This window comes from Apis florea, unplaced genomic scaffold (assembly GCF_048593485.1).
Source record: "Apis florea isolate Af1SG1 unplaced genomic scaffold, ASM4859348v1 contig_3170_pilon, whole genome shotgun sequence".
NCBI classification, from domain to species: domain Eukaryota; kingdom Metazoa; phylum Arthropoda; class Insecta; order Hymenoptera; family Apidae; genus Apis; species Apis florea.
Genome location: NW_028256714.1, coordinates 6,916,683 through 7,493,398, shown reverse-complemented (window position 1 = coordinate 7,493,398; position 576,716 = coordinate 6,916,683). Strand labels below are relative to the sequence as shown.

Sequence of the window (576,716 nt, the reverse complement as noted above, 5' to 3'; positions counted from 1 at the left end):
TTATTTAAGAAATTTAGTAATCACATTTAATATTTTATCATGATATGTGAATAATTAAATAAAAAAAAATTTATTATTTTCATTGATATGCCATTATTTATATATAATTAAAGTAATAAGTAACGATTTATCAATAGAAACATATTATTTTTTTCCTTAATTTTCTTTATTTTTTTAATTAAAATTTTTTAATTAATAAAAATAAATAAATAAGAATAGCTACGACATTAATCATTAAAATCTTAAGAATTATTTAACAAATAGATATATTTTTTAAAAATCTATAATTAGTTTTTCAATATCAATAAATAAATTTAAGAAATAATAATGTCATAAAATTTTTATGTTCTTAATATCCCAAGTTCTAAATAATTAAATATTTTTCAGAAGAATTTTAGATAAAAGAGCTAAATAAATTAAAATAAGACATTAAAAATTTTTCACTTAAAAAACTAGCTAATCTATTGAAATCATCTCAAAATAGTATTAATATTGCGAATATTTCGATATTATAAATAAATATTTGCAATTCTCTCATATGGAAGGAGCCTCAAATGATCAAATGAATGATTAAATAACCCAAATGAACACCGATAGCTGTGAATATAGAGAAAATACCACATTTCGATAATTATTAAATTTACCCAACGATTAATGTTATTTGTCGCGACATTATTAACACCACAAATCTCGATGTTTGAACGAAACATGGAAAGACCATCATTCAACGTTCGCAATCATGATTGCCGTTCTGACGAAGATTCATGCAACAATTACTCAAGCACGGTACATTTTCAAGATCAAAATATTGCGGATACACTTTAGGCTATTTTCGAATTTACAGCATTACCTGGCCATCCAGCTCTTCTACCCTCATTAGTACGGATTTATCGATAATTTTTTCACGGCACAGACCTCTTGCATTCTTTCTTTCTTCGTGTGCGGCTAATCCTCGAGGATTGAGATCGTTTCCGCCACCCAGGAATCCGGAAGTTACTGTACCTTTCACCTGAAATTGCATGAAGATAGTGCCCGATTTTTCAAGAAATATTATGATATATTACAATGTATATAATATAATATAATAAATATTAAATTTATTCTTTCTGATTCTCTGTATTAATTAAGACAAATAATTTTATATATTATCTATCTACTATTATTAAAATATTGAGATCATATTATTTGACAAGAAGAAATATTTTTTTAATTTCAGATTTTTAATCATTGATTAATAATTGACAATATGAGAAGTATATATAGTATAACGTGAAAATAATTTTTTCATATATAATGAGTTATAGTAATTAAATAATAGTTAAATTGTTATACTTATATTAAACATAATAGTTATTCTAATAATTGTTGTTAATTAAGAATAATAGTTAAATATATATTTTTTAATATGAACCAATTCTTTTTTGTAATTTGAAATTTTATTCTAATTATAATATGTAATCATACTTTCATACATATTAAATTATGCATGCTAAAGTATTTCCACATTTACAAGTGCAATGAGTAAAATGATAGATATGCATTTTTGATGTGATTGAATTGATATTTAATTTTACGTAACGTAGAATGTATAAATTGCCAGTAAAGAGAATTACAAGTTCATTCGTCAAATAGGACATTTCTTCTTCGAATCCATTTGATTTGACGTGCGCATTTCCTACGTCACATTTTAAAAATTATTATTTCAATGTAATACAATTGGAATTTTATTAGTAAGTAAATATATTATCTATCTATAAATTTCACTTCAATCCATTTAATTAATTATTTAATAATTTGATAAATGTTATAATGAATGAAGGAAATGGATGATTAATTATAATATGAAGTAGAACATGGAACAGGATTAAAAATCGAATGTATTTTATATAAATTTACAACTAGAATAAATTTCAAAAAGTAATAAAATAAATTAATGTATCTGTAATAAAATGATAAAATGAAATAATATGAACAGATATTTATTTTTTTAGAGATAATTTGTTCAATTAAGAACATCAAAAATTTATCTTTTATTACAGACAATTGAATAAGAGAAATAAAATCAATTAAAATCGATAGATAGGAATGTCTTTACGGATTAAATTTTTAATGAGAAACTCGAACTTTTAAATGTTAAAATTTCAAAGCAATTTTAAAGATACATAGAACAGTCACACAATCAGAACAAGTTATATTTTAAATTTAATAAGAAACAGAAAAAATTTTGAAGAGAGAAACATTGAATGGATTATAAATGCATTTTTATATCTATTTTTTTATTTTCTATGACTTTACTTTTTTTCACAGATATAATAATGAATTTGAAAAGTGTAAATGCATTTTTTTAAAAATAAAATTATATTTATTATATTTTTCTTTTTTTTACTCAATTTCTTATTCTGTGTGAAAAAATATTAGATTATAACTTTAAAAACTTATATATTTTATGAGATATTTTTTATTTCTGATAAGATAGAAATTTACTTATTTCAATTTAAAAATATTCAAATTTTATCTTTATATAAATTTTTTATTCACTATTTCACATAATATATATTTTGCATAATAAAATTAATATGATTATCACAATTTGTTTTTTTTTTTCAGAAATCTTCTTTAGAAAAAATAGCCGCGAATATCTTTTATCTTTGATTACGCTAGTATCATAATAATATTCTGCTTTAATATTATTAATATTAAAATAAATTCGTTATAATTAATTTTATTACAATATGTGCATTTAATAATAATGTTTTAAATATAATAATGTATTTAAAGAATATGAATAAAATAAAATTATAAACTTTGAAAAGTATAAATACATTTCACTATATGGATGAAATTAGATATATTATTAGATATATAAAATATCGTGCCAGATAAGTATTAATATTATTCATTTATTTATATCTATAAAAAGAATTTTTATTATATTTGTCTTATAAAAATTGACAAAATCATATACATTGATTTGATTTTATGAATGTAAAGTTATTGTTATTGTAAATGAATTTAATATATCTCCAAAAAATTCCAAATATCTTTGATTTTGATGTAATCTAATATTTGTTTACATAAAATGAGAAATAAAATTCGAATACAAAGAAATATTCAATTTCATTAAAATAAAAATATATTTACATTTTCTCAGATGTATCGTTGCACTTGAAAAAAATCAAATAATAATAAAAAAAATAAATATTAAAATATCATTCGATTTTTCCTTTTAGTTTTCTATTTTTTTCCTTACTTTTTCCCATTTCTTTATAAATTTAAAGCTATAACTTATCTATACATTTATAAAATGTATATGAACATACAAAAAATAACGTAATTTAAAAAACTAATGTTAATGATAAATATTAAACAAAACGTATAATTTTAAAAGCTAATTTTAAAAACTAATCACACAAATTACAAACTATTCTAAATTAACATCTTTTTTTCGTACATAGTTTCAAATAAATATTCATAAATATTTTAAAAATATATATAATTTTTTTATAAGTCCAGTTTTTCTCTTAAATCTTGAAAGAAAAATGAGATAAATTCAAAATTTCGATCATCTTCAAAGAAATCCTCGGTCAATATAAGTATCCATTATCAATCAATCATCCAACGCAACGTCAGACTTTCGATTTCGCTCGATATGTCCAAGCCTTCCAGTTACGTCGGGAGAAGAATTTCGGCGAGTTTCGCGATTCGTCGGGCACGCGTAATCCGGGGAAATCCATCGTTGACCGAATTAACAAGTGGAGCAGCCGAAGTGATACAACAGAATTTTCGCGGCAACGAGACAGTAGCAAGGGTGAGAAGAAAAAAGAAGAGGAACGTCTGGGGCCGAGCCCAGGGGGAGCGGGGAGGGGAAAGAAGGCAGAGAACCTACTAGGGATTAAGGCTTTCTTCCGCGCTCAGGCGCCCGAAGCAACCGATTGACCTCCATATTTCCAACTGCCTGAACCGGGAGCAGTTCTGAGCCGCTTAAGTAGGTAGGATTTGGTTTCCTGCATCGACGAGTGCCTCGGTGAGCTCTTTTACGCGGGCAGAAGGCGCCATCCGATGTTTTTTCCTGTTTTCTCTCGCGTATAATCGCTTACGGGTTCACTCCACGCTTCTCCGATTTTTCTCTCGTCCATCCTATCGACGATTTAAAAAATAGCGCGACTAAAGTTTTTGCTTTTAAGCGACTATAGTTTTAGAGTTTGTATAAAGTGTTTAAAGTGATTTTTACAAAAAAGTTAATTTTCAATATATATTTTTTTTCTTTTCATTCGTTAATAATTTTTTGACTTTTGTAATTTGATATTATTATTAAAAATTGTTGATTGACATTACAAATTGGAATAAATTTAATTCTTATCTTACGGAATAATTTTTGAGAAAGGAGCATTTACGATACGAATTTAAAATTAAAAAGTCACTTTATATTTTGAAATTTTTATCATTTATTATAATGTAAAATGAAGCGAATTTTGGGATTTAAGAATTTTTGAAATTGCGGAATAAATAAATTTAATTATTAATCCTTATTTTAATCAATAAGTTTAAGAAAAAAATAACTTTAATGATAAATTTAAATTAAAAAACACTTTACATTCTGAACTTATCTTATTATATAGTATCTAGCCATAAAATGAAGTAAAAACGAATTCTGGATCTGAAAAAGTGGTTTTTGAAATTATGATTCTTGATTGGTAATGTTTTAAATTGATGCTAAAATCGATACTATTAGGCATATGTTTTGAATGATAATTTATTTATTGATTTTTAAGTTTATGCTCAACGCAAGTTATAATTTATAAAAATTTATAAAAATATAAAATATATTTACGTTTGTATTTATTTTCAATGGACGTAATCAATATTTACATATATTTACAATAAATTTTATAATATAAATTTAAGAAGGAAAAAGGACGATAAAAAACCAAATACATTCAATTATCAATGTAATCTAATAAAGTACGAGCCTCAAGAATTTAATTATTCAAGCCGACTGCCAATAAATTTCATTAAATCGCATCGTAATTTTACAGGCGTGCATGAAAATTCTGAAATTTGAAATTTATATCTCTACGCATCCTCGTAATTTCATTTTTCTTTATCTACAACTCGACCATTTTGAAATGATCAAGAGCATGAAATCGAATTTTTTACGAGAATTTAAAGACAGAAATATGCAAATTCGAACGTCTCGAAGGATTCTCGAAACTTGTATCAATCATTTCGATTTTTACATAGGAATAAAAGTCCTTCGAGCTTCTCTGGAATGCTAAATACTTATATTATAAACAGCGAACAGCCAATTTACTAATCATTTCATCTGCATAATAAAGGAGGATTGACGATTCGAATCTCGAGAAATATCGAAACAGCTAAATATTACATATGTCGACGCTTGTATACACATGTGTATATTTCTTTATAACAGTCACCATTTATAGCATGACTTTGCTTAAAATTGAGGAAACATTCTTTATCATACTCGTATAGATTGCTTTTCACTCTTTTGCTTCCTTTCCTTTCACACTTTATGGAAAGATCGACTTCTTCAGAGCGACTCAAAGACGAGATCAAACATCCTCGAGGTAAGTGTAGGTTGATTTCGTAGATTTTTGAAATAACAACTTCAAGAAGAAGACAAATATAATTACGTACTAAAAAATTTTACGAATTCTAAAAAATTCTATGATAAGCATTCCAAATATTTTTAAACAAATAATCATCGATATTTTATACCATAGTACCAATTTTATTGTTCTTCATAAAACAAGTATAATATAAAGATATTTCTAATTAATAAGTATTTTATTTGATCCTAAATAATTGGAATATTTGATTCTTAAAATCATCTTCGAAAGCTAGATATATAACAGGTAAAAATATACAAAATAAAATAAATATTTCAAATTGAATTTATTCTAATTAAAATAGTAACGCGATATATTTTAAATAATAAGAAAATATTAAATTTAGCTAAAAAAAATTCTTCAAAATGTACGCAAAACCGTTCAGTTAAAAATTTTAAGTTAAAAATTCCGAAAATACAATCAGTATTCGAGAAATAATCAGAAGAATAATCTATCGATGTGACATTAGTCTAAACATATTTAGAAACATTTGCAATATATATCATGATCCACATATAGATGCATTTTGCAATGTATATATCTCATCATTGTTCTTCGAGTGCCATTCGAGCGAAATTTCGGTTCGCCACCCTTTCCGAGCCGAGTTTCGCCCCATTCGAGATTCTTTCCGGCTGGAAACAACCCTGAGTGACGAACAACAAGCTCTTCGCATTTTTCAACGCGGCGAAAATTACTCCATCGAACGAGGCCGGTGAAACGCTTGCTCCTCCGCTTCGAACGTTTTAGAGTTTATATACGTATATATACGAGGGACTAGTGAATTATTACACAAGGTTCACATGGCTTCGACACTCGAACCAGCTTGAAAGAGAGCGATAGCGAGAAGGGGGGAAAGAGAGCGAGAGAACGAAAGCACAGAGCAAAGGGAGCATCTGCCCGGGATGCATTCGGCGCTGATAGCTTTGTCGGCTTCTCGCTCGTACACGCTCGTACGCGCTGAGCCGCTTAAGAGGCCTCCTCTTCATCCTCTTCCTTCTTCGCCGACGATGGTAACACATCACAAAGGAGTATTCTATACGGGTGAGGTAAATACGTATACTTATAAATATACATATAGCGGATATATTGCGGTCGAATGAGCGGTCACAAATTTGGGTGGAAACAAGGGTGGATTTTTACGAGTAGGAATAGTGGAAAGTGTAGATACGCACGACTCTTTTATGCGATGGCTATTAATTATTGGGGATAACTTGGAAAAAGAGAGAAATGTTAGATAAAAGAGGCTTTTTTTTTTTTAGTTCGTTTTTAAAAATATAACGAAGAAAAGGATTAATGTTTCTCGTTTTGATTCGAATTCAAGAAATGGAAATTTTAATTAAAGAATAAAATAATTCTAATTTAATTTGCATCGGTGATTTTGAAGTCAATTGTAATGTTAATATATTTTTTATAAAAATGACAAGAGTTTTCGAGAATGTAAATAAATTTTAATTTATTAATGTTTAATTTATGAATATTAATAGAATATTATCTGTTATTTTATTAGAATTTAGAATTTTTATAACATGTATATAAAAATATATAATACAATTTTTATAAAACTTTTTCATAAAGACAAAACATATTGCATTGCAATTCTATAGAAAAAGAAATATTTTGACGTATTCGTATATATAAATTTATAGGTGTCATTGAAAATTCATTTGAAATTCCATTGATTGTGAAAATAGTTTTACGATTTTTAAAAAATGTGAAATCTATATAAAAGTCTTATCTAAAATCCTCGTTGGACGATGATAATCGATTTTCGACAAAATATTTAAATTATTTTTACGCAAAAATGTAATCTAATCTAAGAATTATTCGAATATCGAACATAAATTGTTCTATTAATAAGATAAGTAACTCTAATAAAAAGCTTAAGTAAATTAAACAAATAATAAGATAAATATTTGATATACAAATAATTTTTGGTATTTGTAACAAAATGATTAGATGTTTTGAGCCATAGAAACAGGGTGTGAAAACTTTGTCTTTAAAGTATCAATATGCGTATTCAACTGTATTCAACATGGATCTCCACGGCATTCAGGCGGAAATTCCTCCGTAAACGCGACACGAAAGATGGTTACGCAAAAAGAGCAGCCTCGAAGTGGCCAAGCGTGATTTGTCCTCCGAAAAAAAGGACAATCTTTTGCGGTTCACCGACTGCGTGCATTAACTAATCCACATTGCACCAGTATATTCAACCGTAAATAGATCTCGATGCGTTGAGTCTGTTCATTGTTGGAAACTTTTCGTTTCTTTTCGTTCTCTTTTCATTTATGTCTTCTCCGATTCTGTAAAATGTCATGAACGAGCATTCATGATACAAAATATTTTTTACTCGCAAAAATGTTTCAATCATTTCATACCACGAAATTATTGAGAATGTTGAAATTTGATGGATAAAAAGATAATATTTTTCTTTTTAACAGAGAATGAGATTTTATTAAGTACATTTTTATAATTTTATCATACACACATATTCAATATATTTGCTAAGATTTAATATAGATAGGTATAAAATAATATTGAGAAATATGATAAATCGATCAATATGAAATAGTTATTCTATTAATATTAGATTGAAACACAGATCTTTTGTTGATACAATAAATATTTTTATTATTTAGTGATATTTTAAAAAATATTTTTTAATGATGTAAATATAAATTTTCATCTCAAAAGCTATTTAAATGTATTATAAAAATCAAAAAAGTTAATACGATTTTGTATTAATTAAATATAATTATAATTGAAAAATTATGGATAATTTTTCGAAAAACTAGCTTTTTTTTTAATTTCTTGAAATATATTATCAAAAATATATATTTTCAATAATTTTTTTTTATATATAATATTTGGCAATATTTTCACTATATCTAATGACGTGAAAAATAAAAAATAATTTTAAAACTGGAGAACTAGAGTCGATCAAATAAATATTTACATATTATATACTTACATTTATAGGAAAAAGTTGAATGTTTATAGGAAAATTATTGACGATGTTTTTTGTAATATATTTCAAGATCATTAAAATCGATAAGTATACAATTTTTTAAACTAAAAAATATATTTAAAATAAACAGAAAATAAATACAATTTCCAATGAATTTATGTATGTATAATCTTTTGTTATAAAAGAAAAAAAAAAGTTTCAAATGTGAATGAAAAAAATAACATAAAGAGAACATGCTTCTGCAACGGTGATCAGAGATTAAGCACGGACACGAAACACGTTCCAACCGCACATAAAATGTTGATCTCCACCAATGTCACAATGTATACTTGAGAACTGTCACAACATTTCATTTGAAAAGAAACCTGATAATATATCCAAATAATTTAATTCATATGTATGACGATCAATTTGCGGTATTTAAAAATATGTAACAATGAATTTATATAGTTCTGATTTATTATATTTTTATAATTATAATATTTATAATATTTTTTAAATTTCTTAATAAAAAATTAATTTTCAAACCTCTACTCTAGAATCATCTTGAATGAAAAATATTATTAGGACTGTAATGTTTATAATATTTATTTATATAGATGTAAAAAAATTCGAATATTATTAAAATTTTATTATTTCTGCAATCTAATTGAATTATTTAAAAATATCTATTTATAAATTTTCCTGACACTTCATTTATGATAAAGATATAGAATTTTAAAATAATTGATTTATAGAGAATGATGATGAATGATTTAAAATAATTTTACATTTTGTATTTATTTTTTATGTAATCTTATTGTAATTAGAAATCATTTTTTATTTCGATTAAAAAATATCGACTTAAATATTTCAGGTAATATTAAAATAAAAATCTTTGTCTAAGACTGCTCATATATATATATAGAATGATATATAGGTAAAAATATTATATTCAAGATTATAGCAATAAACAAACATATTTATAAATATATAAATTTTAGAATAAAATGAAAAATTAAAAAAGTAGTGATAAAGTTGAAATTTTTAATTATTAATTTTAATTTCAACTATTAAATCAATTTTACCTTAACAAATATTGTACAATGCATAAAATATCGTTTAAAAGAAAATAGATTAATTAAATCATACAAATATATTTTAATGGTTATCGAAACTAAAATTTATTTATGAAATTAATAATTAATAATTTGTTGAAATAGGAGATTATTATTCATTATCATATCAATAATTACACTACACGTGTTATTTTACTTACATTAGAATTTATATCCCAAGATCAGATATCAGCAATTGATATTTATTAAAAATAATAGATTATAAATATAATTATCATAATTTCTAATCAAAATTATCTATTATATACGATATATATATGATACATTGTATATGATAAGTAAATATAGATATATGGAATAATATAAAAGATTAATTAATAATAAATTATAAGACTCTTCAAGATTTAAAATGAGAATGATTATTATAATATTATTATATTGATCAAAAAAATAAATACTTTAATATTTTATACTTTACTTAAATTTTATTGATTTTTTAGATAAAGGAAAGTATGATAAAAATGAACGCTTAACTTTTTATTGCGATAAAGAACCAGAAAAGTAAAAATAACATTTATTCCGTAAAATTCTTCATATGTATGTAAAAGTTTTAATTAAACCTTTGACTATGAAAAAATAAGATTTAACGTTAAAAAAGAATATCTGTAAAGAAAAATACAGTTTTACAAAGCTGAAATTTCATTCTCTATCTAAGAATAATAGAATAAACTGAAACATTCACTTAAAATCATATAAAATTATAAAATCTTTATTTTTTTAAAAAGTTTTTTTAAAACTATTAATCTTTATAAAATATTTATAAATATGACAAATAAATATAATTAAAAATATAATATTAAATAAACAAGATAAGTTTTTTTTATAAATTAAATTATTTTCTTTTCTTGTAATCTTCATGAATCAATAAACGTATTCAATTTAATGATTTTAAAAATCTATGAAAAAAAATGTTTATATTTTTTTTATATATATTCCACTTTATCCCGAATTAAAGTATTACATTTTGTTGCATGTGAAATATTTTAGAAAAAAATTTGATGTTTACATTTCAATTTATAAAAGATAAAATGTCAATTAAGCTAAAATATAATGGATAAAATATAATAGAAGAAAAAATACAGTGAAATATAGAATACAATTTAAAATTTTACAATATTCAAGTTAAAAGAATTTATTACTTAAATTTTTTTCACGCTTTAACGAACATAAGAAAATATCTTTACGGAATAGAAATTAATTATAAAATATTGTACTTTTACAAATATTTAGATTTATGTCTCACAATATTTATTTAAAAGAAATATTGATATTCCATTTTTGTCTATTTTGCTAATAGTCTATTTTATCTGGATATTTATTGAAATTACATAAGTAACATACAATATTATTTTAATTGTATTTAGCTAATTGCTTATACTTATATTAAAAATAAGGATAGATTAACTAATTGTTAAAAATATTGTATCTAATGTGCTATACTGCAAAAGTATATCTAATGTAAAAACAAATGATTTCTAAGATATCAATTATTTGTTTCTGGTGCTGTAATTGCATATTGTTAAAAAGTTATCAACGTCTGAAAAATTGGTTATGTAAATAAATATTTTTTCTTGAAGATTTTATATTTTTACGCAACCATAATAGAATAAATATTAAACGAATATTATATAATTTTAAAGTTTATTTATTGACAATTTTATTGATACAATCTTTTTAAACATAAATAATTTAAGTTATAAAAATAATGTTATGAAATCAAAAGTCGTTCAAAAGTGGTTGACTAATAATATTCAAGCGTAATATGATAGTGATTAAGTAACATAAAAATTTTAAGTTTCTATATGAAAATCTAAGATTCTATAAGAAAATGTTATATTTCCATATTTAATTTTTTATATTTCTATAAAGATTTAAAAAGTTATTGTGTTGAAAATAATTTTTATATTCTTTTTATAAGTAAATATATTATAATTTATATTTAATTATTTCTAGAAAATTTATAATTTTATATTATTAATATAATAAATTATAAAATTATAAAATAAAATTATATTATTAAAATAATATTTAAAAAAGGTAATTAATATTTATATAATAATAAAATAATTTTTTTTACAACTTTATTTTTCACAACTTTTTAATGCATTTATTTTACTAAAATAAATTGTAATGTTATTTTCTTAATTGATTTAAAAATTCATCTATAGTCAACTAATCCAACTATCTCCTAATCTATCTTTTTCTTTAATCTATCTAATTGAAAAATAAAAAAACGCAGAATATTTCAATTATTATTAAATCAAATTAAATTTAATTATTTATTTTGATAATCAAATATATGTTTTAGATAAAACAATGCTAAAAATAATTATAATATAATATCATGATTTTTTAATTTATTAAAAATCAAAAATTGAAAAACTAATTTACTAGATCCGCTTTCTTATATTTAATAGATGCATCTAAAACGTTTAAGAATATATAGTTACTAACAAATATAAAAGTTATGTACAATATATAAGATAGATAAAATAATTTTTATTATTTACGGATATTTGATATCGTAAGTGAATCTTTTTATGATACATTGAATGTAAACAAGAACTGATTTGTATCTATGAAGTAATCTTTCCCGATATTAATAAGTAAGTCTTATTGATATAAACTGATGTTATCGTTTAAACAATTTTTTGCTCTTCTCGATGATTAAGCAGATATTATTAAATCAAAATTTCGAATTTTGATTATTTTTTTCCCATTATTCCGTATAAGATATTAAATTATTGTTTATTAAATAAAGAAATAAATAATTAATTACATAATTCTTGATTTAACAAAGCATTTTTTCACTCAATACTAAAATACAAGATAACAAATTAATATGTATTATCGAATTAATTTAACTTTGTAGATCCAGTAATTCAATTCATTTTCACTCTTTCCAATAATTTAGCGAACTTGCTCGTTAAATCGTCTGGCTTCGCAACAGATTTAATGTTTAATGAGTTAACGTCTGTCTTCATACTTTTTGCTGACTATCTATTTACTTAGCTATTCAAGCTATTGATGCAAAATTTTTAAAAGATCATAGATTTCGTTCGTATTTGAATTCGTGATAAATAGTTGCATTTTGAGCGCAGATAAATTTTATAGATAGATAGATAGGTATATTGCCAAAATTTTAGAAATTTTTATCGAAAAATACATTTCTCGTTTTCACTCAGTCTTTTTATTTATTTTTAGTGCGTCAAAAAATTAATTTATTGATTATTTAAAATTACTAATTAAAAAATTAGTTTCATTGATTCATTCTATTTATAATGCATAGTTTTTACAACTGTTTCGATCTAAAATATCTTTAAAATAATAATTAATAATTTTGATAATAAATAGATAATCGAATACAAACAATATTTCAATGAACGCTAATTTTAACGAGGACATTAATAGATAATAAATTTATCTGTGAAAAAAAAAATAATATTTTATTAAAAATTAAAAATGTATTCAAAATAAAAAAAGACAGAAAAAAATTGATTATTTATAAACATTTAGTTTACATACTGCAAATTTGAATAATTCATTATTATTTAAGTTTTAAAATATTACATGTATAAATAGATAAAATGATTGATTATATGTAATTATATAAATTAAATAATTATTTGTGACAAATAAGATTATCGAGAGAATAGTATACAATAATAAAAACTAAAAGTAATTCTGCGCTATAAGATTATTAAAATTTCTGAAAATGGCATTTCGTGTAAATTACAAAGTACTTTTCGGTAAAATAATGCTATAGATATTTGAAAATGGCGGAGAAATTTCATTTCGCATACTATAGTAAAGTTAATCAATGTTAATAATATATCCTCTTTAACAATTCGATCTATATGTAAATGATCGAATTGAATATATAGTTGAAATGAATTTCAAAATGAATGAATATCATATCTAAATAACACGAAATAAAAAATTAGATATAATAGATACTATTTAAAAATAAAAGTATTTATTAATAATACAGTCATATTAATAATTAAAACTTATAATTAAAATTTCAGGAATAATAACGATATAAAAATAACCGATAAATTCAACGAAAATAAAAATGTTTGTATATTTTAGATTATATTAGAAAATTTATAAAATTTGAATGAATAAAATAAAAAAAAACAAACGAATTTTATATCAGAATATTGAACCGTAAGAAAAATATTGAAAAACAAATGTATCTAAAGTTTTAACATTGATAAATTTATTATTCGCTGAAAACTGGAAGTAATTCAAAAATTAAATCAGCAGCAAGCTGAACGAAGAACGAAAATATAGAAATCGAAACATATATAACCAGCTAAAACATGCGTAAACATGAGAAATCAGAGCATCACGAAGAAACAAAGGATTCAAGGAATAACATTTCACGCTGCGAATCGATAAAACGTTAATAAGACTTTTCTAATCGCGTAACTTCTTTGAAAATAAAAAAGATCCCATTCCATATATCGAATAGACGTCAAATTTGCAAAAGCGAAAAGAAAAAAAAGAAGAAGAAGAAGAAAAAAGAATGACACGATATAAAAAGCAAATGAGCGAAGAAGAAAGCGAACAGGATACACGAATGAGAAGCGGTAACAACAGGTCGTGTGGAGCCGTCGAAGAAACGTGACTAGATCGTAAAAGAGAAGGAAAAAGTCGCGTACCAGATCAACAGACGGGACGAAAACTGCTCGAAAACGAAGAGTATCCCAGAGACGCGCATAGTATCTCTATCACCGTTCGAGCGAATATCGTTAAGAGAGAAGCATCGAGTCGGAGGGGGGGGGCGCGATCGCGAAGGAGGTAAGCCGAAGGAAGGACCGGCCGGCGGCTATGACGGCAGCCGACGTAGGAAAGTCCGTGGAGAAAGAGAGGGAGGAATGAAAACGGGTGAACGAGGCAAGACGAAAGAAGAGGAGAGAGAGAGGGTTGGTACGAATCGATTAGGTCTGTCGGCCATTTTGTTGGCGGCTCGAACCGGCCAAGTATCCTACAGCTGCCCCCAGAAGGCGTGGAAGCGACTGAGTCGACTCCATCGGGAGAACGAATGGCTCGACGTCGGCGTGGAATCGAGGCACGAATTCTCGCTACCGGATAGGACGTGGAGGAGCGGCGTCGGGTGGTGGGACCGGCATTGAAGTGGGGTCGGAAAGGTCGGCTTCGGAGGTGGGGGTATCGGGTGGTTAGGTTGGGTTCTATAGGAACCTAACCGGCAGTCAGTGCCTCCCAGGGCCCCGCGCCGTCAGTCTCGTTGGTGTTGTGTCGTGTAACGTGTCCTCTCTTTCTCTCTTTTTTCTCTCTTTTTCTTCCCTTCCTTTCTTGGGCCCTCTCCCTCTCCCCTTTCTATCCCCTTTTTCCGCGTACACAGTTTCTTCTTTTTGACTTGTTGTCACAATCGACACCGTCGCTGCCGGCCACGAGTGATAAGGAAATAATCGCGCACACGTGCCACTTTCGACGATATTTACCGTTGATGGATGCTACGCGTCCACAAGTCTGGGGACCAGAGTCGCGATTCTTGTTGATCGGACAGCCTGCTCATTCGTTCCATTTCTCTGGAAAATCGAGAAAATAAATTGGCGAGCAACGTTTCTTGGGACGAAATAAAAAATTTTCAATTGTTTCAAATTCGAGATGAATATAGATAGATGTAATGGAAGAACGCGATGGATCGATGGAAAGATAGTTGACTGAAATTCTATCGAATTTAAATTACACGTTGAATATTATTGTATCGTGAAGATATTTGCATGGATGATCCAAAAGAATTCAATTAGATTGACAAGACGAAAGAGTTGATCATCGTGATTGTCGTTAAATTAATTTAACATAAATGTTTGGAGAAATCGTGGAAGAAATAATTTGTGCCAATAACAATAGTGATTTTCGATCATTTTTTGAGAGAAACGTGGGCAAAAATCAACGAGTCGCTGATTCGGAAGATCGCAAAATGGCGTTGAATAAAACTTATCGTTGAAAATGTATAACTTCTTTAAATCGTGCAAATTTCTCGATTCGAGTGTGAACGAATAATGTGAAAAATTAAAATTTCGCGACGAGTACAGCTGGAATGGAATTCATGCAACGAACGGTACATGCTATTAGCAAATTATTTTATTGATTGAATTGAATTTGCAAATAGTGGTTTCCAGTAAATAGCCAATAGATGAGTGCAAGTTGTAGAATATGAAACTGCGAATATTTATCAAGGAAGATATGTGCAATTATGAACTAACGAGGTTTGATCGGTGAAAAGGGACCAGAAGTATATATTCTTTCAATGTAACAATAACTTGACATAAAAAAGTAACGAAAAAAATTTAACAAAATTATTCGGCAATAAAATTAATCTATTCGATTAATCCAATATTTATAACAATTGAAATCCAATAGTAATCCAATTCAATCGGCCCGAAAAATAATATATATATATATATACATGTATATATAGTTTTTCGTAAATTGCGTATTATTCAACAGGCAAATCCATCATCTTAAAACTGTAAACAGTGATTTTTATTTTATTTTGTGACTCGAGTGGACTTCTTTGAAAAAAAAAAAAAAAGAAAAAAAAAGGAAAGAAAAAAGAAACCAAAAACAAAAAAACCGTCGAAGTGTTGGTTCAAGCGTCGAGATCTCGAGTCTTTAGTGAAATTCTGTATAAAAAAGTAAGTACGGCCGACGGTCGTACTTGGCAGTAAGGCTTCAAGATTGCTCGAAAATCGTCGAGAGAGGTGCGCAGGGCAGGAAGAGCGATGGAAATCGGGGGTGCAGCGATGCAAAGGATGGCCGCTACCGGAGGGCCCGGGCCTCTCAGCCTTCAGGGCCCTCCAAGGTCAGTGAAAATCTCACCCGTTAACATACAAGACGAACCCGGTGACCTTACTTCTCAAAGTACGTATACCATCAATGTATACCATTTGTTCGATTCTTATTATTCCCATCCCATTTAATTATTGAATGAATTTCTTTTAAATAATGAACATTTTTTTAATTCTTAATCAATAAAAATTTCACTTATCTAATACGTTCTTGGAAATTCTTACTTAATACGCGATTTGATATTGCTGTGAAAGTGTTAAAATATAAAATTATTATGTAGCTATTTTTAACGATAAGTAAATTTATCATTTTCCTAATTGAAAATGACATTTATTGAGGAGATGTTGGTTGAACAATTTTGGTTTAATGAATTTATACATCGTCGCATGAATAAACGATAGTTTATGAAAAAATATACATATTAATAATTTATGTAAACAATATTTTAATTTTTGCGTTAAATTGTTGGAAAATTTAATAAAATTTAAAGAAAAATTTGTTAATTTTATTAAAAATTTATTTTCTGTGATCGATTAAAAAATTATACATTTGATCATAATATAGAAATTCTAATAAGTGTATGTATATATTAAAATGTGTTGTGATACGTTTCTACTGGAATAATTTATTTATAGTTATTAATAGTTAGAGCAAATATTAGTCTATTAAATTCATTTGTAAATATGATAATAATCCTTTATATTCATTCTAAAAACAAGAATGAATATTTAATATTATTTATTAACATTTCTTTTATTTATCATTTAGTTTCGGTGATGATAAAGTTAAATATCATGTTAATTTTTTGTTTTATCAAAACACTAATAAAATTAGAAAATAAATAGATATTATTATCATTTTAATTTGGAAAGTTTAAATTCTTTATAATATAATTATATAATTGATTCAATCGTTTTAATTTTATTTCTATTATACTTTTATATAATATTAATATTCAAATTATCTTCCTTTTTCGCATTGATATAATCTTCACACATATTATTATTCGATTATTTAATAATTTTGAAAAAAAAATAAATACGTATTAGAAGAAACATTCACATTTTTTCTTACATATTTATTTTACATTAATGTTCCATCTTGGTTTATTATGTACATTAGATATTTTAAAAAAATATAATTTAATATTTATGCTTGAAATAAAGTTCGTTTAACAGTTAAAATATAGTATAAGAACTATAGAATGTCATGCTTTATTCATCATGATGATTCCTCGATAATTAAATCAAAAAAATAATTATTATGTTATCACTAAAAATTTTTACATTTCGAATTTTTTATGCTCTGATACGAGAGAATATCTTCATAGAACCGTGATCAATTACAAAATGCTTCGATAATCGCGTAGATTCAATTTTATGTCTTATGATATCTTTTTACTTACTATTTAAGAGAAATATTAATCTTTTGTTTTATCTTACACATATATATAATTTTAATCTCAATTATTCTATTTATATAGTTTCCAACTTAAATTTACTATAAGAATAATATAGTTAAAAAAATAAAAATTTAAAAAAAGTGAATATCTTAACAACTACTATTATTCATTTAGTTTCTAAATAAAATGTAAAAATACTTAAATATAACAAATATTCCATTTATTCGGTGCTAAGAAAGGTATTGTTTCTGAATATTAATGACTATTTGAAAAAAATTTTAATGGGAATATAATGATAAGAAGTAAAAAAATAACGAATTGATTATATTTAATATATTTAATATTCGTAAATAATGAATAGAATGTATTCAAATGGCAAAAATGAATTCAAAGAAAGAAAAAAAAAAACCTGAGAAATTAAAACTTGTGATTTCATTACGTCCATCATATTTAAAAATGCATTATTGAAATTTGCATATGTGACAAGTAAAGAAAAAAAAAAAAAAAAAAAGACAAAGGAAATTGTGATTGCATCGTTATATTTAAAATTTTTGTATTATTAAAACTGCAATTTCATAACTTATCTATTAATTATTTATCTGAAAAGTTACATCATCTCAATTATAAATATTATTTTTACTTGAATTTTGTCTTTAATTTAGAAAAATTAAAAATTTACAGTTTCCTTAAGATTTATAATACTTATATTCATTTTTTCACTTTTCATGCAAAAACAAAAAAGTTACATTATCTTATATTCTTATCTTTTCCTGCATATGAATTTAATAATTATAAAAATAAAATATGGAATATGATAAAAGAAAAATGATTGGAAAAAAGGACATATGCAAATATTTTTTTGTAAAATCATATTTAAAGGAAATAAATTTGCTTTATTCATGATATGTATATCACGCGATTTTATATGTATAGTGTACATATAATACACAATTTCAATTGTATATTTTTCGAAGGAAAGTCCATGTTATTCAATTAATCTTAATGCTTCTCTATTAAGTTATTAACATAACGCTGTCGAATTATGTCACAAAATGTTATTTCCATTTCTTTTTCCCTTAATACATATGTATTTTTTTAAAAACATTGTTATACAAAACGCATTGTTATATACACCTTTGATTCACGTTAATAGTATACATAATAATATACATAAAAATTGTAGAAAAAAACTGAAAATTCAACTAGATGGAATGAAATGCAATGAAATACAATGGCCGTCGCGTCAGGTGAAAACTTCATTGTGCTGGAATTTCATGCAATATTCATTTGAAATCGTTTAAATTTTTATCGATTTCGATATATTTCCGTTTTCATGGAGCTGAACAATGATTCTGAAATATGATTTTTTTTTTCCTTTTTTTGCGTTGACAACTATCGACAAGTTTGTTGGTAAGTTATAAGTTGTTGGCAAGTTGAGTCGATATGTCCGAGCTATTTTTTATTGGAGATACCGATTCTTAGGTTGCTCGCTCTCAAAAGAATTCTCAACGATTTTTGGGAAGTAGATACCGGCTCGAGGAATGTTTCAGTATTCGATGGAAAGACTAGAAGCTCGTCTTGTCGGTGGTTGGACTTTAAATAGCACTGTCAGTGGTTGCCTTGCAAGACATACATTCGATACTTTTTGTAATTGTCTAAGAAACAAATGCGAGAAATTTGTACTTGATACAAATGAATAAAAAAAATAATTAATCGTGTAAAAAGATATTTTATTGCAATATTTTGATATCTAATAAATGTTAATGAAAAAATAATAAGTAACAAACTCGTTAAAAATTTTAAACATTTTATTGTAAACATTTAATTCATATATCTTAGTTGTTGTTTATAAATTAAGATTGACATTTGCATAGCTGTAATATTATTAATTATTTAACGTTTCTATATTCATATATTGCTCACTTAAATACTCTTACAATAATTGTCTCTTTCATAAAGTATAAAGAAATTTCGGTGTGTAAGAAATTATTTAATGAATAGAAAATAATCATTTTTTTTTTTATACTATATACATATATTCTTTATCTCATTTTATGTACATATTCTATATTTATATAGTCCACAAAGGAAAGCAGACAAAAATGAAAAGAAGGAAATAAAAATTAGTCAATCACAAATGACAGAAATTTTTTTGAATCATATTGATTAATAACAAATATAAGTAAGCGAATAAAAGTTATAATTCAATAAGAAGAGAAAATTATTAAAATAGAAAAATAGAAAAATTTTGTAATCGGATAGCTTATTTCAGAATAGATGAAACTGTTTCATAATTTCAATGCGTGAAATATTTGTGAATAATTGAGCGCAACTCCTATCTCAATTTTGACGAAAATATGACGTGATCAGATCTGAGGACAGAATTATTTTGGACAATTCATTTTATCAGTATCTATTGTCGTTGAATGACAATCCGGTTATCGGTGTATAATATCATGATATTGGATCAACGGGAATCCACATCAATTAGAATATTTCCGGAAATTTCAACGCGAATCCCAGCCAGGTATCGTTCAATCCGATTACCAGTTTTCCACGTTGCTGGTAGCTATAAAATATGTACCGATGCAAATTTGTTTATCCGTCGTTTTCTACGATTTCACGTGGCTGTCATGTCCACATAATAGCCTTACGCGTTTGTCAAAAACAATTTACTGGACATATGAAATAAAAGATAGATACGTATCAAGAGATTTTCATAAATAATATTATCGTGTGTTTTGCGATGTGATTTTTGTCTTTAGATAAGTAAAACCGTAAATTTCATACGTTGTAATTTTTAATGATGAAAAGTGATATCGAAGCGAAGAATTGATTATTTCCAATTTAAAGGAATAGATAATAAGTTAAAAATAATGGAAAATTCGTTGCTCGAGGAAATATTTTTGCACGAACGTGCAAAGAGTTCCGATTGCTAATTTTGTCACAATAGAACCTCTATTATACGCACGTTCTAGTGGAATACGTTTGGTTCGAGATTTTCCCGCAATGAAATCATGTTTTCTCCAATTCGAATGATCTTTGAATCTTTTAGATTTAAATTTTGGAAAGAATTTCATACTTTTTTTATTTTTCTTTAAGATTTAAAATGTAAGTATTATTTGAATTGCGATTAACAAATGTATGAATGTTGAGAACATAAGATTGGATAAATTTCTAACATAATAAGAAATAAATATTGCTTGAAATTATTTTTTTATATAGAAATTAAATTTGAATATTATATGAAAGCTACGCTTAAAAAGTCATCTTGTGTATAAAAACTTATTTTTTTCCATTTTAATCCAAATTATTTAGATCATGAAATTAATAAATACGATAATCGTAGAAAATATTAAATAACGCACTCTTTAAAACGCGATAATTTTTTTTAATTTTTTAATGCGTTCAATTATTTTTAAAAGCTAAGAGGATTACTTTATGATGTGTGAAAAAAATCTTGAAAAAAATTGTATTTTATCGGGAGAAAATCATTTTCACAAATTTTTTGTGTGAGTTTTTAATAAAAATTAAAAAAATATATTCTAAAGATTTATGTCAGTTATATATGTTGCAAATTTAATTGAACAGACATCGAAAAGTATAAAAATTTTAAATCATCAACAATAGTGATTTTCACTATTTGTAATTCATAATTCGTTAACTGATTTCGAAATTTTTAATTTCGTGTAGACATACATAATTGACACAAATCTACAAAATGTATTTTTAAAATTTTGTAAATATTATAAAAAGTAAGATATACTATTACTACGTCATTCAATTTTTCAAAACAATTCAAATTAAGTTCAATTTTTTTTTTTTCAAAAAAATTATTGTGTTTTAAAAGATGTCCCAATTTTTGGAATATACAACTATATATCTAGATGCTATTTTAATTCCTTAATTTAATTTATTGTAATACGATTAGAAAAACTGGGTAACTGGTAGCTTTGAATGGATAGAAAAGTATAAAATCGTTGAGTGATGAAAGTCAACCCGATGTGTGCATCCTCGGATCAGATAATTGGCTAACACGATCTCATGGCCGCAGAATATTCAGTAGCAAACAACGATTCCACGATAACTTTCTACCGTTTCAACGTTATATCGAGTTACACCGGCTTGTTTAACATGTATTTCCCGTGTTTCATCAATGATTATAGATCTCGTATGTCGTTTGTAATTACTCCAGCGGAACACTCGCATTCAGCTATTTACACAATTATTACACTATTGCAATATTACAATAGTTATGAATAAGGCAACGATACAAACTTCTGTTGCAATTTCTTCTCGCCATTTATACGGGAACTTAAATTACTGCTAATATAAACTGTTAAATTTAAAGGAAAAAAAAAAATTGATAATATATAAAAATGCTTGCTATAGGATATAAGATGCAGAGTAGAGCAAGAGAGATAAAAGAAATAAAGATAATATATTTAGTAATTCGAAAAGTATTATAGCCCTAATTATGTATGTAGATCTTCTATAGATGATCAGACGAATTAGAATATTTAAATCACGAGAATTAGTTTGCAAAAATGTGCATTGATGCTTATTTTTCAACTTAATAAAAAAATTTAACTTTGTACTGGATAAGAAAAGATATAGATAAAAACATATACATAAAAGTATATACGTATTTTATTATCGCCATTTCATTTAGCATTACGTTGCTTATAATTTGAAAGATAAGTTCCAATTTTTGCATATGAATGTTTGTGTTTAATCTCTAAAACTCTTTAAATTTTCTACATCTTTCGTCTGAATTTATGTAGATTGATGTTTTTTATAGATAGAAAATTATAGTTAATATACACGTATATTTTATGAATACGCAATATAGAGTAGAAAATTACTTTTCGATACTTTAAATTATTTTGATCCTTATTTAATGACTTTTCTGAATTTTGACAATATCACTGTGATTTTTTTTTTTTTCTTAAAACTTTATTTCACGATTAAAACAAGATTTTAATCGAGAAAACTTTTAAAAAAATATAATTCTTACTTTTATTCATTTTTGTGGAATATGAAGTAAAAAAAAATTTATGCAAATTAAAGATTATTGAAATGTACATATATATAATAAAATATTATTAATAGAACTAATACTTTGAGATAAATATATGCTTTTTTCTTAAATTTTCTTTTTTATTATTCTGATCCTTCTAAAATCATTATTTAATATATTAGTGCATATCATTAATGAAAATTTATAATTTATATTAGAAAGGTTGAGAATGATCATAATATCAACAGTCAAAAATAACATTACAACTGATGATAAAATAATAGATGTATATGTATAATAAATAAATTATAAGTAAAATAGGAAAAATGTATCGAGAATTGATCATATGAAGAATCTATCAAAATATGATTTTTAAATTATATTTGCTATAATCGAGATTCAGAATAGAAGAGAAGGTATATGAGATAGCAATATAAAATAGTAAGTTTATATCTTATACTATAATAATGAGACCTTTAATAAAGATTAGAACTTAATTAAACTAGATATTATAAGAAGTTTTTACAAAAGTCATTCCTGTTCATTAATATTTTTATTTAATGGACGTTCTTTGTTTCCGCTGCAACAGGAAGTTTTTGCATATGTATATTTCAATTAATTTATTCAGGCTTATTTTACAATTCTCAAAGAACCAATCATGGTATTGTATGATAATCGTAGTTTATTTTAATTTTAGAATTTAAATTAATTTTTAGAATATTAATGGCGATTTGAAATATATTTTTAATTATGATTTTAATGGCAGGAAGCAAGATGGTAGTAATATGAATTTATTAATAAATAATAAGACGAATTATTTGATCAATTATTTAATCAGATATCAAAAAAAAAATAAAAAAACTGAAGAAAAGAGAAAAAAAGCCTAAAAAAACTGATAGTAATTGAATCAATGGTTATCATAGTTATTATAGTTCCATTGCGTGTCCATTTTGAAATTTGCATATTTTATCATTCAAAAACAACAAAATAAATTAGTAGCTGTATTATATTTAAAACTTTTATATCATAAACTATTATTTATTAATATTTTTACATAATTTCATAACTTATTTCTTTTCAAGATTATACCCTCATATTTCCTATCATTTACTTTAATTTAAAAAAAATAAAAAATTTATAAGTTTCTCCTAAAAGATTTATAGTATCTATAATCGCTTTTTTCATGAAATTTCCAAAATTATTTGCTTATCATTTAGTTATTTTAATGTTTCCAAAAAACACAAGAGTTATCTGATATTCCTCACTTTTAGTTTTTAGTTCAAAAGTTTTTAAATTTTTGAATAATTACATCTATTTTTTTACATTTCCATGTATAACTTAAATATTTGACTTTCTTTCTATGTCGGTATTAACGTTGTTATATAAAAATTTTTGCTACAAATATAATTTTTTAAGCTATTCAAAGTTTTACGAAGAAAAATGTATAGTGCTGATGTTTCAATCGATTTTAATAATCAGCACTATTCGAAATATTAAAACTAATAATGCCGTTTATTAAGATATCTTTCATAAAATTAATATGGCAAATGCAAAAAAATTTTGTTTCACAAATTTTTGTAAACTATTGATTGCATTTTTTTATCTATTAAACTTTATCATATAATAATATCGTTGAATTCATTTTTAACAGTCACTATCATAAAATATAAAATAAATAGGTATTTAAAAAAAAATTATAACATTTCATGATTCGCTACTGAAGATTTTAAAAATTTGTTTTAATAATTGCATTAGGTATGATAAAATTTTAATAAACAAAAATAATTTGATATCAAGACATATTATCTTTTTATTGTTTTTTTTTTAACAAGATTTTATAAAGATTATTTTGAGTTTTCTCAATTAAATCATATATTTTTTAATGCAAAAGAAATTATTAATTTATTTATGTCAAGAAATCAATTTAGGAATTATTTTAATTTAATAATGAAAAAATTATAATATTAATATTTATAATTAAGCATTCTTAATTCCGTTATTATTTATTATTTATTTATTAATATTACCTTAATATTTATTTTTAATAACCAACAGATATATATAATTGACTTTTGATTACTTTTACTTATTATTTCAACCGATCGATCAAATCAGAATTAGAGAAAGAAATCGGATGATTTCGAATAACTATTTAGAGCAGCCCTGAAGACCGTGGTCTTAGTTCGAATTCCTTGAATTCACTTCATTTGTTTCTACTTAACTACCGAATAGCCGGTCGCCGAATCGGTCGGCACGGATGCAATCAGAAATAAACTCAAGCGAATTCAGTCTGTCACCTCGACCAATTCTCCTACCGACAATTTTCGAAATGCTGGAAAGCGGCTGGTCTATTTACACGACTTTTCCTTCGATATAAATCCTTCAAGATATTTTTTGATCGGGAAAATTACAAAGTGGCTATTAAAATTCCGAGTTGAAATCTTGAAACGTTTATTATAGAATGTCAAAGAAACAAAGGACAACAGCTGTCCGATATATGTGGACATAACTTTTTGTATGTAATGGATTCGTGAAAAAGATATTCGCGAAAAAATTCGATAATAAATTAATGGTTATTGAACTGGCTAAAAAATTATGTAAAATTGTAAAATAAAGTATAAAAATTTGGATTATTATATATGCAGATATGTTTCGAAAGAAAAATCATCTAAAATATTAAGAATTCAAAATTCTATGTATTTATAGAAATTTATTTTGTTTATATAAATATATCCTATTCTTTACTTAACTTATGTCTATTTTAAATGAAATAACATTTCGTTATTTCATTCGATAATTATTCTAATTTCATGGATTTGTCATGAAATTTCGTCAACGATAAAAAAAAAAAAAAAAATAGAAAGCATTTTTTCTCATTTATTATCGGACAAAATATATTTGTATTAATTTTAATTAACGACTAATACATTTACATGATAAGACCTTGAAAGTTACGCGGGATCAACATTCCATTGCATTGAAAACGATTACGACATTAATAGTGAGATTCATCTCTCTTTCTCTTTCTTCCTATATATATATATATATATCTCTACCTATTACTGGGTATCTTTACTTCTGCTGTTCACCAATGCGCATAACTTTACCTGACATTAGTTTTAAATATTGAAATAGAATATCTGTTTCTCTGCCTATCTCCAATGCTATGTATCGAGTCGACATGTATCAAGTACAATATGAACTGATAATTGAAAGAATGAAATAATGTTATATTTTTGTAACGAATTACGATTTATTATATGAACAAAGAAAATTAGAAAATGAAGATCATACATATCGATTCGTGCAATGCAATATTGTAAAGTGTCAAGTATTATATTATATTATCTTTGATATGAATATATATATATATATATACATAATATATCGATATAGCGCATAGTATCGATAGCATACTACGCAACAATACCTATGTCATTACGTAGCATTTGGTATAAATAGTGTATTATCTTGTGTTCGATATGAATATCATGTTGTATTTTAGTATTTTAAAGAACTGCATGTATTTTCTAACATACATATTATATCTATTATCGGTCAACATCGAAATAGGATATATATTTTATTGTTATAGCTTGTAACATAAATAATACTGTACTCCTTTTTTTATGTGAAAGAATATACTTACTATTAATTGGCATCACAAATAATATGTATATATATTATTACAAATAATAATATTCTAATGATGTACATAGAATATATAATTATTGTTATTTATATTATCATATGTTATGATAATTATATATATATATATAAATTTTTATTGTCATGATTATTATTTATCTTTTTAAATAAATTATCATAAAAATTATAAAAATGTTTATTCAATACCAATAATTCATTTTAAAATCAAATTTTGAAAAAATATTTGTTTATTCGTTTTGCATTTGTTAATAGTAGATGTAATTTTTATGCAAATAGAAAACAGAATATAAAAGATAAAAAATATCGAAAATTCGAAATTTATAATTATTTTAAAAACATGACAATCCTTTGCATTGTTTACAATGCAAAGACTTTTGTGTAATTTTGACAAACTAGCATTGATATTGTTTCCACGTGAAACTGATAAAAATTATTATAAGTAATATTTTTGAAACAAATCTTACATATATATAAATTATCTACACTTAATATTTATCGAAGTTTCTTTTTACAAACGTTACAAAAAACTCCAATTTTGAATAATATAGCAAGCATTTAATTTCGTATAAGAAAATATCTGCTTTAATATATTTTTTCCAATGAATTTTATATTTTGTATTTTCATTATAATCATAAATAATTTTCAATATGTATAATTAGGATAATTATGGAAGAGATACTATCATTTATTCCGATTTAAAAATTCTATTCTAAAAGATCTGAGATAGGAGAAATGTCAAAAATGCCAAGAAACAGTATTAGTCTTAAAATTCTTAGCTTTATAAATTTGTATACATTACAGATACTTACTTAGTTATACTTAGAATTTTTTTATCGTTATACTTAATGTATGCAAATATTATTTTTAAAAGTTAAGTTAAAAATAAAACATTACTATAAAAGTCGAAAATAAAACTATAGAAAAGTATAACTATAGCAAAAAGAATTGAAATTTTGAAAAATTTTAATTAATTCTAAAATATATTTTACATTAATAATTAAACATAATAGATAGAGACTATTGTAGACGTGAATATATATCTTTAATGTATTCCAATTCAATATATATAATGTATATATGATAAAATATTAGATATGTAGATATATTATGAAATGGAATCACGTGAGGCTATTGTATAATGCAATAATGTTTATTATAGTTTTTGTTGCGCACATAAATTAATAAAGAAACGTTTCATTATGTGTTTCATTTAATTTTTTTTTTAACCAGATATAAATTATAAACTGCAATTTGAAAGAAATATCTATAGTTCGTTAAAATGTATTACAATATTAATTAATTATAATAATAAAATTTTCTAAAAAGCATAAAGGTTTCTGGCTAGTATAAAATTATTTATCGTAACCTTTAAATGATAGCATTACGACAATCTTGTGTAGCAACTACTTATATTGTGTATGACAATGAATTCTGATTATAACTATTGAAGAGTGCTTTTCTAAAATTGTGTTATTTCTACGAGTGTGAAAATAACGATATTGAATACATGGAATTAAGATTATATTTAAATTTATCTATAAATGAAAAGTTCTAAATAAAGAAATTAGAACTTCTATTTTAAACTTCAAGGAATCTATATGGAAATAAAACTTTGATGAGATAAATACATTTTAAAAGTTTCATTCCAAAAAATTTGAATCGAAGTTTATAAGTTATGGAATATGGAACTCAATTATTTATCAATCATAAGATTCGTATTCATATTCACATGTATTGCAAGTAATTCCTTTTGCAGGAAATAAAAATTAATGTATAAAAGAATCGATTAAGACATTTTTGTTAGATTATAAGCAATTAATTTGCATTAGATGCACAGTGAGACTATCTATGTTTCTGTTATATCGCTATCGCATCTCATTTTGTTTCATTATAAATTTAAATTGTTTATAATTGCCAAATAATTTAATAAATGATATTTTTATATATTATATTTTGTGTTTGTTTTTATCTCTAAAATCGACTCTTTAAAGTTTCACGAATTCACGAATCTATTAACATGTTGTACATAGAATTATACATAAAATTTCGACATATCTCAACGTATATATTACCATAATACTTAAATAGTAAATACAAATTTCTATATATATTTGATATATCGATAATAATATGATGAAATTACATTCACATTTAAAAGAAATCCAATTTTTTGCAAATATTAAAGAAACTTCACAAAGAAGTTCTAAAAAAATGAGAATTACGTTTCTATAATTATTCTATATATTCTACAATTTCTATAATTATAATATTATATTTCTACAACAAATAGTGAGTTAAACCGCTTTCTTAAAAAATTTCATCGATCAAATGCAAAGAATAAAATCGGCTTGAAATGACGAATACTCGATGGAAATGTTGATAGACAACCGCATGATTTACCGATGAAGGGCGGAGTGCGTGTACGGGAGCGTGAAGGGTGGCTAGAGAAGGATAGAGAAAGATTTAGGTGGAAATCATCAGCCGATTAGAGTGCAGATGTTCTCGTACGGAGATTATAAGCCGTTTCCACCCTCAGCAACGATCGTGCCCGGGGTTCTTGGTCGTATGGGGCTGGTCCAAAGGGAGGAATAGGAATAGGGTGAGCTTGATTGAATTATCATGAGTGTTTGCGGAACGGCGGCCTGCAATTGAATTAGACCCTGCCTCTTTTTTCTATCGGCGTACGTAGACATCTATCAGTGTCTCGCTAGAAGCCCTTGCTTTTAATGTTAATCAATGCCTTCGACTCGTTTCATGAAACGGGCAAGGTTTGGAGGTGCGACAAAAGATCTCTGTGCTTCAAATAATAATGAACGATTCGACGAGCTTTTTGCAACGATTGGATGTATACTTTTGTCTTTTACCTTTTTTAATAAAAACAAATTTATAGTGAAATTACTTTTAATTACTTATGTGGTTATAATTATTTACTAATATTTATTTCTTATTGAAAAATTAAAAGTAAAGGGATTAAATTACGTATATTTCATGATTAAAACGTAGATGTCGTTATTCTATTTTAGATTCTACGATTATATTCTACGTTAGCTTGTAAAAAAATAACTGGTATTATTGAAATTTTAATATCTTGCAAAATTATGAAGATAGCGCATTTATTTAGAATTTTCTCTTAATTTGTATTAATAGTTACAATAAAGAATATTGAAAATTATTATATTTGAATTTTTTATATTGTAAGATTTGAAAATTGTTTTATTAAAAAAAAATCATCACAACTATCAATCTGAATTTATTTTAAAGCATAATTATTTTCATTAGTTTTTTCTTAGTTTGAGTCTTTTCATTTATTATTATATAAGGAATTTCATTTATTATGTAACAAATATCATGTAACAAAAAACATTAAAAACCATAATAGATTTGAAGATCAAAATCTTTTCTTTTTATTGATTTGTATGGTTTTTTTTTTGTCAAATTATTGAACTTTAAATATAGCTGAAAACTACGTAAAATTTGTACAATTATTTTTACAAAAACAAATTTGTAACAACAAAATTAATATGCATGACAACGCCTCTTATCAATTGAAAGTTTTTATTTCGAGAAATCATAATAATCATTCGTTTTATAATTTGTTGCGCGTAATCATTTTCATCTATAAATTACTCTGTTTATTCAAAGCTATCGATAACGAAAAAAATCGTTGTAAAAGAAAAACGAAATCATGACTTTAATTATAATTTTAACATGATTTGTTGGATTATATCCAAAATTATGTTTGGCACATTGTTTCTTATCAAGAATTAATCGCAAAAGAGGAGAAATATACTAACTAATAATAATACTAACTAAATAACTAATAATTATATTGCAAGAGTAATAGCAAATATATAAATGTATTTGAAAATTTTCCGTAAAAATATTTTTTTAATGCAACTCTTTAAAGTATAAAACAGTATATAATTTTTCAAAATTTAAATATAATAAAGATAGAAGATAAATAATGGTGATTTCACAACAATTTGATTAATATAGATACATTAAGTACAAAATTATGTTGCAATTTATGTTACATATTTCAAAACTCATGTTCTATCAATTAAAAATTTAATAATTGCATCATTAAATTTTTCGATAATTAAAAACTTCGTAAAAATAATTTTATAATACGTCTATTATTTTATTTATAATTCTTTCTTATTCAAAAAATTTATTCAAATTATTACGTTTAATTATTGGAAACAATTATATAATTGATTTAATTATTTTTTCTTGAATAAATATCTAAAATAAGAATATAAGTTATTATATTTTAATTCATGATTTAAATAATAAATGATTAAATTATATCATCAAATTCGTTATTTTAGCGTGTTAATTTTTTATTTAAACATTTATGTCGAATGAACTTCTGTTCAGAAGCTATTGTGAAGTTTTTGTGAAAATCAAAATTCGTTCTCGCTAATTTAAAAAAATTTTTTTTTTATGAATAATATCTAAATATTTTGTTTCTACTTGTACATATTTTCATTAAATATAATTTCTGTATATTTTTAATACAAAACATATATCTAATATTTTGTGAATGTCAATTAATGAAATTATTTTCATAGAAATTAAAAAAGGAAAACAATTATAAGAAAATATCATATTAAGAAAAAGTATTTTAATTGATTATAAAATTTTCGAAAAGAAATATATATATTATAAATAATATTCATTTTATTGAAATACATTATTGCATGCGTGTAATTTTCACTAATCTTCAATGATCTAACAAAAAAAAAAAAAAATAATCTTTGAACGATTTTTATAATCGGTTAAAGAAACTAACGATAAGATTTTAAGTCAAGCACAAAGTAAACTAAACTGTTTTCTAAGTTAAAATGAAATATTAAAAATATAATTATATCAAATATTTAAATATATTTTTAATTGTTGTTTATTTAATTTTTAATTATCATTAATAATTTCAATTAAAGTTTTTCAATTAAAATTAATTTTTTTTCAATAAAAATTTCAAAACATTTCCTTTCCTCATTTTATTTATATTTAGATAATAAAAAAAATTTATATATATAATAAAGAAAATTATAAAAACTCGTATTAAAATATGAAGAAATATTTTTTATTCCTTTAATTAATTTAAACTTATTAAATAATATATTAAATAATATATTAGATTTTTTTTTTTTTTGATCTAGACTTTATATTTTGTTCATTATATTTCAATTTCATTGGAGAAAAAGTTTTGGAAAAGAAAAAAATTGTACAAAAAGTATCGTACGATACTTCCAAAGTTCAATTACGTTAAGTGTATTGAAGTATACAATTATCGAGTTAACAACATAAACGAGAAACGAGCCAAAAAATTTAACACTCCCAAAAGTACGTGCTTGACACATCAAAAATAACAGAGAATTAATCGTGACGTCGGATCGCAATCAATGATGAGATTTTCTCACTTATCAGACAGTTAGTCAATTCGTCCAGATAACACCGATTTTATCGAGCCTCCGATAGTGGAAATACTTTTTCCTTCGAAGCGGCGCGTCTTTGATGTGCCGAAAGCACCGATTTCTCTATGATATTAGTAATACGCGAAAGATGTGTTCGATTACGATCGATAACTTTGTGTACCGAACGATTAGACATTACAAATCGAGAAATATCTCCTTTCTTATATCAGAGATTATATGAACAAGCCAGACTTCATCCAGTTTTATTATTCCGGTTATTACAGAATTTATACTTTCATCAAGATGTTTTTCTATATATTATTATATCAACTTATATCAATCGAAGAAGTTATTATTAAGAATTAGATATTCCAGATTTTTAAAAATCATTCAAATTAAAATTCTTTAAAATGTAAATATTTTTGTCGAATTAAATTTAAAAATGAAATTTGTATTTTTGAATGAATTTGTTAATTTAATTATATAAATAATTATGTCAATATGTATAGGTAGATATAAAATACCGAATATTTGAGAAAGTTATATTGATTTGAATTGATTAAATAAACAATAATAAGAAGTTATTATTAAGAATTAGATATTCCAGATTTTTAAAAATCATTCAAATTAAAATTCTTTAAAATGTAAATATTTTTGTCGAATTAAATTTAAAAATGAAATTTGTATTTTTGAATGAATTTGTTAATTTAATTATATAAATAATTATGTCAATATGTATAGGTAGATATAAAATACCGAGTATTTGGAAAAGTTGCATTGATTTTTGAATTGAATAAACAATAAAATTTTAAATAACTATTATCAAAATATTCTATTTTTATCTTAGTTTAAAATTTGAAATTAATGTGCATTGAGCAATTGTAACAGTTGGATGTAAGATAATTTGTGCCTTTTTTAATTAGTTATAATAATCCATACGAATTTAAAGAAGATATAAATGCAACTTCTAAAAAAACATATATCAAATATATAAATGTATCAATAAATTCGATACAACATCATTTAAGAATGATAAAATCCCCGGCAAACGTTTCTAAAAAATAAACACAATTGCAGATTCATTTTTTTAAATAGAATTCGTTAAAGTTATAAATATAATCCATACTTTTTGACTTAACAATTATTTTCAATTTATCAGTTCAATTCCAACTTAAATTCCGTCAATTTGATGAAAAGGAAAGCAATTGACCGATATGAAGTCTAATAGAAATTGAGGAAGAAGAGAATGAAACGGAAGGACAGTGGTCCGTGCTCGTTAAAGCGGACTAATGACGGGACCAAATCGATTCCGTGTCGTAAATCCGAGGGCTGGCGCCGGCGTTAGAGGCTGGAAAGCTCGGTTTACAATGGCCGCGGTAGAAGGTCGCAGCTAGGGCCTTCTGGACATCGTTCTCTCGAAAACGGTAAAATGACCCATTGATGGCCATAAGCTGTGTCGGAATACTGGTCGATGTGCCATCATCAGAGACTGCGTCTTGTCACCGGCGCTAATTTCGTAGAGAGAATTAGGAAGCCGGCCCTAACGCTTCGAAATACTACTGTGTAATCGCACGAGAAGGCAACGAAACCGAGAATCGGATATGAATGTCGTTTACTATCGCTGCCGTGCGTGTATCTTGATAATTTGTTGGGTGCTTCGAGCAGATCGAACAAGATGCTGATTACGGCAAATTTTCGTCTCCGCGAACATTTGAATAAATTTCTTCACACGTCCTTTCGCTATCTTTTTTTCATTAAAAAAATTTCTCGAAATTTTGTACGAAATTATCTTCGACGCGTGTTTATTTATGAAAAAATAAAAGGAACGATAATGATACAGTTGAAAGAATAAAATTTCTCGAAGGAGAAGTATTTGAACTTGTTATGAAGTTAAATTAAATGAAAAATGTTATATGGAAAATTGAAGTCAGTGAAGAAGTTTTTAATAATTAGTTTTAAATTGATAAGTAAGTGTTAAATCGATAATATTGTGATGCAATGATGGAAAATTTAATTTCTCAATCGATCGAAGCATAAAGGAAAATTATTTCTCTATATATTATTATATATTTTAAAATAAATTTCTTCAACAGATATTTTCACTTTGCTACTTTCTTTACATTCCGTTGCGTTCATTGCATCCAACGAATTATAACCTAACGTAACTTTCGAATAGTCATTTTTATTATTGCAAAAGTATTTTAATCAAATTGCGTAAAATTACATGAATTTTAACTACTTTATTTTATGCGTCATAAAATACTTGGAAGCTCCAATCATATAAAATAGTACCTATCGTATTTGAAAAAGATATATTTAATAAATATTTATAACTTATAGTCATTTAAGAATTTTAAGAAAACGAATATATAGAAAATCAGAGAATTATTTTAAATGTATATTTTCTAGAACTTACTTTATTATTTTTTATTGATTCTCGTTAATACAGCAGACAGTTAATAACTGTAAATACTCGCAACCTTTTTACTTGGAAAAATTTAAAGAAAATTTACGTATAATTAATTATGTTAATTATAATATAATTGTCGCAGAATTTCATTAAATGTTTGATAAAATTTTACTGGACTAAAATTATTAATATCATAAATGTTATACTTATATTGAATAAATGTTAAGCATAATCTTTTTTTCAAAAAACTTAAAGGAAAATTATTATTATTAAAAAATTTAATCATTTGCAACAATAAAAATATTAGTTTTAATTATTCGTAATCATTTGCTTTTTTATTTTTTATCAAAACATGAAAACAAAATATATAATTCAAATACATAACTCATTAAAATTTTACTTTCATAGATAATTATTTTTACGTCCAGTTCTTTTCAAAATATAGATAAGTGAATATTCTACTTATCTAATAAGGAAACAGAGAAGCATTTATTAAATTTTAACTTCGATTTTCATTCTAAAAAATAATCTATAATTTTATCATATCAAAGTTTCCTTTTAAGATTTCTTTAGTCAAAAATCGATCGAAAGAAATCGAGATTCGAAAAATAAACGCTTTCTTGTTCTTTCTATCGGTTAACAAGTCGGGCATATCATTATATATTGTTAAAAGTTTTAATAAAGAAGAAAGGATAAAGTGCATTCGGAACATCGAACGATTAAGATCAGTTTGAGCGGAAAGAAATCGCTTCGGTCCACCTACGTTGCGCTTATAAATATTGAAAAGAAAACTTGTATCAGTGTTTTTTTTTGCTGGATGTTTTTCTTTTATATGGATAGCAACAAAGCAATAAAGCGAGAAAAATATATTTTATAAGAATTTTGCTTTTAATATAATTTATACTTTCGAATAAAATGATAACGCATTGTATGATTTTTCGAGATTAATCCAATTTATTATACATATGTAAATTTTACAGTGATGCACAAAAATATTCACACACTCTTTAAAACGTAACAGCTTCTTTAAAATTGGACCAAACGAATTTTTTTGAAATCTTAGAAGGATTAATTTATTAGATAAAGTATAAAAAAAGTAGAGTAAAGATTATTATTTTTAACTTTTTATCTAAGTTTATAATGAAGATTTAAAACATGTTTTTTGTAGATTTAAATGAATAAGTTATATTAAAAATATCAAAAATCATAATTTTTCATTTTAAAAAATATATATAATAATAAATACTTTTGCCTATCACTGTACTTGTATATTCGTATTTTATAAAGGAGATTATAATAAGAAATTAATAATAAGAAAAAGATTATCTATAAGTAATTGACATTTTTTTTCTACAAATTTATGTGAAAAATTTGTGGAATAAAATGATAGCACACGTATGAAGAAATACATCAACAAAATTTTCTTGTTTAAGAATGATTTATTAGAATTTTTATATAGATATTGAATTTGAATCTTAAAAATTACAAAAATTGCCTATCACATTAAATGTAGAAAAAATAAAAGATATCAATTTTTAATATATTTAAAAAAATATTTCAAAGAAAGAAATTTTTTTTATTATTTTTGTCAAAATTACATTGTTTAATAATATTCTAATAACATTCTCTATAAAATCGAATTTAATCATAAGTTTTTTTTTTATATATTGTTTTGAAATAATTCCATTTTTAACGCATAAAAATGCAATAAAAAGTTTAAAGATATTTTACTTCAATATAAAAAACTACAACTAGGGACACATTTTCATCTTTGTTAGACTTTTATTCGAAGATGATAAGCTTAAATGTTCGCAAGCTTCCTTTTTAGATTGAAATATATGAATGATAGAAATAAGATACAAATAGAGTTAATTTCATCGAATGAATATCATTTTAAATATCGAAGAAGAAACTTCAAAGAATAAACTTATTCGTAAATTGATCATCAATTCAAATAACAATTCCAAATTTATGCAACGCCTTACCAAATAATTCGTAATGTCCTCTTCCTATGCTACTTATAAATCACTTTCGTGTGAAAAATGATAGAAATAGGTTAATTTTTCAAAGAAATCATCCCAACACAGAAATCAATCGTGACAACATTGCATACGAGATTAATTCCACGAGATTTCCACAAAGAAGAGCAACGTAATTTGCAGCGACACGAGAAGATGAAATTTCGCGGAGGAACTATCGAGAGTGGCGTGGTTGTGGTACTCGTTCGACCAGGCGAACATTATGCACGCGGTTTCTCGAACAAATCGAAGTACAGCCCCGAGATAACGGGGAATAATTTGGCCAGTTGGCGCGTCAAAGTATAAATACTTTGCCGTTTTCGTGCAACCTTTCCGCGAGCGGGTGAGCGAAGGAAGAGTCGGGTAGGATGGGAGCCGATTCGAGGAACCGAGTCACAGTCACACGAATTAGAACCTCTTCTCGGCCGACACCGGGGCGCCGGGTGAATGCAAAGGAATGCCAGCCGGACTGATAAAACCCACCAACAACACCTACATAAATTTCGGCCCCGGGGATATCTAAGGACGACCTTTCGTTCATTTAAGCATACATCCTAAATTTAGTGCTGGCCACGGTGCGCTGTATCAGCCTTCATGGATACGGGAGGCGCCTGCTTTGCGTGCAGCAGTTACACCGTCGCGTCGCGACGCCGACTTTCTCCTCGATTCGGCTACGTTATCGTTATCCGCTCTCCTCTGCTCTGACTTATTTATTCGGGAGAAATGGCACACGCGAGGAAAATTATGACATTCGTTTTTCAAGTGACAAAAATCGGATTAAAATTCTATTCCCCTCTGTTCATAAAATTGAATCTTATTAAAGTAAGTAAAGTAACTTTGACTAAATTAAATTAACAGTAACTATTTTATAAATTTCAAATTTACTTTGGTCTTTATGTAAAATGAATTGGAATATTATTCCAATTTTGCTTCTAGAATTTATAGTAATGTATAAACTTTGTAAATGTAAAAAAGTGTCTTCTCAAATTATAGTCATTTAGAATAACAGAGTAACTTGAAAATTTGTATCAAATATATAATATATATATATATATATATAGGTTGAAAATTGCATATTTGTATAAATATACATACATGTATGAATAATTTTAGCAATTATATACTGCTGCACGCGCTATTACGAACACATATCTATGTTTAGTCAGAATTCAGTATATTGTATGTCAATATATTGTACTAGTTTTTTTGCAAATAACTCGAAAACTAAAAAGACTAAGAAAATTGAAAACCGATTATATAAAGAAAAAAATTACTTAAAATGCTATCCTTTACAACGTATTTCAAGATCATTACAAGTTTATATTTATTTTTAAAAGAGTCTACTTACAGATTCAAGTGTATAAAAAAATTCATCATAATATATAAGATACATGTTAATGATAATGATAAATTCATAAGATATATTAATATTTTACAAATTTTTTTACTTTAAAAATTTCTTTAATCTTACATAACTTTGTTTTATTATATGTAATAAAAAATATATAATTTTTATATAAGAACCTAAATAAATGTTAATACATTCGTGAAATGCCTTTGATTCTAGAGAATAAAAGAAAAATTGATATATAAAAGTTGATTCAGATTTATTTGCTAAGCAATTTAATTTCGTGTTAAATGAATAAGAAAGAGAGTGAAAAAGAGCGAAACTATACCATCTTCGTTTACATCTTGCTTTATTTAAGGTACTTAAATTATTAATATATTAGTAAATAAATCTTAACCAATATTTTTGTATACAACTTTTTTGCTTATTTCTAATTTAGAATCGATTCTTCATAAACATTTCAAAATATTAGTAATTTGTACATCGATTTATTTTTGTAATATAAAATTTATAGTCACGCTTTTAATTGTTAAAATGAACTTCCAATATACGATTGATCGTACATTTATCTATTAAATTATTTAAATATTTAAAGAGCAAGGATATTTTAGAATAAATATTTTAGATTCAAGGAAATAATTGATAATGGAAACAAAAATAAATATATGTGATATATGTGATTCTTATTTAGAAAAATAAGAATTGAAAATAAATAATAAATAAAAAATAGTTTTGTTTGAAATGAAAAAGAAAAACATTCAAAGAAAAGAGAATTTCTAAAATAATAATATATTTAATATAATAATATTTATTATAATTCATTAAATTATCTAATTATAAATAACAAATAATATTTACATATTCATAGATATGTGAAGAAATAAAAAAATAACTAAAATAAAACAAAAAAGGATTTAAATATTGAAAAATATCACGATAAAAAAATTTCAAAAGAAATTTCAATTCAAATTAAAAAAAAAAGTTATTTAAATAAAGGAAAATAAAAAATAAATAACATTGACTTTAATATGCTAATATACTAATTAACTTTGATTAACTTTTAATATATTACTTTTAAGAATTATAAAATTTTTAAATAACAATTTTATATATTTATCTGCCATATTTATCTTATTATTATATTATATTTGATTTCAAAATTATTTGAATTTTATAAAATCAAAATATCGAACTATAATAATACATTACATTAGTATAGTAAGATTACAAGTAGCAATAAATAAAAAACAAAAAATGACAAAAACTAATAAAAAATGAAATATTGTATATAAATTCAATAATTGTACAAATATTTATATATAAATTAAATATGATTAATTATAATACAATAACATAATTACAAATATTTTATGGAATTAAGAATTATTTAATATTACAATATGATAAATAATACGAATTATATTTATATTAAGATTTCTTTATATTATATTTAATATTATTCAATGCATTGCATCCATTTTTCATATAGTAACATGCAAACAAGACAATAATATTCTTTTTCAATTATTAATTGTAATATTACTTTATATTTCAATTGTAAATATTATCATTTCCAATAATGTACTTTAAATCATTAATCACTTTTTAAATTACTTTTTATTAATAATGATGCATAATAGTAATGATTACTATCTATATTATTTATATTTAAGAAAATCAGAAATATTATTTCAAACATAAATAATTTTCTTCTCCATATGTATCTATTCTCCTTACGTGTCTATCCATAGTGTAAATATAAATATGTATATTTTAATTATGATTGTTTATTGTATATTTAAAATTTGTGTGATTCTAATACTTTATATTATAGTAATTATTTAATATATTACTGAGGATATTTAATATTTCAGTTTTAATCACTATTACTTTTCTTATTCTATTCCTAAATCAAAAAAATAAATAAATATATTATACATACATCAAACATAAGTACTATTAGCACATTTTTTAGTTGTGAATTTTGTGAATTTATGAAATATACAATTTTTTCTCTAAGTTTTTGTTAAAATATAATTCTAAAATCTAAAATTTAAAATATTATTGTACATATATAATATTGTACATATTTATAATATATATTTAAAATATTTAAATAATAATGATATCTATTTTTGATAATTAGTTAATTCGATTTAATTTGATTAAATTAACAATATACTATTTTATTATTATTATTTTTATATCATTATTTCTTATTATTATTATTAGAAATAAATTCCTTATTTTTTTTAATGAAAATAATAAACAAATATGGATAAATACAAACTTGAAAACTATAAAATGAATATCGATGAAAAATATCATGAATTTAATATGTCAATACATGTAATCATAAATGAAATAATGAATAAATGATATTCTATGTTTTTTCATATTTTGAGATCATATAATCTCCTTATCATTTTTGTGCAACATTATCAATTCAATATAGATTCAATGTAGAGTTTAATGTAAGAATATTATTTATAATAATAATAATAATGGTTAAAACTTTATTATATTATAAAATTATAAATAAGATATATAACCAAGATATAGAAATTTATATTTTTTAATTTGATCATTTTTGTATATAAAACGTAACGTAGATTTTTAGATGACTATAAATCGATTGACACAATAATTTTGACACATGTGCATTTATTATGCTTTTAATTTTTTTCAATTTTATTGTTTTAAATATAAATAAATTTTTCCAAATTATTAAGATGCAATAAATAGAATTCTTTAATTCATAAGAAATAATGCTTATTATTTATTTGCAAAAAAATACTTTCATTATATAAAAATTAGGAGGAAACTATTGCTTAGCAGTTTCAAATTTAAATAAAACATTAAAATTTGAAAAAATATTATTATACTAATTTATAGTTTAAAATTTATTTAATAAAAACATCAAATTTTTATTTACAATTTACTTAATATCCAATTGAATCATTAAATCTTTCTATTAATTAATTTTTCAATGGAATGAACATTAAAAGTAATGAAATTAATAATATAAATTAGATATGCTTAAACATTGTAATCTTGTAAGTTCTAAACATATAATTATACTTTTATATATTTTTATAAATAAAATTTTACCTACAAATCAAAAAATAAATATTTGTTATATTTAATTTTTTCAAAATATATGAATAAATATTACATATAATCCAAAACATCGTGTTTGTTCTTATTGTAAATTTTTATAGTATATAAAAATAGTATATAGTATACAGATATAAAAAAATTATCCTACTTTATTTTTATCATTATAAAAATACACGTGGATAATGTGTTTGTATAAAAAAAAGTTAGCAAATAGAAAGTGTGACCAACATCGTTTCTCCATAAAATATTATTAATATTTTCATTTATTTGAAGTCTTAAAAATTTGCAAAAGTATTAGAAACAAGATGTTAAAGTCCGTCTTAAAATTTTATTTATTATAAATGAATAATGAAATTTTATTTATATAAATTATAAATGAAAATTGAAAAAGATTTCAAAAAATTTATTTTTCTAAAAATTTATTTCATAAGAAAATTGATTTTTCTATTGTCTTATCGAATTTTAAAAGCATTTTTTATTGAAATCATCAAGTTTAAAAAAATATCGGTTTAAATTTATTATTGAAATATTATACAAAATATAAAATCTAGTACCTATAAATGATAGATAAAATGTTATTATATTTTTAATCTAATAAAAAGTCACATGTATAATAATGTTATAATTTTCTTGTATTTTTTGTATCATTCTTTTATTCTGTTTGCGCAAATGTTTTTTTTTTGTTGTTGTAAAAATTGAAATCATCATAAGTGATGTTTACTCTTTCGCTTATTTGTACATAATTCTAATTGCATTCCCAAATTTTTCCACTGTTATTATTATCATATTATCGTACATTATAATATTCTTTTATTCTTATATTATATTTTTATATTATTTTAAATATACAGTAAATGAAATATATACGTAAAATTTTTTAAATATATACATTTTTATTGATTTTATGAAAAAATAAGATCTTCTGGAAACATTAAAACATTATTTAATTATATTATAATATTATATTTAACAATATTATTAAATATCTCGTCAATCCACATAAAATACAAAACTTCAAAAAAAGCTTAATATTTACATTTCATAAAATAAAGAATCAATTAAACTATCAAATATGCAATTTGAAATATAAGAAAACGTAATGTTTTAATTATCGCAATAATTTTTCAATGCCCAAGTTAAAAAAACAATAATTATGTTATCACTATATTAAAATTTTTCATGTTCCGAAAGATATATCATCGAATTAATCAAAATAAAATATATAAATATATAACTTCTGACCATCTTGATTAATGTAATAAAATAAAATATGATAGAATAACTTTTCGTCTGCATATTTTCTTAAGAGAAATATTAATATTTAATTTTAACTCGAAATATCAACGTTACATTTTACCTTTCTGCCGACAAAATTTTTTCTTTTTTCCATTTAACTTTTATAATATCTGCGATTATTAATATTAAAAATCCATTTCGTTAAAATAAAAAATGACGAATCTTGTGAGAGTAGGATGCATGGTGGTTTATAAACGACATTGAACGAACGCATTTTACGCGCAGAATCGTAAGCATATACGGCATCCTTAGTTTGAGTCCGAGGTATCCGAGGCCCGGACTCGCGACTTGTAAGGTGCATTCCCAATCCTGCTACGAAACCGGCCAGACCGCACAAAAAAAGGGAAATAATTAGCGGAGGTGTTAATGAAATACCAAACGAACGCCGTGGGACACCAGGTCGGCGCCTCTGAACTGCCAACCAGACATCCTCGACACAGTCCACGGCGCCGTTTTCTTTTCCTCGTCCTTCTGTAACGCTGCAACCGCTACTCTCTAACATATCTCCTTGTTTCTGCCCCCCCACCCTTTCTCCGTGTTTCCGCCTTGCCACGATGTACGTCTCATCCGACACTCTCAACCCTTCATGGATTTTTCGACTTTCAAAGAAGAATGCGTCTGCCCGCTCGAAGATCGTCTTGTTACTCCTGAGAAACCTGGAAACTGATTACCATAGATCTGCTTTCGAATCGATGCTCTCCACCGGAAACGGTGTCTCGCGGTTCATGGATATTTAAATAGCAAGTTTTGTATATATATATATATATATATATATATATATATATATATATATATGTATGTATGTATGTATCTCTAATACACATAACGTATTGCGAAATTGAAAGTAGAGATTCGAATTTTAGAAAGAGTATCTTCGTAATTCGAATACTGGAACACGTGTAACTCTTTTACATAATTGGAATGTTTAATCGTAATCAGTGGGGAATGCGTAGATTTTTGTAAGATAGCTGTGAATTATGTTTTGGGAAGAGAATTAGAAAAATTGATTCATTTGTATGAATAAAGAATTGAAAAAAAAATATGTATATTTGTTAAGAAATATTTCTCGAAACCTGAATGTCTGAATATAAGAACAACGAAAAAAAAAAAAAAAAAAAATTATTTCAATTTTCATCGTGACAAGAGACGTTTACTAGTGAATTCAAAATTTAATGATTATTAATTTCCGATTATTATAAAAATATGTAATTTCTTCCAAACGTGTAGATATATTAATAGTACGATAAGTATGATGATAAATAGTATGATCAAAATATAATGATAATTAATATTGTTAACAAAATAATTGGAATTAATGTCCGGAAAAGATGGATCCAATTTTTAAAAAATTATTAAAAAATTGAATATTTAAGAAATGTTAAATATTCTGTTCATGGATTTGTGCGATCCTTTCTAAAATGTGTAAAGATTTTAACATAATATTTTTTAGAAATAACTGCAAAAACAGAAGCTGGTGAATCATCTTTCCCTTGCTACTATGGGTGGACCATCTTTACGTAAGTTATAATCATTCATGAAATTAATCTGCAATAACTATTACATGTTTTATTAAAAACAAGTAAAAGTTGTTTTATTTAATGAAGAAGAAAAATTTCTTATTAAGTAGTCTTATATGATTAAAAATATATTATTTATAAAAATATAAATAAAAACATTTTTAGATATTATTATTATAAGAATTATTTATTGATTGTTTTTTCTTCTAAAAATAATGTGCGCAAAAGAATGAAATTAAGAATGTAATATAAAGGTAAAAAAAATAAATGTTGTATATTTTACGATATAGGAAGAGAAACAAAATATTGAATAGTGATTATAGAAAGTATATAGAAAACATTTACTAATAAAAAATAATCGAAATTTGAAAACATTAAAAAAAAAAGATACGAAAGTAAAAAATATTTCAATGAATGAATTAAAATTTTCCATTAGCTTAATGGATTTATTTTCGTATTACAAGAAAAAGCCATCTTTTGTTTAGTTGTAGTATTAAGCAATAAATATACATTTTTTAATAAAATTAATTATAAAAATCTATAATTAAATATTGCGATTTTAACTAATCAATTTGTAATAATATCTAACGTAATATCTTTGACTAAATTCATTTTATATATTCGTTGTAAAATATAGTGTAAATCTAAATATATTATAAATATAAATATAATAAAATAAGTCGATATCATCGGAATATAATAATTAATAATTCATTTTTAGAATTATAACTATTAAATAAATATATATATATATATATATATATATATATATATATATATATATATATATATATATTATAATGAATAATTTTGAATGAAAAAATGTCGATTAAATTAAGAGAAATATTGTTGTAAGTACTGATTTGTCACTTTATATTGATATTCTTTTTTATGTTTCTAAATAAATATTATATATATTCTCGGTACCAAATGATAATAAATACATAGATATATTTTTCACGCTACTAAAATTATTGCTTAGTTTTAGAATAATTCTTTCTATATTCAATCTATATATATTCAGACAAAGCATAGTTTAAACGCGCAAATAAACCTGAAATTCAAGCATTAAAATAATATATTTACATTATATTTGTGTGTAAAATTAGTTTAAAATATAAACATTATATTTTGTTAAGAACTATTTTTGAAAAATATTTTCCATTAACGAAAAATCCAAGTTACGTTAGATTATTCTTTTTACACTCGATAAATATCTAAGATAAAAATACACAATAATAGACAAAGTTGCAGCTCTTTATGCTATACAGATATTTAGAAAGATAATAAATATTTTATAACATTGAAATATCTTTAACTAATGGAAATTTATTCGTTATTTTTTTCATTTAAATTTTTTATTTGAAGGCCAAGGTATAGTACATCATTGAATTTGCCGTGAGCTATAATAAGTTACAACAACATGAAATTAGAAATATATAATGCCATTTAAAAAAATTAAGATGAATTGCTTTATTATTAAAAAAAATAATTTCTTTTTAATTTTTATTGCAATTTATAACCAGTTGAAAACTGAATAACTTTTCTTCGAAACATTTTTCGAATTTTAAATTATTGAAAATAGTATTACAAACTATTCTGAAATTCTTAAATTTTTATTCCAAACAGTACGAATTACAAAAACAGTACGAATTATAAGAAAAATTGTTTTAAAAATACTTCAATAATATTTTAAGTTATTCAAGAAAAAGTAATTTTTTGAAGAAAAGTTCAAATAATTAAAGTTAATTAAAGACAAAATTTTTACAGTAAGAATAAATTAAGTATTTCGTGCTAGATATAAATTAGAAAAAAAGTGTGCACATTAAAGAATTGTTAAACGTCAAAAATTCCATTAAATATGTTACGCATATTTCTTGTTTATTATTTAATTTTTTTTTAAATATAGATTATTCTCAAATAATCTCTTCTTCGAATTTTCATTGGAATTATATTAACTCATTTATTATCTTTTCCTATAATTTTTAAATTGTAATCTTACATTATACTATAAATTATAATTTAATCATTTTTTTTAATTATCTGTAAATACTTAAACACAAAAATTCTACCGAGAAGATACATGTATTATGATATTCTACATTAGGATTTCGAACAGCTAATCAAATATTTTTAATCGTACTTTTTTACTTCCATTTTTTTCATCTCGACATGCTATCCTGAGATACCTTCTTCTTTTTTCTCCTTCTTTCTCCTCTATCTTTCCCGGCTCTTGTCCAGTCCTCTTACTCTATTTATGTGCCTTCTTATTTTCGTACCCCTCTTCACTGTTTTATCTACCTGTTCTAAATTCAGGATTTTTTATACGGCTCCCATCGTCCTACCGTCAAGGGTTATCCATCGCTTTACACGCGTATGCGGTTCTCGGAAGTGCGGATTATAAGACAAAATGGGTTTCAATCGCGATTGGTTTGACGTGCGTCGTCCTTAAGTAAAACAAAACAAAACAAAACAAAAAAACGGAAGAAAAAAGGAAGAAGAGGTTCCTTCTGTAAACGAAGATGCGCTGATTTATCATGAAAACAAAAATGTCTCCGAAACCTAAAATAGATGATAGAAAGTAAAGGCTTATCGACTTTCACTAAAGAAATACTGCTATAGCGATCGTGTTAGTAGGCAATAAAATTTCATTAACGTGTTAACGAATTTATTAGACAGAGAGAAAAATCGGCTCATTAGCTAATAAATTTCAAAATTTCGATTAATATTAAGTGCAATAGAAATAATCAATTATTATTTTAGAAATAGAGTTTAAAAATAGTCACTATATTAGTTAGGTTTGATATAGCTATAAGTATATATATATGATGTAGATATAACAATCTATAATATAGATTGTATATTAATTTGGATAGATAATTTTTAGATTGTAAATATACAATTGTTAAAAATTTTTAAAACGTTTCAAAAAAACAATTATATCATGTTAATATTTAATATTTTCCCAGTTCGCAGTTGTAATTAAACGTGCAGAATTGTTAAAATATATGTATATAAAATATAAATATGAATACAAAGTAATCAAGTACAGATACAAATAAATAAAGATGTTTAAAAGATTGATTCTAGAGATCGAAACAAACAGAAAAGTCGATATATGACAATATTTGTTGAGATTTATTTATAAAATTATTATAAAAATAACTTGATGCAAAAGCTTCGATCGATATTTTTGTACAGCAATTTTTATATTTGTCCTGATTTCTAGGGTCAATCCTCTTGATATCTTATATGGTAACCAGGTAACATTCTGCAGAATCTTAAGACTGATGATTCTTCGCCACCCACATTCTGTCAGTAGCAAGCTACTTTAAAATCCCTACTTTTCTTTTTTATCTTTTTTTTTCCACCTAGATCGTATCTCCGCTCGTCTTTATTATTCTTTTTTTAGATTTCTGTTTCAGGTTCCATTTTGTCATCAATAATCAATCCCTTATGATTTATGATACTTCTGCATTCATTTCATAACTATGAAGAATCTATTCTACCATTTTAAAAAAATTAGATAGATATAATTAATTCGTTAAAAAAAAAATTAAGATATCATATTATGAAATTTCATCTATTAAATTTTATGTTGTTAAATTCACTAAAAATTCATAAAATTTAAGTTATTTATAAAATATTTAAATATTTCATTATATTGAAATTGTTTTAATTATGATCATAAAAAATTTTATTATAATGATTCAATAATTTTTTATTAAATTTCCTTCTTTGTTTAAAATATTTGTTTATTATATATTATACACTACAATAATGATCAATGTGAAAGAAGTAGATAAAGTAAATAATCGATATAAATTTAATATTTAAAATTGGATATTTATAATATTATTATTTTTAACATCTAATAATTATTTTATCCTGTTTAAAATATTAAAATGCTATTAATTTGCAAGATTTGCTTTAATAAAACTGTTTAAAAATATAAAAATAATTATCTATTTTCTATATACTTTTATATCTATGATATTTTTTATTCAGTAACGCAGTTTCTATTTAAAAATATATATAATTGAATATATATATATAATTTGAGAATAACGCAATAGTTGCGCGTAATTTAAATGTAATTTATAAGATAAAACATTATTAAAATTCATCTTTATTCCATTTACTTTTTTTTCATAATAATTGATAAACTTGATAGTACGCATATTATGATATTTTCAACGCTATTTTTTTGATTTGATTTTTCTCAAGAACATACGTAAGAGAAAATAAGATAAAACAGAACATCAATGTTTAATTAATTAATTTTAATAATAAAGAATACAGAGATATCAAATATTCATATGAATATGATATGAATTTAGACATTAAATATATTATAATTGCAATCTTATAAAAATTCTTTTCTTGTGAGTATCAAAGCACAAAAAATTTGAGAAATTTCAATATGTAATGCCATAATAAATGTGCGTAAGTAAAATATAAATAAAGTTGATATAAATAAATAATTATTTTATATCAAGTTGAAGTACAACTTGATTAAATTTTTTCTAAAAAACTTCATGTGTGAGTAATGAATATGTTTCAGGCTAAGATATAAAATGGAATATCTATATGAAAATGAAATTGTTTCTTTTAGTATGTATTTATTCTTTCTTAAAATTATTAGATAAAATAATAATATGTTAATTATATTCTACTTTCTAATTTTTCGTAATTTTTGATTAAAATAAAGTTTAATAAACAAAAATTATAGAAAGACATTGCAGGAGGATTAATTTTTTTTTTTCAATTACTCATCAATATTGTTTTCAGGCATTCGCATTAAATGTAAAAATTAAAAAAGACAATATCAAATGTTACTGATAAATTGTTATTGATACAACAATATAATATAATAAATAAAAATAAATAATTATTTCAAAATAGAAGCATTGGGGATAAAAATTTTACTTGTAAAAAAAAAAGAAAAAATCAAAAGAAACAATATTTTCTTAATAAAATTCAAATTAAAATCGCACGAATACATTATTCATAGTTTCCCGAAACTATATATTTTGAGCAGTACAACGCAAGATTATTAATTAAGCATTCATTATTACCACATACATTATAAACTTGTTCGAAATACAATTTTAGTTTTCCCATAGATGAGTTTCGATCCTATGCGAATAGTAATTGGCAAACTCTTTATTTACTTTCTCAACGAGTTGGTCGATAAGACTTTCAAAACATACGAAAAGTTTCCGTCTTACGCGTTAAGTTTGCTCAAACATCGCAAAGGTTGTTCGATTTGAATTTAAAACGTATGTAAGTGCCTATATTGAGCAACAGAGTGGGTTGAAAAATTGTACGAATAGTTTTTAGTAGAGAAGAGAATTTCAATTTCTTTCAGGTTAAACATGCTAATCTTAGTTTCTATTTATTTTTATTTAACCATAATATTATGCACTCTTGCAATTTGACATATTATTTAATCATTATCTCATTGTTAAAAGAGAAATATATATTTCTATGATATTCATACATAAAATATAAATTATAAAATATTTTCAGATATTACTATATAATATCATCTTACATATACATGTAACAAATTAACTTATTCATTTTTCTTGTTTCATATTTTTTTCAACTTTATCTGAATAATCGTCTTTCCTTGATGTAGAAAGAATCGCAAGAATCGTAGAATCTTAATTAGCAAAGCAATCAGAATCCTGAATGTAGTCGATTGAATTCGGCATGACGTCTTTGAATCAATACGAATTGAAAAATGCATATTGTTTGTAGAATTGAGAATTGTTTGTAGAATTTATCATACGGTATTTAATATACACATATGACAAATTCAAAGATAGCATGTTTCCAAATATCAATATGAATATATAACTAACTGTATGAAAAATACTTAAATAAAACAAATCTATTTATTTCTATATCATTCAGAAAATTAAAAAAGTGAAACGGTATCATTTAAAAAAAGATGGTCGCGCAAAGAGTAAAACAGAAAATTCAAGAAAGAACCGCACCTATTCGTTACATAAGACAACAATGTAGCAAGTAAATATTGGGGATTACAATAATGCTGGTGAATTCATCATCGCAAACAAGCATCGTAAATCTGGACATTCCACATTTATGTAGAAGAGGCAGAGAGAGAGAGAGAGAGAGAGAGAGAGAGGAGAGATCGTTGCAACGTTCGGTGTATCGGTGCACAGCGAGTTCTCGAAGATACGAGCTGGTTGTCGTCTCTGGAAGCTAATGGGACGCCGCCGACACTCTCTTCTCTTTCGAATCTCTTTGATCCTGACCGAACTTGCCCTTGCCTCTACCTCTGCGACTCCTGTCCTCTTTCCGCTTTCCCTTCTACCCCGACTCCTCGTTCTGACCTTATTCACAGCCTCCTCGGGATCTTCATGGTGGTCGCGAGCTTCATGCGTGTATACCCAACTTGTAGAGTCAAGATCCGGTAGAAATGATCGATTTTTACGTCCTCCGAAAGTCGTTTTCTCAAGTTATTTTATATTTTATTATGGATCACGTGGATTATTTCTATGATTGGATGGTAGATATTCTGATGTTTCTCCAATTTTAAAGTAATATACGTAGCATTTAAAGTTTGTTCAGTTGTGAAAAATTATAATTTTAAAAAATACAATTTGTTTTTATATTGTCTTTAAACTACGTAATAAACAAGTATTCATCCATTTTATTTAAGTATCAATGTCAAAAAGTGAGTATATATCTCAGAGAATGATTTCTCGCGAAAAAAGGAAATGAAATTTTTTTACTTAAGGCTTTGTTTTCGAGTAAATCATGTTTTGAAATATTTTCAGGTACGAGTGAAATTTTTCTTGATTAGATATAAACTATCGTCGAATAAATTAAAAAGTATTGTAAGGAATAATCGTTAAAATGTTAATTTTACGTATGAAAGTAAAAAAAAATAAATTTTTTTATTTAAAAATTATTTTTCGAAAAAATTGAATTTGAAAATTCACTAATTCTTGAGTGCTTAATTGTACACATGTCCAATTTCGATTTTCTCAAAAATTTCATTTGTGAAAAATTTTTAAATTTGATTTATTCAAAATATATCAAAAATTTTACTTTTACGTTTTCAATGGTTTTATTTTGGGTTTCTTCGACAATGCGAATCTTTTAAAAATTCTTTATTACACGTTTGTATTTGAATGAAAAGAATTTTTCAAATAAGGCAACAAAAAATTTTGTTTAATATAAATATATACTTATTTATTATCGTTCAATAATAAAAAAATAAGCTTCATCCTATTATTTTCCAATTTATAATTTGAAATTGATATTATCAAATTAACATTTCATTATTTTTAAGAATTAAATTTTAAGTCTTAAACATGAGTTTAAGAAAAAAAATTATGAAAATTCTTATTTTTTTTCTCTCAAAATTTATTCAACGTTAAGAAACGAAAATTTAAATACGATAATTATATTTCCTCTCAACTACTAATTTACATTTTGTTATTTTAATTTAGGTATTTATCGCCGACTAGACGATACTTACTTGCTTATATTTATATTCGTACTCATACCTATATCTTTCTCTTTTGCTTTTTCCTTTTCTCTCTTCTTAAATCTTATCCACACTCGGTTGAGGTCCTTCAGGGTGGCCGTAAATCTCAACCCTTTTCCGTACGTATTTACATCTGGCCGTATGCGCGAGGATAGAGCAAAAAGAAGGAAAGCTCATCTGTAAGCTTATCCGCGCTATCGTGTACGGTGTGGATCTTCTTCTTATTTTCCAACCGGTTAGGAAACGTTCCGAGGGGCCCGTGTTTTTACCGGTTTCGAAGTAAAATTTCGTGAAATCGGAAGCCAAGTAAGACGCCTCGGTTCTCGTCGTAAAACTTACGGTATCGCGATCGTCCTCCATATTTTTCTTCTCCTTTCTAATCGTGTACACGATTTTAACGATGATCGTTGCTCCAACCGATCTTGTTTCTTCCCGCTCCTTCTTTTCTTTTGTTTAAAATCGTGTTTGTATACATTAATTTATTTAAGAAGAAATTTCTTTAAAAGTTTTCCCACTTTTTGATAAACGAATATCAAAATTAAATCAACATCAAAATTTACTTGATAAAATATTACTTGATAAAAATTCAAGTGTTTTTAAAATGTTACAGATTGATATTGATTAATGATGTTATATTAATATTTTTATTATTATTATTATTTTTTTTTTTTTTTAAATTATGGATTTTTCGCATTTTCACCGAATATCATATTATATATAAGGTATATATTGTTAAATCTCGTTTTAGAAAAGCAGAAAGAATAAAATAGGATTTTTTAATGATTTTTTGCAAATATTAAAATTTCTGTTTATCAAAATGCAAGGTTTTAGTTGCCGTTTCAACCAATTATTATAAAAGAAAGAGGCCATATCATGGACTGCAAGTACGATTTTTATCATGTATACTTGTGCACAATAGATTGCATATTGTACTTAAAATTATCAAAAGATAACGTAAATTACAGACTACGTTTTAAATTTGTGTGCACGCAGTTGACGAAAGCGAGGTGATTGATAAACTCGTTGTAAAGCTTGTTTCATAAAAATACCATGCTATTCAGTTTATTATAAATACATTAAATGCTTCGTGAAATGCAAATATATGAATAAAAATATACAATTGCAAAAAATTAACAATCTAGCGTATATAAATTTATTTGTGATATAATTTTTTTCATATTATTTATACGTTATACCTTAATACATCATAAAAGATATTATTATCAATCATGCGATTATTTAATAATAAGATATAAAGATTTAATATTTTTTGGAATAAATTTCTTATAATGTTAATATTAATAAATTTGAACAGTTATCGATAATTTTATTTTAAAAAATATTATTTATAGAAGAAAATTTGCAATATAAAGAATATATTTGAATAAGTTACATATAATTTAAAAAGATAAAAAAACAATATTCTAAAATTTCTTTAAGATAGATAACTTATTTATATATCTATCGTACATTCATACTTTCATAATATTGAAAGTATCAAATTTCTATTTATTGCAATTTTATATAATTTTAAATAATTTATGAAATAATTTACAAAAAAAAAAATCATAAATAACATGTATGAATACATTTCATACATTAACATTATATTTGAGTTGCTGTATAAATACTTTGGAACTTTTGTAGAATAGATCGTAAATACATAAATAGATATATCATAATACAGTCATATATAATAAAAATAAATAATAAAAATGATAATAAAAATTTATAGCTCAATATTTCTTATTTGATTGTAACTACAATTTCTATAATTATTTCTATAATTGTTACAAATATTACGTTTAATATATTAGAAATACACGAGTATGAAACAATAATTTTTTTTAATTATTTTCTTTCTTTTTTTTTTTGACATCATGCGCACTTGATGTATGTTATCTTTTAATAACAAGCTTTTATTTTTTTTTAATTTGTTAATCATTAAATAATATATATAGATAGATGAATAAAAAATGGTCGATTATAACAATTTCGTTTTAAAATGGATACTTAAGATATGTACAGCAAAAATAAATGCAATTTTTATTATTTATATAAAAAAATAATATTTTATTATAATAATCTTATATATAATCTTATAGCAACAAAATTATATATAAAGAAATTAATACGAATATAATTAATAGATAATAATAAATATTTTTGTCAATTTAACGAATATAATTTTGATATATGAATAATCCAACTCGTTGATATTTATAATGCAAAATTTCATCATTTTAACACATCCAATTTCTTTAAAGAAAGATTTATAATATAATTTTATATTTATACGAGATTGTTCTTCTTTCGTAGAATAAACAAAGCAACTTTGTCTGACTCGTTTGTTTGATATTTTAATATAATTTCACGACATTATAATGAATAATTTTGAAATGCATTAATTATAAAGTGAATAAATTATAAAAGATAACAAGTTCACTATCTTATTCATATAGTAGATTATGTGAATAAATAAATATCAAAATAATATCAGTGAAATTAATATTAAAACAACAATGAATTATTATTAAACAACTTTGCGATATCTGATTTAACACTTCAAACGTCAAAATTTACTATCCATGCAATATTTAGTTTTATTTAAGCTCTTATTCATTGATTTATAAAAAATTGTAATAATTGTTAAAAAATATTATCATGCATGAAATCGTGATTTCATTTTAATTTTTATCAATTGCAAATAGAATCTTCTATTTTCTCTACTCACTATTAACTTTTCATTTAGTCATTATAATTTTTAAATTGCCCAAAAATTATTTTATACTTTATTTTCACATTTTATTCTTCGTTCGATTCTTCGTTCTGTGGATGGATACGAAATATGATTAGATCATCTAATATACATTTTGAACAGCTGCCGTGTTTATATAATCAGTTTATATAAATAGTGATCGCATAATAAGTTATTAAAGACAAATATATATATATATATATATAAATGAAAATATAATAGTAATAATTTTTTCGCAAATATTCGAAAACTAGTCGGTCGTACGCAAAGAATATTGTTTAAAATTTCTCGAAATTTCAACGTATTAAACAATCAAAACCCGCTTTATTAAATAATCATCAGTAATATCAAAAGAAGACAAAATCAAGAAAAATGAAAGTAAATTAAATCGTAACCATAAATTTTTAGAGATTTTTATCAAAATAACGATTTGTAATTCAACTTAATTATTTCTCGACGCAAGCATTAATTTAAATTCCAGAAGCGAAAGCCGAAGAGAGAAAAATGATTGAATTTTATCAACGATTTAAGACAACGACGAACAAAAGAACACGAAACGTGAAATAATATTACAACCGTCCGAGCGAAAGGGGATGATGCGGAATGATGGGCGAGAAATTTATTATCGAATATCTCGCCACGATAACGCAACGTCGTAGAACGAGCGTAATGCGAAGAAGAAACGCGTCTCACGTGTGCATAGTATGGGTTAGGTTTCGCGGCACTCGTAAGAAAAGAAGTTGCGCGCCGACTCGATGGTTTCATCCAGAGAAATCTGGGCGGAGTTTCGAGCTACCGAGGTGAAACTGCGCCGCCCAGCTTCGTCCCCTGTTCGTCCTTCTGCGTTCACCATTCCCCTCTACGCCGTTTCCCACCCCTGCTCGCTGGGATTTCTTTCGCGAGCTGCATTTCTAGCGCGCAAACGCGCCCCGGCACATCCACCAATTTCAGATGGATGGGCCGACAGTGGGCCAGCCACTGTTGCAATCGTGCGCCGTTGTATTTACGCCTGTTCTTTTCGACCCGACTCCCTTTTTGCTTTCCCTCTTCCTCGATGATTGCTACCATCTTTCTCCCGATTCGAGTGAATTCGGTTTCATGATATATATATATATACTGAGTGCTTTTAGGATGTTTGGATGAGCCGGTATGCTTCTGTATTTTGGTAAATATTTGTGGATAAAAGGAGAATAGAAATTTGGCTAAAAGCAGTTGTATTTTTCCTTCGTTTTTATTTGGATAAGTTGATGATAGCGAAATTTCGGATATTTGCGTAATCGATACTTTAAGAAACTTTTCAGACTCTTTGTTTTTTTTGTATGTATGTATTAATTAGTATTGGATCAAAATATTTTAGAGAAAGTTCTGTAAAAAAGTCAGATTTAATATTTTTATACAATGGCGCGCAGAATTGTTTGCTGTGTTATGCAGAATTATGTTTATTCTCGTCAATGAATAGTTACTTCTTAAGATAAAAAATTTAAAATATTTATGTTGTTCGCAGTCTTAGAATATAATTAGAATTCTTCTTACAATTTAAAAAATAAATACGGAAAAGTATTTCGGAAATCAAATCGAAATTGAAGAAATGTTATTGATAAATTTTTGTTATAAAAATAATTCTATTATAATTTAAAACTGTAAACAGCAAAAATATATTATGTATAATAAATATTCACGAATTTATATTTTTAATAATTATAATTATTGAATAAAATAACTATAAAAGATGAGTAAGTTTTGCAAGTTCATCAATTTCATCCGACATTGTATATTGAAAAACAAATTAACAATAAATAAAAGATATAATCACGATTTGAAATTTTTTTCATATAAAGAATTTATTTTTATCGTTCAAGCATCGCGTCGCCATTTGAAAATCATGAGGGTAAATAAGATCAAAACAAGCAATAGGATTCTTGATATCCTTTTGTTCTCCTTTCCGTGTTAAAAGTTATCAATAGCGTTTCGGCGAAATCTCGGTTTGTCTTCGCTTTTATACGTATTCCACTCGTCGAAACAAAAGATGACTATAATTTTCACGAAGACATGTCTACATTGACGAGTAAAATGACATGGCATCAACCTACGCATATTCTGTAAAGCAACAATGGAAAGAAAGTAGAGGAAGATTGTTTTGCGCTTAGACGCTTTACTCGAAAGTATATCTATCGAATAACAAAGATATTCGTTCGTAGAATCATTTCCATACGTTTTAAAAGATTTCAACGTATTTGCGTGTGGGTTGTGATTATGTGATTTATGAACAATTGTTTGCGATAAAAATAAATGGCGGTAGAACGAATTGCAATCAGAAAAATTGAAAATCGTAATATCTTTAAAATTTGAAAATTTTTAAATGAACTCATAAATAATTTAAGGATTTCGAATAATTATTAATAAATTGTAAATTGTAAAAAATTGAAAAAATTGAAAATTTAATAATATATAAATATCGTATATTCTAATATTTATAAAGAAATTAATAATTCTTGTTCATTTTGCAGAATTAAATTTAATCGCATTAGAATTAAATTTATATTCCAATAATATTGTAGATAATCTTCAATTAAGTTTAATTACGAGCAATTATCATTAAATTAAGATTTATTGTAACACGATTAATTGAAATTTCACTCATATTCTTATGTTCAATGATATAATTAATTTATTAAATCTTTTATCTAAATAGATAAATAATTAGCACTTCCTTCTAATTAACTTTGTCAATAAAATCTTAATATGTTTTAAATAATTATAAATGTGTCCAATTTGAAATATCTTATTAAATGCAATTGATAATCATTTCTGATATTCAGGAATTCGCTTGTACTAATTGTACAATTTTCCACATAGATGAATATATACTTTTCATATCCTATAAGATATTCATTTCAATCTTATCTTTTATCAAACGAAACAAAAGCGAATAAACATAGCGAATATTTTATTAAAAAAATAAACGAATTAATGTTACACTTAATCAAACATGATCAGATTATTTATGATTGATAATCTGATATGAAGTTAGCATATAATTAATGGATAATCTATTATAATTGAAACATTAAACAAGTATCGATTAATATATAAAGGATAATTATTATATTTACCTACATTTTTAATTGACATTTCATTGTTTTTTATAGACAGTGTAACTCTGGTTATTTAAAAGTCAATATATTTTTTAATCAATAGAATTTACTAGTTTTAAATAGAAATTTATAACTCTAACGAGTTTTTAGTTTGAAAATATATAATATTATCTATGACATTCTACATTGCAATAATTAAGTAATGCAATAATTGTAAATAATGTATACATATACTACATTATGTAATAAACACTTCAATATTAATTCCTTTTTTCCTTTTTTTTTAAATTTCAATATTTTTATCAACATTTATAATAATCACATTTATGATTGATACGAAATTACATTAAACGCAATTAAAAAAGAATTAAATAGTAATGAATATAGTAATGAATAATATAATATAGCTAATAAAATAGAATTTTTATAAATTTTTAAAATCTCCATGATAATCTTAAATGAAATATCTTATATAGTTACTTAATTTGAATAAATCTAACTTGATAGCGAAAAATGAAAATAAAGTTAAAATTAAGCGTAAAGTAATTTCGCCAGGGAATGAATTCCACGTAAAATGAAATTGGTCCAGAAACATGAGATGAGATATTACAAATTTGATTATGTAACAGTATCGTTTATTAAATTTGTTATTATTTCATGAAACAGCTTTGGTCATGTTGATTAAATATTTAATTAATATTAAATTATTCGTAGAGATTAATTTAAAGTAAAATTAAGGTGCAAATATAAATTTATGAATTCCATTAAAATTATAGAAGGATTTATTAAATAACTATTTCTCTAATCATTTCTTACAATTTTTAATTAAAATCAAATCATGAAATGATCACGAGCGAAATCATAAACGAACAAAATTTGAAATCTTATTTTCAGATAATTTTAATAAAAATCATAAGCAAAAGAAAACATATATCCCACTATTTCCACTATTACTTTTATTATTGATTAAAGAAAATAAAAATTCAATTTCCATTGAATTTCATGTAAATCATACTGTAAGAAAGTAATAAATATTTTTTGATGCAACGATTTATTAAATAAAATTTAGATATAGAAATTTCTATTATTTTAATATTTCTATACAAGTATATGAGTACAAATATTGCATATCGTCATATTTTTCTAATACATATATTTATTTATATACTTCTCTATTTAATTATCTATTGCATGGCAAATAAAACTAATGGATATTTAAAAAATTCTTTCTCTTTTTACAGAGAGTACAAGTTCGCATTGCGTGGGATGTGGTGGTCGAATTCATGATCAATGGATTTTGCGAGTTGCACCGAATCTGGAATGGCACGCTGCTTGTTTGAAATGTGCGGAATGCCAGCAATTTTTGGACGAGCACTGCACCTGCTTCGTACGAGATGGAAAAACTTATTGCAAGCGAGATTACGTCAGGTAAAAAAACCATTTAATCTATTATTAACGACACATTGAGACATATTTAGATTTGGCATGCCTTGCATACTTGTACTATGCATCATTAAAAAGAAAAGTTTTATTTACATCCAGAGAATTTCGTGATACAATAATGAAAATGGGTATTCCACTGAAATAATAAAGGATTCTAATGTGTCATTATATAATCAATACTAGAACTGTAATGTATATTAAAATATATTATAGATATATACGTACATAAATAATTATATAATTATAATATTTAATTATATTATTATAATATTAATTATACTACTATTTAAAATAATCGAAGATCGAAATTAAAAAACATTAAAAAAAATATGTTGATAAATAAATTACAATCACAAATTTTTTATACAAGTAAAAAATTATAATTGAAATACATATATCTATATTTTAATAATATTGATAAATATACCTATAGAAATAATTTTTCTATATCCAAAAATAACTTTTCTTTTCAAATTATGTTTTAAAATTTATTATTTATAATCATTCTCTTTACAAACATGTATTCTTGTTCTTTTTTTTTCTAAACTCTAATCTGATCTTTTTAAATATAACTGATTTTGCATTTTGCTTATGCATTTTGTTAAAAATTAGTAATTTAAATTGAAAAGTATTGTTGATTATGATAATAATATTAATAGCTTCGATTAAAAATAATATTACGAATAAGAAGTATTCGATAATCAATATTGTTGCTTTTTACCACATGAAAATATAGATATAATAGATGAATTGAACATAAGAATTAAACATATGAAGAAATTTTTAAAAAATAATGTATACATCGTCGTATAAAATAATCCTTAATTTAATAAAAAAAACTTGTAATTAGTATGAACACAGGTATTTCATTTTCACATATTATCTATATTCATAGCACGAATACTACAATAATTCCATAAATCTTTTGATTTTCTAAAATCGAAATTGTAAATAATTGATAGTAAATCTTGGAATGATTGTAATATTTTCTCCAGTTTTCACTAATATCTTTGTTGTTATACTTTTCATAAAATAAAACAATTTTGACTCAATAATATTAAAAAAATATAGATAATAAAATTTCTACGTTAATTAATTCCAAAGTATTCTCTTTTCCTATACGAATAAAACGATTTCTATTGCATACAACAGTTATACAAAGAAAATACAACGTTCTCGAACGCACGCGATATAGGTAACGCTTCTCGATTTGCAAACGGCGAGATTGAAGAGAAATAAAAATAGAAAAAAAAAAAAGTACAACGCGTCGAACGGGAAAAAAGGAAAAGGAAGAAGCACAGAAAGTAAGAACTGACAAAACGTTTCTTCGTGGAGTATTTTTATCTAACATATACGGAGCAGCTTCTGCCGTCTGCGTGCGAAGAAATGCATTCGTAACAAAAAGTATACTTCACACGTGGTTGAATCGAACTTGCGGAATCGAACGCAGAATTCGTGCCTTTCATTTCACGACGAAATTCTTAACTTGAAGTTACGCCAACAGTATAAACAATCAAATTTTACCGCTTTCAATGTAAAAGAGAAAAATACACAGATGTATCTTCATTCGAATCGTTACGTATTGTTGTGATTTCGATTTTAATTTCTTGAACAATATACTTTTTAAAAGTTGTTGATTTATTTATTGTATGGAAAAATCAAATGTAATAAAATTATATATAGCAAAATGAATATGTCAAAGAAAAATAAATAAAGTAAGTAAACAAGATATAATTACGTCATATTTGAAACTAAAAAAAAAAAAAAAAAAATGGTATGAAGAAGTATTCTGACATATTGCGATTATTTTAATATTCATTTTTTTAAAAATTGAAATAGAAAAAAGTGAATTATTAAAAGTCAATAATTTCACTTTAAATTTAGAAAGAATCGGTGAATGAATATTGAGATGTAAAAAATATAAACCGTGTTTTTCGCGATTTAATGATGCAGAAAGATAATCTGAAAACGAAGTTTTCAAAAATAAAAGATCATATCGATCGATACTGCGAGTAAAAGTTAAAAAATTCTGTTTTAAAACTCTTCGATCGATACAATTTCCCCCTGGAAAGTTGTGGCAAATATTTTTGGGTCCGGGACAGGCGGTTTATTTGCATTGATCCATCGAACATTGAAATGCGTCCGAAACGAAGAAGAAGACTGGCATATCCGGTCGACATGGATTTGCCAGCCCTGAGAGACACCGATGACGCCTGTTTGTTGTTTCTGTCGCCTCGTACGAAAAGTCGAAACAACCGTGGGGTAAAACGTTTCCTTCTGGGTGTTCCTCAATGCTTTCCATTCTCGAATAAATTTGCTTGTCGACCAATGGAACAGAGCTTAGAATTACGTGATGAAAGAATTTTTTGTAATTATGATTTATTTTGAAATGAATATTACTAATTTTGATAGTTTTCTCAATTTTTCTGAGCTCCATGATTATTATTTATAAAATAATTATCTATATGTTTCTTTGTTTACATAATACGTTTTGAATATCAAATTTATTAATACCTATTGTATTGTTACTGTTTAATATTTATGTGATTTTATAATTTTATACATTGAAAGTATTTTGTGTTTATAATAGTAACATTTGCTCTTAAAATGATTCTATGTATTCTCTCGAGCAAAATGATTATAATTATCGATGAAGCTACACCATATATAATTAGTTACTCGAGCAATAGATAATTAATTGATTGCTGCACTAGAATTGAATTATATATTCCATGAAGCTTTTTTAATTAATAAAACTCAACAATTTAGGAAATCCGTAATAAATACAATTAGGGAGCTGATAAATACAATTTAGTTTGAAAAAATTGAACGAAGTGGTGCAGACAAGTACAATTAGCTTAAAAACCGATAATTAATCGTTCGATCCAATATCCAAATGAAATTTCGCGGAGACATATGCAGGAAAAATCAACGTAAATTGAGACGATTAATAAATTTGTCTAAGAAAAGTGATAATTTCTATTTTTATACTTTGTGGAATTTAAAATTTTGGATGTTCGATATGAGTTGGAATAAATTATTAGGTTTAATTTGAAATATTAGTTTTTGCAATACTATTTACATCGCAAAAATATTAATAACGATTCACTAAAATTATATTCAAATTATTATATAAAACGATAAAACGATAAAATTTATAATAAAATTTATAATATCTTAATATTTATTACGTAATGCTTGTTATAATGAATATTATTTATTGAAAAATCAATATCCTAAGAATCAAATGGAATCTAATGGAATCAAATCCAATATTCATCACATTTTGCATATAAGAAAATGCTTTAAAAATTCGTATAAAAATCCAATATTTTTGAATTTAAGTTTTTTTACGTATTTCACAATTTATTTTCTACAATCATTTTTACAATAAAAGTTAAAGTTCCGAGATTGAGAACTGATTACTTCTTTTATTAATTCTTCTTACAAAAATTGATTTTATATCTCTTGAGAAATTAATAATAAATATAGAGATTCCACTGTTCCACTCTTTTAGATTTTCAATGATTATTATTTTTATAAGCAAAAGAGAAAAGAATTTCTAATTTCAATAATAAATTTTACTACAAATACTCGCTACAATTTGAATCAGATTTGTATTTAATTGTTGTATATTTAAATTCGTACTTAATCAGATCATAACTATGCATCAAAGATATGAATAAAAAACGCAATGAGAGACGAAATCGTGAAAGAATCGTTAACATATACAGAATTGGTTTCAGGCTGTTCGGGACAAAATGCGACAAGTGCAGCGAGTGCTTCAGCAAGGATGACTACGTAATGAGGGCAAGGAGCAAGATTTATCACATAAAGTGCTTCCGATGTTCAGCCTGCATGAGACAGTTAGTGCCTGGCGATGAATTTGCCCTGAGACAGGACGGCCTGTTTTGCAGACACGACCACGACGTTCTCGAAGGCGGAAAGCTCTGCTCTGGACCTGGTGGTGTTCCTGGAAGTGAAAACAACAACAACGCATCCCTTATGAATAATAATCATCATCTGCATCCCAACGACGGCTCAATATCAGGTAAAAAAGTTTCTATAATTGTATAAAGGAAATGGACTGATGTAAAACACGAAAAAATGACTTCGGATTAACTCGACTATTTCCACGCAAATGACGATTTGATAGAATAACTGGCATCCTGACTTTTATCACGTTGGCTGCATATAATGACTTAGCCTATTTGAGGATTACATTGTCTGGACACGGGTTATCAAAGTACAAAGAGCAAATTTGCCAAAGGGAGTCCACTCGAGGGGAAGCTCAAAGGCCGTTCTGATATAATGGTGTTGTATTAGGATCACCGGTCATAATTAGGTGTTGATAATTGAAGCCCTTAAGACCCGAAAGGCTTGACCACTTCCCTCCTACACGTCAGGATTATACGGGATTAGCGTTCCTCGAGCTAGTCCTAATATGTGAACGTACACTGTCTAGATTGATTGGATTAAATATTTAATAAGATTCGCGAGAGTAGATAATAATTTAATCATATTCTATCGTTTGCATTGTATTACAAACGTTACATTTAGGAGTAAACACAATTTTTTCCTAATATTTGTAACCTTAACGTAGCGTGACGAATATCGTAACGAAGAACGGTAGAATCTGTGGGCAAGTAGCAAAATCATTGAGAAACGCAAAAATGGAAAAATGTGTGGAAAGTCACAGGGATCGCACAGAGAATGTCAAAAGTTTGGATGACATATTATTTATACACGTCTACTATTACTAATTCATTATTTGCACGGACCGGCGATAAATTATATTTGGACGAGCGTTCTAATCGATGATAATTGAAAATTGTGTAGTACGGGACACAGAGGGCCAAGCTAAAACGTTCTCTCCTAATTCTCGCGTAAACAATTTGATGGAGGATCGTCGCGAGCCGCATATTTTCTATGATGTTTGTCACTTGGCTACCTTGTGGAAATCATTGCGCCTAAACCGTCTTTTCCCGATGCACGAAACCCACATAGGGCCAGGCATCGGCGACGACAGTGGTTCGACAACTCTTTACAGAGGAGCCAAGGTGTCAAATGTAGCACCTCTCTGCCAACTACCGTGGCACATAACTACGCACGATCTCCTTCATTTCTTCTTTTTATTTATGGACGTTTATTCAACTTTTTTTTTTTTTTTTTTTAACCTCCGTTCAGAAGTCGCTTCCTTTTTACTTATTTAATGGATAGTATGTGCACGAATGTCCACGTACATCATAGGCATCGTTTCTCATATATCTATATTACGTATTATTACGTTATTTTGAAAAGTAATATTATTTTTTATGAAAGATTTAGATTTTTATATAGACTTATATATAGATATAACTTAGGAAAAAATATTTTATTCGTACTTTGTGAATGTGAATAAATATGCAATATGCTTAGTAGTTATTTCGCGTATAAGAGAAGATATTGCTTAAGTTTTATTATTTTGGATTCTCGAAAGAAAAAAAAAAACACGTATAAAAAGCAACAGAAAAGAAACTATACATCGTATAAAATATCGTTTTTAATATTATTTCATATCAATGATGTAAATATGAATAAATTAGTGAACATAGAAATTTTCTGTGCTCAATCAAATTAGTCCAATTCCAAAATTAATCAGTCTCTTTTCTATGACAAAAGATCTCGAAGATTTTAAATAGCAAAATCCTTTTATTATGCAAATTATACGCCATTACTTTTTAAATCGCGTGATTTAAGAGCAATAATTAACGATAAAGTCATTAGTCATAAAGTGCTTATTAATGATGAACGATTTTATTTTTGCCGCTTTTAATGCTAACTTTTAATGCTTTCTCGTCCACAAGTTTTCTCAAACAATTTTAACTTTCCCTCTCTTTCTTCTCCTCCTTCTTTCTCTCTCTCTCTCTCTTTTTTTCGAACGCGGTTCTTCCTTTGTGACCGCTTATTTGGTTAGGACACAAAAATAGGCGCAGGATTTCGTTTGCTCGGTTGCCTTTTCGTCTTACCGTCCGCAAACATTCGATTTCGTGCGACTACCAAATCCTTTCGAAGGACACCGCCAAGGAAACTGGATCCTTATCGCGGCACGAGTTACTTATTACTCGTTAATTGGGAGTTAATGAAATTCGACGCTCGTTCCTCGTCCAGCCGTTTACATATGGGTTTCGCTGTTTGGTCGGCTAAAAAGTGTCCAAAAGGTTCCTCCTCCTCCTCCTCCTCTTCTTCTTCTTTTTCTTTTTCTTCGTCTTCTTCTCCCTCTTCTCCTCCTTTTTTTTTTTTATTCTTCTTGGTGGAATCGTTCTTGAGAAGTTCGCTCTGATCGACGTGACTAATAAGGGAGCTGAAAACTCGAACATTCCTTTTTTTTTTATTTTACATCTTTCTTCTGGTTTGTAAAGAGATTCGACATAAACATCGGACAATTTCTATTTGCTCGTCTGATGATAATGGATGAGATAAAGTAGTGTAGTACACGGATACTGGGGTGTTGATGCGAATTTTCAACGCATAGAACATGTAGTTAGAGGCTAAAAGGAAGCTGAATAACTATACGTTCGAGCGTTATTACTATCGCCACGACTATATTTCTTTCTACATTCCTTCGTTTTTTTAAAACAATTTTAGTATCGTGTAATGTTATGTAATGCTTTTCCTATATACGTTATTTCTATTATATGTATAAAGGAATTATTATAGCATCGTCAAATCAAGCGATAAAATATAGATGTTAATATATTCGAGGGATATTTTCAGGGAATCAATTTTAGAGGATAGAAGTATAAAAATTATTGTACAAAAATAATTGATTAAGGCTTATTTATTAAGTTATAAATAATTTAAATTTGTATTAGATGAAACGAGGTGCGGAACAGTACGCGACGGCGGATGCGACAAGAATGTGTGAAGGTCTTATTCTATTTCCGTCTCGCTTCATTTAACATAAAATTAAATTACTTAATAACTTAATAATAAATTTCAATACTTTTTATATCTTCTTTCATCTCTGGAATCGAAGATTCTCTGAAAATGTCCATAATTATATTAATATTCTGTATATTTGCATATATCTATATCTACGCATATCTCTCCTTCGTTTTTTCTAATTAATAAAGAAAACGTAGCATATTTGGAATTCTAATTTGTTTAAAATAAATAAAAAATAACACGAAACAAGACAGATTTTATTAAGGTGCAAGTGGAATAGTGATAAAAAAGAAATATTTATTAAAATTATTTTCTCTAGATATTGATTAATCTTTATAAAATTTATTTTCTATATTAACATAATCAGTTGATTGTTTTTCAAAATTTTCATCAAATACAAGTCTACTATCAATTCTTTTGTTTGTTAAGATTGATTAATAATTTTAAAATATCTTCTTATCATTTATTTTATTCCATTTATCTGAATAACGTTGATCTTTGAATATAAAATATTTCATATAAATACAAATTACTTTTATCAGTATTCCAGTAATGTGAAATTGAAATTCAAAATCTCGTATCGCATTATATTCTTAGAATATTTGCAAAATTCACGTGAAATATAAAGCTGAAATAATATTTTTTTTGCATTAAAATTACAAATTTTATGTAAATATTATTCATTAATAGGTCATTCGTTTTTATTATTTATAATGTTGAAAATTAGAAAATATTAATAATTGTTTAGATATTTCTGTATTCCAAATTATCAACAGTATTCTGAATATGCTGCATTTTCTCTAGATAAAGAAAAATATTAAATAAGGATATTAAAATTAGAAAATATATATATAAAAAAAAACACTAAAATAATTTCAATAATAAAATACTCTTATTAATTTCTTTTAATTAAGATAAAAAAAATCAATACCTTCCCAATCTTCTAAACATATTTAAATTCCATAGCAATTATTCTAAACCATAGTAATCTTACCCAAGTGTATTCAAATATAATTTTATGCAAACTTCCGTCGTCCGAACAGCGTCAATACTCGAAACTTTTCTCAATCATGCTCGATCTCGTTGAAACGTTTCCAAAGACCTTCACGATATTCCTTACTGAAACCTGGTACCGATCACGGAATCGCCTTCCAAGTTTGCCCATCGACAATATTGTCTCTGGCCTCTCGAATAGTTAGCAGGCATTCGTCTTCACGTTCTCCATCCGCCATGTCGTACCACTATCCGGATCTCCCATTAGTTGGCGAAGAACGTTTCGCAGGACCGGTTAGATAGTCACGGCAGGACATTCTACTCTGCATTCTACTCATTTAATTCCACTGCTCTTCCCCGAGAAGTTGGCCTTTTTCCAAAGCCAATCAGATTGGCAATAGCTCGTTGAAAGCAAAACAACGGAATCATTCTCTTCAACTTCTTAAATTCTTCCTTCTGATTTTCAATTTATGCTTTTTAATACGTAATTTAAGAAATATAATACAAAACTTTTTTTTTTGAGTTAGTTTTTTTGAAATGTAAACACACGATGAACAATGCTGAATAGAGTATTTATACATTTGTAAGATAATTTTGAAGAATTGAGTGAAATTTTATAGTGTAGTTTGATTAGTAGTATTTATAGTGTAGTATGATCCGAATTTTCTTTTATGTATTATCGAAATGTTCTATTATTCGAATAGTATATTTCATATTGTCCATATGTAGTCCATGCTATATTTACATTTACGTGTACTTCATTAATAATCTTTTCACATTATTTCAATATAGTATTTAAAGTATTTACAAGTCTATATATATTAATAATATCGGAAACAAGTATGAAACAAAACGTAATATTATTAAGAAATTGGAAAATAGCGAATATTACAATAAATTTAGCACAAGAATTTGGAAAATCTATAATTAGTGATATAAAAAGTATAAAACGAGCAAAAGAAAATTATATAGAGAATATTAATTCATCAGATATTGAGTTCTTGAAAAATTTTAAAACTAGCAGAAAATAATTAAATATTTACCAGTTTAATTGTTTATATTGTTTGGATTAGAATATAAGAAATTGAATAATTTAGAAAAAACTGTTGTTTTATTTTTATTCGAAATTATACTGTATTTATTAAGTTTTTAAACGAAATAAAATGAAGATAAACCACCTTATTTTTGTTACATCTCGCTTCGTCTTCTTTCATCTAATGTAAACTTGAGTTGCTTATAATTTAATGAAACTAAATCAACCGATATTTTTCTACAAACTTTTATGTTTCGTTTGATTTCTAAAATTAGCCTTACAAATACATGTATTAACGCTTTATAGTATTGTAATTATTTTTATTAGATTACTGAAAATATTTTCTTATTAAATTATTTTACAATAGAATCTCAATTATCGATAATCAAAACTCATTGAAATAATCAAATAATTATCTATTTTTTTTATTGAAATTATTTCTTATAAAATATGTTATAGATAATTATAAATATTAATTATAAATATTAAAGCTTTTGACAATTCTCGTAACATAATTTTATAGAAAATCATTTAAATACTGTCATATATATATATATATTATCAATTTCTTCCGAATTTTCGCAATTTTTCTTTAATTTCTTGTTCTTTCCGTTTTATACAAATAGTTGATTTGCAAATTCAATAATCATTAATTAATTCAATTTTATTTTTCTTTTTTTTTGAAATTCTTTTTTTCTTTTTGAAATGAGATAATATCGTGCGAATAATGAAAGCTTTCATCGATTGAAATTAAATTTTCTGTTAATATTTTAATAATTAATTATTTTATTAATAAAAGTTCTAATAATCAAAACTTTATTGCATTCTTATTGCAATCATCATTTTAATTATTTTTGTAACTGGAAATTCAATTTTTACTTATTCGTCTTTTTTTGAATACAAATACTTTTGTAAATTCTTTTAAATTAAAATTTAATACAATATTAACAATGCATTGTTTCCAAGTATTTCTAATTCAAGATTTAATTCAAGATTTCTGTACAATAGATTCTGTTATATTTTTAAATATTTATTTAGCGACTCATCCTTACTTCTCATTAATCCATTAACAATACTTTTATGAAAAATTATACGTACTCAAGCAATGAAGTATCAAACTAACACTTACGTTTATCAAAGAAGGCGAAAAAAAAAAAAAGAAACGGATCGAAATTAAAAATTTTAAAAGAATGAACGGTGAAAAGATTGACACGAATAATCGTGACGTTGCTTTGTTTGCAGACTCCGGATCTGAGAGTGGATCTCACAAAGCTGGTATGGGTGGCACTCGAGGATCGGGCAGCCATAAAAGCGGCGGCGGTTCTGACGGGAAACCAACCAGAGTTCGCACCGTTCTAAATGAGAAACAACTTCATACTTTGAGGACTTGCTATGCCGCGAATCCGCGGCCGGATGCGTTGATGAAAGAACAATTAGTCGAGATGACAGGCTTGAGTCCACGAGTAATCAGGGTATGGTTCCAGAACAAACGGTGCAAAGATAAAAAGAAAACGATCGCCATGAAACAACAAATGCAAGAAAAGGTGACTATTCGAATTTTGCTATTTTATGTTTCATTATATATCATGTTTCATTTATTTTATCTTTTTTAGCATTTTAACTGTCAAATCAATCGAACTGATAGATTTCAGGTTTTTTTTTATCATTGCAATAATTAATTACTTTTGATAAAATTAATGCGAATTTTTATCGAAACAGAAACAGAAATGATATTATATGTAAATAATTATGTACTTGTATTCATATAATTAAATAGATAGATAAATATATTATTTCTAATTATGTACGTATAATATATTTAAGATTTATTATAGCAAATTATTGGAATTATTATACACTTTGAATCTTGATCTGTGATACAAAATTAAAAAAAAAATTATCGTTTATACTATATTATTTTCGTAAAACTATTGTCATTTGAACGATACGTCAATTTAACGAACGAAGGTACTTTATGTTGCAGGATGGCCGTAAATTAGGCTTTGGTGGAATGCATGGCATTCCTATGGTGGCAAGTAGTCCTGTAAGACACGAGAGTTCTATAGGAATGACGCCATTGGAAGTGCAAGCTTATCAACCACCGTGGAAAGCTCTTTCAGACTTTGCTCTGCACACTGATTTAGACAGGCTAGATCCTAACACTCCTTCTTTCCATCATCTGGTATCACAGGTAATTAATCAAAATTTTCAGTATAATGTAATGTTAGAATAATGGATAGAATATTTGATATGATTTGAATACTTCACAATTAGAAGAGAAAAATATTTTAATATTATTTTAATATTAAAAAATTTTGGTATTATTATTATTAGTAAGATACGTATAAGTAAGGAAAATATTATAAAAAAGTTTGAATATGAAAAATAAATTTAATTGATAAAATGAAATTATATAAATTGCATAAAAATTTCTGAAAATTATATTTCTTTCTTTCTATTCCTAATAAAATTTCTTCTCTCTTCTTGTCATTAAATCATAATCAAAGACGCGATATAATATAAATATACATATTAATCTTCTAAAATTATTATTATTATATTTTTTAGATAAGATGAAAATAAGAAAACTTGATTCGATTAAAAAAAACTGCAATAAAATAATATCAACATACAATATTATTGTTAAAAATTAATATTTCATTTTTTCCTTTCTACTTAATACTTGATAAGTAAAACAGCATTGTAAAATTTTATATAATTGTTATTACTAATAATTATACATGTGATTTCAAGTAAATCAAATAAAAAAGAAATTCCTTAAATTAAACAATATTAATGAATGATGATAGCTGTTGTATAAGATCATAATTTTCATTCTACTCGAGTTTCAATTAACTTTAAAAATCTCACTGCTACATAAACAAATCAAAATTTTGATATTTCCACTTCGTCTCATATTTCTACCATTTCTTCTATATACGATTCATAAAAATGATATCAACGTTTAATTTCAGATGCACGGTTATGATCTTCACAGCGGACCACCACAATTACCTCCACCGGGAATGCTCGGTGGACCAATGAACGACGGTGGAGGTGGTGGAGGTGGTGGTTCTCTACCACCCCCTGGCCCACACCATCCCAGTGGTGGTGGTCCAGACATGGGTCAACACCCCGACAGCACAGATAGCTATGTAACTTACCTCGAAAGTGACAGTGACTCTCTTCATCATGATACAGGAAGTCCATAGTGTTGTGCAGTGTGGCCAGAACGAAAGTGTCCGCTTTCTTCGTGGTCCATTTTCAATAAGTGCTTAAAGAGAATTGTAGTCTGCGAGAACAAATAGAGTGATTGTAAATGGCTGGAAACGAGACATAAAATTTGGTTGAAAAATTATTTCTGAAAAAAAAAAAATCTTAACCCTTCGCGCTTAATTTAGTCATTGAAAAAAATACAAATAAAATATTTTATACAATTAAGTAGGGAAAAAATAAATAAATAAATCAAAAGAAAGAATGATATTTTTTCATTTAAATTTTAAATTCAAAATTTTTCGAGTACAAGTGAGATTGAATAATTTTCGATTGAATACAAATAAATTATGGATAGAAGATTATATGAAAATAAGCAATGTGGAATAAAATTTTATGGCTTTTTGTTTCTAAAAAAACTGAAATTGAAGATCTATAATCAAGAAGTTGATGCATTTTCTTGAAAAATGATTTTAACGAATTTTAAATAAAAAAAAAATTATACTGTATGTTATTATTTATATGAAAAATAATTTTCTATCTACTTGATTTGCTTTTTCCTTTTTAATTTACTTTTTCATTAAAAATTATTCTTTGTTTGATTATATCATGAATAACGGAATATCTCGAGGGGAAATTTTTCCTTTTAAAATGTGAATTATTATGCGATATATTAATTATTACGATATGTTAAAACATTTTAGACATAGATTAATAAATTTTTCGATAAATTAAATGTGAAAATCATTGATCCATTAAATGAAATGTTGTATTATTAATATTTGAATTTGTATCAAAAACAAAATTTTTTATATTTTGATAATAATATTTAACTAAAATAAACATATGAATATTGATATAAATTTATCGATATATATATATACATATATATATATATAAATAGAAATTTGAAATTATATAAATATTTTAATAATCAGATGAGAATATAATAATTTAATTTAATTTATTTTCAATTGATTAAACAAACAAATCAAAATTCCTGCGCAAAAGGGTTAAGACATTAATGTTTTCGATAAAAATAAATAACTTATAAGTACGGTATAATTTGCAGAAATATAAACTTGAAATAACAAAAGTTTGAAAATGATTGAAATTCATTGAATTAATAAAAAAAGTTGAAGATTATTGAATGATCGGAAGAAAAGAAAACATAATTTTAAAAAATTTCGATTACTTTTCAGAACGAATGAATAAAATAAATAATTATTTAACACATTATTTTACAGATCATAAGTTTTGTGCTCGATGTTTCACAATTAAATATTTTTATCGTGAATGAGAGAAATTCGACAATGAATGTAGATCCGTTCGCGAGAAATCTCAGGTAGAATATGTATAATGATTCATGAACAATATCGACAATTGAATTTGTCGATTTAATAATTGCTCGTTTATTGCAAACGATAATGATATTTAAAAAAAAAAAAGCGAAAAAATTATATAAAACAACGCGCTAATATTTTCAAATGAAGTACACCCCTATAAATCGATCCTCTGCCAAATTGAGTAATCGAATAATCGTGATAAATTAAGGGCAAATTATGAATTAAGGTTGTAAGTTGATTATAGATATATCAAATTAATTTACCATTGTATTAATGTTTCTAAATCACCCTTATGCACTGGAATTGTAAATTGATACAATTGTGATTACAAATAATTTCAATATGAATATGAAAATTAAGTATTACTTATCATTAGATGTGTAGAAATTAATTATTTAATTATTTAATAAATTAGGAAGGCAATTAATTCCTTTTTTTTCATTATTTAAGCAATTTCAGTGTATTGTTTATGGGTGAAGGGGTGCAATAAATATAAAAAAATTTTCTTAGGTCAAGGTGTTACGTTAACATCGAAGGATATTAATGTTTCGAGATTGAACGAATTAATTTAATTTAATGATCATAATTCATCAATATTGTATCTGAAATTCTGTTCTGCAGCGAGAAATGAAATAATTGCATTGGAAAATAATAATTCAATTTTTGTACTTGTGGAGTTTTGATGATTCTTTTTTTCTAGATTTTATTGCAGCCAGTTCGAATGACCGAAGAGTGTTTTTATCAAAAAAAGACAAAAAGAAAGAAGGAACGATAAGAGTCATCGACAGAGTTGAACGCATTTATAAATCTGCATAAATAAACAATACAAATTTAAGTAAAAAAAATGAATATTTATTATGATAAATAAAACATTTATTTTGATGTTTTCTTTTACAATGCAATCTTTATTCCCTTCGGATTTAAAAGCTTAAAAGATATGAAATATTTTTATTTGAAAAATATTATTTTTAATTATTAATTTTTATTTTAATTATTAATTTTTATTTTAATATATATATATATATATATATATTTTTTTTTTAATAATTCTAGTAATTCTAATTATATTTATTAACATTATTATAAAAATTTGAAATTATCACAAATTGTGAAAAAAAAATTATAAAATAAATCTAGAAAATTTATTTTGCATGTTTTAAATGCAAAAAACAATTGAGATATGAGACATAGTCTGAATGTAATTGAATGCAAATTTTTTTAATTACTTATAAATAAGATTTATAGAATTTGTTTTATCGTTTTCAAAATTATTTTTCGTATATATGTACGAACACACGTCTTGAAAAATTATCATCTGAAAGAATTCGTCTCTAATAAATAATAAAGATGATTAAACTTTAATATCTTTTGCTGTTTCTCATAATTTTAAAGATAATGTAATTTATTTATCTTAAACTTAATAATTCATTAATTATTATTATATTATTTATCAATTATATTAATTAATTATTTTCAATTACATCAGATCTCCAATAATAAGATTTAAAATTAATCTTAATATTTATCATATCAAAAATATAAATTACTTGTTTTATTACGATAAAGAATAAAAAAATATCCAACTCTGTTCTTGACTGCATCGTTGTGAACAAGAAAGTGAACGACCATTTCACATTGTAAATATAATTGTGTCCAGTATAAACTTCGAATCACAATGTACCGTCAGGCGCAGCTAATTCATAATGTCGAATACACGAATAGCCGAGTCACATATAAAGGATTTAAAAAAACATAAAAAATACAAATAATATTGATGATAGCACATTATCTCCCGAATTATGTTGGAACAAATCATATTATAAACGCAGGTATGTACATTCAATTAATACCAAAGTGTGCGAAATTTCATGCGAACACAGAAGAAACGCATTGAATTGTAAATATCTTCACTAATCCTTCCCTTCTTCCTGCTTCTACCCTCGTTGTCGCTAATTAGTGGTTCGTTTTAGTGATGATTTGTTTAAATGTTTGTATACAATCGTTCTACCATTGTTCCTTTTGTAATGTATATTTCAAAAGGGAGAACACCGTAGACCTAATGTTTTCGTAATCTATTCGAATCGTCTTCGAATTTGTATAATATTTCTATACCGGCGCGCACATAATAAACTATCTAATTAAACTACTTGTTTATTAATTTATAACAAAGCCCTTACTTAAATATTTTCAATATTTTTTCTTACATTTGTTTCTTTATTATATTATATATTTCTATATTATATTTGGTTATTTCTTTTCTTGTTTGGTTTATCACAATTGATTTTAATTGATGAATGAATATTATAAAATTCATAATAATGATAATCATATTAATCATTAGCATATCAAAATATAATGATTCTTCATGTAACATTATCGAATTGTTTTTAAGCTATGCTACAGTATATGTTATATAGAATGGAATAAATTATAAAAGAAATATGTTGAAGCAAAACGTATCCTTGTACAACAGATTTACATACTTTACAATTGGTTAACGTTTTTTATTAATAATTCATTAATAAAGGCAAAAACTTTTTAAGGAAATTTTAAAAGAAAAAAGTTGTTTTTAAATCATATTTATTTTCAGAAATCTCTAAGCTTTATAAATCTCTAGGATATGTATTTATGATATATAGTAGATATACACTAGAATATGTATAAATAGATTTATATAGACACGTATGATTCAGAATTTTTTAGCATAATTGAGTTGCAATTGATTTCTTCATTTTATTTATATCTGATCTTAGAATTTCATAAAAGTTCCTTCGTAAGCTGATTAATAAAATATGTCAATTTTTTAATGTGTATTAAAAAAATTAATTTATAATTATTAAAACACTAATAACTATTAAATTTCATTTCAACATTAAATATAATATATAATTATATATATAATAATATATATTATATATAATTAATTTTATAATTGAATTATTTTTGGAGATATAGTAGAAGAATTTCAGAACAATTTTATAATATTCAATTTTATAATAAGCAACACGTTCAAGTTATATAATAAGACCAATAAATATTTTCGTTAAAAGAATTTTTTGTAATAATTAAATGAAACGTAGAATATAGTTCTATATTTTATTTAAATGATTTTGAACTTTTTTTACAATTAAATTTAAAAATATTCAATAAATTTTGTTCAAATTAATTATTGTAATTATTCATTACAAATATTATTAATTATTTATATAAATATTATATATTTATTGAAAAAAATATAATTTAATTAAATTATATTATTAATTATAAAGAATATTAATAAACAAATATATTTAACACATACATATGTAAAACATGTTTCTAAAAATAATATCTATACCAAAACTCTATCAAAACAAAATTTAAGAAATCAAATAAAGATTTATATAAAAAAAAAATATACATCTATTTTGTGTTCAAATCAAATAAAATAAAGAATTCAAAAAATAGTCATTACTATAGAAAAATTGTAAGATTGATATAATAGACACTGACTTTACATACAATATATTGTAAAATATATAATTTATAAAATATTCTAATAAAAAATAAAAGAAAGAAACTAATATATATATATATTTTAATTATATACCAAGTTACATATTTAACCAGGTATATACATAGAAAATCATAGCTATTCATATATATGTAAAAAAAAAATTAAAAAATAGTTAAATAATATTTTAAATCTTAAATTTTATCAATTATTAATAATACTAAGACTTCTAGCATTACGAAAAATAAATGCAACAATTGCATTGAAAAGTAAGATACAATTAAAGAATTTAATTGATGATGAAGAAATTGAAGCTTATTGAGTAGATAGAAAACAATATATAAAAAATTACAGCAATAATATTTCCAACTTTAATAATTAACATTCTAGAAAAATTTTATTTGGTGATTTATATTACATATAAACCACACAAATTTTGTCTTCTGACTTTAAGTATTGTCAGAACATTCTCATAAATTGATTAATTGAATCTTACAACAAGAATATACTAAATATATATAAATATTAAATAATGTTTCTATATAACTATATACCCAACATGAATTGTGTATGTATATAATATATGTATATATTATTTAATATTATCTAATCTAACATTAAATAATAAAAACAATCTTGTACATTGACGTAAGAATAAGCGTATAATATGAGTTTATAATTAGGAATGTATATCGCACGAAAAATGTGGAACAATTATTGTTCTGTCAGTTTTTAATAAGAAAAAAATTTTATGGCATACTTTCCAGACAACTCTTGATATGCTGCCAAGCTTGCAATCCCTGCAATTATTTACAATATTAATTTATGTACGAAAGTACAGATATAACGAATATTAAATATTAATATAAAATTTTACCTTTCTAGCAAGCTTAAATTGTAAAATACAGTAAGCTGCTAGAATTTCTTTCAAATCTACAACTTTCTGATGTTGAAACCTCTCTATATCCATCATTGCTTTAATAGAGAAAGATCTAGAAATATTATATATAAATTATAAAAAAATATATTATATTTCTATAAAAATAATTATTTTATATAAATTCAATAATATTAATATTATATGATATATATATATATATATATTGATGATAATATTATATAATATATATTAATAATATCAATAATATTTTGACAATGATATAATTTCTTTAGCAAATTTAATCATATAATACTATTTAGAAAAGAAATAAGCAAAAATTAATAACTAAAATTATATTTTAATTTATTTTGTAAGTTTTAAATGAATCTTTAAATATCAGAAAATAAAATTTAGAATTAAACGAATTTAATTAGAAAGAAAAATATTCCCAAAGTAATAAAATTTTATTATAATTCATATAATTATAGAATATATTCATTATAATTATAGAATAAAATTATTTAAAATTGCAAAATTTTTATTTTTTTAAATTAGAAACTATTAATCTATATAAAATAACTATAAATATGAGTAACAAATATAATTAAAAATATAATTAGAAAAATATTAAAGTTAAAAAACTAGAACTAAACTAAATTTTTTATAAACAATAATCATAAATATATAAATTATTTTCTTTTTCTGTTATATTTATCTATTGTAATCTTCACGATCTAATATTCAATCAAATATTACTATTTAATCTAATAATTTAAAAAAAAAAAATGAAAAAGAAAATTTTTCTGCACCTTATATTCTCTTAAATGTTTTACTTTATAAAATAAAATAAATACATTAAAAAAAAATTTAATATTTACATTTTAACTTGAGATAAAGAATCAATTAAATTATCAAAATATTGCAAGAACTAGAATGCAATACTTCACTTATCATAATTTTTCATATTCACATACATAAGAAATGTGTATGTACTATAATTAATTAGAAAATACTTTAATGACCATCTAAATTCATATTATATAATATTTTTTCATTCGTATTTTTTGTTTAAGAAAAACATTAACGTAAATTTCCGTTTCAGTTTTTCTGCTCAACCAATTTTTTCGTTATGTGTAATATTTAATCAAAATACATTACTTTAAATCTTCATCTGCTCGTTTAACAGCTTCTTCATGTTGTGCAATCCTTTGTTCTAATTGTAACATTTTTAATTCACGAACTTCTTCCGTATCAACAGATACAAATAATCTTGACATTAAACCTGATTTACCTGGAATAATAAAATATATTACATTGACAAGTATATTTACATTTAATACTAGTAGTACTTTTTATAATTTAAAACCTTGTATGACTTTTTCTTTCTGCTCAAATGCTGCAGTTAGAGCATCATGAGTTTCATCTTTGGCTAATTGTAAAGCTTCTCTTCGTTTGATAACAGCTTGTAATGCAGAAGCACCAAACAACCATTCTTTTAATTGATCTGCTATTAATTCCTCTTCTTCAAGAGTTGTATCTATTGTCGCTGCTAATGAATCCAAGTAGTGACCCGATTTCTAAGAAAATAAGCTGTAATGCAGTGGGCTTTGCAATATATATGCTTATAATATATCCCAATTATGTCATATTATTTAGAATTTTTTCACAAAATTGATCATTTTAATCTTATTAAAAAAAAATGTTAAAAAGTATATATATTAAATTTTAAATACCTGCAATCCATCACCCATTTCCCTTTCTATGGCACTCCATTCACTAAATACACGACCATAATTTGCATGTAATTTATACAAACTATGTTGTTTTTCTACAAGACGTGCACGTACTCGAAGAAGATTACATAAATTATTCTAAAATAATGAAGAAATAAAATAATGAAGATTTACATTTTAATTATTTGTTAATAATATATTAATTATTTACCACATACCTGAAGTTCAATTCCATAATTTTTTATTGCTTCAAATCTTTTATCTGGTTTCCTTAATCGTACTGCTACACTCAGTGCTTTTAATTTTGATTCTACTAATTGCAAATAACCTATTACAAAATAATATTATAACATATATATATAATAATTATAACAATATATATAAACAGTTTAAGTGATATTTCTATGACAAAATATATAATTTACCAGTCTCTTTAATACTTTCTCTCCATCCATCCTTTTGTTGTAAAAATCCCATAAAATGTTCATCACCTGACAATATAGGATGTGTCGCTACTCTTAATAGAAAATTCTTAGAAACAAATTTATCATAATTGTTAAATTTATATTTTAAAATAAATAAATAAATAAATATATATCAAATGACATACCTCAAGACCAATTCTTCGTCTATCAACAAAATCTGGATCAAATGTATCAGTGGTAACCTTTTGCCATGCATACAAAACTTTTTTTTCTGGTAATGGAGGCAGTACAATATATGGATAAGAAATTTCTAAATAAGTTCGGAGCAGTTCAAATTCTGTATACCGACGCCAGAGAGAACTTACTTTGGTAAGTGCACCTTTAAAATCTGGATCTGTAACTCTATATGTAATGATATATGTTAATATATTCATGTTAAAATAATTTTTATAAAAAATAAAAATTAAATTCATTTGAAAATGTTTTTATTTCTATCATATAAAAAATAAAAGAAAAAAATGAAGAATATCCATTTTTATGATTTTTCATTTAGCAAAAATTAAAATTATTATAAAATAAGTATTATTTTATAGGTTATTTTTAATATCTAATTAAAGTATATATTTCATTTTATAAACAATACAATTAAATTCATTGCATATTGTTTTTTTTACTTATCTATGAAAAAATAATTTCATTTTATAAACAAATATTAAAATAATTTTCTGAATAAAATTGCTTTATGACATTTTTTATTTTTTCTTTTTATTATTCATATTATAAAAAAAATATATTCACTTACTTAGTCTCAATGAGGTAGACTGTATAAAACTCTCTTAAGTTCAATGCTCCATTTGCTCGCTTTTCAGTTTCAACTATTGAGATTTCCATGTGATCAAGCAATGAATCCTAATATATGATATTAATAATAAAAAGTTTAAAATATGAAAAGTACACTTAATACTTGAAATTAATAATTTTATATATTTATTATAATAAATAAACAAGTAATTATTAGAAAATAATATTATTTGTAATATTATTATTACTTTTAAGATTACATATTATATATTAATGCTAAATTATATTCAATAAATAATATATAATGATTTTGTATTTATTAAATTTGAAAATTAAAAGTAAAAATATTTTCAATTCATATTACTAAAAGGAAATTACTTAATGATTTATTGAAATGATTTTTAATAATAATACTGAATAACCACTTTTAAAATATTATAGATTTAGATTATTCTTTATACATGCATATATAATATACTGCTAACAACACTTGTGTAATGGTGCTCAATTGTACAATCATGACCTACTTTGATAAATTAGAAAACATTCAAATACAATAGAAAAATTTATATTTTTTATTTTAATGATATACTTAATTTTCTTAAAAAAAATATATAGATTTTTATATATATATATGATTGATTTTATATTGATCATATATAAGTGATTGAAATAATAAAATATTTGTATTAGACTTAATATTTTTTGTACAATGCTCTAATATCGAAGGTAAAAAAAATTAAATGACAATAAATATATAGGTAATTTATTAAAAATAAGAATATATAATAATATTAAACAAAAAATGAAAAATTTAAATCGTAATAACAAAACATGAGAATCACTGTGTCCATTTCGATTCTTATAAAATACATAAATTTTCAATGTCGTTATTCATCATTTCTTTAAATAAATATAATTTTATTATTCATAGAAATGATAATTGTAATGTATAGAAAGCTGTTTCAATGAACATGCGTTTAACATGATCGTACGATGAGCGTCGAATGATATATTGATTTGACGGATGAATTAAATGCTTAAATAATCAAAGAATTCTTACTTCCTTTTGTGTTTCCATGGTAGTTATATTCGCATTCGCCTCCCTCTGATAATTTCCGTTCTGAAACAATTCTTCCATGATTCTGTACCGGCCTAAAAATCTACGAAGCGGCAAAGGAACTTCGAAACTTTTCACATCACGTCCACTTTCTCCATTACTGTCAGTGTCACTTTATTCTAGAGTATTGTACGTTGTACCAAGTTAAATTCCCTTTGAAATATTCGATAAATTATTTTATCACTAATTTTTTTATATGTTTTATTAATTTAATTAGCATATCGATTTTAATTATTGATGTAATACAATGAATTCATTTAAAATATAATTTTGTAAAAAATAATTCTGTAAGAAATGTAATATTTTAAAATTTCTCGATTATATGCTAGGGAATTTTAGAAATTTTAAATTTTCAAACTGAACAGTTGATTATAAAACAAGGAATACATGTTTTTATATTTTTTATATGTTATCAATATTCGTATGAAAAATCATCTTTTACAAGTAATATTAATATTTATTATTTTAATATCAATACAACGTACGTTATATAAAGTGTTATAAACATTTTTTTTTGTATTATTACAGATATTGACATAATTTTTCTTTAACATATATAACATGGGTTAAATGATATTAAACGATAATTAAACGATAATTATGAAGGATTCAACAATTAAGAATGAAAAAATATTTAGGAGTGAGTAAATAATAAAAATGATACCATTTTTATTTTTTAAAATGAAATTGCATTAATTTTTTGTTATTTAGATAGTTGCTATTGATTTTATTTATTAATTACATAATAACATCTATTCTATATAATTAATGACTTATAGTGAGGAATACTTTATTTTATATAAGAGGATATAAAAAAAGAATTTACATATTTTTGGTAATAGAATATAGATATAGCATGTTTTGATCGTATCTTAATCCGAAGAATTTGTGAAATATTCAAGTCTTCTATAAATAGTGTGTGTATTATGATAAAAAATGTGATGATTTTTTTGGAATGTCGAAAATATATGAGATATTTTAAGGATTACTATAATAGGGAAATAACATTTTGATTAAATTCATCCATATTAGTTATCTGTCGCGATGTATTAATATTAATAAAGATAAATGGATGCTATCACGAACTCATACAAATAGACAAAATTTTACTTAATAATAGTAATTTTATCTTTTTGTTTAAAATGAACTTTTTCAATTTCTTTCTGTTGATTTTTTTTTTAAATCATCAAATTCTTTTAAATTTAATTTAAAGAAGGAACTGTAACCAAAAAATAAACTAAAACGAGAAAAGCCACTAAACTGTACAGTTATTAAAAGGAATATACATAAATTTCTTTTTTATATCCCCAATGTGATATAAATAAATGGATATGAAAAAAGAAATAAAATACAGTATGCACATTTTGATCAAACGAATTGAAATTTTAAAGAGTGAGAGAAGGAAAAAAGAAAGGAATTTTGAATATGAAATTTTAACTTCAAGTTTTTATTAATTTGATAAATACATTGAATTCTATAGTATTGTATGCTCTTGAAAATGTATGCGTCAGCATAGTATGATCGCTTATCTATTGTTTGTATTGCAACAAATGACGTTCGAAATATATAACGAATAAAACGGTTAAAAAGTTTATAGATTATGATTATAGACTAAAACTATGGACTTAAAATATCTCAAATTCAATACTGAGCTTGAAAATTTCGCGGATCGAAAAGAAAATAACAAAATATAAAACAAATAAAACATAAAATATAAAACAATCCTTGAAAATTACAATGAATATTAACGTTTTTATTTGGTATTTATTATAATTATAATTTATAAGAAATTCTTATCATAATCTATAAGAAAGTTAGTTTTTTAACTGATCTATTTGTTATATATATTTTGAATGACATTGCGATATGTTTATAGAATAAATAGATAAGCGATCGCTCTGTGCTAATGCATTGTCAAAAGTATGCACATATAAACAGAATTCAATATGTTATATCAAAAATTTTTTATTAATATCTCGAAAACTAATAAAAATTCGAAAATTATATATTCTAAAATTTTATATTCAGGACTCTTTCTCTATTTCCTCCTATCTGTTTAAATTTTAATCAGAAACATATCTTTTTAGAAGAATATTTTATTGAGAATCGATTTTAGAAGTCAAAAAAAGCTGGTTGAGATTTATTTATTAAATTATAAGTCTAACTAAATGAGATACAGATAGAGTAATATCGTTCTATCTTTGTTACATGATCAAATTTATGTAAAGCATAAATAGAATAAAGAATCTTCTTTATAGGATGTAATTTATTCTACTTTCAATAGAATCTTATAATAAGATTCAGATAAATTTCTATATACTCAGACATTCGAATGTTGTTCAATAAATAGTTAGTAATATTAACAATATGAAAATTATTCTTTTTAGCATTGGTAAATCTTTGAAATAGTATAGGCGTTCGAAATTCATTAGTTCGAAAGAAATTCATATTCGAAAGAAATTTGTAGTGATTATCAGAATAAAAGTTATTGGTAATTATTCAGAATAAAGAGATTCTTGATATGCATGAATATACATGAGTATTTGATAATAGAAATTAAAGCCAGCGTCATAAAATTTCATCAAATCGGTCAATTTGATTTTCGATGATATCGAATGATAACGGATATCGATTTTTGATCGTAATAATTTTTCGATAATTCAATAATTCAATAATTGAATTAATTTTTCTTAACGGTTTTATAAAAGATGACCGATTATATATATGATGATATGTGACCAATTTTTTTTATATATATAATAATTTTATTATTTAATAATTTGCGAAACATTTCCCATATTTTGCACATTCCCTTCATTCAATTTGGCTGATATAAATTGTAGACAATCGAATTCTATTTTCATTCTCGTTCTCGAATATGAAAAATTAAAATTAATTTAAAATTTTATTTAAAAATAAAAAAACTATATAACAAAAATAAAGAATTTTATAATAAGTATAAATTTGTATAAATATCATTAATCCAAAATTCTACGTTTTTATTTTACCATAAAATTCTTTGAAAAAAAAACATACATATGTATATAATAATATATTAACATTTATTAATTTTATAAATTTACTAATTTCTATAATTTTTATAAATAAAACATCTCAATTGACCTAGTCATATCTTTATGAATTTTGACAATTATTATTAAATAAATTATATTCTTATAATGTGCAGCATATTTGTTTTCGATAAACCAATTCGAATATATTTTATTACAACTTCAGATATAATTCAAAATAATTTATCTAAAATAAATATCTCGCTGTATAATATCAAATGATTGAATATATCATTTATAATATTAAAAATATTAGAAATTTATATTATATTATATATTATATTATATAATATTAATGAAAGAAATGAATAAACATCCGAAAGTAAACTACGTCAGCACATAATGCACATGCGCAGTATCAATGTCTATTCGTCGAGCTGAAATTCTTTTCCTTTATTAATAAAATATTTAAAATATTTTTCACATTTAGATTTTTCTGTACTTTTTTTTAACAATGTAGAACATTCTATCACATACATATAAGAAACATTTTGATATTAAAAATGTTAATGCCATGCTAATTTCTAATTGCATAATTTCAATCAATAACATCAATAAAAATCTTTTTCTTGTATTTTATATAACATCATTCTTTTATAATAGCGTTGCGTCATTGTCAGATTGACAATTATAAAGAAAACTTCTATTTAAATTTAATATCATATTTTTCTTAAATAAATTCACCATTTTTATAAACGGATGGATTTCGAATGTAATACTATGTATTTGAAGAATTGAAAAAATATTTTTCATATCTATATTTAATCATTTACATTTATATTTAAGTGAGAAGTCATCAAAAATATGATGTCATTTCGTATTAAATTTTATCAAAGTTGTTTGATTCATTCATTATCTAAACAAGGCAAAGTTTTTAAAAAAAATTATTACAAATCATATATGCTCTCTAATTATTACAATGAATTAATTTTAATTATTAATAAATTAATATTATTATTAAATTATATAATTATTATTATTTTAATTTTTAATAAATTATATAAATATATAATTTAAGATATAAATTAAAAATGACGCATTTACGCAGGTTCATAAACATTTTCTGTTTAAATTATCAAATAGATTAATGAAGATCTCAAAAATAGAATAAAAAAATGTGGTAATACTTTTATATTTATATAATATTTTATATAATTATAAGTACAGGAGGTAGTATATAAAGCGGAAGAAACTCTGTAAATACTTGTAATATAAGTTTATTTTTTACATTTCATTTTCTTGAAATTATATGTCTTTACATGTTTACATGCTATTCCAATTTATGTGGAAATTGAGGAAAAAATGAAGGAAATATCAATCAGCGAGTTTCGAACTCGCAATCCTCAGAATTCAAAGCTGAGATCCTATCCTCTATGTTATAGTATTCACGATCTTCCTTGTTACTATTTATTTCTCTGTTTTTGAATATGTAGACTGCTTATATATATTACTTATATTACTTATATTTATAAACAGCATTTCACATTTCATAAAAAAACATCATACTAAAATATTCATAAACTATTAATTTGGAAATCATACTTTAATAGATTATTCTTAATAATTTTTTTATTTACAAATAATAAATAAATAATACAAAATAAATTTTTGTATTATTTCTAATAAAATAAAAATTTTGAACATTAATTTATCTTTTTTCTGCCATATTTATATTATTCCTTGATTGCAAATGACAATTCTAATTTTCAAACTTATATCATTTAAAATATTTAAAAGACTATAATATTTCTAAGATATATCTAATATATCTATATTTATCTATAATATATCTATATTGTACAAAAAAAACGAAATATAATCATATATAATTGTCATTTCTACTTAGAATAATTACTTTTTTTTATTATTTAGATATATTATTTAGATTATTATTAGAATAATTATTTTTTTTATTAAAAAAAAATAGTTGTATCAATATAAAATAAAATCATCTATGCGCGATTATTTTTTTTAAGCAATCATATATTAATATTACATAAAGAAAAAAGTTTTTTTTATATTTTTATTTACTTTATTTGAAATTACAATCAAAAGATATTTCTTATTTTTATTTTTTTTTCACAAAAATTTACACAATTTATCACATAAAAATAAAAGTAGCTTAACAAGACATTATAATACATTATAATTAATTTTAATCATATTATTATTTACGTATTAGTATGTGATTATTTCTATAAATATGAGAAATATGAAAAAATTTCAGACCAAAATTACATGATTGAAAAGCACATATTGAAATGATAAATATTTGACTTCGAAATATTTTTAAATTGTCTTGTGAAGATTACATTTAAATTTTTAAATGAAATTAAATATCATTATCGAATATCAAATGCTTATTATCATGTATACTTCGATATTTTACAAATATTTTTTCATATTTATCGAAATAGTGGTGAATATGCATTTAAAATACACATATTGCATGTAGTTATGAGAAAAGTTGTTCATTATATTTTTTTAAAATATATATATTATTACAATTTTTCTTAATAAATTGTAATTTATTGTAATCTTTTTTTCACGATGAATTATTTTTCATTGTATTCGAATACGTTCGAAATTCATACGCGTATATTAATTATTATATGTTTATATTTTTATAAAAAAAAGAAAAAAAAGATAAATATGTATACATATATACAGTCGTAGACAAAATTAAATGTATACATCTAGTGAGCAACAAAAAGCTAATTCATTTGAATCCATGATCTAAATTTTATTGAACATTAAGAAAATATAATATGAAAACAACAATACAAAACACAAAACATTAAAATTTAATAATGAAATATATGATATAATGAAAAGAATATATTATAATTTATATCATTTATACAAAACTATACAAAATTGCATGTGGATACTTTACATACATAAAGATATTAATATTAATAATATTTAGTATTGGAATCTTTGGATTTTATAATGGCCTCATCATGATATGCTTTCAACAATTTTTTTCTAAGTAGTTTTTGTCAATCCATTGAATTTTCAATTGCAATCTTTTCAAAAATATTTACTTATTAGTATTGTTTTTTTTTAAAGGAATTTCTGTATCCAATATATTCCACAAATTTTCTATCGGATTAATTTCCGGATTTTATGGAAACCATTTTGCAAAATCTTTACTTTGCAGTTTTGAAAAAATTGCTTTGTTGTAACAATATGTTTTGGATCGTTATCTTATTGTAATGTCCATTTCTCATTGAGGCTCAATCATCAATTTTTAAAATTGATTCTTTTAAATTTTCATTCAACATATTTATCTGCATTCATAATACCATCTATAGATACTAAATTTCCGTTTCCATACCACGGAAAACAAATCCATACCTCCCCCATAAATTGACAGTCGGTAAAACGTACTGCTTTTTAAAGAATTCATTTGGTTTTCTCCATACTTGTATCTTTTTTTTCTTATTTAATAATTCAAATTTAACTCAATTTAATTCAACTCTCGCCACTTCAAATTACTTGTTTCCAGAGTGGTTTATTTATATACTTTGCCGAAATTTAAACATTTCTTTTTTTGTACTTTAGTGATTTGTGCCTAGCTACACAATTCTTTAAATCTGCCTCTTTTAATCTTCGTCTTACAGTTCAACGATAGTTTGTGATGTTATCGTTGGATTACGTCGAGATACTCTTACAATTCTTCTATCTTCGTACGCACTTGTATTACGTTTCCGTCCTTAACCGCACTAAATTTATTATATATTATCAGCACTGCTATATTTTAAATATTTTTTATAAATTTTATGAACAGTACCCTTAGAAGCATTATATTTTCAGGAAATATAACAATAACTTTGATTATTTTTGCAATCAGAAAGAATTAAATTTCGTAACAAACTTCTTATTTTCTATTAGACATGTTTATTTAAGTAATATTTGATATTTAATTAATATTTAATTAATATTTAAATTTCTAATTTCTCCTCTACGAAGGCTTTACGAATACTGACGAGGATATACTGACGAGGATATGCATTTAGGAGGTAGTCTCAATGTTTGTTTACATTGTTTTTCCGTTAACGCGAAACTCTCTACGTGTTCGCTCGTGTCTATGGTTTAAAGTTCATCGATACAAACAAATACGTATAAATAGTTATAGGAACTGATTTTATGATTTTATTTGTACTACGTACATACGTTCGATGTCCCGAAAAACATTCTATATTGAAAAATTCAAATTTATTTCTACTATTGTATCTCAACAATGAATTTTCTAACATCAACATCGTTTTCTTAATTTTATCTACGATTGTATATATATATATATATAAATAATCGTATGTCATATATAATATATAAAATTTATTAAATATTGTAGTAATCATGATAACAATGTAGAATTATTCATTGATAAGCATGTATAAATTAAATAATTTCTTACACAGGAAAATGTTAATAATATAAATGGAATCATTACTGTATTTTATTTGTATCTGTATTGGTATCTTCAATTAAATCTGACATAGTATTTTTTTCCTTACGTAAATGATCAAAAAATTTGTTTATACAAAAATAGGAATATATTTAGATATACAGTATACATATACATACAGTGAATAAATATTCGAACGTTCATTACAATTTTTGATGAACGAAATATATATGTTAATGGAACTTGTTTAAGTCAATGAGAGATGTATAGTAAGAGGGAAATCTCAAGATTACGTCAGCAAACTTTGAAAATGATTCACCAATTTGTGTAGTAGATATAACACATTTATTATAAACACGTACCGTTAGTACGTTAGTACAAAAGTATTCCAACGTTCTTGATACACTTTAGCCAGAAATATAAACACAGACACTAAGTAAGAACATTTTCACGTTCAGTTGATATCAAGCTATCGTTCCATTAACAGTAAAATAAAATTCTGCGGTAAAATATTCAAAATGAATACGAAAAAGTCTGAAACAAAAAAGTGTGAACAAAAAACTATTCTTTGGTTGCATAAGGATGGAAAATCATATAATGAGATAGAAAAAAACGTAAACAGAAGTAAATTTACAATATATTACATCATAAAAAAATCAAAAAATGAAGAAACAGTTATAAATAAAACTCGTTCAGGTCGACCAAGAAAATTAATTGAAAAAAAGAAAAAAATTATTATCCGCGAAATAAAAAAAAATCCTATTATATCTACACCTACACCTACACCTACTTTTTCAAATATGATATCAGAAATGTTTGACAAAAATATTCATTCCCAATTATGTCGACGAATCTTACGAAATAATAATTTTCATGGTAGAGTACCAAGAAAAAAATACATTAATAAGCAAAATCAAAAGAAAAGATTGATTTTTACAAAAACATTTGTAACAAAAGATAATGCTTTTTGGGAAAAAGTGATATTTTCTAATGAATCTAAATTTAATATTTTTAATTCGGATGGGCGAAATTATGTATAGAGAAAACCAAATACAGCATTGGACATCGAAAATGTCTGCCCAATAAAACATAGTGGTTCAATCATGATGTATGGCAATTAATAGTACAAGAAATTTAGTATTTATTGATGGAATACTCGATAAATACAAATATTTAGATATTTTAAAGAACAATCCCAAAAATAATTGGGAAGACTTTTACTTTCAACAAAATAATGCTTCTAAACATAAAGCGCAAATCGTGAAAGAATGGATTCTATGTAACATATCCCATATGTTAAATACTCCATCACATATAAATTCTATCGAAAATTTATTGATTGAAATAGGCAAAAAATTAAATAATATTCAAGTATCTTCAAAATAAATGCTTAAAGAAAAAATTATAAAAATATGGAATTCTATCAATTGTAATTTTACAAAATCACTAATACATAGTATGGAACGTCGACTGAGATAAATTATTATCATCAAAGGTAGTCCAACAAAATATTAATGTTAAATAATACTGTATATATGAAGCGTTCGAGTACTTTTGTAACCTACATGTGTGTTTGTAATAAATGTATTATAACTACTGCAAAAATTGGTGAGTCATTTTCAATACTTTCGTTACCATCTGTAAATGTTAAATAACTTTGATTTTTGTACATTACTTATAAAATGAAACATTGTTAAAATAAAAAAATATCACAATTGATCAAATAAAATATAACTTTTTAACGTAATTTCAGATTTTATAAACTCCATTATCTAAAAAGAATTTTTAAGAATGGATCAAATGATATTAGAAATTATATATAATGTATGATTGCCAATAATTATTTCACTGATGATATTTTTATCGACATTATTTGATATATTAAATAAAACAATATTCATTGATATATTGAAATCAACGACAATGATTTCATTGAATTTACTTTATATATTATTATTATTTTCATTATTTCATATGAAATTAATGTATTAAAAAATTATCATAATACCTACATAGATAAATATAAAATCAATATTGATGAGTATTAAAAACATTTTCAGTGATTTTAACATATCGATGAATTAAAAATGTTGACAGAAATTAATCAATTAAATGTAGAAATAAGATTATTTTTTAATGAAACGACTGTCACATATAATTTTCTTAAATATAATAAAATAAATAACAATTATATATTGTAGTTAGGTATCAAAAAAATAAATAATGAAAGAAATGACATTATAATGATATATTTTTTAAATAGTATAGGAAATAATATATATACGTATATGGATTTGTATTTTATTGTAGGAAAGACCGAAATTAATAGATCGATTTCTAAATTTTTGATTTTTAAAAATTATAGATAAAATAAGAATTGTAAAAGTTACTGCATATTCATATAACTAATTAAAAATAACCTAATATAATTATATATTATTATAAAATATTAAAATATTAATAATTATTTTTTTATTAAAATTTTAATAAAAATTTAATAAAAATTTTTTAATTAATATAAAAAAAACATATTTATTCAATAAATTATAAAAGTTTAAAAGAAATATTGAAAGCAATTTAAATCTTTATAGAAATAATTAAAATTTAAATATGAAATAAAATTTAAATATAAAATTTAAATTACAGAAAGACATATAGAAACTTATAACGATACATATTTTTACATTTTGCAGCATGTCTGCATCTGTATTCGCATCTATATATGTTCTGCAAATATATATATATATAGACAATTGCAATTATATATAGACAAAATGCAATATAGTATTAATAGTAATATATTTTTATTAATATTTTAGATATTTTGAATTTAATGAGTTTCGGACATTACTATTATTATCCTTATTTATTGTTATCATAACTTTTTTTTAATTAAATGTAATATCATGTATATTTCTATTTGATGTTTCAAATTATTGTTGCTTTTTATGTCAGTCATCAGATGAAGCATAAAGTAAAGTTTAGAATAGAATTTAGAGTAGAATTCTATATCCTTCAACTCAATATAAACAATATGACTTAATTAATTTGTAATTGACTTGTAATTTAAGAAAATATCTACAAAATATTTAATTATGCAAACAGAAAAAAAATAACAAAAAAAAATAACAAGAAATAATATTAATTAATCTAAAAATTAAAAAGCATAAATTATTTCAATAATAACATTACTCAATGTAAAGCCATAGATATTTTATTGAATAGAATACATCATGGTAAAATATTGAAACGATGTATTTATCATCTGAAATTATTTTTTAAAATTTAAAATTATTTTTAAAAATTTAAAATGTTTTTAATAGAAAAAAAGAAAAAACAAATTACCGTTGAAAAACCTACATAACATGGAGTGAATAAATTAGAAAGACGAAATGCACATTCTATCGAACTCCTTAACATGATAAATAGCAATAGTTTTTGCGCTTTTAACGGAATAGAATACCATGTTGAAATATATCTGCACATTACAATATCATTTAATTTATTTCAATAATCGTTCTATTAATAATGCAATTAAAAGATAAATTAAGAAAATTCAAATTATTTCAAACATGTAAAACATTGACGTAATAAATAATTATTTAAACTTACATCTCGTTAAACATGTTGAGACTGCTATCTATAACCAATTGTCCATTGTAATTATTGATAAATATGAACACCAAATGGTAAAGAACCAATATAATACAGGTAAAGGTTTCTAATGGATCATCCATACTTTTTATTGCTTTGAATAACTATCAAAAAAAACATTTAGTTTTATTTACTTATATTTAATATATTAATAAAAACATATTTAAAAGATATTTTCAATCCCTTATACAGTAAATAATTATAATTATAATTAATAATTAATAAATAATATATTTACAGAGAAGACAAATTTTCAAACACTGCAATGTAAATAATCGATTGATCTTACATATCGGTCTGTTCGGTTTGTTGAAATATGTAGAATAAAATTATATAGTTATTATATAATTATATTATTTTGGCCTAAATGTGGAGATAAATATCTATGAAAAATCATTCAATGGGAACTGGAAAATATATGTAGACTAGAATTAAATAATTTCTGACAAATTCAATTATGTACATGGAATTGTACATAATTGAAGAAGAACATTTGTATTTTATATTTCAAAACGGTTTTCAAAGATTTAAATTACATAAAATTTTTAAATTTCTTTATTTATTTATTCTTTATTCAATTTCTTTATTTATTCACAAATAATTATAGTAATATTTAGTTAGAAATCGTAACTCATTTAATACATTTAAAATCGGAGATAGAATGCATGCATTATGATTAGTGATTTTATTTTATAGCCATATTACATATTTTTCTAGAAGGAAGATGAAAAAATTTTTTATTCGGTTCTTCTATTTCGTTTTTCTTTTGCATACGAGTTCAATACAACTATTATCTTTAATGGGCACCATTTTCACGAATTTCATTGTATAGTTCATCGTTTAAAAACTATTTCTTATGTTTATTGGAAATTAATATTTAAGATTCTTTTCCGATTTTTCTTGCAATTGAATGTGTTAACAATATACGATGTAATAAATTTTTCGTTTTTTTAAATATTCTTTATTCCTTTTAATCTTATATTCGTATTTTATTTTTGCAGTTAACTTTCAACTAACAAGTTTTTGTTAATAAGTTCACAAAATTTTGTTTGTCGATGTCATGGTTTATTAGTAAAAATTGTGGATACTGAAAAGGCTTGTAGGAATGTATATGATTTATACAATAATATTAAATAAATTGTAAATTGATTTATAATGTTATTAGATAATGTTATATAAAATCTATCTTTGCTTCATTTAATTTTGGGAATGTTTCTTATCTATATAAAAAATTTTCGTAGTACTATCTTTACAGACAATAGTTTACATAAACCATATTAAAGATATTGTTTCCACAATTGTCTTTTAGCCTGTCTACTACTTTTGAGAAAATATTTTAAAAATAACTTGTTTATTTATTTTTTAAGCAATAAATTATAATTTCTTTTAGAATTTTTACATTATTTTATTTTAAAATATATTCTATAAATATGATTGGAAGTTTGTATTAATTAATTTGATAAGATACAAGCCGATATATTGAATATAAATAATATTATGTAATAATATTAATGTAATAAATGTCAAAAGCAGTGTTTTGATATGGTCAATTAAGAATTTGAAACTTCTGAAATTTAAAATAACATACACAAACATATAATCTTTACACTTGGCATCAGTCGACGTCTTGTTCTAATAATTTAATTTACGATATCGCTATCTTTTGTGACCCTTAATATGAAGTATTATATTAGATGTTAGTTCGAGAGTTGGCGCTAAGTATAATGGTATAATTCTATAAATTATTTCAATTGCAATTGTTTTATGTCAACTTTTTTTTTCTGAACTTAATATGACAATTACTCAATTGTTATTAATATAAAATATTATTTACTGTTAATAATGTGTAAAAATAGAATATGCTAAGCGTTATTTTCTTTTTTCAAAAGAAAAAAGAAAGTAGTGGCTCAAACTTATTGAATCATTAGTGAAATATATCTTGTTACTTGTCCATCTATTGAAATATATGATTTAGGCAGTTCAAAAGATTGAAGATTTTAATTTAAAAGATAAATAAAAAATAGGATAGTCGATAAAGTTTGAGGAATTATAAAAAAACGTTGAGTAAAAATTCAACAGGAACATTAAAAGAATTATGAATGATTATTGAATGTTAAAAAATTATTTCTAAGTATTTGAAATTTAAAAAATTTTAAAACAAGAATGGATTCCTAATGAATTATTAATGCAAAAACAATACTAGATTGGCTTCTTGCTACTCTCAAGCTAATAAAATAATTCATATACTAATAATAGGAGATGAAAAATGATTATACCATAGTAATCCAAAACAAAAAAACTCATAAAACAATTATCTTCAATATCAAAATATAATAAAGGCAAAATTTATGAAAAAAACTAAAAAATGTATTCTGCATTTAGTGGAATTATAAATTTATTGTTTATCATAAGTTATTAAAAATTGTTATCAAATTGATTCAGTTGAATATTAAATATAACAATTGAACAAATTATAAAAAATATTAGTTGCAAAATAACTGCAAAAAATCTTCCTTCATGAAATTGTGTTATGAAAAGAATGAAAACTATTGAAATTTGGATAGGAAATTTTGTTACATTCCACTTTATTACTTAATAATAACTGATTGATGTTTATTTCTTGTTCAATCAAAAAAATCTTTAAAATTAAGTGCAACACCTAATACATATCATTATAATATGATATATGATATTAATATGATATATAATATGATATTGATAAAAAATACTTACTCGTTGTAAATTTATAGCAAATGAGATTGTAGTTACAATAATTACTAGCAGATATTGCATTGTCATCTTACTTGCGGACGCATATGCAAATCTTTCATTGATAAATGAATTCCAAATGAGTTAACGATATAGAACAAGTTAAAAATAAAAAATTATTTAAAGTATTTGTAATTTACTTATCATTTTATCAATTTACTTACTCGATAGCTTGATTATGTACATCGACTATTTGATGGAAGTCCTTAAGTTTCAATTCGATTTGCTTTGATGAAGAAGTATATATATTCAGTTCTTGAATGGTTTTTCGTATTCGATAACTAAAAACATAAAATATTTATAAATAAGTGTGACTTGAGAAAAAATTTTATTATTTAATTTAAATTGTTTAAATTAATTCGATTTTTCAAAATTAATTTGATTTTTCATTCACAATTTTTAAGAAAAATGTTTTTTTTTTTATGAACATTGATATAATTTTATATATATGATCACAAAAAAGAAAAATTGTTCTAAATTTAAATCATTATAAAATAAAAATTATAAAATAAAATCATTATAAAATAATTATATTATTCATTAAATATCTTTAAAAAAGCCAGAGAAGAAATAAATCAGCAATTATTTAAATTAGATTTCAAAAACGAATTCATTAAAATTTTATTAAAATATTAATAATATTATTTTATACATTAAATCTTCATTTCTAATTTTTTTAATGATATAGATAACATTCTTATATTTATCTTACATAACATTATATTTTTATATTTCTATATTTCTTAAGCTTTTAAATCATGCATATAGATATAAATATCTTCTTCAATTATAATATTAAAAAATATATTTTTCATATTCGTAAAACGAATGTCTTGTAAAATATATTTTTCTCAAACTCATATTTGAAGATCATCGATGATTTTGTATATGAAGTTATTTTTTGCGAAGAAAATTCAAACAAAATATAATGAATCTATAATCCCAGAGAATAGAATAAAAAAAAAAAATGAAGAAAAGAATAATTACAATCGTAAATTTGAAAATCATCGAAAAATCATTAAAATTTGTCATTGATCGTTTCAGGCAATGCATGTATAGAAAGATATTATTTATTATCATTGTAAACTTGATAATATTATAACCCAAAAAAATAGCGATACACGGATTAAAATTATTAAACCATTGCAAATTTCGAAAAAATAACTTTTAGGAAAAGTATTCGTATAGAATATTGATATTGAGATGCCATATATAAATTGCATGAAAAATATTTTTTATATCACAATTGAAGGAGATATTTATATGATTTTTCTTTAAATGGATCACATTGTATATATACAAAATTAATAAATATAAATGTATATTATACATAATATAAATGTAAGTTTCTATAACAAAATAATATAATTTACCTCATAATATTAAACAATCCACATAAATGATGACTAAGAATATTGAATAATGATTCCGTGCATGTTAATGATAATAATCCAAAGAAGATAATCAATATTAAAGTTAAATATACCATATAAATACACACAATTCGATCATCGCAGAACATTGTTATATATATAACATAATTAATATGAGATTCGTTCAAAGATATCATCAGATTCAATATTGAATTTAAATAGCACAAAATAAAAAATAGAAAAATTATAGAACCTGTCCCTAAAATTTAAAAAGGATTTTCAATGCTCGAATTAATGTTATATTACTATTTAAAGTAATCAAAAAAATTCTTTTTCTTATTACTTAAAAAATTTAATAAAATTGAGTTAATCAAAAATATCATATTTAATTTTTCATTATTAATATAATCGAGCAAACAAAATTAAAAATATTAAGCGACTTTTAACAGAATATCAATCAAAAAAGAAATATTAATTCTAAGAGAATTAATTTCATAATTTTATGATAAATATACTTCTAAATATACTAATACTAATATACTAATATATTATTAGTATACTAGTATAATTATAGTATGCTATATAAATATATTAATGAATAACAAAAGTATTCGAACATATAAAAAAATAATAGGTATAAAAAGAAATAATTATTATGCAAAAAATATACAATGCTTTATAACTTATTCAAACAAATAATTCATTAAATATATTCATTAAATATATGAGAGTTTAAGAAAAAATTCATTCAACAATATGAATAAATTACACAATGTTTATTATAATTAAATATATAAAATAATAAAGTATATAATATATAATTATTTTATTAAATATAATAAAAATATAATATAAACTGTATATAAAATTTATAATTTATCGCATAAAATCAGAATACAACAAGACATTATAATATTATAATGCATTATAAGTATATATATAAGTATATAGCAATTATTTCTATGAATAATAAAAATACGAAAAAATGTTTCAGACAGAAGTTGTAGAGTATTAAGGGATACATATTCAGATGATAAGTTTTAATCTTATCCTGTGAAGATTATATTTAAATTTTTAAATAAAACTCTAAGATTAAATACTCTATAAAAAGATTAAACTATCATCACAATATATATCTCGATATATTTTACAACTTTTATTTAAAATATTTTTTCGTATTTCCGATATTTACAAATATAACCACATGTATGTATTTAAAATGTATATATTGTATATTTATTTATCAAAAAAGTTGTTTGTTTATATATTTTTCTTTTAAATGTACATATGTTATAATTGTAATTTGTCTTAATTTATTGTAAATCTTTTTACAAGGTTCAAATACTTTCGATATTCATTATAAATATGTACATATTATTATATTTTTATATATTTACCAAAAAAAAAAAAAAATGACAATTATATGTATATGTAAAATTTATCGAATATTTTAGTAATTATGATGATAATAACAGAATTATTAATTAATAATAATAAGCAAATATTAAATAATATCTTACAAATAAAAATGTTGATCATATAACTGGAATCATTGATGCATTTTATTTGTATTTGTGCTTCTCTTAAATCTTGTTGTATAATATTTTGTTCCATACGTAAATGACCAAAAAAATTTTTTAACTATATAAAAATAGAAATATATAATAAATAAAAACATATGCATAAATTTTAAACAACTGTTTGTAGGTACTTACAAAGGGAAACATTGTTAAAACACAAATATATCGTAAAAAAAATATCACACATGGACAAATTGTAGAAAATATCAAAATACAGCTTCGTAATGTAAGTATTTTAGATTTGACAAATGCCATAATCTAGAAAAATTTTTTAAAAATAGATTAAATGATATTAAAAATAGATTGATATATGATTATTATTATCTAGAGAGTATTTTTAAGAATGGTAGAAATGATATTTGAAATATGATATATGATATATGATCACTGATAATTATTTTATTAAGGATATTTTTATTATTTAATTTTATTATTTAATTAAGACTAAAACTATTTGTAGTTTTTAATTTTTAATAAATTATAGACAAAATATGATTATAAGGATTGCTGTATTTACTAAGAAATATTTTCGATTATCTAATAATTAATTAAAATTGATATAATGTAATTATATGTATTATAATTATAATTATCCATATTATTTAACAATTAATATTTATACCGGATAGTTATACCGAATTGGTTGAAATAAATATTTTAAGATTAGTATAACGCAAAATTGAAATACTTTAATGTATAAATTATAATTTCTACATGCAATATTAATAAAAAATGAAATTTTTAATAAATAGATAATCCCAATAATGTATGTTTAATAATATTTTTAAAATAAAATTACATTTATAAGGAATAATAAAAATTTTCACCTGAAATATTATACCGCAAAGAAAAAGCATCAACAATAATAATCTTTGAATCCATCTATAAATCGAGTCATCATACGGCCAAAGACCTACAATCTTACTTAGAATTCGATAGGTACGATATTGTTTGTGGAACACGTCCATTTTACTAGTCAAATGTCAAAGAACGACTGTCGTGTAAAACTTTAAGAACCATTCTACTATACCTCGGTTTTATAGATTTTTTATGCTATTATTTTTCTTGTTCTTCTCTATTTTCATAATGTTACCTATGTTTGTAATAATGGACTATAATGTACAAAAATTACCGTAGATTGCAATCGATTGTTTTTATTAATACCTTGGTTTAAACCTCTCAGAGGTTTTTCATAATAAATATTAATTTTGTGAAAATTACACTCAAAATAATCTTTTCTTTCTATTGTGCTATTTATTTTTTCTTATTTTTCTATATTTCCTTTTTTTATTTTTTTTTTTCTAGATATTGAAGAAATCAAAATTTGTCACGATCTTAATATTTTTGTCACATAACAATTTCCTCTACTTACTTTTGTATTGTGTTATTTATTTTCAAGAGAAGTAATTTAGATGAATTAAATATAATCGACAAGTAAAAAAAGATACTTAAGATGTATATACTTATATATAAAAAATTTATGTGATATAATTGTTCTATTTTTTGTGTAATTCTATTTTTTGAATGTAATTTTTAATGATAAATTAAATTGTTACTGTTATTGATATATTAAATTATTTTTAACATTATTGTTAAGACATGAATGAGTAATATTATTACCTTTAATTAGACTTTTCTCGAAATTGACTGCAATTATATTTTATGTTAAATAATCCAACATAAAGTATGAATAAAATATTTTGATCGAATTCAATATAATCACATCAAGAATACGTAATTATAAATATATATACATATTTATGTGTGTGTTTGTTTGTTTGTTTGTGTGTGTGTGTGTGTGTGTGTATGATATATTATTTAATGATTAAAAAATTAAATAATTATTTATTTAAGAAATTAATTAATATAACATGTACACATAATTAATATGTACATATCACTGCTGAAAAGAAGTTTCACAGAAGGAAGGCAGATCTGATTGATTAATGTGGAAGAAAACACCAATTTTTACATGCATTTTTATTTCTATCATGGTATTTATCATATATACTAAACCAAAATAATGATTTATATCTAAATTTCAATAGTGTAGGCATAGAATCCAGAGTATTCCAACATATCAATATGATATAAAAATTGTTTTATTTTTCATAACATGTATATAAACTAATTATGATTTGTAACAATTGTTTATAACATTTGTTTAATTTATAAATGTAATTTTTTGTTCAAATAGTTAAGATTATAATATGTATGTATATGAGTAAGCTAAACATACTATAGATATATTATTATTATATCAAAATAATTAATAGTTTCGAAAATTCAATTATTTCAGTTTCCACTCTTAAATTATCCTAAAATAACTTCATAAATGAAAATAATTTTTACGATTTTAAATATTCAAATTATAGCTCTTTTACTACTTTTATTATTATGTAGTGTATGATATCAAAATTTAGTATCAACAAATCTTTTGCTCCTATGTTGTTTCGCAGATTTTTTTCCAGCAGTGAATAATAGAATGTATAATATATATTATTTAATATTATAATTGAAAATAGAACAAAATTAATATCATAATATAAAAACAATTGAAAATTAAATATAAAGCATAAATAATTAATATAATTTAATTATTATTAACATAATTGAACTGAATTCATATCAAATAATGAATGAAATTTTATAGACTAAGATTAATAATTTAAAGAAATTATTATAAAATTTACTTAAACGAATAAATACGAAATGAATAAAGAGTATATAAGGATTGCATTGAGACGAAAGGAATTCAAAGCTATTTATTTAGAATATTGTTAGTGACTTCAAAGTGATGAATACAAAATGTTGACAGAAATTAATGATGATCAAATGATGGGAAAAAACATTTTTAGTGAAATAATTATCATATATATGTCAAAAAATAGTAATAATAATAATATAAGAAATAGTTTTATAATGATATATTCTTTAATTTAAATAGGAAATAATACAGAAACCAGAATTAATAAACTAATTTTGTAATTTTTTATTTTTAATAAATTATGAACAAAATATGATTATAAGGAAATATATTCAATTATCTGATAATTAATTAAAAATATAATTATATAATGTAATTATATGATTCATTATAATTGAAACCTACATTAGTCAATTAGATACATCATCAAGATTGATTGACAATCAATTCAAAAAATGTTATTAGCAATTTATTTTGGTAATAAAATAATACAATTTTAAGAAATTTTTTATCATAAAATATTAATTATCTTTTTGTTACATTTTAATAAAAAAATTCTTTTAATATATAATATAATATAACATAATTATAATATAATAAATATAATATAATATGTGAATAATATAAATTATAAATTATATAATCTGAAACAAAACATAAAAAATAATTGAAATCTTTATAGAAACAATAAAAATTTAAATATAAAATAAAATTTAGATATAAAGAAATTTGATTATAGAAAGGTATAATATAGAAGAATATCGTATATCAAATAACTAAACATTCATTTCGATTTTAATATTTTTTTTTATTGATTGTAATTTGACATTAAATTATTTGTGTATATAAAAATATTATTTTAATATAATCTAATAAAATGATTTTTATAAAAATATTTATTTAATATTTACAGTGAGTAACGAAAGTATTCGAATGCTTATATTTACAATTTTTGATGAATGAAATATATATGTTAATGGAATTTGTTTAAGACAATGAGAGATGTATAGTAAGAGGAAAATTTCAAGATTATATCAGCAAACTTTGAAAATGATTCACCAATTTGTGTAGTAGATGTAACACATTTATTATAAACACGCACCGCTAGTATGTTAGTACAAAAGTATTCGAACGTTCTTGATACACTTTAGCCAGAAATATAAACACAGACACTAAGTAAGAACATTTTCACGTTCAGTTGATATCAAGCTATCGTTCCATTAACAGTAAAATAAAATTCTGCGGTAAAATATTCAAAATGAATACGAGAAAATCTGAAACAAAAAAGTGTGAACAAAAAACTATTCTTTGGTTGCATAAGGATGGAAAATCATGTAATGAGATAGAAAAAAATGTAAACAGAAGTAAATTTACAATACATTACATCATAAAAAAATCAAAAAATGAAGAAACAGTTATAAATAAAACTCGTTCAGGTCGACCAAGAAAATTAATTGAAAAAAAGAAAAAAGTTATTATCCGCGAAATAAAAAAAAATCCTATTATATCTACACCTACATTTTCAAATATGATATCAGAAATGTTTGACAAAAATGTTCATTTCCAATTATGTCGACGAATCTTACGAAATAATAATTTTCATGGTAGAGTACCAAGAAAAAAACCATACATTAATAAGCAAAATCAAAAGAAAAGATTGATTTTTACAAAAACATTTGTAACAAAAGATAATGCTTTTTGGGAAAAAGTGATATTTTCTAATGAATCTAAATTTAATATTTTTAATTCGGATGGGCGAAATTATGTATAGAGAAGACCAAATACAGCATTGGACATCGAAAATGTCTGCCCAATAAAACATAGTGGTTCAATCATGGTGTATGGCAATTAATAGTACAAGAAATTTAATATTTATTGGAATATTCGATAAATACAAATATTTAGATATTTTAAAGAACAATCTCAAAGATAATTGGGATTGTTAGAAGACTTTTACTTTCAACAAAACAATGCTTCTAAATATAAAGCGCAAATCGTGAAAGAATGGATTCTATACAACATATTCCATATGTTAAATATTCCATTATAAAATCCACATATAAATTCTATCGAAAACTTATAGATTGAAATGGGCGAATTAAATAAAATTCAAATATCTTCAAAGTAGATGCTTAAAAAAAAAAATTATAGAAATATGGAATTTATCAATTGTAATTTTATCAAACAGTATGTGTTAAAAAAATTTTAAAGAAATTTAATATGACAGAATACAATATTACGGCTAAACCTTAGAAAAAAAATGAATTATAATAAAAAATAATAATTATATTAAATATCGTATTCTAAAAATTAAAAAGCTTTATTATTTTACAGGATATTAATATAATTTTGAAGAGTGGATTATAAAAAAAAATAACGAACACAAAATTTAACATACAAAAATACCAATCGAGATTTATTTATTAAATTATTAAGTAATTTAAGATTGTATTTCGATAATATAGCACATCGATATGACGAAAATAGAATTGTCTCATTTCATCTGTTATCTGTTTCACTTCATCTAATGCAAACTTTAATTGCTTATAACTTAATAAATAAGTCTCAATCAACATTTTTTTATATTAAATTTTATGTTTATTTTGATGTTTAAAATCGATCCTTTAATAGTGTTTTACGAACATATTAATATTTTGTATATAATATATTTAGTGATATTTATTTCAATGCAAAAAAAAAAAAAAAGATAAATAGAGTTTTTAAGATATAATTTCAATTATGCGTAAAAATCTGAATTTCTTTAATAACATAGTTGATCAAATGAAATCTAAAAGAAAAAAAGAAGAAAAAAATATAGTTTTCAAACAATATAACTAACGAGATAAATATAACGAGATAAATGAAATTACATTATATGATTATAAGAAATGTATTCTTTTACCTTAACCATCTATTTCGAAAAATATTTTCGTAAGTAAAACAAATAGAATATAAATTCTACAATATGTTTCATAAATCTGGTCAAACAGTTTCTTTTTTCCCCATATAAACCAAAATATTTACATGGATGAATATTGGATCAGATTGATATTATTTCAGCTTTCAGCAAATAATGGCGAAATAATACACTACCTTCTTCCTTCACGAAAGTATGGATTAAATGTTTCCGGCAGATTATTCGATAAACGAAATATACTTTCTGTTTTTCGTTGATCGATATTTGCTTAATTTCAATTCGATATTTAATTAGACGAGACGAGAAATGAAATGCGACAATGATAGAACAAAGAAAGAACAGTTTCACTTTCTTTCTGTCCTTTCATCTAACGCAAATTGCTTATAATTTAATAAATAAATCTTAACCTATATCTTTGTATACTAATTTTTATGTTTCTTTTAATTAGAGTTGACCTTTTAAAGATGTCTTATGAGTATTTTAATTATATTTACTTTATTATATTAACTGTACATTACACATATATAGAGTGTTCCAAAAATATTGAAACATTCATAAATTGGAGATCTTGAGATAATTTCAAGCAAACATTTTCCTTTGCAAGAACTTTTGTTACGGCTTCGTTAACGAATTATTAACAAAAAATACTAAACAATCACGGAGCCTAATCGAACCGCGATAATGTAGCATGAACTAAGCGTGAAATCTAAGCAAGATGTCAAAAAAAATATTAAATATAACAAATATTTTATTGATGAAAAATTATATCAGGTTATATACAAACAATAAATAAATATAATATTCATATGTATATAATATATATATTAATACGATATAATAATTAATTTATAATAATTCATTATAAATTATACACACATATACATATATAATTGTATTTCATGTTCGATAGGCGATATTTACCACTATTCGACTAAACTATGCATTCCATAGTTGGCTAGTGTTTTTTTTAATAATTCATTAACAAAGTCATATATATATGTGTATATGTATATATAATTATGAACTTTATTTTAAATTAATTATTATATCGTATTATTACTTGTTTTAATATTAAACAACTTTTGTTTAAAACATCTTATACAAATAATTGATAAATAAATTTAAATGGCAGAGCTAAATGATTTCGTATATTAGCAGTTCTTCATTCATCATGTACTTCCAAGATTTATTTAAAATTAAAATTTACAATATGTACCAAATATTTGAATAAATAATTTTTTTATTAACAATTTTTAAATTAAAAAAAAAAGATATTAGAAAGGAATAGAAAAATTAGAGTTAAGAACTGTTGTTCTATATATTATGTTCTATATATATTATTTTATGAATTATGTTATGTATATTATTCCATGAAAAATAATTATATAGAATATGTTACATACATCTGGATTTTTATGATAGATAAACTATGTAAAAAAAAAATTATATAATAATAAAATTGATTTAAAATAAAGTACAAAACTTGTGCTGAATTAAAATAAATAATATAAAAAGCAATTTGAAAATAGAAATACATTTACAATACAAAAATTTTTTATTTAATAGAAACAATAAAAGCAAAATTAATATGTTAGAGAAAATAAATATATTTATAAAAATACAGTAAAACTTTGTTTACTCGAATTGTTTGAGGAATAAAATAAATTGGATAATTGTGTCCAGTCTATACTTGTCTATACTTATATAGGTAGTATTCTATAAACTTAGTGTGATTCGATTTTGCTCAAAAAAGTTTATTTAAAATGACTTTAATAATAATCATATTTCAAATCATATTTCAAACTTAATATATTAGAATGAGAAAATGATCTTTCGTCAAATTACATTGCAATCATATCATTTGTAAAAATAGGAAAATACTAAAATGTGAAAATAAAGCTTAAGGAGAGACCCAGGGCTTGTGAAGCTAACTTTTATTTTTATATGCTCAAGCGTAACAATAATTTATAAATGGATATAATGATTTCCTAACTCTTTCCAGATCCTCAATTTAAACAGTGATATCACAACACGGCTATTTCACAAATCACACTTGCACTCCTTGCGTGGAACCGAGTATAAAAGTCCTGACTCCTACGCCACGATCCCGTGGGGCCCATCCTTCGAAACCGCTCTCCAATGCGACGATTAGTCTCTCTAACCCCCTCAGTGTGCATTTTTACGAGAAGCAACGATTGGAAAACAAGATTTACGATCATCTTATAATTGAATTATAGAAATATATAGAAAGAGAATACAGAGCAGAGAGAATTCAGCGATGATATAATTTGCATCAAAATACAATACAAAATACAATTAGAATTATTACAAAGTTAGCTGCAAAGAATTGAAGTACCATTATTTGTTTACTCAAAGTTCATAATATAAACGATTATACAATCCTATATCCGATTATACGGGAGTAGATGATCTTTTGAGCAATGGCATTATTTTAGGCACCACATTTGTGCAATAATATAAAGTCGTTCAGCTTTCGATTTTAACAGTAATATCACAAGAAATAAAATCAAAAGTTTTGTTTAATAATACATTTGAATAAAATTTGTTAAAATGTCCAATTCATATCTAAAATCAATCTATGTGTTATTGTACATATTGTATATATCATTGTATATATATATAATGCTAAGAAAAGAGTATTAAGAAAAGAATTTATTTAATGTTCAAGAGAATTTCTAAGAATTTTTATTTTTCTTTATCTTCCATACAAAGTAAATTAATTACTTAATTTATTAGAAATCTCATAATCTTGAAAAAATAAAATATCATGATGATTAAAATAATGATGATGTTACCAATGTTACTCTATTGTATAGACTTATATTCGAAGGAGTAAAAATGTATTCATTATCAGACATTATAAACTAAGTATTAAAAATTTCTCTTCTGTTTATCTTATAATGCTTAGATAATAAATCAGCAGATTTTTTAACTTTACTTTACGATACTTTACAATGAGAGTATAATTTTATAATAGAATATATATATAATATATGAAAAATAAAAAATTTGTCGGTTTATTATGTGCCAAAAATAAAATATTTGCTTATTAAATTTATTATTTGAATATTATAGATAGACGGAAGGAAAAATCTTAAAAAACCATCTTTTACATAGATGAATAATCAGGAACATTGCAAATTTATGATACGTACTTATATAAATATTCTTAAGTCAAAAATTGATTATCAAATGGTTGAAAAAACTAATATTATACAATATTAAATAAAAATAATGAATTTGTTTAAAATAGAAATAAAACATGAAGTCCATTGTCAACAAAATCCATTATCTATTAATTTTTAATGAGAAGTACTTAAAATGTATCACTGAAGAAAGGGAACATAATATCAAACACAATATTTTTTTCTAAAAAATTGCTATTTTTATTTTTATATTATTATTTTTGAATATTTTTATATCTATTTTTTCAATTTAATTTGTTAATATATATATTCATATATTTTTTCGATATTAAATATTTAATTGATTATTATTTATTGTTTATTAAATAAATAAATATAATTAATTATAAATATAATAAATTTAATTATTAAATATTATAATTTAATAATTTTATAATTTAATAAATTACTATTAATAATTATATTTTAGTTATTATTTATTTTAGTTAATAAAAATTTATATTTTTATTAACTATAACAAATATGCTTTGATAATAAAAAATAATCAATGAAATTACAATAAATAAACATAGAACGCATTAATGTTTTGAAATAATTCTAATATCCGAATATTAATTCGAATAATTGATATTTATTTTTTATAATAATTATATTCTATTGTCTTATATGTTTCATCTATCTCTATTTCATTTATTTTATCGCACGAGTTCACATCGACATTCTTCATCGTTGCGTTTAAAATAAGGTAGACAGTTATCATAGTTGTATTTGCCATTCTCATTATTGAAAAAGCAGAAAGGCATTTCATTCCAACAATCGGGATTCCTTGAAAACTACAAATATATAAAAAAAAATAAATTTAATTATAATCGAAGATGAATCAAATACATGTAATTTATATATAAATATAAATTTTATGAAAAATTTTATATAAATACTTACAATCAATCTATATAATCATTAATAGCTTGAATCAATTTTAATTATATCGAAAATTTTATATTCATATTTATAAACTCATTTCGTATAAATAATTCATTTATGCGATATATAAATATAATATAATTTTTAAATCTTTTGTAAATTATAATTCATTACAATTATATATATAATAAATCTTATTTATTTTACCTGACAGTGATCATAGATTATCCCCATTTTGGATGTGTCAATGCATGTATTAAGTTTGCTATAATAATGATGATCATAATCGCATGGAACTATGATATGCAAGCCATTTTCGAATTCGAGCCAGAAATTTGAACGATCTGACCCTTCGTTGATTCCAGTTAGAGGTCCATTGGTCATTACCAAAGCTTCAATGGTTGCGTTCAAAAAGCGTTGATCATAATACAACATGTTGGCCAAAATTCCTGGCATAGAACAAACCACAATGAACGACACCGTGATGAAATACATCGTGATCAATTTTCCGGATAGAATATAACGTATAAAGTTTCAATACCTTTTTGATGACTATTCTTGATGCTAGCGTATATAAGTAGTTATCGCCGTGATAACTACGTATGATACTTCCGTATCATTGTGATTGACATTGTTGAATAATTTTTTTTCTCTCTCTTTTTTTTATATAGCGATAACATTGAAACAGAATATTATTCTGAGATAATATGTTGTTTATACTTATATTTAATGTAATTAGATATAATATATGATTTAATATATTTTAATCAGAATTATAAGTCATTAAAATAGAATTATATATGAAAAGTAAAATAAAATTTTTTGAAAAAATAATAATAGCTTTGATTTAATTTATAAATAATAAATATATTAATACATATGTTAGCATATATCTGTTAGATTTTGTTTATCTGATAAGAGATCTGATTAGTAATCATTATTACATTTCCGTTACAATTTCAATAAAACAAGACTTACAAGACAATAAATCTTAATAAATGTATTTATTACGAAGGAATTTGCAAATTTTATGAATTACAAAAAGTTAAAATATAAAATAATTTATATTGATGTTTATTCGAGGCTATATTTGAATGAGATTGTGAAACTGAAATAAAAAAAAAGAAAAATATAAAAAAAATTTATTCCAAATTCTAATCAATCAAAATAAATTAAATTTTCTTTATTTCTATTTGTATTGTGTTATGTATAATATATTTGTATTGTGCATAATGCAGAATTATCTAATTTTTTATGAACAAATCCGGTTTTATTTGTTTCAATTTATTGTTTGAAAAACGAAATAGAAGAGGAAATAAAAATACTTTAACAATTTGTATAATAATCACAATTATTGTATAAATATTTTTTCATTTATTTATTGTTTTAAATAGTATAAAATACCAAAAAAAAAATCATTTTTATAAACGTAGATGTATAAATGTAGCGTACCTCTTGATAAGAATGATACTAGACTTACTAGACATTAACTAGATATAAGTATATCAATTGTTAATCTAATAATAAACTTTAGTTTTTTTAATTTATAATAACATATTGTAAATCATTTGATTTTCACTTTAATAATGCTAGAAAACAGTGGAAAATGAAATGATTAATAAATATAATATGATAATATCAATTAACGTGTGAATTAAGAAATTATTTTAACAGAATTCTTTATATCTCTATATTTTTATTAATTATATTATTTAAATATATAATACAAACATTACACGGGATTTTCATTCGAGGAATTTGCATTCTCTTTTATAGATGATATAAACTAAAAAATTCAGGTTAGATTTAGATTAATTTATTATATCTAACTATCGCGAGGAAAGCAATCAATACCAATATATAGCAATAAAGCATATAGAATTTATTGTAATTTTTATAAGTATCTCAGAAACTAAAACGAAGTGATGATATCATATAAAGAGAACAATATAATTATACAGAATAATTAATAACATATTTTAAGATAATCGAAATCAGAAGACTCTTTCTTTTAAATAATTACTACCATTTTTTGCAAATATTTCGAAAATTAAAGCTGAGCGATTTCTACAACATATTCAAAAATTATCGAAGTCAATAACATTTCAGACAAATCTTTGAATGAGACAGTAGATTGATAATAAGAAAAATAAAATACTTAATGTATAAACTAAATAATTTAATTAACACTTCGAATGGAATTTATTTTTATTTTTTGGAAAAAATCCAATAACAAATGCAAATCACAGAGTTTGAAATTTTATTTGACTGTTTTCAGAATTCATTTATTTTGTTGATCGATTCTTAATGATTGCCGATGATTAGTTATTTTTTTATATATATAGGATATATGTACACATATATATATACGGAATATTTCATTTTAATCTATCCAATTAATCTATCTAATTTTCTAAACTATATATTATTAAAAATATCTCAACTCAATTGATTTTTGAAACTTATATGTATATTATACATATTTATATTATATTTTAACTTGTGATTCAAGAGTTTTATAATAATCACCAGATTTGTTTAGAAGGAAGCATTTCAAGATCTTAAGATAATCTTCATTTTTTAAAATAGAAATATATATATTTATTTAATCAGGATTATAATTCAGGATTTATTCATTACTGTATTTAAACAAATTTTTATAAAACAAATTTGAAAAATCCATGATGTTTTTATTATATTTTATGCAATAACAAAAAAGATTGTATTTCCAAAAATTTATTACAATCGATTTTGTGCTGAAATTTTGCAAGTAATTTTACTTTACAGGAAAACAATATTTGCGAGAAGAATTTTGGATGACTCGAAAATTTTGTAAAAAATGTTTTATTATATAATGTTGTTAGTTTTCTGCTTATCAATATAGCATAGAATAAAATTATAATATCTATTGAGTAAAATAAAACTGAATCTCTCTGAATCTTTTTAAGATTCTTTTAGAAAACTATTTAAATTATTAACATTAATCGAAATTTTTATGCTATAATGCATTCAAACTTTTCACATTTTTTATTTTCTATTTGTATTCAATTCTGAAATTATAATAATCGAAGTTATAATGCTAATAATATTAATCAATGATAATTAGCATCATACTTATTATATTTATTATCATAATTTTAATTACTAATCTTTCTTTAAGAATCATTTTATATTTTATTTTATATAAGTATTCCATAATCGGTAAATGAATTTTCTATGAACAGATATTAAGGATTGATCTTAATATCTTAATCATGAATATTTATAAAACAGAATTATAAAATTCAATTATTGATTATATATATATATATATATATATATATATATATATATATATATATATATATATATATATATATATATATATATATATATATGCATATATATGTTCAACTCAAAAACATAAAAAACATAAAAACATAATAAATGTCTCAATATATATTTATATATTTTAGTGTTATATAGTATATACATTTATGTATATCTAAAATTTTATTTAATATAAAAATTCGAAGAAACTAAAAATTCCGATTTTGAGAAAACATAAAAAATATTTGAAAAATAATACATTCTTTTCACTGTTGACTATTTTAATGTTGAATTTTATGTTATATTTTAAACTTTATATGTAATATATTGGAATAGATTTTTTTATAGGAAATCACTTATTTGTCACTTGAAGCGGAATTACTAATCTTAGTTGGATCTTAATTGGATTAGTTATTATTGCATTGGGATATGTTGTTACTGAAGAAATAGCTTTTTAATGAGTTATTTCATTTTCTAATAATATAAAAAAAAAATGTTATCAATAACAGTTATCTTTCAAGTTTTAGATCAGCAAAAACTTTTTTAAACAAAAATAAAAATAATATAACAATCGTTTACATTATCTTTGGTAAAAGCATTTGGTAAATTGATTAGTATTATAGTTTATTAATAATAATCTATTCAATTATTAAAAAATAATTTAATTTAATTTAATTTAATAATAATAATAATCTAATAATTATATAAATCATTACACAAATTATACAATAACATTAAATAATTATTACAGTTACTTCTAAAGAAACAAAAAATAGAAATTATCAGAAATTATCATATGATTTGAGAATCACAATTCGGATATAATATTTATTTCTTATATATTTATAATGAATTCAATTTTATAGACAATATTTATATTAGAATAAGTGCTAAAATATAAAAAAAAAAATCTAAAATGAAATGAATTATAGAATTATAGAAATGCTAAAATGTATAAAAATATAAAATCTAAAATATATAATTTATAGAATTATAGAAATTAGATCCTAGATCTTTAACTTTAGATGTTAAAATTATAGGAACAATTTATACATTTGTAATAGAAGTAGGTTCAACTTTCAAGCTTTTATGGATGCGTGCGCAATGCAAGCAAAAATATTCTATTAACTAATTATTATAATTTATTATATTGTTACCAGCGCAACAGTTATTTTAGTGTGAAACATTATGACTAATATGAACCGCAACACAGGAAATGACAATATCGATTGTCATCAAAATCAAAAATTATCATGTATCGGTCATGAAGCAAAAAAGAGACGTTGCTCTTTTCAAGAATATTGTATGATAAATTAATTATTATTGAATAAATAATCATAAATTAATATTAAATTATATACTATAATTATAATTACAATTATAGTATAAAAGTATGTAAATAAAGTTATTATGGAAGAACGAGTATTAGACGGATACAATATTTGTGCTATTATTACAACATATTATTAAATAATATTATCTGATTTATAAACAAAAGAATCCATTATTAAATCCATTAAATAATCGAAATAGTAATCGAAAATATTTATTTATTTGGTACAAAATCTTTATATATTCATACTCACGGATATCATTAAAATAAATAATAGAATGGCATGATCAATTCGCGTATCAATAATTGAAAGCAGGACATAAAAGTTTTTATTTTAAAAATATAATCATCAATCTTCTCCCAATAATTTTACCTCCAATCTCCTCTACTTTTTTTAAATAACAGATATACAAAATATATCTGTAATATATCTGTATAATTGTAATGTTTTATTTTGTGCATTAATTTATTAATCAATTTAATTAATTATTTTATTAAAATTAATATAATATAAAAAATATATCTATTTTTAAGTCAAAATTTACATTTGATTTATTGTTAATATAATTATTTTATAAATTAGAATCTATATATATATATATATATATATATATATATATATGCATTGGTATTGTAATAAATATATAAAAAATATATATATAAACTAATAAAGAAATATGTACAGATGATTGATCGATTCTTCTTCCACAAAACTGAATACTCATATAATCTTACTTTATGCTGTGTTGGTAACGTTGGAAATAATATTAAAATAAAAAATTTTTTACAGAACTTTGAATCTTAAATTTCAAATCATTAAAAATATAATTATAATTATAAATATAATTCATTATATTGTTTTTATGCAAAATGAAATTATTTTTATAATTTCAGGGTTTGATAGAGATGCTAGAAATATTGTTATAAAAAAAGTAATATTTATTAAATTTTTTCAGCAAATAAATAAAATTTATATATAATATAGTTTTATTACTAGCATGAAAATTAATCAAATCTAACACATGCATAAGTATATACATAAATGATTATATATACGTATATATGAAAATATAATATAAATGGAATTACATTCATAATTATATTTTCGTTTTTGTTTTCTTTTTATCAACATCAATATGAATGGAATTACAATGGCTGGTTTCAATATATATTTATTATTTTATCATAGAGTACATATTAGGCATTCTCATTTATTGCACAATCGGTATTTCAGAACAAATATAAAGACAAGGATAAGAAATACCAATTTTATTCTTTATTTTGTCTTAATACTTTATTTTTTTCTCTCAATTAAATTATAAAATCTATATATATTGCTTTTTAAGACTGATAGAATATAATCCAATAAAAGTTTCCAAGTTTAAACATATCCATATAAAATATCTTTGAGTTCTTCGATAGAGCTTTTTTTTTTTTTGTTTAAGAATGAAAAGATTTTTAATTTTTATTTTTTTGTGCTGAATTGTAAACATTAGTTATCTGCTTACTATTACATATTTTATTTTATTTTATCACATATTATATTTTAATTTATCATCATAAGATTATTAAGATATATCGCTTTGAAATTATTTTATTTTTAACTTATTTAAAAAAAATAAAAAAATTGAAGATTCTGGTTTATCACTTTTAATAGAAGATTAATAGAGTGAAAATATATAAAAATATTCATGGTTCTTCAAATATCATGGCAAAATATTTCTTAATATATTTTTATTTATATTAAAAATGAAATAATTTTTAGTAAATGAACAATATATTTTGGCAAAAAAAAAATTACTGATGATAAATTAAATTCTATTTCACAGAAAAAAAATTATCCAATTAACACAAATAATGAAAAAATAATCAAAAAATAATGTAAATATAGCAGAAATCTATTTATCTGCTAAACCGAAAGTGATAAGCAAGTTTTACAGTCAGATTAAGATTCAGCATATAAAAATATATCGAAAATTATTTCATTCTTAAACAAAAAAAAACTGTCTGATTCGTTTTTTTAGATGTATACTATTTTATTTCATTCATTTTTCATTTAAACGGATAAAATTTGCAGAAAAATATAATAACTATGTTTTATTTCCATTTATAATATTGAGGGAGAGATACTTTTATGTAAAGTTTTAATAAATTAGTCTCAAGAATTGAGATGAATGAAAATCATGGAATGTGCTATTATTTTCAGAATTAATTTTTATAGTAATAAATATCAAATTTTAATTTTAACCATTATTAACGCTACAATTGTTTTTTATATTGAATCAACATAATATGAAACTGGTTTAAGATCCTTGAATTCTTGAAACAAAAAAGCATATTATATTAATTCTTCTAATACTTCATCAATATTGATAATAATTTTTACACATTTTTAAATATATTTTAATTATATATGAAATTCCACATTTTATGAAAATTTATTTTACATCTTATTTGTAATTTTATATTAAAATATAGTTTTAATTTTGATCACCATGAATAATATAGTCTTATTTTATGATAAATCGATAATATTGAAAATGATAATGAAATGATAATCGAATTTTGAAGATCTAAAATTGTGAAAGAAAAAAATACATTATTTATTATGTTAGTTTAGATTTATCTTTTATTTTTTCTGTGTCTTCAAATTCCTATAATAGTACAAACAAAAATTGTATATTATGTCTATTCTATTTATCATATCATCTGTTATTATCATAGAGAGATCTCTACTTTATCAAATCTCGATATATTAGAAAACAAATGTTAAAAAATATAACTGTAACTGTGTTTTATCTTCTTTTGATACATAGTGTGTAAAAAAAATTTATATCTTTGTTTATTAAAAAGTATTACATAATAATTAATTTTCAAACAAAATGTTAATTTATTTATTAATAAAATTTTAAAAAATAAAATATATGTATTTATTTTTAGAAATTTATAGAATAATTTAGAAAAAATTTAGAATAATTGCTATATTTATTCATTTAATATTAAAATAACAAATATTTATCATTAATAAATATTTATAATATTTATGATAGAAATATATTTCGCGTAATAGATATTTGTATAGTCATTCATTTATATAATATTTCATTAAATATATAATATATATATAAATGTTGTTGAAATAAGAAAAAGACAAAAATTTATTTAAAATATCACATATCATAAAAAAATGCATTGAATTATTTATAATTACGAATTAACTGAAAATATTAAGAAATAATGCAAGGAATAAAAATGCATAGAATTTTTAAATATTAAATAAAATATATTTAATAATAATTACAACAAAAATTGTTAAAGAAATTAAAAATAATTTTAATATTAAAATTCTATTAATGCTATGCCAATTTTTTAATACATCATGTATCATGATAAAATAATTTATACAAAATATATTAAAAATAAAATAAGATTAAAGATTAAATAAAATACGTATCATATATATAATATAAAATATTAAATAATATATATAATATTAAATATCAAATAAGATTAAAAACAATGTGATTCTCCGCTTATTTACGGAGTATAAAAGAAAATGACATTTGGAATTATGAATGAAGTATTTACTTAAATTTATTTTTGACTATATATAACTATACTATTTCATGAAACTATTTTATCACGATACTTGAAAAATTTTGATAAAGTGTAATACTGGCGGATTCATTAATTCTCAAATTATTTTTAATTTTGTTTAAAAAATTAATTTCTATTGCAATTATTGTTCAAATTGTTTTTAATTACTACAGAAATAGTATTACAAATATTCATATACAGTAAAAATATTTTCATATTAATATAGTAATAAAAATAATTTTCAATTTAAATTTTATATCTATTTTATATTTTATGTATTTAATCGTTAGCACTCGATATTTATTATTAAAACAAAAAGTGGTATCCATATAAATTTCCGGTTCGAAGAAATTACACAGTTTCACATGGAAACGTGAAGAAAAAAGGAAGAAGAAACGAGAGAAAAAAGGAAAGGACAAATAAAAAAAAAAAGAGAATTCTACTGCTGAAAGTTTACCGTACGCAGTTGATTCGATGTTATTTCAAAAATCACGGAATCTAGTGGCTAGAATTTCAATGTAATTCATCCAAAGTGAGCTGATTTAATAGATATTAAAGTACAGTTTTCACAAGTGCAAAATATTTACAGTTATAACTGTAATAAGAATAACATTTGTTATTTTCATACGAGCATGAGAGTCGTCCGTTAAATTGAACAATCGTAAGAAGTAGACGAGGGTACACAAAGGGAGAGAGACGTTTCTTCGTTCCGACTTAATTCATAATTCATAGTTCGTTATAGCTCGCTTACTTGCGGAGTATCTGGCTAGAGTTTCGAGCATTCAACCCCCTCAGACCATTATGCATATTGATATCTTTTCTGCACGGAAGTCAAGGCGGAATACGTTTTCTTAGGCAATTAAACGTCTTCTTCCGACAAAATGTTAGCACGCTTACTCTCTATTTATTATCATTACACACTTTACAGATGCTTATAATGTTCAACAACTCGTGAACTCGCGTTTCATATGTTTTTCTACCCGCGTAAAATATATTTTGGACTTCATCCACCTGACTCGTACTTATAATTATTCCCAGAAGACTTGACAACGAGAAATGAATAATTGACGACTAATTTGAATTTTCGAGATATTTACTTAGGTATGTCTATAAGTAAGCTACCTTAACGTCCCCCTCTTTCCACACATACTTTGTTTTGTTCTAAAAGAAATACAGTGATTCTCCGAAGAAAGTAGTGCGATTCATCAAATCGTAACATTGAAGTGACATCTGGAAACGAATTTGTAATTCTGGCTGCCATGATGAAAACACTCGTATAATGTTATTTATTATTTATTCTGCGAACGTTGATACGCGCATTGAGAAAAAATATTTATAGAATCGAAACAGGTGATTGATATCATTTAAAAAGTGATTAACATTGCAAATTCAATTCTATCTCGCAAACTTTTATTGTCAATCAGTATATTTTTATGAAGAGAAAGGTGATAGAATATGAATATGTATATGAACGAACGATTAAGTAGTTAATATAAGAAGGAAAATCGAATGAGAAATCGTGCATCTTTAATCCGCAAAGAAATCACAGATAATAAAATTTATTATATTTTTAAATTCAATTATATTTTATATTATGCGTTGCATTTTTATATTGTTCTATTTAAATATGGCATCTTTCTAATTGTAAGTGAATCCACTTCAATAAACTCTTTTATAAAAATCAAATAAAAATTGCACATTGTGTAATATTTTTATTTACTGAAGTTGTTAAGTTTACATATGCATAATGAAGGTATTAAGTTCTATATATGTATAGAACTTTTGAACTATACTTTGCAACAAAATCATAGTACATTTTATGATTTTTAATGTTTCTCCAAACTATTTATAATTTAGTGTATAAAGTATTTTTCTTAATAATATAGAAGATGGTATACTTCATTACAGTTTTTCTTATAAATTTGACCTGTTTATATGAATGATAGGTATAATTAAAAGAACAGATTCGGTAAAATATTATCAATGAAATATTGATAATATTTCTTACATCTTTTTGTGTGAATCCGTATCTAATTGTAAAAATTATCAAATTGTGTTAAGTTAGGAGATAAATGAATAAAAAATATCGAATTAATATTTATCGATATTAACGAGAACATTCAAAAAATATTTTTCTTATATTTTTGTTATTTATCGTATAATATATATCTATAGAATCAAATTTGATTTTTAATCATTTTTTTCAGAATTTTTTTTATACCATCTTTGAAGTTATTTTATTTTTAACACATATGGACAAAGACTTACTATACGGTGAATGATATAATATGAATCTTCAAATTAATTTTTCATTCCTTCATTGTCATCAGTAAATTGAAAGGAATAATTTCAAATTAATATATCTTGACATAAATATTCTATGATGCGATGGATTGATAATATTCGAAAAAAATTACTATCGAATATTCTCGTTAATATTTAATGAAAATCGATATTTTTTAACTACTAATATTTTGTAAACTTAATACAAATTCAGGATATATAAAAATACGTAAAAAATTTTTCCATTGTTAAAGAACAATATTTCGTTGATTTATTTTATCATTCTGGATGCATTCATTTTATAAACAGATCAAATTTATAAGAAAAAATATAAAATATGGTTCACCATCTTCTATATTATTAATAAAAAAATATTTTATATGGCATGTACATAAATTTGAATATACATAGTAATTATAAACTATTAAAATCAATATTTTGAACAAATATTTTACATATTACAATATATTATATATGTAATGACCACTCGGATATAATCTTTGAAATATTTGCAAACAAGAATTACTATTATTACATTGAATTTTATATATATATATATATTCATCATATGCGATCAATTGTTTATTATTTCTATAAACAACATCGTCTAAATGTACAACATGCGAATCGATCATAAAGTTACTTTTTAATGGATTTTGATGAGCTTAATCCAATGTCTTAATCCAATTTAAGCATCCTTCGAATATGCGAAACATGGAATTTAAAATATATAAGATCTTATCGTTTACTGATTTATCATAATCGATTTCGCTTATTCGTGGTTGAATATTTATAAATCGTTTTAGATCGCAGAACAGTTTCGCTTATTTATGGTAGATGATTTTTATTTTTATCGCTTTTCTGTATAATTCAGATCGACTTTTTGGAAATTCGGCTTCATGTTGATAGTTCCTTGAAATTATTAAATTTTCTTTGGATCATATTTTTTATTTATATATCTATATATATACATTTTCTGTCTGATTTTATTAAATCTTCGTCGATCGCAGTTTTCACCTTTCAGAAGTGAGATTTTTCAGAAATTTAATTCTTTTTACTATATAAAATAATTATTAAAATTATAATTATTATGAAGTTATTATGATAGAAATATTAGCATCATCGTTTTTAACTTCTTTATCATCGTAATTTTGATCGTCCAAGAATTTTATTTTCGGATTCGTTGAGTGCTCAAATTCTCTATAGATAAATACGAAGTGTGATATACTGATATATTTTATCAACCACTATGATGTAATTTATATTAAATATATTAAATATTAAAATAAAATGAATATATTTGTAATCTTTCTTTTCAACAAATTCGAAAATTAAGATTAATTAAGATTGTATGTATTTATTATATGTATTTAAAAATCATTGAACAATTTTAAACAATTTTTCGAGAAATATAAAATTACAGAGCGTATCATTTATCGGGATGTGCGTAAGATTTTGAATGATGTTTTTATTTCTTCAGAGTTAAAAAATGATATTTTTAAAATCTATCCGGCATTGAATAACAAAAAAAAGTTCATATTTTTTGATTTCTTTAAATATAAGAATAGTCTTATTAATTATTTTAGTAATGATTACCAAAATTTTTAAAAATATCATTTTAAGTAACTTTTTTCTTTCAATTATTTGCAAAAAATTTTCAATAATATTTTACATATATATGTTATTTTTAAATTACAAGAATAATTCAAAATTATAAACAAATTTTCTTTTTGTTTATATTTTCTCATTATTGACAGTTTGTATGATATTACGAATATAAGTATTTTAAAAAAGAAGAAATACAAAATAAAAAGATTGCAATAATCAAATTCTAAGTAAATCCTATTTTAATTAAATAAATATTATCTTAAATCGAAATCGAATATTAGTCGTAACCAAAGCTGTTAGAAAATTATAAGTACCAATAGTAATTGAGTTATTCCATTATTGATAGTAAAAAACGAATTTAAAACGATTTTGAAACGAATCCAATAAAAAAGAGTCTATTTAAGTAAGTGTAAAAAATTTAAATAAAAAAATTTAATAAATAAAATAATATCATTAAAAATCAAATTACATGAAATTTTCCGAGAAAAATAAAAATCAATTTACTTTTAAACCATAAAATATCCTTCAACGGGACTACAAAATATCAAATAAAAAAAAATATCCACTGTGTTTCAAACATCATAGAATGAATCAAAATTTTTCTTCGAAAAGCAAAACAATATATTAAATTTTTCTTAAAAGAAAAATCGCATCAAAACACTATACTGTCAGTTATCACGTGGTTCAAATTTAATTTCACCGTTCAATTATCCAAACAAACTAAACATAGCTATCGGAATAGCAATCGAAAGAAAAACGAGCAAGAAACAGTGGTGGCTGTGAAAAACGAGAAAAATCTGCAAGTCGCGAGGACGGTGGCGGCCCTTAATTGTTTTGCGGCCAAAGAGGATGGTAGATTAGAATGAAGCTCGTTGCAACGATACTCAAGAAACTTAAACGCAATCTCGAGTTGGACGGATTCGGCTTGGCGGTCGACGAAGGAAGGTTACAAAGAGAACTAGAAAGAGATTCATAGAGAAAGAGAGAGAGAAAGAGAGTGAAGGAACACGGGGAATGGAGACCTTTCTGAATAACCTGGAGAATGAAAAAACTCCGATGGAGGTGCACCGAGTCCGCGGCATGGTTGAGAAAACAGCGAGAATTTAATTAAAAATTTCACCATGGAGGAGGGTGCTATATTGCCATGGCACACACGCTTCGTTGTTCCGCGAATCACGCGACTTTTCTACGCGCCTACTTAATTGAAAGAAATCTCACTGTTTCTCTCTTCACCAGTCGGTTTCTTACTTCATGGATACCAAATGTTAATGTATTCGTATTATATCGTTGGAAGGTCGAAGATAAAACAAAGATAGAAGCAATGTCAGTCGAGAATTATTTATTTATTAAGTTAAAAGCAATGTAAATTTTATATTTGATAAAGCGAGATGAAGACAGAATGAAGAATATAGAAATATCTCATTTCATCTGTTTTGCTTCATTTAATACAAATTTTGATTATTTATGAATTAATAAATATGGTTTAATTGATATTTTTATATACCAACTTTTACATTTTATAGTTTGATCTCTAAAATCAATTTTTTAAAGATATATCATGAATTATTGTATCAATGTAACTCAGTATGCTTTATCATGAATCTCGATTTTGACTATTTTATTATCGATATCTTAGCGTATTGTTTGATTTTATGTGTATAAGAGGATATGAAAAAAGAGTAATGTGATATTATATTTAATTTTTTATTATTTATAGGAAAAGAGAAAAATTTTTCTTCATTTTAAGAATTGTTTATTTGAATTGTTTATATATTGGAAGAACATTTTATTCTTTTCCTCCTCCCAACCATCTCTTCCGTCCCTTGAAAGAAAATTTTTACTGCGAGAGAAAGTCTCACTATAAATTACCATTTCGTTTAATATTCTTTCTACTCAAATGCTTCAATTTTATTAGAAAATCATATCTAATAAAATGTAGAAAGTATATATATACATAAAGAATATACATTGTAAAAAAATAAAGTATCTTTGTTATAAAGTATTATAATATGTATATAATAATTTACTAATTAATTTATATTTCATACTAGGACTCTTATAAAATACTTCACCAACTAATAATATTAATGAAGTTAAATTACTTAAAAATCTCAAGATATTTTTATTTTTTAATTCAATACATAAATAAATCATTAACATCAAATTATATGCACGTTTTTAATTTCTGCATCTTTTAACTTTTTTTAGTTTTATGTATTAAAACTACTGTTTTAAGACTTTTGAGTAGAAGTATATAGATTGTAAGTTTTAATCTTTTTTACAATTTTATAATTTATATAATTTGAATTATATAATACATCAATAATAAATCAAAAAAAAAATTTACAATTTTTTATGTTCATTCTGAAATTTCAAAATTGAAATATTTATGTATATAAATAGACAAATATTTATTGTATATATATATTTATTTTTTATTTTTCAAACATAATAACAATTGTTTTCATAACAATTCAATATTAAATAATTCAGTTTAATACTTTTACAATAAATATCTTTCATATCAACATTTAAGATATATCATGTTAATTTTATAGATATATTTGTCAGTATAAAAGAAGGTTAATTACAGAACTTGTTACTATGCAAAATGACACGCCCAGATTAACACAGCTAGATTTTTAATTTTACTCTACTTATAAAAATTCAATGGAAATTCATAGATAATACGAAAGAAATATGTAAAAAATCTGAAAAGCTTATATTCAGCATTCTATGGAAGTATAGAATGAAAGAGATGAAGAGAGAAGAGAAGCACACTTGCACTTAAGAGTTCCATTTTAAGTCTTCCTTCCTGTCTCTCGACCCTCGACGTTTTACCTTTCTTTGGTTGATACCACAATGCACTATTCTTCCCCTCCACTCTTTCTTTGACACTGATTAACGACTTTTCAACCAAATATACATACATATATGGAAGAGAGGATTGCTATCCATTTCCTGTTTCATCTAACTATATTTAATGAAATTTGAACATTAGTATGGATTTTAAAAATCTTAGTTAAAAAAAATTGTTGGGGATAATTATTGATCACTATTAATGTAGGACCAAAGAATGATATTCATGAATTGTTTGTCGTTGATCAAATCATTGTAAGAGATTGTAATTATAATCTTTTACTAAATTTTGCAATAATTTTTTTATTTATTTTTAATAAACAATATTTTTTATTTTTTAATAATTTTTATTGAAACAAATTTGAAATAGATTAATAAATTTTTCATATTATTTTATGTAAGTATATATTTTACAGAATCAATTTTAATATTGCGTAGAAAGAATAGAATATACATACCTCGTTCTCCAATTATAGCAGGATTTGGAATGCTTCGAATTACTTTGAATGTATAAAATAGCAATAAATAAAATAATTTGAATTTTCAAAACTTAATTCAAAATTTAAAAATTCTTCAAAATTTTGATTATTTTGAATATCTTGAAAGATTCTAATTTGAGATTTTTGAAAGTTATTTTTCTTTTATTATCCATTTTTCATTATTATTTATTTCGAAAATCTGATCTGATTTCGATTTAAACATAAGAATGAAAAATAAATAATATAAATAAAATAGAATATGAGTTTCAAGAGTTTTAAAAAACGATCAAGATGGATTCACAAATTTTTCAAGAATTTTCACGTTTAAAAATCAAGTTCGAAGTGAGTAAGAAGTAGATAGTGTAAGATAAAATAAGATTTTCAAAATTTACAAAACGATCAAGACTTCCAAATCTTCCAAAACAATCAGGATTTTCAAAACTTTTCAAAACTTTCAACAATTTTTAGATTTAAAAATCAGATTCGAAATGATTTAAATTTATCACTTGATATATCCATATTCACAGCTATTTGAAATGTTTTAAATTCCTAGCAAAATAAGCAGTGAATAGAAATCTCATATTACCCAGATTCTTGTCTCAGAAATCCTGGATGTTTTTTTACAATTTTCTTCAGATATGAAAAGAAAAGATGCATATTCTATAATATAAAAATAATATAATTTATAGAAATTAAATTTTCTAGAAATCTGCCTGTTCGCATATCTATTTGCATTACATTTTTTCGCAAATGCAGTTCTTAATGCAGAGTTATAAGAGATGTCCTCATCGGCTAACATTTAATGAGGATTGTTCGTTCATATTTTATAATACTTAATATCATTAAATCCACGCAATATTTTCGCAAACACTTAATTTATTCATATTGTATAGTGAAATTCTTATTGTTAAGATTTTCGAGAATTGAGTGAAACGAAGCCAAATACGATATATAATTTAACTAAGTTATAATTAATAAGATTAAATTAGAATGAAATAGAATTTATATGATTTGTGTAGGAGCTGTTCGTGAATTATTTTTTTTATGAATCTTGATTTTTTAGGAATAACAATTACATAGCAAATATAAATGATGAATCGATTCTTCTCAAGATACTAAAAAAATTGATAGATCAGTATTTGGAAATTGTGACAGAAACAATGTTTACGAAAAATTCGATAGTTGTAAAAAGTTTGCAAATTATTTACGAACTATTTGTGAAGAGGCAGTTAACTAACAGTAGGAAAAAAGGATATTAAAATTAATAGTATAAAGGAAATATTGAAAAAATAAAAAAAGATAAATAAATTTTTTTTATAGAAACCAACTTATGTACGCTTAATCTGAAAGATTGAAAAAAAGATTTCTTTTTCAAATATTGAAAAAAAAAAATAGTTAATTAATTTTGATTTTTCTGTTTTACTTTAATATAAATAATGAATCAGCGATAATGTGCCATTGAAAAACAGAGAAACTTATAGATAATCATCGGTGATAAACCAAGTTGGTTCACGATCGTCGAAATCGAGTACGATAAAAGCAGAAATAAGAATAAAGTTTTCGAGCAAATCGCCGATTCGGAAAGTTTCTAGATCGTTCTGAATATTACTAGAAACGCGAAGATCTTTAAAGATTTCGAAAGTTGCGAAGAATCTTGAAAGTTTGAAACGTAACTCGGACATATCCCGCTACCTAAGAAATAGAAATCTTATGCTTGTCTACACTTGATGCGGAATGCTTGTCTGCGCTCGATATCAAGCGCGTGTCATTTTTATACTCTCTATTATTTGCCTTGATTACCTCGTTACCTTTTTTCTATTGTAAACAGAGAATTTAATAAGAGCCTTTTCACATCGTCTGCTTTTCTTTGCTCGATCGAAAATGAATATCGACCGATTATCGATCGGTATAATGTTTGTTTTCCATGTTGTCGTATCGATTATGTAATCGAATGTCATCAAAAATAGAAAATATATATATATATATAGAATAAGAAAACAAGCATTATAATGATCAATCAGATAGTGAAACGCTGGACTTTGCGAACAGATATTCATTCGATTAAAATTTAATTGTAATCTTTTTGAGAAAATATTTTTATGTATTTATATAGATAAGTATATGGAATATTATTGGAGGATCAATTTTTGAAATGAACATGAAACTTGAATAGAAAAATATCGATTAAGTTATTATTATTTATCAAGTTATAAATTGAAGTTTTTATTAGATGAAAATAGAACGACACGATATAATGGAAATAAATATGTCTTATTCTATTTGTTTGTTTAATGTAAACTTTAATTGCTTATAACTTAATAAATAAGCTTCTACAATATTCAATGATATTTTAATATGATAAATTTTCCAAATATATTTCATGAATATATTAACACTTTATATAATTATCATTTCTTTGTAATGGTTTTATTTAAAGTAAAATATATTCAATTCTAATTTAAAAGAATATTTCTTCTAAGAAGAAAGTTCTTTTTTTTTTTTTTCAGAATTTTATCATATGATTAATTAATCGATTAATTAAAATATTTCGAGAATGAATTAACTTTTTATCAATTAAAACATATTATTTTAATTAAAATTTCAGATTATAAGTATATAATCAAGTTATAGTTTAATATATATATATATATATGATTTATTTTCGTAACACTTGAAATTTTCGAATTTTGAAATCAAATTTGCTTATTAATATTAGATATAGTTATTTAGTACGATATCTTTCTCATTTGTTATTGCTGTTCATAAAAGATACAAATTTTATTGAGAATTATTATATATAATACTCATATATATCTATAAAGAAAAATCATCTATTTTCTAAAATATATTTTTATTAATGTATAAAATATATTATTATTTTTTCAAATTAAATATCTTTATTAATGATATAATTTTTATTATATTATTTATTAATAATATATATACTTTTATTAATAATATAATTAATATATTTCACATCAGGAAATAATTCAATCTTTAAGTATTTATAAATATTTTTTATTTCATGTTAGACTTATCGTTTCTCATTTCAAGAGCATGAGCAAATCAAAAATGCAACCACACTAGTAATTTCTAAAACATCGATTTTTTTCACAGGTTAATAAATGTCACATAGTCTTGCATTATATCTTATCAAGATATTACTATATGAAGAAAAAGATATTGTTTTCTTAAAATTATAAATATATACGATTAAAACGAGTATACAGGGATATACAGGATAGGATTAGGTGGCCGATGAGTAAAAAAGAGTCATTAAATAACAATATTTCTATACAACCCGTTTATTATAAGCTTGAATCATATATTAAATAGTATTCATGTTAAATATATAACTCAAGTTCTTCAAGTATGTGTCTACATATCTTATACAATTTTTTCAAACAGTTTGTGCTTACTCACGCATAAAGGAAAACAAAAAAGAAGATGAAGAAAACAGAATAGAAGAAACAAAAAAGAAGAAGAAGAAGAAACGAAATAACGCTATAATGAGATACAAAGTATTAAAGGAGTTACAATTGGTGGTCTTAAAACCTGTTGCGGTAACATTTCTTTGTAAAATAAAGGATATTCTCGCATGAAGGAAAGAAAATGGACTCCATGCCTCAATGAGAAAGCCATACTCTCACTCTCGCAAAAGCACACGCACACTTTTCGTTCTCTCTTCTTAACATATTCACGCTTTCTGCATCGAGATTTATTATTCTTGTCAACAGAAAGCGTGACTCGATCGACACATATACGTAACATTAAGCGCAAAATCGGTATCGAGAAATCGCGATCCACATGTATACACATACGATTCTCGATAACCACAGTAAAATTTACGACTGCGACACGTGAAATGGACCCGGAAGTTTTACCCAAAGAAGCTCGATAGATCGCCTACGAAGGGAGAAACGTTGAATTTTCCTGTTTTTAATTCGTAACAACGATGCGTGTTAATCATATTTCTTCGCTTCGAGATTAAATATCGATGATAGAAATCGATCGATCTGCGTTAAGGAAACAAATGCATGTTTACTATCCTTGTATATAAAAGAAAAAAAAAAAAAAACATTCCTGGTCGCGGTTTGTGCAGACGAAAAAAATGAGAAAAATGTAATCATTTTAAGCGTAAATTATATACTTAATACGATCTGCATTTCACGTTTCATCGTATCCGTACATTTTTCGTCATTTTACGTCGTTCACACTTTCTCCCCTCACCCCCCCCCATCCCTCCCCCTTGCATTCAATTTCTCTCCCACACGTTGCTCCATTGCGTTAATAACATTGACTACGTAATATATTTTCATTGTATCTTCTTGATAGTAACATATTTATTTAAGATATTTCACTAAGCAAACGCTTTGCTTACGTGTGCTGAATCACGGTGAAGGAAAGTATATGTATATACTTGGTTTTGTTTCTTTAAGGATCGTTCCACAGGCATCGTTGCGTTTTGCGTCATCGATGATCATTCACACCTTCGGATCGATTGCGTTTTGGATAAGGACATCGATTTTGATCGATACTAGTCGAATAGTGGAGTATTTATTCGAAATTCGAAAAATATTCGAAACAAATCAAATAATCATAAATTTCTGTTAAGTGGTTAAATCTTTATGATCTTTATCAAATTCAATCTATATTAGGATTATCTATAAAGTTTTAAAATATTTTTGTTAGTTATTGGATTATCTCAAAATCTTTGTGCAAATAATATTACAAATATAGAGATTGAATAAAAACAGGGATCAATCTGCAGATTGACTTCCTCGATCTTAGTAAGCTTAAAATAACGATATCATTTTGAACACTTTTTCCTTCATACATAATCGAATTATTTGCAAAAGATCATGTAGGTACTGTACCATTGAATTCTATTCACGTACGTTCACGACAATTTATGCCATATCAGTATATGACTGTCAATTACGTGTTTATACAGATTTTATTATTTATACAAGCTATTGATATATTTATAAGAATATATATATCTTTGAAAGATCAATTCTAAAAGTCGAAACGAATTCAAAAGTTGGTAAAGAAAAATATTAAGGCTTATTAATTAAGTTATTTATTAAATTATAAGCAATTGAATTTGTCTCCTAATTACATTTTATTTTGCCTTGTTTCGTCTAACAAGACAAACTTCAATTGCATATAATTTAACAAGTTCAACCGATATTTTTGTGTTTACCAACTTTTATGTTTGTTTAAGTTAGTTATTAAGTTAGTTATTAGAGTCGACCATTCAAAGGTATCCACGAATATATTAACACTCTGTATAAACACATTAGAGCAATCGGCAATCAATATATATACATATATATATATATATATATGTGTGTGTGTGTATATTTGTCGAAAATCTATTTTCTTATAGATTTGAACAAGATCTTTTCTAAAATTTCCTTTGTGACATATACAACAATGAAACTAATATATATTCACTAAATGAGGCTGATATCGCTATCATTATAACTTCAATCGCTTATTTTATATTATATTTTTACATTTCGCGGATGTGAATAGCTTGAATATGGATAGATACTAAATACGATCACATTATTAGTTCACTTATTATGAATTATATAAATACTTGATAAATGACAATCGCATACTGATATATATATATATATATACATTGTCATGGAACATAGGCAGAAGAATTCATTGGTACATAGTACTAAAAAATTTTTTTATTCTTATGAATAATTGAAAAATTAAATGCGATCATTGCGATTATATATAAAGAAAAAAGTTGCTCAAAATTTTATCTTTTACAACATATTTCAAAATCATTATTATTGTTGAGGAAAAAGATAAAATTGTCATCAAAACAGATTTGAACAATAATATTAAATAATAAAGAAATATTAATAATGTAAACATTGTGGATAAATGAATTATTTATAATCGGTATTATATTTTTGATAATATAATATTTTTTACGAATTTAATTATGATATTTTAACAAGTGTCGTATATATTAATTATTAAAATCAGATTATTTGGTTTTAGTGTATTATTTATGCCTTTTAGAGCTTATGAATAAATTTTTCATTAAATTTGCCAAAAAAAAAATAGAGAAGAATTATAGAAATTACATAATTAACATTGCGAATATAAGAGAAGAGCTAATATATTTCTTTTTTTCCAATGTTGAAATATCTGTTACTATATTTATCGAAGAAATGTGATCAATATGAAGAAAATTATAATTTTAATGTTGCATCATCAAATATTTATATCACATACCATAAAGATTTAACCTCAAAAATTAATCACTAAATTTTTATTATCAAAATTTTATTATATTTTGCTATCAAACTTGAAACACGAGTGGTAATTAAAAATTACCTTTTAGGAGCTATATATTTTTTTTTATGAATTACTGATAAGTTTTAGAATTACAGATATTATTTTATTTGATAGTCCTATTCACAATAACGCAATGTTCAATCCGATAACTCAAAATTCTAAATTCAATGGACGGATATACGAGCTAGAATTTTGCGTAGTTCTCGCCTAATTTTGCGTGCAGAGTTGCCAACATTCGGAATCAACGTTCTAGAGACGCTTTTTCATGGTTTCTAGTTTATTCATCGCCAAAGAAAACTTGACTTCACAACCGAACATAAAGTGCTTCATTCACGATTTTGGTTCTCAACGAGTGAACATGTTAGTTCATGTCCCGTGAAATCGTAATAGATAAAACAATCTTGACACTGGAATCTTAAAAATATTTTTCATATAATTGATATTTTACGAAGAAGAAGAAACATGACGTACAGTTCGAATCATTTGCGATTCTTTTACGTTTGCATATATATTTAATGTGTTTTGATTAAAATTTATAATTGGAAAAAATCTAATACATGTAGATATTTTTAACCGGACTTAATGTGAATACCATTCTATTATAAAGTATAAATTAAACCTAAGAAAATGTGAAAACGTCAATCAAATTTTTTGAATTTTCATAGATTTGAGGTTATAGAATGTAAGAAATATATTTTTAGCGAGATGTTCGAAGATTTTAAATTTTCGTAATTCAAATCTTAAATGCAATTATTCCAATTATAATTAAATTTAAAAGAACATAGCTTAAATTACATATTTTCGGAAACTATTCATTTATTTATAAGAATCTTGAATAATCTGAATTGCGTGTTTTCGGAAGCTAATATTAATCTGAAAGTATTAATTTTTCAAATTAAAAATTCAAAGGTTGAAATTATTATTTGAATAAATATTGCAAAATGAAACAACAATTATTTATTAATTAAAATTAATTGTTATTTTTCAATCGAATAAAATTTTTAACAATATTCCAGATTCCAATGTGAGATTGGTTATTCATCCTTGTTATTCTAAGTCCTATTATAACAATCACTGTTCCTCAGTCACACGTTTTTTTTTTAAATAACATTATCTCCGTCCCATAATTATTTTATGAACACTTACGATTAGCTTCGTATTTACGTTAGCAACGTGAAGCTCGTTTTTTCGCTATTCTCCTTAAAGGAAAAGGAAACCGGTACCATAGACGCATCTTGCGTGCAACAAAACCAGAACGGCGACTGACATTTTCATTTTGTACATATGTATTGCACTTATATTAATAAATGACAGCTATCATTATACAAGGTGAATTACACGACTTCGAAAAATTTGTAAATTATCTCTTGTATAAAAATTATTTTATCAATCACATGATGTGAACAGAAATAACAAACTAGCGATTTTCTTCTGCATAGTTATTCTCATCAAACTAATTTGATTCTTACATTCTCTACCGTAGACTAATGAAATTCTATAATTTCTCCTTCTACGTTATCCTAAATGTAACTAGCGTTCTATTTTTCGATTGTGGATTGCTGATAATGGAGAAGCCTGGCTGAAGTGAAGGAATACGTGACAAGAAAGATGTTCGTCATCCCTGATTCTCCTCGAATTGTAGGAAATTATACATTCTCACGTTCAACATCGTGCAATTTTTGTAAAAAAATATTTTTCTTATATAACAAATAATTTACAAATTATTTGAAGTGAATTATAACTCAACTTGTATACATATATTATATATATATATATGTATAATTTATGATATAGAATCGAATAGAGTTCACATTTGCGTCGTTTACCAGCGTTTATTTAATATTCAGTTAAAATCTGAACACAATATTTGTTAATAATTATCCGGATAGGAGCTGTACTAGAAAATAAAAATATCATCTCGACAAATTCTTTGCATCGAATGTATAGTATATTAGACAGTGAACAGCCAATTTATATAATAATCACCTGGAAATCATCTAAAATTGTTTAACGAAACATTGAATAAAAATAAAAAAGGAAATAGAGACGATCGCGTATTTCTCTCCATTCGATCTATAATTTGCGATGTAAATGCTAAACAGTGAAAAAAATGTGAACTTAAAATAATGTAAATACAATTACGTTCAAGGTAGCAACAAGGTTGGTCAGTCGTCGTTGGCGTTTTGTCCAATTTGTTTGCAACCTGATTTTATAGCAAACAATGTTTCTTAATCGAACGGAGTTTGCTATCGGTTTCATATATACGCGCATAGGTTATCCTAGACTTAATCATATTTGTCGGATAAAATTGACTTTCTTCATCGCTACGGTACTCGAGATACCCTTAACCACATACCTGGCAGACTCTAATCCTTCAAGACGAGACACTCAAAGCTGTTGAACATGATTCTCGACGATTTGAAGGTCTGCTGAAAGATATCTCACCTACGAATTTTTCTTCTTCGTTCTATCGTTCGAACAATCAGTACGACTAAATAAAGTCTACTAAATTCATCTAAGCTCTTCGATGGTAAAAGACACTTTTCTCGATTTGTGCATTTTCTTTCTATCCAGCGTAGTAAGGTTCTTCTCGCGAACCTCGGAGGAACATCATGAAGGACCCTCTAATTCGCCGGGCTGATAGCGTCAAAAAATGCAGTCGTTTCGATATCACGTCGATGGAAATGTTATGTTAACAATCGAACATTAATAATTGGATCGAATAGGAATCCTCTTTATGAATATACACACTATTATTAAAAACCTATTCCTCTGAATGCATAAGATTTCATTACAAGGATTTCTTCTTCGGTTTTTACACACATTTTTCCTAGGAAAATTCATTTAATATTTGCTAAAAGCATAAAATGCACTTCTGTGAAGAACAGTGTCGTACGACGCGAAGGTGCGACACCGCCAGCCCTTTCTCTATCTAAATAGCACATCGATCTAACGATCAACCGTTTGACGAAATAATATTAATAATAATAATTATAATAATTATAATAATAATAATAATAATAATAATAATAATAAAAAAAGAGAGAGAAAGAAAAATGAAAATGAAACGCTTATCTATCGAAAAGCACCAACGTATCATCCTTTCTGTCCCTCTGAAACAACGCGACAGATTCAAAAGATGCCACGCAGAATGAGCATTTAATGTCGTGCCGACTTCAATTTCTTAACCAGTATGACTAAAAACATTATTCTTCTTTTTATCCAAGATGTATCTACTTGTAGCATTTTACGTAACGTTAGTTGTACTTATGTATATCTTATACATAACTTATTTACTTATCTCTTCGTCTGTGTATACATTATAATTATACACATAATTATATATATATATATATATTTTTTTTTTTCTTTGTATACTATACATAACATTAGCAAACGTACAATATTCTATAGAATATATTCAATATTTTTTTTATTCTTGTATAATATCATATATATGTATGATATATATACATATATATATATATATATATATATATATATATATATATAATATCATACATATATATACCGCAATATAGAATTCGATAGATAGCGATATCCGCGCACAGTTTCACTTCGTAAATATTTTAATTACATATACAATAATATTGTGTGTCCTTCGTTTTCTCATATTTATGTATATAATTTATTTATAATATCTATTTATATCTATATTTATTTATTTATTTATATATTATATATATATAATATATATGTATATACATGTATATATACATATATATATATATACATACATATATATAGTGTGCGCCTTTGAGCACATGAGGTTATTTTACAGGAAATAGAGATCTTGTACGCATGGCGAAAACGTCGACAAGCCGTCATCCTTTCGTCGGCCGTTGTTATTTTAATTTTCTATCGTTTTCCCTTTTTTCCTTTTCAGTCGGTAACTGTACATTTCTACGAACGAACGAGCAACGAATGAGCTCATGTTTCCGCGATAGAAAGAAAAAAAGAGAAACGAGAGAGAAAAAAAAGAAGACGGAGAAACAAAAAAGAAGAAAAAAAAAAAAAAAACTCAGACAAAAAGTCAGAATCCAGTGAATCTTTGTTAATCCTTTCAAACTGACCCAACGTTTATTCCACGAGAATAAACTGGCGAATGGGAATCACGGACGAAACGGCAGACAGAAGAGAAGAAACAAAATTTATCCAGCTGCGTATAAACGTAAGATACAATCCCTGGAAATATTATATTTCGAAAGTCAGCCACTGTCGTCGATATTCTATTTCCATAACAATGATAAATAATAGCATATATTAAATATCTTCAAATGCAATGTGCTGACTTGAATCAATCGATTTTTTAAAAAATTCGAATTCGATATTATATCTTTAGAGTCGTTTGACGAATGGGTTACAATGTTTTCAGCGATTGTATCCTGATAGTGTTACAGACTGCTACTCGGATCACGAAAAGATATGAAATTAAACGCAGCTGCGAATTGTTGCGAGTTCTTTAATGCCGAAGTGAGTGAATATCGTTCCTCGTCCCATCTGATGAGACGAGATTTTCTAAGCGTTGATTCAAATATTTCTTTATCGTAATATACATTAAAGATATTTGTATCGTTATTACGAAAAAAATTTGTTTTTGTTTTTCCATGAGTGAATTTCAATTGTTGCATCCGCATCAATTTTATGCATGCGTGTATTAAATACTTTATTAACGGTTTAGACGTTGACTGATAAGTATCTAATAATATAACAACGAATGCTTGATACAATATTTAGATTGAAATTCAAATTGTCACAGAGAAAGTGTAATAGAAATAAAGTCTATTTGTTTATACATTCAGAAATGATTTGTTATTAATATTGGAATAGCGTTTTCTGTTTCTTGATTCTATCTATATAAATATTTTTCATTGGTTTCTTTTTTAAACCGTATGAAAATAAAATTTTAATTCATTTTAAAAATTATTTTACTTTATCTATAAATTAATCTTGTTCGATGGACGATGATGTGCTAAATCAATATATCACACATTGTTCCATGCAAAGAAAACCGGAATTTTTTCAGTTTTCAGTATCATTCACTGATTGATTGATACAGTGTGAGCGATTCTTAAACTTTGAGTTCGAACTTTTACATAATATACATTTTACGTAATTATTCTCCTTTTTCACATAATTAATATTTTGTTAGATTTCTAATTATTAACTTTTTAAATCTTTTCTTAAAAGTTATTGATTTTTTAAATTATACTTACATGAACGAGAAATGTTAACAGTTTATTGTAATGAAAGATTACTTGAGATTGCATGATATTTTTATTATATTTTTCATAATAAAACTAAAGAACAAATTAAATTTTAACTTGAAAAATGAATTGCGAATTTCTAACTATTAACTCTTGGTCCCTTAGGGGTCTATACCCTGCGGACCATAGTTTAAGAATCTCTGGCATAAACTAAGTTACTACAGAATGATGGGAAGATAACAGAAATTAATTTGAAATTATATTTGCGTATACATGCTAAATTCATCGGAAAATAGTGAACGTAATTACTTGCATCTAATGTTCATGTAAGAAATTATATACGTTATGAAAAAATAAAAAAACGAAAAAATTTTGGAGGACAGAAATTAACGCGATATTGCTTGGTTTCAAATGAAAAATATTGGAAACCATGAAGATTATCGCGGATAAATTTGTCATAATAGGTCATAGATTTTGATATATAGCACATATTTTTTTATCGTTGTAAAGTTTTAAAATCATTCTGTTAAGTTTTTGAAATAGAAATATTTAAATTATACGAAAAATAATAGATGGATATTTTTAAAAAGTGATATAATTGTTTGGAAGAAAGTCTGTTTTTATTTCATTGAATTTTAACGACTTTCGAAATAAAAAATTTTTAAATACACTCAATAATCTTGATTTCAAAGCTCTGTTTCCCTTGAAAACGTTCGAAAATAATTATTTCAAACTGTCGATTATCGATTCTCAAAATAATAATATAACTTTTATAAAAAAAAAAGGATAATTGTTTAGTTTATAAATTTTGGTTTTTAAGAATTAATATTATATGGACTTTATTTATTATTTTTTGATTCTATATTAGTTCTGAAACGATTTTAGAATTTACTCCATACATATTATATTCGATTTTATATCGAATAAAATTATTAAATTATTTTATAAATTTGCAATTTTTAAATTTTTACAATTTTTATTTGTATGATGATTTTTAAACTAAATAAAATTGTCTTCAAGGATTTTTCTGAACACAGATATACTTACGTTGTGCTAACGTATCAAGAAGTGCCATTGATAGAATTTACTACTTACATGTTTTCAATAGAGATTGAGTTTCTTAAGTATCTTTTATTTTTTTCAAAATATTTTGAAATGATAAAACGATATTTTTATTTATTTAATATAATAATTACTTTTTTTTAATTCTTAGATAAATAAAAATTATATTGTTTTTGAATTTATTAAATTAGAAAAAGATAAAAATTAAAAATATTATAAAATGTATATTTTGTAAACTTTATAAAATTATAGAAATGTATATAATTCGCGATTAATATCGCAAGAATTGCAATTATTACGTAAAACTGATACGTAAAAATTTCAGAATTGTTGCAATAAAGCTTATTAAAAATAACGGTTATAAATCGATATAATATCAATTATTAAAAATCAAAATCAAAAGATCAGAACCATATTGAAACATTATTTTAAGATAAATTTAACATTATAATTATATCATTGTATTATTTAATTTCAAGAATCGAAATCGACAAATATCATAACTATTTCCCATCCTCTTTTAGATTTATTTTCGCATATGTAATAAATATTGAGCTAATTAATTATAAAATTCATTATAAAATTTAAACTTCGTAAAAAAATTATACTATTTATTTCTTGAATTTTTCAATTGTTTCAATTTCTAACCAATTTATTATTTTTTCAACAAAGTTTCATAACAACACGTATATTTCTCATCTACGTTACCTATATCTTCAGATGAATATAGCTAATCGCACATCATCATCGAAAAATACCAAATTCTATTCATCGACGATATGAAAATTGAAACAAGATACAGAAAAGCTTTGAAAAATTTCGACAAAACACAATTTTACGATAAAAATGATAAAAATGACAATTATAGATAAAATAGACGAAGTTTATATATACTTTACGACTCGTTATTTTTGTTAAACATCAAAACCAAAAAAAAATTTAGAATCGCGCAAATCGACTAAATCTAATTCGAAGCTTGGATTTTCTTGCCTATCCCATTTTTATATTAGTACAATACAGTAGCAACGAAGAGACAATACCCGCTCTCTGACGTCGATGGTATTTATGGCGTTTTTCTCGCATCACAGTTACACAGGCGTAGATCAGCATCTTTGAAATACGTTTGATGGTATGGTATGTGTCTTGATTGTGATCCGGTATAATTATTTCTACATCTTATCACAAGTAATCGTCGATCCTCCCGCTCGTCCTTGACATATGGGACTTCTGTAACAAGAAAAAGTGCATAAGTTATTTACTGTTATATCCATATATATCTATGTTTTATATATTTATAAAAATGAATTTTTTTTATATGAACTTCAAGAGTCAAAATACATAATCAAGTTTATATAATAGGAATCTACTAGCTAAGATTTTTTTCTAATAAATAGGAGTTCATATTCATATAAAACAATTTTTCGAAATTATTTCTTTAAAATATAATAATATATCAAATATTATAAATTTAGAAACAATTTTTCAAATATAATAATTATCTAATGCTTAATGAATTAATTTTCTATTTATATTTGTATTACAAATACATTTTTAATTATATTATATTATAAAGATTTATAACAGTTTATATAAGCGTTGTTCAATAGTATTTCAAATAATAAAAATTCAATTAGAGTTCAAATCAAGCATTATGTAAAATTCCATATAAATATTTTTATTGTATATTGTATGTATATTTTTTATTGTTGTTATTATTATAATTATTATTGACTATAAAAAGTTAACATTAATGATACAATAAGAATTATTTTTAATTTTTCCAATATTTTTTATTGATAATAGTATGAAATATACATTTATTTATAAGCTTTTTAATAATTAGCTTAATTTGTTATTTCATTAATATTAACTATTAATTCTTTTATGTTACATTTAATTAATACATTCTTATTGTCTCTAATATATTTCTTCATTGCACATTTGTTATTATCGTAGTCAAAGTAAAATATAGGTATTATCATCTTACACAAAAGATTTGAAATTAATCTTATATTTATTTTGATGTTGAATATAATAATTAAAAATTATATAATAAATATTTATTTATTATAATCAAGTTTATAATTAAGTTTATAAACTAAGGTTAAATTGTTAAGTTATTATTATATTATTAATTTTTTCTTCCTTCAAAAATTTGATATATCGAAGAAAACTGATCTATAAAGATTTCTTATTATCTATTTGATTTGCTTTCATTCTTACCAAGTTTTAATTGGTATTACATTTGTCTATTTTTTTTCATTTATAAAGAAAATGCATAAATCAAAACATTATTTGTTATATAAAGTGTTAATATGTAGATATATTTATAACATCTTTTTAGATAGGATTTAAGATCGAGATTAAAACACAAAACGAAAGTATTTATTAAGTTATAAGCAATATAAATTTATGAGATAATGTAAAAACAAAGCGAAATGATGATATGATGGAGATAAAGGGGATAATCTTATTTTATTTTCATCTTACTTTTTTTAATGCAAATTTAATTGTTTATTTTTTTTATCACTGATATATAAATAAACGATATAAAAATATCATAAATATTAAGAAATTATCTCGATACGTGATTTTATTTTTAGTTCGCAAATTCTCTCAAAGTAGATATATAATTAGATATCATCGATTGAGAATACCACTTGAATAAATATACCTAGTTTGTCAATATTTGGTATGAAATTATCAAAGAAATTTAAATTCGGACGATTTTAGGAAAATAAATATTGCAACTATGATGAATACGTTCACAATAGCTAAGTCAATTTAAAATAACCATGATTTATGATTGCAAAATATAAGATATTTATTTCGTGATAAAATTTTTTACATTAATCATTTGTCCTTTAATCGTGAAATGACAAATAAATAAAACAAGATGAAAAATAATATATAACAGCGATCAAAATGATGATATATTTAAATATTTTATACAATTAAGGGAAGATTATGCTCAATTTAAACTTTATATGTATTGAAAATATCTTGTAAACATATAAAATTTTAAATTTATATAGTATTTAAGAAAAAGATTAGGATTTATATATGAGTGCATGCAAAATAGATAAGAAAAAATTTAAATATAAGATGATTTGTTCAAACAATATGATAAATTCATAAAAAATTAAAATTATTTTAGAAATTAAAATTTTTCAAGTACAATATCAAAATCACACTGTTTTGTTTGTATAATGTCTAATAAAGGTTTTAGAATTATTTTATATTATTTTTTATTCGTTCTGTTTGTAATAGGATTCAATTTTTAATAACAGTCTCTTTCAATTCTTTAACATAACTAAATTGCCTTTCACTCACATATACCCTTCTTGACAAGTTCAAACATTTTCATTAATATTCCGGTCGAGACGTATCCGGGCCATTTCAGAATTATTACATTTTAAAAGTAATATGTTGAAATAATTTTGTGTTACATATTGTAATATTATTCCCTTTAAAAACTATACTTATTGCCTTTAATAATACGTATCGTTTATCGTTCAATTATTCTTCGATTAATTTAATATATAATTAAATATCTAATTTATATGATTTTATAGATTATTTATATGTGATCTTATAAGGATTAATTTCAATTTAATATTGATATTACCATTTGTAAAAATAACAATTAGAATCGTTTTCATCGCTGGGAAAATTAAATATTTCCATTTCTTTTTCCAAAAAATATGATCAAGCAAACTTCAAATAGGTTTCCTTATATTTCTCATTTATGGACATTCATTGTTTTCGTTCTTTGCGTTTAACGTTTTAATTGCGAACAATTTATTTTCTCTACTGTAGAATATTATATACGTTTCGTGATCTTTCTAGTGATTCTCTTTAAATAAAAAATATATATATAATAAAGCATAGTTATCTATTTAATATATTTTTCTTACAAGAAATCTTCTAATTGTTTCTTTTCATAGAAATTTTTAAAATTTTGTAAAAGATTATACATAATGACTATTATATAATAATTTTGTAATTTTTGTAATCATATAATATATCTTAATAAAAATAACAAAAAAATCACTTTTCTCTATTTATCATTTCATGAGTAATAATAAATTTATCGATGGTATAAATAAAAAAAAATTATAAAGTTGATTCTTAATCTACTTGACAGAAAAAAAGAGGAGGGAAAAAATCTATGTCAATGTTTCTTTCAATGTTTTTCTTAAATTCAGCCTAAGTCAGCTTATGTTCTGATTTTTTTTTTTAAACTTCATTCTTGCTCATCAATTAAATTCTTTTTTTTTAATATAGCTACTTAATTATTTATAATTATTTACTTATCTCTTAATATATTTTCTTTAGAGAACTATATATAAGTGCATAAAATATATATTTTCTTCCTTAAACATATGAAATATTCAAATATCTAATATATACAATATTCAAATATAACAGATATCTTATTACTATATATGGTGCTGCTTATTTAAAATTTTTAAACGATATTTTCTCTTTCTTTCTTTTAAATTATATCAGTTTTATTAAATTCCGAAATGCAATTTAAAAAATGAGAGAGAAAAATAAAAAGAAAATTGGGAAACGAAATTCTTAAAAATAAAATTTTTATACGTGAATATAATATATTATGACAAATCCATTTTGCCAAGATTTTTTTCTGAATATATTGATTTGAATCTATGATCGTTAAAAAATGTTGACGTGGAAAGATGATTTTTTAAATTGATTAAAAAGAGAGGAATTGAAAATGATATGTATAGCAGTAAAAATAACAGAAAAATTGTTAAAATACGAACAAAAATAAAAGCATGACGGAAGAGATGAAACAAAATATTTTAATAATTCAAATGAAATGTGAAATTCAATTAAGATACATTAATTAACTCTCAAAATAAATAGAAAATTAAATCCGAAATGTTTCAAAATGGATATTTAAGAATGAGGATAATGGTAGACAAGATAAAATAATTTATTTATATTATAAAAAACTTAAAAAGATTAGAATTTTACAATTTTTTGAATAATTTCTTTTTTTCCCTTATTATATTCTCTAACATTGGGAATGCAAATAATTTTTATGGAAACAATATGATAGAAATATAATAAAAATAATTTTACTTTACTATCGTCTCATTTCATTTGAAATTGTTTATAATTTAATAATAAATAATAATAATTTAACAAATAAGTTATCAACTGATTTTTATATATTAATTATTTTGTATTATTAATTTATTTTGTATATAATATTAGTTTGCTTTTAGAATCAAGGCTGTAAAAGGCTGTATCCGATAAATATATTTACACCCTGCATAGATAAAATTCAATATATAATATCGAAAGTATCTTTTTTAATATCTCGAAAACTAATAAATACCTGAAATTGAAATTTAACATTTAAAACTCATCTTCCTTTATGACATTCTCTAAATTTCATGTCAATCGACAGTAGTCGAATTGAGCGATTTAATTCGTTAAAATTAAAAACATTTTCATATCAACTTCTTTCGACAAAATATAATAATATATTATAATCAATTATATATGATTATTATGTGTACTATTTTATACAAATATATTGATATACATACATATTGTATACGATAATAAATGTATAAATATAAATTATAAATAATTATTTATATTTATATAACAAATTATATATTTATATGCAAAATGTTAATACATATTTATGAGAAAGTCGATTAGAGATTAAAACAAACAGAAAAATGTCAGTTGGAACTTATTCATTAAATTATAAACAATTTAAGTTGACATTAGAAGAAGCAAAAAGGGAATAGCACTGTAAGAGACAACTTTTATTCTCTTTCCATCTTGTTTAATTGCTCATAAATTAATAAATAAGCTTTATTATAACAATTAGACTATCGATTTTTGTGAGAAAGTCGATGTATCAATTTTTGTATTTTTCTTTTCTATTTTCCAAAGATATATCACGAAAGATATATTACATATTTTATTATAATATAATATTTATATATAATAAATTATAGATATAAAATATAAATTTGAAATATAGTACATTACAATGTTTATAAATTTGAATCAATTGTTAATGTCGACGAATAGGATATTAACTAATCTTAATAAAAAATTGAAGAAATGTTTAGACTGCTATTAATACTAGATCGTTTATTATGAAGCTTATTTAAAGATTATATAATATCTCTATATAATAAAGTCAATAATAATTTAGCAAACTTTTAAAACTGTAAAAACTTGTGAACCAATAAGTTTAGGATAAAAAAGAGTTAATATTTTTTTGTAGAGATTAAAAAATTTTCACCTATTCTGATTCTGTGCAATTGCATTTTTCGTCAGACTCATAAATGCATAAAACTGCGTAAAGTTATATTCAGATTATGTTTCATTGAACACTGTTTAATATTGATTTGATACAACAGTTTTTTTCTAACCGGTTGAAAAATATAACTTGTTCCACTCTTATGATACATTTTGTATGGAATAATATAATGAATAATAATAATTGATTAATTTATGGACATAATTATATATTCTGTCATCTCCACGATCCTATCTTGCTTTTAGAACTATTATGTAATATATGGATATGTGATTTGTAGTTATCTTAACTAGTCGACTTAAAGCGTTTGCAGAACACAATGAAATCAAATTTTTACAAATTCTTTTTTCCATTTGTTAGATTCTCTTTTATCTTTTGGCCGTTACTTGATCGTCAACAAAACTGATTCTGTATAATCGTCACATTGTGTGTGATATAAAAATTATTATAAAAATAAAAGATGGGTATTCATGAAATTAATTATTTTTCTTATCGTAAGCATAAATCTTTACAAAATGTAATAGCGTTTAAAAAGTTTAAAAAAATATTTACTGGGATTTACCTTGAAGTATAACAAAATTTTCATGAAATTTAAATACAATTATAAAAAATATTAATTATATATTAATCACATTTAAATATCAATGGTTAAAAAGATGCATGACAAAGAGATAAAATGTTTTTAGAATAGAACATATATTATATTTTTAATGAAAAAAAAATGTAGTATCTTCTTTAAATCATAAAAATTATTTCAAAGAATTTTGGAAATATAATAGATTCTATAATAATTTCTAACATTTGTTTAAAAATTATTATTCAAAATTACAATTCCATATATTTGTAATGATGATTCGTAACAAAATATAACATATCATAGTATAAATAATAAAAAAATATCAAAACATTATTTTTCACATATTATATTTGTCAATAAAAAATTTTTAATTCAAAAATTAAAATTTTTCAAATTAACTTTTGGACTAATCATATCTGCAACCAAATTTATTATGCTCAATATTTATCCAAATCATTTTTTAAACAAAGAAAATTTTTAGCAATGATTATTAAGAAAACGAAGAAGAAATTATAGAATACGAATATAGTTTATCATTAATTAGTATGATTTATGATTAATCATAAAAGTATTTGATCTTCGGTAAATTCGATATATTTTATAAATATAATTTTATATTCATAAAAGAAAAATAAATTCGAAATCTACTTTTAATAATTATTTGTTTTCTATATTAATAATGTAATCTAATGAAATTAAAATAGCATGCAATTAATAGAAATAAATACAATGAAAGATTATTTTTGAGCAACTCAATAAAATTTTTAAACGACTGGATATCCTTATATTCAAATGTACAACTTTAATGTAGCTATCATGATTAAATTCTATCTTTGGATCAATGAAGATTTGCTGAAAAAAATCTTTTTCTAAAATAAATCATGATGCAATCATCAATATCAAGTTTCTTCTCTTTGTATGCATTAAAATGATAAAATATATCAAATCGGTATTATGCGTTAAAAGTCAACCATTCTCTTGAAAAATGATATTAAAGTTCCGTTAGTTCTTGAATTCCAAAGGAAGTTGCCCATAGAAAAAAGTCCAGTAGTGTCAAACGTGATAAACGCAGAGACTACAAATGTGGAGCAGATCTCCGTCCCATATACCGTATTTCAAACGTTTTGTTCAAAAGTTGGCGAACCAAACGACTATAGAGATAACCACTTTCATGTATAAAGTAAATTGAGAGACGTAAATTGTAAAACTTGACGTAGTTTCTTCTAAAGAATGGAAGGGTTTAGCATCATTTTGTCTTTCGGATTTGCAACGACTTTAGTAATTTTTCTTTACGTAACATTTCGAAATTAGAATCGACATATGAACAAATTAACGATACGTTTCTTGATGTGCGGAAATCCATGTTTGATAATATTTCAATTCATCATCATCAAATTTTGCTTGTCGTTGCTAGAGAAAATGTATGTTTGTTCTCCATTTCACGAATTCTTTTTTCTTTCCTTTCGAAATTGTTCTGTTTCAAAATTTGTTATATTCAGCGATTAAGAATAAGAGTTCAATCGAATTTTTAAATCAGTTATGGAATACAATTAGAATTTGTATGAATATATGACTTTCTGAAAAGATTTTTAAGGGACATGAAATTGCAGATAGATTGTATTTGTTAATCATATAGATAAATTAGAATTTATGATAATGATCAACGGGATTAATAAAAAATTTTGATTAAATTTTTCGATTAATATTCAAATTCTGGCATAATGTCGATTTAGAATATTACCAAAAAATTATTTTAATTAATATAAAATTTAATTGAAATTTATAAAATATTATAATAATATTCAATGGCAAAATTCTTCTGAATATGAAAAGTATGATGAATATTCTGAGATAATTTTTGTCTATAGATTATTCTGTAGATTATATTTTATTATATAATTATATTATTATTATTTTTTGAGTTTATTTCTCAAATAAAGGGAAAAACATAAATGAATCTTGTGACGTTCCATATTAATAGATTGGTAAAATTGGTTCTACCAATTTCAAATAACATGATTTAATATTAAAATTTTTCATCACCAAACTGTTACATATTGAAAATCACTATTTCTTCTGAAATTTCTTCTGAACATGTGATAAATCTTTTAATATTTTTCGTGATACATTTTCCAAATTGAAAAATAATTTTCCGTTACATAGTTAATAGCATAATTATTCATTCTGTGTTTTTCATTCTTTTAACTACGAAATATAAATATATTAATGTTACTTCAAAAAGTAATGGAATTCCAATATCAATTTTCAACAAAATGATTTTCAATCTATGATTGCTTCCACACTTTTTATCTTTATAATGAACATACTATAATACAAGAAGTACAAAAATTTTTTCAATATCAAATTTGTGAAAATTTTTTTCAAAGATTTAGAATCCAAATGTTATAATCGCGGTGAAACATTCATAATTTTACTATAACATCAGAACAATGTCTACTGTAACGTGTATACTTAAATTAAACGCCATGTAATGAAAAAAGATATTTTCACTTTGATAAAAATTTACGTAAGGAATAAATAAAAAGAGCAAAGAAATATGCAAAAGGGCGCTTTGGGTATAAATTTTTGAATTGTTAGCTAAAAGTCCTGGGCTCAAACTTGTAAGTCCTTGTAGGTCTATTCATATTTTTCCTCGCTTTTATTAGTACTTTTGAAGGAAGTACTTGTATGTTCTTAGTAATTACAAAAGTAAAAAATAAACGGGCTTCGAGTTCTGAGTTCTAAGTAGATCCACTTATATTTTTCCTCGTTTCCACTATTACGAAAGCACTTACCAATTACAAAAGTAAAAAGCAAACCTAAAAATTGCTTATTTCGTCGAGTTTTAATATTAAAAATAATCAATCCCTTTGATTAACACTTACAGATAAGAGGCTATATTATTATTAAGTATCAATATTTATTCAGCCACATATTTTCATGCTTATTTTCAGCCACATATTTGCTTATTTAGATAACACGTCTTTTATTTCATCCCTCGATAGTAAATTATAGTATAAATGTCGGTATTCTTGAAAGATCGTGCAATCACTGCAACTGATTTAACGATCCACGTCTCACATCCATCTTTTATATTGTCGCATGTTTCACTTCCCAGAAATTAACGTGTTGTGAGTGTCAGAGGAAGAGAAATATGATAAAAAAATTACACACAAGAATTTGAGTAGAATTTGAAAACAAAAATACACCCGATGCGTCTATCTATACCTGTATCAATTTCACATTAACATATAAACTTAGAACTTTGAATTTCTAATATCCTTCAATTGAGATAAAACTTTTGAAACTTGTAATCCGTATTTGCAAAATTTGCAAACTCGTTCAATATTCATAACTCTAAAATTCTTTATTTCCTTAAAAATCTCTATATAAAAATAAGAATAAAAGATTTGTTATGAGACTTTAATATTTTTATAAAGATTATATCGCAATAATAATTAAAATTAGTAGAATAAATGATAAAATCTATATAAAAGTTTATACTAAAAGTAAATTATTTGATCAATTTCTATTAATTTCGATCAAAAAATTCTTCGTATTATGAATTAATTTTATCGTTTAAATGAAATGATATATAAATTATTTTTAGATTATTCATTTAGAATATTTCTAATATAAAACCCTATATTATTTTTAATAATATATATATATATAATTAAAATAGCAACATATTTTTAAACTATTGTCTGCGTGCCAATAATATATTTTCTATTACAATTTTCACTTTGTAGATAACGTTATTACGTAAAAATAAGCGATTCGATACATAATTCTTTAATTTTACGTGATAATTTGCGATTTTTAACTTCAAACAAAATCTCATATTAGAGGCGAATTTTCCCAATAAATAAAAACATCTATAAAACTGATCTTCCTCCCAAGTAACGCAACAAATAAGTATAAAACTAACGCAATAAATACAACGTAAAGGACGTACATAAAATTTTTCCTTCCCTCTACATTCAATCGAATATAGATTCTCATATCTATATATCATTGAAGAAATTTCCAAACACGTGGCATTTATACCACCTTTCATCACAACTAATGGATCATCAATTCCGTTTGCGCTACGCGAAAAAACGATCGAACGAAGCGGTTCGCTGTTCGGAAGGCATCGGCAACGGAAGCTTCGTTTAACTCGAAGTTGACGGGCTGACGGAGGTAGAGGCGAGAAGAACGAGTAGCAGCGGCAAACAGACGCGAGGAAAGAGGGATGGGAGAGAGGCCGTGCCGTCGTCACCGTCGTCGACGTCGTGGCCGTGATTTACATGCAGGCCGTTGCCGCGGTGGCTTTTACCGTTCCTCTCCGGTTCTCCACTCTAAGCTTCTGCTCCTCCGCTGTGCAGCCCGAGCCGAGCACGCGCCCGTAGAAAAGGTTGGCCACCTCAGCGGGCTGTCGAAAATCCGGGAATTGGGTTTCGTGTTGGCGTGTTATTACGTTGTTTATGAGCACGGGAACGTAGCGAGACAGGGAAGAAAAAGTATTCACGGACGCACCGGGCAATATTTACCGGTCAAGCGACATTGTACCAGGATTTTTCCAACGGGACGAGTTTTATACGCTCGGCTGATCCACTTTGCTCTCGAACCACGACCAATCGCCGCACCGCTTTGGCATCCTACCAATGACTACCAACGAACCACCGTGTTTCATTTGTTCCCTAACGTGTGACTACCACCACCTCCTTCCTTTACTTTCCATCTTCTTGTTTTTTTTTTTTTTTTTTTTTTTTCATCACCTTTTATCTGTTACAACCTCGTTCATTCACACCCTGATTATGCATGAACGAATTGACGCTGAGCTTTTATTATGAGTGTTGAATTAGAGATCGAGTTGGTTTCTCAGTTATACGAAAATTTGTTCTTCTTGTAATGAATTTCTGTAGAGTGTTCGAAGTTGTTGCGGAATTTATATATTGTTACGTTTGAAAATGAATAAAGATAGAATATTTATTTAGAAAATGTAACGATTAATCAATACATAAGGAGATTGTTATTGTAATGTATTATATGTATTATAATTTTTTTATGCGATGACGTATTAGGAATTGAATTCATCGAGTTGTAAAGAGATATGATATATGATAAAAATGATATTATGAAAAAGATGTTTCTTTACAAAAGTTGTAATAGTTATATAATATAAATATCTATAAAAAAATATCTAACGAATAATTATTTATGGTAAAAATATATTGTTTAATTGGAAATTCCTGAAATAATTTCATTTTGTATGAAAATGTATAAAATCTTTGATATTTCTTATGCTAAAATAAATTGTACGTAATGGAAAATAATACGAAAAATAGGTATCTACGTAGGAATCATATCAATTCAATCAAAAGTGAGTATTTTTTAAAAGTTTTCTTAATTCTTTAAAGAGATATATAAATTTTGTATTGTATACTTCTGAATAAATTTCAAAATTTTCTAAAATTTAATTTTAGAATTATTCAAATTGATAAAAAGAATAAAAATAAAGAAAAATAACTAAAGAGTATCTATTCAAATTGTTTAGACAATGAAATTCTATTGTATCATTGTGATTTGAACGTAGTTTTTTCAACATTTTGATCTTTTATTTTTACTTTTTATTTTCATACATTATTTTCACACATTTTCACGTAAGACAAGTAGGTCATTCTTATTGCTAACTGACAAGAGCGTGTGAATTTTCATGAAGAGGTGCTGTGCGCGATGAAAACGACGAGATATGCGACGAGTGGTCTTGAAACCAGCGCAGCAGGTGAAAGGTAAAGGACTGGATTGCGTGATGAGATACATTACGAGCGATTACTCCTGTTTCTCCTGTTAACTCCCTCGCGCACGCGGCGTAATGCGTTATTAAACAGCTGTTTCTGGGAGTCTGATGGGAAACTCGCGCAAATTGCTCGTTTGAGAATTGTGGATGTCCTTTGATTATTCGAATTATTTGTCATTTCTACGAGGAATGTTTACATATGTTGAAAAACATTGGATTTTTATTTTTTATGTTAATTGATTAATAACTGCTAACGTATTGTTATAGCTTGCAGTGTAACTTTTTTTACAGTATATAATTAATATATATTTAGTATATTATGAACATTGGTATATGCTTCAAAACACGATTTTTCAATTTTGGATTTATTTGTTATTTTAAAAGTTAGAAAGATTATTTATCGTATATAATTAAATATCATGTATTTACTGTAATAATATATTTAAAAAATTTGGAAAAAATTGCAATTTTTAAAGAATGCAATTTGCGAAGAAAGTAAAAGATTTTTTATCTTAATCTTTAATGAAAATTTAAGAAATTGATTTTGAGGATTTATATCAGTTGTATTCATGCTGAAAATTTCATTAAAATTTGTTAACGTTGAACTACAAACAATTGAAAATCGCAATTTTTTCACGACTTTCGTTCTAAAATCTGAAAATTTTTATATCTTTCGATATCTGTTGCTTGTTTCACATCAATGAAATTAATACATAAATCTTCAGAATGTTTTTTAAATTTTTACTAAAGATTCAGTAAAAAAATTGTGAAAAATGATCTTCAGCATTTTCTCTAATTCTAATGAATTGCAATTTTTTCAAAAATTTTTTTACGTGTCATGTAATAAACTAATTTTTTCAAAACAACACATTGAATCCAATTTTAAAAATATCGTTTTTTAAAAGATATTCCAATAAAGTTATTGCAGTATAAATATTTTATATATTTATGTATATGTAATATTTTTTGCCTAAAGTAAAGACAAATAAACTAAATATCAGTCATTTTATCATAAAAAAAAATTTGAATTTTAAATTCAATGAAAAAATTGAAAATGATTTAAAAAAGGAATTTGAAATCAAGAAATTGAAATAATAGGATATTTTGATGTTCTTTCAATTGTTGATCATCTTTGAAAAAATGAAAATAAATTTGTATTTAAGCATTTTATATATAAATTCTAATACCTAATAATAAGTTTTGAGAAAAAATATAAATATCAAATGCAAAGCAAGTCTTTAATTTTTTAAAAGATTGTTGCTCTTATTAAGTAATATGTAAAATATTTTCCAAAAAATTTACAAATATAATGATAATTTACAATATATGTTATATAAATACAATACAAATTTACAAATAACAATTCCAAACAATTGAATGTTTTAAACTATATCTTTTCTTACCAAATATTTCTATTTGAAATGATATTTTTGAAGTAAATAGTATACTTAAACATTATATAATTTATTCTATTGTTTTCAATATTCTGAATCACTTATTACATACATTGATTCTTGATTTTAAAAATTATATTTTAGAGTTTCTTTTTTATTTATCTTTTTTTATATAGCGATTTTGTTTTATTATATATATTATTTTTATTTAATAGAAAAAAAATTTCTGATTTTTAATTTTTTATAATATATTATGATCTAAAATATTTCCATGTGTTTATCATTCGTATATTCAACTATGAAGATAGAACAAAACTTTATCTGTAATTTTAATCTATTGATATTTGAAATTAAATTAAATGTTTATTTAATCTTATTTTTGTATATGTTTATGTAATCTTTTTTAAAAAAATATCTAAGAAAAATATTAGTTGCATAATTTGAAATTTTTGTAATATTGAAGTTTTGCTTCAAAAAGTTAAATAAAAGTTATAACAAAGAGGATATTAATTACATTATTTGTAATAATAAAAATCTACATTAAAAACTTTTTTATTTTTTTAATTTTATTTTTATTAGATTTTATTTATTATTAGATTTCACAAAATAATTTTCTTCTCTTTATTAAATTCCATTTATATCGTAAATATTTTTTAAAAATTTTGATTTTCATCAAACTCTATATAACAAAAAATTTAAATAATTAGAATTACAGGAAATAATTTATTAAAAATTAATCAAAATTTAAACTTATTAAAACTTTATTAAAATACAATTTTTAAATAAAATTCTTCAGAAATATTATTTCAAATAATATTATCTTATATAAATTTTCTTTCTGTTTTTTTCATAAAATTTCATAACGTAATAAAAAGTTTCTCATATACAATGTTATTAATTCAAATGATTTAAAGTGCAACAATCGAAAAAAAATTATTTGCTATCTTATCATGTTTAATTTGTTGTAATACGAATTATTTACGTCGTATTCATACTCAACGATTAAAAATTCACCTAGAAACTATTCCTGTCGTATTAAAATTTTGTTGCATTTAAGTATCGATCTTTTTTATCGCGAATCACGAAGGGAATTCCAATTGTCAAAGAGAATGTTCAGAAATCATACAGGCCAATCCTTAGTACATAAATTTCATACTATATCAAGGATTTATTATTAGCATAATTCTTTCAAGACTCTCCTCTTGATCCTGTTTCGTAATTTCATTCTGGTGTGTCTTCTTTTCTCAGACAAGGTCCATTCTTATTCCCATCACGGCTTTGAGTAGCGTCATTCAGGAGACGGTATTTGAGCGTAGAAGTGAGGAATGAAATAGAAAACCGACGGACGAATATAAATGAAGAAGAAAATGAAAGTAATGGATGTCAAGAAGTCGATACGAACTTCATTTCATTTTATGATTATTGTACTTGCATCGTTCAATGTAGTGTATTCGAATCATTTTGATATCATGCAATTGTTACATGTTGCACTTAAATATGATAAAAAATGAAAAGAACAATTTATGGCTATAAATCGTGATTTTATAATCCAGTTTTCGGTTTTTACAACATATCGCGATTTTTCAAATGGTTAAGCATGTTGATGCTAATTGATAAATTGCGTGGAATTAATTTTTCACGGGTTTGAAATTTCTACGTTTACGTTGAAAATGGATTTTTTTAAATGTGTGACTTGTTGGTCTAGATGTTTTAATTTATTTATTTATTGAAATTTTCATTGTATAGAAATATAAATATAAATATATATATATATAAAATATATAGTGAAAGTATAAATTTGTTTCTATGAATTTTTATAAAATTGTGAATAAGAAATTTATTTTTATTGAAATTTTGTTTTTTAAAATTTAAAAATAAAATCCTGTTTTAACATACTATTGATTTTCTGAGACTGTTAAAACTGAATAAATGTCAATAATAATAATTTATATCATATATTTAATACTATTATTTATAATTTATTTTATTGGATGTTTCATACTTTTTGAGGTAAAAGTAAAATATCAAAAACATGATTTAAACGTGAAAATAAGAATTTTATATATAAATTGTTAAAATATTCGTAAGACAGCTGGAGTTAATTCTAAAAAACAAACACAAAACTTGGCTGATTGTGTATATTATTTATACTGATTATGTTGCTAGTTGATTATTACTTCAATTCACGTTATATTTGAATTCACTATGATTGAGAAAATCTCAACAATTCATTAGTATTGACCATTTTCATAAGATGAAAATTATGAAAATTGAAATTTTCTTTATCTCTTCGACTCTATTTTGAATCTATCTCGCTTTTTCTGAATATCTTTCATTTTCATCAAATCATTTTATATTTTTCTCTTATTTTATTAAGCTATGCTCGAATCTTGAAAAAAGCATAAGTATTAAAATTTTCATTCAAATATTTAAAGAATGATTGATATCTCTGTGAAATATCAAATATCAATTTTTGATTTGATAATATTAATTTGTTATCGTTTTAAAAAAGTACCAGAAAGTAATATCAAATATACTTAAAATATTGGATTGTATGAATAAATACAAGTAAAAACTTTTACTTAATTGTTTTTCAAGTAATTACTTGTTCCATATGAAATAAAATATTTATTAAAAATAATATTTATTTAAATTTTCCACTAAATAGTTAAAATATATTTATGTAATGTTCACTGTGAAAACTTTAAGTAAATTTTAGTAAGTCTATCTCTTGTTTGTCTTAATTTTTCTTTACTCATAATCATATAGCATTGTTCATTTAAATTCTCAAAAGATTTACAAAAATCGAAAAAATTACAATTTCTGGAAAAGCCGTATCCTGTTCAAATTCAAAGAACATTATATGCGACATGTGACAAATACGTTTTTCAACAATGTAGATAAAACCAGAGATAACGAAAGAAGAAAATATTCCCAAGATACATGGATGATCCTGAAGTTCAACTAGATATTTGTGAAGATGTAGATCAGAATACAATAACTTAAATTGCCAAATCCGTATCAAAGCTTGACTTATTTAATAATACTGATTTATCTTTCAATAATCGTACAAAGATTATTCACTGGCTTCTATTTCAAAATTTAATTCATTTGAATAACCACATGATCAGAATAATTAATATCAGGTAAATTAATTCTTATATTTAGAAATGGTTCGAATGTTTGACATGCAAAATTAAATGGAATAATCATACATTTCGAAAAATCTATTTCCGTTGTAAAAAAAAAAAAAAAAAAAAAACAAAGCAGATATTTGAATCAGAAATAGTATTAATAAAAATATTAGATAGTATCAAGTTAGTATACGATACGATTCGATATCGAATTATTTGAATATATCAGCAATACATTAGCGCTTAGAAAGTCGATACAGGTGAATTTAGATAGCAAAGGAGAGAAGAAGGAAGAAAATAGGGGTGGACATTCTGGTAGCATTTCGAGGAGCCAGTCATTCATATACTACACAAAAGCTCGCGCCACTCTTTGCCCCGAGAATGAAAGATCGGGCGTCGATGGTAAAACGTGCTTCCCCGGACTTTGCTAATGGATTCCGCACTCTGATTTCACCTTCTTCTTTTTCCCTTTTTTATCTTTTTCTTTTTTCCCTCCCCTCCCCCTTTCTTTTCTTTTTTATTCCATAGTCCACTTAAATCCCATGTACTTTCCATGTCTTTGTCCAAGTGCGTGTATTTGGCGTTCTCGTGGAAAGCAATATACATAATTGAAACACCTCCAGAGAACCCTTTAGAACTCGATCTTCGGGTACTGAGAGGAGAAAAAAATCCGTTTATTGTGTATTTTATAACCGAACGCATCCGACTCTATTAAACCTGAAAGCAATTAAGCGTTCGTTTGTGAAAAGAATCGATACTTTCCCCCGTTCAATCGTTCTTGCTCTTCCTGCGGAAAAAGAAGGGAAACGGAAATAAATTTAACACCATCGCCCGTTTGTCATTGATAAGATAGAGAGATATTTTCTTTAGAGTATTCTTCAACATTTATTTCGTCTTTTCCTTTTATTTTTAGCATTTAGCATAAGAAGATATCTGCTTTGTTCGAGTCTAAGAATCTTAACTTTTGAGATTGAGATGAGTGAATCAGTGATTGAACTTATTTGTTTATATCCTTTGTTCGTAGTAACATGAGCTTTAATGTTTAGATATAGAAATCTATTAAACTGGTATAAGATAAAAGAAAGAAGTATCAAAGGAAATGAAATTTTATGAAATGAAACATTACGTATTTATTTATTGCATTTGAAAAGTATAATTTTTTTGTTTTTATATAACGCATTTATATAATTGTATTTTTAATTAGTTATTATAATTTTATAATTGTATACTAAATTTTATAACTTCAACTTTAGATTTTGAAAGAAATTTTTTAACTATGATAGATAGAAATTTAGATAATATACAATCAATTCCAAAAAAGTTTTAGTACACTATTTCACAAAGAAATTCACGTATCATGAAAAATTCGATTTTAATGAAATTTTTTTATGCAATTTATTTTCCGACAAAAAATCTTTTTAGCTGTGCGAAATCAATTCCCAAATTTTTTTCATTTTTTGTATTTTAGAAATATTTTTTAAACAGGATAATAAAGCTGAATATTTTATAATTTAAATTTTTGCTCTATCCTGTATCCTTAACCAACGACAAAGTTATAATATTTTTAAAAAATATTTCATTAATAAAAAAATCACATAATATGGATATTATGATTCATATAATACAAAATATATATAACAGAATTATTTTGATTTAGACATAATCTATTAGATATTATTTAGATAACAGTGTTAGATAATATTATAGATAAATTGTTCTAAATATTAGAACGATATTTAAAAGATACAAATACTTATACAACTTTTGACTAGAAATTAATTGTTGATCTGATAATATCTAATTTCTCGGATACGATTTCATGGATAGCATGGAGAATCGATTATCTCCTGATAATATATTTTTATCCAATTTTAGGATTATATAACGAAGAAAATCCTATCCATCATTGTTCCTTTAATACTCCAAAGCAATCAACTTTATTTCTATTTAGTACTTAAACGATACAAGAGTCACGTTATTGCGTTAATATCTCCTGCTAATACAGTTTCCAGGTGATAATTAGTCATTGATCTCGGTTTAAGTCATTTATTGGATGCTTTCTGCGACTAATCTCTTTAAATACTATCGTTTAATCGGATATGTTTTATCTATAAACAGGTTGCAATAACGAGAACAGTACAGATATTTATATTTCGGATCGCTGTATCGTATATTTTATGACGATATTTCTTTCGTTCATCCAGATTTCTATGCTGGAATGTAATAATAACGCTATAATATATTTCTCTTTTTAATTTATATCGATTCGACATTTATTCCGGATGAGCTACGTGTTATTTATTAATAAATTTATACTACTAAATCAATAACTGATTTAATTAGTTATCAGCAAATTATTTTTACTAATAAAATTTATAACTGTGTGAATGAAATTAATTTTAATTCAAAAGTGTCCTTGAATATGTTTAATTATTATATTGATTCATTTCTATTATTTTATTATTCATGATTAATTTACGTTACATCCATATTTACATATTGACTTATTTTTGAATATAAATAAGATAAACTTTTCTAAGCACGATAAATATTTTTATGAGTTAATATTAAATACTAAATTGTTCTGTTCAGGATAAGATAATACGAAAATTAAATAAATATTTCAGTTTTAATCCATATTAGAAAGATCAATTATTATTTCACTATAATAATTTTAAGATAAATATCATTAATTTCCTCTCTACGTTTATTTACTTTATTTTATATTTTTTAAAAGAAATTCATTTCGTTTCATTCATAAATTGATTATATAAAATGGAATATGGTTATTTATTAATGGGAATGATTATAAAATGAAATAATAATAATAATAATATTAATTTTATAACTGTTATTTCTCATAATAATTATTAAATATTATTGATTTTTTCATAAATTACATAAATATCAAAATTTCATTGTATTAAGTTTTTTTACATTAAATTTACATGTATATTTGAAAAATAGAAAATAATTATAAGATTAAAAAAAAAAATAATTTTTTTAAATAAAATACAACGTTAATAAGAGATTAGATTAATTATTCAAAAAAATAATTCCACTTAGACAATTTATTTTAACTATAATATAATTTAATAACGTAAGAATGATGTAGGAAACTTTATCATTTTTGAATAATACTTTATTCAATACATGTATCGCACATTTTCTTTATTTCCTATCTCGAAATTACTTAAACCAGAGAACTATTTTAAAACTACTGTATATTTTGTCAAAATATTAATTTTATTTATTTTTTAAAATTTTTATCAAAAATCACTTTGTTTCTTTTAATTAGAAATTAAAAAAAATAATTTTACAATTAAAAAAATAATAATTGTCCCTTAATAGTTAAAACTATTACATAACCTGTATACTTGATGAATTTTACTTTTTGATTCCACGAACGCCAACATGTATTTGTATTAAAATACAAAATTCTTAGCTTATGAATTATTATACTTCTTAAAAGAAATCTTAGCATTAAAGACTTACGTGTATTTAACAACGTCTTCATCTCATCTATAATGTAAAAAAAAAAAAATCGATGAAAATATAATAACAGTTTGATTGCGATAAGCCAGCCAATTTATCGATAACTAACATTTAATTTCTATAAGTAAAGTATAGCGTACCGTATTCGGTTGCAACGAGATATCCATATACGGGTTACGTACGTAATATACGCGTGTAATTCACCATTCCGTGAGGTTGCAGCGTGGAGTTATTAAGCTGGCACGAGCGGCCGTGTCCAATACCAAAAGTGATAGAATTTAATTTAAAAAATAGGTTTGTCGGTGGCACCGTCGCATAGAGCGTACAATTTTTTATATTTTTAATTTTCACCGGAGAACGTCGTTTCTATCTGTCACTGACACACCCCCCATCTCTTTTCGGAACAAACGAACAGCGAGCGAGAGCGAGAGAGAGAGAGAGAGAGAGAGATAGAAGGGAGGGGGAAGGGTACAGATCGGGAGCTATCCTGTCGATGTATGATCTGGCCGTTGATATATGGTGGTAACGTGAGCAAAAATGCGAGGCCGATTGAATTACATTGAGTTACGTGTCGTTACGCAACGTACCTACGGACAGAGAGAAGCCTCGATAAATTTATAGTACGACCTTTTGGTTACGTTTGATTTTGAAAAATCGTCGCCGTTCGAAATTACGATCCCACCCACGCCCTGCGCGTTTTGGCACGTGCGCGTCGACTATATTTATTTGCCCCACGTGTTCTCTCGGAGAACATTTCATGCATCTCTCTCTCTCTCTCTCTCTCTCTCACATTGCCTCTATCGTGCCACCTATTTCTCGGTTGCTCGATCTCTCTCTCTCTCTCTCTCTCTCTCTCTGCTTTCTTCGTCGATTCTCCGGCGTTCCCGATTTCGGATGCCCCCGCTTTCCGGCAAAATATGCGGGCCGAAGAAACGACGCTTTATAATATCACGACTGACACTTATCGTTATGCATTCTTAAGTGATAAATCTCGAACGAGCCGCGGAAATGTTCGAAATTTCGGGGAAAGCGCGGTCGTCGCGACGCGGATCTTCGACGCTTACAACCGGGCCACGCGTTCATCTATGTCTGTTCGTGATCGTGTAAGTTGGACACGCGGATGTGCACCAACGTGTGTGTGTGGTTTAATCCCTCAAATTTTTCTTAAAAAGTGATAATTTTTCTTTAACGATAGATAAAATGCAATTAAGAGAATAATAGGATATGATGTATTACTTATTACAAGTTATTATTTTAATATAAGGTAACTTTTTACTTATTTCCTTATTTGTTAATATTTATATACAGGTTAATGACAAAAATAGACAAGCAATTAGGTAGCAGGAATATTTGCTGATGATGTTGAGGATTGTAAAAGATTCTTTAAAATAAAAGTTGATATAAACAAATTTCAGTTGAGGTTTATTTATTAGACAAGCAATTGAAGTTTGCGTTAGATGAAGTAGAAAGAATAGATAGAGCGGAAAAGCTTTATCTCCGTTACACTTTATTTCGTTCTGTCTCCATTCTACTATCTCTATTCCACATCACGCAAAGTTAAATTGCTTATAACTTAATAAATAAATCTCGATCGATATTTTATTTTGCACTCTAAAATCAATAAAAATATTCTCTGAATATATTAATATTCCGCATGCCACGAATATTACGGTTAAATGAATCAAACGGTTGGTGGAATATGAAAAATTTTTGAGGGCAAATTAATCGCTGATAGATAAGAATAATAATATAACTGTATAAAATAGCGAATTTAATTATACAAATATGATTGCGAAACAAAAAATTATGATGCCTCTCCATCCATATTTTTATTTCTCTCGATATTATTAAAAATCATTTGCTTCGAATAATTGCACGAATTTCAAAACCTCTCAATTTAAACAAATAAACTTGCTCGTAAACTCCTACCAGAAACCTAGCTAGCCATCTTCTTAGCCATGCAATTACCAAGCGATAAGAACAAAGACCGGTCACCGTCCAAAGTAGATTGAAAGAAAACCGAACGACAGCAAAGAAAAGAGACTTGGCCAAAAACCATTCCCTTCAAGCTCCAAGTTCACCATGCCTTCGACACTATTGCCCCCTTAAAAGACATCTATTAATTCGACCGGTCATACAGGTCACGTGTGTGCCCCCCAACTCGAGAAACCAAACTCGATCGGTTCTTCGAGTAACGACTATTATCTCGATCCACATCCCCGAACTTACATATCAGCCAAGGAGACGGTGTTCGACCGGGGGGGGAGGGGGGGGGAGGGGAATCCGGCGCGATATCCCGGCAATTCGAGATAGAAGGACGCGTGTGTGCGAGGGAAAAGAAAGACGCGGAGGGTTAGCCGGTCTCTTTAGATCGGATATGTGGATATCGTCGCTGTGTACGTGTGTGCATATGTGGTGGTGGCGGGCGAATAGGTAGGAAGATATCGGTGGGAGGGGTTGGCCACGTGGCGCCGCGGCGCGCCGTTCCGGCGCCGATGTCCCGCACACCCTGCGAGCTCAGTTTCACTTCAACCCCCATGCGGCCCAACCAGACGACGGACGGCTTTCGTCTCCAGGATTTGGCCTCGCCGCGAGACCAGCCTCTCTCCGTTTTCGCGCCGACTGTATCGACCTCGTTTCCTCTATTGCCTCCCGCGCTAACTTCGCCTAGCGCGACCTTCGACCTATACTCGGCGACACGCTTCCGTGTCTGAATTTCGGCGTCCAACGGATTTCGTATTCTCTTTCGATCTTTTTATCTTTCTTTATTCCCTTCGGGGATGGCGTATAACTATCTTCAGCCGATATGGCAGAATAGATTAGATGTTTCGCAACGAGGCGGAATGGCGGATCTAAAGGAGGGCGATGAAGTCATTTTTATGTCTATGTTCTAAAAAATTTTTCGGGCATGTACTATACTCGTACTTGTTCATTCTTAGCTTGGCAGGTGTAGATTGGATAATGTACGTTAGTTAGATGTAAAGTTAAATAAAGATTGTAATTATAGATTTGTAGGATTGAATGTACATATTTGAAATTTGATTAAGGTGGTGCTAAAGGTATAGTTTGATAAGATTGAATATATGTATATATATATAATAGCATTTAAGAGAAAGAATACGTAACAGGTCTCGGTCTTTAAATGAAAATGAATAATTTTCCTTAATAATATTTTCAAATGCAAGATTTTTCAAGATTATTTCGAAGGAAAAGATTAATAAATATTCTTGCTCTGGTTTAATATTATCACTGAATATAAACGAGAATAAAGATTGAACAATCAAATTCAACTTGAATGAATTAGAAGGAATATAATATAAAATTTAATTAATTTAGTTACAAGAATCGAAAACATCTTCTTAATTACATAATTATATTTTAAATCCTATTTAAATTCTTTAGTAAATAACTATTATTGGTTAACTAATTTATAAATTTCTGAATGAAATCACTGATAGAAGTGGTAAATACCAAAATAAGTGAAATTAAAATCAATATTCTCATTCATATTCTCAGTTTAAAATTGCACGTAAGAATAGACTTTTCATTAAGAGTTATAAATTTCAAACGATATATTTATATATTAATTTATAAATTAAATTATAAAAGAATATAATATTCATTCATTTCATAAACAATTTAAAATTAACTATTAAAATAATAGTTGAAGAGAAAGAGATTTCATCTCACCAATCATATCGTTGAGGCATTATGCATCTTCATTTTGCAAATATTCAGTTAATAGTAATTCAGAGAGAGAAAGAGAGAGAGAGAGAGAGAGTCAAACTATTTCATTTCAGAGTATGAAACTGAATAGATTTCATCCAGTAACTTTGTAAGTCGTATAAGACTGAAGAACAAAAAGAACTTTACTACAGCGAGAAGTGCTTTTGATTTTGTAACGAGTAACATCGTTCAAAATGACACTGGAGAAACTTGAATTAAGATTTCTTTCTTTTTCACGTTATTTTTCAAAAGAAAAAATAAAAAATTCCAACTCATTGATCCAAACCAATTAAATAATTTTATCACATTTCTAATATACTCGATTCAATCAATAATTCTTCTTATACAATGTTCAAGCTTAAAGATTATCATTGGCCACGATTTATATAAGAAAAATAGAAATTATAATCATATGAATTTAAACTTTCACCAAAAAAAAAAAAAAAAAAAATTTCTTCATCCTTCCATCACGCTTCTATCAGCCCGCTATCAGATTCGAGTCAAAGTTTCGAAAGGAATACAGCTGGACAAGGAACACGGCTCGAAACGAAGAAAATCGGGCAGGTCGTGGAGTGGCCATCGAGGCGGTAGGTCGAACACACGAGTTTTCGTAGTTGGTCCGCCATCTTTATGGTTACGTCAGCATGTTTCAGTTCCCGGATCTGAAAGTTTTCGCCCGGCGACAAGATATTTCAAGTGGTCGCTCGGTCGCTCAGTCGTGATCGCCCTACGCTGAAATATTGGACGGCTCTTTCTTGCAGCCGCATATTCTTCTACCACCACCTCTGCTACTCTTCCGCCACCATCTCCTTCTCTTCTTCATCGGCAGCCTCTCCACTATCCAACACTAGCCGGGGTAGCAGCGGAGCCAGCATACCCCCCCAAGAACACCACCCATCGTCTTCGTCACCCACCGAACGGCGACCTTCTTTTTCCTCCTCCGCTTTTCTACTGCTTCTCTCCCTCTCCCCTCTTCTTTCCTCCCCTCGTCTTATAGTAAGAAGTTCACGACTTATGAGTCGCGTATTAAGCACACCAACCCGACTCGTCGTTAACTACCCATGAATGAGTTACGCCCACCCGACTCTAATTCTCAAATTGTCCAAAAAGAACGGCAAAGTGTCTATTAATCCGCGCAGCTTCGCCCGGCATCGAAGAACATCCCGAATTGGGATGGGGTCGCGAAAGAATTACGAGGGTTACCCGTTCTGGTTAGGAATGGTGAAGATGAGTGATAATTGGGAAAGCCATGAGGCAAAAGGAGTTTCCGGTGAAAAACAAGGTATTTAAGCTGGCTTCTTGAAACGCGAATCCTTTCTTGATTACTTTTCTTGATCATTATTAATTAAAACTTGATTAAGACTTTATGACCTGTATTTCTTATGTTATATATTATGTTTGAATTGCGTATCTTAAAGATATGCTATATGTTTAAATTTCGCATAAATATCCTTAATCTAGTAATTATTAGTAAATAAAATATGAAATCACATATAGGAATAAAAATTACGTATAATATTAATTCAAGATATTTGATAAAATATTGATTTCAGATTTTAAGTACATACCTTATAATATTATAGAAGGAAAAAAACCATTTTTTTGTATGTATATAAAATTCATATTGAATTTTAATATTTCAATATTGTTATCTGAAATAAATAAAACAAAAAATCTGATCTCATCTGAATAATAAGTACTGAAAAATTCATAGAATTAAAATTATAGATAAAATATTGTTCAAACATGTATAAAAATCATATAAAAATTTTTATATATAATTTCTTTTATACAAAATATAGAATAATATTCAAAACACGCCATATATATAATTCAATTTTTTATCATTCAATGTTCGACAGTGAAATAATTGATCATCACACATGTGCCATCACAAATTAGATTCAGAATTCATAATCGTGTTCATAACAGAAAACACCACAATCATATCCATTAAAATTTTAAAAGATTTCCAACGTCATCAACTCTTGGATCAACAGAAATCAAGGATCTAATTACGAGTAACAAATTGCCACTTTTTAAATTGGTTATGGATCGATTGGGAGAAAGGTGTAATACGAAGGGAAGAAAAGAAAAGAGAAAGAAAAGAAAAAAAGATATAGGCCTGGAATTTGGCGAAGAGGAATGGTGTCGTCGCGGAGGATTAAACCTGTCATCCCTTGACAAATCTACGAGTGTCGGCCTGATAAATTCAATTAAATAATTATACCTCTCTCTCCCCTCCTGGATGTCCGTTTGCCAGGACCGCGACACCAGCGACCGTTCACTTTCTCGTGAGCCAAGCGGAGTGTCTTTCGAGACGTCTTTGGAGGGAACACGAGAAGCCATTTCTGAAGTTTATAGCCGTTCCTGGATCAGCCGGGGCGGATGGGTAAGAAACGCGAAGGGCGGTTCGTCTTAATATAAAGCGAGTTGGTAAGTTTGGTGCAGCCAGCAGAGGCTAACTTATAATGCGATTTGTTTAATCGGCGCCAACTACTTTGTTCCGCCCGGCATTTTCCGTCGTGCACCGAGAAGAACGAGCAGCCACGGCCTTTCTTCTTCTCGCTTCCTTCTTGCCCGAGTCTCCTCTTCCTTCTCTCCTTTCCAACTCTCACACTTTGGCGATTCTTCCACGCTCTGCTCCTCTCGAAACGATCCCGAGTATCGAACGGCACCCTCTTCGGTTATCCTTTCCAGAGTTAAGAGTCGAACCGCCACTTCGGCTACGTACACGATCAACTTTTCCCTCCCTTACGATGCATCGGCAACTATGCTTCGCAATTCTTGTCGGATATTTGTTTCGATTTCGAGGTGTGAATTTTTACGAGCCATCGCGACAAGGGATTGCAGAGGTTGTAGAGTAACGTTTCGTGACACGATGATAGTAAGTTTATAGTATCCTATGAATTTCTTTGTTAATGTGTTTAAATTTAATGATCGTGTATTAAATATCACAGGTTTCAAATAAGACGAAGGATTTTATTTCGAGTTGAAAAATTTTAAAAATGATATTCAAGTGTTTGTTGCAGGTTAAAGATGATACGAATAGAAATCTAATAAACTTAAAATATGTAAAACGAAAATTATTTTGATTGAAGATTTTCTTCTATAGAAAAATAGAATTATCATCTTTCATTCTTGTTCAATAGATGTAAAATTTTCATTAATTATCATTATGTTTTATTATTGTAAAATAATAATTATATTCAAAAATATATATATTTAATGAAATTGACAAAATTGATAAAATTTCTGATATTTTAAATTTATAATTTTTGTTTTATAGTTAATTATATATATATTATATTAAAAGAAATCATAAAATTATAGTGTATATTTTATATTGTATAGAATAAAATAATTAATGATGAAATGGTTTGTATTTCGAATCATTTCCAGAAATATTATTTGTTTTTTAATTTGTTTTTTAAATCGAACTTTATGAATTGTGATGTTACAGATAAATGCCAATAAATTTTATCTTATTAAATAACCTTTATTTTGTTAATTTATAACTAAATATGAAATCCTTCACGTTGATTAAACGCTTAACATCCAACTCACACCGTAATGTATATTTATGACTCTTTTACAAATCAAGCTAGTTCTTCCAGCCAGAAGGATTATATCCCTTGCTTTTCTTTCGCGTAGATCCACTCTTAGTCACTCCGGTTTCATCAGTCATGTTCTGATAATGTTGCACAACTCCTAATGATAAAAAGACTCCGCAAACTGAAGGATGCATCATTCGTGAAAAGAGTCTAATTTTATATAAAAGTTACGATCAATACTGTAGAAACAGTTTTATACGTTTAATAACTTTGTGTTTTATATTTTATATTGTATAAAAAAATAATAAAAAATTATAACAAAATAATTCTTTGAAAATTCAATAACAATCAAATCTTTTGTTTCATTATTTTAGAAAATATCGCATGCAAGACGAATACTCAAGATGAAGAAAAAAATGATTAAAAACTTGACGAAAAATAGTTATCAAGCCAAAATGAAACATTTATCATAACATTTATCGGTGATTAAAAATTCTTTTGTGGATTCCATGAGTCAGAGAAGATCATTCATAACCATTTTTAATAAGCAACAATATAATATAAACATAAAGATCACATATTTCAAGATTTCATTTTCATTCGTTCATTCTTTCTGAACGATTAAAAATTTTTATCTAATTAAATATCAGATATAATTTTATTAAAACATTATTTACAAATTCCTTTTTATAACGATATAAATTCCTTTTCAATCAGATGTCAATTTCATTTGTTAAACATTATTGAACTATGGCGGAGCAATTTGAAGGGATCGAGGTAAATACAATAAGGCAAAAGAGAAGAAAAAAGGGAAAATGATGTAACTAGAAAATGTGCCAGGTCGAGGCACGAATAAACACGGATCGTTGTTGCCATGACATTCTTTTTAGATGAGGGAGAGCGAATACGTTGCTGCTGTGGCTATTGATTCCAAAGGTTCTTCGTCTTTTCATTTCCGACAATTACGCAACGATCTTGCTAATTTCGAGCTTCGTGAAGCCCGAAGTATTCACTATAACACACACACTCTCTCTCTCTTTGAATTTTAAAATAATCAATCTTTAAAATAATTTATAGAAAAAAATTCAAAATTTTTTCTTTTCTTTTATCAGTTTATCAAAAATTTCGTTTCTCTTCTGTTTTTCTTAAAAGAAAGATATTAATGATTTTGAATAGAAATTTCTATCAATTAATCTATATATAATATTATATAATTATGACTTCATCTACTTATCAATTTATTTATTTCAGCATTATAAAAATTTTTTTATTTCTATTAATAAAATATTATTTCAATTACATAATTTTCTCTATTGATTGAAATTAAAAGTTTGTTACTTTAAAAAATTGAATTTCTAAAGGATACACAGTTTCTATAGCTAACGTATTTTGCCTATTTAAAATAATTTGTAATTTTGTAAAATATCACAATGAATAATAAAATAATATATATATATCATATATGTTGTAAAATAATATAAAATATTATAATATTATAAAATAATCGAATAAATAACGGAATAACTGAATAAACTTTAAGGACCTATGAACTTGAATTGCGTTTAAAAAGCTTTAAAAGTGAGTGAGTGGGTAAACAAACACTGAGGTTGTTTACCCTTCTAAGAACGTGAACGAGAGCAGGTTGTTCGATGCCAAAGCATCCGTTGATACTTTCGTTTCCCATGACCTATCCTATTTCATTTTCCTCCTCGATCTTTTCCGTATTCTCCTCAAAACTTGGAGAAGCCCATTAGAGGCCATAATATTCTCTAATTCGTGCAATCGTACATGCAAATCTCTGCATAACAATTTTTCCACGTTTCCTTTTTCAAAGAAGTAGATGATAATCACAAGATTATTATATTCGAAAATTGAAAATAAAGAAGAAAAGAAACGATCTCGAGGAAAACATCGTAAATTATAATATTATATTATTATATATTATACAAATCACTGTATTTTTGAGAAGTATATATTTGACGTAAAATTTGGAGGAAAAATTCGATGGAAGGAAAATGGATCTTAAATCTACAATTTTAATTTCTGATATTTTGTTATTTATCGAGATATTACATAAAAAACTTTCCATCTATTTTGCCCATACAGATGTAACCAACAATGAACACTATTTATATAGATATTACCAATTCAATCGTTTTCACATTGGACAATCATCATATCGCCAATATTTTACCTAGGACATCCTATAGATACTGAGGCCATTATCGTTATTACGTCATCAGTTACTCGACATTCAACGGCTACGATTGCTATTGCGAGGACAGTTATATTAACTATATCTGTACAGGTAGAATTCAGTATATTGTATTTAAAATTTTTTATTAATATCTCGAAAATTGATAAAATTTAATTGAATTTAAAATTTTAGATTTTGAGTTCACTCCTCCTCTTTTTTTTCTCTTCAATCGTACGTTTTTTTTTTTTAGAAAAATATCCATTATATTTTATGTTATATTACAATTTAATATTTTTACATTCAGACATTGAAATCATTTTCAAATTTTTTTTTTTAAAGATTATATACTTAAATTATATACTTAATTCAGAATTTCAATTTATTACGTATTACATACGAATATTATAAATATATAATATATAAATTACTTTAATTTTTAAATATATTATTGATTTCAAAATAATAGAATATTGATTGGGCAATTTAACTTGAACAATTTAATTTTTCAATTTTCATACATAAAGAATATTATATCTTGTTGGGATATAAAATATTCCATTTTAAAAAAGAATAAATATCAGTTAATGAGATTGTTTCGGAAGATGTCAATCGAACGAAATTTAAAGAAGTAATAAAGAAAAGGATGTAAATCTTAGATTTAACATTTTAGCTTTGAATATTTTTAATATTAATTCTGAAATATTAATGTAAAAAAATTTCGTATAATTATATACACAGACATTTTTAATACATTAAATATTACCTATTTAAACCATGTTTCATACAATTATTTTTACTATAGTCATCGTTCTTAAATACCAAATAACCAATGACCACATCGACATTAGTAGGGTGTCTCATCTACACGAAAAATCTGATCATTTATTCTCAAGAAATTAAATATTTGATTAAAATACCAAACATAATATTCCATATAAGAGAAAAAAATCAATTTGCATGTAAAATTGTTCACATGCAAATATGATTATTTTTGTTTTGACTATTTTGCTTCGAAACAATATCATAATAAATATTAGATTAGAATTTTAAAATTAGATTAAAAATTGAAAAGCGACTATTTATATTTTTCATGAAAGGAAGCAATTGAAAATTTCACATAGGACACCCTATACCGAAGTCGGCTATTAGACATTTAACGACACAACGACTTCAACTTCTTCTACGACTTCTATTTTTTACAAGGATAGTTGTATTAGTCACATCTGTATAGAATTCAATGTATAATATCGAAAGTTTTAATATCTTAAAAATTAATAAATACTTGAAGTTGAAATTTCATATTTAGAGCCAAATCTCTTTCTTCTATTATCCCTGAAAATTTTACGTCAATCGACTGTTGAAGCCTTTCAAAAGAAATCTAGATTTATTCTTAAAAACTAATTTAATTTTTTGAATACAAAATAACGATATTTATTTACAAATATATATACACATAGAAACACAAAACAGAGATATTTCGTTCAAAGCAGAATTGACATCATGATACGAGATATCTCCGTAGATGCGGAAAGGTTAACCCTTTGCGCTCAAAGAGCAAGTTACGGCGAATGACTTGTCATTCGATTTCACGCAACATTTCGAACGGTGCACAAAGTAAAATTAGTTGTAAGGTAATTAATAAAATAAGTCAAGATTTATTTATCGCTCATTATTTTTGCAGCTGTCTTTCTTATATTTTTCACAGTTCAAAAAATTACACGTTTATACATTATTATCTTAAATATTATACAGGATAAAAAAAAAAAAACGTTTATATATATACTCTATCCATTCTGTCCATACTTTTTCATTTATATATTAGAAAATTTTTCAAAAAAGATTCATCAAAATCATTCTTCAAGCTAACACTAATTTCGAATTTCACTAATTTTCGAAATATAAACGAGGATTATAAAAAATTCTTCTTCGTTCCGTGGAACAACGTAACAACGATTTCGAGTCATAAGGCGAAACAATTGTTCCAATATAATACTCCGATAAAAAATGCTTATCAACGAATTGTTCCGTCTACTACGTGCTATTGCGTAGGAACGGCTGTATCTCGTTGGAACGACGACGTCGCCGTCAACAACGTCGCAAGACGGAGTCGTTAAGGGGACAAGAGGAAGTGTCGCTTAGGTGGCTACCAAGCCAATGTAATTATTTCAAGGCCACTGAATACGCGATCGAGCAAACCCCTCGCATCGGATCATGCTGCTCCAGTGATCTTGAGGCGTCACTAATCTCCGATCCTTTCTAGGAAGACACGTAGTCTCGTACGCGTTACCGTCGATAATCGTTCATGCAAGCACTGTCACCGACAAGGGTGCGTCGTGTTCAGAGGTTGATTTGCCTTCGAAGAGCAAAAGAGAAAGAGAAAGAGAGGGAAAGATGGAGAGAGAGAGAGAAAGAGAAGCTTGAGTCGACGAGTCAAGATGAGGAAGTACGTTGTTACGCACTGGTTTCGAGAAATCATTCAGGCGAGGATCGCGAGGATCGCTTGATTGTCGCGATCGATGGCTCCGGTTGATAAGATCGGATCAACTGTACCGATAAATCATCGATAAGGATGGAAGAGATTAATTTCTTCGGTTGCCTCTGTTGACTTCTCTTCAGTTTCTTTCACGTTTGATTGCACCTGATACGAAGTGATAAAGTTCGTATCGAGATTGCGATACATCGTATCGACTTGAACGTTTTAACAGTTGTGCTACTTTGTAATAAAGTACTTTGTAAAGGTAACAGGTTTTTTTTTTTTTTTAAGTAATATGTTATAATAAGAAGAAAAAAAATGTTATATATATATATATAAAACATAAAATAATAACGGAATAGTTTTTAATTTTCTTAGTACAGAATGCACTTGAATTTTAAAAATAATTAGAAATATTGTAATTTTATAAGATTTTATTTTAATGAAAATGGCATTTTAATAAAAACTTTTGTATTTTATAAACTGTGAATCGTAGAAAATGAATCGTAAAATATTTTAAATAAATCATAATTTCCATTTTCTAAAATAAAAATTATTTTTATTTTAAAAAATTCAATAATTTTATAAATTATATTCTTCCTGTTCAATTTTAATTATAATAAATATGAGTTCCAAATCTTCAGAGAATAAGATAATAATTAAAATGACTAATTATTAATTATTATAATTATAATAATAATTTTTTTATTAATTTTAATTTTAAATATTTTACTAGACATTTAAATATCTGTATAAAACTTTCTTGTTCGTATTTAGAAAAATTTTGCCTTGCTTAACTAATTCGTATGAATGAAATCGATAATATTTTAATTTAAATTATATTAAATAAAAAATTATTCGAACATTTAACATTTTATATTATAATTTAAAAATATAACTTGATCAAATTCTAGCTACTCTAATATATAGAATAATATTTAATCAGAGCCAAATTATCTTTCTGGTATTATCTTATAGGCACGCAAGACTTTTTCTTGTTCAGCTTTTAAACCAGTTACTTATATTCTGATTCATCAATATCAATAATAAGAGGTAAAATAAACTCGAAATTCCTATCTAATTTCATTCTTTGTCAAATTTTTTTTCAGTAGCTTATCAATTTATGAAACGATCTTTTTTAGTGAACTGATAACAAAAATAAATAAATTTGATATTTCTAATCTTTCGTATTTTTTTCTTTACAAGTACTATATTATTTTTTAGTATTTGAAATCATTTATATAATACAAGATATATAAATAAACATAATATGTATCATTTATTGAATGATAGTTTAGTTATTGTATCTATTAAATTTTTTCCTATTCTATAAGTAGCGATCTTGTTCAGTCATTTTCTATTGGAAATAAAAATTAATGTAAAGAATCGCATCTAATTTCCTTTTAACATAGATTTTAATTTACTTGGATGATGTTATAAATAATGTATAAGAAATTTTTATGCATTTTTTATATTCTATTCCTCTATTCTTATAATTTTATATATAAAACAATTTTATTAAATAAAAATGAATAATTTATTTTTTTTTAAGTTAAAAAAAACAGAAGAGAGAAGAAAACTAAGGGAACGAAATTGTAAATATTATTTTTTTTTTTTTTTGATTTTTGAAAAACGTATCTTTTTATATATACATTTTTTATTTTATTTGTATTGAACTTTTATAAAAAAAATTAATTTACAAAGTTTCATTACCAAAAGTTTTCAAAAAACTTATATTAAATTTTTCGAATTAAATAATTAATTTCGTTTTAATAATATATAAATAAATTCTTCATCGTGATGTTAAATGTTTCCCTATTGTGATGTTCAAGATTATTCATTTTGCAATATTTACTATTCATTATTATATATTTTATGTTAATAATATACATATATATATATATATAATAATGACAAGAATAATGAGCTATGATCTGATATTATATATTACAATATTACAATATTATGCATTCCTCAATAATTATGCAAAAAAGTTGAACAAAATGTGATGAAAAGATGGATCATTAAAAAAAAAGGTATACAATTTATTATGGATTTTTCTATTCTCATTTTCTATTATTTATTATATTGTAACGTTAAAGTGTCGAGCATAATATCAACTTCTGAAACACGTTAAACGTGTTTCAACTTATAAGTTACAAATTACAAGCCCTTGTATGCTTGGTTGAATTTCCAGGAGACAGTTATTAAAGGGCAAAATTTCTATCTCGCTATCTCGCTGAGAGATAATTACACGACTGACCTATTTTCATCTCCATTTAACGTCTCGATATAACGTCTTTTCTGATTATTGAGATAATTTATTCGTATCTTATATCTTTTTACTTGTATAGCAAATATATAAAATTAAAGAATAATTAATTAATATCATTTTCATAGAAATTGAATATGCTAAGCTTTTAATTTATTATTGCATATTAAAATTACAAATAAATGTTAATTTATTCAAGATTCATATCTTTTAGAACAAATACAATAATATCTTTTTTTTTTTATGAAAATATGCAATATGATATTAATATAATAAATGCATAATAAAAAATTATTTATAAATAAAAATTTTTAACGAATTATTCCGAAAAATTGACTGTGTTTTCTAAATATATAATTATATATCTTTTATTAAACAGTATTTATTTGAAAAGTAATAATCGCAATTGAATAATTTAAAAATTAATTAAAAATTATTCTCATTTGCGTATTTTCCCATAATTTCAAACTTCTTCTAGAAAATAATTTAAAATGTAAATATTGTTCTAATTAATCAGATTATTTTAAAATAAAACACGATGAACTTTGTCAAACGTTAACAGATATTTCAAAATCAATAAATTTCATTATTTATTACATGAATCAATTACTCCCTGAAGCAAATCATTTTCACGAAAAGAAAAAAAAAAATTTCCATCAATTCAAAAATTTCTCCGATCCCAATGCGAGCAACGAAAATCTGTAAAAGACTCGATCGAAACAGTAATATTCTCAAAAAAACGGAAGGAGAACGGATGAAAAAACAAAAAAGGCGTGGAACATAAAAACGCTTCAACCGGTGGAACAGTAAATCCATCTGTAACCATCGAGACCGAGCCGGGGGTAGGATCATCCATTAACCTTTGTTGCTACAACCCGTCAAAGTCTCGAACGTGAGATTTTACACACGGATGACTGTTCCGTGAAGCATTTCAACGGCCCGCAACGGGTGAGGAATGGCAAGATACGGTTCCTGTCATTGATGCGTGCCAATCACGGAAACCAACTGCAACCCGATCGTCAGCGGTGAAATTACGACGTCGAAAAAAAAAAAAAAAAGAAGAGAAAAGAAAATATGCACGCGCGCACGTGTGCATGTACACACACAACTGAAAGAGCGGATGGAAGGGGGGGGTGGAAACTGGCAGACAGCGACAGTCGCATCAAACAAATGACCCTCCTCAATTTGGCACATTCAGCGTATAGCTTGTTGCGTTTCCATTCATTCCGCGATACCTCATCGCAACGTCAGATTATACATATATGACGATGATTCTCTTCTGCTAAGGAAGTCAAATGAGATGCAACTTATCGCAACAATTTTTCTTGTTTTTGTTTCGAATATATATAGACACGTACGATCGACTTAACAACCGGCTTCTTATGTTTCAAACGCATATAACGATCATTTGCATTATTTATGGGATTTGGAGATATTCTAGAGAGGTCAAAACAAATACGAAAGGTTTTTTTTGCTATACAAAAATGTCAATTTGCATTAGACGAAGTAACGTATGTATAGAGTAAAACGAAGATAAAATACATTTCACTCTATCTAAAGTAAAAAATTATTTACAACTTGATAAATTGATATTTTTGTATCGATTGATTCTTATATTTGGCTTGATTTTCAAAATTTATAAAAATATTTTCGTAAATATTATATATATAATTCTTTATGGGTAAATATGGCTGTTCCATTATGGCATCAAATATTCAATTTCTAATAATAAAATTTAAAAAGAAAACAATAAATTTTTTTCTTATTATTAATATTTTTCGATTTTTAATTTCGTTTGTGGACAATATTCTCGAGATGCCAAGAATCAGAGTCGAATAAATATTAGGTAAAGTTAATATTTTTGGAAGTTCTTTCTAAATCGAGAAAACCAACTTGTGTGATAATTGACATTAATATTCTGTTTGCGAAAAATTATTGTTATAATACAAATCAGTTGGTTGATTTTCAATATATTAAAACAATAGTTGAAACGTGTATTTTATTTATTCAATCTACATAATGTTTTAAATAATAAACAATGAGGTAAATAGTGTTCAGATCTCGCATTAATATTTGATATATGATTTATCCACAATTTAATTTATTTGATTGTATTATATTATTTATTAAATATTTACATATGATTTGGTTGTTTTGAAATATAATGTATATTTAAATATATATTTGAAACGTTGAGTTTCATTTGAAATTTTATTGAAAAGAATATCAATAAAATTAAATGTTATTTCTCTTGAATTGTACGATATTACTTGATTCAACTCATTATTTATCACTGAGAAGAAAATAGCTTGCACCGTGAAATCGCCGTATTACGTTTAAAGAAGAGCATTATTATTGATGTCATACAAAGATACGAGCCTGAAGATTGTAGAGAATTAATTCTGTGAAATGAATGTCGAAACTTATTTTACGCATGATATCAAAGAAGTCATATTATTTAAAAAGTAAAACAAAGAACTGAATTAAATAATCGTAAGCTAATGTAAGCTGAAGAATATCAAGAATCAATTTCGAGTATCAATTGATTGATATCAATAAATGAATATCAAATATATTTAGACACAATATATAAAGTATTAAAAAAGTTATGATTCTAATAATAAAGTGCATTATTAAATATTAAAAATAAAAGATTAACTTTTACATAGAAATTTATAAAGATTAAAAAAATAATCAATATATAGAAAGAAAAATAAATAAAGAAAAATTATAATATTTTTTAAATTATATATAAAATAATTGTATTATGTAAAAAGAATTCCAAATTAAAAATTTGAAATCGAAAACATTTGAAACATAGCGACAAAAATTTAATTATGTGGGAATGAATTTCGACAAGTCGTGCAACTAAATTTTATGAAATAATTCAAATGTTTAGAATGAATGAAAATATAAGAAGACAAAGTCGTTTAAATAAGAGAATAATAGTAGAATACAAAACGCTCTTATTGCTTTTTAATTTCTTTAGTATTTCTGACTTTGTTTTTATAGTTCAAGTATTAAATACTTAAAATATTTAAAATAAATAAATAAACATAAATAAATTAAAATCTAAATTAACATAATTGAATTTAAATACTAAATATTTAAATAGATATTTACGTTTTGATGTTATTATATATATTATGTGAATATATCTAATGTCGGTTTTAAATTAAATTTTTACATTTATAGTAGAATAATCAAATATTAGAATATTTAAATAATGAGTGATAATATTGAATATTAGAATTTATTATTTATTATATCTATTTAGATATTTTTTCAAAACAAAATTTAATGAAAAATATTTAATGAAAAATCGTTAAATATTTTTATCAAGGTTTTATCAAAGATCCACAACATAAATCATCATAAAAGTATATATAAGAATATTTCATTCATACACATGAATTCATTTTAGATTTAAATTCGATTGAAAATTTATATGATAAATTAAATCACAATATAATAATTAATATAAAATTAATAATGGAATTAAAACAACAAGTTTAACAAAAGAATGGATATACATTATATAAAAGTATAAAAAAGAAATTATTTTTATACGATATATAATATGCTTAAGCATTTAGAAAAAGTTGCTAGATAAAAGATATGAATTTATAAAGAATATTTTTATAATATAAAAATTTACTTCTTTTTTTGCTTTTTTTCTTTTTTTGAATATTTAAATTTAATTTATACTTAATCAAAAAATTTTATATTTTCTGACATCTATATCTATACTATATTTTAATATACATTTGCCTCGGAAAGTTGACAGCATCGGAATTAACGATCGACATATAAATATGAGTAAATAAATATGATTTATGATAAATAACGATGATAGATATTTTAGTATATTTTTGTAATATACGTATATTTTTATTTATATTATATAAATATAAAAAAATATAGTTTGATTTTTTATTAATGAATAAACAAAAACAAATGAAAAATGCATATTTTATTCGTTACGACCATATCAGAAAATAAATATTTTCTTCAAAATCGATATTAAATATTATATATTTTAATCGAACTTGGTATCCTAGCTTGTATATACAGCTAAGATGAAACGATATGCTATGGATTAATTTATTAATAATTTTTATTATACTTAGATTTTAACGCGTCTATAAAAATATTTTTACTTTTTCTATCTCTTTTTGGTAAATTTCTTTTTAAATGATTTCACAAATGTTTCATTGAATCTAGATCAGAATTTTGTAGATTATTGTAACTATATTAAATATATTTTATTTCTCCAAAAAATATCGTAATAATTTCAGCTGTTTCTATTATTTCAATTATTCTATTGAAAAATGAAATTAATTTTAAATGTTATTTTAAATCAAATAAATTTTCTTTCACATCATTAATTAATTGCTATCAATTTTATAATAATTAATAAATTGCGTAATTCTCGACCATTTAGAAATATTTCTAGATCATGATTGAGCCATCGCCATAGTTACTATTATTTTCACATTTTCTTTTTCAATTGTAAAACATTCGATCATTTGGAAATATTTCAGTGCACGAATCAATAAATTCTAAATTAGATAATTTAGAATTTAGAATCATATTTTATTTGTACATAAAATATATTCCTGTTTCGATTGTACAGGTTTTTTATATAAATTTTTTTGTTTCAAACTTTCATATTTTTATTTATTATTTTTCGATTTAAATCGTCTTTTATTTCATTAAATTCTTAGAGTTCGTAGAGCCAATTATTTAGCAAATAATAAAAACACCCATTTATTAACAAAAATAAATAAAATTGTATAAAGTTCGAATATCCGCATTAAGATCATACAAAGTTCAAACTTCGGATTGAGAATCCGTGATGTTCGATATTCTGAGTTCTTGTCCATTTATCCTATTTGTTCCGGAGTGCTTTGTGATAAACTATGAAAAACTGTGTACCTGTTTGTCATTTTATACCTTTTGGTGTCACGTTATGTCCAGCCAGATTCTTCTTTCGAAAGTCCGATCTCAACGAAAGAGTTTGAGTTTAGAAATGTACCCATTTCCTCTATATCCAATTGTCCGCATCTTATCAGAGAAGGAAAAAATTTGAGTATCACCTTCTATTTTCATGTTTTATTGTCCAGTCTATAAATATTTTAAATTCTCAATCTTGAGAGTAATATTATTTCTATTCCTATTGGGACATAATTAAATAAAGATGTTAAAAATGATAAACCAAAAGGTATCAAATGGATTCTTAAAAAATAATAAAGATTTTCGATTATATTGTATAAAGACAAAGATGGCCCGTATATATTGATTTTCTTTGTTTTAAATTTTCTTCTCTGTTCATCTTATTTTTCTCATCTCTATTTCATTATATATACTTCATCATTTTATACATTCTTTTTTCAATAAGATATCAAGACAATATAAATTTCATCTTGCCCTATTATTTTAATTATTTTTCATTTTTCCCGTTTTCTCACTGAATTTTTCATTATCTCCCATACATTTTTATTTCCTCACTTTCTCTGATCCTCTCTTTGTCATTCCCTCGCAATCCATTTAATCTATCCTTCTCACAAATTTTATTCCTCTCTTCCTTCCTCCCTCTATTCATTTTTCTGATTTCTAACCTTCACATATACACACGGCCGCATATAAATGCAATAATATTTTCACTCTTTAACCGGGTGACATTTATTCGCAAACGCGAAGCTTTATGACCGCATGAGTATACGTGTCGCATTGATTATGCGCACAGACGTAACATGGAAACACGAGGTTTTCATTTGCTTTCCACGAGCACTCGGTGGACTCGTTACAAATCCATGTGCAAGAAAGCTTTTCCCGCTTATTACGTCCACTCGCTCATTTATGCCTATTGTGCGCACAAACGTACACGCGGGGCACACGCATTTTAACTCCACGTATATTCCACCACATACACCGTTTGTATACATCTTTCATTCGTGATGTACATGGAAACATTTATCCCACGCGGTGGTGTCTCGTGTATCGCGATACACGCATGCCAATATTATCTCTCTTTTTTTTAAATGTTTTATTTGTCTCTGCGAATTTGAGTGTAAATATTCGTTTATTTCAACGTTTCTTTTTTCTTTTGTTTATTTACAAGTGATTACAAGTAGCAGCTATTGTAAAAAAAAAAAAATGATTTTTTATAAAGACGATTTTATTATAGTATTGTATAAGAAGTATTTTTTTTTTTTTTCAAAATTTCAAATCGATAATTTATAGTAAATTATAATGTATACGAAGTATGTACTTACTAAGTAAGTTTTCTTTTCTATTCATATTTTCAAATTTTTTTAAATATTTAAACGCATTTGATAACACGTGCGATAATTTTAAATTAGAATGCATGTTAGATATATAAAAATAAATTGAAAATCTATCTTCATAGAAATTATATTTTATTGCATTATTCTTATAAATCGTATAAATCAAATATTGCAGCATTATTTATCGATTTCATTATTCATCGCTTTCTCTTCATTGATTATTAGTGATTTTCTTCGAAAAGAAATATAATAAAGTATTCATAAAATTGGTGATATGAAAAAAAAATTGTTTATTAATTAGAACAATATTTGATTAAAGTAGTTTTTTTAAATTTTTACAACAATTTTTGTTAATATTATACACAGTTATTGCAAAGTAATTCGAAACAGTTAAAACGCGGAAAGAAATCGTTATAAAAAATCGTTTCTTTCATAATAAATATTATAACTATTTTATGATTTTTTTATAGTTATTCTATAAAAATTCTATTTTAAAATAAAAAAAAATATAAATACTGACAGTATACTGACTATTTTAGAATGTTAGTATAAAATTTAAATATATATTCTGCATATACTCATCAAAATAAATAAAAAAAAAATAGTAAATATGAGTTCAAATATTATTATTTTCGGTGTTATATTTTATCTTTAATCGAAGAAGCTTTTTAAAACAAGCTTTTGTTTATATAGCATCATACATTATACATAACATATATGTCCATTGTTTAAAGTTTTATGATAAAACAAATCATTATTAAATAATATAAATTGAAGAGTAATTATATGTAACGAATAAGACAAGTTACAATTACAAATGCTGCAATACTAAAATAACAATATATTTTTTTGTTATTAAGTCAATTCAACTTTAATTTAATTCAGATAATGTATATATTAAAAATTATTTCAATATTTAACTATTATAACATATTATTCTTCCTCAAAATAATATTATATTGATTTACGATACAAAGAGTAAGTTATTTTTGATTTAAAAAATTCAAGATGATTTTAAAATTTCAGAAATGCTTTTATTCATAAGCAAGTACTTTTGTGTCCTTCAAAGCCATTTAAAATTCATTTTATAATATCGTTTAATAATAATTATCTATTATTAATGATATTTTGATTCATATTTATTAAAAATTTATTTTCTTAAATGAATGTATATATTTCTTCAGTTTCGAATGTACGAATAACTAATATTTCAAATAATTCTTTTCAACACATATAACAACATATATAAATTAAAAATTTCAGAATAAGATAAACACAATAATGGAATTTATGTAAATGGAATTTTCAAGCACATTATTATGACATATATATAAAAAAAAATATATTTTTATAAAAATTAAAATCAAGTAAAAAATTAAAATATGAATGATATCAATTGTATCACGTGATTATTCTATAGTTTAGATTATTTGTATAGTTGGATTTGCAGTGAGTTTCAATAACTTCAATGACTTTTTAAAACTACAATCATGGAAAATCTATACTCTCATGGATTCAAATCGGATTTTTCTAATTACAAAATCAAGTATAATTTAAAAATAATATAAATCCAATTCAAACTTAATTTAAATTAAATACAATTTGTTGTTGATCGAAATCTGTATCATTTCGTATGTAATAATGAATGAATTCTAAAAGATAGGAAATAAATAAAATTAAAATCTTTAAACATTGTAAAATCTTCAAACATTCAATCTAAATTAAATTAAATTTTAATTGTATTTCATTAATGAATATTGTATTAGATTTATTTATCAATTATTGTTTGAATTTGTCGAAAATATGAAAATACAAAAAAAGATTTGCCATTAAATCTAATCGAAAATTGTTTTAAAATATATTACAACCATTCACAAAGAATTTATCCATCAAATGGTCAAATTTCAAAAAGAATATATAACAATACTGATATCGATATTGATAGAGACAACATACACGTATGCATACGATGTAAAAAAATCTGATTGATAACTTTTTGCCCAGATGGTATATATCAATAATATTAATGTTACCGATGTTTCACTTTTTCAAGGTTATGAAATCCATTTACCATATAATATCATTTTTTCTATTTTTTTGTTATTTATATCTTACAAAATGATTAAAAAATATCTGTTCAAATCCATGAGAAGTTGGTTGGTTGATATATCAGATTGATGCATTATAATGAACCTGTTAATGTGATCTCTCTTCCTTTAATTTTAATGACTTGAAAAACATAATTTTTAAAAAAAATTGAACGATGTTTCTCTTACTTTTCTCTTTAAAATTTGAAAAATGTATATAAATATTATCGTATAATATTATTTCTTAATTCTAGTTAACATATGTATGTGACAATATACAACCATTTTTGTCGTACTAAATATTATAAATATAATATATAACACATTCTTTTATGTTTATATTTATAATAAATAATTATATGAATATATAGCATAAGAAAAAATTATTCAAAATAATATTTTTTATAATATTATTTTAAATTTGTTATCAGAGAAAAAAAAAACACATCGACAGGCTGATTAGATTAAAGAACTTTATATTTGAAACTTATTGTCTTTCTATATTTGGCGTATTTAAATATTAACATCATTAAAAGGAGAAAAAAAAATCATAATAATATTCCTGAAAACATTTCACATATCTCTTTGGATGGGACTTTTCAAAATGCCCAAAATTGATTCCTTTATATATGTATATGTATGCATATATAACAAGCAAGCATGTTTCCCAATAATATGCAACGGTTACAGTTAATTGGGACAATACAGTTTGTCGATTAATTCGGTCATTTTACCAAATCGATAATAACCTAATATAATGTTCACACGTTTCTGCATTTTCGTCACACATCTCAGCTCTCAAATATATGAATTGCACCGTGATGTGTATAAGTTATTATAATAACTTGTTCACGCTATGAACGAATTAGTTATTTGTTGAATCAATTGTTTAACCGTAATTTTATATGTAAAATCACCGATTCACTTGTATTGAATTTTGATTTGGTCAATTATCAGAATAGCATCCGTGTTACATGTAACATGAAATATAATAAATTCAGTAACAAAGTCATACAGATATTTTAATAATATGTTTATATTATAGTGAAATTAATTTTTGTATTAATATTAGTATTCATTATATTAATACAAGATATTAATATATGGGATATTTTCAAAAGATTAAAAGATTAAAACAAATATAACAAAATTGGCATATAAAAATGTTGATTAACATTTATTTATTAAGTTACAAACAACTGAAGTTTGATAAAACATTCTAATTCCTATCTTGTTTCATTTAAGATAAACTTAATAAATAACTTGATGAATAAGCCTCAATTCACATAATATTATTACAATTATATTAATTTTATATAAATTTTAATTTTGATCTTTAAAATCGATTCTTTAAAAACGTCCCATGAATATAATATTTATCCCGTATAAGAAAATACGTGCAAACAACACGAAATAAGAAAGACAAATATTAATAATATAAAAAAAAAAAAAATAATTCGTAGAAAGAAGATTCATTATATGGGATAAATAATTAAATTTAAAAGAATATAAAGAATCAAAAGAACTAACGTCAAGATTTAACAAAAATTTTAAAAAATTAACGATTAATTAATTATGTGAAAGTATAAGTCTGTATAAGTTGTCAAAGCAATAAAATAATCAAATAGCGAGAGGAGATTGGAGAGCTTGATTGAGCTTGGATAGGATTGGGAAAAAGTGGAAAGAAATCACACAATATTTGACAGAGACAACATTCTCCTCTAACGTTCAAAAATAACATTGTATGATCTTATCAGTAGATAGAATACATTTCGACCAATATATGCTTATTTTGGAATATTTCATTATGAATACATGGAATCTAAAAAAGTCAAACCAATCAAATCCGCATTCCTTCTATATAATATACTTAAATAGAGGCTGGTGCATCGAAAATATTGAAGTGAACGAAGTTGCTTGTTGAAATCGGCGTTGTAAACACTTATTTAACGTGTAAACACTCAGGTGGTTTGCCAGAGGAGCAACAAGTGCCTGTCGGTGTATACATATACTCGGTACCCAACAGCTTTTGAATTGCATCGCACGGATACAGGCCCGCCTCGCACACACCTGTTCCCCCAATGTGAACGTTCATAGGTGTTTTATACGGATCCGGAATGGGGAAAATAAGGTCGGCCGGGAAAGTGGTTGAAATAATAAAGATTTCTTTGGTTTCAGGATAGCCAGCGTCATTAAATGAACAATGTGAGGGTAATTGTTTGATAGCGGCACTTTTAGTTATTTATTATTAAAGATATGTTATTAATGGTATTTATTTAAATTGTATATTTTTTTTTCTTCTTCTTCGTTTTCGAATAAGCAATTATTTATCGTATCAACGAACACCGTCAATTTTATATTATAATATGTGTGTAAATAAATAAACTAAAATTATGATGCACAATGTATAAATAATAAGATTTTTTAAAAAATACGCGTAAGTGGATAATAAATGGTTAAAGTTATAAATTATTTGAGTATAGAAGAACATGAATTAAATGGAAAAAAGTTTCCATTCACTTTCATAATAAAGTTTCGGTGTATAAATTTAATTTAACGAGATATTGTTAATGTCAGAATCATTAATAATTAATAAAGATTGTAATATTAAATTTTCGAAATTGGGTCGCATCGTGATCCCGGAAATTTATATTATTCGAATTTTATTTTAGATAACTGAAATTGAATCGCAAAAATTCTTCCATTTATATATATATCAGAATTTTTTTCAGAAAACATTTTTTATTCTTTGAAAAAAAGATATAATAAATAAATAGATTGGTAGAAATGCAATTACGAAATTGACTTTCCATATTTGCAATAACAGTTGTCGCATAGATATTTAAGAGCAATTATTTTCTGATGCTGGCAATATTGTTATAACTGTGAGAACAAAAAATAATATCAGAAGCTAATACAAGAAAAAGGAGAAATACAATTACATTGTGAAATAATGTTATTATATCTTATTTGAATGAAGAATAATATAAAATATTGTTATTTATTGTGAACATGATTACATGATTACACTAAAAAAAAAAAAAATACGAAAATCAATTGTAAAATTAAAGAATAAAATCCGATCGAACAATTATAAAAAGCATGTCACACTTGTGTGATTAAAAATTTATACACGAGATCGGATCTCATTCGACCATTACCGATTCGAAGCTCAAGCATTCGAAATTTCGGGTATCCGCACGCGCTTAGCAATTAAACTAATCTTGTCTTCGTTTTTTCTCTGTGATTCGTTTTCCCGTGTCCCGGATCTCGTCGCAAAAACGCGAGCTCGCGTGCTGTTAAACGCGGCTGAATCGCCACGAAAGGATTTTCTTCCTGGTTTTGGCAAAAAGCCGCGTTTTAAGGCTGCGAACTGGACAAGTGGACACGCAAAGACCGAGTTATACACTCGACCGTGCCAGAGGAGTACTTTTGTGACCGGAGATACGGGATTCTACCGGACAGAAGACGATTCAGAACTTCCCTTTCTACGACGTTTATACGGAAAGAAAGCATCTGGAAGAGTTTTCGAACTCATGATACATAGTGGGGGGGGAGGGGGCTTGCATTCTATATCTCCGTTTGTAATTCTTATGATATTATCGTTTATCTTTTTATTGTGTTTTTTATTTTCTTGGTACGGCGAATGGCAAGGAACTGTTGGGTAGGAGGAAATTGATTAAGGAGATTTATGGAGGATTTGGAGATATGAAATGCGATTAAAAATGTTGCATGGAAGAAATATCTGTTGAAAAGATATTATGTTTGAAAGGAAAAATATTGCTGTGCCTTTTTATATTTACGCATTCAGATATTTCAGATATCAAATGTTTAAATATATGTATGGATATATATTCGTTGAAAAAAATTCCGTTTTGAGAATAATTGAAAATAAAAATATTTTCATTATATACATTTTTCTTCAAATAATTATTCCAATAAGATTTTTCTTGTATTTATTATAAATAATTTTAATTTTGAATTTAAGTGATTAATATAATCGGATACATATAAATTACATATTTTATCTTTTTTTTATATATTCTTCTATCACTGTTTTTTTCTCTTTTTGCAATGTTATACTTATTCTATTATTTTTTAAATATTATTATGCTTTTTTAAATGGCATTGTATTAAACCTTTTTAATATTAGATATAAACAAATATTCAGATAAAAACAACTATGTAGCTCTTTACTTGTCTAGAAATTGTAAAGGATTGTTTTCGGGTAAAATATAAGAGCTTTTTCACATCATTTAATATTTTCCATCGGATTGTATAATAAAAATATATAATAAAAAAATAATAAGAAAAAAAGAATTATATTGATTTATAATCGATCGATATTTATTTTCAATTGAACGAAGAAAATCGAAAAGATTCTTATATTTTGCCTGAAAATAATCTCTTTACGATTTTTATCAAAAAAGTGAACATAGCTTATTCCACTAAATCATTGTTTCCAATATTAATAAATTTTAACACAACATTATTTAGTAAACATAAAATATGATATAAAATATTAAAAATAATATTTTAATACATATAAAGTGTTAATATATTCATAAAATCTTTGATTTACATTTCTTAGAGGACAAAACAAAGATAAAAGTATACAAAAATATTGGTCGAAATATTATTTATTTATTTATGAACTAGGAAATAGAGCCATCTTACTTTTAAATTATTTATAACTTAATAAATAAGTCATTATTTTTATTAATTTCTATATTTAATTTCTATATTTATTTTATCTTTTAAAATATCTTTTAAAATCTTTTAAAATCCTCAAAAATATTGGAATATATACGCCCTTATGTACATATAAAAAGACACTATATCGACACTAGTCAAGTTTAGAATTAGAGATAAAAGGATTATCGTTTATATATTTTAAAGAATTTCTTTCTATACGTTTACAAGAATTTAAAGTTTTTGCTTTGACCGTTTCTTTTGATAAAAGTTGAACTTTTGGAATATTTTCGATTGCGGCAATTTTGTACTTATGTAAAAGCTGTTTGAGTTATCGCGTTTCCATTAAAAACTGAAATTGCGAAGCCTGCCGGTCGTTCTAAAAGCGGTACAGTTTCTTTTTATTCCCGGAGTTAAGAACTGGAATGAAATTCGTTTGAACGAAGTTTAAATTACCCCTTTAATCCATCTGATTCTCAACCGGAGCAACTCTACCTTCATATTAATTGACTTAATTTCTGCTCTGTTTACGAAGGTTATTTGTAGCTGATTTAAATACTGTAAAACCAAATCTATGTATCAATGTCCAAGCAAAACATTTAGTGAATGATTCGTAATCTTATCTTATATGAATGTTATATTTCAAATTGTGTATTCATCGTATTGTAAATCATTATTGTGTTTTTCTTTAACATCTCTTTCTTTTTCCTATCGAAGAAGATATGATCATTCGAGCGATCTGCAAATACATTCGAGAAAAAAAAAAAATTATATACTTTTTTTTCAAAGCTCCATTTATTTGTACGCATGTATATCAAATTTGGTCAAAAAGTTTCAAAAATTTATTATTTATTTTAGAAGAATATTTATTACTATTTACTAACTGTATCAATATTTATTGTATAACCTCTTTCAATGAAAGTAATCTTTATCGGATATAACATTTGCCGGTATCAAAATTTAGGCAAGTTTTATTTGGAATAACGGGAGGAAAAAAAAAAATAATAACAAATGAAATCCCAAAAATTTATTTGCGAATAACGAATTCGTGATAAACGAATAATTTTCTGAATAAGGTTGTTATTTATTATTAGTGGATGAATTTTGAAACCTTCATTCGTTACTCAAAATAAAATCGCGATGAATAAATTTTTGAATTAAACAGTATTAGCATATAAATGTCATTACAAGATTATTAATAATCAAGATAAAAAAGTATATTTATATTGCATTTACATTTATAAGAAAAATATGTTTGTATAAAAAACAGTTTCGTTAAAAAAAATTTTTAAATTTTCTCCAAAAATTTCACATAATATTTTTTTATTTTAGTTTTGCAATTAAAAATGCTACATAGATTCCCATATTGAAAATAATAGAGAAAATTAGTATAGTTGGTATCATAACTCAATATAATAATTTATTTTATATAATAATTGAATGTTGGAAAAGTCAAAATCAAATCAAGCTAAACCAATCATTATATTTTTAAATTTATTCTTAGGTTTTTACAGTACAGTAAAATATAATAAGATATATATTATTTTTTTTCTTATATTTTAATTTTTTGTATTATTTTTTGCAATTGTGAATTTAAGTAAATATTGAATCTCGCAGTAGAAGAGTTTGAAAAGCGATTAAAATATTAAAATATTACAATTTTTTGTGAATATAATGTTTCTTTTAATTGAAGAAAGAAAATTAAAGTTGTTTATTAAAATAATAAAATATCCAAATAGAAACTATTAGTATTAATTATGAAAATAAAAAAATAAAAAATTGATTAAGTTAATTTTACTTTTGAAATTTTTGTTCATTTTTGTATTTAATATGTCATTTTATTATAATTTATTCTTTCTTTTTTAAATATATTTTATTATATATTGTACATTTATATTTTTATATTATTATTATTATATTTAAAAAAATATAAATATAATTGAATTTTTTATTTTATTCTCTTTCTTTTTCTTTATGATAGAAATTTTGTTGTAAAGATTATCTTAGATTATAGATATTGTACGATATCATAAACAAATATTTCGCGTATTATTTTTTCCTGTATTTATAGCTGAATTTTATTACTTTTTACTATTGAATTTTATAATTGAATTTTAATTTTAGATAAAAATATTAGTTTTAGATCTTTTTCTCAGCATAATACAATATAAATATTGCTTATATGATGTATACAAATTACATATACAAATTCAATAAATATTTAATACTCAAAGTTTGTATATGAACATTTATATTGTCGAAGAAATCCTAGATTCGAATGTAGAAAGAAATTAACTTCTGTTAAAAATTCAGCAAAGAAAAGTTTTCAATTTTCCAAGCAAATAATTTCAATTACGTATTTTATATCTTTCAACATTTTGCTTTTTACAAGTTCTTCGTCCGGTATTCTTTTTATTTTTTATATTAAAATACTATTATTTTAAATAATTTTTCAAATTAATTCAGAAAAATGTAATAATACAATAGTGATTGTTTATATAAAGTGTAAACGCATACAAATTTAAGAAAATATAATGTTAATATATTAAATAATTAAAAAATAATTACATAAATATAAAAAACAAACGAAGAAAATTATAAGAGATGTTTATTTATATTATTTTTTCAAAAAAAATCTCAATTATAAACGATCTAATAATATTTTCAATAAATCTTCTTTTTGTATTATTAGTAATATGATTCTTACAAATAAATTATTTTGAAATTAATAAACGTTTTATTTGTCTATTAGATTATGGTATCAACATTATTAGTAGAAGAAATTTAGACTGTCGTATAAATTTATTTTTAATAATTTGAACAATATTCCATTTTATTTAATTTTATTTATTTGTTCAAAGATCCTACGAATAAAATTGTATTCCAAAAGTTATTCAAATAAAATTTAATATGAACAATGTTCAATGTTTTTTCCAATCCTCAAAATACTTCTAAAACGCATTGATATAGCCTTTAGCTCGTTCAGCGATTTTGCTTTTATCTCCTGTATGATCGGGAAACGTCATCCTTTCATGGTTCTCTTCATGTTTAAAACAGGAAAAAGTCACACATGCTATGTCGGGTGAATGCGACTGAGGTATCACTACTATTGTTTTTTGGCAAACATTGTTGCGACTATAAGACAAAAATGATATTTCGTGACTATAAAGGGGATAAAGGCAAAACCACTGAACGAATCATTGAATCCAATCGTAAAAAGAATGTTTTAGAAATTTGAAGATTGGAAAAAGATGGTTATATATATATGGTTATATAAAAATTCTAGGATCAAATAGAAGAGAAATGGCATAAATGGGCATGTATTGAATATGATATTTAATTATCATCTCAAATATGGTGAATATTCCTATAATAAAATTATTGTATATTTATTTTGTAACTACATTATGACATACATTCACTTACATCTATTTTAATTCTATTATCAATTTGTATGTAATATTATTTACTTTTATACTTTATATTTTATTGACAATTATTACAATTACAGATTTTTAGAATAACGTAATCATTTAATTTAATTCATAATTGATATCTTTTAATCATACATTCATGCAAATACAACTAAAATTCTTTCTATATCCTTCAATGTTAATTTTATAATGAATTATACTTTAATTTATATTCAAAAATTTTGATACATTGAGAATTTATGTTAAAAGGATTAAATATTTTCAAAATTTATTTATTTTATAAAGTTAATTATATTATTATATTTATTAAATTTCTATATATTCAACAACTGTCATAAATCATTCTTTTATACTTGCATTCTCAAAACGATGTTAGAAATCGGTTAGATATGTTCCAGACATGAAACAACTTTATATTATAGTATAAGTAATTATATCTTATAATTCAAACTTGTATTCTTTAAATTTATAAAATAATATTTCCAAATTATTTTTAATATTTTCTTCATATAAAAATAAATAAGATGGATATAATTATTATATTAAGTCTCAGTTGGTTTTGTATCATCTTTAGTAGTTTATTATATACCTTTATTGATTTATTAATTTGATAAATTAAAAATTAATTATTCTACTAAATCTATAGCTATAATTAGCACAAAGAATAAAATTATTAGAAATTCTTTTACCCATAATTAAATTCTTTAATCATTAAATTAAATTAATTCGGCGTCATTTCCCTTTTATTTGAATTTTTAATTATAAATTAATAATTGTTGAAAATTAATTTGTAACTTTTCACGTCTTATAATTATAAACGATGGATATTTTGTAATACATAATATGATATATATTATATTAATATTAATATACATAGAATATAATATATACAGAAAACTGAGGATTAAACAAATATATATTGTGGACATTCATAGTTAATAATTGAAATGATAAAGCTTGAGTAAAATTATTGTATCATGTAATAAACGTGATAGAAGATAGAAAATATTGAATATAAAAATATTTTTTTCTTGTCTTATTTAATTGTCTTATTTTAATATTTATATAATATATATAAAACATTAATATAATTTTGTATCTAACCCAATTTTTATTTATATTTATATTAATATTAATTATTAATATACACATAATAAAAATACGTATATACCAATCACACCATGAATTCATTTGAAATCGAGAAAAATCAATGAAAATTCCACATACGTATGTATATCCAAGAATAATTTACACCTTAAGCTTGAAGCATTTGAAACACTGTCGCAAACAAATCTCCCATTGAGCGAGAACAAAGTCGGTGGCAAGAAGGAACGAATCATTTTAATCTCTGACGATAGAATCTTGAGGAAGTTTAAATTACGTTCGAAAGAGCGGCGTGTCGCTCGTCATTCTGCCCCCGCGGCCATCATTGCCTTTAACTTTCCCAGAAGGAAAGACTTGGCCTGGTAGAACCGGCAGCCAATCCAGTATCTGTGGAATTTAACTTTCTTCCTGATTGACATTCGGTTATTGTCGCATTTGCATAATTCACCCCAGCAGCGTCGCGGGTCAGGTTCCTTTCACATCTTCTCTGTCGACCACAGACAAGACGTGTCTCTCTCGAGCGTGAGTGAAGACGAGCATACTGAGCCACGCGAAAGAAGTCTTGAGAAGGATAGAATGAGAAAAAAAGAGGGAAAGGCATCGTTGAAAAGAATGCGAACAAAATTCAATTTTTCAGCTTTAACAATCTCAAAAAAAAAAAAAAAATTTAATTTTTTAGAAATTAACCTTCAATGATTTGAAACACGTTAATTCTTTGGAATAGTTTTATGTGAAAAATATAATAATTATAAAGACCAAATCATGATTGTTATGGTATATAAAAATTCGAACTTGTATTATATCATTATTTATAATAGATAAGTATATATTTCAGTAATTATAATAAGTTACAAATATTTTTTAATAGATTAACATATATAATGCAGCTTTAAGAATTTTAAATCTATTTTTATTAAATAATTTAATTAGATTAAATAGTAATTCAAAAATGTTCTTCAATAATAAAGACAATGAAGAAGCATTATTTATTTTTAGACAAATAATTTAAAATTATAGAATTATAATAACTAATATTTATATTTTTCAGTTATTTTCTTCCATCAATTTTATTATATATCTTATAATTAATTTATTAATACGAATTAGATTAAAACAATCTTTTTACATATTTTTAAACATTATTTCCAAATATGTGTAATCGAATTTTACCATAAAAAATTAATTTTTATTCAAAGAAAGTGAAATAAAAATATTTTGAATTTTAGTCTTAAAAGGCTGCTTTTCAGACCACTGTGGAACGGCCGCGTGTCAAATCGAATTTGCCTCATTTGCCATGAGCGTCACTCTCCTGGCACGAGAATCTATTAATATAATTTTTATGAATCTAATTTTAAATTCCAGCAAACGTTGTTACTTTACTGTCACGCTGTCACCGGCTCTTTATTAAGTGGTCCTTCCTCCACACCCTGTCCTCGCAGTTGGAATTTGTGCGCCTCAACGGAAACGAATAATTCAAATTATTTCTTCCCGGCAGATGTTACGTCGCGGGGGTGAAACGAGATTTCGCCGATTACTGCTCTGATACGGTGAATGGTATTTTTACGAGAGATGTCAATTAACTAATTTCTTCGAAATTGTAGTCGATTAAAAGAACAATTATTATTCGCTTTTTGCTTACCATTAAAATTGTGTTTCCACGTTTTACGGTAATTTTGAATTTTAAAGAAATTATTTTATGACGATATTTGGGATTATTGATGATTTCTATTCACTTTTTTTCTTTTATTTGGAAAAATTAATGCATATAAATCTTATACTAAATTTCTTATGTCTTAGTTATTTGATATTAATAACGTTTATTATTTTGAAATAATAAGGAAATAATCAATAATTTTAAAATTGATATTGATTTATGATAATATCGGACAAAAAATAAACTGATGTATCAATTATTTGAATTAAGTATTTGTAATAAGTTTATTCATACGTGTTTTAAATATTAGCTCAATTTTAAATGAAGATTGACACATTTTTCTTTGCACTTTATGATTTTAATCAAAAAGGTAAAAATTTTTAAACAACTTCATATATAATATAATAATTTCAGATAAGATATAAAACAATTTTTGAATTTTTTACTATTCTTATTTCTACCTTTAGACATTTTATAACTTTTAAATGTATGGATTCTTTTAAAAATTAAATATTTGGAGAAAAATACTTCAGACTTTCTCTTTTCTTAAATAACTAATATTTTTATATTGATAATTTATACACAATAAATCTAGAAAAATTATTTTACTGATTATTATAAAAATAATCCATATAATTACATTCAATATAGAAAATTTAATTAAATATTCATATATAATATTCAAAGATAATAAAACAAAAATTAGTATAGTAAGATTTCTATGTCTATTAAATAAAAATTGAGAGGATATATGAAATCACAATGTTTGGAATCAAAAAGGAGGCAGAATTTAAATCCATATTATATTTTTCAATTAAAAGTTTATTTATAGACAGATGCCTATTCACTTATACCGATTTTATAATAATAATTATTGGATAACATGTGAATATGTTATGTACACATCTACATTTAAAAAAATATAAATACCAAATAGCAATATAATTAAAAGATTAAAAGTTAAATACAAAAATTTTTTCCAAATATTTTACATGATTATTATATAACACATTAATCATGAAAATGAAATTTAGAATCAAATTATAGGAATTTTAACGTTTATTATTATTATCTTATTTAATTTTTTTCATCCATTTCCTTGCTTTTATTCATAAATAATACACATTTAGACACGTAATATTTAATTTCTAGCTTCATCATTCAAAATGGCTACAAAAGAAAATACCTATCAAAAATCTTATAGATTCGAATCCCACAACCATAAGAAGCACCTCAGAAGTACCCACTGTAAGCTCAAGAAACTCACTAAAAGACCCTATTTTCCTCCGTTCGTAAGATTTTCGACGATTCTTGTTGAGCAACCGTCCGTGACGTCGAATGGCTCCACTTTCCGGAGCACCAATTACGATTACCGAAGGGCCGTCACTCGGCATTATCGGATAGTTAACCCGCTAAATGGAGGAAAGAACTCTCCTTTTCTCAAGACGATGATGATGATTTGAAAGCCAATCATTGGAGCAAGCAAGAAGAAAGTCGTGATAAGGGATCTACTAGATAGATGGAGTAACTTGACTATATTCGCTGCTTAGAATTGTATTAAGATAACGATATAGTATATGACAATTCACTATACTTTGTGTACTTTATATAGCGTGAGCACGAGATCATCGTGTACTAATTTTCTTATGTGTATAGAAGACTAAATAAAACTGAAAATATGCATGTATCCATGTAATTGAATAATGTAATCTAATATTGAACATATGTCGTAATATATGTGTAATTTTGATATTTATTAAGTGGAAACTAAAATTTGAGATTTTTTATGAAAATCGAGAGTTTTATTAGAAGAATTTTTTTATTAATATATTTAAATATATCTGTAATTTTTTTAAATAAAAGAAAATTCAAAGAAATATTGATTTGAAATTATATAGATATGAAATTGTTAAATCAGATTATAAATTAAATAAATTAAAAAAATAAATAAAAATTTGAAATTATCTTGTATTTATAATTTCTTTTTCTATAATCTGAAATTAACTTCTATTTCTCCATATTAATTTTAGAATTTATATTTTAATATACAAATATCTCGAAAATTATATTATGTTTCAAATTTCTTTTCGAATTTTTTTTATTAAAAATAAAAAATATACCATTTCATGTCCCATTAATATTTTCTTTACAAAAATTATTCATTTTTGTAATGTAAAATAGAATCGTTATTGTTAAATAATATTTATTATTAATTGTTTATTATATTATTATTTTATTATTTTTTATTATTGTTTTGCTAATTGTCTGTTTAATGACCTTTCCCAATTTTGACAAAATTGTTCCAAATTTTTTTTAAGAGTCTCATTTCATCATCAAAACAAGAAATCAATCAGGATGTTGTGATCATCTTTTAACAGTAACGACGCAATATGAAGCATATATCAAAACTATGTATCTCTCACATATGATTCTTTCAAAGAGGAATATCGATATTGGTTTGGTCAGCCGAAGATTTATTTACACCAAATAAATATCAATACTTCTCTTTAAAAAATCGAATATACAAGAGATAGATTGATATTGGTCTCACGTTATATCATGCGGTTGTTAAGGTAAATGGAAAATTTTGCGCATTCATAATAAAATGATAAAAAGTGTATATATTAGATTCTTGAATTTTCTTGATTTCAAGAAATTGTTTTCGTTAAAGTTCTTTATATAAAATAATTTATAGTGACATAGTGTCAGACTTGGAAAAAATTACTAAACTAAATATTTATAGTTTTTTGGGGGAGGGGGAGAGAAGGTAAATAAAACTAAATAGTAATTATTTAATTCCATTAAAAAAAACTATTATTTTCCTATTGAAGAATTCTTATTTATTAAGTGCTTATTGAAGAACTTATTGAAGAAATATAAAGTGTGCATTTAGCAAAAATAGTTAATGAAAACAATGATTATATGATATTTCAAATTTTAATGATAAAACGCTGTCAAAAGTATATTTTTTGAATTTAAATAAAAAAAAATTTTTAAATCTAAATAAATCGTTAAATTTATTTAAAAAAATATGTAAAAATAAAAATATATTTATAACAAAAATATGAAATATAAAAATAGATTCACGATTACTGTAATATACTATGTATAAGAACAGATCAGTAATATTATATGTTAACTTTGTTGCAAAGCTATCTAACTCTCCGTTTCAAAATCGTCCAGCATCGTTCTTGACAATATGGGGCCGAAAATAGAATTTATTACCTTGCGAATTTCATTTCTATTTTGCTTCATTTCAGCTCGCACAAGCAGACTAAAGATAAATATTTCTGATCTCAGTAACCATGTATTTGCTACTGTTTGCAACTGAATCTTGGTATTTCATATTTTTGTCATAACTTTTTAATAAAGATCTAAATGTTGTAAACTGATGTTACATAAACATTATATTTATGTAATATTATTTTCTTATTTAAACCTGTAGAATATACTAACAATGTTTTAAAACTTGGAATACGCTGTATAGAAAAGGATTTATCTCTTCAATTTTAACTTCGAAATATGTTATCAAAGTCACATTTTGAATAATTTTTTTCTATACATGTATCTCCTTAACTTTAGTTTCCGAGATATTAACAGAAATATTATTGATTCTGTAATATTATAATAATTATACAGTCCTAAAATCTAAATTCTAATGTATTATAGAAATCATTCTATTCAATCTTCAGAAGATTAGTCATTATAATTAATTGTTCCTCATTATTTATTAAAAAGACATTAACAAAGAAATATTTCAATAATAATCTGTAATTTATTACTCTTTATAAATTTTAATAATATTACAATACTTTATTAATACTTAATTAACTATCCAACAATTTATAAATTGTAAAAGATATTGGATTCGTATTATTCGTATTGGGTATATAGGTTATATATATATTTACTTTTTGGTGACAACATTTTTTTACTTGAATTAATTAAAGCATGGATTCATGGAAAGACAAATCTTTATTATAGATTATTTTTTGAATTGATATGAATTGAAATGACTACGTTAATATCGAGTTTAAACGATTTTAACATTATGATGTAATGTTTCTTTGGTGTAGATGAAATTTTCTCTAATAAAAAAGTATTATAAAATTGTAAAACAATTATAATTATTGTTATTATTTATTATTTAATCTAATCTAAGCCAGTTTAAGTTTACATTAAATCTTGAAAGTACGATATTTATGGTATTCACGCTATTGTTCAATTAGTCTTTTTTTTTTTTTGTAAATAATAAAAAGTTAAAAAGTTAAAATATAAAAAAACAGTAGAAGAAACAGTTTTAGAGTTTTCTACAATCAACATAATAATGTATATTTTTTTTTATATCTATAATATTTTCGAGAAAGTGAATCTGTTTTCTAATTTTTTAAATAGATTTCTATTCTTTATATTATATGAAAATCCACTATAAATGACATTATTGACGTAATGATTTTTAAGATTTTGTTAAGGTTAAAAATTAATAAAATATTTTAAACATCTTATATTAATATATTTTATAAATATTTTTTTTTATATTTAATATATTTGATATGATCTATTTTTTGTTTCATTATTATTTGTGTGCATATATTTCTCCTGTTATAAATTATTTTTTATTAATGTTTTCAGAAAAAATATTCATATAATAACATTAAATATTAGAAACGAAAATAAATAGCTTTAACAATCAATAATAATAATAAGTAACATCGAATGTATTAATCTAAAAAAAAAAACAAAAAAATATTTAAAAACATATTGATATAAAATATTGTTTTCTTAATGTTTTTTTAATTTTTGATCTTGTAGGATTTTAAAAATTATTGCGATAAAATCATCTTAAACTTTCATATGATAATATAAAAAAAAATATAATATTATTATATTTTTATAATATAATAAATATAACAAAATAATTTTAATATAATATAATATTATAATATAATATTAAAAAATTAAAAAATTTCAAATTTCCCAAAATATTGATAATATAAAAAAACTAAATATGCTATTATGTTGATCAAAGGAAACTGTAAATTTTTTTTCACTTTTTTTTTACTATCTTTTTACCATCTCTTCTATATCCTTTCTTTTTACGTAATATTTATGACTAAAACGCTGATTGTAATATATGTACATAGCAGCAAAATAGAAAAAAGATTAGAAGATGCAATAGTTTATTGCCCAGAGGGTAAAGCTCAATGCAGACAAATGACTTTTTGCTGCATGATTGTACATCTGTCTTTGAATGGTGGATCGTTAATTGAATACCAAGAGTCTTCATATATATTTGTGTGAATTTTTTCATTTTAACGTAATTAAATTATTAAAGAAGTTAACTTAATGTCGTGACATTATTAACTTATTGAAATTAAAGCTAAATACTTTCATATCTAATAATAATAATTAAAATTTTGTTAAATTTGCATGGATTTTAATATTATTAGTAGAAATATTGATAGTGAAAAAATAGATTCGTGATACTTGCCATTTAATAATTTATACTTAATGTGACTTTGAAATATTTTAATTAAAGAGACCAATGTTTTAAGTAAAGAACAAAGTTTAAGGCATAGACTAATTTTGATTTTATCACAAGAATAAACTAAGCTATGATATTTCGTCCTAGGTTTTCTAGAAATTTTATAATTTTTATTAATAAATACCATTTTAATTACTATATTTTAAATACTTCTTGAACTAGAGTCAGTGTACAATTTCATTTTTCATGTTTATCAAAGTGAAACAGAATTATAAGATTTGAATAATTTTATATGACAATCTAGATTATATGGATGAACGCAAAATTTTCTGACAATGCATGTCAAACGCAAGCTCTGCTTTTTTGTAACAGTAAAATTCATATATAGGATGTTCATATATAATATATTCATAGAACATTCTTGAGAGATTTAAAATCACAAAAATTATAATATAGAAAAATATTAGTTTAGGCTTATTTATTAAATTATATTATATAAATTTAAATAAGTTTACATTAGATAAAGTGAGATAACAAGAAGACAATTGTGTGATGAAGATAGAGATGTTCTACTATTCGCTTCATTTGAAAATTTAAATTACTTATAAGTTTATAGGTTTTTTAATTAATTTTATATACTAATTTTTATGTTTATCTTGATCTCTAAAATTGATTCTTAGTGTCCAAAAGTGTTCCACAAATATACTATATTAACATCTTGTATGACCAATACAACATTTCTCTCTTTTTATATCATTATGTCTTAAACTCTTTTTTATTACACTTATTATTAAATATCATTATAGTTATTAAGATATTATTATTTCTTAAGTTGAATTGTTATTTTAGATTTGTTTTTAACACTTTAAGATTAAAATTTTTTTCAATTATTTTTTATTTTTCAAAAATATAGTATTATACAAAATTAAAGCATTAAATTTTCATTGAAAAATTGAATTATTATAAATCGTTAAATTATTATTTCATTTAAATATCTTCTGTGATTTTTTTCTAATTTCAACAATATTGCTGTTCCTTTATTTTGGTAATAATAATATATTTTTTTGTTAATATTTTATTATCAAAACAAGAAGGGAAATGCGCTATAGTGTTCTTTTAACGGCCACGACGCAATGTGAAACAAATATCAAACTATCTCTCGTATATTGATTCTTTCAAAGAGGAGTATGAGTAGTGGAAAGGGTAGGAATATGAGATATTCATTTTGTTTTTTGATCTAGGGAGTTCCAGAATAGCTATAAATAAAATAAAAAAAAAAAAAATCAAAGATATAACTTTAGGAAGTTTCATATGAGAAAGGTGCATAAACATAAATATTTTGAATCTTCAGAAACTTGTGAATTTTCTATGTTTTTAAATTAAAGCACAGATGTTGTAATTTTTAAGAGAGAAGATATGAAACTATATTAAAGTGTCAATAAACAAGTTTTAATAACATATAAATCTCAAATATAACATTACAACCAATTTATTTTGTTTCTTAATCATGTTTCATTTTGCACAATTACATGCACAATAAACATGACAATAATTAAGTTCATAGTTTCATATATTTTTAAACTCTTTTTCTTTCTTCTTCAAAATTGTAATTGAATGAGTAATTAAAATCCATTTTATTATTTATTAATAAATTTTTAGTATCTTATATTGTCAACTTGTTATTTTATATTTCATCATTTATATCATTTTGTGTCAATCAAACAAATATATGAGAAATACATACATTAATATTAAAAATAGCATATGAATGTACGTACATATTTTAATTTTTGAGTTATGAATCATTAAAAAAAATATTTGAAAAGTGTCATACCTCAATTCATGTTACTGAAAACGTCAAATTCCACATTCATTAGAAAGTATGTTTCTTGATGAATCTCTCTCAAATTTTTCTCTCAAAAAAGATCTCAAATTCATTTTATATTCTTTTTTTGTAAATCATGCAAATGTTCATTTGCATTGTATATAGAAGAGATTTTAAATGTATAAAAAATAAGATTCAGAGATCGGAATAATTATTTCAGCTTGCCCAAGACAATAACATCTGTTGATATCTGAAATGAATGTTTCGAGTTTTTTTTAATTTATAACTCAAAAATTATTGAATATAGAAATCATTCTATATAAAAAAAATATATCAAATTAAAATTTAAATATACACACGAAAAATTTTTTACGGTAGAAACAAAAAAAAATATCCATTCAACAAGGAAATATTAATATTGTATAATCTTCATTTTTATTTAAATTTTAATCATTATTTGAAAAATTCACTATTGTATAATTATCAAAATCTAATTCTAAACTATTTTTATATTATTTTTCTTCTGTTGATTTGATTCAATCATAAATGTATTCATATCAAACAAATTCTCCTGCTTAAAAGAATATGCAAGAGATAAATTGATGTCTTACAGTATGTCTTGATTATTAAAAAATAAGAAAAAAATTATTATGTTTTCGTAATAAAATAATAAAAAGTACATTAATTTTTTTCGAGTTTTCTAAATGAAATCTTATTTTAGCGATTATTTAATGATAAAGATTTTAGAAAGTGTCTGACATTGATGTTGTCAAAATTTTAAAAACTAAATATCTCTCATTAAAAAAAAAAATCAAACGTATATTTTTCAATGATTTTTTATTCTGCTTTTGAAATCATATTAAGCAAATATCTACTTTTCTTCGTAAATTTTCCTTATTTCCGAAGAAAACATAAGAGAAAATAACAGAAAATAATAATAATTTTTAAGAAGATAAAACACATTGTAATTCAATATTCAGATAAAATATTTTCGATAACAAATAATATTGCAGAGAATATTGTACAAAATTATATAAATATAAATATAAATATTATGCAAATTATATTTATATAAATATATAAAGCATAATTATATCAAGTTTTTTGTGAAGAATAAAATTTTGATAAATATTAAAAAATCAAATATTTCATAATTTAAAATTCAGTTTTATTATATTAAGTATTGTTTAAAACAATAGTTATAATACAAAGTAGTATTAATTTCATTGATTTTACAATAAAATAATGATCCTACATAACACACATATAAACAAATTTTTCACATAAATAAAATAATATTAATGGCTGCCATGATCAGTACAACATTCGAATTAACCCGATTCAACATTTATCGAGCTATTTAGATAGAAATATAATACTGAAATAATAAACTATTGTTCGAAAAATAAAACAGCTTAAAATTGATAAAAATAAAATTAATAAATTAATAGAATTAAAAAAAGAAATTAAAATTAAAAACTCCAGGAAGTTAAATAAATAATAAATGTAATAAATAATCAAATAACAAATATTGTAGTAAATATATATCATTAAAAATTTACTTCTTATGTAATTTATCTTGTGTCAATTTACTTTTGTTGTCAATAAAAATTTTGTATTTATCATTTATGTTTTATATTTACAGAAAATATTCTCAAGATTTTTCAGTCGAGCTTCACCGGAGCGTTTTACAGTTAAAAATAAGATTGTAAGAACAAATTTTAAATGCTTTATTAAAAAATTTTAATATTTAATATTATAAAACGTTATAAATATCTAGATTTGTTTCTATTTCGAAATCGATCCATATCTATTTTTATGGATATAAAATATAATTTGACAGAAAATATATAGTTGAATGAGTATCTAGAAGAATGTTATAGATTTTTAAAAATAAATTTTTTCCTCGAACAAAGCTATAGAAGATATTTTGGCGAAGTTTTTAAGTTATTCAATGACAATGGCAGAAGCTACAGAGAAAAATAAAATAAACAGTGTTAAGAAAATCAACATATGTAATTTTAGCACGTTTTGTTAATTGTTTACTTCCAAAAAAAAGAAATTATTTTTATTCCTTATGAAAATTGATATATAATAATATTAAAAGTAATGATTTAATTTTATGTTTGTAATCAATTCTCATTATTTGATTATCATTTATTTTTAGAAAGTGAAAGAAAAACGTATCATCTTGGTTCATTCATATATATATTTTTTTTAAATTTCGTAAAATTTAATGTTCTCCTTCTTGATGTTCATTCGATTGATTTGTTTTATGTTTTTGTGTTACAAATTTTTTTTTTTTTTTTTTTTAGATATATAGAAATCTAAAAATATCAAATAACGTAAAAGAAATTTTTAGCAATTAATCCATTAAATTTTTTTGCTTGACATTTGTTATTTATTTAATTGTACTCACGTTTATATAATATCGAATTAATAATCTTTTCAAAAATAAAATATTCGAAAAGAATTTTCCGTTAGGATTTTATGAGAATCAATATTAAATATAAAGAAATTAAATAATTTTATATATATCAAAATTGTGCAATAACAATACTTCATATTTTTGTTATAATTTCTATAAATCATTTATTACAAGATAATTTAATTTTATATTTAATTATACATTTGTTTTTTTAATCTATTAATTATTTATATCATTTTTCTTACATTTTTAATTTACAATTAGTAGCAAAAGAATATTTACGAAATTTGTGAATATTTTTTAAAGATAAATATATACTCATTTGCATTTGCATTATATATATATCTGTTTATTAATAAATTTATAATTATATAGATATATTTTTCATTATAAGATGACTAAAAAAGATAAAATGATATATTTGATATATTCATAAATTTGATTCTGGCCATAGAACGATAACATAGTTAAAAATAATGTTTTCATTACAGAAATAATACTGTAACAATACTATTTTATAATTTGTAATGAAAATATTCATAATGCATTTTATCGAGAATATATGATTTTATTTCACTTCATATCCCCATTGTGTGATTATTATATAGATTTATAGATTGTTACAGATATATCAATCTCCAACGATATATCATAATCAGGAAGAAAATATCTTCTAATTATTCGCGCTTCGTTATGGGAAAATTTCACGGTGACGTAAATCGATGAAAATCGGCGATTCTTCAAAGTGGATAGGTGATAGGGAAGAGGAGTGGAAGGTGTATAGACGTTCAAGTAGAGAAAAAGGGTACTACTTAGTCGAAACTGCAGGAGTCTGGAAGTCAGCAGCTATTCGGCAGACGTCACTGGCGCCAGCGAACTACCTTAAACCTCCCCTTTACACCCCTGCTCCTACGCCGACAATCTCATTCCCCAAAAGCGTCGCAAGAATTATAAAGTTGGTGGAGGAGAGCTCCGGGGAGGACTTCTTCCCTTGCCACCCACCCTTGTCATGCAACCATCCCCCTCCCTCTTCCTTTCTCCTCCCCGCATCTTCCACCTACGCCTAGCCACCTCGACCTAGCGACTCCATTTCTCCTCTCTCACCTTTCTCTCTCTCTCTTTCTTCCCCCCTTTCTCTCTCTCTCTCTTTCCTTCGGTTCTTTCCGTTTGTCTCTCCTCGATGTTTCTCTTTTTTTCAATATCCATCTTTGTCTTCACGTATCTCACCCTTGCACCATCCTCCTGCTACCGTTCGTTCGTCTTTCTCTTTTTCATCGAGTCCGCTCTTTTTGCTCCTGTATCAGAAGTTTGGGAGTCGAGTTGGGAGTCGGACGACGCCTCGTTCTCAACGAAGACTCGGTCACCGCAAGTCACGCAGATCCCAAGTCTGTTCCCCGTTAGCGAAATGTCGTGCGACGCTCCAGGAAGTCGTTCAATTAGACTCGTGTACTGTGTGATTTCGAAATAACGTTGTCGTTTGATCGTTGAGCGAAACTTCGAGCCATGCGGTTCCTCTAATCGGGAAATATCTGTAGCTTCGGATCGCTGGAAAATGACTACTTCTTTTCTCTCGTACGAAAATTCGAAATGAATTTGAAATAATGAATAATTCTTCCTTTTTTTTTTTCTTTTTTTTTTATGTAATTGCGATTCTTGTTTTCCAATTTATTGGGTAATTCGAGTCTCATTATCTATATCATTATCTTTCTTATTTGACTCTGAAACTAGATTGTCCATTTAGAAAATATCGCGATGTATATATATGTGTGTGTGTGTGTGTGCGTGTATATAATACATAAATTGTACGTATAAAAACATAAAATGCATCGTTATAATAATAAAACGTATAGGTTTTGATTTAAGTTCTCGAAGCATAGAACAAATGTTTCATCAATTACAAATTATGTATTTACAATTACATTTGATATAGAAGAAAAAGAAACATATCTTGATTGTACGTATATATAAAGAGAAAAATATTAATATTTATGATCATAGAAGTTTATTGTACAAAAAACATTTTTTTATATTTTGATACTCCTGTGAACTTAAACCATCGTATATTCATGTTTAACCTTGCTTGTTTTGACGGTAATTTTAAAAAAATTGCTTGCAAATTAGAGAAAAAATTATGAAATAAAAATTTTTTTCAAATTTTTCATAACTCAGATCAAGAATTTTTTTTACAAAAATAAAAGTATCTTTCATATTTTATATTGCTAAAATGATTTCATTGTTAAAATAAGAGTAATAACGAAAAATCAAAAAGAAAAATTTTTTACAAAGAAAATTAGAAAAAAATTTCTTACGTTTAATACTTGCAAGAATGAAAACTTTTTTATAAAGATTAATAAAACAACAATTTTTATAAAGATATAATAAAATGACAATTTTTATAAAGATTAATAAAAATCATTTTTTCTAGATTGATATTTTTCAAACAATTTAAAAATTAGAAAAATAATAAATGAAACTTCTTTTCACACAAAGTACAATCATTTATCATTTTTTATTTTATATTATTTATATAAAAAATTATATTTTCTATTATTTATTTAGAAACTAAAAAAATAGTTTTTATGTTCCTTCAAATAGGATTGTTTTACGATTTTGATTATCCCTTAATTATAATTTAAGAATCTATATATTAGAAAAATAATATAGATAAATTCCAATTGATATAAAAATTTAATAAAACAAAAATCTAAAAGTTATTTTTGATCCAATAAAAGTCTATTTTATTAATTGTAATCTCCAAAAACAGTTTGACAGTTAAAAATCAAATATTTAATGTAACATTTGATAAATCGAAAATACTTAAATAACATATAAATAACATTTTTGTATTAAATAAATCTATTTTTTATTTGATTTAATCAAAAAAATTTAGAGAAATTTGAAGAAGAATTAAGAGCTTTTTGCAAAATTTATTTCTAATAATGGCCTCGTAATCAATAGCAATCGTTTCTGAATTCTAGCAAAATATTAAAATAAAGATATTTAATAAAAAATATCTAATAAAATATCTAATAAAGATAGACTGTGAATGATTCAGTTTCCATTTGGATGAAAATTTATGAAGTTAAAGAACAATTAAAAATATTCGATACATATTCTTTTTTAGTTATGATAATTTAAACTATCAAGTTTAAATTATTCTCCAGATTTCAATCGACAATCAAAGATATCTTCCAAAATAGTTATAGATAAATTTTTAACGAAAATAATATAATTTTTGACATAAAAGAATAAAATGTAAAAGAAGAAATTTTCAGAAATACTAAAAAAAAAAAAAAATAGATTCACTTTGTTTATTTGAAAAGATACAGCGATTATTTATGTAACAAGAAAAAATGAATATTTTATTTCAAAAACAATGATATATATACATAAATATAAATATATTATACAATTGTACAATTGTACATATAATATTATACAATTTTAATTGCCCACACAATTAATATAAAAATTCCATTTTTTGCCGACCACTTGTGTTCTCATATCAAAACCAACTGCTCGTAAGTTGCATCAACGTTGATTACTTGAATACATTGTATGTATTACACTTGTTGAAATCGGTGTGGTTCACTATTTCTGCAAGGTAACAATAGTAAGGTATATTATTATTATTATTATTAAAATTATTATTATTTCTGCTTAATATTTCTTAATGCTTTATAAATTCTTGACAAATATTCTAGAATTTCAAAAAAGGAATTTTTATTTTAAAACGTTATTATATATTTCCAAAATTTCGTAAACTTTATAAAGTTATGGATTAAAGAACTCTCTAATATTCAAATTTTATCTCTTCTTTATGTGTATATCACTATCCCATAAATATATATATATATATATTTGAGATATCTTTTGAGAATCGATTCAAAAAATCAAAAAATAGTACTCAAAAATGTTGATTGAAATTTATTTATTAGATTATTATTAATTTTTATTTACGATTAAACGAAAAACAACTATTGTAATAAAGAAGATAGAGTTGTCTTATTTTATCTCTGTTTCTTTATTTAAATTAAATTGTTTATAATTTAATAAATAAGCCTTAATTTTTGTGTTTATTTTGCCTTTTAGAATCGAAATTTTCAGAGAAGTTCCATAAACATTTTAATATCTTATATATTTTTTTATATGTTATTATATATTTGAATTTCAAATGAACAGTGAAATATATTCTTTTTAGAAAATTTGATTGTAAATGTAATGTAATATTCGATTCAATATGCGGAAGAATTTTGAACTTTGAATTATTTGAACTTTGAATCAAGATAGAAATTAATCAATCCAGTTAATTATTGACTTTCAAAGTTAAACTTGATACAAAAATAAGAAAATTCTAAGATGTTTTCACGCATTTTTTTTTTATTGATTAGAAAATAAAAGCTTGTAACTTTAAATTGTTAATTATGGATAGGATTGAAGCGATAAAATCATACTATACAGTCTGGAGGATGGAATCATTTAATTATAGTATAAAGATTGTTGGTATTGAATATTAGATAGTAATTTATAGAAATATTAAAAAAATTAAGTCATCATATTAAATCATTTTTTAATAATATTGGTTAATTTATATTAATATGCGATCAGTATCGAATTTAAATATTAGAATATTTAATATATTAAAATATGCTATTATTTTGTATAATAATGATTATTTATTTCAAGCATTATTGTTAAGATATATAACTTGTAAAATTAACTTTAATACAAATCGTACTTATTTATTTATTATTCTAATCCAATTTTTCAAATTTAATTTGAATCAAGATTAACTCAAATCAAAATCAAAATTTATACCAATCATACTCTAAATTTATATTAAATCTTAAAAATTAATATCCAGGGAACTAAATTCGAACACCATTTTAACAATTATTTATATATTTGCATAAACAATTATATAAATAAAATTATTCAGATCAGTTATTAATAAATAATTAACTCGAAAAAATATCTAATCGATTATTTCTTGATTTACAGATATCTATTATGAGGTAATTAGGTTAATTTTTTCTTGGAAGAAATCGAGAACTACAAATATAAAAATCAGAACTATTGAATACAGATTAAAATCTATGAAATTAAATATTTTAAATGTATTGAATTTTTTATTAGGATTAATTATATCAATGAATAAATAATTAATAATATAGAAAATTTAAATGTGTCTATATTTATTATTTCTTAAAACTTTAATTTAATTATATGACTTAATATATGTATGTATGATTCATATTTTCAGATCAATGAAAATAAATAACGTTTAAAAATGACATATTATTATATTTGAAAACTGTCTTTAAATATCAACTCACAATTAATATCTTCTAACGTACAATTTTTCTATTTATAGTTAAATCATCGTAATTACACATTTGATAAACATGTTTTACACTATAAAAATTTACTATTGAATAAAGTTTTGATTGGATTCAACAAAAAATTGCATGCAGTCTATTGTTGTTGAAGGACATTTCGAATAAACAATAGGCATAAAATGTTAAAGTCTGTAAAACAACGACGATCATGAACAATTCGTAAACAAGTCCAGTAACCAATATTACTTAGTAAATAATTATTTGTATAATGATTAGATTATACATTTTTATGCAACAAAAACAAATTCAAATATTCAATTAATTAAAATAAATATATAAAATATATTTTATTCATATTATAATATGTCAAATTTCATAATATTTGCATAAATTTATATAATTTTATTATGTAAATTTATTTATAATTTTGTTATATTTTTCTATTGAATTCTTCATCTAAAAAAATAACATACATATGCTTTCTTCTGTGTTTTATTATATTGATATCTCCTTCTCCTCATTTTTTCCATAGATAATTCAGAATTTCTTTTAGTTTTCATTATTATGTAACTAGAAGTTTTATTCAAGAAGTACTTAAATTTGTTTACAATATTCAATTAAGATGCAAATGAAATTATTATTAAAAGAAAAATATGTAATTTATTATATGTACATTCATTAAAATATGTATATTCATTATATTCATGTCGTTTATGTAAAATATGCAAAATATGTGTAATATAAAAAATGTGTATTTTTATATTTGCATAAAAATCTGCAGTCTAATAATGATAAAATTATAATATAGGTGTGAAAAAATTTTTTTATAGAATATCCATTTTAAATACATATATACATATATATTTAATATACATACATATATATTATATATACGTATACATAAATATAGAATAATTCTTACAAATTGATCGATTTCAGTTTTCTCAAAAAATGGAAAGAGATACAAAAAAAATAATTCGAATGAAAAATGTTTTGTTTGAGAAATCTTTTGACATATAATGTTATTATAAATAAAGACGGTTAGATAATATCAAGATTAATTCATTTTTTTTATTATTATATTCTTATATTTTATTTGTTGTTGTAAGAATCACTTTATATATGTATTATGTACATGTTACGTGTAATCAATTCATTCCTAATAAAAGGAAATTTCTATCAATTAATCGATTATATCCTTGTTGCTTTTAGATATACAATACTTTCTTCATGGGAATACATGTATAGATATGTATTTAGTATAAAATAAGATAAGAAATAAGTACAGAAAAATATTTATTAGAGTGCAGATTCTCTGAGTATAAGATTATAATAATTTTCCAATTTTATAATATAATACTCAAAAAAAAAAAAATATATCTTAGAATTTTGAGATAATTAAATCGTAAAATTTCTTGAATTTTTATATATTGGCTAATGCATTATATTAGTAAACATTGAATTTCTACATTTCATCATTTTTTAAACCAAAACCATAAATTGCTCAGAAAATTTATAAAATTAAATAATAATATTTTATGAAAAATTAAGATTATAATCCACTTTAATTTCATTTATATTATAAATATTATAGATTGTTATTGATTTTCTTTAAAAATAAGACTATGTAGAAATATCGTCTTTCTTGTTAATATTATCTATTTGTTATTTCTTATCGAATTTCTAAAGTTGGGCTTATTTCATAAATGTCATTCTGATTTGGTGCATGTAAATTAAAAATTTTTATGGTACGATGATATGTTGAGATTACAGCGTGATAAATTCACTACATCCTTTGCAACTTTATCAGCTCTTGAATTTCCATATGTAATGAAACACATTCAAACAGGATCTCACTAGCTCATTTGTTTCTTATTAACTTCGTTATACTTTTCAATGAGTTATTTAATAATTTGGTTTTGTAATTTGGTGAATTCTAGTGCTGAAAGTATATTTTTAACATCAGAAAAAAGATAATATACTTCATATATTCATTGTTTACTTTCCTATGTATTCTATCTCTTCTAAAAATGCATACATTTCATATATAAAAATATTAAAAAATAATCAGGCATAAATTTATGTATTTCTGAATTTTTCGTAGAGGAAGTTTATGACTACATTTTATATCTATCAAAGATGTAAGATTAATTATAATAAATATCGACTTCTAAAAGGATTTCTAAAAAAGAAATCTATAAAATATTAAGAATACCATAATTTTTTCATAGAATGTCGAAACTAATTTAGTTTTGAATCTTCAATAATAAATACGAACAACTTATTGAAAAGTTATCAGCAAGTAATTTCAAAATTTTTAATTATAATAACATATAAATTAATTAATTAAATAACATTTTAAATTAACATATTAATACCCATAATAAATAATAGTACAATAAATAATAGATAATAATAGATATTATTGTACAAATATGAAATATTGATTTCTTCCAAATCCAAGAATTATGATTAATTGACAAAAAACTCAAATGAAATATAATTATTAAAGATTAGTAACAGAGATTAATATTCAAAATGTATTAATTACATTGTTAATTTAGAGGCATTAAAAAAATCCTTTTTCCAATCGAAATCGTGATTCCAAAAAATTAATAAGCCATCATTACGAAAATAACGACGCTTTATTCGCCGTCAGTAAATCATCGTCGTCGCGACGACGCGTCTGAAACACGGAAGAAAATGATCGAAAATCGGAGGACAGAGTACCAGAGTAAAGGGTGATCGTGTTTGTGGGATTTTCAATGAATTATTCATGATCGAGTGTCTAATACTTGTCATGCTTCGTTGTATTTAACGTATTCAGATATTTTTATTCTTTTCTTCTTATGACATATTAAGTACGTCTTTAAATGATCCAAATAATAAAATTATTTAAAATTATAAAATAAATATCGATTGATTGTATTTGTCATTGATATATATACATGTGTGTTTATCTTTGATTGTTTATAACGATGCTATTCTATTTTTATTCAATAATTATAATTCGTATTTTTCAAATTAACAAATAAATAGTGTTAAGAATTTCTAGAATTGATAAATGAATTTTTAAAATTATAGTCTCTTATAAAATGTTTCGTACAATACTCTACATGTTAATTCATCGATTAGCCGAGATTTAAGTTTCATTTCTTATTCTGATTTGAACTTTACTAAAAGATTTAACATAATCTTCCTTGAGAAATCACATATGAAATATGAATATGAAATAAATTTTGCGAGATCGAAGTAAAATGCTTTGAAGTTGCTAGTCTCTTTCAAATGAATCTTCAAATCATTCGAAACTGTGTAAGTTTTTATCCCTGCATTATAAGGAACAAAATTAAAATCAACAATTATGAAAAGTATTTTGTAATTACTTGTACGAAAACTTTGTAATCTTCAAAGTTAACTGGAAGTATCTTTTAAGTTTAATTCGCATTAGTTTTTTTTTTATTTTTTTTTTTTGAAATTACTGAATAATCAATAAGAAATATTGCAAACCGATAAATGTTCGTTGCTATATTACTGGATAGTAGATCTTGAGAGTCAAACTTTTCGATAATCGAAAAAATGGATCTTTGGATCTCATTGTATCATACGTAAGCTACATGATATATATCTCAATAAAAAGATATAACAATAGATGATTTATAAGTCAGATTATGGGACATGACTTATGGATGAAAATTAAGAATAATAAACTTTGTTAGAGTTATCGTTTTTACGAAAAATGCAATAAATATGAATTATCTTGTTTTATTAGTATTTCAATTATGGATGACGATTTAAAAAAAAACAACTTTAAAAAAAAATATAAATTTTTTATTAAATAATTTACAAATCTATTACTATTTAATATATTATCTTTCATTTGAAAAAATTTTTTTTTATTTCTTACGATTTATCAATCAAAATAAAATCAAAAAATAACTGAATATTTTAATCCTTTAAAATGAACTTGAGCAACAACAAAAATTGCAATAGAATATGTATAAAAAATACTTACTTATATATTTTATACATACATTTCCATGGTTTTGAATTTTTTTATATTTTTTTATGTTTTCAATTAAATATTATCATTTCTGATATGTCTACGTTCCACGAGATTTTTCATCCTTTGTAATTAATTTAAGCTTATTGACATGTATTTAGATCTGGCTTACCATGACAATAGCGTTAAATAAATATCAGCAACGTATAATGCAATATGAGCTTTTAAAAACAACGATATATCAGAATAATTGCTAACCTTATTTCAACAGAAGTTAATTATTATTATTATTATTATTATTATTATCATTATTATTATGGAATATTTTGTCTCTAAAAAATATTTGAGAGTAGGGATGACAAAAAATGGGAAAACATTAATAAATCCGCAATTACCTGCCATCGATTAATTACCATCGATATTAACCGATATACCAGTTATTCAACATCGATGTTTATAACATCGATATTTTTTTTAATTTTAATTTAAAAATAAAGAGTTTCTTTTGATTTTATAATAATGCAAAATTAAATTTTTACAGATTTAATATACATTTTTTGCAATATAAAAAATTTTATTCGGGCATTTGATATCTTGTTTAAAAACATTAACTAAATTAATATTAATTTGGAATAACTTGAACAAACATAATAAATATAATCATAGGTAAATTTAATGTTAAATTTTTTTTTATGTTAGAATATACTTTTTTTTATGTAAACACAAGAGATAAGTATTTTTGGGCATAAAATTGTATATAGAAACTTAACTGTCTATTGAATTCCGTTCCCAATTGGGGATTTAAATTTCATGTGTTCCCGCATGGGTGCAAAATACGTACAGGGATGTATGCACTCGTCAATGTTTTATGGAAAAATATGCATATGTATAAAGTTCCCATACAGGAACAATCATAAAATGTAATAAATAACATTTTCTAATAAAATTTTATTATTTATTTCATGACCACACTCATTTTTAAGTAGATTAACAGACATGTATATTTCTTTCAACTCGTTATAAAAATTCTCCTCTAAAGGGTTAATATAAACATATAATATATAATAAATTTGGATATAGAAACTTTATTCTTTGTTAAATCTCAAAAAGCTTTCTTTTAAAAACTTAAGATCTGAATAAAAGAAGAAAAAAATTGTATAATTTATAATATATATTTATATATAATAAAATAATATTATAAAAACAACAAGAATAAAAGAACAAAAAGATTTATGGAATTCTAATTAGAATATTAATTAACATAGAATATTTAAAATTTGATTATTTAATAATTGTATTTTGTACTAATTCCTTTATTTTGTTGAAAATATTCAATATTTATACATATCTATTCGTATATTAATCATTAAGAAAACGCACAATTGCGACAAATATCAATTTCAATAGATAATATTGATAAAAATTTTACTTGTTCCTTTTAGTATTTCTTAAAAATTATATTAAAATATATAAAAGAATCGATTATAGTTCATGATTTGATTAGCATTGATATATCGTTTACAATTATATAGATATTATATTAAATAATATCGATTCAAATCTGCAAGAATTTAACTTGCTTATGATTCTGTTATTAAATGTGTATTTTTCTGTTCTTACATAATTTATGAAGCAACAAGAATATTTATCTAATATATTATATCATGATAAAGAAACAAATGTAAAAGACATCAAAACTTTATAAATTGAAATAAAATAAAATAGAAATAAATAAAATAAATAATTTTTTTTATATCCAAAGGAATAATAAAAATAAATTTATTTTTACTTAATATAAATTTACAAAATTAGAAAAAAATTAAATTTTAATTATGGAAGAGATATGGGCTCTTTTTCTCTAGATTTATAAACTTAATAAGTAATTTATAATAAGGGTTAATTTGTGTATAATTCCTAAAACGGTTTAGCACTTTTCTTTTCTTCTACTCCACTGTTAAATAGAATAAAATATACTCTAGAATATATTCTCATTTTTTTCCCTTAAAAACCTTTTCCTTCATTATGCTCCACAAAGGTTCTGTATCCTTCTCTTATTTTTTCCATATAATCTTCTTTATTTCCACCTCTCTACTTCCATTATTTCTTTACTTCCATCTCTATCTTTGTGCCAATCAATTTTGATTTGAATTTTATTTATATCGAGAATGATATAAAAATATTAAAAACGTTAAAAAATTATTTTAACATAATTTTATTTCTAATTTATTGAAAATATTGTTTAAAAATATTCGTATTTATCTACTTATGTTATAATCATCGAAATACTCATATTTGAAGTAGATTTATAATTAGAACATCGTCAGATCTATGAATAAATATATGTATCCATCGATTAGGTAAATATACATATACACTCAATTTATCAAATCTCTAGTACAAAATTATTAATGAAATTTTAACTTAGACAATTTTAGAAAGATAAACATTACAATTGACAATAATTAAAATACAGTTTAGAATAACCGTAACTGTAAAATATAAAATTTAACTGTAAAATATATGTTTATCTTGAAAAATCGTTTTCTTTAGATATAAAACAAATAAATTGTAAAAGAAAGATACAGTATTGGATAAAATAATAAGACACTTGATATACTTAAATATTTCATACAATTAAAAAGAAGAAAATGTTCATTTTATACACTTTATGTTTTATACATTCGTGTATTAAATATATCTTGTAAAGTAAAAATATTGAAATCTAAAAGATGAAAGACGAGAATATGTTTACACATCATTTATTTGTTTTATAATAATTTTTTGTTATAAAAATATAATATTACTATATATTATTAAATTTATGAAAGATATTTAAAAAGTCGATTCTAGAAGCCAAAACAAGAAAGTTGAAGCTTATTTATAAAATTAAACAATTAAATTTCTATTAGATAAACTGAGATAGAAACAGAATGAAACAATATGTTATAATATAGAGCTGTTTCTTTTTAATTTTTCGTTTTACTTCATCATAAATCTAAAAAACTATTAATTTAATAAAAATAAAATTTTTATTTTATTTATACCAACATTCTTGTTCGTTTAATTTTTATAATTTCTTCTTCAAAAATTTTCTACGAATTTATTGTGTTATAAGATTTAATAAAAGCTATTTATTCGTTGTTTTTTATTTATTTTTATTTTAATAGAATTAGAGTTTTAATAATATTTTTTAATTCTCTAACATTACTAAATTGCATCTCTCATTTATATGTTTCTTGATCAGTCCACAGATCAGTCCGAATATTATCAAAAATATTATAAAGGATTGATTCATTCACTCACAACTGTTCTTCGATTCACGAAGACATTAATTATACATTAGTTTATTCAATCTACTCTTAATAAAATTCTATTTATTTATTAATTTGACATTATATATCACTAACTAGTCTAACTAAATTCATAATATAATATTCTAAAAAAGTACAATTTCTCCATGTAATTCTACTTCGATGATCAATATGTATGATTGTATACTTAATATACAGTACAGAAATATTATGATTCCTAGTTTAATATGTTTTAGATCATTTGTAAACACTTTTGTAGATTTTTCATTCATCTTAATGATTTCAATATCATCACTTTTATTTATAAAAAATTACTCAAAGATTGATTAAAATAATATTCTTTTCTTATAATAGTCTTTGAACAGGAAAAAAGATTGTTAAACTTTCGCTTATATTGTTTATTATCGTACATACATAGCAGGTAATATTAATTGATTAATGTTTAACGTTTCTCTAATTACAGACGACAATAAATCATGATCACAATTTTTATATCAGACAATACGTCTGTTTTTTTTTTTTTTGCAAGATGCTAATCTAACTATACATGTATCATTTGCTATATGTGACAATCAGAATTTACTTGATCTGTACTCACTTGAATTAGTATCGCATCCATTGCACGTACATGTTGCAGATACCAGTCGAGTTATACCAATACCTTATTATGAAAATAAAGCAAGCACGATTATAATTGCAATAATCAACAACAAATGAGATTATTAGTCGTGGTTGGAAATTGTTACCGCTCGATTGACATATGATCCCTTTTTTAAAATACTGTGTCCTTATAATGTGTCCGATGAAATTGTTACTTCGAAACAAGTAGCAATTTTAACTATAATTTTGATTAGATCTGTTCTGCATTAATTATTGCGTTAATTGTACTATTGAAAGGAACATTAACTAAATTTTTGTACAACTCGCGAATTATGTCCATGATAAAATGATATGTTATTTAAAAAAAAAAAAAAAAGAAACACATTTTATTCATTTCATTAGCATATACAAGTTATTAAAGAAATAGTTTCATTTATAAATATGATTTAATTTTATTTATAAATGATACGTTTCTCATTTTGAAAGTATGTATCTAAATAATATATGTATTTCATCTTTTGACCCTTAAAATCTATAAGTAATATATAAATTTTCTCTTTCGTTTTTTTATGAATTGGTCATAGTTACTTAGAAAAAATGCAGCTGCTTATAATCATAACAGAAAAATTTATTCATCTAAGGGACTGAAGATCTTATCATTTATTTATAATTTATATAAACAGCATAGAAGGAATGTATATACGATATGATAAAAGACAATTATACGATGTGATAAGATACTGATGCATACATTGCCATGGATGCATATATTATCATATCAAAAATTTCTTGAGGATAACTAAAAAAATATTATAAATTGCTATGTAAAAGAAAATTTATTTAAAATGATGTTCTTAACAACATATTTCAAATTCAAATTGTAACTAGCAAATTGATCCTATTTCTAAATTGATAAAAATATTGTTATTTAAGAATACAAATTTTAAAGAATAAGTTGTAAGACAACAAAAGAGGGAAATTTTCCTTCTTTTATTAGTGCTATATTATTTACAAATATGATAATAAATGTGTACTTCTTTTATAAATGTATTGAATTTGTCAAAATTAAGATTTAAAGAGAAAAGATTTCTTGTAGAAAAATTGTTAGTTACAAACATATATATTTATCATATGTGTATTTTGTATACAAAAAACTACTTTTTATTTTTGATTAGTATCATTGATTATACAAATGATAATTCATTATATTCTATTTAAATTAAAAAATATTTAACTTAGAAAATTTTTTATATTGTGATATTTTTTCAATTGTGTTCATATACTCGTTAAGACTGAAAAGCAATAAAAAAAAAAAAATTTCCAGTTCATGAAACTTGGTATTTCAAACATATTTGGAGATAGTATAGACTGTTGTCATTGCTTATTGAACTCTCTCAAATACAATTTCAAAGTTACAAATTTTATATAATACCAAAATTATTTAAAAAATATTTTTAAAAATATTTTTGCAATTCGCAAATTTTATATTATAAATATATTGATAAATTCTATAATTAAATATTTAATTTCCAGTTGGAGCTTTAAAGTCTAATAATTTCTGAATTATTATTTTTATCAAAAATTATGAAATTGATATAGAATCCAAAAAATATATATATATATATAAAATATTAATATATTCGAAGATTAAAAAATCGATTCCTTAAATCAGTAAAAAATTTGATACATAAATATGTATTGAAACTTATTAACTTATAAGCAATTGAAATTTACATTAGATTAAATGAAATGAAGAATCAAATAGTCATATATAAGAAAAAAAACTTTCTTTTTCTCTCTACATTTCACTTTGTCCAATATAAATTTTGATTTCTAATAAATATCAATTAATATTTTTTATACCAACTTTTATATTTGTTTTGAATCGATCTATTAATAGTGTCTCGCTATTAATGAATATATTATCACTGAATATATTATAATCATATTCGATAAAATATATGAAAAGAATGTTAAAATTCATTGATAGAGATTAAAATAAAATCAAACTATTAAAAAAACTTAAAAATATCGATTGAAGTTCATTTATTTATTAAGTTATATAAATTTAAGTTTGCATTAGATGGAGACAGTAAAATAGACAGATCTCTACTTAATTCTGTATCTCATTCAACCAATATTTTTATATTAAATTTTATATTTATTTTGAACATTAAAGTCAACTTTCTAAATATGCCAAATATATTATCATTCTATATACAGTTATCTTCATAGGAAAATTAATTAATCCAAAACTAAATTTGATATTTTTGAAATGAGTGCATTATCAACAGATTTAATTGATCAATTAGATCATTAGATAATCAATTAGACAAATATTATCTTAAACATTATCTTGAATATTATTTTAAATATACTTTAAAAATAATTAAATTTGTTAATAATATTGATAATTTTATTTTTTTTTTATATTAAATTGACAATATTATTTCTTCAATTAATAGGGATTGTAAAATACGAAAGAAAAGAAAAATAAAAACTATATTGAATTCTAAACTCATTATATTCAAGATTAATTAATAATATAATATTTATTAATATAATTTAAATATAATTAAACTAAAAAAACAATAAAATATGTATAGAGTTATGTTTGATTATGTTTGATTATGTTTGATTTGAAAATTAATTTATTTATATTTATTATTATCTATTATTACATAATTACGTAAAAATGATAAGAATTAAACTATTAAATTTAAGTATTAAGTTAATGCAAAAAAAGGAGTAATCTTTTTTTTAGAAAAAATTTACAATTTTGTTTACATTAAAATTTTTTGTTCAAAATAATAGAAATACGAGTACTGATGATGTATCCCGTGTCTTTTTCTATTTAATTATTACACCGAGTAAAGCTACTACACTGTATAATTAAAAAGGGGAAATACGAAACAATTGTACTTTTAAATTTGAACCTTTGAAATACGAAACCCTTTAATTCGATGCATATGCACAATGGCATTCGCTTAAGCGCTTTTACAATTGCAAATCACAGTATCGACTAACGTACATTTAAATGTGAATATGTGGCATTTTAATGTATAAAATTTAACCTGTAAATTCTTATTACGTATCTAATACGAAACGTGTTATAAGAAATTTTAAAAATTAGCTATATCATTTAAAAAAAATTATTTATTAGAAATAGTTTGAACAACTATTAAAATTATTATATTTTATTATTATCTAATAAAAAAATATATAATCAAAAATGTAATATTGTTTATAAATATATTTGAATCTAATATACGATTTGATGCGAATGATTTAAATTTCATTGATATATTTGTATAAATTGTTCATTTAATTTCTATGTGAAAATATTAATATTAATAATTTATTCTTTATTATTTCTATTTTTTAATAATTTTTAATATTATATTATTTATTTTACATAGTAATAATTTTTTATGCATCTTTGTTAGATATATATAAAAAATGAGAAATATATTTTATATATTTATTAATAAAATTATTATATATGTTTATTTTATTTTTCTGAATCGGAAAGATCCTTAATTTTGAAATCCTTAATTTTATGATAAATACTTAGTATGATATTAGCTCATCTATTATATTTTTTGGATAAATGCATATGTATAAACGAAATTCTATGTTCTATAGTAATAATAATATTTTTTTGCAAACATTTCGAAAACTATAGTTAGTCAATGAAAAATTATAGAAATTATATTTACATAAAAGTAAGTTGATTTGTACAACATATTCATGAATCATCGAAAACGAGAATTTTTTTAAATAATTAAGAAACAAAATATAAATATGAATGAATGATGAACTTTCTCAAAATTGGATATTATATAAGAAATATATTTTTTATGCATATGTAAAAACATTATTTTTGTGTGCCTCTTCCAGAAGAAAAACAAACAAAAAAATGCTTTTGATTGAATTGTTTATCACCAAGCTTATCAATGTTTCGCCAGTAATCAACATTGATAAGAATAAATGATAAATTGTTCATGCTTTTTAATGATATCTAGTATTTGTACCTTTATATTACGTCAAGTGTATTCGTAAATATCTAGGATTTTTTTTTTTCATTTCTTATAACTAGTGAAGAATTCAAATAAATTCGAATGAATATTATGTATTGTGAAATAAAAATTTCACGATAATTAAGATTTTCAACAATTAGCCAAAATAGTCAAAATTTTTTAAATAATTTTAAGTATTTCAAATCATATAATATTCTCAAGATGATCATCATTTATATAAAGTGCACACCTGTTATCATGATTTTTATTACCACCATAATTTCGAAATAATTTAATATATTGTAATTATAGTTAATTTCATAATTCAAATTTATGACAATAACATTTAAAATTAAATCTTAAGATTTTTAGAATTGCATTAATTTATTATTTATTAAACATTAATATCTATTTTAATTTTATTAAAAAATTTATTGCTTATGACTATTTAATTTTATTAAATTTATTATATATACTACAGACATTTATATATATTTTTATTATTGCAAGGCAAACTTTAAAAATAATTTGAATTTTACCTATATAATACATATAAATTATTTTGTCAATAATTTTAAATTTTAATCACGCCATCAAGAAATATTTATTTTCTATAGTTCAAGGAAACGAAATATAAGATGAGTCAGCAAGTATGAATAAAACAACGATAAAATTGTATAATATTCATGATCGATCTTGCAGAACTTATATCAAACCTAAATCAAATCTAACTTGTTATAATTATTGTTTGTTAAAATGTTAAAGTATCGACATTAATGTTCATGGATTTGTAGCCATCCCTTGCCGAAAATGTTTTGCATGTAAAATCAGGCAAAGATCTTAATATTTTCTTGTATATTTGAATCTAAAAATTATAAATCGATATCTTATTTATGCGATTATCTTACACATACAGTTTACATTTATTGACGTGTCTCATTGGATAGATTATATACATATTATTGATTCTATGTTGATATTAGCAAAAAACTTTTGATACCATATCATAAAATTCTATACGAGGGCATTTGTGACAACGTTGTACTGATTGCATCGGTATGTGATCACCTCTTATCATATTATATTACACATTCAGCTACGTTGCTCTTAAACTATAAACAAAAGAAAAGGTCTCCAACCTCTAGACACAGTCAATTGAATAATGTTTACGAAATGAATAACAGGAAGTATGAAGAAATTGTATTGTATGGAATATATGAACTATGTAGAAATTGTTCATTAGTATTAAAAATTATTCAGAATAACTATCATAAAATTATGATTAGGTTTTTGATCCTGATGAGGAAATGATTTTTAATTCTCTAAACGAAAGATGAAAGAAAAAATTTTAATTTAATTTTTAAATTTTCTTTTTTGAATTGATATTAGTTAGAATTATATTGAAATACAATAGTTATGAGACGGTTGTTTAGAACGAAGCCTATATCTAAAATTAAAATACGAAATTTAGCAACTTGTAATAATTATTATTTAAAAATTCATATAATTTCATAATATTATATTTTTGATACATACTAATTATAATTTTTATACATTTCGTAATTTTTACACAATCGTTTTATTACTCGTTTCGAAAAAATTATTCAGTTGTGTTTATAGATTGGAAATATCTTTCATTATACGACTCATCTTTCATTATAATCTTACATATAAACAGTGTAGAAGAATATGCAATGCAGTATGATAAGTGGTGCTTGCATATTGAATATATTGGTATGCCTATGACTGTTTTATGTTACAAATGCACATGTACAAGCAGAATTCAATGATATATTGAAGAAGGAAAATTGTTCGAATAAAATATTTTTCGAATACCAAAATTATTCTTTTCTCTTTTCTTTCATCACTAAAATATATTCAATAATTGATAGTTTCTTTATTTCAGGATATACCATATATATTCTTGACTAGATCATATAAATATAAATTTTTCAACATTAATAATTGTTTATTTACTTATTTATATTCTTTATAAATGATGAAAAGAAAAAGATTTAAAAACCAGCCATTAATCTTTCATTTAATTCTGAGTCTCCAGTTTCAAGAATTTAAATTTATTTTTTAAATTCTTCGTTAAACCTCTTTTATTGATATTACTATTTACACATATTGCATATTGTTTATAAAATAACATATTCTTTTAGTAATCGTAGACTTGTTATGTATTTTTGTTAATTTTATTACATTTTTATTATTTTCGAGCTTTTTAATTATTTGATATTTTTCTGCAATAATTAAAATTGTACATTTTTATTATAAAATGTTCTGTTAATTTCGATTAATAAATTATAATCAGAATTCATTTGACTAAATGCAAAAAAGTATATACATATTCAAATATTATGCATTACGTATGCATTATATGAGGAAGCATTTAATGCTTCAAGATGTTGCATTGTTCGGATAATATAAATTAAGAAAAATAACGCTATTATTTTACTGTTTTATTATTTATATTAAAATGTCGCGTATGTAAAGTGTGTAACACTTTCATAATTTTGATGTATATGTATATTTTTTTAAAAATCTGTATTTTATTATTTCTCTCTCATTATTATAATTTTAATTTAAATTTATTCCTTATAATTCATTTTTCTTAATTTTGTTATCATATTATTTTATATTATAGCATTATTATAGCATTGTACGAAAGTTTTTTACAATATTTTACAATTGAATTAAAATTTCACAAATTGTTATTATTCATATTTTCTTTTTTAATTTTATAACTCATTTTAGTTTGTTCTGTTATGTCAGTTTTTTTTTTCAAAGAATATATTTTTTTGAAAACCTTTTTCAAAATTAAAAAAAAGTGGACAGTAAATGATTTCAAAAATTGTTTTATGATGCATTAATTATGATGCTTCTAATAAAAAATACATAAAAATTATTTTTTCTTTAGTACAGAAACTCCTTTTATAATAAATTCTTATAAATTTGAAAAATTTTATAGCATAGATATGATAATTTTACTAAATACCAATAGATTGAATAATTTTACTAAATTATGGATTGATATGTTGATATCATGTTGATTTTGGATAAGAAACAATATCTAATAACGAAATTTTTTAGAGATTCCATTTTACAATATATTACAAAGAAAGAACTTAAATATTTTTCAAAACTATGAAATGAAATATTTAAATTTTCTGTGCAGTATTTTACATAAACATAAAATTTTTATATAATTTTTACATAAACAAGTTTTAAAACTCTATCTCAATATTAATTTAACATAAGATGGAATTTTTAAGTATAAATTATTAGAGCAAAAAATATTGCATTTGATTTATTGTTGTACTTTTCTTTCCTATATTTATTATTTATATTTATAATGAGTTTCTGGAAATCTCTCATTTTCTATATTTACTATTGCATTTCATGATTTCATGTAAATTGTAGCAATTCGAAATATCTCAATTTAATATATAAATTTCAGTACCGAATCTTTTGAAATGTTGTAAGCTGAGACGAATAATTGTATCTATGATAAATTGGTCATCCCAACTCTAACTTCTCATTCCTGAATCTCGATCTCTGTTTCATCCCGTTTGCCTCGTTCTTTACTTAAGATATCTCTACTCTCTATTTTCCGAGGTTACATATCCTGTATATTTTCCCAAAAGGCAGGATACTATGAACAGTTCCCAAGCAACGACAGATCAAACCAAGAATACTATCTACGTATAAATTATGTATATTTCGCCTATTTGTAAGTTCCGTGCTTATATTTTTATTTTAATAGATGTAATATCTAAAAAAAAAAAGACAAATTAACGAAATAAATCAGGAATTTTCAATTTTTCAAAACAATTTCTGAAAGTAATTTCTCATATTTTGAATTTTTCAAAATATAATAAATAATATTTCTTGAAAATAGAATTAACAGTAATATTTTCCTTTTAAATTTTTATTTATATACTCTTTAGATATCTTCTTTCAAAGTATATCCATGTTCGAAGTATCTTGATTTGCGTTGCAACTTATGTATTACAATATTCAACAATAAAATTTTGTGTTAGCCACAATTACCAAAGATGCCAACGTTGCCAGATAAGATTCTAAAATTTCAGTATATGATGTGATACTTTCATTTTGAAAATGAGAGGGAGAAAAAACTGATTGGAAAAAGAATGACACGATGCAATTATTGCGTCAAAAACATATACGTTACTATATTATATTTTCACAAAATAGTAAATTGTGACTTTATGATGTCATGATTTTTATCATTGTTGCATTATCATGATATTAAATTTTGTATAACCACGACATATAATGTTATGCTGTCATACAATGAAACATAACAACAAAAATCATGAGATTTAATTATATATAACCTTATATGTATATATTTTAATCGACATAACCTAATCTGGCATTAGTTTCTTCTTAATTAACTTTTTTTCGTTTTATTTTTCTCAAATAGTGTAACGTGAGTATAACGTAATTTATTGAAAATATAAAATTTTACCTGGTAACCTTGTCCATCTATCCGTATGACTGATAACTCCGGATAACTGTTGAACATGTCTTAGATTTACAAATAAAGTTCAAGATTGCTAGACGAATAATATGTCACTCTACCACTTATTCTACCACTAAAAGCGAATCAATTTTTCTACGAAGAATTTTGTCAGAAAAAGAATATATATCACACTGTTTCTACTACATAAGAAGTACATCACGTGACCAGGTTTCCGCCAAGCATTGTACCACGTGACATGCTTTTGTCTAATCTAGCAGGGACAGTGACGTCACGTATTCTTCTGTATGTGAAAATTCGCCAGAGGAGAATTGAACTACTTTTACTGTCTCCAACTAGCAATTCTCAGAGCCTGAAGTCTCAAGCTTCCACTTTGCTAGTTTTATAACTTGTTTTACCCTCAATATTAGCCCAAGATTATAGTGAGGTAGTGAAAAAAGTTGCAAGGAAGGCGGAGTAGAAAGTAAGGAACAAAAACGTTGCTCTCCTTGCTGCTACACTTGAATTGTATTATATTGGTTTGCATTTGCTGCCACGATCATTTCGCTATTATCCTCGATTCTCACTGCTTCATATAATCACACCCTTATTCACGAGCGAAAAGACAAGTTGAACAGCATTGAATATAAACTAAAATATAGGTTAAAAATTATATTGGTATATATAGAATTTCTTCTAGATGCGATAATTTTCTAATATTTTTCTTAAAAACGTGATATACGATAATGGCCATAAATGAACCAATATTCGATGAAAAATTATCAATATTTTAAATTGTTATGATTGATAAAAAAAATATAATAATAAGATTCAATTCATTTTTAAAGTTTAAAATTTTTATTTTTATATTCTAATTTCTTAATCCTAATTTCTTTTTTCAAAGATATTATTATATATAGCAAATAATAATGTTTTTATATCATATAAAAGTAATAAAAATACTTTTTTTTTGACAAATTTAATAGATTGTAAAGTTTGAAAAACTTTTTTCTGTGACTAAATTCACAATAAACGTGAAAATTGAAACTTCCCTTTAACAATAACTTCAATCAAAATTCTCTAAAACTTGCTGTATGTCTGATTCTTTTTCGTTAAGTTATTGAATTTCGAATATAGCTAAAAACTTTGAAAATTTAATTTTTTTCTTTAATTTTAATTTAACCCTAATATTTTAGAATTTAATAATTTACAAAGGAGAGATTTCAATATTCAAGTTTATTGCAGACGGAATCACAAAAAAATTTTTTCATTTACAATCGATTGAGTTTTTCAAATTTTTAAGCAGAAAAATAATTTTTCAATTTTCTACATGATATAAAAATATCTTTGAAAAAAACGAACTCAAGATCTAGAATGTAGAAATTTTACGCTTTAAAATGAATTTAAATTATTATTGTATGACTTTCTTTTTTTATGAAATTTTTTTTATGAATAGTTTAAAATATCGATAATTTTTCATCGATTAGTTCACTTATGCTTTTTATTACATTTTCCAAGCTGAAGGATAATTTCCTGCTGCTTTGTTAATAGCATAGTTACTTTCTCTGCTTGACTAGAAAGTATACATAGTGTATACATACAAATAACTACATTATAAATAAAGTCACTGCAAGGAGTAATGAAACTTCAACATTAATTTTCAAGAGAACAATTGACTTTCAACCCATGGTTCCTTTGATGCATTTTATCCTTGTAATAAGCAGACTGAAATACAAGAAAAACAAAATACTCTTCAATAGATCACTACCGATTTAAAAGCTTGATATAAGAGCTCTTTTAGAGAAAAGCACAGGAATATTGGTGCACAATTGTTCAGGTATGTAAAAATGGAAATAATTATATTATATTTTTTTATTAATGAAAAACATTTAACTTATATTTTCAGTTTATTATCATTATTCAATTATATTTTCTTAATGATTAATTAATGGAAAATGATAATATTTATTTTGGTAACGTTTTTATCATTAGTAATAATTTTGAACTGATAATTAATAATAAAATATAAATAATTTTTTAATTATATAATTCTTTTATAAAAAATATATTAATTTAAATAAAATATAAAAAATTAATATTATTATACATAAATAAGTTCTATTTTATTTTAAATTGAGATTACATCTATTTATTTTATATTTATTGTTGTTAGATTTAAAAAAGTGATTTAAAGAAATAATTTATATATATTTTAAATAGATACTTTTTATTATAATTTTAATAATGTTAGCATAATTGGAGATTTAAGATTAGATAAAAATTTTGTGCAGAGATCTTTAACTTGTAAAAAAATTATAAAATTGAAATTAGAGAACTAAAAGTATGTGACTATGAGTTGAAATCGCATCATTTTTAATATATGATTTAAAGTATTTGAACAATTTATAAAGAAAAATAGATATTTTCATAATTTGATTAAATATTGTATAATATATTAAATGTTAAATGAGTATGTATTAAGTGTATAAGATTTCTTTCTTTTTATTAAATTTTAAATACAATGAACTATACATTTTTTTACAATAGCGAACATTAAGCTTTTTAGAACATATTGATATAAATTTTAATTGCAAAAATCTGCGATTTTGCTATTATGATTTGTGTCTCTGTGGGATAAAAGATAGTTAGAAGAGTTTTTGCACTTTTTTTCCCAGAAAACGGTTCGCAATACACAATTCGTGTCGATATTAACTTCAATTTTATAATTTTTTTTACAAATTAAAAGATATTTGTATAAAACTTTTGATTTTAAGTTTTAACGACTTTTTTCATCTCTGAATCAATATACCATATTCTATACTGGAAGCCATTATAAAATAACGAATATCGCTTTACTTAAATGATATATTTCAATCGATATATCGATATATCGAAATATCTTTTATTTGATTAATTGACTACTAATTATAAAATGGATTTCAAAGAACATATGCGAAATTAAGTTTGAAAATATTGATTATATTCTATAATATTAGAAAATAATATTAGAAAATATTAGAAAGTGAAATATTACTTACAATTTCCAATTAATAATAATTCAGTTTAAATTAAAAAATAAATTAATAAATTAAACATTTACATTAAAGAATAAAAAAATAAATTAAAATTTAAATTGAAATAATTTAATTAAAATTATTTAAATAAAAAATTTAATACGTTAAACGTATTCAAAATGCAACAAATGAATGTGATATTTAACAGAAATTCATAATTTGAATTTCAAAGAATTTTGAAAGATTCTTTTCGAAAGAAACTTGGACCTGAATTATTTAAGAGAAAAAAATAGCAAGCAAATATAACTAAATAGTTACTTAATCAATTAAACCACGAATTGATTAATCAGTTGCTGCCCTATGTGTTATCATATTTGCTTTAATTGACTTGTTTTCTTAATCAGTTAAGAAAATCTTGACTTGTTTTCTAGTTAACTACATCACGCCGCGATTTGTTCATTGTGTTTATATCCTTACTCAAACATTAGATTATGTTCTTGTTCCTACATATAGATTAAAATTTACATTACATATTATATAACAGAACGTTATAACAAATTTTGTCATTATGGAATAAATTACTATAACTTATTATTATATCTTCTAAAATTATATAAAACGCCTTACATATAACAAACTATATAACAAATTACTATACATGATATAACAAAACATGTTATATAATATCAAATAGAATTAAATATTAATTTGTTAAAAATACACGAAGTAAATTATAAAATAACAAGAGATTTTTTTCTAGAATATAGCAAATTATGTATTATCCAAGAATCAATAGAAATCAAAGAATGAAAAATATTTATTATATATGTTTATATATGGAAATATATAATTAGTATTTCGTATTTTGAAATAAATTAAAAAAACATTCACGCTTTTTATAAAGGATTTCGAATTAAACTTGAATTTTCACAAGTTCGTTTACATATGTCGTATTTACATATCTTATCAATTTTTCAAAAATTAAAATTTTACATTAATGATTTTTCATTTCGAAGAAGATGAATTAATTAAAAATTATATAATTTCATTTATAAAAACAAAGATTGAAATCATATCTATTTAGAAAAGATTTGAAAAATAAATGTAAAATAAAAATAAATATAAATACGTTTCAACATTAAAAAAAGATACATATATATATTTTGAAATTTGTAAAGAACCAAAACTGTAATCAATATTTTTCATAAATTTAATTAATTGTCATATATTTAATATACACATAATATATAGGAATATATCATCGTTACATTTTAATTATTATAGTTTTTGTTATATTATATTCTTTTTATCATTATTATTATATTATATTCATAGTATAAAATAGACAAGGGAAGATAATAATATTTTGACTTTGTAATACGATTATGCAGGAACAACAATTTTTACGTCAAAATATTACTTACTTATTTGATATTATCAAACTTTACTGTATGTTAATTATTAATAAGAAATAAAAAGCGGAGAAAGCTCTTGCTCTTTATATATACGATTATTGACATGGATGAATATATTCTAAATATAATTTTTCATTATATATTTAAAATTTGTATTCATTATATGTTAATATCTATTTTGAGATATATAACAGAAATGTTAGATTCTCCTCTATTTTAAAATTATTAATGAAATTAAAGGTTATCACTTTTTTGTCTTATAGATAACATTTTTTATAGAAAACTCTTATTTAATTATGCATACTTATTTAACTATGCAACTGATAAAAAATATAAATAAACAAGTAAAATATGAAAAATAAAAAATATGATTTTAAAGGCTGTTATATTTTATCAACGTTTACAGGATTAATTTAAAAAGCTTCATCATCACAGTTAAAGGGGTGAGCAGCTAAGTACATATCGTTTTTGCGTTGTTGGGTAAATTAGCGTCGTGACACGCTGAAGGATAACTTCTAAAATAAAATCTGTATGGTAACGTGAAAAAGTAGTGGTCGTCCATGGTGCGCGACGCTGAACTATTACGGTCTATTTAACATGGAAGATATTGAAAAACGAATTACAGGAGTCTTCGAAGAGTTTTTTTTTTTTTTTTTTTTTTTTTTTACTTTGCCTCAACTCTATCATGACATATACGTTTCATAAGATAAAACGCGAAAAATATGTATAACTCATCGATCGAACTCGATCGAAATTATTCGAAAAAATTTGAATCAATGTGATTAGGAAAACAACAAGAAAGATGCAACGACATTAATTTTTAAATTTAAAATTTATATTTTTTGTTTTTTATAATTAGATATTAATTCTAATTTTCATGCAAAACGTATAGAGAGAGAAAAAGAATTAAATTTTTGGATTATAGAAAAAAATAGGAAATAATTAAAATTGAATATTTGAAATATAATAAAATATATTATATGTATAAATTTATTAAATATATATATATATATAAATTTTAGATAAGAATATAGAAAAATATTTATAAAAATAAGATATTATTTATTTATTGGTAGCGTAGTAGAATATTTCAACTATTTCAAAAATTATATAACTAAAAAATAGTTTATTCGTAAAATAAAAAAAGGAGTAATTTAAATAATAATTTATAAATTAAAAACTTTGCTCAAATATTAAATATATTATATTTTAATAAAAATATATATAATAAAAATGTATAATGCATACATGATTTGCTTGGCTTATTCTAACAAACAAAAGTATCATTATTTGAAAGCGAAATTTTTAATCCAAGCAAAATTTGTTTAAAATTTTCATAAAATTGAAACTTTTGAGAGATTTCAAGTTGAAAACAAATAACTATTCAAAAATTATCTGCCAATCATATTCGCAAAAATGTATTTATATTTAATTATATATAATTATATACATTTATTTTATTATATATTATATATAATTATATACATTTATTTTATTATATATTATATATAATTATATATATTTATATATTATATAAAATTATATATATTTATTGTAAATGTGTAAACTAATTCTTATGCATACATATGCACAATAGTATAATATTAAGATCAGCGATGTAGTATATTTTAAACGAATATTAAGTAAACTTTATTGTATTTAATGAAAAAAGATAAACTTTTTCATTTATTGTACACAAGGTCCGAAAACTTTCCGCAAAATATGATATAATCATTTTTCAATTTTTTTAGTTGTGGTCATATTCGATAACCATCCTTCATTCACTTGTTAGACATCAATAGACTTTTTATGGAATACGGCGCACATGCGTATTTGTCATGATGTACACTACGATAAATCGTGGTATACTATGTGCGATTTCTTTCCATGATTTGTTTACACTTCGCCGATCGTTGGACATTGAATGACACATGTAAAATTTCTCGAGAGATTCACGATTCACAATTCTGATATTCGAAAAATATTATTGGATATTTTTCGAATTGCGAAAATATTTAAACGATCCATCCAAATCGATATAACACATCAAACACTTTTATAAACATATAGAAATCTAAAGGCGACCGCTGTTGGAATAAAGGAGTCATTGAAAATATTATTGATGAGCACACATCTTTTTCACAAATTGACTTAAGATAGTAAAATATCTTTGTGAAAAATATATGTGTATTATAAAAAAAATTGTCACAATAATATTTTTATCACATTGTATAAAATTCTGTTATATGAAAGTTTATTGAATTTTTTTCTAACAAATGAAATAACCTCACGATTGATAATCAAATATTTTTTTAGAAAATATATTATTATATCTTTCGAAAAATTAGTAATGAATAGTGTTATATATAGTCATACAAATATCTCATTGATTTCAATGATCTTAAAATATATTGTCAGGGACAATATATTGAACAATTTTTTTTAATACATACATCAAAATCGTTGTTCAATTAATTTTTAAGATATCAAACAAAAATTTTTCAATATATATATATATATATTATAGATACAATTTATGGAAGTCAATTCCAACGACTTTAATCTTGAGAAAAAGTAATCTTAAAAAAATATTCTTAAGTAATTCTTAAAAATTTTAGTTATTCATTATTTGTTAAAAAATAATTAAGAAAAAGCATTTTAATAATATTATGCAGTTGTCAGATATCTTAAAGATTGAGATATTGGATTTGGGTCAGATTATAATTTAATTTTACGTTATAATTTTAATATATACGATCACATTTTTATCTAATTCGAATAATAGAAAAATGAAATGAACTTTTTATTTTATCATCCTTATTCTATCATTAAGTCATCTTTTATCAAATTGATATTGATTAAAATAGATTTCAAATGTTAGAAACTACAGGAATAACATAATGTAAAATTATAAATTGATGAAGTCGATTAAATTACCGTGTTATAAAATTTTATTTCATAATATAAACATTCGTTACATATTTATATTTGTTATAAATATAAAAATATATGTTCATTAGTTTAAGAGAATATTTCAATGACAAGGTCTCCGAAAAATTTTATGTCGATGATAAACTTTATCTCTGGCACTTAAGAATATTTATCTCTTTATTAATTTTAATTCTAATTTAAACTTATTCTTTAGATTAATTTCAACTTCGACTGCACGAGTTATTATTGATACGAAGAGTTTTTGCTACGTGGCCGATAAGTTGAGATAAGTCGGTAATTATATGGTTTTTAGAAACTATATATGTATATTATAAGTCTTCATTCTCAAATGGACTATCACTAATTTATAAAATTATACTAACAATAAATTATATATATTCAATTATATATACTAATATCAACTAATATACTATTTCTTGTTATTATGTATTTAAATATGTATATTCTGATACAATATTTTGGAATATTCTGGAAATTTCAAGAGATTTTGGATGATGAAAGGTCTATCCATATATCAAGTGAATATCAATATAATTCTTTATAATGCAAGTGTACTCTAAAATCAATCTTTTAAAAATGTTCCATGTTAACACTTTGTATAATAACATAATAATATATATCATGTATATTTGATAAGTTTGATATGTAATCATCATATTTCACTTCAAGTAATTTTCTTATTCAATTGTAATTTTAATATTCAATGATTTAATTTATTATATTATGTTTCATAATTCTATGTAAACAATAGTAAATAAATATTTTTATTTAGTCACTTTATATATTATCGTAGTTTAAATTGTAACGTAATTTAAATTTTGTAGATTATATAAAGATCGGTTAACTTCATATTTACTTAGTTAAACAGCCTATGAATTGTATTTTCTTTTACTCGAAAAGGATCTTAAAAATGTTCATTATAGATAATTAAACAAGGAAAATGATGAAATTTTAAATTTAGAATCGAAATATTTCAGTGAATGGAATAAAAAATCATATCACATGTTGGAAGAAATTTCTTATACAATTATTGAAAAATAAGCATACAATTCTGATATATAAAATATAAAAACACTTCATTAAAAGATTTAAAAAAATACTTTATAGAATCACTTTATGAAATTACAATAAACTTTCGACACTACAACATTCTTTATATCTAGGATTTATCTAATATTCACATAATATTCCTTAACTGTACTCGATTAAGCAGCGATTGAAGATTAAAAATGCAATATCTGAAGAAGATTGATTAATGCATATAATGTGAAAAAATTCTACGAATTTTTGTGCGCAATTGGTAATCCTCTGGCTACCGAGCTTCGAGTTCATCGAGAACCGAAATAAAGAGAGAGAGAGAGAGAGAGAGAGAGAGAGAGAGAGAGAGAGAGAGAGAGAGAGAGAGAGAGAGAGAGAGAGAGAGAGAGAGAGAGAGAGAGAGAGAGAGAGAGAGAGAGAGAGAGAGAGAGAGAGAGAGAGAGAGAGAAGAGAAAAAAGCCAACGAATCGTAATTCTGATTTGCGAATATTGAGCACTAATAAGTTGATTCGCGTTAATCGGGCTGGTTTTAAACGAGCTCACGTATAATTCCGGAAATCATGACATATTGGAAGCTTACGAGTCGACCGCTTTTTATCCGGGATACATACACTGATTGTACGTTGGAATTTGTTGCGATTTTGTTTTTGTAACTCTCCCGTGATTTTGTCGCGCGTAGAATGGAAATAAAGAAAACTCGAAAACGTGGAATCCAAGTGGAATCCGTTGACATACGTGAAATAGGAAAAAATTCTTTCTTTTTTTTTTCTTTTTTTTTTTTAAATAATACGCTCTGAAAAAATGTTCTATTATTGTTTTTGATTGACTTAGAAAACGACAAAAACGTCAAATACAACGTTTGAATTTTAAGTTTCCTAAGAAAATATGTATATCATAGCTTGATATCGATAACTCAATCGTAAAGTTTAAACAGGAGATTTTTTAAAAATTTACATTTTTGAAAATACTAAATATAGATTTTATTAATTATTATGGTTTTTGAAAAATTTATATAAAAATAGAAATGTAATGTGGATCTTATATTTATAGATAATAGAGGCAAATTTGAAATTATTGCAAAACAGTGATATAATTATTTCAATTTTCAATTTAAAAAATTTATAGTATTTAAAAAATCTAACTTTTTATAGTATTATTTTTTACGTGATAAATAAATTGTATATTTGAAAACGAAACATGATTTTAAATCGTTTTGTTAAAATTTTTCTCCCAAATTTATATCATACGTATATATCATTGTTATGATATATATTATGATATTACAATATCTTCTATCTCTCTTTACTTATATACTATTACAAATTATAAAAAGATTTTAATTTTAATTTTATTTGAAAAAAATCAATAAAAAAAGACGGAAAAAAATAAAATTAGGTATTAATAAGCAAATAAAATGCTTAATACATATTCTTCAGAATTCTGGAAAAACTAATTTAATAATGGGAAGACAAAAAATCCCTTTAAATTACATTTTTGACATAAAAATATGAAAAAATATTAATATAAATTATATACATCAAAAAATTAAAAAATTGTTGTTAGATTAAGCAGCGAATATTTTGAACTTTCCAATTTTTGCATACCGTAATATAACTAAGTATCGCGTTATAAATCGTAGAATTTCGAACAGTCTCACATCGATGACATCTTCCGTATCGGACATGCATCCTGTAACTTCTTTCATAAGATTGTCCAAACTGTCGTCCATCCTTCCATAAAAGACATTTTATCTCATTTTCAGAAAAGCAACGCGGAGAAAAAGAAGAAGAAGAAAAAGAAAGAAAATTTTTCACAAAAAGAAGAAGAACTCGGATCGACATGAAAAAGAAGATTCGCAGTTGACGACAAAGATTATACAGTAATAGAGATTTCAAATTGATAGCAGAAAAAACAGAGTTTAAATCAAAATATTCAAATAATAATTGCAAAGAATGACATTATACATATATAGTTTAAATAAAGAAATATAATTCAACACTGACTACAGTTATTTCAATGATCTGCATGATCTATTGAATGTAATTTAAAAAAAATTATTAAAAATTTTATATCGAGTTTGAAAATGCGATTTTAATAAGTAATTGGAAAGAAATAATATTCATTTTCCAAATCACTAAAAATACATTTTGTCTCTTAGAAGCAAAATTATAGACGATGAATGACGAAAATAAAAAATTAATATCTAATAATGTATCGAAATTAATTAGCAAGGCTTATGGTAATCAATAATGCTGTTTGCATTTCCAACGTTACTGTCGGTTTTAAAAACAATGAAAATATAATTCAAATGTCATTCCATAATATTTTTCTACACGATTAACATTGGATTAATAAAATTTGATAGGACATAGAAAAGGAAATGTTCGCAGTGACACGTCAAATTATTATTTCAACGAACGTACCAATGATAACTTCGCAATGAGTTTTGTCGAAGAATTTTAAATCTGAACTAGAGATTATAAATAGAAAAAACATTTTCTCCAATTTTTAAAAAAAATATATCCTCTCATCGTTTCTGATTTAAAGTTAATGGTTAAAAAAAAAAACGAAAAACTTATATAATCGAAATTTGTTTAAAAAACACAGAGAATAATTTAAAATTTTGTCAAGATTCAATGATTCAAAATATAAATCAAGAATCACAGAATATTTATTGTATGATTATTCTAAAAGATTATTGTAAACTTCCTTGAAATCATCAGATTTAAATTCGTCAGATAAAAATATATAAAACAAATAGAAAATTTTTGATAATAGATTTAAGATTTAATAGAAAATACATTATACAGGATTGAATGCTTTCAAAATATTATATTTAATATTTGCTTAGATATTTGAAAGTCATTAAAAGGATATTTTAACAAGGTATCATTATAATATTATTATAATAATTTTTATTACTACAATAATATTATTTTTGTAGACAACATAATGATTTGTGTTTAATGTCCTAATATATTTTTTATTAATCATTGTACATTTACATTATATTAGATTTTTCGTACCAACACATATAGAATATTCTTTTTTAAATCAATCTTTTCGAATATCTGAAAACTATTGATGATAAAAAAATATTTTATATCATATTTTTTTCTTTTATCATCTTTTTATCTTCTTTATCATCTTATATTATCTCTTTGTCTTATATATATATGGGTTAAAATATATTTTAAACTAAAAATTTTTCAACATAAATAGTTTAGTATTTTTTTTTACTTTTTTTGCAGAAAGTAATGAACCGTTTCGAATAGTGCAATAAAAATTATTATAATTTCCTTAAGAAATTGTTCTTCATATGATCTCTATAACGAAATTAATCATACGAAATTTATGTTCTCTGAAACTATTTAACTTTTGTTTGAAATATTTTTTTGTATCGTTAACAATTTGGCAGATATTCGAGTAAATCTATTTAAATGGGACACCCTATATATTACGTATATTATAATGACCGCCATTTTTTTTTTTGAAGTTATATATTGCCATTCTTTGAAATATTTAGTTCGCTTATAATTACTAATTTAGTCGTACAATTTAGTAGTATCTTTTCAGATATAATTACCTTGTAATACCTTTTTAATAGCTTTTTCAATAGTATTATGAGAATGTTAAATTCTTGAGCTTTGTCCTTGATATAGATTATACAATGAAACGGGGAAAGATAGTAATGAAATGCTTTTGAGAATTAATGATAAAAAGATTTTAATGTAGGAAAGAGTTAAAAAAGAGATTTTAAGACACAACTCCAATAATAAGTAAAGATATGTAACGTAGGGTATCTTTAGAGCTAACATAACTTGTTAAATGAAATCTACCTGTAGGAAGGAAAGGAAGAGAAAAAAAAAAGAGAGAGAAAGAAAGAAAATGAAGTTTCCAATAATAGTAAATGTAATACATAAATGAATCTACGTTATTATTTCGATTGTAAAAACGTATTTTTCTGTTCTTTAACTGTTCCCTCTGTCTGGAAAAATATTTTGATGTATAAAATAAATAGAATAAATATACAATATACATTCTACAACACATTCGACCAAATAGAAAGGTTTTATCTTTCTTGTACGAATCAGAATATTTTTATATCGGGCTGGATTGATATCAGCTTTTGGCAACCAGTGGTGAAATAACACGCTACTTCTTTACACGGAATCATATTAATACTTCCGACACTTCCACAATTTTTTCCATGTAGAAATATTATTTTCTCTTGATTTCAGATCGACCCTTTTTTGTACCGGTTATTTTTGCTTTAACGCTTGCGACTTATTACGTTGTAAAGAATTAGAGAAAAATTTATCATGTGATTTAAAGAATTTAGAGAAAATGATTTTATTACCATAATTCGAAAAATATATACTAAAATATTCATAAAATATTTGTTTCTTAATATGTAATATTAATAATTTAACATTTAATATGCATATCTCTTTTTTACACTATAAGAAAATGTTTGTTAAAACTTAATATTCCATTATACATCTCTCTTTTGGCACAGTTTTTTTTTCTACACGATATTTTTGTTGTGTACACGATTCATTTTTACACGATTTTCTTTAATATCATTTTATTTATTTTTACATAGATTTTTAACATGTTTTTTTATTTTTATCTGATTTTTTTTTTTAATACGTTTATTTTAATAAAGTTGCGAAAGCAAACTAATTAGTTCGCAAGAAATATTCTGAAAATCTTTGCGCATCCTGTATGAATATTTCAAATTCATATTTTCTTCAATATACTGAATAATACAGTTGCGTTTATTTTTTAATTCTCCTAAAACATGTATAATAAGTATATTTGGATCTCTTTTTATTCGATATTTTTTACACAATTTCCAGTCATATAAATAAAATGTTTTCACTCAATGCATTTCTATATTTTAAATTGCTTTTTGCATAGTTTGCTTTGATATAAAACAAATTTTATATTTTATTGCGAGTCAATTGTTATGTAATTTTTTTATACATTATACATCGCGTGACTCAAGTAATCAGTACTTAATCGTTCATATTTTTTGTATATATATTTACATATTTTTGGTAAATAAATTAATATTCGGTATTTAATTAATTCAGTTTAATAATTATTAATATCAATAGAAATTATCTAATATCATAAGGATTATTTCATAGATATAAATATAAATACAAATTTTTAATGGTTATTTAATATTGTGTGATATATAACTCTTATCATGAAATTCAAAAAAAAAAAATATTTGAAAATAAAAAAAATAAGTAGTTTTAAAAAAAAATTGTATATTCGTAACAATTTTGACGATATAATAATGAAGATCGTGTAATAAAACAGAATTGAAATAAGAATCGATCTTGGTGTGCCATTTTAGAGCGCACATCTCTAAAAATTCTTACACTCTATACGATATATCTATATGATATAATTTTCATTCTTTTTCGTGATCAGTGCAATATTTCAAATTTTTTTATATCTTTCTTAATGTTCTTTTTTTAATAATATAGAAGAAAATTAACAGTTAATATCTTTTTTTCTACAAATTTAATAATTTATTGATTTTACATGTAAAATGAATAAAAAAAAAATGATAAAACAGAAACAGAAAATAAATTTCTGATATTTTGTTATTTAAGAATAGAAAGATTTCTTATGTATTTTTTGTGTGTTGAATCCAACCATTTATAAAAATATTCCAAAGAAAGTAAATTCTTTTTTCAATACTTTTATTAATCGTATCATATAATATTATTTCTTTCTTTGAAATAGTTTCGTAAATATAGTAAAAATGAATAAAATACTTTTTATTTATTTATCTTCTAAATTTAACACAATAAGCAATTTTTAAATTTTAATTCAGCATAGAAAAATATGTAGAAAATTTTCAAAGAAGAAAATTTCAAAAAAGACACTTTTTTTTTTAATATCTATTTTACCATTTTTTTAATATAAAATTTAAAAAAAAATAACTGCAATTAATTTTCTACAATATTAAAAATCTATCTATATATAAAATTTAAACATTTACATTATATTAATCTTAAAAATTACAGCGTGTCTTATTTTATTCGGCAATATATGTGATTTTGGTGATCACTCTTTTGTGATATAAAATAATAGATTTACAAGCAATTGTGTGTTATATGTTTTACATTTATGAAATAAAAAATAGAATGTAAAATCACTATCTTTGGATTATATAGCAAAGTAATCACTACAGAAAATTATATTCAAAAAAAGAATTATGTATGTTAAACAGAAAACAATTATATGAATTATGTTCTAGTTGTCAGAACAAAAAAACACATGGATTTCAATCTTTCGAATAATTAGTTATTATTATTCGAGAACATATAAGAAAATGTGAAGCTTCGAACATTAAATGTTCGATCGTTATTATATGTATATTAAGGTGCTTTAAGGAAAGAAAGCGTAGCTCGAGATCGTAAATTTCACTGTATTTACAAACTAATAGGATAACAGAATCATTTGCTATCGACCTGAATATTGTTAAATGATGATACATACAAGATGTTTTATCTTTTTGATCAAAGCACGAATCAAATCATCAAGAAACATGTAATACTTCATCTCTAGACTGCAGATGTTTACGCAAAATACAAATTTTGTGAGAAAAAAGTAGTGTTTACATAGACATGTACTATATTCTTCAAATATTATAATATACATAATATATTTTTCTATATACATTCTGCAGATTTTTGTAAATTTAAATTTTGCACAAAGATCCACAATCTACTCATCACTTATGACCATCTTAAAATATCATCTTTACTAACACTAAACGATTTTCATATTAATGCTTTTACTCAATCGATCAGAAGAGATAGTGAATTAAAGATAATCCATATTATTATTACATTCACGAAATTATTTTATCGACCAATATATTCGAACAAATAAGGTATAACTCAATATGCATCAAATAATAAACGCGGAAGAAATAGAAAATCACGACGATATTAAGATTTTCGAAATACAAATTAACCTTTGTATTTGACAATGTATCATAAGAGAATCGATGGTAAAGTAATTCGTTTAAAGGTAAATCATGTTTGACTCACCGATGAACTGTCCCTCAAACTGGAAGTCTTCTTGTCTGTCTAGTACCATCGATAACAAGGACGACGAGGATGTCGAGGGCAGTGGGGCCCACTGCTAATGAACCCAAGAGGGGGGTGCGGCAGGAGTGGCCGCGTTGGTGCTCACGTAAACACCTGCGGTCGCGTTTCCGGTCGTCGTCGTGCCTATCACGTTGTTCTGCGAAACGGCGCCGTTCTGACCGACGTTATTGTCGCTTACTTGGATCGCAGCCGTACCCATTACACTCTGTTGGAAGTTGAAATCTAACGTACCATCCATCGACAACTCGTGTTTGATCACCTGAAATTATGTTTTTTGCTCTGAATCACTGGTGAATATTTGTGTGGCTTTGTTATGCTCGACGAAGTGATACATAACAAAATTGACGCTAGTCCAATTTCAATTATAAAACCCGTAAATTTATGATTTCAGTAGAGGCGATTCTCTAAATAAATACGAATACGATATGGTTCCTTATATTTGTAAATAGAAAGACAAATTGTTATTAAAGGAACGATTATTTTTTCTTGTAATATTCATTTCTTTTGACTGCTAGATCATAAGTTTTTCTTTTTAATAAGTATATAAATAATTATTAAATTCTTTTTATAATTTTTATAATGATATTCTGATAGTAAAATTTTTATAATGATCACTTGAAAATGTTTCTTTATAAATATTCAATTAGATACTATGGATACTGATGAATTTTTAATTTTTAATTATTTCTAACTATTATTATTCAATTTTTGTATTTAATTTTAATTCGAGTATATATAACTTTTTTGATTTTTTAAGCATCTTCTATTGAAATTTTTACTGTATCGTATATCTATTGTACGTTAGTATTTATAAAATTTTATTAAAAAATAAAAATAAAAAAGCAACGTCATATATTTTCATAATTTCCGAACTTTTTAATTATTTCATATATTTTTTTCAAAAATTAAAATTATACTTTTTTTATTACTATTTTGCAATATGATAATAAGTCACAATCAAGATTCGTTTGGCTAAAACGCAAAAAATATTATAGACATATACAATAATAGTTTTAATTTATAAATGCAAATTACTTTTAAATTATGTATTTATAAAAAAATAGTTCAGATAAGAAGTGAATAATTATTATATTTATTCATATATTAGTATAAGTTATACAAACAAATATGTAGAGAAAAATGTATGGAGAAGATATATGTTGTTTTAAATGAAATTGTATAATTTTCAATACGTTAATGCGATTCGTTATTCTATACAAAATTCATATCATAAGCTATTCGTATCGAAAAACCACTAATTTAGAAAATATTGTAAATTGAAGTTTGTAAAGCTTACTGTATGAAAGACAAGAAGAACATGTTCCTTGATCTTCATAATGAAAGTTTTGTAAAAATTCTTATAAAATCATTTCTTATATAAACTATTTGTTTATACAATCCATAATTTATGAATAATTTGTAATTTAAAATCAGATATTAAAGTAGATAATCAAATATTAGGAGTTTGGAAAAATTTAGTACAACAGTTATAACAATTTATATAATAGTATTCTTTTGAATAAAATTCAAATGCCAGAATATTTTTCTATCTGGAAAAAGATTTATAAATTTATGAGTGATTCTTCTATGATACGTTTAATTATTCTAAATGTATTAAAACAAAAATATAAAAAGAACAGAACGTACCTCTTCTACGTTACAATCAAATCCACCGTGCAGCGATTCGATGTTAATATTTAAATCATCAAGGAGCGTTGAATTGTTCAGGGCTCCCATCAATTGGCCCATCATAGTGCTTGGTGTGGGATCACATGGTGTAGATGTTTGTGATGAACTGGAGTCTGTTACTCCCGTTTGTGATTGCTGTTGTCGTTGCGGTAGTTGTTGTTGCTGACATTGTTGCGTCTGCATCATGTATTGAAGAGTTTGCTGCTGATTACTTCCTAACGTTGTGGGGCTTGGTTCACTTTGCTGGTATGATGGCGACATTCCAGCCACTGGACTCAAATTCTAATAATTTTTAAGGATACAATGATTGAAGTAAAACAATTGAAAAATAAACTTAAATTATTGATCGATATAGATGATCAGAACGAGAAAGGAAAATTTAATTGCAAAAAAAAAAACAATATTTTTTTAAATTTATTTTTTACTTCATTAAATTGAGAATATTAAATTTGCATTTCTCATGGATAAAAGAGATTGCAATTAAATAATTAGGTTTTAATGTAATCAATATTTATTCCAAAATTTCAGATAAAAGTTAAGAATTAAATATCTATAGAAATGATCATTTTGTAAAATAAACTGTTTCTTATCACGAGAGAGATTCATTTTCGCAATATTTTTAAATAAACCTTATGATCGCAATAATTCTTTCAGCGAGATCGAATTAAATCGAATTGTTTGAGGAAAATCACGGTATTGCGAGGTATAAATAATGATATTCAATTGATCTCAAAAATTTAAAAAAAAAAATATTAAAAGTTTAATTTTTTCGAGAATACTATCATACATTAGTTTCTATGATGCCGTGTCATCGTATAATCTATATAAGTACTTGATTATTTCATTATAGATATAAGTTACAATGTAATTCTTTGAAAGAAGATAAGAAAGAAGATCTCTAAACATAAATTTAAATAATCAAGCAAACGTAACGTAATTACCAAACATATTTTCAAAATCTCTAATTTATGATCGAAAGAATTTATTTTTTATTTCAGAATAGAAACAAAAGAATAAGTTAGGTTATTGCTAAAATTGAAAAATTACTGCTCAATTACGAATGATTTCATTTCTATTGAATGTTCATCATTCAATTCTATATAAAAAATTTTATATTAATTAATAGAATAATTAATTGCATAAAGACAAATAAAATAATCTAATGGAAACTTTTGACTGCAAACTAGAATATTTACAATTACTAATTGGCAAAATTCGATCAAAAATAATTTTTTTTTAAGAAAGAAATTTTAAAGAGCGAAGTTCAAGTAATCTAAAGAATTAACCCTCACTATTCAATTAAGACGAACAGTAGGAGGATAACTAAATATAAAACTCTCGTATCCGCAGAGAATTGGTTCTAATTGGATCTTTCGCACACCAATATCAGATAATAGCATTATTTACTATTGCTATATATATATATATATATATTTATATTTATATTATATTACATGCTGTATTATTTATGATAATATTTTATTTTTTTTTTATATGACGTTTTAATTATATCATTATAGTTTTATTATAAATATTATCAAATTCTCGTGATTATGAAAAGTTACTATAGACAGATTAGAAATTTTTGCGGATATTGAATTCACATATGAGAATTCGTAAAAAAGATAATATCGAAAACTATCTGAAATTATTTAATTAATTAATTATTTTTTTAAACTTTATATTATACTTCATAACTTTTTTATTGATCATCAACATCTTATACGAATTGTATAAAAAAACCATCTTGTTGAATGTTAATTTAAATTATCTAAAAATAACTTATTTAATAATAAAAATACGCAATTCGATGCAACATCTTCATAATAATATTACAGAGTAGATTTATCGATATATTAAATTCATTAATCAATATATCATATGATAATAATTATAATCTCAACTTTAATTATTAAATAATGAACTGTAGTTATTTATAAATAATCATTTTAATCTTAAAAATCAAAAAATTAAATTATTTCAAAATTAAGTAGGATTAATAAAAATCAATAAAAAAGTAATAAAATTTCGACTGTTAATTGAACATTAATACAATACATTAGACAAATAATAAAGAAAATTAATTAAAAATATCGAATAAAATTATTTAAATTATCAAATAAAAATAAGCTCGAAGATTACTTAATTTCTAAATTCCAATATGGCTTTCGTCATTTGAGATTTCTCTTTATGTACTTATCTATCTAATCGGCTCTGAAACTGACATATGCGATCCTTTGATTAATTATTTAACACATACTACATATCTAACATGCTTTAATATAGAAAAGATCTATGATTTGATAATTCTAAAAATATGGATTCAATGGCAATAAAAATCATTCAAGCTGAATTTAATTCTCTTTTTTTTTTTTTTTTAAATTATAATAGAAAATACCTCAAGATTTAGTGCTAAATGTGATTTTATCTTTTATAATTATATATGACTAACATCGAACTTAATCAAAGATTTTCTTTTTACTGACAATTTAATAATATCATGTAGACGAAAAACTCATTGTTATTCAAACATTACTGCAAAACATGCTAAACAATTTGCACATATATTTCTAAACATAACACAAAAGTATATGTCTTCATTCTGAGAATCATTATATGTGATACTAATAAATGAATACAATACAAGCTATATTCTTATAGATAATAATTCAAATTGAAAGATAATTTAAAGGTAATATTTAAGCTATTCGACAAAGAATGACTCGTTATATACTTATATATATTGTTTGTAACTATATGTAATCTAAATACATAATTAATAATAAATAATTAAATAATAAAATAATAAAAATAGAAAAAATAAAAGAATAATTACTTTTTTGTTTGAATTTTATAAATAAAAATTATTTTATTTTTAATATGATAAATTTTATGTTTTATACGACTCGAATATAATTAAAAAATATTTTAAATAATATTCTATATCAATATAAAGAAAATGAAATGAAAAATTCGAATGCTTAAATCTTTTGAATACAAAAATTAATTAAAATAGAAGAACGATATTTCAAATGATGTTCGGAATCACATATTTAATTTCTGAGATAATTTATAACATATAACTTGTTGAATTTTTTTTAAAGTCGCATTTTTCGATTTAATGAGTATGTAGAAAAGGATTAAGAGGTCGAGAAAAAATATAATATAATATGTAGGTCTCCAACAATAGAGTTGAAGAATATAATCTAACATAATTTTCCTCGAAATACAAACTATGTCATTTCAAAATAATTACGTAATGAATTATGCGATCGTATTCAATATTTGTCAAATCCAAACAAGAAGAACAAAACAATATAAATAGCAAATTCATTTTCAATTTGTCTTGAAAATATAATAAAATCTATTCCATTTTTCGATATTTCTATTCTAAAAATATATCAAAAAAGGATTTAAAATAGAAATGAATTTTTAGATTTACGAAACTTCAAAATTTTGAAAAGTGAACTACTTTCGAAACTTCAGAATATTTTCCTTTTTTCTTTTTCAAAAAATATATATTTTGGTGAAGAATTAAAATTTTTAAAATTTTTTAAACTCAATTTATAATCAATCAATAGTTTTAATTATTAGATAGAAATTTAATTTCTATGCAACCTATCTTTATATTTATCTTGATTTCAAGAGTTTCAAATTATAAAAGCAACAAAAAGTTTTGTGATTCGAAATTATTTGAATTTTGAAGAATTTCGAGATTTTATAACTCACTCCTAATCCAAATAAAAAACAATACTCTCGAAAACTATGTTCTAAAAATCTTACAAAAAAAAAGTTGCACTATATACATTCAAGAATGTCGAAAAAACTATACAAAAAATTCCGAGAAAACAAAAATTTATGTTCTTCATTCTCTTTGTTGACAAAAAATTTTTAAATAACCAAATCTGTTATCTTTTCATAAACTGTTAAAACTAAGCTTTTTCTTACTTATTCCTAAGTTTTGTTTTCGTTCCTTTTCAGTCGAATGTTATATCGAAATATTATAGTCGAGTAGCTTGTCCTTTAAATGTTCTTCCACTCACCATTTGACAGGCACACGGCTGCAAACCGTGAATTGGGCATCTTTGTTGATTAGCTGATTGAGGAGTTGGCTGCAGAGCGAAGGAGGACGATCCTGACGATAGACTATTGCTCCTCTGATATTGGGATTCGTAATAAGAAGGTGGTGGTCCTGTGTGATGCTGGTGGCTCGGTTGTGTCGTATGATACATTTGATAGGATTCCAATTTCATCGTTTCTGCGAGGCTACCAGCTACAGTTGTATTCAACGAAAAGAAGATATGTTAACTAAATGTCTTTTATTGTTTTTTATTTGTGCGTACGTTTCATGCTGCGCCTTTTTAGCTTTGATTCGAAGCAACACTGGAAGTTTTAATAACCTTTGATCGTTTGAAAATATTTTTCTATGATTTAAATAAAATATAACTATTTTTGATAAAAATTCGTAAATCTGATTCTTGATAAAATTATCGATGAACGTTCATAAAATTTGTAAAATACATTTATTCTTCTTTTTATTGGAATTTATGTCATAATTTATTACTTATATTTTTGTGTTTTATTCTGAAAAAAATATCCATTGCGAACTATGATAAAATAATTATTCAAATAGAAATTAAATTTTTCGAATTCGAAACCAGTTACATAATTTGAACTTTATAACTAAAAAAAAAATATCAGATTTTATGAATACAATTGAATTTCATTATAAAAAATTTTGTTATATTGAATTTTACTTATTGTTAGATTTATATTATATTTGATTACTTATTAATAATTTTACCACATCTTTTTAGCGTATTAATGTAATAGTATAGGTACTTACTTAAGGTAAATACTTAAGTCAAATGGTAACAAAATTTTTAAAAAATCTAAATGTTACAGTATAAAATTGATTATTTAATAATTTTAAGCAATCTAAACTTGAAGCAATTGAATTTGAAACTTTTATATAATAATAAAAAAAGCATAATTTACTAGAATTATAATTGAAGTATCGGAATTTTCTTTGTAATTGTCTCTAAGAAGATAGAGCTTAGCCGTTCGCTTCGTGTAGCTTAAACTTTTGAAATTTCAGAATCAGTCATGCGCATATATTAAGAATGCGACGAAATAGAGAAGTAAAAAAAAAAAAAAAAAAAAAAAAAAGAAAAAGAAAAAAAATATGTTACAAAATAAACAATAAACGCTGGTGAAAGAAAAAGAAAGACATACATGAAATCATAGTGCGTACCTAATTGTTCTGGACTATATGAGAGTGTGTATGTTGGTGTCCATTCCGGTTTCCTAGGAATCGCCGTGATTGGACTTAATCGACCACAGGATGAGGCATTGCTCGAAGCTCGAGGACTCGAATAAAAATTGGTTCAAATGTATTTTAAATGTGCAGATATTTAAATACAAACTATGTATACGAAAGAGATAATGGTAAAAGATAGAAAAATAGTGGCTATGAATTATAGGAAAAATCTGTACAAGTTATATGCAAATGTCAAAAATGTTAGCTCAAGTGAAAAGCTTAATATGGAATATTTCACAAGGAAGAAGTTATGAAGAAAAAAAAATGTTTTTAAAAAAATTAATACAAAATTTAATATTGGAAAAGATACACTATGTAATATGTAATTATGTAATATCCTTCTTTATATGATTTATATGATTTATACACGAATATACACTTTGTTGAACATGAAATTAAAAGAGATTATTACAGACATTGCACAATTGGAACCAATTTCTGAGAGCTGACTATAATCAGCGTTATCTACAACTAATTAAATGAAATGCTATAATCGTATCCACAAGTCACTGTATGGATGCTGTCTGAAGGTAAATTAGAAATAAAAGATTAAAGTAGTTTTTCTGTACATGAATATGTAGAAGTCATATAAAAATGATCTTTACCTTTTTAAAATCATATAATTTTTAATGTGCTAATAGATGTTGTTAGTCATTTTCTAAGAAAAAGTATTTATAAACTATTTATATCAAAAAATTATTAGTTTAGAAGATACAGTAAAGCTTTTATATCCATTATATCCATAACAGGAATATAAATTTTTCAGATAAGGAAATAGATTAAATTAATCTAAGATTATTCCAATTGATATTAGACAAATTATTTTTGATATTAAATCATCATCATCATCATTATTTTTGATATTAAAATAATTTTATTTTAATTTATTTTATTTTATTAATTTAATAAAATATTATCAATATTGTCATATTGTTTCTACGTTTTAGAAAATTCTATATTTGCTTAGACATTAAATCATACAAGTTTTTCAATATAATATAAATAAGTAATAAATAATTCTTGAATTAAAAATTTCTATATCAATATTCTTATTAAAAATGTTTCTTTATAAATTCTTTTTTTTTTTTTTTGGTATTTTGAATTTTGTTAATCGTACCATTTCTAGTTATTATTTTCTTAAATATTTAATATTTATCATTAATCTTTCATTTAATTTTAAAATTTCTTCCATTAATTCTAGCATTTGAGAAATTTTTATTTATATGCTACACGTTATAACAAAATATTATATTTATTAAAAAATAAGAGGAATATTGATGCAATATTTGATATATAAATAACATAGACATATAACAAGTATTTGTTGTTTCAAGATTGTACTGTTATTAGAATAGAATTTGGATATGAGGCTTTACTATATTATATATTAATTTAAAATCTTTTAAACTTGATGCATGTAGAACAAAAAGCATGCAAAACAATTAAATAATTTATATTATTTCTTCATCTTCCATATTAAGTTTTTTTAAATTACAGTACAAGTTAAATGTTTTCTAAGCTAATGAGATTTTTTTTTTATATAAATAACTTGCAGGAAATAATGAGTTACATCCATTAGTGTATTAAAATAATTGTGTATGTCATCATCGTATGATGATCTATTAATATCGTATAATACATTTCTTTTTATCAAATAACTTTTATAAAAATAAACTTCAATCTCTTGTGAAATGTTCCACTTTTTTTTTAATTAAACGTAAGATATTGTAGATTTTGAACCTATTGAACCTTTTTATTTATGAAAAATTGTATAATCGTAATAGACATAAAATAACAAAAATATGATTGAAAAGTTGAAATATAATATTTTAATTAACAATGTCATGAAGACATTTTATAAATAAAATAAATTCAATAATTGACAGAAGTGTATATATTTTTTATGACAAATATCACTGTCGAGAAATATCTCAATATAATAAACGGAAAATAATTTTTTTTAAACGATTACCGAATTTTTTGCATTAGTTATATTTTTGTACAGGTTTCTTCTATATTCTAAATGTACATTCTATGATGTATATATTCTGCAAGACTATTATTAAATGCAAGTAGAAGCACGTCATGCGTACGATTAGGTATATAGTACAAAAGCGTATATATAAAATTTTTGCAAATAGCGCGTATCGAAGCTATTACTTTTACTACCTATTATAATAAAAGAAATGTACATTTAATATCCGTGAATTTAAAATAATTTTATAAAAATTTTTCTCATAGTAACGAACAATTATGATTTTAAAGATCACAGAATGTATTTATCTCTATAGTATTATATTATGCTATTATACTATGCTAAATTTAAATATAGGTATCTTATATATAAAGGTGTAATTAAAAGTGTGTCTAATAAAATGGCGTTAACCTTTCAAATGAATCAATTTTGATACGATTATGTAAATGTTAATTTAAATTTGAAAACATAATTAAGAAATAATTTTTAATATCAATTTTGATAATAATTCTGTATTCAATCATATATATATATATATATATACTTTTTAATTGGATTAATTTTTAAATTTATTATTTTTTTTATATAATATTACAATGTACATTGAAGAAGAATTATTTAAGATTAATTTAAATTATTTGCAAAATTAAAAATTAATATATTTTCTTTTTCCACATTCGATAAAATTTATTTTATTATTTTTAAATGAAGATATTATGACAATGGATAATATTATAGCTCTATCATTTTAAAATGAATACTAAAAAAAAAAAAAAATATTCAAGTTGACCTAAATAATTATCGTTAAATGACTATAATTATATTGTTTCAAGGTAATTTGCATAATAATCAAGTATAATATAATATTAGGGTTTGGTCAGAATATCGAAACCTTGAAACATTTCGAAATTTAAAACATTTTTTTAAAAATTTTTTTTTTTTAAATTTAATAGGAAATATTTTTCTGTTTTTATGATTTGAAGCTTTTGAAAATCAAAAAAAATTAAATTTTCGAAAGAAATAAATAGTTATAAGGATAGTTAAAAAAAATACTATTACTAATTGGCTAATTATGAGTTTATAAGTTTAAAAAATTTTAGAAATTAAGTTTATTAAAAAATTTTAATTCTTGATAAAACATATACTTTGAAAAAAAATATTCAGGGTTCCGAGACATTCGAATTTTAGATTCAAATTTTCTGAATGTAAAAATTATATCTCGTCTCTATATTATAACATGTATTTGTTATATAAAATAATATTTTATAAATAAACATAGCACGTATTTCATGCGAATGTATTTACTTTTAATAAATTTTTGATTGAATTGATTTTGACGGAAATAGGTAGATAATTAAAAATAGAACGAATCGTGAAATAACAATTCTTTTTTTTTTTCAAAATAACCGCACAATATAATATTATAAAATTAATAAATGCAGTTTTATAATAAAAAAGAAAAAGAAATGCTAATAAGAATTATAATCGTTTTAAAAATTGAACAATAAATAAAATATCTTATTACACGATAAAAAATTTACTTCGTTGAACGGCAATACAATTCGTTTAATTCGAATAAGCAATTTTATTTTAAATTTTATAAATTGATTTTGCACAGTTATACGTACACACATATCTTGAAACAATTTTAAAATATATTGTTAATCAAATACACAAATTTCGCTAAAAAAGAAAATTGTTTCATATATAAACCATTATATTCTGCATAATTATAAAATTTCGTTAAAAAAAAAAAAGAAATATTTATTTTTTAATTTTTTAAACAAATTCTTTATTTTTAATGAAATTTTATGAGTAATAAAGCATAAATAATAATAAGTTATATATAGACTAATTTTTTTCTGACCGAATATTATTTTCAACAGGTGAAATCAATATATTTTTCGTTTTTTAAATGTTTTAAATAATTTTTTAATGTAAGATATAATAAAATTTTAATATTATTTAATATTAAATAATAATATAATTAGATAAATTAAATATAAAATTTAATAATTTCATTCAAATTTTATTATTATTGTAAAAAAAAATTATAACGCAAAATATAAAAATATATTGAAACTTCAAGAGTTGATTTCACCTTTTAAGGAAATTTTTAATCGACAAAAACATTGCTCCATCTATTACGTTTTAACATAAACTTTCATTCAAATAAATATTTTCGGGTTAAATGATTTCTTTCTAAAATATTGTTCAAATACTTTTTGTGATATTATACTTTGAAATAATATTGGTAAAATTTAAATATATAAAATTTTCATATTCCTTTTGATTATCAGTTTTTTAATAATTCTGTGATAATTTAAATTATAAATACAATTTTAAATTAATAATTTATGAAATGTTTATATAATTATCTTTCGTCTGTACATAATATATATATATATATATATATATATATATATATATATATATATATACATATTAAAATCAAATCAAAATTCACAATGACAAATCTTAAACGGAATGATTTTCTAAATTCGTATTATCGTATTCAATTGAAAGGTTAACAAATTACTACTTGGCTAGAAAAAATACAGTAATTAAAATTTCTATTATTATTATTTTATCAAATAAAATAGTAATTAATGTTAATTATTTTGAAAATATAATTATAATATAACAGAGAAGATTAAAATAAAAAATAAATGAAGAATAATAAAAAACAGACTAACAAAATTCAGAAATAAAGAAATTTATTTTATTTTTGTTAAATATAAGATACTTATTGTAGAACTACGATGAAATTTCCATAAAAACGATCTCTCTCTTTTTCTCTCTCTTTTTCTTTCTCTCTATTAAATTTATTTATTAAAAAAAAGTAAATTTATAATATTAATAATTTTTACTATTACATTTAATAAAATAATCTATGAATTTGTTGGAAGAATTATATTATCATTTTTTTATTACTAGCGATAGGATTCTTTATAAATTTTTCATCATGTTTAGATGAAGGAAACTTATTTCATAAGCTGCAAATTTTTTTATTTAAAATATATAAACTCAAAATCTTGTATCTTTTTCATCTCTATAGTATTATGTATTGTAGTATTTTATTGTTCTTATACAAATTTTATTTGTATATATTATTTTGATATATTTCTTTTAAATTATTATATCTTATCCATAATAAAAAATAAAATAAATTTCTTTAGTTTACACAATATTAATTTTTTAGTTAATTTATTATTCTTTATTCCTATTTTTCCATTAATTATATTACAAAGTTGATATTTTAGAAAATATCTTACAGAAATTTCATCCGTTACATTTACAGTAATTTTTTTAATTTTCGTATTTTTTTTATTCAACGTCAGATATTCAAATAAAAAAAAATCAGTCATCAAGATTTTCGGTATAAATTCAAAACATTCAACAATACTATAATTATTAATAATTCCTAGCCAAGTTTAGATCAAAGCATAAATAAAACAGAAAAAGAGAAATTGTTGATAAAATTTCAAATACAATGTAATAAGATGCAATCAAGTACAAACTTACCGAAAATCAGGTGAAAGTTGAAATCCACTGCCAGACTGAAGGGGACTGTCTGGAAAGAGATCCAGCCCCTCATTCACACTGTTACTGGGGCTAGTTGTCGTGTCAGCTTGTAACCCACCGTTTTTTAGCGCCTCGATCTTCTTCCTTACCCTACCACGTCGTTTCTCAAATTTGCTCGTCTCCATGGTTATTGCTCTGTGAGTCATCGACAATACCGTGGCAAAACGTGCACCGTGACAACGACCAATTATTTCGCAAAACATATACGATTTACTTACCTTCTACGCGATTTCCCTGGTTTCGCGTCACGATTGATCATCCACCAGGAACTCTTCCCGGTACCTTCGTTCTGCACCCGCATAAATCTGCTGTGTAACGATAAGTTGTGCCTTATAGAGTTCTGCAAACAGAAAGAGAAATATTTCGATCAGAGAAAATTGTGGATAATTAATACGAATTAATTTATAACATTTTTTTTAATCTTTTTAATGAAATTAATGACTCAAATGAGATGTTAAAAGCAAATCTTATATATTACAAATAATCTTATTGTCCTATTTTACATTGAATTGAAATGAAGTATTAAAAAAAAGATTTAAAAAAGTTTATCAAGTTTATATGCAAAATAAATCGGTTCATTATTTTCGCAGATGGAATTTTATATATTTTTATATAAGGTTCACTAAATGTATGGATATTGATTAGATATTGTCATTTTGATTTTCATCAATCGTTATTATTCATAGCAAACAATTATTTCATGTGGATGGAGTTGAATGATTTCAGGAAGATTACATTCTGATATTAGTAATTCTTTTAATAGTGGCTTATAGAAATATGTGATGAACATTAATATTTTTTTAAATGGAATTATATATTTTTTATTGTAACAATATAATTTGATGTCGTTTAGAAAATATTAATTTACTTACGTTCAATCATTGGTTTAAGAAATATTTCAACTTTGTAAAATTCACAATGAAAAATAAAGAGAAGATAATTAATAAAATATCATTTCGCATATTCCTTGTCTTTCATATGTTAAATTTTATAAATTCCAAGTTAAAACTTATCTCATATTAATCATTTTTTAACATGTTTAATGCCTTTTGTAGAAAATATCAAATTATATTAATTGATGCGGTAAAAAAACAAATGATTATCTAAAAAAATTATTAATATCAAAATATATTCTTTTTGAAACTTCATGTGAAATATTTTTTACTACAGATAATAACTGTGATAATTGTGAATTATTATGGAATAACTGTGAAAATTGAGATGGAAATATTTGGTGAATCATCCTGTATAATTAGAATTGTATCGTGTGAATAAAACGATATAAATAAAAAATGAATTCATTAAGTCTTATGCTTAATGACATTTATTACGTTTGTTTCTTATATTTATAATATTTGATACATTATTATGAGTTTTAGAGAAAATGTTTCATCTAATTTTATATGAACTATTATTAATTGGATGAAACATCATAAATGGAAGAATTGGACTTCTATTATATGAATAATCTGGTTATGTGAACATGCTTACCTCCAGCAAGTTCATATAAATGGAATTTGATTGCAATTATTTCAATCGTTCATGTCAAAATACGAATCATTTTTACTATACACTTGATTTCTTTAATAATTCCTTTTTATCATTCAGATAATATATTAACATTGGGTTACATAACAATATTCATTTAATTTCACTTTGCATTGTAAAATAAATATAATTATTAACTCTTTTCTGTCAAATTATTAATTATATTTTATAATTACGTAATAAAGCTCGTTGATATCGAATGAATGTTATTGTTAATATTATTGTTTATTTATCATTTTCTTGAAGTATCTCTAGCAATTTCATTTCAATCATTTTGACATAATCTAATTTTTTTAATCACTTTCACATGATGTTGCATATTTTTTATATAACTGCTCTTTATTATATTATATTTTATTTTTGATTGGATTAGAACTGTTTTAGATCAATGATAAATGAATATAATCTTATTTCTATCATATGGTCATTCATTTATGAATGACAAAATATAAACTTTTTTCTGTTTCCATATCATTTTTACTTTTATAGTTAATGATATATACTTTATTTTTCTCTTTTTACTTTGTTTTTTTTTATTGAAGTGTTGTTATTATTATTATCATATCTTCTTATTATTGTTGTAATATTCTTTTAAACTGTTATATTATTGTTTTTTATATTTTTATATGTATATATAATTTTAAATATTTAAACATATTGTTTAACATACGTTTCGAAAAACATTTTACTGCAATGTTTATAATTGATGTGTATTAACATTATTGCTATTGTTTTTTGTTTCCAAACAATTTATTTCTGTTTTTTTATTGTTAATTATTGTATATTTTTCTTCTTCGATAATAGTCATTACATGTCAATTAAATATATCTCTTTCTTATTGAAAAATATATTTATATGTGTTTATATTAATTGATATTGTATAACCAATTGTATATGATCTTTGTTGCGGTATCATATCCGTTATATAATCTGTTCCGGTGAGTAATTCGCAATCTCCTGTAATATGGTCTATTGTTTTACTACATTGATTACATTTTTTACGCCTATTTTATTAACTACGATTTCTTTCGTCACACATTACATATGCATTTCCTATTATTTCTATTCTCTTCCATACTATTATTATTATTATTATTATTTATTATAATTCTTCTTAATTTAAAAAAAAATATTATAATCAAATCCACATTTTTTCCACAATATTTCTTTATGACAATATCACATTTAAATTTTATTTATCTCCAATATGACGTTACAACAACCTATAAACATTTAAAAAATTCACAGTTTCAGATATAATATACAATCTAAAAGATACACGAATCGAAGAACTTATCAAATTTATGTCAAAATATTTTATCTGCAAAATTTATAATTTCAATGTTTGCAAAAAAAAGTTACAAACATTTAACGATATCCTTTTACCGTTTTATATTTTCGAGGCAACGCGACGACTGCTCGACAAGCTGAACGTTTGCATTCTCAGAGTAGTTTTACGCTATGCACAAAATCGAGTGGAACAATGCGTCATGAGAGATCCCCGTGTTTTATGATCCCTAGACAGAGACGTTCGAAACGGAGTTTGTTCATTAGGCAAATTGAATCGATACAGTCTGAGACCTGGACCCTTCCTCCTCCTTCTAAAAATTTCGAAAAGGTTCTACTCTAATAATAAAAGTAGCGTCGAGAAGCGATAACAATTTCCTTTCGTCTTCGCCCTATAGCAGTATCTATCTGAACCGTGGTATAGTACAGTATGCGCACACAGGCCAGGAGAGACGTGGCTTTTACGTAACGAGGAGGGGTGGCGCGATACCGCGGCACAATAAAAATTACTTTTACCAAATTGATGCTCGTCGTACTCGCTTGAAACTCGCGACACACTCGCGGATTGTTCGCCTGCAACTTTTCGAAATTACAAGGATACGCTCCTATTCCTATCGTACGCTCGAAATGCAGATTTTATTCCGCGCAATCGGTACGATACCCTCGCGGAATTTCAGACATTAAGCGCGAACGAATCTTATTTGACTGGTCGTAAGTGTTTGAAAGGTTTCAGATTACTTTTCGTAGAGGACAAATTTAAAATTGAACGCCGATCTTTTTTGCATTTTTTTTTTTAAATGTATAATTATTCTGGACAGTGATGGAAAAATTATTAAAGATGGAAATAAATTTTTTATATTAATCAGAAATTATATCGTTCAAATATAGCAATTTCTTAAGATACAAATTACAACTTGTAAAAATTCTTCATTGGACAGGTGGATTTAAGAATTGGTCAATTTCTGCTATTGCTTTTTCATTTTGTATAGGTAATTGATGTTTTATTTGCGTCATAGAAATGAATATTCGTAGATTAAAATGAAAGATATACAAAAAAAGAGATACAATATTAAATGATGGTATTACATATCATATATTATACATACTTCTTATTATAGAAAAAGTTAATAAAGTAGAGTATAAATTAAATGTATTTAGATACAAAATTTTTTCAAAAAATCAACACTAATACGTTCCTACGAAACATTAATGAAAGAATAATATATCGATATTCATAATTTTAATAATTGTAATAGTTGAATATCGATATTTATTACGCATTTATTAAATACAAAAATATGTATTAACCATCATAAATTCACATTAGAAACGAACTAATCCACAATTAAAATCATACCAACGTACAATAATCTCGATAAAAAACAGTATCGTGCAATCATTCGTGTCTTGATAATCTGTGCGCACGTTTCAGTGGATCCAGTTGCAAATAAATCTGCAAAATAGGTATAGCTCATTACACTATAACGTTTCCTTTCTTTACTGCGGATTTTGTTCTTAAAGCTTGACCTATCGACGTGCAACCAAGGAATATGCATAGAGAGAGAGAGAGAGAGAGAGAGAGAGAGAGAGAAAGTTAAAATATTTATCGGCAAAAGGCGATTGCTTGTCACGATGAGGATACTCTTATCGATCGATCCACAATTCTTTTTACCTTTTCTTTCGGTGATAGACTCTCGTAGCAGGGTTCACGATAGCGATCCAGCTATTCGAGTCGTTCGATCGCGGGCTATACACCGAGAGTTTACAGCCCTATCATTTCCCTCCCTTTATCGGCGTTACACTTCGAAGATGAAGACATTTTTGGCGCCGCTATTCTGATTTTTAAATCGATCTCGGTCGTTCGCATTCCCGAGAGGGGCGAAAAGAATCAATCGGCCGACGAATTTATTTTTCGCGGCTTTACAACAAACGGCCGTTCTCTTTTATCGCGAAACATTTTATGTTCTTTTTCTTTTTTTGTTTTCTGTTTTTTTTTTTTTTTTGATATTGTTTTTTCTTTTGATTAAATTTAATTCGGAAATTTTAATTCATTCATTCAAATATGTAGAATGTTAATATGCATGGGATACTTTTGGAAAATCGATTTTAAACAAAAACGTAAAAAAATATCGAGCAAGCAAGGTTTATTTATTAATTAAATTATAAGCAATTGAAGAAGTTTAGCCTCAGATGAAGCGAGATAGAGAGAGATAGTTCTATCTTCATCATCGTGCTTTGTTTTTCGCTTCATTTAACTCGAACTTAAACTTAATTTAATAAATAAACCTTAACCCACATTTTTATATTATATTTTTTGTGTTTATTTTTATCTTCAGACCTTTCAAAGATGTTTTACGAATATTTTAATAAAAATTATTGTAGATTCTTCTACTGTTAATCTCTTAAAAATTTACAAATAAGATTTTTGTCGAACGAATCGATTTGTTTTAGAAATTGTAAATTTCATTCAATAGTTTCGTTCGAGTTTCTATTAATAAATAGAGATTAATATTAGAAGACTGAAAAAGAGAAAACAATTAAAAATTAAAAAATTTTAATTAAATGAAAGTTTGAAATAACACGAGCTTACGAAAAATCTTCATTGCTTACGATTATTCTTCTTTAGATAATTACGATAAAGATAATTATGATATAGATAATATATAAAAAATTTACTAAAAAGAATTTAAGAATTTTAATTTTATAATATATTAGTTAAGTTAAAAAATGGAATTGATAGTAAATGGAAATTGAAATTCTTTATATTCTGCAATAATATTTTTGTAAAATTCTTTGAATTATCGTAAGTTTCTTTTTTCAATATAATCGAATCATAAAACATCTGTTGACTTATAGACGCAGCGTATGTTGCGATACGTATTTTTCATTTTTTGAGTCTTTGTATCGAATAATATTTCACAAATGTACACATCAAAAGGTACATATCGTGATAAAAAACGAGAATCGAAAATGGGAAAAGAATTGAACAAACTGGCGTAGTAACAAAAGGAGGAAATAAAAGGGACAAACGTTGTCGGGGCAAATTTTTTCTTTGATTAGTACAATGAACGAGAAGTGTAGTTAAAACAACTCGCGATATGACCGTTGTCAGACTTTATTCCAGTTATTGAAATACAGAAAACGTTTGCGCTTGCAACATTCATATAGGAATACTCATAAAAAGAACGAGATCTCGACGAATATCGGGGAAAAACGAAACTTAAATTTTATTGGTAAAATCGATCGGCAAACTTTCAACGTTAATGGTATCCACTCTGTTGAAAATATCGCGACGATAAACTATGGATTTCTGAAATAAAGCATTTTTTTACTTTTGTCATAATATATTTGATTATCCTCTTTCCTTGATCGTATTACATTATTTACATTAAAAATAAATTTCTCTTAATTATTTGAAAAGAATTGATAATTGATTAAAAATTTTGTTATATATTTTTTATTATAAAATTGCTGAAATAAAATATAGAAAAATCTACTATTCGAAATTATTGACTTTTTTGTGTACATTTATTGAAAATTTTCGAAAAAATATTTCACACGATATTAAATTTTTCAATCTGATTTTACTTTTGTTATTGTCTCATTAGAATCACTTAACCATAAAATACAAAATAAACGTGACATGCAATGCTTTTTCGTATCACAGGAATTTGAGGATTACTTACGTAGTCTTCTTACGATTTTCGTGTCACACGCAATATTATCGATTCAGTATAGAACACGAGCACTGTTTTGTAGCATTAATAGTTGGAATTAAGTGAAACTTATTCGTAAGAAAATATAAATAAGATATAGATCAAAATTTTAGAATAAAGTATATGTACTTTTCAACTTAATCATACTTACGTGTATATGCATAATTTAGATAATTATGAAATATTTAAATTTATTATACTTTTATTATATACTTTAATGTCTTCTAGTTTTATCACTATTGTACAAAAGAGTATTTTTATAATGTAAAAAGTAGAAGAAAAATATTATTTAGCAATTTCTTGAACTCGAAATGCTTCACAAAATATAATTTTATTATTTCGATCAAATATTTTATTTAATTGATCTCCAAGAGAACGAAGATTTAAATTTGCTATATATGTAAAGAAAATAGCATTTTTGCAGTTATTTCATTAGAAATTACTGACATTGTTAAATGAATGAGTTTGATAAATTATAAAAGATTCAGTTTTGCAATTATTTAAAATAAGTATATTTTTAACCATTGTACGATTCTATCAAAATTTGATGATCTCTTTTGCATTTTATCAAAAATAGAAAATGAAGTGAAAACAAGTGAAGAAGAAAGAGAGCAGAATAAACAAAACATGCTGATGAGAGAAATACAGCGATAAAATTTTTCAATTTATAATTTTTTAAAATAAACTTTTTATCATATTATATTTTCAAGTTTTTTTTGATTAAAATAAGAATGAACATGATTTAATTTGGATAATTTATTAAACAAATTATAACTTTCGTTTTGATCTATGAAATAAGTATAATCCAAATTATACGCGTTGTATCTTAATTTTAAGAATTTCACAAATAACTGATAAAAGTTTCATTTAAAAAAAATAACAATAATAATAGAAAGCAAAGAATTTGTGCGAGTTTTAATTGCATTAATATTATTTTACTAAAAATTCGAATTAAGTTATCGTAACGTGAATGAATTTTATGCAATATATCAAAAATTTGTCTACTCTTTACTTTGAGTTTATCGTTATTGAATGCATATCATGAATAATCTTGTATAGGAAAATGATGACGCGTGAAAAATTCGTTCTTTCGTTTTAACCGCAAGAATTCATAAATCATGGTGTTATAAACGAGATTCTTATTGATCTTAAAATTAAATCTCGTTTAATTATTACAATTAACTTATAAATATAACAATTGAGTGTACCATATTGATAATTCATGCAGGATTAATTACAATATTAAAATTTCTAAAAATAATAATTTAAGTGAAATTAAAAAATTAAAAAATTGTTTTATCAACAAACGATATGCATGAGAAAATGTTTTTTTCTTTTTTGAATTTTTGATAAATAATAATATTTAAATCAGAATATAAAAATGTAAACTGGATACCATATTGAAAATTCATCTTTTATGCGTAGCATATTGCTATTAGCTCAGTTGTATAGCAGATTTCTTTTAAAGCTTTAATAAATGAAGATCTTTTCGTAGCTATTAATTATGTGCTGTATTATGCATATCTGTATATACAGTAGCGAGCAAAAATATAAATTTGCTTAACGCTTGTCTTGTCTAAAAAAATGGAATAATAATTTCAATCATAAAGTTTGATATAATAATATAATTATAATTACAAATTGAATTTAAAAAATAAAATGTAATATTTTATTTTTATTTATATTAATAATTATACAAAGTATTTTCAAAAATAAGACTATGGACAAAGTTTTTCATTTTAAGATCATATTTATAAGTTTTGACATTTTGAATTAATATTTTTTCTGATTTCCATAGTTTACGAACCATATTTGTTGTTAAATTATATAATTGTGATTTTTATATTGTATCTTTTCTGTTATGCATATATTCATATATGACGAATTCTCGAATCTGCATTATGCTGCATTTTATTCGTCGAAAAATTTTAATTACGAAACCAATTTTTTATTATTTTCGCTATATATTTTAGATCCTCGTCTCCACAAAAAAATTACTTCATCTTCATTATATCCGAATGAAATTAACAACTGCCAAAATTTTATAAAATATTTTACAAAATATCGCTCCTTTTAATTCTTCAATTATTTATTCAATTTTTTCTTCGTATTTCTTATTTCTTCAATTTTTATATAAAAAAAAAATCTCCATAATGGATCTTCGAATTTCATAGTTTATTTTACTTTGGATGTTCGACGAGATTCAGAATCGATTTATATTCTCATCGGGCTATATCATTTTCTTTCAATCATCCATCAACCCATTCTTTTTTTTCTTCAATCTTTAAACTAATTCTTTTCAAAGAAGAACGAATAGTTTATTGATTAGTCCTTTTTATTAATTTTTTTGGTATCTTTGTACATTTCAAGCGAATATATCGCGAAATTTCATATCTCTCTATCGGAAATAATTCGTGGTTCTTTGTCGAAATTGAGGCACAATCATGTTTTTCTTATCTTGGTCACTATTGTCTATTTCACGTCACATTTACTTGCAATTTCACGTAGCGATAATCCTTTATCATACAGAGAAATGCTCGTTTTCCTTTTTTCTTCGCTGAGTGGTTTCATATTGAATTTCGCGATTTAAATTTGAAAGACCGAGAAAATATATGGATTTTGCAAAACGTATTACTTTCCATAATCGTCAACAGATGATAATTCCTAATTATTTCTATTCCTTTGTGAATATTCATCTACGTTACATTTCTAAAACGAGATGTGCGAAATTATAAAAACAAATCAAACTATTATTTTTGAAAAAAACTATTCTTAATTAGTAAATTGAAATTATTAAATATTTACAATTTTGCTTCTCATAATATATATATATATACATTATTTCAAAGAATAAGATAAAACATATATAGATAAAAATATAATTCCTATATTATATATCTACAGTAAATTGCACGCAATCTAAGAAACGCTCTGCCTTTTTTTCGAGGTTAGTATCGTGACACAAAATCCCATAAGACGTCATGTCTATCTTCCACCTCGTCCGTGCCTCTAGCCACTACTACTATCAGAAACGCCCACAGCGAAGACCGGGCCGCCATCTACCAGTCAAACACTTCGAGAGGCGAAGTGATCCGTTGGTGAAAACCCGATATTCTGACAGCGATACTGACACGGTCGGTCCAAGCGAATGACATAATTTCACGGTGGACAGTCTTCTTGCATATCGCGATACTTTTCGTAGGCGAGGAGTGGCGCGGAACGAAAGGGACAGGATACATTGTAGGTCGTGCTCTCTATATCGGGGAGTGGCTCGTTGACTCGCTCGGTGTCCAGAGTCGTAGTCCTCCGTGACCGCCGATAAACTCGCCGACACTTTCGTCAAAAACCGTATAAAGTCTGCGGAAACGGCCCTCGTTGTCATGGCGAAAGGAACGAAAGCTACGAAGACTCGCGTCACGGACAACCGAACCTGGTTATCTCGCGACCGAATGGACTGTATAACGCGCAATTTATGGAGCATATACATACTTGTCCTTCCCTTCCTCCAATGGAATGTTCGCTATCTTCCGCAGCACGATAAGGGAAACTGGAAAGTCCCTCTCGCTCCTTCGTGACGAAAGTGCGAACCACCGTTTCGTTTAAGTACAACCGCCCCGTAATCGGGTCCCGGATTAATGACCATCGTGAAACTATACGTGGAAATTAACCGTGCCGGAACGATGTGGCGTCAAGACTGGGGCATTAACGTTGCTTTTTCGTTGTTCTGGTATTCGCTGCTCTATGTCTCGGTCGTTGAGAAATTTTAGGCTCGATCGTTCGAAGCGGTAAATTGATTGTTCCTTGTTTCTAACTTTTTATATAAAATGAAAAAATAATGTTGGTTGGGTTGAAGTATTGGGGAAATAATAATTCGGTTGAATCAATGGATTTTTACAAAATGTTCATTTGAAAAGTTTCAATGCAAATACATATATATATATGTATATATATTGAAAACAATTTTTGCGAAAAATGTTAAAATAGAAAAATTTCATGGTTTCGAGGGAAATGTAACTACTTTTATTTTTTAATTCTGGTTTCAAGATTATTTGAAAGTTTCTTTTTTTAAATGAAAATTTTATATTTTTATTCGTAGATTCGTATTCTATCTAAAAGAAAAAATTGTTTGTATGAATTATTTTTTAATTATACTTCGTCTTGAGTAAAATTTATTGGAATTAAAATTAAATTCCTGAAGAAAATGGAAAATTAAGCAATATCAACGAAGCAATAATTTTTAATAAAATAATAATAACAATTTTGTGTGATTTTCAAAATCGAAATCGAAACTTTTTCTTCTCAAAATAAGAATCTATATAAAACTATAAAAAATTAAATTTCATACAAAAATATATTTCATTAAAAAAAAATAAGTAACCTTAAAATATCCATCCAAATAGAAATAAACAAAAGAATTGTATTTTTCGAAACAGTGAAACTTATGTATTTAATACTTTTCCCAAAAATGGTTTGTTCTTCAATATTTAATTGAACTTGAATAATTATATCTAAATAAGATAAATCGTAAATTGCAAAAATATTATCTATTTTAAACGATTCAGTTAATGTAATCGAAAATAATAATGAAAACATTGAAAATAACAAATCAAAAATAGATTAAAAGTGAAAAAAAAAATTTAACAAAATTACTTAAAACATTAAAGGAATATGTAAGAATCGGTGTAACACGTGGTGTAACATTTATGCTTTTAATAATGTAACACTGATGACAAAGGAAAACATCCATTTCTACTAAATTTTTGAACTGATCAAAATTGTTTATCGTATTATTTATCTCAATTTCATTTTTTAAACACGTATTTCATCTATTCGATGCAATTCGTCACAGAGAATTCGCAATGACAACGGTCAAGACAAGCACCGATTTGAATAATAAACCACGATCGTTAGTCAAATCTGACACGAATGCTTTAATTTTTCATTCGCACGTGAGCATAAAGATGAGTGAGCTGCCGAGCCCGTCCACGATCGATAGGTACACTGTCATCGAATTCATTTTTAAATCATGTTCACCCACGAGCTTCTATCATTTCTGAACTTTCTTGCATGCACGCTTCATTCCTGTATCAATATGTGTATGCATCGACTGTATGCACTATATTAATAGGCCACACAATAATTACACGCTATATTTTTAATTTTCAAATATTTTAAATACCGCAATTTAAAAATAAATTCGAATGAATTTTAATTATAGTTTCTTTCAAAAGATAAACAGAAAGAAAAACATGTCAAATAAGGCATAAAAGATGCGTAAAATGATATAATATACTGATAACGATAAAAATTCAGTCAAATTGCGGTAAACACGAATGAAAGGAAACAGAGGTTTGTTAATGCGGAGGATGTGGCTTTTGTCTTGTCAGTACACCATCTTTCTACAACTCCTCTTTATGGGAAGGAAGTAGATAGTAAAGTTGCGGTTTGCGGACACTCAAAAACCGCACATTCCACATATATCACGGTTGCGGTGCTAAACATATTTCAAGAAAAAAAAAAAAAGATTGTTTTGTCGTTGAAAACACGAGAAGAATAGCTCTAATGTGATCATCACTTGTCTAAACTATGTTTAATGTAGAAAACAAAATTTTAAAATCACGCTTAATTTTTGTAAATTTCTCATTCATTAAAATATAATAATCTTGTGTATAATACGTACAATATACACACAATTGTATACACAATATTACAATTCAACAATATATAATCATACTTTGCGAACAAAATGTAATTATTTAATAATTAAACTATTTATAAATGATATAGCCAATGCAAATATCTACAAATGATTGTAAATATATATCCACTCAAACCACAAGAGATTAAAATCTATTTCTATTTTCCAAAAGCAATTGGAATTTCTTATCGATCCTCTTTCTACGATGATTTTGATTTTAACAATGATTATAGCATATATATTATATATTTTAAAACACGTACGACTGTAGCTTTTAATATGACTTTGTGTCACATTTATATTCTAAAGTAATTATGTAGATAGCGATGGACAAGCAATCGACCAAGACTGTCAACAAGACCATCGCAGCAATCTACACGAACGTCTTGGTATACATTAAATTCAATTCCATTGACGAGGTTAATTTCGTAAAAAGCATTTGTCGGACGATAGATAAAGGATCGATCACGTAGTCGCTTAATACCTACATATTTGTATTCTATCCGCCTAGAGTCGCACAGTGGCCAAAATGCTTGATGTATGACAACAGTTCCTTTTCATATAAATCACCTGTGTGAATGTATATTTAAGAGGCTTCTTATATTTCGTATATGGATTTTCATTTCATTTCATTATATTTGTAGATTTGAGTTAAATAACAGACTTTTCCACTTTCGAAGTTGACAAATATTAAGCAATTATGTATTAATTGTAATGATTAATGTCAATTATAATAGCTATGCCTTTTGAAAAAAATATTAACCAAGAATTACAATTGTCATTTTTAAACGAGTCAACTATTGGAGTTATAATTAGAAATTGTAATTGCTTTTGAACGATCAATTTTTCTTTCGATAGTTTTACAATTACATTTCGTTTATAGTGAAATCAAAAATTCTTGCCGACACTCTTCATATAGTAATACTCGATTGCTTGATGGAAATTCCTTTGCATACAAATAATTTTTAAATACAGATTTTTCTTTATTTTGGTACGTTTTATAACATCTATTTATATAAAAATTTTCAATAAGGTCATATATCGAAACTTTCTCAATATGCTAATTTAAGTAAGTGAAAATTGCAGATGCATATAATAAGATTTTTGAATTTATCAACTTCAAATTCGAATTCAAAGATGCAAGAAATATTGACTTTTAAAATGGTAAATACGAATAATAAATAATTTAGATTTTTTCCTCTTTTATCGCATTATATTAATAAAAATATAACATTTTATTTTCCAATTAAGTATTTTCTTTGCAAAATGTGTTATATTTTAGTAGCACCAATTGAACTAATATAACTAATAATTAGATTTTTTATAAGATCTGATGAAATAAAAGTTTCTGTTAATTATTTCATTTTTTTTTTATTCTTTGCTTTCAATTATTAAAATAAAGAACAATGAAAACATGCGAGGAAATAACAAACGTGCAATGTCACTCAATCACTCGTTTCCTCATTGATAGATATACTTCTTGTCTTCGGGCTAGAGGTCATCATATTTAATTAAATTGAAAATATAATTATCAATAATTACATTTTCACTCTTATAAAATAATTAAAAAAAAATAAATCTAGATTGTTTCTTTATAGTTTTATAATTTTAGAAGTCATTATCTTGAATGAAACGAGAGCACATTTACATTAAAAATGTAAATTCTTTATATTTTGAAATTCTAAATTCATATTTCAAGTTCTTATATTGATAAAAATTAACAAATACGCTTTTCGATTTTAAATAAATGCATTAATTATAATTTATTTAATACAGTTAAAAAACTAGTGCAAAAGTAGAATATTAGATTAAGTATAAAAATATTCCATATAACTTTGTTACATTTTCTCGTTTCAGATTTATTTAAATGAAAAACAAATTGAATCTTCTATTCTCTTTTTGATCCTACTTTATTGTTCAATGTTATTTAAATCAGTATTTTAGCTATCTTGTCGACAAAACTATATTTATATTCGTTTTATATATAATTTAATTAGGATTTAATTATATTTTCTAAAAATTATATTACTTCTAAATACAATATTCCAAAAATAATATTTTATTTTGATCTACATAGACATAATGTGCTCTAGTATGGCTAAGAAGTAAAGAAGTAATAGAGATGTGCACATTTCTAAGTGATTTATTGCAGAAATTATAATTAAGAGTTTTGTTAAAATGACAAATTATAAGATTATTTTAAAAAATTAACGAAAAATATTCATTATCGAATTTTCTTAAGTATTGATAATATGGATGTTAATTAATTTGATTAAAAATTTCAAAATCATTTGATAGAATACAATAATATTCTAAAAAAAGAAAAAGAAAAAAGTAAAAATTATAGGTTTTGCAAGTTTCGATACAAGTTTACATTTTTAAATTAGAATTGTTTTAGGAAATTAAAAATGAGATTTTAATAAGTATCGTTTTCTTCTCTTCTGAAAATCTATTGAAAGAAAAGAATATTGTTTTTTTCTATATTGCAGAAGAATTATTAATAAATGAATAAGAGAAAAACGAAAAGAGATAAGTTATATTATTTCTAAAATTTGGCAGTGTACTTTCCGATGTTAAAAGTTAATAAAATAACACTTTAGATAACTTATTATAATAAATTATTATAATAAAAGGATAGTTTGTAATTGCAAAAGTTGTAAAAAATTTTATTTGCTGCAAAATGTTATTTTTACTCGATATAAAATGTTTACATAAGGTAATTTAATTAATTTTTCATTCTGTGCGTGGCGATTTAATTCAAAACTGATTTTTCTCTGTCAATATACTGTAGTTTTTGAAGCGCAATAGGAATTAAATAACAAAGTGTCGTTAACTCATTAATTCTGAATAATTTTTATAAACATTATATATAAATGGCAGAATAATAAAGCATAATACAAAGAATTTTAATACTTCACGAAGTTGCAAGATCAAAACAGGAAAAAAGATAGAGTAGTTATTTTCAACGTTTTTCCATTTGCTTTTAATGCATTAAAAATTTTGCTGTATGGAGAGAAATGAAATTGATGAGATTGTCGCGACATGAATAATCGAACTGGTAGATTTAATTTAATTCCCAAAGTAAAATCCAAAAATTATACGTGCACCTATCTACAATTAATTTTTACCAGTGTATGCATTAATTACCATAAATTAAATTAATAATCACGATGATGTTACAGGTGAAAAGCTTGCTAAAGATAAAATATTTATACACTTTTGTACGATACAAATGAAGTATAATTATCGTGTACGCGTATTTTAATTACAAATAGAAAAAAACGAAAAAATATAAAATTTACACGAATTATTTTAAAATTTTTATTTTAAAATAAATAACACGAAACTATCGAAAACTTATCGAAAAAATATTAAATATAAATTAACTATAACGTTTGAATGTTTATTGCGTTAACGAGTAATTTGCCTTAACAACATTTTAAATATATTTAAAATATATTTAAAATGTTGTTATATTTATTAATTATCATCAATTTTATTAAAAATTTCCTATTCCCAAACTATTTTTATTATTATATATATCCTCTATTCTTAAAAAAAGTTTTATTTTCGATATAATTAAGATTCGAACAAATTTTCCTTTATCGTCTCATTATCCTAAAATCATATCCTCAATCGTAACTAAGCAAAAAATAAAAAGATATCCAAAGATAAGAAGAAAATTTCCACGGGACGTGAGACGAATTTAAAAATATTCCAAAATACCGACAGAAATAAAAAAAAAAAAAAAAAAAGCCAAAAGTCGCGATAACCAGAAAAATCAAGAAAACCAGCTCAAAGGGCAGAAGAAAACGCATTTCTCTAGAGTCTGGGATGAACGCCAAGAGAGATATCCAGCAGACAATGCTCTATGCCGTGTAATTCTGCGACAAGGAGATTCGGTTAATTCGGCCGGAGACTCGCAAGCTGTACAAGAGAGCCGGATTCCGCCCGATTGCAACCACTCAAATCAGAAATCCAGACTGGCAGCCAAATGCAAGATCGAACGTTCAATTCCGGGACTGTCGGTGAACTGGCAACGTTGACTGAGGGTAGATCCCTCGAATGAGCCGGGGGGGACAAGAAAGGAGAAGAGGTGGAAAAATGAACGGCAAAGGACAATCGCACGCGGGGGATGGAGCGAGAGAGGAAGGACGAAGACATCGAGGGAGAGAGAGAGAGAATAACAGAAAGAACGGTAGAAGTGGATATAAGGGAGAAACAGTGAGCCAATTCGCTAATCCCGATTTCCGATCGCGAGCATCGATTCATGTATTTACGTTAACAGCTCCAATCAGTTTCCTCTCCATTTCCTTACTTTCAGATACCGAGAAAACGGTATTACCAGATGCGTTCCACTCGGGTCGTTTCCGTCTTTGATGATCGTCCGATTCTCGTGTCCCGCTCTTTCACCACTTTCATTTCCTGTTTCTTCTCGATCTCGCCAATATTCCTAATTGTTCCAAAGTTGACGATATTGTTGATCGTGTCCGGAAAAGATTACGCGAAAATATTTTATGAATATATTTTATAAATTAATCGGAAAAATTGTACGAAAACTTCGCAATAGTTCATGTCTGTTCATTGTATAATTTATTTATAATAATAATAAGATTTTGTATTATTATATAATAGATATATATTTTTAATAAATGAAATAGAACAAGAAAGAATAGAATTATATTTTTGATTTTGATACATGTTAATATAAAATTATATAATATAGTAATTGTTCAATACATTAGCATGATATACGTGTTGAATCAATTTGAAGTTTTAAGTTTCAATATTTACGTGTAATAACGTTAAAATTTCAATTAGATTATTCTGATTTATAAACGCAAATATTATATATCGAAATTCACTCGCAAGTTTCAAGTTAGTATTTCTCGTGTCTTCTAAATACAAAAAAAAAAAAAAAAGAAAGAAAGAAAGAAAAAAAATTCACAATAGAACTTATAAATATTTTCCGTATAATGGTTACCGCGATATTTTATATTTTTAAAAATTTATATAAATTCATCAAGTTTCATTTTTATAAATTAAAATTATGAGCATAAATGTAAACTTTAATTTGCAAAACATATTCTTTACTCTTCACGATTCTATTATTTTCCTCCAATAATATATCATTCCCTATGTAATTACGTTTTACAAAACATAATATTAACATTTATATTATGAAACCATTAACATTTACAATCCCTCCTCAAAGGAAGCAATAATACAAGAATGGAAGAAATTCAAACTCGGACATTTTTTTGCCACTCGTTTGCCACGCTCGACGCGATATAAATCGATCCCCTGGCGACCGTGGGCAAAGTATATCAGACAAAGGTAATTAATATTAACACGCGAACAACCGACCACGTCAGCGATGTTGCTTCCAATAAAGTCTCCTCGCGAAAGCCCACAAATCTCCCCACGAGAAAGAAACTCCTCGTCGGCTGACTTCGTCCGGCTCCAAAGAGGAGAGCAGCAAGAGGTTTCCAGCGGCCAGATAAAGAAACACTATATTGTAATCTGAGAAATTCGGCAGTCCACGTCCTCCTCTGCGGTAATAGATTCCTTTATCGACTTCAACCTCGGACCAGACCTTGTCCCGGTTTCATTCTCCTCCTCTTCCTCCTCCTTCTTCTCTCTTCTATCGCGGTTGAAATATCGCGGCAAATAGAAAAGAGGCGGCCGGTATCAAGAGAGGTTGAAAAGTTTATCGTGGCATAGGTGCAGATAATTGATCGAAAACTCCTTCGTCCACTTGTTTTCCCAACTTTCTTCCCAACGTCACTGGTAATTTCTCAATAGACATGAATAGATCCGTCCGAGGCACCGATCGAGAATCAACTTTTAAATTATCTGCGTTTCTAAATTAACCTGTCGCGTTAATAAACTTTGGACGAAAGATGTCAACGAGGGATCAATTTCATCGATTTTTTTTTTTTCAAACGGATACGGAGAATTTGAAAATAGTATATACAGGATGGAATAATTTTTTTTTTCTGAAGTTTCGTTTTCGAGAAATAAAGTATGATCTTTATGAAGAAAGTAGTATTCGTAACATAAATAATAATACGTGAGTATGCTATGCTAAATATGTTTTGCATATCTAAGTTTAATATTTCTTCAGTAAGCCTCAATTATCTAATTGCACCAGTTTCAAAATTATAATTGAATGAATATTAATATGAGTCGTATCTTTAATCATCAAAAATTCCTTTTATTCCTCGCCTGACCTAATCCAATCTAATTTAAATCTGAAAAGTTTTTTCACGAAAATATATATATATATGTATTTTCCATATATGAATAGATGAAGATATACATAAAAACATGTCATTACAAAATCTATCAATTTGCAATGAAATGAAAATTGAAATTTCGATTTTAAAGATTCGATAAAATTGGCAAATTGAATATGACTTTATCATATATTCTATTATCGGCAGTTTCTAACCGAGCTAGAGTTTATAAACTTCTTAATTTCTTTGTCCGTGTTAAACAACATGTAATAAGCTATTATATAAAAAGGATATGCAAAATTCTCGAAGAGTTTGAAAAATTAAAAGGCAATAATCCATTATGATTTCTCTAGTTATTTTTAATTTAGCCAAGCAAAGTTATGCACGCAACAACGGGAAAAATAAAATTAGTAATAAACAATAAAAAGCAAATAATCTGTAAGAATATTTTGTATTACTTACTAACATTAGAACTGGCCTGTAATATTTAAGTATCTACTTTACATATAAATGATTGTAGTTAAAGTGATGTCATGAAAATAAGCAATAATAAGTATAATGTAATTACATTTCTATCTCAATAAATTACAATATTAATTTTGTCAAAAACATTTTCATATTTTCAATATCGTAAAATAAAAAATATGAAATCCATCATTTTAATTGTTCTAGTGTTAATCACACTATGTTTATAAATAATATCTCATCAAAGGAGAGACTTAAGAGAGAATACACGATCTAACTAAAATCGTGTTTAATTGGCGAATTTTCAATCTCTAAAGTTGATTTCTTCTCGAAAAGAAAGTCTCGAAGAAGCCTATCAACATTTTCTTTTCGATTTTTTTCATAGAAATCAAATTCATAGAATAAAATAACTTGTCCCCAGTTTTAGTACGATCACACTTTTTTACAAGTTTCAAAAGTCAATGAATTTGTAAAATTATTACTTTTTTGTGACAGACGTGCATTTGTGTGTATTTTTGTCGTACACGCAACATGACAAAAAAAGAAAATTAATCTCAAACAATACAATCGACAAATATGATATTGCCACATCGCGTGCGTTGTAAATTCGGGCGCAACAATGGAAAATTTAATTGTTTTACATCGTGTTGATCGGTCGGTTAAATAAGAACAATTGTTTAACAATTGTCTATTTTGTTGCCTATTGAATATTTTTTATAGATAAAGAACTTAAAAATCGTTCTTTTACTTCTTTCTTCGCGATTCGTGACCAATAATAACTTCTTCTAAATTTCTTTTACAAATCAATCCCTCTAACGTCTCAAAAAAATTCGAGCTGTTCGATCCACAAAATTGTTGAAAATGTTTCAAAGGATATCCGAATATTATTATCAACCAACTGTATTATGTTCACATTTCGTATTATAAGAGATGAAATCGAGAGAGACTAGTAATTGTTTACGAGGATTTCTGATTTTTTATTGCTAATTGCTGGCTAATAAATTGGCGAAATCCTTTTGTTAGACTTTTTAGCCTGGAATGGGAATAAATATCTCAACAGATACGAAATAATTCGAAAATAAGGGAGGGAAAAGAAATCGATAATAAGCAGGAATGCGATCGCGTAGAAAGTACGTGATTTAAAAAGGAAAAAAAAAAAAAAAAAAAGAGAGATTAGAATTGAGACGATATCGATTATGGATATATTTTATCGATATCTTATTGATATATCGGTAATATCGCTAATATATTGTTAAAATAAAAATGAATGAAATAAATTATTTACTTTTTTCTTATTGAAAGTTATTATCGAATTATTGTTACGAGTGTATATCATATATAAACGTTATCTGTAATGAGTTGCAGTAAAAATAAATAGGCTTTATTTTAAAAAACTATATTATAGCTTGGTTAAGCCATTTCTATTCGTGTTATTGATATCTTAATGATATTTTGGACATGTCGATAAATCAATAGAATATCATTAGCTCATAAATCGTTAACAATATCTTTAATTATGACTTTAAATAAAAAAGAACAAAAGAATTCTAATTATTTTCATTCGTTATCGATAATGATATTATTGATTGTATTAATATTATTAATTTTTAACCGAGAATGATATCAATAATCATAATTTTAAGAAAAAATTCCTAAGTCTACGAATTCTTTTATAAATATTATATCATAAGCTTAAAAGAGTTGTTGTTTATCACAAGAATAATTGTATAAATTATTAATTTAAATTCTGAAATTTTATAATAAGGAGTAATATTATAATCATCGATTTGTTCGATATAAAATTTTTAATAAATTGTTTTTATTACGTATAGAAAATTTATTATTCAATTTTATATCGTTTATACTCTTACTTCGTGTAAAGTAACAGCGTTAAAAAGATTTCGTTAATTTCTTTCTTAAATCGATTTTCATTAAATTAATGAAAGAACATAAGCATCGATTATAAATTATGAACAATAAAAAAAGTCAAAAATCTATAAATTTTGAGATTAACAGATTCGTAGACAGTAAAGCATCCATAGAATTACAATACTATGTATTATACTATATATTAATTGACTTTTTTCATAATTGTAAAATATAATTTAAAATTTGAAAAAGATAATCATATAGATTACTCTATAATTTTATTACTGTTACTCTGCTATTAATAAATTATTAGATATAGTAGCAATATATATTACAATTATTCAATAATAATTAATAATAGGAAAATTATTAAAATATTTTGCAGATAACACACAATTAACACTATACAAATTATTATTAATATCCTTTTACAAAATATATCACCAAATTTACTAACATTTTTCTTAATTTCCATTCCATACATTTCTCATTTGATTACTAAATTAAAACAATCGTCATTTAAAATTATCAATTTTTAACAATTTCAACAAAATCGGACGTATTTCTATCGTCACAATCTTTTATAATCTTTTATCGTCACAAAAAAACGAACATTATTCGCCGGACGAGCAAGCAGCAATCCATCGATCCAGAAAAGGAATCTTATCATTGCTCGATACATGTATCGAGCGAAGTTGGATTCATGGGCATTTTTAAAAATGAATGTGGAGACATTTTTGTCGCCTGTATACGATACAGGAAAGAGGATACGGTCAGAAACGGAAAAGGCTTTCGCTCAAATTAGATCCGGGAGTTCCGGACTGTCGGCGTGCGCCGATTTCCCCACAATTTATACGTGGTAGTATTTTTGCGCAATTTGTGCCGGTTATGAGGACGTGGAAGCGCGATGGTTCCACCGTGAAAAATATAACTCGAATTTATCGGGGAGCCCTCCCCATCCACTTCTCTTTTCCTTCCTCTCCATCACCGACAGAATATCCATTATTCGTCACTGTCCATGGCCTTCGAGTGACTGACCCGAGATAAAATTACCAGCCGATTCTATGAAAATCGTCTTCGTCCCACGAATATCTCCCCAGATCGTAACCGGCGCGATTGTTAATTCATCGTTTAAACATCAATTCATCCTCGTTTTCGCACTCGACAAAGTTTCCATCTCTTGGTTGGTATGTTTAATCGGAAGATTCGGAGGCCAATCGCATTATATATGAAACGATTTACATATATATGTAGCTCGAAAATCTCTTATTGTTATTTACATTTTCAATCGACAAACTGTTGAAGTATTTATTTAATTAGTTCGTTGTAAATGTAAAGGAATTTTTAAGAGAATGTGGTTTACGCTGATTGATTTCTGAATCTCTTTAATTATTGATATTAACATTATATTGAACTATTAATCATAAAGAATTTGTGAAATATTGCACAAGTGAAAATAAGATAATAAAATAAGAATATTTATATTTAAGGGAATGTTAAATAATGCTTGCGTTAAATTGTTTAATGTTGAATATTTAAGATAGAATTTAAAACGATAGAAAATATTTATCGCGATAATTGTAAAAGAAAGAAAGATTGTTAGAAAAAAATTACACGATAGAAAATATAGAAAAATACAAATAGAATAATTCAGATTGATGGACTGAAAGCAAGTCGACTAATAAGATCTTATGAATAAAAATTAGTAAAGTATAGTAAATATAATTCATATGTATTCATTGATTGGTTCGATAATAATAATACCAATAACAATAAGTTATAATAATAAGATCAATTATTCTCAATTATTAAATTAAGTTATGCTGTACGAATATATATGTATAAATACGATACGAATAATAAATTAGTCGGTGCTATTAGTTCAAATTTTTTTCTCAATAATATTTTCGAAATTAAGTCTTAATTAAATTACAAACTTATTTTATGATTAATTTAAAGAGTAATAAAGAGAAATCAATAAATAATAATTGAAGATATCAAAGCACGGTTAATAATATGTATGGACACACAGGTATGTACAAAGTGTGGCGTATTGAAAATCAAAGGTATATTGGAATTATGATAAAGCAGAGAGCTAATAAAAGAAATAAGTTCCCGGAATTTATAATTTCATTCGATTGAATTGCAGACTTGTGAAGATTTCATACACACGTAATACGAAGAGAAAGAAAAAATTAATTAAATGAATGGCTAATGACAAGAGTATAAAATGGAAGAAAGATGATAATAATGGAATTTGTATTTTTATCGTATTAGTGGATATAATAATAAAAATGCAATCTATTATCAGTACATTATTTTCGTATTATAGATATGAAATGAAAAAAGGAAAAAGAAAAGATCTTACGTTAAAGATTGTCGACATATAACCAGGAACAACCTTAATTTTTATTATAGTCGAATTTTGATAATTCGAAAACATTTAAAAAACTATAATTTCGTTCATTTCTATCCATTGTGAAAATCTTCAAAATCGAAATAAAATTTACTAAAATCTAGATGCATTATTTAACTTCCATAATTCGAGGTTTGAATAATAATCTTACGTCAAAGTTTATGCTATCTTTTAAAATCGAATTTCTATCATATTTAGCTCATTTTACAACTCAATGTTTATATGTAACAAAATATGAAAAACAATCATTTAATGTTTTTATTTAATGTTTTTATTTAAGATACGTGCTTTTTCTGAGAATAAAAATTGTCTCGAAAATATTTCTTGCGAATATTGATTTTATTGAGAATAATAATCCAAGAATATTGCTCAATTATCTGAAAGAGAGAATTTTTTAGATTACTCTCAAATGATACGTAACAATATATGATTATCAGATAGGTAGATTCGCAATTCGAAACAGTTTCGCATTCTGAGAGTAGTTATCGCGAGAGTCGGTTGACAAGTGATGAAATGGCAAACATAACGTAGCTTGGAATGATAATGAGACAACAATGAGATAAAGACAGAAAGTAGACGCAAACCTATTTTTACTGAAAGATTCTCACAGTTCTGTCGTGTGGTAAATTTTCAATGAATTTTCTGCCAGTAAATTTGATGGAGACAAATTTTGATATTGAACAAAAAATTCAGACAAAAAATACTCGAAAAGGTGAAGCTTTGAAATTTTCAAATGTGTATCTTAATTTATATTTTATATAAAAGAGTAACTTCTAGAAAATTTTATTATTTAAAAAACTTTTATTTGTGGATTCTATTAATTTTTACTAATTTCGTTGAATTTCTTTTATCGCGTATTAAAAATTGTTTGTAAGTTAAAATTCGTATTATTATATATTTCTTTAAGAAAATTTATATACATTTACTGTTATATCACATTCATAGATGATCAAAAAATGTTCGAATCTATTGCTTACATCGTTTGTATTTAAAACAACAACATATCAATTGGATTATTTTCTGTTTGATAATAAAAAATAAAGCTAAATTTTTATCATAGATTTATAATCAGTACTCGTTTAATCTAAATAAACAAAAAAACAAAATAGTAAAAGTTGAAGAAAAATAAAGTAAAATTTTCAGTTTGTCACAAATTTTAGGTGACGAGTGAGATAATCTAAAAATTTTTTTTAAAAGATTCAAATTTCCGTTAAAAAAAAATCTTTAAATCAATTAAATATATATATGTATATTTATTTTTATATACATATATTTTTTCAAGAGAATACAAGAATGCATTGATGAGTGCAAAAAAAGAACATATATATTTACAATTTCATTAAAAATTGTAATCGATCTAGATTTTTTATCGGATAACAAATTATGTATTATGATGACTGACATTGAAAAGAAATAATTCTTCTTCATAGAATTTCTGCAATTTGATTTCATATTAGTCATTTCTTTTTTTTTACTTTTATGATTATATCCTTGATTGTTTTTTTTTTTTGTTATGTACATCCGAATCATTTTTAATCATAAAAATCCAATTGGCCTTATATATATGAACTTCGAAGTGATGATGATTTAAATTTTCAAAGCTACTTTCTTTTTTAAATACGAAATTATATATATATATATATATTGTTATACAATAACTTTATTGTCGCATAATATTAACAAATACAAATTAAGATTATTTATTCGATCCAATACAAATTATTTTTATCAACAATTTTTTTTTTTCATTTCCCTATAAATCAATCTTCACACATTAAGCATCAATCGTTTGAAAAATATTCGTCTAATCAATCGACCAGCTGTTTCAGCAGTGAAAATTGGCAAAAAAATTTTTTTATTCGATAAAAAATCCAGGTCATCTCAACTCTTTTTTTTAACGAAGATACATATTTTTTCATGCACTCATCCTTGTATCGTCCTCTCGAAAAAGGTGATAGGTCGAAAAAAATTGATTATCGCAAAGATTTTCGCACGCCCGTGCAATCGACACCGTTCCTCCAGAAAGACCTTAAGTTATGTTGATGGCAATTCACGAGCGGATATGATGGATGCCCCGACGCCCACGCGGCGTCACGACGCCTGGGCCAACGTCGAATCTCCGCTCGCATCGCGATGCATCGTCCATGAAACGAAATTCGGTATGATCGGCGTCGAGTATCCTCCTCCGCGAAATGGTTAATTGCCCGTGTCGCGATGCCACGTTCCAGTTGCCCGCGACAGGTCGCTCCTTCAATAATTCGCGACCTGACCGTGTTCTCTGGCCACGGCCTGATAAATTAAAGCATTTGGAACGAGAGATTGCGGGATATTGAACTCGAAATCCGCGTTAAATCGACGATGCCTTTCGAAATTTCTTCGTTAGGGATTCGAGGGATTCTTGGAAGATTTCTTGTGGGGATTCGTGGTAGGTTTTTGGAACATGGCGATTTATGAACGTGAACGAATTTTCGGAGGATCGATGTTTGTAAAATTTCGAAGTGTAGGAAGAAAAATTATCGGTGAAAATAATTTGTAATACTGAATTGATAAGTTGATACAAGTTTGTATGAATATATTCATAAGTAATCTTTGAAGGGTTGATAAACACCAAGATATATAGAGAAAGAAATACAAGTAGGAGATAGATAGAAGGTTTTGATATAGTATTAATAATTTTGACAATAAATATTATATTTCAAATATAATATTATATTATATATATATATGTAATAAATATAAATAAATGAAACTTAACTCTCTTATAACAATTGTTGTTTTTTTCTTACAGCCACTTTTCTTTTGTATAATGGATATTTTATGTTTCGAGTATAATGTGAAGTTAAAATAATAGAAAGAATAGAAAGTGTGTTTATTAAAATAAAATTGACTTTAGTTTATTAATGAAGATTTGAAATATTCGTATTTTTGATTGATTTTGTGATATAATAAGAGAAAGCGAAATAACGAGTGATAGAAATATGCGATTGACTTGACTAATAATAATAATAATTAAAATTTTCTCAAGAAATTTTAAAGAAATATATGTCTGATCAATTGAGGGTTATAAATTATAAAAATATATTATCTACCAATTGGGAATCCATGCGATTATGCGGATCTAAAAATATATAATTTACACGCGTGATTATTGCAAAATAAAATAAATTGTTTGTTTAATTGTTCATTCGTTTGCTTATTTTATTTATTATTATTTTGATATTTCTTATACCAACAAAATTGAGTATCTTCATATTCGTGTTTTAAAAGTTATATAGAGAAATAACGATTGTTTATTAAATTATAAACAATTTAATTTCATCTTAAATAAAACTACTTATCAATTCAGTGTTACAAATTATTTTTACCAATAATTTTTCTTATACCTTGATAAATAAACTTGCGTTATGTTTATATATCTACTTTTTCTCGTTTGTTTTGAATATTCAAAAAATATTCCATGAATTTTCGATAAAGAAAGTGGAGAAATTAGAAGAATTAATATCCAAAATTAAAATTCGAAATGTTACGTGTCATAAAATGTTGTATGTTATGAAATTTCTTTCTATAATATTATGATTTCAATAAAGGATAATCTCTTCACGCACATATACATATAAATGACTTAGTCTAAAATTTAATTAATATTAAATTTAATTAGTGTTTAATTAGTGTTAAATTTAATTTGCGAAACTTCATCTGTTTCATTATCAAATCTGTTACTATCATATAATTTATACTCTATTTGTATAATTGTTATTACAATTTATAATTGTCGTGTAAAATTTCATTAGTAATATCAATTTTGTACAAACAAATACAATTTACATTGTATTAAAATTAAAAATTATTTTTATAAAACTAAATTATCAATTTTTTAATATTAAACGATATCTTTGGTATATCATTTTATATTTTATTATTTCTGTACAACATATGACAAGATGTCATTTAGTTCCAAGGAATTATTTGATTTATGCTAGAAATAAATGATTTATAATTAGACATATACAGATGTATGTCAAGTGAATTTAAATATTATTCTCAAATTTATATAAATGTATATTTATATAAATATAATATTTCAAAAATAACTAAAAATACCTATAAAGATTATCATCTTATATCAAGGTTAAGATTATTTATAAATTTTCTGTAATATCTATTTAAAAATAATGATAAAAAAATTTTCTTTATTTTAATGAAAATTTTAAATTATATTGAGATATACTTATCGTAGATATATCTAATCTAAAATAATAATAGATTTATATAGCTAAAATCTAAAATAATTCTTAAAATAAATAACGATAATTATCTATTTTCAAAATCCATCGGATTAATCCATCTTCTGTTCACACGAATAAAATTATATACTCGATATAAACACGATTAAACTATTAAATAGAGCAAATATAAAATCTATTTATTTCAAATAATATTAATAAATGACAGTATACAAAAATGAAGAAACACCTTAAACAGTAAATTCACAATACTTCAAAAAACAATTTGATCAACATAAAAGATCAAAACATATTGAAATAAATAAATATTTCAAATCAGTCCAATAAATGTACATTGATCAAAGCAACATTTGATCGAGTTTTCGAAATTACGAAGCTCAACTATTTCCGAACATAACCTAACCGAATATTAGAAAGTAGAAAAACGAAAGACGTGTAAATGCGATTCTTACGGCAATTAAATAAATTGCACTTGTTCGACGAGTCAATCTTACTCGCTGTTCACCTCGCGCACTACCCTATCTTTCCTTTTTTTCTTCCTTCTAATCAAAGTGCATGCAATCGAAACAACGTGTCCGATAATCCGTTACGTAACGGAAATAAGTGCCGTGAACGCTTATTCCCATTAGATAAACCTATCATCAAGTAAGATAATTGAGAACGTACGTTGCGAATATGTACGCGCTTACACGTGGCGCGACATATAACCTACACCTCGAGAGCCAACAAATCAGCCAACACTGGAGGAGGAAAAGAATACAGGTGTCTGGTGGAGGATCGATCCGCCGCGGTCATCCCTTTTAATTAAAAGCCTTCCATCCGGTTAAACGATTAATCGGTTAAGAAATCGAGCCGGTACGATCGCTTCGATAGATTCGAAAGATCAACGCCTCGAACCGATTATCCCTTTACACCATCATGACGACGTGCTGTATGCGAATATAGATTTTTCGAAGAAGATTTAATTGGTTTATAAATGGACTTTTGTTGGTCTGTTCGAATGAAACGTATGGTATTTTTGGTAAAGGGAAAATTTCGAATGGATCGAGTTTAATTTTCTAAATGAGCAGAGTATTTTTAAATCGAGAGTATTTGCTGCATTATGCTGATACGGAATTAATTACTTCGTAGCTTTTTCCATCGATTGGCATCAATCTTAGGTAATTAAGATTTGAGAAAAGTTTGAGAATTGAATGTTAAATGGCGACAGTTTAAAAATTGTTTATAGGTAGAGTATTTTTAAAAGTATTTAATTAAAAAAAATCAATCAAGTGATAAAAAGCTTTCGATGAATTCATGAATAATCTTAAATGTATCAAATTCAAAAAAAAGTTTTATATTTTATATTATTAAAAGTATCTAGATAAACATTTCACCTCCACACGTTCCTAAATAACAAAGATTTCAAATACCAAACGCAAGATCGATCGAATATATAAAATAACTCTAATGATTTCTTTTCAGAAAATTAAAAATTTATTCACGATAGCACAGTAGCTTTCTTTCGTCAAGCTTTATCTCGTTCCAAATCGGATTTTTTCTCTTGTCACACAAGGAGTGATAACAATTAACCGGCAACATAACGATAAATTATGTAAGTAGATATAGTAGTGATAAAAGATAGAGATAATGTAATTTGAAATCTAACGCTTTCGAATGCGTGTAAAATTCCAGAAAATTCGAACCGCTTTCGATTTAATTCTTGAAAATCCTGAAAATCTATTATTTTTTTACTTCGCTCCACTATCTATTATTTCCTTACTTTTGCGCATGAATTTTGCATGCACGACAGAGAAAAATCAGAGAGTCGAATAACATTGAAGTAAGAAAGTATAAGAAGTAAGCAGTGTGACCGAGATGGTAAAAATTTTGAATCTTTGAAGACTGGAGAAATCTAAAAGAAGAAACAAGACTTTTATGAAGATCGAGATTTTCAAGACTTTGAGAACATTTTTAGACTTACAAATCAGACTCGATTTTATTTCATAATATACAATATTCATTCGGATCGATTCGAACCGTTCCAAATTCCATATTACATTACCAGATGCAGGAGCCTTTTCCACCATTTCTTAAAACTGCTTTGGCACAACGAACTTTTGCGTTTCTCTTTTTTTTTTTTTTTTTTTTTATATATACACCATTTTAAAAGAAACATTCGAATACCTTTCTTTCTTTCGTTCACGCATATCGACAAATTTTACATTATGACATTTTTATAAAAAAAGTAATTTTCACAATTTATTACTTTCCTCGTTAATAAACGCGACACGGTTCCAACGTACTTACATCCACTATCAAAGAGCTAACTGCATTAAGCACTACATGTACATATATATAGTCGCATATAATAACGTAATAAATAAGATACATAAATGAAGTTATTATATTACGTGCATAATAACCTTACCCACCGCAACGATTATTCGAGTGGGGTAAGCGCCACCAAGTGGTTCGATCTTCGAATAATTTCGCGGCAAAACGAATCGCGAGACACTATTGATAACGATATTCCCTTCTTTTCCCGATTTTTCCACTCCTCGCTGCAGAAAATTTCGTTCCTGAGATGAGGTGCATCAGGAGAAAATAATGTCGATGCCGCATTTTTTCGATTAAGGCTATGCGCTCTCTCGCTCTCTCTCATTTCTTGCCGGTATATATTTGTCCATCTTTGTCTCTTGCCATTCGAGTCTCTCCCTTCCTCCAGAATCTGGCACGGATACGAATATCCGAAAACTAATAAGGACAAGATGCTGGAGGGGAGAGGGGGAACAAAAAGAAACGGGGACAGGAAGTTAGGTGGGATCAAAAAATTACAACGTTGCATATTTCGTTGTGCGAGTGCGAAACAAGAGAATTTTGAGCTTGAGTTTTGTTTTATATTTTATTATTTTTTTATTTTATTGTGTGTGATAAGATGTTAAGGAAATGCAAATTAAAAGGGAATTAGCAAAAAGTTATCATACAGAAGATTTTGTATTATTAATCTACGATTTTTAACAATTTTTTATTATGTAAATTTAAGATAAAAATAAAATTAATCGACGAGGAAATATAAATGTAATATTTAACTTTATTGGATTATATATTGATACTTTAAAATATTTCTCTTATTCTCATACTTGTGCTAATCGTTTGGTAAATTTAAAAAATTTTTCACCATAATAGAAATTAAATGTATCTTAAAATGAATAATTCAATTCAAATTTGATTCAAATTGTTGCGATCGTCTATGGCTCAATGATATCATTAATATCAATCATCATAAAAAGTAATATTTTACTGTGCATCTTCGAATACTATATATAAATCTTTCAAAACTTTCAAGAACAAAGTCAAAGAATTTTTAATCGTCTTAACAACATTCGAAAACAAAAATTCATATCAATGGAATCTCTATATTCTGTTCTTTGTTCACCTCTAAATTCGTAAAATTTCTCACTATATTTCTATCACTTTCCGTCATTATTTTTCGATAAAAATAAATTTCTATTTAAATTTTTATTTATTTATTAATTCGAGGATAAGAAAAAATTATTCCTCTTTTTTTCGATAATTCTTATAGGAAAATTTGATTCCACATTCGTCCAATTCAATTTCCAATCCATTTTTTAATGATAAATATGGATGTTTTATTGTGTTATACTTTCCAAAATGTAATTCGCAAAATCTGACAGAATGAATCATTAAACAATGTTTACGAATACGAGAGAAAATACGAGCATCAGTAAGATTGTCAGCATGAAAGAGGTAGCATCTATTTTCCGTCCAACGAATTCTCAACGTGGCACTCTCTTTTCTCTGTGAGCTGAAAAATGAAACCTGTTTACGATATCTATGTTTTCGTACTGATAATTAATAATCACGAGTCACCATAGAAAATGATACAGTTAAAATGACATCGATGAAAAGAACGTTACTTTTTCTATTTTTGCTAGTTCAAACAAAAAATGAAATAAAATAATATTGCATTTCTTTCTTTTATTATATAGTTGATAATTATAGCGATGACAAGAACAATCTTTATTAAATTATTTGCAAATAATATCAGATGAATGTATTTTTAAATTAACAGAAAACAAGTAAAAGAGATTATGAAATGATATTACATAAAATATCATTTCATTATATTATTATTTATTATCTCTTTATATCTCATTTCGTCTAATACAAATTTCAATTGCTTGCAATAACTAATAAATAATAAATAACAAATCTTGATATTATTGTATACTAATTTTTGTTTGTTTTGGCTTCTAGAAAATTATCATCCAGTTATATCCCGCGAGAACATTAACATTCTATATTTGATCCTTTTCAAACCATTTCTATAAAGTGAGGATCAGTTACAAATCTGCTAATAAACTTATTGCTATATATTTATCGACGAATCCAACTAACAGGCTACAGATCTGAATTACTTAGAGACATAAATAAATAAATCTACATCCAAAAATATTCACAAAATTCAATCATCTTCACAGTATTATATATATTCATTCCTTATATTCAATAATAATTTCTGCATATTATAGATCTTTACTGAAAATTATACCATTAATATCTTTAAGAAAGGATCCATACGTTCTTTTTCGGGATACATACTCTTTTACAATACAATTTTTCCACATTTTTTAACTCCACAAAATAGTAAAGAAATGATCGAATTAAAGAATGATCAAGAATTTCTTTTTTTTTTTTTTTCTTTTTAATCCCGCAGGACAAATTACACGAGTTATGTAGAGGGAGGATAAGTGGTGAGACACGAGTCATTAATTATCCCCCTCCTTCAATGGTGAAACATGAAAAAGCGTTAATTGATCGTTCAAGTGGGCAGAAAACACTAGACGGCACAAGAACGATCCAGATAGAAAAAACGCTTATGTCGGCGAATAGCCGATTTAGTGTCTTTGCGATAAGCATGCCAGATCGGATGAGTAAAAATAGATCGTCTATTACGAAGGGGAGAGCTTTATCGTGACTAATGTAAGATAGGGTGAGTTTGCGAACTTGTAGTGTGCAATAAAGGAACCACACATAGTTTCACGGAATCCAGCGATGTCGAGGATACAGTCGTCGTCTGGATAATTTTCAGGGATGGAAGAGAAAGGAAGATATGCATTGGAAGAGAGAAAAAAAAAAAAAAATGAAAAATTGCGGAATCCATTGGTCAATAAAAGATATATCGTGTCCATTAGTCAGTAATTTGAGTTATTGAAATTGTGAAGAATTACAAATGGATTGTTTTATGATTTTGATATTTCCATTCGAATAGAATTACACGAATTCTAGAGAGAATATATAAATACTTAGTGGAGTGATATTGAAGAGATAAATAAGTATTGAAATATTATATGAATAATACAGAAGTAAATACAGCAATAAATCGAAACTAATTAAGAAACAGGAATATTTAGATGAAAGAATTTTCGTAATAAAGCATGTTATCATTATTATTACATTCTAATTCATTATTCAAAGTACACATAATTCTTTAATTATTTTATGTTTCGTTAATAATTTTTGATGCAGCGAGTATAGCTAATGAATTAATGAAAAAAAATTAATTAAAAAAAAAAATAGATATGCATTAGAAAGAACAGTTCCATTTTGTCCATGTAGATATTTATGTACCATAATTTAATGCCATTTTGTCATGTAAACTGTTTTAAAAAAAAATTTAATATTTTTTATTTCAGCTTGAGATAAGGATTATACAGGATAAAATCTGAAATATTTTATTTGTCATAATGATTCTTCAATACTCGAATTAAAAAAAACAATTATTCGTGTCATCATTACATTAGAATTTCTATACATCAAATTTCTCACATTTTGAAAATAGTCTCGATAGAAGCTTTTATTCAATCATTATTATTATTTAATCAAATTCGACGATTGTTTAGATTCATGTGATACCATATATTTCATCCGCATTTCTTTATTTAAAAGGAACTTTAATGTTTTGCTTTGGCCAACTTTCTCCTATACTGAAAGTAACATTTCAGAAAGAAATAATTAAATATGTAGGTACATATGTACTTGTTTACAAGGAACTACATCAAAGGATTTAAGAAAAGTACGCGTTTTTATGATGATTAAAATTTAATTTCCCAGTTAAAAAAATTCTAATTTATTATTTATGATAAAGATTTTATTTAAATTTAAAATTAAAATTTAGTTTAAAAAGTTAAAAGTTAATTAAGTTAAACGGTTTTAATCCAATCGTTTAATTAAATTTCAAGATTTTTGAAAGCCTAATAAAAAGTTATAAAATATTTTATAATAAAAGTAGTGAAATATTAAATAAAATATTTTGTTATTAAGCCTTAATATTATTAAGTAATGCAATTCAAATTTACCTGGTTTATTATATCGTATGATTGTTAGACTTGCAACGATAACTTTTTACCTTTATTTCAATATTTGGTAATACTTGCTTTTAATGAATTTCAATTATTTAAAAAAAAAATCAATAAATACGTTTTGGACGTTACTATCTCTTAATTATTTTTTTATTGCGAAAAACTCTGTCAAAATTTTACTAAAAAGTTTTTCAAATTCTTTAAATTGTTTCTCCTATATTTATAATAATAACATAATATTATATAAATAAAATAATCAAGTATTTTTCAAAAGTTTATTAATTTCAACGTTTATTATCAATCTTTCAGCAATAATAAATATACTTTCCAATAAATATGCACTTATTATTTTCCTATCAAGAAATTTAATGATTCAAAAGGATTCAATTGATCACGTTTAAATTATAAACAAGTATCATATATAAGTATTAGTGATTAAATTAAATGATATATCGAATCAAGAAGAATAATCTTATTTTTAAATAGAATATTAGTGAAATTCTTCGAAAAATTTTTTCTTTCTAGAAAAAATATAAACAGTTGGATGTAACGTATTACAAATATTTTATATCAGCTTAGTCTTATCGTAAAGATAAAAGATATGATTAAATTTTAAAGATATAATAATTGTAGATTTTGAAATATTTTCTTTTTTTTAACAAAAATCTTGCTTTTATCATTTTTCGGCAAATTATTGTAGGTATTTCAAATTTTTGTAATTGTAAATGATAGTATTAAATTGTTTATACATAAAATATAAACAAATTTAATTTTTAACATATTAATTTATTAGATTTGTTAGATTTTACATTTCTTAATTGATTAGGTTATAGAAAATTATTTTTTTTTTAGAATTATTGAATTTATTTTTTTGGAAAATAGATATTTTATACAATATATACAACGAATAAAGTATTCAATATACAATATAATATAAAAATTCTACAAACTTTTAGTAAATAAATAATGCTCTTTAAATAATTGTTAATCTACAAAAAAATAATTAAAATATCTATAATAAATAATTCATATATGTTTTTTTTTTTTTTAGTATTAAATATTGAACAATGAACTTAAAATTATAACAAAACTTTAAAATATAGTAGTTTAAACTAGTTATTGTTTTATCGCATAGATACTATCTCTTCATCTGCCTTTAATTCGTTTTCTATTTTTTCTTTTTTTATAATCACGAAACGATTAATTCTCAGATCGATAGTGGCACTTGTATTTCTAATCTGACCTATTGATCAATAAAGATTTTATATCTTACGGCTTAGAAATGTTGCGAAATTCTGTTTTGATCCAAAAGTGGCTTATGAAAAGGATTTTATAAAAGCAAAAAAAGGATAATGAATTAAAAAAAAAAAAAAAACGAAAAACCAAAATAAACAAAAAATTAAAATTATATCTTTCTCCTTTTTTGGTTCTTTTCCTTTCTCTTCCTTGAATAAAAGCAAAAAGAAATTCATATTCTAGATAATCAAATCATGCTCTAGAATTAATGTTTTCCTGTGATAATAAAAAAAAAAAACGTGCGTAAATTATGAATTGATTCACTTTATAAAATTAAGATTTATAAATTACACATATTAATATTTAATAAAATAATTTTTTAAAATAATTCTGTTTCATTTGAAGTGTATCGAATGTTTAGATCGAATCAAAAGGAAAATTTTATTTTACTTTTATCACTCTTTTTACGAGAAAACAAAAATAGTTCGTGCAATACTATCCAACTCTAGATCTTTCAATCCATCAGTCAGAAAACTATGATTGATCGAATTCATTCTACTTCTCTCGTACTACTTTTACATTACAATTTACACCAACTAAAATTAATTTGATTTTATTACCACCAAATTCTACTATATCATTCAATTCAACGAATTCTCAAAAATCACCAATTCTCTCGACACGTTAATTACTTAATTACCCAACAATCTAAAATCACTAATTTCCCCCAATGATAATTACATTAATTATCCGACAGCATAATTAAATATAAACGCTTCTCACGTTCTCTTAATCATCATTGATATTCATTGTTAATCTTGCACGAAAGGAGAGTTTCAGAGGAAAAGAGGCGGCGAGTAAAGGCGCAAGCTTTGTTAAGCTTCGAAACGCCCACGCGGCAAAGAAAAATTACGAGGACACGTCGCCTCGTGGCAAGAAATCCGGGAAGAAAGTTCACAGGAAACGGGGGAACATTACCATCGTCACCGGCAACATCGAGCCTGGTCCACCCACATTTCCGAGCGCAACCCCGCCGATTCAATCCGATAAATATCGATCGGGCTGGCTGCTACAGCCTTGAGATTCCATTTAATAATAATAACGGGACCTCGTATGAAGCTCGAGCAGAGAGGGAATAACAAAGGAAAAGGAAGACTGGTCAGAGGGATGAAAAGGGATGGGGGGAAGAAATGAAGAAAGAAAAAAGAGGATGTAAGGAAGAGGATAAGGAGAAAATAGGGTGGAAGAATGGAGGGAGAGGAAGGAAGGAAGGAAGGAAGGAAGGAAGAACAAAGTTGCCAAGTTTCATTTATTATTATTAGCATAATACCTAATTGCATAACTGCGTGAATGTAACCTCAAAGAGAAAAGATTTGCAATTAAGTCCACGTACAGACACGGGAGAACCGAGTAACGAAAACATAAATACGGGAGAAGGAAATAAAGCAAGGAAGAAAAAAGAATAGTAAAAGAGAGAGTAAGAAGTAATACGGAGGAATAGAAGAAGGGAGAAAGAGAAAGAGGAGTGGAGCTTGGAAATTTTACTTATAATCATCATTGCTAACATAATATCTAATTGCACGATTGTTCGAGAATAGAGCAAAAGGGGAAAATTCATAATTAATCCCAAACACAAGAGAAACATCGAATAATACGAATATAAATACAGAGAAAGAAATAAAACAAGTGAGAAGAATATAATAGAAAATAAAGGAAAAGAGAAGAAAGAGTTTCTGAAGTAATCCGAGAAAGAAAAACTTCGTAATTAAGTACAGACATGAAAGAACCAAGTAACAAAAATATAAACGGAAAGAGAGATAGAGAAAGAGAGAAGAGAGACAAAGGAGAAGATGAAGAGAAACAAAAGATAGATAGAGCTTTCAAGTTTTATTTCCATAATTATCATTACTAATACCTAATCCCACGATTATGCGACAGTCTTAAAAAGAAAAGATTCGTAATTAAGCCCACGAATACGAAGAAACCAAGTAACAAAAATATAAACACACAGGAAAAAGAATAAAGCAAGAAAGAAAAAGAAAGAAGAATATATATTATTATTATTAACATAATACGACTAATTCCACGATTGCGTGAAAGAGTAATCTTAAAGAGAAAAGTAGTTAGTAATCGAACCCATGTACACGAAAACTTGGGAAGAAAGGAAGAGAGAAAGAGAAAGAAAAGGAACGGTGATCGGTATATTCCGGAGTCGGATGCGCCGAACTTTTCGGACGATTTCTGCCAGGATATCGAGGCCGACTCTTTTTCGGGACGTGAAAGAAGGTTACGGGAGGCGGAGTTAACCCAGTTGCCTGTTGAAAGGGCCACCGTCCCCGGAAAGAAATTGCATTTGTCCTCGAGACTCGGATTCAATGGATGATGGAACGCGTCCTCCCGTGTTCTGCTTACCCAAACACGTTCCAGCTTTGTGTAATTAATGATAATGTTATCGGTGCTCTCTTTACCTCACTTCTACCCTCACCCTTTGATAACAGTGCAATGTTTATCGACAGATTAATGGAATATTACCGTTAAAAGAGAATTAATCGTGTTTAAAGCCCTTGCTGGCTGCCGTGTCGCTTCACGATTTCCTTTTCGTGAGCGCGATATGCGTTATTGTTTCATGATCGAAAATTCTAATTGGAGATTTATTAAAATCGAGGAGTATGTAGAGTACTCTTTTTACGTGATAGTTTCAAATAATTAATTATATTAGTGAATTGATAAATAGCAATTTGCGGGTTGGGTTAAGTCATGTTAAATTTTAAACAATAAAGTATAAGACATAGACAGAAGTTGGCTTGTAAGCAGTAATTTAGTAATTTGCAATATGCAAGTTATAAACTTTTGCAATTTTATATTACATGGAGTAATTAAATGATTTACGTTTTATAAAATTTACTCACTTCACTTCTTGTGAAACTGTTTCTCTTTTTCTCTGTTATTAAATTTGAATTAATTAAACAGCTAAATTTATCAATAATATGATTAATGTGTTATCAGTAATATATTAGATTTAACAATAATAATAAATTGTTATTATATTATATATTAGGAATGTTAAAATGTGAAGATTGGCAGGAAATCGAGAAAAAGTGAACCATGATATGACGATACATATTACAAATAAAATAATAAATAAAAATTTTTACTAATGATTTTTCGAGCAGTATTTGATTCTGTATACATAAAGGATGAAGCATTTATTGAATTTCCTAGTATTCATATATATAATATTCACTGAAAATTTTAAATAAATTCTAGTATAATTTTAAATCAGCTGGCTAATTTCTCCAATCATTGTTTATAAGTTAAAAAAATTTAATAAAAATAGGAGAAATAATTTTTAAAAAATACCTGATAGATACCTGGCAGATATATTCTTGATTAACCGAGACAAAAGCGGAGGTGACTTTTGCTAAAGGAGAAAATGGAAGAAATCTCGAATTTTAAGTAGGCGTTCACGAGGTTGCACATGAGATGTTCATGTTTACAGTAGTGCAGAATACAGTTAACCGAACAGTAACTAAAGTTGCCAGTATTCTCTACAAACGCCAAGACTGGATTTATTTAACAATACCGGTTTATCTATTAGTAACGTTACAAAGACCAACTGTACACTGACCTTTCTTTCTAAAATCTATCATCGTCAAATTCATTTGAATCGGGTGACAATATGATGAAAGTAATTAATATGAGTTAAGTAATTCTAAATGATTGACGCTCGGGTTCGAATGTTCGATACGTGGATTTCAGTCGACGAAATATATGTTTCGAGAAAAACTGGAGCTTCCAGCGTTAAGACAAAGAAAATACTTGAATCGCCAAGTAAATACTAATAGTATTTATTTAAGATTTCTCATCATTTATTATCTAGCAATAATAGAAAATGTATGTACAAGAAATCTTTGCTTTTACTTATATTTAATACTTACTTAAGTGTTTATTTATTTTTATGCATATGACCTATTATGATATTTCGTATCGACTAAAGAAAATATTATATATTAGAAAAATTTTATTAATATTATTATTACTTTAATTGTACAAAAGAGATTTTATAATAAAGAATATATTTAAGTTATCAATGAAATAAAAAAACGTTTTGTCTAAAGATTCTTTCTTCAGTTTTACATTTAGAATTTCTATTATTAGAAAAATATTGATATTTGATTGATAATTTATATACAATTTTCAAACATAATAAAACATTCATACATAAAATTATAAATTATGATGTTTAATTGAAAACGTATCAATCAATGAAGAAGATTTATATATTAGTTTTTTATTTATCAATTTCGAATATTATTATTGATATTATTGAGATATTATTATTGAGATATAGGAATATTTTTCTCTTATTCAGTGAGCACAAAATAAATTTTTTCTCGTGAAATTATCTTATAACTATTCTCTTTCTTGAACTTTTAATTTTTAATTTTTTCATATTATATTGGAAAATTCATAAATTCATTCATTCTTTGTTATTTCTGCATATTACATAAATAATTTCAAAATGTAATTTTTTATAAGCTTTGAAAATAACTTTATATTAATGTTTTATTTTAGTTTTATTGTGAAAATAAAGAAACTTTGTATTTGATTAAAATTAGTTTACAATAATCAACTTTTTCCATTAGATATTATTATCTTTTTAATAAAAAATGAATACGACATGTTATATTACATTATATTTAAAAGTTGATAAAAATAAGATGAAAATGAATTTAATCAAAATTTTTGTGATTAACTTTTAATTCACAAATTGATAGAAAGATTAAATTAAAGATAATAATTATATTATTTAAATATTTTCCTTAATATAATTGAAATTTTCTTTATAATGTTAAAAATATTTCATCATAGAATTAAAAAAAATTTTTTTATTTGAAAGTAAATTACTTATATGAATTTTATGTTCATAAAATTAGTCACAAATATAATGAACTAGAATAAATTACATTAATAATTAAAAAATGTCGATAAGGATAAATTTTCTAGTTTACAAGCATCTATATGTATAAAATTTAATTATGTATATATTATTTTTTTAATAAAATCTCAATAATCAATATATGTACATATGAATATATTTCTTTAATATTTCTGCATTCTAATATTTTTTTTATTTTTTAAGAAATATATTATTATTTTAGAATATTATAACAAGTCGCTTATATATTGCACGGAAATATAAACAAAGTTTCATTGAAAATTGTGCAAAATTTTATTGTAAATATAATTCAATAAAATGTATAATAAAAAAAATTATAAAAAGTAAAATTATTTAATTTTATTACTTAAAGATTGAAGTTTCATTCGTATCACTTAATTTTTCATTTTTATCTTCGAAAATAGCAAAATTGAAAAATATTCTTATTTTATTAAATAACCTTTTTAAGATAAAGCCTGATAAAAAATGTTTCTTCTTCTCGTAGAATAAATATTTAGACCCAAATATAAATTTCTATTTCGAGAAAGAAAATTTTCCTTCAAATAACCTTGAAAAAGCGTTCAACAAATAAAAAATAAATAGAGAATAGTTGTACTCCCCCCCCCCCCCCACCACCACCACCTCGAAATTGTGAAACTTTTGTATTTAATATTTTCCCGAAAATGCATTGTTTTCGAGATATTTGCATTGGAAATTTCTAAATGAACATTTTGTATACACATGTTGCACTCATGTTAACTACTGATCGACTGCGTAACTGTATTGAATATAATAGACAATTTTTAATAGATAACACGCAATATATATGTATATACTGATACGTGTGGTGGAGAATGAAAAGAGATGAGAAGAGATGAGGATATACCGCTATGTTCACCCACTTTCCATCTACGAAGCTGAGCGACTACTCGCGCGTTTCGTCATGGCCATTCGCATTTATTCGTCGAAAAATTATCACAAAAATCGAAATTCTTCCCCAAAATTGGCAAAAGAGCTGATAATTGAAATTTTTTTCAATGGTAAGTTCGAATATGAATATATTCCCGATGCTGAATCGCTCGAAGATAATCCCTCCCCCCTCTTTGTACATATACAAACATATTTTTAATATTCTTTCTTTTCAATAAGATTAAATAATAATAAAACTATGAATGAATTTATAATTATTTTATTTCCTTTCTACAAGACAAATTACATACAAATCTATCCAAAAATGCTGCGTATATTTCCATCTTTTTTTATAATATTCGTATACGCTGAAAGCTACGCTTTTTTTTTCGAAATTTTAACGTTGCTCATTGCTACTTTCTTCTACCAATTTTGTTTCTGATGTGTCTTTTACTTGCATTGCGTACTTTTATATCGTACACTTTTATATTAATTTTTATTAATTTTGTTTTCATATAATCCTAGAAAAATTAATCAATTAATTAAATTAATTATAACTAGCCTAAGCCTAACGCTATAAAAATATCGTAAGGCGAGGGATCCAGAAGTCAATTGGGGGAAAAATTCGCGCGAACTTTGCCAAATCAAAGTTTACCATCATCATCGAGATTGCCCGCCATTAAAGTTCGAAAAATTTGTTCGCGATAACCAAGGAGAGCCACGTATACGCGTGTTAAATTGGAACTCGTAAAAAAAACATTTAACATTCTTTCAACAAGGAATCCCATCACGGGTCCATCGAGAACGGCGCGCGATCGTAATAAGAACGATTTGAGAGGAAGAAAGGAGAAATTGGAAAGTGCGATTGCACTCTCGATCGAAGTTTTGGAAATTTTTGAACTTCTTGCCTTGTCCGCGCATCAAGATGACGAGGGCAGCTGCGCAATCGTGCTCATTTGAATACACGAGGTATACACGCGGAAACGGCGCGACAGAAATTCACGATTTGTAAGCCACTTGGACTTTCGAGCACATTCGAAACGATACTTCATCCGCCCTCTTCCCAAATGGGTTACGCTGCGCCGTGCTTCTTACGAGTCGGCCAAGTAACTCGGGCAGGGATTTACTAGGGAAATTTCCCCTAGGGAAGGAGATGTGGTAATGGTCGCAAAATAAGAGCCACTTCAGGACCCGCTTTCCGGGACACTCGTGGCGCACTAACACGAATTAACCGCCATCCGGTATACGATCGAAGGGAATTTTTCCGTCTACGTGTCTGGGAACTGCACTTTGGAACAACGATGCTCGTATAGTGTACCTACTTGTTTATGTCCCTGGCGCGAATTATCTCGCGTAAAATTAACGAGAAGATTTATATAAGTCAAGAAAGAAAGAATAAAATTTAAGTGGAACATCTGGTTAAGCACGGATTTGGTTAAAAATACAAAAATATTATTTTTGAGAAAATCGATATATATCTTTCTTGCTGATCGTGTATAGAATAATTTCTCGAGGATTACATCCATATTTCGTTGAAAATTAGATGTATATAGTATAATATATAAAATCTAAAAGAGTTTTGTTCACTTTTTATAACGGATTTTTTTACATGATATTACATAAACCTTCGTCATTTACCAAATACCCGATATAAACCCTTAACAGCTTTTATTATTTAATACTTTACAAGTAAAATTTGTAAAAATCACTTTTTACTATTATATCATTGTGAGTCAATATGATGATATTATTCACATACTTGGAACAATGAAACTATTTCTGATAAGTATGCAAGCCGATAAAATGTTATATAGTAAAAAAAATCATTTACATATAACGATAAATATAAAAAATTGATTCCGAAAGATTGTTAACCTTTAATAATATTATCACATTATTATCATTATAATAACTTATAAACAATTTATCTTCGTCATCTTTTTATTTCCGTCACGCTTCATCTAATGCGAAATTAATTGTCTATAGAACCTGCTGGAAAAATAAGCTTCAATTTTCGATTCGAATGAAAAACTTTTATATTCCATTCCATTTTCAACTTCCCTTTCTTCGAAACGATGTACACCGTGATAACGAGGAGAACAACAGAGGCTTAATTACTGGGAACACGATGCTAATATCACAAAACGATAAGGTTCGAAATCGTAATCCATAACAAATTGCGAACAAGCCCATCCACCCGCTCTCTCCGTCTCCGTCCTGTTTCTTTAATCACCTAATCGCGTGGAAGCGCAGTCGCGCGGCGGATCCACGATAATTGCCTGCAATGATAAATCATTTCCACGGAAACGAGGGATCCTCACCCTCTTGAACATGGTACGAGCATGATTCGAGAAACCTCGTCCTCCATCAAACGGAGCGGGTTATCGTGGACGCCGCCGCATTCAAAATCGCAAAGTGGACGGTGCATTCGAACAGTGGAAGAAGGAGGGAGGAAGAGGGAAAAGAAGAAGAGGAGAGGATGGCGGAAGATGGAAGTTTCGAAGGTGCAGGAAGGTGGTCGTAGGGGTGAGCTCGTAGACTGGTAGGTGAGCGTCGAGTCGAGTCGAGGAAAGAAAAATGATCCATTAATCTGAAACCCAAAGTCTGGCGGCGCCGGGCGTCGCGGCGGCGGCGGCGGCAGCGGCGGCGGCAGCATCGACACAGCCGGCTGCTGTGCAGTGGTGGTTTCGACGCTCACGCGTACACCGGCCGGGTATTCGTGGACCCCAACACGTTCTCCACCCACCCTCTCCCTCACCCTCGCCAATCCTCCGCGTTCTTTTCGACCCCTTGGACCAGTGATCGTCAACCTTTCCTAATAAAGTATATCCACCGATCGTATAACACGTGAACGCCGGATTCTTGTACATTGGGCAGCATTCATTATGCAGAATGCCACCGTTTCAACGAGATAAAATATCTCGCGGATAAATTGAAATTTATCTTAAATAATGCGTTGAATTGAAAGTTGTCAATTGTTCACCTTGTTTCGATAATGTTGCGTTCGAATCGAGGTTTGCTTCAATTTTTTTTTTTTTTAAATAGGAATCTTTTATGAAAAATTACATTGTTCTTCTCGATCTTTTTGTTCGTTCAAAAGATACTTGATTCTTCGCTACGTCTTTTATTCTCATTTAATGAGTAGATTTATTAATTGATGAGATTGTCAAACTTCAATTGTTTCACACGATCGATTTCATAAGAAAATTTTTTATTGGTACAAAGATAAAATTAAATTAACATTTCTTATAAATCGTGAATTTATATGCACATGTTTTTCATGGAAAGAAGATAGTAAGAAATTTGTATTGTACAACGATTTTCTCGATTTGAACATTTGAGTACTGTCAAAAACTCGAGAAATAAGTGAAAATTTAACGATATAATAATCGCAGATTTATTTAAAAGAAATTTAATCGATAAAAAATCCTTTAATGAAGGATATTGTTAAGTGTTAACTGTTAACTTTTGTCGTGCGAGGACTAAAAATGATTGCCAAATTAAATATCGAAAATAGAAAGATAAATTGAAAAAAGTATAAATATAGCAATTTATATAAAATAGAAATTTTTTACTTAAAAAAAAATTAAGTTAATTGTGATGTAATTAAATAACTTTAAATGATTCAATATCCATGCTTCTATAAAACCTAGAACTTTTAAAACTTTTTTTTTAATAAAATTTTATTTTTGAGATATAAATCTAATTGTAAATTAAAATAGATTCTTTATATATTATGCATTTTTATTAAATTACTTTTATAAATACGTATGATGATTTAAGATAGTATATTAGTAATTAATTAGACGTCTTTAAACGATTTGTTTTAGATTGTAATTTAAATAAAATTAAATATTTTCTGTCCATATCGAATATCTAGGATTTTATAAAAGAAAAGTATTTAGAATTATCCATGTTTCGGGTTATTATAAAAATGATATAATTTTTAGATGCATTATTTATCTATTAAATAGATAATTGATAAGATATCAATTCTTATAATAATATATCAACAACGTTGTTTTAAAAAATAAAATTTTCGTGTAAATAATATATATTATAAGGAAAATTGAAAATTCATTGAAGAATTATATGATTAGAATGTTCAGAAGAATAAGCATTTTAAAATTAGCATACGAAAATATATTTTCCTATTAGTCTTAGCATTGAGATGACCCTTATTATTATGAGAATAGAATTTCATTTAATATTATACTTAAAAATAAAGTTACTGAAAACTTTTTCAAAATATTAAAAATAAAATTTTATTATAGAAAAATATGAAAATAATGATTTGAATAAAAATTAAGTGAAAAATTATAATAAGTTGTTATATATTCTAATTTTTTTATGATAATTGTAGTTTAAAAATAATTAAGTTTAATACGATTTTTATAATATAATACAGAAATATTTGTTAAAAAGTATATTCCAATTGAATTTTTATATAATTCAATAATAATTTTTTATAATTTTAATATTTTAAAAATTTCTGCATATTTAGAATTGTGTGTAATATTTTTGTACATTTACAAAATTGTATGTTATAATATTATGTAAACAATAATTTAGCTTTTAATTTATTTATTGTCAATTAATTTTAAAAAATATATTTAGAAGTTTTTTCTTTTCAACATGAAATTTAGTAATATTAAATGCTTTTCTTCAATAATACAAATGATAATATATTTGATTGTAGAAGAATTATTTCAAACGATTACTTTACAACAATTCATATAAAAATATGATAAGAATTTTTTGTTGTAACAGTTTCATACATTGTTTATTCAAGACCATATTTCTTGAAATTTCAACTGAATAATATACTTTTGATTTAATTTTTTCTGAAAAATAGTCCATCCACTGATTTTACTGTGCAATATGCTAATAAACAATTATAATAAAATTACAAATTATTTCAATTATTTCTCAATGTTATCTTAAGATAATTTAAAAAACAATAATTAAACAAAAAAGAGACAGAAAAAGAAAAATATAGATAAATAAAGTAAAATATATATAAATCTTCTCATAAAAAATAATTAGCATAAAAGTGTAAATAATAATATTGTATTAACATTATGATACACTATTTTTTTATATTATATTTTAAAAATACAAAGAAAATATTTATTAATTGTTATATAAATTAAGAAATAAATATGTAAATAATTGAATCTAAATTTCATATTATATTTCTATAAATTATTTAATTATAATATTTTTAAAATTCAAATATTATAATCGATCATCAAGAATGAAATCAATCCAAATGATAAGTTATATAAATACTAGTTTCACTTTTTGCATTTCAAATCTTCTTCAAAATTAATCTAATCAAATTAAACGCTTATAATTTTAGGAACAATCTTTGAACAATAAATAATTGAAAAAAATCTAAATTTGTCCAAAATCAATAGATATCTTTCCTTTCCCTTTAAAATCAATTAGACAATTCGAAATTAAAATTTGTTCTAAATAATACAAAAATCATAATAATACATTATCTAAAAATATATATATATACAAGAATCAAAAAACAAGTTAAATTAGAATTCCCTCACTTTTAAAAATACATTCATTCAAAATCAATCGAATAATAGATTGAAATGAAATTACAATTTATTCGAATAATAAAAAAAGGATAATAAAATTAAAGGAAAAAGTTGAGATAATTCTATATTTCTCGATACTGTATGAAGTCATATAACAGCCATAAAATAACCTACTAGTGAAAAAGGAAATAAAAATCAAATGAATCTTTAATAATCGCTTGAAAAATTTCTTAAAAAAATATATATATAAAAGAAAGAGAAATAGGAAAAAATTCTGATCTATCTTTATATCAATATGTAGAGTGCATCAACCTATTCCCACGTATTTGGTTGATGACGACGGACGGTCTGGTTGAAGAACACTGGCTCGGCATAAATGGATCTCGCACAAGTCTCATTCTCGCGTGTACGATATGACACACGTACAAAAGGGAGACGATCTTAACTCGAACGTAGGAAAGAATGAGGCAGCCTCGCCGTGTCTCCGTGAAGTCGCGGTTACGGAACGAGGATGAGCGTGTATGAGAAATGAGAAGCACGGTGGAAGAGGAGGGAACGGATAAGAGATCGAAATCCAGCCGCGTGAAGTGTTGGGGCGAGAGACCACGACGAGGACGAAGACGGAGGCCGCATTTGAATCCCAAATTCGGCGGGACCACGGCGACCGTGATTAAAGAGTTCGGCGTCGTTGTCGATTGGTAACTGTGCCCTGAAATCGGATGTTCCCTTCTTGGCTCACTCAACCGTGGCTTAGCTTCTTATTCGGCGCTGGAAACGCGCACGTTAATGAGTTGAAACTTTTTCTCTCTCTCTCTCTCTTTTCTTATATGAATGATACATTTCGTTAGGTTAAAGAAAAGCGTGAAAAGCTTTCCATATGTAATTTTATGAATGAAAAGTTTAATGAGAAAGTTGTTTTTTTATCGAAGTTTTAAGATTATTCATTAAATAGAAAGTCTGTATCAATTTTAATTTTAAAATGATATGCATTGTAAATAAAAAAATATGTATATTATACATATATAAGTCGTTTTATTAAAATGCGAGAGATATAAAGAAGATAATTAAAATTATTTCGATATACAGTGAATACAAATGAAATTTCTGTATTTATTTAATTTATCTATATCTATCTACATTTAAAATGTCGAATATTCTGATAATTTATGATTAAAGAAAAAGTATAAAATAAACAAGAAATAATAGAAATCGATAACATTAACGATTTATATAATTTTACTTTTGTTATAAATACAATAATTTAATTATAATGATAAAATTCAATGAAATTCGTTCTTTTCTATTAACTAAATTGTTGAATAAATAAATTTGTAATGTTAATAATGTTAATAATCCCGCAATATTATATCTAACGATTTTGAAATATTGTAAAATAAACAATATTTCATTCTTTGTATTAAAAAATTGTACGTTGTCTTATCGATTTGGTTCTACTCGTATTTTATTATATTTTTTATTTCTTAATGCCGTTATATCGCTTTTAATTTTTCTTTATTGTCCGCGATAGAATTTCCATCAGGTTCAGGTCGAAGGGAAACGAAGGTCATTCCAGTTGCAAATTTTTTTACGTAAACCATTCCTTTGTCCCCTCAGCATTCTATATTGTATAAAATAAAATTATCTTTATAATTACGGTCGATGAATCGGATTAAAATCTCTTTTGACCAGTCGATATACCAGTCTAAGTTCATTTCCCCACAAATTTTGCATATTGGTGGCTTTGTAAAACTAAACAAAATTAATAATTACATGAAGAAGAAAGAATATTATATTTTTTTTTTTAAGGAAAAAAAAAAAGAAAATTTAATTCAAGCAGTTTTAATGATTTTAAAAGTTATCAACACGATTTATATAAAGTTGATTGAACCATGAGAAGAAATTTCGACAAAGTAGAAGTTTAATGATTTAAGTAACGTTTTGAAAGATAATATATCTTTTAAAGATGTGTAAAATTTGTGTGAAAATTAAATTGGATAAATAATAAAATGGACCAAAAAATTTGTATTTAATAATTTATAATCATCGCAATTCTTCAATCTCATGGAATACTATCACGAGCAATAAACAAAACACAAGCAAAATCTTGTTTAATAAATTTTAGTATAAAAAAAAAAATAGAATATTCGAAGTTGTTAAAACTAATGATAGAATTATCAGTTGTAAATCATTCGTGAAAAGAAAAAAAAAAACGAGGCAATATTTACGTCCCATTGTCGCTTCAGTTATTCTCTACATGCAGTAGTTACTTCCCCTTCCAAGGCGCACTTTGGGTCACGCTTCGCACCGCAAAGATTTTTACCACAGATTTAACTGGCCGTCAAATCTGCAGATTTAACTTCGTATTTTGGTATTTCGATTTAAAATCTCTGAATGAAATATGGCCTAAAGCGTGTGACGGAACGAGAACCGATGACAAAGGATAACCGGATACACAGCGTAATCTTTGTTTCGCGAATGATCTATAAATTTATTTTATTTAAAAAATTTATTGGAGAAAGAGAGAGAATATCCTTATGGAAATCCTTATAATATTTCTATATATTATTATGTTGTTGAGTTAATCAAAAATAAAATTTATTAATTAAATCGGTTCTAAATATTGTTTCCTCCACTTTCTATTGTTCTTCATTCGTTTCCTCTATTTTTCTTTTAATCATATCAGAATGCTTATATACTTTTAAGAATTTTAAGTATCGGCCCTATAAAAATTTCGTCCACTCCAATATAGATATTTACATGAAACGATATTTACGTGAAACGATATTTATATGACGTCAGTTTATGCGAGATGTTTACTATCCCCATATATTACATTCCCATTGCACAAGCCATAGATCGAAGAATCTCTTCACTCGTGAATAATTGTTGCATTTCTATATGGAGTTCAACAACTAATCTGACAAAAATTAGTTTCAATAATTAATAACTCGACGATCTCGATTCGTAAACACAAAAAAAAGTTAGATGAATCGTAATGATAAACAAACTATATGGAAATATCGCTGATCTATTGCTGGATCGTATCATAATAACATTAATTGTTCTTTCTTTTCACATCTAGCGTTTTGTTATAAATTTTTAATAATGTTTCTTTTAAATTTAAAAAATTTGATGGCTAAAAATTAAAACACGTATGTCTTATTTCATTATATTGGAGTCGAAATTACTGCATTAAATTATTGCATAATTTAAGAACATTGTTAAAACGTTTACATCAACTTTTATCGATCTAACAAATTGATAGATCTCGAGTCGTTTGAAAGTTTTTCACGTAAAGTAAAATCAGGCAGAATAATCAATCGAAGTTGAGCAAGTTGATTTGTAACTTATCTAATATATAGAGTGTTCCGTTATTCATAATCCATCAGATAATGATAAAAAAAAAATAAGTCGAAAAGAAGAAATAAAATTTCTTTCACTCACGAGGCATCATTTTCGAATAATTCAAGTAAATTATTAAGAAGATAGTTCTACGATCAAATGAAAAGAAGCAAAATATACAATAATTCTTTTTCATTTAAAAATTAACTTTTAAAAAAATATAATTTAAAATCGCATTGATTATACGACTCCTTCATCATGATATCATAATCTCGATTTTCTTCAAAAGCAAAGATTTAAATAATAAAATTTTATCAAGGCTGAGAAAAAATTCAAATTCATCCCATAATGGACAACATTTCAATCTAAATTCATAGATTACCGGTCATAAGGGGTCGATCAAATGCCAACTTTTCAGGCTAAAGATTTCTCAGATGACAGAGGATCGAGCCGTAGCGCAAAGTAAACCGAGAGATCGTGGAAGAACAACAGATTAAGAACGGCACGTGGAGAATCCAACTCTTCGATGGAATCACGCCCGATTAATAGAGCGTTCGCAGACGGAAATGCGAGAAGTCACAGTTTAGCGTGGAAGGAAAGGTAAGGGAAAACGTCGAAATCGAAAACTTGGATCTCGCACGAGCCGAGGATTGATATCAAAAAGACGAAAAGTTTTTCTCCTCTCATCGAGCTTTTCTCCCAGTTTCCGGATGTTCGACGAGAGAGGGTTGGTGAACGAGGAGGAGGAGGATCGGCCGCTTTTTTTTCTCCTTCCAAAGCTCCACCCTCCATAAATGGCCACGCTCGTAATTTAAAATAAAGAAAATATAACTGTGCATGTTAAACTCGGTATTGCGGTGGCCTGCTCGAAGAAGACGGAGGGAAGATTCTCAGGGAACAGAGGAGGACAAGAAAATGGGAGGAGGGAGAAACTCGTTGAACTATTAGTGGCACGCCATTACCCCACAATGCATTCATAACAGCTACGTCATCGCTTTCTCCCTTTATGGTTTTGGCGAGTCAAATTTTTAAGACATCCTCTTCTGAGGGTGTAGTAAACCGAGAGGGGAGAGAACTAGTATTTCTTTCGACGTATTAAGAAAATGGATTCGTATTCTTTTTCTTTTTTTTTTTAAATTTTTAAAAGGAAAATTAACAAGAAGAATTGAAATTCTATGAGCGATATTTTTTAATTTTTTGAATCGCGATCTTTGTGACATAACTCTTTCATTTTCGGAAGGCATTATAGTAGATCGCTTGGAAAACAAATAACGCTAGAAAGTATAGATATTTTGTAATTATAAGAGTAATCTATCATGTGAGAATCGAGAGAACGAAAGGCCTGGTTTTCTTATCAATTTTAGTAAGATAACTAGAATCAAAGATATGATATCGAAGTACAAAACACATCTAGATACTCGGAATTGAGACTCAATTTCTCGGTAAACGCTTATTAATTTTCTCTAAGTGATTACTCAACTCATTATTCAGTTGAAAGAAGAAAAAAATATCATTCCCTACATTAGAAGTGATAAATGTTAAAAGTAAAAAATATTAATTTTTGAAGAGTAATATATTTCAATAATTTAAGATCTCAATTATAATTTAATGTTTACATATTTCATGGATATCCAAATAAAATTTTAATAATATTAATGCTGTCCCGATAAAAAAAAAATCAAAGTACTTTTCTAAATATTTAAATATCAAATATTAAGTATCAAAATTATATATCAATTAAACTTTAATTATTTTACTTATTCTAACATATATTTAAAAAGTCATTCTTAATAAAATAAAAGAATATTGTTTATAAAATATACTAAAATATCCATTAAATGATTAACAAATACCGACAAACATTCTTATTTTTTTAATTTCGTTAACAAATTATGAATCATTAAATCGGTCGACATAATTAAAGTACTATAAACAATATGCCATGCGAAAAGATCTCACCGGTTTGGAAACATCGTCATCGATAAAGTGCAACGCTCTTAATACGATGAAACGATAATTTTCGCGACCAAATGATCAACATTTGCGAAAATAAAAGAACTACATTCTCTCGAACTTATTTAATTTTCAGACAGCAAGGTCAACGCGATATCAGGTGCAAATCGTGGACTGGATTCTCACGACTGGAATTGATTGCAATTGATCTTTAATTCCATCTGCTTGGTACGCAACCTACGCGTGTTTTGTCCACGCAATGCAACATCTGCGAGTAACACTGCCAGTTTCAAGGCTATGGTATCAGGATTTCTCAAAAAAAGAAATAATAATAAGTAAAATTTAGTGTAGTAAAGAATGTATGTGGATACAAAGTAAGATCGAGAAAGAAGAAAAAGAAAAAAAATAAAATTAATGAGAATATCGAAGGAGACGAATACAAAATAAAAGAAACAAATGATATTTCTCTGTTAATAAATTAATCCTCTAGTGATTTTTATATTTATAATTAAATTGTGGATGTTTATGTAGAATCAAAAATTTTTTTTTATCACATATTTTTCGTAAACATAAATGAATGTTATATACTTATTTTTTAATATTAATTTTATTTTTATGATAATTAAATAAAGTATAGCTGACAAAGCTTTGAATATTAATTATTATAATTGTTTATATACAAGTAGCAAAATAATATTAAAACAATATATTACATAACAATATATTTCATAGCAATAGTTTAACAATTTATCAAAAAATCATGAAACTTTTAAATAATGTTACAATTTTATACAATTAAATCCAAGCAATAAAATTATTAATAATTTGCAAATATTATTTTGACGTATATTTTAAATAACGATATATTTTTTTATATTATGTTAGTTAAATATCCGATCTTGTTTTAGCTCTATTTATAATTAGATTACGAATTTTTATGCAAAATCAAATTTTTACATGACTAAAGAAATATAGCTCAAAAATATATCATAATGTATACTTTGGATGCTTTGTATACTTTTTGCATGTCATATTTATTTCGTAAATTCAAATTTTGCATAAATGCATAAATACCTGCAATCTTTTTATAACAAAGACATCTAATAAGTAAATGGCGTAACATGTTTTACTTATTAATTATTCAAACAAAAAAAACATGTTGACGTTGCAACGTATAACATAGTTGTCGCTAGTAATAATCTGTAAAATGAAAATTTTGAAACGTGAATTTTTTGCAAATTAAGAAAAATTAAAAAATTAGATATCGAAGAGAGATAGCATGAATGCAATATATTTATTTATAATAATATACAAATAAATGAACATTTTAATTTAAATTTGTATCTTAAAAAGATCAATTATTTTATCAGAATAACATGTAATACAAAAAAATCTTTTCTACATTTATATATTGTATTTTTTTCATTTTTAAAAAAAAATATATTCTATCTCATTTATAAATTTGTATGAAAAATAATGAAAAAAAATTAATCATTCGTTATTCATGAATTAGCAGCAACTTCAAATTAGGCATGGTTGAATATAATCTAGCTATAAAAAAAATATAATTTATTACAGCAAGATAATTATATCTTTTCCTTTTCTCTTATAAAAAATGAAGAATCGATATTTGTAACTTTAATCAATTTTTAATCATATTTTAAATGTAAAATTTAAAATTAAAAATTTTTTCAAATTTTATCTATTTGTACAATGTTAATTATATATTAATAAGACATTTTTAAAGGGTAGATTCTAGATACCAAAATATATATATTGATAACAAAAATATTAATTTCTTTAAGTTATAAATAATTTAAATTTTCATTAAATGAAATTAAATATGTAGGAATGTACAACACAGATATATTTATCTCATCTTCGCAATATTGTCTATCTTTAAATTTTCTATTATTTTAAAACTTATTTTGAATAATTTATTATTTGAATTATGAAACGATTATTGTGTAATTAATAAATTTTAGTTGTATTGAATAAGCGTTAATATAAGAATGGAAAAAAAGAAGTTAATATAGTTAATATATAAAATATATGAAATCTTGTTGCAACTCTCTTTGTTACATGGAAAATTTGTTCATTGAATTTTAGCAAAGATGTTTTAAAAAAGATTATATGTTACAAATTTTTCGAAGCTTTTTCATGGAACAAGAGCCACTGTAATGAAAATTTTGCTTTTGCATTCGATACTTTTATACTCTACTCGAGATTAAAAGTTGCGTAAAACAGTTATAAGAGAATGGAAGAAAGACTTATGTTATTAAAAGCCTTATCATATATATTGATTATTCACTTTCATTAAAAAATTATTTTTAAAAAGTATTGTAAAAAATTGACATATGTCAAAAATAATAATTCATATCCAATTTAACAGGATGTAAACACATTTTAATAAAAAAAGTAATGGTTTTTGCTTACGAAAGCATAAATTATCTTTATTAATTAATGGAATACATAAATTAATTTTATTAATTAGGATAAGAAAATTTGAAAGTTCTAAAGTTTTTAAAAATATTTAAAAAAATTCATTATCACAAAAAATTCTTGAATGATCAGAATTTTCTCGAATTGATCCCACGAATTTTATATATTTCAAGTTACGAAATATTTAGAATAGAAAAAATTGTCAAATTATACTGTTTTTATTTGTTTTTAAATAACTGTTTTAAATAATGCAACATGTAAAACAGTGGAAATATTGAAATCAGCATATCTTCCTGTGAATCAAATATCCTCAGGGAATTTTAAAAATATAAAAATAATAAATGAATTATAAATGAAATTTTTTATGTCTATTAATCCAAAAAATACAATCAAAGGATTTTTAATCAAAAGATTTTTCTATAAATCTTGAACAATAATCATTCTTAAAAATGTATTCATGGATAATGTAAAACGCTTTATTGAAAATCTGAAAAAAATTTTTTATCAAATTTAGGCGTTATAAAAGAAAACAGAACAGAAATTGAAGAAAAACTTACGCATTGTCGAATTTAATGATTTAACAAACAATGTCATTGATTGAAAATAATATTCATTATTGACTTTTCTGCAACAATAATTTTACGAGAGATTACATGACAACAATAAATTGGCATCATTGTATTATATAAATTTATAAGTTAATAATGAAGAAAATATACATACCGAAATGTCAATGAATGAAACATTACAAAAAATACAAGAAAAGGAGACAGATAAAAACATGATCGTTACGATGCAATTAATTCATCAAAATTAAATTTAATTCATTATCTTCAACAGGAACAAGATACGTTCAAATCAAATAATTTATTTACAGAATATTTAAAAAATAGTCGAAAAAGAACTTAAAATAAAATAACGTATATAAATTCAAATATATAATAAAATATAAATGATTTTTAATGCATATTTTTTCGTTAAACATTTCATTTCATATATAGTGAATAATATATAGTTCTGTTATATATATTATTTCCATCAAACAATAATATTCCAAGCAGTTTAGAGAATTAAAAAAATACAAAGTGAAGAAGTAAGGAAAAGTTGGAAGATCGTATAATTGGTTACCTCTTTCGTTTCACACATCTTGATTTTTGCACGCACTTTTCAGTGCCGTTTCATGTAACGAGTGACGTTTTACTTTTACAACATTATTCTTTTTTTCAGCGTTAATAGATTCAAGTATGTTGATTATTGTTAAGAATTTTAATTCATTCTTAGGGATTATTAAAAATATGGAATTATAATTATATGGAATTACAGTATTTATCTTATTATTTAAACTCATTGAAAATCATTTCATTTAGATAAACATCTTTACAATATCTTTGTAATATACATCTAATAAATTATAAAATAAATTAATTAAGTATCAAACTTGTTACGCTTGCGAACTTCCCTTTGAATTTATAATATTTGATATAATATTATGCATTTATTATACTAGTGATATATTTTATTTTTATTGTTACATTTAAAAAAAATATATATTTAAGTCAAATCTTTCTATATAATAACGTGAGCTATTATTATAATGGACGAAACATCATCATCCACCTGGCGGAGGAATTAGATGGATTCCTACAAACAGCTTAGTTATGTGAGCGTGCTTGTCCTTCGACAATTCGTATAAATGAAATTCTATTGTACTATTAGAAATGAAAGATTCATTAGAATCAAGATTATTATTGTTTAGTGCGAGTAAAAGATTCATTGTAAATTGTGAGACTAATTTTAGAGAAGATTGTGAAGATTGTGAAAGAAATGCTTAACAAGCACGGAATAGAAATTCATTATATTGCTGCTTGTAGTATGTCTAATGAACAGACTGAAAGGTATGTATTTACTTATTGACTACATTAACATGTGAAACATTATAGTGAAAAGAAATGTTTGAATATTGTGAGTAAAATATATTCAATATTAAATACAATTTTTGAAGAATGAAATATTGAGTTACTTATTGAAATGTGGATGCAAATTTCTTTCATTATCCTATTAATAGAAATATCTTCTTTCTTTTCTTTCTAATGATGGACTTGATACAAGAAATAAATGATTAAATATATAAATTTGTGATTTGATACAAGAAGTATATTAAAAATATCAGTATATTAAAAAATTCATGTTCGAATAATTTTTAATATTAATTTAAAAATTTCTGTTGTTTCAATTTTTTTCTTTCTATTCTTTACATTAAATATGCATTTTTTTTTTTTTATAAATTTTCAATACTCAAGTTTAACTCATTTTTGTAACATCATTTTGACATCAAGTCACAGAAATGAATTCAAATGAAAAGAAAAATCTGATAGTAGAAACAATATAGTTTATCAATTTGAAAACATTGTATTTTTATAAAGAATAGAATACTGGATTAAAAAAAATTGAAATCGAAAAACAAGGAAGCGCTTTATTCTGAAATCATTATAAAACAAAATTTTATGTCGATTCCATATATGTACATAAAAGATTGATTGCAAAAATGAGATATTTCTAATGACAATCTATTTCATGAATAATAGATTCCTTATTAACGGAAAAAAAAAAAAATATAAAAACTTACTAGACAAATGACTGTCTTCTTTACGAAAAGATCAATAAATAAGAATAAATTACAGGTGGTTGTCGAATAGTTTATAGAGAATATTAATTATTAAATATAAAAGCAATAATTCAAATTTATTTGAAAACTTAAATAATAACAAAATAAATTGAATTAAAATTATTCATATCGTATTTTTTTTTTAACATCTATAATAACATAAAGAGGAAATAAGATGTATCGAGAGAGAGTCACAAGTCATGTTGCGTCGGCGGTTGTTTATTCAGTCAAAAAAAAAAAAAAAAAAAAAATCACCATCGAATATACGGATACAAAGAAAATAAAAAAGGAAAGAAAAAGGGAATATTATTCGATTGTTAACAAACAAAATAAAATTGTCCATTGCATTAAAATATTATTAAATAGTTCGAATCGTTTAGTTTTTGAGTTAATTTCTATCACGCGGCAAACAAAGGCATCCTGGTAATATAGTCCAGATCAGCCAAAGTGAGTTGACCCTGGCTGAGTCGCAATTGATCTCAATTAGAGTTCTCTCTCTTCGTTTTGCTCTATCTATTCTCCTTCTCCTCTTCCTCCTCGCCCAGCCCCCCTCCTACTCCTCTGCCTTCTTCATTTCATCCGAGCGACTCGTGCGTCGCATTTGCAAGCCTCTCTTTCTTGCCGGCAGTGAGCCGTGGCAATTTCTTTTCTTCTTCGTTCTTAAGCCTCGTCCTCTTTCTTCCCTCGAGCTAGTCGTCCCTTCTATTCTATATAAACGTCCCGCTACTTCCACCTCGTGCATCGTTATGCAATTGAACGAACACCGCTCTGCGAAAGGGAACTTACTCCCGACACATCCTGGCCATGCCGTGCGTGCGTCGCATCGTTTCGATCCCTTCGATCGCGCTTTAACCGAATTCTTCCGATCCAATCACGTTACTCCCGACTTTTTCAAAGAGTTTTCTCATCCAGCTCTTTTCATTACTATATTTAACACGTTATTTAACACGCGTTGAATAACACGAGGAAAGTAATAGAGAATTTATTAATAAATCTTCAATAAAATAAACTGTTTTTTTTTAATGTAGAAAGAAATTATTATTATTTATTTATTTGTATATATTTGTATAAAATATAAACAAAAATGTAAAATTTATCTAATATGGAATCATATGGACAATTTAAATTATGTATTTAAATTATTATAAATTTCCACGAAATATTTAGAGTATTTATAAAAATGTATAATGTTGTCTTAATAGTGGTAATATGGAATGATTCCATTATTTTAAACACAGAATTGATCTATTGAAGATATTATTTGCATACTATTTCTTCGTAAATATTTATAAATATTGAGAAGATTATCATGATAAAAATAAATGTTATATTTTAAATAATATTTATTAAATATATATATATAGTGTGATTAAATGGGAAAGCTTCTACATGAAAAAAATAAATCAAAAATATAAAATAACATTTTTTCATATATGAGGTTTGGCTTTAGTTTTTCAGGTCAGCTTTAATTATATGAAATGAAATTTATTTCTAATAGTAGAATTATATATTCGACGATGATGAGAAATATTTTCTATAATATATGAAGTAATAATATTATTTAATAAATTTATTATTTGTATCATTTTTTGATAATCTACTGCAAATCTAAATCGAAATAATTTAGAATTGGATTAAGGTAAAAATATAATCTAGGCGAATATTTAAAGTCGATTTTTTTCAAAAACCAAATTTCATATGAAAAAAATATTATTCTGTATTTTATTTTTACAGAAGCAATTTTTTTCAATTGAATTGTACAGAATATTCTGCATAAATAATAATAAGAAGAGACAATGATATTAAATTTATTCAATATTATATTCAATATGTACATTAAATTATATTCAACATGTGAGAATTAAATTTTTTACTCAAGAAAACCAGGATTCCATAATATCCATACTAAAACTATTCAATGAAAAAAATAAACTTTTCAAAATAAAGATAAAGTTTTTTAATTAAAAGTTTTGCTTTTTATTTGAAATTCTTAGATATGAAAGAAAAATGTACGAGGATTAAACTGAAAGCAAATTAAAGTCAATGAAAGCACTAGTTTTCGAAAACATTATCGAAATATAAAATGGAATTCCATATTATGTTACTTTCTCTTATATTATATTAGGCGAGCTTTTTAAAGAAATTCAAAAAAATATTTTTTATCTCAATCGAAATAAGTTTTATATATATGATTGTTTTCAGATTGTTATTTTTTATAATTTTATAATTTTTATATTATTATATTGATATATATTTTGGAACATAAAAATACCATGAAACGTTAAAATTTTAATACAGTAGATATTTAAAAAAAATTAATAGAAAATTAAAAATAACGAAATTAATAATTGCTTAAAATGAAAAACACAAGTGAAACACAATGAAAAAGAAGAAATTCAAAACACAAGTGAATTTAATTAATACAAATATAGTTTTAAATTTATAAAATCTTGTAACATATTTTATCGTCAAGCTAAAGAATCAAACCATGAATAATTATTTTCAATTTTTGAAAGTTCGTTCAAACGAAATGAAGGAAATAAACGAAGGACGAATATTCTTAGATAAAATTTTCGAACGACTGACGGACTGATAATGGATATTACAGTGAGGACAATAAAAATTAAATCGGCAAACTTTTGGACCTATAGTGTCGGTCATCCAATGGTGAACAGTCGAAGGATACGGAAACGAACGATAAACCTTTATTACTTCGACAAACCACTCGACCACCGGACATTTCCATGCGAACATCGCCATTCTAAAAGTTTATTATCTTGATCTACCGATGATTGCTCTTACAAATAGTATATCATGTTCGGAAACCTTTCTTCCATAAAAATTTATAGTAAAATAATTTCGATTAATTGTAATTATTATGATGTAATAATATTACATTTCGAAGATTAAGATGATCAAGATGATAATAAAATAAAGAAATGTTATCAATTATATTTAATAATATTTATGTGTTAATAACTATGAAATTAAATTGTTTTATTTCATTTAAATATAAATCTAATTTGATCTGGAAATTTGTAATATACTTGTGTATTATTATTTATAAATCAAACATCAAATTTAGTATTTTTAATACAAAAGTCATTATCGTGATCATATAATGTAATAAATTTATAATATTGTAATCATATTAATATATTGTAATTATATTACAATCATATTATGAAAGATAATTGACTAATCTCATATATTTGGTAAATATCACATTAAAGTATTTCTGTTAACAATAGCATAATATGAAAATAGATGTTTAATTATTCTATTGTTTCTATATATAAATGTATATGTTGTATAAATATAATTCTACATATGTATGCATAAAAAGGCTTTTACACATAAAATTATTTTCATTTACTATAACGAAAATTTCACAATTCTATTTTTTCTTTTTAATTTAAATAATAATATTTCCTAAGAAAAAAAAAATGTAAATTATTATAAAAAAAGATTCGAAAAGGAAAATCTTTTTAATAATATCATAAAATAAATAAAATTAAAATTAATAATTATAAATAATATTAAATAAATCAAAAGACAATATCTTTAATTTAAAAATAATAGATAGATACTTTTCGTATAAAATATGTTAAACGCTTCATAAATCATAAGTTAAATTTAAAAAAAGGAAATAATTTCAATAAGAACATTGAATTATAATATCTTTTCGAAAAATAAAATAAATTAATTTTTTACTAAACTAAACAAAAAAAAATGCAAAATCTAAAAAGAAAAAGATGATAAAAGTAATAAAAATAATAAAACGATGAAATTTCCAGCTATTTTTTTCACAAGTAAATTCAATGAGATTCGTGCTTTTGATTATATGGCAGGAAGGATAAAAAAGAGGCACTTTAGGCGCGAAAGGATGTAAATGTGGATAGGTGTGTAAAAAAAGGGGCGAACGAGTAAACGAGCGGAATTCAATGAGATTGAGGAAAGTGAGGTAGTGCTAGTCCTAACCCTACCTTGTACTACCCACCTGTTGAATTACGTGCAACCAACCCTAAGCTGATCATCGTGGTTTACCTGCGTGCAATCTGATCCTAAATCATTCTTTGCTCTCGCCGCAAATGGTGTTGGAATAATTTAATCCAAAAAACTGTGTTATCGATCCGCCATTAAAATGTTCACGGCTTGATAGTCTCGCTATTTAACGCTCATTTAACTTGGCTAACTAGTAGAACGAGACGGTTCGTAATAGAATAGATTTATCACCTATATTAATTGCATGCAATTAATCAGATTTTTGAAACTTTTAAATTTGAATTTACCACATTTCCTCAATTTTATTTGTCATAAAAGAATAAAAATCTTATATTATAAATAAATTATTATAAATTCAACATGTACTCGTTATTTATATGTATTAAAATAATACGATTTGTAAGAGTTTGTAAAGATTTATGAATGAGAAAAATTTAGTTAAAAAGTCAATTTTATTACCAAACTTTAATCCGACTTTTTTGAAAATTTTTACTAAAAAATTTATAGATTTCTAAAAAGATAAATTTTATTTGAACTTTTTTGATACTACGTCTATCATTTACAAACGAATAAATAAAAAATGAAACTCAGGTAAAGGAGATAGACAGCTTCTGTTTCAAAATAACAAAATAACTCGAAAATTCTTCGACCAATTGAACCAATAAATAATTGCACGAAGTTTCATCAAATCGATGTGTATCAATCACAAACGCCTTCTAAATAAATAAATAAATCGGAACGCATGATATTTCACTTCGAATGAAAATCAAAATTCTAAAATGTCTATCCTTCCAAGAAGAAGAAGAAGAAGAAGAAAAAAGAGAAACGAATATTAAATATCTTTCCACTCGAACAATCCGAAGATAAAGTGTGACAAATTAAAATCTAGACCCATCCTTCGAAACCTCATGGCGCCAGGTCTCTAATCGACGGAAGCAGCTACTTAAGTTATATCATAATTTGTAAGCGGCTCTTGCCCGCGTCTTCTCTTCTCCCACCCTCCTCTTTTCACGGCATCAAAAACTTAAGTGGCTCGTCTCGTTCGCGGCAATTCAACCGAGGACTTCACAGGTTTTCTCGTTGAGAAAGGGGGTGGGTCTCATTACGGGAACGGCAAAAATGAAATTCCTGAAAGATTATCCCCTCCTAGCATTCCTGCCAGACTCCTGGTTGGGCCAGATAGCGTGAAACAATTCAATGAAGCGAACCTTGATTAATCGGTTTTCGGTTGGCGGGAAATTAACGTGCACAACGGCCTTCTTCTTCTTTTTTTTCTTCTTCTATTCTTCTTCTTCTTCTTCTTCTTCTTCTTCCTCTTCTTTTTCTTGCGGTCATTACCGAAGGGCTGCAGGGATTTTTAAAAAGATAATACCGGAAGGTGAAGGGTAAAAGGAAGAGGTAAAAGGTTGGTAGCACGAGGTTACGCGAAGTGTTCATAACAAGATCATTATTCAAACTTTACAGCTGTTAAGAAGGGCGCAAATTCAAACAGGCGAACGTCCCCGCCGAGTAATTTTAACCGTTCGTGTTTTACCCTTGATTTATGTTATTTGCGTGAATACGTGCATTTTTTATCCCCGAGAGCGAAGGATTGTCTACGTTGAAGAGTGGAAAAGTTTATTTGATACGGTAGACGTTGCCATATCCGAACTTCCAATATTCGAATATTCTTCTCTAATACTCGAACAATTTATTATCCAAATGTTCTGCTACTCCGAATTGCCCAGAATAAATTTGGAACGAAATGCATATACGTGCAATGGCCCAGGAAAATATTTGAGGATAATATATTTTATAGAGAAATTCATGAAAATTTTAATTTTAATGAAAGCCCGCGTGGGACATAATAGATTAAATATCAATTTTTGTCGATGGGGAAATCTCTTTGAGGATGATGGAATTAAAAAAATTTCAAAATTTCGAATTCAAGCATGTTTTCGTTTCTTGCAAAAAAGTAATATATAATACATCTCTGTGTGTCTTGTATAAAATCATTGTTACATGAAAAAAAATATTCTTCGAATAATGCAACATATTTGGAATTGTCAAATTTTGTTTTCTGTTTAGAGAGAGGTTCTATTCAGAAAGGTATTATTTATTCTAATTATTAAGATAGTAAAATATCTTCGTGGAAAATACATGTATATTATAGCGTGTTGTACGAGAATCTACAAAAGTTTATCGTATACAATTTTACTTGGAAGTTTTTTTAAATTTTATACATTATGTAATTTGACTTTATATACATTATTATATTTAAAAAAAGGAAAAAAACTTTGAATGTTAATTTGAAAAAATAAAAATAACTAATTTTCATAATTTTCAAATACTTTTATGAATCACTATATATTTCTCGATTCATTATTTTGTGAATTTAATTTTTTTAAATAAATTAATGGTATTATATTATTATATTATATATAATATATAATAATAATTTATATGATTTATATTTAATGAGCAAAAAAAGACAATGAATAGTTTACAAAAGTTTGTGAAACAAAATTTTTTCCCTAATCATATCTTCGATAAATCGAGATCAATCGATAATTTTAAAAATATACTAAATATTAAGAATTCTTACGATTGAAAATTCATTAACGAACGAATCGGGAAACATCCAATATTCTCACTTCCGGTTCGCTATTGTATATTTATTAAACGTTATCGTGTAATAGGTCATTGAATTCGTCTGAGCAAATGTTTTCGTATAAAAATTGAAATGTAAGAAAATATAAAAATAAGTATGATAATGATATTAACATTTTACAAATTTGAAAAATTTAAGTTTTAGTCGTTATATATAAAAAATAGTAAAAATTATCTTTTCCATATTTTTCTGAAAATTTTATCATTTAAAAAAAAGATATTGGAAATGTGCATGTGTGTATTTGTGCGTTTTATCAAACGAATAGTGATTGTACTTTATTACAGAGTTAATAGAATATTGCTATAACAATAACAATTAAACAAAAATGATATAATTTTCTATTATCAAAAACGAAAATTTAATCAAATTAACAAAAGAAAATGTGGCTAATCACAGATATCAAAATATATATGATATTTTAAATAATAATATGCAACGTAGATAAATATTTCAAATGTCAATATTAGGCATTAAAAAATTTAATAAATCAAAAATATATAAGTATCCATTTCTAAACTTGAAAATTAAAGTAATGAAAAATAATCAAATTTTCAAGAAAATAATATTAATAAAATTTAAAATTTAAAATATGTGTCATGATACCTGAATTTACGACTCTTTTTTACTACTTATTTTACATTATTTATATTGGAAAACGTGATTTAGCATTAGATAGATATGGAAATCTTAAATATATAAACTGTCAATCGTTGAATATCAATGAATAAAGTTTATTAGAAAAAAAAAAGAGGATTATTGTATTATTCAAAAATGCCTTTATTAAAAGAATTTATTTATTAGTACAAATATGTTTATTAATACAAAAGCTTTTATTTCATTTAAAATATCATTGATGCAACAGTAATATTTCTCGGACAAATCAATTTAGAATTGTATCTTTCTCTTATGTAACAACATGTATAGGTTCTTAAAAAGTATGATATTTCCTGATACAAGATTCATGGAAGAACATTTCGAGTCGGTATGTTCAAGAATATTATCAGTAGCAACACAGAAATAAGACATTCTTAACCCATTTAACGACACTCATTAACCGAAGCACAGAGCTAATAATAACGTTCCGTAATAGAGTTCAACAACTTTGTACAAAATTTTAATGCATCTATTATAGATAACATTCTTTATACAACATTTTTCCAATAGTCTTAAGAAAATTTCGTATTTTTATTTTTTTATCTATAATAGATATATATATATATAAAGAATAGAAATATCGAATAATAAATATTTTTTATTTTTATATATCTGATATCAATATGTAAAAAGGATAGTTTTTAAAGATTAATGATGAATAAGTATGAAATCCGAAATAATAATATAAGCAAAAAAAAAAATAAATACATACGAAACAAAATACGAATACGAATTTATATTAATCAGAAATTTTATGATAGCGCAACTTAATTTGAAAATATATTGAGTATTCTGCTACAGATATCCAAAAATGTAAACGATGATTTTATAAATTAAAATGAGAATATATGTATAATGTAGCAAACAAGCCAATATTTTAAAGTATTTGATACTTGAAATAACAATAAAATGAATTAAATTTGGATTATCTTCTAACTTTCATTCTATCTTATTTTTTTTTTAATGCAAAATCTTCTTCTTCGTGCAAAAATTTATTTAGACTTTAATTGATGACAAATAAATAAATATATGGAAAAAAATTATAAAAATTAATTTTAAATTCTCTATAAATTAATATTTTTTTAATATCTTGTAATATTTTTTGCTGCATCATTATTATTAATTAAAGTATACTTAATATAATCCTATAGAAAACAGATTATCATCTTTATAATTCACACAATATATTACCTCTGTTTTCCATGATTATACTTTAGATACCTTTTCATAATTAGATATTACTTAGATATTTAGATAAAGAAAATCCAAATAAGCAATTAAATTAAAATTTTGTTCTCAATTACTTCTCTTTTTTTTTTTTTCAGAATTTTATCAGATACCTATAGATTAAATTAATCCTGAAAAAGGATTATAATTAATGCTAAAAATAGATATTATCTTTAACTGATGGACTAATCATAGGCTAATGCTTGTTAATATATTAGAAATTAATTATCCAAATTCAAATTTTTAATCCTTCTAAAGTTTATGTTTACAATAAATATTTTATAATACTTTAAAATTTATGTGAAAATTTATCCATTTCTGAAGTTTTACTATAATGTATTTTAACTCTTTTGAAATAGATTTCTCTTCTAACAATAATCGCAGTATTATATTATATATATATAATAATATCAACTGTATGAAAGTAAAGAAAAATAATCTAAGATTATTAATTTTCAAAATAGAATATGATAAGCAAAATTGAATCAATAATTAAAAATTTTCTATAAATCTTTATTTCTTATCGTAAACAATAATTATTGGAGAAAATAAATATCACAGTTTACAAGTTAACATAAACAATTTTGTAAAGTTCTCAATTTTTTCAATTTGTTTATAACAAAGAATATTTATTGACTCGCTTTTGCACAATATTTTCAACAAAGGGTTTTTTTCATTTTAAAATATTTTGTCCAAAATCTTTTCTAACTTAAGGCGATTCGATCGTATTTTTAACTAATTTCCAATAATCGGAATTGTCCCTTATCACTGTTCTTCAATCTTCCTCTATAATTCAATGATGGTGATTCATAAGAATTCTATAGAATTAAAAGTATCCAAATTCGATTGAGATCCAGACTTCGTCTCGGCTATTCTAAAATTCTTTTGTGCTTAATTAACTTTTTATATTTTTAACGATACGTTTCGATCATGTTTCCCATAGTATCTAATTTTTTTCTAGAATATCTTTGCTTATTGATTCATGATACCTTCTATCCTCTGTAATGAATCAATATACCTCCAATACATAACACAATCTCATCCTCATTTTGAGGGTTTGTTTTATATATTTGCAATCCAGCACCAAGAAACGTCCGTTACTACCACTAATTCGATTAATTTTTATCTCATCCGACCAACATTCAATCAGAGATCATCCAGTTTTCATATTTAAAAGCATAAATATATAACGTAATTTAATATTAATAATATTAATAACATTATTTCTTTTCAACGTTCTTCGTGCAATCCACAAACTTATTACATTACATCTTTCTCTAATTCAATGTAATGTAATGTGTTCAACTTTATATTCGATTGTAGATAATTTCTTAGATCTTCGTTCTAAGGAACATAACCGTCGCACAGTAAATTGAGAAACGCAACGTTTCAACAATTTTTCGCATTGATAATTTCTTATTTATGAGAGAAATGGTTTTTCTTACTGTTCTCACGAAAAATTGATTTTCACTTTTATATTCTATCTGATACAATAATAACAAATGCGTATTTCAGAAGTATTCTTATCGACAACAAACAATGTGATAAGTCTCACGTATGTACATTAGCTTAAACTATATAAAACGTTATTGTGATTTTCTCTAATAATTATCGTTTATGATAAAAAAAATAAAGATTTATACAAAATTTTCAATTATCGAAGTCCTAATATAATATCGTTCAAAATAGTTAAAAAAATTCTTATAGAACCGATCTTAGAGAATATTAATCCTGAAAGATTCATAAAGTTTAATAAGGAAAGAGTTGAATCGAATTTTTTTTCTGCTAATAAAAAAGCCAGAAGACAAAGAGAATTTCAAAAAATATTCTCGTTTTATCCCTTCCGTATTATATATAAAATACATCATATTTATGTACATTATATTATTACAAAAAAGTATCTCCCACATTGTCACATATGCTGAACCGAAGTAGAATACAACAGGAAACAAAAATGTAATCAATTCACGAACGACAGTTGTAGCGCATGGCTCAAACTACGATAGAAAATTCGCTACTCTAATCTCTACTTAGCGCTCTACAATTAATTGAATAAGTGTAGGATTCGCGTCGTCGTCGTCGTCGTCGTCGTCGTCGTCGAGAACAGAATATGTAATATAGAGAGCTTACAACGGGTTTACCGATTCGATGCGTTTCAGTCGATTATCGACGCCACTCCGGAAGCGCGGTACAATAATTAAGCCCGATTAAATTTCTTGCGCGCCTTGTGTCCGTAGTAATTGCGACCCATTCTGCATTCGCAACGAACAAAATGAAATTCAATAGTCGACGATATCCAGTCGACATATCCCGGTTCATTCACATCTCTCTCTCTCTCTCTCTCTCCCTCCCCCTCTCTTTTTGTATAATATATCTACATGCTCGATCAATGTGTCGAAACGGTTACCTGGAAAAACATTTGAGAATAAAGCTGGAATAAACTGGAGATAGAATAATAAGCGTTCGTCGAAAATTCCTTTGTTAAAGGCGCCCACAGGTTCATAGATTTAGCAGTATACAAGTATGTATCTGCTGGCTTAAAATCGCATAGTAATCGGAGAATTATAATTATAAAACTTAAGTTTTTGAAATTTTCTGAAAATTGGTAAGGTTTTTTTTTAAAAGTTGATAATTTATATTGTATGTGTCCGTTCAAAACGAAATGCAATAGAGAGAGGGTTAGCTTTTTTGGAAAATCTTTCGAACGAGAAAAATCAAAAATTGCTATCGAAGAAGAATTTGATATTATCAATGGTGTTATCTATCTTTAGATAAACATGATCGAAAACAAATTTCGGATGTCGAATTGTAGAGGAGGCGGTAAAAACGGAAATCAAAAAATATTTCTCAATCGCCAATTAATGAAGTCGCGAACACTGAGATCTTATTGTATCATTGAGGGTTATTCAATGCAGATAATTTTTTGCGGAGCGTTTCGATTAGTTGAGATACTTTATGTCTCGGACAAGATTCTCGAGAAGAATGTTTTGACGTGCGAAGAATTTGCGTTTTATATATAATACATTTAATTTAATTAATTATTGTATAATAAGTATTAACAATTATTATATAGTAACAAGCAATTAAATATGAAGTGTATTTTATATTTTTATTATAAGTTATAAGTAATTATCTCATCATTTTTGTATTTAATCAAAATTATTTTTATATTCAACGTTTAATATATATTTATCATTTTAAATTATTACATTATTGCAATTCACTTTAATTTAAAGTTTATTTTAGATTTCGAAAATATTATTTTTGATTTTGGAAATGAGCGCGTGTGAGTATAATATTTTCAAACGATGATATATTATATGAAAAGAATCTTTCGTTTGTTGTTTGTGAAATTAAAAATTGATAGTATAAATAGTAAAAAAATGCTATTTTTGTTAGAAACAAATTAAACTAAAATGTCCGGTTTTTTTCTTGAATGAATAACATAAACCGATTTTTATATAGCAATGTTTTTTTTTTTTCCCCTAAGGTTTTTCCATCGATCCCTCGCTCAAATTGCACTGTTCGATACTGCTATTTACAAAGAGAAAAATGATTGCCACGAATCATACATTTTTCATTACATTTCACATTAGGTGAGATATACCAGTGATTTGAAATACTTCGAATCGCTTTAAATCTGATTCGAAGCTTAAAAATACTTTCTTAAAAATCTTGATCATCTTGGAAGTATCGAAAGTTTTCGAGATTTTCGAAAAGTCACAAAATTCTTCAGAGTTATTTTCTGATATTTATAATCTCATTCCGCGTAATTCTCATTTTTATTTTTAATACGCGTATAACAAAAAGTTAATTAAAGTTGATAAAAATCGAATATACATAAGTAACAATAAAAGTGGAACCTTTATAACTCTCAAGACGATCGAGATTTTTGACATCTCTAAAATGATTAAAATTTTTAAGATTTTCAAAAGAATTTTATAGAATCTTGTGAATCAGATTCGAAATAATTTATATTTATTTCATGCTTCACGATATTCATTCGAATCATATTAATAATACGTTGAACGTTTGAACTATAAACTAGCATGATTTGTCTTAAATTTCTTAAAAATCTTCAAATTTTTTAGAAATGTTGCTGTATGATTTTGAGTACATCCTTATATAATTTGAAATAAATTAATTTCGAAATTGTTGGAAATTAAAACCACTTTTTTTTTAATTTACTTATTTAATCTAAATGATTATTAAAGATTTAAAATCACTATCTTTCTTCTATCTTTTACTTAAAGAGATTTTAGATATAAAAAACATCATGTCATAAGACATGAAGCTAAAAAGAAATAAAATTTTGAAATATCCTATTAGAACAAAACACATAATTTTCATTACTCGCTTCATAACAAAGTTATTTTAAAATCATTGGTCCAGTACCAATGATCATTGAATCTTTTCAAACAAAACATTTTAATTCATTAACGCTCTCAGTTAATGAATTAAAGAAATACATTTGATATTTTGACTATCATTGTCATCCAATAAAATTTCAAAATGCATTTGCAACACAATAATAATTATTTTGAAAATAATCATCTAAAATAACCAAAAAAAAAAAAAAAAAATCATAAAATAGACATTATCAAAGTAAATTAAAATACGAAATTTCACAATTGATTTATATTTCAATGATTGTATGTAAATATAAAAATAATAATAAATTTTTGTGAAATAGCTAAATAATTGAAATTCGAATTGCATGAAGAAATCGGATGTTTAAGATTAAAAAATTATTCAAAGATAAAAATTACTCATCTAAAATCTTGACAATAAAAAAGTATAAAAGAAAGAAAGAAAAAAAATTGTGATTTGAAAGAGAACATTAGAATATTTATATGAATATCTTAGCATCTATACATGGAAATGTGAAAAAATGGAGCTGAATTTAGTTTTTCATAAGAATCATCATTACATTGTCTTAACGTTATAAAACATTAGAAACAAAAAACTATCATATACATTCACAATATAACAATATAACAAAAAAAAAACTTCAAGAAAATTATTTTTTATCTTATCTAATAAAAATTCAAAAATTCACTTGAATGCAATTTATTCATACCAATGCATTGTCGAAATCATATTTCTTCAAGAAAAACTTGCAATAAACAATAAAATTAATATATCAGAAAAAAAATCGTCCAATTATGCTCAACAACAAAATATAGAAGAAAGAAAAAATTGTACATAGAATTGTAACGTGCATCACAAAAAAGTCTTTTCTCAGTGAGAGAAATTATCGATCTCAATTTCTTGAAACTATGCCTGTCCAGCCAAACAGAGTTGACGGTTTAAACCACAATGGCGAGAACATTCCCTCCCCATGAAATAAGAAGAACGAAATCTCTCGGACGGAAGAAGAACCGTTTCATTCTGAATGATGCACTACGTGCAAGCGTTTCGATCGAGTTATCGAGAGAAACTTATAATTGGGCCGACGACTCGATCCGGGACACTATGGTGAATTTCAAATTGAGTGGGGCAGGGCAGGTAAGTCGAACGGAATATTTCGGTTATCAAATTCATGGAAAGGCTAAATTCCGGGATCGGTATTCGAGCCACGTACGCTATCCTATGGAACGCACGAACGAATACGTTCTCGCAAACAAAACAACGAAAGCACGTGAAGAGAGGACGTTTCGAGAGAGAGAGAGAGAGAGGGAGAGGAAATTCAGGAAGCAGCAACAAGTGTGACATCCCTTACCATCGCTACCTTTTACCTTACCCCGGACACCTAACCACCCTTCCCAAGGGGCGAGAGAGCCTTCGTGTCGTTCCACCCACGTACCAAGTGGAAGACAAATAACACGATGTGTTCGTCTAACCGTGTTACAAAGAATCGAATAAACCTCTCGCCTTCGCCGCCTCCGTGGTTACAATAGAGGACGAAAGTATTTGTACGATAAGGATGTAGAGATAAAAAAAGTTTATCTTTTATACAGAGTGTTCCTTGAACCTTTAGACATATTTATCTTTCAAACTTTTCTATCGATTCTTTCGGTCGGAAGTTAATTTTCCTTTTTTTCTTTTTTTAATAAAATCAGATATTTTTCGACATATTGAATAAATGTAATTCGTAGCATTCAAGCTGTTTGTAGTGAAAAAAATTAATGTTAATTTTGAAAGTAATTTTGTTGATTCTCTAAAATTTATCATATAGAAAACAAAGGCATCATAATGCTTTGTGTTTTATTTATGTTCCATGCATATGCACACGCGCGAGCATCCATTACTTCTATGAGACAACTTGTATAAATAAGCCATTTGTTAGTAATCAGTATATGTCAAATTATATCAAGTTTCAAAGAGATAACTTTTGCGAGAAAAATATTAAAATCTATATCGGGTACACTTTTATTTCCAAGAAGAAAAATAAAATTAATTTATAAAAATAAAAATTATCATTACATTGTAAATCTTATTAGTATTTTTAAGTTTGTTGATTGTTTAAAATATGAAACTAATTAATAAATTAAATTTGTTTGAATTCTATAGAACATAATCTTCAAATTGTATGATATTTTTACTTATTTTAGTTTTTATAAATTAGTAGTTGTTATTTATATGTCTTGCACTTTTTCTGCAAAAACACTGTAAATTTTGTCGATATATTACTCAACTATCTTATTTATTTATTATTTTATTTTTTTTCTAAAAATGTGTAATAAATTTTATATAAATGAATTCGAGCTCTTTGAAAAGTAACAAAAGTTAAAAATAAAAAATAATAATCGTAGAATATTTCGTTAAAAACATTGAGACGACATTTAATTTCGGAAAAAAGAAAAAATTCGCTCCCAATTTATGAATACGAATGTGAGAAAAAAAATGGTATCACGTAATAAATATATTAGCATATAAAAGCACTAAAAAAATATCAATTTTTGCTTAAATACATGTGATGTTAGGGATGTGGCGTATTCATTTCAACAGCAAATTTACATTTATATTTTCAAAAAAATTCATTATATTCGCAAAAAAATTACAATATCAGCTTTTTCAAGATAAAAATGATGTTGACAACGAATGATGCATCGAAATAAGAAATTATATGTATATCTGCATAGAAATCGGAAGCTTTATTATTAAGTTGTGCGCTTAAATCTAAAGATGTTGATGATTATTTCAATAATTTAGAAAAAAATTTTAACACTATCGAAAAAAATAATAAAACTAGTAAAATCTTTGCAATAAAAACATAAGAAATTTATTCTTTAATCAATTTTAAGGAAAGAGAATATAGTTGCAATGTAGAGAATATTTTTTACTTTCTGTTCTTATAATAGAAGTAAAACAGAAAATACCATGATTTTCTGATTTCCAATATTTACATGAACGGATTATTTTATAAATTTTTTATAAAATTTTTTATTGAAGAAATATATTATAACTTGATAGACATGCATTGTAACGAAGTACTATTGTTTATAATGCAATTACATTTATATGTTTATATGCTTTAAGATTATTTTAATTCTAATTATATATGATTATTTATTTTATGATAATAACGAAATAAATGTAATAACAATAATAACAAAGACAATACTTCAATTTCAATCACAAGAGCTATCTTCTGACACCAATGTAAATACGTGCACTTGTTTTTAATAAATTTTGAAATATCTAACAAATTTTTTATAGTTACTGAGAAGCAACATTCAAATATATGTATCTCTACAGGGATAATTTCAACAAAAGAAAATTGCTATTGAGAAATTCATCCAGTGTTTACTGTACTTGAATATAAATTTGTTAGAAAATAAAAAAGTAGAATTTATCTCATCAGAATTTGTATGAAAGATTAAGAATTGATTAAAAAAGACAACAATAACAACAAAATTTTTAAAAATTTAGAAAAAATTTTAGAAATCACAAAAAAAGAAAACACAAATAAAAATAGAGGAAACAAAACGTTTTAGAAGAAATGTTCTAAGAAAGACATATATATATACATAAATTATGCTGCTGTATAATTGAACAATGTATTAATTGTTTGAAATGGTTTCATGAAAATTGTACTAAATGTACGAAACGTGTATCCTACAAAAAACAATGCATAGTCCGTGAAAAAAATAAAAAAAAATTTATTAATTAAATATTCATGTTTTAATTACATTCTGTGATACATTATTATATATTTCGTAATTGTTCCTATACCTGTATTCTTATCATAATTATCATTAGTTTGATTTTTTCCTTTCTTTTAATAAAAACAAAATTATTTCTTTTCAGTCTTTTTACTTTTAAGTCTAATACACGTTTTTAACTTTTTTAATTTCCTATGAATTGAAATGCATACCCCTTTCCAACATTGTTGTATCTCTCAATATATCAATTGTAATAAAAAGTTTTTGTAAAATTATTATTGTAACGTTGTAAATGAAATAATTTATTATAAACATTTTTTATAAACGAATAGATGGAATGTATTATTTTTTGTTTTACAATTAACTCACGAATTATTTGATCGACTCGCTCCTGCATCACGCTTTTTCCCCTTTTCACCGTTTCTCGGTTTTCTTACAAAATTCTTCAAAAATCTGTCACATTGATATTCATTACAGCGAGATACAAGCCCATTCATTTCGAATGAATATCAACGTACGATATAATTGTTATGAATTTTCATTCTACCTTTCATGCACGGGATATACAATTTTCCGACCGGTTACAACCTACTCAATCAACGAAGGGCATAAAATCCATCGAATATATGTACCAATTACCGTCCACATGCGCGTGTCTGCATTCCGTGATACGTAATATTGTGATTCTGCACCGGGTACTGGTTCTGCTTATACTTCATTATCATTACAAGTACAACATCAATCGATCTCCACCGAATATGTAATATATTCCTGGAATCTGCTCTAATTACTTTCCATTTAAATGTCCCGCTTGGCTCGAAAAATATTTCCGCGGTCGATAAAGCGAAATAAAATACGCGCTCGAACGTATAACTTCATAGCGTGTTGAAATCGTCGCATGGGTCTTTCGTTACAATTCCTCTCTTAATATAAGTGTTTTGATTGATAAGTTGTTTTAACAGCGAGAGAAAAATATTTATTAAAAAAAAAAAGAGGGGGGGGGAAGAATGTTGCACGAATTGAAAACATTCCGCACGTTTGATAGAGATTCGGCGGTGGATTTTTTTTTTTTTTTTTGTCAAAATTAAAATTTTTCAATGTTTGCGTTTTGCTTCGCGATAAAATGAGAGAGTGAATGATTGCTATAAATTCGATGACGCTACAAATGTGAATTAATTTTATGTACTTTATTTGCGTTCGGTGTTGAACGTTTATTCGTAAACCGAACGAAAGGCATCATGAAATTATTAAACTGTAAATGTATCAAACTGTTTCTCATTCTCATAAATATTTAATCGAATATAAAACTAATAATAAAATAATGCAACACAAAAACATTATTAATCGTGATGAAATGACAAAATATTAATCCAAGCGAAGAAAATTCCTTAAAGGTAAAAATTTTTAAACGAGTTTTAAGGAGTTTTATTCAACAATTATTTATTTATCTGTTTTCATTGTATTATCATTAATTAATAGTTAATTTGCAAGATTTCAATAATTAAATTTATAACTTCATTATGTAGATTTATCTATATAAAATTATAATATTATATAAAATTTTTCTTATGTAATTTTTCGATAAATAAGAAAGAAATTATTCTAAACGTCATGCAAATAAATTTAAATTTGTTTATTTAATTATCGAATAAAATTAATCATCATCGTCAGAAAATATATATGAAAAATATATATTTACATAAAAATTTAACAATCTAATTATCATACTGTAATCAGATATTTATCATTCTATTATCATTGAAGTAAAAATTATAATTTTTAAAATCTCAATAATTTATACAACATAAAGCGTGCAACGATTTTTATAATTTCATAGTATTTGCTCTTACAAACCTAATAATCTCCTGGATTTTTACCCAACTATTCACAATATATTTATCTACAATTAACTCTTCTCACTCATTTTCTCAAGAATCGAATTCACGGAAGAATAAGAAGAACGACTTTGCTTTCTAAGCACATGGAAAATCGCCGACACAAGGTGGAAACGATGTCGTCACAAGGGTTCGTAAGGGGCGAAACGTTACGGGAGGATTGACGAATCAAGGGGTGGAAAAAGATTGCGAGGACACCAGTTGCTAGGCAGCGCCTCTCAATCAGCGCTTCGCCTCACGTCCAAACCCCGTGTATCTAGGTGATCCATAATGCATCGTTCTTTACCAGAACGCTGAATCCCGACTGCTTCTGCTTTGCTTATTGCTGCTTTTCAAACGGTTCGCAAAAAAATCGCAAACTTGTCGACAAAATTGCGTAATACGTGTGTATCGTCGGTGACACGGGAACGTTCTGAAGGAAACGGATAGTTTGTCCCCGGTGGACACGGAGATGAACGGTACTTTCCCAGAACAAGCATGCTCTATCTGCGTCACTGACGATCGTATATGTCCGTCCATTTATTGGAGCGCGTGACCGGCGAAATATAACGTGAAAGGGAATTTTAAAGCCCACATAGTGTATCGAAAAATACATTCTTCTGAAAATGTGCGTTACAAGGATGCATTTAATTGTTGAATTTGTTCGTTGACGATTGAAACTTAAATTCATTGTTATTTTATTAATTCAAAAAAAAAAAAAAAGGAAATTTAACTATAAACAAATTGAAACGTTATATAGAATGTTGCATTATATATTATATTACAAAAGGATAAATACGACGTGAGAAAATAAGTCTAAAAATGTAGACGTAATGACATCTTTTGTATGGAGTTTTATTTCTGAATAAATCAATATTGAAGATTTCGCCGAGTATAATTGGCTAGACTTTTTATCGTGTTCATATTTATTATCAATGCCACGACTTATTATTTTGGAATCACAGTTTCAGTCTTCCTCGTTTTATTGGGAATATCTATGATACAATTATTGCTACAATTGTTACGAAGATAATAAAAATAAAAGAAAGAATAATATTAAATAAATAAAATTCTGAATTAGAAAAATTATTGTATAAAGATCTAAATGAATAATTTCGAAATATGGATCTTTTAAAAACAAGAGCAGTTTTAAAAATCTCTGAAAAACATTGATAAAAATATTATGTTAAAAAAGAATTTTAATTCCTGTATTATTATTATAATAAAACGTGATATAACAGATTAGATTTTCTTTTTCGATAAAATACTCATAACATATACTCAAAATAAATATTTAATTCTTTTTCGTAATTCTAAATTCGTAACGCAAACGTTAATAGAAGAACTGTTATACTTTTTGAACGCTTTATAAGACGAATGTACGATTAATTGCGATACTTTTCTGTATACGATGGATTACAAAAATATTGCAAAACTATATCGTATATATATCAATATATATTGCATATCTATCAATTATAATTATAAGCGAATATTAATGATACAAGAAGAACACTTACCACATTTGTGTCTATGAAGTAATTTCGTAATATTAATATATAATAAACTCGTGTTGAAATATTGTATTTCTAAACTAGTTCCACTATTTTCATTCAAAGTGTCAAGTGCAAAGAAACTTACTAATTTTACATCAAAAGAATTGATTTTAAAATCTATGTTGATTAGATAGCTTTTGCTTCTCTTGACGAGTATTATAAATCCTTAAAGCCTTCTGAATTCTATATTCTGTATTCAACAAGAAACTGATAATATATTTTTAGAGATCTTTGTAAAATTAAAACTTATTTTAAGAGTACAATTCAATGACAAATGATTATTGTAAAATTTGAGTAACGAATGTGATATCAATGAAAATTGAAATTGAATATTCTGGTTGATATACTATAATAAAACTAATCAAATTTGTTCTCAACTATCAGAATGGCAATATTATGAAAATTTGACACTTTTATTTATTGTAATAAGATGTATATATTCCATTGAAAGAATTTTTGAAAATATTATTCTTTGTGTGTCGCATATGAAATCGTCTTTATTACATTATGAATGCATAGTTGTTCCCCTTTTGAATGTTGATCTTTCGTTGGCAGATAAATTAGAATTTTTTATATCCTGGAAATTTACCATTATTTTAACGCTCATTTTATTATCATCTTACACTTAAACACGAAATAAATATATATGATTAATCGAACTTAGGTGAAGAAAGAACAAAAATCTTTATCATTTTAATAAGATTTCATTCAACTTTTTGATTTGTAATATATAAAAACAATAAGAAAATTAATAGAGAAGAAGGAAAAGATTTCGATGATTATTAAAGAAAATAAATCAAGTATATTTTATTTGAATAAAAGAAATAATTATTAACATAATTTAATCCAAATTTCATTTTCCATTTTACCACAATTATTATCACATCTTCGAATTAATTATAATAATTATTTAAATAATATAGATAATAGTCATAAATATTTATTAAAATAATGTAAATTTCATGAAATTCTGAATATTATTAAAATTTTAATCATGTAATTATACTCAATTATTGAAGTAAAAAAAAAAAAAAAAAATTTTTTTTAAATATACATTACATGCTTATTAAATAAAAAATAATGTTTCATGAAAAGCTATGTATAATCCCAATTTATTATAATTACGTAATTGTAAATAAAAATATGTATATCATTTCCATTTTCACGCCTCTGAAATTTAATGTGACATTACAACTCCTATCCATTTCGTAAAAATTCTATTATTCTATTATTCTTCATCCAATCAATCCAACGAAACGAAACAAGAGAAAATAATAAGAAGATACTATTAATTAAGACGTATCTCGTTTTTTCTTATATTCGATCGTCACTGGAGATGATAAAACGACGATAGAACGAGAAGCTAGAGATCGTGCAACGACTCGACGTGTCGACGTCGATCTCAGTGTGTGGATATGAAAATCGACGACGTTAAATATTCACGGCATTTCAACAGACAGAAAAACCAATTGTTATTTTTCTCGGTATATACGTTGGTCGCACGATAAAACCTGCAACAATAGAGAGAGGAAGTTGGTGAAAGGGAAATAGATCGGTCGGCGCCAGTAACCCTTTATCAATGTAGCAAATCGGGCAAAAAACAGATGATATTCGACGCCGTAAGCACATTTGTAATCCCCTATTCTTTAGGCACGAATTGAGCATTAAGGCTCAAAGAAACGGGGGTAGAAAAGGATGAAAGAGGAGGGAAAATGGGGCAGGGAGGGGGAAAGGCAGGAAAGAGAAGCTGGTCTCTGGGGTACATTAATTGCGCGGGGACTACCCCTCGATGGGCAGCAACGGCCCACTCGAAATGCAAAGCAGCTCCACTTTAACATGGTCAATGACCACGGCCAATAGACTCCAGCATAACGAAGCATTCTTAATTGTAATACCGTCGGTTTCAACCTCACTGACCATTTTTAATCCACTTAAATCCATCCTGCCGTGGAAAATTCGTCTACCTGTGATGGCGAAGATCACTGTTGCGTCTTCACGAAATCGACGATAATTCGTTGCAGAGACGCGTGAGAGAAATAAGTGATCTCGATAAAAAAGATGAAAGAATGTATATTCTACATAGGATCGAGATTAATTTCCTCCCAAGCTTTTTTTCATGTTTGGAGATAATCGACAAGAGTTTCAAGAGTTTTTAAGCAAATGTGTAAATGAATTTCACACGTTATTTTATATATTTTCAAAAATCTAATTTTTATACGTAAAACAAAATGGGAAGAAGACTTTTTAACTTTGTTTCAAATTAATTCTCAAATTTTCATCATCCTTTTACGTTTCATACGCAATTTCATCTGGAAATATTTTATATAAAACAGTATATTAAAACGTATTTTATAATTTTAATATTTTTCTCGCATCTATATATCGTATTATATTTTTTAAAAAATGAAAATAATATTAATATTTTAAGTATTTTAAATTTTCCTTCGAAGGGATATTTCGTTAATACAAAAACACTCTTCCCTACCTATAATCTATTTTATTAACACAACTACTCTATTCACAATGTTTCAATATAAAACGGAATTATTGTTGATTTTGATAACACAACTTCGTAATTATCTGTTAATTACTGTCAACCACAATGCTATTCGGAAGGGCACGCATACATCAAAGAATATTTACGCGAAAATACCGATTATTTTTATCGAGTGGATGCATTTCATAATGCAACATGGTTAAATTCCTTTACAGTGAAGAAATGATTCGATCGAAAGTTGGCATGAAAATAGGCTGTCGAGAAGCGCAGCTTAATTTAACGTCCACGGTGTACGCGCTCCATTGATTATCGTGACTCGAAAGCAAGAACCGACAAATGAGCCATCGGGTTCGCATAAAGACTCCGGACATTCATGCGGACGATGGTGTAGTACAATAAAGCAGCGCAGAACCGGGAACGACGAAAGAGGACGAACACACAAAAGAACAGGCAAAACCGAAACTATACACGTGGGAAAATTATGCGGGAAGTCGGTCTAGCAGGGGGTGATAAAAATAAGTTGTTTCTGAAAGTTCACGTCACGCCATCACTGTTACGCACTCCTCTCTTTGCCCGACGCTCGCTACGATAATAATCTTGCTTGATTTTCGCTAATTTTACACCGACCCGCGAAATTTATAGCAAAGATGTTGAGCTTCCACGTGGAAGGGAAGAATGAAACGCTCACGTGGAGGATAAAAAATTAAAAATAATCGACGTAGCTTAATTTTTATAAAATTATGGAGAAAAAGGATCGTGTAAAATTACAGTTGGTAGAAAAGATAACGCGTTTCACTTTTTACACGATGGAATTGTAAAATGGCTTGATAAGAAGTAAAAAATTATATCTGTTGTAGCGATATTAGTGAATCTAGTGGTTATGATTAATCTATGTAAACCTTTGATTTATCAATTACACTCATATATATATATATATATTAATATATATTTTATATGGTTATTAAATTTATATAATTTAAATAATTTTCACCAATTATCCGAATACTTTTTATTTTTATAAAAAATTTTGGCAAATTTTATTTTATTTTATATTATTTTACATATTTTAAACCTGATACTAGCGATATTGTGAATTATAAAAGAAAAAAAACTTGTTTTCAAATATTTTTATCACAGTTATAGTTCATGAATATTTCTAATATAGGAAAATATATTAAAACACAGTCTTTGAATATCTGCAACATCTTCGAACATAAACTCAACAACTACTTAATAATCTTAACAGCGTACCATATTATAATGATATCATATTAAAATCGCGATGGTAATTTTCTCGATGAGATGTAACACACTGGCAAAGAATACCTGTAAACAAATTTTCGTGCCACTAATTATTCATCAGATAAACGGAAAATGACCTATCATTCGACGTCTTTTATTCTCTTCACTATGCACCGCGGTGAAATCAGACAGAAAAATCCCAAGCGATGGTTATCAAGATAACGTAGTCGCTATCCCACTGTTATATGCACGCCATTGATATTCTATATACGGACATTTTCTCTGGATACGCAACCTTTCTCAGACACACACCAAAAATGTGAATTAATTTAAAATAATCCATAAACAAGAAACGAATTCCAGTCATTAATTCACCCATAATTATGCGATCAATCAATTCATTTTCTTGATTGCATTCAATTATAATTTATCTAACAAAAGTAACTATCTAGCATTGATTAATAACGTAATCGAGCTAATTTCCGATTCGACAATTTACTAAATGCTTAAAAATAAAAATATTGTAAATGTTTGAGTTTCGACAATGTTTTTCTCGATCAAAACTTGAAATTTCGATCAAAGATATTTTCAAATATTGATACGATTTAATCTTCCATAAAAAAATTGAGTAAATTTAATAAGACAAAATCTCCAAGATTTCGTCAATTATTCAAGAATTTTTATTCTTCGTATACCGAAGGACGCCATGCCAAATAAGGAGCGGGAACTAAACTGGATACAAGTTCACTTCGCGCCGATTAATCGACCTCTTTTTCCCGTGGAATTATCAGTGCACAGTCTCGACGTCGGTCGCGATATTATTAATGCAAAGCGTGTCTCACACGAGCATCCCCATATACGAATACCCACTCTTTCGATAACGTAAGTGTACAGACTTTCGACTAATTACTCCATTAATAATGCAAATGCGGGAGCGCGTAATGGGGTATAAATTACCGGGGAGTAAATGCCATCCAACGAAATCAGGACTTCTAATCGGCCGATTTTCCGATCTAAAGCGTTAACCGGTGATCTCGATGGGCGTTTAATGGAGTGGCCAGGGAAGCCGCGTCAAGGCACAATTTGCGCCATCTTTGCGGTCTCTGCCTCTCCCCCCACGATCAAACGATAATAAATTATATCCTTCCATAAACTGTATGGAATCACTGTTCGTGACTCGCCGCCGATGATAAAGATGCAATAAATAATATTATGAATTTCATAGTAGGTTACGAGGTCAACTTGGTACCACGCGTTTCCAACCATCATTTCTCTCCTAGATAAACGATCGATTTTGTATTTTCGAACCGGTCTTGGTTCATTACATTACATTCGAATCGGGCGAAGGTCTTTTCACTTATTTTTTTTTTTTTTTTTCCGAATATTCGAATATCGATAGAGATAAGGTGGAAATAACGTTGGCCGGCCGAAATAAAATTTACAGATTAACAGTCATCGGATTATCGGCGGAGCCACGTTTTTCAACGATCGTACGCCGCGTTATGCACGTGTGGTGGACCGGTCGCGATAAATGTGCCGCGATTGGTCGATGAAAAATCAAAAATTCGTCCCTCCCTCCTTATCCCTCCCGCGTACAAGCACATATTTTCTCCTCTCCCTCTCTCTCTCTCTCTCTCTCTTTTATTTCATTTTGAGTAACCGACGCGTATTTCGCGATTATTACGATCGATGCAATTTTACGATTTGTGTATACTTCCATAGGTATTCGCACGGGCCATTTTCCCGTTCCGTTCGCCACGTCCGTGGCCATCGCATTTGCATATAAACGAACTATTACCTATGAATTGAGGCTATTCTTGCCCCCTGATCGGATGGTAAATTTTAATGAGAAAATACCGCCCCACCCCACCCAGATGTTAATACAATTAGACGCCTTCTTCCTTTTCGTTTCGTGGCGTAGAGATAAATCTATTGTAATTAAACGGAGATTTTAACGAGCAGCCTGAAGCCAGCTCCTCTCTCTTTTTTCAATATGGTGCACACTTGCCGGCCTCTCGAAATCGATTCACCTCAATGATATAATGGCCGGCCGCATTTTCGCTAGGCTAAAATCGAACGAGCGGAGAACTATTTAACATGCATTGAACCAGCGATTATTTCGCGCTCGTGGTGTCGCCGCGTGTATTGTCGGTCGGGGACCATTCGTTTTTTTTCGTGACAGATTGTAATTAAGGAAGACAAGTAACCGGTGATTAGAATACGATCACGAGGAAATTGTCACGTGTGGCGAGAACTATTTAGAATAGATATTGGAATCGAGTTAAGTTTAACGAATCGAGGTCAGAGTAAGATATAGTTAATTCGTTGGGTAGGAAGAAATTGGAAATTTCGATATTGGATAAAAGCGATACCAGCTTTTTCGATTAGATTTAAATTTAAATAACGAGCCTCGAGTGGTTTAGCTTGATAAATAAATTTTCTTCCTTCCCTTCAAATTGAATTAACGAGAGTGAATGTTTTTTTACAGTTATTTAATTTAACATGTTTATATTTTAATTATGTTATTTATTTATTGCATTTCCACCGGTGGAGTTCGTGTTTATGTCCATTATTTTTATTGTTAAGAAATGATAGTAGAATATAACAGGTGTAATTTTGTATTTACGTTAATTGAGTAAAAGTATTAATATCGTGGAAAAAAAAAATAATAATTGTCTACACAATTGCAACGTAAACGCATTTCTATTTAAATATCTTATATTAATAATGTAATTTTATGAAACTAGAAATTTATTAATTTATAATTTCGAAAATCTTTTTAGAAATTGTCGGTTGTGCCTGCATATAAATAAGAAAATTGTCAATTGTATCAGGAATATTTTTGGAAAATAAAAAATTCTATCTAAATCGTAACATTGGAAGGAAAACTTGCACAAAATTATTATTGTGATATTCTTTATAAGATTTGTCAACAAAAATTATTATATTCATATCATGTACAAAGTGTTAAATAATCAAATATAATCAGACAAAAGATCATTCTACATTTACATCAAGATAAATCGAAAAGAAAATAACACTTTTTTGTTTTCCAGAAAATCAAATTTGAAAATTTGTCAAATGCAAGAGGTTAATTCCCGACTGGATACGAGTGGATTATTGGTAGAAGTTCGTTCTACATGCGAAAATAAATGAAAAATGTAGGATAAAATTTTTTCGTTTCAAAACTAATTTTCAAAAAAATCAAATTTGAAAATTTTCACAAGTACACGAATATATATGATTACTTCTGTTTCGATTTTCTTGAAAACAAGAAGTTGGATAAAAAAAAAAAAAATTTATTCTCTCACTTTTTATCTACTTTTGCATGCAAATTTCTTTCAACAATAATTCACTTATATATCAACAATTAACTATATATCCTCTAGCATTTAACGAATATTCAAAATTGTTGAATAATACTTGAATATAAATAAAAAATTATCAATTATATCAGAAATATTTTTTCAAAAATAAAGCCTTAAATAAAAAAATATTATTTCTCTTTTTCGATTTATTTTCAAATGTAAAGTTCGTATTTAATCGGAAATTAGTCACTTATCTAATTTACTAATTTTATTTTACTTATTAAAATTAAATATTGAATGAAAAACTTTATTTTATTTTTATTTATTTATTTTTTCCATGTAAAATCACTACTTGTACCGCTTGCACAATAATTTCATATTACTCAAATTACTTTTAATATCAATCATGCTTTTGAAGAATATTTCTTCCACGAAATCACAGATAACGAAAAGGATGAAAAGATCGTGTATCACGTTCTCTCTCATGTGTCGGAATACGTGAGAAAGCAATCGACCGCATTGATCATAAAACTGGCAGAAAATCCTTTATGCAAAAATCCCATCCATTCATGGAAACCCCTTCGGTCCAAAGCCTCGACCAGTACATTTTCACCGAAAAGTGCGCAGAAAGGATATATATATATATGCGTGGGAGAGCCGTAGGGGAAGAAAGATCGCGCGTTCTTAATCGATCCTTCGCGATCTGACATCTGTCGACTTTGCAGCCCCCGCGTCCAACCCTTTTTCCACGCTTTTCTCGAAAATCGTGCGCGCTGATCTGCATTTTTGCCAACCATCTGCCGATTTCTATTCGTTCCTTTTATTGTGGAGCTTCGTTCAACGGCCAGCTGAACCAGAAAACCGTCAAAGGATTCCATTTTGTATCAGGACGAATTGTATGGATTTTCGTGATTATTCATGGAATGGAACCACCGCTTCGTTGCAGATGCGTTACGCGACAATGAAGAATCGAGGAATTGCACAATAATGACTAATGCAACGATCGATGGATTTTAGGATTCTATCTGTCAATCATGTCGGTTGTTAGATTGGAATTGGTCGCTACGAGTCACGAGTGACTGGATATAAATATAGATGCTGCATACAAATGATTATGAGAATATGAAAATCCGAAATATAATCATTTGTTGACAATCTTTGTGAGAGTTAAAATAGGAAAGAATATTTGATTGAATTCGATTGCAATATAATATATATATTGATAAATATTAAATAATTATTTATTATCCTCTGATCTTAATGATTTTTTAATTGTCAAGAACATTACTCTAAATTGATATGAAGATTTTACTTGATGATTGTTTTTAATAAAAATTCTTCGAAATAATTTAGATTAAATTGGGTCAGGTTAATTTTAATCAAATTTATTGCTTACAGATTTATTGATGGTAGGTTATCTCGTGTCCAAATCGTGTGCAAATTAGCTATTAGTTAAATGATTTTTTATTCAATCTTGATTTGAAATGCAATTCAATTTAGAATTAACGTAAATTAATCGATGTCGAACAATTTATTTAATTTTTGGTTTATATTTCGTTTAGATTAAACTAGTTAACTTTTTATTAATTAGAATAGCCAAGGTAAATCTTCATTTAGAAAAACTATTCAATTTGATGACTTTGAAAACATATTAAAAAATTATCCGGAATACTATCTATTTGTAAATATTTGTCAAATATTATTGTTTATGAAAGGTATGTTAATTTTGAGAAAATTTGATTAATGAAATATCTTGAAAGATCACACAGAAATTTTATTTTTTAAAACGAATTCATACAGAATATGAGTATTTTTCTGATTGAACTAATATGATTACATAAAGTGATCAATTTTTATCGAGCAATCTTATTATAAACAAAAATTTCATTCCATATAATAGATTTACATAGAATTTTCTTTTTATTTTATAAACGAATATTCTAAATCCACTTGATTTACAATTAAATATTTTCAAGATGACATTGACAATTAAACAAGTAGATAACTAATTTGATTTATCAGTAGATTGCAAGTATTTATGCGCAATAAATGTGAAGAAAGCATATAACATTATGCAAATATATATAAAAAGTGAAGAAATATATTCAGAAAATTTTTAATATATTAATATTCAATATTGAATATTATCAATAATTATTAACGATATTACTAAGAAATAATTAAATATATATTGTATTGAATATTGAACATGTAAAATTATTAGCAATATATTTTACGATTATTTATAGTAATTCAAGTTACAATAAATTAAAATCATTTTTTCTTTTAATTGATGATCTTTATTAGTACAAAATTAATTAATGTATCTCCAAAAACTCCTCGTCATATGATTTTATCTGTGTATATTTAATTACGATTTTCTTTCGCATTTTATACTTTTACAGCAAATTTGGCAATAAATATTTTTTTTGTTATTTTATCACTAACAAAATTAAAGTCATTTTCGATCCAATTTTCAATTAATGATATTTTATTTTTTAAAAATTCTCAATATTTTTAAAAATATTGAAAATCATTTCCATCTTATCATATTTACAATCATATTAAATTGTTCAAATTTGAAGTACAAATTGCTACATCTACATTCAATTAGCAACTACAAAAATACAGTTTGACCTATAATTAGCATTGACTACGAGTTATTGCTATCCACACAGTATATGTTATAAGAATTTGTAGATGAAATAAATTTGAGAAGATAAGATATTTTATATATGTAAGATTTAATGTATATAATGAAATATAGCAAATAAAATATATTGCATATATTCTTAAATGCAAATCTAAATTATATGTATTACACAAAAAATGTAAAATAAAAAATATATTTTTAGAATTATTTAATCACAAGATATGTTTCTGGATTTCTTTTTTTGTAATATATGCATCTGCACAAATATCTACAATCTTATTAGAACAATTAAAATTTTGGAAAAATGTCTACTATGAAAAATATATATATATTTTTTTTACTTGAGATATTTTAATTTTCAAAAAAACTATTTAAAAAGTTAAATAAAAAGAAAAAGAAAATAAATTCTTTTATCACACATTTTTGATACTCACTAATACTCATTGTAGATCCAAAATTATATTTTTATTTATTATACGTTGTATTATATGTTATATAATATGTTATACACTATTAAATATACATATATTTTTTTTTTATTTTATTATATAGCCGCAAGACATTTTGATTTATACTAGTTTAAAATTATGATAATGCCAATTAATTTAAAATATCATATGTAACACGTAAAAATATAAAATAAAAAAATATATAATACATAATATCACACATGATACATCTATAATAAAAATGACAACATTTTAAGTATCTAATGAAACTTCTTCCTCAAACATGATAAAAACTTCTTTACAGAAGCATGAATAAATATTATAAATATTAATTTCTAAAGATTTTTTTAATATTAATTTCGTGGAAAAATATAAAATTATTCTATTAATAAGCTCACAATGTATGGATACTCGATAAATAATTAGTAGAAATTAATAGAATGATATATTCAAAGAATTCAAAGAAATATTTGAATTCTGTGTGATCTGAGTGAGAATTACAAAATATACCAGATCACATTTAATGCGAAGAAAAATTCAATAATCTGAAATTCGTGTCAAGCTCTTTATAGTCAATATTGTATCTTCGTTACTACAGAACAGAAACGATTAATTCTTTGTTTTTACATTCTCTAAACATTCTCTTCTCTCTCATAGCGATGACATAGCGTGAAAACAAAGCCATGCAATATACCGGCCACATTTTATATATTCTAGTTTTGTATTCTTTTTTACTAAATCTTAATTTATTTTAAAAATTTATATGTAAATACAATGTTTTAATCATTTGTTTTTAATATTTTAAATAAAATGAAAATAATACGAAGAAAAAAATGCTTGTTACCATATTAGAATAGAAATACATATTTTTCAATTATATCTTATAATATATATGATAATAATATAAGAGAAATATTCAAAGATCTATTATCTGAACGTTTTAATAGATATTATCCTATTATTTAGATGTTTCAAACATTTTGTTATATTCCAAACATTATATTTTCCTGTTTTTATTATCTCACATAAATTGAATCATAGCACATATCTATTCTAATATATTCTTGTATTCTTCTTCAATTGAGTATTTTTTCTCATATTATTTTTATTGCTGTAGTATGAAATTGATATTAGACATTAATAACAATTTATTATTTTACGCATCGTGATATCAAGGAAAAAAATATTACATATATACAATGTATTATTAAAAAATGTAAATGTTAAAATAAAATAAAAAATATAAATAGAAGTTAAAAAATGGTGGAAATGCAGCAACCATGTATATAACATTGAAAGATCTATAATTAACACTAATAAACAAAAATATGCGATCGAAAATTCTCTACAATGTTTTTAAGTAAAATTTCGGTGTCGAAATCGAAAAATAAAAATTTGGATTCTGTTGTATATTAATGATTTGTATGAATCAGAAAAGATAAGATCTGAACATATATACTGCGCAAAAAAAATATTTTAACCAGTAAATGAAGTTTCGAAACGAATACTGATTGATTAACAAAATTTAAATTATACGATAATTCAATACAATATTTAAATATTAGATATTTCAGGTGAGAAGCTTTTATCATATAATAATGTTGCGAAAATTCGCATTGAACTTTAATAAATTGTTAATTGAAGAGAAGTATTCTTTGCAAAAATATATACAATGATAAGATAAGTTTGTTTTGAAAAGCATTCTCGGAAAAGATTTTAGTTTCTTCAAGAAAAATCAGCTATTGATCGTAAAATTAGCAAAGACCGCATTAAAGCAGTGTTTTGTTCAAACGCAACTAGATGCCATCGGCTCTCAGTGTTGACGATAGGAAAAAGTAAACATCCACGATGTTTTAAAAATATGAATATGGATGCATTACTCTGTACAAAAATCAACAAAATGCTTGGATAAATAAGGAAATATTTTCTGAATAATTCGAAACCATTTTTCCATCAGAAATTAAAATATGTTATACTGAAGATCTCACATATTATGTGAAATAAAGAAAAGATTATTTTATAGACAAAAAATTTAATCAAGACAATGGTAGCCGCTATATATAATATTCCCTTCTATGTAACATTCTTAATAAAAAGTATTAATCTTAATCAACAATTCGATCGTAATCAAAAAAGATCGTTCGTCAAATTCAAACCCGATGCTCGTAGTATCGATTTTTAAATTCTCATGTTTTCGAAGGTTGCGAGCACAGATCATTTCCAGTTATTTAACGGGTAAATAAAAAAGCGTGGATAACTCAAACGATATTCGGTGACTGCCTTTTAAATTATTTTTGCCCAAGTGTTGTAAATATTGCGAAGAAAGTAATATTACATTTAAAATATTATTAACTTCAGTATGATGGACTAATATTCCATCATTGTTTGACCTCTGTACATTGAATGAAAATGTAAAAATCATTTCTTTTACTATCAAACAACCAATGTGATCGTTACAAATGGATCCATCTCCAATAATTTAAAGTATATATTACATAAACAAGAAAAAGATGCAATTTATTTAAATAAAATTTTGAAAAAATAATATTGAAATCCAATTGAAAATATTAATCGCATTTGCAAATAATGTGCATGGAAGAATATTTTATTGTACTATTATGATAATTTTGAAGAAAATATTTTAAATAACGATGTTGAAGAATTTCTTAATTCACGTGTTCAAAAAATTGTCTAACAATTGTCTTCTGATCTGATTTTAATGTACAAAGTAGTTATATTTGAAGAATGCTATTAAAGAATGATATCGAAGGGCAAACAAAGAAATTCATATTTAAAAATTTTCCCAAACATCTTTTTATATTGAAAAACGAACTAATTTTTGCAAATTTGATTATATAATATAAACTTTGAGAACTATTTATTTTTGTTTATACTAATGTTCGTAACTCATTTTTCATTTAAAATGTGATAAAACACCGGCAAAAAATCATTAACTTTTCAAAGGTCGTTGGAAAAACTTTTCTCTGCAAACTTGTCCTAAAACGAATTGCGAAACAAATTTATTAGTGTCCATAGAATCGCTTAAATTTGTAAAATTTTTTAAAACAAAAAAACGAACTTCAATCTCTTAGTTCGTTTTCCAATATAAAGGGGTAGGTACTTGGAAAATTGAATTCAGTCATGTGAAAGTAATGGCTCCACTCTTTAAAATGAACAGAGATGAATTGTAGATATTTTTTCACAAAGTTACAGCAATTTAGAGATCCACAATTTTTCGGTTAAAATAATTCCTTAATTTTGTAGAATATATGTATATGCAATATACAATATAGTATACATATATTACGACTATTAATCATAAATATTAAGTAAATAGAAAAACAATGCTCATCAAATACTACAAAAAATATTTTCGATCGCAAATTATTAAGAATTTTGCGAAATTTCTCATACCGATTTGCAATGTCATTTAATTGAGATTAAATATAAAAATATAAAATTTAAAAAAAAAACAAAATTTTTTCTATTCTACAAAAATGTTATTTCTCGAATAAATATTAGAGATATGAAAAATATATTTTGTTAATAATTTTTATTGAGAATTTTAAATAATACATAATTAAAATCGATTAAATATTCCTATTTTCAACAATCTTTTATTATCTCTGCAAATCTGTTATCATATTCTTTTTTTTTTTTTGTAAAAACTTTTACAACAAAGAAATTGCGAAGAAGAATAATTTTCTGCTATTTCCAATACAATATACAATATAATATCGAATTTTATTTTTTATATTCGATTAATATTTTTCACTTCGATAATTTAAAATTTTATCAATTAGGAAAGAAAAAAGTTTTGTATAACAAGAAGAGATAAAAATCTCGTATCCCATCAATTTTTTTTTAATATCAACAGATATAAAAGAAGATACAGATAGGTGTATAAAAGAGACCGAGATAGGAGAGAGAGGTCAATGCTCTCTTTCAAAATTTTATTAAAGGGCAGTTCTACAGCGATTCAACGTTATTAACATTGAACGCAATTTTTCCTCATTTATTAAATGCGATCAGAGCGAGCTGGCTGTCCGTTTATATGAAAAATATCGTGTTCCGCGAAAACGTTAAAATTTGTATTCAATATCAGGATCGAGTACAAATACTTGAAAATCATCGAAGCTAATAAATGCATTAACCTTTCTCATTTTGTGCACAATGGACAGCTATTTCAATGCGTTTGTAATTTACAATTGCAAATAAAAGATTCACTGTGATAATTTTCACGCTGTCTTATTCTTTTGAACAGAGGTGTAAAATTAATTTTAAGATTATGAAAATCTTCATCCTGTAATAAACTTAATGGTCGAGATTTTTAGAAAAATATTCGAAGTAAATATTATAAAAATTTCCAAATATTTGAAATTTACATTGATAAAATTACATAGGAAAATTATGCAGAATATATGAAGTTTGAAGTTTCCGATAAAAATGATTTTTGAATGAAATTCTGATAAAAATATAGAACATAAGGTTGGTTACTAGTTTTATGTAATTCATCCGTTGCAGTTCCTGTTATACAAATTTTTCTGAATGTAAAACAAGAAATTATTACCAATTATTTTTTTCCCATTTAAAATGTATATAATTTCGATTAATTTCATAAATTATCATTGATATATCTACTCATATCTACTCATAAAAAAAAAAAAAAATCTACACTATTACAAAAAAGTATTTTGACGATTTCATGTTTTTAATTATTTTTTTCATATATTTCATATTTATCTTTATTTATAAAATTGTAGGTAAAAAAATCTGAAAAAAAATGAGAGAAATAAAACTCATAAAACAAGACATTATATGACATTTTAATCATTTTCGTTTTACAATCTTAAATTAAAAATTAATTTAAAAAAAATCTTTTCACGATAATAGAAATTCGAATTGTTATATCACTCTTATAAAATAATTTTTTCTTTCTATTTATATTATTTATAACTAAAAACTCTGGACTTTCGCGGAGTTTACCATTAATTTTGATGTATAAGACATAGAATAAAAGAAATATTCATATTTACATATATAACATAAAATAATGATAAATTTTCAACTTTTTAATTTAACAATTGATACTAAATACATATTAATGTCTTGTCTTATTTTATAATTCATTGATTGAAATTCATTAAATAAATATATATATATATATTTTCTTAAATCTGTTTGATTAATATTATTTCCAAAAAATGTACAAGCATTTAAAGTTTTATTTACAATTCTTCTTTTCTCCTTTCTCTCATCTGTAATTATTTATTACATTAAATAGAACAAATACAATAATAAACGATGCTTTTCATTAAAATTAACAAGGCAATTATATATATAGAAAAAACTGGATGGCCAATTTCCAAGATGCGTCAATTAACCGTTTAATTATTAAATCTTTTTTTCGCTAAATTTTCGTTGAGGTATTAATTTTTCTTCTTTTAAACGAATTTCAATTAAGAATAAAACTAAATGTGATGTATCTTTCGCAAATTAGCCACGATAATATAAGATTATAACAATTTTTGAGCATAATAAATGATTTATTTATTTATCGTGCCCGTACGAAACAAGGGGTTAAAATTGAATTTTAAAGGGTTAAGGCGTTTATACATCTTGCGTTACCGAGGACGATACAGTTCCGTGTCTATGGAAACTGAGCACCTGTTGTTGAGCTTACCCCTTATATTATATACTTTGCTCTGCTTTTATGGTATGCGGCACATACCTACGCGCATAGGTAACAGTAGATGTTTCCACCTATACTAAAAGGAGCTTCGAAGTGAAAGGAGACGTGGATACGCCGCGGCACAGTGTTTCTCATTGTCGAATTGGAAACTCGATCATTCGTGTCGAAAAGTTTGTCGCTTCGATTATTCGATCGTTAATATCTCTTCTATCCTGCAATTTCGTTCTTAATTGCGTTCATATATTTATCGTTCAACGTGTAACTTGAGAGTTATTTCTTAATAAAATTGCTATATTCGATGAAAAATTATGCATTTTAAATTAATGCGATCATTTTCACTTACACTTTTCTATCATTCTTATCGTATTAATTTTCGTATCGAAAAAATAAATTGTTCCACTAACTTTTGAATAACTTTTGATAAGAACATACAATTAATTTCTGGAGAAGTCAGAATATAAGATATTGATTTTGCTCGATAAAGCAGTTAATGGGTTTGAGATACGATATCATTAAAAAGTAATTATTTCTTTATCTATAAAATTAATTTGCACATAAAGATATCTGAAAAATTGGACTTACACAAGAATGACACGTTTCTTCAAGAGAGAGAGAGAGAGAGAGAGAGAAAATTTTAATTCATCAACAGATAGCTAGGAAACGAAGATTAATCGAGAAATCGCCATTTTTACAAAAGTGTTGTACAAAACGTTGCGTCGACACGAGTCAATCGCAATGTTATTCAAACCTATTGGAAAATGTCTTAATCACTAATTGGTAACCTGACATTTTCTACTTTCCCAAGGTTCGAGGAAAAGTCGAGTTTCATACGCGTTTCTCTAATAAACGCCCCTCTCCTTACCACTTCATTCCTATCAAACGATTAGCGCGATCGATCGCCTCGTTATCCCGGATCGGTTCTTCTCTCTTTTGAATCTACCTCGACTGGCTGCGACTCGAAAATGAAGTTTCGTGGAAAAATTTGAGAGACACTGTATCCCACGTCAATAGTATCGTATCGATAGTAACGAGCTAGCTTGGAACGTAGGAATTGTTGTACATTACGCTACATATTTATAATCATACGCAAGGTTATATATATCTAAGCACACGACTATATATAGGTCCACCTTCAGTCATGTATATGCATGTACACGCATTACGTAAACGCACTTGAGCGATGTGACTACGCATAAGGGTGGCTTTATAAAAAATCCTCCGGGGATCGATGCTGTTGTTGCCATGGATATGGTAATCACCGTTTAAACATGTCTGCGAGTGTTTTTCACTATGGCGGCGGCAGTTTCTGTGTCACCATAACTTTTCAACTATCTCTTCCCGCCATTATTTCAAAATCAAATGGCAACACGTCTCTTTCCAGCCGTGTTTGCACCTAGTGAGTGACGTCTAATTAGAAATTTTTTATTGCGACACGCGTACGCATAACGTTTATTACTTTTTTATGTTTATTATTTTTTTTTCCTCTTTTTCCTTTTTTTTCTTTTTTCTTTTTTCTTCCTTTTTTTTTTTTTTTTTTTTTTTTAAGAATAATGAATGGCTACTGGAAATAAAATTAAACTTCGATTGCATTGAAAAACGTTGGTAATAAAATGTATAGGTTGTACGAATTGTAATTTTACGATGCAACACGTGATATAATGAGATGTAAATCGATTTAATGGAAGGTTTAACGTTTTATCAAGCGTTTCATGGATTAACGATAATGGGCGTCATGCAATTAATCCCTTGGCTTATGATTTTTATAGTAGATATTTATGGGGTATTTTATTATATATATATATATCTCTAAAAAGAATGATTTTTCTCTCGCATTTTCTCAACTCCTCTAAAGAAACTTTATGTCCAAGATTTAAAAACTATAAAAGTTTTGAAGAATGCAAAAAAATATTAAAATGTGTAAATATTTAATCATTTAAACCTAACGTTATATTGTTTTCTATTAGAAAGTATATTAAACTTGATTCTAATGATTTTTATGATGAACATAATGTATAAGTGATTTATCATCAAGATTTTATAATAATACTACGTTATTTAGTTACAAATTGTTTTAAAAGTATTTCAACTAAGATTTTTTTGAAATAATATTTTCTAAAATATCGTTATATACGTATTCAAAGAATATCATTGAATTTAATATCACAAAAGCGCTTAAAAATTTACCAAGATGAAATATAAAAAATTCAATAAATTCATGTAATAGCATCTCGTTACACTAGTTTACATATAAAATATCAATTGAAAATAATTTTCACAGCGAATGATTTTTGGCAAAAAAAAAAAAAAAACTTACTCGCGTATTATACCTTAATCTTGTTCTGGTTAAACTGTACAGTATTTTGGCGTGGTTCGTTCGGATTGAAGTGACAAAGGGTTAAACGTAAATCGACAGATATGCAAAGTAACATGGTCGAGGTATCGGCCCGCCTTCTTGAAAATTCACGTAACCCGTGTGTTGGATAAACAATATCGATCTTGTAAGATCAAGACCTTGCGAGATTGACAAGAGAAGGCGAAAAATACCGGGCCGTCCCCTCTTACTTTCAACCGACGTTCCACACGACGATAAAGTAGCAGATAGTGCGCAGAAGAGGAGAGGCGGGGCTCAGCATTATTCGTTCTACGTTGCGAGAACAGCACGACCTTGAACGATGTTAAGAGAATGCGAAAGCCCGCGGGATCGAACGCGGCCAAACATTTCATTCCACCTCGAGAAAGACCCTGTTGCGCCTCGTGTTTATGTTTCACGATCCACACGCAACTAGGAAAAGGATGATCTAATTTATTTGAAACAGATTCTAAAAGCATCGTTGACGATTCGAATTTTCAAGATGAAATCGCGAAAATATTCTTTTGTATTCTTATCAATAGATTCGAGCATAATATTTTCCCTTGAGTATCATTGCAATGTTTAATTAATAATTATTATAACGTTTATTCTTTTGTTCTCATAATATTATCTAGTTGTCGTTTATTAAAATAGAAAAAAAGGAAATATATAATATATTGAAGATAGAATGATAGAAGCTTTTTAAAAGTGTCATGATAAACGTACAAAGTGTAACAATTAATATTCCTTAAGTATTTGAACATTGATAGCATTAATAACTGAAAAATAATATAAAATAATATGTATTCAATTCAAAAATAATGAAAGAGAAAATTTAGATAAGAATAATTGATTAACATTAAATTTGAAAACATGGGAAACACAACTTATCTTGATTTTCCCTAATGATTTGTATTACGAATGTATTACAAATTTATAACTTAAGAAAAAAACAATTAAATTCCTTTTTATTTTTATTTTTTTTTTGTTATTATTATATAAAATTCTACCGATTATCGATCGCTTCCGATTATAGATGGAAGCGAATAGTATAAAGTTTATCGTCATTGAGTTTAACTCTGTGTTTTGGACATGGTTGTAATTTAATTTGAGCGTAATTTTTATTCGCGAGCGTTGCGCGACATGTCGCATATAATGGAACATTAACCTCCCGCGCGAACATGAATTTCGTCAGCGCATAAAGTGTATAAATAGTATCAAATTTACGCTGCGGTACACGCCCGTTCCGATGATACTTTTTGTACCATTTAATGTAATATGTCGTTCCAATGCGTAATTAAATGTTAATAAACGAACATCATACACATTATAAATCCCATCTCATCGTTTAATATTCGAAACAATACTAATCTTTGTTTTCGTAAAATTTAGAAAAATTAGAAAATTAGAAATTGGTTTAATTGGAATTATAGATTAGTATTTAATAATTCGAGTATTCATTTCTCAGTAAGAAGAAATGCTTTTTTGACGGAAAAGTAAATTAACTTAATTTAATTTTTCTATTGTAAATATAAATACTAATTAAGTGTAGTTATTAAAGTTTCGATATATCAAAAATGTTCTCGTAGATAAAATATATAAATTATTACGCTTATAATAACATATAATGATTAAATTGACATTATTGACGTTATTCAAATTATTTGATATTAAATAATCAAAATAATCAGAAAGTATCAAAAAATACCAAATTATAATTGACATTAATCTCGCAACAACAAAATATACATCTAATCAAGATTATGTACATTTTATGAATATAGAAACAAATATAAATTGTTTTTAAATATTTATGAATATCAAAAGATGCTAGATAAAAACAAAATTTATATTAATAACAATCATGATATTAGTCAAAAGTCTGAAATATGAAAGCATTTATGTTTTAATAATGGATATTGATATTCATTAATCATTTGTATAAAGCAAATTTCAATTTTTTTGGTTAATGATATATTTTAAGATTAAATCAGATTTTTATTTGATCGATAGATATTATATTTGTAGAATAAAGATTTTTATTTACTCGAAATTATAATACATTTTAGTATTATCTGTTTATTTATTAGTATTTATATCTTTTTATTTTTAAAAAAGAAAAAATGTTTAAAAAATATGAGAAATCATATTATAATTATAATTCACTTGATATAAAAAAATTTATCATAATAATAAAATATCAACATTTCATTCTGGCTAATATCGTTGAACAGAATATTCCATACATATATAATAATAATAATTTTTAATTCCTCGTTACGTAGTTCATCATTGAAATTTGCATTACACAGTGGATCAAATTTTTCGTTCTTATTACTATATTTTTATTATATATTATTATATATTAAAAATCGGAATACCGAAAAATATTTCGGTAAAATATTTCATTTTTTCGACTAAGATTTAAACTCGCATTGAAACTTATAATTTGAATGTAACAATTAGTGTTTCCTGCTTTTAATGATTTATATCGCTCTAAGTTAACTATTAACTGGTGAGAATTATTTTTCAATAATAAAATATCAAAATTATTAGTATTTATTAAGAAATCATACTGATATTATGATTATACATTATTATAAACAAATTAAATTTTTAAAGATTGTAAGATAAAAAGAATCTTTATGATTCTTAAATATTTTATATAAATAAAAACGATTTGTATTTGCAAAAAAAATTATTTATTGTTAAAAGAAAATTTCAATTATTCATTAATAGCCAATTGAGAAAGTATTTCTAAATATGCAATTGCTATTTATCTTCTATTAATATAATTGCTCTCTATTATAATCATAATAGATAAGTAGATCAAAGAATTATTTCTGAAACTACTGAAACTATGAATTATAAAATATTTCAATTCTGATCAATTTCTTTTCGAATAATAAATATATTTCTTTTATAATCTTAAAATATAAACCAAATATATTCTTAAGATATAAACTGTGTCTATTTCTTTCCTATTATAGATTTCATATAATAATAAAAAATAAAGTTAATAATTAATAAAAATTAACTTTAAGCAACTATTAAGTTGACTATTAAAAATAACTAATTTGTACACTATTGATAAAACATGATAAAATTGCATTAAAAATAAAAATGCAAATACTTTTTGTAGTCCCTGAAAATGCGATATACATGTTGATTTTATAAAAATGAAATAAGTTCACTTCTTATTTTTTTATTCTTATTATGAAATTCATTATTGATGATATTCCGATTATTTAAAAAAAAAATTGATTTATACAATTGTAATTAAAATTTTTAAGATAAATATAAGTTCTATAAATATGAAAACCAGTTTAAATAAATGTGTCTTCCTTAAACATGATTATTTTAATAGACGCACTAATGTATGTACTTCATATTAATTGCGTTTGAATATTTATTACATATAATTCGCTATTAAGATGATTTACAATATTGATTTTCGCATTTCCTCAACTTTTAAACACTTAACAGCACTTATAGTTCAGCTATCGCTATCAATTAACGTTTCACGTTTAGTAACGGTCAATCGTTAAAAAAAAAATTTATATTCGTGTATAATACTTACTTCAATTTCTCAGATATAAATAACAAAAATTAACAATTCGAAATTGTTTTGTAAACTCAACGACATCTCAATTTCAATGATGATAACGAATAATTACAATCAAATGTATTTTTGTTATTAATATTTTTAATTTTTAAATCAAAAAAAAAAAAAAAAACCACTTAGAAACACATATCTATGAGTCGTCCACCTATCAGGCGCAATAAATATCGCCTAAACGAGAAGGGTATGGTGTCACGGTGTATGCCATCCATTATTTAATGTCGACTTAATGCCATCCATTCATCAGGGAACAATTAAGCAAACAATTAAACACACTCATAGCCGGGTCCTCGCCCACGATATTTCTCAGAGTGTAACACCATCGTCAAGTGTGTAAACTTCTCCGGTGTTAATACAACCCTTTCACTCGGGGAACACGTTATACGTAACGTTTCCACGCAATCATAGTATCTCCTCGCACCAAAGTACACGCCTAATGCGTAGGTCTTGCTTGCTTCGAGTGGCAAGGATTCTTAGAGAATGCGCATAAAAGAAATGTATGCAGAATCGCGTAACTCGAATCTCAAAGGAGTTAAAATCTTCGAATTATGGAGAATTTTTTTTTATCGTCGTACTTTCGAGTAAAAAAAAAAATTTCGACAAATAGAAGATACCTTTTCGTGTTGAAAGAAAAGAAATAATTTTATGATCGGATTATAATGTATGCAATCGTACTTTATAAAAGTTATAATAAAATATAAAAAATTCAAATTGTAGATATAAAGTAATACGTTTAACCATATAAAAAATAATTCGAATTAATTGGAAAGTTTATATATATATATTATAAGGATTTAATAACGAATCAGAATAAAATAAGTAGAAATTGTAGTTTTGTAAAAATTTTCAAATTGTATATAGAGATTATATGTAAAGACTTATTTTAAATTTGAAATTTGTGAAGTAGATATTTTATTATGATCATTTATTATGATTTTTGAAAAAAATCTAAGAGAAATGCAACTCGCATACGATCACAATCAAATTTATATCAAAATTGGATTGGACAGAATAAAAAAATCAGTACAATGAGATTTTATAGAAAAAAATGGATGTTAATTTTCTTCTTCCAAAAAAATAGATAAATATTTTAAAATTTTTAATTCTTCTTTAACAAATTTAAATTTTTTAAAATAATTATTCATTGCGTATTATTATACAAATAACTATAATTGTGAAAAAAACTACTACATCTAATCAAATTATGAAATTAAGAGCAAACTTATAAGAATTATTTATATAGATCTTTCAATTGTTTTGAATTATAACATCTAGATATTTTTGGATGAAAAATACTTCAAAATAACTTCAATAGGAATTTCAAAGCTAAAATCAATTAAAAATCTTTCAACGGATTTTCACCGATTTGAAATTATAGAATATGCCTATCCTATAAAATATTTTTTTTATAGCATAATGTAATTTTTATTTTTCAATGAATTATGTTTTTTTTTTAGCAAATTCTATATTTTATTTTCATAATATCAAATTTTTGTAATCATAAAGATATTATTAAATGATATGACAATATTACACAATATACTCTAATTAATATATCAATGATATATTAATACTTTATAGGATGTTGATATATTTGTAGAACATTAATTAATAATTGTATCGCTTCTACAAGGAAAAAATGAAAATTGATATACAAAAATACATATTAAAGCTTATTTATTAAATTATAAACAATTTAAGTTTAGATGAATCTATTTTCACTTCATTTTATTTAACACAAATTTAAAAGACTTATAAATTAATAAATCTTAACTGACAATTCTGCATATTAATTTTTATGTTTGTTTTGGCTTCTGAAATCTCCAACTTTCTAAATCCTTCAACAACTTTAATACGTATACATATAACTGCGAAATGGTTATTCGAATAATTAAATAATTCTAAGCAATTTTATTCAGATTAATTGCATAAAATTAATAGATTAATATAGAATTAATTAAATAAATGTTTCGTAATTGTTTTCGAAAACGAAACGATGAATTCCACTTTTTACAAAATTTAAAAAATTTTAAAAAGTATTAACAATCCATTACATTTTTTGCTTGAAATTGAAATATTGATTAAATACTATATCGAAAATTAAACAATCTTCGCAATTAAAAAATTTAAAAAAATCTATGAAGAAAAATATGAAAAATGTCACTTTTTTTAAAATATAGAATTAATAATCTTTGGCTTTAAGTAAAAAATTAAGTTTCGAAAATAAAAATACATAAAATTTATTAAAAAATTTATTCTCATTTAATATTTTCTCTTGCAAAATTTTCAGATATTATATCAAAATAAATTAATTTTAGTTAAAATTCTTTGTTCTTTCATATGCTCGTTTCTAAATAAAATTAAAAATTTAACTTATGATAAATAAATAGTTATTCCTTATTCTTCGTTCGAAAAAATCTGTCCAATTTTACCAAATATAATGTTTACTTTATTTAATGTTTACTTTTTCAATATTTTCGATTCTATTCAATAAATCCAATGAAATATCGAATTGATGAAAACTGGATATGATTTGCTTCTAAAAAACGTTTGAATCAATCTTATCGTCAAAACATGACAATGACAAAGAATAAGAGGTCCAAAGAAAATTAAAAAAGATGTTTCTTTGTTTCTTATTCTTTCAACGATGAAAATTATTTTTTTGAAAGCAATTTGATACAACCTAACGAAACGATTTGCAAATAATAAATATTAATATCACTAATAAGATAATTATACAAAATATTTCTGTTAAACTTTTACAAAGTGTATGTATGCTTTTTAAACATCTCGAAATGATCCATTGTTAACTTGAAATATTGTCATTCATAAGAAATTAATTTTATATGTTATTATTATAACATTATTGCAGTGTCTGCGATAGAAACTAAAAAATAGGATGGAAATTGCATAATATATGTATATTATATATATTTTATAATATATGCAAATAATAAATTATTAAAATGATACTGCATGAAAATCCACTTTCTTGCCTCTGAACCAAATTGATGAAGTAACGCTTTACATCGATACAGTTTTTATCACACTTGAATGCAAATATTATAGCGAAGCGGATTATTTTTAATGCACGAGAAAAATTTCGAAATAACATTTGATAGTTAAATTTGTCAGAAATATTACAATTTTAATTTTTCATGATATAATTATTATATGTTTACCCATATCTAAAATCAATAAAATTTTACAAATTAATATTGATCTGATAATTCTTAATAATGCTAATATTTTCTTAAATTAAATGTAAATATCAGAATAATATTTCTCTCTTATTTAATATAATTATATAATTCACAATTGAAGTATAAATTATAAAAGTATGTATTTAAAATAATTATCATGTAATGCTAATAAAAAAAACATGTCCAATGTTTTCAAAAATTTTAAAATTAATACTTGCAATATAATTAATATAATTCTTTTTTAAATTTTTCTTTAATATCTATTGTTAAATTATAATTAATATAATATTATATATAATTTTCATTCTTAAACAAAATGCAGTTTTCAATTAGTTTAGCTTTTAATTCGCTAATAAAAGTAATGATCGATATTCACGTACAATTCACGTATAAATAAAATTTTCTGTTCTTTTTTCTGTATATACTTTTATATGTATCAATATTATTTTATTATCTTATCTTTTATTTTATCTTAAATTATAAGAGTTATGGAAAATTTTAAATCTATATTGATCACTTAAATCGTGTCCAAACTAAATGTAAACCAACTTAAACATAATCTACTTTCTTCACCAAAGATTACATTACTTTCATATATTTCTTTAAAATATTACAAGAATACTTAAAAAATAAATAAATTTAAATATTAAATATTAAAAATTAAATTATAATAGAGAAATATCGCAGAACAATACGATATATTATATTTCTCCATTTCATAGAAGATTATAATGTAATTAAAATTTTTTATTTTATTTATTATTTATAAAACTTTTATTAAGATAATAAGAATATTAAAAAAAATTATATTTTTAAATATTATAGGCAGCTTTCTGCGTAAGAAATATATATTTATAAATTAATAAAATTTAGAATACATTTTTCGAAAAACTTTTAACATTATTCTCGTTGAAAACAACAACACAAATAATTTATTAATTTATTAATTATTTTCACTTATTAAAATGACTATATGTATATTAAAAAACGTAACCATTCTAAAAAATAATGAAATAATTTATCTCTCAGTAAATAATTGAGAACGTGCTTATCAAAGCACTTTATCACACATAGTGTAAGTAAGTACTATGTAGGTTATCGGTAAGCTAAGATATATTTAAGATTATCAGTAAGTTGTAATATATTTAAGATTTCAATATACTATAAAAATGACATATATTAAACTTTGCAATTATATTAACGAATTCTTCCATAAAAGTCCGTTTATTTTATAAATTGTGAATATGATTAAAGACATATTTTCAAGAAATTTTCTCCACAACACCGTGGAGAATTTGTTTACCATCGTGTTTGTTCTTAAAAAGATATAGAAAGAACAATATAAAAAAGTATAAATAACTAAACATTTAATTTATTTCTAGCTTTTACAGAAATTAAAAATAGTTATATAACTTTTAAATATTATAATTATAAAAATTATTAAACATCCTTCAAAATCTCTATATATCAATAAAATAGCTGAAATATTTAAAAAGAGACAATTATTTTTAAAAATCGAACAAAAAGATTAATTTCAAATATCTCGTATAGTTAAATACTTGCCATTTCCAAGGAAAAACAAACGATCGTTAAAGTTCTACAACGAAATGCAATCTGACGCAATTTTCTCAAAATCGCATCATTCAATTCCATGTCAATTTTTCCTGGTGCATAATTTTCGAAGCGTGACGAAATCCGGAATTTGACGACGTTTCAAAACGTTGCCTGTCCTCACCATACACAATACCTTAGATAATGATTGATACTTGCACCATTAGGTACAATTTTTCAAATCACAAGATTATACATTTTCGAATATTGCGTTCGATGCATTATAAATTTGCGTGACCGTCAGGATTGTCATATGTACCGTTTAAAAAGAAAAATAAAGGTTAAAATATCGTATGATATCGTACTGATTTATGTATAGCTGATTTCCACGAAATGGATGACTGTGCCTGCGAATAATGAACGTCGCGTGAGCAAACGGACTAATTATTCGAGGAACATCCGAAACGGAAGTAATCAAAGGAATATGGCGCATAGAACGTACGCGTTATCATCCTGGAGGTGTAGATCATGCGCAGATACAGTGCGGACGAGGCGTATATACACGTGTGTGGTTAAAATGATCGCGTGAGTTGTATTCAAGAGAATTAGATAGTGCACAGAGGATGAACAAAAGTTGATTCGACAGGTGGTTCGTAGCACGTGTAAAAGTGGGTGCCTCGACTAAATTCGCATGAATTTATAATGGAAGATAATGTGGAAAGAATCTTTCAAATAAATTTATATCTCGGTGGAAAATGGAAAGAAATTGTTTGATTTTTTATGACTTCATTGTATTTTAAACTAAGTTGTCTTATAAGAAATATTGTCTTAATAAGAACATGTAAAGAATAATGTTTATAATTCGTTTCAAAAACTGGGAATTTTTATTTAATATTTTTTTTTTTTTTTTTTTGGTTAGAAATTAATAATCTTTTTTTGAGTCACGAAGAGATGATAAATAAGCAAATTAAAAGTAAAAAATTTTTCATTTTTTGATTGACATAATCTGATATTGATCTGACTTTTTTCCTTATAATTACGAAAATTGTTTTAAATAGAATTTATATTGCGGGAAGATATTTATTACAAGCAAATTAAAAATCAAGGAATAAATCATTCGTCAATTAATAAAAAATTTTTCATTTTTCGATTAACATAATCTAATCTAATATTGATCTGACTTTTTCCCTTATAATTACGAAAACTGTTTTAAATAAAATTTATGCAACAAGAAAATATTTTGTAAATAATATACGGACGTTATTGATTGATTTTATATTTTAATAATTATATATCAAAATTAATGATATGTATATATATATATATTTTCTGATTTAAATAATAATTAACAATTACAATATGATTTCAATTGATTAATTAAAACATGATATTTTTGCAAACGAAATTAAAATAAACTAGCAAATTTACAAATATTTTAAAAGAAAATAAGATTTCTATATCTAATAATTTTTTTTAAGTTAAATCATTCAAAATTTGAAAAAATTTTTCTGACTCAAAAAATAAAATAATTCAGAATACAAAACATCGAATCATTTCTACCTATTATATTCGATCACTCTTATTCTATGTGATATTAACAAACCCACTAATATATTACCAAAAAAGAAATGAGATACTACCTACACAAGATTCACACAATCGAATGAAGAAACTCGTTCAACGAATATTCACATAAAATGTTAGAAAAATAAAAAGACAAGAAATGATTATAAAGGATCAAAGAAAAAGAACATATTTTGACACAAGAATTATCTGATTTCTGAAGTTTACAAATAAAGCGGTTATATAATAATAAAATGTATTAAATATCTTAAGATTCATGAAATCATGTAATTTGATGTTGAAGTTAAAATATATTTTTAAAAATGTTAAACTATTTTTCAACGCCAATCTTATTATAATAGGATATATCAATTAACATTATTCCATATGACGGGATCATATATTAAGCTCTTCATGACGAATATTGCTTATTAATTCTCATGAAATTTTATCATATTCAATAAAGGTGATCATAAATTATAAAGAGTAATTAACTATATTTGCTTACTACACTTTTATTTTTTTTTATATCATATATATATATATATGTAAAATTAATCAAAATATTTCTATCTAAATAGTGGTAACAAGTATTTTAATAAAATTTAAAAAATTAAGATCCAAAAAAAATAAGTAAAAAAATAATTAATTGACAGAACAAAATTTTTTAATTTTGTATTTAAAAGAACTAAAGCGAGAAAAAAAGAATTACAAAAATTATGATTATGCTTTTCGACATTTATAAAAATTGAAAAACAATATGTCAACTAAGAATGCAAAAAAAAAAAAAAAAAAATATTGTACAATGCTAATTGTTTAATTTTCAATATTCGATACTAATACTATGTCGAAATTTATATCAATATTGAATCTTGCTAAGATCAATATATTATGATTTTTTCATAAAAAAAATTAACAACCAAGGAATTGATACGATTTATATAAAATATAATAAAAAAGAAAAAAATATATTTATTAACGTAAGTATTTATATTTTTTAAAATAAGTAGCACACTGAAGAGAAGGAATGAAAAACAAAAAGAAGAATCTTAACGTCTTCCCTTCGTGACGTTCTCGGTAACGAGTGAGTAACGACTTTGGTACAACTAACGGGAATGCGAAAGCGGTTAGAAATAAGTCGAGGAAAACAGACAACAGAGTGGGGAGAGGGATCAACGCTTATTTTTCGATCAAAATTTCAAGTAAAGTTAGTTTAAACATCTTTTCTTCTATATATATATATATCGTCTCTAAAAATCCATACTTCGACACCAGTTAATGCGCGCACAGCAATTCGCATCGTGAAATCTAGAAGTCTAGATACACGTATCGCGACACGTTTCGACACGTGTGCAGGCCGCTTAAAATGAAATATATCGGCAAGGTGGATCAGATCTGGTCTGACGTTGTCGTATCACGGATGTAAACGCAAACTCGCGATACATATTAGAAGGTATTGGTATACGATGGAGTAGGACAGAAGGTGGGGGCCGAGGAAGAGGTCCAGTGACGTCACGCGCAACCTTGAGCACCGACCTCGGACAACGAGACGCCTGGTTTATCTATATGCAAGTGATGCTTGTCTCTGTCTGCGTGGCCGTGTGCCGACTGTAAAGGCGCTTGCGCTCTCGCGTGCGCGGCGACAGGCGAGGGGATGCCAGAGGGGGGAAAACGCGTGAAAATTCGCCTGAACGTTATCCGTGCGCCGTGGGAATGAATGTCGTAAATTAAAACGGCTCGATGGTTCGCAAGTCGGTCCGAGGATGCGTTTAATTGATATTTCGAGTCCGTCGAATTAATTATCGGATGGCAGTGCGCGTTGGTCGGATTTGACCTCTCATCGTTCAATGGCAAAACGCGAAAGCCTCGAGCGGATTTTCGAAAGCGTTATTTTAGTCGACTCGGTATACTCCAGACTAGAGATGGGATCGAGTTCGTGTATTCACGGATCCAAGTCAATATCGCGTGTTTCGAATCGACTATTCAATCGATTATATGTATAACATAGATACTTGAAAATATATTCATTTTGCACGAATTGTGGATATCGAGTTTTAATTTGGAATAAGCATATCCAAGTTTTGAACGTAACTTGCATGTTAGAAAAGTTGTAGCATAAGTAATACTCGAAACTTTTTAATTCATAAATATTTAAAAATAGTATTTTACTTGGTAATGCAAGGTTTTTCTATTTCTTTTTTCTTATATATATAATTGTAAAATTGAAGTATATATATAAAAAGTAATATAATTGAAATGTAATAGAAGAATTTTTGCTAATACTTTGTTCGTAAAAATTTCGAATTCGATCGAAATTCGAATATATATCAAAAGTATTGTTTCCAAAGTATGTTGGAAAAAATTTAGAAAAAATTCGAATTTTGAAATTTTGAAAGTGCTATATCTGTATTTCTTTTTATTTTTCAAGCAATTGGATAAAGTTCAAATTTATTTGCGAGATACTTGATCCCATCGCTAGTCCAAATGAGTTTTATCAAGCGGGTGTAATGCGATAAGATAAATCGAGATTCTATTTAAATTATCTATCTATATAAATTAGAAGAAGCGCGAATACCACCACCACTCATCCTACGCTCAGTGTCGTCGAAAATTCAATTCGATCGGATGTGATTCAACGCGATTCTGTATGCATGGCGCAGTATCGACGTTTAGGAGAACAGTTTTTACGAGGAGCGGACAGCACGAGCGCTGGCTCTTTTAAGCAACGAATCACGCATGCCGCATGACGTACGAAATAAAATAGTAATCACAATTCTTTTCGGTGGACCAGACGGAATAAAAATAATGGCTCCGTACCCGGTCGATTTTAATTGGGCACTCAACTACGCAAAAGCTAATCCACCGTTGAGATTTCGCTTTCCTTTCTTTTTCTACTCTTTTCTTCTCGTCTAGACATGTCTGGCGCGGATCATCATTCGTCCCGCGTCACCTTCACGAATTTGAAGGCTGGCGTAGGTTGCGTTCGAATTTAATTCTGACCGTTCGACGTGTCTATATACACGACGTGTAATATACGTCGACGCGCATAATAAGGCCTTTTTAGTTGTCGAAATAATCGACCGTGACGATTAAAAAAACGAGCCAACGTGTGGCTTTTTTCCTCAAACGAAATCAATTTTGCCGTTTAATTAATCGTGTAACTATTTTACGAAAAGTGGATTTTTTCGTGTTTTGTGATTTTAAGAGATTGTTTTTTTCCAATCAATTAAAGTATGGTATATATATATATATACATCGCAGCGAACAATTTTTTCTCAACAAAATGCTAAAACGAAAAAATACGTATGTTGTATCGAATGTAGGGAAAATACAATTTATATCTACTTACGTTTCTTATTTTGTAATAAAATTTTGTTATTTAATCCTTTTGATATATAATAGAACAATATATGTCTCAAGTAACGTATAAAGAATATTAATGTATTCATGGAATTATGGAATATTTTTAGAGGATCAATTATAAAGGTTAAAACAAACACAATAATTTAGCGGGACAAGAATAGAGAACAGCGATTGCAGAGAAAAAGGTCTCACTCTGTTTCTACATTGCCAACTTAAAAAAATAAGTCTTAACTGACGGTTTTATGCACTACAACATTTTGTATTTTTATGTAATTTTTGTATCTGTTTCGATCTCTCGAATCAATCCTTTTAAAATTTTCCGAGGAAAATATTAATACAACGTGTAGAATAACTTTCACAAGAATCATATAGTTATTATAATTTTTCTTACACAATTATATTGAAATATCGATTTATTTCTTTTAATTTATTATTAATTAGTAAAATAAATTTGAACGAAATAAGATGAAAATTTAAATTTAATTCTAAAGATTGAAACGAGGATGCAAAAATGGATATATAAATTTTTTTTAAGCAATTTATAAGCAATTTAATTTTGCAGTAAAAGAAGCGAAATAGAAAGAGGACACGTAACAGAGAGATAGATTCACCTCGCTTCATCTAATGCAAAATTAAATTGCTCGCAGTTTGAAAAATAAACACTAACGAATATTTTCAGCAATACTTGCGTTTTGTTTTGATTTCCAGAATCATTTTTTAAAACGTTCTTTTCGCTTTATTCGAATATCCTGCATTATCGAAGGAAAAAAATAATCTAAATAAATTAATATATTATTTAATAATTAATAATTATTGATAAATTTAATTAACACATCATCATAAATTATTTAACGATACGTTGGATGATAATTTTTTAAAAAATGATTTTAGAATCAATCAAATATAATTCATATATCATATTCCTGTATTTTAGAAAAAAAGTATCGCTTCATAATTTTGTTAAATTAATATAATTTGTAATAGAGTTCGTTTATCTGCTTTAACCAAACTCAAAAAATAAATTATAATTATATTTAACAACAGTAAATAGACAATAAATACAACCTGCTAAATCGATCGGAAATTTTAACAAACTCATTGGTCAGCGACTCGACTGAAAATTGTTTTCAGATTATTATTACGCTTGTTAATTAACGGATTGATAAAGGCCACAGGGAAAAGAAAACTCGATCAAACGAATATCGACATAGTATCCTAATTTTTAGACAGATCATATGCATCCTTCTGTATGGATGCAACTTTTATGCTACATGATCTCAAGGGAAATTAACGCTGGCATCCGAAATTTGATATATACGTTCTGTACACAAAAACAAGAATTTCTGTCCTTTTCAATCCGTCTCGTGCTCTTTCGCTCTTATCGAAAAGTGGACGACAACAGAGAATGAAACCAATAAAACGATATCAATCGCAAAGAGGCAATAAAACGAACCATCTTCAAGTGTGAAACATTTTCGAAGGTCTCTCGAAGGCGCGAAAACAGATACAACCCGTATTCTTAACTCGTTTCTTTTATATAAATGTAAAATTATATTTATATATTTACGCCGATTTTTTTTTTTTAAATTTTTCGACAAATTCTTTGTATCGAATTTTGTAAGAATATGAAAAAAATTATTATTCCAATTCGAATAGGTGAAACATAAGAAACGGTAGATAATGAATGAAACTCTCCACGTATACGCAACAGCATAATATCGGTCGCTGTAAATGCGCATGATACAATGTTGACGGAACTATAATTCACGTAATTAAAACTGCACTTTGATCATCTGTTTAGACCACATTGATAGTATCGCGAATGACTATGCATACATGTATATATAAATGTAAGTAAGCGCATAGAATGTATTGTTGTATATGTAAGCGCAATGAAAATGTTAATTAGCATTATTAATAAAATTTTGCAAGTTATAAGATATCTATTCCTGAATGTTTAAGAGTGAATTATGGAAATCTCTCTCTCTCTCTCTCTCTCCCTCTCTCGAAAATTTTATTATAGTAAAATAAATGAAATTTTACAAGTGTTACAGAGTCTGCAATTTGTGACACAGAGGATAAAAGTCTAGTGAGATATTAAAATGCAATATAAGTATCATATCTCAGTGTTAGTTTTATTGCGTATCGAATAGAATGTTTGAAATAGGTAGAAAATTTAAGATGTAATATTATAGAAATAAACAAACACAGGACAAACTAGTAAGCTAATATAAAAATATATATGTTGAAGCTTATTTTTCAAATTATAAGTAATTTAATTTTACTACTTACTTACACACACTTGCAGATGAATTGAAATGAAAATAAAATGTGTAAAAATAGAAGCATTTCAGCCATATAAAAGTATATCGAAAAGAAAGAAAAAAGAAAGAATTGTTTAAGATTTGGATTTTTGAGTAAATTAAATTCGAGTAATTTTTAAGCATAAAATAGAAAGTTATCTTTCTGCGTGTAAAAATAATTAAAAATGTAGAATTTTATCGTTTGAATTTTTAATATTTTCGTTTTTAAAAAATAAAGATGAACATTCAAAAATTAGTCAATTGCACATTTGAAAATTGATTTTAGAGATTAAAGTAAACTGAAATTTTGATATATAAAAATATCGGTTGAGGCTTTTTTACTAGATTACTATGCATTTCGCGTTTCACGAAGCAAGACAGGTAAAATAAGATTTCATCATACCTCTGTCTCACTTTATTTCCTCGCTTTATTTAAATTTAAATTGCTTATAACTTAATGTAATAAGCTTCAACCATTTTTGTATGTTATTTTGACCTCTGAAATTGATCCTTCAAAGTTGTTTTACGAATATATTAACACTTTGTTAAGAGATTAAGAAGAAAATGTAAGAATAATCTCCTACCAATAATTCATTAACATATACCCATATTTGAGAATCAATTAAATTCATTTGTGAAACATTTTTATTCGCTTGATTTATTTAGAAACAAAAAATTCTATTCCTTTTTCAATTTTGTCAGCTTTTATCTATCCATCCTATGTCATTTATATTAATACATTCACTTTAATGAATCGCGGTTCATTAAATATTCAATTTTTAAAATTATCAAATCGAATTAACGAAATCGTCCTGTTTCGCAAAAATGTATCGATTCAGAAGTTAAACCTCTGATATTTCGATCTGATTTCCAAAACCAGATCTTAAATTAAATTAACGAAAAAGAAAAATGAGAGTAAGGAATATTCTTTCTTGCATTCCTTGACCACCTTGTTGTTACTTATACATCGACAACGCATGTTTTCGAAGAAACAATATTAATGGAATCATCAATGAAACATAGACAGATAACTTGTTCATATTTTCGACTTGGGTGAGGCGTTTAACATTTGACAATTGCAATATTAAGCATTATTCGAGAAATTTATTCGATAAAATTATTTTCGTTCGTTATTAGTTACGTTAAACAATTAACAACTACGATGAAACGATTTTATATCATCGTTATGCAATTGAAAATAGAAAGAAAATAACAGGCTGCTATGTAAAAGATTATCTATGTTTGATTATATTTTTTTTTTTTTTGTGGCAATACAATAAGATTAGCTGGCACAATTATAAGAATTTATTTATTAGTGATAAGAATCACGGATGAGAAAAAAAAGAAAACATACAAGAATGATTTGATCCATTATTCATAAAATCCAATATATTCATAATATTCTATTCGTTATTCAAAATAATTTTCGTTCAACACTTCGTTCGATCGTCACATGCATCGTAACATGCTGTTCTACGCAATTATTTTTACATGTTCATAAAGGAAGAACTAGCTGGTCGGCGTGTCTTTGACCGTCTCGTTATTTTTACATTGACGATATGCATGTTTGAGAAATAACATTAACAAATTGATAAACAGAACGAGCAGGTGACATTTTTTTTTCGTCGAAGCAGGATAAAAGAATTGAGAGGAAAACACAACGGAAAAACCAGTGAAGAATTCTAAAACGAATTCGTCATTCGAGGATAGTGAGGAGGATAGAGAGGAGCGTCACCTCTCAAAAAAGAACGGGCAAAGTACATGCGACGAGCAAAATTCGACTTGTTAGACTTGTCTGTTGCAAACAATGGAAGAACCGTTAAAATGTCTCGACATCTTTCCATTTGTATATGTTGCTCGACTATTCCTAGACAACATGTTAAACATTGAAAGGATTAAAACAGTATAGTTCTTGACAGAAAGAAATTTTGAGAAAATCCTACTCGCTGAACGAAACTGATCCTATTATCTGAACGAAACGTCTTTTGTTTGAAAGATGAACGTTGCATTTACTTAATTAAAATTAATATTTATTATATTTAAATTCAAATGAACAAAAATGTCTTTTTCTTTTTATTTCTTTTTTCAAAATTTCTATAAGAAATTAATTATTTTCGTTAGTTTCACTTGTATTTTTACTATATTTCTTATTTGTTCTGCATAAACACTTTGTAAAGTATGCAATCAACTTTTATCTTTATCGTAAGAATTTCTAAAAATATGCGATACACGAATTAGAATGAACATGCTTACGAAATATGATAATTATGTATGACAATTTATTTAAAAAACATAAGAAAAAAAATAATAGCAAGCAGCAATAATACACATGTATATACGTATATATAAACAAAATTAATTTAGAACGCTGATCTTGATGTATCATATATCTAAAATCATCCATTTCATAAATTATTATCACAAATAAATCTGTATATATATATATATATATGCATTAATTAATTTTTATTTATTATTATTTTTGATAAAAATCAATATAAATTACTACCTTTATATTTTCGATAATTGTAAAAAATAATAATATTATATAATAGATTAAGGATTAAAAATTAAGAATTAATTTCAATATTATAAAATTCTTCATATACAATAATTTCTTAAGAACGAAAATTTTTTATTTGATCTTGTATCTTGATTTTACCATGAACTTGAATTTTTATCGAAAATTATTACATTAAATTAATACATTATTATTCATAAGTATTGTAGATTTATTAAAATATTTGATCGTCGTATTGCGACTTATGACACTTGATTATTATTATGTATTTATTGTTATGTATTGTTATTTATCAACGCAAAATGTTATTGCGAAATTTCTAGCATCGCGTGATTTTTTTTCCAAAATTTTTCGCTTTTGATCTTAAATCGCGATTTCGGCATTCATTCGTCGAAAAAATAAATATAGCTGGCTACGAAGTATATTTTATTTTTTTATCGAGAATATTTATTAAATTGAACAAGTATAAATTAATATGATACAATTTTTTACATTTTTAAATTTTTCGGTTTATTTTATTTAAATAGATTAATCTTAAATCATTTCATATTAAAACCGAGAAATTTGAAATCAAATTTGTTGTTTTCTTAATCTAAATGATAATCAACGATACTAGGTTCATCAGATGAGTGCATTTTGATATTTTTCATCTTTCACTTGAATTGAAAAAAAAAAAAAGTGAGTTTTCTTTTTCAATCTTTTTATTTATAACGATTTGAATTTCGGAATAATAAACATATGAAAATTGCTCTCTCGTTTGTCGACACAAATATTTCGTATCAGTCTGACAGAGTTTTTGCTCGCTTTATTATCGTGACAAAAGTCACGAGGACGCAAATATCGAGCACGATAGATTTCACTAGAATTTCACAAGTTTTCACTCGGAGAGCTTATTAAAAAGCCCTAAATCATTCCGCCGATTATATCGACACCAACGTTATGAAGGAAGAGGAAAAAAAAAAAAAAATAAGACAGAGAAAGAGCAAAAACGAGAAAGAGAGAAAGAGAAAGTTAATGTGCACAATTGTAATAATCAATCGTTATCACGTCGTAGTGTGCAATGATTAAATTCGATGTCGATGTGAAACCAGCGTTATTTTCCGACATTAGGTAAATAATTCTGATTAATTTGAATTTGCAAATCTCATCGATACGATGCATTAGCAATCGTTTCTTATGTCCAGCAAATCAAGCCGATAATGCGAAAGGTCTAGCCGCGATTAAAAGCACGTCGATTATCGATGAAACGAATATTCCACCACGTCGTGGAAATCATATCGCCATAATATAACGTATAAATTAATCCAGTTTTCATTGAACGTTGAAGAATCCATGCGAAAAAAAACACCTCATCACTCGTTCTCGATGCGGTAGCCTCCCTCCTGTCTCTCCCCTCCTGCCACTCTATTCTCTCTCTCTCTCTCTCTCTCTATCTCCCTCTCTCTTTCTTCTTCTCTTTCCCCTTCACTCTCAGTAGAAACAAATTTCGCGTATGTGAACGACCGTGGATAATTATTATCGACGTTGCAATGACGTTTCATGATTGATCCAAATTTTTATGTTTCATCGGACGAATTTTATCAGAAAAATTGGTGGGCTCGTTGAAATAAAAGAGGTAAGAATGAAATCAAAAGATTTAACGATTCTATTCGAAATATAAAAATGATTCGACAATATTTTAATTTTAACGATGAGATGTTACGAAAGTGGCTCATTTTTAAAATATAAATGGTATATGTAAATTTATGTTATATTTATTCGATCGAAATCGCGAGGAAATTGTTGGAAAAAGAGATCGATAAATGTGCGAGAATGTTTTGCCATTGGAGATCCATTTTTTACAAGGAAAAGAAACCGACTAACTGCACAAAAAAGTTTTCGAAATTCTACAGACATACTGCATCGAAGATAAGTATACAACTGAGATACCGAGTCAAAAAAGTTCAACCAGTTTTGTATTCGACGGTATAAACGTGTCGCTGCCTTTATTTAAAACTGCGCACGACTTCTTCGAACGTACTACGCGTTTTCGCGTTCCGATGTTCGAAGGATAAAATTTCGACTAATCGCGTATTCCGATACCACCGTCAAAATATACATACACCGTTCGTCGAAAACTTTTACCCAATTTTCTGAACGAGATAAGAAAGATTCACCGACGAAGCTATAAAGCTTAATTGCAAGAAAAACACAAGATCCAACCCAAACAAACGAGTCTGCACACGTTTCTCAAAATTTATTTTCAATTCTCACAAATCTTTGTCCAATTTTTATCAATAAAAATATTGCCATAAATATACCTTTGAATCAACTAACCTACTTTACGTTACAACTTCGCGTTTAATCATTCCTTAAACTTAATTAATCGATGACGAATCTTCAAATAAATATCCGAAAAATCCACGAAGAGAAAAATATAAAATACCATTTATACGATATATTTTAAACATTTGCGATCCGACTATCAGCGGGAAGTATCGTCTAGTCATATTCTTGAGGCAAAAACAGTCGAGATGGTTTTTGCGCGTTAACCTTTCGCTCCAGACGGAGTATCAACAAAACGGAGAACCACTGACAGACTAATCGTTCAGACCGGTGACGTCATTCCCTCGCGTTGCACCGGCGCGGCGAACGTATCATTGCACTCGCGGCACGGCGCATGCGTGCTTGCCAGGCAACGGCCGAATTCTGTCAGCGCATCTGTACGAAAGTCAATGGACGCGACGTGGCGTAGCGTGGCGGCAAAAAGGAACGATTTCGAAAACAAGAATGGCGTATGTAAAAACGTCGAAAGAAAAATTGCAAAATTGCAATGAAAATCGTTTTAATTCGGCTAAATGGAGCTTTGACAACGCCTTGAGGCTGCTCATGATTACTTATATTTTTTTCAAAAGATTTTTAACACAATCCATGATCGTTCATTTCTGCGTTAATTGAAATCATTGAAAATCATTAACAGTTGTAATTAATTCTTGTTATATGATGTATTCTTTTAACATATTCAACCCCCTTTTTACAGAATTTCTCTCATTTTTAATACGCAACGTCTACTACTGCAATAATAAAGTAATATAATGGAATAATTCCTTATTAATATATTGCAGATAAGTATGCGAGTTAAATATTGACTTGATACGCATGCATATATTTCGTTTCGAAATATAATTGATTAATTGGTTAGAAATATATTATAAACATATTTTGAAAATTGAAAGAATTGGAAAAATTATATTCTTATAATCATAAAGTAAATGCCGAATTGACTTCTTTATTGTTATTGACCGAATGTTCGGCGCGATTGTAAATATAGAATTTTTAAAAGCACATATGGAAACATTTGCGTTCGAGTTAAACGATAAATACATTTAAACATGCAGTATCAATCGATTAATTAATTAATTTCAACGCTATGGTCAATTTCACGCGTTGTCAAAATCACCTAGGAAAACAATACATATGTACACACGCACAACTCACAAGCAAACCTGCACAACAGTAATTTTTCACAGGGAACATTTTTAGCGAATTCTACGTCGCATTCGGCTTAAAAATAAATGCGATGAAACTCGCGATGGAGGAAAGAGGCAAACGCCAACACAACATTTGGACAGTACGCCAATTATCTACCTCGTATGATTGACTCAAAAATCTCTTTGAAACGTCTAACCAATGATCATCCCGTTCGATCATAAGCAGCTCCAATCTTAGAAATAATCGACTAAAGAAAAATGGATTTACATGAGAATTAACTTTTTTTTTTTTTTTTTAATTTGAACATTTATCTATGCGGATAATGTTCAATGTTTTCGTCAATGATGACGTCGAAAAACTTGATACAGGAAGTGATATCATAACTTATGTCGTTAAGTATCAATTTAAGACCGCAATCCTTTAGACACACTACTGTTGATAGCAGGCGAATATGCGTACAAATAACAGGTCGCGGACCAAGATATTTGACACTGACTTGCCAAAAATACGCTTGCGAACGTGTGCGTGTGAGTGGTACGCAGTGCCGCTAATAATGTGACGCAGATACCGAGTGTACTATCTGCGGTCTAGTGACCGGTATAATTAGGAGAGACAACCGTTCATTTAAAGCAGTCTCGTTTTCTTGCGCCATGAAGTGTCGAATTGAACAAGTTCGACGATCATAAAACCATTTTTCAAAAATATTTTTTCACGATAATTGAGTGTATATATATATATGTAAAATCGAATAGAAACGATATTTCATTATACGTACAAGAATCGCATAGTTTTATTTTTAAAAATATTTCTATATTATTTATTTATTTTACTTATGTAGATATTCGTGATACGTTGTCCTTATAATTAATAATTTTAAATGTATGTAAATTCATAATGCAACAGATAGATAAATTAATATTCATAAATTTAATCATACGAGGACAGTATTTCTTTACACGTATCAAAATTGCGCAGTTTCATTTTGAAATTTTCTATTTGATAACTATTTGATAATATTTCAAAAATTTTGTCAATCAATATCTAATAATTTTTAGTGAAATGACAGATTATAAATTTTCTTTAGCAATGTACACAGTATAAAATTGAAAGAATGGAAAAATTCTGCTTATTTCATTGAACTAACTGAAGATAATTATCTTCATTTAGCTTGAATTACATCGATGAAGAGCTCATATATATAATGCCTATTATTCATATTCTTCATATTTTCTATGCAGAATGTTAATATATTCGTGGAATATCTTTGAAAAATCGATTCTAAAGGCCGAAACAAAGACAAAATTGATATTATGTAACACAAAAATGTCAATTAAGATTTATTTTATTATTTATTTAATTATAAACAAGTTTGCATTAGATAAAGAGATATCTATTCTCTTCATTTAACTTAAATTGGTTACAATTTAATAAATCAATTTCAATCAATACTTTTTGTATATCAATACTTTTATATTTGTTTTATTCTCCAATATACCAATCATTCAATAATATCCTATGGATATTAATATGCTATGTTAACGAACGAGTTCAGAATAAATAAAAATAATCAATTGAAATAATTTATTATTTATTTTGACTTTATCAAAAAATATTTCAAATAAAATTTATACTTATCAAATAATAAGATTCTATCGTTTATTTTATTTTTAGAAATGATTCTAAATTTTTGTCTAAATGACATCATATACGTTTTACGATACTGCGTTGTAGCCATCAAAAAAAAAAAAAAAAAACGAATTCAACGACCCATAACTTTGTGTTGACCTTAAATTTCAAAATGAAATGACAATTTGTGAAGAGTAACTTTGTAACTCTTTTCATTTTCCTTTCAAGTAATGTAAGTAGTAAGCAAATTGCTTCTATATCAACACACATATCTGCTGCGTATGTTTGGTTAGAGTCACAATAATTTATCATTTTAGTAATTCTGAATCTGTAATATAGAATAATATATTAATGTGATGTGTACAAATGTGAAAAAAAAAAAAACAAAATATGTTAGTTTATGACGAAATGCCTAGAAATTACTCTCCTTATTATAGGTCATTGAATTCGACTTTCAAATAGTTACAACGCAGTACTAGAAAGAACATCTATATGATGGTATTAAAAACAAAACTTAAAGTCACCTTGATATTTTTAAAATGTCTTTCTCTAATTCAATGCAATAAATTTCATTTGAAACATTTTTTGACAACGTCCAGTATCAATAACTTTATTGAGAATATTCTTATTCTTCTAGTCAAATAATCGTATAATAAGTAATGAATAATTCTCGAATATCTTAGTTTCTCATTGAATATTAATCTCTTCTGTACTTTCTTATTAATCATTTTTACGATCGTGGAATTTTCCAACCTATTAACTTATTTTTCAATGAAAGATCATCGTTTTTGATTTCTACAAATCAACATTCTAACATTTACATTAGTTTTTTTTTTTTTAACAATTATAAACTTTCACATTTTAAATATATTCGTATTTTTAGCAACTTCTGCAATATTTTCTAAATGCATGAAAAGATATGAATATCCCAATGGCTCATAAAAAAATTGTCAAAAAATAAAACGTGATTGATTATTCTAATATTTTTTAATATTTAATGCACATATATTAAAGCAATTTTTTTTTGTTTAACGACTGAATACTAATTAAAATTTTAGTAATATTATATTTTGAAAAATGACATTTCATACGTATTCAAAATTCTACGTATAATTTTTTAAAATAATTATTTATTCAAATATTAATATTATTTATTTAAATGTATTTTACATTTTGTTTTTTTTTTTTTTTTTTTACTTTAATCTATAGTCTAAGCCATAAACTAAATCAATTTTTGTCTGAAAATGACTTTTTTGATGAAAAACGAAGTTCGAAAACTTTATTATTAAAACTTTCAATTGACGAATCAATTAAGCCTCGACTTTGATTAAAAATAAAGTAAATTCTTTTATTTTAATAAATTGTTTATTAGCGCAACGTATATTTACGCAAAATCAAATCTGATTTATATTCATCGTAATAATGCAAGCTTGATCTGGCTTGTAGTAAGAAGAATAAGATATATTTAGATTTAATTCCTGTTAGCAATTAGACAAGACATTATTTTTGAACTCTTGAGTTATTTTTATTGCAGCGATAACCCTTCGAGAATAAGAAACAATAAATTTCATATATCAATCAAGTCGTTTGACCTCTGAATCCATTTTATTAATTATGAACTTGCCATTTTCACATTTCTTTAAAACGTACAATCAGTTTTTAATTAATGAATAATGCGATTATTATCCGATATGTAAATGGTAAAAAAAAAAAAAAATATATATAAACCGCAAAAACAGGAAAATATCATAATGGCAAGGATCCGTTTTGTTGTTATTAACCTGTTTTTGCATTAACTTGCATTATTCACACATTAACCGGGATCATTATTGGTTTTTTTATATTTCTTGTTCGACGATCCGTCAAGTTATTGAATGTAACCCAATCGCGCAATTATATCGTTTAATTGAGTTGTCCATAATTTTTTCGAAAAGATAATTGTAAGAAAAATATTTTTTTACAATTTTTGACAGCACTTTTCACATTCACATTCAGTATCTTTGGTAAAATGATTATTTTTTTTTAAAATTATTCAATATAAATAAATTTAATTCAATTTTTATTACTTTGCAAAATATTACAAGAAAAATTTAGAAATATTATCAAAAGAAAAATAATGTTTTAAAGAAATCGGTTTAAAAGCATTGATAATAAAATATTATTATATTTAATCATTTAGTAATAAAAATTTTTAATTTGATTATCTTTTTGTCTTTTTATTTTCAGATATAGTCTTTGAATTTTACGAATACATCCAACGAAATATCGGTTACTAAAGATTGAAGGAACTATCGAATATGATCGACTCGTTAAACAAAAAAATAGAACGATTTTGTTAAATAAATCATAAACATAACTTTCAAAAAATGAAACGAAAATAATTGAGATTATAAGGATCAATTTCGAAAACAGTGACGCATGTCGAAAGCACCTATACGTATTATAAGTATGGTACACGGTCGGTGCTCAAAATACAAATGACTATGATTCATTTTGTGAAATACGATCAGTCGATGAAAGATGACAATGCGCCAACATTTGTCGCAATTTTACGAACATTCTAGTCGTCAATGCGCATAAATTTCACAAAACTTCAGAAAAATAATTTCCAATTGAAAATACAAAGCGCGTAATCGATTGACATAGCGCATTGACACCTCGCTGATGACATCATTGTACATGCTCGAGTTATATATACTCTTCGAATAACTTATTCTCTGGCTATTAAACGTCAAAAAAAAAAATATATATATATATATATATAGTGTCAAAACGTATTATCTTCTTCTTTCAATGCTTCTTCTTCGCAAGTAGAAGAAAAAAAAAAAGATATACAAGGAGACAGAGACAAAATTAATTTATCGATGAACAAACATGACTATCTGTGAAGGCAAACAACGTTATACGTAATTAACCGGTGTCCACACGAAAGTTACATCTTTTCTGGCGCTTGAATTCTTTTCTCACTTTCAGCCACATAAATCACCTCTCTTTCAGGGCCCTCTCTCAGAAGATTCCCATTCATTTCCGCGCTCCAGGTCCGACGAAAAAGCAGTTTTAACCATCGCGTGTTTCGCGTCCTTGAAATTTGCCTCGTCGCGATGAACTAACAGACCTCGAAGACCAATTTACAACTAAGGAATTTTAAGAATTCTTTTATTGTATTCTCATTGTAAATTTAAATTATAATTCAATTAGACATATGAATCAAATTACAATAAACTATTCAAATACTAAATCGGTATACAGTGGAATCTCTAATATTTCGAAATAAAATAGGATTGTTCGGTTAAAAGAATTTTCGTGTAATATTTCGTATAGAATATTCCTCTTTTGTCATAGATTATCATATATTATCACGTATTTCGAAAAGTTTCATGCAATATCAATTGATTGATATATGATATAAAACACTCGTTTAATTACTTATAGATCTTACATAAATTTTTTAATACAATTTGCTTCTCAAACCATTTTTTTTTTCGGAAGATAAAAGCACCGTTATTTTTTTTCTTATTTATTGTGGAAATTTAAATTGATATAATTATGTAATAACAAAATATAACATTTTTGGATAATAGATTTTCGAATATTAGAATTCGTATTGATATATATTAACTATGATACAAATTCCATTTCGAGAATATCTGGATTATTTAAAGATCGATAAATATTCAGATATATTTGGATCTAAATTATGTGAGTACAATCAAATTTCGACAGCACTACATTTTCTTATGATTTACTTATTTTGGCATACGAATCTCCTTCATTGCATATCGTTAACGTAGAGTAGAGACGATAGCTTATAATTAACTATGGATATGAACAAGATAAGAAGCCATAAAAAGAGAATTATAGACCGTCACTAATTTTAGTATAAGAAATATGGTAATAAGTTGTAAATTTACACAACTTGATCGATCACACACAATTATTGTAAACATCTCGATTCATCTGTATCCAAAATTCTACTGCCCATAAATTCCCATAGCTGAAGCAGAAGTTCAAAGTAGAAAGAATTCTGTAGAAAGAAACTTCGTGCCGATTTTTCTTTCTTCCTGAAAGGACTATTAAATTCCTGGGAAGTTCGATTAAAAAAAAAGTTCTAATCGTGCGATGCATTTCTAATCGAGTTCAGTTTCAGTGGCGTGCAATCGATAATCGATGATCCACGACGAAACGTTGGATTAGCCGAGTCGCTCAGCAGGTATCGGATGGCAAGAAGACTTGAGAGGAACGTGAATGAAAATGTAACGAATCATTCGATGCATTTTAACTTAATTTTTATTTAATATATCACCGATGTGAAATAACACTCTTCGTTATTTAACTTGTTACTTAAAAGAAAAAAAGGGGGGAAGATGTCGAGAAATTTTGAGTGAAACGATCGTGAAAAAGATAAGGATTTGGATTTTATAAAATGACCCTTTTATCATGTGTTTTTAGGAGGAGCCTATTAGTATGCTAAATGCTTAATGAAACCCGATTAACAGCTTAACCACGTCTGTGTTGCAACCTGTAACAACGCGCGTGTGATTTTTATCCAAGTAGCAGACGATCGTTAAATTGAAGAACGCAATTACTAGTCGTTCTGGCTTATCAACTAACCAGATCACGATGCTAACTTTACTTCATTTGTTACTGTCTCGACTATTTCACCGTAATTTCTACCCTTTCGCGAGAACCTTGCAAGCAAAAAAGATTCGATACTTAAATACGTATTTAATTATGGATAATTGTAGCTTACCTAATTTTATCTCTTTAAAGAGTAAATATAATTTGATTAGTTAGATTTGGACTTATTGATGATGAGAAGCCAGACTCACCTGTAACAGAAAAAAAATGTAAAAATTAATCATTTATGTTAAATTAATACTCTAATCTCTTATCCTAATTTTATTTTACTTTATCGTTTCCTTTTTAATTATCAATTTTTAAATCTAATAAAATAATTGAATTTAAAAGATGGAAAATGATAAAATGAACCATTTATAGTGATTCGCGAAATTAATCAAATATTATTTCATTCGAATACAATTTCTTATAAGTTCTCCAAGTTTTCTTTGGAATACAATTTCGTTAGAACGTTCGATATCCATTCAAAGCTATGTGACACAGTATATCCATATATATTCTTCGAAGGGTTGATACTAAAAGCGAAAACAAACAAAAATGTCAATTAGAAGATTCATTTATAATATCGTGTTAAAACAAAACGATTTCCATTACACCACTGCATTTTGTTCCCATTTTATCACTTTGTTTAATGCGAACTTAAATTATAATTATAATTTCACAAATAAGCCTTAATTGACATTTATGTGACTTTTGTTTTGTCTAAAATTTTTAAATCTAAAATACATTAACATTTTACACATAGTTAAATGTATAATAATAATCTTCTTTAATAAAAAAAAAAAAAACACACAGACGATTTGCAGCAAAATAGCAAATTTCATTATGCATACAAGATTACACAAAAGTTTATCTGATCGGACGAGATTAAGAGATTTGAATTGGATGGAAAACAATGGATATGGAAAAAACACAAAGAAAATTAAGTTCACGACTTCGTTGGTAAAAATTAAAATTAGTAGAAGTCATACAGGAATGCTATAAGACTAATTTATCAAATTAGATGAGAAAATGATAAGAGAAAGTATACTAAGTATATCAACATTTGAAATATTTCTCTCGTAAGAAGAGTATAGAAGACTGTTAAATTATTTTCCAACATATGATAACGATCTAAAGTAGATATATGTGGTACAAAAGCATGGCTTCAAGACAAAGGATTTAGTATTATAGATTGGCCGCCGCAATCATCAGACTTAAGGCTTCCATTAAGGCCAACGTCCTAGTTGCGTTATATTTCGCGGCAACAGATTCGCAGCAGTGTGAAGAAGTGCGAATGCGTTTGTTCACACAAACAAACGAGAAGTTATTTCCATAATTGCGAATTTTTAACGTTTTTGTCGCGATGTTTCTTCTTCTTTTTTTTTTTTTTTTTTTCCACTTTCTAAGGTGTTTTTTGTCATTTCCACTTGAAATATTCCAATATGCCATTCATCGAGGGGGAAAAAAAAATTTGTTCTTTTCTTAGCACGGATGATATCACATTGAACAGATTAAAATTTACGCTATAAATAATACGATGATTTTTCATATTTTTAAATCTTTTATTTGTAACTACGTAATAAATCGAATAAATCAAGATCGTTACGTAATCATTAAAATCATTAATCTTTGAATTTGTTCTTTCATTTAAATTTGTTGTTTTCTAATCTAAATGGTTATTAATATAATTAAATCTATTAAGAACAACAATGGTCGGTTGTTGCTACTATTGCAGCTATGTATGTCTTCCTTCAGTTTATCTCAACCGTTCAAATATCTCAAATGAAGAAGGATACGGAAAAAATATTTCAGATAAAAATTGCTTGGTATAAATAGACAGATTATGCTATTAATAGCGTTTCTATGGATTGATGCATAATGATTCATACGAAGGTCAATTTCTATTTCACTGTTCTTCTTATCTTTTCATATGATAAGTGTTATGAACTTCGAGTTATAATATTTAGGTAAAAAATTTTTCAACATTAAATTATATTAATAGATAATAGATTAACAGATAATAAATTTTTAATAGATACAATAGATTAAATGTAATAAAAATTATATTGTAAAGATTAAAATGATTTCTTTCATATGACTTCTATATATCAATTTGTATAAAACAACCAATTTATCTAATCCACAAAAATGGAATAATTATATCATAATAGTTGTATTATTATTTATAAATTGAAAAAATTTGAAAAATTGATCGATTCTATGATGAAAAAAGATAATTGCAATAGATAATAAAATAAAAATTAATGTATATATGTAGATGCAAAAAAGATTATTATAATTTATAATATATGATGAAAACAGAATGATGAAACATGAATAAATTGCTGTAATTGTAAGCAACGGTTTAAGGAAAGTTGCGTGAAATGCAATTGGAATAATTAGAGCAAGAAAGCTCAAATTTCGAAATAAAATATTCTTATACGTAAATTACATTTTTATTGAGAAGAGTACAGATACGTGTTGTTTCTCCATAAAAATAAAATTTTCTATAAAATATAATTTTGTAAATATTTATTTATAGAAAAAAGTATTACAATTTTTATTACTAGTATTAAATATTTTTAGTGGAAATTTATTCAATATATTATCTCATAGGCATTCACATTTCTTCTATAATTTATATATGTAATTTGACTTTAAAAAAAACTGGTCTGTCTCAGAATTAACATATACATGTATATGTATGTATATTCAAAGTATATGTATAAAATAGATAGAAAATTTAAAGGATGATTCTATATGCTGAAACAAGCATGAAAGTTGTTATGCAAAAATTTCAGTTGAAGTTTATTTTTGAAGCCATAAATAACTTAATTCTGCATCGCCGTGAAGTCAGACGACGATAAAAAGTATACAAAGCGTTAATATATTCGTACATCTTTGAAGAATCGATTCTACAGATCAAAACAAACACACAAATTAATATACAAAATTGTCGGTCAAGACTTATTTATTAAGTTAATAAACAATCCAAGTTCGCATTAGAACAATGAAGAAAACGGAATGCGACGGCTGTGTATCGACAAAGATAGACCTGTCTCCTTCTATTTTCGTTTCTCTAACGCGAATTTCAATTGCTCGTAACTTAAATAAGTCTTAACCGACATTTATATACCAACTTTGTGTTTGTTTCGATCGTTGAAATCAACTCTCCAAAACTATCCCACGAATAAAATTAAAACTAACAATCTTTGTTTCCATCCCTTTTTATTTAGTGCAAAATTAAATTATTCACAACTTGAAAAATAAACTTTAACTTTAACATTTCTATTAATATCAATCTCTAGAATTATCCTTTAAATTGTTTATAATCAATTTCCAAACACTCTGACAATTTTCAAATGATAGATCGTCAAATAAAATATAAAGAATTTTTTGCTACAATTATCACACTTGTTGAATTTATATCGCGATATAAATCATGAGCGAAAAGTTAGAAGTTTTAGAATTTATTATCCGAGATGATAATACCGATCACGCAACAAGAATTAGTTAGCAACAATGCCAAGAGCCCAAAAAACCGGACACTTGCGAGGCAATATTTTCTCGAGCGCAGGTATTAAGAAGATCGAAAGAATAGCAAGAAACGGCGGGTGAGGATCAAGAATCGTGGGAATGCTCGATGAATGGTTCGGGAACACTGCCAGTTAGGAGCGATCGTCTTTCATTTTTCAATTTACAACGCGAAAAAAAAAGGAGAAAAATAGCACGACACAAGCCGGCAACGCTCTCGAGTTTACTCCCCCAAGTGCGCCACTTTCCCTTTAGCATGGAGGGTACTTGCGAGGGGATGTAATCGTACGGTAATTTTCTCATGAGTTTTCTTACCCCTCGCGGGAGGACGCACTTGGATCAAGCCCAGTTGGCCGCGATTCTTTGCTTCTCGCTTTTGCCAACAAATGCCATAAGGCAGCAGCTCGACTACAAAGCCTTGTTACTTTGCATTAACGCCGATGCTCCTTCCCGCCGATGACCTTTTCCACTGGCGGAGAACCTTAGAACTCGTCAAGGAGTAAAGATTCCGAATCGATTTACCAGGAGGTGTCGATACCTCGATCGTGTAAAAATAGAAAGCGAGGGATGCACTCTCACGATCGGCGTCTCGTTTTACCAACCCTTCCATTTCGTTTGAACATGAAATAGAAAATTCGGAACGTTTTTATCAAAATATTCTAAAAATTCCCGGATTTTCGGATTTAGATCTTAGACGAAGGATGTGTCGTGTGAAAAAATTATGAATAACATTTGAACTTGTGCAATGTAAGGAGATATTCTATTTTTGTTGAAATAGAATATCTTATAGTAGTGTAAATGTACGATAATTTTTAATTTAATATACTAATTTTTTTATAATTCCTTTTTAAATTTAAGATTTGAAGAAGCAAACAAAGTAAGGAAAGTTAAAAATTAATTTTCAAGTAAATTAATTCGATAGTTTAATTGGGAAATTTGGTAAATTTATAGAGTAAATATTCTCTTATTGATTATATTGATGAATTTTAAATATATTATGGAAATCGATATTTTCAAGAACTTTTTTCTTCTGTCGCAAAAATGTCGGATTTTTTTAATTTCTCGGATATTCGCAAAAAACTATCGTTATCTATAAATTCTGCCTATATGCATCAGCATATAATTTACATTTATATAAATACTTAACAATGATTTGCAATATATAACGGATGAGCTAATATCATCACATTTAGCATCTTCATAAGTTCTGAATTTGTGAAATGCAAAAATAAAATGATGCAATAATATAACAATTGTTTTTTTAATTTATTTTCGCATTCTGCAAATCCGTATAGATCGAAACGTTTGAAATCCACGTGGAAGCTTTTTGACCGTTTCACCCGTTATATATTTTGGACGCCATGCAATATATCATATAATAAAATGTACGTATTAATGAAATTTAATATAGGAATAGTAAGAATTTTTTGTAAATATCTTGAAAACTAAAGAAAGAAGAAAAAAATTGTTAAAAGTTAATTTCTACGTGATAAAACATCACAGAAATTAAAGATCGATGAAAGAATGTGCAAATTCACTTCGTATTGAAAGTAAAACTTTAATTTAATTGTTTCACTGATCGTATCGCGCATTTTTATTCCTCGTAATTCCGATCTAATGTAATAAGTGTGAAGTTACGTTTGCCGAACATTATAAGCTTTACTTCTAAAGCAATGCCAATATTATTACAGCAGTCTTTTAATTGGCTTGAAAGCGAAGTACGGCCATGAAGTCGAAGCTGAAGACTCTAAAGTGAGAATTATATGGAAAGTGAAGTACAGAGCTGAAGTTGCAAAAAAGCTTACTCTTTTCCTCGATGATTTTGAAATATGTTGTAAAATATTTTGAACAATTTTTTCTTATACACGTATATATATAAAACAATTGGTCTTAGTTTTCGAAATATTTGCAAAACAAGATTATTATTATTATTACGTAGAATTTCTATATATACAATATAACGTGATAGCATTAACTTGTCTCTTGTCAATTATTTATATAAATATATCATAGTTAACTGATATGCAAAATGTATAACGGGTGATAATAATATCATCAGGTTTAGCATCTACCCTTCGAATTTATTGCGAAAATAAAATATAAAATTTTAAGCAACCGAAATTACAATAATTGATATTAGAATACTAGATATTAACAATAAATATAATTGATATTGAAATATAAATCATGTACTGTAATTTCGATCGTCCAAAGATTATTTTATATTTTATTTTTAATGGATAGATATATTAATTGTGATAATTTCTGCGAAATATTCAGGCTCGATAAATAGAAGAGAAATATTTCATAAATTTATTGCAATTTATGAGGAAGTAAGTTTTTAAATTGTTTATATCTTATATATATATTATATTTATTGCTGTCACGATATATTTATATTAACACGTAATTAAGATAGGTGATCGTTGAATACACACGTTATCACAGATGTATATGTATAGACGAAATTCTATGTACTAGCATCTTTTCTCTTAATATTTCGAAAACTAAGATCGATCACTAGTTTTATATATATATAGAAAAAAATTGTTCAAATTATTTGTTTGATTTTTACAACATATTTTAAAATCATCGAAATTGAAAAAAAAAAATTTTCATCTTTATTCAGAATTCATTTTCAAAATATTATATTTTTAAAAATAGAATAATATAATAGGCTAAAAAAAAAATAGAGATAATAATTTTATATAAAAATCTTTGTAACAAAAATATAAATTGTAAAATTAATTTTTGTCTTATGAATGTTCAAACATTACTTTGTATATAAAATTCATCTTAGATTTTAATAATAAATATTTAATTTGTGATTAAATGATATATTTAAATAATTTGTTACGAATTTTTCTAAATAGAAAACCAACAAGCCAAAACACGAAAATATACCAAAACAAAGAAATGATCGATTTGCATACCTTTCCATTGTATTTATTACTTATGTATATTATTTATGTACAAGATATTTTAGAATGATATCATTATAAATATTATTACATTTATTAAAATATTTCATTAAGTTTCCAAGAATGAAAAATTGTTTAAAATTATTATATACAAACTTATTTGTTTATTGTTCTTCAGATAAAGTTCTTCTGAAAGTTCTTAATGACTGGTCGATATTAAATTTAAAAAAATAATAAAATAAATAAAATTTTAATTTTAAAATTGTCTACAAAATTAATGACGTTTTAATTCGTTTATGTCGATCTTGATAACATGATTTAAAGATCAAATGTATTTAAGAGCCGTATTTAAAAAATTCGATCGTTAGCCATAATTTTGCAATATTAATAATCCATAATACTTTATTTTAGTAAATAATGAAATATATATTTATTTGTTTTGTTTTTTTTCAATTTCGGTTTCTAATAGCATATAAATAGTCAAAGATTGATGATACCAATTACGAAAAAATCGAAGTTAAAAATCAATTCTAGAACCGATATAAAACCAAAAAAATAATAACAGTTATGAAACTGATATAGAATCGAAAAAATTGGAAGGAATTGAAATAAATAAGAATCGAAATAGATATTGATTATTCTATGTAAAAATTCAAAATAAATATTTTTAGAATCGCAATCCATATTATTAATTTATTTAAACTTTGGTTTCAAAAATTATTTAAAGAATTTTATAATGAATATTTACAAAATAACTAATAACTTTTCAAAAAAATAAAAATAATAAAATTTAAAATAGAAAGAAAAACATTCAAATATATCATTTATTCATAATCAAAATTGTAACGAAAAACTGAACATTCAAATCCAATTCATATGTTAATAAAATATAATGAAATTTATACAAGGTCTTGAAAAAGCCACCCACGATAATCGCATGAGATTCTATTAAACACCCACCGAGTAATATTCTCAAGTTAAAAGGATAAGATACATTAAGGTAAAGTGGATGCTCGAGAAGAAACGCTGCCAGCGGAAACTTTAAATCCAAGTTTCCAGCAGTGCTGGACTTCCGTATGGAGACGCGGTAAATCAGCCTCCGTTTGCAACGATCTCATTGCTTTATTGTTACAATTCCGAGAAAAAGAACGTCGACAGAAACTTGGAGGAAGCAATAATTAAGACGTACGAGACCACAAAATATAGCGATTCAACATTTTAATGGCCCGCGTCAAATAAGCGCATGCGCGCTTTGTACTATTACTTGCGCGCGCAATTTTGTAAATCGCCTAATGGCATAGTATTTATTTTGCAAACAAAAAGTCAGGGAAACAGTCAAAACGATTGGAAAAACTCAAATGGCATAATTCTAGATCATTAAATTTTACGAGATTTTGCTCCCCAATTATTGTTATATTTATTATTTATTATTAAATTTTAATGGATATCCATATTATATAGTGTTCCAAAACGTCTGTTCACCAATTTGCGTACACTCATTCGTATAGTGAGAACAAACAATTTACACGATATAATTTCCCCCTCCTGGTATGTACTTTTATTTCCCTTTTGTTTTCTATTTGGTATAAATTTGAAAAATTTGAAAAATTTATACCAAAACACAACCGTATATTGTCGATTTTCTATTTATCGTTAATTGAAAAATGTATTGCACGAGTCAAGATATAACGGGGTTATAAATTAAACCATCAATGACTTATAATTAGTGTTGTACGCCCATTTTTTGACATACACTCTATTTCAGTGATCTATAATGAAAAAATATGACTAACGATATTTCAAAAGATAATATATTGAAAATATTATTATTTATTTCAACAAATTGGAATTGTACCAAGATATAAAAATAAATTAAATTTGTATTTCAAAAAATATCTATCTCATCTATGAATCATAATACGTTCCAGGATAATGAACATATATAATTGTAATATCACATTACCATTATAATTTTAATTTCTAATATCAAGATTAATTATTCTATTGTAAATAAATATATTCTATTTTATTAATCTTAATTCTTAAACCAACTTTAATTCAAGTTGTAAGCTATATTATTGAAAAAAGATAAATAAATGATTGATGATTTAATATTATATAATAATAAATAGTTTATTGATATTTTAATTCATTATATAAAAAAAATTATTTGTAAAGAAAAGTGCAATATATAATACTTTCATCATTTAAATTGTATAAACTATATGATTTATAATTAGAAATGTAATAATAATATTACAAAAGAAAAAATCGTTATGGAAAAAATATTAAACAAAATGAAATAAAAATTTTATAATTGCGATATTAAAGATATAAATATTCACAAATTAATTAATAAGTTTATGTTTAAAATTAGTAAATCTTTTATATAAAGTTATTTATTTGAACGGAATAAAGTATATATTCTTTGTATACATGTAATTTACCATACACATAAAGTATAGAATTAACAATATACAAATATTTGAACAACTTCAAATAATTTAAAAAAAAAGACTTATACATGAATTTCAAAAATTATCTAACGATTATTTAAATAATTAACAAATTAATATATTCATAAGATATATTTAAATTTTCAATTCTAGAAGCCAAAACAGAAGATGAAGTATAAAAATATCATTTGAGACTTATTTATTAAATTATAAACAATTTAAGATATATTAGATGAAACGAGATAAAATAGGGTAAGATAAAGTTAAAAATAGTTTTAATCTCGCTTTGATTAAAAAAATGCAAACTTAAATTTTACTTTATTAAATAAGATATTCAACCAGCATTTCTATACTGATTAATTTCTGTGTTCGGTCTCGAAATTTAAACTTGAAACTGTCCTACGAACAGTATATGCGAACCGTATTACAACGATTATCTCGAAAGAATTGTCGTTGAATAAGCAACCCTTGCCAAGGGAAAACTTCATAAACATCATGGAAAAAAGTTCTCAGTGTAAGATACCTACAACAAATTTAAACAAGTCTGGCACATATAAAGAGAGTACAGAGATTCTTATACCGTATATGATCGAGCCGTCCCTAGCCGAAAAGCAACAAGTTGCCCATTCGATCTTACTCTTTCTCTCTCTTTTCCCCTACTTCTCCAACCCACTACACTTATAAGATGCGTAAACGTGTGCTTACGAAGTCGAGAACACGCTTCACCTGTGACGTGGGCATTGTACACAGATTTCACAAGGAAATATGTACATGGAATAACACGCTTCGTTGCTAATTCATGAGCCAATTTTCTTTTCCTTTTTTTTTTTCATGGCATGCATTTACCGATCTATCTAATAGAGTCTTCTGATTTGTTTCCTCATCAATGAGGAATGGAACTTCTTTTGAGGCATCATTTGTGGAATTTTTCTAGTGAAAATATAATATAAATATTTCCATTAACTATTTCATCGATATATTTATGTAGTTTTTTATAATAATAATAATTATGTTATGTTCACGTATAAAGATGATTAATAAATTTTGCAAGAAAATAATGAAAATTCGTTATTTATAGAAGAATCCATCAGCTTTTAGTGTTTAGATAAAGTGAAAGAAAAAATTTAACATTTGATATATAATTTTTTTGAATTTGTTTTAATTTTTAGTATCATAACTTTAAATTTTTTATTTATTTCGTTCAAATATCTTATATAGAAATAATATTTATAGAATATTAATATAATTTAAAGAATCAATTCGAAATAAATAGAAAATTACAAAATTATACAAAATTTCGATTAAAAATTATTTATTATTAAATTATAACTGAAATTTCTTGATTAGACGATGGAAACAGAAAAGAAGGACAGCAACGTGAAGGAAACACAGCTCTCATTTTATCTTCGTTTTCTTCAGCCTTAATCGTATTATTCATAATATAACTGAATAAATAAACTTCAACTGACATTTTTATATAGTTTTTATCTTTATATTGATCTCTAGAATTAACTATCTAAAGATATCTTACGATTATTGCATTCTCATAGATATATATACACACACACACACACATATATATTTATTATTATAAATCATTAAGTGCGCATGCGCATGCATTTAATTGAACTAACTTTACACATCGTTGTTATAATTTTATATATGATATACATAACATACTTTTATATATAATATAATTTTAATATATTTACTACTACTGTCAAAATACTACTGTCCGTTAATAGTATTGTCGATTCATCTCTTCATTCATACATTTCTTCATTCAGAAAAATCTTTCTACTATAAATAACTGAATCTTAACTTGTATATATATATATACGTATATATCTATATAAAGTGTCAAGGGAAATAAGAGGCTAAACTTTGTATTCTATTTTCTGTTCTAAGGATGACATAAACATAAAAAGGCATAAACGTACACATAAAAAAATTCTTTCTTCTCAGGAAATATAGACATTTCCTGATTATGATGGATTTTTAAAAGAATATTTAAAATTTATTTAAAAAAAATAATTAAAAATACTTTCATTCTACAATAATATATTTCATATGTTTTAAGAATTGTTGAAGATGTTTAAAAATTCCTGATATATTCCATGACAATCTAGTTTTTAAATGTTCGATTTGATTTGATTTTTGATTAAATTTTGATCTGATTATGTGATTTTTCGTTTCAATTATACATACAATTATAAAATTATAAAATTTATAGAATTATAAAAAATTTTTGTTGAAATATTAAATATAAGTCATAAATTAAATTAAATAAATCCTAATAAATTAATCAGTTTAAATATAAATAGAATTTTTTATTTTTTTATATCTCCATATTAATTTATGTACATCAAAATGTACATAATGTATCACTGTGGTTTCAAATAAAACGTGTATCCTACAAAGAAAATAAAAATCTGTAAAAAAATCTTCTTGTGATATGATAGTTGCTATATCTTTTTCCTTTTTTTTTTTTTTTATGTCGATATAAATTATGTGTTATTCTATTTCTCAACAAAAATATTCTATTTATAAATCGGCAGAAAAACAATAATACTGTTAGAATAAAAGAAAGATATTCTTCAAAAAATAAAGTATTATGTTGCATTGACCCTCAAACTATTTGCGAGTTCTGTTTCTAAAGTTGTAAATGTCTCGAATTGAGATAGTACATATTCATATCTACTGTCTTAATAAACATTGGTTTAATAAATAAATTTGATCCACCAGAAACACTTCGTATATTTATATATTGCAATAGAAAATATAATAGATTGTTCACATAATCGAACATGCATATATAATGGAATGTTCTATTAATATAATAGAACGTTTAACGAGTGTTCATATGGTAGAACGTTCACATAACGGGTGTTCATATAGTAGAACGTTCACATAACGGATGTTCATATAACGAAAATTTTATTCTATTTAAATATTATTAAATTGTAGAAAAAAATAATAGTGTAAAAATAATGTATGTCTATTTAAAGTAAATATCTTTAAAAAGAGAATATTTCATACCGCCGCATGTCACATTCAACCAAAAATTAACAATTTTTGCGTCATTTATTCTTTTACACCAACACTTACATCTTAATACTTTAATGTCATCTTCATAATCTAATACGTGATATATCATGAATTTCTGATAAGGAATTTTTTTCAAACACGTGTTAAGATTTCTATTATTTATCTTCTTTCGATCAAACTCAAACTATCGATAATTAAGTTTGATTATCGATAATTTTATGAATGTTTACGTTTGATTTATATGATAGCGATTGAATAATTATGGAATTTTGAAATATACAATTTCGATGAAACATTGTTTAAATGATAAATGGTTTCTACTTTCAATCCTTCGTCGAATCTTTTGCAACCAGGAATAAGAGAAAAAGTTGTCTGCGTTTGATACCAAATAAAGTGACCAAACTCTTCGAAAGATTAACCACGTGTATTATATATATATGTAATGGCATAGCAAAAACAGATTTTAAAATCAACAAAGAGAAGAATCTTAGAAAACAAGTTTCATATAATTTACATTTTCTCATGCATACTTTTTTGTATTATAAATAATTATGATTCACATATTTAATTATATTCTGTTTACAATTCATAATTATTTGCAACTTTGATGAAGAATTTTTTATAAAAATTTCTATAGTTACTAAAATATGAAATATTCATAATACATGCAATAATTATACGTAATAATTTATAACGTGTAAAGATTTTTTATTGATAATTATAACTTAAGAAATCATTATTTTCTTAATACGCGTTTCTCTATTAAATTCTTTTAACTTGACGTTCTATATTTAAAATAGTTTTCTCATAAAAATATATGCAAGATACGAAATTTTACCGAGAAAATTCAAATTTCGTTTGGAATTTCACATAAACTACAAAATAAATTGTTGTCAGTAATAATTTTCAAACAAACTGTAACCGAAGAGTATCGTCCAAGGTAAACTTGAATATTAAGTAAGAATAAAACTCAAGGATTTGAAAAAGAATGTTTAAAATCGTGGAGCTAAATTCACTTGAAGAACTTGCTCCTTTTTCCTCTAAAATTCAATTAGCAGCGTAGAAAAGCAACATTTCATCCCGCGTATTTTCATATCTATGAAAAATAGAATCGTAAAAGAATAATTAACATTTCTGAAATGTAAAATTAAAATATCATTTTATTAATTTCTACAAAACTATTTTGATTAATCTATCAATCAGTAAGACAAAAACGAGAAATTATTTCGAATAATAAATTATTAAAAATTTTTTTTTATCATTTATTTTACTTAGTTTTGAAATTTATATAAATCAATCTTTTTTAAACTTTTTAATAATCATTTTATTATTTTTTATTTTAATATTATTTAAAATTATTAACTTAATTTTTTCTTCTAATTTTAATTTTTAATTAATTTCTCCCTAATAATTTTTTCTCAATCCCTAACCTTTTCCCATTAATTTTAATTTATTAATTTCAATCTTATATTATAGTTTGTATCAGTTATAATCGTTATTCTTAAAAAGTAATTACTGCCTTTCTTTCTCCGGTTATCAGTATTAAACTTTCTTCGTTTGTATTTGAAATACGAGTTAATAAGTTAAGAATTGTTAATGCAATAAAGTATCGTTTTTTATGTAATTATAAAAAGTTAAAAATTACCTTAAGTGATTATTAAGATACTCACGACAAGAAAAGAAATAGTTACACCACTAACGTAGAAACAACATGGAAATAAATAATAATGTAAATTATAATTTGAACAACTACAAAATTGAAACAATTTTATTTAAACGTACGACCCAATTTATTTTACATCTGGTAAATAATTTTATTTAACGAAAAGCGTAAAAAAATTTTTTCATAAAACTCTCAATGCAATTTTCACGTGCCCTCGTGCAACTTTATTATCGTTCCATGATTCGCTTCATTTCATGTATTCCCTTTCTTTTTTTCCATTATATGGCAAATCATGTAATAAATACTATCGCGTGCCATCAATTACAATATATCCATTGCATCGCAGAGATTCCACGAGAATAAAAATATTTCGCATAAAATACAAAAACTACCCTCATCATTTCCGAATTGTCCCCGTATTTGAAATTCGAGGCGGACATTGAATCATTCGAGCAATTCTTCGAAATCCGTTTCTGGACGAAATCCGAATTTAATATTTAAGCTGATTCGATTTTTTTTCAAAGTGTTTTGAATCAACACAGATTCGTAAAAGGAATGAAAAGATTACAGTATAACTTTTATATTTGTCATTAATCCGTTTCTGAAAAATAGAGGAATATCGAATTAATTTTTTCAAAAAATAACGAAAAAATGAGTAAAATTTTAAACAAAAATTTAACTTTTATTGAAAAGTTATGATAAGATAGAAAATGTATGCAGTAAGAAAATTTTGATGATGAATAATGGATTTTTGAACGAATATCGAAGCATTTGCCGAAAAAATGTGACAAATATTGGATTCGATGAATATAGAAGTTCCATTGTAATTTATCAAAAATATTATCACCAATAAATCTTTCATAAATATTCTTTCATATTTTCACATTGGATTATTTTAATATTTTAACGATTGAGAAAAATCATTAAAAATGAAAATGTTCAAATATTTCTTTATATATATGTTAATAATAAAAAAGATCTTTGTTAGTTTTCATTTTTTTTTCTTTTCTTTTTTTTTTTTTTTTTTTTGGAACAGAAAAGTATTCTAATATCTTTAATTTTCGTTTCAATAGATTAAAATTTTCTTCGAAAAAACACTCACTATATATTATTACATAACTACTGTGCGTTATCTGTAAGTTGAAGATTGGAAATAAAGAAGGCTGTAAGCTGCTATGATAAACCGTATCGAAGGCTAATAAAGGCTAATAATGGAATGGCCTTAATCTTTTCTAACACATTTCGTATTGATTGATAAGTCTAAATAATTAAAATAAAAATATCGAAATGCAATTCATAAAAAATAAATTTTAGTTTATCTAATAATAAGATTTTAATAATCAAAACATTTATTATGTTCTATCTTTAAAATATGTAAACTTCATTATAATTTGATAAAGATCGTTTTTATTACGTTTAACAAATGTTAATTAATGTTTCATATATAATATAAAATGTACATACAGAAAAAAAATGTACAACTGAATTTTCATATAATGAAATAATTCCTATATCGAACTTCAATTATTTAAATATTATATTTATAATTCAGCAATATTGATAGTTTTTTTTCTTATTTCACAACTTAAAGATTTCATATCGATTGAATTATCAAGTCACATAAGTTTTAACACAATAATTTTTTTTTAAATAATTAAATAAAATAATCATTAATGTTTACATTAATTGTTATTTTAATAATATCATCATCTAAATGTTTTTCTTTGCAATTAGTCATTATCGAACATCATGTCATATTTTAAATTTTATTAATCAATCATTATTTGTTTAAAAATTTAGAATCTCCATTAATCTTTTATTTAATATTAAGTTATATTAGACATTAGATATTTTTATTTTTTGAATTCTCTAAACATCTTTTGTTGACATTAATAAATCAACAGAAGTTTATTTAAATACTATTGTCAATATTTATAATTTTCAATATCATAGTTTATTTTTTAATATCTATGATTATAGATTTCTCTAGTATCATTTATTCTCGCTAATTTTGTTGTATTTCAACTATTTTCAAGTTTTTTAATTATTTCGATTTTTTTTTTCAATTTTAATTTTCGTTTAATTACTATTATTCTGACTTCAACTGATTACTTTTAGCGATATCCCGTCAGTTTCAAAACCTGTTAATTATATTCCAAGTTTTTATACATGTGTATATATGCATGTATTGAAACATTTGCCGTTTTAAAATGTGGTTCGAACAACAGAATATTCGAGTAAAAGAACATTTGAATATTATGTAGAGTATACGGTTTGGATATCCAAAGCTTTATTGTATTACATAATAATATTTGAGAATGTAATCTATAAATAATAAATATATAAAATAATAACATATAAACGTTTATATTTAATATTAAATGAATTAAATAATATTAAATGAATAATGTATAAGAAGTAACAAGAATATAATGGAGAATTAATTAATAAAAGTAAATAATAAATTTTCCTTTTTATTTTCTAAAAAATGTTGTATTATGTATAAATCGATCCTGAAAATTTTATCATCACAATGTCACGTGAAATAATATATTTTGCCATCTTTTCTCCCCAAAAGAATTGTTGAAATATCTAACTATAATTATAATGTTAAACTAAATATTGTTATAAGAGTTTTTTAATTGTTATTAAACTAAATTTCAATATATTTGATCAAATTCAAGTAATATTAAATAATATTAAATTATTATAAAATATTGGATTAATAAAAATTATTAAGAAAAAGAAAAAGATCATAGATCTATAAATTTTGAAAGAAAAAAAAAAAAAGAAATAATTTAAAAAAAAGAAAGAAAATTATTATAATGTAATAATTCCTTTAAATATTTTAAAAAATGTATTTAGTTTTATGATATTATTAATAAAAATAATTTATTAATATTAACTTATAATATATTAATTTTAAATGTAAAATGAAAAACTAATAATAAAGAAAGAATAAATGATTTTTTTGTGACTCATTTTATATCACCATCGGTAGAGCCGGTCTTGGAATCGTTCGGAAAGAATTTTTTCGATAAAGTGTTAAAATAACAAAATTGCAGAATTTCCAGTTCAGCCGGTTTTACGTATATAAACTGCAGTAGAAACTTCGAAAAAGGAATGAATGATACAAAAGCTGCTAGACATATTTGATGGAAATTTTGCACAATTATTGAATTGTTTGATATTTATCATAAAATCTTTTTATTTTTTTTTTATATACGAAAAAATATCTTTATTTTTTTTTTTTAGCACAAAATCGTATTTGAAACATTAAATCAAATACGATAAAAAATATTTATTTTTTAATATTGAGTATTATTAATTGGATCATTTAAAAATCTACTTTACAAATATTAATTGTTCGTTAAATTTAAATATTGTTTTATATAATGACAGAAAACTTATTCCATTTATCGAAAAAAATCTTTACAAACTCTAATGTTTTGTTCTTTTTAGATACATCTAGCTATATATAACTCGTCAAAAATAAAAAAAAAGAAAATAATAAAAAAAAAAAATCGAATTTTAAAATTTCATCAAATTCGACCGATTTTTACTTTGCTAAAATTTTCAATTATATACAAATAAATACATTTGAACGTTTTCATTTCATCAAATATTAGTATCACTAAATAATAAATATTCTCAATAAATAATTCATTTAATCGGTGGAGATTAAAGAATCGAAATTGGATTGGATATTCGATGACGAGAGATCGTCCAAGATCCTTCTCCGGAGGCGTGAACAAACGGATTCCTTGCATTCTGGCAATAAAAATAGCACGGAGCAAGGGTTCGAAATATGTTACATAAAATATTTTCGCGGCTTTCGGTTTATTTTTCAGAGGGCGCGCTCGAGGCGCGCTCTGACTGAACCACCAATGAACTATCCAATGATAAAACACTTGGTATTCGAGAATAAAATACGCATACGAAGAGAATGCGATTCGAATACGGCGTTGGACGTGGCAACGGTGGTCAGAACGATAACCCCTGTGAAGACTCGAACGATAAAAAGCCGGTTATCTGCGAGCTGGTTATCGTTTTCTCTCTTTTTCTCCCTCTCTTTCTCTCCCACTCCTCCTTCCTTCCTCTCCTCACCTCGTTTTCTCGCCGTTACTTCTTCTTCGCCTCCGTTATCCCCCACCAATCATGTATCCGTTATACGCTTACTAGTAATCTGGCCGCCAATCACGTACCATTTGTCAAAGTTGCCGGCCAGACGATCTTTTGCATTAACAACAGTTGACTTTCCGCCCTCGAAAATATATCGTGTGTGACATAAGGGAATATTGCGCTTTCATTCGTGAAAGCTCCAAACTTTATAGTGATCCATATATAGTGATCCGTATATAATATGAGTTATAGGCAAACTGATGATGATTACTCTTGAAAACGATAAACTGGTTTCATGTATTATGCTTGCATTTGAAGTGGATATATTAAATATCGAACTTAGACTTGTATTATTTTATAATTTCATGCTAGATTCAGTCGTTAGTTTGATGTTGAAAGTAATATAATGTAATATAAAGTATTTTTTTCTTTTTTTTATTAATTTATAACAGAAATATAGTACTTTCGTAGTAACTTATATTTCTCGATAAAAATTGATTTTATCTTTCAATTTCTTCATTGTAACTTAACGTTTCTTTAAATAAATATTAGAAAAAAAATTTTGAAATTTAAAAATTGAAATGAAATAATAATATAAATACATATGCGGTCTGCATGCATTCTATTTGTGAGACAAATGCCCCGTGATCGAATTGAATTTGACATCGCTGATTTATGATATTTTTATTCGAAGCAATAAAAGAACATTCATCTTCAACACTTCAAAATCGAAAATTTTTTATTTTTGACATCGTAATTTTTATGAATTTAGATATTGCCTGTAATTGTATTGATTATTGTTTTTGAAAAAAATAAAAGTTTTCAGAAGATAAAAAATCTGAAAGATTTTCTTTCTCAATTGATCCGAGTCATTCGAAAAATACGGCAGAACGAAATATACCGTAGGAACAATGAAACAACGAAAAACCTTAATTAAATTTGGATAGCGTGGTGTGCATAAAAAGAGCAATTAGAAAGATTGGCAGGCTGATTACTAAGACACGTGTATGTTCGTAAACGTGAAAAGCAAATTATGTATTATCCCATTATGGTAACAACCGGCTAATCAATTTAAAAAAATCTCGGTAATTGGCCATATTTAACAGATGCTCATTAGTATAATACAGAACGCGTTAGATGGCATAACGCTTCTAAAACTCCTACCACGCATTAAATTCATTATCACGTATACTAACAAAGATTAAATTGAATAATCGATCAAAAGATACATTCTTTTAAACATTGATTACATCAATTCATATACATATATTAAACTTTATATTCACCATTAGACAGATTTAATCGAAACACCTAGAGTCTATATCTACATATATAAATAATAAAGCCAAGAATATATATATATATATTATATAATATATATGCAACAATTTTTTCTTCTTTCTTCAATTTTTTCTTCATAATAATTAACGATGTTAAGATTAGTAAAAACGTTAAATTAATAATATAATAATATTTGTAGAATTATCATTACAATTGTATAAAGAATCATAAAATATTAAATGTATCGTGAAGCATGTTAAAAAAAAATTATATCTCTTATGTGTATTACAATATGGATTGTGTAATGTAACACACTGAAAGCAATAGAAGTTAGGATATCTTCCAGATTATTAATACACAAACAAAAATAATCATCGATAATATCTTTTTATTCAAAACTTCCAGTGAAATTGATTAATATCAAATTATATTGCAAAAGTAAATTATCAATGGAAAGTAATTCTATGATAATTGACGGTAATCTAGATTTTAAAAATAAAAATTTTATTCTAATTTTCTTGTTTGTTTCCACATATAAAAAATAAACACTCAGTTTATTCACATCCAATCGAAAATTGGAACTAATTTCGCTTATATTTCAAAAATTTTCATACTTAAATTGTATACTTGAAAATATAATATCTTAAACGAAACTTAAATTAATCCTTTTTATTTTTACGCAAAATCTATTATGTTGCCGCGATTTCGACACTTTGCACATTGAAAGAGAAATATATAAAAGTTGCATCATCATATTCAGTAATAAATTGATTCGTTCACAAATAAAGTATACTATGATTTTCTCGGTCAGGGGAATCACAAAATCACAATATCGCGCGTATAAACACGTGAGTACAACAAATTCATAGAACGTAGTACGGTGATAACCGGCACAAGCGATGATATAACATAATAAATATCAAACTGATTAACGATCGACAATGAAACTTTTATTGCGACGCAAAGACGGACTTCGATAATCAGCGGCAAGAATCTTGCGAGTTAGTTTCTGAATCTTATTTACCCAACAGGTTAACCAGCCAATTAAACAGTGCATCGTCGAGCACGTCCGACCGTTGAGTTTAATTATACGTTTCGGCCCCCGATGTTTGAGTAATCGCGAGCGCGCTCTAATCAATTCACCGATACAACCTTGTACGATTGCGCTCGTAACATTATTTCGTCGTAATTCTCGTGTGCATGCATCCGAGGCGTATCAGTTGCATAAAAGGTGAAAGGAAAAGAGAAAAGGATAAATTTAAACAAAAAGAAAAGATAAGAGGAGAAGAAAAGAATCGATTTGGAAGATGAACTATTTTTTTTTTTTTTTTCAATTTTACCGCCAAAAGAATACGAAAATTTTTGTATAAAAGAGAAATTATAAGTAGTGGAATTGGAAGTAGTCCATAAAATCCATATTTTGGTTGAAAATGAAAAGACTCGACGTTTTTGAACAAAAATTTTACTTTCTTTTTTCCCCTCGAATTTTTAATTTTAACATCATTGTTCAAACGACAAGTTTATATATAAAGTTGTTAAAGGCTACGGTAAGGTATCTTAGAATCTTTTCAAATTTTCTTAAAAGCCTATATAGATTATAAGATGCTTGTGAAATTAATCTAAAAAAAGAAATTATACACTGCTCTCTTATAAAAATGTGAAAAACTCGTCAAATTTCTCTGCAACGCGTGATCAATGTTTAATCATTCAAAAAGTAAATTATTTTCCAAAATGATTGATCAATATAATCTATGAATAATGTAAATACAGAAGGAGGTATCTTTGCCGAACATTGCGCGTCTGAATATGTATTTTCGCAATATTGACTATAAAACAATAAACACGTATTTCCTATGTAACAATCGATGTACAATTAATCGAGGCTACGTCGACTATAAATAAATACTCGTGTTGACAGCGTATTGCGTGAACGCGTACGCAAAAACATTTATTAGCAACGCAGAGAGTTTCAAATCCCGTGTCTTCCGTAATTTGGATTCCTCGATCATTTGTAATACTTCGTTCCTTCTTCCAATCTTTACGTACTGTCACAAATCGTCGTTAACTTAAGATTAATTGCAAAAAAAAAAAAAAAAAATTGATTAGCCTTTTGTACAATATATACTAATTATCGCATGTTTTCCCTTCGCGTAAATTTGCTAAGATCAAATGTTGTAAGATCGTACGTAATAAAAGGAACGATTTGTTTTATCGAAGCTGTGCTTTCTATCGCATCAACGTTTTCGCCACGTATGATAATCGCTGCATGATTCTTTTCGACCGTTTGATAACACGATGAATATTAATGGTCGATACAATTTCACACGTTGTGGAAATATAGGTAGAGTACATCAAAGATATGATTATTTGGGTGAAGGGATTTTTTTTTTAGGCAATAGAAAACTTGTTATTTTCTCATAACTTCTCACTGTTTCAAAAAGAATAATACAATTGCATAAAACATAAGATATATATATATAATATTCTTTTGATTGATTCGTTTTTCAGTATACACCATTTTTCCTATGAACTTTTTCTTTTTCTTTCAATTACATCAATATTTATAAATTTTATATTTTTTTTTTATTATTATTATTTTGTCTTATGTGTTTTTTATTTTAAATGAAAATAACAGAATCACTTAATAATTAATAGCATGAATTTTTCTTTGATTGATCATCGTTCATTATATACTCTATCAACTTTATATTGAAATAATGAGATTGTTAAAAGAATATAGTTACTATATTTTTTTTTAGTAGATCAAAAAACACAATTAGAAAAATATGTTGGAACTATCTTTAATTAATACAGAAAAAAACACAAAAATTGATATGCAAAAATGTGAATTGAAATTATTTTAGATAAACGAAGTGGAGAGACAAAGATACAAAGATAACGTGTAATGAAATAATTGTCTTATTTCGTCTAGCTTTATACAAACTTAAATTTACTTATGACTTAATATATAAATGAACTGAAATTTTTATATAATACCACATATTATTTATATATTATAAGTTTTGTATTTGTTTTGCCTTGAAAAAAGAAGAACGAATTCTCTAAAAACGTTCTACACATATATTAATATCTTGTTACAATCTACAAAAGAAAATAAAAATGAAACGAGAGCGAAAAAAGGAACGAATTATTCTTTCAATGATTAGACGATAGAAATTTTTTTAACGATGCATTATTGCTGATTATAAATATATGCATACATATTCGTCAATATCAAGAAGATATAATTGAAAATGATGCAACGTTATCTCTAAAGTTTATACAATAACTTTGGAAATTTCCTGCACTCTGTGCAAATAGATTATTAACGTTTAATATGAAAAATATTTATGAGAAATTAAGAAATGTAATTTTCAAATTTTAAATTATTGATTTGTTCATTATTAATATTGCCTAATTAATAAGAAGTGTGTAATATTTTGTTTATATCATAAAATAAAAAAAAGTTGAAAGCATCTTCATGTTACAAAGTAATGAATGAAAAAAAAAAAGATAGTTCGTTAAAGAATAATTGTGATGTTCGTTTAATTTTATCGTGATCGTTGCACAGTTGAGAGCGTTCAAACATCAATGACGAAATAGATCGTATTAAAATTTAACTGGTTTATGTCGAAACTCCACATATAAAATCCCGTAGAGTTTCTTACGAATATCTTATCATGATATTTGTTTCAAATTTATCCGTTCCTCATTCATTTCTAACCAAATGTTCGATTTTATTCTTTCGATCATGTTCGGTATAAGATATAGAATGAATCATACAATAAATTTGTTCTTAAATTTAAGTAATATAAATGATTAAAAAAATTACAGAACGATTTTTCTGTAATCTTATTTTTTTATAAATAAAACACTCGTTTATGAAAAAAATTCAAATATTTTGAATGAAAAAAAAACGTTCCATTATGTGGAATATCCAAATATAAATAGCTAAACTACGTGCAAAGTTTTTAAAATTTTACTATTCGAGAAAGAATTGACAAATTTCGTGAAATTTTATTGTATCCAACAAAGATGATTACGTATATTAAAAGAATATATCTTTTCTCACGTTATATAAAATTAATACAACTGTCTCTAAATAACAGCAGCGAACGTATTAAAATATTTTACACCTTATATTAAATTGTATAAATAAATACATAAATATACAAAGTCACAATAATTAATAATTTATTTTTTCTCACGATCTAGTTTCATTCGTACATCAGTAGCCCAGAAACATAAACGCCTAATTATTTTAAGCATCGCCAACTCGAATACTTGAACTCGTCGCGTCATAAATGGATATTGCAACGAGATAGCATTTGACCCATATATATATATATATATATACACACACACAATCAACCATCATCGGAGAAATTCGCGGATAAATTTTCCAAATACGCGGGGAGAATGTGAAAAAAAAATAGAACGCGTGTCAGAAGGAGAAAATACGGAGAAAACCGTGCAAAGACCTCGCGAGGAGCAGGGTCCAAGGACGTGAGAAGACCAAACTCAAAATACGCGGCTATCATGGGGGCAGCGTATGGGTAGCGACGTCCTTGAATTCTCGGCCCTTCGTGCAATTTATATTCGACTCGTAACCCGCCACCGAAGGCCGTATGAATATCCGGCAGCAGCGAGCCTAATGCCAAGGAACTTTGTTCTCCGTCCTCCGTTTTACTCGGTTCAAGAAAAGGAAACGAGCAGCGGGGAATAAATACGGCATCATTAGCAAGGCATTCTTTGATGCGTCGAAGGTAAATTGACCGATAACGATGTAAATAAGCGGGATTAAAGTTACAAAATTGTTGTACGTATAAGCTACGCGCGCCCTCATTGAGGTAACAACGAGGGATTTTATTAATATTAAGAAAGTTGGCAGAGGGCCGTTGAATGTTTCGATATTTCTATTTACGTTTTCATTGCGAGTAATAAAATTTTTGTTGCTTTTTTTTTTTTTTTTTTTTTTTTTTGAATCAAGAAAAACTGTAATTGAGCTGAATCAGCACTGTAATTGAATTTTAAACTTTGCTTTTTTTTTTTTTTTTTTTTTTCCTCCCTCCATTGGTGAATCACGCATTAAGATGATTTTGCATAATTAAAAATCGATCGAGAAAAACGATAAATTCATCTTTATACTTTTTTTATTTAATTTATCGAAAGAGAGTATTTTGATCTATATCAAGGTTGAAAACGTCAAACGGGACTTTTTTTAAACAAATTAATTAATTATTAAGTTTTTATTAAGAAATAATAATCTTGAAATCTAAATGCTGCTTCACTTATATCGCTTCAATGTGAATACATATGAACGAAACGTTTTTACAATTTAATAATTGTTAAATATTTTTGAAAATATATGCCAACACCAAAGAAAATTAAAATTATTGAAGGTAAAGAAAATTGTAAGCGTTATGAAAAATTATATCAAAGATTAATTATACAAAATTTATTTATACATATTGATTAATAAAACTCACTTAATAACATTTTAATAATCAAAACATTTGTATCCTAAAATTCGTAATCTTATTTGACAAAAATCGTTTCTGAATTAACATCCTATACCAAATGATAATAAAATTTATTAACAAAATATTTTAATATATTAATTTAATAAAAAAATAATTTGAAGATAATTGTTGTTTCAATAAAGGTACAGCTATAAAATTCAATGATGAACGATAATACTTTATGAAATCAGCGATAAAATAAAAAATAAAAAATCACGAGAGAATAGTATACGAAGAAAATAATTCATCACGATGTAATTTCGTTTGTGTTTTGTAATCAATTCGAGATAAATCGTCACAACGATAAATTCGATCCTATTTTATTGAAAATAAACTTTAACAATAAACTTAAGAAGAGTTGCATGATCATACGTTAAATCGTTGTTGCAGACGTATAGTCTCAAAAAGAACGACGAAATTTCGCTCTCTATCGTTTTGATAACCGTCACAATCTAGAGTACTGCTTCTCATTGTATCTGCATTATGAGCAATAAGCCACGTCAAACAGAGCGCAATGATAAAACATCGATAACACCGCACGATAACTCTCGCGTCTCGTCACGAAAATTGCAGCAATAATTAACGAAACGAGCCGCCAGATATGTAGATTTCACGTTGGAGGCTCGTTTCTTTTAGCCTCTCTAATAATTCATCGTCTTCAAATTTTACCAACTGTAGCCATATAAAAGTCTTGAGATTACAAGTTAAGATAAGATCGATAATGCGATGTTAAAACTTTAATACTTACTGTCGAAATCTTGTACGAATATCATATTCGATTATTTCGTATAGGAATATGAGATGAGAACAATAATACATCTTTGGAATCATTCATAATCTGTTTTCAAAATCTCAATATATTAAATGATTCGAGATGTTTCGATTAGAAATCTTTAAAGAAGAAATCTGAAAAATTGTGATATTAAATTTTTATCGCTAGTATTGATATATTTATAATACTTTTTCGACAAATTGATCAAAATTATGTTCAAATAAATTGGAAGATTAATTTTAATGCATTCATAAGTAAATAAAATGAATATAGTAAATAAATGAACTTTCAATAATAATATATATCTACTTGAAAAATAATAATCAAATTATAATAATAAATGTTTCATTCAATATAGAAACATAATCGTACATCTGCATTTTTAACAGTATAACAATAAATTATGAGTTATTTAAATATCTTTCAAACTTTTCTAATGATATCGATGATACTATTTTTTTTTTTAAAATGTCAAAATTACTTAAAAAATTATTCGAAATTGATTCGTACGGAATTATTAACTATTAATATATTCCTGATTTAATGCAATAGTGATAGTAATTCAAAAACTATGACTTTAAATGTTTTAAGTGGCTATAAAACTGCGTATATACGCTCGCATCAATATTAGAAATGTATAATTTAAAAATGCACTTATAAAATTTAGGACACATTATAATAAAAAATACAACAATGGTTTTTTTTTATATACAATAACTCAAAAACTACAAATTTTGAATTACTGTCATTATTATTAAACAACAAGTAAGCGATATAATATATATTTCATTTTATAATAATTGAAATCTTTCATTAAAACGAATGAGCATATATCTTTCATAAGAGAAATTAATGAAGAACGAATTTCATCAGTTTTTTATCAAAACTTGGACATCAACGACGAACAAAAGGTCAAAATGCTACCGTAACTGCTTTGATATTAATTTTACTAAATATATATTTTGCGTTTATGCGATTAAAGCAAGCAACTTAAAAAACTTGTGAAAGAAAGACGTGAATCGGAAAATTCAAAGCAACTGTTAGAACTTCCGCTAATGCATCGTATAATCGCAAAAGAAAGTCAAAGGTCAAACATAACGTGACGCCACGGTGATTTAGATTCCATATAGGAATGGAAATAATTTTTTTTTTTGTTATTCTTAAATTGTCAAAAAAATCATAATTAAACTTGTATTTTTATTTTATAAAATTTCTTAATGATTAATTAATGATAAAAAGATAATATCGTGCACAAATAAAGTTATAAATTAATAATATAATATAATTATAATACTATAACAATTGTAATACAATTTAATAAAAATAAATATTATTTTATTTTAAATTAATGCTACATAATGTGTAATATGTATTGTATATTAATGTATTCATAGAACATTTTTGAAGAACTGATTTTAAAGATCAAAACAAACACAAAAGTGAATATATAAAAATCTTGGTTGATTATTAAATTGTAACCAATTTAAGTTTGTGATTAAACGAAGCGAGACAGAATGATCTCTTTCGGTTTTGCTAATCGTTTAATGCAAACTTCAATTGCTTATAACTTAATAAATAAAGACTTAACTGATGTTTTTATATATCAATTTTTATGTTTTCTAGAATCAAATTTTGTATGAAAAATATGCCACGAATAAATTAATATTTTGTATATTAATTTTATATAATTGCTATAAAAATTCAAAATCATTTTTATAGATGTTAAATTATATTTTTTATTATAATTTCATGACAGAATAATTGAAGGCCTAAATATAATATTATAATAATAAAAAATTTTGCAAATACCTTTGGATTATAAGACAATTATAATTATAATTATAATAAAATAAAGTTGAAATAAAGAAACAAATATTGTTTCACAATTTATATATATTTTCTTTTTTTAATACGTGATGATGTAATGATTTTATTTTGTTTCAAATTATCTTGCTTATACGATTAGAACGATTAAAAAGAAAAAATATGTTTTAAATTTAATTATGTATATGTTAAAGAAATACGTTGTATTAAATCAATAATATCATTATCATATTTCTCAAGCGCCACATTTAAAAGAGAATGTATTCTTTTTTCTTTTTTTTTTTAGAGTTTCAATTTCAATAAGTTATAAGTTTCTTATAACACTAAGTGTCAAAATAAAAATTATTACTAGTGATGTATTAAATCTTTGAGAACATGATAAAATAGAATTCAATTGCTAATATCTGCAAATCAAGTTTTTCTACGAGAAAGAACGCGCAATTATAAAACTTGTACGTCTTCTACAGAAAAACAGATTTTAATAAAAATTTTGCAGCTAGAATATATACTTCATTATGTTCTGAAAGAAAAAACACATAAATTTTACCTTGATTATCGCAAAAAATTTATGATTTATTGAATATGAAATTTTGCAAAAAAAAGATTTCTCTTGAACTCGTTGTCTATTTAATATGATAATAATATAATTGATTTCAAACATGTAATAGATTTATATATATATATATATATATATAAAATATAATATTTTTGTGTGTACATATATATATCTCGTAACATGATTATTTTAAATATCTCATAAATTATTCGTGAAAAAATATCTCGCACAAATTGTATGTAAAAAGGGATATAATATGATATTATTATTTTTTTTGCAACTGGACATTTGGAGGGCATACGAAACTCAAGTTTGTTTTTTTAAATGAAATTATGCATTTTTTAAATTTAAGGAAATATTTGAACTTGAATTTTATAATAATTTTTATCATATTATAGATAAAACATGAATTATTATAGAGAAAAATATGAATAAAAGAATATTGCTTTGCGTGGTTTTTTTTTTTTGAAGTTACGAAGTTTTATAAAATTCAAATTAAAATATATGCTAAAATAATAATTTCTTACTATAAATGAGTTCCTACTATAGTTTTTTATAATAATCTGCATAGATTAATATATTTTCTATCTACTTGTAAAAAATTAATAATCATATTATATATCTTATTCATTTTTTTTTATTACATATCTTTCTATATTGCACAACTTTTTTTACGAAATTATTCGTTTTTTTTCATAAAACGAATAATTTACAAGTTATTTGAAATTATCGTCTTACGAGATTCACTTTGTATAATTAAATTATAAAAATGTAAATGATTCGGTGAAAAAAAATTTGATTAAAAGTTAAAAGTAAAAAAATAAAATGAAAAATTCTTTAATCGTCTTCTTCTTCGCGGATACTGGTCTACAATATGATTCACAAATATTTGCAGCCGAATTCTACTTTATTAATTAACAAGATTTAATACATTATTAAAAACAAATTTTATTTTTAATGTTCGTTGTCGAAAAAATTATAATTTATTAGAATTATAAAGTTTTTGTTAAAATAAAAAAAAAGTCTCTCTTGAGCCTGTTGTTTGTTTAATATAGTCATATCAATCATCGATTCAGTAGATGTGATGTACTTCTTTGAATATACATAATCAAAATATGAAAATATTTTTCTTTCTAAATTATTCCAATATTCTGAATCATAAGTTGGAAAAATTTTAATTCAAGATTATAATTTTGATAAATAGCTTAAAATTATATAACGATAAATTAATTTATTTGTATAATTTTTATTGAATTTAGATTATTCTGCTTTGAAATTATAATTAAAAATAATTAAAAATATTTTTTTATTTAACACTCGCAAAAATAACTTTTTTTCAACTCCTGTGGCAACGTTGCCATCGTAATATATTTACGTACGGTATTTATGTTGTATACAACGTATGTATTTTCAAATTTGATAAAATACGAATATACAATATCGATAAATACACAGTGTTTCCAAAATTTATTAAAAACAAGCTCAAGTATTTTGCAAATAAGGCAAAGTTACTTTACTTAAAAATGAAATAATAAAAATTCTAAGAAAATATTCTAACATTAATTGTTAAGTAATATAAAATCATATAAATGATAAAATATCAATAAAATATATAAAATATATATACGATTAAATTAATTACAAAAAAATTTATCATAAAATACACGTCATAAAACAACTAAAAATTAAACAATTTTTAAATATGAATGTAAGATATTCAATATATATCTAAGACTTGGTATATCTAATGTAAATATTATTTAGATTTATTAGATGTGCTAGTTTAAATATATATGTATATATATATGACTCATTTTGCATTCAGATAATGCATCATCTGAATAACTGAAACTCGAATAATCGACATTCTATTACATGTAAATATGATCCACTTTAATTAATATTCTGAAAAAATAAAATTATGAAAATTCTAAAAAGAAATTTTCTATTGTGAAAAGAATTTTTTATTTATATCTCAATAAATTAGTAGAATTCATTCCATAGTAATATTATTTTAAGAAAATTCCAATATAAAAAAGTAATATCAATTTATACTTTTAATTTATTATTATAAAAATGATTGTTATAACAACTCTTATTTATAATAATAATTTCTTTAATTTTCTTTCAAACATATTGTTTTTCCGATTATATAAATTTATTTAATAGCAATTGTGATTATCCATTTAAAAAATTTTGTAATAAAAATAGTAATAATATTTTAGTATTGATTTAAAAGAACAATTTATTTATGTATGAAAATTATATGTCTATTTAATTTTTTACTATAAATAGTGTGTTGATTTAATTTTATTTTAATTCTTTGCAACTTTTAAAATTTAAAATATTATTTATGGACGTATTTTTAACGTATTTAAAATGTTTTTTTCGTTGAAAAATTTATATCAAATAAATAAACTTAAAATTTTAGATATTAATTCAACGAATAATCGATATTGGACGATAATTTTTTATTTTTTATAAATTACAATTTTTTTATTTTTTCGAATTATCAATTATCATTAAATTATACTATAAATAAAATGATATTCTTCCTTTTTATTAAACTTTTAATATATGAGTATAAAATATAAATAATTTTAGTTTTTATCCATTCTTAATAAAAAAATATAAATATAATAAGAAACTTTAGAATAATGATACGGCATTTTTACGTATAAAGTTTTAACACATTAATGAATGATCTTTGAAGGATTAAAGTTAAAACAAACACAAAAGTTAATATACAAAAATGTTAGTTAAGACTTATTAATTATATGTATATTAATTATATATTAAATTATAATAGATTGAAGTTTGCGTTCGTAGACGAAGCAAGACGGAAATAAAGTGAGATCGCTTTATCTCTGTAGTCAGTTCTATTCCCATCTTATTTCATCTAACACGAACTTGAATTAGTTTAATAAATAAGTCTCAAGCGACATTTTCGTATCTTAACTTTTGCATCCGTTTTGGCCTCTAAAATTAACTCTTGAAAAGTATTTCAAGAATATATTAATATTATTTGAATAGAAAATGAATCATATATATATAAATAGTTGAAATTAACAAAAAATTGGAAAACACTATAAAATTGTTTTAAATTAATTTGGCACAAATATATATAAAACTAGATTAAATAATTGTTCAAGTTAAGTTAAAATTTCTTGAATATAAATGGTTTTTTTTTTAAATCATTTTAAAATCATAATTTTAAAATATTTAAATTTTAAATGAAAAAAATAATAAATTTAAAAAAGAAAAATTAATTTTTCACAATAAAATCGACTATTTACTAAAATCAGCATATCCTTTATCATTAATTATGAAACACAATATTATTAAAATGATCTCCTTGATTTTGTTCACAAACTCAAATCATCTTACCTAATTTTTCATTTTCAATACATGTAATTTTCATTACATTTAACGATTGTACATTTGATGATTGTAATATTTTTTTCCAATCAACGATGATTTTAGATTGACATGAACTTATAAGATGCTAGAAATTTAAAGAGACAAGCAACAGCATTAAAAAAAAAAAACCAATTCAATGTCTAATTTTTCAAAGAGGATACCCTCTTGAACATCATAATTGATTCAATTGATTTGAACGTCAGATACTTTTCGGTAAGTTTTTTAAAAAATACAAGAAAAAAAAAAGTAAACATATTTCGAGCTCGTTAAGATCGGAGAAAGGTATGTACATTACCAGTGCTAAGTATACACGTATATACGTAACCTGAGATGCAACTTCATTAATTATTTTCCGCAGTTTGAAATTATAATCAGTTCAGTAATAATCCACCAACTTGCCGCGAATTCGAACGCAAAGCGCAAAACACGGTTACGGCTATAACGGGAAAAGGAAAGTTCAGTGACGCTTAAGCGAAACCGAATAAATTGCGGCTCGGCTAGAGAGGGATGTACCTATTGTTCAATTTTGAGAGAAGAGAAAAGCACAACAATCATGTAGGACGTGCATGCTGTACGTTACACATGTCGCAAGAAAACAGAGTCATTGGCGTGACATATGAGACGATATCGAAACAGAAATGCCTAATAGAAATATAGCGCCCTTCTTTTAGATCACTTTCCTTCGATAGGGAACTATTCCAATATGTTTCCGTTTGACAAACACGCGCATAACATGCATCTTATGGATGCCTTTTCATCTCATTCTTCGGTATAATTATTATTATATAATCGGTGGATATTTGAACATTAAGAAATTGTGTGCATAACGTAAGAATATAAGAAATTAATAACGTGAACAGGAAATTCTTGTTTTTTTAAACTTTCACATTTTATTATATATATTTTTAATTATTAAGTAATTCATAAATGAAAATTTTATATTTCTTTTATTAAAAAATTTTATTAAAAATTATTCAATTAGATCGTCATTATGATATATTTGATATATTTTCTCGATTTACATTACAAATCTAAAATTTTATTAGTATTTTTTTTTTTACACAATAATTTTGTTGATTAAATGATAATGATCTATTAAAAGTACAAAATAAATTTCAATTTTACTTTATGAAATGAATAAAATATATGTTATATTCAATTTTGTAATGTAACTAATTTTCATTTAAATAATATTGTATAATATTATATTTTAGATAGGACAATACACGCAAAAATCTTTCTTATTTTTTTCCAAACTCATTTGGCTTCCTCCTTAATTCTCAATCCTAATCTTCAAGAAAATATTGCATACTATTTTATTTTAAAAAATACTTGTTTTAATAAAAACATAATTGATTTTTTCCCTTCATTTGTAATAAATAATAAGAATCTTCATTGATGTTTCTAAAATTCGTATATTTATCGAAATCGAAATGTTAATAATCGCAATATCCCGTGAAATAGAAGAGCAAGTTAGAATATAAAAACATTCAAAAATATTCAGAAGTTTTCAACAAAACTTTTTGTTAATAGAAGAATATATTTGTTAAGAGTAAAAATTACTCTTTGATAATCATTCTTAAAATTATGAAAAATATTCTTGAATGTTTTATTCTCAAATATATTCATACTTAAACATATCATTCATATTTAAACATAAGTCATAGTAACATTCAAAAATTAGGAGGCGAATGCCTATTTGAAAATAAAAGTAATTTTTCATTAATTAACGTTGCATTGTAAATTTAAAATTATTATCACATGAAATGTTTTTTGGAAAAAATACTCTTTAAAATTTTATTCTTACATGTAAAGAAGAGATGGAATGAAAAAGACATTTTTGTTTACATTTGTTTATATTAATAATATAATGATAAAATTAAATACTTTCGAAAATTTTATTCTCAAATAATATTATAAATAATTAAAAAAATTAAAATCTTAGCTTTATGATTAGAAAGGTTAATTAATCTAACTATAACACTATATATCATTCATTTTTTTGTAGATACATTTAGTTATTTTATTTTTTATTTTTTAAAAAAATATATTTTTTTTTAATAAATTAATTACATCGAATGGGATATAAATATTTATGAATAAGATAATGTAACAAAATAAAATAATATTGACATTGTAAGAATTAATATGTATTTATATCGATTTAGTTATATTTTTTATTTTTTCATATTTTGATATGAATAAACGAGTAAATATAGTTGGCGTGTGTTGCGAGGTGACGAGAAGAAAAGCGATGAGAAACAATTTAAAAACAGTTTGAAATGAAAGGCCGTAGAAAAGTTGAATTTATAATTAAATTTATAATAAACGATATTCTTTATTTTTAAAATAATCCTACAATATTAATCTTTTAACTTTTCATAAAAAAAAGTAATAAAATTACAATGTTATTAAGTTTTATCCTAAATTATATTTATATCATAATCTTGTTAGAATATTTGTAACAAAATTTACATTAAGTTTAAAGGACAAAAATGATTCTTAGATTTAAATATAAACAGAATTTTTAAATAAAAAGTACAACATAATCTTAAAATTAATTAAAACATCTTACTTAATAATAGGACAAAAAATCAAGTTTAAATCTTTAAATCTTTGATCAAGCGAAATTAAACTTGGACGGAGACGTCCCATTCATAAATATGTCATTGAAATTGAAAACCTAACCTATAGAGTTACTACATTAAAGAAACTGTACCTGACGTTTCACGTTATTACACTCGAAGAAATATCAAATATAATCAAATATGGTAATTAAGAAACGAATTAAAGATTGTTCAAATTTCATAAAATCTTTCAAGTAGACAAAAAATCTTAATTTTAATTTAGATGAAATGAATTGAAAAATTCATCTATTAAAAATCTATTTCATAGATTTCAAAGTTTTAGCTTGAAATTACATACAATTGAATATATTTTATAATGTTAGCTACAAAATAGATATAGTTTCATAAAAAATCATTTTACAATTCCTTTCTCTTAAATAAAATATCTCTTTCATCCCATTATCTTTTATATTTGTTACACTAATGGCATAACCTAATTTCCGACCACGTGTGTACGACCATTCTTGCATTCTAAAAATTAATGATTCCACTTTTTTCAAATCATCCAAATTTTCCAATCACAAATCTGCGTGCAACGCGATAAAGAACAAATTAGTTCCAATTTCAAACATTCAACGACGAATATCACATCATTGTCGCATCGTACGTATTGTCACTTTCAGACACACGATCATAGAATATTCTTGGTCGCGTTGGTTGGCATCTAATTGTTGGAATGTGGTGTAATTCTAAGACAGTTTCCCTCGTCACGCAAAATAACTTCATAAATCGCACGAATTCCTTTGTATCGTTTCACCCTCACGGCCAGACGACGAAACATTGCTAATTTGCCGGGATGCGTGTAGTACTCAAACGTAAAGCGTGACGCGGCATTCGAAAGTACTCGGTCGACCTTATCGGCCCCGCCCCCACCACAGTGGCGCATAAAATGCCGCTCGATGGGCTCGTCGTTTATTTTTGGAACACACTCGACCTCTCTCGGACTCGGTCCCCTTACTTTTCTGTACTCGCATCGTCGAAAATAGCTTGGCGCAAGGTGGGTATACGCGAAAAAGAAACGGGAATCAGAAGTGAGCCCCCGCGCCTTTGCATCTTGAGGAGAATCTCACCGACAAGGTTTTGGCCTCTTTTATGGGCACGATATCGAGCGCGCGACACGCGGCCCGTTTCTCGATTCGGATTTTACCTTTTAACCCTTCAATTCTATGCCTTTAACGCGAATATAATTAAATACGTATATATTGCCATTTAATTGTTCATTTTTATTATTGTTTTTTTATGAGTTCAAAAAATTACAGTATCATATGTGATGTTACATCAAAATATGTAGAGTATAATAATATTACATCTAGTTTTATTGTCAATTATTAATTTATTGTACAAAAATTTAATATTTTAATTCTAATAGAAAAAAATTTAAGCGTTAAAGAATTAAAATTCAATTATTTATTTTTTATTCAATTATTATAATCATGAAAAAAAATTTAAAAAGATTTGTTCACCTAATATTTCTTCTTTTGTCATTTATTCTAATTAATAATTACAACATTCTAAAAATTTAATATAATATTTGTGAAATTAGATATTTATGCACTAATAATATAATAATCTATAATATAGAATTGGCAATTGATTTTGGATCAAATTTTTTCTAAATTTTCAAACTTGCTTTTAAAGCATTTGGTTTCGTTTGAGCTATGACTATTCAGAAGAAATTTGGTATCATGTTTTACAAAATTGATTATGATGATTATTGTGATTGTATCCTTATTCTTAATTGTTTTTGTTGTAAGGAAAATGTATTTTTTAAAAACTTTCATTCTCATTGTGATTAATACAGTTATATAAAATAATAATCTCATTAAATTTCGTACAAAAATTAAAAAATTTTAAATCTCCTATTTTGATTTGTAGTTTACATGTGTACATTATAAATACTAATATTAGTTTAAGAAATGAAAAAAAATTCAAAATTTTCAATATATTGTACAAAGAAATAAATATTTCTTAATAAATTTCTCATTCAAAAACACAATTTAAAAAAAAAAAAATTTTTCACGTCATCTAGTTTCCAAGATATTAAAAAAATATATTTTCAATCCTTAAATTTATGGCTGATTTTATCCCTTTAAAGTATATATCAGCCGATAAAAAAAAATGTGTTAAATATTTCTTTGAGAATTATTTTTTCTAAATAAATTTTATTAAAATCGGCGTATGTCACTTCGATAATATTTTCTTGTAAAGATTGGATAAAATTTATATTATTTCATTGTTTGGTCCTTAATATATTAATTCATTTCGATAAATGAGCTCGTATTAGCATTCGTAAATATCAGGATTACTAATTTATCTATAAATATAAATTAATTTATAAATTAGTAAAAGTATTAAGTATTTTTTTATAGAATGAACGAAGTATAAGTTTAAATTATTTATTAAGGATTATTATTTAACAGTAATATAAAAATATCAATAATATAATATATTTTTAGTTTAATTGATAATTATAATTTATAATAGATAAATATCGATTATATTATATTGATTATTACAGTCAGTTCGAATTAGATTGTTATATTTGATTAATATTGGAGATAATCGAGAATCAAATCTTCGAAAATTTTTAATAATTTGTAAATACTATAATTTCACTATGAAAATAAATATAATCGCTATTTTAATTAATTCTTTGTATTTTCTAATTCACAATTTATTTGGAAATTATGAAGAATCTGAAGTTTGATAACTTCGATGAGTCTAATTTTAATTATAATTACAAATTTATTACATATATTATATTATTTTATTCCACGTACATGGAATGATAATTTTTTTTAAAATAGTTTCATTTTGAAATTGGTTTCTCTTAAAATTAATAAATTATTCTGATAAAAAAACGATTAAAAATCAAAATATTATTTGCTTGAAAATCAAAATTTACTTCAAATATTTACTTCAAATATTCAATAAAATAATACTTCTCAATTTATACAGGACAAAAAGTCAATATTATACATAAAAGATATTTAATTGTTTATTGGTTAATTGTCAAATATATTATTTAAATTTATTAAATAATTAAATTAATTTAAAGAATTAACTATTATTTCAATATTTAATATTTTTTTTAATAATTATAACTCCTATTCTTCATTATAATTTTTCTTATTTAAAAATACCTATTAAAGCGGATTTTTACCAAAATAAAAATTCATTAAACATCCTATTTCTTCGACTATTTTTAAACCGGCATTGTAAAATATTTATATATTCTTCTTTCTATTGTTTATTTTATCTTATTTTTTACATTTTTACGCATGAATTCTATGCGTTCTACCGTAGCTATAGCTCTCGAAATCCAACATTCTATTATTACACCATCTTATTTATAAAATCTTACAACTAATCTGAAGGAAATAGATGAATAGATCGTAACTTGATTCATACGACAGATCTTCAACTCATGTGTTTTAAACGGAAATATCCGACTGTAAAAATGCGACTGTTTATGTTATTTGAAACTTCCAAAATATAAACGAATTAGATATCTTAATCAAACCTTGTTGACGTCAAACTATAATAACAAACTATAATTAGTAGTTAAAATCCATATGATAAATTCTATTAATATTTCCTCATTTATTACAATGATTAAAAACATAATGTGATCGTATGAAACAGGAATCGAATATATTTTATTTTATTTGAAAAAATTCGAAAGATTTCTTGCAAAGTTTATATAGCATTGATACATATTATTAATATATATTAAATTTAAACGATGCACTTGCGTTTCTAATAACTTTATCCAATTAAATTTTTCTGAATATATAATAGAATGTCGAATCGATTATTATACATATCTACGAATATAATAATAATAATACTATTTATATAATGTAACACGATAATTTTACAATGAATTGTGCACTGAGATAACAGCAGAAATGTGAATTTTTATTCGACCGCAATTGAAATTGTCGTCCATTATCTTCCATATACCCAATATTGAGGACATATGAATTTTTATGACGATGATATGTGAGATTGATGATATGTGTCTTGCGATTACAATAATCACACTTATAACGGTGAATACGAAATGTAAGTATACGACACTAAAGATAATTAAAGCATGGTAATTTTATTATGAGAGCCAAGGTATAAATGGTGAATACGTATCACATGCGAACGTATCTTATTTCATAATTTTTAAAAAAATGTTATTATCATATTGTTATAGTTAATTAATTAAATTCATATATACAGTTTAATTTCTTTTAATTGGCTTAATAAAAAATTTTATTATGGAAAATATCTACATCAGAAACATTCAAAATAATTATGTTGGTCCAAAGAATATCAAAGTTTTTAGATATAAAAGATTAAAAAATAAAAAATTACTTTATTATAAGAACCGTTCATTGTCTAAATTAAAGTATCGAATGTTTTAAACTTAAGCAATTCTTAATTTGATCTATTCGGGGAATAATAAAGTCACGCACAAATGAGTAACTTAGGAAATGCAAATAATATTTGTTCGTTCTTATTTATAATAACTTATTATAAAAACTTATTTATAATCCCTTTTTTTTTCAAATTTAATGACCAGCGAAGATCGCAACAATGAAAAATTATTTGAAGAAAAAGTTATCACTGCTCTCAATGATAAATATCAATTTTACTCTCTTTCCACAGGTTTTATCAAAAAGCTTATATATACTATACTATACTCTATTATATATATAATTAATAAATTAATAAAAATTATATATGAAAATTTCAATGAGACTTATTTATTAAATTATAAACAATATAATTCGCACTAGATAAAATGACATAAAGATAGAATAAGATAGCTCAAATATCATCACATCAGCGGCCATTTCATTCTATGCTGTCTCGCTTTATTTAATGCAAATTTAATATTTCTAATTAATTAATAATAATCAATTCTCTAAAGTATTCACTTTGTATACGTATCTACATATATTACTTAATTACTTGAAGATATCAGCATCACATTATTAAAAAAACTTGTGATAATGCACTAAATATTTAAAACATATTTATTACATATGTTATAAAATTCGCGATTAATATTTAAAATTATATATGATATAATATTATACATGTTTTAAATATTTATCGCAATTTAATGCATTATCACAACTTATATAATATAATTTTATTTATTATATCTATAATAAATGAAATATTTTCTTTAACTTTAATAATGCTATATATTAAATAATTACTTGTTTCTAACTGTAAATTTAAAATCATTCTTTTTTATTTTAAAAAATAAAAATATTATTATTATTTAAATATATATTTGTTTAATTTATTATAGTAACATATTTATTATTATAATGTGCAATACTATATTGTTTTCGAATAATTTTTTCTAAATTTTGTAATATGTCAAAGTATTTTTTTAATAGTAATAGAAAGATGATTTTATTCGAAAAGATAGGGATTATGTAAAACGAAATTTTATTCTGTAATAATTCATTAAATTTAAAATATATATGCCAATTATAATTCAATCTATTTTTTTAATTGATTAATATTTTTTCTTTTATTATAATTTTTAAAAATTTTGATATTACTTATTGTAAGAATTTTCTGTTCCAACGCTTCCATGTATAAAAACATGCAATTCATCAATAATTCAGTAAATAAAAGTCAATTCAATAAAAGTTTTAAATTAATCTCCATAAAGACTAAAATCCAATTGAACATTTGTGATCATATTTGATGACAAAGAAGATCAAATTACAATTAAATCGAATAAAACACTTTTTAGATACTATAAAATGTTTATAGCAGTATATAGTAAAGTGCAGAAGATAAGATTGGATATTTAGTGCATGATATTTTGAAGTGATTAGAGATTGTTATTAAAAATAGAAAAAGAAATACAAAACATTAAAACAACATAAAAAGCATTAAGAAATATGAAAAATATAAAGGTATTGTTAATTTTATCTATATTCGTTTTTTTAAACTTACTTTGTAATAATAAAATTTTGTAATAATAAATTTTCTAAAAAATTGTATTAATTTATAAAAATTTATTAGCAAAATTTTATAGTAATATAAAATGCTTGACTATAATAAAAAATAAAAAATACTATAATTTAAAAAGAAAAATTGATTAAATTACAATTATTATAAATGTAATAATAAGTAATTGATTTAATAAAAGTATAAATCATTTAATTTTACAAAACACACATATTAATAGTTTCCAAATTTAATTTTCTTCATAGAAAATTTATATTTTATTTATATCATTTCAATTCAAATTTATTCTCTTCTCAATTTAAGAATACTGCATATGATTTAGAATTAAACCCCAGATAGTTATATTAGTATAAATAAGTAATAACACATATATAATAATTATTTATTTTCTTAATAATAACTTATGGAACATCAATTTCATATCATTTTGTAACTTAATTTTACGGTATCATCCATATTTCGGAAGTTAATATTTATCTATGAAATTTTTCAGAGGATTATAACATTTTTTTAACAAAGTATCCGTTAATTTTCTCGCGGTCGATACGTGAAATATTCTCCCAAATGCACACATGCTTTTCCTCCATTCCGTTGGACGAAGTCATCTGAGTTTATGTAATTACGCGTATTGATATATTGATATAAACATCGAAACATTGGGTGAGTGGAATGCTGTAACTTGTTTACGGAATGAAATTATGTGAATGTCCATTCATTGATCGACAATATTATTGCGCGCGTATAAGCGCACTCGAGTCTCACGTTACGAAATAAATTACGTTTGCCCTACCATATATGGAATATGGTTATTTTCAAACTCGTTATAACGGAACTCCCGTATAAAACATAAAAAGAGGAAGAAAAAAAACGAAAGAAAACAAACAGTTCGCATCGTTGCCTTCAACTTTATTTGCAACAATTGATACGCAATTGCGTTTTAAACGTTTCCAATAAAAAAAAAAAAAATGCACGCGTGTAATAATAATCCCATAAATTCATTTTTTTAATGTTACATCAAATAGATATCAAATCTTTACTTCAGAAATGAAAGAACAAAATAATCCAAAAACATTTTAATAAAAAGATAAAATCTTCGAAAAATGATACGAAAAATTTAATTTCGAAACCGTGGATGCTAAAAAAAGAAATTATAATTACAATCTTATAATTAATTTGCAATACAACAATGAAAAAATGTGAGTATTCCGTTGGGAATGATGTCGAAAACGTCAAATACAGGATTAAAAACTGTTTCTACGATCGGACGATTCGAGCGAATCTTATCTCGAACGAAGATCATCGGACGGAAATAAGGAAGGAGAAACTTTCACAACATGTTCCATTCGAGGAATAATGCGAAACTTAATTATCACGCGCTCCGTGTCACCGCGACAGTCGAACGTTTTTCTCTCTGTGTCTCGAGGTACGTATCACGAGCATCGATCACAAACCACCAACGTGGATTATCTTCGCGACGACGACGACGCTCCGATACTTAGCCTTTTCAGCCAATGAGTCCTCTCCTCCCCTCCCCTCCCCTCCCCTCCTCTTCCCCCAGTTTAAATTCTACGATCGCGAATGTAATCGTTGCGCAAACCGATGAAGCGATAATTCGCAATTACGCATGCACGATCGACAGTCCGCGAAGGAGAATCGCTTATACCACTCACGGATCATAGGTTATCATTATAACTCTGCTCTAACGCGCAGTAGAAGTCGGGCCGCATTTATCAAGAAATATTAAAATGCTACGCGTACTTGGAATGCTTCGGCGCTATATGTTGCGCGAAAGAACTGGAAAAATACTTTTCCAAGCTACTTTTATGGCGTAGCACACGCTGCCTCTATGTTGATCGATCTTTCAAAACTTCTCGTTGCGCGCAACGCTTTAACCATAACGGGTTTCTTGCTTGAAAATCTAACGATTTTTTAGTTTTAGTTTTATCTTTTTTGAAAAAATTTTAATCAAGAAGTATAAGTGACGAATAAATTGTCAAAATTATTTTATGTTTCTGAAAAGTTATACCTTCGTGTTTTGTGGTTTAAAAATTATAGAAAAAAGTAACAGGATTCGATATGATGCTACGTATTAACGACAACCTTTAAGACCGACTATTTACCGATATTCAGTCCACGAGCTTGTCTTTCGTTACGCACTCAAGGAAACAATCAGGATCTTCGATCAGTCGACGTAACAAGTTCTTCAATCAATTAGAATAACCTGTACCTGCCAGTACTGGGCATTGAAAATAATTGAATCGTTCTCAATTAAGTTGTGCAAGCTTAACAGAAATGTTCAAAAATTAATCAATCTGTAGGATGTTTGTGTGATTAAGCAATATTTTTATAGAAAATGTTAAATGTTAGAAAAAATTATAGAAGAGAAAGTTTTTTAATGATCAATATAATAGCGTATATCAATTTTTTATATTTCCAATATTTTTCGAAAAAGAAAAATTTAATTCTTTTAATTTCGTAAATGAAATATTTCATATGTTTTTTATATGTTATATTTGGATATATTCGTGTATATTTTTATGTTATATAAACTGACATCAAAATAAATTCATATAAAATGATTTTCAGAATGATCTTCAAAATTCTACAATTCAAAAATAAAACAAATATTTCGAGTATTTTGCATTAATGTGGTTTATTTTTTATTATGTCAAAATAACGAAAGAAAAACAATTTTTATATTTTATTTAAATGTGACAATATATCAAGATGTAACGAAAATGATTTTACAAATATATTTTTGTTCATATATAGAATTTCATTTATTTGGATTTGTTGAAGACAAAGATATATTCACACGTATATTCGTATCATATACACATTATAATTGGAATCTATACGATAGAAGTTTATTAATCTTGTCTTCTATCTATAAATTCTTATTTAAATCATAGAAAATCACATTATTTAATATGCTTAATTAACGATTTCTTTAATCGAATAAATATTAATTAAAATTCCATTCTAATAAATAGAGCTACATATACATATCAAATATATATTACATATATTTCTCTATTGTTCCCTAATAAGTAAATATTGTCATAAAAATCTTACTATATTCGTTCTCTATTCTTTTTAAATTTTTAATAATTTTTAATTGCTAACGAAAACTAAACTTTCAAACGATTCACTTACGCATATTACGCAATTTTATCAATCACAGTATGATTAACGATTCTCGAAACGGCCGTTGCAGTTCAATTAGAACCCCCGGGAAAGCGCGTCTTTTCGCGAGCATCATCTTTACATAACAGTTTCGAAACGGAGTCACATCGTGGCGTGTATCGGACCCCGCCTATCTACATCTACATCTGAACGTTGTTAAAAAGTATAGAACGATTATGCAAGCAAGCGACCATACGGTACGCCACATTTATGAGCGTAGCTAAGTTTAGAGAGCCGCGATATGCCCGCACCGCCACCGCCACCTTCTTCCCGCGTTCCCGACACTTGTTGGATAACGAAATGACGAAAGCTGTGCGCCGCCGAGTCTCGGCGAGCGATGCCGAAAACGACCGAGCATGCGCACACGGGACTAACGAGTTCTCGGGCGGGAGAGGTGGCCGCGAAAAGGGCGGGAAAACGGCACCACGTTCGAGCGGGGATCATGGTATGCTTTCGAAAATCTTACGGATCACTGCATTGTCGTACACGTGCGAGCGGAACACATGTCTTAACGCTTAGTAAATCGATTGTATATCGTTGAACAAAAAAGTCTAGGAGGAAATCGGTAAGAATGATGAAGCAAGAGATGAATTATTTAGAACGATGACAAGAAATCGCATGGTTAATATGTATCATAACCGGTACGGAATATGTCAAAGGATCGACAATTTATACATGGTCAGTCGAGCAGCGTGCCATTTAACCATAATGGCATGCTATCCGTTGTAAAATATCCTTTCAGGTTTTGACGTAAACGTGTAATTAAAGAACACTGAGCAATGCCGTACGAGAGAGGATGAGAATGCGTAGAGACAGTTCGTGATTAGAAATTATGTTCAAATCAAAAACTTAATAACTCTCGTTGTTTTTCAATAAGTAAGTGAGAATAAATGATCTTTTAAAGTAATTTTACAGCTTCGTACGAAGCAACAGTGGTATTTGTAATTAATTAGATAACTGTACGAAAGATTTATTAGAAACAACATTTCAAATATTTCGTAATTTTATTATATTACTTTCATTAATTACGCTTGTTAATTTATTAGAAAGCTGGTCTTTGTATTTTATGTCTGTTATAATATAAATCAACATATTTTCATAATCTTCGTAACAAAAATTAATACAAGATAGATAATTTATCTCTTAATTTAAAAGATTAAATATTCATTTTATTTCATCATCGAAAACTCTTAATTTTATGTATAAATCATCTTATAATAATAAGTTTTCTAAAAAAATCTCTCGTACATCTTGTACAAATTTATATCTACTTTTATGTATCATTAGTTTAGAAGATTAAAAGATTAAATATTTTTACTTACTATCGTTGCGAAAACATTAATTTTATATATAAATTATATCTCATACAATATACAACAATAATTCATTTATAGAAATGAATCTCTCATAATACATCCTGTGCAAATTTATATATATTTTTATGTATCATTAATTTCTCTTGCTATTCGATAACATTTATAATCTTGAAATGTGAAACTAAAGAAAACGGATATGATAAATGACGAAAACGAGAAACAAATGATGATGAAAAATTTCCAAACGAGTATGATTATTAAAATGTAATGAAAAACGAACTGTTATGGAAACATTTTCAAACTACAATGCAATTCACAAATTCGATAAATTCAACACGAAAACATAGTGAGAACAGTTGAAAAGTTGAAACTCGTGTAAAATTATCATACGAATAAAATTGCAGAAACATTTTCTTTGACATTTTCACATTTCCGCGCGTTTGTTTCTCCCGCAACATTCTAATAAAGCCACACTCCCGCAAGTTAATTATACGTATATTATATACGGAGAGAGAGAAACACGTGTCTCTCGTTTCCCGCGTAAAACAAACTGCTCGCCCTGAGGGTACTGAACATTAATTAGGATAAAAACCATTCGACGTGGAAAGTTCCTGTATTCATGGAAAACTCTGCCTCGTCATGATCGATATCACCTACGTTAACAACCCGTGCCTGCCATCTGTGGTTACGAAACAACGAAATAAATGCCGCGTGGTTTTCTACGTTACAACTTTCAATCCTCCTACCAATTAAATAATTTTAAGCTCGTTTATAGCTAAGTGTGCACAGTGAGTTGCTAAATTTAAAAGAGCCATTTCGAATTATGCAAAATGTATCAGTATGATATATTGCAAAGTAACATTTATCCATGATGATGTTTTTTTTTATTTGTTGTCATTAATTACGAGGAAAATTACGATTACGATAATTTTATGAATTTTTCAAAAAATTTAAATATATATATTTGGAAAAGTATAGTTTATGGAAAAGCAAGAAATATCTGAATAAAAAGTTTTTAAAAATAAAAATAATTAACAATGGCAACACTTGAACTACCGATCTATATATTTTATATTTTAAGTATATATTGTTTTCGAAGAATCAATTTGTTTCTAAATTACAAAAATAAAATATACCTAAAATTTGTCATATTGACGAACTTGATAATTCTAATACTCTTTCACGAGATTATTAAATTATTTATTAAGTTCGCGTTAGACAAAAGGAAACAAAAACAGAGTGCAATCATATATAACAATAGATGGAACAATATCTCTTTTTCCGTCATTTCATTCATTTAAAAATTGTTAATGTGCAAAATAATTGATATGCTTCAATTGTTTATAATTCAATAAATATTAATATTTAATAATTAATATAATAAAAAATATTTATTAATTCAAAAAGTAAATTTTTTGTAAATCAACTTTTGTATTTGTTTTTCTAAAGTCAATATTCTAAAGCGTAAAAGAATTTTGTACGTGACGAATTGCATGGTAGACGTACACGTGCCTGGTACACGTGGCGGATGAAAGACAATGCCGAAGCATGGGAATGGTCGACAATCGCGGATCGGTTCTTGGAAGAGATAGGGCGGCATCATCGGAGGAAAAGGATTAAACCAAGAGATCGATTATTAGTAGTTGCGATTTGCAAACTATGCGAACGTGAGAAGAAATCTCAGAATAATTTTCTATTACATAAAGAATATATTATATCCCATGAATATATTAACACTTTGTATATTATTCATGAGCAAAAATCATTATATATACAGCGGAAATGACAAATATGTGTGTCAAAGTATAATATAAAATATATAAAAAACTAATATAATAATATAATAATTATAATTATATTGCACGTAATATAAAAATATAATGATACAGTATACCAATAAGAATGAAAAATCCATGTAAAATTTAAATTAATCGCGAACCGCAACCGAATTTGAAAAGTTAAATTCAAATATTTCAGAAGAAGCTCAAGGTCTACGAGTTTACACAGCTCAACACACATAAATTCCTCCTCTTTGAACGATCTCCAGTCAGTGACCGATCATTTAAAAATGTATTTCTTCGAATTAACGTCAAAAATCAATTAAGAACGATCAGCTTCCGAAAGAATAAAAATGCCCGAGGAAGCACGTGGTGAATCAACGACGAGTTCACGAAACATATATATATATATGCACGCGTTAGGACGGTTGTGTCTTCGCTTTTCCCCTCCGGCCACTTTGTGGTTGACTTTGACCCCAAGCAGGCGGACGAGCGCGATCGGTGACAAGAGGAGCGTATAATGATGCACGGGACGAGCTTGGTATATACACAACGAAGCGCGTCGATGGCAGCAGCGTGCGCGTACGCGTGGCTAACCAGTCGGTGGAATTGCGACGTGAGCGCAGAGAGTTTGGTCGTGCCCCTCTCGTCACACGCGACGATTGGTCCACTTCTCTTCTGTGCCTGCTGCTACCACTCGGCATACTACGCACCATTACAGTCTTGACAAACAATCCGCGTCTTAGCACGGATGGCTCGTCCCCGGCTGGATGGTAATCGCGGATCAAGCCAATTATAGATCGATCCACCGTAGATCGGAATACGTTTCGAACGTGGTATTACAAATAATGATTATTTTGTTGTTTCAAGGGATAATGGTTTTGGATAAATAGAAAAATCGTCAATCATCTATTTGATAAGGATATCTCTTTCTAGATGTTTGTTAAACTTATCAATAAACGAAATGAATATTACATTTTTACATTCGTAAAATTTGATTACGTTTTTAAAATTGCCTTGAAAATCAAGACCTTTTCTTTATCTATTTTGAAACGAGTAGTTCGTTCAAAACATCTATATAGACAATAGTTATGTATTTTTTACGTTTACACTTGGTCGAGGGTAAAGTCGATTTGCGTAACCTAGATTGATGTTTAGTCACATGTTATTATGCCCTTCTAATGCGATTAACTTGTTTCGTGGCCATGGATCGAAACGTTTGAGATAATCATTAGATATTAATCACGTTCGACATCGACAAATTTATCTACACGGCTAATCCACGCCATATCTTTGCGATTATATATTTGCATCGATTAAAGATTTCCGTTTCCCGATACAATACAATAACGATACGAAAAAATCTTATCAGAGATATTCGTACATCGATATACAACATATATGTTTGTATATATTCACGAATCGATCTCTAGAAATCTCAAGACATGAGTGATACGCTTTAATAATAAATGAAAAAAAAAAATAAAGAAATTCGTGCAATTTTTTGATGAAAAATTATTCGCGAAAATGATATATATCGGATCGAAAGATGAATACATGACACATGTTAAATGAGCATAGTGAACGTTGTAGCCGTTGATGAGAATCGATGTTTGTCAGACCGATATAAATTATATTTTGTACGACGCACGAGGATCTTACGATAAGCGCACAGACGATGGAATATCAACGCGTTATTATGATATTTGTACAGTTGTCTTAACCACATAATATGCAAAATATCGAAAGTACGGTCCTGTCATCACGCCCATTTATTAATAACAAAGTTGATTAATATTTCTCTACTTTTGACAATGTGCGAGAAAAGTTCCTCGCGATACTACGTGATCGATAATACGTGAAAGAAATCGATTCATCAATCGCGTTCATACGCGCGTATCTTTTTGTTTCGCGAACAACATCCACGTACTTGAGTTTAACATTCGCGACAGGGAGGGAGCAAGAAACGCTTTAAACGAAGTTCACACAGATAAGGACACAGCAGTATCGGACCCGGTTACGCGTGTATGTATATGTTTTACACAAACAGACGAAACTATGGCGGGAGTTTATATTCGATTTCCAGTTTCACGAATCTTCCATCCGTCCCCGATAAGAACGTTCCGATAGGCAAAGCGCTTGTGCTCGGGCAACAGTCTTTTCTTCTTCTTTTTTTCTTTTTTTTTTTTTTTTTTTTTGGAAATTCAATCAAATGTGTATAGTTTGATTCCTTCTAATCGTATCTGTGTATATACGATAGATCGGAATAAGACACGAAGAGATTAAATTAAAGACAAAAAACGTAATTAATATATAATTTATTATGCAATAAAAAGAAACGTTTGTGATGGTTTCTTTTTCTTTTTCTTTTTTTTTAAAAAAGAAATTTTATGTGATTTTTAATTCTGGTTTTTTTTTATACATGCACATGTATGAAATGTAAGAATATTAAAATGCAGGATTAAATTGTACCGTAATTGTGATGATAAATTATTTAGAATGATTTTAATTTACTGTTTTTTTTTTTTTTTTTTTTTTTGCTTTAGAAAAAAAAATGTATATTGAGATAATTATTTAGAATACTTTTAATTTACCGTTTCTTTTGCTTCAAAAAGGAAAAAATGTATATTGAGATAAAAGAGATCGAAGTTTAAGATTTTATATCTTTGTACTTACATAAGTATATAATGTAACATGGAAAATTGCTTTTTATTAAGAAGAATTATTCATTCCATTTTATACTCAATTTTATTGATTTAAAATTATCATATTATACAAGATTTATCATCCATATTGGCATATAATGAATCACAGAAATATTCAGACGTTGGATGAACTTTGATTTCTATGTTCTGTATCTAGAGTAAATATATTTATTCTTCTTTTTTCGATTATATTTATATTATTCTATTATATTTCTTTTAAGGTCTAAATAATAATTCGTATTATTAAACTAAATATGTTTTTTTTATTTTTTGCCATTTTATATATTATATTTCAATATACTAACTGTAAAAAATTTTTTTTATTTTCTATATATTTTTCTATAAATAACGCATAGAAATCAATGTACAACCAATGTACGAATATTTTTATTGTTCCCTATATATTTTGAAATCAAATATTTAATGTCACATGTATCAAATATGTGAAAAGATTATTTCTTCTATTATTTTTTATTTATATTTTTTTTTTTCATAAACACCAAAATATTAAATATATTTTTAAATAAAATTTTGTAATTACATGGATTTAGATATTACTAAAACATGAAATTTAATATATGTATTTGAATTTAATTAATTTAATTAATCACACCGTTTTAAAGTTCTTTTTGAAGTTAAGAAATTCTTAGAAGATTTCTATTTAAATGTAAAGAAATATTGCATTAATATTGCATATATGCTTATGATCATCTTTTATTTAAAACTCAAAAAAATTTAGATGTCACAAATGTAAGTTGAAAAAGTTGAAAATTTATAAATATGGAGATATTAAAATTGAAAGAGCTTGTGCCAATTTGAAAAAAATATCTAACGATAATAGCAAGATCTTGGATATTGTAAAATGTATACAATTCATAAATATGAAAAGAGATATTGTAAAACCACATTAATGGTGATTCTTTGAAGATTTTAAAATAACGTAGAACTGCATCTTCAACAACTAATACGAAATTTAAAAAAAAAAATTTTTAATGATATTCAATTAAAGATTTTAAAAATAATATAGAAATTATATTACTGTTTGTGCTTGTGTTAATGTACGCATAAATAAAATATAAGTAAAATGGTATAAGCAAAATAGAAATAAATTTTATAGCCATCTCCATTTATATTTAATAAATCAATAAAATGCAGCATAAGCAATTAATCAATGAAATAAATAAGTTAAAGATTAAATATACAAATATTCCTTAATCTTTTTTTGAATGATTACCTTACAATCGTGTGCTACTAAATATAACAAAAGTAACATATTACTCACAATTAATACTAAATATAGAAAATAAAACTTCGTATTATATCGCCATATCATTATGCATTGTGTATTGTCTATATAATTAAATAATAACAACAAGAATAAACTCGGTTTCATCTTAGAAAAATCATCGTAATCTAAATTATACGTTCTCACATTATGAACATTTAGATTTTATACTTGCACTTCTTGGAGTATGCAGAATGTCTCGCAGAAACGCTCATCAGGTTCGTATATCATTTACGTGTAATTCTAGTAGACATCAAGTCCTGCACAGTCTCATTCTACTACGTATGCCGGTCAGCGTAGTGTTACGTGGTCTGCTAGAAAAAGTCTTCAATTTTTTTCTATAAGGATTTGTTATAAAAATATAAAAATTTTACAATAATTCTTTAATAAAAATTCGTTACGGTTAAGATTTGAAAAATCGTTCTATCTAAAAATAAATAAAATATGGTCCCTTTTTAATGTGATTTTCATAATTGGAGATTATTGATGATTAAAAACTCGATAATTTTTCGTAGTTTTCTATGTTATCTATTGACTAAAAGAAAATGCTTTGAACTTTGATTCGTAAAAATTGAAAAATTAAAAAACTTGACACGTTTCAAGATATGAAGTAACTAAACTGATAGAAAGCTAAATAGATTAACTTCACTCTCTAAAGAATTCCAAACTGTTAAAGCCCAAGTTTCTTTATGCAAAATTTACATGGAATCAGTATTACTTTCCAAGAATTTTTTTAAAATTTAATATTTTAAATGTATGTACTCATAATAATTAAAAACGACATTAAAATCAATATTGAAAAATTTTATCAGGTATCTTTGAATGTTAAAATAATTTAAACAAGGAAAAATTCCGTTTAGAATTTTAAAAATTGAAATTTAGCGCTAAAATGGTTACTGTTTAATTTTCTAGAAATTTAATATCAAGTCTTGATAAAATTATTTTGATTAATATAACTATTTTAATCAGAAAATAATTCTGCAAAATCGAATTTTAAAACTTTTTTCCTTTAAAAATGAAGCAATATCACTCAAACTTTTTTTTTATGATCAAAATGTAAATGAAATATCATGTATATTACAAATTATATTTAAATTTATATAAATAATATATATTTATTATTACTATTATAATTACAATATATATTATATTACATTATATTACATGCTATATTCATTTTAATTTATTATTAGTTGTATCATTGCTATATTATTTTTCATTATTTTGTATATCATATTAGATACATGTATTATATTGAATATCATCATTCTGATTAAAATCTATGAAATATTCTGAATAAAAATAAACTTGTCAATAAATATATCATAGATCGATAATTTAATAAATAATTTTTCCTACGTACGATCATTTTAGGGTATACAGATGTGTAGCAATCTTGACCAATCTTGAGTCGTCTTCGAGAATAAATTTATGACAACTCGACAAGTGGCGAAAAAAAACTCGGTTAGATGACGGGAAATTTCATTGAAGAAACTTTGTCCCGTCATCCAAAGTTTTTTCCACAAGTTTTTCTGTGATGTTACACTCGCGCATCGTCTAATGAATAAAAATGCTTGATTGAACAAACGTTTGACTAATGAATAAAAATGAATGAAGAAAATTAAACGATGATGTTCTCCTTCCATCTTTAAATAATATCGATGGCATAAATTCCATGAGATTTTACGTAATACGTAAATACGTAATTTATTCATCAAAAATTGCGTAACAAGATTCACCAGAAGCTGCTTACTTTCCCAAGAAATCCTTGTTATCGAATTCTCCCGTGTTAAACATTACATTAGTAGATATTGTTAGAATACTTTGAGTTTTTTTAACATTTATTAATTACAGAGATATCATCAAAAGAAAGGAATGTTTTTTTTATAAAGATTTTTTTGAAACGAATTCATTAATACTAGAATTCCTTGAACCATCGAGGAATTCAACTTCTAAACTGAAGACAACTATTACTATATATATATATATATATATATCTTACTATCACGCATATATACTTTGGTCCGGAATACCAGTAAATTGTCAATTATAATCGCGTCTAAAAAAAAAAAGAGATGCAAGAACAGCTGTACCTGTCTTGCATGCATATTTCAAATGCGTTCCAAGTTTTTTTCAGCCATAAGTCAACTATTAGGTTCAAGATCGTGCTTCTCGGGCATAGTTACGTCATATTTCAATGATCTAGCAGGCGGGTGTATGCGCGTATACACGCAACGAAAATATTGTTGCTACAATTTTATGCGAAATATTGTTGCTACAGGTTTGTGTGAAACATTATAACTCGCCGCAAAGAGGAGAAAAATGAAGTTCTCCGCGCCAGAGATAGCAAGAAGGACGAACCGAAAGCAGGGAGGAGGAGGAGGAACGTCCGAGAATGTAGGGACAATCCGGTCGAGCGAGAAAGAGGGACGCGAAAACGAACCGAGAGGAACGAGGAGGAGGCGAGAAGCTGTAGCAGAGAAGGGCGACTAAATAGCACGCGAGGTCAGTGCCTCGAATCGGAGATCGGGCCCAATCAGTTTCAAGCAGATAAAACTCGTGTCGTAGTTTCAACCGAGGTCTTTGCTTAATGAACAACATCGTTCCATATTAATTTTCATATTAAACGTTCTAATGATCTTTTAGACATGGTGGGAACGGAAATGAAATTGATTGTTCTCCAAGATGAAATTGAATCGATATCGATGCTTGATTTCGAACCTTTGATGTAACAAATAATAAGGAGAAATGAAAAATAATTAATTATTATTGCAACGAACTTTTCCCTCTCTTTTTTGCGTTCTTTGATAAACAGTATCTCGGTATATTTTCGTATCTCAACACTTATTATTATCCGAATATTTTAAACGGATATATTCTTCGTGTACGTTTATTGCGAATACACATATCGCTCGTTTGCCGTAATAACGACGTAACTAAAAATTTGTAATTATTGGAGCAGAAAAAATTGTTGTTGCTTGTACTTTCTATTGATAAATTTCCTGTAAGTGAATTTCCAATTTGACGTTTTCATGTGTTCTTAAGTATCAAACGTGTTTCTAACAATTTTTGACAATAGGATTTTCTCTAAATTCGTAAATTTTAGTTACCTCAATATTGGAAATATAGTTTTTCAATATGAATATACATTTTACGTTATATTTTTCTTCATTTAACCGAACGATTCTTGATCATAATAATGCGAAATTAATGATAAAATAATAAAAAAACATTAGTATTAGAAAAATATATATATATAGTATCATATCTATTACAGAATTATTTTCAGAATTACTTATATTGAAAAATATTATATAATTTAACAATTAAAAATATGATCTCTACTTAAAGAAAAGAATAAATTAATTAAAAAAGTGTAATTATCTAAATATTCTCTCTAAAAGAGATTTCACCGTAGTTTTCTACAGAAAATTGTGATAATGAATAATATTCGCGAGACAAACGTTTTTCTTACGCAAGTTAGGCATCGTTTACCTGACACGCGCGTGTGTGTGTGCGTATTAAGCAGAAGAAATTTGCATGCAATCATTCGAAGGCTTCCGCATTTTTCACCACGTGTCTCTGTTTCCTGGATCTCTGTATAGAGCTGCCTCTATCAAGAAATCCCGCTAATCTCTTCCTCTCTATTTTCCTTCACATGTCTCTCTCTCTCTCTCTCCTCATTCTTGCCTACGAACACGTTCTGATCAAGGCTGTTTCCCCAGTACAAACGCTGGAAAAACTGTCTCCGCTCGCCGCGCGATTTTTCATTTATTATATCTCAGCGTTCGGAACACTGTCGTCGTAACCGACGCAGAAAACCTGGCCGAGGCTTTTATCGCGAAGAAGAAACGCTTTATTAGATGCTTAGCCAACGAGCGTATAAGGGATGCGTGGTATTCTTGTAACAACATTGAGAGATAAACCGCGACAGACGCAACGCGGTGGCGGCGTCAACAGCGCCACTCGCACCGTGCAACGTTGTTGTTGGTTGGTGTGTCGCTCCTCGCGTGCGTGTGCACCTTCGCCTCAACGTCGCCTCTACGTGTATCTGTCCGCGAAGCGCAACATACGTAACGAATGTGCGATACTCATTAGGAGAGTCAAGGGTATGTTACGTGAAGAGTGCGGTTACGCTCCGTGTCTGACATTACGTCACTGAATGTGCATCTGTCGGTGAACATGCAACACACGGCCGAGTATAGCACGAAGAACGTGCAAGCGCCACCGAAACGCGATACCAAGTTGGTCGGTTGAAAGGGAAAACGTTTCTTTCGCTTTTTTCCCGAGCGTTGCTCGATTTTCATCGCGAACACGGCTACGCATTACGCGGCTACCGTAACACCCTTCGCGTTATAACTGCATGGTATTAAGTGCATGCTTCGTTTTTTTTTTTTTACCTTTGTGAAACTGAAAAGAGGCGGGAAAATGATATCGTGTCGAATTGAATTGGTTCGATCGACTTTTCTCGGGAAAACGGTTTTAATTTTTTCTTTTTTTTTAATGAAATATTCTGTTTCCATAATTATTGCACGATTGAATGTTATTTATTGTAATTATTCGTATATTATGAAGAATACGCTAATATGTTCAAAATGTGTGTGAACTTGATTTTATAGATAGGAAATTAAATTAATTGTATGTTATTTTTTATACAAACCGATTCGATTTTTTTATTTGTCGAAATCGAATTTTCAAGCGGATAATGATATAACTATTTGGATTATAAAGGTTATGATTTTATTTAAAAAAAAAAAAAAATACGTTTTTTAATATTTAAATTTTGAGAAATTTTAAAACAAAATTTTAATAAAATACGTGGAAAAAATTTTTATAATTAAAATTTATTAAATTTTTAAAAATCGTTAGCTAATTATGTTTTTTATTATCATTTTTATTTATGAATAATCACAGATAAAAACGATTAAAGATAATGAATATAAATGTATCTAATGTTGATTATCACAAGAATTTAAAATCTTAGAGATAATTGATATTTATCTAATATTTTAAATTTTAAGTAAGTAAATTTTTAAACTTATTTATCTGCATAAAGTGTTTATTATAAATTTATATGTAAGCATAGCTTTTAATACATTTTAATTTAATATACGAATTTCGTGACGAAATTAAATTGCAAACGATTTATATTTAATATTATTATTTAAATTTATAAAATCATTCTTTGAATGTTATTTTTATCAGTCAATAATAAATTTTATCTTTAAATGTATTTTGTACAATTGTGTTATTAATTAAAATGAAACTTTTTTTACAATAAAAATATAATATTAAATATACATATGTAGTTAAATCATTGGAAAGTAGTTAGAAAGTGTAACGAAGCTGATTATACGAGATATCAATAAAACGACAATTGTAAATATCAAACTATACATTCGAAACTTTCAAACGCAATAGAAATCTTGACCATTTTAAAAAAAAACTTTTCTTTAGTAATTTGTCTTTTGCTTTCTATATTCTTTACACGTGAAATTCAAAATAAGAGAAGATACATATTGTTTTGTTAAATAAATCGGATTAAATTTGAGCAATAGATTCAATTATTTTACAGGTAAATTAAAAAAAAAAAAACTCGCATCGCACACAAAACACAAAAATAATTTCTTCTCGACAAAAACTTCATACAAAGAAAGACAATAATTCGTATCGAGCTATATATTTCATAAATAAAAATTCAACTTCATCATTCACAGTGAAATAACAAATCGATAAGAAAGATAATAAATTGCGTAATAATTTATAAAATGATTATCAATATTCAACAATAAAAAAGGAACCCAGACGTCAAAATGTAACGGACGTTCCCAATCGAGCCCGGCACTTTTATGATATCACGCGAATCTCTGATGTCGCGTTTCAAATGACGTAAGCGTCTGTGGAGTTTCTTGATTACTCGATGGAATATTTTAATTACCCTCTGCCCACGTGTCGCAAAGTCCTTCGCTTTTAGATTTCGTGTCTTCGAATTTGTACCAACGACGATCCACCCAACAATAGGTAAAAACCTCACAAGACATTATCAATTCTCACTCGTTCTATTAACCGCAATTTTAACAAAAGGACAAAATTACGTCCGATTCTGCTGATCGCGCGATTTTCACGTAACACATCAAGCTCTTAGTGAAACACGTAAGAACTACTCTCTTCTTCTCTCTTTGAGTGCAAAATTCTTGCCTTGATTAATTACACGTCACGCATCCGAAACGCCCCCTTTGTAGATATTGTTCCGCGAACGCCATCTAAGCACCGAAACGATAATTGAACTTATTCGAGGGTGACTCGCAAAAGGAATATACACAAATAAACGAGGCAAAAACTTGTCGCGCCTTTCAGAGTCACCCGAGAAAATCGCCTGGGGCGAGAAATTTTACGAGAGAAAGGTGAACCGTCATTGGATCGGGTGAGGCTGTAAAGTGTGGCCGGTATGATTCTGTCGCAATTTACGGCAAGTGGAAATCGCAGCCTTGCTCCAGGCAAGGTAAATAGAGTGTCGACTACCGCGGTCAGTGAACACCGACAGCTGACGAGACGCATTTCAGAAACGGAAGAGGAATAGTACTTGCGTATGCGTTTACTTCCTCTTATCGACTGCGACTTTCCTCTCGCTGCGTGATACTTCGAAGGTATGCTCTAAGGTTGCTAAACAGGAAAGACAACGGGAAAACGAACCATGATTCGCGACGCGTTACGAAACCAATGCTTTTTGGTTACTATAAAATTTATTGTCGCTAAATATAAAACAGCCGACCTACTATCGCCGTCGTCGCATTTCCTCGAGGGTTCGCGTTACAACCGTCGTGATCCTCCACCGAAAAGATACCTAATCGAGAACATTTTTAAACATTTTGATATTACAAGCTAGAATGAACATGATTTTTCAAACAATCAATTTCAATTGCAATTTTCTTAAGAATTTTTAGAATTGGCCAAAGTGATTTTTTCGAATAAGTGTATTTATCAACGTGGCTTTGTAGTTTATTATTTCGAGTGGAAGAAAAAACGAGAAAAAAATATGAATTCATATTTTTATCACGTTTGTCATCAAGAAAAAATTCTAAAGGATTTGTATACATTTGTTTCTTTACAATCAGTTTTTGTTTAATTCGAGAATTGAATTTATTTTTCAATAATTATCCGCTTTGTTTAATATTCATAAATATATTTTCAATAATTACAATTAGAAAATAAAAACTAATTATCTTTTTAATAGAAAGACATAACAATATATAATGTATAGAATACAAAAGAAAGCTTTCAGTACATTGTCATAGATATTTCTTAAGGTAATTAAAACAAAAAAAAAAAAAAAAAAACAAATGTGGATTTTTTTGCATAATATTCGACTGCACAGATAGTTAGTAATCAACTCTTACAGTGTTTAAGATTTACAAGCTGTCAAATGGTGAGCATAAATTTCTCACTTTAAATGTTTAGTACAATATGTACGGACCAACTCAATGAGTTTGTCAATTTCTTTTCAACAACGGCAAAAGAACGAGTAAACTTTCTCAGAATTATGTTGATTAAAAATGGTCTCTGTCCGGTTCAGCGATCGAAGCAGGTGGAAAAATGAACGATAGAAAAAATCGGTGGAAGCTTCTACCGGTCCTGATGGAAGTGGGCCCGAAAGTAGGCGGAGGGAGAGATGACCTCAAGATGATGATATCGGCAACATGGTTGTCGCAGGGTCGTATATAGAGATGGCGGTGGGAGAGAGAGAGGGAATGATCGTCAGCGAGAAGAGGAAAAGAGATCGACGAGGGAGATGCGGCAACGACGCCAGTGTTGCCTCGTGCAAAAATAACGTGGAAAGCCTGCTTTAAACTCATGTCAGCCGACCGCGCTCACTCGAAATATACGCAGCGCGCGCGTTTCGTGTTTCTACCAAATCATTTTTAAATCTCATTGAACAGCAGACGATTCGGAAAATTCGCATTAATTGCTCTATGGTTCGTTAATGAAGATTGTATACACCATGCAACCAAAACGACGCAGATGGCCGCATAACCGCTCCTCGTTCCTCGGCCGCGTTTGCGTACACACTGTAAATGGACGCCGCGTGAACCGACGCTTTCAAGATCGTTCGGTAAATCTTTGCTTCGAACTTGCTAGATTATTTTTAGATGAATGAATTTGGGGATAAAGTCCGTTTACAATCCTTCGTTGAGGAGAATGCATTATCCAGTGAAAGCGAGAACTTAGTTCTGCGGGAGCTTCTTGTTGATAGGAGCTTAAGTAGTCACTTTATTTCACATATGCGTAACAACATTTCTGAGAAAATTTGGTGTAAATAGCTCTTGCGAGAATTAGATTTTCACGTATTAGAGATCTATAGATGAACCGAGTGCTTGAAGATGGAGTGTAAATAAAAAGTATGTACATACTTATTTAAACATTTGTGCGTGTTTTTTTAAGTAAAAAAAAAAAAAAAAGGAAAATGGCAAATACAAAAAAACAAAATTTTAATTACAATTATATCAAACAATAGCGAAATTATATATAATTAACTTTGGGGCGATATTAAAGAAAATTTTAAACACGGTCAGTAATAGAAAAAAAGAATAAATGTGAAAAGAATATGAGATATTCTTTGTATCTTACTATTTAAAGTCTTGAAATAACTATAAATAAATAAATCAAATGAATAATTTTAGAAAACTTCATGCAAAAATGTTGTATGAACATAAATATTGTGAATCTTAAAAATTTGTATTTTTGCTTTTTCTTTAATTAAAACGAAATCAGATAAATAAAAATTCAAGTAGTAATATGATAGTTTCAGTGTTTTATTTAAAAGAAATGAATCATAAAACTGTAGAAAATATTAAAAAGAAAGTATTATATTTCCAGATCTTTTTTTTCTTTCTTCGATCAGATTGTTCTGATCGAGTAATTGAAATCTATTTTATTATTTATTAATAAATATGAAATATATATCAAGTATGTATTAACTCTAATTTTATTATCTTTCTCTTATTATTTATATATGGGAATTAAAATATATTTTCAAAATTATTAGTATTCTGAAACTACGATTGTTATACATTAACGTATTTACTTTCTTTTGTAAATCGCAAAATAAATCTAAATAAATTCCATTGTATGTATTCTCAAAAACTTGCTGTTACAACAAAAATATTCATCAAACAAAACGTTAATGATTAATGTAAAAAGGTCATTATATGATTTTTATTTTTATTCAATATTTTGAATATTATTATATATAAAAATCTCATTACTATACATACGTATAGATTAAAACGTTGATGTCTAGTATTTCTATCCTGTCTCATATTCCTTCTCGAATTCGATTCACTGTTAAAACAAAATCCGGCAAATTTTTATAATCGCCGAAGTATCGTCTTGGAATCTTTTATTGCTTCACGAACGCAAAAGATTTATGTGAAAGACAGATGGTACACTTGAACACCATTTTAAACGGCATAAAATCCAGACAGTGTATCGACGAAATGAGGGACCGTGGTAAAAGAATAGCACGTTCGAGGATACCGGAGATTCTCAGACGGTGTCAGCGCACTGTTACAGATCGTTAGAACACGACCGTCTAATCGTTATGAAAGAACACTGTGTTCAGTGCTTTGTAATAACGGGTATAACTTGCTGTAACTAAAGTACTAAAAACAGATGAACGTGAGCGAGATCTTTGCTGGTTTCTCGGCTCTCAAAGTTTCTTCGTACGGATCCAACAGCTTTGAGAAATCGGGCTTAGTCCGAAGCCAATATTGCTTAAGGGCTTTTTGCGTTTCGAACGAAACCACGGAGATTTTTTTCTCGTTTTCCTGTTTCTGTAATATCCGACAGGTACTGGTATTCTTTCTGGATATCCTTGATTGCTTTCGGGCTTCAAGGTTGAATTTTCAATCAAAATCTTTAACCCAATCTGGAAATCTTAGCAATAGTTCACGAATAAATTAACCAAATAGAAGTGATTATATCATAGAAGCACCAATATAGCGTATCGAGTATGAAAAAAATTAATAAGACAGAAAAATAAACTTAAACTAGAAAAAGATTTGTCCACTTTTATTAAATGAAGATCTATATCTACTCTAAATAATTAATTAACAAAATCAACTATTTTAATTCTTCTCTAAAATGTACTAACAACATTAGATTTTGATAAATCTAATAAAATTCAATGGAAAACAGATACACTAATCTAAAAGCAATTGGATCATATACATTCAACGCAATAAGCCTAAAATTAATGATATTAATCAAGAAGATAAGATACCAATACTATCTAAGAATTATTATGCAAAATTCATTCTTTTGTGACTAATATTTATTATTTTATGTGTTAATATTTAATTCGTTAATATTCATTCACGTATACCGTAATAGAATATACATTAAAAAGTACGGAGATTATAAAAATGAAATGGAAATCATAAAATAATAATTCTACAATATAGAAACTCTGTTAAGATATCGATAACGTACGGTAACAAACCTGAACATTTATATTTCATATGACTAAGAGCGGTAATAGAAGAGATGAATATTTAGACGTTATTATACGATACGATATTCAGCGTCTATAACGTTCGAGCGTGTCGCGAATACTACTGAAGAATGATATTTGCACGCATACGGATAAATGGCTGCGATATTAGTATCTGTTGAAGCATTACGCGAACGTGTCGCAGCGTGCATCTGGAACTCCTAATTTCATTGGCTCAATTCGAACGCTTAGAGAGATTTAAATATGTTAAACCTCTTGTATTAAAATATGAGAATTGTAATTAAATCTAATAGAAATTAATCAAGATAACCTAAAAATATTTGTTTCAAGAATATACTACAGAAATTTTCTAAAACGTAGTTATGACAAGAATTTAAAGAATTGCAATTTTTTCACGATAAATAATTCACGATTTATTTAATTGCGAATTTTATTGTCTTATCTATAGCAAAAATAAATATTATATGATAACTATAAAATTAATTTTAAATATACAATGAAAGAAATTAAGCGAGCCACTGTTTCCAAAAAGGTTTATACATAAATAGAATATTGAATCAAGCGTTTAATAATTTAACTATACGATAAGTAATAATTTTTTTAAATGCAACAAAAACTTAGAGAAAGAAATGTGCCCTTATTAAATTATCAAAAATTTTCTTTTCTGAAAGTGAAATGTATAAATAAATGAACAGATATAACCGTTAATTGAATTCAAAAGTTTTCTCCTTTTCTTTTTTCTTATATGGAAATCAAATAAAAAAACTTCTCCGTAATTCCGTATTGAAAGCAAAAGCTTCGTTTGTTTTGACAAATGGAGTAAACGATGCGACGGGCGTTAAACGTTGAATTGTTAGGTCTCAATCTCAGAACTACGGGCGTCGTACACAATAGTTATGCACGTCGCAGATAATACCAACTATCCTCGTTTATTTATACTCTCACTCACACGCGACCAGACGCGCGTAGAAAACACCACGCCGGAGATACAGATATTTGTACACAGCCACCACGTGATTACACGCTGTTTCGCGCCTTGCATCTGAACTTTGCAGCTGTTCTAAACAAATTTTTCGCAATCGGCTTCTCATTTCTTCGTTCATTACTTTCTGAACCTTGAAAGCTAAAGTTTACACGAAGTACCCTTTATTTTGTACACTGTTCCTTCGAAGAAAGTTGAATATATTGACATTTATGTTTGTGACATACTTATTTACATGTATTTTCGCAAACCATACTAATAAATTCTTGGGAAATTTCTTGTTAAAATTTTTTGCGAAAAAACTTCATCCTGTGTATTTTCTTATTCTCTTGTTACAATCACTTTTTTTAATGATGTATATATATAGAAGTATAGGAAGAAATTTTGTTTTTTAAATTATTTGAAAAAATATTTTTTATATTTCATTAATTAAACAACTTAAGAAAACATAAGCATTATTAAAATTTGTATCAATTATAATATTTCATCTTTCTTTCAAGTTTCTTTGATTTTTATTTAAATTGGAAATAAAGTGCAACAAACTTAATTTTTATCTTACTCTTGACTAATTCTAAGAATCTAAATTGATTATATATCAATTATTAATTTTATTTGCTGTATTATTCATTCCTATAAATTTTTTTCAATTACTAAATTGTAAACAGTATTTTAAACGATATTATTTATAAAAAAAAAAGAATTCATTTATTTATTTAATTTTTAATTATATAAATATTCTTATAAAAAAAAAAATGTATATTCTATTACAATTTGTATCATTCAGAATATTTCTAAATCAACCAGTTGCATACTTCATGATAAAAAAAATTTTACGTTTTTTTAAATCAAAGAAAAAATTTTTACAACTCACCAAACATTCATTACTTTTTTCATATACTATTTCCCCAATACTCATACTGTTTACAGCAAACAAACGTGTTTCAAATTTTATCAATCGCTTCATATCTGTTTGATGAACTTCTATAATTCCGAAAAAAAAAAAAAAAAAAAAGAAAAAAAAGAGAGAGAGAAATAATATCAAAATCCGTCAATTCTTGCGTTATACGTGGATATCTGTATCTCGTTGAATATTATTCCAGAAATCGGTACGATAACTACCAACAAAGCGTCGCTGTTTACCGGGAGGCGTTTTATTTCCCTCGATTTCAGAACAACTCGCAAAAGTGGTCCGCTTTGAGGGAAAAGTACACCACCGCGGGAAAAGTTAACTTCGCCAACTGTTAAACCGCGTAAATCGATAGTATGCTTTTTTTAAATTCCGATTAACGGAGATGATGCACGCGTGTCGTTAGAAATCAAACCGCGGCTAATATACATATGAAAAGAGCGCGCGCATATACGGTTAACCACTATCAAGATCTTGCTCGCTATTTTCACGTTCGTTATTTCTGGTAAATTCGAACGGGAATTTCAATTCTCGAACGTCGAGAAAGTAACCATGTGAAATTTCTATCTGCAAAGGCGCATTTTCCATGTAAGAGGGCCACGGATAAATACATTTTACCCAAACGGATTCGATTGTGAAAAGAAACGATAGGAGTCGTAAGAAGGAACGTATGGAAATGAGACGGATAAAACTTAAACGCGAAAACCTGTTCCTTTATTCTATACTTACTTTTTTACATACCGCGAATATTTTCTATCCGACGTATATATTATACGTACCTACATAAGTACGCGCCGAAAAATCTAAAACGCCTCGCTGGCGCCTTTCTCTTTCTCTCTCTCTCTTTCTCGCTTTCTCTTTTTCTATCACTCGTATTCATGGTCAACGTTTCGGCGATGACGAGAGGCACGAGCCGTAGCGAATCTCGTTAGGAATATCGAAACCAGTCCCGAGCGTGACTGCGCAACGTAGAAATGTAAAACGCGGAAAATCGTTATCTGATTGGCTATGAAAATTAAAAGTCTAATATCGATGGTCTGTGTAAGATAGAGCAGTTTCCAATTACAACAATCGTAATAAATGAGTATAATTTAATGTAAAATGTACAATTTTGAAAATTGAACAAAAGACAAAAATTTTATATCTTGTAAAAAAATTTATTTAACTCGAAAATTTTAATTTTAATGAAAATATATGATTGAAAGCATAATTACTTATACATGTACCAATATTTAGATCGAAATCTCTTTGAAGTAAAATCAACCTTCAACGAAGTTTCAGCATTTTGTCAAGTTTTGAACGATTTGTTGGAAATTTTTTTTAATAATAAAATAGTAAATTCTGTATATTTTGTAATCTAACATTTTGCTCTATTTTACATCATTAAAGTTTTCAAAAATTAAAAAAATATTGCGTTGATTTTCTTCAGTGATATTTTGTTAAAAAATTGTTTCATATAGAAATTCATAAAACGAACATTTACTTTTTAATTTTTTTTATCAAAATGTACTTTTGGAGAAAATCAACTCAAAATTTCAATTTCTTTTTTATAATGCTTGATGCGAGATAAAGCTAAATTTTAAATTACAAAATATTCAAAATTTAATATTCTATCGTTAAAAAAATTCTTAGACTAAATTATATTCAAAACATGAAAAGATGCTGAAACTTTGAGAATTTATTTTCAAAAAAACCTATATAAATTTTTATTAAAATTAGAATTTTTAAATGATTAATTCTTTTATAAAAATTTTTTTCGTTTATTATATTTTGTATTTTTAGTAAAATTTAATCGAAGATGCTATAATCTTATTTAGTTTCAGAATGGTCATGTGACAAATTAGTATATAAAAGAACAGAATAATTTACAACATCTCAACAAATATAAAAATTTTGTCACTTTAATGCATAATATATTATAAACACTATTTATTATAACAAAAAATAATCGATGTATGATTGATTGAAAATAACACATAATTCTCCACAAATATACATATTTTTTTTTGTAGTCTTTCTTTTATAATCATCATACAACGAAATACTCTAATAAATATGTATAAAAGTGTATTAAGTGTATAAAAATATAAAATATTTAATTACAAAATGTAATAATTTTAAAAGCTATAAAAACTTTCATTATATCATTTAACATACTAATGAACTAATGAAAATATTTTATTTAGTATTTGAAGCATCTTGATAAACGCGCATGAGTATTACATAAGATTAGCGCGGGAACGCGAAAACGGAGAAAAGGGCGGTTATGTTAAGTATAAAAATAATTGATATCAAATACTTGAAGTTTAGAAATTTACGTATGGGAAATAACAAGAAAGGATTTAAAAAAGTATTACAGAATCAAAAAAAAAATATATATATATATATAAACTAACCTTCCATCCGGCGCTACTGTTGCTTTCTCCCTTTTCCCTGAAGTATGGAATATTCTGCATCATCCATTCGTAGATTTGAGACAAAGTCAACCGTTCATCTGGAGCACTGGTAATGGCTTGAGTAATGAGATCTGCATAACTGTGATTTCCCCAGGCATTTCGTCGGGAGGAATTCTTCTTGACCGGAAGCAGGCCGGTACCTTGGCCGAGAGAACCATGTTGAGGCGGCGTGCCACTTTCGACGTCTTCGACGCCCTCTTTTCGAACCGATACGTTCGGCTTCTTGTTTCCCTCAATATATTCCTCTGGACTTGGCAGCGGCCACGTGTGCGACCGTGCTCTGGTCTGAGGCTCGAACCCGCTCTCAAGATCGTATGGTACCCCCTGCTGTGGTTGCAACCCGGTCTTTGACCCTGACGCAGAAACCGGCACCGAGTCCATCATGTTCGTTTCCTCCATGTAATCCACTTTGACCGCGAGCACCTCGAGAGGTGCTATCCCTTCGCAAATATCACGCTGCCTAGCGACAAACCACGGAAAAAATATCCGTAACAGTTGATAATCGTATTGCGATTGAAATTTTTGATATTGCCAACACTATGATTTCTACAAATTAACAGTACCACGTCGATAATAATGAATTAAAAACAGAAACTGGGATCACTTTTCGTCGTGTTACTGTATTCGCGTTTGTCACTTAATTTTTTTATGGCTCACGACTGGATATTATGGACGAATAGTATTTATACGATATCGTGCACACAGTAACAAAGATATCACTTTGAAAAAATGAAACGGAGGTGAACTGTAAAGAAAAGCAAAGTATCGCGGATCACTTGAATCGAACTCTCCCGCAGCTGGCAGCGGACCGACCGAGAATACGCTACGCTGTGCTTACGTTGTTCTGCGTGTCACGAGCGAGCGAGAAAGAAACAGAGAAAGAGAACGAGTGCGAGAGAGATATGCGGCAACGAGAGAAGGGGCAGACCACGTGGTCAAACTCACTGTTTACAAGCCGCGCCGTCGGTCACGTGGCCATGTTTTGATAAAGAACTTGGCCCACTGCGAGGAGAGAATCTTCGACTTTGTTGTTTCGCAGTTTCTACGCGGCAAACTTTCGCAAAATCTTTTGGAATATTGAAACGTATGTTCGTGTTGTGTCGTTTTTCGTACACAATCTTGTTCGGAGTTTATCGAGAAAATTTCACCGATTAAAAATGCAATTAATAATATTATTTTCGTCTCTATTCCAAAATAACTATATTTTTTCCTATTTTTCATGGATATTCTCTGAATATCTTTCTATTTTCCTGGTTCTTACCCCAAGATAAATATTTTCAATGCCTATTTACTCGTGTTTTTTTTTTTTCTTTTTAGAATCGAGTAGATTGAGTTGATCCAATAATGGCAGACACTTTAATCTGGAGTTTCTTGTATTTTTTATAATGACACGGTCAAATTTATATAAACAACTTTATTTTAAATTGATAATGCAATTAACAACGGACATATATGCTGTAGATATATTTTAAACTTATCTTCTCATTATAAACGCGCACTTGTGAGTATTACAGTAATCAAACTATCTTCTTCTCAAATACAACTTACCGGCAATGCAGCGCGGCGAATACTGACGAATTCTTCTGGCCGGCAGTAGGAACTGACCGAGTAAAACTGAAGTTGCGTGAAGTGAATTCGTTGGCGTCTGCCTCCGCGCATTCGAGAGGGACGAAGATAAGATGACAAGCAACGATACGAGTCGGATAGAGAAGGATAATGGAGAAGTGAGCGAGATAAACTGATCAAACGTCCTAACGTGAGAGAGAGAAAATAAGAGGGAGTTCGCGACATAGCGAACAAGCGATCTGGTGGGTGGTTCGCTGGCATGGAAGGGGTAACAGAAAAGGTGGGGGATGAAGCAACGCAGTTGGAGCAAAGGAGAAAAACGTGACAAGCGAGCGAGCTAGGTAGCAAAGAGGTTAGCGGAACGCAAGAGGGAGAAAGAGACAATGATCCGGAATAAACTGGATAAAGAGAAGAGGGAAAGAGACGAGCCGATGAAGGGAGGGAATCAGTGAGGGCAGCGTGGTCGGTTAGATCGAAAAGATGGGCGGGGAAAGGGGTATATTATACCCCCAGGGCCAGATATACTTACTGTTCTCCATATAGTAGCATGGAGAGGGAATTCGCACGCGGCCACCTACCCCATGCTGATGAGCGTTCAATTCTCTTCTCTCTTTTATAATTTTTGAATAATTTCATTGCACATAATGATCAAATCTTTTCAAATCTTATTCGAGTTTCGTAACAAAAAATGAAACAAATTTGATAATCTACGCGAATTTAATTTAATATATTTTGAGATATATAAATTAAGAAAAAATAAATAGTAAAAAAATTGCAAATTCATATTAAATAAAAAAATCTTATTTTTTGTAAGTTTTAAAATAAATATAAGAAAAATTCTATCTTGAATTTTTAAATTATTTAATTCTATAAAATATTTAAATAAATTATTTAAACGAATATAATTTTTGTATCTTTTTTGTTTGTCTTTGAACAATAATGTTCTATAATTATTTCAATAAACAACATCTATAAAGAAAACCATAAGAGAAACTAAAATTACTGGCTAATTAAAATTTGTTATAAAATTATAAAAATAAAGTTTTAATTTTTCAAAAAATCACTAATATTAGATATCAATAAAAATCAGTTTTATATATGTATATCATTATAGAAGAAAATTATAAATTTGACGTTTTTACAACAATTATTTTTTACTTAATATCTCTATTTTTTTCTCGTATCTATAATTTTCATCTTGAGCGATGATATTAATAACTTTAATGGTCTTATTGATTTTTTTGTAATTTCTAGGCTTGGAAATTTTTTTTCTTTGAAAAACTATTTTAATGCCTTGCAGCCTTTAAGATTTATATATCTTCGATATTCTTTAAAAGTATTCTCTTTCTTTTTAAAATCTTTGAATTTTTTCACATGTACAAACCCGAACAAATTATAATAATAATTAAACTTGTATAAAACTTTTTGTTCTTTTTTGTCTTCAATGATCCGAATTTAGCGTTAAGTAGTAATTGTATTATATATAATAAAAAAAAACTTAAACATATTAATATGCTAAGTTTTATATTTGAGTCAATTTCATAGCGTACTTCATAAAAATCGAACTTTTAATATTCTACATTTAATCTTTTGTGGTTTCATAGATTTCAACGCCAGCAACATGAAACAAAGATGTAGTAGATTGAAGTTTTTATAATAATTCGATGCAAAATACATAAAATAAAAAGAGTTACTATGAAATAAATTAATTAATTGAATTGAATAAAGTCTTAAATTCTTTATTAAAAACATTTTGATATTTAACTAAATTTTATTATATTAACGATAATAAAAATTGTTTAATACTATTTTGAAAATAGTTATTATTTTATAATTATTATTTTTTTATTATTATTATAGTAATTCTATTTTGATAGATTATTAGTTAGATTATTTGATAGATTAAATGAACAAAATTAAAATTTTAAAATTTGACATATCTTATTTTGAAATAAAAAAATAGTATAAAATTATATTATTTTAAATGTTTATGATTTATATATCTATAAAAGTTCTTAAAATAAAGTAAGATAATTAATGCTATTATGTTAAATTATATTAATGTTATGTTATTATATTAATATTCTATTAATGTTAAATTAAATATAAAATAATATAATATTTATATATTAGTACATAAAAAGATTATATTCGAAGAATTTAAAAATAAAATAAAAAAATAACTTATTATTATTATTAAATCTAAATAATATTTTAAAATGAAAATTATTCTTATTATATTAATTGATCATCCTGTTCAAAAAAAATGTGAAAGTAATTGGGTCATTTTAAACTTTCGTATTGCACGAAATTTTATCGTGTGAAATCGCACATGCGAAGAAAATTAAAGAAAGAAGGGACGTTGGTATCCCTTATCCATTAAATCTACCCGAAAAAGGTGAGGTTAAGCTCATACTATCAATTACGTTACCCCAGTTCTAAAGCTTACTTTACACCAAATTGAATCAAGACGCTTAGGATAAAATGTGTTGCGACAATGGATTTACTTTAGAATAAGTTTGCCTATGCAATTAAAAGATTAGTCAATTAGTCATTATCTAATTTTATTATAAACTAATTAGAGCTTTTTTAATGATAAAACATATTTTATTAACATCTAATATCGTTTAAAAAAAATATCTTTTATAATTTAATTTAATTTTACATATATTATATCAGAATTTATCAATCTATATATTGTCAATATTAAATTTTTAATGGGTCGCGAAATGGGAATTGCCTAAACTGCTCGACTATTCGAAATTACTGAAAACACATTTAAGTCACATCCAAACGTGCATAATTTTATTTATTTATATAACAAGAATCCAGAAAATTGTTGAAAATTTATTAATAAATTTATTTAATATGTTCAAATCACATAAGTATTACAAACTAATATATTGTCATACAACAAAAAAGTTAAGAAATATTTTATAATAATATAATAGAAACGAATAGCGTATAAATATTATCTTAAATATAGAATGAATACATCAATAAATAAATTTAGAATGAATAAAAATTAACTTTTTGAATTTTAGAGATTAATAATATTAATAAATATTCGGATAATTCAAATTAGATTCTTTAATGTTTAAATTGTCATGTAAAACATAGAAATAAAAAAAAAATTTAAAAAAAAAAATAGAAATATAATTAAAAAGAATAAATACCGATTTCACCAATGAATAAATATTGTTAGCAAATAAATAAATATTCTTAATGATTATTACTGAATAAACACTAATTGAATTTTTATTTAATTGCTAACTACCTAAAAAAAAAATTTTTATTCTTCATAAAAGATCTTTAAGTAAATTAAAAATCGATACGGAATCATTTAAAAAAAGAAATTGTATTATAAAATAAAAATAAAAAAAGGTCAAAATAAAACAAATTAAAAAAAATATATAAACTATAAACGTAGTTTCTTTAAAACATACAGAAAACAGACTAACTTCATCAAATATAAAATCAAATTCAAATCAGAAAGAAGCTGAAATATAATAAATAAGTACGAATATACTAAATAAAGATAATATACAAAGTTTGATAGTAATACAACGAAGTATCATATCAAGAAAAAATAAATAAATAGAAATTAAACAAAAATTCTGAAATAACGTTGAAATAATGAAATTTAAAAATATTTTTTAGAAATCATTTCAAAGATAAAAAAGAACTGATGATTCGAATAATTCGATAAGAAACAAAGCTTTTTAATATTGCCAATGAAAAATATAAATATCACAAAATGATGTTATTTTTAAAATTATGGAATTATTACATATATATAATTCTTTACAATTTATGCTACCAAACTCATCTTAATGAGTCAGTATATTTTAGCTACTAATAAATCATAAGTTATTAGTAGCCACAATCATACTTCACAGTTATATATTTTTCATTTTAATCAACAATTCATTCAGTCTCTTTTATTTCAAACGAAATAAGTATAATAATTTTTATTATATAATAATATTATATAATAATTATAAAATTTTTTGTTATACAAACAAATATATCATATAAATTTTATCCCAATAAAAATATCTTAATATAATACAAGTTGATCTTTCTGTTGCTTTAATAGAAAACGTCGTATTAATGTCATTTATTCTTTGATTTCGTAAAAGTAGAATATAAATTATTAATTTTAAAAAGTATTAAAACTTCATCAATCTGTTAGAATAATTTTTAATTAATATTAAGAAAATTTTTCTGAATAATTTCGATATTTAAAAAATTTTAAATGAAACTTTCTATTCAAAATCTCGCGTGTATTAATCAATAACATTTTTTTTTAACTTTTTACAAACAAATGTTACATAATGATACTTTTCTCGAGTCAAGTATTGTCACAGTGGCAAATGAGAAACGTCAATGTATTTGTTTAATTGATTTTCTTTTATTTATTATTAAAGATTCATACTTACATACAAAGATTTTATATTTCGTTTTTTTTTTTTTCGTTTATTTGCTAAAATTTATGCATAGAACAAAAATCCAAACTATAGAATTTATTTTTGAATTGATTCTTTCGAAAATTTGTAAATATTCAAATAATATATTGCTCTGAAATTTTATTAATATTAAACATTAATTATCTTTTTAATCATAATCATAGATTCAAAATTTTTGTATTTGATAGATTGTTACGAATTCAATTCCAATATTAACTTTTGAAGCATATCTTTTCTTAAAATTCATGTATATGATCTATATATAATTTATACTATTTCTAAATTTTTTTGAAAAAATATAAAAATATATATATGATTTTTTTCTGAATATCTAATGCATTTTGTGTCTTTTGATATATAAACTATTTTTGAAAATGAAATTTTCCTCATTGCGTGATTATTTTTTTCACATTTTTTTTTCATCTCTTTAAAATATATTATCTAAAATTATTTTCTTTCTTTTCATTATATTATATTATATTTTTGTTTAAACTGAGCTTTCCTTCAAAAATTAATATTTAATTTTATATAATAATAATAATAATAATAATAATAATAATAATAATAATTATAGTAATAATATATAATAAAAAATATAATAATTAAAATATTTAATAACTTTTTCAATTTACTATAAATGAGTAATTACCGCATAAATGATTCTCATTTGTTTCTATTTATTTCTGAACGCTTCCATAAATATACATAACTAATATCCATTATATACATTTATAAAATAATCGCAATTTATGAAACACTACATAAAAAAAGATTCAAATCAAAGCATTGAAGAAAGATCTAAACTTTTAGTTTGATATTGTACTTTGATTTGGAAATAATAAAGAGAGAAAAAATTAAGAAGGAAATAACGCGATTGCTATGCCGTCTATCGGGATACATGTGTTAAGATATGTCATTCATATTTTCATATGTCATAACTTTTTTGTGACACATTATATTGCGATATCAAAATTGATGCTATGACAATGCAAAAATAACAGAAATCAAAAGATTTATCATAATCATAAAAATCACAATTTGTTACGTGAAAACGTACCTTAATATATGCATCGACAATTGGTGGCGTAGCAATCGCGTTATATTATTTCCTCTTCAGTTAATTTTTTTCTGCTCTATTATTCAGATCTATCTTAGAATGTAACTTTAAAAATCTAGGATCCAATAATTTCGAATTATTGGATGAAGAATACAATAGAATTTAATTGTATAAATTTTAATTATTATATATTTTGATTATCTTATTCTATATTTAATTCTTAACAATGATTTCATACTGGTTATTTTAATTTGAATATTTCTTGATCAGTTTTCTGTTTATGACAGATTAGAAATAATTCTGTAAATCATAAATCATAAAAATCATGATTTTATAAAATTATTTTTAGTTTATTTATGATTTATGATTTTTTTTATCAGAGACAAAATAATTATCATATATAATTAAATTTAATTTTTTTTACATCAAAATCATTTTTATCATTAATCAATAAAAGATCGTTGCATTTAATATTAAATAACATATACTTAGTTTCTTCTGAATGAATTATTGTTGAATTTAATGTTTGAAATTAATATTTCTATAATGTAAAAACTATATGTTAGAAGACAATAAAGATTTGTGTAAAGATTATTTATTACATTATTAAAAATTGTAGTTATCACATCAAGATTTTTATCTATATGATTCAATATATCAATAATGTTTTTTTACATGTTATAAAATGGTATAAAATTTATATATATATATATGATATTTGCGAGAAAATTACATATTATCTTGAAAATAGCAAGTTATTAAAGTTATTTAAGATATTGTACTATTCCTGCTGATATTCTTTTTATCTTAGAGGATTCCTTCTGATAGAATTAAAAGTCAAAGAAAAAGAAACTGATATCAGAATCTCAAATGTAATTTGTACACATTTTTTACTATTTCTTAAATAGAATGAATAAAAATGAGACAAAATGGCTGCCAGTGAAACTATTAACTAATACATATATATAAATATACTGTATTATTAATTAATATAATATATAATATAGAATCAGTTAAAAAATTATTTTTATATAAATTAAAACGGTTTGAAATAATTTCAATTCATATTGAGTTTAATTCTGCGAAAATTATATACTTATTCATAAAGAGTTTAAATATTCCATAGATTTAAAGAATTCAAGCTTGCTATGGATAGATAATATAAATGATGTTTATATATTATATTGTATTTATATATGTAAATAGTTGAAAAATACTTTGTTATGATTCCGATAGGTAAGACAATCATTGTTGCTATCGTATATTTTCCCAAACTACTTCACTTCTATATTGAAAACAAAAATGATTTAGTAACTCTTGATGCTTTCTTCAATAGAAAGATTTTTTTTATTGTATGATGTGATTAGATTTTCTTCTAATCTTTAATATTTGAAATAAATTGAAAAATATCAAAAATAGAGTATTTTCAGTGTTTTTTTAATTTTGATCATTTAAATTTTCATCTAATAATTATTTATTTTATTTTATTCGGAAAAATCTACAGAATTATTTCATATCAATTGTCTCATTGAACTCTTGATTTAAGAAACAAAAATTGACAGCAAAGCAAGCGATGAGCAATGTTAATACACATAAACCAATACAGATTAATTATATGTAAATAGTTTTTTAATCCGTTACATTCGTATATTTTGAATATCAATTGCTATGATGTGTTTGTAAAAATAGTAGATAAGTAGTGGCTATATACTAATATACATACTGTTACATATACATATATAAAGATCGAAGATAATTAAAGCTGTTTTTGCTATACATAATTATTGAAATGTTTATTGAAAAAAACTTAAAATTTCTCGAATATTATATAATATATTTCTATTTTTATATTTTTAAAAAATAAGGAATTAAATAAAGAAAATAGCTATTATTTTACAAAAAATGAATTTCAATATTTTTACAAAATATTTTATTTATTCGTAATTTATTGAAAATAATATAATGTATAAAAAAAATCACATCTTATGATGATATAATTAAAAATGTTTTATTTGTATATCTAAAGTCTGTGAAAAAATACAGGCTTTATATATATATTTATATATATTTTTTTCTTTTTTTACAAATTTATTTATTTAATTTGTGTTGTTATAAAATTTTAAAATAGTAGCTAATTAAATAGCAAGAATAAGAGGAATACAACGTCTCTGTTGTTTATCATATAGTATGATTTTATGTAGAAAATGTTAATATATTTAACACCTTCGGAAAATAGATTTTGAAAATTAAAACAGTTTAATAAAAGTTGTGCAAAATATTGGTAGAAATTATTTATTATTATTAAAATTATATTTATTTATTAAGTTGTAGATACATAAATTCGTCTAATGAAGCAAAATAGAAATAAAGTACAACAGCGGTTAACAGAGCAAAACAGTTTCTTTTTATCTCAGTTTATCTAATGCAAAATTACTTACTTTGTATTTAACAAATATTAAACTTATGATATATTGGCTTTAACCAACATTTTTGTATATAGTTAGTTATACATCATTATATTTTATATATAATCAATTTTTTTTTATTTGTTTTGGCTTTGTAGAATCGATCTTCCAAAAGTGTTCCATGATTATATTAACGTTCTATATAGATGTGATATTTTCAACTTGTTACATGTTTATTAATTTTATGAATGTTGAATCTATCAAAATCAACCAATCAGATTCAATTCAATCAACAAATAATTTTTATATAATACTTAATCGTAAATATATATATTATATATTATAATACATTTATAATATACAAAAATTTTTAGTACTTTTGAATCCATAAAGTTTGTGTACAATTGATACGTAACTTTACTTTGACAGTTTGGCATTACTGCTAGGAACTTAAATTTTATTATTAAATTTAATGTATGTTGTATGAAAATATATATTAAACAATTGTTAATTATTTAATTATTATATTAAGTGTAAAGAAAGTGTAAAAACAATGAATCCAATAACAATACGTTCTGTATGTATTTAATACAATAAAAATATATATATATATATACAAGGTAACCTTATTTTTGATTTAAATTACAAGTAAAAATTATTTTCAGATATTAATTAATCAAAATAATATTATGAAGAGATACTTACATGTTAGTACAGTACTTAATAAAGTACAATCTGCACGTTATAGACCAAAACAAAAAATAGTACAATCATTAACATATGAAATGGCAAATCCTCCAGAATATATTGTTGCTAGAAAATCTTGGAATTCATGGAATACATGTACATAAAATAAATATAATTTTAATTTGTTTTATTAATAGTAATTTTTAATATTTGATATATGTAAAGTTAAAATTATACATAAAAATAAAAATAAAAATCTATGTTGATTTCAAATTTATTACAAAATACAAAATAAAATAAATATATTATTTTTTTTTAGCAAATGTAAAAGATGGTAATAGGCCATCAGAAACTGTAATAGAAGATATTTTTATTCGAAATTTTATTGGAGGTACTTGGCATGGATTATTTGTAAGTGAGATAATTATTAAACGACAACATAACATAATTAGGATAGCTGGTATTGTCTTGCGTAAAATACCACCTATTAGAATGCATTTTTTACTTGGTTACAGTGAACAATTGTTAAGTTATTGGTTACATTGTCCAGTCAAAATGGAAATAGTAACAATAGCAAATAAAGATGATGTTGTATATAAAATAATATAGTTTAATCATTATATAAATATTTTTAAGTTTAGTTTTAATTATTATAAAAAATTATATTATGTAAATAAAAATAAATCTATAACCATTAATTTATTATAACATGTATACTTTTATTGTACAAGTTTTAATATTAAATATATTCTAAAGGCAACTTTGTGTTAAACCATCATACTTTGATATCATTTGATAATAATGATTTTTTTAAATATAGTTTTAACAATTTTTATATAGAACTAAAAAATTCATATATTTTATTTTATATGATAATAAGCATGTAATTATTTTACTTTCCCAATATTTTTAATTTATTTTATGTTAGTTAATAAATTGTTACATTCAATCATGACTCAAACGCAGCCCATATACAATCATTGCATTTTCAATAAAAAGTAAATTACATATTATTTTAAGATAGGTATTTAAATAAAAAGATATTTAAGTGCAAACTGACAGAGCATTCAAACTTTTATATTATTCTACTAGACACATTCTCTCCTTTAGTATGTCTTTACAACTCTTTTCTTCCATTATTCAATCAGGATCGTGTTGCTATATATTTGTACTTTCAATTACAGATCTATTTATATAGATATATGGTAATGAGGAATCATTAAAAACTAATTAAATGAAAAATTAAAGTAATATATCTATAATAAATTTATAGTATGCTAAAATAAAAAATAATTATAATTAAATATTTTTATATAAAATTATGAATAGAATTAGAATGTATGATTATATTGTACATGATCATACATGATATATTTTAAATAAAAATTAGTTTAAAAATATACTTTTAGAAGATATTTAATCATAAAAAAACAATTATTAATTAAAAAAATTGATGTTTGAAAAATGTAATAATTACACATTATTATAATTATACTATAAGTTTTTAAAAAATTCTATAATTTGATAAAATTATTTGTATAAATTATAATATTGTTTTTTATTATTAACAAAATAATGAATTTAATAAAATATTGATTCCAACATTTCCAATATAGCAGGTAAAAAATTTCCAAAAGCATACACGAAATCTGATTGAATTTACAAGATATTAACATTGAAATGTAATTATTCTTATGATGGACGCAAAAGTTATGTTCCAATGTTTATAATTTTTTATATCTTTATAAAAGTACAGATTGAAATGTGCTGTGCTTGTCTTATTATATTCTAATATAATTCTATTCTTATTTATGGAAGTCAAAAATCGACACTATCACGCAATATTATATAGAATATAATTAATATTGCACTTTGTTCAAGCAAATAAATCACATTCACAAGGCAGTAAAAAACAGAATTATAGAATAATTTATATCAAATTATCTTTGGATTATGTTAGAAAAATTATTTTATAGTCTGAATTATCATTAATTCTATCATTGTATTATTTCTAATTAATATAATAGAATTATTTGCAAAAACATAATACATCTTAAAAAATAACAAGCATATATATATATATATGCTTATGATATGATAACTGATAATGTTACAAATAAATCAATAATTCTACATTAAAATCTATATTCAAACATAGAATAAAATTTTTTATACAAGGTATTATTTTCAAAAGATTAATATTATGTATTTGTTTGATATATTAATATTTAATTTTGATATTTATATTTAATAATTGTAATATGTAGTTAAAAAAAATTTTTAATACAAGCAAAATTCAACAGGATAAATATTTTTAATATATTTTAAAATATATTTCTTTCATTATATATTTATGAATATCTTGTTTCATTATATATATTTTATTATATATAAAATATAATAAATAGAATAACAATAATAATGTAAAATGAAATCCTTTATCCTTATTATAAAATTATAAATTATGTCGAAATATAATTAAATATATATTTACTATATAGAATTTAAAAACTATTTTTTCAAAAATAAAACCTTGTATAAAATTTTATTCTATATTTTTATTCAGTTGTACCTTGTTATATATAAATAATGTCTATAAATATGCAAATTGTAATTGTAATATAATTGATTTTAATTGATTTAATAATATTGTTTCATAATTGATTCAATTGATTATAAAATATTTATTAAATATTTCAAGATATTAATATCAATTTTAATATCATTTATATGAAAATAAAGAAGTATATAATATAATATTTTTTTATAAATAAATAATTACTAAAATGCCTTATTAAAAATGATTTTGGTGTTTAGTATACTGTATAATTACTAAATGCAAATATATTTTTAAATGTTATGTTATATTGTATGTATGTATACATATGTATATAATCATGAATGTATTAAACTATTTATGTATATGTATATTAATAAATAGATAATATTATATACTATACTCTGATAATACATAAATTATTATTATTAAATATTATTATAATGTTATAATTTGAAATCTATATTTCATTATTTTGACTTAATTTAAAAGCAATATTATTCCATTAATATTGCGTGTATAGTGTCCTTTTATATTTATTTATATATCCTTACATTATATAATGTCAAAAATTACAAAATACAGAAAAGTAAAGACATTGACTACGTATACTTGATTAAATAATTGATAATGTATCAAACATTTCAAACAAAATATTGTATTCATATCATACAAGATTGATAATTAACATATTGATCACATAGAAATATTTATTACTTATTACTAACTAATTAAAACTAATATTGAATTTTCTATGTTAGATCAGCTCAGAAGATTAAAAATTAACATACATAAAGAGATTTATAATTTTCTAAAATATTTTTACAATTTTATACAAAATTTTTAAATAGATTTATGAAATTAATAATATTAAATTATATGTAAAAATATGATATTTTTAAATACTCAAATAAAATTATATTATAGTTATTAGTTCGATGAATTCTCACATTATAATTATTTTATTATTTTTTATCTTATTATTCAATGCTTTTTTAATTAATTCTAACATTCATAACAATTTAAAATATTTTTTTTTGTTGCAAAATTTATTAAGCTCTAAATTTATAAAGAAGTAATACATGGTTTTTATACTACAGTGAAATTCTGTTCTAACATAATGAGTATTAATTAAAATCTTAAATATATTATATTAAAAAATATAGTATCTTAAAATAAAATTAATATATTATTATTCATATTTTTTATGAATATGGAATGTAAAATGTATGTAAAATGATACAATTATTGCATAAGTATAAAATGATTAATTTTTTTTATTAATATCAAAATAATTTTTAATTTATATAATTATTTAATTTATTATGTTTTATAAATATACATTCTTTGTGATTAATATACAATATTTTTCACGAAAAAAAATTAAACATTAAAAGCAATTGAATATTAGTTAAAACAAAATTTCACAAATTTATATTATTAAGTAAATTAAAAAAAATGAGTTATATTATATATTTTATGAGAAAAAAAAAGAGAATTGTTTGTTTAAATTTTTATCTATTAAAAATAAATTTTTATCTATTTCAAAGTTTAATTCTATCTAAGTACTCAATTTATTGTCATACTTACATAATCATTTCATTTTGTAAATGATTCATTTATTTTTATCAATTTCTATTTCATCAATTCTACAAATATAGATATAAACAAATATTAACTAAATTCTAAGGGATTATGTATTGAAATAATCTAATTTTAATACATCACTATTTGACTAGAGTTGTACACTTTTTGTTTTAACAGGAGAGGCTTTTGTTTGATATTAATGTTTTCATATGTATTAAAATGAAATATAAAATATTTTTAATCAAATTAATACAAATGTTTATTAACTGTTTCAAATTTTAAACTCCTTATATATTTTTTTATCACATGTATCAATTATTAATATTATTACATTTAACTAAATTATAAACATTATATTTTTTTATATATACACAAATGTATATCATATATCAGTAATTACAATTTATTAAACATGAATATAATATTTTTAAAAAAATTGTTGATATTTGTAATATATAAAATATGACATCATATAAATTTTTTTTTATAATATTATTAGAGAGTAACACTTACATTTTATGAATATTAATTGTTCAAGTAAAAATGAACTATTAAATTTTTATAAGAATTCATCGAACTATTTAAAACATATCGAAGGTTTTTGTAAGAGTGCTGTTTTTATATTGAATAAAACTATATATTTTTAAAGAAAGAAATGACATTATGCTTATTTTTTAAAATGTAGTTCATATTATAATTTATATGAATGCATATCAGCAAAAATAGTATTAGTATACTGAAGAACTTTGATTCTCAATTTATTACACAATTGTTTATTAATTAAATAATTGATTTAAAATTATATTGATTTGAATTATATAAATTTTATAATTAATTATATATATTTTGCTATGAATTAATTAATAAAACATTTATATTTAATTGTTTAATATTCTTTTTTACTCTTTATATATTAATTTAAATTAATTTATATTGCATGTTATTGTTTATTGATTTATATTGAATAATAAATGTCTTGAGAATCAAAGTATTTCAATTAAAGTACATGAAATATAAGAAACTAAAATATGATATTAATTATAAATCTTTCTGAGCTTTTATTTAACACAGCTATTTTGAATACTATGGCATAGGCTTTGTATTAGCCAAAATGCATGAAAACATGTGTGTTTCATTGCTTTTACTATCTAATGCTTTCACCATCATTAAAAGAAATATTATATATCTATTTTATTGATATTTTAAATAAATTATTAATTTTTCTGTTTTTTTTTAATAATTCTATAATAGAATATAAGTATTTATTCACAAATTAAAATATTAATTAAATATTAATTAACTCTATATAAAAGTATATCTTGAAATTTAAATTTTATATTTTAAAAATTATACGCAGAAATTTTAAAAAATACCTATATATATATAAACATATTAACAGTAAAGTAATAGTTTAAAATAAAATATTTTGAATATTATGCTTTTAAGAAAAGTCTATTTTTTGAAAATATTAAATATCATAAAAAATATCATATGATTTTTTTTCACATAGAAAATACAGGTATTTTTTTAATTAAAATATAATTATATGATTTAACATTTAATATCATTTGAAAATTAATACGCATTCAAAAAAATTTTATTTTATTACGAAGAATTTTATATTATTTGACAAAAATAATAATTGTAATGATACATTAATCGAACAAAATATACAGAGTTTAAAAGTGTGAGTACTAACATTTAAAAAAAAATTTGTCTTAAAAAATATTAGCATCAGGTATCATTTACCTCATTAATATTAAGGTAAGTTTTAGAGAAAATTAAATTCAAGACATTTTTAATAAGAAAATGAAATTGTAATACAGGCCTAAAATTATAAATAATTATCCTAAAATATTTTGTGTATGTTTTTCAATTATCATATGTTTATTTGTGAATGCATATACAAATAGAGATTGCCACTTCTATTTTCATTAATTAAAACTATATTGTAATTATCTACTTTATACAACATTTACTACACACATGTCTTTGTTAAACTAATTATATACTACTTGTATAATTCAGTTGATGTTTGAGATTTTTATCCAACATTAATAGAAGATAAGTGATAATTATCATTATGAAAACTATACAATATATTAATAGTGCCGTTTTGTTCATAAGATGTGTAGGAACACTAGTCATTATAAATATTAATAAGTATATAAATACATACAAGTAATCTTAACAATGAGTATGAAATTAATGGTTTTCGTATACGTGCTTTGTTTTTAATGAAAAAATTAAAATTTTATATATATATTTATAATAATTGATCAATAATTAATTAAAAATAATTTCTATATTTATTTTATAATAATATTATTTATTGCATATAATATTTTGATATGAAAAAATTTTAATTAAATCTTCTATTGAAAGTCTAATAAAATATTTATAAAATATTTAAAGAAATTTATTTGGAGAAAAAGTAGAGAATAAAATTTATTATAATAGTAAATTATATATAGTATACATATGATAAATTATATTCATTATTTAAATGATATTGTGTACACTTTCAGTACAGAAACAAATGTTGTATATAAAGTAAAGGAATAAAATTTTATTTACTAATATTTTTTGCATAAATCATATTAAATAAAAATTATAAATGTTTAATTGGTTCATTATTAATAAAGTAAAAAATTATTATATTTATTATATATATTGTAATGCTTATAAATTAAAAATTTAAAGAAAGAAAATATTGGTTTAATTCTATATACATTTAAAGAAAAAATATGCAATATGAAGTAACAAAAGAAAATATAAATTTTGCTATACAAAATTTATTTGGATTAAATGCAACTGAATTAACAAGTAGTAAATTAGTATATTGTTATTTATATTAATAACGGGAACTGAATATCTAATGAGTAAATGTCAACTGATTTTCAGAATACTATGAATGATGAACATCATTATATTATTATACTTACAAATACACTCGCTACAATATTATCTATTTCCTTATATAACATTATCATTCTCAATATACGTGGCCAATAAGAACAGATTTGTACTTGCATTGAAATTGTTAAGTTAACTCCAATCACTTCGCACAGCCCAGTATAGTGTGTTTTCATATTTTTTGTTTTTGTTTTGTTTAAAAATACAATTTCTCATTGGATGGCAGCATTCTTATCAAAAAGTTGGCTTGGAGAATGTTGTAATGACATTTAGGAAGAGATTAAGGACTTTCTAGTAGATACTAATTTGTTAATAAATATGTGAAATTGTTCCAATTGTTAATGTGAATATCACAGAGGCTTGATCGGAATATAGTTTTGTAGGAAAATAGGTATCTACATTACGATGATAGTAAAGGTTAAAATACTCTTAATATGGGAAAGTTCTTAAAAATGCAATACACTATACATGGGCTAAACGCATTACAACACACCTCCCTTCACCTGGTCATTAGAATTATGTATTCATCAATATCTAATAACTTGTTGAATGTGCGGTAATATGGAGTATTTGTAACATTCGCTATTGAAGTAACTGTCGACTGCGAGTGATATTGCTAGAGCCAGAAGTAAGAGAAAATGTGATGGGGATTTCTTTTTTATTATCATTTAATATTCCCTTATAGTTACTTGGGCCTAGATCGCAGCGGTTGCTACCTGCGTGAAATCAATCCATTGCTTGTTCCTACTGTTGGTGTCATTTCAAGTTCCACTAATAAAGGAAAGTGATCTAAAAAAATATTAATATAAATAATATAATATAAATAATATATTCAATCTTATGATAAGATATTAAATGCATTTTATGTATAAGATACAAAAAAATTTTTTTCATTATTTATGAAAAAAATCTTACCAGATGGAACATGTGGATGTGGACAACCAACTACTTTATGTTCTTTAAACCAGTCTGCACTTAAAGGACCTAAAAGTCCTAATGGTACCATACTTTGTTTCGAGTAGAAAATGTAATCTATTATACCTTTGAATTCGAATCTATAAAAAAAAAAAAAAAAAAAAAAAAAAAGAAAGAAAGAAAGAAAGAAAGAAAAAATTCTTAACTTTTATTTTATATAAAATGAAAAAATATATTAACATAATATATAAAAAAACTTACGTATAATTAGTATAGGGCATAATATCTTCACTATATGCAGATGCAAGTTTAAAAGAATGAGTAAATTCATTAGGTTTATCGCAACCAGAGATCTTTTGTAAGCATGATTTGTAAGCTAAGTCTTTAAAATCACGGTGATCAGCCGCTACTCGTCCCGAAGTAAGAAATTCAATTACACCTAAACAAATTTTTAAATATATAAAAAATATATAAAATATAAATATAAAGAAATATGAGATATAATAATAAAAATAATAATAATAATAAATAATAAAAAAAAATTTTCATATTAGAAACTTTTATATATTTAATGAAATAAATTAGTAATTATATAAAATTAAAAATGTTAAAATTAAATTTATTGATATTTAAAGCAATACTTAATATTTATAAAATTTTTCAAATATTAATAATTATATACATAAAGTAGAACATCTAAAACAGATTTCTTGAATAAGTCTTTTTATAATAGAAAAAAATATTTCAAATTAATTTATTCGATTTTCAGAGGAATATAATCTAGATAAGATGTATAATATTTTTATAAATGAAGATATAGAGAAGATATGAAAATTAGTTTTATTTTTTTAAAATTCAAATATGTTTTTGGATTTATTTTTTGATAGATTATTTTTAGATCAACATTATAATTATATTAAATAATTTATTGTATTCTTAAATCATCACATCTTAAAACATCAAAACATTTTATTGTATTCATTTTAAAACATCAGGAACTAAATAAAAATATAAATTTATAAAAAATTTAAGAGCCAAATTTAAGTCATTTAATGTCATTTTTTTTCTATTATTGAAAGCAATTTTTATTCAAGTGATTTTAGATGCTCTATTTCATATGTTAATAATATATATTAAAAGATAATAGATTATAAATACAGACACATATATATATATATATTATAAAAAATTAATAAATAGAATATGCTTTACCAGAATCAGGTAAGGAATTGAAATCACCACAAAGTAATAGTTGAACATTGGAAGAATCAGGCTTGTGACCAGGTCTGAAAGACTGGCCAGCTTGGTCCAAAATGGAACGTAATTCATTACTGAGCATCATTGTTTGTATTAATTTAACGTCACAAAATTCTGGATCCCAATGGATGTGTGCTGTGCAAACTAAAATTGGTTGTTGAACTTGTGCTGGATCAGATGGAAGGCCTGAAAAATATAAAATTATATATTTTTATTTAAAAAATTTATATATATAAATTTACATATATATATTTATATAAGTAAATTATAACTGATAATAAATATTTTTTAACATATATATAATTAATTATATATGTGTATAGAATTAACATATACAATTAATTATATTATATAATATGATATATTTTAATATTAATATAGTTTAACATAGTAATATGATCAGAAATATTGATTATTTCTTAACATTAGCAAAATTTTGAAAAATTTTAGATATATACATGATTAAAAAAAGAAAGTAGATTTTTAATCATCATTATATTTTTAATTAGCGATCATGAAGACTTAGTAAGAAAAAAAAAATTATTGATAAAATTCGTTTATCTAGATAAAAATAAAGTCCACTTGCTTCTTCGTAGAAATATGTTACAGATTCAACAAAAAACCGATTATATTAAATAATAAAAATAAAATGACTGATTCATCGAAATAAATATAGGTATTTTCAAAATAAACCTGTTGAATTGGCTTATACAAGATCGGTAGAATATACATATCAATAGATTTCAAAAGTTCAACTATATGAATGAATTATTTTAATGAAAGAAAAATTGTTGAAAGAAAAAAAATAAATAATACTTCTGTAAGTGTATTTTTAAGTTTATGTAATTTTTAAGAAAAGCGGAATTTAATTTTGTAGATATAATATAAAAAGAAAAAAACAATAATTTATCAAAAACATCCTATTTTCGGAAAATTAAATTTAAATTAATTCGTTAAATTCTGACTATTCAAAAAAAAAAAAATGAATATCCTAGTTATTAAATAATAATAATTTAAAAATATTTATGGTCAAGTAGAGATCATTTTCAAATTTTATTTTATTTTTAGATTATCTATATAATAATTATACTTTTATTTCATTTATAAAATAATAGGTAAATTTTATCGATTAGTTATTAAGAATCATAAAAACTTTTTTCAATGTTGATTTTAACAATATCAATATAAATAATACAAATTTAAAATTGTTATATTTTCATTGTTGCAAAAATATATAATACTATTGTTTTTTTATTGAAAGATGGTAGTCAGAAAATAAATATATAAAAATTTTAAAGAGATCTCATATATGATTTCAATTTATAATAATGAATTGTTCGATTAATTATAAAATAATTAATGCTGTATATATTAATGATAAAAGTCATTATTTTGAACATTTAATTTAATTTTAATAAAATAATATTACTAATATTAATATTTACATGGATTAAATCTAAATTTTTAAATTCAAAATGTTAGTCAATTTTAAATCTGTATAAATTATTAGAATATTTTTCTTTTTTGATGTCAAACAATATAATAAAATAAAAAATATATAGTATTTATAAAAATATGATCTTGGGAAGAATTTTTTATTTTTATATATTAGTTTTTAAATAATAGTTCGTTATAAGAAATCTTATGACAGAACAAATAATAGAAATATTTTGAAATATTTTTATTTATGGCTTATTTTTGTGATTTTCTTTTTAAATTAAGTTACTTATTCTAATTAAGAGAATACCGAAGGAATTTATTAAGAAAATTACTAATATCCATATAAAACGAAAAAAAAAAAAATATATATTTAAGGATAATTTTAAACTTGAAATGTTAATAATTGTTTGAATATCAAAATTGTTGATTTTATTAAATATTGTAATTACATTCTTTTTATTTTTCTATAAGATAAAAAATTAATTATCAAATTATTTATAATACAAATATTTTTATTATATTTATGATAAATATTGAAACAGAAATGATCATTAAATGTATATTTTGTTAAAATTTTTATGAATTTGAAGACTAAATTGATAAAAAATATTTTTATATTATATAAATTCTCGAATATAAAAAAATTTATTTTATCAAAATTAAATCACAAAGTTTAGGTCTTCTTTGTTCATCAATAAATTACTTAGAATAATATCTTTTCATTTTTAAATATTTAATAATAATTGTTAATAATGATTAAATAAAATTTACTTCTTTATACAACTTCATAAATTTCATATAAAAATCAGTAAGTTTAAAAACAAGCATTTTTATAAGAATTAACAAAAAACTTAAAATGTATATACATTTTAATTGCATTGTCATTACATATAAATCTATATTTATAAGAAATGATAATTAAATAACAATTTTAGTTTTTAATATATACTGATTAATACTTATAATTATTCATATTGTATAAATGATATAATCACAAATTATTTATATGTATATTACATATTATATTAAATTACGTATATTTTAAAAAATGAAATTTTTTTACATAAAAAGTTTTTAAAAATGAATAAATTTTGTTTTAGAATATTATTATTAATGTAAAAACCCCATAAAGTAAACCACAAGGATAAGCAATAAGTAATCGCTGATTTTCTTCTCCTGACATAGTTGTAAGAAGTCTAGATGCAGAAAGTGTTGACCAAGCAACAGCAAACATAGCAAGGACTAGACCAATTGTAGCCTGTAAAGTTGTGAAAATACTAAGACCAGCAAGAACTACTTCTGGTAATAAACAATAACCCAATACAGATGCTACAGAAGATAATGTAATATTAGTAGAAGTACTCATTAATGATTGAAGAATATACATAAAAATGCACGAAGTCATTGCTAAACCATAAATATAACCAAAATGTGCTTTTGAACCGGCTAATGTAAGAAATGTAGCAAGGATTAAACAAAATGCTACTGGCCCTGCTAAATCTGAATCTTGAAGTAAATAATTTGCATCATCTATTTGTCCTTTCCTATGAAATGGATTTAATACAGCTAATGTTTTTTGTAATATTCGATCTGGATCTATGCCTAATTCTTCTAAAAGAGGTGGTTCTTCTTCTTCATCTACGAATCCGGTTGATCCTAAAATTTATATATTAAATCTAATAAAAATTATCTAAATAAATATAATATATTTATTTTTTTATGATTTTACAAATTCTGAATTTTTCTTGAAATCATCTTGACAATACCTACCACCAGTATATGCACTTTGTGTAGGATCAAGATAACTTTTTTGCGTGTAAGAAAAATCTCCAGATTGTTGATCATTATACGTTTGAAATTCGAATTGTTGGTTAGGTTGACCAAAACCAGAGGGATCAAAATTATATTGTCCTTGGGGAGATTGTCCCCAATAATTGTCTGTTCCCGTATAACCAGACATTTGTTTGATGTTTTAATCTATATAAATCTATTATTTTTTTCTTAATTTAAACTTATTTTAATCTCCCTTTACCAATCATTCACATTACGTTGATAAGTAATGACAATATAAGTATTAGTTCTTATATGTGCCACATGATGGCGCAACTTAAAATAAGAATCATAAAAATGAGCAAATAAGAATATATGCTAAATTTCTACATTATCAATCCTACATTCTACATTATCAAAAATTAAATTAATATGGATAAATATTTATTAATAATTTATATTAATAATTGCTTGTTATTTGAATTTATAAATTTTTTATATTGTTCTATTTAATTATTTAAATTATCATATCATAGTAGATAAATTATTTTATTTATTTCTTTTTAGATATTTTTTATATTTATTTATTTTATTCTATTATATATAATAAATTATATTAAATTTATTATATCAGTTATATATTAGAGATAAAAATAATTTATTATTATAAAAATAAATAATATTACATACAAGCAAAATTATTTTATGCATAATTACAATAATGATTAATATTAATATTCAAAATTTACAATTAAAGAATAAAAATGTAACAAAGAAATGTATATTTTATATATATATATATATATATATATATATAAAATGTATATTTTTTTTAATTTTGCTTTGATATTTAATGAAATACATAGTTTCAAATAGAGATGTACAAGCACACCTTTCATATCAATGACACACGCAAAAGAAAATATATGCGATAAAAAGAAAAAAGAATTTAAGATAAATATAAAGATATATTGATTTCTGGATATGTAATGTGTACAAATACATAGCTATTTTATATAATTTTTGGATACTTTCTACTTGCGAGCTAATATGTTCATAAAAAAGTGGATTGTGTGACATGTAGGGGAATGTTTGCTAGATAGCTACCTGAGATAGAATTGGCAGCTTAGTATCTGTATGTCATGAGTTATAAGACTTGCTTGAGTGTATCTAGTCTACGAACTTGTGCCACTTCATCTTCTTCAGCCATTTTCAAACATGCTCTTCGATTTACGCTGGCATAAGTATGATTTGCAATTAATTAAGCAATTCCTTCGATATCAAACATATCTACTTATCTAAATTGTTGTTTTTGCAATTTGAATACTTTTATATCATGATCAAAAATGTCATTTGGTATTTAATATATATTTTCGATTCATTCGAGTTTGAATTATTATAATTGTATTGAAATAATACAATTACAATGAATTGTAAATTTATTCATATGAGAATATTCATATTTGAAAAATAGAAAAAAATCACAATAAAATTATTATAAACTGTTTTTTTAAAAGCTAAAAAAATATTGAATTCTTTTTCTTTTTCTAATCAAATGATATAAAGGTTTAAACTGTATAATAATACATAGCAACTATATTTTTTGAAATGACATTTGAGAAGAACAAATGATTACTCCTTATTTTTCATAGACAGAAGATATTAATTTTTTTTGTTATTGGAATCGATTATGTTAATTTTTGGAAGTAAGTTTTATAATATTACTTACCGTTATCCCAAGCAGCCTCCTTGGTCCTAAGCAAGGCAGCCAATCCAATATTATCTTTTGGCATGACTCGATTCAACATATTGTCAGAACCTTCCGCGTTCGCCATTGCCAATTGATTAAATTCGACTAAATGCTCTTTTATCAGTGTAAATCTGTTAAAAAAACAAAAAAAAAAAACAAACCTATTAAAAAGACATATACGTGGAATTATATTTTCATTAAATGTATTTAATATTTTATTAAATATGTATAAACAAACGTGGTTTTTATCTGATCTTTTAGCTAATAAAAATGTCAGTAATAAACTTAAAAAATAACTTTAAAAAAATTGTTTATTTATTTATTATTCTAATCTAAAAAATATTCACAAAATTTTACATTTACAAGAGTAATTATCAATAAGATATTAAGTTGAATGTATGATATATTGTTTTTATACGAATTTTTGAAATGATTAATAAGACTGAATTTCGTTGAGTGAAAAAAAATATTTTGCATACTTGAATACGATAGGCAGATGATTTTCATCAGAAAATTTATAAGAAAGCGTATCACGTACTCCGTAGAATACAGATTTCTACTTTTATTATGTGCAGCACGTATAATTGAAAAATATATTCTTCACTGAAACTCTATTACAAACTATCATTTCTTTTATGCTCTTGTAAGAATCCTTAAATAAGATGGAATCAACATTATTCATGATTATTGATGTTATATAGATATTAATATTTTTATAAAAGTAGAAATGTACAATGTATAATTTGTATGTGTATAATTATATACTATATTTGCGAAACTTTCTTGTTTCGATTTTAGAGATCAAAATGAACATAAAAGTTGATATCTAAAAATCGATTGAAGCTTATTAATTAAATTATAAGTTCTTGGTTACATCATTGCATTTTAATTTCATTTTATTTTATCTAAAGCAATAAATCGTTTATTGCGTTTATTTTAATTATATTATATTATTGCTTATAAATAATTTAATAAGCTCAAATGAAATTTTTGTACATCAATTTTTTAATGTTTAATCTTCAAAGTTGACATTCTAAGATGTTCCATGAATATTAATATTTTTTATATGTGTGAATTTCTTATATTTATTTAATATTTTTCGAAAAACAAAGATATTTTTCAATTTTTTAAGTATAAAATATAATTCTTCGATCTATAGATTGAATTATATCATATGTATAAAATTAAAGCAGCCAAAGTTCATCCTCGAATTAATCTTCTGTTATTTAATTTCCTTTAATTAAATCTTTGTTGTTAAGTGCTCCAACTTTGTCGAAATTTATATAATAGAAATTATAATGTTATAACATTATAATATAGATTATAGAATTGACAGTAAAAACAAATAAATTCTAGAATCTTCTTACGAATTTTTCATTAAATTATTTCCAAATAATATACATATATAATAATATATCTTTTTAATTTTGTTCTTTAATTAAAATTAAAGCAACAAAATTGGGAATTTTTTTATTTGCAAGAATTTTTATAAAAAATTTCATTATTAAAATTCAAATTACTTATATTAATTTTTTCAGATTGAAAAACTAATTTAGTTTTGAATAAATGTTAAAAAACTTTTAAGTACGAAAAATAAATATTTTGATCTATATATCAAAATGAATTCAATACATTTTTAAAATTATTATAAAGATCATTATAAAATAAACAATTCTATCTTTATTAGAATTTTGAACAATATGCAATAATTAAAAGTGAACGATTTTTTTTCGTTATTAGATAACAATATTAATTATTCCTAACATTGAACTACAATAATTACATTACAATATTTTTAATCTAAAAAAAAAAAAAAAATAACTAAAATTTTTATCAATAATAATGTTTAAATATTTATAAATAAAATTATTTAAACTAATTAAAAGATATTATACTTTTATAATTATACTATTATAATATTTAAAATAATATTATACTATTATAATTATTATAATATCATCTTTTTAAATTGATTATAGTAATGAAAATTGAATTAAATCAAATATTTAAAACGATGTATATTTGTAATATACATAATACGGAAGACATATTCGTTTCAAACAGAATAAAATAAGTATCAGGAAGAAAGTACGAACTCGTTAAATAACGGTGGTCTTTCGTCCTTGCAAAGATTAGATTGTTAGTCTTATATTGCCATCGCATTCATTATGCGATCGGGATTTTGCGGCGAATTAAGTGTATAAAATGTCTGACAGTTGCAATGGTTGCGTCGGCCTTTAAAGAAACTCTGCTCTTAGAATCTGCGCTAGTGGATATAGTACCTTTCGTTGCACGTTAGCCGTTAACAGAGCCCATTTGTGCAACCAGACCATTTCTGTCTCGTATCTTGTTATCCCCTGAGATGCGAACGAAGATATCTAATATTTCCACCACTCTCCTCCTACCTTTCTGTCTTGTGTTACAAAACTTAGAGAATGAGCTTTATAGAGTTAATACTGACCCACGATATACTTGATACTGGAACTCTATCGTAGTTTATATGAACTCCCAGTGAAGATAATTAAAGAGGCTGACTAGATCGTAGCCGATCTAACTCATCTGGGGATTTATCATCAACCCATCGTTCTTTCTTTTTGTTGAAAAAATTGTTAATAAATTCTATTTAATAGAGATAAAAATACAATAATTTTATCTAATTTTTTTATAATAGAAAATATATTTCATTATTCAAAGTTGATTATCATAAACGAAGAATATTTTTTAAAATATTTTATATTAATTAAATTAAATATATATTTATTATTGTTGATGTTAACAAAAGCAAATAGATGAGATGAATTTTAGATATACGGAATGTTAACACGTTTGTGAAATATTTTTAAAAGGTTGGTTCAAAAGTTTGTTTGATATACAGAAATATTAGTTATAGAGTTTTAAGTATTTAAGTTAAGAAGCGAGACATATATAAAATGAAACTGTTTTACTTTCATCATATTGTTGATTAATATGTCTCTATCTTATTTCATTTGAAATTACTTCAACTGTTTATAAATGAGTCTCATATCACAACATTTTTGTACATCAATTTTTGTGTTTATTTTCTTTAGAATCGATCTTTTAAAGATATCTTACGAATATATTAATATACTGTATATTCATGAATTTTCCAAATATTTATTGAAATATTTATTTATATTCTTATCTTTATCTTTATAACTTAAGTTTATCTTTATTTGTATAACTTTCTGATCACTTGTTCTATTACCAATTAATAAGAATTATGCATTTGATTGTCTCGAAAATGGAACTTCAAATTAGAGCTATAAATATTTAAATATGTTATGTAATAAATGCATACACATATACATTCATAATGCAAGTACATAGATTTAATTAATTTATTTGAATTAAGTGTTTGATAATTTTTCATAAGTGATATAATAGATCAGATTCAGTGTAAAATGATAATATTTTTGAGATTATCATAAAAATCTATAATATGTTATATTATTTTATATTACTTAATGCATATATGGCATTAATGAAAGAGATAATAGTTACTAATAATAAGGATATAATACTGCAAATAAAAAACTTTTTGTATTTTGAGAAGAAAACGAATAACGAAAATGATTACAAAATTATTTTATAATTGGTTGTATAATTAATATTTGTTGTAAAGTTAAATTTATAATGATATTTTGTATATCATGCAACGAAAATCCTAATTGATAATTAAATAAATGAAAATAATGAAATATATCCAAATTTATAACAAAGATTATATATATTCAAGTATAAATATATTGCATATATAATAATAAAAATAAAATTTATATATTGTTAGATTTATAAATTAATTTTAATTCAGTGTTTTTATATTAATGATTTATAATTTTAGTTTAAAAATTAAATATTTTAATTATGTTTAATATTTAATGAGAGAGAAAGGAAGTATTGTGCTATTAATTGCTTCAATCTATTCAAACTATCAAATTACTATTAACTATTTTTAATATTCAACTAATTCATGACAGAACTGAATTGGATTAGACAAAATATTAGATTCAGAAAAACATTATTATATATAAAAAATATAATATATTATATAAAAATAAATATTGTGGCTAGCATGTTATCATTCTATATTTCTGGAAATCTATTGTTAAAAAAATTTATCGAAATTGACTTAGATTTTGAAATTGAATCAGCGAATAAAGCTGTTCAAAAGATTACTAAATTAATTCACTGTGAAAAAATCAGAAATAATGTATGTAAAAACTATCAAAATCGCCATTAACAAATTTTGTATGAATGTATATGATTCAACAAGTCCTAAACAAAATTTTAAATAGTAAAATTTAAAGTGCATAAAAGAATCCAACATTCCAATGTTAATAAAAAAACTGCTTTTATCTGTATTCATATCGATCATTCGAAAATCAAGAATTTCAAAATTTTAAATGATCTATTTCAATAAGATTATATAATGATTTCTATTTCAATAAGAATCAATAATCATTCAAAATAAATATATATTAAAATATATATAAAAATTAAAAGAATACTCATTACTGATTTCTTTACAACAGAACTTTTATTTTTTTTTGCTGCAAAATTAGAAAATTAATCAGAAAGATATATTTCAAAAAACGAAAATCATACGATTTGTTTATAAATAAACAAATGTAATGGTATGTAATAAGTATCTAATTAATTTTTATATGCATAAGTTATTATATTCATAAGAATAGTTGGAAAATATTAGAATTAGAGTTTAATATCATTCAAACAAAACATAAAATAAATTCTTAAAAATATATATCTTGAACTTACTTAGCTGTCCTATAAAATATAGCGCAGCCGTCAACGTATTTACGGTCATTCTCCGCCATTGTTTTCGCTCGAGATTTTGGAGAAAAGATCCCATCGTAACCATCGTGTTTAAGTTCTGGCAGGAAAAAATTATAGAATTGGTCCGTCTCGACCTCCTGCAAGCTGATTATATCCGCGGCATAATGTCGTATTTCGTCGAGGATTCCTTTCTTTCGATATTCCCAATCGAGCGCCCAACTTGGACAATAACCGTACATCTGTCTTGTCGCGTATTTGTCACACAGCACATTATAACACATTACTGTGAATATACCTGTAACAAACGACACATATCATAATTATGGATGTGATAGAAGCGTTTAATTTATTTAAAAATAAAATTTAATAAAAACAAACAAATATTTATCATTATTAACATATAACAACTATATTTTAATTGCTTTATTCTTTTTTTTTCTTTATCAGAAATTAAAAAAGAAATTATAAAATTTATATAGTTGTTTATCATGTATAATAATACATTTTTTTTTGCTACTATGTTGAACATTATTGAATTTAGAAATCGCTTTTTTTATATAGAATTTTATGAATAATTTGTAACGAATTGATGAAAGAATCAAATTTTAATGATTTTATTATAAAATATTAAATTTTATTTTTGTTTTATACTTTTACTAGCCATATTATTCTATTACAATAATTTTTGAATATAAATATAATTCTTTATTAGGGTCAATTAAACATTTTTGTTAAAATGGTTTATAATATTCTTTATCTTTGTCAATTCTTAGAATAAATAAAGAATTAAGCGAAAAATTGATGTTCTTCAACTTTATAATAGATTTTAAAAATTAAAGCATTTATTGAAAAAAAAAAGATATATTTTTATGCTATCTATTATATTGCCATTATACTGCCTAATATGATTATTTTGATTTTTATTATTTATTTTTTGATTTTGTGATATTTCATAACCATATGTTACTTTTAATTGTAAAAAAAATTAATTGTAGAAAAAATTCTCATACTCTGTATTAAAAACATAATACTATAATAAGTGTAATGATTTTAGCTCATCCATTATACATTTTGAGAATCAACTATCATGATATATTTATATGTTTTAAAAGAATTAATGAATAGAAATCGTAATAATAATAATAATGGCTAATGCATATTTTATCACAGATGTGTATGTATAGAAAAAATTATATATAATAGTAATAATTTTTTTTTATATATTAAGACCAACTATTGATATATATAGAAAAATGTTCAAAATCTTCTATATAACATATCTAGAAATCATTGAAAAGGAAAATTTTTTTTATAACTTTATCGGTTTTATTATATTGTTATATTATTATTTATTATTATATTATTTATATATTTTTATTACATTATTTTTGTAAAGTGACGAATAAATTGTTAATAAGAAAGATATAATCATTCATTTACAATTGAAACATTTTAAACGGGGAAGATTTTCATGTTTAAAAATTGAAGATTTCACTCTCTTCGAATGTAGAATTCTTACCACCTTTTCTCTGTGGATAACAGAGCCTATCGTACCATTTGTAATTATCTGTAATGGATAGCTCGACTGCCTCTTTTAGCTTTACTCTTGCGGAACAAGACTCGACCGATTAAAGGGAGAACTTTTTTCGCTGTTGATGTTCATCACATTGACGCGAGCAGATTCACAGACGAGGAAAGCCTACTTTATTATTCCGATATGTTGCAGCTCTCGATCTACTTTGTATCGTCGTAATTGCGACCCGGTTTTTGATAAAGGATGTATTTTTTGCTTCGAAATTTTAAGTGCCTGTTAGCCAACGAAAGAGAATTCGTGTTAAATGCATCTGGTTTTATCGATCACATTTGTCTTCAATTCTCGTTCATTTACTTTTATTCATACCGAGTTACAATGTAACTTTATGACATCATTAACATGTCTTTTTTAGATTCAAGTCTTTGGAATAAGTAATTATATGCATGAATAATAAATAAGCGCAAACTAAAATAGATATTTTTTTTTATATAAAAAGTATTAATTATTATATATACTATTTATTCCATTTATTTTTCTTTTAAAATAATACTATAATATATATTAAAAATTTGCAATAGTTGGTACATGTATTCTATCTTGTATCTATAAAATATTAGATGACCAATAAACTTCTATTTCTTTTTATGATACAAAAATGTATATAATAAAAATGTATATTTTGAAATATATATGTATATTTTGAGTATATAAAAGAGATGCTAGAAAATAAGACTTTTACAGGTTTTTTAAATATTTAAATAATGTTGAGTAAAGTGTTGAAGGAAAGTAAATTTTTATGTTATAAAAATTCTTGAATATTTAAGAAATTTAAGTTAAAATAATTAAAATAACAATTTTTTGAAAAAGTTAAATATTAGTAAAGTATTAAATATAATTTGTTTTCTGAGTTTATAATATGTTTTAAATTAATATATGTTTAAAGTATGTTAAAAATTATTTTTTTTAATAATGTATACTATGTTTTATTTCTACTTTAAAATTTATCATATTTTTCTTTATTGTTGTTTGCATTAAAAAGATTTTTGAAAAACGATAATTTTCTAATAGAATGAACTAATAGAAACTAATAGAATCAAATAAATAGATTCAAAAGAATAGATTTTATTATTGAAGTTTTAGATCCGCTTTCTCATTGTATTCTCTTTTTTATCAAATAATGTATTCATATTGATAAAACAGATTTCATGCTTATATTTTTATAAAAAATTATCAAAAATTTTTTTTTATTTATACCATATTTTTTATTTTTGTTAATTACTTATTATATATAAAAAAATATTTTATTTACTAATTAAATATTAAGATGAAACAACATGATATCTCTAACATAATAAATTATACAATATTATCCTGTATTTTTAAATTTCCTATTGTTGAAATATAAAAGAAAATCTGACGTTTGTTTTTGTTTACTCAAAAAATTACTGATGATACGTTTCAATCAATAATTTAAAATTATTAATAATTTCTTTCTTGTATCACATATTTATTTAAAAAAATAATAACAATGATAAATATAATAATAAAGTAACAACAATAATAAAGTTATTAATAAAAGAAACTGAATTAATCATACTGATTGTAACAAAAATGAAAGTGACAATAGTAATGATTACACATATAACAATAATTCTAATAAGAGTCTAATTGTGCTGTTATAAACGTAGGAATGATAATGATCCATAATTACTTCGTCTACCAAAGAATACATGCAACGACTGCTCGGGCACAGCCTATAATGATTATGATTGTCAGGGTCGTCGTGAGAAGTGCAAGAAGTAATTTGCACGGTCCTGCTGGCATAGTCGTTAGTCTCATTCCGCGTTGTTGCACGTACTGACTTATCACGACCAGCAAATTTCAAATAATTCTACGTGTTTCTTCGGGATCAAGATGAAAAATAGGCAAAGATAACGGTATTATAACAATCAAAGTCTTCAGAAAAATCTATTAGTTTGTTGTTATTCGATTATTAAGACTTGAACAAACTGCAATTTATAACTGTATCAAGTGAACTTGTATGTTAATGAGATGAATAATAATATAATAACGAAATAATAATAAAAATTTAAAGAAAATAATAAAATAAAAGGTTCAATTACATATACAATACTTAAAGTTTTATTGATTGTAATATTATTATTATTACAAGATAAGATTTTTCATTTATTAATAAATAAAAATATATTTTTTATTATTTATTATTATTCCATATATTTATTTTAAAGATAAAATTAATGACTTTTAAAATTTTTTGTTAATATTTTTAAATTCACCAATTAATAAAAATATTTATCATATTTGTAATATATGTATATATTGTCATATAAAACTTGTTTGATCAAATTTTTTGTTTCTTCTTTCGTTCTTTCTTTTTCCTTCCTTTTTTTTTCACGTTTACATTCTTAATCAGTTAACTATCTTTTCATAATTTTTTTTTTTATTATTTGTTTCAATCTATTCAATTTTTCTTATATTTTTACAAACATTTCTTCTATAAATAATTCAAATTCCATTTATTCGATTTATATTTTCTATATTCCTTTTTCTTCAGTCAATACTTATTATATTCTTTCATATTTTCACATTTTATTCTAAATTGCTCTTTAACAATTAATAACAATATTAGTATATTGTTTTGTTATTTATATTTGTATATTTTACTTTAATTTCTTTATATCTTTCCTTTCTTTATTCTTTATTCTTTCCAATATATCTGTATCTGTTCTATATCTTTTCATTTATCATTATCTTCTTTTATACATTTTTTTATACAATTTTTGTACAATTCCCTTTTTTCTTTCATTTTTTCTCTTTTACTTTCTTCTAATTCTTGTTATAATATTTGTTGTAACATTTCTTAGTTTTTTTTTTGTCTTTGTTGTTGATTGACATTTGTGTATATTGCTTTTCAATAGTCTGTTTTTTACCTTTTTCCAATTATTTCTTTCAATTCACGTTTTCCGTCAAACTCACAAATTGGAATTCTTCAATAAATCAAAAAATTTCTTATCCTTATATAAACCTACAATGTTCCAAAATAATAATTTTTTCTAATTTTTGGATCTATTCTTCGTTTATTTTCTTTTTTTTCCTTTTTTATATTTGATTTTTTAATATTTTATCTTTGTGTTACATTTATTGTTTCTCTTTGTTTTTGCCAATTATATTTACTAGAATATAAACTACGATTAATAAATTTTTTTTTTCCTTATTATTCTTTTTTATTCTTGCAACGATTGTTTCGTTGTTTCTACTATTCTAGTTCAATCTATCTTATAGTTAACTTTCAGTTCCATCTCTATAAACTTTTCCACTTCCTCCTTATTTCATGCTCCCGCGTGTCCAATCCTTTTATCATTATACTTTTCTTTCTTTTTTCTTTTTTTTTGTTTTTAACTTTTCCATCTTATTCATTTTCTTCTTGACTTTTTCAAATTTGACATTTTCCTTTCTATTTTTTTATTGCTCTCGTAAAAGTCTTCCATATTTATTTTATTTGTTTAACCTATTGTATTTTTTTCTTTTCTCTCTTAGTAATTCTTTTCTGTCTTTATTCACATTATCATTTATTTAATTGTTCTACACACATATATCATATATAATCAAGTTTGAATTTTATTTATACATTTTTTAAATTTAACTTTAAAATATATATTTTAAATAAAACAATCTAGAATGATAATAGATGTTCGTAATTTTTATCCTATAAAATAAAATTAGAAGAATAATGAAAATATTAGATTTTAGATTTAAAGAAGAGATTTAGAGAGTTTAATGAATTATTGAAAAGTTTTACATTGTTTGCTTTCAATTTAAATTTTTATAGATTGATGATAAATCCATAGAATTATTATGCTACTTTTTTTGATTGATATCTCGTTGTGATAACAATGCTTGTGTTTTCATAAAAATTTAGCAGATAAACTCTGGTGTTCTCTCTATACAGTGACCTGAAAACGTCCCTATTCGTACTATAAAAATCTCGCCAAGAGCCATAGAAATCTTTTGTCTGTTATTTGTTCATGCATATCGAATCTAGGAAGATTTTCATATTTATGAAAAGATTTCTTTATGTAATTCTGTGCTCGGTCCAAAAAATTATAATTTATGATATTTTTATATGTAAGAAATTCATATGAAGTTTTTAAAAAGTTTTCACTTTAAATGGAATTATGTTTTAATTATAAAAATTGTCTAACAAAAGGTCTTATATATTTTCAAATTTTTAAAGTAAATTAGTTGTTTTAATACAGTAAGATAAAAATTTAAGTTTTATTTTTTTTGTTCATGTTTACTACTGCGTTTATTTTATTAAATTACTAAATTCTAAATAAAGTAAAATATTTTTATGAATTATTAATATTAGTTTCTTGAACCTGAACGTTTCGATATTATTACCATAGGTTTTATTTTATTATTTATAATAATAAAAAATTCTTTATTATTAATTTTGTAATTTTGTTAAATTATTGGAATATAATAAAAATTTCTAAGAATCAATATAAATGTATTATATAATTATATAATAATTATATAATGAGATATAATTATTTTTAACCCAATGCATATGCTTTAAGATGGAATAAAAAACTGGAATTGTATAATTATTTTTTAATGGTAAAAGAAATTTGCCTTTAATTCAAAAAAAATTTTAATTTTCTTTTGTAAGAGATAAAAATATAAAATTAATTCTTTAATTATCGCAAAAGCTTTAAAATTTTAATTTTTAATTTTTGTTTCTTTTTTAAGCATATTTCTAAACATATCATTCGATTTTTTATTCTTATTTTATTATATCATTATTCATAGTATTTTTTCTTTAATCTTACATCTATAAATTAATCAATATCTTAAAATAAATATGTAAAATGATCTCCACAATGTAAATAAGCAAATTTAAAATTTATGAAATTATTTATGCAATTATTTTTATATAAAAAAAAAACATTACCTTTTGAAAACAAAAAGTAAATTATTAAATAAATATTTATAAAATCAATAAAAGTAATAATTTTTAAATGGTTTGTGACATTTGAAAAAATTTATTGATTACATTCAAACATTTTAACAATTTAAAATTTTAAATATTTCTATAGAAGATAATTTTTATTCTATTATAATTCTATTCTAATAAACATTGTTTGAAATATTATTTAATATTTACAATAAATGAAATATATAATTACAAATAGATCACTTTTATAAGAATTAAAGAACATTCATATTTCACAGATTTATTTTATTATACAATATAAAATTATATAAAAAATTTATATAAATGCACTTACACGTTGGTCTCGATCTATTCGGTCTTGTCAATGGTATCCATGGTCTTTGAGGTGGATGATTTGCAGTAACTAAAACAAAAAAAAATGTATATCTATTAATAATATAATAATCAGCATATTAATAAACAATTAATATATTTATATCAGCGAATAATGCAATCATAAAAAATAATTTCAATATTATTGGATGCTATTAATAAACATTATAGTATATCATTAATATTTATATAATTATAATTATAATTATTTTTACTATTGCTTCTAATTTTCACGACATATTTCGTAGTTTCAAAAATACAAATTTAAAAATATTATAAATTATTTATATAAAAATTTCAAAGATAAGTATTCACAAAATTAATCATTAATTTACAACAGAATACAATAATTTTATACTTTTATCATTTTCAAAGATAAGAAACGTTATGTCATAAAAAAATAGTAAAAAAAGTTTCAAATAGTAAACCTTTCAAATGTAGGAGAGAGAAATAAAATTTTTCGAAGAATATTGCACATTGTGAAACGACCCACTTTTCGTGTTGCAAGGTGTAGAGCAGTAAAATATTCAGAAGATAGAACTGAACGAAATTATGGAATGTATGAAGATAATAAAGAGCGTTAACGATTTCTCGGAAAAGACGGTAACATCTTTGTGCAATTCACAAATAGCGGTAAATTAGAATTTGGAGGAGCAAAATACGGGATAAGGGATAATCAGGACTAAAAATTAAAAGTTTTCAACTCATCTTAGAGATTTTATTGTTGAAAATTGCCGAGAGTGATTTTCTTTTCGACTCTTATTCGGTCAACTAGATAGTTGACAGAACGAGTTCGATAGTAATCTTACTGTTGAAGGCCAGTTTAACCGAATTTCTCTCGGGAAACTTTCTTCGACTCTTGACTTGTAATTTGTTCGTGTTGCCGCCGTTCGACGCATTTCATTTGTTAAATTCACCATAGATTGTGTCACGACATACCCGCTGTCCTCAACAGAATTCCAACTTCAAGAGCAGTGAACTGGAAATTGGACTTAACTTCCTATTTAGTTTTCACAGGGAGTTTCAGAAGTTCACAAGTATGTAGTAGGATCAATTTCTGAAGGCCTGGAACGTTAGAGAATTCGTTCGTCAAAGAACAACTTTAGTTTTGACAATTTTAGTTTTCTCATTAATCGTGTGCACGTAAACACGAAAAATTTTAAAAATGTTTCTGTTACGCGTCGATTGGACAAGCATTGAATGATTCATTTTAATACAATTGAAAAGTTGTTTTATACTTTATTTTCACATTCTGCGCATTCGAACGATTATAGATTGGGTCTGTAATTATTATTTGTGAATTATCAATTCTGATGATTAGTTCATCATTTGTACATATTGGTTAATATCATGATGGGTTTAACAATTGATAAGTGAATTGCATACTATCGGAAATATATATATATAGACAAAATTCACCATATAATAGTACTGAAATTTATTTTATATATTTGTTCTAATTCGTTCTATATATTATTCTTCATGATATATTCTAAATCCATGGATGAAAAATACATCAACAAGTTCAAAGAAATTATCGATATTATTATGTAAAATATAAAAATTAATTGATTTTTTTAAAAGTATAAATTAGAAAATAGTCGTTAATTTTCTTCCTATCTTGTCTCAAACAAAATCATCACATTCATGTTATTTTTCTTTCATATTAATTATTCAAGCTCGTAATATAATATTAGCTGTTTGCGTTCAAGGCCTTTTTTGCTTGATCAACGACTCGAGATTTTCTGCATGTTCGATGAATTTTTTACAACTAATTTAAAATGATTTCACATACAAATTATAAAACTTATATTTTAATATTTTTAAGTATCATTTGCATAATTCTTATACGCAAAGAACTTAGAAATTTATTTATGAATATTCTAAAAAAATCAAACATAAATAAATATTGTCACTGTCGAGTTATTGCATCAAACCAAATGATACCTGAAAGTCATCTCTCGAGTGTAAAGAATTACATACAAAATGTTAATATATATAATTATAAATTTTATTTCATTTGAAATATTTACTTTTAAATTATATAATTAGAAAGAAAAATGTGTATACATAAGTTTCATATTTGCAAAAATTTATGATACAGTACAACAAAAATATACCTTATTGAAGTAATGAAAGATTCTGACTATTGCTATAAGCACTCATAATAATTAAGATTAGTTTATATATATAGTTTATATAATATTAGTAATATATTATTAATATTAATAATTAATTAAAAATAATAATTAATAATTTTTTTCTTTTTTTTATTTTATTTTTTCTGAAACAAATGATTAATAATAAATTAAATAATAATCAGACTATAATTATTCATCTATGGTTGACTTTAATTTTTCCATGTCTTTATATTTGATACATCGCAATAAGTGACATTTTCTGCTGTTGAGAAAATTGTTGAGTATATAATTTTCTATATGAATTAATCTATCATTCAGTTTATATAACAAATACAATATAATTAATAATTAATGTAAAAATGATAAAGAATTGAAGATTAATTACTTATATAAATTAAATAGAATAGATAAGGTTATATATTTAATATTATATATATTTAATATTATAAAATAATTATAATGTAATTATAATTATATTAATATTAATAATGTTGCCTATTCTTGAATATAAATATAACAACAATTATACAGATGTATCAACTGTATTCCGTGAAATCTTATAAGCCTAATTAAGTTCTCGGTTTTGAACTGGTTTAATGATATCTACCAAGAACAAGGTAGCCACGAGTAGAAGTGAAAAAAACAACGGTCATCGTGATTCAGAATACACAGTGTTCAAGTGGTTTATTACGACTGCTTATCGTGATAGTATACAGTTTTTAAGAAAACCGTTTCAGGTCTTAAAGTCATTCATTCCTGGAAATTTTTATCTTTTACAGATCTAAATGAGCTATGAAAAATAGTTACTCCAATTAATGTTCATCTGATCGAAGCGAATTTCAATTTAACGGACAAGAGTCAATTAATAGAGCTTAATTAATCGAGAAAATAAATAATGTTTTAATTAATTCAATGAACCTAATCGATTTCTTAAATATTCCATAATAATTATTAAAAGAAACATCGTACTTGTAATTTCAATTGTGTTAGAGGAACTAAATAATATCACGAACATATATAGGTGTATATTGTACGCAAATTACTGAAGTTAATGGCGTAGTATAGGGTAGATTAGAGCAATCAATAATTACATGTAATTATGTAACAGGGTTATTTGTTGCGTTTAATTTTTGTTATTTTTAGATAAATATTTCGTTTATATTGTGTATGGTTTAAAACAGAATTTCTCAATTTTCTTTGAATTGCATTCGTAATATTTAACTAATCTTACGTGCAATCCTTTTTTTCGTTTTTAATTAGCAAAAAAAAAAAAATACTTTTGATTATAATATTGATATATTAATATACATTGATTCTAATAATTTTTTAATTCATTTTGTTCATATTGTTACATAGAAAAATAGAATTAAAATTTGTGGAAAGTTGTAAACATCAAAAAAAAAAAAAAGATTTTTTTCAATAATGAAGTAATTTAATTAAACATGTTAACGTTGATTAAGCATTATGTTTCAGTTAAAATTAACGTTATATTTCATTGATGGAACTTGATCATAACTGGTATCATAATTAGACATATTAAATTTCATTAGTTAGCATATTAACATTCTTCGCGGATATATACGTACTTTAATATTGCACCATTTATTCGTCGAATTACAGTAATCATGACAAGAGCCAAATCGATTAATATAATGTATTAGCAGAGCTATATTAAATGAAAATACATATATATTTGATGAGAAAAGCTAATTAAATATCAGTAATATTGTAGAATGCATGATAAGAAATAATAAATTCATTTAATACTTTGAAAAGATGATAAATTGTAATCGAAATTGAATCTCAGTAAGTATATTTATAAAATAAATACGAATATTTATTCAAAATCTATGAATCCTCATACAATTATTCTCTCATTCTTCCTATTTGCATTAAATGGATTTGAAATGAATTTAAATCATCTAATATTTCTATTCTAATTTTTATATATTAAAATATTATTGATATTTTTTGAACGTACAAATTTTTAGAAAAATGAAAATGAAAATATCTAAAATATGAATATAGATAAATATATATAAATAATATATTAATTAGTACGTAATGTGTGAGTTATTATTGTACAAAAATTTTCTTCATCATCTAAGATTATCGCAAAGAAAATTATTGCAAAAGAATTCGACCTCAGAGATAATTACTTTTATGAAAAAAGATATCGTTTGTATCGCTTATTTAATAACGAATTATATTACAATTAACACTTGTTCCATTTATATTTATTTTACCAGGGTGTTGACATTTCCTGAATATATATAATACTTTAATGAAACATGACATATTCATTTAGCATACACTGCATGATATGGTAGCAAGTTTTTAATGCACGCTGCTAATTTTAAAAAATTTTAAAAAAATTTGAGTGTGCACTTCTATTTCAATATCATTGCATTTCACTATGTGCATTTTATGAAACTGATATATTTTCGTGCAAATAAATCTTAATCTTCGTGCATATTATTTTTTTCAATTTGTGAATTATTTTAATTTCTTTTTTTTTACGAAATCATAAAATTGAAATTTTAAATTAATAAGAAGCTTTGGTGCAAAATTGATTAAAATATATATATATATTGTATATAGTAATTAAAATCGATTTTAAATGATAAAATGTAAGAGATGCAAAAAATCGTGAATCAAAATTCATGAATGAATTAATGACAAAAATTTTTTTATTTTAAAATATCATTACATATATTCAGTACAATATAGTATAATATAAAATCTTTTAACTGGAATTAAATAAATATTTTTATCATTTTGTTATGCAAAGCAACGATAAGTATTTATATAGTTGTCATATTCTTATTTTTCATTTTATCCTAAACATCATATTCCTAAACATAAGTGAAAGTGAATTATTTCATTGATTTTTTCACAATCAAATTTAAAGAATATATTAACAAATATAATTATATTATATTCAAAATTATTTTTTGGTATTTTTTGCCTTTAAATTATTTTTTCTATATTTATTTTAATAAATAGATATTGATATTATATTTATTATTATTTATAAATATAATCAATAAGCATGATTTTAATTTCTTTATTTAAATAATTATTTACTTAATATTGTAATAAATTAATGTTTTTCTCAGTTTTATCCTGAGAAAATGAAACAAATTATGAGACATTATGAATCATGCTTTTAATAAGTTTTTAAAGTACATTTGAATTACTTTGTTTTCTTTAAGCATAATCAACTAACAGTAATGTCCATCAGACGATAATCGGTTGGCTTATCATCAGTTAGTAGCTAAATCAGAAAAGTTTTTATGTCAGGAAGAAAACGGAGAATCTTTCTTCGCTAGAACTGTTGGCAACTAGGATTAGTTTTAAAGTAAGAGTAAGCTTTGGACTCTTCGTCTTCTTTCCTTCTTCGTTTGGCAAGATGTTCATCGGCAGATATATCCAGAATGTCTTGATAAACTTTTTACTGTCACCAACTCTTCTTTTCGCTTTCACCATTTCATTCAACAAGATACGGAAACGTAGAATTTTTTTAAATTCAAAGTTTGTAAAGTAATCTAACTTGAACTAACATAAGATACAAGTTTACAAGTTAAATATATAGAGTAAAATACAATACATTTTTATTTAAATTTCCAATATAGTGTATTTGTAATATCACTTGCTCGTGAGAAATATTTATTTGTAATTATTTGTTGATTGATATGCAATATTATCTATAATTACATATAGATAAATTTATTCAACATAATATGAATTGTAACTTCACAAAAAAAAAATAGTTATATTTATAAACTTGAAAATTTAAGTAATATTGAAATATATATTGCAAATCTAATTTAATTAAACTAAAATAACAAATTTCATGAAATTGTATGAACATTCTTATAAAAAAATTGAACCATTAATAAAAATAAAATAAACTACACAAAAAACAGAAAAAATAATTTTATGCTTAAAATATATTAAAACAATTAACTAGCAAGTAATTGTTAATATGTTTAAGAAAATATAAAAACTAATAATTAATTTTATAAAAAAAATATTTATTTTAATATAAATTTATTTAATATTCAAAAAAAATAATTATGATTTAATTTACTTTATAATATTACTCTATTATATCAAATTAAATAAATTGTACACATTTTTAAAATACAATAAATATTCTATCTAAGAAAACAAATTTCAGTGTATTTCCTTTATGACCAACAAGAATATAGATTATTAAATTTGTATATACGTTTATGTATTTTTGATTATACTAACTATACATGTATAGATATTATATAACATTTGAAATTAATTAAAATATAAATATAATAATAATATAATAATAACAGTTATATAAATTGAGAATGATTTTATATATTATCATAATTGAAAGAGTATATTTATATCATGTATTCTTAGAGGAAAAAACGTTGAAATTGTCCTTTGTAGATACGCTTGTACGCTTACAATTCATATGGATTACTATCACATTCTTACCATGAATCATTCTCTGCCTGTTGTCAACAATATGAAACGTGTTCTACGTACAATTCCTGTAGATAAGATTTACTTTTGCTCGCAAACAAAAAATGAAAATGTTACACGATAACCGTTTTGATCGTTTTACCGCAATACCTAAATTTATTAGCAACTGGAATGTTCGCGGTAGCGTGCTTCGAAACACTCTCTGCATTTAACAAGCGTGAAGATCTCGCCCCCCTGTCAGTGAACTGAACTCGGCTTAACGAAACCTCGGATGATCCGCTTTCAATGGTTCTCATACCATATTTAAGAGTTTCTTTTGGATGTTGTGTAAATTAGTTCAAGCCGATTTAACAATCAAATTTAAAGCCAAAGTAATTTCTAAGCATAAATTCATGTATAATCATATATTAGTAATATAAGTAAATATTTGGAATAATTTATTTAAATAAATATTTTGTATAATTTTATTTTTCTTATATCAAAACAAATTGTCAAATTAAATGAAGACAACAGAAAAAAATTTGAAAAGTTTATTTTTCAAGTTAATTTTCTATTTTTTACTCTTCTACTATTTAATGGAAACAAAAAGTAAATAAAAGACATTTTAATATATTAGAATTAAAAAAATATAAATTTTGACAAATTTTAAGATTTTAACAATTAATTTTAAAATTATTTATTAATAAAAATTAAAAAATATGCTTTGTAAAACTTTTTTTTTAGAGTATATATGATAAGTTAAATTTGGAGAAATAAGTTAAATCACATTTAATATCTTTCAAAAAATTCAGTAATTATACGAAATTTTTTTTGCATTTTTTACCTTTGATTTTTTAGATAAATAGCACTTAATACGTGAAAAAGATATAAAAAGAATGAAGAGATATATAAAATTATTTTTTCGCTTCATGACACGTTGATTTATTTCATCATTTAATATTTATTAATTTTTGTATTTATAAATAAAGGGATATATTCTGGCATTTGTAGAATTAAATTCAAATTTAAACAAGGAAATTCTTGGAAATTCACCATCCGCATTTGTGGTTGAATGCAAATATTTGCATGTGCAGTTTTAAAGGTGTGTAGCGATCTGGTGTGTATCATCGACCTTGATTATTATTTTGAAATATAATGCCAAATGCCGTTCGCTTCAGGTTACACCATTGCTTGTTCCAACGTTCACGAGTTACGATTTCGCACAAGCTAACACCATAAAATTCTATATATGCGTTGCAACATAGGTTGAATAAAAAAAACGAGAACAGCAATAGAAAGGTGAATGTTGTATATTGTTGTATAGAGAATAAAAAATTATTTGTGTCAGTTCGATTCATATTTCTTTTTACGAAATATTCCGAAATAATATAATTGGACTATTTCTCTGCGAAACATTTTATATTTATAAATAAATTTTAATTAAAATGTATAAAATTATTACTTGTCTCAACTTTCATAATTAATAATATATGATAACTATTATTTATCAAAATTATTTATTATTTTTTTATTTATTACTGTTTTATTATTCTTCTTTCACGTTACTTATTTAACAATTCAATATTTTATAAATACAATTCTTTCTTCTTTTTTTAATAATTCAAAATTATATTTAAAATTTCTATTCAGATTATAATACATTTGAAGATTATAATACAGATTATAATACAATTGAAACAAAAACAATACAAGCTAAATTTTTCTTAAAATATTGATACGATTTCTAATCAGTGAACAAAGTTATCTTTCGTAATATTTAACTTATTAAAATTTAAATTTGACGAACAAATTTTTTAAGATGCAACAAACTATTTAAAAATTATAATATTCATTGATTTTATAAATTTGTTCAATAATAATGTGTAGTAATTTAATTTTTTATTTTATCTCTTATACAATTTAATTTTATTTGCAATACAATGCAGAATTTGTTCAAGTAAATTATTTTTCTTTTGATATAAAAATACGAAATATATACAAGTATACATGCATTTTACATAAGGGTTTTAAATAAATTCTATTTCGTTTTTGATCAGAGATATTTTTTTCTTCACTTTGAAAAATTCTTCGACACGAAAAATCACAAGGGTCGAGAAGAAGGATTGTGTTGGTAGAAGGTGGGTCCGGAGCGAACCATTTGCATTGAAGTATTGGGAAGGAGGTGGAGAAAGGTTGGCTTTATGCAATGCCGTTATATTGTTCCTGGGACCCCTTGACATCGAGCTCCAAGTGTTTCGCGTGGTGTGAGTTTTTCACAGTTTTGTGCATACACATACGCGTCATCAGATTGTATATGTGAAAATGTTCACAGCAAGCACCTTAGTCGGCCCATTTCCAACCAACAATACCTTCGAAAATCATACGAGTGCTATACTTCAAACTTGAACGAAGCACACAACGAAGCACTGCACTTACCTATTCTCTTGCTGCGTTTGTATATGTGAATTTTTGTTATACTATTATTAATATAATGTTTATGAATAAAGTGAACAAAATAAAAATAAATTTGAAACCATTTTCCATATTATAATTTTCATTTTGTATCAACGAATGATGTTATGAATTTTATTTTCACTAAGCATTTCTTTATATTTTTTGTAATAATGATAAATATATGTATATATTTAGTATAGTTTGAAATGTCAATATGAAATATTTTATTCTAATAATAGTTTTGTTTATTTCTTTTTTTTTTAATTTCTGAATAATTTATTTCTTTATTACTTTATTTATGTGTTCATTGTTAATAATTGAATGCATAGTTTATATATTTTATTTTTATCATTAAAAGACATTCTAAATTATTAATTAAAATTATTTAAATTTATAATATGTATATATATATTTGCATTGTCTAAATTTACAATATTCCATTTATAATTAGATTGCAGATATTTTACAGTATAAAGGAAAATTAAAAATTTTTTTATTACAGCGTGAAATATTTTTTTTATAAAATATAAAACAATAGATTTTTTTTATAAACTATAGAAAACTATTAAATTCTTATTCTATTTTTTATATTTATTATAATTATAAAAAACTTTTTTTCATTTTGAAAAACTGAATTGTAACCAAAGAAAGAATTAAACAAAAATTAAATATATTTCATTTTCTTTCAAAAGAAGAGAGTAAAATACTGATTAATGAATTTATATATCTTTTCTTTTTTCTAATGTTTTTCTATTCTGTTTTCTAGTATTTTACAATTATAATTTCTTTTATCAGAATAATTATTATCGATACATATATATATACATATATTACAACTCTTGGTATACGTGTATGAACAACATCTTTTTCACGTGTATATATGATGAATCGTTTTGTCAGTCGGCGGTTCATGATTATATCGCAGAGATTATAAGCATCATAGAAAATTGAGTTTATTCAACTAGGAATATTGATCTTCTATTACAGCTGAACATTTTATATGCAATTCTTTTCTGTGAACATGTATAGTATTTAATCATAGTATTTATCTTAGCAAAACAGTTTTAAATTCGGCAGATTCCTAAGTTGTATGCCATAATTGATACGTTGCTTATCCGTATTATGCTTGCCTGCAGTAATGAAAATAAACTTCATTGTTGAATTTGTTGAATGAATATTAAATTAATGATATGTTTTGTACATTCTCTTTATGCTATTTAACTTTTTATATATTGTAAATCATATATAAGTTCTACTCACATTATAACATTTTAATTGTTTTAAATTTATTCTTTTTTTGTTAACACGTCAGTAGTTTTTGTTTCTATAAATTTTATTGTTGTACATGCGTCTATTGTTTATCCTATGCTGGACAAAACAAAGATTTTTGTAATTTTCTATTCTATAACTAAAATAAGTATTTTAATATAATAAAAAATAGTAAAACTATTTTAATATTTAATAATATAATGAACCATTCAATAAATTTTAATAAATATAAAATATTACATTACAATGATATGATCATAATTAATATTTTCTCATGTTTTTATGTCTACCATATTTCCTTTATCATATTGTAATTATACTGAAATAAGTATATAAATGTTAAAAATTATTATCATACGATTTTTTATACAAATAATCATAACTAAAAATAATTATTAACGATTCAAATCATTTTCTTATTCTTTTAAGACTCACGATTCCCATATATTGGCAAAATATCGTGTTGGAACATTTATTAAATGAATACAAAAATGTAAAAAAAAAAAAAAAAAAAACAATAAAACAATAATTTTAAATCTGGGTAGGAATTGTTAATTCATATGTAAAAATATATAAACATTCGACGTAAATATTTGTCATCAGACATGATTATATTAACATTAAATTGGATCACCAATTTACATATAATATACATATTTATATATATATATGTATATAATTTTACTTTCTGTTCTCGCTCTTTTTTATAAGAAATTAATTTTCTTTTTATATACAATTTTTTTGCATATCTTATTTCCAAAAAGGAGTATATGAAAAAAATTAAAACACAACAATAAAATAAATAAGCAAAACAATAAATAGAAAAAGTTAAAACGAAATTATTCTACATGTATTGTATGACATATTATATTAAATATATATATAAAAAATTGAGACAAAGAAAGATATATCGTTACCATTATCTCTGAGCTTTTAGAATACTATTTCATTGATAATTTGAACGATTATATTTCAAACTTGAAAATGGCCAATGCAAAATTGCGATGATTTATGTTGAGGCATGTGTACGCACGGCTGGCGACGTTTTAATCATGAGAACGAATCATGTGCACGTGAGAAAACGTTTCCATTACATACACGAACACCAGCTACTGGTCTTATGATTCAGCACATGCTATCGTAATCGAATGGCAACAAAAATATATGTATTTGCGAAAATGTAAATGGCTGCGTCGGCAGTACCATGTCGTATGATCATTAAACGTTACCAGTTAATTAATGAAACCAGGTGGAATTTCCACCCCAGGTTGCTGGCGAAAAATCAATTTAACCTTGATTAAGAAACGAATCAGACACCATTTAAATTACTTGTTACTTTACCACTTTTTATTTTCTCTTGCGTTCTACGAAATTTAAATTGTAAAATAAATAAAAAATAATTCGATCGAGAAAATGTTGTAGTTGTCGAAAATATTTGATAAACGAGTTAATAAAAAATTTAATTTCTTTAAATCTTGAAATTAAATTTTATTTCGTTAAAAAATTATAAATTATAAAAATTTGTAATGGTATTTTAAGTAGATATTTAAAGAGCTAAGGAATAATTAATGCGTTACGAGAAAAGATTTTAGAAAGATAATTTTTACAGAATTTTATATGACGAAGAAAAATTAATAACATATATAGCAGTCAATATAATTTCTGAATTTTTGAATTGAATATGAATTAAATTCTCGCAATTTAATAATTACCAAGTATTTCACGCATGAAATACAATAGTATTATTTTTCATGCCAGTTTAATTATCATTTATTTAATAAATAATATAATTAATAAAGCGTGAAATTGTAAAATTATCTTCCAATTAATCTTTAATAATGTTAAGTTACGCAGGAAATGAAATTCTATCATATAAATCATTAACATCAATGTATTATTATACCACAATTCGTAACATATGTGTAAGTACAATGTATACTAACTACTATACATATACAACATGAACATTATGCTCACGATCGTAAAAATTCAGCCTCGTAATTATAACTTGCCTTTATCTTTTATCTGGGTTAGTAAAAATATTATTAACGCGAGATATATTATTCCATCGTGTTATTATTACATCATGCTTTTATTTTCATTTATAAATCGAAAGGAAAAGGAAAGATAGAAGAAAGAGAATTGACCGGGAATGCGGGTTTAGTCGCGCGTTTATAAATTGCGTACGTGTTAAACTTACTGCGTGCTACACGGCCATTAAGCATTATCTTGCTGATAATTGCTCGTGAGAAACGAGTTGCCTCTGTAAAGGATCATTCTCTTAATCGCACATAAATTGTACTTCAGGCCTAGCACGATCGAACAACACTCGCCTTTACTTGTATTTTATCTATTTAGAAAAATGTTTTAATTCTTGTAAATTTAAGCAGAACTAAGGAAATTAGATGAATGAATAGATGAACAAAAATAGGTATTTTTATTTTTTCGAGTAATATAATAATGATTTTGTAAATAAATTTTCTTTTAAAATAATTGTTGTATAAAGGAATACAATAGAGTTAATTATCTGAACTGTTAATTATTCGAACCAAATTACAATTGTTGTATCATCTATAAATTTTCTTAATATTATCTATGTTATTACGTACTCTATATTATGTTTGTTTCTTTTATTCATATAAAGGAATTTATATATAGTATATGCAATAAATAGATTGTGGTTGGTGCAATAAATTTTATAAGAGAAATTAATTTTAAATAGAAATTTGTTTTATTCAAGTAGCATAATATATTTTAAATATTTTATATTTCTTTATTTTTGTACCATTACAGTACATTTTAAATTACAGCAATACTCCTGTGACTTTCAATTTCTATAATTATAGATAATTATAGAAAGAATAAATACATGCATGTTTCATTATCCAAACCGTTTAATTATCTAAATAATTCAATTTGATTGGGATAATTGATGCTTTATTATAATATTTTAAATCAATTTCAAAAGGATTTTGCAAATAAATTTTTCTTTAAAATAATTTATAAAGAGATTATATAAATAAATAATATTTCAAATACATATTTAATAATAATTCATATAAATTCATAAAAATTTTAAAATATTACAATTGATATATTAAAATCACATTATTTTAATTATTATTTGCAAAAAAAACTAAAAATATTGCATGAAAATAATTTATACGTTGCTGATTCATTTGCTTTATATTATCTTTTAATTCGGTAATTTAAAATATTAATATTAATTGTACAAAACTAAATAATTTTTTTGGGACATGTATCACAATGTAATACATTGACAAAATAATATATTCAATTTTTAAAATTTATCCAAATTTTCTAAACAGACATTTTATATATATATATATTAAAAAATTATATTATAAATAATTATCAAGAAAAGAATATTTGAAAGAAACTGATATATGAATCGTGAAGTTTGATATCGATATTTTTATATATATAGAGTAGATTCTGTGCAATTTTTTATAAAAAATTTTGTTTCTTTCGATTAAATATAAAAAGATCATAACTGCCTTATTATAAAACAGGAATATCTTTTACTCTTTTCAAGCTAAGCAGCAGCTGGTTTCCAATGATAAATTCTATGAAACTGGAACGTGACACGGATGCAAAGCACTTTCCATTAAATGCTAATGATTTTAGGAATAGTTCTTAGTTACCGCATAAGAAACCTTTTGTTTTTATATCAAATCATAGAGGATTAAATGTCACAATTTTAGTTAAAAAAAAAAATATTAATCGATGCATCTACAATTAAGTTGACAGTATATCAAGAATATAAAGAAAGATTTCGATTTCCCATCTTATTAAAATTTATTTCTATTTATTATATATTTGTTTTATTGTATACATATACAATAATTTTCTTGGAATCAGATTATAAAATTCTACGATATAATAAATATAAAAAAAAAAATTGTATAAGCATTTTATAATTTTATTATCAACTTATTTCATATTGATAAAAATAAAATACACATAATTCAAACAAATTCTATATTTGATTGAATAATTTTATTGCATCTCTTTCATATCTAATCGGACTTGTTAAAAAGTTAAATGATACGAAATATTAAACTTGACAATTTCGAGTTACACGCTTTAACTGCACAAAAAAAAAAAAAAAAATTAAACGCGTCAATTAGAAGTCGTTAAAAGAAACTTTGTTATTAATCTTCCCTTAATTTAATGGTGAACCGCTTTGCATGAACTGGGTAACATGCAAAATGAAGTGGACTATGCATAGTATCATAATTGCATTGCCCATGAAGGGTTCTTTCAACTTTTTGTTGAAACGGCGCCTCGTACATGCACGAGTGACCACTAGTGGCTAAAAAAAAAAAAAAAAATTATCGGCGTCACGTTATGAATAGTCTAATTTTAATCGTCTACCAGTCCACCATTAGCATATTCAATCTGTAAGGAAATTACTTCCGATCTTGTTCCACGTTGCGGATACAGTGTTTAAGTAGAAGGTTAAGTAGAAGGAAGAAAAAGTCGATCGTACTAATATGCATCGGTCATACTTCGAGACTTTAAAGGCCAGTGTACGACAGATCAATGAACATAATCGTTGGTCATAAGTCCTAGATTCTGAAGAAACTTATATCCACGTTTAATCAAAAGGAATCATTGTCAAAATTCATAATATTGAAGAAAGAAGCAATTTTATAAAGCAAAATTATAATTCCATAGGCGCGATAGCTTCGAATTTCATTATTGCTTAATCGTAACCAAGTCTGAAATCTTTAATTTGATGAAATGATTTTTAAGATATTGTTCTATGAAAAAATTAACTTTTTGACTGGTTTATAATAGTCGAAAGTAAATCTTAACTCTTAATCAATTGTCTTCGATTTGTTAGTTTTAATTTTTCAAAAGATTTTATCCACTCATAATAATAATTTATTCAATGAAATTAGTGAATATATCTATAGCAATATAAGTCAAAAATATATATATATTTTTTTCTAGGAAGAGTTGAAAATTGTTTGTGAACTTATAAAAGAGTTATTAAAAGATTTAACAAACGAATAATTAGCAAAATTTCTTGCTCATTTATGATTAATCATTTTCTATAATGAAATTTATCTCTTATATAGAGGCTGACAGAAGATCAAAACACGTGAGCACATATTTCATACAAAGCAGAAATTTAAAATAAATTTCAATTGATCTTGAAATTTAATTTCAATATGCCATCTAATTGGATAGATTATTTTTACTTACTAAAAAGATAAATAAATATGAATATTTTTAATGAAAAGTATGAAAGAAAAATTTTGAAAATAAATTATTACATTATTTAAATTCAACGTTTAATAATTTATTCTAGTTAGAATAAAAGACTCGGACTTTACATGAAATAATAAATAGTTTTACCATAACCAAATTACTTTTGAATTATTTCAATGAATTGCCTAGATATTATTATTTCATACGAAATAAAATTATTTTCCTTGTGTTATAATAAAAGTAACAAAATATTTTAAACGATTTATCATTTCAGGATTATTATTGTTATTTTATTTTAAAAAGCGTGCTCAAATCTGCAACTTACAAAAAACTATCGATGAATTAGTAATCCGATGGATAATTAGGATTATTAATTAAAACTTAACACTTTCTGATCTATTGTGTGGACCGGCTTTAAATGAGAGGCCTGGTGAATGTGCCGAACACGCCATGAATCCTACATAAATACAGTCAGTAAGAGAGAAAGCAAGGGCAGGAAGGTAAGATCAGAAAAAAGGAAAGAAAGAGATGGAAGAGGAGGTGCGTCAGGTGTTATATCCTGCCTTGACGTAATCTAATGGATAGAGGTTAGTTGGGGTGAAGCCAAAACAAGTCCACAACCGCGGGTGGTACGCACATGGAACGCGGAAATGTTAGCTAACGTTTCTCGTTACGGAAAGAACAACCCTGTTCGCGCTCACTTGGAAAATTTTCCGGACATTTGCATGCTGTTGCGGATAAAATTGTAACTATTTCACTGGTTGAATTTTGTACTCGAGTAAATATTAAATTGTAATCAAGTATAAAGTTTATTAAAGATTCATAACTCATAACGTAATATATAATAATAATAATTTATATAAATGAAATTTTTATATAAAGAAAAAGGAAAGTGTTATTATCATTAATAAATGGTATGCAAGATAAAATTGTCGAGTAATGAAATTAAATGTAGCAATAATTTTATTTTGATATTATAACATGTAAAAAATATAAATATATACGTAATACATACATTTCGATGAAAATCGAATAGACTGGAGCATAAAAATTTTATTTTCTTACCTGAAACAAATAAAAATATATTTTTATTATATTAAATGTGTCATCATTAAAATAAAAATGAATTTTAATTATATTTCTTTTTAACCATTTTTTGAAACATTTTAAATTTCGTAAAAATAGAAAACAAATATTTTTTATAATATTAATGGAAATCATACATAGTGTGTTTTATTTACGATATATTTATTTAAAAAATAATTAAAAAAAAATAGGTTTAATTTAGGATTTAAGAATACACATAAAAAAAACACAAAGATTTATGTTTAATTACATAGAATTTATTAAGTTTGAATATATAGTGTTTCTTTTGGTTTTAAAAATGATAAATGTTCCAAGATTGGTTGATCCTTTAAGCAGTGACCATTAATGATACATGTTCGCCGGCAGCGCTATATTTGACAGATAATTGCAGAGTTCAGAATCGTAATGTGTATATCTATTAATTGTATCTCTAATTACACAGATACAATATCAATGTATTAAAAATGTATTAAAAATTAAAAAGATCATATTTCTTAAATAGTTATAAAATGGATAATAATAATCAAATAGATATAATTTTTAAATTATTTTTCAATAATTATTATAAAGTAAAAAAAATTAATTTCAATTATATATAACAAACTCTGAATCATAAAACTGAATAAAGTTCGGTTACTTCAAAAACTGTTTTCTCCAAAACTTCGAGAGAATCGGATAAAGTTCAAAAACTAAAGTATCTACTTAGGTATGAAATAGAAATACTCTGTTCTATGCCTAAGGGATAATTCTTTACTGTTGGATAAAATGTAGAGACAAAAGAATATTTCTCACGATTCTCAAATCAACTTGATCTGATACTGAAATATTCAGGATCATGGAATGTTACGATTATATTGTTACCATTTCATCTTTTTCTTTAAATGAATCTGATTAAATTAATTTAAATTGTTTTTGAAATGCCAAAACATCTGAAATTTTTTTCTATTCAAATTTCTTTTTATTTCAAATTATTTTAAATAAATTAAGAATTTCGTGAAAAAAATTATATCTCTAATCATATATTTATTATTTAAAAGTTTGAAAACAGTAAGAGATATCAAATAAAAATTATAATATTATATTATATAATATATATATAATAAAAATATAAAAGTTATTATAAAAGTTACACATAAAATTTATTTATAAGAATCAAAATTTATTAAAATAAAAATAAAAAGATATACATATATTAAAATAAAGATGAAAGAAAGATTGAAACAAGAAAAATTCCATATTATGCGGTGTAATAAAGATATATAAGTCGTTGAAAATAAATGATTTATTTATTTTATAATTTTTTGCAATAAAAATGCAAATTATTCTATTAAAAATGCATCTAACAAAAAACCATATTTTTAATTAGTAAAATAAATGTTAATTCAATAAATTCTGTTTTTTATTATTCGTTGCCATCAAAAAGATAATCTCTCTTTTAATATTTTGCTAAATATTAACTTTCATTTGAAGACCAAAAATTAAAATAAAAACTTATCAATTCAATAATTAAAATATATATAATTCAATAATTACTAAATTATATTCTCAATCATGTTTTTTATATTGATAAAAACAATAATTTTTTTAAATTATCTTAAATATCGTTAAGATATAATAAGAATTTTTTTTAATTATTTTAAATATTGTTACAAATTTATAAATGGATCTTCTTCTGTTTTTGCAAGGTTCTCTATTATCATTCTCAATTGTTTAACATGCATTAAGGAAATGATCTAATTTACTTATTGTTTGGTTTTCATTTGAAATTCATAAATTGACTCTCTTTCATCTGTTGAAGATACCAATTTTAATACAACTTGAAGATTTCTAGGAAGTATCCAATCTTAAATCAGAAAGATTAAAATTTATCTTAGATTATAGCTTTCGAGTTATTGAACTGTTTCCAGTTACATGAAACAGCGTATAAAAGGAGGTATTTTATTCACAAGGAAACACGATAGCCTCAAGGCGTTTTAACTTGATTCTCTGTCGATTAAGGACAAAGGTGGATCATGCAAGAGGAACGAAGGTTCCTTCCTTGGAGTTACATTATTTAACACAAAGTTTTCAATAATCATTCAACTATATTCATCCAATTAAGTTTAATCACTTTACTGTAATCCATTATAACGGCAAAATGATTAAGAGTGTAAGATATTTTAAAATCGAGATTATAATGATGAAATGAAAATTCACTTAATTTGAAAATGATTTTAATTAAAATTTGCATGTATATAAAATATAATAGATTTCACGCAGAATAATTTTTTTCAATTTCCAAATATAATTTTGCTAAATATAATTTTTTGGCAATTTTTTTTTTTTTACAATAAGATGAATATTATATTCTGAATATTATAAATTATAATATTAAAATTTTACATTATTTGGCACCATTACTTAAAAAATAAAAAATGTATTGAAATTTAGAGCATTGATTTCATTTCGTTAAACTGGTAAAAGAAAAAATTGCCTAATAAATAATTTATCGTATTTCGCACAATCATAGTTTTATTAAAAATAAAATTGTTCGTTAAAATTTCGTTAAAAAATAAAAAAATGTTCGAATACTTTCAACACTTTTTTGATTCACTATAAGTCGGTCAGTTCGATCATAGGAATTTCTTGAATTGGCTGATATTAGGTTAATACTATTTTAATCTTAATCAGATATGCAAGTGGAATGTTTTACGCTGAAGATACCGCGGTAAAAATGTTCTTTTATCGGCAATCTACAACTTCGTTTAATATCTTTTTACTGGGTTTGGAAAGTTCGACCAGAGGGAATCGTTTCGGTCGCTGAATGTGGAAGTTAACGTTTAAATTTCTGTACAGGAAATTTCTTATCTACCCTTTTTAAACTTTGCGTTCATTTGCTATTCGTTGACTAAGAATGACCTGAATTTATCATTGATAAAAACCTTGAATGACTGCAAATTACCATTCTTTACAGCAACGATTATTAAATAAAAAGGACAAGATGATTTTACGCTAATTTCAATATTTAATTAGTAGTAATTTGTATAATATATCGTATTATCACGTGATACTCCTCTTAATGAATTTTTATCATAAAATGATTTAATTTTTTTTATTCATAAAAAATTAGTTTAATTGTTTTCTGGAAATTTAAATTTTTGTAAGAAAATATTTTTATAGTGATTTTAACAAGAAGAATATTAAATAAAATATTTTAATAAAATCAATTTATTTTTTGTTTTATGTATATAAGCAGGGATAAAGTATAAAATTCTACAGATAAAATTATGCATTTTTGATAAAAAATATTCGATCACTCTTTAAAATCTATAAATTTTTATATCTGCCTGTAATTTTTTTCCGCATCAATTTCGATGAAAATTTTTGCACGTATATAACTGACATAAATCTATAAAACATATTGTTTAACTTTTATATTTTATATTAGATTTTAATTTTTTAGATAAAAAAATTATAAGCGATCTTTTTTTTAAAAATTTTTTTATATATTCTAATAAATTAATCCTTCTCTCATCTTTAAAAAAAAAAGAACAAAACTCAAATTGTTTGAAAAAACAAAACTCCAATTTTAAAAAATTCTATTTAATCATATTATTCTATTTCAAAGAATAATCGAATATTTTCTACAAGTATTGTACATATTTATATATATGAAAAATCTGAATACTATTCGAAATAGGATAATTCATAATGTAGAATAAAATTTGATTTTTTATATGAGACTTTGTTTTTAAGAATAGAATTAAGTTTGAAAATTTATCAAGTAAACATAAAAATGGCGAATATCTATATCGAATAAGAATGATTAATTAGAAGAAAATTATTGCATTAATATCAATAAAAAATATAATAAGTATAATATTTTTATTAAGTTGTATTTTTAAATTTAATTTTTTAAAAAAAATAAAGATTCGTACACAAAAAAATCATTTTACATATTCGATTACTTTTTGTATGAAAAATCATCGATTTGTAGAATAATAAATTTTTTATTATTAGATTGCAGATATTTAAATATGCAAATGCATATTTTTACAGGAAATAGATAAAGAAAGTTGAACAGAAATATATTATACTATTAAGTAATTCTAGAAATATATTTCTTATTTTACATAACGCGTTTTGCATAAAAGATATTTTATGATACGACTAAACAGAGAGAAGAAGCAAACTAAATTAGATATTATAATTTTACTTTGATAATTATGATGTTAAATGATATTTTTAAGTTTCAATTTTAGCAAAATATTTGTAATTAATCAATATGTAAATCAGTGTCAGATGTACGATTTCATACGACATAAATTTGAGTTTGCAATTAACCCACATAGCAGGTAAGCACTTGAACGAGACTATAAGGACACCGCGGTTGCGGACTTCGGTCAAGTGAGCTTTCTGTCACGTTGTACCTCGACACTTGTTCACGTTTCGAACGTCTATTAAAGAGTCTACCCCAAGAAAATTATGCCAAGTTTTTAGATTTTCAACGGCCAATCTCTTATATCACAATATGAATCTATCTAGAAATTATGTTTGTTAATCTCAAAACTCAATTTGATCTTAATGTACGCTTAAACAGAAAATTGATTGCCTTCTCAATCTCTGACAAAAATATTTTATCATTGATAATAACATTGGAAGAATTATAATCTATTGATTATAATTCTTTCCTTATCAATCTTAATAAATTTAAAATAAGTTATAAAAGGCTACATTTTCTCATTTCACATAATTGGCAGTTTGTTTTTTAATTTTTAAGCAAAAAACTTTCGAAACTATAACATTGAATTCTATTTATATATTTATATTTGTCATAAGAGTATGCACTGAAAATTTTCGATTTAATATCTAAAGATTTTTTTTTTCAATAAAGATTTTTCATCATATATTATACTTTAGACTATTATATAATATTTTAAGTATAATTTAAAATATTATAAAATATTAATATTTCTTAAACAATATTATTTAAAATTTGAAATATGTAATGATATTTAATCGATTAAATTTGCAACTTCAATGAAGTAAAATTTTAAATAAATATTATAATTATTTGATAATTATTAATATAAATCGCTGTGATATTAACGAGGGAAAAAAATTTCGATCGAAAAAGAAAAATAATAAATCATTTCAGAAATCTGCAAACAATTTTTTTAGCAATTTTCTCGTTGAGAAAATGAAAGCATGGCAGGAAGCCTTTACATATGTATGTAAGTATATGTATGTAGATATAAACGAGAATAAACAGTGAGAATAAGGCCATGATGCAGCTACAACTCGGATTGACCACTAAAATCATAAATTCTCAGTCAGCTCAAAGCTTGATACTCAGGAGGATCACGAGTGCTTCAACCACTCTTGATATTCCCCATGTACTGACTTCAATATGCACCGTGACTTCTCTCTATTAATAATTAGACATACCCATGCACAGTTGACACTTTGGACAATTTTGATTATTTATTGTCGCTTAATGATTATTTATTAATCTCAAGTGATCGTTGATAAGTAATGCTCTCAGATCAATGTCAAGCACTTAAGAGATTCACAGCAGTATGGAATAAGAAAAAATGTGGCATGAATGAAAAGACACTGTATATATTAAATATATTGAATATATTGAATATGTTGAATAAGATATTGTGATTATTTTAAAAATAGAAAATCTTCTTAAGATGAGATTGTATTTGTTTTATAATTACATTGTGATATGTTCAATCTAATTTGAATTATAATAGAGTTCTAGGATCATTTAAGTAATAAGTTTATTTCTAAAATTTTTTACAAACTTTCTTCGTCATCAGAATCCAATAAAATTATAGGAGCATAATTTATAAATATCCTTGCAATTAAATGAAAAGAAAATATTAATTAAAATAAAAATAAGGATATGCAAGAATATTGAAATTTATTCTGATTCTCGAAGATGAAATAAAAATAATATATGAAAATATTTTTAATCAATAAACAAAAAAAGATATGTCTTTTTTTGAAATATCTAAAAATAATATATCATTTTTTAAATACATACATATTTACATAAATTGTCATTATATGTAAATTAATTATTAAATTAATTATAGTTTTATATTTTAGTATTAATAATTTTTAGTAAATAATATAAAGAATAAATTCAATTTAAATCAATAGATCTGTATTATTAATGATCTTTGCAATTAATAATAAATATATTTAAAATGTTTAAAAACTTTTATTATTATTAAAAACACAATCGAATGTATAAAAATTTATCACTAATTTAAAAAAATTATATTTAAAAGATTAAATAAAAAGAAAAAAAAATAAAATCCAAACTTGCAAGAAATAATGTAATTATTACAATGAATTACAATAGTCAACAAATTATAGAAACTATATTACAAAAAAATTACGATAAACAACTGTACATAGATTTCACGAAAGTTTCATAAAACGCTCAACAATAGATATAAAAGCTGTCTATTTTTACAAATAATTTCAACATTCTGATAAATACAATTAATGCTTAGATATATTTAATCCATTGTCATGAATCGTATTGTTTTTGCGTCACGCTTTGTCAGGTCACCCCTCTCCCTTATTCTGTATGTGCACAAGGGGTTCCTTTCCACACTTTTTTTTCTTTTTTATCGTTTTTTTTCTCACTCTGCCGTTTATCTTTCGCAATATTCTCTTTTTTCCCTATCCGATTGTGGCCTTGCCGACTAGTCGACGCTTCGAATCCGTTTTTTTTATACAATGCCTTCTATGGCCTATTGTTTTAGTTCAATTTAATTATCCGCTGGACATGAATCGCCTGAGATAATACGTTGAAATTCATTTTGAAAGCATTTCCTTACGTCTCTTGACAAGTTAATTTTGTTTCTATGATTGAATTAAAAAAGCTTTTATTTCACGATTCAGCTTATCTTTCAACATGGATTCATCATAATTGAATACTTTGCATTTAATTTTTTCAACATTCAATTCTATAAACTTATTCATCAAAAAATTTGATTTTACGTAAAAATTTCTAATCTAATTCTATCACGTTTATGATATTATTATTATTTTATAGATTTCTCTTTGTAGTATCTTATTCATCGTCTTCGAAAAATTATGTTAAAATAATCGCTATCATTAATATTAGAAAAGCAATTAAAAATACGAGAAAATTGATTCGAGTTGAAATATTTTTCTTGGATTTTCAAATATAACTTAAGAGAAAATATTAGGATTTTAGGATATTTAAGGGATTAAATTATTTGAACTATTTTTATTACTTTTGCTTCATATTTTATCCTTTACAATTTTAAATTTCTGAAAATCTTAGAGATTCCAATATTCTCTAGAATCTTGAAATTTTCCAAAATTTTGAAATAATTTCAAAACTCGATCTCTTCCGACGTATGCTAAACATCGAATTCTCGACATTTTCATTTTTGCACACTTTTATCCATGACAAAGATTTCGAGAATTGTGTTTTGGGATGAATTCTGTTGAAAATGATTGTAAATTGAAAGTGTTTACAAAAGTGAGTGAGTATTTAACAAAGCTCGTTCGGAAATATGTGTCACTCGAGATATTTTCGAAAACTTGACCCCATTCAAATATCGAAATTTTTAACAATTTCTTAAAAATCGTTTCTGTTTTTAACATTCTTTTCTAATTCTAATTTACATATTTAACAATATCCTAAACATATTATTCAAGATATTAAACCATATAACGATTGTATACGTATATAGTTGACTTATAATCATAAATTTTGACGAATATTTATTAAACAGTAAAAAGGAAATCGAATTAGTTAGAACATATGTATGTTGTATGTAGTACAGTAGAGTATTCGAGCGTAGGTGTTTACATGCCTCGTCACGGAGTGACGACGATGCAGCCGGTCGATCCGGTCGTTGGTTCGTGCGATTGAAACGCACACTAAGTGGCAGCTCGTGGACATTGTAAACGCTTCGAAGCGGCTTAATCAGCCACTGTATATATTGGTACGGCTACACCGACTGTAGACAGTCGGATGCTTGATCGAAGGGTGGAATTCACCCGACCGGTGTACATGGTATTCTCCACGCATAATCAGATTCACTTCTTTCTTCTCTGTCAACGTAATTCTGATTATACAACGAGAAATAATCTTAATAATCTATCTGGCAAAATTGATCGACTTCCTTCAAGAATATTTCAAGTAACAGAAACGTTCAAACTCCGCACGGTTTATATTAAAGAATTCATGGCAACTTGTTCGACCGGTTAAACCTCATTTTTATTTGAACTTGAATTGAAATTCGATTCATGTTTGAAATAAATAAGTTGGGTTTACGGACGTGGTTTTTTTTTTTTTAGATTAAATTTTATAAATTTTCTATACACTTTCGTTTTATTTCTATTTATTTAGTCGAAGAAAATTTAAATTTCTGAAATTATATTTATTGAATTTCTTAGATCGAATGGAAAATCGTTTTTTCTTTTCATTTCCTAATAGATACGTGTAATTTTGAATTCTATAGTTACCAGCGACTGACATTGTATCCTGGGTTTTTCCTAAACTGGAAAACGTATGCGTTGCTCTTGCATTTTGATTGCACGGTGAATTGTTCATGATTTGCTGACCAGGAATATAAAATTCTGTATACATGAATTCTTCCTATTTCATTTTATATATAAACAGTAATACGGATTAAACATAAAATTTTAAAAATTTACGATGAGAGTTTAACAATGAGAGAGAAAGAGAAAGAAGAATAATATTAAATTTAACATTTGAGAAATTGAAAATAAAAATATTGATATCATTAGGAAAGAATGTATTACATATCCTTTTTATGTTGAAGACACATAAACAATAAACGTAATCTTACATTTATTACTATAACTAGAATAATTTCAATTTCAAACAATTTTTTAATCCGTTGATCAACAACAATTCTTTCAAGTTAAAGCTTTTTATACAGAAAATGTGCAATACTATAAAATATTTTTCATATAAATAAATTAATATTATTTCATTCAGATCAATCTTTCTGAATTAACAACATATTTTAAATTTTTGCAGTATATCATAATTTTTAGGATAAAAATTTGTATTTACTTAAAATGATTCTTGTTATGGTTTATTATTCATTTAATATATATTTTAAAAATTGGTAAAATAAGTATATAGTTATTTTTGTTTTCATAAAGAAAATATTTAATAACAATTATGAAAATTATTAATTATAAAATGTGATAATGATTTCTGATTTTTCCTATAAAAATTCTACAATTGTATATAAATTTATTAATATTAAATATTTCCATTTCTTATTTACTTAAATAAAACAAAAATTAAATAAAATATTGTATGCAATAAATGATACATATAAATGCAGATAAAATAGATCTATTACATAAAATTAGATTAAACTGTTTCTTTACATTGCAGAATCGACTATTATTTAATAACTAGTTGTTATCATGACATTAAGCTTACATGTATGATCTTTAAGTGAATTTATATCATGACATCTGGTATTGCTGAGGGTAGTAATTTCATTATCTAACATATTATCTGATGAGAAATACTGCAATGAATGGGAAATATTTTATATCGTAAAATTTAAACTAATGTAAAATTAATATCGTATCGAACAAGAGATTTTTGAAAAATATAATTTTATTTTATATAGAAATGAAAATTGGTATTTAATTATTTTTTATTTTTTCATATAAATACACATATTAATAATATATACAATTTTGAAATCATAAAATAATTCTCCAGTATCTTTCAAAATAAAAAAGAAAAGACAATTTATATAATAATTGCTTTGTATGTACAAGGAATAATGAAAGCAAAAGAAAATTTTATTAAAAATTGATTCATTGTAGTTTTATTATAATTTTCTCATGCATCATTATTGAAATAACAAAAAGATTTATTGAAATATTTATTGAAATATAGGCAAGGAACAATTTGATTTTAAATTTGTATATTCGATTGTATATTCAAAAAAAAAAAAAAAACATTTAATAATTATGCTTTGATAATAAGATGTATTTATGAAGATACTATTTCATTATTATTTGTTGTAAGAAAATCTAAAAGTATATTACAATATTTTTTTATATCGAAAAATCAAAATAAAATTTAAAATAAAATTCTCCATTCATATGTAAATAATTTAATAAATCTTTTGACTCGTTTTGGTACAATCTTTTTAATAATGATACAAGAAAAAATGTGTTCCTCTCAATCAATTAATTTTTTGATCATTTTCTTTTGCATTGTTTCTTTCTCTTTTGTGCATAAAATAATTATACAATATCAAATGCAATTTTTTTTTTAAAGATGCTAAACTATTCTATTAATTCGTGCACACTATTAACATTGAAACATCGTAATACACAAGTATTCTACTTCGCTTCGAGTTATGCGGTGAAGTAGCAGAGGTTCGAAATAATTTCAAGTGACCTCATATCCATCACTAGTTTCGAGGCTTGCCTCGAGGCAAGTTTCATATCTAGTGATGGGGGAGTGAGACAAGTTTCACTATGTAGCATATAACTACTTTATGCAATGCAAAGATTCGAAATAATTCCAAGTGATCTTGGCTTCATCACTAGTTGTAAGGTATGACTCGAAACAAGTCTTACCGTGTAAGATATATTTTAGTATTCGATAAGCAAATAAATTTTTCACATATCTGTAACTTATTGAATTTTCAATAGTCTGCCTTTATAGCGATTGAAGTTCTTCATTATGATTACCGTTAGTAATATGTACTTATATGTAGAAGAGTATTTTAAATTATATATATGTTTAGACAATCATGAACAAATTACAATTGAATTACTAATTTCGAAAATTGTATATTCTCAATGTTAATATTTATTTTTTAATAATGTTTTCTCAATAACATTTTTGCAAAATATATATATTTTTTAAATATATAAATAACTTTAATATTGAATTTTAAATATTTTAGATCCATCTAGAATCAAGTTTCAGAAAAATTCGAGGAACTTTGGCGATTTCTTCAAAATCACTTTTTTCCCCCAACTCCGTTGGGAAATCATGTTCCAAAGATAAGAATACAAATTGCTGAAATCAGTTTCTTCCTTAAAAGGTATCTTATCAAAATAGGAGAATTCCAATCCAGATTTGTTATCCGTAAAATATTCCAATTATTCCCCCACGATCGATCCAAGTGGTAACAAATCTACTTATCATCGTTTAATTGAAACTCGTATTCCACAATCCAGAAATCAAAAAAAAAGAAGAAAAAAAAAAAAAAAAAAGATTTCCAAGAAATTCATCGCGGTTTGTTCTTAGATAGATAACCAATTGAAACGCTCGGGAAACTAATTATACAGAGAATACCAGTTTTCACATCTTGACTAAATCTCTTCGCTTTATTAAATCCTTTTCCCCTCTCGAAGAAGGGCATTTCTTATCGATCGAATTTATCTTTCTTTCCATTCCTCTTGCATGGGAAACAGGGACTCGTTAAGGGAGGAGTGACCTACCTAAGAGGCCGACACACGCAGGAGATGCGCCATTCAACCTTCGGTTCACGTTCTGTAATGAGAACGTATTACGAGCCGCAATAAAATCTATCGTTATCGCGCGATCCAACGATACGGATGTTGGAGAGAGAAGATACTGATGTATCGAGCAACCGATAGAATTGAAAAAAAATTGAAATGTATACGTGGCCTGTTTCAGCAGAATCTGAAATGTATGCGTGGGGATGGTTTCTTAACAGGATATCCGACGCGATTGAATTTGTTATTTCAAATAAATTTCACGATATACTTGATTTCTCGTTTTAAACCGAGATGATGATTATTTTCATGTTAATTTCTAACATTATTTGGGAAAAGAAATTTTATTTATTATTAGATAAGAAAATTTCTTTGAAGTTTATTTATTTTAATGAAAATTTTTGTACATGTAAAGTGTAAACCATGATGCATTATATATAGAACAATTTATTTTTTAATAGAAAATTTCCTTGAATACGTGAAATCGATTCTTAAGCAATTTCAATTTTTGAAATATTTTTATAGCAGGAAAATAGAGCATTAAAATTTTATAAATTTACAATTTAATGTTTTACTTTATGTTTGTTATATTTAAAAAACGAAATAAAGTTAAAACTTTAAGGATTGATTTTGCCTTTGAAATGATATTATGAAGTATTTTTGAATAAAAAATTATTCTCTATGTAAAGCATTATGATTTATATATTGTTTTTATAAAATTATTGTTGGTTTTAATAATATATTTTATTATATTGAAGTTTCATATGAACATCTTAACAAGAATTGCTCACAAAATTATTCGATCAAATTAGATATTTAATTAGACATTTTATTAAAAATTGTTCATTCACGAAGAATTTATTCGAAATCTATATTTGGTTAATATTTATTATTATTTTTTACGATCACAGTTTAAAAATAAATATACATTCTACAAAGTATACATCTAGTAAAATAGAGAACGTTCTAACTATCTATTCTAGATACGGGACAAAGATTCATCGCGCTCTTATTCAAAATACAAAATTTTAATTCTCTGTGAAATTTAGTCGAAACAAATGATAGTTAAACGGAAGATTCACTTGGTGGACAAAGCGCAATCACTAGAGCCACAGGAATCAAAAGGCATAACCAAACTGGGAAGACAGATGGAAACTCATGCAGGAAGGAAGGATGAACGTGGTTGGTGGTACGCTTCGAAACTGTTCAGTATAGCACGCATTTCCTCGTGCATCTAACTCGGTCAACCAACCGAATGACCGACCAACTCACTAAACAACGAAACCTTCGATCTTCCTGCTCCGTTCAATCGGTCTTTGAAGGATGCTTATTAACTTTCAATGCTGGTAGCCACGTACCGTTGCATTATTGGATTTTAGCTGGATCAAAAGGATTTCGATGCTTGGAGCCATTTTCGATAGAGACTGGAGAAGCTTACTCGTTTCCTTATCACTGTTTTATTTAACAATAAAGCGAACTTGAAGGCAGAAGATCGTAAATAGAGCAATGTATACTTAATGCTTGATATATACGCAACATTAAATTATTAAGCAATTAAATAGTAAATATAACGATTCGAAAAATTGATCAAATTTTGCAACAAGATTGATAATTTGATTTTAATAAAAATTTTAATAAAAATATAAAGCATAAAGTAGAATTATATGTAAAGTATTTTTTTTTTTATTAACGAAAAATATCTTTGAGAGAATGATAGAAAAATTCTCAAAGTTCCAATATTTTTTTAAGCAATGATCTTTGCATGGAAATTTTTAATAGATCATGAAAAGTTGAATATTTTTGATATGAACAATTATTATTATAAAATTTATATATATATATATATATATAAAATGAAAAAGGCTGAAGCTTTGAGCGTTGATTTCATCTTTTTAAAGTGATATGATAAAAAAAAAAAAAAAAGGAAATTGTTTCAGATATAATTATTTTCTATATAATCATAAAATTTCATTATTAAATTTGTTTTATTTTTTTCATTTTTTAAATTTAACATTAACTTTAATTCTATAATAATACAAACCTCTTATATTAAAAAAAAGTTTAATTTTTATTTTATTATTTAATTGTAAAAATATTCTCAAACAATATTCAAGTGAGTAAAATTGACTTTATAAATTGACTCTATATAAAATTATTTAAACAAAAAAGGGAAAGAATGAAGAGAAAAGTGGACAGAAAAAATTCAGTTATTTATAATTGTGTGTATAAATTAAATATAAAGTTTAATATAAATAATGATTATTTATATTATGGTTTTTGCAACACGCATTGTTGTATCTTTATGTCAGCATAATTAAGAAAAATCTGTTTCAAAATTAAATTCTATTCTCGTATAATGACATATTAAATATGTTGAAAGAATAATTCAAATATATAGTGATATAAATTAAAAATTAAAAAAATTTTACGCTTTTCGTTGAATTTTTTTTTAATATATAATAAAGTTCTTTACTATTTCAAAATACTTTTTATAAATTTTTTTACAAATTTAACTATGATTTAAAAAACTATAAATACTTAAATTTAATGAAATAATATGATTATTTATCTGAAAAAATACAAATAAAATATTTATATCATTTAAATTTCGTATCTAAAAACATTTTTAGATACAATTGGATAAAATGTAGTGATTGATAATTGAAAATTATCATTAACTGAAATCATAATTAATCATATTAAAATGAATTATTAAATTGATTAATGAATAAGAAAATCATTGTAATCAAAGATCATAATTAATTCAATAATCATTAAACATAATATGATTACACTTCTGATTATAATTGAATCAATAACTCAATAACAATACCGTTAAATTTTACAATTTTACAATTCACGTGCAAAACGTAATATTTTCAATTTTTCTTTAAAAACATATATAAATTTATCATTCGAGCAACATTGTAATCATAATTATATTCCCAAAATCAAAAAACTCATACGAAACTTTCGAATTACTTTAATTAACTATCACTTCTTAGAAAAACTGTATCATTCCTTTTCTCTACATCTCAGTTTCACTCTCCTTAATATAATTACTTTCACATACACATTCACACACATTCAATACCACGTTCAAATACATTTTTAAACGCAATACCGATTACCGACCCTATCCCAAAAAGAAATCAATGGTAATCAGCAGTCCGATTTTATCGATTGAGAAGAATGTATCGACAGGCGTGTCAACGGAGCAGCCCGTATTCATGTAGTGGTCGATGTTAAGGGTGAGCAGAACCGAAAACCCTTTTGTCTCGTAATCTATTTTCTCGTGGGGGCAGAAGCGTTTAAAGCGGAATCGCGGTGGCCGCAACCGGTTCCGGGCACGCGGAGGCCGGCATCCGGCCGTTCGGCTCGGTCAGGTGTGCCCGACGAACGCACTAAATCTGCGAGAGTTACGCGGCCGGCGCACAAATAAACGCTCCTGCGGAGATTCATGGAGCAATTCACGGTGACTTGATATTGTTAGGGGCAAGGAATTATCCCGGGCCGTGAATACGGAATCGGCGTGCCGTTCATCTGGTGAATCCGCGGTTGGCCAACAACGACTGTGAGAGGTACGCGGCCACGACAATGTTGGTGTTGGTGAATCTTGTAATGGTATTCGAGACGGTTGTAAAGCTGTCCGCTAGCGGTGGACCCACTGTCCACAGACAACGTTCCGAGGACCATCGATATCTCTTGTCCAGAGTAACGTCGAGTGCCAGCTCGATGGCCGATCGATGAATTACATAGGCTCCTCTCTCTCTTTCTCTCTCTCTCTCTCTCTCGCTCACTCTGTTAACTATCATTGCTTAACCGAATCGCTCTTCCCCTCAACCCTCAACGATCGATTCGATTTGCGAGGCGAGAAACTCTAGTTTCCACCCTCCCTTCTTACCGCACCCCAGGGGCTGATCATCGATAAACCTCATCCCCCTCAGGTCCTCGAGACGTTCAGCAGAATCTTGGAAATCCGTTGCCTATAGCGTTAGGGGGTTCGAAACGGGGGTGCGATGAAAATGAGGATGTGATACTGTCAAGTTGAATGTGCAACAAACGGAAAGCGGTAAGAAGTTTATCTATGTTTCAATTCAAATCGAATTTTTCGAAGGGTTGAGCAATTTGAAATATTTACTTTTTTATTTATGGTCAATTTTATCTTCGCCGTTCTTCCAGGTTTATTCGTAGAGATGTATAGTGAGAAACGAAAGTAAGTTTGACTTTCGGGTTCTATATTTAGAATAAATATATCTATGTGGAAAAAAGAAAGATGTTTGTAGTATATTGTAGAAAGTATAATGTATAAATTGAAATATAGAAAATAAAAGAATTTCTGTTTTATTTATAATATAAGTACTGTTGTTTAAATATTAAAAGAAATATCGAAAAAATGAATTTTCATATTACAAATATATTATAATATTTTATTATAAAAATTTTCATGCTATATGCAATTTAGAAAAGATATATCTCTAGAAAAAGATGTATGTTTGCATTTTATAAAATACACGTGAAAATATAAAAACAATTCATTAGCAATTAAAAAAAGAAGTGATGTAAGATACTTGAAAAATATTTTTAAAGAAGAAAAATATATAAATTATAACTGTTTCTTTAATTGCTAAAATAAGTAATGAGTAAATAATTTTTATAAATTATTTTTAAGTTTTTCTGAAATATTCAATTGATAAAAAATCAATGAGTTTATTCTTCAAGTTAGGTTTTAACAAGATTAACTTTAATTTAAAAGAATTATAATAATAATTTTTTTAACAATTTCTTTTTTTATTAAATTGATTATAAATATTTTTAACTACAAACAACAATGAAAAAAATTTATCTACTATATTATCCACTATATATAGAATTAATTATTTTAAATATCTATCTTTTAAAACCATTTAACTTTTATTTAAAATTATTTTATTTATTTTATATATATATATATAAAAATAAAAGAAACATTTCAGATAATAAAATAAGATTGAATATTATAATATTCAATACATACATTTTTGGAAGATTGTAAACATTAAAAAAAGAAAGTTAAATGGTATACAAAAATTTCGATTATTTATTAAACAATTGAAGTTTATGATTAGATGAAACGAAATAGCAGAGTGCAATGAAGACAGAGCGATCGTTTCTCCTTTTGCTATATATTAACATCTTGCATAAATATAAGGGAGAAGATAATACAAGCTTTCATTTTATAGTATTATGAATGAATCATTATACCAATTGAATATTTATTTAAAACAATGATAATTTAAAATTAAATTTCAATTGTATATGATTCCACGATTTGCGAAAATCTAAACGAAACAAAGAAAAATTTTAACAATGACAGAATTATTTGTTGGTTCCAATTATATCTTTTTCCAGACTTATCGTTTCTGAAGTAGATTACGGTACGATTAATTCGTAAAAATTCAGTAATGGATACGGTATGATTCTTGCCCGACCGAATTATACGGAATCTTGAAGATGAAAGGATTGTAATGAAATCTGAGAGGATATTTTGACTTGGTGTACTGAGCTAAAACTTTGGTCGAAATGTCAATTGAATCGTCTACTTTAAATGAAAGATAGACTCAAGGAAGGATGTAGAAGTGAGGCACGAGGGTAGAAAATAAAAGGTAGAAAATACAAGATGGTCTGTTAGTTTTTTTTTATGGAGAGGAGACTTTTCTTTTAATTATATATCGAGTCGTATTCAAATGCTGTACTGACTAGTAATTGGAGTGGCATAACGAGTGGTTGGCTAAAAGAAAACGCGGAAAACGTCTTCCGCAAATGTTCAAACGATGTATATCTACATAGTAATATGAATGTTTAAATGTTATCCATTATCGAGGGAGGAAGCTTTATCAATGTCGATATAGACAATTTATCATTTCCACTTTTGATACTTAGTCAGTAATTAGTTATTAACTACAATTATGTAGCAGAAGTTAATTATCCAATATCAAATAATTATATGTAAGAGAACTTAATCATATGATACTTTTAAGAAAAAATAAACATAATTTGTACATGGAGATTGTTATGGTCTAATAAGCATCAGTTATTAATTCTAGCTTGCGATTAAAAGACACTTCCAAGAAAAATCGTGGACGAGATTTTAATAAAGTGTTGCAAAGTGTGTTAGAAAAGTAGCAAATTGTTTATGAAATAAAAATACGAAGAGAAAATCTATTTTAAAGAAATACATATGAACATATATAGATAAAGTACATACGATATGATTGTGTTTGACAGAATTTTGAAGATCTTATAAAAAAATAATTGAAGAATCCTTATAAAAAGTAATACAAATATTAAAATTTTTAATTTATGATATTAAAAGATATTCTGTTATATATAATTTGGATTTGATTCCTTCACTTTTTTTCAAATAATTCATAATTAAATAATAGAACTATCAATGTCGCATATTTATAAATAATATCGTGCGAGCTAACTCATTCGTTTTTTGATAATTTATAATATATATTTGATAATATATATATATATAATATAATAATCTATTTTATTATATATTAATGTAATAATATATTATATCATGCTTAATAATATTAACAAATAAAATATTAAGCAAAAATATTTTCAGTTTATTATACAATTTCTTTAGAAATAAATAGAATTAACACGTACAGTGTTTGTTCATAAATTGGCATTTAAATTTTTTTTTTATAATTAAAAAATGGCACATATAAAATTTTTTATATATTCAATTTATTTTTCGCAGAATTTTATTATTATATAGAGTGGAATTAATTAATAAAACTTTAATTTTATATGCATTAATTATTATATCAGTATATCAATTATTATATTAAAATTATACAATCATATATTTAAATGAAAATAAAATTTGCTAATTAATTATAAATCAGATGAATCTTTCTTCTTCGTTCTAAAAAATATATATTTAATTACATTATTCTTAATTTATATTGTTTTCCACAAGAATATCTCAATTATTTTTTATTACTTTTTAAATTATTTTTAAATTGTTTATTTTAATTTTGATTTTATTATAATGTAAAATATAAGATTAATACGTGCAATATATTCAGATATACCTAAAACAAAGATCTCTATAATTCGATACAGAAACAAGTCAATTAGCTTTTGAAATATCATGTTTAGAGACAAGTCGAAATATGAACTTGATTCGAACAATAGGGTATAGATTGAACAATACAAAATTCGTTGGATCAATAGTAGGCTTTGGAGTTGATTGAATTATTGCCACAATTGTTGAAGTATCAATTATTGAAATATTCATTTAAATAAAAACATATTTGAAAATTGTTAAAATGATAAATTTGATTTATTTAAATTATATTTATTATTTTATTTTATTTAATTTTATTCGATATAACTTATTTATATTTAAAAGTCATTGGTTCAAAAATCATTTTAATTTAAATTTAATAATATTTTGTATTATTAAAATTCGAGGCTGGAAAGACGATAATTGTCTGTGATTAATTCTTAATTAGATAATTTCTGTGAATAAATACAAAAACAAAACATTTTATTTGCACAATAATCATATCTGTTATTGTTTAATGCATGTATAATTTCATTTTCATGTTTTAATTAATTTAAAGTGAATTTAAAAAAATGAAGATCTTAACATTTTCCTCTCTATTTGACCTGCAAAAGAATAATTTGCATTATGATTATGAATATTCATGTTCTCAATATTCATATGAATATTTGCATATAATAATCTTTTCTTCAACAATTTTTGTTAAAACATTTTTTTTCTGATTTCCTTTATAAGATGGCTTTGTATTGAAGGAAATTATAAAATTTAATAGGAAGAAATCTGTCAAAATGCACAATATATGCAAATGTACAACAAGATTTTATGAACTGATACTACTAAAAAAATGCTATTATTTAAAAATATCATTTATTTAAAAGTGTTAATTTATAAGTGGACACAACACATTGATCGATATTATATAAATGTCACTTTAACAAAAATGAATAAAAAAGAAAATATAAATCATAATGAAAATATAAATCGTTACACTAGGATTAATTTATTTTGGCAAATATAAATCAAAGCAGAATTATGATAAGAGTAAACGATTTTTGAATGATCGATGAATCTTTTATTTACAACATATTATACTATATCAAACATGTTAATCAATATATATCGTGATAAATGAAAAATGATTTAAATACGATTCATGATTAATCGTAGTTGAACTTTTAAAGAAAAGGCATTGTTGGATTGGACACATACAAATTATAAAATAATTCGAATAATTTTGCAAATTTTATTTCCAATGTCGAACTTTGTTATATTTGAGAGAATGTAATATTAAAAAGGAAATTATATTCACTTCACAAATATTCTAAATTATATCTATTTAATCATTTTAAATAGTTATTCCAATAATTATTCTAATAATATTTCAAATTTTGTTCTTTTGTTATTTTTTCTTCTTGTTACATTATGTTACATTTTGATTTAAATAGCTAAAAAATTGAATCATTTATCAAAAAATTAAACACTTATCAAATACTGTCACTCATATAAATATAAATCAGGATATATTATTTTCTTATGGCAGAATACCAGAATAGTTCTCATATTGAAATTTTACATTTTACATACAGAAATTTTACTCTATAAGTGTACTTGATATTAAAGTGAAAACAATATTCGATGAATGATACTAAAAGTTTCTTATTAATATCTTGGAAAATAGTAATTTATTAAAGCTAAAATTTTGTATTTAAAATCTCTTACACCCCTTTCTCCATAAATTTCATATAGATCGTATATACAAATTCATAAAATAGTATTTTTCAAATGATTGTGATATTGATATTTTGAAAAGAGCCTAAGATTTCTTTCACACAATACGAGCATTGTGATAGTTGTATGATGAATATCGATTGTATATACAAGTTTGAAAAAAATCTATTGAGTTTGTATATACAATCGATATCCACTATATCCAATATAATGATGCTTATATTGCCTATAGAAAGAGATTTCAGTATCCACTTGAAAGCATGGAATCTCTGATCCTATAGTATTATCATAACAATGTTATTTCTATTCTGATTTTATTGTAGAAAAATCAATGCACCATTCGTCTTGTTTTTGTATTCAATTTTTTATTATATTCTAAATTTTCGATTATCGATCTTAATAATATAATCGAATAATATATATATATATATATATATTTGGAAAACCAGCATTCACCTTAAAATTTATTCGCATTCCTTCAAAGCAACGTCTTGCAATTCAAATCACACCTTTCAAATAAATTTATTTTTTTATTTTTCTGTGTTATACGTCGTGAAATTTTTACCTTCTTTCTATTCAAATAACTTTTGGCTTCTGCACGTTGAACGAAAATAGAATGAATGCCATGCTATCGTGTCAAATATACGTCGGGTTCAAAGCGGATAAATAATGGCGGTTTGTACGGGACGAAAGACGAGATTTCAGTGTTTCCAAGTCGAGATGCAACGCGTGTCGGAACGATGCATTACATTTGGTGTCTTGCATCGTCGCGTGAACAATGCAGCTGTGCCATGTTATTCGACGATGCGCTGACTGAAATACTAATATCATTCTTTGGTGCATCGTTGTTTACGTTATGTACATTGGCATGGAGTGTTTTGTAATTTAAAATAATATTTGAATTTTTATTTAATGCAATGAGTAAATATAATTACAATCAAATATCATATTATATAAATTCAATTTAAATTTAAATTTTAATTTTAATATTCTAGATTTTTCAAAATTGTAAGATTTTCCATAATTTAATTGAATTTAATGTTTAAAATATTAAATTTCTTTGTTATAAAGTGTAAATTAAGAGGACTTTCTAAAGATAGAGAATGTTAATATACTTGAGTTTATTTTAGAAATCAAAACAAATACAAAAATATTGATTAAAATTTATTTATTAAATTACAAATAATTAAAGTTTACAAGTTACAGATGAAACAAGAAAAATAGAATAAAAGAAGCTTTGCTTTCGTTATATTATCTCGTTTTATATATATCTTTCTTGCTTCAATTAACACAAATTTAAATTAAACTTCAATTGATATTTTTGTATATAACTTTTATGTTTGTTTTGATATCTAAAAATAATTAAAATAAATTTATTTTTTTTTTCATTATTGAAATAACTTAAGCTGTAAATATAATATTTTCTTTTATTTAATTAATTTAAATATTTAAAAAATCTTTCAAATCTCTATCTCTATCTCTTATTTTTCTGTATGTATTTAAATGTGTAATAGATTGCATGTGTATGATTACTTTCAATCAGAAATGTCACGAAGAAATAACATATTTCAAAATTAATTTTTTTTAAGTCTTATTATTTTTTACTATCGTTCTTTTGTCGTTTTATTTTATATTAAAAATTAATTTTATAAAATATGATTTATATAGTATATCAATATTTCAACTATATAAATAAAAAAAATATTCATCGAAATATAATTTTGGCAGATAGGCCCGTATTCCGAATAATTTGAAACATTTCAGCTTACCTTACAATGTATAATGCCCTGATTTAACATAAACTCAAATGTATATAACGTGCATATAACTCGAAAGTGGTACTATGCGTTAAAACTACTACTGTGATTAACTGAAGTACATGGGATATATACATAACATCGAAATATAGAACAATGCAACATGAACACGTATGGAATCCAAAGAAACGGAATTATCATAGTTTCGAATGAAATAATTTTGTTGATAAGACGTTATTTAAAACTTTTATACCGCATAATTTGTAGATTAACTCCTTTTTATTAGTTTATCGCATGTAAAATACCTTTTTCGTAATTGCACGTAGAATAAATTTCTCTTATCTTCAATTCGTTGTTCGAATCATATCGAAGAAAAGAAATGTGTTGTAATATAAAGAACATTAACAAAATTTATGATGGAAATTTCGAATTCTTTTTATCAATTGTGATTAATTATTCTAAATCTACTTGAAAGATAACGCAAGAAATTGCATGATAATAAAAAGAATTCTCATTTGTCATGTCTTCTTTACCATCCGATGGTCCTATCGAATAATTATTTATACATAAGAAGTAATTCTTATTTTCTTTAAGAGTTTAAAAAAGATAACTTGAATCTTCCAGAAATTAAATAATGTTACAAAATTACAATAAATATTTTTTGATGAAATTTTTATTTTTATTTAAATTTTATATTCAATAGTATTTAATGAAATTAATCAACATTGTACGCATTTCTCTTTCTTTTGATAATATATTTTTCATTCGATCACAAATTGTTTTTCGCAATTATTCTCACATTAACATCATTTTAACTAGCTTTGTTACAGAAAATTCCAAGTGTAACATAAATATATATAGATAAACAAAGAGAATAATAAATGAATATGCAACAATTTACACATTCACATTGATCATGTTACATAATATTAATATAAAATAGATGTGTTTGTTATTGGAATATTGCATTATTCTAAATATTTTATTATTACCAATTCAAAATAGTTACAATATAACTGCTAAGTAAATTTATAATATTCCTGATAAGCAAAAAATTAGGAAATATATATATATATATATATATATATATATATATATATCATTTTTGTAAAAGAATTCTCATAATATCATCCTCTTTCTAAATATATATTAATGATAAATATGCAAAAAAAAAAAATTAATCATAATAAATTATTGAAATACGTCAAATATATTTTAATTACTCGGAAATTGTTAATAAATAATCACTTCATTGTATTTCAACACGTATTTCATACACACAAATATAATCGATTCATCAGGAAAGATATATAAAGTTGCGGGTAATATATTTACAAAAGGTCGCCGAGTCAGTCCTATATGGTGGTATAAAGTTGAAATCACCGCTGATTCAGCGGACCAATTATACACGAGCAAAACAAACTACGTTACATATTTATGCGCGTAATTGCCTTCCCTACGTACTGCACTTCTCAAATCATTTTCTTCTTTTTACAATTAGTCGTATGTAATCCGATATGCAGATGCACAGGCGCATTATCCGCGCATTGGAAGGCAAAGAGAGGTACCCGTGGAACAGGGGTGATTCATGGGAAGGTTATGCGATATTAATTGCGCAGTTAAGTGTATAACGACTCGTCAAAATAATAATTGAAATCATGAATTTCTGAAACTTCCGGCCCGGTGATATGTGCACGATACATCATTTATATTTATCTTGATATTAACTTTATGTGATGTGATGTGATGTGCATATCGTGTATGGATATGACATAATAGACATAGATTTGGAGATCGTAAAATTTCTTTTTTTATGGAGGATCTCGTAGATATTTTCATTTGCAATTATTTATGTAGAAAATTTTATCATCTACTCGAATAATATTTTCTTCGAATAAAACATTGGTAACATTGAGAAACATAGATATACGTATTGCTTATTGCAACAATAGCATAAGAATTTTTAATTCGTTATTTATTAATATAGAAAGAAGCATCTTTATTTATATTTTACTGGTAAAATTTTTTAAGTTAGCTTTCAGATAATAAATTGTCAATTCGAAATTTTAATATGTTTATTCGTTTTTCATATTCAAATTCGTTTGTCCCAAAATTGTGATTTTCGTGTGTTGTTTATCGTTATTACACCGAATAAACGGTGTATACAACGTGCATACATTGACAAGAGATCGATATCGATAAAATATAGTTAATTTTCACAGATTTATGAAACAACTTGACTGTATATAAAACGAATTATCGATAAACCTAATAATCGCGGTTGCATCAAACGCAATCATTCGTAGAAACGGATAAAGATCTTCAACGAATGACCGCATATATGTACAGTATATTTCTTCCAATAAATGACCACAACAGAATGTGATAATAGATGCGAGTTCCGTTTACAAGCCACAATTTCGTGAATAATTCCCATCGAAAATCCCCTAGCATCAACAATACCGTATTATCTTTGTATAAATATAATCTACAATGCGGATTATCTAATTCTAATGTACTTGCATTAAATCAGACCAGTTTAATTATGAATTATCGGTACGATTGATCGGCCGAATTCATACAGAAATATGAATACAAAATAAATTGATAATATGTTACGTTCGATTTGATTACGTTGGTTTTGATTGTTTAATTTGCAGATTTACAACTAATGATAGGATTATATAGTGTATAAGTATTTCAATGTATTCGTACGTACTTGATTCTAAAAAGCCAAAACAAATATAAAATGAAAAATACGAAAAAATGTTAATTGAAGCTTAATTATAATTAATTTAAATTTGCATTAGATGAAACGAAAAAGAGATAGAAGATACGATGTGGGTTAGATAAAACGAGATGGAGATAGAGAATTTAAATCAAATGATATGCAAGCAATTGCCTGCAATTCGAGATATCTCAGCAGGGGTTCAAGAAAAAAAGACAAAAGAAAGACAATATGAGAGCTAGAACGATTATTGTTAGATCCTATATTCTTTACTGATTATTATTTTGATGCTGGGTATGTGTAAGTCGACGAGGAATACGAGAAATTTAATATAAATATTTAATTAATGAATGACGAGAAAGCACCAATTGAAGGACAAACATCAAAGGAGTAGATAAATATTTATCTCATGGAGAATTTTTTTCTAGTTGATTATTAATTCCTTTTAAAATTTGCTCTTGTTTTCGTGATAGGAATTTTATTTATTTCTATTACAATTGCATTATAACTGATTCGAAACTAATTTTTAATTTTTCGATTGTTTCTCGATGAATGGTCTTTAAATATAATTAATCAAAAGTCTTCGTGAAATTTCTTCTTAATTGTAAAAATAATAATTCCTTTAGTATTTATATTTATTATATAATATTTATATAATACTATATTTAGATCTATTTTAGGAATTATTATTCATATATAATATAAATACAAATAATAGTAAAAATAATTAAAAAACCATTAAATATAAATTAGAACGTATATAAGTATTTTTATATTTATAATTGTAATCAAGATTACAAAATTATATTTAAAATATAATATTAAAAATTAATTTATTCTAACAATTTATTTTAGATTTGAAAATATTAGTTTCTTTCAAATAATTTTGAATCAAATCATCATTGTATGTGTAATCAAATTGCAAAAACTTTAAAATCGACAAAAAATCATGATATATTAAAAAAAGTATATATAAATATGTTTATTTTAACCCAAAAAATATCATTTAGAATACATATTCTATGTAACATATTTTTAATTTTTATCGTATCAAGTTAAAAAATAATTAATTTTAAATATTTTGATCGCTATATTTCTTAAACATAAATAAATTATTATGTAAATAAATTGTTATTGAATAAAAATGAATTTTGAAAAAATATTATTCCTTCTTTTAATATTTCTTATCTCATTTTCATCAATTTATTTTGTTAAATGTTAAATGATTAAATTACTGTTAAACAGAATTGCTGTAACAATTAGCAAATTTAAAAAATAGCTTTTAATCTCTCTATCCAGATCAATTATTGAATTAATGATCTTTCTCTCTATTTCTCTCTTCTCTTATTAATTAGCATTATAATATATGAAAATAATTACACAGGTTGGTAACGTAACGTGGATATAATGAATTGTTTTTGAGCATAATTGGACTTTCATTGGTTACTCATACATTAATATGAAACATGAAGTTCACCAATGCAGTAAAATATTTTCTGGTTTCGCAAAAGCGTTTATAATCGTACTTAACATCTTGTACAAGATATAATCACAATAATCACAATAATCACAATAATTTACAACTTGTGACTTTAGCTTTTATATGTTATTGAATATGTTATTGAACATTTTCATTGTTATTAAACAGTTTAGAAGAATCATTTAATTTGTATCAATGCTGAAGTGATAATGTTAAATTATTGAAATAGGAAATTCATAAATATAAAGAATAAATAAAATTTATCAGTTTTTAGTGAAAGCAGATTATCAATTGTAAATCAGTTAGTTAAATTTATTTTGTTTTTATTTTATATTTAAATATTTATTAATTATAGCAATTTCGAAATATTTACATAAACATATTTATTTGAATTAAGTAAATAATAAAAATTATAGAATTTTTAATTTTTTTAAAACATTTGCTATTATTTTCGATAAATTTGTTCTATCTTTCAAAAAATTCGAATCTCTTGCCAAAAAAAGATAGTGATTTTTAATTTAATTTTTAATTTAATGATTTCATCGATTTTTTCCTTTATTTATGTCTAATATTTGATAAAATATATATCTGCCAATATGAATAGTAAAATAAAATCATAATAGAGAAGTAATATGCATGATAGTTTTTGCTTATATTATTCCAATAAATAATCTTTTCTTTTAAAGTTTATTATTCTCATGAATCAAATAATACTAATAGCAATTTGCACTGGAAAATATTGGAACAAATCAGAATTTTCATTACTTCTTTTATATTCTCATCAAATGGTAATGTTAGAATTGATACCAGTATCGAATCTATCGATACTAGCCTACATTTTGATTCAGTACCAAACTTTCGATATATATTAAAATTTTAGATACTAGATATCATCTTTCATCTTAAAGAAATATTAAAGTAATACTATTTTCAATCAAATACTGTTTGGTTTTGCTTTGATACTTAATGAAAATTTCGATATTTTATTTTTTTAAATATTATATTTAAAGCCAGCCACTGATTCAAGCAAAACTCAATAAACTGAATAGATTTATTAGAATTTAAAAATAAAGGCCAAGTATTGAATAGATATCGAAATCCTTATAAAATGTCAAACGATCGATATCTTATATCGATATTGAAGTATCAGATACTTTTTCGATGGCTTTGACACGTATTAATATTTTTCTATTTTGGTATCGAAATGTTCAAATATCATCAATCGTATTACTACCTTTTGATCCGAATATTACCAGTCATGTTATATGTTAATATAAATATTTAAAGATTATAGATCTCATATGTTCATAACGATTTTTGTGGCATAATTGTAACACTGAAAAAATTAAATTAAAAGAAGAGCTTTTATAAGAGCTCGAAATGACTTCTTTCACTTGATAAAAGTATTACTCAAGAAGTATCTACAAGAATTCATATTACTCGAACGAAAAGAAATTTGGGATTCGTGGAAATGTTTTAAAAGTGGTTTAGATGGTTTAGATGTAAAAAAAAAAAAAAAAAAAAAAAAAATAGTTTTCACCAAACTTAGATCCGCTCTCAGATAATGTTTTACGCGTTGCGGAAATGGGAATCTACGAGAAAGTGCACGTGAGGAAGACGACCGCACATTGTTTTCCACTGGTTCGCAGAAACGATGTGGGTGCTATCGAACAACCTAACGAACATCTCTACCCACAATTCCATTGTATATTGATGCCAAGTAGTATACGAGGCCACGCCACGAGTCGTCATTATCGTACATCTTGTCTTCTATCTGTTTTGCATACAAAAAAGTGTGGGCGCATTGTCACGTATATTAAAATGTAAATGGGGAGTGCAGTGTAATGACAAGCTTGGTGGTCGTCAAAGTATGATCGGTTTCAGATTTCCGCGTTATTATCGGTTCATCGATGATTGAGTAATGAGATTCAAAAAATACAATGAGCGGTATTAATATTCAAGCGTCGATGTATGAGAGGGATTATTGATTTATTACATTTGTTTATAATAGCGAATTAAAATATTCGTTGAGGTTCGTAGTAGAAATATATCAATTTTACTTACACGTTTTTCGCATAATAAGTGATATATCAAGTATATGTTGAAATTTAATATTGTGAAAATATTTAGATGGTAGTGAAGTAATATAAATTTTGTATTTATGTATAAACATTATAATATATAAGAGATAAATTGAATATAATAGATTAAATACAATTGCTTATTATAGCGAATTAATTTTTACAATTAAGTATTGTATAAAAAAATTGTGCATTAAATAAATAAAATTTATGTTTTACAAATTGCAATAAATTTTTTAATTTTATTAAAAAGCAATCAATAATATATAACATTAAATTTAAATAATATTATTTAGAATAAATATATATATATATACATAAGAAAAATAAACATAAATATATAATTATATAAATATCTACAAAATATTATTTAAAATAAATAAATATAAATATATAGAGAGAATAAAAATTTTTATTACATAACTATTATTATCTATCAATCGTTGTCCGAATATCAATACAAATTACTATATTCGTTTTCTTAATTTACTATAATAGAATTTCAAATACCATAATTTTGAGTTATTATTTTTTATTATTATTTTAATATTTCATAATATTTTAAGCTTTTAAAAATATAATTATAATAGGATATTTATTTTCTCAGATTATTTTCATATTGTTCCAGTAGAGAGATTTCCATCGAATGCAACAATACGAAACTTTCTAAAAATATTATAATTTTGGAAATATAAAATGCTGTATAAATATAAAATATAAATACAAAATAAGATACAAAAATAATAGTTTAAATTTCTACTATCAAAAGAGTGAAAAAACAAAAAAAATAAATAATATTTTTCTATATGTATTTAAATAATTTTGAATGAAAATTTAAACTACGTTTAAAAAAAATAGTTAATTTAAAATCATAAATTATATTAAATTTATAAAATAAAAATAAATTTCTCAGAATTTCGAGAACTAAACGAAATATATGTACAGTGTAATATATTAACTTTATTCACAATTTTCAACAATTTATGAAAATCGTATTATATTATTATTATTATATTAATTATTATTGAAATGAAACATAATTCGATATTTATTTTAATATACAACAATTTTGATCACTTAAATTGTTTAATTTTGGATTTCCATAATACATTATGAAAATATATTTATAATTACATCACTATATGCATAATTTATTCAATATTCATTATAAATTAATGACAGCTGTTCTTATTAAGTTTCAACATCCGTTATTAATTAAATATAAATATCAATTATATTAAATATTAATTAATATTATTTAAATATAAAATATATTAATATTATTATTACTATTATCTACTATTATTATCCTAATATATCCTCTAAATACTATGAAAAGCATTTTGACTAATTATATTTTCATATGAAACAAATGAATATCTTATTTCATAGCAAGTACTTTCATATACACTTATATCTTGCATTTCTTTTATAACTAAAAAATAAAAAAAACTTTTATTCAAATGTCTAAAATTATTTTATATTTATACAAGTATTTTTGTATTACAATTTTATTTATCGTAAATTAGTTTTTTTTAAATAAAATTGAAAAAATTTTAATAAAAAAGTAATGATAATAAAATAAAATGAAAAGATGTAAAAGAAAATAAAAAAAAAGCGATAAAATGAAAGGAAGAATTTTAGTAACCGTTTAAACGATACGTATATATTTTAAAAAATGATCAGAATAAACCGACGAAAAGACATTTTGTAAAATATGAATTTTCCACAATTATATAAGTGACGCTTTTCATTGTAAGAATATTCTCGCATATTGTGAAATTTCATAACTGTGGATAATGTGTCCAATATTCTCTTTGCCGTTTTATATCCCTGAAAACTCAAGCCATTGGCAAATTTCATATATATATGTGCTTTCTAAGAATCTACTTGAGATATTTAAATCGATAATATCGATAATATTCTAATATTGCAATATTAAAAAACATTTGTTTACATTTACTTGAAGATATTAAAAATATATTTTGTTTCTTTCTTAAAGTATTTATTATATTTAATAATATTTAATATAATACTTATAATAATATTTTTTTGATCTTCATTGTAATATTTTTTAATTTTATGAAAATATAATTTAATAATAAATCGTATGAGTAACATTAAAAAACATAAAAAAAGTAAATATTTATGTTAATATAAGAATATGTATATTCTTTTCTTTCTAATTTTATTTATCTTTTTATAATATTTGTATTGTTATTTAAGGTTTAAATGAAGTAAAACTTTAAGGAGCATATTAAAACAAAAATTAAAATTTGATGTACAAAAGTGTTCGTTAAAGTTTATTTTTGAAGCAATTTAATAAATCTTATAAGCAATTAAATCTTGTATTAGATGAAATGAGTATATTTCGCATATATTTTGATAGTAAAGTCTACAGATAAAAATAAAACTGAAACATCATATGAAAAAAAAAGAATAAATGTTAATAAATGTTAATAAATTATAGGAAAAATACGAAATAAATAATGTTTCATGACGGCAAGAGCTAATTCTTCATGAAAAAATCAAAAAAAAAAGAAGAAAATTTTTTCATTTAAAGCTTTGTTTTCGAATAAATCCAATTTGAAAATTTTTCAAATACAAGAGAAAATAGCTATAATTCTCATTTAAATATAAATGAATTATCGATAGTAGGTAATTAAAAATTAATTTTTAAGAAAATTAAATTTAAGAACTGATTTAATCGACTTTTTGATTGTATCTCGACTAATTTAATCTCTATTTTCTTATAAACAAATTGATTTGACAAAGAATATTTTATTCTATATTTTTTTGTTTATTTCTACATACATACATAATCATCAATCGATAATTTATCCGTACCTTATCGAAAATTATCTAATTTCGTTCATATTTAAACAATTTTCAAATTGTTTGATTTATTTAAAATAGAAGTTTGAAAGAATGAAAAAAAAAATTATATTCTTTCTTTTTAACTTATTTCTTTTCTTTTTTTCTGAGAAATTATCTTTATCTGATTGTACTATCTTATACTATCCTTATAAATGTACATATTTCCAAAGCCTATTTTTGTTACATATTTGATATCGATATTTATTATAGATTTTATTTCATTGTAATTTTATTTTGTTTCATGCGATAATGTAATAAATTTACTGTTACTTGTTATGTTACTTTAGAAGACAAACCAAAGGTGAAATTAACTTTAACATCAATATTGTGGCTACACTATATCTAACATAATTCTTATAGATTTACACTCAACTAACACTTAAACTTGATCTAACTTAATTGATTTATTACGATATCGTTATATTTGAATTTTCATTTCAATTTCTATACGAAATTGGTTGTTGAATTAATTAAAGAGAATAATTAATTATTTCTTAATTAATTATCTCTTAATTAATGAGAACTTTTATTTTAGACGAATTCTATATGAAATTCATGAGACATTTAAATATCTGATTATAACATTCTAATACTTATATACTGTATATTATATTGTATAAAATAAAATATCTATATTATGAATATATAAGAAAAAGCGATTAGCGAAAAAAGATCAATCAATAAAAGTAAAATTGCAAATATAAAAAATCGAAATATAAAAGAAAAGTTCTGACAGTTCTTTGTACACGCTACCGGTGATCTTGTTATGTATCTGAAACAAATGGACAGTATATCAGGTTTTTGCATGAGAGACTTTTAAAGAGGGTCGTCACATTCAATGCAATCTGCCACCATTGACACGAGTCTATGAAACTTCAAATGACGGTATTTACAGCTATTCATGTATTTCCATCCACGACTATATCTGTCTCGTATACAAGTTAATTACACGTGTACATATCTATGAATCATATTAAATCAATTTAATAACGTTAGAAATTACGATATTTATATTAATTCTAAGATCTAATATTTATCCTTTAACAGAAATGGTTTTATTGTAATAATATTGAGCAAACAATGAGCAGAATTTTATGTTTTGACGAATGGATAAAATAATGGAATAGAGATTTTAACATTAGATTTATAATTATTTGTGTATATATTATAATGTGTATGATTATAATTAATTTGACATAATAAATATAAAATGATTTATACAATTATGTTTTTATCTCAATAAGAATTAAAATTAATTTTTGCAATTTTATAATTGTGAAAGCTAAAAAATCAAGAATATTTTTATGGGTATATCATTCTTTTCTGCAAAAAATTATCTGTTTATATGATTACATATAAATTATTCTTGAATGATTTATATATATATGTATGTATAAATCACACAATTCACTGTAAAAAGGTTTAATAAAAAAATAGATATATTGTTAACAGAAATACATTTTTAAAGTTGACAAGTAATTCATCGTTTAAAAAGATTAATGAAAAAATAAATATATTTTTAACAAAAATGCATTTAAAAATTGACAAGTAATTTAAAAGAAATTTTTACAAACTAGGTTGCTAGGTTTTATGAAGATAATTTTATTGCAGTCTTTTATCAGATAAAAAATTAAAACATTAAAAAAATATCATAAAATTTAATGGAACATAATTATTAAAAATCTGTTTTTGATTAAAATCAATTTTTGATACATAAAGTTTCTTATAAAATTAGACTTTTATTACTAGAATTATTTATAATTTTTATATTTTATATTATTAATTATCAAAGTAAAAAAATTGTAAATTTAGAAAAATAAAAAATACCAAAAATTAATGGAATTATTAAAGATAATCCAATCTTTGCTGATTAATTTCATTTAAAGAATAATTTCAATTTTGATTAAATTAGAATTTAATCATTAATCATAATTACATCCTTTCAGTATATTCAACCTAATATTCAATCAATTGAATCAAACGATCAAACTAATTACAATTCTAATCCAAGTATAAATTTTAATTGATTTGAATGCCCAATTCTGTGTTTTAAGAATTTCGAATTATAAAAACAATAAATAATTTAGAAATCTTAAATATGTTTCAAAAGATTCTCTAATCTTTCCTCCTTACACGAAAAGATCAATATTGAAATATATTTTCTCTAACTTCATTCGTTCTAATCAAATCAAAAAATTCGATTAAAACATTTATAAAAATAAATAAATAAATAAATAGATAAAATTTCTTTCGTAAACGAAAAAAAAAAAAAAAAAAAAGAAACGAGAACAATAGAGCTGCATCGATCGAGATTAAACTCATAGCAGCATATACCTGCATGCATACTAGTTTCATACGTATTCGTATAAAATCATTCAAAGTTTCCACCGAAGTACGATCACGGTTTGACTTGGAAGAACACTCAGGTCGGAAATCAGATGACGTTTCGTATTTCAGTTCGTAATGTGAGTTTCGTGAGGGTTGGCGAGTTCTAATGAATAGAGTTGGCACTCCATATCCGGAATAAACTAGAGCTTAATACTTTTTATTCTTCTTTTTCTCTGTCGCTCAAAAATCGATGTCTTCGACATCTAAGCGATTCGTAGCTTCATATTGTGAGCTGATTATTAATTAATATTTTTATTTTATTTAAATTTATCAAATTTATTTTTATACAAGGTATTTATTTTATATAAATGTAGTGAAAATCTCTTAAGGAAATAATATTTATATAATAATATTTATAATATTTATTCGGTATAAGAAGAAACATTATATAGTATTAATAAGTTTTTCTATAGATTGATGTGTAGAAATTGTATGAAAATGAACTTGAATTTTTTAAATGGAACTAATCGATGCAGCTCATTTCCTATAAGAAAAACATTAAGCTATATTATCGAAATATTTTATTTAAATATTTTAACTTAATTTTTGTAAAAATTATTATATGAAAGAAAAAAATATGAAGAATCGCGGCGGATACCTTGTTTTTCATATGATAAGTTTTATAATAATTTCTAAACTAATGATTTTTTGACATATATTAATAAGAGGATAATGAATTGAAATCAATGAGATGCTTCAAAAATTATATAATTCAATTTAAAAAAACAAAGGCCATCTTCACATGGACTTCTATGAGAAACTATTAATATTAATTTTATTAAAATTGTATAATGTATATTTCTTCTTATAAATAACTTTTGTAAGAATATTTTTATCATAATATTTTTAAATAATATTTTTATTATTTCTTTTTTTAAAGATATTTCATTTTATTTAAATAAAACATATACTCTGTATATGCGTTGATTTTCTGAAATTTTATCAATTTTTATACTTATTATGAAGATTAAAAAACATATATAGAGATTAGAGATTAAATAATTTTCCTAACATTCACAAGATTAAATATTTTATGACTAAGTTAAGTAATAATTATAATTAAAAAGTTTATCAAATTAGTTTTTAATTAGAATGAATAAAAAACAAGAAAAATAAATTAAGAGGAAGCGAAATGATTTGCAAAGAAGTTACTTCTCCCTCTCATTTTCTTTTCAATTTATAAGAAATTTATAAGAAAAGAGTATATATTTGTACTGACGACTCTAAACGCCGTCTTAAAACTTATGTAAACTGAAAAACTTTCTTGCGGTACTGGATTGTATAAAACGTTATTATAGCATATAAAATATTTGCGTACATACACTATCCGTGAATTCTTTACACTAAAATATTTGGTTTCCTCCTAAACGAGGTAAACTAAGAAGGAAGAAACGAAAGGAGAAGCTAAGTAGAAAAGAACACACAATTAAGTTGTTCGAGGTAACAGTTTCCTACTGAAAAGAGAAAATAGCATCAATTTGAATTCGCACACCAAAGAATCAAAAACTTTTACTCTCTTCTCTTTTCCTGTGAAAACTGATCAAGCTTTTATAAAAAAAGCTTCTGGAATATGCTTTTTCGATTAACAGGACAATTCAAAATTTTACTTTCCAAATTATCCAAATTGAAACATATAGTGTACCAGGGAGAGTAAGATCTAAGTAAGATCTCCTTTTTTGACAAGGAGAAGGAGACAACACTATTGGCAAACATGTTCCAGAAAGGTCACAATAATGCACACAATTTGTCCACACCTTGTGAGGAGGAGGTGTACGACTGGCATGAACGCACGATAAATCTAGAGTCCTGACCGCAAGTGCCCATTCCAAATCCTCCATAAACTAGCTACAACCTGCAACACAAACAAAGCCCCTGGTATTGATAAGATTACCTACACCAAAGATATTAAAATTACATAGCAAAATTACATTGCATTGTGCAACTTTACTAGGTCTACAAATTATATTTCAAAACTTCAAAACATTTTTCTCATTTCTTTTCTAAGGCAATAATTTTTCCAAAATTCTGAGGATATGCCAACAAAGTTTAATAAGCCTAATATAGAAAATCGTAAGATACATTGTATATTACAAACAAAACATTTTTTATAAAATATAAAATATAATAATAGAGATGCAATCTTGTGTCAAGATTGCATTTATAATTCTATAAATCCTAAATTGTACAGAAGTCACATCTCTGGATCATAAAAAAAATATCAAACAACATTATGGATTTCGCGTTTAATTTTGCATAACAGAAAATCTATTATGGGATGAAAACAACAGATTTGTTCATGCATATTTAATTTAATTAATAGACACTTGCATACTTGAATAATCTTTTGAATAAATATGAAATGAAATCTTTTCATAACTGTTAGCAGATAATTGTTAATTAGAATCAATTCTAGAAACTTAAATTCATATAAAAATTTTAATTAACTATTAACAATTCATATTTATATATAACTATTAACACATCATATTTATTTAATATATTTATATTCATATTTATATTTGAAAGTATAAACTACAGTATGATTACATGATAATATTATTGTATCAAAATAATTTAGAAATATAATAATATAATGTTATCTTATAAATTCGTTGATTTTTTTCTTAATCGTTCCAACAATATAAATTTTCCTTAAAAATTCTGTTAATGGTTAATCATTAAAGTAAATATACTTTGATTGAACGTTAATTAATTAATAAACAAGAGTTTAAAAAGAAAATATCGAATAATTGAGAAAAGTATTGTTGAAATGTTATTTCTTTCAATCGGAAATTGAATGTTTTTCTTCACGGTGGAAGCTAAGAGAAGTATAGATTTTTCTTGAAAATGGAAACGAAAGTAAAAATAGAGAAAAAAACTTGACCAAACACTTAAATATGTTCTTTTTTCCGCCTCTTTCACGATGATTTATAGAAATTTTACATATTATATTTATATCAGTGAATATATGTATTTTATTTACATTATTTTCTTTTGTATTCATAGTGATCAATTGATAAAATCTGTTAATAATTTCTTTAGAAATTATAACATATTGTAATTCTAATAATTATAATTTGATTAATAAATGCAATTGTAATATAAATGATAATTTTTGTTTTAATCTTATTATATTTATTGAATTTTTGTATTTCAATTTTATCGTTGTTGTAAAAAGAAAAATAAATAAGAAAAATATTTATTTTAACAAGAATTTTTTCACATTTTATTCAAAACTTGAGAAATTTTTTTTTTTTAGACACGAAGAATGTAGTAGAATTACACAGTATAAAAGATATTTTACGACATCAAATTTTTATAAATGGTACATATATAAATATATATTTAATATTATAACAAATATTAATTGCAAAAACATATTCATACTTTCCAATGAAATATTCTTTTATTAGATTCTTTATTTCATTTTCATAATATCAAATCTTTGTTATAACAAAAAATCAAATTACATAAAATAAAATAAAATTTAACCTGGATCTATATTATTCAATTATTTAAATGCTATAATAAATACAATGATGATAAATATAAACTATTTATAATCATTATTTTTTCTATTTAAAATATTTATTGCTTATAAAAAACAAAATAAGAATCATATTCATGGAAAATTGCAGAGATATTATCAGAAACTTTTATTTTCAAAGATAATTAAACAAGTTAATTAAAATTTCACGAAGAGGATTTTTAGAGTAGTTTATAAATTCATTTAAACGTTGCGCGTTATGTATTATAATCATCGAACAAGCAAAGACAAATGTAATTTGAATTTGCGTCACGCGGATTTTCACCGGTCTAATCTGATTACATTTCATTATCATATTCCTGAACATCATGATAAATCAGTACACGAAAAACAGATATGAGTTTTGAATTATTTTCAGGCTTAGTTTTATTTGTGATATGTCACAAAATTTTCTTTATATTTTAAATATTTTACATAATTAGATTGGTTCTCAACGAGACAGTTTCATTAAAAAATATATTCTCCTTTGAATGGTATGCATGGTTTTCTATGCTGCGGGTTTCATCTCGGCTCGAAAATATACGAAATTAGATGGAGCAAGTTCAAAGAAATTAATAGGTAATATGTCACTGGCCTGGAAAGACAATGTCACAACACGCGAAAGAGATATTTTTCAAAAAGTAAAGATAATAACTAATTTTATATACTTTATATAGTTGTAAATTATATAGTTAATAATATTAATATTATTAAATAAAATTAAATGATTAATAAAACTGTACTCATTATATTATAATTATTTTCAAATTATATATACTATTTATGATAATTGATATATAATGATATATAAAAATATAATGTAAACAAAATATTGGTTGCAAGTAATTTCAAATCGGATCATTTCTATCTAATTTAAGATTATCAAAAATATTTTTTTAAGTTAATATCGATGAAGAAATCTAAGCTAATCTTAATGATCTAAATAGAATAATTATGATTCTACAATTAAATATTTTTATAAAGTCCTTTTTTCTTAAACCGTTTAAATTAATAATTGTTTTAATATTGAAACATATTTGATAAAAGGATTGAATATTTTGTAATAACCTTTTTAATAAAATATTTTTCTTATTAAATTATTTTATAATATCAATGCTCAATATTAATTCTAGTTTTTAATATATTAAATACACAATTAAAAAAGAATATATATAATGAATCTGCTTGCATAGTTTGAAATCATAAAGGTCGTTAAAGTATTACGTATTTTTAGAAAAAATTTTGCAATTCATTTTTGAGAAAAAATTTAGAATTAAATTTTAAACATTACACTTTTATTTATAAATTAATACATAAAATTTTATTAATAGATAAATATAAAAGAATTTTATGAAATATTTTTTCTAAAATACATCAAATATTAAAAATTTTTGGAAACAATTTTGGAAGCACAATAATTAATTAATATTACATATGAATATAATTTTAAAGATACAATTTATATTTTCAATTATATTATTATAAAAATATTTAATATAAATAATTCAGATAATAGTAACTAAAGTTTAAATAAAATAATCGAGTACTATTAAAATTTTGTTCATAAATGATTCTTGTTAAGATGATTCGAAATATATATCAATTCAATAAAAATGAATACGCAATCAAATAAATAAAAAATTCAAATAAACATATGTTTTACTATTGTAGCTTTCGAATTACGAATTATTAAAAAAATTCAAATATGCTACTGTACTCTGAAATCCCCCTTTAAAAAATACCAAATGTTTCTTGAATAATATCTTTTTATATCCTTTTTTGCATATTATTTCATATAAAACAGATTTTAAATGTTCTGAAAGTAAAAATTTGAAAATCAACTAGCAATGAGTTTATTTCATTTCATTGTATTCATAGATTTGCGAAAATAGCATTTGTTAGTACACGAAGCAAACATTTCGAACATTTGCTTTAATTATTTATAATTCGAGAATTAAAGTATGATAACGGTTAATCTACTGGAATAATGAAAAAATAATTTTTCAATAAAGAAAACCAAATTCATAAGCTCACAAGGAGACTATGACATTAACTATAATCGATTTTGATAAAACTTTGCAAGTAAAAAAAAAGAGAAAAAAATCTTAAAATATAGAACGCATATTTTTTGTTGCTATTAATTTCTATGTTCAAGAGATGAAATAATGTTTTAAAATTGAGAATTGAAACATTATTAGAATAATTTGAAAACGAATTGTAATACAAAAAAAAAAAAAATGAAAAATATAAAATATAAATAACCTGATATCGAAGTTAAAAATTTTAATTTTGCAATTACGTTATTGTTCTTCCTGAAACTGATAAACATTTTAACTTATTTTTATATATGATTCATACGTTACATAATTCATCTCTTGAAGAATTAATATTCGAATATTTTTGTCCAAAAATTCCATTACAATTTACAAAAAAAATTAATCGTCAATTCATTCAAATTTCACTAGTGTATTAGTGAGCTAACATTTCCTACATAACAACAACTGGTTACGAGTGTTCAGAGCGAATTCTTTCAAACGTGAGATGCATCGATGAAACGATAAAACGAAGGATTCCAATGTCAGTTGGTATTACTGGTCAGTGAACCACCGGCTGTTCCATTTGTCGTACAGACGCGTCATCATGAAGTCATATTTCACGACTTATGGTAATTACGATCTACCACCCAGGAGTCACATTCAGCACCGTGTGCATGCACGTGTACCAGCGTGGAAGACTCTTTGTCAAAGGCCATGTATATTTATATACGGTCACATATGTGTGTATCAGTTCGTATGCACAAAATGTATATACTAATGTGTACGCCGTGTGAAACGATAGAGCGCATGAACCTCGGTCAGGCAGCCAAGCAGCCGCGTATTACGGTTTTCAAGGGACGAATTGTAGCCATTTGTCGGCACAACCGTAATATCAATCTTCAGTATACAGCCCTGACCGCGACACAAATTGTCGCTTCGAATAATAATTATCTGTTGTCTGTCCGAGGTGAACGCCTTCTTCCTCTATTGTGAACTTGTTTTGAGAAATACAAGTGCTTGGATTTACTTATTTATAAAAAAAAAATAGGAGAAAAAAGCAAATGATAGCATATTTTATTATTTTTCTCTTTATATATTGTTATTTAGAATTAGTAAGTATGATTTTATGTGAAAAAATAAATTGGAAATTACATAGAATACAATTTTTCTAAAGCTTCATTTTTGAGTAAAAAAAGTTCAAAATTAAATAATGATTAAAACTGATTATATTCCGATTAGATACAAATGAATTATGGATAAATTATTTTATTACATAACTAGAAAAAAAAAATAAGTAGATTAAAATTTTATCACTTAAGATCTTGTTGAAAAAATTATTGAACATGTATAATAAAGAAGTCGTATAATTTTTCAATTCATCATTTTTTAAAAAATTATTTAAACAAAAAGAACGTATTCTTTCTTTTTGATTTACATTTTTTGTTAATTTTTATACGTTTTAAATTATCTATCTATTGTTATTTCAATCTTATTTTAGTTTCGTAATCAGAAAATAGTCAATTTTCATTGTAAATTTTTCAAATCCTTTTATTTGAAAATGAAACTTCGAAAAAAGTTTATTCTACATTTTTGATTTACATTTTTTTTATCTTTTATCTTTTATCATCTTATCATCTAATGATACTACCAGTTACTCTGTGTATATAAATAAATATGACTTGATAATGCATAATACTATTAGAATTTAAATTAGTTTTTAATCTAAAATCTTTAATATTAGTTCATTTTTGATTTTAATAATTTTTTTGATAATAAATTTTTATGCTTGGAGTGTAGATTATTATTTTAATTAAATTTGGAAATTGTTTAAAAAGAGAATAAGTATTAAAATAAAGTAATATTTAGATAAATATTGGTATAGAAATTGATCTCTTCGAAATTTAATTTTTTTTTCAAAAATTGAGAATAAGATTATTAAAGTATTTTTTTCTCAAAATCAATTATTATTAAAAATATTTTTGAATCTAATGGGATGCAAATATTAATAAGAAATCTTGAATTTTTTTTAAACTTTCGAGAATATAAAATATTAAAATGATTTAAAGTTTACTATTGGATCAATTAAAAAAGTTATATTCAAAAAATAATAATATAATCTATACATTATGCAAAATCTTAGAGAGCGTTCAAATATCTATAAAAGTATTATAAAATTAATCAATCTATGAACGTACATAAACACTCGAAAATGTTAAAAAGCATTCATAACGAATCTTTTTATTAATAATTTATTAACATTAAATAACATGAATTTCATAATTTATTATTAATTAATCATCTCGTTAATCGACAGTCTTCTTTCAATGTGTACAAAGAACAAACTTCGTTTGAAGTAATAACACTTCTCTGAAACATTTGCAAACGTTTGCCACTATTTGCATTTATTCACATTTCTACTGGTCGGTCAAATGGCTGGCAAATGTGGCAAATGTAAACTACTCATATGGTTAGCAAAGGCGCGCTTTTACACATCGAGAACTTCAACCTATGAGTAGAAACAAGAGAAGTTGTCTTCAACCTTTTGAACGAGATATTTGTGGCTCGACATTTTGAGAGAAAACGATGCGCAGCATCAATCAGGTTTGTTTCAGCTTAACAAACAGTTGTTCATCGATAGAAACGAATAATTATTATATTATATTATAAGGATATTTTTAAAAATTGAGAAAACAAATATTTTACAATGTATTCACAAAAATATTCTTTCTATGTTTTTCAATCGATTCTAAATCTAAATGAATATTTATCTTCTTTACTATTAATTATTTTAAATTATGTTATGATATTTAGTATTGTACTTAAGATATATATCAAATATCAATATTACTGAAATAATAGATTCTGAATTTTTATTGAAATATATATATATTAGCAACAATAACTTTTAAAATAAATTATGTTTAAAATTATATATATTATTATAGTAATTCTTGTACTTGTGTACATGTATATGTAAATATCTATTGAAATAAAATCATTTGTTAATATGAATACTTTGGATTAATATTATTATAAAAATATGTTAAATTAATAATTTACTTAATACTATCGGTTCTGTGATAAAATATTTTATTATATATAGATTCTTTGAATTATTATTATATATCTATATATTTAAAATAATTTACACTTAAACATATAATAATGTTAATCCATAGGAATAATAAGAATGTAAAAAATTTTTTAAATTTTAAACTTTGAAGATTTTGTAAAGACAAATTTTGTGTTTATTCTGCTATTGAACCGATTTCTAATCGTTTATCACGTTAATAATATTATTTGCATATCATTGTTCATTGTCATCTTTATGCTATTATCTCAATCTTAGAGATTAATAGAAAACAATGAATAAAGCTTATAGACATTAATAAATCTTATTCAGATTAGACTTTTATTTTTTCATGTTTTGTATATTCATCTTTGATAGATTGAATCTATTTTTGATGATTATTATTTATTATGAATTATTATATTATGAATTATTCTTCATTTTTTATATTATTATTTTAATAAATTTTTTTAATTGTTAAGCTTTATGTTTCATTTATTGTGTAACAATAATCCTTGAAGTATATTTCTAAATAAATAGGCAATTTATTTGTAATATATATAAAATAAAATTATGTGAAAAGTTTATTGATATTATTTATTTATTCAGTGATATTATTTTTAAATTATACATTTATTCGTAGTTATTAATCCTTTAACATTTTGATTTTTTTTTAATTTATCTTTAAAACATACAAATTTATTTTTGGAATAAATTCATATTCAGTCATATGTAATCGAAAGTTACTAAAATTCATGCATACGTGACAAATTTTTAAACTAGTTTTCCTCGAAAACGAAGCTTCAAACGTAAAATTTTATCCAATATTTTCAACTTATTTTTTCACGTAGAATTCATAGTCGCATCATGAATACCGAAACAGTCTGTGGCCTATTTCGAATTTTCACACGAAACTCACTCAAACATAAACAATAGGATTTACACATACAAGATGGTCTCATTTGATTTTGACATCTTGATTTTCTATTATTACTCGCGATGAAAAATGTTTCACATAAAAATTGGATAACAAAAGGAAGCATATTATGGTATTAATAATTTTTCCTGAACGTGTAAAAATCATATGAAGATCAACTCTTTTTTTTTTTATGATTTTCCACCTAAAAATATTTTTCGAATGAAATATTTTTCAATAATCAATCAATCTAGTTCGATATGTATGTTTAAAAATTACTAGTTTAGAAGATATTTCAATGTTAATTATGCAAAATTTATTTTATGAAAAGAACACAAAAAGTAATACTCGCTCTTCCATACAATAGGATTTACAAAATTCCAGTTGAAATATTTATTCATAATTTTCAAGCATACATGGATCAATACTTTTTTATACTAAATATCGATTAATACAAGTTGATCTTTAAATAACTTTTACGCATCCGTTCACGAAAAACCTATCAATCATTAACTTTTATCCGAAACATTTTCCGCTACGAGTAAACCAATATTCAAATATAACCAAGATATCCAAAAAATGAGATGAAAAATACCCAGTATAATTATCACCAATTTTTCGAAATTTAATTTTAATAAAATTTGAATTGTGAGCAACGAAATATTCCCAAAAAATGATACCGATTCAGCAATGATCGTACACAGAAAAATAAACGAAACGATCACCGCTTGTCCCTCCAAAGAGTTCAATCCCTCCAGAGATCTTGTAAGTCATAGAATGTTGGCCGCTATTGTGCACAAGAGATTTATCGAGACACGTTCCATCCACGCCTTCGAGGAGTCGAAGGGTGCCGCTGTCGTCATTGTCGTCGATGCACAGAAAATGTACAATTTTTTACTGAATTCGTAACGAATCCAGGCGCATAGAAATTCAGCCGGCACGAATCGGTCAACGATCTCACTCGAGTGATATCGAGTGACATCCGGCGTGGTAACGCGCAACGTCATTTGTTACGAGAACGAACGTTCGGCATGTACCACGTCCGATGACAATGAACTCCTTCAGATTGGCTCGAAGGTCCCCCCGCTGCGCGATCGGTCGTTTACATAGCTCCTACTTGGATTTTCCTCGCGTATGGTCCACCGTCTCTCTCTCTCTCTCTCTCTCTCTCTCTCTCTCTCTCCGCACGAGAAACGGAAGGGACGCGGACGGAGCCGATTTATCAGTGGAACATGACACTTACCTGGGAGAAGGAAATGAGCGAACGGTTCATCAACTTGGCGAAAGATATTATAAACTCACCTGAAATCATAAAAATGGAGTCGTGAAAATTCTTTTTTAACAGTTTTTCGTTTTTTTTATCGGAAATTCTTATGGAAATTATTTTAAGCCATTGAGAATTTCTCATTTGTTGCCATTATCGGTTTAAATATCGTGTATAGTTGTGTTTTGTACGTGAATCAAAAAAATATAAATCTATTCTTTAAAGCAAAATAACGATTTTATTGAATTGGATTGAATTTTTCTCGACTAAGTTAGGAGGATTACTTTATTGTATGGATATAAAATAAATTTTGAAAAAATGTTGCAATTCGAATCGAAATCACGAAGAAAGTAGTAAACATCGGTTTTTACAATTTCGTTATCTGAAAATATGTAATGAAAATTTAGAAGATATTCAATTATATATATGTTAATGTAAAATTTCACTGAAATCAGTTAATGTTATTAAAAAGTGAGTTAAAAATAAAACAAATGAAAATGATATAATTGAAAATCACAATTTTTCAGGTTTTTCGTAATAAATCTTGTATTTTTTCATTGTCACTTTTCTGCATCAAAATTTTGAAATATGAAATTTCTAATACATATTGCAAGTTTTCATTATAGACTCGGATAAAAAAATTATAAAAAGCAATCTTTTGTTATTTTCTTCGTGACTCAATCAATTAAATCAATTAGTCAAACTAATATTAATTAGTTAAACTAATATCATTGAAATTTATAAGATGAAATGTAGAGAAAAGAGTATATATAATTTTGATAGTCCAAATTACAAAGACTACTATGATATTTTTCCATAGCAATCGTTGTTATTTTTATTTTATTTAGTAAAAGTTTTTGCTATAATAAAATGTTTCTACAAGTTTATTAAAAAAATGAAATTTATTTTAGTTTATTTTATGATTTTTAGATGTTGAAGAAAAAAAATTATACTATAATAATCGTAGTTCTAATTTATTAATAAGAATATAATAAGAAAAAACGAAACGACAAATTGTTATAAATATGAAATATTTGATCGATAGTTATATAATTAAAATTTTTCGAAAATTATAAAAATGAGTTATAGTTATTCGTCTAATTGTACTTATTTTATTTTATTTGTACATTAATAAAACTTTTTTTATTAATGATAATACAGTTTCATAATTTATTTGCGTCAAAAGTAAAAAAATAAAAAATTTTGTATCAATCCATGATATTTATGTTTATGCAACATATCACGTATAAAATTTTTCAAATTTTTTTATTTGGTTCTTCTATTTATTATTATTTTTAGGCTCTCTGCAACAAAAAATAAAACGAGTATCTCATATTCACTTATATTCTTCTCTCTACTGCATACGATAATCATAATTTTTTTTTTTTTTGCTATTATTTTCTCTTATTATTTTTCTGGTATCATCGTCAAAAACAAGATTTTTAAAGTATTTAAATTAAATGATACATCTACACACCACGATGTGCATTATATTTAAACGTAATTCTCTTTGTTACATACAGTATAATGCTTTCTTTCTTGTGTGAGAGTACCGTTTTTCATCAGTACTTTTGTGGTAATATACTCTTTTTATTTCCTTTTTTGCGATTGAACATTCCCTTTGTATTTCTTTCTATGACAAGTGAAACCGAACGGCGTCAGAACGTTGCAGTTTATTTCCAATAAAAAAAAAAATGTACAATTCCACAAGATTAAAATAAAATTCAAACGTACGTTTTAGATTAAAATATTTTAAGAGTTACGATATATAATTATTTATTAAAATATTCGGATATCAGTAATTTATAAGATACAGAGAAGAAAAATGAATTTGCAAGAATATTATATGGATATAACTATAAATTAAAAAAAAATAATATGTTTAAAATATTAAAATATCAAAATTAATGAATTTAATAAATTTAAATATAATCCAATTATTTGTAATTAGGATTGGAAAAATATAGATCAAAGATCATTCGAATAAATAAATAGAAATAAATATTTTTATTTCGAGTGATACAAAATTTTATTTTATTTTATAAATTAATTTTCTTTGAAATAATATAATACATGATTATCATAATACTAATATTTTAATATTTAAAAGCCTGTATAAATATTATTTTGAAATAAAATATTCATATAATATAAAATAAAAAAGAATATTTCAAATAAATGAAATTTATTGAAATAAATAAATAAATAAAATAAATACTTGATCTATTTTCGATAAATAAGAAACAATAGAATCTATTTATTTTTGACGATTTAAGTTAAACGAAAAGTAAATATTTTATTTATATCGAAAATGTAAATAATAAATAGTATTTATGATGTAATATATCTGCAAATAATAATTTGTTTAAAAAAATTATTTCATTTCAGCTTATTTTAAATTTTCTTCAGCTATATTTTCATTAGAGATATTTATTATAATTTTCAATTAGACCATATATTTAATATATACTACTATAATGGGATATATCTTCGTGACACGGGTGCATGGTAGAATGCACGTATCACCTATACGACCTTCTGAACTTTTGCAAGTTGTTTCAAGACTCTGAATGAATACCAGCACGTCTAAGAAAGGCGTGGTCAGGCAATAGTCGAGTCACGATTTATCTCGAGTACGGTCTCAAAAATGATTTTATACGATATCGTATCTACGTCCATAAGGAAGCAACTTTCTCGTATAACGTGACAGCCAGATCTCTAACAATTATAGGACACATCGAATGTCGGTTGATAACTTCACAACCTTACAAGAACTAGCCTAGTGTAACCGATAGTTAAGATAAACTGTATAAGTATAATCTTGTACTGTTTATAACCTTCATTCCTAAATTCATAAAATTTAGAATTAGAATTTTAAAATTTTTATATGTTTTGGTAATAACACTTTTAATGCATTACATGATAGTTAAGTTAAAATAAATAAGTAAATAAGTAAATAATTTCATTTTTAAAATTGTAAAAATTTCTATTCTAATGGCATTATTTTCTAATATATTTATTATTTTTCAAAAAATAAATTAGTTAATATTAAAGTTTTTATTTTAATATGTATTCTTCAAATTTATTTCTAAATTCAAAATAATAAATAAAATATTATTAATATATATTGACAATTTTTGTTCATAATAGAAAATATATTATACGTGACGAATCGAGACATTACATTGGGCAAGTAACAAATAAAATTAGAGAACATTAACGTTCGTTTAATTTTACATATCATAATTTTTTTAATGATTTAATTTGAGTTTATTTATATTTATTTATTAATAAACAACGAATGAAGGAGTAGAAATCTTTTGAAAAAAGTCAAAATCAAGATCATTGAAGATACAATGGAATCTCTCTTATCCACTTTTTATTCACTTAGTTATCTAAAAGAAACAAAGATCAATATCTAAATTTATGCTATCCAAATTACTTATGTTAAGAAATATTGCATAAATAAAATTTAATATAAAAAAAAAAGCGTTTGTTATATTAGAAATCTATTATTTTTGGTCTTAACACAAAGCTTCATTGTGATATATAAATTTTTAAATAGTAATTCAAAACATAATTCTCTTCTTCTTCTAGAATAATTTCCCTTTTATGATCCATTTTTTAAATCCACTTATAAAATAATTTACTTGAATTGTATAAAATATTTATTATATAAAAATAATGCATTTATTTCCAGTTTCTCTAATATTATTTAAAAAATTCTTTTATTCATTCATATTTGTTTTCCTGTTAATATATATAAATATAATAAACTCTATACAAAGTTATATTTTTTTTCAAACATCTAATTTTCATTCAAAATATTTTTTTATACAATGAATAATAAATACGTTATTTCAAATAATCATGCTATATGACTCATCAAAATCTCATATTTTTGCCTCATTTTACATTCTTACCATTTTCTTTTTTTTCTTTACAAAATCAGTCTTTCTGATCGCAACATAACATTAAGCAACTACAATATTTTTAAGTTAATCCAGAAGTAATGTTTCTCGAACAGAGTAGCGGAACGAAATGTGGTGGCGTTACTCGTTTCGAGTGTCATCTAAGTGATTTCCGATTACAATGTTCAAAAATCGGATATATTCAACCGAATGAATGCCAACACGTCTGAAAAAGGTGTGGTCGATCGTATGGAAGCCGGGAGTAGGGTCATGACGATATATCTCGTGCTTACTACGCTCTCGAAAATGATTTTCCGCGATATCGTCTATCTCGAACCGCGTGAAGGGCGATAACGCGTGATCAAGAAAGGTGAAACACGGAGAGACAATTTGGGAGAGAAAGGAAACGTGTATTATCCGTTCAACGAGTCGAGTGATCAACTGAAAACAGACACATATGGATAAAACAGGGTGGATAATCATGACATGGTAGAAAATTTTTATTTTTTTTTATACGTTTTGAAAAAGAAAATTTTACGTTAGAAAAAAAGTGAAAATATGAAAATTTGAATTTTGTTTACATCTTTCATCAAATGTGTGTCAATAATTTTCAATAATTATTATCAGATATGAACGAATTTTGAATAAGAATTTAGAAGAATAATATTTTTAAAAAGTTTGGAATATAATAATAGATAGATACTTTTGGCAAAGATATATTAATTTATATTATAAATATGTATAATAAATGTAATTCATATGTATATTCATAAATATAAAAGCAAATATAAATATACAATAATGAAATTAATATAATACATTAAAATAAATATAAGTGTAAAATAACATTCTATATAGATATGGATAAAGAAGAAAAAAAATAAGTAAAAAGATAAACTGCTATAGCGATATATTTTATGAATTCGCTCTTGTTCATAATTATCATCAGTTAATACTTGTGATTCTTGCCTCTTTCATGTGTACTACCATATGATTGTTTTGTTTACAGCTGGTGACTCGACTCGTTGAACGCACTGTAGAAAGAACAGTTCGCGTCTTGCACTTGTTCGTCTGTACGCTCTTCGGATACTGGTGATTACGTGAAGCAACCGTTACTTCTGCAACCCTGCACACTATGGATAGTTACGTGCCAGATGGCCGCACATATTCGAGGTGTGTCCGGCTAATATGACTGATTGCAATCTCTCCGCGAGAGTAAGGTTAGATTCGCGACAGCCGGCTGGCACTCAGACCAACTCGGTCGGTAACGTGGCAGCCACCATACACAGATCCACCCATCGAGACTTCTCGTCGTTGTACGCCTGTTGATTCTTCCTCGTTGTTGTCAGCCTCCGATGCTCTGAGCAGACATGCTTTAATAAATGGGGTCCACCTGAGGTTACAACCTTCATCAACGAAGATACACCTGATAGCATCGGCAATCTCGACACGTTACCATTACCGAACCGTCTACTGTGCGGATTCCCTATGCACGTATGCATCTACCTGTAAGTGATGTGTGACCTGTTTTTGGATTCGATAATGCGATTGTTCTTGTCTCGATAAATAATTTATATGTATAATTAATCACAATATAGGGTTTTCAATATAATGATATATAACGATTTTTAAAACATTTTTAGTATAAAATATAAAAAATAGTGTTTTAAATAAAAAAAATTTGATCTGTTATAAATGAGCTATAAATTACAATATTTATCACAAAATGTTTTTGTCTCTAAAAGATTAAAATAATCTTGATTTTTTTAAATGTCATGAGAAACAAAAAAACATTCTAAATTTAAATTTTAAATATTTTTCCGTATATAATTATTATTTCTCTTCAAAATTAATATTTTGAAAGAAAAAAATCTTCTAAAGTAAAGTAATATTAATTATATTAGTATTAGGTAAATAAAAATAAAGAGAAATCTTTAATGAAATGTTTTAATAATTTTTAGGAAATATTTATATCTCTTTTTAATAACCATAAATTATCCAGTTAATAATTTTTGTAATTCTGTGCACATTTTCATATGTTAATAAAATGGATTATCGACATGAATATAACCCAGACGCTTTGAAATTTTCGCTAATTTACGATCATACAATTCGATAATTATTTCAATCATGAAGTCGATTTTTCTCGATATAAAATATTTAATCACGTTCATTTTTTAAAACCTTCGATTAAATCTATTATGCAATGTAAATCTACCGAATTTTATTTCAACGATTTATTTGACAATTAATTAATTCTATGATTAATTTTATGATTATGATATGCATATAAAATAGCTGTTCGTTGCAATGTATTTGCATAATGCCGATATACATATTTTAAAATTTGATAGAAATTTCAAACTTATTCAATTAATAATTATTGTTATAGTTGTGTTGTATAATAATACATCGAAAATAATTTTAATAACATTATATTAAGAAATTTTTTAAAAAATATAACTTGTTAATTAATTTTTAAGAAAATATACTTGTAAATAAAGAATCATACGTATTTTAATTTAGTTATAGTAAAAAACACTAAGAGAATTTTATTATTATAATGTACATATTATAAAATTTACATTAACTTGTATCGTAGTAATTGATTTATTTAATACTAATTTTTCCATTCATCAGATAATTCATTACTTAGTCATGTCGCTGTGATTATTAATATAAGTTTGTGCTTTTGTGAGATAGATAACGTATATTGATGCACCACTTGTTGCTCGTAGGTATTAACAGAATTATGGTCACTTGGAAATTATAATTTCTAATATACAATATGTCTCATTTAAATATATTCATGATCATTTCTATAAGTATTATAAATGCAAAAAAACCAAATGAATATTCTGTAATATTAAATTGAAAATATTATATGTTAATATTTTCAATTATCATAAAGAAAATAAAGATTTAAATTCGTATTTTGTTGTCGGGAAAGCAATTTTATATTTTATTTAAACTTATATATAAGCATATTATAATTTAATTAATTAAAAAATCTTTAGTTTATTATTAAAATAAAAGAAATTTGTAAAAAATAATTAATATTTTATAATAGCACAACTTTCTTGATTTTATGCTATTTTATTACCACTAAAATAAGTTGCTAATAACGTTTTCTTAATTGACTATATCTATAAACAAGCAATCTCGATTGTGCAATAAATTGATTAGCATAGAAGAGTTGAAAAATATTAAAATATTTGAATTGTTATTAAGAAATTTATATTTATTTAATTAGATATTTAATTAGATATAACAATTTTTATAAATAATTTATTTATTGATTTATTAAACGTATATAATTTATTGAAGATCAAAAACTAAAAAATCAACTTGCCAGCCTTGATTTTTTTCTGTCGAACAATGAACAAAAATATAAATCAAGATTATGAAATTAAATATTTAAATGAAATAAAAAAATTCTTGTATAAACAAAAATTTATGGCATATTTCGAATTTACTTTTTTATAAAACTGTATCTCAGTTGTATCATCAGTTAAATACTTTTTGAGGATTTAATAATGATAACCGTAAAACCTAGATTTAGGTGATTTAATGTCGAAGATATGTCTACGATTATAACCACTGGGATGGTATAATTGGATTCGATTGTCTTGAGGATTGGAATATGCAAATCAATTCATATTACTTGATTATATTTCCAGTGTCTGCTTCTAGACTATGGAAATATAATGAAAAGTAGAAAGGGAATAACGAATGGAACGTAACGAAAATTACAGAAATGTAATATCTGAATTCAAATTAAACGCGAATTATGAAAAGAAGAAAAAGAAAAGCAACAAGTGTTAATGTATATTTGAATTTTCTTCTACAGAGGAAAGATCGTAAAATGAAAAAGGTATCCGAATCTCAAGCTTCTATTATCTGTTCTTTTATATTATTATTTCTTTCGAATATGTTATAAAAGAAATAATAATAATAATAAGAAGAAGAATACAATTTTTATTTAATAAAATTATATTACTTCACGCCTTTTAGACTTTAATATATCAGCTTTATTGATTTGCATTAATTCAACATTTTTTCTACAATCTTACATGTTTAAGATAAGAAAGACACTTAGAACAGACCATTTGAACATTTCAGTTGTTATTGTTAATACAAAAAAAAGTGTTATATTAAATATATATAAATGAATATCGAATGGCACATAATTTGATATAAATAACTTTTTAATAAATTTTTTGGTAGATGAATGTATAAAATTATAAAAAATCAACTTCATTTTTTTTTTGGAATGATGTACTTTTTTTTTGTATTATCTGATAGAATGATTTAACAATGATTCAAAAGTTATCATTCAATAAATCAAAATCAACTGCAAAGGAAAATGATTTAATTTATGTGAGCGATAAAATTCTTAATACTTTATTTAGAAAGTAATATTTTTATCTAAAAAATAAAATTGATCAGAAAATCAGATTACAATCAAAATATCTCAAATTTTTTTAAAAATGGATATACTAAATTTTGATATATATAATTTTTTAATAAATATTTATTCGAATTTATTATTTTATGAATTGAAGAACAAAAATCATAATTTTACATAATGACATTTAACGAAATAAATTTTGATATCTAAAAATGGAAATTATTCCAGGGCATATAATCTAACTCGAACAAAACGAAATTCAACTGTGTTTATATATGTATTCGTGAATACATGCAATAAGTAGAATACGTATATATCGTCTGCATTCAGCAAAAACTCCCTGACGAGATCAATTGAAAATTTAATAATAATTCTGGATTATGCAGCATTCTCTACAATTTAGATGATATCGTATCTTCAGAAATATAAAGATTTAATATTGGACATCCGGTTCTATGAACTGAAACTGTCACGGTTCGGGAAACTTAATGCAAAGTTAAAAAGTATAAAATCGCGCTATGTAGTTTTCGCATTCTTCCTTCATCATCGAATTGATCGTTGCTTCTTTCCCAACCCTTGTCCTGCTTGTCCTATTTGATTATACGTTTCCACATCGTTATCTGGTAGCTTCTTGCAAGCATTATCTCGGATTATGATGTGTAAATGTAGGTTGGTTACTGAGAAATCTTGGTACGATTGAATTTTATGACTAAGATAATCAAAATTCTCTGGCAACGGAGACGAAAGGGCTATGCATCGTGCTTTTATTACCGGCTGATTTATTTCGAGATTACCGATGTACATCCGCAAGCAAGTATCGAAACGACTGTACTTGAGTAATAAGACAGGCTTTTTATTATGACAAGATTTTATGCTAGCTCGATGACGTTTCTTTTTTTTTTTTTTTTTTAACAGAGAATATTAATTTATAAGAAAAAAAAAATACACGAATGAAAAAAAAATAATAATTGAATTAAAATGAGTATTATTAATTACGTACTGATAACAAATTTAATGAAATATATTAATTGTAAAATCGATATCATAAAATGTCTTGTTATTGTTGAAAATATTTTGTTACTATTATATTATTATGTGCAATTTTTATATAGAGATTTTTAAATAAAAAGTATATAGTTTTTCTATTTTTTTTGTTTAGTAAAAATTACATCAGAAACTGCTATCTGAGGTAAATTTACTATTAGATTGAAATTATAGAATGTAAATCACTATTTCATATACTTTAAGAATTTTATTATTTAATTCTATAAAAGAAATAATTTTTTTAAATAAATTTATTTTCAAAGAACTTAATGATTTCAGATTTTCAATTAGAAATATATATAACCAATAAAAAACTTGATTAAAAATTTTGAAGCAAATTAATTCATCTAACATCCTATGATGATTTTTTGAACATTTTTTTTGGAACTGTTTTGGAAACCAATATACCGAGACTATTGCTTTTTTGATAATCAAAATAATAATTAAAAGTTTATTATACATATGTAATATTTTCTACAGAAAATGTGAAATTATTAAATTTCACATCTTAAGATAAAAAAAATTGTCAGTTTTTTTCAATTTTTATCATACAAAGTTTATGCAATTCTGGAAGGACTAAAATATATAGAAAATTAATAATGAAAATAAAAAATACGTTATTTTTATTGATCCTAAAAGTTTACTTATAACATTTGAAAGTAGTAAATTGTAAACCCAATTATCAGACAAATTATAAAAAAATATAAAAAATCATTAAGAATTTTCTTTGGATGGTTCCTAAAATAAGAATTTTACATACAAATTTCAGGAAATAAAATAAAATTGCGAATTATTAAAAATAATATCTATGAAAAAAAATTCAATTTTATTATTTGAGATATCAAGTTATCTTAGAGAACTTAGATTACATTAAATTAGATTTGAGATTGGTCACATTATTTCTCACATTTTCTTCTGCAAAAGAAGAAAAATCAATCAATGTGTAATATAAAAAATTTATTCAGTATATTTTACCATAAATTTCAAAATGAAAGAAGAAATAGACGAAACAATTGTAATATAAATTATAACAAAATTGTAAATTGCAAAATTTTAGAATTGAGTGCTTTATTATCATATAAAAAGTTATAAAATTATCAAGATAAAATTTTTCAAAATATGAAACTCCATTGAGAAAAAAATTGCTCCATGTGTAACCTGTTGTTGTTCTACATTTATACAAACTTTCATTCAAAATAGAAATATAAATTTCTCTTTAAAATAATGTTTAAATATTTTCGTGAAAAATACTATTCTAGCAGAAAAGACCTGCATTGTACATCAAACTAAAATTTACATGAAAGCAAAATATTATATTGAAATTCGCCATTCTGTCCAGATTATTCAGAAATTTCTCTTTAAAATAATGTTCAATATACACTTTTGTAAAATACTGTACGTAAAAGAAAAAAATCTACATCGCGTACAAACAAAATTTGCATGAAAACTTCAAATCCATCTTTTCATTTCATTCGCTCAGAAATCGTCATTTTTTGGATTAAAATTCGCATATTGAAAGAAGCACGAGAAAAATATCATCCTATACAGGATGCAAAGCAATCCCAACTGTGATTATTATTTAAGAAAATACTTTTGTGCAAAAAAGCATTGTACGTATAAGAAAAGATCCGTATCGTGCGCCAAATTAAATAAAATTTACATAAAAAGTTCGAATCCATCTCTTCGTTCCTTAGAAATCGTCATTTTTGGATTAAAATTTGCATACGAATGAAGGAAGCATGATCCTATATAGGTCAAGCAACCACGCGACTGTGAGTTCGACTACCTTTCTTAATGCTTCCCGATGCATGCTGTTTGCCAACCCCGCAGACAAAACCCGCAGGGCAAACTTGGTCGTTGGCACATATTGCATCGTCCGTCGAACTCCTCGCTTTCCTACGTTTCATGTGAAAATGTGTGTATATGTATATACGACACGAGATTTTACCACGTGCATGCATGTGTACATAAAAATACGAACAAGTGCTCTTCATCGTGTGGCGGAGGAATTTGTGTGTGTGTGTGTGTGTATCGCGAAGAAAACCACTCAGAAATTCCATAAATTTTTAAAGCATCCTCGTAAAGGCGGACTTTTTCGGAGGCATCGCCGTCGAAGAGAGGAACGAAAAAGAAGAGAGGCGGGGACGGTGACCCGGCGAAAGAATAATTCCTTTGCACTTTAAGCCATCGCTCCAGATAGTCTGCCGGCTCGCCCTCTTTTCCACGACCACTTCTATGCTCCATGGATTTCTTAATATTTAAGCTACGTTCACTATTGGACGAGCATCGTTAACCTTCGATAAAACTATGGCTGCATCAGCAATCTTTTGAGCTTCCAGCATTGAATAAACATCTTATTACGATCCTAAAAGTTTTTAAGGTGATATATTTAAAGGAAAATTTGATAATTTGAAGTAAAATAACTTGAATTTTGTATATCAATGATGAATTTTATGTTTTTTTGTTTTACGATTATTAAAAACGTTTTTAACTAAATTGATAATTTATTAAGTCATATGTAATTACATCATATATTTATTATCATGACATTATTTTAATTACAATTATCATTAACAGTATCATTATTTGAAACGCTTAGATCATAATATAATTTTATTAATAACAATTTTCCCAAGATAGAAAATAATAGTGAAAATTATTTCACAATTGAAATAATTGTAAATAAAATAATAATAAAATTTTCAATTAATTGAAAAGTTTCGTTCCCTGCTATTTACAATATTCCACAGGCTATTGATACACTTGAGAAACTGTAACGAATTCGAGATTTGCGGAGAAATAGCGGCAGTTTCTCGTGAACGACAAAGGTATCTTGTTCCCTGGACAACGAGACGGCACAAAGAGAGCTCAAGACGAAAGAACGAACCATTTCTACGGAACTGTCTGGTAAGTACAAAAGGAGAATCCGAGATTCCCTCCCTTTTAGGTCGCTGTCTTTTCTGTCGCGGCCTCTTTCTTCTTACCGGGAAAGCATACAGAGAAAGATAGCCAAGCCCCGATTTTGTCACTCAGTCACTCGAACACTCTTCGCCGATTCCTCGTACAGAGAGTGGTATACCTTAAAAATATCAGTTTCCATCCGAACGATCGCCAACGAACCAAGGGGATGGCAAGTCTCACCGCGTCTTTCTTCCGTTTCCTTTTTAAACCGGGCTTCTGTTTTCGTCTCTCTCTCTCTCTCTCTCTCTCTCTCTCTCTCTCTCTCTCTCTCTCTCACGCCAGCCTCCCTAACCATTTCAATGCGGTGAAAAATTCGCATAGCTACGCGATTCTATTCCAAAGTTGAACGGGTCGTACACGTCATTCCATGTTTTCTGGTTGATGTGACATTTCCACTCGACGTCAAATTTCCTCCCTGTTTCATAGTATTTTACGCGAATATAACCCGGGTTCCTTTCTTATCCACCGGATTTCTTTTATACCGACGGATTTCATGTGTCAAAGTGTAGTACATATATGCACGATTATGTTAGGATAGAATTTGAAAGAAACTGATCACAATATCGGTTACTTAGAGAGAGAAGCAAGTCTATTTTTTTTAGATTGTATTAATTTTTTTTTTTTTAATGTAGTTTGGAGTGTTCTTAAAGTTTAAAAATAAGGGGAGAAGATCTGAATTGGAATCCTTCAATGAGATCATACTGATGTCTGTAACTTTATGATGGAATATGTTTGTAGTAGATGATGATATGAAATTAGATGCAAATATGTTAATTAATTTGAGAAACTTTTTCTAATCGAAGCCTCAATTAACCGATATTTCCTATTTGTTTTTTAATTTATATATATATAATGAACACATCTAAATATAATTTTGAATTAAAAATTTAAACGAATTAATTTTATAATTTATTTTAAATAATTTAAATAAAATAACTTTTAACAAAATTATATCTATAAATTTTGTTGGATCCATAAAATAGAACTATTTTTTAGATACATTGCAATTAAATTTGATAAACGAATATATTAATAATTAATATTTAATTTAATTTGACTTTGTTAATTTAGTTTCAAATTAATGACTATAATAATTATAATTCTAACTTATTATTAATCGATAAATTGCTTATATAGATCAAAAAAGTACATTTTCCTTAATAAGTATATTTCCTTAATATACAGAATTATTAATAGTTAATATTTAATTTGATATATTTAATAATAATAATCATATCTAATAATCCTTATTCTAATCTTAATATAATCGAATAATCATGTTAATAAATATCTTTAAAGGGTTAATTACAAATTAAGCATATAAATGTTATTACATCTGATATACAGATTCACTAATATTAGTTAATATTTAGATTAATTAATTTAGTTTCATAACGATATAATATACAATATACAATATAATATAATATACATATATTAAATTGTTAATTTAATTTTATAATAATAATGTTTAACTTAATACAAATAATAATTAATAATTTACTTGTTAATTAAAATATGTAATGTTATTGTATTACACATTATAATTCTCTAAACGAAGAATTGATTAGAATTTTATAAAAAAAATTTCTAATTAAACAAGAGTATTATAAAAAAATTTCAATTAATAAAATAATTTTATGTATAATGTATAAAAATTCATTGAAATTCAAATGAAAACCAATTAACAAAATTAATAATTATAACAAGCTAAAAGCTAATCGTTACAATACTTCGATAAAATTATTTTATATTAACATTATTTTATAATATCGTTAGAGACACTTTTTAATTATGTTTTTTAATAAAGAAAATAAAGAAAGAATTTCGATAAAAAATAATTAAAAATATTAAAAAATACTGAATAATATCAATTATTATTAATTAATAATAAAAAAAATTCGAAAATAATGAAATATTTTGTAATAGAATACATACATGCATTATATATATTATCTATTATCATTTTTTTAATTCTATTATCAATTGTATTATTAAGCGAAACTATTTCAGCTAAAACAAAGAAAATTTTTAAATTTCTCGATACGTGTTTTATGGCTACATGTTTTTCAGGCAATATTTGTAATATCCGACACTACAAACAAACTGTAGTCGTATGTTTTGGTCCATGGAGATGGTCAACATGGGATGAGGTTATTCGAAACTTCGATTATATCGGCCATGAGGAAATAACACGTTGTGAATACGTGTTCAACTGAATGCAATCAGCTGGTCACTCTGTTCTATTTCTACATAGTTTACCTCTTTATTCAGTTTTTGGTGGAATTTTACCGAATTTTCCATGAAATTTTAAATAGTAATATAACACGTTAGAAATATATTGTTCAATGAAACATTTTTGAATATTTTTACATATTTTTTGTATGTATTTCATTTTCGAAATAAAACATAGATATTTGATTAATAATATATAAAACATTGGTTAATTTTATGATTAATTTACAAAATTACTAACTAAATTATTAACTATATACTTATTATATATATATAATAATTTCATTAATTTTTTTCTTCTTTAATAACAAAATTATGAATTATGAATTATCAATATTAATGATTTTAACCAATAAGATTATTGATTTTTCAAAGAAATTGCTATTTGTAATTTTATTTTGCCACAAGTGTTTTTATTCTGTGTTTGACGAGTATATTCATTTTTTAATTCTACTCAGAAAAAATATGCATCTCTAAAGTAAAATTGCACAATTAAAAAATGGAAGGACTAGTATATATTTATCAGTAGCTAAATATAAGACAAGCATTATCATGTGTAAAACGTTAATTGAAGAACGACAAGGTAAAGAAATAATTATGTACATAATTAAACAAATCATTATAAAGTTACAAATATAATATAAGTAATATATATATAAAGTATTTCCATTTCATCACGATGAAGTATTATATACATATACACACACACACACATATATATATATACAAGATAAATCTACAAGTAAATGCACTCTCTTTAAATCCAACTAAGTTGCAAGTCAACTTTGTCAGTGATTTGGTATCGTATTGCAGAAAAAGGAAACGAAGGAGCAGATGAGTAGCCGAGTAAAAGAGGAATATGGTGATATGGCGAGCGAGGAGAAGAAGAGAAAAAGAAGAATATCGATTCGATTTCATTTCTCTTCGGTGCATTCCGGAACACGGAGGTACAAGTTCTCTCCGTTTGAGCTTTTAATGGTCAGAGCTGGCTTTCGCAATTAAACTAGGACTTGTAACTCCCACACGGTGCTAGATAAGTGAATTACTCGCGGAAGAGTATATAGCTATGTGAAGTATGACCACTAGTCAATGTTATAAGTGGCCAATGAAAGATATTACTAGAATTTTTAGATTATTAGAAGATTAGATCGTAATAGTAGACTGCTTTAACTTATTACTTATGATTCGATTATACAAATATTTTTACTTGGAATTATACTGCTATATCGTTATGCAAAATTCGTTTAAATTCTGTTGTCTTCCATAAAAAATGAAATTTTATGAACATTATGATTAAAATTATTATATGTATATATATGTAATATATATATATATTTATAATATTGTATTATTAAAATAATAATATATTATATAAATTTATTATATAATAATTTATTATGTATATGTATAATGTAAAGGATTGATTTTAAAAACTAAAACAAATACAAAATTATTAAGAGTTATTTATTATATATTTGTAAGTAATTTTATTTTGTGTTAGATAAAGCAAGAGATAAAATGAAATAGCTGATGTGACAGAAATAGAATTATCTTATTTTTTTATTTTGCTTCAATTGTTTATAAAGAAATCTCAATCGATATTCTTATGTATTATATTTTATTTTTGTTTTGATCTTTGAAATCGATTTTCCAAAAATTATGAATATATAAACATCTTGCACATTTTTAACACAATCATGAATAATGTTGTTATAGACAAAAACTATATCTTAATTTTCCAATTATTTTTTTTTTTTAACCAAATTCTCATGTTTCAAATTTTAATCAACATTTGAAATATTTTTGTGGAAAAAAATAATAAAAATTACAAAAATTATATGTACGTCTTTATTCTCCAATTATTTATTTTCTTTTTTTTATCAGATTCTGTATTTGAAGTGTTTTTGTGGAGAATAAAATAATGAAATAGCAAGATTGAAAAAAAAATTTTTTTTATCAAAAAATATTCTATATGCCAATAGATGTAATATAATTTCTTATTCTGGATATTTTCTTAAATAATTTGTAATAATGCTAAATGATAAAATTATTGGTCTTGTTATTATATGAATTGAAAAATTTAGAAAAGTTTCTATTTTATTTCTTATACTTCGATTTTGAAGAAAAATACACCTATATTATTTTTTCATTGACTGAATATATTTCTCATTCATCGATATAAAACAAAAAAAATTTATCACGGAATCACAAAAATGAAATATTTTGACAAATATATCGAAAACACATTTATAACAAATTTATTAAAGTATAGTTTCTTTTTATCCTTGTTTAGCTGAAGTTAATTAAACTTATTCGAAACACTGTCGATTTACGTATATTGGGAGCAATCAATTTTACGTGGTTAACGAAAAAGAGGGATTTTACAAAAGGTCGGACCGATAAATCAATTGAATTCCTTCAATTTAATTATCCATGCAAATCGAGTGGAACGAAAACATCGGTTGCATTGAAAACAATGTGAAATCCGGTAAAACAGGCATGCAAAATTGAAATAAACAAGCGTTTGGAATAACGAAATTTAAATACTTTGGAAATATAATTTTCTATGTACTAATAAAATTGTTGAATTATTTAAATTTAATTTCGATTTTCAATTTATTATTTCTCAAAGATAAAAGTAACCTTTATAAAATGAATGAATAAATATGATTTAAATATCATTTTTTAAATATAATTTTATAATTATGCGAGATAGAGAAAAATTTTTCAAAATGTTTTCAAAAGAATGTTTATTTTTAACGTTCTGTTAAACAATTTTTTAAAAATGTTGGAAATCTAATTTGAAAGGTTTTAAAGGAATATTATGCATAAGGAAAATTTTTTTGAAGAAATTTTTTTTATATCATTCGTGTTTTTTACAAAAAAGTTTATGAAAATTACAAGAAAAAAATTTTATAATATTCATTTTTAATTACTGTTTATTATATTATTTAGAAATTAAAAAAAAAAGATGAAAAAAACTTGATACATTTTAATTTTATTTATTTTAATTGTAAATGTTCTACATTCAAATCTCTTTTTTTGTAAAGATTAAAAAATGTTTATCTATTAAATTTTTCTCATATATATTTCTATCTATATCGTCTTACTAATCATTGATTATATCATCAACAGTTATTTACAAAAAGTTATAAAATCGATAATGAATTTTATTAAATATTTTCATTAAATATTTATATTCAATACTTTATATTGCAATTAAAAAATATATTTTACCAATAATATATTTAATATCTCAATATCTTTTCTACAATAAAAAATTATTGTATTTTCTTTTGCAATTTCACAAAATAGAAGAATACGTACGAACGAGCTGAAAAAAAAGAGAAGTGTACCTATTAATCAATCAGTTGGTTTTTATCTTTCACGTTACATGTTGATTTAAATGAGTACTATACATTTATGTATACCATCACAACCACACTCACACATATATGAAAAGAGTAGACATTGGAAGGAAGATACGGGATGACATATTTGCATTTAGTGAAACAAAATAGAAACGCAAAACTCACTCAATGATATGCATAGCCTCTTTGTACGTCACTCCATATACATGGATGACACTGTTTGATTTAGCTTAATGGCAAATGCTTCGCGCTTCATCTTTCTTAAATAAACGTGAATCATTATATTATAAACGACATTTCATTAGTGTTGAAAATTAATGGCTAACAGAGTAATGGGAAAAGAAACTTGCTTGATACGTTATTTCAATTTTTCTTCTATCTATGTTTCTTTGAATAGATAGATTTCTAAATTCAAAAAAGGCTTCTAGATTCAAATTCAAAAAAATGTATGTATGTATATAAAAAAAATTGAATTTATTTAATTACAACAAGTATTCAATTACTAATAAATATTATCTTTAATTTTGGATTGTTAATTAAAATTCTTTCGAAAATAAAATATAGTCTAAATAGAAATATTCACACGACTTATTTATTAAGAGAACAATTAAAAGCTTTATTTCACACTATTATCACATTCTAAAATTCTCGCTTATAAACTTATAAATAAAGAAATTAAATTTCTTATAAATAAATCTCAATTAAAATTTTTATATAGCAATTTTTACTTTGACTTTTAAAATCAATCCTTTGAAAATATCTCACAAATATAATATACTCTATGTATCATTCTGTATATACAAAAAGTAAGTGTAAAAAATATTCCACATTTTGAATCAATGAAGATCTGTAAATAAAAACGCAAGTGAAAATGATCTTCAATGAAATTCAACCTCAATTTTGTTTTCACTCCATTTCTATTCTATCCTCATCGTAAATATAAAAAATGTCAAAAGAATCATAAATTACAACTTAATCGTTCTCATAAAAAAAAAAAAAATTAACTAATAGTGTTTGAATTCATTTTATCTATACAAAGCCTTAACGAAATTTAACAAAATTTTCACAATAACAAAATAGAAAAACCCTGTTTCCTCGTGAACGAAACGAAAAATGATATACAAGTAAGTTCACGAGAAAAATCCAAGAAAGAATCCCTCGTTTCTAACGCGGCCGCGTTTCCCCGAAATCGACTCGCGTAAACGGCCATGTGCATGCCGGCCGTGTATAATGGCACGCTCCAGGTTCGCGATCCGGTCGGAAGATTATACCACGAAGGCTGCACGATAATCATCTAGATATTGCGTACGTTGCATCCAAATGCCGCGTACATCGGCCAATACGCAGGATCAGATAATTGGCATTCAACTGGTCGGCCATACCCGATGCAATGGCCCGAACCTATCGGGTACGATCTCTCTCTTTAGAAAGTGACTAGACGTAGTCGGCGCACGACAAACATAAAGGGCCAGCGGCACGCACCGTTCCGTTTCAACCGTGCAGAATATCGGCCGAGATAAGGGTTTGCGCATGCCTCGATCCTCACCTTCCAGCTTTTCATATTGTTTCCTCCTCTCTCTGCGCGCACCCTCTTTGTGCCGGCCGGAGAATTTTAAATCGACCGCGCCGCGATCGAATATTTTCCACGCTGTTTCGCGCGTCGGGCGGGGAATTTCAACGATTCTCGAAAGAGAAATTGCGACGAATTTTCTGCATCGTTTGCGCTATCACTTTTCGAAGTAGATTTTTTTGCATTTATGATGCACGGCAAGATGTTAAACTTGCCGTTCCAACTCGTGGAAAAATCTATGAGATTTTGGATATTTTTTACAACTCGGTGTAGTATTTAGTCATATTTATTAAATGTTTAAACAATTTTTAAGTAATTTAATTAAAACGTGAAAATTTTCATTAGAATTTCATAAAGCTTTATTGCTAAATATATATTTACAGAAACAAGTATTCTACTTGTAATAAATTCTAATATAACACTTGAATAATCTAATTTATCCTTCTAACTAATAATCCTCCGATCTTTATTAACATTGAAATGAAATAAAATTCTTTTTATTAAAATGTAATCGAAATATTTTTTCAAATTTTAATTTAAGAGTATTGTATGCGATTACTTGCCTATTTGTGAAATAGCAATAAATTTATGATATATAAACGTAAGAAGAAGAAAAAATATCATAATTTATAATAAAGAGTTTATCGAAAACCTCAAACATTTTGTTTTAAAAACTGCATTTAAAAGTTAATTTTATACGAACTATCTTTCACATATCCGGAAGATTAGAAGTAAATTTTTTCATTCCATTTTAACTTTAAAATCTTGATTCTATCGATAATCATATCTTGCTTTCTTAAATTTCTAGATAAAATGGCGTTCATTGTGATACCTGGCAATTGTTTCGACGACGTATAAAAATTAGAAAAAAAGAATAGATTAAAAAATATGAAATAGAATTCAACTGATCATCAAAGTTAACTAAAAATTTCATTCCAATAAACAAATGTAAACGAATACAAATAAATAAAATTTTACGATACTTATTACAAAACGCAGTTTGTAATAAGAGAAGCATGGGAATGAAAGCTGTATAATAAAAACAGGTTTTTCATTGCTTCAAACATGCCTCGAATGATATATCGATTACCACAAAAACTCAACTATTTTATTTGGCGTAATCCGTAAATATTCCTAGTATGCGTTCAAACATAAATCATGCACAATTGCTGCATGTGGGTGGATAACTTTAGAGACGCAATAGTACGCCAAATTATTTGCGGTACATCTTGTCTTTGATTTACTATCACGGTAACTGCCGAGCACATTGTTAACAGCAAGATTTAATGCCAACTGCTGAAACACTAATTATCGCGAGCTCACCGTAACAAGTAACTCCCTATCTCTAATGATCTATAGAATGATACGGAGATTGTGATCCTTATTGATCCATATAATATTGGTAGCATGAAAAATTTGTATATTCGAATTATGCATCATCTGCTATCGCCATTTTAAGAGAAATCTTTTCGTTATATCAATTTTACATGATAAAAAGTGATAAAAATTGTAGGTAATCATTCTCTTTTAATTATCTCTGTTGAATACAACAAAATTTTATGAAAATTGATAAGCAATGTTAGTCTAAATATATGGTGTTCCAAAAATATATTCGCGTAGTAGTGAATATATTAATAAATCATAATCAGAAAATTCATTATTTTACATCATCATTATTATTATTATATTAGCTTTTTGTATATTTATAGGATGTTGAATTCGTTTAGGAATGAAAATATAAATGATCAGATCTTATTAAATTTTCTTTTCATTTGCATATGTCTACTGATTGATTTTTAATATAAAATATAAAAGTTATAGCATTAAATTTTCACATTAACACAATATCAATTAACAAATAATGAAAGAATTAAAATTTTTCAAAGAGGTTGGAATAAAAATTAATAGAGGAATAGACTATAAAAAGCGTAATACTTCGATATATTTTGAAATATCGAAGGATTCGTGATTAGTGAAAATAGTTGTTCAAATTAAAAGAAATATTAAAAGAAATATTATTAGCATTTATTTTTTAATATCAAGAAAAAGTAATAACATATATATATTGTTTTTCTCATATAATTAACAAATTATATTTTCTTGTAAAATAATGAAAAATAAAATAAAAGAAAAGAAATAAAAAAAATATTTGAAGTAAATTCAAATTTTTGATTGTATTTGGTTTATATTTTATTAAACAAATACATGGATAGTTTTAATAAAATTAAAATACAAACTTGTAATGTATTTTTTGTTTTTTTCATATATCTATAATTGCTTTTATTAACAAATTTTATCTCAGAGTGAACTGCCTGACTTTAATTAAAAATTCAAGAATAATCTTTAATTTTTGATCTAACAAATTATTTTCTAATATTACGTTAACCGTTAAATATTTAAATAATGATTGAAAACTAAAAAAATAACGTATTGAAATGATTTTGAAATTATTTTGAAATTTTTGTATGTTAATATTATTTTCATTTTATAATCATTAATGTCATAGTAATAAATACTGAATATAAATTTCCGAAACTGTATAACTTATAATATACATTAGAGATGCAAATGAATGCTATAATTATAAAACTGAATAATTATTTACAAAGTATTTACCTTATCAATTTTAATAAGTTTTCAAAAATATCAAGTGTGAAATTTCGAGCAAAATTTGCACAACTGTCATTGAATTTTTCGAAGATATACGCAAAATTGTATTTAATATTAATAAATAAAAAATAATACAATTTATATATACTTCAAAGTAACGCATTATCAATATTTTTTTCTTCAAATTTTAATCATATAATAAATTATTATGTAAACCATTTTATATTTTATATTACAAATTATTAATATTAAGCTGAATTAAGTTAATACGATTAAAATTGTATTTTAATATTTCCAATTAATTTTACCTAACCTAACTCGACTTAACTTAATCTGATTTTCTAAATCCATGTAATATACGAATTTAAAAACCATGAAATCATGAAACATCTCAGAGTGAAGCACAAAAATAACATAAAGATACACACTTTAACTATTTGAACAAGGAAAATCGTGAAACCCCCAACAATGGCAATTCTTCTTTAAATCCAAGAAGGGAAGAGTCGCGTCTATGACGAAGAGTAATCTTCAGACTCGCGTGTAGCTTCTAGCTTCTGGTGCTTCGTATAAGTTACGAGCCGCTCTGGAAACCTTCGCTGGATACCGGGTGCGTGGTCGAAGACAGTCGGCTTGGTACTTTAAGTGGCATCCACGAGGAGATACGCCGATAGCTTTTCCATTCGGCTCGGTTCCATTTGAAGGTGATCGCGCGTCACGGGGGGGAGGGAGGAAGGGGAGGGGCAAAGGGGAGCAAAGGGCGCAAAGGAGAGGAGAAGAAAAGAAGTACCGACTCGTCACGAGCCACGCAAGTATTCCTCCTCCGAGAGGGAACCAGCTCCTCTCTTCCCCTCGAAGAAGCTTCGTGCACCAGGCCGCGTGCACCAGAATTAAGTTGTCGGGGGAGATAGAAACCGAGCCGGCCATGTTATCGCGACACGCGGATCGTGGCATGCGCCCACCACCTGCACCAACAGCAGTGGCGGCCTCGTATCAACTTGTGCGCAACGTTCTCCAAAGAGCCGATCTACGCCAACCATCGCGACGGTAGCTTGAAACGTGTTCCTCGAGGATCGAACGGCCATCGAACGAGAGAACAGATGATTTCGATACGCTTAAGATTTTCGAAAATCAAGTATTTTCTTATATCGGTTATCGATGGATCATAACTCTATATTGTATCTGTCTGCGTATGGTTACATCACCATTCTTTAATGAAAATGGATTTTAGAGTGTTTATAACCGGAAAGATAAAGCGACAGATTTTTAATTTGATTTGATAATTTGAGTTTTCTGGCTTTTAGCTTTTCGAGGAGTAAAAGTACGGGTATAGTATATTGATTCGTTTTAGAAATCGTATGTGATATATATCGAGAGAAAATTTCGTGATCATTGTGATCAAATTATTTGAAACAGAGTTAATTGCTATCATTGTTTCACGAACAAGCATGTAGAGAATGTTAAAAAGATGATGATATGATTAAGAGATCTAGAAATCTTGATAAATTTTTTAATACAAATAAGGATCAATGATATAAATTCTATGTCGCGTCATCTCTTTGTTACGATGAAGAAAAATCGGTAAATAATGGATTCTGTTTAGGATATTATTTCTTGAAGTCTCAATACTTTCTGAAACTGCAAATTTATTAATTAACTATGAATCATATGTAAATTTTTCTTTTCAAGTTAACGAATATCTTGCAATTGTTTTTAAATAATTTATAAAAAATTAAAAAGAAAATAATTTTTTTTATTTCATCTGGAAGATTATTTCATTTTTCTACAAAATATTAATATATTCCAGAGTTATCTTTGAAAAATTGTCTAAAACAAGTACAAAAGTTAGCATACAAAAATGTTGATCCAAGTTTATTAATTAAATTATATAAGTTTATAAGGTTAGGGGAAGTGGAGACAGAGACAGATCAATCAATAGTTCTGAATACCAATTTTCGTGTTTAACCTTTAGAATTGATCCACCAAAGTGATTTTACAAATATAATATATTAACATGTTTAATTAAAAAAAAGAAAAAGAAATCTTTATATCAAATAGACGAATTAAAAATAATGAATTAGATAAATTTAACTACACGTACAATTAACATTTACAAGTCGATGAACAACGATAATCTTTATTCTTAAGCAGTGGAATGGAACGCGATTTTATGGTAGATCTTCGAGTACCGATAGATCGACTAGCGTTCCCGTCATGGATTAATCGAGCGATAATAACTGTGATGCTGCGTCACGTACCTGTTCTTCAATTCAATAGCACAATCTGATGAATCTCGTCGTCCTCTGTCATCTTGTCGTGACACTCGCACAATAGAAGTACCAGCATCAAAGCTGTACCAGAGGAGGTTTACCGATATCACATTGTTATTGCACATTTTAACGGTAACAATATATGTGCGCGATACAATGAATTGATTTTTCGAGTATTTTCATTATATTAAAATCTATTATTCCCTTAAAATATAACTCATTAACTTTATCGGTTTAATCTGAATTAAACTTACAGATACTCGAGACTGATTTAGAAGTATATTGATAAATATCGAAATAAGTAAATGAGAAGAAATAACGTTCTTTTCATTGAATTCTTTTCATTGAAACTCATTATTAGAAGTGATTTTCGTGAACAATTATTTGTGGATCAACGAAATTTCATTCAGTTTTCAGATATATTCAAACCGATATTAATCGGTTTCTTTTTTCGAGAAGGTGAATATTTATCACGATTCATATTGTTTTATTATACAATTAATATAATAATTTTAATCTAAACACAAAAGTTGATGTAAAAATATCGATTGAGGCTTATCATTGACTCTCTTAAGCTCTGTTACACTATCGTCTCTCGTAGCTTAATAAATTTAAGCTTTAAATTTTCAACTTTTGCGTTTGCTTTAATCTCTCAGAATTAATCCTCTTAAAAATTAGATCCCACGAATATATTAACATCGTGCATAAGAAACGCTTTCTGAAATTATAACTTCTTTTTTTCATCATCCCTTTGACAATCTCTGGTCCTTATTTAATTATAACCATATATATGCATGTTGTACGTGAAATTTATAATTTATATTCTAACGAATGTCTGCATCAGTATCATTCTTGCACGCAATACTACGAAATGGTCACGATCCAGTCACTTCAATTACTGTCTTCATTACTTTGCACGCTCGCTCATAGATTGAATGTATTCAAGCAAGAGTGCGCTCGAAACTTTCGATGTATTAGTGGATAAAATGGCTCGATAATCAGTAGAGATTTCCGCTCTTTCCTCTCTCTCTCTCTCTCTCTCTCTCATATATTCTTTTTCTTTCATCATCTGCTATTATCTCTACGCGAAAAGATTTGCTTGAAAAACTCCAACGCATTTGAATTCACTTATTATTGAATTTAAATGTATTTTAAGTAATATAAAGTAATACAAATTTCTCCATATAGAAATGCATTTATTAATTCTTAGAAGATTTTTGATAATTTTTTTTTAATAAGTTTAAATTATCAGACTGGATGACAATTATTTAAATGTGTAGTTTCAATTTGTAAAATTGTAATCTTTCTGAATCATTTAATTAAAAAAAAAAAAGAAAGAAAGAAATAAAAAAGAAGAGAGAGAATTCTAAGAAAAAAACTTTTCAAGAAATAGCCATAAAAATAAATTGAACTATGAAAATTTCCTTTCGATAGAATGGTTTGATGTCAGTAATAAAGCAAAAGTTTATCATTATTCATCATTAAGTTACGTGAACGGAAGAATATTTAAGTTAATAGTTTAATCGTAAATCCTTCCTGATTATTTAGCTATATTATTTTCGTGCTTTTTCTTGCTTCCGTTAAGTCTATTCCAACTCATTTAATTTCCTGAATTATTATTATTGATCGCTAGATATCCGTTTCATGAGGTCACCATTTCTATTTTTGACTATGGAACGATCAACCATAAGTGGTCCTTTCCTATTTTATATTCATTCATCATATTCATTCGTGCTTTATCTTATCATATTAGCCCTTCATTCTTTTTATATTATACTTCCTTCCTTCTTTTTCCCCTTTGCTCCCAAATGCATTCAGCCATTGAATATCTCGAGAACGAATCGTTTTTTTTATGACATTATTTTAAATCAATGACTTATTATATATTTTTCTTCTAACTGAGAAATTAAAACTCACTTAATGACCGAGTAAATAATTAAATTTTAATTTTCACATTCTGACAAAACACCATATCATTTAGATCTTAGTATCATTTATGATTTAAATAATAATTAATAAGACTATTTTTTAAATTGAAATCATCAGTGAAAAGAAGAAAACAAATTGAAAAAAATTTCAATATTTAATGAACGATATATAAACATTTTTTGTTTGTTAATAAAATAATTAATAAATTTTTGAAAACAAAAGAAATTTTTTTTGAAATAACACACATCGTCGTTATTCTTTATAATTTCTTGATTTATAATTGCTTTAGAATAAGCAATACAAATAACATTTTGTCAAATTTTTAATTTTTTTAATAATCTGCAATTTCAATATAAAATTTTTCCTCTAATACAATACTTACACAAAAAAAAAAAGTATTGTGTTTATAACATCTATTTATATAAACTTTTTAAGCGAACAAAAATGTTTATATTTCAAAAAAAAAAGTTATCTTTGAATCACCGACAATTCATTTTGCCAAAATCATTGTTTTCGACTTTTTATTTATTTTTTTCCTCCTCTTAGAATAGAATATATACAACGTTACACAAGGTTTGACTGCCTGCTACTGAAGCATCCGGTGCAACATATACACGTATACAATATATGTATAATAAGTTAATATAACAAGTTGAATTATTAACAGTTATCTTGAGAACAGTTTCAATTTTTCAAGCAATGGTATCATCAACATTATAATTTCCTATATTACGTAAAAAAAAAAAAAAAAAAATTGTATCGAGAGGAATATTATAAAAATACGATCCCGTTGTATCCACTGCATCCAAGACACGATTATCGCAAGACTCGTTGATAAGTTGCCAGCAGCGTTCAGAGAAGAGAAATATCTCGAGACGTCGGATGAAATTCGCGTCGTCGCCTCTCGATGGAGATACATTCGAGCCGTTGGCGATAATTATGTTGCGCTCGATTACATCCTGATTGTTCTATGAATATCAAACCGTGGATAAGCCGTGTTCTCATATCTGTCCCGCGACTGTACTACATATATTATACACGTCGATTCGATTGCCGTTCAAGAGCGAGATACTCGCGCGACTGCTCTTTACTTCTCTTACCTCGTTAATTAATTACCAACTTCCTCGAGCGCCTCTCAAGACTCCTCTCCTCCCCCCTCCATTCGTATTTCCTTTAACTACACGTGTCTTATCGAGATTGATTTCATACATGCATGATATTTGCATAAATCGAACAGTCATTAGCGCTTTATTTCTGCACGGATCGCGTGAGGATGAGCTACTTATTCATCCATGACCGAGGATGAATTTTTGCAGTGACCGATAGACTCGGCTCCATTTTCTATTTATCATTCGGCGAAGGAAAAAAAGAAAAATCTTTGGCTAAGAATTAGTATTCTCTCTTAATTATTAATTCTATTTTTTATTGCTGAATCATCTTATCTTTAAGTTCTTATAACATATCGAACTTGACTCGCTTCTAGATTTAAAATTTTCGAAAAATTTTGATTTTTGTTTGAATTCAAGTATTTAATGAAGTTATGAGGTAAATTCGGGAGAGATGATTTTCTTTGTGATGGATAATCTACGTAATTTTGTTGAAATATATTTGTTTCATATTACGATCATTAATTTCTTAAAATTTACTAAATATTTCTTTATGTTGCGTATTTATTATTTTTTCAATTTGAGTTGGATGTAAATATTTCTTTGTTTATTAAAATTTCAAAAGCTTATAGTTTAATAAATTAGCATCTCATACATTAATTTTTGTATTTTTTTCTATATAGAATCAATTCTTTAAAAGTGTATTATAAATATATAAATATACGTATAATGCATATATATGACTGTATATGATATACTTATACATATATTTTTGGAATATTCTGTATGTATATATATATATACATTTTTTATTTGATATTAATTCATTTTTTTTTTTTTAATGAAACGACATTTTTAACGAAACATCCAGTTTCACTTGTGACGAAAATTAAAAGTTTATTAAAACTGTTTTTATACATATGCGAGTCATATTGTGAAATTTAAAATATTATAGAGAATATTATTAAAGACACAGTATTGGAAAACGAAAAATATTTGAAATATTGACACCATTTCAATAATATTTTATCATTTATAAAATCATGATTATCTGGATATTCTATAATTGTAATAAAAGAATATATTTATAATGTAAAGAAGTTATAATTTGTTAATTTTCTATAATCTAAGTTTCAGTACTAAGCAATTTTACAGAGAATCCAGAATACTTAAAAAAAGAAAAAAAAATACACGTTTTTAAAAAATTAAAGAAAAATTGTATTGTACGAATATAAAATAAATATCGTATTATATTTCTCAAATCATAATCGAAATCTAATGAAAAAACTTTTAGAAAGTTATGTGCAAATAAACTTAATATGAAATCAGCACAAAGATGTCACGTTTGTCGAGAATCAAAGATAAATTTGGTATTAAATCAAAAAAAGTTGCAATATCATGTTTGATATAAAATAGAGAAATAACTGAAAAGATATATATAAATTTAATGTACAATGGAAACGTGACTAGAAAGGACAGTTGAACTCGACAATGAATTGTTGAAAATTTAAATAATTTATACATGAATCTAAAATAGATATATATAATGATAATAATAATAATAATAATAATAAAAAGAAGAAAATTTGAAATGAATTAATAGAAATATAAAATTAAAATGTTATTTGACAAAATAATTTTGCAATTGGTGTTTAGAAAGAATTTTTTATATTCGAATTTGTACCATTGCCACAAACATTTCAAAATTTTAATATTTCCTATTTTATAATTTTTATATTTGTTACATTATTAATTATAATATTTCTTCTCTCAGTCTTATGTATGTTACAAAATTTATTAATATTATAAAACGAAGATAGAAAATAATATTTATAATACAAATAAAGAAATTAAGAATTCTGAAATGATAATATAAAATGATAATTTTCATTAATTATCTATTATTCTATATTTAATCATTTCTTCAAAACATCTTCATTTAGATTTATTTATATTACAGAGAAAAAAATTATTTGATGAAAATAAAATTAAATTAAATTACTATAAATTATTAAACAAATTATTTATAAAATCAATAGAAATAATAATATTGAAATAATAAGAAGCATTTTAAAAAATTTATTGATTAGATTCAAATTTTAATAGCTTAAATATTACTAATTATAAATAACAAAAAAAAGTTTTGTCCTTACTTGTCATTTTCTATATTCGTAAAATACATCTTGAAAAATAAAATTTCGTATGAGATGATTCAATCATATTTAACTGCAAATATAATTAATACTAAAATAATAACAAAAAAAGATATAGATAGAAGAGAAAATAATAATACATTTTATCATATAAACATATTAAATTTATTATTATAAATATATTATATATTTACACATTTATATATTTAGTGATAATCTAACAATGTCCCGACAAATAAATTTATGTTTATATCAATTAAAAAAATCATAATATATATATATATATTTAATTTTTTCTAACAAAAATAGCAATAGCAGAATATCGAAAAAATCCTTATTTTCCAATTTAAATTGCGAAACATTCGACGTTCAACATTTCCATATGTTTTTAAGGGATAAAAGCTATTACTTTTAAACGTTCGGTTTGCAATGTTTTTTCAGACAAAATGGAAACCGATAAATTAGATATCCGACTCATATAACGCACACTTTGCCAGAACGTTGTCGAAACGAAGGTACGAGGATGTCAGCGACAGCCACGTTACGGCGGCAACAACGGCAATTCGTTGTTGGAATAAACGATCGGCCGAACCACGGGAAACCCTCGTCGTCGTTTGTCAATGCGAACGACTTATTTACGGTTACTTGAAGGAAGAACACAAGAGAACGAAAGCACGGAGATACAGGCGGAGATACAAGAATTTAAGCACCACCTTCGCCCCGTTACACGCGTCAAACAAAACCGATGACGGGTCTTGAGAACTATTCAAAATATTCCTAGATATGATTCATCTACAATTGCGAAAAGATGGAATTCTTCCGTTTTATTTATACCAGCGAAATATTTAATTTTGCGGATGTTATTGAGATTGTTAAGATTTGAAAAATCATCGTGAAAATTATTATTTATTATTAAAATATTCAAAATATATTCACAAGTATGATTCTTTTACAATTGTGAAAAAATGGAATTCTCTAATTATGTTTATAAAAGCAAAATATATTATATATATATGGGGATATTATTGAGATGAAATATTTGAAAAATGATTATGAAAATAATATATTACTTTTAACTAAATTTTATTAAAATATTCTTCCATAATGGAAATTTATGGGTGAAATAAAATAAGAGGGATTATAGAGATAAAAATGATATATTGATATAAACATCAAATCTTTATAATATCATTGTTTATATTTATTAGCATTGTTGCATGCTTATTATGACTACTATTACTACTATTATTATTTAAAAAACAGATTTTCACTTAAAAAATAAATGTTATTTCTTCGAATAATGAATCCTCTAATTTATTACTTCTTCAAATATTTTATTTTATTTTCTCACAACTTCATTATTGATTAAACAAAGAATGTAATTTCAATTGAATTACTTATCAAATAATAATTAACGTTAGTTGAAATAATTACTTTTAAATTATTCAATGATCAAATTCGCTTTGGCTTTAGTATTTCGCGCATATACATTTTTGAACTCATTTTTATTTTTTTTCATATCAATCTTGATACGTAAAAACTTTATCCCACATTTTCGATTTATTTTTTATTCTATCACTCTCGCTGTGTATACTGTATATAAAATGAAACCAAAAAAAAAAAAAAAAAAAGGGAAAAAAAGAAAAAATGCAATGATTCGCGACAGACAACTCCTCGAAACAGACGATTGCTTTCAATTAAATGTGAAATCTACTGAAGGGTATCAATTTTATAAAATCAATATTTACGTTTAATTTCGAAACAAAATATGAACATTACGTAACTTGGAAACGACATTTTAGTTACAGAGAAAACCAGATTTCAATGAGACGAGAATGGAACAGGATATTAGGAAATATGAAAACGTTTAAAGCTCTGCACGATATTGAGGGTGATTGCATCGGACTACCTTTGTGGCTAACGCACAAGCTTCACCCCTCGAACGAGCCAACAGTTACGCAACTCGACGATATTGCATCGCATGCATGCCGCTGGAGAATGCAATTGGAAGCCAAAATAGATGCAAATATGGAAACTGTTTGCATCAACCAAACTTTTTACCTTGTATAAAGTTCGAAATGGATGTTCGAAAAATAATTGCAAAAATAATTTTAAACGATAGATTTACAATTTTTGTACAAATAAAATGGATAATTACTTGTAAAAGATACTTCTCGTCGATTTCGATAACTTTGAAATATGGTATCTATGATTCTGAACAATTTTTTTTCTACGTACGTTACCGGCTCTATTTTTCAAAATATTTTGAAAAAAATTTAGACTTATATAATTGGTAATATATTTTTTAATATTAGTTGGTATTGCAATTGTATTTGATTAGGATATTGGATATATATTTTTGCTGAATAATGTTTTGTTAATAATTTGTGAATAAACAAATGAAAGTGATAAGAAATGTAATTATAAAAAATTTTAAATGTATGTAATAATTACGATAAATTGATATAATTTTTAATTAAACGAAAACTATAATTTTTCTTTTTCATTATTTTAAATTAGGTTATATAAGAATGCGTTTGTCATTATAGATTAATCTATAAATTATTAATTTCTTTTTGTTATAATTAACAAAGATAAATTAGTTCTTTTTTATTGTTTAACTTAGATACTTAGATAACTTGTATAATAAATCAATAAACTAATGTAACCTATAATTAATTAATTGTTTAAATTAGATTATATATGTAGTCATTGTTGAATGATCAAAATTCTACCATGACAAATATTAATAGAAATAAGTTCAACATATAATTTTTTTTCAAATAATTTCAAAACTAAAATTGAATAGCAATAACACGTATGGAAAAAATTATTCAGAATAAATCTTTAGTATTTTAAGATTTGAAATATATAATTTGAATATATAATTTGAACAATTCGAAATAAATTTTAATTGAACAAATAAATGAATATCTAGGAATAAAAAAAAGCTATTTTATTTCTGCTGTTTATAAATATTTCTACGTTTTTTCAAAACTAATAATTTAATTAACTTATTTTCTTTGATACTTTATTATATTTTTATTTTTTATCATATTTTAACAATTTTACAATTATATAATTATTCGGTTTATAAAAATCTATAAATCAAAATTCGATTCAACATTTCATTAATTTGATGATATAATCATGTGTTAATAGGAAAAAATAAAAGTGCAAAGTTTTAATTAGTCATCGTTAAAAAATTCGTCATGAAACTAATAAATTGGTAGATGGAACAACTGTATAATATAATAAATATGTTTTCCTTAATTATTTACTTACCCATACGATTTGTTGAAATGGAAGATGAAAGTGGAAAAGTAAATAAAATATAAATAATTCGGGGACGTACCTGAAAAAAAATTTTATTGTTTAGAGTAAATAAGAATCAAAAAACAAAGAATATTCTATGAATATGTTTTAAATGAATAATTCAGTTTTATTTAAACATCTTAATAAAAATATCAATAAATTTTTGGCAATAGATAATTAAAAATATATTATTAATTAATATTTTCATTTATATATTATCTAAATGATAAATGAATATAATCTATTTATATATATCTAAATGAAAATAAATATATATTTCTGAATTTTATTGTACAAAAATTGAAACATCATAAATATTGAACAAGTTCATTGAATTATTGTTATTCAAATAAAATTATTTGAAAAATAATCCTTAAAAAATGAAAAGTAATCAGCTATATTCTAATCCTGTATTTGAGGCAGAATGTACTTTCGTATACTTTCTATGTATACTTGAATATATCCGACACATATAATAGCTTTAGTTCAAACTCTATGAATATTTGGATATATGTTAATATTCCAATTCTGCTATCTCACGGCCATTTGGCTACTTTAAAAATTATTCTTATCCGGACATCTCACGATTAGCCAGATATTTACGAAATATTTTTATTTCATGAGTATCTCATAAACGTTTTATCTTAGAAAACAAATATAGTGTCTTCTATTGTTAATGTGATTTCACTCGTAATTTTTCATATTAAAAATCATAAGAAAGATATTTAGCGATTAACGATATCACTTGTTGCATCTATTAGATTTGTATATGACATAGAGATACACATTTTTACCAGATCGTGTATTGTTTCAAATAATAATAAGTGTAATTGGCATAATTTGAAAAACAAAAATTTTGCGGCAAAATATATTTCTTACAGATTAAATAAATTATAGTATTATGTGTTGGTATATATTTAATATGAGATACGAATTTCAATATTTATAAATGAAATTAATCATTAATATTTTCAAATATAAAATTAAAGTTTCTTATATATGGTAATATATTAATATTTTTCATAATGAATTCGGGAGCCATATTGTTCTTTTTAATATATTAATATTATTTTATTTTTAAATTTTATTATAATTCAATACAAACGTAAGATTCAGGTTTCAAAAGAAATTGTGAATTAAATAGAATATGATGAATGCTGAAAAAGTGCAGGAAAAAAAATTGAATAAACGAAAATGACAATTTGTTTCGGATATGTATGATTTATACAAACAAAATTAATAAAAATTGATGAAAAATTAATTGAAAAATTGATTTTTTATAATAATTATCATTCACTTTAGTAAAAATTGAAAAAAATACTGAAAATTTATTTAAATTTTTTTTTTTTACTTTCTTTTACTTTTTATTATAGATAATTATATCGTAGATAGTTATATTTTAAATGCAAATAAAGTAGTTTAAATTGAATTAGATTATTCCTCTTATTATTTGATAAGAATTATTAAATAAAAAATAAATCAATTTATAAATATTTATTTTATAATATATTATAAACAATTTATTTAGATATATTTACATAATGCGAAGCATAAAACATAATTAAACGCTTTATACTGAAAAGATTTTATTATCAAGTTTATGATGCGAACCAAGAGTTGTTATTTTTATGAAAACATCAAATATTACTGCTTAACGTGTCATTAAGTTTACGATCTGGGAAAAACGGTGAATGCTTAATGAACATTTAAGTGCTTTTCGTTTCTTTTTTAATAGCAATTGATAATGTGTCACAAATTCGTTCATGAGACGGTATATACATTATGCAAACAAGCATTATTAAATCTGAACAATTTTTCACTAATGGATTCAAAATATATACACATATAGTGAACACTTAGGATTTTGTATAATGAACATAATATTAAATTTTCAATATTTAAAATTGAAATAGCTTCTATTAATTATTTATGGCAGTTCAATAGTTTTTTTTTTACAAAGAATAATAAACTCAATTAATCAATTAAATATATATGCAGTTATTAATAAAAGTTATGAAATTATTAATTAATTTAGCAAATTTCTTTCCATTTCTTATTCTCTGAGATCAATAAGCTAGAAATAAAGATAAAATAGGAAAATAGCAATATATCATCAATAAGCAATCAAATTTTTTCCCAAATATGCTTGCATAAAGTCTAAAAATAATATTCAATCAAAAAAAAATTGTAAGACAAAGTCAAGAAATATATTTATTATAATGAAATTATACATATAATCATTGATTGATTACTGTATAACATTAATTCGATTAATTGGATAATTCAATCAAAATTCAATCAATGTTCCTATATTTTCATGATTTCTTCTATTTTGTTTGTAAAAAGAAAAAAAATTATTTTTCAGTTGAAAGATAATTCTATAAATGCTTAATTGACTTTAACTTGATCACTTAATTACATTCACATTTCATTTTCTAAAAAATATTTCAATTAATTTAGAAGAATATTTTTTGCAACATTATTATATATTAAAGTATACTGAAATAATTTTGCTAATAAATTTTCGTAAGAAGCATTATATAGTTTTATAAGATGTCATGATACACAAATTTATTGAGTTTTTTACATGAAGTAATGAATCAGAATTATTACATTGTAAAACAATCTTATATCATATTATCGTCATTAAATTTTATTACACAATTTTATTATAAATTACTTTTCACTTTAGAAAATTAAAATACTATTATTTTCTTTTACTATTTTAAACTATTTTAAATAAATATTTCATTTTTATTTTGGTGAGATCGATATTTCAATATATCTAGAAAATCTAATTTTTTTTCATCCACTTACAATTTTTACATAGAATAAATGTTATTTTTATTTTTCCTTTCTTTTTTTTATCAATATAATGCAATGTTAAGCTTTCCATGTTATTTCATATTTCCTATGCTTTCTTGTGTATCAATTTTTTGAAAAAAAATTTTTTTTTTGCAAATTATTTACAATCGTAATTAAACTATCTACCAATCATATTAACCTCTCCTATTTAAATTACTTTTCACATCATATACCTCTTTTTATTTTCGTCCATGTTTCGTCTCAATCCTTGAATAAACTCTATATTAGCAGGTTTTCAAAAGAAAAGTATAATAATAATGTGGGGGGAACCACCTCAAGCTGGAGGTGGTCTTAAGCAGGAGCAAGCAACAAAAGTAGCTGTCAAAAACAAAAGTCATTTCAGTAACAAGGCGAGAAGTTTGAATAGAAGTAATATTCGGCCATTCTTTTCTTTTCGAGAATAGCATGAAATTTGTACAATAAAGTACAATTGTACGATTAAGAAAATGTTTTTATGAAAATCGCATCTAATAATAAATGCCACTGATTTGTATGAGATATTATTTTATTAGATAAAGAAAATTAACTTTCGTGATCAAAATATATTCTTTTTTTTTTAATTTGCTTAAGTTTGATACATAAATACAATATTAATTAATAAATCAATGAAATAAACAAAATAGCAAGCAAGCATTACGATAAACTTAATTAATCAAAATTATTTATAAACTATATTATCACTGTAAATTCATTCTGATTTATCAATATCATATATTCTTTGCTATTAAAATATTTATGATTGGAAGAAAGTATAAATAATTCTCTCAAGGTACAAAGTGATTCAAAGAGAGACGAAATAACAATAATTAAAATATACATACTCTCTTCGATGTCGTACAACCTCGTCAATTCGAACAATTTCTTGCTATGAATATACATATAAGATGGATCCTCGAAGGATCAACCCTCAGTGTTGATTAATCACGAATTGAAATGAATCTCCTGAGAATGAAACTCTACTAACACTTCCCTAATTAAGACTGCCAAGATTCCTGATTGAACCTTACTGACTGTATACGCTATGATCGCGAAACTTAATTGTTCCGGGGGACCTAACTGTTCCTCAAACCTTCTCCTTGAGGCTAAATAGTTGATCTTTACTCATTGAATCTCTGACTAACAATCAGTCTAACGGAACTTAATTATGCCATGTTAAGTGAATGAATTAAATTGGCTGACCGAACTGAATTGAAACAATCTTTGACTAATCTTCGCTTCCTCCCCATCTCTAAAAGTGGAGAACCCTTAAAATTATTTACTAATTAGTCTGTTTTCCTAAAACTAATACACCAATCCTTCGTGAAATCTCTCTTGATTCTCTTTAAATTAGTAGTTCGTAGAACTGGAAGTTTCAAAGCTAGCAATAAATATTTTAACAATAACAGAGATGGTTGATATATGTGTTTTGGGATATCTGACAAATAAAAAAAATTTGGCAAATGCAAAAAGTTATTTATTCTATTTCTTTTTTGTTATCAATGATATCAGTTTCATATCGATCTATGATATCAGAAATTGTGAATGATTCTGAGTACAGGAGCTTGATTCGCAATTATCCAGGATCTCGATCATCCAGAGCCATCGAAAATTTCTGTCTTTTAATCTGTAATAGCTTATATCTTATTTTTGAACTTGTATTTTTATGATTAATTTCTTTTTCTATTAAATTTTTCTCCATTCCCTTGATTGATAGTTATTAGATAGTTATAAAGCAAAAATGTAAAAGAAAATTTGTATAAAAAAATTCTATTTCTAGTTTTTCTTCGATTCTTCGATTCTTCCAGAATTATTTTCCTCGATCCAGTGAATTTCGATTTATATTTTCGCTTATAAGATATTGCAATCATGTAGGTTATTAGTAGATCTATTGTTTCTAAAAAATTAAGACTACAATTTTCAACATTGTTCCTGTTTTTAATATGATGCTTAATAAAAATTCATTATTAACTATTAAATTTTATCAATTACAGTATTCATGTATACATTTGTTGTCTTCATTTTCTTTGATTACAACCAAATATCCAGAATCAATTAATATGATAATCTGATGATTTTTATATAAATATTTTAAGTAAATTTCATTGACATTGTTAATTTCATATCGAGAGAACTGTTGGAAGTATAGTAAAAAATAATTATAATAAGATATTATGCAACATAACATACATGTGCGACATACATTAATAATTAATAAAATTTACAATTAAATTTACAAAAAAATTGTATTGAATCTTAATTTTAATCTTAATTTTTTAGCCAGGAAGGTTAAAATTTCTTGCAGTGTGAATGGTTTCCCCTCACATTGTGCATTCGCAAATTGAATCAATAGGTACAATCCATCCTTTTGAACACGAGAAAATAAACTTCTCAGTAAGCTGCTTAACGTAGTAATACAAAGCAATATAAAATCTTTTATGATTTCGGTTAAATATACGATTGGATAATTCTACACATCTGAACAATATGCAATCAATGATGCATGTTTAGATCCATTAAAACTTATTAAAAATTTTATTTGAAATATATAGCAAAGATACAAATATAAATGGAATTTTTACATTTGTAGAAACAAGATATATAATTACGTTCCTTTTGATCAGTAATAGGTTAGTAAAATCTAGTATGTTAATAAGTGAAAACGTTCATAAAGAAATTAATTTATTTTTAACAATGTATCTAATAATTAAACAAAAAATGTTTAACATATTTGAAACACATTTTAATATTTTTTTTTTCTTTTAACATATTTAACATATTTTAAATATTTGATAATTAATAACTCGAAATTTAATATTGTAATATATCAGTACGATTTATGTAAATACATTTAGTTTTATTATAAATTTTATGAAACGATTGAAGCTTCATTCAATATTGCTTTGTTTCATTACAATTTTATTCCATAGATATTCCATTTTTCTTTCGTATAAAGGTTAATCATTAACAATACACGATTTTCGATTTTATTAAATTTCATAAAACTGATTGAAGCTTTATATAAAGCTATTTTGTTATATTAAAATTATACTATACTTCATTTTCTTTTTATATATAGATTAATTAACAACGATGTATACTTTTCGCGATCAATATTATTAAATTTTATCAAATATAATACTAAATGATGAAAGTTTTATTTAATTTTTCTTTGTTTGATTAAATATTATTAATTAAATAAAATGTTAAATTCGTCAACGCGAAACTTAAAAGTAAAACAGGAAAGTTAATGTATGATAAAATTTTCGAAAGACGAAAATATATAAAAAAATTTTATTCCTTTTTTTTTTTATTTATTTTTTCATAAAAAACTGTTCTTAGTTGTGCCATGAATAACAGCTACAATTTTTATGCAAACGGAATATACCAAAATGTATAAAAGTGGATATACATTTATATGGTGTATGTGTATTTTATAGTTGTATGCATATCAAGAATTATTAATTAATGTATATAATTTATAAAGATATTATGAATTGAAAGATATTAAAACTTATTTTTAATAAATACATTCATTACGTGATAATTTTATGATATAATTTCAAATTTGATGAATAATTAATAATTTAATATATCAAATACAAGAAATAATGCACAATATGCAAATGACATGCAGTATGTAAAAAACATGCAAAATAAAATATATTCTTCTTGAATTTCTAAATGAGAAAACAAATTTCAAATCTTGATTCCATTTCTTTATTTTTTATAAAAATATGCACTCGCAGTAAATATTTGTATAATTAAATATTTATAAAAAAAATTTTCTTTTTTTATTATAATTAAACTGTTTTCCAACTTTATGTACTTCAATTTTGACTTTGTTTATTTAAATATTGAATAGTTAATTATTTAATATACTCTGGAAACAAATGGAAAAAAATAAAAATTTAATTAAACTCTTAAACTGTTATATCTAGATCCCTAGTTATGAACTTTTCAATTTTGCGGTAGCGATACAACTCATTTGGGATTGACTTACTTCGATCATTAATCAGCGCTCTTGACTATCGTGAATTACTTTGGTGAGAAATTATGAGATAGCAGAATTTACGTGTCTTGTTTTACGACTTGTTTTTACGAACCTTCCTATAATAAAACTAACGATATTGATGCCATCTTCATTTCGTTATATATTTAATTTTTAGCTTATATTTATTATCGAATAATTAAACTTAATAATATATGATAATGTAAATGGAAAATTCAGAAATTTTAACTAATATTGGATTAATTAAATTAATTTCATATATTTCATTTATGTATTATGTTTTTTTTTTATGAAACTTATTATGTTTATATTTAAATGACATATCTGATTTTCCCAATTTTGTAATTCAGTAATTTCAGTAAACAATCAATTAAAGAAAATTATTTAATAACTTTGTATTATTAATTTTATCAAAATTTTTAGATAGACAGATCAAAATATCAGATAGAAATTTATAAAATATGAAATGCATACAACTAAAATGTTTAAAATTGATACAAAAAAAGTTTGAGAAAAGTTGAGAAACACAAAATGATAAATATTTAATTTTTTCATATATAATATTAAAAAAAAAAAAGTTAATAATATCTTTCATATAGATAATTTTGAGAATATTTGAGAAAATTCTTTCTTAATGGGACATGCTGGTTTTAAAAAATCTTAATTATTATTTGACCGATATTTCTTTGTCTTTTTATTAGACCAGTATTATTGGAATATAATTTTAAATACAAAAAAAGCATTTCATTACACTAATTGTAAAAGTACGAATTTTAAATATTCTATTACATAAAATTGAAAAAAATATCAAATAATAAATTAAAATAACACTTAATTTTAAAATAATCAATGATTCTTATATAGTTCAAAATTTAAAAAAAAAACCAATAATTAATAATCAAATTGAAAATAGAAAACAAAATAAAGTGGATCAAAATAGACTAGTTATTACTTAATTATATTATTTCGTTTAAAATTTGTACTAAAAATCACAAATCATCATTTTTTAGACAACTTGTTTTATTTATTATTACAAAAAGTTATCCGTTAATTACAATTAAATTCAATTTTTTGAATTCTCGTTAAGATTTGCTTGACATCCGATCAGCCGACATTAATCTATTTTAATTTCTAAAGTAGCAATTTGAAAAGCTTCCCCGAATAGCGGAATCTAGGTTGCCCTCTGTGTTAACAATCGTTGACAAAGCGACATCCTCAAACGCGTTGAATGTTTCGGGTTGGCTGGCCGACCGAGTTTTACTTGCAAATTTCATTGTAAGGGAGGAGTGATCGATGAATGACAAAGACGTCTCTTGAACCGTCGTCTTGAGACGCGCCTTCGACGCTTGGATATATACGCCCACGTATATTTTTGCGGGTGGCTGTGAAGAACAGTTACACGTGATGGGGAAGAAAGATTTATGGGTGTACGTTCGGCTGATCCGCGCGATATCTCATGGAATATACATAACTATCCATCCGATAGACCGATTCTTTTGTTCGATGATCGGTGCAAAGAGTTTTATTGGAAACGATAGTTCATGAAAAGTGTATAATATATATATACCACAAACCTTTCTATACCAACATCGTTCACCTCTGTGGTAACACTTCTCTTTTCCATTCTTTTATCCCAGTTACCTCGCTTTGCATTTACGTGCTTGTAAATTCTTTTATTTCTCTTTCCTCCTTTCCTTTTCTGTACGATGAAACAGAATTGCTAATTATTTGCCAAAAGAGTGTTTTTTCCTCTGATTTCGATGATCTTGAAATGGATCAATCCAAACGTCAATTTGTAAAGAATAATATTAATATTATTAAATTTAAAGTAATATAATTTGTATAAATGTTATGAATACATCATAAAAATATGTTAAAAGCATCGAATTTACTTTTTCTTGTAACTAATGAAATGTAAAATATTTATTAATAAATAAAAGTTATTGAGAATATTATTAATAATGTATTTCAAAGTCATCGGTAAAAAAGATTTATAAATAATGATAAATCTTTTATTGTTCAAGCATCTATTATGTCCGAAAATTTTATTAATAATCAAAAATTCTATTACTGCGAATTATACACTATTTATATTCGTTTTTCTTTGCCATAGAAATGAAAATATATTTTATTAGATTATACAATAATATCGAAAATCTTGCATTTATAAAATATTCAAGTGATGATAAAATCACAAATTTAGTATATATTACAAAAAAATTATGAATGTAAAAATTAAAAATGTTATCAGGAGTTGATAAGGTGGGCTGATTTAAATATTCATAACTTGATACAAGATGGTGATGATGTCGTGAAACGGAACATGTCTTGAAACAGAACGTGACTGGCGTTTTAATGATAATATTGTCTTTTTTGAATGCATGATCAACTTTCATTTATTTTTATACAATAAAGATAATAAATTTGAAAAATTTTTTCGTTTTTATTTCCTTTCTTTCTTTGTAATATATACTTTCATCATGGATTTATATAATTTATTTAATTTGAAAATTAAATTCCATTATCAATCAAACAATGTTCCTTTTTTAATGTCAACTATTGAAATGAATTAGAAAAGTGAAATTGAAAATTATTCGCATATTAAATTAACAATTAGAAACATTGCAAATTAATAATTACAAAAACATAAGATTATTATATTTTTCAAAATACAGAATAATTCATTTGAAGAAATGTCTACATATTCCTCCGTTATCTAAAAATTCTTTTATCAGAATTATCTTTTTCTATTAATACGTATAATGGAGATTCTATTTGGATTTTTCTTCTTCTTATTTTTGTTTCTTCAATAAATTTGTCTCTTAAAATGTGAAAATCGCAAAATGGAAATATGGAAATGGTATAAATCGTATTTACGACGTGATCGAAGCAAAAGGAAGCAATCGCCATGTGTTTCGAAGCTTACGATTATAGATACGC

General features: G+C 24.8%; 9 protein-coding genes across 12 annotated transcripts; 2 read left to right on the top strand and 7 right to left on the bottom strand.

Annotated features, from left to right (window-relative positions):
• The first annotated feature begins 14,930 nt into the window (after positions 1–14,930).
• On the top strand, positions 14,931–71,252 carry tup (LIM1_Isl and LIM2_Isl domain-containing protein tup). Of its 2 annotated transcripts, XM_086910195.1 has the most exons (7): positions 16,471–16,610; positions 43,693–43,759; positions 58,382–58,568; positions 62,330–62,634; positions 68,779–69,080; positions 69,521–69,727; positions 70,512–71,252. In XM_086910195.1, exons 2-7 carry the CDS (start codon positions 43,741–43,743, stop codon positions 70,746–70,748), a joined length of 1,257 nt encoding a protein of 418 aa, XP_086766321.1. In that variant the 5' UTR covers positions 16,471–16,610; positions 43,693–43,740; the 3' UTR covers positions 70,749–71,252. The 2 variants fall into 2 exon arrangements, with proteins under 2 accessions (XP_012341178.1, XP_086766321.1); XM_012485724.3 differs by lacking the exon at positions 43,693–43,759 and having other exon boundaries at positions 14,931–16,610; positions 70,512–71,246.
• A 3,925-nt stretch (positions 71,253–75,177) lies between these two features.
• On the bottom strand, positions 75,178–80,676 carry LOC100864277 (sorting nexin-4). Its single transcript, XM_086910206.1, has 10 exons — positions 80,491–80,676; positions 79,429–79,535; positions 78,812–79,028; positions 78,627–78,732; positions 78,420–78,529; positions 78,202–78,339; positions 77,835–78,045; positions 77,627–77,759; positions 76,466–76,580; positions 75,178–76,388 (listed from the first exon to the last, which is right to left on the bottom strand). Exons 1-10 carry the CDS (start codon positions 80,566–80,568, stop codon positions 76,338–76,340), a joined length of 1,266 nt encoding a protein of 421 aa, XP_086766332.1. The 5' UTR covers positions 80,569–80,676; the 3' UTR covers positions 75,178–76,337.
• Positions 80,677–91,640: 10,964 nt separating this feature from the next.
• LOC147657403 (uncharacterized) lies at positions 91,641–98,376 on the bottom strand. The gene is made up of 7 exons (XM_086910035.1): positions 98,236–98,376; positions 97,544–97,666; positions 97,349–97,469; positions 95,829–96,087; positions 94,620–94,736; positions 94,420–94,510; positions 91,641–91,790 (listed from the first exon to the last, which is right to left on the bottom strand). The coding sequence occupies exons 1-7, from the start codon at positions 98,374–98,376 to the stop codon at positions 91,641–91,643; spliced, it is 1,002 nt and encodes a 333-aa protein (XP_086766161.1).
• Positions 98,377–106,699: 8,323 nt separating this feature from the next.
• Positions 106,700–107,951, bottom strand: LOC100866608 (uncharacterized). The gene is made up of 2 exons (XM_003692887.4): positions 107,331–107,951; positions 106,700–107,032 (listed from the first exon to the last, which is right to left on the bottom strand). The coding sequence occupies exons 1-2, from the start codon at positions 107,616–107,618 to the stop codon at positions 106,895–106,897; spliced, it is 426 nt and encodes a 141-aa protein (XP_003692935.2). The 5' UTR covers positions 107,619–107,951; the 3' UTR covers positions 106,700–106,894.
• A 27,467-nt stretch (positions 107,952–135,418) lies between these two features.
• On the bottom strand, positions 135,419–438,512 carry foxo (forkhead box, sub-group O). 2 transcript variants are annotated; one of them, XM_003692893.4, is made up of 9 exons: positions 438,434–438,512; positions 436,826–437,345; positions 249,243–249,364; positions 248,965–249,159; positions 243,399–243,514; positions 242,188–242,417; positions 238,103–238,426; positions 236,396–236,714; positions 202,434–202,733 (listed from the first exon to the last, which is right to left on the bottom strand). In XM_003692893.4, exons 2-8 carry the CDS (start codon positions 437,282–437,284, stop codon positions 236,490–236,492), a joined length of 1,671 nt encoding a protein of 556 aa, XP_003692941.2. In that variant the 5' UTR covers positions 437,285–437,345; positions 438,434–438,512; the 3' UTR covers positions 202,434–202,733; positions 236,396–236,489. The 2 variants fall into 2 exon arrangements, with proteins under 2 accessions (XP_086766333.1, XP_003692941.2); XM_086910207.1 differs by lacking the exons at positions 202,434–202,733; positions 438,434–438,512 and adding an exon at positions 135,419–136,438 and having other exon boundaries at positions 436,826–437,705.
• Positions 188,064–190,858, bottom strand: LOC116414266 (uncharacterized). Its single transcript, XM_031916037.2, has 2 exons — positions 190,585–190,858; positions 188,064–188,305 (listed from the first exon to the last, which is right to left on the bottom strand). Exons 1-2 carry the CDS (start codon positions 190,790–190,792, stop codon positions 188,076–188,078), a joined length of 438 nt encoding a protein of 145 aa, XP_031771897.1. The 5' UTR covers positions 190,793–190,858; the 3' UTR covers positions 188,064–188,075.
• Positions 438,513–446,734: 8,222 nt separating the features above from the next.
• Positions 446,735–447,829, top strand: mRpS24 (mitochondrial ribosomal protein S24). The gene is made up of 3 exons (XM_003692902.4): positions 446,735–446,959; positions 447,048–447,225; positions 447,389–447,829. Exons 1-3 carry the CDS (start codon positions 446,936–446,938, stop codon positions 447,676–447,678), a joined length of 492 nt encoding a protein of 163 aa, XP_003692950.1. The 5' UTR covers positions 446,735–446,935; the 3' UTR covers positions 447,679–447,829.
• A 3,490-nt stretch (positions 447,830–451,319) lies between these two features.
• On the bottom strand, positions 451,320–566,963 carry twin (CCR4-NOT transcription complex subunit 6-like twin). 2 transcript variants are annotated; one of them, XM_086910158.1, is made up of 9 exons: positions 566,894–566,963; positions 534,020–534,078; positions 472,923–472,991; positions 466,059–466,371; positions 461,241–461,392; positions 456,257–456,487; positions 455,306–455,483; positions 455,045–455,184; positions 451,320–454,918 (listed from the first exon to the last, which is right to left on the bottom strand). In XM_086910158.1, the coding sequence occupies exons 4-9, from the start codon at positions 466,355–466,357 to the stop codon at positions 454,842–454,844; spliced, it is 1,077 nt and encodes a 358-aa protein (XP_086766284.1). In that variant the 5' UTR covers positions 466,358–466,371; positions 472,923–472,991; positions 534,020–534,078; positions 566,894–566,963; the 3' UTR covers positions 451,320–454,841. The 2 variants fall into 2 exon arrangements, with proteins under 2 accessions (XP_086766284.1, XP_012341040.1); XM_012485586.3 differs by lacking the exons at positions 534,020–534,078; positions 566,894–566,963 and adding an exon at positions 524,983–525,073.
• Yip1d1 (Yip1 domain-containing 1) lies at positions 458,593–459,855 on the bottom strand. Its single transcript, XM_003692909.4, has 2 exons — positions 459,512–459,855; positions 458,593–459,397 (listed from the first exon to the last, which is right to left on the bottom strand). Exons 1-2 carry the CDS (start codon positions 459,699–459,701, stop codon positions 458,838–458,840), a joined length of 750 nt encoding a protein of 249 aa, XP_003692957.1. The 5' UTR covers positions 459,702–459,855; the 3' UTR covers positions 458,593–458,837.
• Positions 566,964–576,716: the final 9,753 nt, after the last annotated feature.

Bases quoted from the DNA above. Each gene is read 5' to 3' on its own strand.
- mRpS24 (XM_003692902.4), top strand. From the start codon at position 446,936: ATGAATCCAATAACAATACGTTCT. The intron at 446,960-447,047 runs GTATGTATTTAA...AATTATTTTCAG, and splicing joins ATCCAATAACAATACGTTCT to ATATTAATTAATCAAAATAA. The intron at 447,226-447,388 runs GTACATAAAATA...ATTTTTTTTTAG, and splicing joins TTGGAATTCATGGAATACAT to CAAATGTAAAAGATGGTAAT.
- Yip1d1 (XM_003692909.4), bottom strand. From the start codon at position 459,701: ATGTCTGGTTATACGGGAACAGACAATTATTGGGGACAATCTCCCCAA. The intron at 459,398-459,511 runs GTAGGTATTGTC...TATAAATTTTAG, and splicing joins ACAAAGTGCATATACTGGTG to GATCAACCGGATTCGTAGAT.
- foxo (XM_003692893.4), bottom strand. From the start codon at position 437,284: ATGGAGGAAACGAACATGATGGACTCGGTGCCGGTTTCTGCGTCAGGG. The intron at 242,418-243,398 runs GTACGCACTATG...ATACAACTGTAG, and splicing joins ATATAGTCCAGAACAATTAG to CTGGTAGCCTCGCAGAAACG. The intron at 238,427-242,187 runs GTGAGTGGAAGA...AAAAATTATTAG, and splicing joins AGCCGTGTGCCTGTCAAATG to AATTTGAGTCCAGTGGCTGG.
- LOC147657403 (XM_086910035.1), bottom strand. From the start codon at position 98,376: ATGGACGTGTTCCACAAACAATATCGTACCTATCGAATTCTAAGTAAG. The intron at 97,470-97,543 runs GTAAGTACCTAC...ATTTTTATATAG, and splicing joins TTTTAACAATGTTTCCCTTT to TTAAAAAATTTTTTTGGTCA. The intron at 91,791-94,419 runs GTAAGTATTTTT...TTTTTTTGATAG, and splicing joins TTGCTATAAATTTACAACGA to TTATTCAAAGCAATAAAAAG.
- LOC100864277 (XM_086910206.1), bottom strand. From the start codon at position 80,568: ATGGAAGAATTGTTTCAGAACGGAAATTATCAGAGGGAGGCGAATGCG. The intron at 76,581-77,626 runs GTAATGTATTTT...TAATATTTCTAG, and splicing joins CGAGCAGATGAAGATTTAAA to ATCTTTCTCTATTAAAGCAA. The intron at 76,389-76,465 runs GTAAAATTTTAT...AAATAATTGCAG, and splicing joins AATTTAAGCTTGCTAGAAAG to GGATTGCAAGCTTGGCAGCA.
- LOC116414266 (XM_031916037.2), bottom strand. From the start codon at position 190,792: ATGCCGAGTGACGGCCCTTCGGTAATCGTAATTGGTGCTCCGGAAAGT. The intron at 188,306-190,584 runs GTATTTTCTTTT...ATCCTTCTCAAG, and splicing joins ATCTATAAGATTTTTGATAG to ACTTCTTTCGCGTGGCTCAG.
- twin (XM_012485586.3), bottom strand. From the start codon at position 525,052: ATGGGCACTTGCGGTCAGGACTCTAGATTTATCGTGCGTTCATGCCAG. The intron at 455,484-456,256 runs GTAAAGCATATT...AAATTTGTTTAG, and splicing joins CAATTCCTTACCTGATTCTG to GTGTAATTGAATTTCTTACT. The intron at 455,185-455,305 runs GTAAGTTTTTTT...TTTTTTTTATAG, and splicing joins ATGCCCTATACTAATTATAC to ATTCGAATTCAAAGGTATAA.
- LOC100866608 (XM_003692887.4), bottom strand. From the start codon at position 107,618: ATGTATTTCATCACGGTGTCGTTCATTGTGGTTTGTTCTATGCCAGGA. The intron at 107,033-107,330 runs GTAAAATAAATA...ATATATTTGTAG, and splicing joins TAATCTATGATCACTGTCAG to TTTTCAAGGAATCCCGATTG.
- tup (XM_012485724.3), top strand. From the start codon at position 16,472: ATGGAAATCGGGGGTGCAGCGATGCAAAGGATGGCCGCTACCGGAGGG. The intron at 58,569-62,329 runs GTAAAAAAACCA...AATTGGTTTCAG, and splicing joins TGCAAGCGAGATTACGTCAG to GCTGTTCGGGACAAAATGCG. The intron at 69,728-70,511 runs GTAATTAATCAA...GTTTAATTTCAG, and splicing joins TCCATCATCTGGTATCACAG to ATGCACGGTTATGATCTTCA.